Here is a 523,541-nt window from a genome sequence, read left to right as displayed (position 1 = left end):
ACTACAATCTGAAGTATTATGATTAAATATTTACATTAGAACATTCTCAAACCTGGAAATTTTCCCTGCTGGCTAAATTCTTAAAGCTCAGTATTGTTAAAACTTTGTTCAGTTTTTTCATAATGTAAATACCTGTATATCTGAGAGTAAAAGTATGTTTTAATTGGTTTATTTTCATTATTTAGCTTTTAATTTTTAAAAGGCTGGATAATACAATTTAAAAAATACAAAACCAAACTGTTTATTATAGTATAGTTTATTTAATACAATGTTTAACTATAAAAGTTAATACAGCTTCCAAGTTTCAATTTTGTAAAATGCAGTTTGCAGAAAAGTTCAACAATTACTAGACTAATGATAAGAGAAGCAGCATTTTGAAACTAATTTTACAATTGAGAAGACAACAGCTTTTTTTCTAAACTTCATTAAAAAAATATAATCACAGTGACTTTTGGGCTAGGAAAAGAAGTGCATTAACTTCATTTATGTTTTTTCCTTCCACAAAGAGAGCGGCCACAATTTTGTACATCCCACATACAAATACCCAATTCATTTATCTTTCAAAATACTATATACACACAAAAGGGGAAGAAAATATACAGCATGTGCTTTTGGTAACATATGGAATTTGCTTAAAGAAAAAAAGTCAGAAACACAAATCCACCCCACCACTCCCTCACATACCTTTTAAAACAAACTAAACCCCTCAACAACTCCCTACTCCAACCTTGTTGACGGAATTTTCTTATTCATGTCATTTTTCTTTTCCTTTAATATATACCTCTTTGTCACACAATAGGCCAAAGACTTTGCACTTGCCCGAATCCACTGAAGGCAGTTAGTTGGGAAGCTCACTATGGGCAGTTGTGCCAGTCAATGCTGTACTTCCTGGGGGCTTATTAATTTTTAAAACAAGTATTTGTAACAAAACACATCTTTTCACAATAAACAGCTTATCAACCTATAATCCTTATTCAATTGTAAATGTATAAATCCAAAATGAAATAATTACAGTAAACATAATCAAAAGGAAACAGAAGAACACCCATTTTGTTTCTTTATAACAAATCAGCTATGGTAGGTATTTAAAGTACCTTCTGGTGAAGGCAAACCCAACAAGCTTCTACAGAAATTTAGTATAAAAAGTTTAGTGTGATGAAAACTATATTACCAACTGGAATGAAGTACAATAAACTACTAACAAACATACTAACTTGCTACATATACTAACTAAAATAAATTAGAATTGTCAAGTTAATACCACTACCCAAAATACCAGAGATCCAATATGTGCCTATCCATAATGAAGAGTTCTTTAATTGTTTAGCTCCATACCTTCCACTAGGCACAAATATCAAAGGTCATTCCGCAAAGCCGTCCATGCATCAGTATCACATTTGTGCAAAGGCAGATTTATCAGATAAATTCTTTGCAACTTCTGAGGGCTTCAATTAAGTAACTTAAAACTATGAACTTACCAACTATGTAGTAATTTAATCAAAGAATGTTTTAAAGCAATCCAGTAGCTTCTCTACTGCTCATTTCATTAACATTAATCTCACCATAGTGTCAATTTCTGTGGCAGATGGCTTACCCAGAAAAATAATTCATACAAAATAACCATGAAAATTCTACATATTGAAAAAATTTTCTCAGCTATCACCAATTGAGCAATAAATCAGTTTAAATATTTTTAAAAGGATATTAAGTCAAAAATACTTTGACATGAACCATAAATTTAGACATAACTATAAAACCAACTTGATGGGAAAGTAATAGTTGACTTTTAGGAAAACAATGTTCAAAGCAAAAACTAAAGATGGCACAACTACTAAATGTAACAAAAGGAAAGGACCATTTGAGCCGTGTGCTATTCAGATGCATGCGCAGATCCTGAGGTACAGTTAATGCTGTTTAATCATTTTAAAAATGTTCTTTATATTCTAAAAATAAAATCTAGTTGATTGTCCTCTCAACTCCTTCACATCTGTTCTGTAAAGAGAGCTAATAAAACTTTAAAATAAGGACTATAAATAATGCGGAGCATGGAGTTGCTCTTTTGATAACCCAAACAGAATATTGCCTATAGAAATTACTACAATTTTTTTCCCTATGGTTACTTTTTGAAACTCTAAGATTTGGAAATCCTTATGTATAATTTTTAGTAGATAAAGCTCTGGGATCAGACAACATGTAAGAATTTTTACTTAGCATGGACTTAAAAAAAATATTTAACTGTTATTAGAAATCCTTTCTTAAATAGCACCTTTCTTAAAGCTCAAATAGTTTATAACAACAATTTTAAAATGCAGTTAACTGAAATTAAGACAAACAATAACTTGCTTAAACTACATAACGTTATATAGCTTGGGCACTCAGACTCAATTATCCCTAATGTGGGTTTGTGGTCAGTCTCTAAGGAATCAATCACCTTGGATTTTATAATAAACATCTACTACTTTTATCATCGGAAAAAAAAATTTTGGAAAGAATTCATTGTGGATATCTGTATTACAATTTTCCAAGCAATCTTATGGTCATTACACTATTCATTCTGCAACAGCTACCACAACGCCAAATATATCAATATTGCATTAATCAATAGTGGGAAGTATCATGTTAATAATTGCTTTATTCAGTACAAATAGCATTGAGTAGCTACTGGATTTACCAAGAAGCTACCTTGGTAACAGAGTTGACACTACACTGACAAATATTAAAGTACAAAACTCTCTAGAGAATCCTATTAATTGGAATTTTGAAATTCCTTTTCAAATGAGGCAGGTTTTATGTTTGCTGGATGTTCAATGTTTTATTTAGAAGAGATTACAGAATAAAAGGCCACACATCACAAAAATGGCAAAATACAACACCCAAAACTCTAAATGGACTTTGGATATGTTTAGTGTTTAACTCTGTAAACTATCAAAATTTGCAACTTTCTACTCTACTCTATATGGCAATGTTATACATGCCAAGTTAAAATAACATTAACAGTAATGGTATAAAACCACCTGAAGAGAAAGAAACCAGAGTCATAAACATGCTATAGCCTATCGTGATACATATATAGAAAAGATGCATTTTCTTGCCATTTGGAACTCACAGCTATGAGAGTTAGAGAAGTCAGTTCAATTAAAACAAACAAAATCCATGCAGAGTTAACACTCAATTCTATATAGGTTGGAGGCCAAAAAAGAGAAATCTTAGAAGTTAATGTCTCAATACTAACAATTTTTAGAATCTGTATAGCTTAAGGACCTGCACAAATGGTATGTTTTAATGAGAAAAGCTTTTTTTTTTTTAAAGTTTAGAGAAGGGTAATTAATAATTAAAACGTTCCCAAAACTCTTCAAACCAAAAGCAACACAGAACTGAGAATCACAATCTGATTTTCCAAGGTATAGTTCCTGTCAAATGCTGTATAACAGCAACTCAAGCTCAATCAGTACATCAACTGAAAAAAATTACTCTTACGATTTTTATAGGCAGTTAAGTAAAACACAACTAGACAGGAAAAGCATTAATAGGAAACAAGCTATGGCTCGAACTATAAAGAATAGAGTATGAAGTGCAATATAAATACATCTATTTTAAAGCACAAATTACTATAAAATCAAAAGTGATGATTTAAGATCTCAGGTTATTAGGACCCTGCTTCTGTGTAATTAAAAGAAACCGCTGCAAACCTCTATTTATAACGCAATCAGAAAATCTATACAAGATGTCTTCTAGTGGCTTCTAAAGTTACTTTAATCATGAGAAACACAAGCTTTTGCAACAATGCATTGCAACCATTCCAAATGGCTGACTAAACAAATTAGGATGCTATTGGCTAATTGTTGCAACACAGTAATGCATACATAAAATAGTTAAACACAGCACACAGTACTACACCAAAGTGTTTTTCTCATGTCGAGTTTATTAAAACTTTAGCAGTACAAATTATCCAGATTGCAGATTATCAAAAAATCAACTCAATGAAATCCACATTAAGAAAAAAAAGGACAAACATAAAACAATCCAAAAACAATGAAAAGGAAAACAACATAAAGGAGATTCATTAGCAAGTCTCTCAAACTTAAAATCCGAAACAGAATGGAAGTAAGTTTATATAACTCACTCATCCGCTTTTGTCTTCATCTGTTCCAGGGCTTGATTCATGATCAAATTTTTTATTTTTTTCATGTACATGGTCATTTTCTTGACCTTTTGATTTTTGGTTTTCTTTTTCCACTGAGGATCTGATCTTCTCATCCTCCTTATTTTTCAACATGGAGGACTTTAATTCATTGTCCTGACTGCTTTGTTTTATTTTTGAGAAGGGACTTTGATCTCTATCAGCCTTTTTTTCCCTGCTGTTATTTGAGCTATTATGATCACGACTTTTAGAGTACATTCTTTTCTCACTCTCAGAATTTTCTTTTCTGTGTGAGCTCTTACTCTCTTGGTTTCTGTATTTGTCTTTGTTTCTGCTTTGACTTTCTTCTCTCTCTGAGCTCCGTGAGTCTCTCCTCCTTCTCCTCCTATCTTTACTTCTTGATCTTCCTGGTGGTGTTCTTCTCTCTCGGCTTCGTGACCGTCCTCTTCTCCTGTATTCCTGTTCTCTGTATCTATGGTACTCCTTGCTTCTGCTGCGATCTCTGTCATGGGTTCTTGATCGCACTCTTCTGCTTCTGTCCCTACTTCTGCTTCGTTCTCTTGTTCTGCTATTATAACTGTGTTTACCTTTAGTTATATCACATTCTCTACTCCTGGATTGTGCGCGTCTATCCTTTTCCTTACTTTTACTGTGATCATGCTCATTACTCTTTGATTCTAACTGTTTAGACTTCTCTTTACTTCTACTCCTTTCCTGATCTTTTCCTTTAGAATCAGACTGCTTTTCTTTTTCTTTAACATTTTCATGATCCCTTCCTTTACTCCTTGACCTCATCCTCTTTTCTTCATTTCTATTATGTTTTGAATCTCTTTCTTTACTCTTTGATTTCTCTTTGCTCTTACTCCTACTTTTAGATTTGGCCCTTTTCTTCACTTTGTTTTTATACTTGTCATCTTTTTCTGAATTTCTTCTGATGTCTCTCTCTTTGCTGTTAGATTTATGGTCTTTAACTTTCTTCTCCTTTTCATTTTTTCTGTTTGGACTCTCAGATACATTCCTGTGATCTGTTATTTTTCTCTCTTTTACTCTAACTGGACTTCTCTGATTTTCTTTTATTTCATTCAACTCACTCCTAAAAAATAAGAAAAAGAATTGGGGAAATGTTATTAGGAAAAGAACTGTAGATATTATTAGCTAAAATGATATTCTACTTTTCTTAAGGTATTCAGCAATAACTAAAATGACAATAACTTTATGTATAATAGTAAAAGCAAACACTTATCATTACATTTGAAATAATAATAGTTAAATCTTACTTATCCCCCTTGATCCATCTTTCACCACTTGATACCCTCATTCTTTGAGCTCTCTGCATCTCTTGCCTCCAATGTGGAGGAGTCTCACTACGTCTGAAACGATCCCTTGATCTGGATCTGGAAGGAGTTCGATAACGCTAAAGAAAATTAAAATAGGGAAAAATTAATGTATAGAAGTATAGAGGGACTCGCATGGGTGCTGGGAGGGAGGGAAGTACTGGGGTGAGGGTCAGGAGGTAGTAAGGGGTACAAAATAAAAAAAATATAAAAAGCATTGAAACAGTAGCTTAAAAGTATATGTTTCCAGGTTAAAATAAAACGTCTGATATTTCTATACCCTGAAAATTACTAAAATTTCCCAATTTTCATATAGGAAATCAATGAGGCAGAGAAACTTAAGTTGTCATGTTGCAAATTCCAAGAAACATTAATCACAAAAACTTTAGCTGCTAGCCATACGTCTTCTCCATGGAAGAGTCCTAACCAAGTAATGCTAGAGCAACTCATAAGTTGCCAAGTTCCAATCTAAATGTTATATATACTTAATGTTTCAAAGCAAATATTTCTCATATTATGGGGAAAACAGAGTAAATGTGTAGATGTTCACTTATTCAACCCTTAGGATGACCAAACACTCTTATTACATACTGAGAGAACATCAGTGAGCCAAGATATATGAGTGTGCTTTCCTGGAACTCATATTCTACAGGACTTGGAGAGCATGTGAATGAACATATAATCACATATGTTAAACATATATGCAGCTATAATAGAATGGGTATAAAAGGAAAAGGGAAAAGATGCTGACAGGAAGGTTCTGAGTTAAGAAGAAACATAGCATGCTTTAGAAATGATGAGAAGACAGACCAAACATGGCCAAATCTAAAAACTGCAAGGGAAAGTAGTACTACATAACATTGATGAGGTAAGCAAGGACTAGGTTTTGTGTAGTGTCATAGGCCATTGTAGTTATTTTGGATTTACCCTAAGATCAATGGTAAAGGAGTGGCACAAAAATCAGACTTTCATTTTTAAATGACAATTCTGGCTACTATTTTAAAAAAAAGATCAGACAGTGAATCTCAAAGTGGGATCTAGGATCTAAAGACTCGGGGTCAAAACTATTTTCATAATAATATCACAATATTTGCCTGTTCCATTTTCATTATTTCATTATCATACAATAGTGTTATTCAGTTTACATGTTTTGATATCATTACTTTCACAGCTAATGGAATGTGTGCTTATATATTCTTATGTTTCAAGTATTTCTCAGTACTAATTCCTGAAAGAGTAAATATTGATAGATATAACCCACACCAACAGAAGTTCTTTTGGGTCCTCAGTAATTTTTAACATGAAAGAGGTACTGAGATTTAAAAAAATTGAGAACTATCAAAATTTACAGCTCAGACAATATGATGGAGTTGAATTAACATGGCAGGGGTAAAGCTTGAAACACATGAATTTCTGAATATTTAGGAGGCAGAAATGACAGTATTCGGTGATGGGTAAGATATATTCATGTATCTTACCATAGTTAAGTTACTTGCATAGTTAAGGTATAAACTGAAAGGGGAGAATCAGATTATTCTTGGGAAGGAACTGCACAGGTGGTGGTGCCCGTCACTAAAATCAGTAACCTAAAGAAGGTTCAGATTTGAAGAGGAAGAGCTTGTGCTCAACTTTGTAAAAGCCAAGTTTGAGGTACTCATTAGTCAAATGAGTCTTTGGAGCTGAAAAATGCCGATAAAAATTTGACAGTTACCAGCCATGGGAGTCATGAGATTGCTCAAGGAGTATATGCAGTGTGAGAAGATTTGAATGGGAACCCTGAGGTACTACAGTATTTAAAGGTTAGGTAAATGGGTGGACACGGTGGCTCACGCCTGTAATTCTAGGACTTTGGGAGGCTGAGGCAGGCAGATCGCTTGAGCTCAGGAGTTCAAGACCAGTCTGGGCAACATGACGAAACCCCATTTTTACAAAAAAATACAAAAATTAGCCAGATGTGGTGATGCACACCTGTAGTCCCAGCTACTTGGGAGGGTGAGGTGGGAGGATTGCTTGAGACTGGAAGGTTGAGGCTGCAGTGATCCTTGATTGTACCACTGCACTCCAGCCTGGGTGAAAATGAGACCCTGTCTCAGGCAGGTGGATCACCTGAGGTCAGGAGTTTTGAGACCAGCCTGGCCAACATGGTGAAACCTTGTATCTACTAAAAATACAAAAATTAGCCGGGCATGGTGGCATGTGCCTGTAATCCCAGCTACTAGGGGGAGCTGAGGCAGGACTGCTTGAACCTGGGAGGCAGAGGTTAAAGTGAGCCGAGATCATGCCACTGCACTCCAGTCTGGGCAACAAACTGAGACTCCATCTCAAAAAAAAAAAAGGGGGGGGTGGAAAGAATATTACAAGGAGCAAGATTAAGTAAGATGAAGACTGAAAAGAATCCACTGGAATTTGTGACATGGAGCTGATTATGTATCAAGTGCTGTTTTCAGCAGAACAACGGTAGTGGAAGACAACTAAAATGCTTGAGGAATAAGTAGGAAGTGAAGACATAAGACAGGAAAGTATAGCCAAGTTTCTATAAAGTTTTGAAAGCACAAGATATTTAAATTCTGATGAGGACACTCTAGTAAATAAAAAAAGAATAAAATACAAGAATAGGGTTAATTTTTATTTATTTTTAACAAGAATAGAGATACAGTGATTGCCAAGAAACACGGGAGACAAGAAAGACCTCGATCCCATTTTATACCATGTAAATGTAAAATCTATTCATATCTCATGGATTTTCTGTTGGGAAGTACCAACATACAGAAGCTGCTTAAGAAAGAGAATATATAATTCAATGCCTGCATCTCCCCTAAATTTTAGTTACTTGCACATTAAAATAATATTTAAGAAACACCCTAAAATTATTTAAGGAAGACAAATGCAATATTGTGAAGATCTCTGGGGAAAGAATCACCTACCCTTGGTCCTCTTCCTTTAATTTTCCTGCCAGATCTAGTAACTAAAAGTCGTCTCTGGTATGAAGCAGGCTGGGAGTTAGGTGGATTACTAGAAGGAAGCAAACAGAAAGTTAACACATTTTTTTAAAAACTTTTGTTGGCCAGACATGTTACTTTAATAAAAATGAATCTGGGCCGGGTGCGGTGGCTCATGCCTGTAATCCCAGCACTTTGGGAGGCCGAGGTGGGCGGATCATGAGGTCAGGAGATGGAGACCATCCTGGCTAACACAGTAAAACCCAGTCTCTACTAAAAATACAAAAAATTAGCTGGGCATGGTGGCTCAAGTGATCTGCCCACCTTGGCCTCCCAAAGTGCTGGGATTATAGGTGTGAGCCACTATGCCTGGCCAAGAATTTTATTACTTGTATTATGACAATGTATTTCTGATCATAACTAAGAAAAATATTTCAATATTCCTTTTTCTACTTTTGGACATAGTTATTATTATTATTATTATTTTTGAGACGGAGTCTCACTCTGTCACCCAGGCTGGAGTGCAGTGCCGTGATCTCGGCTCACTGCAAGCTCCGCCTCCCAGGTTTACTTATGCCATTCTCCTGCCTCAGCCTCCTGAGTAGCTGGGACTACAGGCACCCGCCACCACACCCGGCTAATTTTTTGTATTTTTAGTAGAGATGGGGTTTCACCATGTTAGCCAGGATGGTCTCCATCTCCTGACCTCGTGATCTGCCCGCCTCAGCCTCCCAAAGTGCTGGGATTACAGGCGTGAGCCACTGCGCCCAGCCTGGACATAGTTATTAAAATGACTGATAAAGAACCATTAGCATTACAGATATTAATAATGTAGATTTATGTAGTAAACTTTTTTCAGGATTTGAACATGACATCAATTTTTATTACAATGTTGTAAACCAAGTAAGGAAAACAGCAGTTTTTCCTATTAGACAAACTGAAAAACCAAGATTCTTACTTGCTTAAGAGTTTACTGTACACAAATAACACTATAAAACACTATCTTGTTTTACTGGTTAAAGAGTATCTTGTTATTGGCTTGGAATGCTGCTTAACATCTCTTTTTTGTATTAGTGTTTATTATGTGTAACTTTACTTCAGAACCTACTTGTAATTTAAGTCAATTTCCCTTTCTAGTTATGTGGTTGGCAAAAAAGAACTTTGCGGAAGAACATTTTATAAAAAAGATTTCAATCTTGGGACAAGGTCACCAATTAAATCTTGTTTAAAATAAATAACTTTTTAAAAAGAAAAGTTCTATGGTAAACCATGTAAGGCAAAATATACATATTCACATACCACTCTCTTTCCCTTTCTCTCTCTCTGTTTTTCCTTTCCTTCTCATCAGCTTTAGGAGGACTTTTTCTCATTAGGAATCTATTTTCAGGTATAGGAGGGATCTCTTCTGGACGGACAGTAGACTGGGGTTGTGCTTCAAGATTTTCAGCTTCACTCTCACTAGATGCACTTAACAGACAGAAACACACAAAACAAGTTACAGTTGGTTATTATGTCCTTACGGAAGTATCCAATTGTTGGTATTTCTTTCCTTTATATCACTATAATATAAACATCCTGTCCTTACCAAAGATGTGATCGCATGGGAAAAATCTTCTATTCCTCTGACAAACCAACTAACCAATCAAAAAACAAACAAAACAAAACGTTTCGATTATCACACTCTCAAAAAATATTTTCCTACAAAATGGATAAAAAATATGAAACTATGTGAGCAATGCACTCTGATAAATTTAAAATACTTTAAAACATGGGTAAAGAAATTAACTGCATTTGAGCCATAGGCAGATGAAGACAAGTTTTAGTACAAACACAGATTATTTCAAGCAAAATGGAAAAGAAAGTAAAATACACTGACATTATCTGCTTTCTATCCTTATGCTATCGTAAGAGCAAAGGGGACTGCTACTGAAAATAGGAAAAACAACTGGTGGTTTTCTGCAATTTTCATAAATCCCATAATCCTCCTATAAAACACACAAATCTGTAACACCAAAGCTGTATTATTTCATTGAGTACACAAAAAAATGAACTGATAGGTTTTCTTTCAAAAGAAAATGAACGTACCCAAAATTTAATCTATAGACTGTGGAATATCAAAAGTCCTACGCTCCATGCTATATTTCTCACTATTTTAACAGTTTCATATAATTGACCCAAAATCCTAACAGATTTACAGAAAGGAAATCAGAATATAAAGCTAGCATTAGAAAAGTAAAATTAAGACCTCTTCTTGCTTTTCTTTCGCTTTTTCTTTTCTTTCTTGTGTTTTCGGGAATTTTTCCGATGTTTCTTTTTTCTTTTCTTTGATTTCTCTTCAGTAGCACTTTCGGAATCAGAGGAATCAGAAGAGGACTGAGAATCACTTGAGCTATCTGAGTCACTAGATGAGGAGGAGGAAGATGATGATGATTTATGCCTTTTCTTTTCTTCTTTCTTAACTTTAATAAAAACAAAAAGGTTTTGATCAACAATTTTTAGACAAACTTTGTGGAAGGAGATTTAAATTTTCTGCAGATTCTCACTAAGTTCAGTATTTAGCACTTAGATCATCCAGCTATGTGAACTGGGAAGTACAGGAAAGGAGTCAAGACTCAGGATTAGAGTCCAGATCTCCAGAATTCACTGGTCAAAGTTTTATCTATTAATCCAAAGAACTTTAAAAAATAGGTGAGTCTAAAATGCTAAACTAATGTTAACAAACATCTGAATAAGAATTTTTTTTAAAAGCACAGAATAACAATGAAGAGTCCCATGTTCTAATCTTGTAGTTTTCCACTTTCCCTCTTATTATCAAGATTGGCAGAACTAGTGCAGGGAAATAACAGAAAAACTGCTTTACAGCAACATGGAGAGATAAGAAATGGATTTCACTGGCATGGGCTTATATTTCAGTGCCCAAGCAGTCTTCTAATAATTAAGAAATTTAGCTCAAGAGGAGACTCATAACAGAGGGAAGTCAATTGCCCATGATGAATAGAATGTTTTGGGGACTCTACAAAAAGTCATTTTAAATTGAAATTTTATTTCAGTTAAGGAAGCAGTAACTTTAAAAAGGGTAAAAAAAAAAAAACTCAGAGTTTAAAGGATCAATTAATATAAATAAGTGAAGCTAGAAGGTGTAACATAACAAGAATTAGAAGAAGATACTACAAATTGGGAGGAGCTTGACCCATCTAAAGGTATACTCATTCAAATCATGGTGGATTTGAAGAGGCTAACTGGGGCCAAAGATGGGACAATATTGATATATACATGAGAACTACAATAAATTGAGATATATCAGATTATATTAGAAATACATTAGTTCACAGTGATACTCATAAAGTATAAAGCATTTATCTTGCCTTTGTGGTACAAACTGCACCACTGGCTAATGAAATGAATGAAGGGAAATAGCTCTTTGTCAGAAGCATTCCAGGAATAAATGAAAAAGAAATTATAGTGTTAAAATATCGTTTTACAACTTCTTGTGAGGCACTGATAACCCATGGCTGCTGCAAAACACAGAGACAACTTGTCCTGTGTGACTCCTGTTTTCATTAAAAGGAATTTCAAGTCACAACTGCATCTGATCAACATTACATAACACAGTAAGGACTCAATTAGTAAAATCCAGTATGTTCAATTATAGAAAATGCTACATGACAAATGACCTACCTTTTCTGAGAAATACATTTCAAGGAAACATAAAACAAGATGGTGAGGGAATTTATTAAGAAACAAAACACAACTTACAAGACCAATTTCAATGTCTGAACTTCATTTGGATTGATTCACACAGCAAAAAATTAATTAACATTAATGAAACAATTACAATCTGAACACTGTCAGGATTTTTAGTATTTAGGAATGTGTATGTGTGTATCATTATGGTACTGTTTTTAAGAATCATCTTTTAGAAATAACATTTATTGATAAAATATTATGCCTGGAATTTGTTTCAAAATAATAGGAAAGGGAAAAGTGGCTAGTGATGGGTAAAACAAGATTGGCCATAAATAAACTCCTGAAGCTAGCTAAAGAAAAAGTGTTATATTATTTTATTCACTTGTGTATAAATTAGTATGTTCCACAATAAAAAGTCAAGGAAAACAAAGAAAATATATCTTTGGATTATCTGTTGGTTGTTTGGTTACAGAACCTTAGTTGAAAGGGTTAACAGCTGATTTGTGACCTTTCCTTTAGCCCCACCTTAGCCTCAGGAACATCTGAAGATTTGGTATTTGGAAAATTTATCCTTGCCTTTTTTTTTTTTTTTTTTTTTTTTTTTTTGGAGACAGGGTCTTGCTCTGTTGCCCAGGCTAGAGTGCAGACCATAGCTCACTGCAGTCTTGACCTTCCGGGCTCAAGTGATACTTCTGTCTCGGCCTCCTGAGTAACTGGAAACACAGGTGTATGCCACCATGCCCTGCTAATTTTTTTAATTTTTATTTTTGTAGAGACAAGTTCTCCCCATGTTGCCTAGGCTAGTCTCGAACTCCTGGGCTCAAGGGATCTTCCTGTCTCAACCTCCGTAAGTGTTGGGATTACAGGTGTGGGCTACCATGCCTAACCTTGTTTATTTATGAAGATGGGGTCTTGCTATGTTGCACAGGCTGGCCTCAAACTCCTGGGCTCTAGTAATCCTCTTTCTCTCAGTCTCCTGAGTAGCTAGGACTACAGGCACATGTGCTGCTGTGCCTGAATCATCCTTGAAATTTGTAACTGATAATTTACAGGAATATACTAAACCCAAGATACATGAAAATCTGGCTGAAGTTACTTGTACTTGACCAAGGACTTCTGGTTCACTGTGCAGACTGCTTTTCCAGTACTGATGAGATGTTGCTGCACTTGAGAATGGGAACAAGGTATAAAAGCTGAAGAGACCGTAGATGTAATGGCTTCACTGAACTAAGATAATCCTTCCTTACCCAGTTATGTTTCTAAGGAACAGGTACATTATCAAGTGTGAGATGTTTGGGATATACGCAAGCTGTGCCTGGAAATCATGACAGTGCCTCTATGCTGTTGATGTACCAGCCATGCCGTTTCCTGCCCTATATCCTTTCTTAAGGGTAAGTAATCTTAGTGCCTGGTGAAGCTAATTTTGTCTCACGAGCCCAACTGTTAACCTGAATCCAATACCTATGCTGCTGGTGAGACAGAGTGGGTATGAAAAAACATATAACCTGAAAAATCTACTTATATATGCTAAACTAATAAACCTGAGGGATATGCAGGGGGAAAAAATCAAATTTTAAGGAAATCTAACACAGAAAATAAATTCACAATGAAATAAAAACATAAAATTGTGCAAGCAAAATAAAAATACTACACTTAAACATAAAATATACTTGTTAAAATATGGTAACTCTTTACCCCACAATTAAAAAAGCTTTAATCACCAGTCTGATTTCTATTTATTTTGCACTGAGATTCTTTCCTATGAGAAATACATCACAGTTGATTTACTTTAAAAGCAAGCCCATTTAGTGTTTGAAATTAAAAAAAAAAAAAAAAAAAAAGCAAGCCCACTGGCTAGGGGCATGGCTTCTCACGCCTGTAATTCCAGCACTTTGGGAGGCTGAGCAGGGAGAATCACTTAAGCCTGGGAGGTCGAGGCTGCAGTGAGCCATGATCGCACCACTGCATTCTAGCCTGGGGAACAGAGTGAGAACCTGTCTCCAAAACAACAACAACAAAACACCATACCACACAACAGCAAGCCCACTTACCAAGTGTATTAAATACATTTCATAAACAATTATTTAATTTACATATCACTTTTGAAGAAAACATTCTAGTGAAGCAAGATAACATGATAAAATGAAAAGTCTGGGTGCAGTGGCTCATGCCTGTAATCCCACCACTTTGGGAGGCCAAGGCTAGTGGATCGGTTGAGGTCAGGAGTTCGAGACCAGCCTGGCCAACATGGCAAAACTGTCTCTACTAAAAATACAAAAATTAGCCAAGTGTGGTGGTGCACACGCGTAATCCCAGCTACTAGGGAGGCTGAGGTACGAGAATCGCTTGAACCCCAAAGGTGGAGATTGCAGTAAGCCAAGATTGCACCACTGCAATCCAGCCTGGGAGACAAAGCAAGACTCCTCCTCAAAGTAAATAAATGAAATGGAAGGCCAGAAAGAGATTTATAACTGTTTTTATAGGAATATAATCTGCTCAAGAATCAGAAAACATTAACTATAAGAGGAAAATAGGCCAGGCATGGTGGTGGCTCACACCTGTAATCCTAGCACTTTGGGACACCAAAGCAGGCAGATCACTTGAAGCCAGGGGTTCGAGACCAGCCTGGCCAACATGGTGAAACCCCGCCTCCACTAGAGATACAAAAATTAACCAGGCATGGTGATGGGCGCCTGTAGTTCCAGCTACTCAGAAGGCTAAGGCATGAGAATCACTTGAACCTAGGAGGCAGAGGTTGCAGTGAGCCGAGATTGCACCACTGCACTCCAGCCTGGGCAACAGAGTGAGACTCCGTCCTGATTTAACAAATAAAAAAGCTCTAAGATTAAAAAGTTCAGTGGAGAGTGGTGGCTCACGCCTATAATCCCAGCACTTTGGAAGGCCAAAGCAGGCAGAACACCTGAAGTCAGGAGTTCGAGACCAGCCTGGCCCACATGGTGAACCCGTCTCTACTAAAAATACAAAAATTAGCTGAGTATGGTAGAGGGTATCTGTAATCCCAGCTACTCGGGAGGCTGAGGCAGAGAATCTCTTGAACTGGGAGGCGGAGGTTGCAGTGAGCTGAGATTGCGTCACTGCACTCCAGCCTGGGAGACAGATTGAGACTCCGTTCCAAAAAAATAAAAAATAAAAAGTTCCTCTCTTTTGATATTTGGCAAATTTAATTTATGTTCCTTTTTGTATAAGTCTGCTCAGAAAAAAAATGAGAGAAAATAATTGAGAAAGAGATGGCATTAAAGGACAGAAGGGTAAAAAGGCAAAAAATTGGGAGATATCACAATATCAATATTGATTCTGTAAGACTGTGGCTTGAGTTTCAGAATGTGTGTTAACCTAAATTTTAAAATATGATTAAGGCATATTGAGAATATGATTGAAACTGTATCCTTCTCAAAGTCACAAGTATTATTTAACTGAACAGTATACCAATATACATAGTCAACATAATGTCAGAACATGGAGATGAAGAGCCATGGTCCCTGGTACTGATCCGTGGCCTGTTAGGAACCAGGTCACACAGCAGAAGGTGAGTGGCAGGCAAGCAAGCCTTACCACTGGAGCTCCACCTCCTGTCAGATCAGTGACAGCATTAGATTTTCAGAGGAGCACAAACCCTATTGTGAACTGTGCATACGAGGGATCTAGGCTGAGCACTCCTTATTAAACGCTTATGCCTGATGATCTGAGGTGGAACAGTTTCATCCTGAAACCATCCCCTAAACCCTGATGAAATAAAGACATTTTCAGAAAACTAGAATAATTTTGTCACCAGTAGACCTAACCTTAAAAAAAAAAATTGGTTAAAGGAAGTTCTCCAAAGAGAAAGGAAATAGCAGGAGGAGGCTTGAACTTCAGAAAGGAAGAATAAAAGAATGGTAAATAATAGGCGGTAAAGGAATCAACAATCGGTTCATATAAAAAGAAACATAAATAGCTCTTAAGGAGACACTAACATCACACTCCTCAGAGAAATGCTAATTGAAACTAGCATTTGTTAAAAAAAAAATCCATTAGGCTGGCAAAGGTGAAAGAGTTTACAATAATACGTAGTTTTATACAGGGTGTAGGGCAACTTATCCTCTTATATTCTGGTAGCAGTGTCTACCAAATTACAAATGCATGACCTCTGCAAACTGGCAATTCCATTTCTAGGAAATTCATTCTACAAGATCAACATTCACACACACGTGGAATAATGTACAAAATGTGAGAATGGAAACTCATGGAAAGAGATTTTCACAGATTATCATTTTATACTTTCTGAATTTCGAACCAAATAAATGTATTAAATTTTTAAAACTAGGGTACAAAGTTTCAGTTAAGACAGGAAGAATAAGTTTGTTGAGATCTATTTTCATAGCATGGTGAGAACAGTTAATAATAATGTATTGTACATTTCAAAATTCCTGAGATAATAAATTTCAAATTTCTGACCACAAAAATAGTATTTGAGGTGACAGCTATGTTAAATAGCTTGATTTAATCATTCTGCATTGTATACATGTATCATAACATCACGCTGTATACCATAAATATATACAATAATTTCTCAGTTATAATATTTTCAAATTAAAATTTTAAATTCCGAATACGGCAACAGTTGTTTTCAGCTGACTCTTCAAAAAACCTACTTCCGGCTGGGCGCGGTGGCTCATGCCTGTAATCCCAGCACTCTGGGAGGCCGAGGTGGGCGGATCACGAAGTCAGAAGATCAAGACCATCCTGGCTAACATGGTGAAACCCCATCTCTACTAAAAATACAAAAAGAAATTAGCCGGGCGTGGTGGTGGGCGCCTGTAGTCCTAGCTACTCAGGAGGCTGAGGCAGGAGAATCGCGTGAACCAGGGAGGTGGAGCTTGCAGTGAGCCGAGAACGCACCACTGCACTCCAGCCTGGGTGACAGAGCGAGACTCCATCTCAAAAACAAACAAACAAAACCCTACTTCCTAACTACTTACACAAAATTGATTTCAGCGTTTCTTTTAATGGCATGTAAGTATCGTTAAGGTAAAATGAAATAGCACTAAAAGCAAAAACCACAATGCAAGTTAAGAATCATAGTGGATGAAAAAGAATTACAAAGAGTAATAACACTTTCAACTTGGGCCATTTCTGGTTAATTAGTTTAGATTACGCAGTTTGCTTATTATTAAGTAGAATGATTTCCCAAACTTCTTCACTGACCTTTACTTGGGGGTATGGTGTGATGTAACCTTATCAATTAGTCATTTAACTTACTAGTATAATATTAAGGTTAAAAACCAAATTCCATAGCTCATATCTGTAATCCCAGCACTTTGGTAGGTCAAGTTAGAAGGATCGCTTGAACCAGGAATTTGAGACCTGCCTGGGCAACATAGCGAGACCTTGTCTCCACCAAAAATACAAAAATTAGCCAGGTGTGGCAATGCACACCTGTAGTCCCAGCTATTTGGAAGGCTGAGGTGGGAGAATTGACTGAACCCAGGAGTTCGAGGTTGCAGTGAACTATGACTGCACCACTGCACTCCAGCCTGGCAACAGAACAAGACAGTCTCAAAAAAACAAAACAAAACCAGAAATAACTCCAGAATATTTTATTTGTAAAAACCTAAGGTAACAAAATGCTGCTTTGTTTTTTATTTGAGACCCACAGATTTTACACCAATAAATTTCACTTGAAATCTTGAAAATGAAGGAAATTCTGAAATCACCATCAAAATAAGATTTGAAATAAAGAACAAAAGTATTCCTAAAATGGTCTTTAGACAATTTCATTTCACATTATGGGTTGCATCTCCTAAACCGTTTCTAAGTTTAACATCTCACTATTTTCCAATAAAAGTGCCAAAATTACTTTCAGAATAAGGACACTGAAATGGGACCCTGTCACCATAGAAATGAATCTCTAGTGTTCCTCTTCACTTGTCTCCTGAGTACAAGATTCACCAGCTGCTTCCTCTATTGTGCTATTTGTTCTGTATTGTCAGGCAATCTGCCTCCTCCCATTTCTTCTCATACAACTACTTACCGCCATGTTGCCACAACTCTGTTCTTGTGTTTCTGTGTACTATGTAACATAGCAATCCTCTCATCTCTTAGTTTCATTATTGGTACGCTAAGCTTGTGGGAGTTATGTATATCCTACTTCTCAAGGTCATTGCCAAGATCTGATTTTTCACACAAAAAACTTGCAACCTCCGGCATAAATGGGTTAACAACTGCAGTGAACTCTGAATTGAACAGCATGATCTGAGGTCACGTCAGCTCCTGAAAAACTAGGAAATATCTTAATCAAGGTACTGGTCTGTGTTCTATCCTCCACTCTGACTTTTGACAGCCCTTTGCTGAGCCTCTACAGGGGATGCAGCTTTTATTAGCTTCCAGTGTTCCATCTCTGCATCTGCTGGAAGGTTTTTCTCCTTGACTTTGAATTTTCTCTGGCACACTCAAATAGTCACAAAAAGAAGGATCTCCAATCTCAAAATTGCAAAGAGAGAAAGGCCCAGGAAGATTGATTGCCCAGACTCCCCAAGAACACATATAGATGGACCAAGACTGTCAGATTTCTTCAGAAGTCTTTTTGTTTTCTTTCAGGAAGTTAAAAAAAACAGGTGTAAATCTCTCATACAAGGTTTTAAATATAATGATGATAAATACCACAGTGTTACAATGCTTTTTGACTGTTCCCAATTAATTAAGAAGGCCATCAAACTTACTAAGTGGATGTAAGATATAGCTCTGCTTATATGTAAGATGCATGACAAAATCTACTCTGACCAATGTTCTGAATGGTAACTGAAGGATTATGGAATAACAGGGGCCCAAGTGTGTGTTTTCAAACTAAAGATCTTTTCCTCTTTTCACAGTGTGATTCAGAACAGAGTAGCCATTGGAAGTCTGGCTCAAAACAAATCTGACCTTTTAGAAACTCCTGGGCAGATACATATTAATAAAGGGCCAAATCTCAGATTGCTGAAACTGATAAGGGCAAGGTATGCTAGGTTAGCATGAGTTTGAGGGACATACAGTTGGATGTTACATCAACTTTTAGCACAACTTCCTGGCCCCAATGGCATGGGCAAAACCATCATTTATTTCTTCAGATGACAATGCATTATAAAGATGTAAGTAATATATAAAGAGCTACATTCATTTACTTCCTCCTTTAGGCAAATATTCAAGTACTGCCCTTTTAGTACCAAAAGAATCTTTACAACAAATTTATTAGAGAGTCTATGATTACTGTTTATGGTTTAAAATGCAAACTTCTTTTTTTTTATTTTTAGTAGAGACAGGGTTTCACCATGTTGGCCAGGCTGGTCTCGACCTCCTGACCTCAAGTGATCCGTCCACCTCGGCCTCCCAAGGTGTTGGGATTACAGGCGTAAGCCAGAGCCTGGCCAAAAACTCTTTTATTACCTCAATCTCTTTCTGAACATATAAACCACGCAGCATCCTTAACTTTATTTATTTATATATTTTTTAGAGATGGGGCCTTGTTGTGTCACCCAGGCTATAGCCTTCAACTCCTGGGCTCAAGTGATCCTCCTGCCTCAGCCTCCCAAGTAGCAGGGACTACACATGGTTAATTAAAAAAAAATTTTTTTTTTTTTTGGTAGGGAAGAGTCCCACAATGTTGCCCAGGCTGGTCTGAAACTCCTGGGCTCAAGCGATCCTCCTGCTTCAGTCTCACAAAGTGCTGGGATTACAGGTGTCAGCCACCGTGCCTGGCCACTTAACTTTTATAAGGAGGCAACAGATCCTAACACAAGTGTCCTTAAAGACTAAAATATTAAAAAAAAAAAAAATTAGTTGTCAAGTAGAGAATAAATGATGAAGATTTTCTAGATGACTTGGGAAGAATAATGCCTTAACCTAAAATATTCCTACTGTACTAAAAACACTCTAAAGTTTAAACATCAGTAGGTTCAGGGTTTAGAGTAACAAACATCATTACAGATTTTTTTTATTTTTAGTATTTTTTAATGTAAATAATTGCATTTGTAGAATATTACTCAAAGATTCTCAACATCTTGTTTTTTACTGAATCTTCAAGAAAAAAGGCATACATTACACCTGTTGTTTGTAAATAAGGATAGCCAGTCTCATGTACATCAAGAAATCCCATGAGCTGAAGCATACATCTGCAATAATTTATTGCAATAACTTACCTGTGAATATTTATTTGACATCACATGGAAGAAAATAAAATTAGCAGACTCAAAATGGAATGCAGACAAAAAAAATTTTTTTAAATAATCATTTTGCCTTCTCCATGCCCATCTCGGATGTTTTAAAATTAAAACAAAACAAAATGTACCTGTTTCTAAATATTATAGAGGAAATCAGTGTACCTAGAAGGTGAGATGAGAATCATCTACTTAGGGCAATTCTTAAGAAATTTTAAGGACATTTAAACTTTAATGAGTCAGTAACATATAACAGAAAAAGTTCTAATTCTCGAACTTGGGTTTGAGGTCTCTTTTCCTGACACAGTAAAGAACTTAATCTTCTTGACTATCTTTGTCTGTAAAATAGGGATATGTAATACTATAGAGTTACTGTGAGAATCAGAAAGCATTACAGATGACTCTCACATGTGCTAACTCTAAGAAACTAATTACTGATATTATTATTCCCTAGATTAGTAAGAACAGAGTCAGTTTAAGGTTTTACTACTTTCTATACAGGTTTGAAGGTAATCTCACTCCATTACTTTTAGAATGTCAAGCCCATTATCTGTAATAAAATAGTATCAGCCACATATTTCAAATATAAAGACTTAAAATATTTAAAGTTCTTACCATTTCAGACAATATATCAAATTAGTCATGTCAGCATCAAATGGTCTCGTCTAAATAAAAGAAGTTTCTCAAACATGTTGGATGCTTCTGAATCTAAGTAGTGCTTAAAGAAAAAATAATTTATTCCCTTAAAGTTTCCTAATCTATCTTCCTCTCTTGAATTGCCATCTAGCCCCAGAGTCTCTTCCTCCAGAGTATTTATTTACTAGGTTATTTAGACAACTACAGTTAAAAAACAAACAAAAAACAACAACAACAAAAACTCAGTGGAAGCAAAAGGGCAAATTATTGCAAATTAATAATCAGAAAAAGTTAACTGACTTCATGGTAAATGAAGAAAATGAGAAGTAGGATAAAACAGTTAAAAAAACAAAATTGCCAAGAACACACAATGGGGAAAGGACAGTCTCTTCAATAAACGGTGTTGGAACAACTAGATATCCACATGTAAAAAAATAAAATCAGACCCTTATAATGCATATAAAAATCAACTAAAAATGGTTTAATGACTTAAACATAAGACTTGCAACTGTAAAACCACTAAAAGAAAACACACGGAAAAAGCTCCATGACATTGGTTTGGGCAATGATTTTTCTGGATATGACCCCAAAACCACAGGCAACAAAAAGCAAAAATAAGACAAATGGGATAACATCAAACTAACAGGGTTCTGCACAGCCAAAGAAACAATCAACAGAGTGAAGATACAACCTCTGGAATGGGAGAAAATATTTGCAAACCATACATCTGACAACGGGTTAATATCCAAAATATATAAGGAATGCAAACAACTCATCAGCAAGAAAACAACCTGATTTAAAAATGGGAAAAGAATCTGAAGAGATATTTCTCAAACGAAGACATACAAATGGCCAACAGGTATATGGCAAAAATGCTCAATGTCACTAAACATCAAAGGAATGCAAATTAAAACTACACTGAGATAGCACTTCACACCTGTTACAATGGCTATTATAAAAAAAAAAGAAAACAAGGGAGAGGATGTGAAGAAAAGGACACTCTTGTAAACTGTTGGTGGGAATGTAAATCGGTACAGCCATTATTAGAAAACCGAATGAAGTCTCCTCAAAAAATCAAAAACAGAAAGAGGGCATTACATAATGGTAAAGGGATTAATGCAATAAGAAGAGCTAACTATCCTAAATATATATGCACCAATACAGGAGCACCCAGATTCATAAAGCAAGTTCTTAGAGACCTACAAAGAGACTTAGACTCCCACACAATAATAATGGGAGACTTTAACACCCCACTGTCAATATTAGACAGATCAATGAGACAGAAAATTAACAAGGATATTCAGGATTTCAACTCAGCTCTGGTCCAAGTGGACCTAATAGACATCTACAGAACTCTCCACCCCAAATCAACAGAATATACATTCTTCTCAGCACCACAGTGCACTTATTCTAAAATTGACCACATAATTGGAAGTAAAACACTCCTCATCAAGTGCAAAAGAATGGAAATCCTAACAGTCAAGTCTCTCAGACCACAGTGCAATCAAATTGGAACTCAAGATTAAGAAACTCACTCAAAACTGCACAATTACATGGAAACTGAACAACCTGCTCCTAAATGACTACTGGGTAAATAACGAAATTATTTTAAGTTCTTTGAAACCAATGAGAACAAAGACACAACGTACCAGAATCTCTGGGACACAGCTAAAGTAGTGTTTCGAGGGAAATTTATAGCACTAAATGCCCACAAGAGAAAGCAGGAAAGATCTAAAATGGACACCCTAACATCACAATTAAAAGAACTAGAGAAGCAAGAGCAAACAAATTTCAAAAGCTAGCAGAAGCTAGCAGAAGACGAGAAATACCTAAGATCAGAGCAGAACCGAAGGAAATAAGAGAAACAAAAAACCCTTTAAAAAAAAAAAAATCAATGAATCCAGAAGCTGGTCTTTTGAAAAGTTTAACAAAATAGATTCTGGCCAGATGTCTGCTAGCCAGACAAAGAAGAAAAGAGAGAAGAATCAAATAGACACAATAAAAAATGATAAAGGGGAGATCACCACTGATCCCATAGAAATACAGACTACCATCAGAGAATACTATGAACACCTCTACACAAATACACTAGAAAATCTAGAAGAAATGGATAAATTCCTAGACACATACACCCTTCCAAGACTAAACCAGGAAGAAGTCGAATCCCTGAATAGACCAATAACAAGTGCTGAAATTGAGGCAGTAATTAACAGACTACCAACCAAAAAAAGCCCAGGACCAGATGGATTCACAGCTAAATTCTACCAGAGGTACAAAGAGGAGCTGGTACCATTCCTTCTGAAACTATTCCAAACAATAGAAAAAGGGGGACTCCTCCCTAACTCATTTTATGAGGCCAGCATCATCCTGATACCAAAGCCTGGCAGAGACACAACAAAAAAAGAAAATTTCAGGCCAATATCCCTGATGAACATTGATGGGAAAATCCTCAATAAAATACTGGCAAATCAAATCCAGCAGCACATCAGAAAGCTTATCCACCACGATTAAGTCAGCTTCACCTCTGGGATGCAAGAATGGTTCAACATACATAAATCAATAAACGTAATCTATCACATAAACAGAACCAGTGACAAAAACCACACAATTATCTCAATAGATGTGGAAAAGGCCTTTGATAAAATTCAACAGCTCTTCATGCTAAAAACTCTCAATAAACTAGGTATTGAGGGAACACATCTCAAAATAATAAGAACTATTTATGACAAACCCACAGCTAATACATACTGAATGGACAAAAGCTGGAAGCGTTCCCTTTGAAAACTGGCACAAGACAAGGATGCCCACTCTCACCTCTTCTATTCAACATAGTATTGAAAGTTCTGGCCAGGGCAATCAGGCAAGAGAAAGAAATAAAGGGTATTCACATAGGAAGAGAGGAAGTCAAATTGTCTCTGTTTGCAGATGACATGATTGTATATTTAGAAAACCCCATCGTCTCAGCCCCATATCTCCTTAAGCTGATAAGCAACTTCAGCAAAGTCTCCGGATACAAAATCAATGTGCAAAAATCACAAGCATTCCTATACACCAATAACAGACAGAGAGTCAAATCATGAGTGAACTCCCATTCTCAATTGCTACAAAGAGAATAAAAAACCTAGGAACACAACTTACACGGGATGTGAAGGACCTCTTCAAGGAGAACTACAAACCACTGCTCAAGGAAATAAGAGAGGACACAAATGGAAAAACATTCCATGCTCATGGATAGGGAGAATCAATATCGTAAAAATGGCCATACTGCCCAAAGTAATTTATAGATTCAATGCTATCTCCATCAAGCTACAACTGACTTTCTTCACAGAATCAGAAAAAAACTGCTTTAAATTTCATATGGAACCAAAAAAGAGCCTGTATAGCCAAGACAATCCTAAGGAAAAGGAACAAAGTTGGAGGCATCATACTACCTGACTTCAAACTATACTGCAAGGCTACAGTAACCAAAACAGCATGGTACTGGTACCAAAATGGATATATAGACCAATGGAACAGAACAGAGGCCTCAGAAATAACGCCACACATCTACAACCATCTGATCTTTGACAAACCTGACAAAAACAAGAAATAGGGAAAGGATTCCTATTTAGTAAATGGTGTTAGGAAACTGGCTAGCCATATGCAGAAAACTGAAACTGGACCCCTTCCTTACACCTTATACAAAAATTAACACAAAAATTAACTCAAGAGATAGATTAAAGACTTAAACATAAGACCTAAAACCATAAAAACCCTAGAATAAAACCTAGGCAATACCATTCAGGACACAGGCATGGGCAAAGAATTCATGACTAAAACACCAAAAACAATGGCAACAAAAGCCAAAATTGACAAATGGGATTTAATTAAACTAAAGAGCTTCTGCACAGCAAAAGAAACTATCATCAGAGTGAACAGGCAACCTATAGAATGGGAGAACATTTTTGCTATCTATCCATCTGACAAAGGGCTAATATCCAGAATCTATAAAGAACTTAAACAAATTTACAAGAAAAAAACAAACCACCCCATCAAAAAGCGGGCAAAGGATACGAACAGACACTTCTCAAAAGAAGACATTTATGTGGCCAACAAACATGAAAAGAAAAAAGCTCATCATCACTGGTCATTAGAGAAAAGCAAATCAAAACCACAATGAGATACCATCTCACGCCAGTTAGAATGGTGATTAAAAAGTCAGGAAACAACAGATGCCGGAGAGGATGTGGAGAAATAGGAACACTGTTATACTGTTGGTGGGAGTGTAAATTAGTTCAACCATTGTAGAAGACAGTGTGGCGATTCCTCAAGGATCTAGAACCAGAAATACCATTTGGCACAGCAATCCCATTACTAGGTATATACCCAAAAGATTATAAATCATTCTTCTATAAAGACACATGCACACATATGTTTACTGCAGCACTATTCAAAATACAAAGACCTGGAACCAACCCATATGCCCATCAATGATAGACAGGATAAAGAAAATGTGGCACATATACACCATGGAATACTATGCAGCCATAAAAAAGGATGAGTTCATGTCCTTTTCAGGGACATGGATTAAGCTGGAAACCATCATTCTCAGCAAACTAACACAGGAACAGAAAACCAAACACTGCATGTTCTCACTCAAAAGTGGAAGTTGAACAATGAGAACACATGTACACACGGAGAGGAACATCACACACCAGGGTCTGTCTGCAGGTAGGGGGTCTAGGGGAGGGATAGCATTAGCAGAAATACCTAATGTAGATGACGGGCTGATGGGTTCAGCAAATCACCATGGCATGTGTATACCTATGTAATAAACCGGCATGTTCTGCACATGTATCCCAGAACTTAAAGTATAATAATAAAATTAAAAATAGAACTTCTATATGATCCAGAAATCCCACTACTGGGTATATATCCAAAGGAAATGAGATCAGTGTGTTGAAGAGATATCTCACTCTCATGTTCACTGCTGCATTATTCACAATAGCTAAGATACTGAATCAACCTGTTTCCACCAACAGATGAACGGATTTTTTAAAAATGTGGTTTATATACACAATGGAATACTATTCAGCCTGTCATCTGGAGCAACATGAATGAACCCAGAGGAAGTTATGTTATATGAAATAGGCCAGGCACAAAAGGACGAATACCATATGAACTCACTTACATGTGGAATCTAAAAACGTTGAAGTCACAGAAGTACAGAGAAGAATGGTGGTTCCCATGGGATTAGAGAAGGAAATGTGTTGGACAAATGTTGGTAAAGGATATAAAATTTCAGTTAGCTCAGAGGAATGAGTTCAAGAATTCTACTGTATAACATGATGACTATAGCTAATAACAATGTACTGTATTCTTGAAAATCACTGGCCAGGTGCAGTGGCTCACACCTGTAATCCCAGCACTTTGGGGGGCCAAGGCAGGCGGATCACAAAGTCAGGAGTTCGAGACCAGCCTGGCCAATATGGTGAAACCCCATCTCCACTAAAAATACAGAAGTTAGCTGGGTGTGGTGGTGGGCGCTTGTAGTCCCAGCTACTTGGGAGGCTAAGGCAGGAGAATTGCTTCAACCCGGGAGACGGAGGTTGCAGTGAGCCAAGATCATGCCACTGCACTCCAGCCTGGGTGACAGAGTGAGACTCTGTCTCAAAACAAACAAACAAACAACAAAAAAAAAACCCAAAACCACTAAGATTTTAAGTGTTCTTCTCACCACAAAAAGGGGTAATTATGTGAGGCAATAAATGTTAATTAGCTCAATTTAGCCATTCCACAACATATACATACTTCAAAACATCATATTGTTCACAGTAAGTATACACAAGTTTTGTCAACTTAAAAAAGTAAAAAATAAAAGCACAGAAATACATTTTAAAACAAAAACCTCATTTTTCTTTCAGCTTGAGTATGAATTTCATGTCAACTATTTAGAGTATCTCTGCTTATTTTGTATGTGTAAGTATTCTCAGAAATATGTACTTCCTTTTTACCTTTAGATTTGGGAATCAGCTCTCCACAACTGAGTATCCGTACCTCCGCAAACGGTTTGCTAGCTGCATCTGTTTTCTGGTTTTCAATCTCTCTTACAACTTCTTGACCAGAGATTACTTGTCCAAAAACAACATGATGCCTAAAGTGTCAAGTAAAAAATTATTAAATAAAAGCTTTTTATTTCAAGGTTAATTTAAAACAGGTTGTAAAATAAATAAAATAATATTTACCCATCTAAATGAGGAGTTGGTTTCGTTGTTCTTTTGGAAATCATCAGATAGAAGAATAAAAACAAAGTCAGAGAAAAACAAAGTTAGCATCTCTAAAAAGAAAAAGAAAATAACTGTATTGGAAACAAAGTTGAAAACAAAGACATCAACTGCTATCTTAATATAATCATATTACCTCAATCTTAAGTAGAACAGAAGGCAAAATGCTTTCCACATAATGTATTTATCAAACTTGTTCTAATTATAAAAGCAATATCTACTTACTGCTGAAAACTTTTATGTAACTAAAATAGACATTTCAGTGTTATTTCTAACCATTCATGTTTCTTGCACTTGAGTTCTTACTGAATAGTCATAATTGTATAATGTTCTACATGTAGACATATCAAAATTTATGAAACAATTCCACCAGTGTTTGAGTTTAACAATAATGCTTTTCAATCTTAACATTTTAAACAGTTAAGCACGGGCTATATTCTTATGATCCTCAGACATATACTGTTGGACTTGAACAGAAATGGTTCATATCGTGTTTACAAGTTTTTTTTGTTTTTATTTTTTTGATTTGGAGACAGGGTCTCATGCTGTTGTCCAGGCTGCAGTGCACTGGCACAACCTTGGTTCACTGCATCCTGAACATTCTGGGCTCAAGCTATCCTCCTGCCTCAGCATCCCAAGTAGCTGGGACTATAGGTGCATGCCAGCATGCCTGGCTAATTTTTGTATTTTTTGTAGAGACAGGTCTCACTATGTTGCCCAGGCTGGTCTCAAACCTGGGTTCAAGCGATCCTCCCACTTTGACCTTTCAAAGTGCTGGGATTACAAGTATGAGTCATTGCCCCGCTGAGAGTTTACAAGTTTTTTAATTAGCTGCAAGAGATCTGGATTAGGAGTTGGGAAAAAAAATTAAAATAAGCATTTTTTGGCAAACGAAATTATTTTTAAAAAATCCCACTCCCCACCATCAACCTTAAAGCTATGTAGGTAAAAAGGTTGCTACTTGAATACGTACTAAAAACACTGGTATGAAAATTAAAGATTAGCATTTTATAAGATTTTTTATTTTTAAAAAACCTTATCAAAAAGCTATTAGAAATTCGAAAAAAGGAGCATAATTTATGCTAATCTTTGGTGAAAGCATGTACAATACCACTGAAAAAATTATAACATATAGCTGAATTTTTAGGTTTACCTAATTATAAAATTAATGACCTGCTATTGTTTCCTCATTGTGACACTATGCTCACTTCAACTCACTAAAATCACCTAGAAATGTAAAAACCTAGGTGTACACTATGTGTATTCATATAACATGTTATAGTCACAATGCATATATATGATTTGCATTTAGATATAGTTGATCCTCACTTCACTGATAACTTTATTTGCAAGTCTGCCTGCTCACTAAAACTTATTTGTAATCCCAAAATTAAAAAATTACAGCTTGTGGTGCTTTCATGGTAATTTACAGATACACATAGTGTGGCAAATAAGTGTGCTGGGCAAGGATGTGGAAAAATAAATAACTCCTGTACATTGCTAACGGGAATGTAGAATGGTGCAACCACTATGGAAAACAGTATGGAAGTTCCTCACAAAGCTAAACAGAGTATTAGCATATAACCCACCAATTCACTCCTAGGTATATATTCAAAAGAACTAAAAAAAGAAACTCAAATGCCAATGCTCACTGCAGCAGTATTCACAATAGCCAAAATGTGAAAACAAGTCAAATGTCCACTAACAGATGAATCAAAAAATGTGGTATATACATATAGTGGAATATTACACAGCCATAAAAAATGGACTTCATGCCAGGTGCAGTGGCTCACGTCTGTAATCCCAGCAGTTTGGGAGGCCAAGGCGGGTGGATCATGGGGTCAGGAGATCGAGACCATCCTGGCTAACACGGTGAAACCCCGTCTCTACTAAAAATACAAAAATTAGCCAGGCGTGGTGACAGGCGCCTGTAGTCCCAGCTACTGGGGAGGCTGAGGCAGGAGAATGGCGTGAACCCGGGAGGTGGAGCTTGCAGTGAGCCGAGATTCTGCCACTGCACTCCAGGCTGGGCAACAGAGCAAGATTCTGTCTCAAAAAAAAAAAAAAAAAAAAAATGGAGTTCTGATACATGTTACAATATAAATAAACCTTGGAAACATTTTTAAGTGAAACAAGCCAGATACAAAAGGACAAAAATTGTGGAATTCCACTTAAATAAAATATGCGGAACAGGCAAATTCATAGAGGTTACCAGGGATTGGGGGAAAGGGGAAATGGTACAGAGTCTCTGCAACAATGAAACAATTCTGGAAATAGTGGTGATGGTTGTACAACACTGTGAATACACATGACTCACTAGGCCCAGTGGCTCACACCTATAACCCCAGCACTTTGGGAGGCTGAGGCGGTAGGATCACTTGAGCCTAGGAGTTTGAGGCCGCAGTGAGCTATGATTGTGCCACTGCACTCTAGCTTGGGCAACAGAGCAAGACTCTGTCTCAAATAAATAAATAAATAAATAGCTATAAACAAGACTGAATTGTACACTTACAAATGGTTAAAATGGCAAATCTTCTATATGTTATAGTACAAAAAAATTTTTTTTAAGACTGAAGCTCTCTAAAAATTGAAGTTATTTCCTTTAAAAAACAGAACACAGAAGAAGGGTTACCTACGAAATAGGAAGATATAAGGAGTAACAAACATTTAGAGGGAAGATTCTGAGAATATATATATGAAGGATTATATGAACTTAACATAGGAGTTTTGGTTAGTGCAGGAAAGATTTTATTTAAAAGAGGAAAATAAATTATAATACTCTGTTGAGAATGTGGTGAAATTAGCATTTACATACTACTGGTGCTACAGTAAACTATCCTTTCCTTTTGAAAATCAACATAACAATATATATGAAAAGGCTTAAAAATGTGTAAATAGTTCATTAAGTAAACTTCTTAAATATTAAAACTGCATCAAATGATAGGCACAACAATGTTCATTGGAGCAGTTTGAAAAACAGGAAGCAAACCAAATGTCCCAAAATAAGATTAATAATGCACAGTACTTTCAAGCAAGAGATTAACATGTAGCCATTAAAAAGCTAATATTTAGTGATGTGCAGAGATTTATATTATAGCCAAAAGTTGACTATAGAACGACACTCTACAAACATTTTTAATGCACAGAAAGATGCTCTGGGAATGGGATTTTTGTGTGTGTGTCTTATCTGTGTTTTCTTTCTTTTTTTCTTTTTCTTTTTTTACAATGAAGAGGTAATTATAAGTTGTTTTATTTGTTTGTTTCTGAGATGGAGTCTTGCTCTGTAGCCCAGGCTGGAGTGTAGTGGCACGACCCTGGCTCACTGCAACCTCCACCTTCCTGCCTCAGCCTCCCGAGTGGCTGGGATTACATGCGCCCGCAAGCACACCCAGCTAATTTTTGTATTTTAGTAGAGACTGGGTTTCACCATGTTGGCCAGGCTGGTCTCGAACACCTAACCTCAAGTGATCCACCCGCCACCTCGGCTTCCCAAAGTGTTGGGATTACAGGCATGAGCCACTGCACCCAGCCATAAGTTGTTTTGTTTAAAAAGAAAATCAGAGATCCACATTATGTGCAATTGGTTGAATAAACTATGGTATACACAAACAATAGAGTACTATGCAGCTGCAAAAAAGAATAAGAATGATCTCTATAAACTGTTATGGAGTATTTTAAGGATATACTGTTAAGTGAAGAGTGAAACAGTATACATGGTATGCCATCTACGGTGTAAGAAAGGGAAAGTGAGAAAATGTATACATGTATTTGCTTATGTTTACAAACAGAAATACAGGAAGATAAACTGGAAATTAGGTTGGTTATTAACATGTATAGATGGAACTGGGGTGAAAAAAAAAAGGAAATGGGAATGGAGTGGAAGGGTTGGGTGGGAGAGACACTTCACAGTATTCTTTTTGTTTTGACTTTGGAAATGTTACTATTTCATAAACTTAAAAAAATGCAAAAAAAAAATATCAAAACTAGGTAGGAAGGAGAACAAAATGAAATATAACCAGAAAGGAATAAACCTAACACATTTTGAGTGAATCACAAAGCCAAACCAAAAAAGAACTAATTTAAGTCACTTTTAAACTTGGTGTTTAACTACCTACACTCAGTCTAAAAACGAAAATAAGGATAAAGAAATAGTGAACTCTAGTTAGTTGGTCTTTCTTTACAGCAGTATGGGATGGCAACTGTTCATTCTAGGAATCAATAAAGAACAGAAATGTTGAAGATAATCAGGCGCCAGATTTCTCACTGTTGAACAGTTAACAAATACAGAATAGGGAAATGACAGAATAATCCACATGGTACTGACAGATTAAATTCCTCACAGAACAAGAGATTTCAAGGCTACCGAACAGAACAAACCTATACCCATAAGATAGGATTTTAAAAACAGGCATTACTGACAACAGGCCTGGTCATAATTTTTTTTGTAGTTGGAATTGGAAATCCTTAGCATTTGGAGGTTACAAATAAATTTTAGTGAGAAGGTGAATTCACAAAGACAGAATCTATGAATAGTGAGAACTGACTGCATTTTATTCTTTGTAATTAAGTAATTTACGGAGAAATACTCTGTAAACATCTAGTTTCTCACTGAAATCACCCCTCTAAATTTAGCATCAATAGAAGATTCTTGCCTGGGTCAGTCATTACTGTGATGATTACAAAATGGTGACTTTTCTAACTCCACCATTCCGTTTAAATTTATTAGTTGACATTCTAATAAGGGAACAGCTTCCCTTCTCTCTCATTATTTAATCATTTATTTATATCAGTGTAGACTGCTGGTTCCTATTTGACCATAAACTGATATTACTGTTACTTATTTTGATGCTGAAATTATCCTAATTTGGCTAGTGGGAAACCTTTAACCTGGCTCCTGTGTTCTCTTGACAAGTCTCCATTATTTCAAAACATTAGCAGAACAATTTAACTTCCCCTCTATAACAATTTTCCCTCTTCAACAATTTTGGCCAGGTGCCATAGCTCACATGTGTAATCCCAGCCTGGAGTCCAGCCTGGGCAACACAGGGAGACCCCGTCTCTACAAAAAAATTAAAAAATTAGCCAGGTGTGGTGGCACACACCTGTAGTCCCATCTACTTGAAAGGCTGAGGTGTAGAGGATTGCTTGAGCCAGGGAGGTCGAGGCTGTGGTGAGCCATGATTGCAACACTGCACTCGCCTGGGTGACAGAGCAAGACCTTGTCTCAAAAACAACAACAAAAAAATCAATTATTTGTTCCCCTTCCTTCAACAATTCCGTCCCTCATAGATTCCTCTCCTATTTATTAGTAATCAATGGCAGGCACACAGAGAAATGACAGACCAAAAACGGGATTTTTTTTTTTTTTTTTTTGAGACAGTCTTGCTCTGTCACCCAGGCTGGAGTGCAGTGGCGCAATCTCAGCTCACTGTAAGCTCCCCCTCCCGGGTTCACGCCATTCTCCTGCTTCAGCCTCCCAAGTAGCTGGGACTACAGGCGTCCGACACCATGCCCAGCTAATTTTTTTGTATTTTTTAGTAGAGACGGGGTTTCACCGTGTTAGCCAGGATGGTCTCGATCTCCTGACCTCGTGATCCGCCCGCCTCAGCCTCCCAAAGTCCTGGGATTACAGGCATGAGCCACCGTGCCCGGCCCAAAAATGGGATGTTTTAAATCATCAGATAATAAATACTTACATGAAGAACTGTGAACCATTTGTATCCTTCCCTCTGTTGGCCATTGACAAGAGAAATTCTTTGTTGTGTTTAACAGCGAAACTCTCGTCTATAGAGAAGTAAAGTTTTCAGTTACATTATAGATATAACCTCCAAAAAAATTTCATCTTCACTTCTATTCATATCTGATGTATTATTTAGTGCCACACACAACTTACTTAGATAATAAAGTTAGGTTATGAAAGAAGAGAATCAAATATGAATCAATTTCCCCTCTCATCTTTTTTTTTGAGATGGAGTCTCGCTCTGTTGCCCAGGCTGGAGTGCAGTGGCCCAATCTCGGCTCACTGTTAAGCTCCACCTCCTGGGTTCACGCCATTCTCCTGCCTCAGCCTCCTGAGTAGCTGGGACTACAGGCGCCCATCACCACGCCCAGCTAATTTTTGTATTTTTAGTAGAGACGGCATTTCACCGTGTTAGCCAGGATGGTCTCAATTTCCTGACATCGTGATCCGCCCGCCTCGGCCTCCCAAAGTGCTGGGATTACAGGCATGAGCCACCGTGCCCAGCCTCCCCTCTCATCTTTTTAAGATTCAAATATTATTAATTTTCTATTATTTGCTTATAAAACCCAAATATTATCTCAATCCCCTTCCTTTCCATTTATATTTGTCCTTCACAATTTTTGGAAAAGATAACACCACTTTATTTAAATAAAAAAATGAAACTATCTTTAAAAAGCAAGAAACAGCTGAGCACAGTAGTGTGGCTGTAGTCCTAGCTACTCAGCAGGTTGAAGCAGGAGGATCACTGGAGCTCAGGAGCTTGAACCTAAAGTGCACTATGATCACACCCATGAAAAGCCACTGCATTCCAGCCCGGGCAACACAGTGAGATCCCATCTCTTAAAAAAAAGAGTGAGACAGTCCAGATTAGATTCTTTTACATTTCATCTGTTTCATTTCTGAGCACACAGAGTATTATTTAGTCTGGACTCATTAACTTAACCTCTGCCATAGCATCACTTACCGCAAAAGGAGGAATTTGTTTTCCAATCTTGGGTTAGAATATTAAGAACAAATCATGTAGAATTTTAAACAACATTTCACTAAATGTCAAAAGTGAAGGATGAAAAATATTAAATTATTTCCACATTAAATATGCTTATAGACCATTTTCCAAATGGTCTTCACATCAACAAAAAAATTCCAGCAAGAAAACTTAAATTTTTGGAAAATATTATAGTCAAATTTTAGAATATCAAAGATTTTTTAAAAATGTTCATAGAAAAAATGACCTAAAATTTGGATGTTGTAAGAAATATTGCTGAATCTCCTTTAATAAAAGTTAAGATTGACCTACGGAAGTTCCTATTCTATCATTAAAATTCTAAGAATTAAGTACAGATCATTGAAACCCTTTCAAATCATGTTGTAAAAATGTCCTAAGAAGAAAAAATACCCATCTGTATAAAAAGCAATTTTTTTTACCAGAAAATTAACCTTCAGATTAGTTGAAGGCAGCTAGACATTAGTATACCCTTTAATGAATAATGTTATTGATTCCATAGAGAATAAAATAGAATAAAAGACAAAATATTTAAAACATAATATAAATGTAAACATTTTTACCTTCAAAAAATCCTCCATAGATAGATTCCCCTCCTCGTCCATTTCCTAAAAATGAAAAACATACTCTTATAACTCTCAGTAAGCTCCTCAAAGGTGATACCTAAACAAAATACTTCTTGTAAAGTAGATTTTTGAATAATTTTGAATTAACAATATTCGAAGATTGCAGCAAATCATAAAAGATATTAATGTCAATAACGACAAGGTCCCAAATTACTTTCTTTCCCCTATGCTATGATAGCAAGAATGTGACGAAGACTATTAAAATATATTTTAAAAAAGAACTTTCAGATTCTAATTATGATTATGCAGGTCTTGCAACAGGTTAACATTTTTTCAAAGTTTTTTAAAACTATAGTTTTGATATTTTTACAATAAAAAAGTAAAAATTTTTATTGTAGTAAGGATTACCACTTGTGACAAAATCAAACAGAAACACTTGACAGATTACTGAGATGAATGCAGTGTTGTTTTGTATCCAGAAGCCTATTTCTGAAATTCATGTGTCAAAGGCAAAATTATTTTCTATGAGCTTCCTTCTTTTTTTTTTTTTTTTTGAGACAGAGTCTTGCTCTGTCATTCAGGCCGGAGTGCAGTGGCACAATCTCAGCTCACCGCAACTTCCACCTTTCGGGTTCAAGCCATTCTCCTGCCTCAGCCTCTCAAGTAGCTGGGACTACAGCCACGTGCCATCATGCCCAGCAAATTTTTCTATTTTTAGTAGAGGCAGGGTTTCACCATGTTGGCCAGGCTGGTCTCGAACTACTGACCTCGTGATCCGCCCACCTCGGCCTCCCAAAGTGCTGGGATTACAGGCGTGAGCCACCGCACCCAGCCTATGAGCTTCCTTCTTTTACATATTTCTATGAGTACTTCTAATTGACCAAAGATTAAATGGAGTGAGAGTGACAAGAATATTGGACTAAAACTTCTAGGGACTTGTCTAACTTTGAGATCTGTGATATTTAACAGAAAATAATACATGATTTTTCCAAGTCTCACCTTCACTGAAGTCACCACCTTGAACCATAAAATCCTTGACAACTCTGTGAAAGAGACAACTCTTATAATGTAATGGTTTCTGAGTTGATTTCCCGGTCCCCTTTTCACCTATAGAGATAAAAAAATAGGACATTTAATAGAAAGGAAATCAAAGTAGTATGAAAGCAAAATAAATGTAAAATATGCCCCTCTTGAACCCTGCAGACTTAAAATCATATTTTCATTCCTTTCAGGAATTTTTTTTTAAAAATTCATTTAAAAAATCACCCACGTTATTTCTGGAGAATGTAGAAATCACTCTCAAATAATATACCTTTACAACTAATGTTTGGTTTTAGGTTTTTTTTTGAGACAGAGTCTAGCTCTGTCACCCAGGCTACAGTGCGGTGGCACGATCTTGGCTCACTGCAACCTGCGCCTCCTGGGTTCAAGTGATTCTCCTGCCTCAGCCTCCTGAGTGGCTGGGATTACAGGCACCTGTCACCACACCCGGCTAATTTTTTTTTTCGTAGAGACTGAATTTCACCATGTTGGCCAGGCTGGTCTCAAAATTCCTGACCTCAAGTGATCCACCCACCTCGGCCTCCCAAACTGCTGGGATTACAGGCATGGGCCACCACACTTGGCCTCTATTTTTTTAATTGAGACAGGATCTCACTCTTGTCGCCCAGGCTGGAGTGCAGTGGAGTGATCTTGGCTCACTGCCACCTCCGCCTCCTGGGCTCAAGCGAATCTCCCGCCTCATCCTCCAGAGTAGCTGGGACTACAGGCACACACCACCATACCCAGCTGATTTTTTGTTATTTATTTTTTTGAGACAGAGTTTCACTCTTGTTGCCCAGGCTGGAGAGCAATGGTGCGATCTTGGCTCACTGCAACCTCCATCTAGGGTTCAAGTGATTCTCCTGTCTGAGCCTCCCGAGTAGCTGGGATTACAGGCACCCACTACCACGCCTGGCTAATTTTTATTTTTTCAGTAGAGATGAGGTTTCACTATGTTTGCCAGGCTGGTCTCAAGCTCCTGACATCAGGTGATCTGCCTGCCTTGGCCTTCCAAAGTGCTGGGGTTACAGGCGTGAGCCACCACGCCTGGCCGATTATTTGCATTTTTAGTAGAGATGGGGTTTCACCATGTTGGACAGGATTGTCTTGAACTACTGACCTCAAGTGATCCACCCACCTCGGCCCCCCAAAGTGCTGGGATTACAGGTGTGAGCCACCATGCCCAGCCACACCGTGCCCAGCCATAATATTTCTTTCTTTTTTTTTTTTTAGATGGAGTCTCGCTCTTCTAGCTCAGGCTGGAGTGCAATGGCACGATCTCGGCTCACCGCAACCTCTGCCTCTCGGGTTCAAGTGATTCTCCTTCCTCAGCCTCCCAAATAGCTGGGACTACAGGCGTGCGCCACCACATTTGGCTAATTTTTGTATTTTTAGTAGAGATGGGGTTTCACCATCTTGGCCAGGCTCGTCTGGAACTCCTGACCTCGTGAGCCACCCCCCTCGGCCTCCCAGAGTGCTGGGATTACAGACATGAGCCACTGCGCCTGGCTGCCCAGCCATAATATTTCTAAGAATTACTTTCACGCCCTAGTCACTGCTGTGTAATCTTCATGTTAAGAGAAAAGTAATATGCATGGAGAAATCTAAAATAGAGTAAATAAAAAATTAAAGCAAGCTATGCCAGGTGTGGTAGCTCACACCTGTATCCCAGCTGAGGACGCTTATGTGTAAGGATTGATGAGCCCAGGAGTTCTAGTCCAGTTGGACAACGTTGCAAGATCCTGTCTCAAAAAAAAAAAAAAAAAAAAAAAAAAAACCAAGCAAGCAAGCAAGCCATAGTCAACTGAGACTACTATTAGGGCAGTTGAAAATGTGAACAAACCTGTACAAAGACAACGAAAGTTCTCGCATGTTTTGGGGCACACATCAGAAAATAATTCAAAGACAACTCTTCCAGCTGAAAAAGAAGGTAGTTGGTTAAACTTCTTTACTAATTTAAAATATTAAACACCCATTTATAAATGTCAACTAATATTCTTACCAGGTTGATTGTTAATGGCAATGTCAAAAAAACATCGAGGACGTTGAACCTTTATTCCCATGGCTCCAATACTTAATCTGTGAGTAAAATACAGTTTCAGACAAGCAGACTAAAATAGCAAAGATCTTTCACAAATTTCTGGAAAAAAAATTCTGTGAAACAATATTAGAAATATAGTTTGAATTTATTTTGATATTTATTTCTATGAGGTAAATCACATGGATTATTAGTGCTTTCTTTTTAGAGATTAGATTGCATTTTGTGAAGCAATTAGAAAAGACTTGAAAGTTAAGCCTTAACCATTATTATGTAATCAACTTTCTATTTATCAACCGGAATACAGATTAATAGCTCAAACAGAAAATTGTATTTACTCTGTATGATTAGTGAACTCAATAAGCAGATTACCTTCAAATGAAGAAAAGACCAAAAAAAAACAAGGACAACTGATCCCTGTGCTCCTAGAAAACAAAAATGAGAGTTCTGATTAAAATGTGAGATTTTTAAGAAGCAAAAATCATGTAAGAAGAAAAAGAATAGTATATAGTTAATATACTATTTAACTATTGTTAAATAGTATATAGTTAATATACTATTTAACTATTGTTAAATAGTATATGTGGTAGATTTACATTTTGAGTAAAAGCACATTCAATTTTACATATGAGGGTACTTGCTGATTCTGAGCAACAGCCTTTACTGATATGCTGGTATAGACACAAAAAATACCAAAGAGATACTCTGTGTAACAGCTTTATTTCCATAACAGAAAGCTATTATTTAACAGACATTATTTTGATAAGGCATTTTATTTTAAGGACTTAAAATGCTGAATCGTAATACTTGGTGGAAGATGATACTTACCCGTAGAAGAAACAAAGGCACTAAGTGTAAATAGTATCCAAAATGATGGACTCTAAAAATGACAGTTTCATATGCTATGTACGCTATGTTATATTTCAATAAAAATTTACTTTATTAAAAATAATTAATATATCTAAGACAAAACTCTTTATTCTTCTACCTCCATTCCCTTGAATACTCAGTAAACATTATCATTGTCCAAGCCAGCTGCTGAGGCTGAAAACCTGGGGGTCATCTTCGGTTCCACTTTCCCTCATACCTCATTATCCAAACCATTAGGAAGGTAATTTGGCTCTAGCTTCAAAAACTATCCCAAAAGTTCTCATTACCTTTACCATTATCATTTCTTATCTAGGCTATTCCAATAGCCTCCTAACTGGTTTCTCTTATTTTACTCTTAATTCTGTACTGCCTCTTCTGCACAAAATAGCCAGAGTGGAATGATTCTTTTAAAACACAAACCTTATCATATCCTTCCCCTGCCTAAAACTGTCTTACTATTCATCTGAAAAGTTTTAGCATGGATTTTAAGGCTCTAGACCAGCACTGCTCAATAAAAACATGAGCCACCCAGGTATAAAATTTTTCAGTAGCCACATTTTGACAAACAAAAACAGGCTAATTTTGGGCCGGGTGCGGTGGCTCACGCCTGTAATCCCAGCACTTTGGGGGGCTGAGGCGGGCGGATCAGGGTCAGGAGTTCGAGACCAGCCTGACCAACATAGTGAAACCCTATCTCTATTAAAAATGCAAAAATTAGCCGGCTGTGGTGGCGGGTGCCTGTAATCCCAGCTACTCAGGAGGCTGAGGCAGGAGAATTGCTTGAGCCCGGGAGGTAGAGGTTGCAGTGAGCCAAGACTGCACCACTGCACTCCAGCCTGGGGGACAGAGCGAGACTCAAACAATCAAACAAAAACCAGGCTAATTTTAATATATTCTATTTAACTCAGTATGTACAGATTGAATATCCTTTATAGGAAATGCTTGGGACCAGAAGTGTTTCAGATTTTTTTTTTGAATTTTGGAATATTATCATACACGAGATATCCTGGGGATGGGACACAGTTTAAACACAAAATTCATTTATATTTCAAACATACCTTATGCATACAGCCTGAATTGTATGTGTAATTTTATACAACTTAAAAAATAATTTTGTGCATGAAACAAAGTTTGTATTAAGTACTTATGTGTGAAATTTTCAATTGTGATGCTCAGAAAGTTTACATTTTGGACCTCAGATTTTCAGATTAGTGATGTTCAACTTGTACAACCAAACTATTACCACTTCAAAATATACTAAACAAAAATGTTACTGAGTTTTTTTTTTTTGTACAAGTCTTTGGAAATCCAGTGTATATTTTATCCTTGAAGCATATCTCAATGTAGACTAGCCACATTTCAAGTGCTCAAAAAGCACATGTGGCTTGTGGCTACTGTAATTTCAATTATACGGCTCTAAATATTTTAGCTCCTGTTCACCTCTAGGCATTTTCCTCAACTTTCATTTCCTAACATCTTCTAATATTTTCCTCAACTTTATTTCAGCTACATTGGTATCCTGCTTGTTCCCCCTGCCACCCAACAGCCTACTCTTTCATCAGGTCCTTTACATTTGCTGTTCTCTCCACCTGGAATGCTCTCAAACCATCTTCACATGGTTCATCCCTTTGTTGCTCAAGTATCACCTTCTTATAGAGGCCCATTCCTAGTCTACTGTATTCAAGAAAGGAGCTCTCATCCTCCTAACACTTTACATCCTCTTATTCTGCTTTATTTTTCTTCCAAGCATTTATTGCTAATTGATATTCAATTTTTATATCCATCTTCTCTCACTAGAATATAAGTTCCATGATGTGATAAACCTGAATTTTCAGTCTTATTCTTACTGCTCAAACAGTGCTTGGCATATGACAAGAAATCAGTGTTTATTAAATGAATGAATAAATGTGAGAGGATAGGCATAAGTGAGAATGTAAAATTGCAGTAACAACAACAAAAAAATGGAAACACTCAAAATATCTTACAATGGGGAGAAACTGAACAAATTACGGTATAAAATGCTATTTAATACTATATGGCAGTTTCATTGTAACACAAGCCAAGAAACCTACTGTTTAGTTCAAAAGAAACAAAAAAGTAAATTGTACATAAGTATTTCTTTTAACACCATAAAACAATACCCTATTTCTACAAAGAGAGATCTTGAAAATACTATATATACCAAACTCCTCACAGAATCTCTGCAAAAGGGACTGAGTCTAGGAATGGAAGTCATTGGGGGCCTTCAGCTTTACGTATAAGGTTTGAATTTTTGCAATAAGAATATGTTCATGTATTAGTTTTTCAACTTAAAATTCATAAAAGTTTAAAATGTATCTGCACAGTAAAACAAAATAGGAAATAAATGAAAATATTGAGTCTATCTCTAAGTAAATGAGTTATAGGTGATTTTTATTTTAGTTTTTGCATTTCCTAGGTTGTATACAGCAGACTTATGAAAGAAACTCAGGTAAGCATGTAATTTAAATCTTCAATTATATATTTTTTTCTTTTTTCTTATTTTTGTTTTTGTTTTTCAATGACATTTTTAAAGTGTCTCACTGTCATGATTACTACATCATGATTGAGCATCCTAAATCTGAAAACCCCAAATCTGAAATTTTCTGAGTGCCAAAAAGACACCCAAAGGAAATGCTCATTGGAGCATTTTGGATTTTCAGAATTGGAAGGTTTAACTGGTAAGTATATTGCAAACATTCCAAAATCTGAAAAAGTCAGAAATCCGCAATAATATGGTCCAAAGCATTTTGGGTAAGAGGTACTCAACTAGTGCTGCTGTTTAACATGTAAAGAGCTTAGGAGGCTGGGAGCAGTGGCTCACACCTGTAATCCCGGCCCTTTGGGGGGCTGAAGCAGGCAGATTGCTTAAGTCCAGCTGTTCGAGACCAGCCTGGGCAACATGGCAAAACCCTGTCTCCACAAAAAATACAAAAATTAGACAGGCATGGTGGCACATGCCTGTAGCCCCAGCTACTGGAGACGCTGAGGTGGAAAGATCACTTGAGCCAGGGAGGCGGAGGTTGCAGTGAGCCAAGATCAAGCCACTGTACTCCAGCCTGGGTGACAGTGAGACCCCGTTTCAAAAAAAAAAAAAAAATTTTTTTTTCCTCTCACAAAATGTGTACCTCCCCACAAAATAGAAACTAAGAAAAGTACTTGCGAATATTTACCTGAACCCTGGATATGAAACAGCTTTTTAGATTCACTAATGAAGTAAATAATGGAGATAAACAGATTTGAACTTATGAAAAAAATTATTTCTATTTGTCTATGTGAAATTAAAAAGAAAAAAATTGGGGAAAATACATTGTCATAGTTGCTGAGAATATTAATTTTCTTAAGCAGTGCTTAGGAATGGGGGCACTAGGGCAATTCATTGAGTAGGGTTATCCAACTCACTGCAGAACCTTAAGCAACCCTTGCCCTATTAAATATCAGTCACTGTGACAACCAAAACCTTTCACTGTCTGTCTATCAAATTAAAGCTCAAAGGACACCTAAGGGTGTATGAGCAGAGAATTCACAAAAAGTGAAATAACAAAAAAAAACATAAAAGGCACCAGCAGTTTTGATAAGCAACTTGGCATTACAGGCCAAGAATCTTGAATATATTCATATTCATTGTACCTTTTAACATTTTACTAATTCTATGTACTGGAATATCTGTAAAGGCAACCATTTAAAATAAAATAGTCCTTGGGTTTTTTTTTAAATAACAGTAAGCACAAACAACTTAAATGTCTAACACAATAGTTAAGTAAATTAGTTTGTGATGGACTGCCTAAGAAAATAAGCTTTTTAAAATAACATGAAAAAATGTGTTAAATGCCACATGAAAAAAGATAATTGTACAGTAGTAAGAATTACTTAAAAAATACCCCCATGAAATGAAATACTATCTATGAGAAATCATAATCTTACATATTAAAATTACAAACGTAACATTTTTTCACCAATTGGATTGACAAAAATAAAAAATGACCTCATTTATTGTTGCTGCTGGTAAAGGGATAAACTGATAGAATTACTTGATTGCCAATTTGACAACAAATATCCATATTACAAATGCATTTAAGACTCTCTGACTCAGTAATTCCACTTCTAGGAATTTACTTTATGTACATCCTTACACATTCGCAAAATAAGATATGTGCAAGGTTATTCAATGTACCATAATTTGTAGTAGTAAAAGGCTGTAAACCTAAATGTCCATAAAGGAGGAACAGGTTATAGAAATATAAACCTGTATTTATATAAATATAAATATTTACCTATATTTACATAAATATATTTACCTGTATTTATATAAATATATTTACCTGTATTTATATACATATAAATATTTACCTGTATTTATATAAATATAAATATTTATAATACTTTGATAAATGTATATATAATTTGATATATAATACAAAATAATTTAATAAATATAAATCAGGTATACCACTGTATACCTGTAGAAAGTACAAAGCTATTAGAAAGAATGAGAAATCTGTTCATTTACTGCTGTCTCCAAGATAGGGAGAACTATTTCCTAAAATCTGTAAATGTTAACTTATTTTGTTAAATGAAAAAGAAAATAAGCCAGGCGCGGTGGCTCATGCCTGTAATCCCAACATTTTGGGAGGCCGCTTTGGGTGGATCACAAGGTCAGGAGATCGAGACCATCCTGGCTAACACGGTGAAACCCCGTCTCCCCTAAAAATACAAAAAAATTAGCCGGGTGTGGTGGCAGGCGCCTGTAGTCCCAGCTACTCAGGAGGCTGAGGCAGGAGAAAGGTGTGAACCCGGGAGGCAGAGCTTGCAGTGGGCCAAGATCGCGCCACTGCACTCCAGCCTGGGCGACAGAGCAAGACTACCTCTCCAAAAAAAAGAAAAAGAAAATAAAAGGCTAGATGCAGTGGCTTACACTTTAGAAGGCTGAGACAGGTGGATTGCTTGAGTCCAGGAGTTTGAGACCAGCCTGGGCAACATGGCAAAACCGTCTCTACAGAAAATATAAAAATTAGCTGGGCATAGTGATGCATGCCTGTAGTCCCAGCTACCTGGGAGGCTGAGGCAGGAGGATCATTTGGGCCCAGGATGCGGAGGTTGCAGTGAGCTGAGATTGTGCCATGGCACTCCAGATTGGGCGACAGAGTGGGACCCTGTATCAAAAAAAAAAAAAAGGTTGCCCAGGCATGGTGGCTCATGCTTATAATCCCAGCACTTAGGAAGGCTGAGGCAGAAGGATTGAAACACCAGGCTGGGAAACATAGGGAGAACTTTGTTTCTATTTCAAACAAACAAACAAACAAACAAACAAACAAACAAACAAGCAAGGTACAGAAGTGTGTAGGATATACTGTCTTTGTATATTTTTAAAAGAAGAGAGAGCTGGGCGTGGTGGCTCATGCTTGTAATCCCAGCACTTTGGGAGGTCAAGGCAAGTGGATCACCTGAGATCAGGAGTTTGAGAGCAGCCTGGCCAACATGGCGAAACCATGTCTTTACTAAAAATATAAATAATTAGCTGGATGTGGTGGCGCACGCCTGTAGTCCCAGCTACTCGGGAGGTTGAGGCACAGAATTGCTTGAACTCAGGATGCGGAGGTTGTGGTGAGCCAAAATTGCACCAGTGCACTCCAGCCTGGGTGACAGAGTGAGACTCTGTCTCAAAAAAAAAAAAAAGAAAAGAAAAGGAAAAAAGAAAAACGAGAGAAAAACGAAAGTGGGGCCAGGCATGGTGACGTGCACCTGCAGTCCTAGCTACTCAGGAGGATCAGGTGGGAGGACTCTTTCAGCCGAGGATTTTGAGGCTGCAGTGAGCTATGGTAGCATCACTGCACTCCAGCCTCAGACCATCTCCAAAAACAAAATTAAATTAAATTTTACAAGTATGTATTTGCTTAACAAAAAGGCATCTAGGGAGAGAGAAAATGGGTAACTGGAAAAGAGGGCTAAGATTTTTCACTTTATAACCTCATATTTTCAATTTTATACCACATGAATATATTATCTATTAAAAATTATTATAACATATCCCACTCCTAGGTATACACTCAAAAGAAAGGAAATCATATATCAAGGAGATATCTTCACTCCTATGTTTATTGCAGCACTATTTACAATATCCAAGATTTGGAAGTAACTTAAGTATCTATCAACAGATTACCAGATAAAGAATATGTGGGCTGGGTGTGGTGGCTCCCGCCTGTAATCTCAGCACTTTGGGAGGCGAAGGTGGGCAGATTACCTGAGGTCAGGAGTTCAAGACCACCCTGGCCAACATGGTGAAATCCTGTCTCTACTAAAAACACAAAAGTGAGCTGAGCGTAATGGCGCATGCCTGTAGTCCCAGCTACTCTCAGGAGGCTGAGGCAGGAGAATCGCTTAAACCCGGGAAGCAGAGGTTGCAGTGAGCTGAGATTGCGCCACAACACTCCAGCCCAGGCAACAGAGTAAGACTCCGTCTCAGAAAAAAAAATGGACCAGGAGAGATATTAGTGCTGGTTGCGTGGCTCCAAAGGCAGACACTGTTGGGGGACTGCTGCATTAGGTGACTCCTGGAGCCTTCAAGTCTTCAATTTTCTTTAGGTTTCATGGGGAGTGAGGCCCTTCAGGCTGCTGAGTGTTACAAGAAAGTTCTCCGCTTTCCTGCCTCACTGAGCAGTCTAAAGGAGGTGAGGTGAGCTTTCTGCTGGCATTACTTCTGGCACCATCTGCTTTTCCCTAAGGCCAAAGTTTCCCTGGGATCTAGGGGTTTAGGCCACTCAAAACACAATTTTCGGCCGGGTGCGAAGGCTCACGCCTGTAATCCCAGCACTTTGGGAGGCTGAGGCAGGGGGATCACTTGAGGTCAGGAGTTCCAGACCAGCCTGGCCAACATGATGAAACCCCATCTCTACTAAAAATACAAAAATTCACAGGGCATGATGGCGTGTGCCTGTAATCCCAGCTACCTGGGAGGCTGAGGCAGGAAAATTTCTGGAACCCAGAGGGCAGACAGAGGTTGCAGTGAGCCAAGATCGCGCCACTGCACTCCAGCCTGGGCAAGAGTGAGACTCCGTCTCAAAAAAACAAACAAAAAGGCCGGGCGCAGTGGCTCAGGCCTGTAATCCCAGCACTTTGGGAGGCCGAGGCGGGTGGATCATCTGAGGTCAGGAGTTCAAGACCAGCCTGACCAACATGGAGAAACCCCATCTCTACTAAAAATACAAAATTAGCCGGGCGTAGTGGCACACGCCTGTAATCCCAGCTACTCGGGAAGGCTGAGGCAGGAGAATCGCTTGAACCCGGGAGGCAGAGCTTGCAGTGAGCCAAGATCGCGCCACTGCACTCCAGCCTGGGCAACAAGAGCGAAACTCAGTCTCAAAAGCAAAAAACAAAACAAAACAAAAAACTGTGATACATATACACAACGGAGTACTATTTAACCATTAAAAAGAATAAGATCCTGTTATTTGTAACAACATGGATGGAACTGGAAGGTCATTATAGTAAGTAAAATAAGCCAGGCACAGAAGGACAAACTTCACATGTTCTCACTTATTTGTGGGAGCTAAAAATTTAAACAATTGAACTCTTGGAGATAAGAGAGTAGAGAGACTGTTACTAGACACTTGAGAGGGTAATGGGGACTGGAAGTGAGGATGGTTAATGGGTGCAAAAAAATAGTTAAGAATCAATAAAACCTAGTGTTTGCTAGCACAATGGGGTGACTAACGATACTCAAAAAAAATTTAATTGTATATTTAAAAATAAAGAGTATAACTGGATTGTTTGTAACAAAAAGGATAAATGCTTGAGAAGACGGATACTTCATTCAGTCTAACGTGATCATTATGCATTGCATGCCTGTATCAAAATATCTCACGTAACCCATAAATATACCTACTATGTACCCACAAAAATTAAAAATTAAGAAAAGGGTAACTTTTAAGACACTGAAAAAACTTACTATAAAAATGAATAGGCCAGGCGCAGTGGCTCACGCCTATAATCCCAGCACTCTGAGGCGGGTGGACCACCTGAGGTCAAGAGTTCGAGAACAGCCTGGCCAACATGGCAAACTCCATCTCTACTAAAAATACAGAAATGAGCTGCATGAGGTGGTGGGCACCTGTAATCCCAGTTACTCAGGAGGCTGAGGCAGGAGAATCGCTTGAACCCGGGAGGCGGAGGTTGTAGTGAGCTGAGATCATGCCACTGCACTCCAGCTTGGGCAACAGAGTGAGACTCCATCTCAAAATAAAATAAAATAAAATAAAACTGCCAGGCATGGTGTCTCACGCCTGTAGTCCCAGCACTTTGGGAGGCCAAGGCATCACTTGAGGTCAGGAGTTCAAGACTAGCCAGCCCAACATGGTGAAATTCCGTCTCCACTAAAAAATACAAAAAAATTAGCTGAGCGTAGTGATGTGCACCTGTAATCCCAGCTACTTGGGAGGCTGGGACAGGAGAATCTCTTAAACCCAGGAGGTGGAGATTGCAGTGAGCCGAGATTGTGCCACTGCACTCCAGCCTGGGTGACAGAGACTCTGTCTCAAAAAAAAAAAAAAAAAAAAAGAAAAGAAAGAGTAAAACTGAAGAAGAAAAATTACCAGATTGTTCATGAATGACAAAATAGTCATACCAGGTGAAAAAAGCAAGTTAGTAAACAATACAGACTATAAAATCCCAATTTCACACGTATCAGTAAGCACATTAAAAAGACAGGATTTACACCATAATGTTAGCAATCATCATGTGTGGGCCATGGGTTTAAGGGTAATTTTTAATGTATTTGTTTTCCAATTTTTCTTCAATTTCGTAATCAGGAAACAATTATTTTTAAAAAAGTACTAATAAAATGCGTTTTTTTTTTTTTGCCTATCAACAGCAAAGATCTTTTAAAAGAATAACTCTCAACACATGTACAAATGGAAACAGGAATTTATACTACTACTAGTGATCATATACAACTCCTTTGAAATTTAAGAATATGAGAAATTCATAAGTGTTTATACTTTGAACCAGTAAAATTCAACTGTTGGAAATCTATTATGAGGAACTACTCTAAATTCAGAAAGCCTTCAGGTATAAAGTTGGCTACGCTGGTGCTCTTTTTAGCAACATATAATCAAAAGCAACCTATCATAATATCACAAAAAAGTGAAATTGTCTCTGGTTCAACAATAATTAAAGCAATGCTTATGAAGATTAATAATTTGGAAAAATAATCAAGATATAAAACAGTGGGCCGGGCGTGGTGGCTCACACCTGTAATCGCAGCACTTTGGGAGCCCGAGGCAGGCAGATCACAAGGTCAGGAGATCGAGATCATCCTGGCTAACATGGTGAAACCCCGTCTCTACTAAAAATACAAAAAAAAAAAAAAATTAGCCGGGCATGGTGGCGGGCGCCTGTAGTCCCACCTGGAGGCTGAGGCAGGAGAATGGCGTGAACCTGGGAGGTGAAGCTTGCAGTGAGCCGAGATCACGCCACTGCACTCCAACCTGGGTGACAGAATGAGACTCCGTCTCAAAAAAAAAAAAAAAAAAAGATATAAAGCAGCATATGCAACATAATGATGATTGTGTAAACTACTCCCGACCTTCAAGCTCAGGCAAAGACTTACAAGAAGACAAAAAAAGAGTGAAAGGAAATAAATCATTATTGTGTGTGTCTGTAAGACTGGAGAGGGCTTTTGCCTCACTACTTCTTTCTAGTTTTCTTTAATAAATGTACTGCTACTTTGGGAGGCCAAGGCGGGTAGATCACCTGAGGTCAGGAGTTCATGACCAGCCTGACCAATGTGGTGAAACCCCATCTCTACTAAAAATACAAAAAAATAGCCGGGCATGGTGGTGGGTGTCTGTAATTCCAGTTACTTGGGAGGCTGAGGCAGGAGAATCACTTGAGCCCAGGAGGCAGAGGTTGCAGTGAGCTGAGATTGTGCCATTGCACTCCACCCTGGACGACAAGAGCAAGACTCTGTCTCAAAATAAATAAATAAATAAATAAAATAAATAATAAATGTACTGCTATTATAAAGAAAAAATTCCTAAGATATATATATATATATACACACACAGTCTTCTAACATTATAATGTACATGTGTGGAAATGGCTATAAGATGTATTCAGAGTCTATCACTCAAGGATACACTCTTCATAGAAATTGATTAGTTTTCCTGAAATGACAAATCACATATGCCTCAAATGCAAGAAAGATGAAAGGCAGCAAATTACTATTAAAATTACTACACAAATCCCTTGAATATGTAAATGTTTTAATATTAGCAGCTAATGAAAAACAATGGTGACAACAAAAGATGGCTCACATGCTGTGTCGCTAACATTACTGAAATGCTACTAATTACTAATCATTATAAAAAGTTACTAATTACTAATCAGAAACAGTATATCCTATTTCCTCTATAATTATGATTTCCTCGATTATTAAATAATACCTGAAATCACGGTGGTTCACACCCGTAATCCCAGCACTTTGAGGGGCGAAGGGAGGAGGATCACTTGAGCCCAGGAGTTCAAGACCAGCCTGGTCAACATAATGAGAACGCATCTCTATTAGAAAAAAGAAATCTGAGCCAGGCACGGTGGCTCACGCCTATAATCCCAGCACTCTGGGAGGCCGAGGCGTGCGGATCACAAGGCCAGGAGATTGAGACCATCCTGGCTAACATGGTGAAACCCCGTCTCCCCTAAAAATACAAAAAATTAGTTGGGCGTGGTGGTGGGCGCCTGTAGTCCCAGCTACTCTGGAGGCTGAGGCAGGAGAATGGCGTGAACCCGGGAGGCGGAGCTTGCAGTGAGCAGAGTTCGCGCCACTGCACTCCAGCCTGGGTGACAGAGCGAGACTCCATCTCAAAAAAAAAAAAAAAAAAAGAAAAAAGACATCTGAAACCAGATGCAGTAAGACAAACATCTGGTCAATTTTTCATTTTTTTTCAAGTAAAAGTAAAGAGAAAAAATAATGCTAGGAGATACCAAAAACATGATTCAGGGGAAAATTAAGCCCTTACAATTTTAAATAAAATATCCATGACCAGCCTGGGCAACAGCAAGACCCCATCTCTATTAAAAAAAAAATGACAATTAGCTGGGTGTGATGACCCAGGCCTGTGGTCCCAGCTACTTGGGAGGCTGCGGTGGGAGGATCATTTGAGCCCAGGAAGTTGAGGTTGCAGCGAGCAGTCATCATGCCACTACACTCCAGCCTGGCCAACAGAGTGAGACTCTGTTCAAAAAAAAAAAAAAAAAAAAAAAAATCATGAATTGCCTAAAAATACTAGAATATAATCAAAATTTTCAGTGTAGTAGTAATCTGTGGGTGATTTGTTTGCTGCAAATTTGTTTAGTATGAACTACAGCTAAAATCCAGACAAATTTTTCTTGGAAAAAAAAAAATCACAATATGTGGCACTGTGCCCCATTTCTACACAGCAATCAGCATAGTCTGCTCCCAACAGATGACATATATATGTTCTAGTTTGACCTAATTCTAGCTATTGCTTATTAGCTGTTAAAATTTATTGTCTACTTGACCTCATGTACTTACCTCACCTGCTTGACTCCTTCAGAAATTTAAGTATAATATACTGAATCTACTTTTTTCATCATAATGAAAACACATTTTTAATAAGATAAGCAATAAAGCTAATAAGCTCACTGAAAAAAATTAATCATACAAAATGCACAAAATTCTAAAACTTAGCTATAGCTTTTAATACTTTTATTATATTCTTGTTTTTCCTATGCAGGTGATTAAAGTTATTTTTAATATTTATCAACAATATAGTCACTTTTGTATTTCAATAATAAGGTAATACAATTTAAAAATATCACAGTGCTATCATTTATAAACTTCTGCAACAAACACATTTCATAAAAAAATCAGTAAGAGGTAACCAGTTCATGTGTAAAAAAATTTATCCTTGTAGTTTCATACATAAACTATTTTCCATATTAATCCTAAAATAACATGACTAAATGAAAAACAGGACAAAAATATAGGCAACTAATTATTAAAATATATAGTAGCGGACATGGCATTTATAAGTAGGCATATGGTAACTTTATTATATTTTAAAGTTATTTGGAAGTTTCACACATTATGAGGAAGTCAGCATAGCACCGAGTTTCTAATCTAGAAAAAATACAAAGTAAATTATTTCTATTTTTAGAGACAGGGTCTCGCTATGCCGCTCAGGCTGGAGCACAGTGGTAAGATCACAGCTCACCGCAGCCTGGAACGCAGTGGCTCAAGCAATCCTCCTACCTCAGCCTCCCGAGTAGCTGGGACTAAAGGCGTGAGCCACCACCTCCAGCTAATTTTTAAAAATTTTTTTGTGGATATATTGCCTAGTCTGAGTAAATTATTTTTAACGATTAAGATGCCAAGCAAGTCTCTGACCCTTAGGATTCTCCTCACTGATTCCCGTGTGTCCTTTTAAGATGCAAATTAGCCAGATAATTAGTTAGCCAGAGTTCACTCTCTGGGAACTTCACGCTGACTCTCTAAGGTCTGTTTGTTTGTTTGTTTTTCTGAGAGGGAGCCTCCCTCTGTCACCCAGGCTGGAGTGCAGTGGCGTGACCTCTGGCTCACTGCAAGCTCCGCCTCCCGGGTTCACGCCATTCTTCTGCCTCAGCCTCCCGAGTAGCTGGGACTACAGGCACCCGCCACCACGCCCGGCTAATTTTTTGTATTTTTTTAGTAGAGATGGGGTTTCACCGTGTTAGCTAGGATGGTCTCGATCTCCTGACCTGGTGATCCGCCTGCCTCGGCCTCCCAAAGTGCTGGCGTTACAGGCTTGAGCCACTGCTCCAGGCCCTGACTTTCTAAGGTTTAAATGATCCTCCCTTGTTAAATGTTACTCTTTTATCATAAACTCCAACAATTCGAAACCTTTGTATCTTCAACACCAAACACAGTGACGTTATCAAATAAAAAGAATGTTAATTGAGGCATGAACAGAACTAGACTCTATTATAATCCAGTGCCTATCCTCTTAAACATGTACTGCTTGCTTCCTTTTTCTTTTCTTTTCTTTTTTTTTTTTGGTTGTTGTCGTTGTTGAGACAGAGTTTCGCTCTTTCTTGTTGCCCAGGCTGGAGTGCAATGGTGCAATCTCAGCTCACCACAACTTCTGCCTCCCAGGTTCAAGAGATTCTCCTGCCTCAGCCTCCCGAGTAGCTGGGATTACTGGAATGCGCCAGCACACCCGGCTAATTTTGTATTTTTAGTAGAGACGGGGTTTCTCCATGTTGGTCAGACTGGTCTCAAACTCCCAATCGCAGGTGATCCGCCTGCCTCAGCCTCCCAAAGTGTTGGGATTACAGGCATGGGGCCACTGCACCCGGACTGCTAGCTTCTTAAATGGGGATACTGCTAACATATATCTGTAGTCAGTAAATTCTCCCAGAACCTACCACCAGTAATCATCCTCTCTGCCTCCTCCACAACTGAAACAGAACCCATTCCCTAGATCTACTAGGAAGTGTTTTGTTTCCCAAAAAAACAACCCCCCCCAAAAAAACCCCAAAACCAGAATCCACTTCAGTTTACAACCAAGAAAGAAAGGATTATTCTTATCTGCTAAATTTGATGAAACAGGAGACAATTTATATATAAGATTTCCACCTCTTAAGTGAAATCATGTAAGTTAAATTAATTAAAACTATAGCAGATCTTTAATATTACTTTCAAGGAAAGTAATTTAACATTCCTACCAGCCTCTTTAGCCTACTCTTAATGTAGTTCATATAGATCAAATGAGAAACGAAAATGCACCGCATCAAAAACATTTGAGTATATTTACAAATGCCAAGTTGCTAATGAATAAAGTAGAAACAAGCTAACATTCTGAGGTGTCAAGACAGACAATTATGCTATTTCATGTAGTGTCCCTTCCACTGATGTTTCTGATGGACACAAACCACCCTGATGCAAACCACTGCACTGGTAGCAACATGATTAGCAGAGTATAGACACTTCTGAAATTCTTAAATCCTCTAGAAAACTTACAGAGATAACCCATAATGTTGCCTAATTCAGTGTTAAATAAGGATATTACGCACTTACTATATATACGATCTGAGAGACATAAAAATATAATACATCTTTGTCACTACCAAACTACAAAAGCAAATACTAACTGGGAACTCACGGCTAATACTCTTAATGTTGTACTTGCAATTATCTAAGGTTTTTTTTTTTTTTTTTTTTTTTTTGAGAGGGAGTTTCGTTCTTGTGCCCAGGCTGAAGTGCAATGGTGCGATCTTGGCTCACTGCAACCTCCGCCTCCTGGGTTCAAGCGATTCTCCTGCCTCAGCCTCCGAGTAGCTGGGATTACAGGCATGCGCCACCATGCCCGGCTAAATTTGTATTTTTAGTAGAGACAGGGTTTCTTCATGTTCCTCAGGCTGGTCTCAAGCTCCGACCTCAGGTGATCCACCCACCTCGGCCTCCCAAAGTGTCGGGATTACAGGCGTGAGCCACTGCACTCCGCCTGATCTAAGTTCTTATAATAATAAATTTACCAAAACCAAAAACAAAAAAGAAAAAAGATTTACCCCCAGTTTTCAAAGATATATACATATATACACACAGTTCTAACCCCATTATTCAATCCAGTAATTCCTACGTAAAAAAATAAGAACATTTGGAGTTTCAAGGAACTCTAAGAGATAACCTGATCCAATCTTCTGATTTTATAGATCAAGAACAAGAGGACAAAAGAGATGAAATGAGTGGCTCAAGCTCACAAATGGAAAAAAGCAAAAGTTCTGATTTAGTACTTTCTACAATTTCACGGTAAAAACTAGTTTACTCACAAATATTCCACATAATGGCTTAATATTACTTTTCACCATATAACCATGATTCAATGGTTTAATTATAAGCTAAAATGTATACAATAATTAACAAGAGCTTAGTATATACACACACACACACGAATATGCTTCGTTCATTTTTAAAACGAGTTAAGGAATCATTCATATTTTTATTTTTATTTTTAATTTTTTGAGATGGAGTTTCGCTCGTTTCCCAGGCTGGAGTGCAATGGCGTGATCTCGGATCACTGCAACCTCCACCTCCCGGGTTCAAGCGATTCTCCTGCCTCAGCCTCCCGAGTAGTTGGGATTACAGGCATGCACCACCAATGCCCAGCTAATTTTTGTATTCTAAGTAGAAACGGAGAGACGGGGTTTCTCCATGTTGGTCAGGCTGGTCTGGAACTCCCGACCTCAGGTGATCCACCCGCCTCGGCCTCCCAAAGTGCTGGGATTTCAGGTGTGAGCCACCACCCCCGGCCATCATTCATGTTTTTAAAATAATCATTTTAATATAAAAGATTGGTGTTTATAAGTGTTATATAATCAAATTTCAGTAAGCGTGTGATCATTTTAAGCCATTATTCTAAAACAAAGTTCAAAAGTTTTCTTGTCTGCTGCTAGAAGTACAAACTCCCAATAACAGCAGTTTTCTCTGAATACTGTCTGTAGTAAATTTCAGGATGCAAGTTTTTCCCTACAGAAATAAAAATACCGAGTTCTTATGGTGACCATTTATGCATTAAACCAGGGAAAATCACCGACACTTAAGCAACATGAAAATTGAAGTTTAGTCCTAACATTAAAAGCAAAAAGGTCTGGGCACGGTGGCTCACGCCTGTAATACTAGCACTTTGGGAGGCCAAGGTGGGCAGATCATGAGGTCAGGAGTTTGGGACCAGCCTAACCAACATGGTGAAACCCCATCTCTATAAAAAATACAAAAATCAGCTGGGTGTGGTGGCACATGCCTGTAATCCCAGCTACTCAGGAAGCTGAGGCAGAAGAATTGCTTGAACCCGGGAGGCGGAGGTTGCAGTGAGCCGAGATCACGCCACTGCACTCCAGTATGGGCAAGACAGCGAGACTCTGTCTCAAAAAAAAAAGCAAAAGTCAGGCTGGGCACAGTGCACAGTGGCTCACGCCTGTAATCCCAGCACTTTGGGAGGCGGAGGCGGATGGATTACTTGAGGTCAGGAATTTGAGACCAGCGTAGCCAACATGGTGAAACCCCTTCTCTACTAAAAATATAAAAATTACCCGGTGTGGTGGCAGGCACCTGTACTCCCAGCTACTAGGGAGGCTGAGGCGTGAGAATCCCTTGAGCTCAGGAGGTGGAGGTTGCAGTGAGCTGAGATCATGCCACTGCACTCCAGCCTGGGCGACAGAGCAAGACTCTGTCTGAAAAAAATAAATAAATAAAAGCAAAAAGCATGCAATGCCACAATGCAACAGAAAGACTTGCAACAAACTCTTCAGGTCACTTGCATTAATTATCTATGTATTCCTTCATGACATCTTAGTACACTGGGATTCTAAAAATAGACAACATGTTATAATTATGTTTAAATACTCTATTTATAAACTAATAGGAAGGAAAAAAGCCTAACTAAAGGGGCAACTACTATTTAAAGAATTAACCCCAGATAGTGTCCTAACAGAAGTACTTTATTATGAATGGCTTCCACTTTCCCTTTGTATAAAGAAGAGGATGCTGCCTCACAGAAAATCTAATTTAAGGCAAAATATCAAAAATATGTAGAAGTCACCAATACTGCAAGACCACAATAATAAGCACCACAGTAAATCGACTATATGGTTAAAAATAAATGTAATGAACACTCTTCACCCATAAAGGAACCACTGAGTTAATGAAAGCCAACTTCACACACAATTTTAACAAAGCTGAGTATTTAATTTTCAAGCCCACAGTTGATGGAAGGTGGAGATCAAAATGTCATTTTGCAGGTAGGTGAAGAAACTGAAGCTCAGAAAGATAATTGGGCCAGAAAGTCCAAATTTTTCTAACCTAAGAAGTTTACATACTTATACACTCCTGACAGCAGGAGCACTCCTGACAACTGACTGCCTAGAAAAGCCTTAAAAAGGAAACCAACAATTCAAATGCGCAGAATCCTACTACAAGACCCTATAGGATCTCAGAGCATCAATAATTCTGAATCATAAAGAAATAGTCAAACAATGTACAATGAACTCTTGTTTAAGACACAGAACCATGTAATTTGTTACAGAAATAATTCTGTCCCAACTCGTTAACATAAAAAAAAGGGGAGTGCTAAAACGGGTAAATTTTCAGGATATATTAAAAACAGGAGAGAAGCAGCCATTCTAAATGTATCTTTTCTGGATTTTATAGCACGATTTCAAAATTTATAAAATGTTCACCCCCCCACCCGTCATTGTTACAAAGTAGCAATTACCGGCCATCCTGTTACCAAATGGGAATACACAAAGACAAAAACGTGTGTGTGACCGACACACACACACACTCACTCTTTTTTCCTGGTTTTAACTACTGAAAGTTAATATCAGGCCCCCCTAATTTCTAAAACATCTAATTGTTCTTTGGACAACTATGTTAGTACCAAACTATAAAAGCAAATACTTTTGTATTTGTGTTCACTACTGCAAAATGTTGGTTACACACAGAAAGGGCTATCGTGGAAAGAAATTAAAATCAATGCACAAAATGGTGCTTTTATAGCATTTCCAAAACGATTGTGCATACTCCTTGCCAGCACATCTAGACTTTGCTCCTTAAGACTAAACATGAGCTGGCCGTGCGCGGTGGCTCTCGCCTGTAATCCCAGCACTTTGGGAGGCCGAGGTGGGCGGATCACGAGGTCAGGAGATCGACCATCCTGGCTAACACGGTGAAAACCCGTCTCTACTAAAAACACAAAAAATTAGCCGGGCATGGTGGCACGTGCCTGTAGTCCCAGCTACTTGGGAGGCTGAGGCAGAAGAATCACTTGAACCCAGGAGGCGGAGGTTGCAGTGAGCCAAGATCGCGCCACTGCATTCCAGCCTAGGCGACAGAGCGAGACTCCGTCTCAAAAAAAAAGACTAACCAAGAACCAAATTAGCATACTTCCCCTTCAGGCATACTGAGCCCCGAAATCATCATCTTCCTCCTAAAGAGTAATTATCTCCTCCTAAAAGGCCTGCGCAGCTCACAGCTCCTCCGAAACACGGGGGAACTTCGCGAGAGCTCAAGACCCTGGACTTGAGTTTTAGAAAAATGCTTAACAAAGTGGCCTCTGCCACTTAACTGCACGACAGCCACTGTGCTGTGAGAGGAAAAGGTCGAAAGAGGAGGAAAGCTAGTCTTCAATTTTAATCCCTGTGATTCAGGCTCTTCGCCCGTCACTCTCCAACCCTAGCCTGACAGGACGTCAGGCTGTCTCCCCCTTCCCCACCAGTCCCGCCACCTACCCCGCAACAGTGCTGAGTCTTAGGATTTTGAAGCTTTAAAAATCAACCCGGCTCCCTAGAGTTCAGGCCGCAGTCGCTGCCGCCATGTTACAGCTTGTGCGGCAAAATGCGTCAGTGAGGGAGGTGTGCGCCTGAGTGGGGAGGGCGGGGGCTGGCAGAGGAAGGACCGTCCCCAGGCCCCGGGGCTCGACTGCAAGCCTTCTCCTTCTGCAACAGCGGCAAAGGCACTGCTGCGGTCCTCAGGGACTTCCTCTGGGCCCAAGCAGCCCCGATACCTCGAGGGAAAGACGGTAAACCCAACCCGGTCAGCCGCGCCGGCTCCGCCCCTCTTCCCAGGCCCTTCCCGCTTTCGTACGCAGGGACTGCTGAAATGACGCCGCCAGAACAACTTGAGCCTCATACCACTTACCTGCACCGGTAGAGTTTTCCTCTTCTCTGGGTCCGGTCCTTTGAAGCGCTTCAAATCTACCGCCGCCAGAAAAGGCGCTAAAGCCCGCTAACCGCCTCCCTCCCCCACAACTCAGTCCTGGCATGGAGAGACAGCGTCGCACCGGAAGCGCGTCAGGAGTGGGTTGTCAGCATCGGCCAGCGTTCACCTGCTTGCGTCACCACGCCCTCCTAGGACTTCTAGGATTTTGGTGCCTTTTAAATTCCTAGTTTATAGGTGGCCTAATGCTTTGTGGATGCGTTGACTGGGAACGCTTGTAACCGTTAAAATGCCATATCCTTTGTGAAGTAAAGTGCCTCATTTAATAAACATTTATTGATCTTACGCTAGGTTATCAGAAAGGAAGGCCTACCTTCATGGAGCTTCCAGTTAAGCTTCCACTTAACGCTAGGATATAAGTTCTAAAAACGCAGTAATGAGCAAAGTGTTATTTGAGGAAAGAGGAAGAAATTACAAAGAGCTTTGATGTTCTTTGTTGTTTTACAGATAAAGAAATTGAGGCTCAGGGAAGATAAACGCCTCCTCCTCAAACACACTGTTCTTGAATGCCAAAGCAAGTCTTTTGATGCCAAATCTAGTGCCTTCTAGAGAAAATATGGCATATATTATTTAATTATTTTAAGGGGCAAGGGTCCCCGGATTATGTTAGAAATAAATAACCATTGCTGTTTGGGCGGGGGGGTGGGGGGGGATGGGCAGTGATTCTGGTAGGGATGTGGGGTGTGTTTTAAAGGAACTAGCTAACTAGAGGACTTAAATTGTTCTGTCGTTTAAAGGCAACGTAAATTATGATCATTTAAATTTTTCACTCACTTGCATCAGGTAAATTAATTATCAACAACAGTTAGGCATGTGGTGGTGCTTCTAAGGGGCGTGACCAGTTTTACACAGCAGTAAAACAGAGGACATTTCTGCCTCTCCACCCCCACCTCTTTTAAGTCATTGCCCTTTATTGCAGGAGAGCAGCAGCATATTCATCTTTAGATAGTTCAGAGATTAAACGGATTTACACTTCGCTGTGTGTGGAGGGGACAATTCTGCAATACCTTAAAACAGGGGTCCCCAACCCCTGGGCCACAGACTGGCCTGGCTAATTTTTTGTATTTTTAGTAGAGACAGGGTTTCTCCATGTAGGTCAGGCTGGTCTCAAACTCCCAACCTCAGGTGATCCGTCCTCCTTGGCCTCCCAAAGTGCCGGGATTACAGGTGTGAGCCACCACGCCCGGCCAACGCTTTTCGAAAGAAGACATACTTGCAGCCAACAATCATAATGAAAAAGCTCAACACCACCAATCATCAGAAAAATGCAAATCAAAACCGCAGTGAGATACTATCTCATACCAGTCAGAATGGCTATTATTAAAAAGTCAAAAAATAACAGGTGCTGGTGAGGTTGTGGAGAAAAAGGAACATTTTACAGTGCTGGTGGGAGTTTAAATGAATTCAACTATTGTGGAAGACAGCGTGGCGATTCCTCAAAGACCTAGAGGCAGAAATACCATTTGACCCAGCAATCACATTACTGGGTATATACCCAAAGGAATATAAGTTGTTCTGTTATAAAGACATACACATATGTATGTTCATTGCCACACTATTCACAATAGCGAAGACATGGAGTCAACCTAAATGTCCATCAATGGTAGACTTGATAAAGAAAATGTGGTACATATACTCCATGGAATACTATGCAGCCATGAAAAAGAATGATCTCATGCCCTTCGCAGGAACATGGATGGAGCTGGAGACCATTATCCTTAGCAAACTAATGCAGAAACAGAAAACCAAGTACCACATGTTCTCACTTATAAGTGGGAGCTAAATGATGAGAACACATGAAGACATAGAGGGGCACAATACACACTGGGGCCTATCAGAGTGTAGACAGTGGGAGGAGGGAGAGGATCAGGAAAAATAACTAATGGGTCCTAGACTTAATACCTAGGTGATGAAATATTCTGTACAACAAACCCCCATTACACAAGTTTACCTCTGTAACAAACCTGCATATGTACCCCACAACTTAAATAAAAATAAATAAATGGAAGGATACTGTATGTATAGTGTATATAATAAACAACATTTGTTATCCTATAGTTTCCTTATATATATTTATATATATATTTATTATCCTAGTGTGTGTATGTATACATATACTATATATGTGTATATATACATATATATACACACACATATATGTACGTGTGTGTGTATATATGTGTATATATATATAAATAAGTGTTGTTTAAGCCACTAAGTTTTGGGATGATTTTGTCACACAGCAAGGGATAACTGACACAGAGAAGAAAGAATAGACTGATTATCACGGAACTTTTCACTTGTCTAATTCTACATAGCTTCATTTTTTTTCTTTTTTTCTAGAGACAGGGTCTCATTATGTTGCTCAGGATGGACTTGAACTCCTGGAGTCAAGCGATTCTCCCACCTTAGTCTCCAGAGTAGCTGGGACTACAGGTATGTACCACCTCACCCAGTGATGACCTCACATCATAAGGATCTGAGTTTCTGCCAGCCCGAATCATCAAATGCCAGAGAAGTATTTTACTAACATAGCAGTAACAGCTCCAAAATTTGTACTCCCACTTACATAGTAGGGGGTGTCACTGGAAAGTGTCTGTTCTGCTAAGAACTACATTTTTTAGCTGTCCCCTTGTATCTTAGTGGCTTGAAACAACATTTATTATCCCATAGGTAAGGATTTAAAAATGCTTTTTGGGGCCGGGCGTGGTGGCTCATGCCTGTAATCCCAGCACTTTTGGAGGCTGAGATGGGTGGATCACGAGGTCAGGAGTTTGAGACCAGCCTGGCCAAGATGGTGAAACTCCAGCTCTACTAAAAATACAAAAATTAGCCGGGCACAGTGGTGGGCACCTGTAATCCCAGCTACTTGGGAGGCTGAGGCAGGAGAATCGCTTGAACCCAGGAGGTGGAGGTTGCAGTGAGCCAAGATTGCACCACTGCACTCTAGCCTGGGTGACAGAGCAAGACTCCATGTCAAAATAAATAAAATAAAATAAAATAAAATAAAATATAAAATAAATAAAATATACTTTGTGTCAGTGGAAAGTGAGCGGACATCCAGGCCAAAATGTTTGTGAAGTGCTATGCCTTCTCCATTCCCTCTCTTCCTGTTTTGTCAGCTGAACCAGAATGTTTTAAGGCCCTGGGGAAGGGCCTATGGAAAAGGTCTACTTCCCTGAATCTCTGTTTGGAGAAAAGTCCTCTTCCACTGACTAGGGATATCCACATTGGAATGTGGTGTGACTGATAAATCAAATTATGTGGGTTAAATCACTGATGTTTGGCTTTATTTGTTACACCAGATACCACTACCAATCTAATAGGCTGTGAGCCTAAAGTATTAGATTTGGCCTAGCCTGGATCACTTCAGTCATTGTAGTATGAGGAATGGGATTTGATACCAGAAGAAGGGAGGTAGGTTGGCTGGGCTACTGCAATTAACCTTTACTTTACCTGTGACTTTTGCTTTAGAGTAATAAAACTTTTTGTTTCTACCCATAGATCAACAACAAACTGTTGTTTGTTCTATTAATAGTTGTCTACTGTATCACCAATAATATGTTTAGTTTTTTTTAAAAGCATGCCATTCTCTGATTGTGATGGATCAAGGAAAAAACCAGACACTTCCATAATCTTGTTTCAGACAAAAACAAGAACATTGTACAAACTGTAAAAACGACCAAACATCGGCCGGGCATGGTGGCTCACGCCTGTAATCCCAGCACTTTGGGAGGCCAAGTCAGGCGGATCACAAGGTCAGAAGATCAAGACCATCCTGGCTAACACGGTGAAACCCTGTCTCTACTAAAAATACAAAAAATTAGCCAGGTGTGGTGGCAGGCGCCTGTAGTCCCAGCTACTTGGGAGGCTGAGGCAGGAGAATGGTGTGAACCTGGGAGGTGGAGCTTGCATTGAGCTGAGATCGTGCCATTGCACTCCAGCCTGGGTGACAGAGTGAGACTCTGTCTCAAAAAAAAAAAAAAAAAAAAGACGAAATATCCATCTATCCTTGCTAATATGAATGGCTGCTGTTTCTTTATCAATTACAGCTTTAACCTCAGTTCATTCTTCCTGCCTTCTAGATCAAGATTATTAGAATAGAATTACCCTTGCTTACTCACAGCATCCAATCTAGAGAAACCACTCTAAAACTCTCCAAAATCACTTAACACAAGGCTAAAAAAAATTTTTTTTTTCGAGACAGAGTCTCGCTCTGTTGCCCAGGCTGGAGTGCAGTGGTGCAATCTTGGCTTATTGCAACCTCTGCCTCCCGGATTCAAGTGATCCTCCCACCTCAGCCTCCCAAGTAGCTGGGATTATAAGCATGTGCCTCCATGCTTGGCTAATTTTCGTATTTTTAGTAGAGATGGGGTTTCACCATGTTGGCCAAGGTGGTCTCGAACTCCTGACCTCAAGTGATCTGCCTGTCTCAGTCTCCCAAAGTGCTGGGATTATGGGTGTAAGCCACTGTGCCTGGCCAAGACTATATGCTATAATGACAACTTTCTAACACCTTCTTATGGAGACACCTCTTAGGGTACAGCCTACTTCATTGCAACCAGTCAATAAACCCAACTTTGTTTAACTATATGTGTTCCTGGTGTTTTTTGACTGGAAGGCAATGACTTGGATCATGCTGTTTCATCTCTATGTTTTTCTTACATTTGTTTGAAAACCCCTTCTATGCTGTGCATTCAGATTACCTTCATCTCAGATCTATTATCAGTTGATCTAGTTCCAAGCAACCCAAATCAGTGCTGTATAAAATTATTGTCTGGGATTAGTGGTTGTCTAAAGTATTGGAGGACAGGAGGGGGTGAGGGAGACATGGGGAGTGACTGCTAATGGTTACAGGGTTTCTTTTTGGAGTTATGAAAATGTTCTAAATGTGAGTGATAGCTTCTCAACTCTGTGAATATACTAAAAAGCCATTGAATTGTACACTTTAAATGGGTGAATTTTATGGGACGTAAATGAAATCTCAGTAAAGCTGTTTAAAAAAAAAAAAGTGTGGGCTGCCAACTGTCAGGAAGTGAGCATCCAGAAGCTAGACGTGTCCCAGCTGCCCAATTGCGTTTGCTGCATTGGCATCATTTGCTACAGGCATGAGGTTGGGTGCAGGCAGTTGTCTGAGCTCTGAGGCATGGACCACTGGACAGACTGACTGATAATGGTGGACTCCCACAGGCTCTGCCAATCATGCAGTCACTGCCGTGGAGCCCAACTCTGTTGGCATTCTGGCCATGACTTTCAAGATTTTTTTTCCTTTTTGCGGGGTTTATGGTTAATATTTCTGTGGGGTTACATTTTTCCTGTAGATTACTTCTCCAAAGTCTGATGTTAATGTCCCGTGAAGACAGTGCCTTTTAGTGGCCATTATTGCAGTGGTCGGGCTTCACCTGGTGTTGGTAATTTATGTCTTCATAGTGTGGAAGGAGGGCTTGCCTCAGTGGTGGGAAAACAAAACTGAATAGAGCAGCTTTTCCTTTGGAGTGGCAAACGTGGGGGGTAGGCAGGTACCTAAAGGGTTTTTCTTTTTGTCTCTTGTTCACATTAAATGTGATTTACCTCCCACCCCCTGAAAGGTGGATGGGGAGGACAATTAAGTATTTACCGCAGCTAAGATTTTAGAAAAAATGAGGATGGGGAGGGTGACATTTTTCAACCATCTGTTAAGTGCCAAGTGCTTTTTGTTAATGACATATTTTTGACTAAGGATCATGTTTGACTGATGTAATTTTTTTTTTTTTTTGAGACAGAGTCTCACTCTGTTGCCCAGGCTGAAGTGCAGTGGTGCAATCTCGGCTCACTGCAACCTCCGCCTCCCAGGTTCAAGCGATTCTTCTGCCTTAGCCTCCTGAGTAGCTGGGACTACAGGTGCGTGTCACCACTCCCGGCTAATTTTTTTTTTTTTTTGTATTTTTCAGTAGAGACAGGGTTTTGCCGTGTTGGCCAGGCTGGTCTAGAACTCCCAACCTCAGGTGATCTGCCTGCTTCAGCCTCCCAAACTGCTGGGATTACAGGTGTGAGCCACGGTTCCTGGCCTGGCTGATGTAAATATTAATGCAAAAATTGGAAGCTAAGATGAAAGTAACACTAATTAGTAGGAGTAGAATTTATTTCATATTAAAATGTATTGTGGTGTAATTTTTTTGTTGTCGTTGTTGAGACAGAGTCTTGCTCTGTCGCCCAGGCTGGAGTGCAATGGTGCCATCTCGGCTCACTGCAACCTCCGCCTCCCGGGTTCAATTGATTCTTCTGCTTCAGCCTCCCAAGTAGCTGGGACTTCAGGCATGCACTACCATGCCCGGCTAATTTTTGTATTTTTTTTAGTAGAGATGGGGTTTCACCATATTGACCAGGCTGGTCTCAAACTCCTGGCCTTGTGATCCATCCACCTCAGCCTCCCAAAGTGCTGGGATTACAGGCGTGAGCCACCACACCCAGCCTGTGTTGTAATTTTTATGGCTTGGCTAAAGCAACAGTTTTCAGAGTGCACCCTCCTTGGTGCTACTCACAGAGATGTGATGTGCTGTTGCTGCTTTCTAACTCTGCCTACTTTGTGACCTCTTAAGAGGATGAAGTTGATAAAGTAAACCAGTGTCAGTGGCTAAGTCTAGAAGACCTAGAAAACATAGGAATAGGTCCTGAACCTATTGCTCTTGCGATTGCACTGCAGACATCAAGAAGCAGGTGGCTATTTCCACACATTGAGATCTATAATTCGCAATCCCGAAGATGATGGAAAAAATACCCCTTGGTGCATTGCAGAGATGCTACAAATCACCAAGCAAGCCATGGGATTGGCTGTACCTTTAATTGAGAAAAAAAACTTGAGAAGAAGAGCAATAAAACTCACGAGGACATCATTGGTATCAGATCTCAAAACCACGGCTCTTTGGTTGAGGGAAACAATTTTTTAATGAGTAAATGTTCATCTCCAAACCAAAAAGTGAAGTAGACCGTATTCCCCAATGTAAATATTGGCAACCTAAGAAAGCTAGGAAATTTTACAAGACTTGAAACGAAAGTTAACTTCTTTTTTTCTTTTTTCTTTTTTTTTTAAGACCCAGCTATCAGAGACTTTCTATGTCTTAGCAGCCTCCTGATAAAGGAAGTCAAATGACCAATCAAGTTTTTAGTGAAGAAATCCAATCAGGCCAGGTGCAGTGGCTCACGCCTGTCATCCAAGTACTTTGAGAGGCCAAGGCTGGGGGATCACTTGAGGTCAGGAGTTTGAGACCAGCTTGACCAACATGGTGAAACACCTTCTCTACTAAAAATACAAAAATTAGCTGGGCATGGTGGTGCATGCCTGTAGTCCCAGCTACTTGGGAGGTTGAGGCAGAAGAATTGCTTGAACCCAGGAGGTGGAGATTGCAGTGTGCTGAGATTGGGCCACTGCCCTCCAGGCTGGGTGACAGACTGAGACTCCATCTCGAAAAAACAAACAAACAACTATTTTAGTTTTGATGGCTTAACCATTCATTCCCTATGTCTTCATGGTTAATTGAAGGTTACTGACAGTAGACAAAAAATGTATTCTCATTTGACTCTAATTTTTCCCATATTCTACTTGAACAAATTTAAAATGTTCTGCTGCCTATACACCCCGACATCTAGGAGTATTAAGACTAGTCAGTCATAAAATAAACCTGATACATCAGATGAATGCCAGCACCTATTCAATTTCGTTTTGCTCTGTTTTCAGAAATGTCAGAATAAATATATATTGGTTACTGGACATTCTAGAAGGAAGTCTTCAAGTTTTAATTTTTTTCCAGTGTGAGCATGCCTCAACATTTTGCATAGACTGTCAGAACTATTGAAAATTTAGGCTGGGCAAGGTGGTTCATGCCTCTAATCCCAAGCACTTTGGGAGGCTGAGGTGGGTGGATTGCTTGGGCCCAGGAGTTCGAGACCACCCTGGGCAACGTGGGGAAACCCTGTCGCTACCAAAACTACAAAAAGTTAGCCAGCTATGGTGGTGTGCACCTGTAGTCCCAGCTACTCGGGAGGTTGAGGCAGGAGAATCGCTTATACCCAAGAGGCGGAGGTTGTAGTGAGCGGAGATTGCACTACTGCACTCCAACCTGGGAGACAGAGTGAGACCCTGTCTCAAAAAAGAAAAGAAAAGAAAATTGTGCTAAAACTGGTTTTATGACAATAACCATGACCACATAAACCAAGAGTCTCCTCTGTAACCCACACAATAAGAAAGTTGCCCCCTCTCCCTCTCCCTCTCCCTCTCCCCACGGTCTCCCTCTCCCTCTCCCTCACGGTCTCCCTCTCCCTCTCTTTCCACGGTCTCCCTCTGATGCCGAGCCGAAGCTGGACTGTGCTGCTGCCATCTCGGCTCACTGCAACCTCCCTGCCTGATTCTCCTGCCTCAGCCTGCCAAGTGCCTGCGCGCTGCCACGCCTGACTGGTTTTCGTATTTTTTTGGTGGAGATGGGGTTTTGCTGTGTTGGCGGGGCTGGTCTCCAGCTCCTAACCGCGAGTGATCCGCCAGCCTTGGCCTCCCGAGGTGCCGGGATTGCAGACGGAGTCTCGTTCACTCAGTGCTCAATGGTGCCCAGGCTGAAGTGCAGTGGCGTGATCTCGGCTCGCTACAACCTCCACCTCCCAGCCGCCTGCCTTGGCCTCCCAAAGTGCCGAGATTGCAGCCTCTGCCCGGCCGCCACCCCGTTTGGGAAGTGAGGAGCGTCTCTGCCTGGCCGCCATCCCATCTAGGAAGTGAGGAGCGTCTCTGCCCAGCCGCCCATCGTCTGAGATGTGGGGAGCGCCTCTGCCCCACCGCCCCGTCTGGGATGTGAGGAGCACCTCTGCCCGGCCGCGACCCCGTCTGGGAAGTGAGGACCGTCTCTGCCCGGCCGCCCCGTCTGAGAAGTGAGGAGACCCTCCGCCCGGCAGCCGCCCCGTCTGAGAAGTGAGGAGCCCCTCCGCCCAGCAGCCGCCCCGTCAGGGAAGTGAGGAGCGTCTCCACCCGGCAGCCACCCTCTCCGGGAGGGAGGTGGGGGTCAGCCCCCGCCAGGCCAGCCGCCCCGCCCGGGAGGGAGGTGGGGGGGTCAGCCCCCCGCCCGGCCAGCCGCCCCGTCCGGGAGGGAGGTGGGGGCGGTCAGCTCCCCGCCCAGCCAGCCGCCCCGCCCGGGAGGGAGGTGGGGGCGGTCAGCCCCCCGCCCGGCCAGCCGACCTGCCCGGGAGGGAGGTGGGGGGGTCAGCCCCCCGCCCGGCCAGCCGCCCCGTCCGGGAGGGAGGTGGGGGGGTCAGCCCCCCGCCCCGCCAGCCGCCCTGTCCGGGAGGTGAGGGGCGCCTCTGCCCGGCCACCCCTACTGGGAAGTGAGGAGCCCCTCTGCCCGGCCACCACCCCGTCTGGGAGGTGTACCCAACAGCTCATTGAGAACGGGCCATGATGACAATGGCGGTTTTATGGAATAGAAAAGGGGGAAAGGTGGGGAAAAGATTGAGAAATCGGAAAGTTGCTGTGTCTGTGTAGAAAGAAGTAGACATGGGAGACTTTTCATTTTGTTCTGTACTAAGAAAAATTCTTATCCTGTTGATCTATGACCTTACCCCCAACCCTGTGCTCTCTGAAACATGTGCTGTGTCCACTCAGGGTTAAATGGATTAAGGGCGGTGCAAGATGTGCTTTGTTAAACAGATGGTTGAAGGCAGCATGCTCCTTAAGAGTCATCACCACTCCCTAATCTCAAGTACTCAGGGACACAAACACTGCAGAAGGCCGCAGGGTCCTCTGCCTAGGAAAACCAGAGACCTTTGTTCACTTGTTTATCTGCTGACCTTCCCTCCACTATTGTCCTACGACCCTGCCAAATCCCCCTCTGCGAGAAACACCCAAGAATGATCAATAAAAAAAATAAATAAATAAAATAAAAAAAAGAAAGTTGCACAGCATATTCCAACAAATATCAGTTTGGTACCTTTAGAGCCTTACTTTGTTGTAGTGATTATCAGCTGAAAATTATGTCTGTTGTAACTTTGGTAAGCATTCCACTTTGGTTATTTATTAGTGGTATTTTTTTTTTAAGTGTCAAGTGTCAAATCTTGGGACTATTAAAATACCATGGTAAGTAAAAAAAAAATATGGTCTGAGAACTGGTACCTATCCACGACATAAGTGCAGAAACTGAGAGTATGAGTTTGCATACTTTCAAAGTTACTCGACAGAGTTATTTCGTATATGCTAAAAAATAATAAGAAAAATCTGTACGTGTCTTTTCCATGTTTACATTTTTAAATTTCATTTTCCTAAGTATATTTTTGTGTATATTATAAAAGTAGTAGACTTCCAAGGACTAGGAGAACAACCTTAGATAGTAGAGAATCACCTAAACGACCTATATCTTCTTCAACAGCTTAAGCTGTGTACTGCGCTAGAGCCTCCCTCAATGAGGAACTACAATGCCCAGAATTCCCCCAAAATGCGTGAGCGACGTCCATTTCACCCACCTCGCCGCGACCCACCCTGGGATATGTAGTGCGTGACTTCCGCAGTGCACGCTGCGCCTGCCGGGCATTTTTTCCTGGTTTGGGGGCAAGGTCTCATGGGAAAGGTCATGTCTCTCGAAGAAAGGTTATAAACCCTGAGATATGAGGGTTGGGCGAGACATCCGAGCCTGTTTCGTTCCGTGTTGGGACCAGGAATAACCCTGACTTCTGAGCTTTCATAACCCCAGGATCCTCCAGAAAATTTGCGGCGCGCTGAGGGAAAACCTTGCTGGCAAGTCGGGACTGTGTGGCAGCGGCTATTTTTCTTTTCCCACCCAGCACGTTTTCGGGCTGGGGACATAGGGTTCAGTTGAGATACGGAGGCTTCCTTCGGGATATTGGGTTCTCTGAAGTGCGGATGGACTAGGGCAGGGCTGAGACCCCATTCATTCACTCATTTGTTTAGCTCTCCTTTATGCCCGGCGCAGAAGATACCCCTTAGGGTCCCAAGGCCCTTCCTGTAGTTAAGTTCCTTCCTTAAGGTCATTCAGCTGGGGCAAAGCTGGGGACTCGACACCTTTCTATGCTAACCATTGAGCTGCCTCCACTTTGAGCAGCTCAGTGGATGAATATAGTATCTTGAGGATACCTTTGATTTGTGCAGGGTTTTCTTGTGCAGGTTTGTGACCCAGGTCAGCTTAGGTCAGGATGCTGTACTGCTTGCCACAAAATAGCCTGTACTGTCGCGTCGTTTTTTCTTGTGAACAGACTGTTTGGCATAGCCGTAGAGAGGGGTCTGAGACATGAATTTAGTGATACAGCGTTGATTTGTTTGTGTAATGAAGCTGTTCAAGTGGAAAGAACTGAGTTGTAGTCCCTGCTTCACTAGTACTAGAAGGATTTTTTAAACCTTTTTGAACCTATTTTGCCTTATCTGTAAAATGGAAATAATATCAACCTGGAAGGTTAGCTGAGAGAATTTAATGAGATAATGTGTTTCAAACGTTCTTTGTAAATGGTAACATGTTGCAGAAATATTAGATTATATGACTTTAGTCCCTGCTTTTCTAACCATTACTTCTCAATTATAAATGTAAACATTTATAGCATATTTTTAAAACAAATTATTCTTTTTTCATAATTATCTTTAGTTCTTTTATTGTTTCAGCATGACTTGAAACATTACTTAATTTCTTAGTATTTCTTGATTGGTGCTTTAATTGTGTCGTTCATTGGTTAAAACCTATCCAAGGCCAGTAATGATTAAATTATATGACTTCTTTTATTTATTTATTTTCTAAAGAAAGGAATTATTTGAGCTCTTTAAGGGCACAAGAAAAAGGGGCAAGAAATTATCCTGAAAGCAAATAAACCTGAGACCATACTTCTGAAAAATTAAAAAAAAAAAGTATATATATATGTATGTATAAATATATATGGCTCTGAATTAATGCCTACACTTTTTAGAAACTTTGAAGGTGATTATTTATTTTAAACAATTTTCCTCTTTTTCGAAAAGACAGCTCTGAGTTTGTGGGCTTTTTTTTTCCTTTTATGGTAAATTTGAAAACTTTATGTAAATGTCAGATTTAAAACACTTTTAAAATGGGGTGCAGAAAGAAGCCCCTTTTTCTGGACATTTATTTTTTGATCAAATTCTGCTATCTGGTTTAGACTAAGAAAAAGTCTTTAGTTAATGCAGAAAAAATGTATTACTTTAATTTGAATTTTGGAATCATTTTGATATTAATGATGTAAGCATAACCATGTTAAACCAATTCTTTTATAGAAGCTGTACATTGGAATGCGTTTACAGTCATTGTAATGGAAGCAAAATACATGAAGGAAAAACTGTTATTTGTATCCCTGCTTATTGCACCTGACGACTAGTTGCAGATGGTTTTGTTTACCTAAGAAAACTTGTGATATAAATGAAAAAAACACCTGTTTTCCTAGAGTCATTGGTTACAAATATGCTTCGTCTAAGAGCTATTTGTCCATTCTCCTGGAGAGTGTTTCAATTTCGACCCATCAGTTGTGAACCACTAATTATTCAGATGAATAAGTGTACAGATGAGGAGCAAATGTTTGGTTTTATTGAAAGAAACAAAGCCATACTTTCAGAAAAGCAAGTGGGATGTGCATTTGATATGCTTTGGAAGCTTCAAAAGCAGAAGACCAGCCTGTTAAAAAATGCTGAGTATGTCAGAGACCATCCTCAATTTCTTACTCTTCATAATTTAGCTACAAATAAATTCAAATTAATGAATGACGATACCCTGGTGAATGTGTTATACGTCACACAACAGTAAGTAATTTACTTTTATATTTTATGGAATGATTATATAGTTTACATTTTAATTTTCTAAAAATCTCTTTATTTTCATTTTATTTATTTATTTTTGAGGAGTCTCTGTCGCCCAGGCTGGAGTGCAGTGGCATGATCTCGGCTCACTGCAAGCTCTGCCTCCCAGGTTCACGCCATTCTCCTGCCTCAGCCTTCCGAGTCAATGGGACTACAGGCGCCTGCCACCACGCCCGGCTAATTTTTTTGTATTTTTAGTAGAGACGGGGTTTCACCATGTTAGCCAGGATGGTCTTGATCTCCTGACCTTGTGATCCGCATGCCTCGGCCTCCCAAAATGCTGGGATTACAGGCGTGAGCCACTGTGCCAGGTCTAAAAATCTCTTCAAAATGAAAAATAATTTTTTTCACCAGTAGTTTTCCTGATAATCTAATTTTTTTGTTTTGTTTTGTTTTGTTTTGAGGCGGAGTCTTGCTCTGTCACCAGGCTGGAGTACAGTGGCACAATCTTGGCTCACTGCAACCTCCGCCTCCCAGGTTCAAGCAATTCTCCTTTAACAACTGTAATACTATTGTTAACTGTGGGCATTTGAAATTGGATTATTGTGGAGTTTTGTGAAAATGTGGTTGGCTGCAGATGAGGATATAGTAGGTAAGCAGTTAGATTTAAGATTAATGCCAGTCGGGTGTGGTGACTCACACTTGTAATCCCAGCACTTTGGGAGGCTGAGGTGGGTGGATCACCTGAGGTCAGGAGTTCAAGACCAGCCTGGCCAACATGGTGAAACCCTGCCTCTACTAAAAATACAAAAATTAGCTGGGCGTGATGGCAGGCACCTGGAATCCCAGCTACTCTGGAGGCTGAGGCAGGAGAATCTCTTGAATTCACGTGGTAGAGGTTGCAGTGAGCACAGATCATGCTACTCTACTCCATTCTGGGCGACAGAGTGAGACGCTGTCTCCAAAAAAAAAAAAAAAAAGTAATGCCTAATAACAATCAGCAATTAGTAAATTTTGTCTGTGATAACTTGTTTGCAATCTCGTTATTGTAATTAAATGGACGGCACATATGTTTTCTAGGGGGTATTGGTACAATAGGTTGTTTCTCAATAATAGCCCTTAAAAGGAAAAAGAAATAAAATGATTTTGTAGATTCATTTATATTTGATAACAATGTTATACAAATTATGTGGATGGTTGATAGGTATTACGTAAAGAAGGGCTTCCTTGGTGTCAGTGGAAAAACTCAGAGATAAATGTTAAGAAATATTACATTCCAGTTTTGGGATTTGTGAAGAAAAAATGAAGAGAGCAAAGAAAAAAGGAAAAAAAATAAAAAGAAATATGTTGTTTGCAAGGAAATCCAGCCTTCAAAAGAACTGGGTTCCCTGAATGAAGGCTTCAGCAGTTGTACAAGGGGGAAAAAACAAAAAAGTTACACCTAATCTGTTTATTAGTCTCACTGATGAAAAAGAGCAGTTTTCTCACATGATGACCCAACCTTCAGGGGTTATTTAAATGGCTGTAAATATCAGCATTACGTAAGTTAGAGACGTGTAAGTTGTTTTTGTAAGAGAATTGGCATTTATAGGAAAGGGGCTTGGGGCTTATATTGGGGATTGATGTTAAACTGAAAAAGGATGATTCCATGTTTTTTGGTGGCCTTTCTCAGGTTACAAAGTTGTTTTCTCTGAGGTACTTGAAGGGGATGCTTAAAGTTTTGTGAATAAGGTGATTGGTGACTATTAGCTTTTTAATTTTTTTACAAACATTTTCTTATAAAAATATTTTATTTATTTATTTATGAGGTGGAGTCTCACTCTGTCACCGAGGCTGGAGTGCAGTGGTGCAGTCTCGGCTCTCTGCAACCTCTACCTCCAGGGTTCAAGCAATTTTCCTGCCGTAGCCTCCTGAGTAGCTGGGATTAAAGGCACATGCCACCACGCCCAGCTAATTTTTGTATTTTTAGTAGAGACGGGGTTTCACCATGTTGCCCAGGCTGGTCTCGAACTCCTGACCTTAAGTGATCCGCCCGCCTCAGCCTGCTAAAGTGCTGGGATTACAGGTGTGAGCCACCATGCCTGATCAAAAGTATTTAAATCAGAACAAAGACATATTATATGTACTTTTAACATAAATATATTGTTGAACATTATCATTGGTCAGTAGCATGGGTATTGAAATAAGCAGATAAAAGGGTGAGAGGGCATGGGATAAAGTATAGATGTTTATTAGGCTGTACCAAAAAATCAGAATATTGAAATAAGAGTGGACCAGAAATAAGGACTGCCTGTATAAGAGGAAAATAACTTGAGTTTCACTTTTGCATTATCATTCGTATTGCATATGTTTTTAATGATTTTAAAATGATTATGTATGGAGGATTCTTTCTTTTTTATTAAGGTTTGCTGGTGAGGCCCATGACCCGCTAGTTGAAGCACTAGTTACAGAAGCATGGAGAAGGCTAGAAAGGCAAGTACCCTGGGTTCATCTTGAAGATCAGGGTTATTCTTTTCAGGGTTAACAGAGTGAAATCTTGAAGGGAAAGAACAGGGAACTGATGCCTGTCAAGCTTCACTGAAAAAAATGTATTTAAACTCAGTTTAGTTTTAAAGTTTTTGATTGTGTAATGTGTTGTTGTTTTTTTTTTTTTTTTTGAGATGGAGTCTCACTCTGTCGCCCAGGCTGGAGTGCAGTGGCGTGGTCTCAGCTCACTGCAACCTCTGCCTCCTGGGTTCAAGCAATTCTCTGCCTCAGCCTCCTAAGTAGCTGGGATTATAGGCACCCACCATGACTCAGGGCTAATTGTTTGTATTTTTAGTAGAGATGGGGTTTCACCATCTTGGCCAGGCTGGTCTTGAACTCCTGACCTCGTGATCCACCTGCCTCAGCCTCCCAGAGTACTGGGATTATAGGCGTGAGCCACCGCTCCCAGCCATGTCTTTTCTTTTTTCTTTTCTTTTCTTTCTTTCTTTTTCTTCTCTCTTTTTCTGTCTCTCTTTTTTTTTTTTTTTTTTTTTTTTTTTTAATGGACAGGGTCTTGACATGTTGCCCAGGCTGGTTTTGAACTCTTGGGCTCAAGCAATACTTCCTCCTTGGCCTCACAAAGTGCTGGGTTTATATGCATGAGCCACCATGCCTGGCTGTGTATTCTTTAAGAGAGAAAAGAAAGTATTTCATATTTTTCCTCTTTAAGAGTGGGGAATAGTATACTTTTCCACACATGTAATTAGTTGAAATATAAATAAGATAGAGTCACAGCTATTCATGAACTAGCCTTTTTGAATCTTCTTTTCTAGAAGAATACTTCAGAAAGGAAAGATTCTTGATTAATTGGCTATCAATAAAAACCTAGAAGTGCAGGAGCCAGGAAAGGAGAAAAAAAGAGACCCTAGTTTATTAGAGAGGAAGGCCATTTAACACTGTTTAGGAGCATCTGTAGCTACTTGTCTGTTACTCCATTTTTAAGGAGAGGCAATGACCAGAGCTTATAGGTGACTTAGAAGCTTTTTAAAGAAAGTGAGTTTCAGGTCCACTGCTGTGGACAGTATTAATTCAGATATATTTCCTATATTGTACACAGCTCTATTTTCAGCATGTTGCCTTACTTGATAATCATTCAGAAAAATGGGAAATCTTGTGAGTACAGAGAAATTTATTCTCTAATTATATATCAGAAGCTCTTTATTTATAAAAGGGCTGAGATAATAGCAGACTCATTTTGGGAAATCTTCATCTATTTCTGAAAACTTTGAATTTTTTAATCTAGGAACTCTGGATGATTGTAGTCTATTGTTAGTGGAATAAGGCAAATGTTAGGGAGGAAAGAAAAAAATCAGGGTGAGGAAGAGATAGGAGGATATTAAAAACTACAGAGCAACTCTCCCTCTAAATCAAATGGAAACCAGACAGGAAAGTCTTGACTAAGATGAAGGAGAAACAACAGGCTATTTATTTGTAGACAGAGAGGAGCGACCATTCTGATTTTTAAAATATTTTTAACATATTGCCTCTTAAAGCTTAAACTATAATAAATACTTATATATTGGTAAACTCTGTAGGCCTTTATTACATGGGCTGGATTAAATTAAGGGACAGAACAGTTCTCCAGATTTAGAAATTCTGTATTAATCTACTAAGTTGTGATTTTAAGTTAATCTTATTAGCTAAACCCATCTGTCTTCTTTTATACTCTCTACCTATAAGTATATTGAGGGTAAGCAGAGTAATCTTATTCCTTTTGCTAACAGTACAAATTATCTATTTACTGGATCTTTGGGGTTAGATTTGTTGATAATAGGTCACAACATTTTATTTCTCTTCAAAGCAAGGATACGTTATGTGTATTATGCAGCTTGAACAAATCACTTGTAAAATAGGTGGTCTTTTGTGTTTTATAATTACTGTATTAATTAAATTACATGTATGATTGTATTTTATAGTGAATCAAGCATTTCTTTTAAATTTTTCTTTATTTCAAAATAACTCAGAAGTACAATGATCTTGCTAAAATATCTATAAACTTATGTTTTTTTTTTTTTGAGACAGAGTCTCGCTCTGTTGCCCAGGCGGGAGCGTAGTGGTGTGATCTCAGCTCACTGCAAGCTCCGCCTCCTGGGTTCAAGTGATTGTCCTGCCTCAACCTCCCAAGTAGCTGGGACTACAGGCACCTGCCACCACACCTAGCTAATTTTTGTATTTTTAGTAGAGACAGGGTTTCACCATATTGGCCAGGCTGGTCTCAAACTCCTGACCTCGTGATCTGCCCACCTTGGCCTCCCAAAGTGCTGGGATTACAGGTGTGAGCCACTGTGCCCAGCCTGTTTTATAAATATAATTTGTAATGATTTAAATGGGGTAGATTATTCTGGATTAGTACTATATGATGAATCATGGCAAGGATAATTAACATGTATTTGAAATCCATATATATTTTTTTCTTTTGGGATAGGGTTTGGCTCTGTTACCCAGGGTGGAGTACAGTGGTACAACCAGGGCTCACTGCAGCCTCAGACTTCCAGGCTCAAGCCATCGTCCTATCTCAGCCTCCCAAGTTTCTGGGACCACAGGTGGATGCCACCACGCCCAGCTAATTTTTATATTTTTAGTAGAGATGGGATTTCGCCATGTTGCCAGGTTGGTCTTGAACTCCTGGGCTCAAGGAATCCTCCTACCTTGGCCTCCCAAGAAATCCAAATTTTTTTTAAAAAACTTTCTATTATAGAATATTTTTAACATTTACAAAAGGAGAAAGAGTAGTACAACGAATTCCCATGTACCCATCCTCCAGCTTCAACAATTGTCAACACATAGCCAGTCTTGTTTTATCTATATCCCCTCCCACTCTCAGTATACTTCAGTATATTTTAAATAATATCATTTCATCTTTAAATACCTCAGTATGTTTCTCTAAGGACTTTTTAAAAATATAGAACCAGCTGGGCGTGGTGGCACACGCTTGTAGTTTCAGCTACTCAGAAGGCTGAGGTGGCACAGCAAAGGATACAATCAACAAAGTGAAGCGAGAGTACACAGAAGGGTAGAAAATATTGGCAAACTACCCATCTGACAAGGGATTAATAACCAGAATATATAAGGAGCTCAAACAACTCTAATTAGGAAAAAGTCTAATAATCCAATCAAAAAATGGGCAAAAGATTTGAGTAGAGATTTCTCAAAAGACCCGTGCAAATGGCAAACAGGCATATGAAAAGGTGCAACATCAGAAAAATGCAAATCAAAACTACAATGAGACATCATCTCACCACAGTTAAAATGGCTTATATCCAAAAGACATGCCATAACAAATGCTGGCAAGGATGTGGAGAAAAGGGAACCCTGCACACTGTTTTTGGGAATGTAAATTAGTATAAGCTCTATGGAGAACAGTTTGGAGGTTCCCCCAAAAACTAAAAATTGAGCTAGCATGTGATCCAGTAATCCCACTGCCTGGGTATATACCCAAAAGACAGGAAATCAATATATTGAAGAGATATCTGTACTCTTACGTTTATTGCAGCACTGTATACAATAGCTAAGATTTGAAAGCAACATAAGTGTCCATCAACAGATGAATGGATAAAGAAAATGTGGTGGCTGGGCGCGGTGGCTCACGCCTGTAATCCCAGCACTTTGGGAGGACAAGGCGGGCGGATCATGAGGTCAGGAGATCGAGACCATCCTGGCTAACAAGGTGAAACTCCGTCTCTACTAAAAATACAAAAAGTTAGCCGGGCGTGGTGGCGGGCGCCTATAGTCCCAGCTACTCCTGAGGCTGAAGCAGGAGAATGGCGTGAACTCGGGAGGCGGAGCTTACAGTGAGCCGAGATCGCGCCACTGCACTCCAGCCTGGGTGACAGAGCGAGACTCCCTCTCAAAAAAAAAAAAAAAAAAAAAAAAAAAAAAAGCCTGGTGTGGTGGCTCACGCCTGTAATCCCAGCACTTTCGGAGGCCGAGGCGGGCTGATTACCTGAGGTCAGGAGTTCGAGACCAGCCTCAACATGGAGAAACCCTGTCTCTACTAAAAATACAAAATTAGCTGGGCATGGTGGTGCATGCCTGTAATCCCAGCTACTCGGGAGGCTGAGGCAGGAGAATTGTTTGAACCTGGGAGGCGGAGGTTGCAGTGAACCGAGATCGCGCCATTGCACTCCAGCCTGGGGCAACAAGAGCGAAACTGCGTCTCAAAAAAAAAAAAAAAAAAGAAAAATGTGGTATATATACACAATGGGGTAATATTCAGCCGTAAAAAAAATGATATCCTGTCATTTGCAACATGGGTGGAACTGGAGATTATTATGTTAAGTGAAATAAGCCAGGCACAGAAAGATAAACGTCGCATGCTTTCACTCATTTGTGGGAGCTAAAAATCAAAACAATTGAACTAATGGACGTAGAGAGCAGAACGATGGTTACCAGAGGCTGGGAAGGGTAACGGGCGATTGTGGGGGAGGTGGGGATGGTTAATGGGTAAAAAAAAATAAAATGAATAAGACCTACTATTTGACAGCACAACAGGGTGACTATAGTCAATAATAACTTAATTATACATTTTAAAGTAACTTAGAACGTAATTGGATTGTTTGTAACTCAAAGGATAAATGCCTGAGGGAATGGATACTCCATTTTTCATGATGTGTTTATTTTGCGTTGCATGCTTGTATCAAAATATCTCATGTACCCCATAAATATATGTACCTACTATGTACCCACAAAAAAAATTTTTTTTTTAATTTTAATAAAAATGCTGAGGTTGGAGGATCACTTGAGCCTAGATGTTCAAGTTCAGCCTGGGCAACACAGTGAGACACTGTGTCTTAAAAACATAATAAAATTGATAAATTTAAATTTTCGATATTACCTAGTACCTTGTCTGTGTTCAAATTTTGTTGATTGTCTTATAAAGGTCTTTTTATAGGCAGTTTATTTAAATCAGTTTCTGAGTAAGGTTCACAATTACTGTGTCTCTTAAATTTTTTTGTTTCTTTTTAAATAAACTTTACAGAAAAATAATGTATAAAAATTATACTAGTCATAAGCATACAGCATGATGAATTTTAATATACTGATCATTGCTATGTAACAGCACCAAGATAAGGAAACAACATCATTAGTTCTTTTCATGTTCTCTTCTAGTCCTCTCACCCAAAAAGGATCTTGACCTCTAACACCATAAATTGTTTCTATAGAAATGGAATCCTATAGTATGTACCCTTATAGTTTAGTTTGCTCAGTATGTTTTAAGGATTTATCCATTATGTTGTATGATTCCATAATTTTATTCTATTGTATGAGTATGTGCAGTTTATCCATTGTACTCTTGATGGACATTCGGGTTTTTTGCAGGGTTTTGCTATTACATATGTGTTGCTGTGAATTTTCTTATGCTTGTTTTTTAGTGAATTCAAAGTCATAAAATCTATAACAGTTCCTTTTTCCTCTCTTTTGTCTTGCCATTTTCTTGTTGAAGAAATTGGATTATTTCTCCTATTAAAAAAATTCATAGCACTGTTGTAGTAGCAGCCATTATATTTGTTAATATGCAACCTTGAGTCAAAATTGTTCTGTCATCTAAAAAAATTAAGTAAATCATTCAAATAATTTTTAGTGATTTTCCCCCTTTCAAAACCTTTCTACAGTATCTGACTTTTTAACTGTTGCCATGTTACTTTTATAATAATAACATTTTAGAAAAAAAATTTTATGTAATTTACTATTTTGATTGCTTTTAATTTTATAACTATATATTATGTGTTTTAAGTGAAAGTAAATACTAATGTTCTCCTTTGTATATTTCCTTTAATAGGTTTGATATTAAACTGCTCTCAGAATTTTCCTCTTGCCTAGCAGATCAGCATTTGTATTTTAGTCCATTAATGGGAAAAATAGCTGATATTGTTCATAGGAACTTGGAAACCACACAGGACTTAAGGTAAATTTATTTAGGGAATCTTGTGTTGTGGTGGAAAGATCCTGGGCTTTGGATGTGGATGCAGTCAGATTTGCTACTCTTAGTTTATGTGACTTAAGGTTACTTAAGCTCTTGGAAGTTCGTTATCCTCATCTGCAAAAGAGGGATAGTAATAGCTACTTTGCAATATTGCTGTGGGGATTAGACATAAGGTACATAAAGTGTAATACAATATTGTTGAGGTCTGTGGAGGATCTGAGTTTTTACCTATTTGCAAGCTAAGTTTGCCTGCCACATTTTCCTACGTGTGCCGTAGGAAGGCCTGAGACTCCGAGGTCAGAGAGAGGACTTTGTTTTTTATAGCAATAGCAGTAGCAGAGTACCAGAATTTTCTTGTGTTGATTCCCTGAGCTCTCGTTCCCATAATGGGTTGTGATCCAGGAGAGGAGCTCTGAGCTTAGGAAACCTGAATCTTTTATAATAAAGCATGCCTACTCTGCTCCAACAGGAGACATTATCTCTATTCTCCTAGGCTGTTTGCTATGCAAACATCCTTGAAAAGATAGTTCTGAACAAAGGCAGTCAGAAACCCACTGAAAATGGCCTCTGAATAAGTATCTAGAACATAGAAGTTTCTCAGTAATGGATAGTAGGTATTATTATTATATCATGAAGTAAACCCAAGAAGTATTTAAATTAAGTATGAATTCATTGGCCAGGCATGGTGGATCACACCTGTAATCCCAGCACTTTGGGAGGCCGAAGTGGGTGGATCACTTGATGTCAGGAGTTCGAGACCAGCCTGGCCAACATGGCAAAAATCCCATCTCTACAAAAAATACAAAATTAGCTGGGCATGGTGGCGGGCGCCTGTAATCCCAGCTACTCGGGAGGCTGAGGCACAGGAATTACTTGAACCTGGGAGGTGGAGGTTGCAGTGACCTGAGATTGTGCCACTGCACTCCAGCCTGGGCAACAGAGCAAGACTCTGTCTCAAAACAACAATAACAAAAAACGAAAAAAAAACAGTAACAAAACTTGAAACAACAACAACAAAATCCAAAAAAACCAAAAAATAAATTAATAAATAATTAATTTACAATAAATTAATAAATAATTAATTTACAATAAATTAATAAATAATTATTTTACAATAAATTAATAAATAATTATTTTACAATAAATTAATAAATAATTAATTTACAATAAATTAATAAATAATTAATTTACAATAAATTAATGAATAATTAATTTACAATAAATTAATGAATAATTAATTTACAATAAATTAATAATTAATTTATAATAAATTAACAAATAATTGATTTACAATAAATAAATAATTTATAATAAATAATTTACAATAAATTAATAAATAATTATTTTACAATAAATTAATAAATAATTTACAATAAATTAATAAATAATTTACAATAAATTAATAAATAATTTACAATAAATTAATAAATAATTTACAATAAATTAATAAATAATTTATAATGAATAATTAATTTATAATAGATTAATAATTAATTTATAATAGATTAATAATTTATAATGGATTAATTTATAATTAATTTATAAACAAATTCACAAATTTTACATACAATTATGTCTTTTTTATTCTTTCCATCTGGGAATACTTTCTTTTCAGTTTCATAAAGGAGAGTTAATAGTTACATTTGCTGAATGTCAAGGAACTATTAATTTGAAACTAACATTTAAGGAGTTTCTCTGGTTTTCATACCAGTGGTTTGAGGGTTTGTTTTGTTTTTAACATAAGATTACTTACTGTCAATGCTAACCTTCATAATCCAGTACTATGATTGTCTTTGGCGTTTCAGATACAGCTTTTTCTCTCATATTTACAAAGTGATTAGCACTTTGGTAAAATTAAATTATAGTAGTTTCCTGCTCTTCTTGCCCCACTCCACCCTACTTCCCTGCCTTTTTTTTTTTCTTTTGAGATGGAGTCTCCCTCTGTTTCCCTGACTGGAGTGCAATGATGCAACCTCTGCCTCCTGGGTTCAAGCGATTTTCCTGCCTCAGCCTCCTGAGTAGCTGGGATTACAGGTGCTCGCCACCACATCCAGCTAATTTTTATATTTTTAGTGGAGATGGGGTTTCACCATGTTGCCAGGCTGGTCTCAAACTCCTGACCACAAGTGATCTGCCCACCTCGGCCTCCCAAAGTTCTGGGATTACAGGCATGAGCCACCATGCCCAGCCCCTTGCCTTTTTTTTAAAAAAAATACACTTATGTGGCTGGGTGCAGTGGCTCATGCCTGTAATCCCAGCACTTTGGGAGGCTGAGGTGGGAGGATTGCTTAAGCCCAGGAGTTTGAGACCAGCCCTGGCAACATAGCAAGACTCTGTTTCTACAAAAAAAAAAAAAAAAAAAAAAAAGAATTGATCATTCTTAATTGATGTAAAAATCTTTGCATCTTTTTTCTTTTTCAGTTCCTTGTCTGTCTTGATGGTCAACATATCTTCTTTAATATCACGACATTTTCAACAACAACTGGTGAACAAAACAGAACTTCTTTTTGACACCATAGATTCTTCTGAGGTCAACGTTGCAAAAAGCATAGCAAAGTTTCTTCGAAATGTTAGATATCGTTATCAACCACTATTAGAAAGATGTAATAACGTATTTTTAAGTAATGTGGACCACCTTGATTTGGATTCCATCAGTAAAATACTTAGTGTATACAAATTTCTACAATTTAATAGTTTTGAATTTATTATAATGGCTAAAAAGAAGCTAACTGAAATGATTCCTCTGTGTAATCATCCTGCTAGCTTTGTAAAATTGTTTGTAGCATTGGGACCCATTGCAGGACCTGAAGAAAAGAAACAGTAAGTTCAGTTTAAAATGCATTACTTTTTTTGTTGTGAATACGTGGAGCCTTCAAGCTTAGGTCTCCTTGCAGCTCTGGAAGGTACAAATATCACCCTATTAGGTTGTGGAAGGGAAAATAATCTCTTATGCTCTGCTCCTTGATTCTTTTTCTGATTATTCTAATTTACATCTCAAACTCTTAGTCTGTTGCTGTGTTCTGAAAGGTAAACCTCTGATACTGGGCCAACATGAAAAAAAATGAGGGGAAACGCCATGTGTTTTTATTCTCCCTTTTGTGCTACATGACTGGATTTACACATATAAGACTCCCCCACCCAGTGTAAGTCTGTGGAATATTTAGAATTATAGTAGTCATAGCAGAGGGCCATTTTATGCTTTGCTGTCTTCATCACAATAATCATCAAAGCATTTATTATGCACTGGGCATATGTTCCCATGTCAGGTTTGAGCAAATTTTGTGTGGCGCCTCTCATTTAGGAATTTCCAGTTTTGCTAGATACTGATGTAGGTAGTAATATTTGAAATATAATGATGAGCAAATATTAAATTAACATACAAATACGGTTAATAGATAAGAGTTTCTCTTCCTAGGCCATGTGACTGGATTTATACTAGACATAAACTTCCCCCACCCAGCATAATTGTATGAAATATTTAGAATTACAAGCTGGGCACGGCGTTGCACGCCTTTAATCCCATCACTTTGGGAGGCCGAGGCAGGTGGATCCCTGGATCCCAGGAATTTGAGACCAGCCTAGGCAAGATGATGAAACCTTGTCTGTACAAAAAAATACAAAATTAGCCAGATGTGGTGGTGCCCACCTAGATTCCCAGCTACTCATGAGGATCACCTGAGCCCAAGGAGGTTGAGCCTGCAGTGAACTGACATTGCGCCATTGAATTCCAGCCTGGGCACAGAATGAAACCTTGTCTCAAAAGAAAAAATAAAAGAAAAAAATAAGAATTTTATATAATAGTCCTAACACATAAGTATGATTAGTAGATTCACTTAAGCAGGGGTTCCAAGACTTGCACAATAGGGGAATCTGTATCATTACTCTGTTAGGGAAAACTTTACGGAGAAAGTTTTATTTTTTAAGAGTACTTTGTGGCTGGGTGCGGTGGATCATGCCTGTAATCCCAGCACTTTGGGAGGCCAAGGCAGGTGGATCACCTGAGGTCGGGAGTTCAAGACCACCCAGACCAACATGGAGGAACCCCGTCTCTACTAAAAATACAAGATAAGTCGGGCATGATGGCAGCGCCTGTAGTCCCAGCTACTCGGGAGGCTGAGGCAGGAGAATCGCTTGAACCCGGGAGGTGCAGGTTGCAGTAAGCCAAGATCGCGCCATTACACTCCAGCCTGGGCAACAAGAGCGAAACTCTGACTCAAAAAAAAAAAAAAAGTACTTTGAATTATATGAAAAAATTTAAGAGCACATCTTAAGACTATATCAAGATGGAAACAAGGTGATTATTAAAAAAAACTATTGGGGCCCAGCACGGTGGTTCACACCTGTAATCTCAGCACTTTGGGAGGCCAATGCTGGCAGATCACTTGAAGTCGGGAGTTTGAGACCAGCCTGGCCAACATGGTGAAACCCCGACTCTACTAAAAATACAAAAAAAAAGGGCCGGGTGTGGTGGCTCATGCCTGTTATCCCAGCACCTTGGGAGGCTGAGGCGGTTGGATCACTTGAGGTCAGGAGTTCGAGACCAGCCTGGCCAACATGGTGAAACCCCGTTTCTAGTAAAAATATAAAAAATTAGCCGGGCGTGGTGGTGGGCACCTGTAATCTCAGCTACTTGGGAGGCTGAGGCAGGAGAATCGCTTGAACCTGGGAGACTGAGGTTGCAGTGAGCCAGGATTGCGCCATTGCACTCCAGCCTGGGCAACAGGAGCGAAACTCTGTCTCAAAAAACAAACAAAAAAATACAAAAAATAATTAGCCGGGAGTGATGGCAGGTGCAATGGTGGGCATCTCTAATCCCAGCTACTCTGGAGGCTGAGGCAGGAGAATCGCTTGAACCTGGGAGGCGGAGGTTGCAGTGAGCTATCATGCTCCTGCACTCCAGCCTGGGCAACAGAGTGAGACTCCATCTCAAAACAGACGAAGAAACACACACACGAACAAACTTTATTGGAACCGTTTTTTGTCACCAAGTACTGTTAAAATCTCAGTGCTAAAGCAATAAAACAGTTGGGTTTAACTGAGTCTGTCTTCAAGGAATTTATATTGCAATTGAGAGGATAGATATAATTGAAATATGTAAATACTGTAACAACATAGTTTATGAAGAAACAATAAAATTAGTGATATGGATAGTGCTGTGAGCAGACAGAAGTGAGAGAAAAATATAGACTGAAGTGGTTGGGAAAAGTTTGTGGAGAAACTGGGTTTGAAACCTTTGAAAAGGTTGGTGGAAAGGATGGCATGGAGTTATCCATGTGAATAGACAATTAGTTTATCCTATCAGATGTCACGTTTCGAGCTTGCTTTCTAAATGATTCTAAAAAATACACGTATCATGGTACTTAACATTACTGCACTACTTTGGATAGTTCAAATGACAACTAATCATAGTCAAAATGGACCAGCTTTGTTAATTTTCAGTTTATACTGTTATATCAAGTGCTTAGTATATGAGATTTCTGATAATATGCAGGTTTATTGACTCCTAGATGTTCCTATTCAGTTTTAAAACATTTGGGAAATTGTCAGAATATCAACTGTTCATTTCTTAGCTCTCTAGTATTGAATAATTTCACTGAATCATAGTATTTTATAACCATTATAACCTTGTATTATTTGAAAATCTTAAAATATCTTTTACCTGTATTTTTCAAACAGTTTAAGATTGGATTATAATGAGGCCTGAATTTCATTGAAGAAGACAATATATTTTTCTTTATTCAGTAATATTTTATATTCGAGTAATGTGGGGAGAACACTAGAATTATATATTGGATTCAGTTTTTGTTTATATTTTTTTTCCTATTTGTTACCCAAGAACTGTTATTTAAAAAAAATTGCAAGCTAATTTTCAGTCTTTCAACCAAAAACTTTTTTTTTTTTGCTTCTAGACTTAAATCAACTATGTTATTGATGTCAGAGGACCTAACTGGCGAGCAAGCCCTGGCAGTGTTGGGAGCAATGGGAGATATGGAAAGCAGAAACTCATGTCTGATTAAAAGGTATCTTTTCTGAAATTTACGACGTTAAGTTTGTTGTCATTCACAAGCACCTATTTTTTTCTAAGGAAAAATGGTTTTCTTCTTTAATCTACCAGTTGTTTTGAAGAAATAAGGAATTAATGCTTAAGCCACTGTTTATGTTCTACTTTGTTTTTCTTTTCTTTTTTTTTTTGTTTTTTTGAGACAGAGTCTCACTCTGTTGCCCAGGCTGGAGTGCAGTGGCACTATCTCTGCTTACTGCAACCTCTGCTTCCCTGGTTCAAGCAATTCTCTTGCCTCAGCCTCCTGAGTAGCTGGGACTACAGGCGCCCACCACCATGCCCCAGCTAATTTTGTTTGTTTGTTTGTTTGTTTGTTTTTGAGACAGAGTCTTGCTCTGTTGCCCAGGCTTGAGTGCAGTGGTGCCATCTCGGCTCACTGCAACCTCTGCCCCAGACGGGTTCAAGCGATTCTCCTGTCTCAGCCTCCTGAGTAGCCCGGATTACAGGCGTGTGCCACCACGCCTGGCTAATTTTTGTATTTTTTAGTAGAAGCGGGGTTTCACTGTGTTGGCCAGGCTGGTCTGGAGCTCCTGACCTCAAGTGATCCACCCACCTCAACCTCCCAGAGTGCTGGGATTACAGGCCTGAGCCACCGCACCCAGCCCTCCAGGCTGGTCTTGAACTCCTGACCTCAAGTGATCCGTTCACTTCGGCATCCCAAAGTGTTGAGCCACTGTGCCTGGCCGTTTTTTTTTTTGTTTTTTTTTTTTGAGACAGGGTATGGCTCTGTTGCTGAGGCTAGAGTGCAGTGGTGCCATCACAACTCACTGCACCCTCCACCTCCCAGGCTCAATTGATCCTCTCATCTCAGCCTCCTGAGTACCTGGGACTACAGGCACGTGTCGCCATGCCCACTAATTTTTGTATTTTTTGTAGACATGGTGTTTTGCCATGTTACCCAGGCTGGTCTCCAACTCCTGGGCTCAAGGAATCCATCCGCCTCAGCCTCCCAAAGTGCTGGTTTGTTTTTCAAAGTAGAAATGACAATTGTTTATAGCTTTTTCATTTTATTTGTGCTATTACACTCAAGCAGAGCATCATAACCTTGTAAAATAGAGAGCATAAAGACCCTCCTTTTATTTTTTTCTTTTCTTTTTGTTTTCTTACTTTTCTTTCTTAGTTTTAAAATTTTTTGTAGAGATAGGGTCTTACTATTTTGCCCAGTCTGATCTTGAACTCCTGGGCTCAAGCAGTTCTCCCAAAATTACCACCAAGGCTGTAATTTTCAAAAGGAAAGTTTCTGCAGCACAGTCAATGTCTATATGAACTTGAATTGTCTCACACCACAATGTTACCTTGAAGTCATACTGCCATTTGTTGGCTTTTTGGTAACTTGAGATTTCAGAAGAAAAAATATATACTTACATTTTTACATATGCTTAATTGTACATGCCTAATTTTTCATGACCTATTATATGTTCCTTTATTTTAATATTTCTTTGTCCCATTTTTTTCCAACTTACTGCCTCTTAGCATTTCCCTTTGCTTTTAAGCATCTTCATTTGAGGGCCAGTGGATTTACGGAAGAAAATTAAATTAGTTTTGCTAATTATTGGTAACTCTTGGTAAAGATTTTGTTATGGGGAGGATGTGGAAGTTGATGCTGTGTGAGATTTGTTTAACTGAGGAAGAAAAACTATGCTTTTCTCTTCTTGTACTATTGATAAGTGAATGTTATTTCATTCACACTTAATTGATTGCTTTTACTTCATTCTGTTTTAGTTGTTTACATTTCTAGAGCCACCTTGAGACATTTCTTCAAGAATAGAGAATCTCATCTCATTCATTGCCGTTTCTCCAGCACAGAACGGAGTGTCTGGTGTGAAAGCACCATAGTAAATGTGTAATAAATGAATGAACTGGTTATAATATATGCTCTATCCTTTTTAGAGTTACTTCAGTTCTGCATAAACATTTGGATGGCTATAAACCATTAGAGTTGTTGAAGATAACTCAAGAATTAACTTTTCTGCATTTCCAAAGGAAGGAGTTTTTTGCGAAACTTAGAGAATTACTGCTTAGGTAAGATTAAAATAGAAATTTTGTTTAGTGTTTCATTTTCTAGCCACAATATTTGTTTTGTTTAACTATGTACAGTGGTGCTAGAAGTTATGGAGGCAAAATTGTGAAGCTTATTAGTAAAAATGTTAAGACACTATCTCCCTCCGTGGCCATTCTGCCAGTGCCCATGCTGGGTATATTTTGAAACGGAAATGAGGCCAGCAGGGTGATGAGTTCCCTAGGGGAGGAATGGCAATAAACTGATGAATAGCAAAGCCATTCTCCTTTCCTGCAAAATGGAGTCACCATGAAAAGATTGGGACTGCTGACGAAAGTTAAACTCCATTTGGGAGCATTCATATTTAGGGCCTTTCGGTCTTGCATTCATGCCTATTTTAAGGCTTATTAAATTTTTGAGAATAAGACATAATGGTGATGTTGGGGAAAAAGTGTTTTATTTTCTTTTCCTCTTTTTTTTTTTGAGATGGAGTCTCACTTTGTTGCCCAGGCTGGAGTGCAGTGGAGCAATCTTGGCTCACTGCAACCTCCGCCTCCCCAGTTCAAGCAATTCTCCTGCCTCAGCCTCCCGAGTAGCTGGGAATACAGGCACATACCACCACACCCTGTTAATTTTTGTAATTTTAGTAGAGATGGGATTTCACTGTATTGGTCAGGCTGGTTTCGAACTCCTGACCTCAGGTGATCCACCTGCCTGAGCCTCCCAAAGTGTTGGGATTACAGATGTGAGCCACCATGCCCAGCGAAAAAGTGTTTTCATGTAGAATTTTCCCTTTATAATTTAAAATCACCTTATTTTCTACAGATGTATCTTTTTTTTTTTTTTTTTTTTTTTTTTTTTTTTTTTTAGAGACAGGGTCTCACTCTGTCCCCTGGGCTGGAGTGCAGTGGTGCAATCATAGCTCACGGCAGCCAATCATAACTTGCTGTAGCCTCGAAGTCCTGGGCTGAAGTGATCCTCCCGCCTCAGCCTCCCAAGTAGTAGTGCTACCAAACTTGGCTAATTTTTTTTTTTTTTGTAGAGATGGGGGTCTCACTTTGTTGCCCAAGCTGGAGTGCAGTGGCATGATCATAGCTTACCACATCTTCAAACTCACGGGCTCAAGCAATCCTACCACCTCAGCCTCCTGAGTAGCTGGTTTTACAGGCTTGAACCAGCATGCCCATCTAGTTTGATTTCTTACCGTTATTTATTTATTTTTTTTGAGATGGAGTCTCGCTCTGTCGCCCAGGCTGGAGTGCAGTGGCACGATCTCAGCTCACTGCAAGCTCTGCCACCCGGGTTCACGCCATTCTCCTGCCTCAGCCTCCTGAGCAGCTGGGACTACAGGTGCCCGCCGCCACACCCGGCTAATTTTTTGTATTTTTTTTTTAGTAGAGATGGGGTTTCACTGTGTTAGCCAGGATGGTCTCGATCTTCTGACCCCGTGGTCTGCCCGCCTCAGCCTCCCAAAGTGCCGGGATTACAGGCGTGAGCCACTGCGCCCGGCCTGATTTTTTACTGTGATTTCTGAAAGACCAAGCATATAGTTGAAAATGATTTTTATTATAATAAAGTGATATGCCATTATGGTTAAAAAGGTTTTGAACTGAGTAATATGAAATAACATGTTATCAGATGAGAATTTAGCGTATTAGGATGTTATAAGAAAGTTTATCTTTTTCTTGAAAAATAATTTTCTTCTTAAGATGGTAAGATGATAAGATGCTTATTGTTTCTTCACCCTTTCCATATTTAGTCCAGAATTTCACATAGACTACCTCTCAATTATGAATTTTATGTTCTAAATTAGAAATGATACACTAGCCCAGGCATGATTTATGTCTGCACAGTGGGTTTTTTTTTTTTTTTTTTGCATGCTTTTAAAAAATTTTCTATATTTTTATGTTTTTATTTATTTTTATTTTTGTATTTGTTGTTTTTTGAGATGCAGTCTCGCCCTGTCACCCAGGCTGCAGTAGAGCATGATCTCGGCTCACTGCAACCTCCGCCTCCCAGGTTCAAGCGATTTTCCTGTCAGCCTCCCAAGTAGCTGAGATTACAGGCATGAGGCACCATGCCTGGCTAATTTTTGTATTTTTGGTAGAGACTAGGTTTCACCATGTTGGCCAGGCTTATCTTGATCTCCTGACCTCAAGTGATCCGCCTGCTTTGGCCTCCGAAAGTGCTGGGATTACAAGCATGAGCCACTGCACCTGGCCTATGTTTTATGTTTTTAAGAAATATTTCAGTAGCTTTTGGGGTACAAGTGGTTTTTTGTTACATGGATGAATTGTATAGTGGTGAATTCTGAGATTTTAAGTGCACCTGTCACCTGAGTAATGTACTTAGTACCTAATGTGTTGTTTTTTTGTCCCTAGCTTGCCTACCAACCTCCCTTTTCTGAGTCTCTAACGTCCATTATATATCACTCTGTATGCCTTTGCGTACTCATAGCTTAGCTCCCACTTGTAAGTGAAAGTATACAATTTTTTATTTTCCCCTCCTGTGTTACTTCACTTAGTATAATGGCCTTCAGCTCCACCCAAGTTGCTGAAAAGACATTATTGTGTTCCTTTTAATGGCTGATTAAAGGTGTATTAAATATACACCATGATATCCATGGTGTATATTTACCACATTTTCTTTATGCACTTATTAGTCAATGGGCATTTAGGTTGGTTAACATCTTTGCAGTTGTCAATTGTGCTGCTGTAAACATACATTGCAGTGTTTTTTAAAAAAATTAAATTATTCAGTACTGATGAATACTTCTAGGTATGTTAACAGAAAAATAAGAGCAGGAGTGGGAGCATCAAAGAAGATTTCATTTTCCTGTAATGTTTTGTTGCTTTTATGAAAAGACTTGAAGCACGTATGATAATGTTAAAGCTTATTAAATTCTGAGTAAGGAGAGCCTTTATGTATCTCTGTAGTTTAAAATTATATCAAAAGTGTTTGAGTTACTAACATTTGAAAGTTTGGTGTTGTTATATAAAAATCATAGGCACTTCATGTTTCAGAATTACCTTCTTCCACTTCAGTGCAGATAATCTGAAGTAGATATTAGAAGGAATGTAGTCTATTTGAACTAATAATTTACATAAATTCTTATGTAAATAGGTCCTAGGTCCTGAAACAGCTCAAAGAACCCAGAGTTTTCATGTACTGGAATAATGTCTGTTGTTGTTTTTTAACTTATTGAAATATAATCTACATAAAATATACATTTGCCTTCCTCATTACCCTGTCCTCACCTCCAAGATTAACTATCTCTATTTGTAACTGCATGGATTGGTTTTGCCTTTATACTTTATATAAATGGAATCATTAGTATGATTTCCTTTATTTTTTGAGATAGGGTCTCATTCGTTTTCCCAGGCTGGAGTACAGTGGCGTGATCTCGGCTCACTGCAACCTCAAGTGACCTCAAGTGACCCTCCTGCCTCAGCCTCCTGAGTAGCTGGGACTACAGGCACGTGCTACCACACCCAGCTACTTTTTGTATTTTTAGTAGAGATGGGGTTTTGCCATGTTGCCCAGGCTGGTCCCAAACTCCTGTGCTCAAGTAATCTGCCTGCCTTGGCCTCCTGAAGTGCTGGGGTTACAGGCATGAGCCACTGCGCCTGGTCAGTGTGATTTCTTTTGTGTCAGGCTTCTTTTGCTCAATACTAAGTTTATGAGATTTGTTTATGCTTTTGTCTTATAGTATTCTCTTGTAAGAATATAACAAAATTTATTTATTTATTCTATTGTTGATGGATATTCGATTTATTTCCAGTTTTTGGTTATTATCAGCAGTACTGTTTATGAACAAATTCATGTATATTTTTTAGTGAACATACATATTCATTTCTGTGTGCCAGCGAGTGTAATCATTGGTTCATAGGGTATGCATGTCCTCATCTTCAGTAGATGCTGCTGAACATTTTCTAAAGTGGTTTTACCAATCCCTACTCCCACTAACAGAATGTACACATTCCTATTGCTCCATATCCGTGCCAACACTCGATATTTTTTTACTTTTTTTCCCCTATAACCCAGGACAGTGCTCATGCTTTTTAATTTGAGCTGTTCTGGTGGGTATGTTGTGGTATTATAAATAAATATACGCAAATATCTAAGCTTTGACAATTGAGGAGGTATCACAAGGAAAAACACCAAGTGGAGGTTGGAGAAATTGTATCTGTTGGGGGTTTATTTGTAGAAAAGTATCTCAAGATTGGTAGCTCCACAATGATGCAGCTTTTTGAAGGCTTTCATTTCTTAATATAAAATAGTGTATTAATTTTTTGTGGTTATAAGAATAAAATATGCAGTACTAACTAAGTGCCTGGTTGTGTCAGGCACTGGGCCAAATATATAAAAATCATTTTGAAAATTTTGGAAAACAGAAAAAAGTATATTTGAGAGGCTGAGGCAGGAGGATCATTTGAGGCCAGGAATTCAAGACCGGTGTGTTCAACATAGCAAGCCTCTGTCTCTACAAAAAACTAAAGAATTAGCAGGGTGTAGTAGTTCATGCCTGTAGTCCTAGCTACTCAGGAGGCTGAGGCGGGAGGATCACTTGAGCCCAGGACCTCAAGCTTACAGTGAACTATGATCATGCCACAGCACTCCAGCCTGGGCTATAGAGTGAGACCCTATCTCTAAAAAAGAAAAGAAAGGAAAAAAATATAAAGAAGAAAATAAAAATTATTCATAAACTCATTCATCCACTGTCAACAATATAGTTTATTTCCTTGTTGTATACTACATATATGTATTTTTTTTCCTAGTTGACCATACAATTTTGTTTGTTTGTTTTTGGCCATTTTACCTTGTACATCATTAAGAACTACATCATTAAGAACTTTTTGTAAATCTTTTATAATGGCTGGTTGATACCCATCATATGACTGTACCATAATTCACTTATTACTATTCCCCCTCATTATTTAGATTGTTTTCACATTTTAGCCATGTAAAAAATATGATAAGGCATGGTGGTGTGCACCTGTATCCCAGCTACACCCAGCTATGTTTGGGAAGCCGAGGCAGGAGGATCACTTGAGCCCAAGAGTTGGAGATCAGCCTGGGAAACATCGTAAGACTCCCTCTTAAAAGAAAAAAAAAGATGAATAACAACACACATCTTTTACCTGGATTTTATATTAGTTTATTAGGTTAGTTTCCCAGACAGGGATTGACCATGTCAAATGATAAAATTAAAATACTTTTAAAGTTTTCAAAGCCGTACTGCTAAATTACTTTCCAGGAAGTTACACCAACTTTTTAAGTTTACTAATAGTGAATGAGAATGCCTGTATCAGTACACCCTTGCTAACACTGAGTATTAATATTACGATTATTTTAGTATGCTAATTTAAATATTTTAAATGGCCAGGCATAGTGGCTCATGCTTGTAATCCCAGGACTTTGGGAGACTGAGCTGGGAGGATTGTTTGAGCCCAGGAGTTCAAGACCAGCCTGGGCAATAAAGCAAGACCCTGTCTCCACAACAAAAAACAAAAAATTAGCTGGGCGTGGTGGCATGTACCTATATCCCCAGTGTGTAGAGAGGCTGAGGCAGGAGGAGTACTTGAGCCCAGGAGGTCAAGGCTGCAATGAGCTATATTACGCCACTGCCCTCTAGCCTGGGCAACAGAGTGAGACCCTGTCTCCAGAAAAAAATTAATTTAAAAAATATTTTAAAAGTAACTCAATGTATTTATTTATTTATTTTTATTTTTAATTTTTTTTTGAGATGGAGTTTCGCTCTTGTTGCCCAGGCTGGAGTGCAGTGGCACAATCTCGGCTCACCGCAACCTCCGCCTCCCAGGTTCAACCGATTCTCCTGCCTCAGCCGCCCGAGTAGCTGGGATTACAGCGCATTACATGCGCCACCCCACCTGGCTAACTTTTTTGTATTTTTAGTAGAGACGGGGTTTTTCCATGTTGGTTAGGCTGGTCTCGAACTCCCGACCTCAGGTAATCCGCCCACCTCGGCCTCCCAAAGGGATGGGATTACAGGCGTGAGCCACCACGCCCAGCTATTTATTTAATTTTTTGAGATGGAGTCTCGCTCTGTCGCCCAGGCTGGAGTGCAGTGGTGCCATCTCGGCTCACTGCAAGCTCCGCCTCCCGGGTTCACGCCATTCTCCTGTCTCAGCCTCCTGAGTAGCTGGGACTACAGGCACCCACCACCATGCCCGGCTAACTCTTTTTTGTATTTTTAGTAGAGACGGTGTTTCACCATGTTAGCCAGAATGGTCTCGATCTCCTGACCTCGTGATCTGCCCGCCTTGGCCTCCCAAAGTGCTGGGATTACAGGAGTGAGCTACCGCGCCCAGCCTCAATTTTGTTTTAATTTAGATTGTATTATTCCTTCCACTACTTCTATACCTAAAGTTTTTTTTTTTTTTTTTTTTTTTTTGAGGCGGAGTCTTGCTCTGTCACCCAGGCTGGAGTGCAGTGGCGTGATCTCGGCTCACTGCAACCTCCGCCTCCCGGGTTCAAGCGATTCTCATGCCTTAGCCTCCCCAGTAGCTAGGATTACAGGCATGTGCCACCACGCCCGGCTAATTTTTTGTATTTTCAGTAGAGATGGGGTTTCATTATGTTGGCCAGGCTAGTCTCGAACTTCTGAGCTCAAGCTATCCCCCGCCTTGGCCTCTCAAAATGCTGGAATTAAAGGTGTGAGCCACCATGCCCGGCCCCAGTTTTTCAATTTTTTTTTTTTTTTTTAACAATTATTGTCCTGGTGGTGGGACTCTTGCCATGGGGATTTCGGAATGAAGTAGAGAATGAGGTCAACTATGTCCTGTTTCTTTTGTTGTTGTTTGTTTATTCATTTGTTTTAAATGTTGGACTGTGTATCGGAAACAAAAAAGGAACCAATTTTATTACGTGATCACTGCATGCCAGGGCCTGACAGGTGATATCAGAAATTGAACCCAAGTTCTTTCTTCAGCGACAGCACTGGAAACATTGTTCTGACATGGACCTTTTGTTTCCCTGGGACTGTGGTTTTATTTTTGAATAAAAAATTTTGGCCTGTGCTTCAGAACAGGTCTTCCTGTTTTATTCCTTTATTCCTTCCACTATTTCTATACTTAAAGATTTTTTTTTCTTTTCTTTTCTTTTTGTTTTTGTTTTGTTTTTTTTTTTTTGAGACGGAGGGCATCAGGAAGTCTTAGGCTTTCCTGAATAATCCTTTATGGACCTGTCATCTTTGAATTTATCAAACTCTTTTTTTTTTTTTTTTTTTTTTTTTTTTTTTTGAGATGGAGTCTTCCTCTGTCGCCCAGGCTGGAGTGCAGTGGCACGATCTTGGCTCACTGCAACCTCCACCTCCCTGGTTCAAGAGATTCCCCTGCCTCAACCTCCTGAGTAGCTGGGATTACAGGTGCACATCACCATGCCTGGCTAAGCTAATTTTTTTGTGTTTTTAGTAGAGACAGCGTTTCACCATGTTGGCCAGACTGGTCTCGAACCCCTGTCCTTGGCCTCCCAAAGTGCTGGGATTACAGACATGAGCCACCGTGCCTGGCCTATCTAACTCTTCTTAAATTAACTTGTATTATGCCCACCTGTGATGTTATATATATTGGCTTTTGTCCTAGTTACTAGTTCATAACTTCTATAGCTCTTGCTATAGCCTTTTGTTAACAATGTTGGGTATGTTAGGCCTCTGGAAAGAGAATCTCTCTCCTGCCCCAAAGCAGGACTCTAATCTCCCTCCACCTTTCTGATCGTGGGTCTTAAGACGCTCCCCTGAGAGATCCCACCCTACACCCTGTGTGAGGAAATGTTGATGTCACGAAGCTCATAAAAACCCAAGAAGACTGGGTTTGGACTGCTTCCGGATAGCCGAACACGTGGAGGTTCCTGGAGGGTGGCATGGTCAGGGAGGGCATGGAAGCTCTGCACCCCTTCCCGCATACCTCACCCTACTGTCCCTTCATCTGCATTCTTTATAATATCATTTATAATAAACCTGTAAACATAAACAACTGCTTCCCTGAGTTCTGTGAATCACTCCAGCAAATTAATCAAACCCAAAGAGGAGGTCATGGGAAACCCAACTTGAAGCCGGTTGCTCAGAAGTTCTGGAGGCCTACTTTTGCAAGTGGAGTCTGGGGTTTTTGTGGGAGAGGTTAGTCTTAGAGACCAAGTTCCCAACCTGTGGGATCTGACACTGTCCCCAGGTAGATTGTGTCAGAACTGAATTGGACACCCAGTTGGTATCCGCTGCTTGGAAGAACTCCCACACATTTGGTCACAGAAGTCTTCTGTGGTTGATGATTGTTGTGGTTTGAGATTAGAGGAGAAACATAGTTTGAAAGAGGTTTTTTTGAATCATCATCTTACCTATTAATTGTACTCATATGTATTCATATTTTAATACATATATATTTTGGGTTTGTTGCTGATGTATTCTTTTCATTTTTCATTTTGCAGTTATTTGAAAAATAGTTTCATACCAACTGAGGTGTCTGTTCTGGTCCGTGCTATTTCCCTGCTCCCTTCTCCTCACTTGGACGAAGTGGGGATATCCCGAATTGAAGCCGTTTTACCACAGTGTGACCTAAATAACCTGAGTAGTTTTGCCACATCTGTTTTAAGATGGATTCAGCATGATCACATGTATTTGGATAATATGACTGCGAAACAACTGAAACTACTTCAAAAATTAGATCACTATGGTCGTCAGAGACTACAACACAGCAACAGTTTGGATCTGTTACGGAAGGAACTTAAATCTCTCAAAGGAAACACGTTTCCTGAGTCACTTCTTGAAGAAATGATTGCTACTTTACAGCATTTCATGGATGATATTAATTACATAAATGTTGGGGAGATTGCATCTTTTATTTCTAGTACTGATTACCTCAGTACTTTGCTACTAGATAGGATAGCCTCAGTGGCTGTTCAGCAGATTGAAAAGGTGAAATTTAAATGGTAGACATTAATTTTATAGAGTTGTCAACTTCTGCAAGCATAATTTTTATCATAGGCACTTTGAGAACTTGGATTGGAATTTGAGGTTTAAAAATTAAATAAATTCTGGGTCAGATGTGGTAGCTCAAGCCTGTAATTCCAGCGGTTGGGAGGCTGAGGTGGGAGGATTGGTTGAGCCCAGGAATTAAGGCTCAGTGAGCTATGATTGCACCACTGCACTCCAGCCTGTGTGACAGAGTGAGACCCTGTCTCTTAAGAAAAACAAAGAAAACTCTGGTTTCTATTTCAGCGATTTGTTGTTCCTCTCCTTAAAGTCACTTTCTCATTCCGGCATTGTAGATTTGGAAAGATCAGCAATCATTCTTTGGTTCATTACAGTATTAAGATTAGTAATCAATTCTTTGAGGATACTCATGTTAGGACAGTGGAGTATGAATGATTTTTGGTTTTACTTTTTCTTATTTCTGTAATCGTGTGGTATTATTTTTACCATTTAAAAACAATTATATTCAAAAGTGTGAGATAAGCTTGAAAACTGAGAAAATTATAAGGTATCCATTGGCAACTATATTCTTAAACTGTCATTGCATCTTCTTGCAGATTTATTTCTGGGACTTGTAAAATGCCGCTTTATGGATTATGTGAGAAGCAGCTCACTTACAAAATCACTATCATAAATATATCAGGGCAAGGCCTTTATTTAAAAGACAGTGTTTCTCACAAATGAAAATAAAAAGTTTGTCTTAACTTGCTTAGTATAGTGCCTGGAAGTCATTAAGTATTGGATGAATGAGTGAAAAATGAAATAAAAAAGCAAATGAAAGAAAAATAAATGCTAGTGATTATAATTTAAGAAACTTCTTTAATTATGATTATTCTATAAAATGTACTGATTATCATGGAAATTGCTGATACTGTTTCCTATTCAATTTAGTGACTAATGAATTCTGAAACAGAATTTATTTACTTATTTTAAATTTAAATAAAGACAGGGTCTCACTATGTTGCCCTGACTAATCTCGAACTCCTGGCCTCAAGCAATCCTCCCACCTCAGCCATCCAAAGTGTTGGGATGACAGGCATGAGCCACCACTCCCAGCCAGAACAGAATTTTACACCTAACAAAATAAATTTGTAAATTATCTGATTTACTTCTTTTTTGTTACATTAACACTTTTGGGGTTATTAATAATGTTGGTGGGGTTAAATAAATTATAGCAGGATGGAAAAATTAATAAGCAGGGTGATACATTTATTATTTAACTGTAGCGATGATAGGAAAAGATTTCTCCTAAAAAATAATTAGGTTAAAATTTTGTCTTATTTTCCTAAAGTTTAAACTATAAATTTTTTGTTCTTTTTATACAGATCCATCCTTTTACAATCCCTGCTATTATTCGTCCATTCAGCGTATTGAACTATGATCCACCTCAAAGGGATGAATTTTTGGGAACTTGCGTGCAACATCTTAATTCTTACTTAGGTAGGTATATTGTTTGGTAATACATTGAGTGAATAAGTCAGAGGATACTTGTTGCTGCTGAGCTAGGAGATGTCCCTCATTTAAAGGGTAACCATAATAGACATGAATTATCTACCTAAAAAAAGGTTTTTTGTTTGTTTGTTTGTTTTTGAGACAGAGTCTTGCTCTGTCGCCCAGGCTGGAGTGTAGTGGTGCGATCTTGGCTCATTGCAACCTCTGTCTCCTGGGTTCAAGTGATTCTCCTGCCTCAGTCACCCCAGTAGCTTGGACTATAAGCATGTGCCACCACACCCGGCTAATTTTTTGCATTTTTAGTACAGACAGGGTTTCACCATGTTGGCCAGGGTGGTCAGGAACTCCTGACCTCAGGTGATCCACCCGCCAAGGCTTCCCAAAGTGTTGGGATTACAGGTGTGAGCCACTGCGCCCGGCCCTATAAAAACTTTGTATCCATTTTAATTATGAAAAATGTCAAACTTGTATAAAGAATTAAACAAAGAACACATATATACTCACCGTGTAGATTCAATAATGTTAACATTTTACAGTGTTTGCCTTATCCGTTTGTTTCTCTGACTCTCTTATTTTTTTCTGAGCCATTTCAAAGTTGTAGTCATTGTGACCCTCCATCCCTAATTACTTTAGCATACATCTCCTAAGAATAATGACATTCTTCTGTACCACCACAATACTGTTGCCACACCTAAGAAACTTAATCATAGTCCCCTAATATCTAATACACAGTTCATGTTTCAGTCTCCCTAAGTGTTACCAAAATACATTTTAGAGTAGTTGTTTTGCACCCAGTATTCACTCATTGTGTTTGGTTGTTATCTCTTCAGTCTCTTATAGTTTAGAATTTTGTTTCCTTTTTTTCTTTTCTTGGCATTGACTTGGTTTTTTTTTTTCTTAACTTTTTGTTATCCAGGTTTTCAAATATACAGAAAAATTGAACAATACAACAAACATCTGTATAATAATAAACTGTATAATAATGAACTGTAGCCCCACAGTCGTGATTGAGTATTGATTAACATTTGCCACATTTGCTCTGTGTATGTGCACAAGCGCGTATGCGTATGATGAACCTTCCAGTTGTCAGCTCTGTGTACTTCAGGTTATAAGGACGTTCTCCTATGTAACTACAATACTGGTATCATTACCAGTACCAAAGAAAATGAACAAGTACCATCTACTACCTAGTCCGTAATCAAATTTTCCCGAGTCACCAAATTATCTTTTATAACTTTTTTTTTTGAGACAGAGTTTTGCTCTTGTTGCCCAGGCTGGAGTGTAATGGCACAATCTCGGCTCACTGCAACCTCCGCCTCCCAGGTTCAAGCGATTCTCCTGCCTCAGTCTCCCGAGTAGCTGGGATTACAGGCATGCGCCACTACGCCCAGCTAATTTTGTATTTTTAGTAGAGACGGGGTTTCTCCATGTTGGTCAGGCTGGTCTCGAACTCCCGACTTTAGGTGATCCACCCACCTCAGCCTCCCAAAGTGCTGGGATTACAGATGTGAGCCACCGTGCCTGGCTATAACTTTTTTTTAAACAACCAGCATTGAGTAGTTATGTCTTTTCCTCCATCTTTTTTGCTTGATATTTATTTTTATAAAATGATTGGCCATTTCTTATAAATTGTGCCACATTCTGGATTTGTCTGATTGTTTTCCTGTAACTTGCTTCTCCATCTCCTGCATTTGTAGTAAACTAGAAATTAGGTATAGATGCTTGGTTAGGTTCAGATTAAACATTTGCAGCAAAAATAACTTGTATGTAGTGCTGTATACCTTATATTTAGATCACATCTGGAGGCACATAATGTCTGATTGTTTCTGTCTATTTAGATTTTGGTTTTCTTTTTGAGACGGAGTCTTGCCAGATTGTTTTTTAAAAGTAAAAAAATGTTTCTTAAGAACCTTAATAGATGTTTGTAAATTGTTTGAAGGGTTGCTGCTCTTATGCTGATTATTTTGCATCTCTTAAAAAGGTCTTTAAAAAAATTATCTTTTAAATTTAGAGATGGGGTCTTGCTACGTTGCCCAGGCTGATATCAAATGCCTGGGCTCAAGCGGTCCTCCCACCTTAGCCTCCCAAGTGCTGGAATTACAGGCGTGTGCCACCACACCTGGCCAGAAAAGTCTTTTGGTAATATTTCAGTACTAGAAAAAAGTAGAATAGAAATAGTCCTTCCTGCTGTTAGCCTTAGCAGAAGCAATATGTGAGGACAGCAGAGACAGGAAATTACTTTTTCTTTTTCCTTTTCCTTTTCCTTTTTATTTTGGGTCCTGAGTTGTGTTTGGAACAGTTTGACCTTGAAGGATTAGAGCTTTATGAGACTTTTCTTCTCAGACTCACACTATGTACTTGTCAGTATGATATAGAAGCTTTAGAGGAGAAATGCTCAGTAACCGTTCCTTTTCAGTCAACACTTTCCATGTACTTACTGTCAGGTATTCTTCTAGGCGCTGGAGATACAGGAGAGAGTAAAAACAGATAAACTACCATGATCGAGTTTACTTTCTGTTAGGGGGAGATTGACATAAACAATAAACAAGGCTCTAAGGTCAGATGGTGATAAGTACCTTCAAGAACATTAGAGCAGGGTAAGTGTGTAGGCTGGAGCATCATGGTAAGTGTGAGATGGAGTGCTATTTTGGATAAGGGATTCAGGGACTGCCTCTCTGAGGAGATGTCATTTAACCATGGATTAAATGAATTGAGAGAGTGATGCATGTCAAGAGTTAGGGAAGAGAGTCCCAGGATGAAAGAAAGGGAACTGGAAAGGGCCCTCGGGTGAGAGCATGTTTGGTTTTTTTCCAGGAACAGTGGATTCAGTGTGGCAGGAGTAGATGAGGGAGACCGAGTTGGTAGGAGATAAAGTTGGAGAGACAGCCAGAGACTGGTTTCCTCAGATCTTTTTGCTCTGCCTGGAGAGTAAGAATTACCCAGTTATCTACCAAGCAACAGATACTGAGAGCTTCCATATCCAGCATAACATGTTAGGCTCTACATTAGGGATTTATATAGATCTTTAGACCTCTGGTGAAGCTGGTATGAAGCAAGTATAAATATATTAATTGTGTCTGCATCATGCTAATGGACTTTGCTACATTTTTGTGGGATCTATGGGCCAGACAGCATCTAACCATGTCTGATACTACTGTGTCACAGCCTACAACGTGAGGCTGGGATATATGTATGTATATATGTATATGAATGTGTTGCATGTATGGTATACATTTATACCCCTTTTTAGTAACACAACTATATGTAGAAAGATGAGACTTTAAATTGAGACTTAGACTGTATTCTCCTGGTTGTTCAGTCATGTGTTGACAACCAGAAGGAAATGAAAGTGCATCTCTTCCCAGGTTCTCCAAATAGAGTCTTAGAAATTAGAAAATTTTGTTGCTAAAGAGTATAAGGAAAGAAAGATTGAGAAGTACAGCTTTGAGTTTTTAAAACTTAATCAGAGAAAGTTTTAAAAATTCCTAGGGAACTTTATAAGTAAAATTTTAAATAACTAATGGAGTAATAATTTTCATTGTTTTGAGTAAAGACGAATTTTGACAGATTAGTTTTGCTGGTAGAAATCATCACTATTAACTTCATTTATGATCTGGTCTTTCTTTATTAAATAAACTTAGAAAAAATTGAAAAGGAAAGATTTAATGTTGTCTCTTCTGTCCTTAGTAAGAATACCTATGCCAGTCAGGCATTTTAGGTGACCCTTTCCGCCACATTAGAAATGTCTCTTGGATGAGGCAAATCAGGTAAATAGTTGAAGCCTTATACTGTGGGGCATCTGCCATGCTGCTGGGTGACAAGTAAAGGAGCAGGTGCTAGGCAAGACCTCAGCCTCAAACATGTGTACACTCTGCTTGGAGATCTGAGATTCCCAGAGAGCAGCATAGTATAATAATCCAGGCTCCAGAGCTGGACATTCTGGGTTAAACCCTACTCTCCGCTGCCAACTCTGATCTTGGGCAAGTCATTTAACCTCTCTGCTTCCTAATGCTTATTTATAAAGTGGAGATAATTGTTTCTACTGATATAAGATATAAGTGAGTTAATATATCTAAAGTGTTTAGAATGGTATGTAACATATTCTGAACACTATTGTATTATTATCATCAACACTGGGATCACTTCTTTTTACATGCACCACTGTCCTTTTGTTTTGGATTCTTTTTCCAAGGCTATTTTTAAAACTTCTTACTAAAGTGTAATAACAAATGTTCGTATAACTTTAGTATAATACTGTGAATTTATTCAAATTGAATCACCTAGGGAATCAGTACTGAGATCAAGACACAGCGTATTATCACAGTACCCTTCTCCTCTTGTCCCCTTTTCCTACTTGGCTCACACCCAAAGGTAACCACTTAACCATTATCCTGTCTTGTAACAGTGTAGATTAGTTTTGTCAAGGCTGTGTATCTTTTTTTTAAAAACCTGGGTTTGCCTGAATAAATTATAAGTGTATATATAAGTGAGGCAGCTATACCTTTAAAAAAATCTTAATTTTCTTTTAGGTATATTGGATCCTTTTATATTAGTGTTTCTTGGTTTCTCTTTGGCCACACTTGAATATTTTCCAGAAGATCTGCTAAAGGCAATTTTTAACATCAAATTCTTAGCTAGATTGGATTCTCAACTTGAAAGTATGTATCTATCTTTTAATTTATTTAATTATCTGTTGTACTTTATATCCAAGTCTCAGGTCTATCTATACTGAAGAATTTTAATGTTAATAACTTTTTTCTGTTTCTAATAGTATTCATGCTTATTGTAGAAATTTGGAAAACACAGGAATAAAATAGAAAATAAAAAATTACCCATCTTACTAACAAGTAAAACTACCACTTTTAATGTTTTGGAGTATTTCTTTTTTGTCTTTCTCCTTCTCCTATGTGAATGATTATATATCTGTGTTTTTTTGTTTTGTTTTGAGACAGGGTCTCACTCTGTTGCCCAGGCTGGAGTGCAGTGGTGCAGTCATAGCTCACTGAAGCCTTGGACTCCAGGATCAAGTGATCCTCCCACCTCAGCCTTCCAAGTAGCTGGGACCACAGGCGTGTGTCACCATGCCCAGCTAATTTTTTTTTTTTAAGAGCTGGGATCTCACTGTATTGCCCAGGCTGGTCTCAAACTCTTGAGCTCAAGTGATTCTCCCTCCTTGGCCTCCCAGATGCTGCGATTATAGGTGTGAGCCCCCACACCCAGCCTGTATTTAATTTTAATTTGTTAAATTTTTTATTTTTATATTTTGAGACAGAGTTTTGCTATGTTGCCCAGGCTGGTCTCTAACTCCTGGCCTCAAGTGATCCTCTTGCCTTGGCCTCCCAAAGTGTTGGGATTACAGGCATGAGCCACTGTACCCAGTCCCTATAAGACTTATTTTATTTTACATTTCTTTCTTTTTCTTTTTCTTTTTTTTTTTGAGATGGAGTCTTGCTCTGTTTCCCAGGCTGGAGTGCAGTGGCTCAATCTTAGCTCACTGCAACCTCCACCTTCCCATTTCAAGTGATTGATCCTCCTGCTTCAGCCTCTCGAGTAGCGGGGATTATAAGTATGTGCCACCATGCCCGGCTAATTTTTCTGTTTTCAGTAGAGACGAGGTTTCACCATGTTGGCCAGGTTGGTGTTGAACTCCTGACCTCAAGTGATCTGCCCACCTTGGCCTCACAAAGTGGTAGGATTACAGGCATGAGCCCCCACACCTGGCCCCTATATGAATTTTAAAACAAAATTTGGATTATTTATATATTCACTTTTATATGCTGCCTTTTTCCATCTAACTATATTTTGAGCAATTTTCCATATTATTAAATATTTTTTGATGTCTTTTTTTATTGGCTACATAATATCCTGTTACATGGATATAATAAAATTTGTCACAGATTGTTTCCAATTCCTCATCATTGTAAGTAATGATTTGTTATACATGAATCATTGTTTCCTTAGGATAAAATCCTAAGTGTGGAATATTAGGTGAATGAAAAATCTTGGGAGTATTTTTTTTTTTTTTTTTTTTTTGAGACGGAGTTTTGCTCTTGTTGCCCAGGCTGGAGTGCAATGGCATGATCTTGGTTACCCAAAACCCCACCTTCTGGATTCAAGCGATTCTCCTGCCTTGGCCTCCTGAGTAGCTGGGATTACAGGCATGCACCACCATGCCTGGCTAATTTTGTACCTTTAGTATAGACGGGGTTTCTCCATGTTGGTCAGGCTGGTCTTGAACTCCCGACCTCAGGTGATCCGCCCACCTCAGCCTCCCAAAGTGTTGGGATTACAGGCATGAGCCACCGTGCCCTGCTGGGAGTATTTTTTAAATGTACTTTTAACGTTCATGATTAATGAGAACAGTGCAGGAGTTGGTCCTAATCATGTCACTGAATGTAATAATTTAAAAATATAAAGCATACATTTGTAAATTAGAAATGTAAACAGTTCTAAATACTGTTAGAATAAAAGCATCTACTAATAGTGGGGATAAATGAATGTGAAAAAAATGGGTTGTCTTTCCTAGGTCTCAGCTATCAAAATTCATTAGTATTTTATTAATTTCAGTTTTATCTCCATCTCGAAGTGCAAGAGTCCAGTTTCATCTTATGGAGTTAAATAGATCAGTCTGCTTGGAATGCCCTGAGTTTCAGATTCCATGGTTTCATGACCGCTTCTGTCAACAATATAATAAAGGTTTGAGTTTTCTTTTAGTCAGATAGCAAAGTTTGATTCTAAAGTAAATTATTAGGTAGTACATTGTTAATCTTGTTATACTTAAACATGACACGAGCCTTCCCAAGAGTGCCATGACCTGTTTAATATTTTATATGAGATATTGTAGGTGAAACATTATAAGAATTTCTTCATATTTGGGACATAACCCTCCTAGTTGAGAGCAAAGAACTTGTATTGAATTTAGTGTCATTATATAAGACACTACATTGAAGCTCTTATTGAAATTATTAATCTTTATTTTTCAGTTTGTAGAACTGGGATGATTTTCATTAAAAAACTGATTAAGTCCGGGCGCGGTGGCTCACACCTGTAATCCCAGCACTTTGGGAGGCTGAAAGGCGGGCAGATCACCTGAGGTCAGGAGTTCGAGACCAGCCTGACCAACATGGAGAAACCCCATCTCTAACAAAAATACAAAATTAGCTGGGCGTGGTGGCACATGCCTGTAATCCCAGCTACTTGGGAGGCTGAGGCAGGAGAATTGCTTGAACTGGGGAGGCAGAGGTTGCAGTGAGCTGAGATCGCGCCGTTGCATTCCAGCCTGGGCAACAAGAGCGAAAACTCCGTCTCAAAGGAAAAAAAAAAAGAAAAAAAAGATTAAGTAGACTAATTATTTATTTTTTTATAAAGGTATTGGTGGCATGGATGGAACACAACAGCAGATTTTTAAAATGTTAGCAGAGGTACTAGGAGGAATCAATTGTGTAAAAGCCTCGGTTCTTACGCCTTATTACCACAAAGTAGGTAAGTTATTGGGTAGGTTATTAGTTACTTTCAGAAAATCAAACTAATTTGAATAGAATCATCTTATCAGTTGGAATTTTTTAAAGTTTTTTGAATTTTTTTCAAGTTGTTATTATTATTAAAATTTTCAAACGGAGATAGAAAGAGCAATAGAATAAATCCTCAAGTTCCCGTGGCCCAGTGTTGATAACCAAGAGCGTTTTCTATTCTTTAGAAAAAAAAAAAAAAAAATTAAGGTCAGTCCTCCACCAATTCTAAGTAAAACCCAGATTCAGATTCACTGAACATTTCTGGATCTTCAAAAGATTCTGTCCTCTCCATTCAGTGTGTGAAAATAAGGGAAATGACTCTTTAATTTCTATTTCATTGTTTTAAGTTCATCTGAAAAACTAAGTTGGTCTATCAGCCTGGATAAAGATTTCCAAAGATACTGTGCTTGATGCTAACCTGATTAATCTTGTTTCTCAACTGGTCTAGTTGTAGAATGCATTCTGATTGAATTGTGGATCACATAAAGCTGGTGGACTAGCTTACGTTGATGGCAATATAAAATTTTCAAAGATATTGCCACATTCAAGTGGTGATCTTAAATGAAAAAGATAAAATTTCAAGATAATTAACATAAACTTTCTAAATTTAGGTTTAGAAAACCTCTGCATATACAGGATATTTAAAAGGATTATAAACTTGGTATAAACTAACAGTGTAAATGGTAGCCAAAAATCAAATACTATTTAAACTATATTGTTAATAATAACAAAAAAGTTGGTAATCCCATTGTATTCTATTTTTTAGACACCTTAATATATATATATATATTTTTTGCATGTTGTCCTTTTTAAGAGACAGTGACAATTAGGGTCTAGAAACAAAGGAGGACAGATAGTGAAGGATCTTGTCTAATCATGTCGTAGACAGAACTAGAGAGGACTAGGATTGCATGGATTTCAATCCTTGAGCAAGTTCTTCTGAACCTTGTTAACTTCTTCATCAGTGAAATGGGGATAATAATGCCTACTTGATAGGATTAACTGAGATATTGCATGTAAAGCATTTAACACTATCCTTGGAACATAGTAAGTGCTCAATGAATTTATTTTTATTTTAATTTTTTTATAGAGACAGGGTCTCACTATGTTGCTGGTCTCAAACTCCTGGGCTCAAGCGATCCTCCTGCCTCAGCTTAGCCTCCCAAAGTGTTGGGATTACAGGTGTGAGCCACTGTGCCCAGCCCAATAAATCTTACTTGAAAAAAAAAAAAAGGATGTTTAGTCTGAAAAATAGAAGTCTTATGGGGACCATAATGTTTTAAAATGTTTGAAGGATTGTTAAGTAGAAGAACTAGATATCTCTATCTCAAAGATGAACAAAATGGTAAAAATGAAAGGAAGCAGACTTTAACTTGGTATAATGAGAATTATTGACTGCTTTCTGAAGAAGTAATGTTGAGGCAGAGGCTGAGTATTCAGATGATAGATGTGTGTGATTTTTGCACTGGGCAGGAAGGTGAACTAGATAATCATTAATGCTCTCATCTTGTGCTATAAAACACAACTTTCCTTTGATTTTATGTTAATCAGGATTGAGTTGGGTATGAGTGACAAAAATCCATAAATTGGCTGGGCACAGTGGCTCATGCTCATACACATAGTCTCAGCACTTTGGGAGGCTGAGGTGGAAGGATAGCTTGAGCTCAGGAGTTTGAGACCAGCCTGGGCAATGTAGTTAGACCCTGTCTCTAAATAAATAAATAAACAAATAATAAATAAATAAATAAATAAATAAATAGCAGGCATGGTGGTATGCCCCTCTAGTCCCATTGCTCAGGAGTTTGAGACCAGCCTGGGCAATATAGTAAGACCCTGTCTCTAAATAAATAAATAATTATCAGGCATGGTGGCATGCCCCTGTAGTCCCATTAGGAGGCTGAGGTGGGAGAATCTCTTGAACCCAGGAGTTGAGTCTACAGTGAGTTACAGTCACGCTACTGCACTCTAGCCTCAGTGACAGAGCAAGACTCTGTCTCTAAAACAAAACAAAACAAAACAAAACAAAAAACAAACATTGAAGCTGGGCATGGTAGTGCAAGCCTGTAATCCTAGCTACTTTGAGAGACAGAGGTAGGAGGATCACTTGAGCCCAGAAGTTTGATACCAGCCTGGGCAATATAGTGAGAAGCCATCTCTTTTTAATATTTTTCTTTTTTTCTTCAGAACAATATGAATATAACCCCATCTCTTAAAAAAAAATTACATGAGACATGCTTAACATAGAAAAACTAGAAAAGGAAGATAACAAAAAAGAAAAATTACCCATGATATAGCCGCTGTTTGCTTTTGGTGTCTGTTTTCCTAACTTAAAAAAAAAAAAGACAAAAAGGTTTTCTTCTGTAGTGTTTGTGTTTTAGTCCTTTTCTGCTGCTACAACAAAATACCTGAGACTGGTTAATTTATAAACAACAGAAATTTGGCCGGGCGCAGTGGCACACGCCTGTAATCCCAGCACTTTGGGAGACAGAGGCGGGCGGATTACCTGAGGTTGGGAGTTCGAGATCAGCCTGGCTAACATGGTGAAACCCCATCTCTACTAAATATACAAAATTAGCTGGGCGTGGTGGCGCACGCCTGTAATCCCAGCTACTCCTGAGGCTGAGGCAGGAGAATCGCTTGAACCCGGGAGACGGAGGTTGCAGTGAGCCGGGATCGTGCCACTGCACTCCAACCTGAGCGACAGTGAGACTCTGTATCAAAAAAAAAAAAAAAAGAAAAAAAAAAAACAACAGAAATTTATTTTTCACAGTTCTGGAGGCTAGGAAGTCCAAGCTCGAGATACCAACAGGTTTGGTATCTACTAAGGACCTAGCCTCTGCTTCCAAGATGGTACTTTGAATGCTGTGTCCTCCCATGGCAGAAGGGACAGGAAGGCAACAGAGGATGCTCTTTTATAGGGTCACTAATCTTATTAATGAGGGCTCTGCCCTCATGACTTAATCGTCTCCTAAAGGTTCTGCCTCTTTTTTTTTTTTTTTTTTTTTTTTTTTTTTGAGAAAGGGTCTTGTTCTGTCACCCAGGTTGGAGTGCAGTGCAGGAGTGCAGTGGCATGATCACGGTTCATTGCAACCTCTGCCTCCAGAGCTCAAGTGATTCTCCCACCTCAGCCTCCTGAGTAGCTGGGTCTACAGGCACACACCACCACACCAGGCTAATTTTTGTGTTTTTTGTAGAGATGGGGTTTCACCATGTTGCACAGGCTGGTCTTAAACTCCTGAGCTCAAGCAGTCCTCCTGCCTCTGCCTCCTAAAGTGCTAGGATAACAGGTGTGAGCTACCACGCCTGGCCTAAGGTCCCACTATTATTATTAACACATTGATGATTATGTTTCAACAGATGAATTTTGGGGGACACATTTAGATCATAGCAGTTTATAACTTTATATGTTGTGAATATTTTTCTATGCCAACAGATATGCTTATACAACATCTTTTTTAGTTACTGCATATTTCATTGAGTATGCTATGATTTAATCAATCTGTAAGATTTTTTTGCTGGTATGTCCATCTGTCAAACAATGCTGCAATTTCATATAACAACAATAATAGGTTTATTTTTATATATTGCTTATTATGTGTTAGACACCATTTTAAGTACTTCGTAAGTACTTGTGTGTGTGTATGCATATAGTAAACTTATATCCCTATGAAGTATGTAAATTATTTGCAGATGAGGAGACTAAAGTCCACAAACATTATTGATTGCCCAAGGTTATATACCTGGCAAATGACAGAGCCAGGATTTGAGCTTGGCATTCTGGCTCTAGAATTCATTCTCTTAATGAATTCTATATATTTCATCTTTCATAATTAATTTAAAGATGGTTCAGTGCCTGAGTTTTTCACCAGAGTTCCATCTGATTCTTTTCAAATCACAGACATCATTTCAGGAAGTATATTTAAAAGATAAGAATGACTTAAAAAACATAACAACAATATCATCTTTATCATCCTATAACCATTAATAATAATTTCTTAATATCTTTTAAGAAATGTTCAGCAATATGGGAAATTTAACGTAAGTAGACAGATGGGAAATTTTAGATAAAATTTAACATTTTATTGAAATGTTAGATTTGGCATACTATAATGAACTCAATGATCAAGGATTGAAGGTAGTAGAATTATGGGAAATGTCACATAAGTAGAGAGATATGGGAAATTTTAGATAAAATTGAACATTTATGGGAATTATGGGAAATGTAACATAAGTAGGGAGATATGGGAAATTTTAGATAAAATTTAACATTTTATCGAAATGTTAGATTTGGCCTACTATAATGAACTCAATGGTGAAGGATTGAAGGCAGTGGAACCTATTCCTCATACGTCTCATGCACTGCACCCCTATACCTTTGCTTTTCCTGTTTTAAGTGTCTTTTATGTTTATTTTATAGTTTGTCCAAATTGGGATCTTAACATTCCACTTGGTTGGTTTGCAGTTTTTGGTTCAACTTTTCCTTTCCTACTTCTTTTTTTAACTTAAAATTTGAGAATAAGTTTTTTTTTTCCACATTTCGAACTTTTCTAATTGCAGCCCTGTGATAACATTTAAAATGTCATCTGATAGTTTTTAATGTTTTTACTGTAAACCTGGGTTTGCTGTAAACCATTAGTGATATCTAGAGATTTGATTAGATTTTAGGTTTTTTTTTTAGGTTTTTCTTTTTGGCCAAAAACTTCATAAGTGGCTTGTACTTCTTTCTGCATCCTCTCAGGAGGCACACAAGGCTGGTTGTCTTTTTCTTTTTCTTTCTTTCCTTTTTTTTTTTTTTGTCTGGCTCTGCTGCCTAGGCTGAGGTGCAGTGGCACAAGCATGGCTTACTGCAGCCTTGACCTCCTAGGTTCAAGGGATCCGCCCACCTCAGCCTCCTCAGCCGGAGTAGCTACCACTACACCTGGCTTATTTTTTAAGTTTTTTGTAGAGATTGGGTTTTGCCATGTTGCCCAGGCTGGTCTGGAACTCCTGAGCTCAAGCAATCTGCCTGCCTCGGCCTCCCAAAATGCTGGGATTACAGGTGTGAGCCACTGTGCCTGGCCTGGTTGTCTTTTATACATTAAGACTCATCAGTGGGTTCGTATGTTGTCAGCTGATTCATTCAACAGAAAGTTCCCCTGTCAGCTTTTCACCTGCTGATTTTAGCAGTTATTAATGATCACTCATTGCCTAAATCCATCATTCAGAGGGGTGGTAAAGTAGCGATATTCTACATCTATCATGCCTTCTACATTTATTAGCTGGAATTTGTCTAAAAAGGACTTTCCCATATCAACTGTTTAGTTACTCTTATGTACAATTCATGTAGAAAAGACAGGATAAATGCTTGTATCTTTTTCTTTATTAATTTTCAGATGAGTTGGTTTAGCTTTCTCCAAATGTAATCAAGAGCCTTAAAGAGATTGAAACTCTTTAATGTGATTTGGCCTAGCCCAGCGCTAAATGTAGCCTAGTACTTAATATTGTTTTGTAATTCTTCTGGTTGATTTTTTTATTGATTGATTTCCAAAGAGAGGTGCCATTGGACCAGATCTTATAAAAATAACTTGGATAATCTGAGAGGTTCGTCATTCTTTTGTGAGTGTGTGTGTGTACAAATATTATATGCATATATATTTCAAATATATCTTAAACTTTTATCTGTAAGACTTTACCTAATTCATACTACCAGTTTCTATGCTTCCTTAAGATTTTGAGTGTATCTTGGATAAAAGAAAAAAACCTCTTCCGTATGGAAGCCATAATATAGCATTGGGACAACTACCAGAAATGCCCTGGGAATCAAATATCGAAATAGTTGGATCAAGGCTGCCACCAGGGGCTGAAAGGTAATTTATTTCTTAGTTTTAGATTGTATTAATATCTAAATGTTAAATTTGGTGTACTATACTGAAGTCAGTGATCAAGGATTGAAGGTAGTGGAATCTGTTCCTCATATGTCATGCATTCCACCTTTGTAACTTTGCTTTTCCTCTCCTTTCTGCTTTAATGTTCTCCCTTCTTCTGTCCAAAGCCTAGCAATCTCCCTAACTAAAGTGCTAAAAGAATTGTCCTCCACTGGAAGTAAAATAGTATCTTCTTTTGCGCTCCCATACCTCTCTACTTTTCTCATAGCACTTAGCCACTTCCTACACTGCATTACAGTAACTTACTATACATCATGTGTTCTCTGTTAGACTATAAGCTGTGTTGCTTCATATTTGTACCCCTCACAGTGGTTTACATGTAGTAGGCATGTGTAAATATATATTGGACCAAAAAAATGGATGAAAGCAGACAAATATTTACAATAATTTTGTGTAACTAAATAGGTTTGTCATCAATTACTAATTTCTTAGTAGAAACATAACTTGATATACTCATTTATATTCATTGGCTTTTGTTAGTTTATAAAGATGCAATCTTGTTTCTGAAAAGCTTGTAATTATTCAGTTTCTTATTCTGATTTTAGGAGTAAATATTTTTTTATTTTATGTAGGATTGCTTTGGAATTTTTGGATTCAAAAGCACTTTGTAGAAATATCCCTCACATGAAAGGAAAATCTGCTATGAAAAAACGACATTTGGAAATTCTGGGGTATCGTGTAATTCAGGTATGAAATACTCATGTAATTCAGCCTCTAAAAAGCCCAGAGACACTAGCTGTACATGTGCTTCCTTTTAATGTGAAAGTTCCAGAATTACCTTTTTAAATATATTTTTTAAAATGTATCACTCAAACAGGCCAGATACAATAGCTCATGCCTGTAGCTACTTGGGTGGCTGAGGTGGGAGGATTGCTTGATCCTAGGAGATTGAGGCTGCAGTGAGCCGTGATCATCCCACTGCACTCCAGCCTGGGTGACAGAGCAAGACCCTGTCTCATAAAAATAAATAAATAAAAGTTGTCATTTATTTTATTGTCTTTAGAATATCCATATCTTATGATTTCTATATCTTACAAAGGAGAGAGGCACTGTAGAGATGGATAGAGTTATCAGAGGAAACAACTAGGTATGAATATAGAAGACTATGTAGGAAAAAATGTCCATCATTGGTATTGTAGGAAAAGGAGGATGAAAGGAGCAGAAAAAAGTATTCTAGGCAATGTCAGAAGGACCCACTTGGCTTCCAGTAGAGGTTCACAGGCTATCCTTATGTAAACTAATTTCATAGGATTCCTACAGCTTTGATCAGTAGTGCTTATATGTCTTCCTCAATGTTTTTTGTTGTTGCTTTAAAACTTTCATTCAAACAACATTACTTATTTTCAGATTTCCCAGTTTGAATGGAACTCTATGGCACTGTCAACAAAGGATGCTCGGATGGACTACCTGAGAGAATGTATATTTGGAGAAGTCAAGTCATGTTTGTAGTTTTTATTTAAAATGAATGTTATCGTGTGTTACATTTGGACCTATTTTAATAAAGTGGCCTGTCTCAATTAAAAAATAGGTACAAATGTCCTAAGGTGGGAACATGCCTGGCATGTTTGAGAATAACAAAGGATCCAGTGTGGCTGGAGCAGAACAAGTGGGGAGTGGGGTGGGAGTGTATAAGAGAAAAGATAAGAGATAACAGAGTCAAATACAACCTCTTGGCTACTCTGAGCGAGATGAGAAGCCATTGGGGGCTTTTCAAGTAAGGAATGATATGAATTCACATTTTAACTGCGTTACTTTGGCTACCTTGTTGAGATAAGAAAAGACTACGATGAGGCAAATGTGTAAGAAAGAAAACTCTTTACGAGGTCATTGCAATAATCCAGACAACAATGGATGGTGGCTTGGAGAGAGTGGTAGCAGTGGAGGTAATAAGAAGTAGTCAGATTTTTTGGATGTATGTTGAAGATAAAGGCAACAGAATTTGCTCACTGATTGGATATGAGGTATGAGACAAATAGGAGTCAAGGATAATTCTAAGTTTTTGTCCTAAGCAACTAAGAGGATGTCATTAGCATTAACTAAGATGGGGATAGTCTATAGGAAGAGCAAGATGGGGGGCAGGTGGTGGGGGTTGATCACAAGTTTGTTTTAGATATGTTGAGTTTGTGATGTCTTTTAAACATCTAAGTGGATATATCAAATAGAGAATTCAGTAAATGAGCTTGGAGGTCAGGGAAGAGGTCCAGGCCCCAGATATAAATGTATAAATGTCAGCAGTATTCAATGCCATGAGAGTAGATGAAATCGCTTAAAATGAGATTAGAGAAGAGTGTGAATGGAGGAGAGGTCTGAGGACTGAGTTTTCAAGTGCCCCAACATTAAAAGATTAAGAGGAAGAGGAGGAATCAGGAAAGGAGACTGAGCAGGGATGGCCAATGAGGTAGGAGGAAGGAAGGTAAGTAATACTTCCTAGAAGCCAAGTGGATAAAGCATTTCAAGGGGGAGGTGAGTAGTTGTATCAGATGCTGCTGATAGGTCAGGAAAGATGACAAATGGGAAATGGCTATTAAATTTAGCAACATGAAAATCATTAGTACTTTGAAAATAGTCGTTTTGAAGTGGTGCATGTGAAAGCCTGACTGGTTCAAGAGAAAATGGGAGGAGATACATTTTCTCCTAAATGGAAGCAAAGAAATGGGGTAGTAGCTGAGTGGACCATCTTGACCTGGTGTAATCCTACACATTGAGGGAATAATGGCTTCTCCCTGTCTTACAACACATTTATTCAATAAAATGGTTACTAAGGGCCTACTGTGTGATATAATCCCCAACCCTTCCTCTAAGAGTGATGGTTTTGTGCTCAGCAGGCCACAGCCTAACTACTCTCAGTTACGCCACCTGGTGGTGGTGGAGGTAATTGACCATCTGAACCGTGGCTATCTTCTGACTCCATGACCTTCTCAATTCATACTATCTCAAAATAAGTTGGTAGCTGGAGTGCCTTCAATCATAAGCATAGCTTTAAAATTTGTGTCTTGCATGTAAATTGCTTCACTGATGTTTGGCTTAGGCTTAGTTGAAGTACATGTTTAAAATATCCAATGACTTTGCATGATTTGAACTCCAATACTTAATGATTTTGTGGAATATTAACTTCACAAAACGTTTTGTGAAAAACAAAATCAGAATAGTAAGTGAAAGATTTCTCATTGTCTCTTCCTCTTTCTGAATTTCCTCATAGTCATATTAGTGGAAATGCTAAATTCAGTGTTTAATTTCCATGAAATGTGTTCCATTTCTCAAGCAAGTGATAACAAGAACTAGACCATTGAATAGGTTAAAATATTTTACTATGCAACTTTAGAATAAAATGATTAGGCTGATGAGGGTTATAAAGGGTTTCCTTTGGATATAAATCATTAAAAATTTAGTCATTATATACTTGTGGTACATGGAAATCTTGATTGAATAACCCTGGTATACTTTCACTAGTTGTTACACATGATCTAACTTTTTACCTGTCACATCTCCTACTCTCTCTAGGCCAGCAGTCCCTAACCTTTTTGCGGAAGACAGTTCTTCCATGGACAGCAGTTGGGGGATGGTATGATTTCAGGATGAAACTGTTCCCCCTCAGATCATCAGGCATTAGTTAGAGTCTCATAAGGAGCATGCAACTTAGTTCCCTCGCATGTACAGTTCACAATAGGGTTTGTCCCCCTATGAGAATCTAAGGTAGCTGCTGATCTGACAGGAGGTGGAGCTCAAGTGGTAATGCTCACTTGCCTGCCCACTGTTCACCTCTTGCTATGTGGCCCAGGTGGGGACCCTTGCTCTAGGCTATCTGATTCAAATGGTTTTCTTTATATAGATACTCTTATTTTTTGATTGATGATTTTTCTATCTAAATAACTTAGATTGTTATAAACAAAAGCATTTTTTATTGAGATATAAATCCCATACTATAAAATTCACCCTTTAAAAGTGTATAATTCAGTGGTTTTTAGTATATTTGTGCAACCATCACCCATATCTGATTCCAGAACATCATCATCCTCAAACCCTGGAAGAAGCATTATTTTTACAACTTAATTTTACATCTATGTAGATTGGCATTCTCTCCCTAAAATTAACCTCAATCCTGATTTTATAGTAAGTACTTCTTACAGTTTTATCACCCAGATGTACATTTCCGGACACCATTATCCCTGTGGCCCCCTCTTCCTCTACACTTTTGAGTCTGTCTTTATAAGTGCCCCTTCCTCTTCCTAACAGTTTATTTGTTGAAGAACCTGTAGGATTTTCCACTTTGGGAATTTCATGATTCTGTATTCATGCTATAATTTAAGAAAAGTATTTTTCAATATAGAAAAGTAATCAGGATTCTACTTTAAATACCCAAAATAAAACTTGTTTCTGTTAAATATATTTCTGTATTTATGGTAGAGAAAAAAAGGTGTATGGACACTTAGATCTGTTCTTTATGCAACTCCTTGACAAATAATCATGAATGTTCCAAATTAGTCCCAAGTCAGGTTTTTCAGAAAATAATATGGGTAAGGATAGAAGTCAAATATATGTCTATGAAAGCTATGTGAGACTCATAAGTTGGTGTGTGGCTAAAAGTGATGATTAATTGATGACTTGCACAGAGTTGAATGTGATGGTTATGAGCAGATTGAGGAGTCAACTTACTATATGCACTAAGAAGGAACAGTGAATGGAGGATATCACATCCCAGAAAATGAAATAATACAGTCACCTTCCTTGCTGTCAGAAATTTAGCAAATAGGTAGCCCTTTCATGGAGTGTAGCCAAAATTTAAACCAGTGAATACACTTCCTCCTCCACATCACCCACTGACCCCAACTGCTGTCCCAGCAGTTTAAAGAATCAATCCATTTCCTAAGGGTGCTCCCTCACCCTCCTGCCACAGATGCTGTAGTTAATGGCTTGAAGACTGTGATTTACTGGTTTTAAATTAAAATTTTAAAAATTTGATTTGGAAACCACAAATAATACGCCAGTGTCGCAAAAAGAATGGAGAGAAAAGGCCATTTGAATTTGACTACTTTTACTTACAAGAGACTTTTCCCCATCAAACGATTTCCCCATCCATTTATTACACTTCTGAAGTAGGATTTCTGAAGTCATCTTATGGCATGTAATTCTTAGTATAATGCACAGGATTCCTGTCATTTTGAAGCACGAGGAGAGGTTTTTGATATCTTAAACATTTTTTTAGTGTAGATGCACATATTCTCCACTTCCAATTGTAATAGAAAATCAGTTTAAGGATACCCTAATGATGCAAATGAAATGATTAGCAAACAACTCAAATTTAGGAGCCTTCTTTACAATCCATTGAGTGAAACAGATTCACAAAATAATTTGTTCAACTGAAGATTTAATTTATTATTAGAAAATGGTTTTAAACTCTGATCATTACATTGAAGAGTCAATGACTGAGGTTTTCTTACCTACTGCTCATCTCTTAGACAATAACTTCTTGAATAATTTCTACATGAGTGTCTGTACAAGCTTTTAAAAAACAGAATAAATTAAAGCCCCATTCACCAAACAAACCACCTCCCAATCTATTATGTTTTGTCACCTTGTTCACAGTTTAGACAGTTTGAAGAGATTTAAACGTGTTGCTAGGCAACTAGCTCCTGAAGCATAACGTATTTCCTTCAACATCCCAGCCCATTCTTTTTTATCATCTTCATACCTGATGGAGGAAAAAAAAAGTAATCAATAAGCAGCTTTAGTTCCATAGGTTTCCCTGTGTTCAGAATACAAATGTGGATCTTTGAAAAAACCCTAGTGGCTCTTACTCAGAAGAAGATGCACCTGCCTGGTAGAACAGAACTTAAATATCTCCCAAATATGCATTGTCTGGATGAGCATGTGCCTGAACTACTGCCACAGTATTTAATCTGGATGCCTAGGCAGTTCAGCATTCTCTGGGAATCAAAGACTGCAGAGAAGAGGAATAAATAGCTAAGCAGTTAAACATTCATTCACCTTTGAATTGATGAAGATGGCTGGTCTCTGAGTCAAAGTAAGCAGACTCTTGCTTAAGAGAAAGAACTGAGGAAGAGCAGGGACTATCGGTAGACTTAATTATGCCTTCAATTGTTCCTATACACTAGTGCCTAGCATGGCACCTGATACACAGCTGTCACTTTATGAAAATTTGTTCCCCTTCCCCTTTATTGTTCTGTTTGAGGACTACTCTTAGACTTTGCACTTGACTTAGGTAAGAACTGGTCTTCATCTCTGAATATTCAAGGTTATAAAGATACAGATAACTTGAATTCCCTTGTACGATGTGTGCTGAACATGTCTGCTCTGCCTGGTGCCTGGAATATTTTCTTTGTGTGGGAAGCTTCTAAATGCCGCCTTCTCTCTGAAACCTTTCTCACCTTCCTTAAGCACAGTTTGTTGCTTTCTCTTTCTCATATCATCCTTTATATGGTATTATAGCAATTATCACTCCATTTTAATTCCCCCCCCCATATCAATGTCCTCAAGCCTCAAAGGCATCTGAGGACAAATAATATATTAATATCTCTCCACAAATTGTCAAGACCTGGCACAAGACAACCCCAAATCAGCCAGGTGTGGTGGCTTACACCTGTGATCCCAGCACTTTGGGAGGCCGAGGGGGGCAGGTCACCTGAGATCAGGAGTTTGAGACCAGCCCGGCCAATATGGCAAAACCCCGTCTCTACTAAAAATATAAAAATTAGCCAGGCATGGTAGTGTGCGTCTGTAATCCTAGCTACTCCGGAGGCTGAGGCAAGAGAACTGCTTGAACCCGGGAGGCGGAGGTTGCAGTGAGTCAAGATTGCACAGCAAGACTCCATCTCAAAAAAAAAAAAAAAAAAAAAAGATTTACCCCAAATCATTCTGTGATGAATGGAGATTTAAAATAATTATTAAAATTAGCTTGTACCTACATAAGACATGCTCTGACTTAATTTCATCAATGTTCCAAATTAGTTCTCAATAATTGTACCATGCACTGATTTTTATGTAGAGGAAAGCATACAAAAAATATTTTGCTACTAATAAAGGGAATAACCTTAATTACATAAAATTCAGGGCAACAAATTAAGAGATAAATAATAGTTTTAAATGACCTAAAGAAAGTGACCACATTTAAACAATATGAGGTTAAGGTTAAATGAGGTTTAAAAATGTTTGCTTCCTGGCAGTTATATTTACTTTCAGCTTGGTCAATCCTAAATAATGGAATGATTTCAAGAAAAAAATACAAGAATGGAATTTTTTTTTTACGTATAGTAAGAGGGTCTATGTTGAGAATGTTGTATACTGAGAGTTTTCACCTCTGCATGTGTGGTTAGGGAGGTTCACTAGGAAATTGAGGGCAAATAGGCAGCCACGTTTCTCTAGATCGGCGGCCTTCAACTTTAACACACATCTAAGTCACCTGGAGGGTTTGTGCAAACACAGATCGCTGGCCCTATCACCCCCAGAGTTTCTAATTTAACAGATTTGAAGTGAGACCTGAGAATCTGCCTTTCTGATAAGTACCCAGGTGAGGCTGATGCTGCTTTGGGAACCACTGTAGTAGATTACAGGTTCTCAAACTTAATTGCCAATAGAACCAGCTGGAGATGTTAAAGATACTGATGCCTAGGTCCTACTCTCAGAGATTGAGTTAATTGGTATGAAGGGTGGCCTGGGCATCAGGATTTTTTAAAGCTCCCCAAGTGTTTCTAATATGCAGCAAAGTTTGAGAATCATGCTCCAGATCCTACCCCAAATTAGGAAATACCAGTCTCAAAATAGCCAAGCAGATAGTGATGAATGCCCCCCTCTTCTCTTTACCCAATCCAGTGGTTCCCAAACTTGTCTACACATATAGAAACATCCATGGATCTTTTAAAATTTCCAAAGCCCAGGCCATACTTCAGACCAATTAAATTGCAGTCAATATAAGTGGGATAGAGGTGTTAATATTTTTTGAAGCACCCTGGTGATTCGAACGTGCAGGCAACTTTGGGAACCACTGCTCTAATCGCAAAATAAACCACAATCAGAGAGGATCCCTCTTTTAGGTTCCCTAAACAATGTCAGGGCCACTTTTATAGCAGGAGATTCTGTACTTTCTTTTGCTGCCTGTAACTGTTCCCTGCAGGGGCAGCATGGCTTTTGATAACCCTTAGGAACCAGGAGGGCTTCAGGGAGGTCCCACTGATTGACAGCACAATTACTTAATATCAGTGTTTCTCAACCCTGGCTGCTGATTAGAATCATCTGGGGCTGGGCTCGGTGGCTGACGCCTGTAATCCCAGCACTGTGGGAGGCTGAGGTGGGTGGATCACCTGAGGTCAGGAGTTCAAGACCAGCCTGGCCAATATGGTGAAACCCCATCTCTACTAAAAATACAAAAATTAGCCGGGCATGGTGGTGCACACCTGTAGTCCCAGCTGCTCCAGAGCCTGAGGCAGGAGAATCGCTTGAACCCAGGAGCTGGAGGTTGCAATGAGCCAAGATCACATCACTGCACTACAGCCTGGGTGACAGAGTGAGACTCTGTCTCACCAAAAAAAAAAAAAAAAAAAAAAAAAAAAAAAATCACTGGGAAGGTTTTAGGAACTAGGGATGCTCAACTCTACCTCCAGAAATTTTGATATAATTGGTCTGTGTTAAGGCCCAGACACTGGTATATTTTAAAAGCATCCCAGATGATTGTAACATACAGCTAGGGTTGAGAATCACTGCCCATTTATATATTTGGTACCTGGCCCTGTTTTCCAAAAAACCCTAACCTTCCCGGCCTTCATTAGTTCATCCTTTTTTCCTACTGCTTCCAGCTTTTCCCCATCTCACTGTTTTGCTAATTCTAGCCTCTTTGCTCCGTGGAAATCTCATTTTTTTTCTCTTTCTCCCTCTTTTTTGGGGGGAGGAGGGAAAGTAGTTAATTTCCTTGCATAGCCACTTTTTTTCTTGCCCTCTACACAGCTAGTTAATATTACAACATGGGGAAATGATGTCTAATGCACAAATCATTGTTTGGTTAAGGTACCAGCTTTTCAGCCTTTTTAGTTCAGCATCTGGGAATAAAGCATCTGCTGGTTAAGGTATAGAACAAATAATACCCACTTTTCACTCTCAGGCTTAGTGGTATGCCTTCACTGATTAAGTATAAATGGCACTCTTCCAAAGCTGTACTTATAAACTTAAATGTGCAAACAATTCACCTAAGAATCTTGTTAAAAAATACAGATTCTCATTCAGTAGGGTCTGGGATTCTGTGTTTCTTTTTTCTTTTTTTTTTTTTCTTTTAAGACTCGCTCTGTAGCTGAGGCTGGAGTGCAGTGGCGCGATCTCAGTTCAAAATAAAATAAAAACAAACTTTTTTTTTAATAGCCTCACTAAAATGTTCAATTGAGTAACAGTTTCAAGTGTCATACTTAGGAGAACTGCCTGGCACCTCCAGGCAGGTAAAATGGATTGCTATTTTGACTTTTTTCATTTTAAAAAAGCATTTATTAGCTGAAGCCTAAAACAATTGGAAAGCTGTTTAAATTAGATTGAAAACAGAACTAATGAAGTAGTGGAAAGCTCAAGAGGTTAAATGTTTCTTTAGGCTGGGTACGTGGCTCACGCCTGTAATCCTAGCACTTTGGGAGATTGAGGCGGGTGGATCACCTGAGGTCAGGAGTTCGAGACCAGCCTGGCCAACATGGCGAAATGCCGTCTCTACTAAAAATATAAAAATTAGCTGGGCGTGGTGGATATGCCTGTAATCCCAGCTACTCGGGAGGCTGAGGCAGGAGAATCACTTGAACCTGGGAGGCCGAGGTTGCAGTGAGCTGAGATCCCGCCATTGTACTCCAGCCTGGGTGACAGAAACTCTGTCTCAAAAAAATAAAAATAAAAAAGTAAAAAACATAAAATTTTTTTTAGAACTCTGTTTTGTTAGGAAATAAACTACTCTGGAGCAAAGAGGCTTTCACTCTACTGGATGCCTATAGCATTATACTCTTAGAGCTGGAATGAAACTGAGAGTATCAAAGGTCCAACTCTCATTTTACAGTAAGAAACAGGCCTGCCCAGATGATTTCTTTCTCAGGCTCAGAGCTAACTAGAAGTAGATACTTGTTCAAGTAAGTGGCATGTACAGAAGTTCAATTAGGTTTGAAGTGTTTAGTCTACTACCAAGAAGTAGCTTGCATGTTGGGAAAATCTGGCTTATTGTTTACTACAAAATAGTTTATCAGTCATCTGATTTAATATGTGATTCTGAAAATTGAAGTGATGAGAACTTACTTCCATATGTCATTGACTTCAGTGGGTGCAAATTCTTTAGACTCCAGTTGAATCATAGCAAAACCACCAATTGCATACAGAGATCCAGCCAGGCTGACCAAACTGATGGAGCTTCTTTCTTGGGGAAATTCGGTCATTACATCCCATCTAGGTATCATTAAAAATATAGTCAATGTAAAACTTAAAGAAATGCCAGATGTACTTACTGAATAATTATAGGAAATAATAATTTAAAAATTCAAGTAGTGGCCAGGCAGCCAGGCGCGGTGGCTCATGCCGGTAATCCCAGCACTTTGGGAGGCTGAGACGGGTAGATCACCTGAGGTCAGGAGTTTGAGACCAGCCTGACCAACATGGTGAAACCCCACCTCTACCAAAAATACAAAAAATTAGCCAGGCACGGTGGCGCGCACTTGTAATTTCAGCTATTTGGGAGGCTGTGGCAGGAGAATCACTTGAACCTGGGAGGCGGAGGTTGCAGTGAGCTGAGATTGTGCAACTGTACTCCAGCCTGGGCAACAGAGCGAGACTCCATCTAAATAAAAAATAAATATTCAAGTAGCGGCTGGGTTCGGTGGCTCATGCCCGTAATCCCAGCACTTTGGGAGACTGAGGCAGGAGGATTGCTTGAGCCCAAGGAGTATGCGACCAGCCTGGGCAACAAAATGGACTGCCTCCACACACACACACACACATACACACACACACACACACACACACACACACACACACTGAGGCAGGAGGATAGCTTGAGCCCAAGGAGTATGAGACCAGCCTGGGCAACAAAATGGACTGTCTACACACACACACACACACACACACACACACACACACACACACACACACACACACACAGAGCTAGGCCTGGTGGTATGTCCCTATAGTCCCAGCTACTTGGGAGGATCTCTTGAGCCCTTGAGGTCAAGGCTGCGGTGAGCTATGATCGCATTGCTGCATTCCAGCCTGGGTGATAGAGCAAAACCCTGTCTTTAAGGGGGGAAAAAAAAATTCAAGGAGCACAGGCATCTAAAAGTAAATGACTAAGTTTGCTACTAGAAAATATTTGAAAGATGTAACTTCATTAAATATAAAGCCTTCAATATGGCAACCCTAAGGCCGGGCACGGTGGCTCATGCCTGTAATCCTAGCACTTTGGCAGGCCTAGGTGGGTGGATCACCTGAGGTAAGGAGTTCGAGACCAGCCTGACCAACATGGTGAAACCCCATCTCTACTAAAAATACAAAAAATTAGCCGATTTTTTTCTAATTATAAAAATAATATATGTACATTATAGAAAATCTGTACTCCAGCCTGTGTGACACAGTGAGACCCTGTCTCAAAAAAAAAAAAAAAAAGTTTGAGAAAATCTGGAAAGTACAGAAAGGTATACAAGAGAGCAGATATCTCCATAATCATACCTTACAGACATAATCACAAGCAACAATTTGGTGTAATTTTGTCATCTTTTTAAAAAGCATGTACATTTAAGCTTCCATACATATAAATGAAACTAAGAAGATATTTACAATTTTTGTGTGTTGCTTCTTAACTTACATCATGAGTGTTTACCCACATTACAGTCTTCGAAAACATTATTTTTAATGATAATTTAAATAGTGTTCCACAAAAGTTCCTTGTAATTTTCAGATACTAAAGTCTGTTTTGTAGTCAGGCATACATGTTTCTAAAAAAAGTAATAATATTTCTCTTTTTTCTTCATTGCTAAACTAGGAATATAAAAGGTACATACTCATCCAGATGTGTGAGCTCAAAAATTTTAAAAAGACCAATTTTATATGAAGAATAGCTGTCAAATATCTTTTCACATTAAGTCAATAAAAGCTTAAAAATGAAATTTTTAATAAAATTATAAACAGCGTAAAGGAATGAAAACTTGGGAAGCATTCATACTTTACAGATATCAATCATTAACAAGTTAAGTGAAGATCTTTTCATAAAGAAACTACATTTAAAATCAAATGATTCCACAGAGACATGTATATCCATCTACACAGACAATTATTCAGGGCCAGGTGTGCTGGCTCACACCTATAATCCTAGCACTTTGGGAGGCCACCGTGAGAGGATCATTTGAGGCCAGGAGTTAGAGACCAGTATGGACAACATAGTGAGACCCTGTCTGTACCAAAAACAAAAACAAAAACAAAAATTAGCTGGGCATAGTGGTAGTCCTAGCTACTCAGGAGCCTGAGGTGAGAGGATCACCTGAGCCCAGGAGTTTGAGGCAGCAGTGAGCTATGATTGTGCCACTGCACTCCAGCCTGGGTGACAGAGCCAGACCTTGTCTCTTAAAAATAATCATAATTATTCACAAGTATTACCTTTGCATTTCTAAATTCACAAAGTTAATAACAAGGACAAATAGAGCATGACAACACTGACTTAAGGGTCATGTGTTCCAGATTACAGACATATAATGCATCAGAATGTTAGACAAGATTTACATCCAGTAACAACAAAAGAAACCCAGATGAAAATACTTCCTTTGTAATCTGTGGCTCTGTACCCTCCCCTCCCCACATCCTAATTAGAAAGATAACTTTTTATCCAAAGTTAACAATTAAAATGTATAGTTGTTCACATGCTATATACTAAGATGTGGCAACTCACTTATTTGTTGTAAGGTCAAAAGCTTCAACTGAAGCTGAAAGACCATCTTCAGTGACACCTCCTGCAATCACAATTTTGCCTTTATGGACTGCTACTCCAAACATGGAACGAGGAATTTTCATTGGAGCCAGATCTTTCCAATCTCCTTTTTTGGGGTTGAAGATAAACACCCTGTTTGTACATTTTCTGTAAACAGAAAAACAAATGTTCCTTTTAGAACCTTTTTTTGACAGCACCTTCACTAATAATTTGGCTTTGCTTGTCATGAAAAATATATAGTAGGATCAGAAAACTCCAAAGAATTCTTAATTTGAACATATGCCACTAAACAAAGGACAAGCCCAAATGTGGGGACCAAAACTATAACTTAATTTTACTGTTGGAAGATAGGGTACCTTTACTTCTGGATAGCTGCTTAGAACCCCAGGCACAGCTGATTTTAATCGTATCTACTAAATTCAATTGAAGTTTTTTTACTCTATTTGAGTAAAAAATAAAATCATAAACCTTTTATTGCACCTCAATAACAAATGGTAAGTTTATTTATTATCTGAATATCCTAGGAACGAATCAGTTAACTTAAAGAATAATTAGGTGCAAATATACCTACTTTAAATTTTATATGATAGATCATTTTATTTTATATTAGCACTAACATACCAGTGCATTTTAAGAAATCTGGGACTATGGATTAGACAACAAATCATCTGAGCTGATGAATCATGACAACAGTTTTACATGCTAAATGCTACCAGAAAGACCTGGACTCATCTGAATTATTATTCACTCTGCCACCCAGGCTGGAGTGCAGTGGTGCGATCTTGGCTCACCGCAACCTCCGCATCCAGGGCTCAAGTGATCCTCCCATCTCAACTTCCCAGGTAGCTGGGAACACAGGCATGTGCCATCACACCCAGCTAGTTTTTTGTATGCTTGGTAGAGACAGGGTTTCGCCATGTTGGCCAGGCTGGTCTCGAATTCCTGAGCTCAAGTGATCCTCCAGCCTCAGCCTCCCAAAGTGCTGGGATTACAGGTGTGAGCCACCATGCCCCGCCCTTAGTATGTTTTTTATGGTTCCTTGAAGTTATCTATAATTTGATGGGAGTTCAGAATTTCAAATAATAATTGATTAACTGGATATATTTGGTGATGAAAAACACCTTAACTTTTTTGTGAGGACAATTTTTTTCTTAATTGTGTAAAAGACCAGTTATCTGGAGTAGAAGCATTTCCTCTAATATTTGACTATTGGTATCATTTGAACACTTCTTGATAAGAACATTATCCAAAATCACGTTCTTCAAATTCATTAGTGGGAACTGGTGCAATTCAGCACTTACTTTTATTTATTTATTTATTTCTGGAGACGGAGTTTCGCTCTTGTTGCCCAGGCTGGAGTGCAGTGGCGCGATATCAGCTCACTGTCTCCCGGGTTCAAGTGATTCTCCTGCCTCAGCCTCCCTAGTAGCTGGGATTACAGGCAAACGGCACCACGCCCGGTTAATTTTGTATTTTTAGTAGAGACGGGGTTTCTCCACGTTGGACAGGCTGGTCTCAAATTCCCGACCTCAGGTGATCCACCTGCCTCGGTCTCCCAAAGTGCTGGGATTACAGGCATGAGCCACTGCACCCAGCCCAGCACTTACTTTTAGATAATGACTCATTTCAAAGTTCTTGACTTTGACATTTGTCAAGCAGTGTTGTGTTAGTTAATCATATTCTCAAGATTGATATATTCCTACTGACAAGAACTGTATGCTTCTTACTGACATATCAATTTCCTAGTTACTAATGCTGCTTGAAGGAAACAATTTAAATCATTTGGCAGGGTTCCTGTGTTTCCAAAGTCAGAATGCTCTTTAGTAGTGATTTTCCATTCAGTTTACTCAGGAAAAATGCCCAAAATAAGATCTGGCACCAGGTAAGCATATAATATACCTTCCTTTAAATTTGATAGGAATAGCTGGGATTAGGGAGGATATAAAAATTTTAGAATATGTTATCTTTGAATACAGGTAGATGTTTAAAAACCATTGCTTTTTAAAATCGCCTTTTCTGTGCTATATTTACCATTTAAATTGACTAATACCCAATAATCATTAACTCCAGAATAGAGTTCTTGACATCTAACACATTTCTATATTTTACTCTCCTTTCCTGCTTTGCCCTTACAATTCTAAATTTTGGCTCCCTTTTCAGGGTTGGACATCACTATTAATTCAATGGCCTGGGCAAATGATGACAAGCCAAATCAGGCAGATTTTTCAGGGGCAGAATATTAGTTCTCACCATCTAAACTGAAAATGCTTATTTTACTAGACAGGTTATACTGGTTTGACTGTCTCTGAAGCATTCGGAGCTCACTTCTCCTCTCTCTGGGTTATAACATCTCTTTCCTGATTACAGGTTCCTTAAGAATTGACTGGAAATCAAGTTAGGTTTATATATGAAACCTCATCCTGGTTTTCTCACAAGATACTGGGTGCTACTGGGAGCTCAGTTTTGAACAGTTGGAAGCCATTTTGAATATTACCTCTGTCAGGGAGTAAATATGTGGAAGAACACTGCTGAGGAAATAATTGCCTTAATTTTTTGTTTTTATTTTGTCTTTTTTACTTCCCTCTTTTCAATCACCACGCTTTTCTTTCAAACTGACCTATCTAAAGTCCCTCTTATGAATGTAAAGTACAAATCCATGATATTTTTTATGCACAGTTGTCTTAGAAGATATATTTTAAATACTACATTAAAGATACCTTTCAATTTTTATCTACTTATGGCTAAATGAATAAGAAAACCCATTGGTTTTAATGTAGTAAAATACAATTATAAATCAGTGAAATACAGGACTTGATTATGCTCCTAGATACTGCCTGGACTGTAAGGATGCTTATGATTGGGGTATTAGGCTCATTCCTAGCAGTATGCTGAGTATCTACATGTTTACTTCAGCGACTTGAAATTTTAAGATTTTCCCTCCACAATATGATAGGTGAGAACCATGTCCCATTTTAGTGTGCAGATCCAAAGGAAAAGAGGAAGAGACCGGGCGTGGTGGCTCACACCTATAATCCTAGCACTTTGGGAGGCTGAAGCGGGCAGATCACCTGAGGTCGGGAGTTCAAGACCAGCCTGACCAACATGGAGAAACCCTGTCTCTACTAAAAATACAAAATTAGCCAGGCGTGGTGGAGCATGCCTGTAATCCCAGCTACTCAGGAGGCTGAGACAGGAGAATCGCTTGAACCCAGGAGGCGGCGGTTGCAGTGAGCCGAGATCACACCACTGCACTCCAGCCTGGGCAACAAGAGTGAAGCTCCATCTCAAAAAAAAAAAAAAAGAAAAGAAAAGAGGAAGAAACCCTTCTAATAAAAAGTCATTTAGACATAAATCATGAGAGTTCAGGGTACTTACTTGTCATCTGTCTTTCCTCCTAGACAATATATCATCCCTTTATGTGAAATCACATTATGGCCATAGACTTTGATAGGGAGTTTTTTTACTTCGTTCCATTTTGCAGCCCTAAAATTAAACGAGACAGAATTTATATACCTTCAGTAAATTCCAGGTTCTGAAAATATGAATATGTTGTAGGCACGCATATACTTGAATGCTTAGGGAACAGGAATATCATGCCAACTTACACAGGATCATAGCATAATACTGAATCCAGCGAAGCCTCTGTTTGAAGGTCTTTGCCTGCAACTACATAGATTTTATCATCCACCTCTCCCAGACCGAAGAGACACCTGGCTGAAGGCAGAGGTGGAAGTCCAACCCATTCAGATGCTATGCTATCGAGCTGAAAAAAACATATATGAGAGATTGTGGAGCCTGTTAGAAAAAAATTAGAAGTACACCAAAAAAAGTTATACTTTATATGTTGTTTAGAAGTCATCGAGATAGTCAAATATCTCACAAGTAAATAAAACTACAACCCCAAAGTATCACATTGTAGCTCATAATTACCAAGAAGAATGAGTAAATCTACTTGGCCTACCAGATAAAGATATCAAAATCTTCAAGGCTTCAAGAAAAGAAAAAATAAAATAGAATCACCAGAGGTTAATTACAACTGTGAGGTTTCTTGTCAAATTTTCTCCCATATTGCCTTGTTCAGCTTTGAAACAGGAGATCCTCATACTTTTAGGACACTGGGGAAAGAAAGGTTGTCATAACAAGGAGGGTCACAGAATGTGAATGACCCCTGCGTGCTATATTTAACATGCTCCCCATGCCGGCAGCTGGGACAGCTGGACCTGTCACTCAGTCCACAAACAACTGGGATGTTGGGCAATATCTTTTTTTCTTTCTTTAAAAACATTTTAGGTTCTCTGTGTTTTGCTTTATTATTCCTGATACAGGCAGGCGTTAAAGTGAATTTCCTAGTGTGTTGTTGGGAGTCCCTTGAAATACTCTTCTCTTTTTTAAAAAATTTATATTAATAAGTAACTGCTCATTTTTGGTCACCACCACTTCTGCAAGCTTAAGATTTTCCCAAGGAGGAAAATCTCCTTGTGCCCATGCCCTGGGGTAGATGATGGTGGCATCTGTTTCATCACTTACTTTTGGTAATTTAAATATTTTACACTTTTCATTTTAGCACACTAAGGCACAAGAAAACTGTTTTCTGCAAGAGTACAGTTGCAGATTTGTTGTTCTCTCTGGTACCACTTCTAGATTGCAAAAATAAAATGAATAAAACCCAGTTTCACTGGATACTAAGAATAGATGTGCATACAAATGGCTGTGGTATAGACAGGGGTGTCTGTGGAAGCCTATCTATATGTGGTCTAGTAACCTCAGTTAAACAAAGCGCTAATTAAGACTAGATGACATGAGAAGTTTAATCTCCACATGTGCATTCTTAGCTTTGCATTCACTAATTTCAACAGCTAGATTTTGATCCCTTATGTTTTCACTTTTGAAAGAAATTCTTTGATCATGAAGGTGGTATGTAATATAGTAGAAATAATAATGAACATTTATGGGGTTTTGACTGTTGTCATAGTCTTTGAACTAAATGCTTTACACAGGTAACCTCATTTAGTTCTCCAGGATAGGCATTTCTATCATCCCCATTTTACAGATGAGGAAACCGAGGCACAGGAAGATTAAATAATTTTCCCAAATACACAGAACTTTTAGGTGATATTCAAATCCAAGCCATGTACATTCACAGTTGGTTTTAAAAAATGGAAACAGCAGCCATCATAATCCCATACCTGTGGGCTTAACTCTCATACTGTACAGTACTGCCTACCTTCCCATATTACCTGTTAGAGGGCACTTTCTCTAGCAGATGGAACAGTAGACTACCTACCAGTCTCTTTTATAGAGGAACTATCAAGCTATTTAACTTCTCTGAGTTCAACTTTCCTCATTGTTAAAATTAGGGTTTGGACCTAGATTACTTTAAGACCTGTTCAAAGATTTGATGAATCTATTAATTCAAATTAATGAGTGGGGGAAAAAATCCTCCCTTACCAAGGTAAAAAATTCTCATAATCTATTTACAGCATACAATCAAAGGTCAAATTACTCCTAAATTAATGCATTTTAAATAGATGTGACCAAGCAGAAAAATATAAAACCTGAAATTCTCATGTAAATATTGTCTGATGAGTCACAACCCTCTTTTATGGTGAAGTGTTTTTATCCTGGCATACCGTTCTATTAGTGCCTTTTAAAAGCAGCAAGGCATTTGCTTTGCTGACCTTCCAACTTTGTATAACTGTTATTGTTAATGTTCTGTTATACAGAACATTAAGTAGGTTTCTTGAACCAAAAATGAGAAGCTGCGTCAGTAAAAGTAAGGGTTTTATTAGGCTGGAAGAGGACAAAGATTAAACTGAACACTTGAAAGTAAAAAGGACCGTGTTATAGATATATTCAATAAATTAAATATGAAATGAAATTTAAAACTCCAGTAATTTTGGAGAATCATTCCATGGCAACAACTATTCCGTGGATCTGTCATTTGTAGGTATCTACCTATATGTCTGTCATCTGTCTATCTGTGTTTTTATAACATTCTTACTTCCTGGATGTATTTATAGCCTTTTTCATTGACTTTGCCACTTTTGACGTTTATTTGACTTTAAAATTAGGGCTTGGGAAATTTTCTGACCCACATTCAAATACTTATAACATTCTTCACTGGAACTTTGAAAATTAAGAAACATGATTAATATGTATTATCACAACTACATTTTTCAAGATTAGAAAAAGTTGATTAAAGGTATAATAGTATTTTGTGAATGCAAAGTATATCACACACTTTGAGAGCATACTGTGACTGTGGTATGACATTGTATACTTGCTTATCTTTGGCCTTTCCAACTAAAGTGCCCATAAGCCCCAGCCATGATTAGCTATGACCTAAACAAACTCTTTTGAGCCAGTTGTAAGCTATAAAGTTTCGGTATTGGCATTATGGAAGACAAAGGTTAAGCCAACTCCTTCATAAACTGATAAAGTATAACACATTGATAATATAAGACAAATTCCTTTCAAACAACTAAGGGTATATTGGTTTAGGAGAATTAATTTTCTTGGAAAATTCTGTGGTTTCACAAAACAGATTGTTAAGTTCTAATAATGTCTAAATGTATCTCTGATCCAAATAAATGTGATATAATAAAAATTTCTAACTATAATTAATTCAAATTAGCGACTTTTGTGTAGACAGTTTTTCCTAGAAGATAATCCAAAGTGTGTGGAATATATATACAAGTTTTTTTCATTTTCAACAAAATTATATTTTAGGCAGTAACCATAAATAAGAGATGAAGTGCTACCTCCAAGAACTTCAAATGAAGTTCAGGGAAACTTGGAAGAAGGTAGAAAATCTGACCAATTTAGAGCTGCCAGCAGATGAAGAAGAAAAAGAAATTAAAAAAGAAAATCTGACCAATTATTACTTCTTTATAATGGATAAGAACTTTGATTTAGGGAAACTATTTGGGGAAAGACATTAACTATTTTTAATAGGTAAGAGTATACAAGATTAAATTTAGTTTTTACAGCAGGGGGTGGTGGCTCACACCGGTAATCCCAGCACTTTGGGAAGCCAAACTGGGAGTATTGCTTGAGCCCAGGAGTTCGAGACCAGCCGGGGCAACATAGTGAGAGCCCATCTCTGCTAAGAAAAAATAAATTTAGTTTTTACTAAAATACTGGGCTTTGAGGGATTACAGTCACGATCATCTATAAACAAGGCATTTTTGGTAAAATAGTATAAAGAACATCTTAAGTCATTAAACATGAATTAGAACCTCATTATTCACCAAACTTTTTATTACACATTAACAAAGCAGTCAAATATTTTTCTGTCAACGCTCTATACAGCAAAAGTGCAAGGGACTGGAATAGGACATCAATTAGAGTAAAATGCAAGCAGCTTGAATAATTCACAAATTGGCTAACTGGATGGTGAGTAACAGCCTTCCCTTTAAGCAACTACATATACAAAAAGTCCTTCTTACCTGGAAGAAGTATGACTGTAGAGGTTGATCCTTATTTTCTTCATCCACATATAGTCCTCCTACCACATATATCTGATTTTGCTGGGTAACAATGCTGGAATGATTTCTGGGAATCTGCTCAGCCAGTGCAGTAAGGTAGCATTCATTTTCCGTGGGGTCATAAGCCACTGCTGCTGTGTCATTAACCAAGAGGATGAGGTCTTTTACAAACATTCCATGCCTGGGAATGTCATTCAGGTAACCAGGAAGTAAATCTTCATCACCAACATCACCATTCACCTCACCAGCCCCAGTCTTCGCGGCATTTTTGCTAGGTTCTGGGAGTTTGCCTGCGAAAGCATCTTTTAGAACTTTGATTTTTTTCTGGAGGTCTGGGTTGCTTTTAATTATATCATCTTTCTCAACATGATCCTTAAAATATTTTTCTGTCATAAGGCGAAAACGGATACAATCAAACACTTCACTAAGGTTTTTAACCCTGTTTTCCTTGTCTGTTCGCACCCATTTCATCACTGCCTCAAATACTGCTTCTTCTTTTTCTACATTTAGGCTGTCATTTGAAATGACTGAGATCAGTTCCTGTGGAGACAGTTGCATAAAGTCCTCTTCCTTACAAATCTGTACAAAGCGATCAGACACAAATTCACGGGCAGAAATGGCGAGTCTCGGGCAGTCAAGAAGAAGTCCTAATCTTAGGATGGCTAGACAGTTACCAGGAGCAAGTCTTTTCTGAAGATAAGAAACGCAGACAGTAAACACTGAGGGGATCTGAAAGCGGCTGGCCAATGCAAAAATATCTTGCACATTTCCGTCATTGAGATCAATACTGGCAGAGTACAGGTATTTGATGATTAAATCAAGTATAGCAGGATCCACATTGTCTAGCACTACCTCCTTTTTTTTCGCCTCATCAATTTCAGATAAAAAGTACTCACGGAAGTAAGGACTACAAGCTGACAAAATCAATCTGTGGCAAGGAAGACTTTTGTCACCTGCTTTTAGGGTGCAATCGATGAATTTTTTCTCATCCAGGAGATCTTTTAGACCATCCTGAAGAAGGGTGGATTGGTAAAGCCGCAGTTCCTCTGCAAGTTCCCGCTGGGAATCCATTCTGTGAGAAACCTGGGTAAGGAAGGGGACACTGAAGGCCTTAGCTCCTTGCAGCACACAGGTCTAGCTGTAAAAAGGCAGATCAGTGTGCTTTGCCCAGCTTGAAGCCTTTGCAATTTAATCCCACTAGCTAAATATAGATACCAACTCTAACAACGGGAATTTAGGAGAGCTGGCTTGGAAAGAAGAGTTGTTCTTGCAGCTGTTATAGATTGAAAGTAACAACTGGAACTTTTAATCACTAGGGAAACAGCTAAGAAACAAGACATTTAAGTGAAGTTGAAAGCTTAAAAATACATAACACATTAGAAGATATACTAATAAAGGCTACTACAAGAAAATGTTTATTGAATTAACAGAAAAATGAATCATAAAAATGAGTCACTCCTCTAAATATGTTCTAGTGTCAAGCTACTTGGCTCTCTGAATTAATGATGCAAAGGTCAAGAATATGAGATGTGTTCATTTGAATACTCATAAGCAAGATCTCATTTCCAATAATTGTTAACATACAAATTTTTACTTTCTACTCAGAACAGTGGGATATAGATATTTCTTTTAGAAGTAGTAAACTTAAAGATGTTTACTTCTGTACTAGTTTTACAAAACCTTTAATGTTGCCATGATAATTGAAAAAAGAAATGCAGAGGAATTGCTAATTTTCTAAAACATTCCAAATTATTCTTACATGGAAAAACTGTAATTAATATTGAATTAAATTATAAAATTATTTATTCATATCCTGCCTTGTCATACAAATGATCTAATGTGGCAAACGATAATAAGGTAAAATAAAAGCAAAAGGTTAAAAGGAATCACAGAGCCAGAAAAAATAATTAAAAGTCAATCTAGGGAACGAAAAAGTCCACACACATTCAAATAAGATCACAAAAGATAATCTGTAATTTTAAATATCAAAAATTATCATTCATTAAATAAAACGTGAAAAATAGAACAGATATAACCCCATGAGAACAATGTTATCACTAAACACAGCAAAATCAAGATGAACTCCTACAATGGTCATAGAGAACAGCCCCCCCTTTTTTTAAAGAGTATATAACTGGGGACATAACGTAGGCTGTTGATTATAATAGAATACCATATTAATTATGGAGGTAGAAGTAATGATTTGAAAGAAAATCGGTCCTTTGTTTATATATAGATGGTATAATATACTTCATTAAATACTTTCATTTATTTATTTATTTTTGAGACAGAGTCTCGCTCTGTCACCCAGGCTGGAGTACAATGGCGCAGTCTCGGCTCACTGCAACTTCTGCCTCCCGGGTTCAAGCAATTCTCTTGCCTCAGCCTCCCGAGTAGCTGGGATTACAGGCACCCGCCACCATGCCTGGCTAATTTTTGTATTTTTAGTAGAGACAGGGTTTCATCATGTTGGCCAGGCTGGTCTCGAACTGCTGACCTCGCGATCCGCCTGCCTCGGCCTCCCAAATTGCTGGGATTACACGTGTGAGCCACCGCACTGGGCCCATTAAATACTTTATTACACAGTCATATTGTCACATTATCTGAACTCAAGTAGGGCTGTAGAAATACTGTAATTTCAAAAGTTGGTATTTTTACACATACCCCCAAAAACAAATTCCATGAAGACAGGGATTGTGGGAGTGTCTGTTCTTTTCAAATGCTATAGCGTAGGGGTTTCGTGAGTGCTTTATAAGTATTTGTTGAATGAATGAATGCCCCAGATCAAGGAATTATGTATTTTTAAACTTCAAGGTCTCTATCCATGAGTAAAGGCCTTTTCTTTTATTTTACATCACAGTGAAGTCAATGGTACTGTCAGCTGCTAAAACAACAGCTGAAAGAAGAGCTCATTGACTCTTTTTCCATTTATAGATGCCACTAAAGGTTTTAACACACCAGAAAAAACTAACAGCTGCTTCCTTGTTTAAACAATAAATGACTCATTTCTCTCTACATGTAACATCTAACATTTGAAAAGATTAATGAGTCAGATGCAAACATCATATGACATTTGAGATTATTCCTTACTAGTCAGCAATTTTATAGTCTCTTTTGCTTGAAAAAAACAATATTTAAACAATAGTTATGGCAGCATTTTATCTGTGACCAGTACAAATTTTTCATACATTCTTTCCCCTCGTCTTAAAGGTGGTTTATTATAATTCCAACCCTTAAAATGTAGAAATCCTTTTCCATTTAAATGAAGAAGCCAATTTGTAGCTTTTGTTGATTTTTAATAAACTTAGGTTAGCACTTGGTTGTACTGTATGTCTATGGTTGTACACAGACTTGCATCTTATTTTAAATGTTTTTACATACTTTTCCCTCTGGAAGAAGAGGGCTCCTTTGGCTAATTTCAATTATTTGAAAAAGATTCCTTACAATGTGTTTTACACGGAAACAGTGGTCAAAAACACCGAATGATCCTAGAGAGGTCAACAAGTCTTACCTAACCAAGAAATGAGAAAAATAATATCCTATTTTTGAAAATTCAAAGAAGTTTCAATAAATACAAAGAGAAAGTTAATAAACAAAGCTATTTTCTTACAAAGTAAATGTATTCTTGCCAAAACTACATTGAAATTCTTACAAAATAGCATCCAAAGCACTTTAAAGGGGGGGGTTGATGTATTCCAGAGTTAGTTGTAATTTTTAGTTTTTACAAAAATGACAGGTTTAAGGATTACAATTTGTATTAGAGTTGGTTTACATTTGGAGCTATGTGATTATTTATTTATTTATTTATTGAGATGGAGTCTTGCTCTGTTGCCCAAGCTGGAGTGCAGTGGTGCGATCCTTGGCTCACTGCAGCCTCCACCTCCCAGGTCCAAGTGATTCTCGTGCCCCTCCCAGGTAGCTGGGACTACAGGTGCCCACCACACGCCCAGCTAATTTTTATATTTTTAGTAGAGACGGGTCTCACCATGTTGGCCAGGCTAGTCTCAAACTTCTGACCTCAAGTGATCTGCCTGCCTCGGCCTCCCAAAGTGTTGAGATTATAGGCACGAGCCACCATGCCTGGCCAGGAGCCATGGGATATTTAAACCAGATTTTTACAATTAAGAAAGCAGAATTTTGATTATTCCGTAAGAATAGTCTTTTTCTTTTAAATAATACTTTCAAAACGTTAAATGGTGCTGCATAAATTCTTTATTAAACCGAACATGATACAGTCACTTAATGTCTGAAAACTAAGACTTTACAGGTATTAAGTACAAAATAAACATTTATAAACTAGGTACATTTTGATTACAATTTTAAATATAATTTTTAGAAAACTGAAGTTTTTTTTTTTTTATTATACTTTAAGTTTTAGGGTAAGAATTTTTCTTAGTACAGAACAAAATGAAAAGTCTCCCATGTCTACTTCTTTCTACACAGACACGGCAACCATCCGATTTCTCAATCTTTTCCCCACCTTCCCCCCACCTCCACTCCACAAAGCCGCCACTGTCATCATCGCCCGCTCTCAATGAGCTGTTGGGTACACCTCCCAGACGGGGTGGTGGCCGGGCAGAGGGGCTCCTCACTTCCCAGTAGGGGCGGCCGGGCAGAGGCGCCCCTAACCTCCCGGACGGGGCGGCTGGCCGGGCGGGGGGCTGACCCCCCCACCTCCCTCCCGGACCGGGCGGCTGGCCGGGCGGGGGGCTGACCCCCCCACCTCCCTCCTGGACGGGGCGGCTGGCCGGGCAGAGGGGCTCCTCACTTCCCAGTAGGGGCAGCCGGGCAGAGGCGCCCCTCGCCTCCCGGACGGGGCGGCTAGCCGGGCGGGGGGCTGATCCCCCACCTCCCTCCCGGACGGGGCGGCTGGCCGGGCGGGGGGCTGACCCCCCCACCTCCCTCCCGGACGGGGTGGCTGGCGGGGCAGAGGGGCTCCTCACTTCCCAGTAGGGGCAGCTGGGCAGAGGCGCCCCTCACCTCCCGGACGGGGCGGCTGGCCGGACGGGGGACTGACCCCCCCACCTCCCTCCCGGACTGGGTGGCTGCCGGGCGGAGACGCTCCTCACTTCCCAGACAGGGTGGCTGCTGGGCAGAGGGGCTCCTCACTTCTCAGACGGGGCGGCTGCTGGGCAGAGGGGCTCCTTACTTATCAGACGGGGCGGTTGCCAGGCGGAGGGTCTCCTCACTTCTCAGACGGGGCGGCTGGGCAGAGTTGCTCCTCACCTCCCAAATGGGGTCGCGGCCGGGCAGAGGTGCTCCCCACATCTCAGACGATGGGCGGCCAGGCAGAGAAGCTCCTCACTTCCTAGATGGGATGGCGGGTGGGAAGAGGCGCTCCTCACTTCCTAGATGGGATGGCGGCCGGGCAGAGACGCTCCTCACTTTCCAGACTGGGCAGCCAGGCAGAGGGGCTGCTCACGTCCCAGACAATGGGCAGCCAGGCAGAGACGCTCCTCACTTCCCAGACGGGGTGGCGGCCGGGCAGAGGCTGCACTCTTGGCACTTCGGGAGGCCAAGGCAGGCAGCTGGGAGGTGGAGGTTGTAGCGAGCGGAGATCACGCCACTGCACTCCAGCCTGGGCACCATTGAGCACTAAGTGAACCAGACTCCGTCTGCAATCCCGGCACCTCGGGAGGCCGAGGCTGGCGGATCACTCGCGGTTAGGAGCTGGAGACCAGCCCGGCCAACACAGCGAAACCCCGTCTCCACCAAAAAAATACGAAAACCAGTCAGGTGTGGCGGCGCGCGCCTGTAATCGCAGGCACTCGGCAGGCTGAGGCAGGAGAATCAGGCAGGGAGGTTGCAGTGAGCCAGAGATGGCAGCAGTACAGTCCAGCTTCGGCCATTTTGGGAAGAAGTTCTTTATCAGCTCCCTTGAAAAAGCACACGTAGATCACCAGTCCTCTTTGGACCTCCACCCACTGGGCCGCAACGTCCCCATTGGCTGGGCGAATTTGCAGCCGGGCGTGCAGGCACTGCTGTAGGAGCGCCCGGGCCTGAGGAATCCAGCTACCCTCAGCCATGGCTTAAGCCAGCGCCGCGGCCGGACGGTTACTAGGCCATGTGTCGCTGGCCCCTCCCTCGACGCGCTGGCCGAAAACTGAAGTTTTCTAAATGACTTTTTCCTCAATCATTAAAAAAACTCTTACAAGTTTTAAATATAAAAGCTGTAAATATAAAAACTATTCCATGACTTATGGCAGGTGACTAGTATCTTTAAACTAGAGATATCTTTAATAGAAATCCATCTCAACTCAAGGTCAATCAACTCATTACTTCCCAAAGTCCCTGTAGGGTGAATCCATCCTTCAATTTCTCTATTGCAAGCCCCAGTTCTTCTGAAAATACAGGTTCACGATCTTGTTGCTTTTTGGGAGACAGGAGGATAAGATGGGAATAGAGAAGGTGGGCAAGGAAGAGGAAAAAAACAAAAAAATAGGTTTCACATAAGTTTGTGAATGCTAAATGTTGGAATTTAGAAACTTTTTTCATATACTGTAGGTAAAATAAATGTCCTTACCTTATTGCCATCAGCAAAATAAGCCTGTAAGACAAAGAAAATTCTATTTCACAAACTGGACATATAATATTCGAATAGATCAGTGGGCTAAGGAACTTAATATGCAGAATGATTTTATAACTAAATGTATTTCACATTCTGTTACTGTGTAATGTTTTTTTCACCTATCTCTACAATGCTGGTAGCAGAATTCACTCTGTTCATGTCTACAAGAGTTATACCTTAAGTTGTAAAAAATGTGCTTTGTAATGTATGATTAGCACTGTTAACTTGAAAGGAGATAAAAAAGAATGACTTAATCATCATGTGGCAAGAAACAGGTAAAAAAGAGAAAAAAAGAAAAGAAAAAGAATGACTTAGAAGCTATACAATTTCTTCCCTACATTTGGTTTAGAAGATGATACTGGCAAAACAAAACAAGTACTTCAATGTGTCAGCAGATGCATACAGTTTGAGGCAGTAGTAGTTTATAATTATTTTATACTAATTTCACACCTTTGTTTCAAAGTATTTGTTACCAGACAGGTATTCTAGTCAGATTCATAGCCATAGAATGGAGAAAGCACTATTATTTTGGCTATAAGTTAAATGATACCAATTTGGAAATAGGAAAGCTATTGTTCAAATACATGTCCATTTCAAAACAAGATCCCTATAAATTAAGAGATGAACATTTCATAAAAATTAAGTATAGATTTTAAATTAATTTAATTAACAATATTTAACATGTTCTATTCACAGTATGAAAAAACTTTAGATATCTAAAATCCTAAAATCCTCTGAATAACTGTGTTTTCAAAGCATTTCTTTCCTTTTTTTTCTTTTTTTATAGAAATGGATTTTTGCCATGTTGGCCAGGTTGGTCTTAAACTCCTATCCTCTCAAGCGATCAGCCTACCTCGGCCTTCCAAAGTGCCGGGCTTACAGGTGTGAGCCACTGCACCTGGCCTCAAAGTATTTCTGATTTTGGTAATTTAAAAGTTATCGTCACAAAAGAAATCCCTCACTAAAAATATTATCTTCAAACTCAGGTTTAAGACACCATCAAAATCTCAAGTTATATGGTGTTTCACACACACCATTATTTTATTAAACAAGACTGAGATAAAATCCTTAAGAAATTTAATGCTGTCCTTTGTGATGCTCACCACAAAAGCATCCGTGTGACCATCAGAGTCTATTTCTACATCATCTTGAATTTGTTCGACTGTCAGAGCTTCGAGCGGCTGGGGCTGAAAATCAGCAGATGTTAAAATGCATCAGAGACAATATTAAATGTACCATGAGAACTGCAAATACTGTTAAAATAACAATTACAAACTACTAAAGTCTTATAAAAATCACGGTATAATTTGTTATTTTATTAAAAAACTAACAAGTAATAAAACTAATCAATTAAACCTAAACTTTCATATCTGAAGTCAGCATCACGAAAAGAACCAGAAAGAGAAATTTACACATACTTAAGATACTCAGATATCTTTAAAGAAAAAACTCTGACTTGACTTTCACATTTCTTTCACATTATTTAGAAAAACTAAGTTTTGCATAACAGCAAATGTTCAGTTTTCCTCAGAATAGTCATTATATAGAATTTGTGAAAAGTAAAAGAACTAATATTTTTATGGAATATTCTAAAGGTAAAGAATAAAATGTAGAACTAACACTTATTTATTTGTTCATTTTTCAAATGTTTGAATATCCCCTTTGTTATATTAGGTACTATGCCAGTAGTACCAAGGGTTATAAAATCCTACCCTTACTCACAAAGGGTTTATAATTTACTGAGTAGAGGAAAATATAAGACACAATGACCGATAACTAAATATTATGTTGAACCAAAAGAAACTGCCATTTTTTATCAGTCAAAATGATAAAATATCAACACTATTATATGCTTCAACCTACAAAAAGCAGTTATAACAAAGCTGAGGATAGCCTTAGTGTTTCAACCACGCTCAGAGTTGTGTGACTATGTGCAAGTAAATTAACTAAGCCTCAGTCTCCTTAACTGTGGGATAAGGATAATAATAATATGCCTCACAGTATTGTTGGGAAGATTAAATGTGATGGTGCATATAAAGTGCTTAGAGCAGTGAATGACAAACAGCAGATGTTTAACACAGTCATCCAACAACTATGAATATTCACTAAGAGCCTATCGTGTGCTAGTTTTGACTGCTGGAGATATAGCCATTAAGCAGACAAAAATCGCTGACTTCAGGGAGATCATTTATAGTGGAGGAGGCTGATTAATTCTGAAAGGAAGGGAGGAAGGAGAGAGAAAGTAAGCAAGCAGAATAAAGTGATGGGAGTTGCTGTTTTAGAAGAATAGTCAGGGAAGATCCTGAAGAGATGGCATTTGAGTAGGGACTCACATGAGGTGAGACAGTGAGCTATTACAGCTAGCTGCTATTATATACTGGGGTCAAAGAACAGGAGAAGAGAACAAACGAAAATTAGAGAATGCGTAGGGCAACTAACCTATCAAGCATCTCCCATGTGCCAGGCATTTAATGGACATGATCAATAACTTTGTAAGAAAGATTATGTCTGTTTTTCTCTTTTATTTTTTTAAGAGATAAGGTCTTGCTTTAAGAGATAGGTCATTGCTGCAGTGCAATGGCATGATCATAGCTCACTGCAGCCTCAAACTCCTGACCTCAAGCAATCCTCCCATCTCAGCCTCCGGAGTAGTTAAGACTACAGGCCGGCACCACCACACCTGGTTTTTAAAATTTAAAAAAAATTTAGTAGAGACAGGGTGTCACTATGTTGTCTTATTATGTTGAGGCTGGTCTCAAACTCCTGGCCTCACGTGATTCTCCCACCTCGGCTGCTCCAAAATGCTGGGATTACAAGCATAAGCCACCGTGGCTAGCCCTATATCAATTTTGAGAAAACTGAAGCTCAGATTTGCCTAGGATCACAAATAAATGATGAAACTGGGATTGAAAGTCAGGTTCTAAGGACCATGCTTGTTCTGCAACATTATTCTACAAAGAAGAGTAATAACTAGAAACAGGGAAGAGACTGGTATGACTGAAAGTGTAAAATGAGATAATGGGAAAATGAAGGAATACTTCAAAGTTTTGAGTACAGCTGACTTTGACAGTGCCAAAAATATATAAGTAAACAAATCAATAAATCAGCAGGTTGCTGCTTTTGAGAAAAAGATGAGGAGGCCAGTTTTAGGTATGCCAAGTTTGAGATGCTCATCCAAGTCCTGGTGTATCTTATTGACTTGCATAATTATTTAAATTACTAAGATAAATCTGAAATAAGAAATTCCACTCGTAGCATTTGGGATGCTCAACTATATGAAAATATTCAAGGGTATTTGGAACCATAAGCTGAAAGAATATGTCAAGGTCAGAAGGAAAGATCTACAGTCATCCACAAAAGTACAAGTTGAAGAAGCTGAACGAGCAGGTGATATTACCAAGGAATATACAGAGAAGGCAGAGTGAAAGGGAGACTGCTGAAAGAAGAGCATGTTGGGAAGAAAAAGAAAGGATGGTTCAGATGATGAAATACATACCGTGTATGTAATACAATGTCAGAAACCCAGATGCAAGTTTTAGCTAGAAGGAGAAATATATGGAATTCGACAGGGAGAGAAAAAATTAAGTACAAGGAGCACTACCAGGCAACAAGGGCCTCACTAAAGTCACATGCTGTAGTCCAAGAGCAGAAGAAGAGATATAAGTAATGGCTGTGATATGGATCAGCATGCCAAGCCCCAGCAGGGGCACCGATTATAAAGTAAACGGCAAGGGCACCAACAATAGAGTGCATAATGAGGGTGCCAGTAAAAGAACAGACAGCAAGGGAGTCTACAATCGAGTGATCAGTGATGGGACCAGGACAGAGAGGACAGCAAGGGCAATGGCAGTGGAGCAAATGGAAAGAGCACCTCTGACAGAATGGTGAGTGACTGTCCCAGTGATAGAGCAGACAGTGGGGGGCACCAACAATAGAGGGGACAGCAAGTACATCAGAGCTAGCGCCTCTAGCAAGGGTACTGGTGATAGAGTGGACAGTAAGGACACCTCTAATGGAGTAGGTAGTGAGGAAATCACTGATAGACTGGATGATGAGGGTCCCAGCTGGAGAGACAAATGAAGCCAAAAGAGAGCTCATGTACCTGGAGAGCAGGGAATAGTAGCAGCAACCAGGAAAGAAATCATGAAGAAGACAAAGAGCAGACATGTGGGCAGGATATGCAAAATACTTCATAACTGATATGGCAGAGGTACAGATCAACAGGAATGGATGCAGGCCGTGCTGATGTAGCCTACTCCTGGAGTTGCTATATTGTGGAGTACTAAGGCAGAAGACGGTATTCATGAGGACTATAAGGTTTGTCCATGCTCATAGGGGGCTGAAGTAAAATAAAAATCTGACAGAGTGAGAGACTCAAGTCTGTATCAGAGGAGCACTGCACATGGAAATTTACTCAGGTGGCTGCCCACCTACAAGGGCAGGTATGCGGGGCAGGAATGAATGATGAAGCAGCCACTTAGAAGACAGGTGGTAGGTACAAATTAGTGATAATCCAGGAGCTATGCCCACTTGAGCAGAATCTGTATATTCACCATTTTAAAAACAGTTCAAAATTAAATGGTGCACAGTGGTATCTACATCTGAATTTTATAGACTGCATAAAGCAATGCAAACTTTATTTCACATACTCAACAAATTACCTTTTCTTCCATCTCATAATCAACTCCAAATATGGGACTGGCAGAATAGACTTTGTGAAGTGAATTGATTTCCTTAACTGATTCTTGTAGTTTTTCCACAGGATCTATTTTAAAGCCAAGAACATATCCACCACTCTACAAGAGAAAAAATAATAAAAAAAAACCCAACAAGTCTGAAGAACAGTATTTATAGTATAAGATAAATTATAGCTCAATTTGTCCTTATTTTAGAGCATAATACGTAAGTTCATTTTTTCAATTAAACTTTTTATTATGAAAAATTTCAAGCACATACAAAAACAGAAGAGCACAAGGGGGCCTCCACGGAGCCATCATCCAGCTTCAAGAAGCAGCAACATGTGGACAACCCTGTTTCATCTGTAACCTCGCCCTCACCTGAACACCATTCCCCCAACGCAGGCTTATTTTGAAGTGTATTCAAATATAAGTTCATCTGAAATATCAAAGGTAACCTTTCAAGATTTAAAAAATACACTGTAGACTGTGAAGGCCAAGGGAACTAAGTTTTTCTTGAACTAGGCCTTGAAAAGGAACAGACTACACGAAAAGAAGAAAGGAAATGGGCCATCTGAGGCTATCTCCTTGAAGAATTAGGAAAGAAACTGGGCCATGATACAGTGTTTTGAAAGGAGTGTTAAAAAACTAAGTAGCATACTGTAATAGGTGAGAGTATATGTTCTGGGTTAAGAGCACACGCTTTTAATGTTCAAATTCTGGTTCTACCACTAATTCACTAGCTGTAGGATACTTAGAAACTTTCCTTAACCTTCCTTTCTTTTTTTTTTTTTTTTTTGAGACAGAGTCTCGCTCTGTCGGCCAGGCTGGAGTGCAGCGGCGCGATCTCGGCTCACTGCAAGCTCCGCCTCCCGGGTTCGCGCCATTCTCCTGCCTCAGCCTCTCCGGAGTAGCTGGGACTACAGGTGCCCGCCACCACGCCCGGCTAATTTTTTGTATTTTTAGTAGAGACAGGGTTTCACCGTGGTCTCGATCTCCTGACTTCCTGCTCTGCCCGCCTCGACCTCCCAAAGTGCTGGGATTACAAGCATGAGCCACTGCGCCCGGCCTCCTTAACCTTTCTAAGCCTCAATTTTCTAACCATAAAATGGTTATCCAGTTGTCATATAAAATAAGATAAACATATATATGACATTTGGTATAGTTCTTGGAACAGAGTAAATACTCAATAAATGGCAGCTGTAGGCCAGGAGAAAGGAGTAAGCAGACATTCATGTTTAAATTTAGAATGTAGATGATAAGTAATTTTATAAATCACTTTTAAAAATGTATTTAAAATTTTTCTTAGCCAGTGAAACCTACTATCATGAGACCAGCATGTTTTATTTAAATGTATTTCTGCAAAAACCTGGCATAATGGAGCATAACAGGTTATAATTAGCATATAATCTGTGTGTGAGAATATAAGACCTCAAACTGTGTGTGTGTACACAAATATATGTTTGTGTTTCTCAAAGACAGTCTTGGTAAATCAGTCAGACTTGAGATCAAAACTTAGCCCCATCACTTACTAGTTGTGAGATCATGGTCAAGGTTCCTAACTTCTCAAAGCCTCAGTTCCCTTGACTATAAAATGGGGGAAAAATAGTAGCTGTATCGTAGGATTGTGTAAAGATTGAGATAATGCATGAAAAGCCCTCGGCACAATGACTTGATTCTGTCATTAATAATAAGTGATGATCACAAATGATCATGTCTGTCCAACAAAAAAATATAAGCAGGATTCTTCCTCTGGGGACAATTTCTGTATGACTTCAAACACTTCATATATAACTTCATATTAAAGCTAATATTCTTCTCAGATGTAAACTGATTACTATATAAATAAAACCAAAAATCTAGACTGTCACATAGTTTTAAAAATCAAAGATTAATAAAAATATACAAGATCTTACCTGCTGAGAGCTTTCTATGACAAGAGCTAAACCAAATTTTGAATCTCTAATCTTTATTGAACGCTAGATACAAAATGAAAAAGAAAAACATGCAAGTTTTTATTAACTGAATAGTGACTCTTTAACTCAGTTTTTAAACTTTACACAGTATTTACTTTTCATAGTCTAAAGAACAGAATTCTCCCTCCTTCCTTCATTAAACTGCCACAGAGATCAAGTAAAAGAAACAAGACTCATACTGAAAATAGGTGGCAAACTTTTAAGAGGCAATACAAGAAAGACATCTCTGAAATATGTACAAAATTCCCGGACTCAAATATTTCTCACTTCCAGGGAGTAAACATTTTTAAAAATTAGAGACAATTAAATTAATTAGGTCTCATTCAGCCACCCAGACCAGACTACAATGGTGTGATCATAGCACACCACAGCCTCAAACTCCTGGGCTAAGGGATCCTCCTCCTGCCTCAGCCTCCTGATTAGCTAGGACTACAGGCATGTGTCACCATGCCCAGTTAATTTTTTCTTTTTTGTAGAGATAGGGGTCTCACTATGCTGCCTAGGCTGATCTTGAACTCCTGGCTTCAAGCAATCCTCCTTTCTTGGTCTCCCAAAGTGCTGGGGTTACAGGCATAAGCCACAGTGCCCAGACTGAACTTTTAAACAAAAGGCTAGCAATCTTTTAGTTTTGGTAAGCCGTGCCTTTTGTAGCTCCTAAGCCTAGTTTAGTTTTTTAAAGTCACATGTGCCTTCTGTTTCTTACATCATAGATGGCTACATTCTTAAAAGAACCTCTATTCTATTTAAGGTTTTTTTTTTTTGAGACGGAGTCTCGCTCTGTTGCCCAGGCTGGAGTGCAGTGGTGTGATCTTGGCTCACTGCAAGCTCTGCCTCCCAGGTTCACGCCATTCTCCTGCCTCAGCCTCCCAAGTAGCTGGGACTACAGGCGCCCGCCACTATGCCCGGCTAATTTTTTGTATTTTTAGTAGAGACGGGGTTTCACCGTTTTAGCCGGGATGGTCTCGATCTCCTGACCTTGTGATCCGCCCGCCTCGGCCTCCCAAAGTGCTGGGATTACAGGCGTGAGCCACCGCGCCCGGCCAATTTTTTGTATTTTTAGTAGATACTGGGTTTCACTGTGTTAGTCAGGATGGTCTGGATCTCCTGACCTTGTGATCCACCCACCTAGGCCTCCCAAAGTGCTGGGATTACAGGCGTGAGACACCATGCCCATCTGTAGTCTAAGTTTTAAAAATAATTTTAATTATTTAAGTTTAATATAAAATATTTAAGTTTTAAAAATAAGTTTGAATATTTATCACTAGACATCAAGGAAGGTTGGGATAGATTAAGTGTAATTAACATCAACTGGTAAATGTGATGTGAGGACTAAGCTTGGTTAGTGGAAGATAGATGGTGAAACCAGTGGCCTGGGAGAAGGGGAGAGTAGAGGCAGAATGGCAGGTAGGGCCTGTAGAAGTCACACAAAATGTACCTGCTGGCAGGGTAGGGGAGAATCACGGAGGACCTAACACTATGACCAGCAGACCAAAAGCCCAGAGAAGGGTAATCTGGCAGGTGATGATGGGATACCATGCTTCTAGACAGATAGGCAACTTTGAGAAAGAGACTCAGAAAAAGAAGAAAGGCTTTGATGATAATTGTTACGAAAACCTGGCCTTTCATCTGGGCTACTTTACACCCCATCAAGAGTATATACAATCCCAGTTAAGAATCATAGAACACTGACCAGGGGCGGGGGCTCACGCCTATATAGGCTGAGGTGGGCAGATTGCTTAAGTTCAGGAATTTGAGACCAGCCTGGGAAACATGGTGAAACCCCGTCTCTACAAAAATTACAAAAAAATTAGCCAGGTGTGGCTGTGCACGCCTGTGGTCCCAGCTGTTCAGGAGGCTGAGGAGAGAGGATCACCTGAGCCTGGGAGGCAGCAGTTGCAGTAAGCCAAGACCATGCCACTGTACTCTAGCCTGGGTGACAGAGTGAGACCCCTGTCTAAAAAGGAAAGAAAGAATCACAGAACACTGGCACTCTGGCTTTCAATAGGTAATCTAACCAGGTGTCTGTGGGTGACACAGGCTGGTAAGACAGAAACTGGCAAGAAGCTGATATAAATATCTATAGGAGTGGGGTCAGGGTAATGGCTGAGGTGTAGAGCTGAAGTTAGACTATGACTGCCGCAGTGACAGACTGTGATGATATCAGATTGCAAGTTGTTTGGGCCACTTGAATTAATTCCAGACGCCATATTTGACAACTCTATTCTTAAATAACAAAAAGAACAGAAAGCACAAGGTTGTTTACTACTCAGTAATTATTCAGCATAATAGAAGTTAGGTTAGGCAAGCTATAACACATTAATGTAATGCAATATAAAAAAGCAATAGCAATACAAACACCAATTTGTCAAATACCTATCTAGATTTTGTTACATTGTCCCAGCCTTGATTACAAACTCTTATATTCCTTTTGATAGCCAGAAATAATTTTCTTCCTATGAGATTCTATGGCTTTCTGTTTAATATGTTGCTTTTCTCCAACAGACTGAAAGCCCCTTGATGGCAGGAACTGTATACTGGTTCATGATTTTCATGATTGTATCTCTAGCACTTGGCACAGAGTAGGTATTCAAAATTTGGCATAAAAATGAATGAATTATCAGAAATTTTAAAGAAACTCTGAAATCAAACAATTTAGCCAAAAATAGGGTTGGGAATATTTTGCAAAGAATTATTCTTCTCATGGGCCAGGAATTCTTTCCTTAAAAACGGTATTTTCCAGGTATCACATACATTCTGTCTACTCAATAAATATTAATAAAACTCCTTAGTCTTAAGACTATATATCCTACAATAAGGGCAATTATCATAGGATAATCTCATGGGATTTTCATTAACTATTTTTATGTTCCATCTAATTTGTTCTAGAATTCTATAAGTAGTTTATATAAAACAAAATTATTTAGTGTATTGAAGTTTACAGTTTGTTTCACTGAGTCACTTATTTATCATAGCAGCAGCAGAGTACAAAGAACTATCTTTACCTATTCCCAAAACAAACTGGTCTCAGATATAGTCAGTTCTTATTTTGAATTTTCATAGTTTTTTTTTTTTTTAAATAGAGAAGGAGTCTAGCTATGTCGCCCATGCTGGTCTCGAACTCCTGACCTCAAGCAATCCTCCCGCCTCTGCCTCTCAAAGTACTGAGATTACAGGAATAAGCCACCATGCCCAGCCTGATTTTAACAGTTTTAATTGAACTTAAGCTGAAAGTATTATCACTAAAAATCATCTTGATTCCTTTCACTAAACCTGTGGTATGAATCCAGCTTGTATTACATTCTGTATCTAAATACAATGAAAGCAGTTCATTCGCAGAATTAATAAATTCCTTCTGGCTTTTAAAAGCTTTAGAGCAGAAAATGACAAGAGAGCCAAGAAAAACTGTGGATCAGTGTGCTAAATCTATGCCAAGGAAGCACCACATACCTGCCTCATGAAAAAGTTACAGAAAACTTTAATAGCTAAAGCCCTCTGGATGGAATCCAAGAGACACCTTACTCTGTATTACTATTTAAATTTTTAGAATCCAGTATATTTCTCTTCTAATAGCAAGTTGATAATGGTGCTGCTTCTCTGGAATGCAGTACAATTGGATCTTTTCTACATTGAAATATTTCATAGTAAATTATCAGCATCTTTAAAATATGCTCTCAGCTAATAACTGCTACCACTTAAAAAAGGGAGAAAGAACTCATCTAAAAGTCCAATTAACTATTGAACAAAAAATATTTATTTTACATTAAAATAAGGTCATCAAAATGTATGTACTTACAATTTGCAGATATGGTATACTGACATTAAAACTATCATTCATATTTGCATGCCACACAATTCTCACATTGGTAATAAAAAAGGTTCCTAAATTGCCCTGTAAAAAACAGTAATGAGATACCGAAATGATCATTTTTTTGGTACCTATTCTTTATTTTCTAATCACCAGAATAACTTATTACAGCAGCAAATAATACCAAAATTGAGTATCAATGACTTCATCATTCATTGATGGCAGTACAATTAGACGAGTGACAGCCTGGACTTTGGAGTCAGGCTGCCTAATCATTAAACCATTAGTACCTACCAACTGTCTGACCATAGGGAAATTTCTTCTTGATGTATTTTGTCAAATGTAAAATGGAGATCTGATTAAATATCCCATGTAAATCAATCCTAACACAGTGCCTAAATGTTAGACCTTACTAAAATTATTATTCAAAACCTTGGATAGGTTAAGGCAAAGGAGTTGTAGTAAGAGAAACAAAACATATGTAATAATCCCCATGAATATACATTAGATTGTATTCTTTATAAGGATAGGAGCGGAGTTACTCTGTTCCATAGTTAGATCTTTACCACCTAGCATAGCACCGCAAATTTTTTATTCATTAATTAAGGAGACATTCCAGGATTATCAGATATTTCATTGTATTGAAAGAAAATAGGGATGTTATCATCAACCTAACTTGTACTTATTGAAAAGTAATACGCTTTCCTATAATGCTAATTTTAACAATTAGAATTGACTATATAAATCCAATGATGAATGGAAAAATGATTACCAAAACACTGTCCCAAAAGGTTCACTAGCTCTTTGCACAATACCTGATCACTGGATAAATTCCAAACTCCATTTATTTTATCATATACATGTTCTTGTGGCAACAGTCTTAGTTGCTTGTTCTGAATTAGTGCACTTCTTAATTTAAAATCACGATACATTTTAGAAGTTTCATAAGCTCTATGAAAAAGAACAAACAAAAGACAACTCAAACTGAAAATGTGATTTTCTTGGGTTATGTTTACTTACTAAAATATGTAGTTGTTAGTATTTATGAACATTACTCAAATAATTATGATACATTTTAATATTTTTATTTCTTTTTAAAAATTGTTCTTATAGAGACAAAGTCTCAATACCTTGCCCAAGCCGGACACAAACTCCTGGGCTCAAGTGATACTCCTGGCTCAGCTTCCAGAGTAGCTGGGACTATAGGCATGTGCCACTGTACCCAGCTATATTTTTCTTTTTAATAAGGTCTGGCAATTACAGTTTTTTGTAGAATTTGTCATTTTAGTGTATTATTTACATATTTTATCTCAATAACCTATTTTTTTTTTTTTTTGAGATGGAGTCTCACTCTATCATCAGGCTGGAGTGCAGTGGTGCAATCTTGGCTCACTGCAACCTCTGCCTCCCAGGTTCAAGTGATTCTCCTGCCTCAGCCTCCCGAGTAGCTGGGACTATAGGCGCACGACACCATGCCCAGCTAGTTTTTGTATTTTTAGTAGAGACAGGGTTTCACCATGTTGGCCAGGATGGCCTCGATCTCTTGACCTCGTGATCTGCCCGCCTCGGCCTCCCAAAGTGCTGGGATTACAGGCGTGAGCCACCATGCCCAGCCCCTATTTTTTAATACACATGGAAATTGTTTTTTCTATCAAAATGCTACCTTTTCTTCCTTTCCTTGTTTTTCAAAGGACATAAACAGGCGTCCAATTATTAATACTTTTTCTCGGCCGGGCACAGTGGTTCATACCTGTAATCCCAGCACTTTGGGAGGCCGAGGTGGGCAGATCACTTGAAGTCTGGAGTTTGAGAGCAGCCTGGCCAACATGGTGAAACCCTGTCTCTACTAAAAATACAAGAATTAGCCGGGTGTGGTGGTGTGCACTTGTAGTCTCATCTACTTGGGAGACTGAGGCAGAAGAATTGCTTGAAACCAGGAGGTGGACATTGCAGTGAGCTGAGATTGCGCCACTGCACTCCAGCCTGGGCCACAGAGCGAGACTCTGTCTCAAAACAAAAACAATTACTTTTTCTCACTGCAACCTGAAAACATGCTCATGTCTACCTCTATACAGAAAACTAGAATGAATCTGTACTGATTCCAAAAGGGACCCTAAGGGGAGAAGGGGGAAAGAGGAAGAGAAGAACAGGGAGGGAGAGGGGGAGAAAGAGGGAGGAAAAAGGACAGGGGGAGGGAGGGAAAGAGAATTAAATCCTTATAACTTTTTCAATGTCTATTGATAATACAGAAACCCTGATTAACTTTTGATTAATTTTAATATTTCATATAAAACAGGCTAAGTTACCTATTTAACAAAAGTAAAGTTTTCTTAGCCTTAATAACAACAGATTCATATATTCATTGTTGAACTTCTAATTTTTATTTTAATCTTCTAATATTTAAATTGTGAAAGAGCAGAATTTTAGCACTCTGCTTGTAAATGTTAATTTTCTTTAGTGCTGTTATCATCAATACTTAACCAGTGGAAGAAATAGAAACTATTTATGCTATAAATTATTTTGGGGGGGAAGCACATAGTGTTTTTAATACTATTAAAGAAAAGCAGCTTCTGTTCCCTTCATATTCCATTTAGAACTTTTCATTTCACAGTACTTCTCTCAGTGAAATAAAGAGCTAAGGTTTAGGTATATGCCCAAGAGAACTGAAAACAGATGTTGACACAAAACTTATACACAAATGTTCATAGTAACATTATTCATAATGGCTAAAAAGTAAAAAACCCAAATGTCCATCAACTCATGAATGGATAAACAAAATGTGGTATGCCCATACAATGGAATATTCTTTAGCTACAAAAAGGAATGAACTACTACTACTACTGATACATGCTACAACATGAATGGACCTTGAACACACTGTGTAAGTGAAAGAGGTCAGACATAAAAGGCCACATATTATATGATTCCATGTAAATAAAATTTCCAGAACAGGCAAATCCATATAGACACAAAGTAAGTTAGAGGTTATCAGGGGCTGTGGAGTGGAGGGAATGGGAAATGACTGCTATGGGTAAGGGATTTATTTTGGGAGTGATGAAAATATTCTGGAATTGGATCTTGGCAATAGTTGAACAGTATTGTGAATATACTAAAACTATTGAACTGTATACTTTAAAATCGTAAATTTTGTTATGTAAAATTTTATGTGAATTATATCTCAATTAAAAAATTAAGCCATTATATAGACTAAAACATCAATAAAATTAAAAATCAAATAAACTAGGAAACTAAAAATAATATTTGCAATATATATGACAGCTAAGGGTATAATTAAGAAATTTAGCTTCCTGCTGGGTGCGGTGGCTCACGCCTGTAATCCCAGCACTTTGGAAGGCCAAGGTGGGCGGATCACAAGGTCAGGAGATCGAGACCATCCTGACTAACACAGTGAAACCCCGTCTCTATAACACAGTAAAACCCAACTCTACTAAAAATACAAAAAATTAGCCGGGCGTGGTGGCAGGCGCCTGTAGTCCCAGCTACTCGGGAGGCTGAGGCAGGAGAATGGCGTGAACCCGGGAGGCGGAGCTTGCAGTGAGCCGACCATCGCGCCACTGCACTCCAGCCTGGGCGACAAAGTGAGACTCCGTCTCAAAAAAAAAAAAAAAAAAAAAAATGCACATTTCATTGGCTGGGCCCAGTGGCTCACACCTGTAATCCCGGCCCTTTGGGAGGCTGAGGCGGGCAGATCACGAGGTCAGGAGATCAAGACCATACTGGCTAACATGGTGAAACCCCGTCTCCACTAAAAATACAAAAAATTAGCCAGGCGTGGTGGTGGGCACCTGTAGTCCCAGCTACTCGGGAGGCTGAGGCAGGAGAATGGTGGGTGAACTTGGGAGGTGGAGCTTGCAGTGAGCTGAGATAGCAGCTGCACCCCAGCCTGGGCAACAGAGCAAGACTCTGTCTCTAAAAAAAAAAAAAAAAAAAAAAAAAAAAAAAAAAAAAAAAAGGAAATTTATGAGAAGCCAAAAAATACAAAAAATATATGAAAAATGTCAACCTCACTGGTAAATACAAGTTAAACAATTATATACACACATATATACACATACCTATGTGTCTATATCCTGTCATCTTAGCAAAGCTTAAAAAAAATCATAGCACTTAGGGCTTGTTTAAAAAAGAAAAAAAGCCGAGGTAGTGAAAAGAGAAGAATTTAGTAAACAACAAGAAGAAAAAATATAAAAACAAAACAGCCTGGGTGAAGTGGCTCACATGTGTAATCCCAGCACTCTGGGAGGCTGAGGCAGGAGAATCACTTGAGCCCAGGAGTTGGAAACCAGCTTGGACAACAAAGTGAGACCCCGTCTCTAAAAAAAAAAAAAATTTTTTTTTTTTGAGACAGAGTCTTGCTCTGTTGCCCAGGCTGGAGTGCAGTGCGGCGATCTCAGCTCACTGCAACCTCCATCTCCCTGGTTCAAGTAATTTTCCTGCCTCAGCCTCCAGAGTAGCTGGGATTACAGGCATGCACCACCATGCTCAGCTAATTTTTTTGTATTTTTAGTAGAGGCAGGGTTTCACCACATTGGCCAGGCTGGTCTTGAACTCCTGACCTCAAATGATCCACCCACCTCAGCCTCCCAAAGTGTTGGGATTACAGACGTGCGCCACCACGTCTGGCTCTACAAAAACATTTTAAAAATTAGCAGGACATGGTGGTGCGCACCTGTAGTTCTAGCTACTCAGGAGGCTAGGACAGGAAGATCATTTGAGCTCAGGAGTTTGAGGCTTCAGTGAGTTATGACTGCACCACTATACTCCAGCCTGGGTGACAAAGCAGGACCCTACCTCTATTTAAACATAAATAAATAAAAAAAGGCCACAAACCTAAAACAAACCAAAACACCAATAAAACTCTTCAGGGAAAACACTCAAACATGCCTTCTACCTACTAGAAAAATAACCTTTTAAATTAATTAATTATGCAACTTGTTTAGCTATATTGAATGAATTCTTTATTTCACTTTACCTACCTTGGTAGCTAATTTAATCTGGTTGTCAGTAGAAATTTTTAATGAATCTTCAGTAGTTTTATGTGTTTTATAAATACCTTCAAAGTGTTTATTAAATAATAAAACATGTTGTTCTCAACATCTTCCTGATATTTACAATAGAGCTTGGAGGAAGACAGTACCACACTTCTAAGCTTTATTCTCTAAAACAGGGGTCCCAAACCCCCTGGCCACAGATAGATGGGTACTGGTCAGTGGCCTGTTAGGAACCAGGCTGCCCAGCAGGAGGTGAGTGGTTGGGGGGTGAGTGAGCAAGCAAAGCTGAGCTCTGCCTCCTGTCAGATCAGCAGCGGCATTAGATTTTCATAGGAATGCAAACCCTACTGTGAATTGCACATGCAAGGGATCTAGACTGTGCCCTCCTTATGAGAATTTAATGCCTGATGATCTGTCATTGTCTCCCATCACCCCAGATGGGACCATATAGTTGCAGGAAAACAAGCTCAGGGCTCCCACTGATTCTACATTATGGTGAGTATATAATAGTAATAGAAATAAAGTGCACAATAAATGTAATACACTTGAATCATCTTGAAACCATACCCTCACCCAATTCGTGGAAAAACTGTCTTCCATGAAACTGGTCCCTGGTGCCAAAAAGGTTGGGGACTGTTGCAGTCTAAAACCATAGAGTAAACAAAAAATATTCAATAATCCATAAAGTATTACTATACCTGTGTACTGCCATCACAGAAGTAAAAAGTCTAGGGCTTCCAGGAACCAAATTTGTAAATATAAATTCAAAACGAGTACTGTTACATTTTGTTAGTATATAGAGAGCTTCAGTTTGGCCTCGTAATTTCTGTAAGGACAAATTTATTTAAAAGTTCAGATTTTAAGAGCAATTTCTCCTTTATAGTGAAAACAAACATCAATCTCAAATATCTAGTTTCTTTACTATATATATATTGCAATAAGATTTTTTAGACTTACAGAGTTAGCAGTCCTTGTTGTAATATTCAATATGCAATTGTAACCGACAGCTAAAATCCAAAAGCAAAGAATGTAAAGAGCATGATATGGTACACTGAGAAAAAATACTTTTCTAAAAAAAAAGTATACACAGAACTTTTAACAGTTTAAAAAATTAAACATATATAGAAATAAACTTTTAAAAGTTTTAAAGAAATAACTATAAATTAAATAATTAAAAAAACTAGAGGGTCAATTCTGTCTCCTTGAACAAACAAAAATATAACACAGGAAAAAGGAAGTCTTCATCCCTAAAGCCTCTGCAGCATTATTTACTGAAAGTTTTGGCACTACTACTAAAAAAGAACAAGTCTAGCTGGATAATCTAAAATACTTTAAAAAAATAAGTGAAACAAAATTTAACACAATGAAAAGATTATACTTTTATTAGAGCTTCTTCCTTCTTTGGGATTAATCAAAACAGGGGATGATAGTATGTTCTCAAAAATAATCAAAAAACAAGAACCAAGGTTAAAGCCCTAATCTTCTATATGTCCAAGACACAAAATGGACAAACCAAAATAATAATGGATAATTTTGTTTGCATTATGATGTCTAGGATTTCTGAAGGTTTTTTATTTTTATTAATATTTCTACATACTTCTTTGGTATCAAAGGCACCATGCAAATTCACCTGACAAAGGATTTTTTTTCTTCAGACTTATCTAACAAAGATACTTACAAACATTGACTCTTGATAATGCCAAAGAGTGCCAGAGAATTCTTAAATTTGTTACCAAGAGTCTACCTAAAAGCACACAGACAAAAAATAGGTTAACTTAAATAAGAACCCATTTTTGCAGCACTGAATGAGATGGATATGGAACTTCTGGCCCAGTATTAGAAGCAACACTCAGATATTTTTCATATATTAACTGAAAATATTGTGCATATCCAACCTATATAAGGTATACAACATATGATTCAGAATCCCAGAGAAACAAAATTTGACAGTTATATAAGGGATACAGATGTTCTCTGCCAATAGCTTTGCTCTAACTCAAACTGACTGAAGAAAGAATTGTGTACTAGTTTTTTTGTCTTGGTAGAAGTTGTTCTGGGTCCCAGCAAGTCATATGTGTACAACTGAGAATGAATATAGGATAATTACACAGCTATTCACTGAAATCACACTTTTCAAAGAACTCTCACATACACACTAATCCTTTCTATATGAGTACTTTCTTAGCAGTTCTCATTTAAATGAACCATATATTTATACACACAATTTTGCTGTGAGCAAACTATTTTGTTCCTAAGAAGTTATGGTCAGGCTGAAGTCTATTTAAGGCTTTATACTTTTTGATCTTAGCATCAGACTGATGTTCATACACTGAAATACAAAGTTAGATACTTCATTTCTCAAAATGTGTCCTGTACAATAGTGATCTCTTACTGATGCTCCAAGAAAAAAACAATAAATTTGAGAATGGTATACTAGGTGTATTAGAGATGTACAATACAATCAGCATATTATCATAGCTTTGAGATATTCTGAAATAATAAGACTCACTTTGTTTAAACACATTATTTCACCAACAAATTACAATCATAAAATTATTTTTATGAGTAATCTATAGCCAGCCAGGTCATACTATTTCTGAAAACCTCTATAATGTCTAAAATCAGAGAAACTAGGTCTGTACGAATACTGGAGTGAAAAGTGGATAGCAAACATGGCTCTAAAAAAGATGAAAGCATTCTCAAGGGAGACTGTGGAAAATTACAGAATATCTTTGACAAATAATAAGTAATCCAGCATGGCTGGAGTGTAAAGTTCACACAAGATCATAGAAGACTAGGTATAGCATCCTTCAGTCATTGGTCCAACGGAAAACAGATGGCACACTCAAGTTAGGATAACTGAGGTTTATTTACAAAAGAGGGAGCAGCAGTTCATGAAATCTGGAAGAAACAAGAGTCCTATGGAGCTGACTGCTTTGAGAGGAGAGACACAGCCAACCCTTCACTGGGAAGGAACCAGGGCAATAAATACCCAGACCTCAAACTCCTGCCTCCCTTTGATCTTCTGCCATGGCTCTTCCAACTGGAAGCCAGAGTATACAAGGAACCCTTAGATGTACTCTATACAAGTCATCTTTCCAGGGCAAGGGGAAAAGGGTGGAGAAGAATGCTGGACCTGGATGAACAAATGGAAGACAGCAGCACAGGCGATAAAAGTTGTCTTTGGACATACTAGAAGTTCTTTAATGCTAGACAAAGAAATTCAGACTTAGATCTATTAGCAATGGAGGCAGTAGAGTTGGGGGTGGGGTTTAGGATTGGAATTGGGGAGGACTAAAAATCTTTAAGAAGAAAATAATATGACCCTCCCAGTTTAGAAATCAATGTAGGCAGTTAGGTTCATCACCTAGCTACGTGACCTTGGAAAAGTAAACTAACCTCTGTATTCCTCAGTTTCCTCATTTGAAAATAAATATGACTGCATCTACTTTAAACTTTTTGTTTTACTGTTTTTATTATTGTTAAATGAGATTATATTTATATAAAAGATTCAGAACAGTGACTGTCAATAAACATTCCCCAAATAATAGCTATTTAAAAAATAATCCTTTGCAAACTCATTTTTAACTTTTTTTGGTTTTTATATAGATATACCTGTTTTCCTTACGCCATTTTACCTAGGCAACATTTTATCTTTACAAGTGGGCTATGGGCTCAGGACATCTATTGATTCTTTTATATTTTTCTGTCGGTCCCAGGAGAAATTATGGAGTGGGAAGGGTTTGCCATATAAAACCACCAACCACCTCTGTTTGCCTTTTTCTTTGCTCTTGGTATATCTCCTACAATCTCTAGGATTTTTAATGCTACCTCTTTTCTGCTGAAGAACCCCAGCCTATGGCTCCAAACCCAGTGTTCCAGACATGGACTTTCCTCTCTACCCTGCCTAATACCAAAGTATAGTTGTCCCTGTTTCTACTAATCTCCCAAACACTGAAATATGGCTGTCCCTTTTATTCTCACACAGCTATTTAATATAATATTTTAATTCTTTACAAACTCATTTCTATGACTTACTTTCTGATTATAGATACATTGGTTATATTTTCCTTATGCCATTTTACACCTAAGCAGCATTTTATCTCTATAACTGGGCTATGAGCTATGGGCAGTGTGCAAAGTTAATCTGATAATTTCAAGTCAGGGTACTAACAGTTGAAAATGGATTAAATATGCTAATCTTCTGGGATATAGTTTTAACATAAGGGGCTCTTGAACTTGGCAATGTCTTAACTTGGTCATTTTCAAACTGCTGAAAGGGAGGGGAGGGAGATGGCTAGAAGGCAGGATTCCCCTTCCATTTTTTAACTCCTTAATGACCAGAAGCGCTGCGTACTCCTGTAAAATTTCAAAAGGTTTTTGAGGTCTGTGCACACACACACACACACAGTTATTTCTATTTTAACTTTGAGACAGGGTCTTGCACTGTCACCCAGGCTGGAGTGCAGTGGCATGAACATGGCTTACTGAAGCCTCAACCTTCTGGGCTCAAGTGATCCTCCCACCTCAGCCTCCCCAGTAGCTGGGGCCACAGGCGCACAACACCACACATGGCTAATTCTTTTTATTTTCTGTAGAGACAGGGTCTTGTTATATTGCCAGGCTGGTCTCTAATTCCTGGCCTTAAGCAGTCCTCCCACCTTGGCCTCCCAAAGTACTGGAATTATAGGCAAGAGCCATTGCAGTTGGCCTATTTTTATTAATAGTAGGATTTCAGGCACTGGAGATTTCTGATCAGGGAAGCTTTCTGCCCTTCCTACTCTAAAGTATTAGTATAGGATTCTGCGCTCAATGAATATCTGAGGAATCGAAAAATGTTTTATGAAGAGTTCCTGCCAATCTGTATGAGACTTTCTATTGGCTTTCTCAAGTTAATTCTGAGTTCGTCAAGATACAGCCATCTTGATAGTTGGGATTATTATTCCACCCTCAAAAGCACAAACTAAGACTTTTCGTTTGCTGCCAGATCTTCATACTCCACTCTCATCTGAGCTTGATGTACACCAGGAAGCATTTCAGAAGTGTGATCTAAGCATTACTTTAAGGATGAGCCCTAGCCACTAAAAGGATCTGCCTGTAGGTGGTGGCAAGTAGGCAGCAGGCCCCTTTCTAAGCCTTTCTTCTGAGGGGAACTGCCCTCACCTCTATCTCCATTATTTCCTCTGGTGTCTTCAACCGAATCTAAACAATCAATAAAGACATCGCCAGGTCTTGTTTTCATTTGCCTAAAATGAATACAAAGGTCTGAATTTTATAGCTACCACTATACCTACTTGCCATCTATTAGGGACATATTTACCATCTAATATGTCTCTACTAAGAGACATATGTACATTAGCCAGGAGCAGTGGCTCATGCCTGTAATCTCAGCACTTTGGGAGGCCGAGACAGGTGGGTCACTTGAAGTCAGGAGTTCGAGACATATGTACATAAAAGAGCCAGCAGCATAAATAATACTGTACCAAAAGTTCATGCATTTAAAAATAAGGTCTCTGAGGGGAACCAATCTCAGAGAAGCAGGCTTACAACAGGGCCTGCTGCCTACATGCCACCTCAGAGCAGGTCAGAAGAAAGTCTCAGGAAGCAAGCAGCCACTCAAAGGGCTACAGTAAGCATGTTCTGCTAATAAGGTTTACTGTTCCTTCTCTATGAGTTATTGATTCCCCCTTTCCTGAATGAAGTCTGCTCTATTTCCCCTCTTACCCCTTTCCAATAAGAGGTTTACATCCCTCCCTCCTAAACTTCTTCTCCCACTAAAACATATTCTGGATACATTAAGCTGTCATTCCACATCTATTTTTTTTTCCTTGGAAGTAATGATGCTTTCAAGACCTACTGGTCACTGGCTCCACAGATAGCTGCTATGGGCAGCCTGGACTTTTAAAAGTTCCAACCTTAGGGAGATTTGGTTTGGGAGGGGCTCTAGGGTCCAGCTGTGCTGGTCCTTGGTGACAGTCAGAGAAGACTCACAGGATTTTCTAGTACTTGACCTACAAATAGATTTCACAGTGCAGGACTAAATTTGCTCTCCGCATATCCATGTCTAGGTGACAACCATAGGTGATTGATGGTGCATTACTTCTGAATTTTTGAAAAGGAAGCATGGCTCCAGGTACTACAGCTATGACCTACTTATATTCCACTACCCCATATCCTTTTTTGGGAAGACAGATCTAACGGTCAGAACTAATGCCCCTTGCAAACAGGTCTACTTGAGTTTTAACAGCTACAATGGATAAAGGTGATGTTAGAACCAGGACTTACTGAAGGACCAAACTACATGTTTAATACCTATCCTGTCTTCTGTTTAAATCTGAGAAAAGTCTTATGTGAATTTAACTCTCCTATTCTCACAATTACACTGACAAATGATGCTGTTTCATATATTCTCTAGCTAATATGATTCAACATTTGTAAATTAAACCAGGAATATAAGATACATTTAAAAATATACTCACCTCTATCTCCATTATTTCCTTTGGTGTCTTCAATGGAATCTAAACAATCAATAAGGACTTCTCCAGGTCTTGTTTTCATTTGCCTAAAGTGAATATAAAGGTTTGAATTTTATAGCTACAACTATACCTGCTTGCAATCTATTTAGGGAGAAAAGAGACATATGTACATAAAACAGCTAACAGCATAAATAATACTGTACCAAATGTTCATGCATTTAGAAATAAGGTCTTCAAGAACTTCAAGAACCTGAAGATCAGTGGGGCCTGGAGTGACCAGGGCCATCTGGAGTAAGCCAGATTGGTAGGAGGTGTTGAATTTTGAAAAATAAAAGGAAAAGAAAAGAGAGTCCATGATTAAAGACCAGGAATAAGAAATGGTAAGGACATGGGAGAAGGCTGGCCAAGCTTGGAAAGAAGGACCATATTGGGAGGTAGTGAGAGAAATATTGTTGGATAACTAAGGAGGAACCAGACTATGGAGAACTCAGAATGCCAGTCTGATAGGTTTAGGCCTTATCCTGTGCACAGGAGAGAACCTCCAAAGGTTTCTGAGTAGAGGAAAGGACATCAGGAAATTATAGAAGGAATGGTTAAAGAAGAGCTGTATGAAAAGCATCTTTGGAATTTGACAAATAGATACAGGTGACAAAAGGAAATAAGAGCAGCTTGCTGACAGACAGAATACATTCTACAGTGTCCAAAAAAAAAAACCTAGCAAAATATCTAAAAGAGCCTTCTAATACACTCTTCATAAAGCCAACTCAACTACCTATTGAAAATACAGATATGACCATATCATTTCCCTGCTTAAAAGCTTTCTATATCTTCCTGCTGCCTAGAAGTTGAAGTCCAAAATCCTGAGCTAAAAATGTTACAATCTGGCTAATTTATCTATTTGTACTTCCAACCTCTCTCTGCAGCAGACCCTGCCTTTAGCTAATGAGGTTACAGCTCCAAGACTGCTTCTAACGCTAAATTCTTTTCTTCTTTTCTGGAATACTCTCCTCCTGTCTACCCTGACAAGGCTCTGCCCATTCTTCAGGGAACAACTCAAATACTATGAATATTTATTCTTCTTCAAGGACTTCACCAGGTAGAATAAATTGTTCTGTTTCTATGAGTCTCAGCTTTTCGCTCATTTTTTCAGAATGGTATTTACCACATTTATTATAGTGGTTGTCTGTATGTATCTCCTGCACTAGAACGGGGGGATATGAATATCATTTCCTATTATTTTCTGTCTCTAGCTATCGGCCCAGTAACTAGCACGTAATAAAACATGGATAAATGTTTACTAATGTTACTGAAACGGACTTTTGTTTGGATTAAGAACCCTACAAGAAAGACAGAAAATGTCGCCGGGCGCAGTGGCTCACGCCTGTAATCCCAGCACTTTGGGAGGCCGAGGCGGGCGGATCACCTGAGGTCAGGAGTTCGAGACCAGCCTCAACATGGAGAAACCCCGTCTCTACTAAAAATACAAAATTAGCCAGGCGTGTTGGTGCGTGCCTGTAATCCCAGCTACTCTGGAGGCTGAGGCAGGAGAATTGCTTGAACCTGGGAGGCGGAGGTCGCAGTGAGCCGAGATCGCGTCATTGCACTCCAGCCTGGGCAACAAGAGCGAAACTCTGTCTCAAAAAAAAAAAAAAAAAAAAAAAAAAAAGAATGACAGAAAATGTCATAGAAAGTGCGCAATATGTTACTACAGTCCGTAATTTTACGAATTCCTTTCTCTTTCATCTTCTTAAAGGGTCTAACATGTTAGCATTAGATATCTAGCTATACTTAACCTGAGAAATTTATCAATATTTCATTTTTCCATCTAAGGAGGTGAGGTCCATGATAAGGAACGATTCCATCTAAGGAGGTGAGGTCCATGATAAGGAACGATTCCACCTAAGGAGGGGAGGTCCATGATAAGGAACGATAAGAAGTAGCTAAGAAGCTCCATGCCATTAATCCAGGAATCTTAGCTTTAGCGTTTCTCAACACTTAGTAACCCAACCGGCATTTCCCGCCCTGGATTTTGGAGTAGGAGGTTTCTAACCACTTTTTCTTTACGATACTTTCCAAAAACATGGTTTCTATTTAATGTATGATAATTTCCAAAAACAGGTTGCAAAAGAAGACTCCTTCTTGTTGGTGACTGATATGAATAACTAGATGAAAGCTTACCAAGGACATAAAGTTTGCGCGGTTAGTAATTTTTGACGACTGCCTTACTCCCACCTCCCTTATTTTACAGACATGAGGATTCTAGCTTGAATGATGAAGACATCTGCTCAAGGGCCCACACTGTGGGTCGATATTACACATCTACTTTTAGAACCCTAGTTTCCTGAGTCCCTGACCTACGTTCCTTCCATGAAACTGAAATCCCAAGCTCACGTGGGTGTATACGGGACGCTAAGCCCCGGGTGGCCCCGGTCGTGCTCAGGTTCACATTCCTGATCCGTCCCGCGGGCCAGGATGGGGGAACCGGAGGTCGCATGGGACCAAAACTGTGTAATGCCGATGCGCTCTTGCCGCGGCGCCGGCCTCGAGAGGGCCACAGTGGCCCAACCAGCCTGAGGTCTCTCGAGGCGCGGACGACCGGCGCAAGCCTCCCACCCTCACCAGGGCCGCGAGCTGCGGAGGTGCAGTCTCCGCCCGCGGGTCCCTAACGCGCACGGCGGCGCCCTCTACAGGGTTGAAGATCCCTCGGGAATCTTGGAAACTCACTGCGCGGACAGGTCGAAACGGACATCCCGATCCTCCCAAAGCGCATCCAGCACCGACATGGTGAACAAGGCCCGTGGCAGGATCTCTCCACAGCCGTGCAGGCCTAGCTGCGTCTCTCTGGCTCCAAGGCAACGGGCCGCCTCTGTCACGACGTCTACGGCGGGCGCCGAGACTCAAGCTTCCGCGAGAGTGCGCGCGCGTCGCCCAGCTCTTTCGCGTCGTTAAGCCGATTTGAGATGCGAGGCAGGATTTAGGAGTCTCTGAGAAGCCCAGCTGTGTCCGCCAAGGGGAGCGTGCCTGACCTCTGGGCGACCTTCCTTGCCTCCAAACAGACATCCTTTAGCCATTTTACCCCTCTCCTTATTTCTCTTCACCGTCAAGAGATTCAGGTTATTAGCCGGGCATGGTGGCTTCTGCCTGTAATCCCTGCAGTTTGGGAGGCCGAGGCTGGAGGATCACTTGAGGCCAGGAATTCGAGACTAGCCTGGGCAACATAGCGAAACTTCATCTCTACAAACACAAACAAACAAACAAAACCAACCCAAAATTAGCCAGGGGTGGTGGTGCACGCCTGCAGGCTCAACTACTCGGGAGGCTGAGGCGGGAGGATCTCTTGAACCCAAGAGGTGGAGGCTGCGGGGAGCTATGATCGTGCCTCTGCCCTCCAGCCTAGGTGATAGAGATATAGGATCAACAGGTTCGTATGCCTGCTGTGCAGTAACAAACCCATTACACGAAGACAGCAGAGTTTGCAGCAGGGAAAGAGTTTAATGATTGCAGGGCACCTAGCAAAGAGATGGGAAGAGATCCTCGAATCTATCTTCCCAAGAGTTCTGGGCTGAGGTTTTTAAGAGGATCACAGAGGGCGAGGGGCTGGAAAATTGGGGTCCTTGATTGGTCGGAGTAAGGGAGATGAAATCATCAGGATAGGGAAGCTGCATTCTTTGCTGAATCAGTTTCTCACGGGTTCCTCAGACCAGCTGGCATCAGTGGGATCCTTCAGGCCAGCTGAGGCAGTAGTTTCATTGGTATGCAGGATCTGAAAGACTATCTCAAAGGGAAAACTGAGTATTTCATAATGTTCAAGTTGTTCTCTATAGAGCAATAGAAGGGAACTATAATCTTGTGACAGGGTCTGCATGATTCTAGGACAATAGGCACCAAACAACTCTGAGCAAGCAGGTCAGAGAGGAAGCTGACCTCATGATTAATGCCGAATTGGCTGCAAGCTTGGTTTATTTTTGTCCCCTCCCCCACACTTTCTTCCCTGATTACTTTTATAAATTTTATTGGGATGGTTTTAGAATGAGGAAAAAAGAAATTTAGAGTTAAAGCTTCAAATTCCTTACCTGGGCCTAGCTCAATGTGGCCCTGCCTATGTCTGCAACCTCCAACCACCCTCACTTCTGGCTGCTCTCTTGCCAGACAGGGCTCAGAGACTTTGGAGGGCCCCCTTCCTTTGCCTGGAACACTGTTTCCCCAGACCTCTGCATAGGCCTGCCCTTTGTCACTTAAATCTCTGCTTGGGCTGGGCGCTGTGGCTCAGGCCTGTAATCCCAGCACTTTGGGAGGCCGAGGTGGGCGGATCACCTGAGGTCAGGAGTTCGAGACCAGCCTGGCCAACATGGTGAAACCCCATCTCTACTAAAAACCCCAAATTAGCTGGGCACGGTGGTGGACGCCTGTAATCCCAGCTACTCGGGAGCCTGAGGCAGGAGAATCACTTGAACCCGGGAGGCGGAGGTTGCAGTGAGCCGAGATCACACCATTGCACTCCAGCCTGGGCAACAAGAGCGAAACTCTGGCTCCAAAAAAAAGTCAAATCAAATCAAATCAAATCACATCTCAGCTCACATGTCAACTCCAGCAGTCCCTGATCCTTCTGCCCCACCTGCTGTGAACAACCCGAGGACAGACACCTGATCTATCTAGTTGACTGCTTTGAACAATACCCAGCACAGAGTAGGACCCAGTAAATACTTCTTGAATGAATCAAAGTCCCTTTTCTCAATGCATGACAATTATTTAAATTAGTGGTTCACAAAGACTGATCTGGATCCCTACAGGGGGCCCACAAGGTCAAACTATATTCATAATAATGTGAAGACATCATTTGCCTTTTTAACTCCCATTCACATATAGTGGAGTTTTCCAGAGGCTATATGATTTTGTTGTTGTTGTTGTTGTTGTTGTTGTTGTCTTACAGGGTCTCATTCACCCAGGCTGAAGTACAGTGGCACGATCACAGCTCACTGTAATCTCAAGCTCCTGAGCTTAAGTGATACTCCCGCCTCAGCCTCCCGAGTAGCTGGGACTACGGGCATAGTCCTGGCTAATTTTTTATTTCATTTTATTTTATTTGTAGAGACAGGGTCTCTCTGTGTTTCCCTGGCTGGTCTCAAACTCGTAGCCTCAAGTGATCCTCCTGCTTTAGCCTCCCAAAGCACTAGGATTATAGGTAAGAGCCACCATACCCAGGCATGATGATTGAATGTGGAAGCAGGTATGAGAATCCTGGTGCCTTTTACTAAACCAGGCATTAAAAAAAATTGCAAAAATGTAAAGCAATGTTCTCACAAATTGTCTGGAAAATATAATTATTTTTTAAAAATGCTATATATGTTAATACATAATAAGTGATTTTTACTTTTGAATGAATGAGTTTTAAAACGCTCAGTATTAACAGATATAATGTATGTAAACAAAAGCTCTTTTAGGTCCTCAATAATGTTTTTAAGAGGATAGTGGGGTCCCAAAACCAAAAGTTTGATAACTGCAGCTTTGAATTATTATTTAGAGCTCCTATAGGTCAGGCTATATGCCAAATACTAGGGATACTAATGTGAAAGGCCATGAGGTGTTTTTCTCAGATTGAAGAGGGTGATGGAGACAAAGGAACGTGAGTGTACACACATTAAGGTGGACTCCAATGAGTCATGCCCTTGTATAATCTCTTCCCCATGAGTGTGGTTGGAACCTGAGAACTTGCTTCTAGTCAATAGAATATATCAAAGGTGATGAAATGTCATTCCCACGACTGTTATGTTATAAAAGACTTGGTCTCAGCCAACTGGGGTGAGAAAGACCCTCCCACTTGCCTTGAAGAAGCCAGCTGCTAGGCTGGGTGCGGTGGGTCATGCCTGTAATCCCAGCACTTTGGGAGGGCAAGGCAGGTAGATCACCTGAGGTCAGGAGTTCAAGACCAGCCTGGCCAACATGGTGTAACCCTGTCTCCTCTAAAAATACAAAAATTAGCCAGGTGTGGTGGCAGGCGCCTGTAATCCCAGCTACTCAGGAGGCTGAGACAGGATAATTGCTTGAACATGGGAGGTGAAGGTTGCAGTGAGTGGAGATTGCACCATTGCACTCCAGCCTGGGTGACAAGAGTGAAACTCTGTCTCAAAAAAAAAAAAAAAAAAAAAAGAAAGAAGCCAGCCGCTATGTTATGAATTAGTACCAGAGACCTTCGTCCTATAGGTCCAAAGAACTGAAATTTGCCAACAATCTGAATGAGCCTGGAAGTGGATCTTTCCCAGGTTGAGCTTCAGATGAGGCTGTAGCCTTAGGAAATATCTGAATTGCAGCCTGGTGAGACCCTGAAGCAGAGAACCCAGGTAAGCTTGCCTGGACTTCTGGCCTACAGAAATGATAAGATAATAACTGTTTTGTTTTAAGCTGCTAAATTTGTGATAATTTATTATGGAGCAATAAAACACTAATACAAATGCGGGCCAGAGGTACTGGTGTGCACCTGTAGTCCCAGGTACTTGGGAGGCTGAGTCAGGAGGATCACTTGAGCACAGGAGTTTGAGGCTGCAGTCAGCTATTGATTGCACCACCACAATCCAGCCTGGGTGACAGAGACAGACCCTGTCTTTAGGGAGGACAAATCGTAGAATTGGCTTTGGAACTTGTGAGCAAGCAGGAGCTTTTAGAGCTAGCAAAATCCTATTGGTAGGAAGCAGGCTGATAGATTAATCAAACATGTGCTACCTTCCATGAAAAAGCAAGGATGACTCACAATGGAACCAAGAGCCCAAAGGGTAGGTTGGAAGTCAAGGAAGATTATTCCTAGATCTTAAAACTTAATCAATAAAAATCCAACATTTGTCCAGATAAATGACAGAATTGTTATATACCAGTAACTCATTTTTACCTTCCATTTCCTTATTCCCTTTCGCCATTTTTGTATTGGTATGTCTGTAACTGTTATTCTATGTCAGTCCCACCGTTGTGTGATGGAGTGTTGGGAGCAGACTTGTCTCTAGTTTCACAAGTCCACAGAAAGGAATTGTGCTTTGAAGAACTGAGCTTAATGGATCACACCCAGCCTCATCTTCACCAGATATATATAATTCAGATGATGAGAGTTTGGACTTTGAGCTGATGCTGTAAGAAGATGGGGGGAACCTTGGGAGGGAGGAAGTTTTTTTCCCCTTTGGAAGGAACACAAATTGTTGGAGGCCAAGGGGCCTACTGTGGTAGGCAGAATTCTACATAGCCCCTAAGATTCTTGCTTTCCTGGTGTACATGCCTTATATAATCCCCTCTTCTTGAGTGCAGAAGAATCTATGAATGTGATAGGATATCAGTCCTCCGATTAGGTAATGTTATATGACAGGTGAAGTAGTTTTGCAGATATGATTAACGTCCTTTAAAGTAATCAAAAGAGAGATTATCCTTGCTGGCCTGCTGTTATCAGGTGAGCCTTTAAAAGAGAGTCTCCTGCTGGCTTTGATGAAATAGAAGCCACGTTGTGAGAGAGCCACATGGCTAGGAACTGAGAATGGCCTCTAGAAGCTGAGAGACAGCAAGAAAATGGAAACTCCAGTCATTTACCCACAAGGAACCGAATTCTGCCAGCAACCTGAATGGGTTTAATGACATCATGTTCTTGGCTGAATTTTGACTTTGGGTGAGACCTTGAGCAGAGACCCAGTCTGCACTCCTGACCCACAAAAACTGTGAGGTGATATATTTGTGTATTTTAAACTTCTAAGATTGTGATAATTTACTGTGCAGCAGCATTAACATACTGGCATCACAGTAGAATCTTTGAAATGACTGGGGGAAGACAATGACAACCTATTATTCATCAATACGCATATAACTGACTTTCATATACTTAGAAAAAAATAATATACTTGGATGGGTGAGGTGGCTCATGCCTGTAATCCCAGCACTTTGGGAGGCCGAGGTGGGTGGATCATTTGAGGTCAGGAGTTCAAGACCAGCCTGGCCAACATGGCAAACCCCTGTCTCTACTAAAAATAATAATAAAAAAAATTTAGTCAGGCGTGGTGGCGCCTGCCTGTAATTCCAGCTACTTTGGAAGCTGAGGCACGAGAATCATTTGAACCTGGGAGACAGAGGTTGCAGAGAGCCAAGATCGTGTCACTGCACTCCAGCCTGGGTGAAAGGGCGAGATTCTGTCTCAAAATAAATAAATAAATAAACTTTATTTTTTAGGTAAGTGTTAGGTTTACATAAAAATTGACTAGAAAGTACAGAGTCCCATGTATCCCCTCCCCTACCCCAGCTTCTCCTCTATGATTAGCATCTTGCATCTTGCAATGTGTGGTACATTTTTTATAGTTGATGAACTAATATAGATAAGTTATTAACTAAGATCCATAGTTTGCATTAGGGTTCATATTTTTCTTTCTTACAGTCTATGGATTTTGACAAATACATGATGATATGACTTGTGTCCACCATCACTGCATTGTACAGAATAGTTTCATTGTCTTAAAATATCCCCTATGCCCCACCTATTCATCCCTGCCTTCTGCCCCCTAGACTTCCGGAAACCACAGATCTTTTTACTGCCTTCATATTTTGCCTTCTACAGAATGTCATGTGGTTGGAATCCTATAGTATGTTGCTTTTCCAGATGGGCTCCTTTCACTTAGCGATATGCATTTAAGGTTCTTCCATGTCTTTTCAAGGCTTGATAGCACATTTCTTTTTTAAAAAATTCATCTCTTATTTTAGATTTGGGGGTACATGTGTAGGTTTGTTACAAGGATATATTGTGTGATGCTGAGGTTTGGGGTACAATTGAACCCATCACTTGGGCACTGAGCATGGTACCCATTGGTAGGTTTTCAACTCTCCCCTCACCAAGTACCTTTGCTGAGGTATAATTTACATACAATAAAATGTACCTATTTTATTTTTTATTTATTTATTTATTTATTTATTTATTTATTTTTGAGACGGAGTCTCGCTCTGTCGCCCAGGCTGGAGTGCAGTGGCGCGATCTCGGCTCACTGCAAGCTCCGCCTCCCGGGTTCACGCCATTCTCCTGCCTCAGCCTCCCGAGTAGCTGGGACTACAGGCGCCTGCTACCACGCCCGGCTAATTTTTTGTATTTTTAGTAGAGACGGGGTTTCACCGTGTTAGTCAGGATGGTCTCGATCTCCTGACCTCGTGATCCGCCCGCCTCGGCCTCCCAAAGTGCTGGGATTACAGGCGTGAGCCACCGCGCCCGGCCGCAAATGTACCTATTTTAAATGTACACTTCGATGAGTTTTGACAAGTGTATGCATCTATGTAATCAATCCCATAATCAAGATATAGAACAGTTCTGTCACCCCAGAAACTTTCCTCGTGTTCCTCTGCAGTCAGTTCTAGGCCCCAGGAAACCACTTGTTTGCTTGTTATTAATATCACTATAGATTTTTTTCATATTTTAAATTGTGTTAAAACATATATAACATAAATTTGCCATACCATAGTTTTGAGTGTTTTAGAATTTCATATAAGTGGTATAATAAATTGTGTACTGTATGTATTGTTTTGTATCTGACTTCTTTCATTTGGCAAGTTTTTGACATTTATACATACTGTTACATGTATCAGTAGTTCATTTCTTTTTATTGCTGTCTTGTATTGTATTCTATGGATATACCACAATTTGTTTCATCTTTTGGACATTTGGGTTGTTTCCAGTTTTCTGCTGGAGCTTGCCAAGGACATTCATACAAAACTTGATAAAATTATAAAATTGCCAAGAACATGAATGCATAAGTCTTTGTGGGATATAGATTTTCATTTCTTTTGAGTAAATACCTACAAGTGAAATTGCTGGGTCATGTGATAGGTATATATTTAACTTGTTAAAAACTACCAACTGTATTCCCAGTATCTAGCACAGCATCTGGGACCTAATGGAATATCAACAAATATTTGTTGAATTAGTGAATAAATGAATGACTTACGTGGGACTCATGAAGAAAGAATTTCAACAAGCAATTGGAAGATATTTGTTAAAAAAATTACTTCCCAAATTCTGCTTTGTTGTTAAGTGTTTAGTAACACTTTGCTCCTATCTCAGAACAATATTGGGGCTACAAAAATAAAAAGCTGTGGCATTATGCAGATCATTTAAACCTAATAAATGATCACTTTAAATCATCTGAATATTTTGGTTGAAAATGGGTGGGAGATACAGTTTGATGGATGACATAAAGCTCAGTGTTTGATAGATCAGTAGGGTGACTATAGTTTACAATAACCCATTGTATATTTATTCTTCTTTTTTTAAAATAGAGATGGGGTCTTGCTATGTTGGGCAGTTTGGTCTTGAACTTCTGGCCTCAAGTGATCCTCCCACCTCAGCCTCCCAAAGAGCTGGGATTGTAGACATGGGGCACCATGCCTGGCCTATTGTATATTTCAACAGCTAAAAGTAAAGAATTTGGATGGTTCTAACACAAAGAAAAGACAAATATTTAAGGTCATGGACATCCCAGTTACACTGTTTTGGTCTCTACAAATAAAACAAACTTGTTTCTTAAGATGTCTTGGGTCAATATATATAATATGTGTAAGGCAAAATTTTTACTTTCAAATTTCAAGGAAAACTACGTTTTTTAATATCATTGAACAGCATGGTTCATTTAAATACTTCTGGAGATATTTATTGAAGGTCAGCTACATGCCTGGTTCTGTGCTCAATGTTGGAGTAATACTCCTGAACAAACCAGACATGGCATCTGCCCTCATGGAGTCTATATCTCAGTGAAAGACAGTGCCTAGCCTGGATAGCAGAGAAGCACAATCAAGTCAAAACAAGAATAAAAGCTGGTTATTAGCCTTATATCACTGAGTCATTTCTTCTTCTCCTTACTGCATCCATCTCCTTTAAAAAATGATCACCCTTGACAACACATATGGATGAGGGCTTAAAAAAATAAAAAAAGAAAAACAAAATAAAAATGATATCTTCTTTATTAATGTTGAGAGTTCATAGATAATAGTAACAACCTTTCCTCCAGGGTGTCAGCTTTCCCCTTTCATTGGGTTCCCACAATATGTTGGATGCCCTAGTAATTGCTGTTCTTTCTTCCAAGCAGACATGCCTTATTAGAAGACATTCAGTAAGCCAAAATCTATTTTACAATCTTAAGACTAAAAATAATCTATAATCTAGAGTTTATATAATATAAAATGCCCTTTGGTGCAAATATTTTGCTCTTTGTTCAATAACTTGGCAGTCAATGTCGACTGAAATATATTTCTTTTTTCTAGTTTTACTGAAATATAATTGGTATACAAAAAACTGCACATAATGTATACAGTTTGGTGAGTTTGGACATATGTATACACTTTTGTTACCAACATCACATCCAAGAAAATAAACATATCCATCACTTCCAAAAGTTTCCTTGTGTCCCTTTGTAGTTTTTGTTTGTTTTAATTTTTTTTGTGGTGAGAACACTTAACAAGAGATCTATTTTTTTTTTTCGAATCAGGATCTCTCTATGTTGTCCAAGCTAGTTTTGAACTCCTGGGATCAAGTGATCCTTCTATCTCAGCCTCCTAAGTAGCTGGGACTACAGGCATGTGCCACCATGCCCAGCTCTAATGCACAATACCTTATTGTTAACTATAAACACTATGTTGTACTGCACATCTCTGGAACTAGCTCATCTTGTTTAACTATAACTTTATACCCATTGAACAACTCCCCGTATGTTCTTCCTCACAGCCCTTGGTAACTACCATTCTATTGTCTGCCTCTATAGTCCATACAGTCCATGTTTGATTATTTTAGGTGCCTTATGTAAGAGAAATCATGCAGTATTTGTCATTCTGTAACTTATTTCACTTAGCATAATGTCTTCCAGGTCCATCATGTTGTTGCAAATAGCAGGATTTTTTTCTTTTTTAGGGCTGAATAATATTTCATTGTATGTACAGTCATGTGCCACATAACAATGTTTTGGTCAACCACAGACTGCATATATGACTGGTCCCATAAGATTATATCATATTTTTACTGTATTTTTTCTATGTTTAGTTGTATAAATACTTACAATTGCCTACATTATTTAGTACAGTCACATGCTGTACAGGTTTTTAATCCAGGAGCAATAGGCTATACCATTTACCCTAGATATATAGGAAGATTGTACTATCTAGGTTTGTGTAAGTATACTCTATGAAGTTCACGTGACAAAATCGCCTCACAATGCACTTCTCAAAATGTATCCCCATTAAGTGCCGTATGACTGTATATACAGTTTCTTTGTTCATCTGTTGATGAACAATTGGGTTGTTGCCATATCTTGGCTGTTGTGAATAATGCTGCAATGAACATGGGAATGCAAATACCTCTTCAAGATCCTGATTTCAATTCTTTTGAATATATACCAGAAGTGGGATTGCTGGATCATATGGCAGCTCTATTTTTTAATTTTTTGAGGACCCTCCATACTGTTTTTCATAGAGGCTGCACCATTTTACGTTTCCACCAACAGTGTACAAGGGTTTCAATTTCTCCACAACCTCACCAACACTCGTCAGCTTTTGTTTTTTGAAATGTATTTCTATCTAAAGACAAAATTATTGCATTTAGGAACAACTTTCCAAGTCTAACTTTAGAAACCTGATACTAAACAAAAAGCCTTTAAAGGGAGAAGTAGTTATTTTAAGCTATTCCAAGCGTTTGATCTGAACCTTACCTCTGACCTATTCCTTTACTTCTATGTGAAGACAATCAATAAATACATGCCACAAGTTCCTGAGTAGTGCTTATTGCAAATTGTTTTAAAATACAAAAAGGAGCTAATAGGGAGTTTAATGTAACCATACAAATTTTTATTTTAAAATATTTAATCTGTTTACTGAATTGTTGAATTTATTGAATCCTTTGTTCTTTTATTAAAAACAAAGACTTTCTTACTATAAAGAAGTTGTGGAATCCATTTAAAGACTTCAAGCTTATGCAAAATGAAATGAAACGTTATGGTTTATGTACAAGATGTTCTATGGGGTGTGTTCCTGGATATCATAGAGATCGTATCAATGAGAAATGTTTTATTTACTGAAAAGGAATGCAATACACACAAAATTCTCAACTTGTGACTAAATTGATCAGCAATTAATATATGCTGTTAAGAATTGTGTCCCATGCTGTAAAAGCATGTTCATTTTCTTAATGTGCCATATCCAAAGCAATGTATTCTTGCTTGGGTAGATTGAGATGTTATTTAGTATAAAAGGTTGGCAGTGGCACAAGGGGAGGATGGAGAAGAGAGAAAGGCTCTGCGCTTATCACCTCCTATCTTCCTATTAAGATCCCCATTTCTCCTTATAGTAGCTGCAGTCCCTGTATTTTGATGCTACTAGTAATGGGATAACTAGGCCTTTTCTCTTCTCAATGTCAACAGTCCCATTGACAACAATCCCATTGACTTCCAATCTGGTAAACTGGAAACAAACCAATGACTCCTAGTTTCATTTATCATACTTCAGTGACCTTAATCTTTGAAAGTTTCATTTCTCCTTATAATTATCATTATTGGCTGGGCGCAGTGGCTCATGTCTGTAATCCCAGCACTTTGGGAGGCTGAGGTGGGCAGATCACTTGAGGTCAGGAGTTCGAGACCAGCCTGGCCAATATAGTGAAACTTCGTCTCTACTAAAAATACAAAAATTAGCCAAGCATGGTGGTGTGTGCCTGTAATCCCAGCTACTGGGGAGTCTGAGGCAGGAGAACTGCTTGAACCTGAGAGGTAGAGGTTGCATTGAGTGGAGAGAGTGCCACTGCCCTCCAGTCTGGGTAACAGAGCAAGACTCCATCTAAAAAATATATATATATATAAAATATATAAATATATATAAATATAAATATATAATATAAATATATAATATAATATATATAATATATTATATAATATATAATATATATAATATACATATATAAATATATATATAAAATATATAAATAAAAAATAAATATAAATATAAATATATATAACATATAAATATATATAAATAAATATATAATATATAAAATATAAATATATATAATATATATAAAATTTATATATATTATATATATTATATATATAAATATATATATAAAATTTATAAATATATATACAATATATAAAATTTATATATATATTTACATATATAAAATATATAAAATGTATATATAAATATATATATTTATATATAAAATATAAATATATATATTTATATATATAATGTATATATAAATATATATTTATATATAAAATGTATATATAAATATATATTTATATATATAAAATATATAAAATTTATATATAAATATATATAAAAATACTATATAATAATTTATATAATATTTATATATTATATATACTTTTATATATAAATATAATATATTAATATAAATATATATTAACATATAAATATATATATACCTAAATATATTAACATATAAATATATATTAAACATAAATATATTAATATATATAAATATATTAAACATAAATATATTAATATATAAATATATATTAAACATAAATATATTAATATATATAAATATATATTAAACATAAATATATTAATATATAAATATATATTAAACGTAAATATATTTATAGATAAATATATATTAAACGTAAATATATATTTATCTATAAATATATATTAAACGTAAATATATATTTATCTATAAATATATATTAAACATAAATATATATTTATAGATAAATATATATTAAACGTAAATATATATTTATCTATAAATATATATTAAACGTAAATATATATTTATCTATAAACATATATCAAATATAAATATATTAATATATATAAAATATATATCAAATGTAAATATATTAATATATATAAAATATATATCAAATGTAAATATATTAATATATATAAAATATATATCAAATGTAAATATATTAATATATATAAAATATATATCAAATATAAATATATATCAAATATAAATATATATTTATATGTAAATATATATTAAATATAAATATATATTGATATATAAACATATATATTAAATATAAATATATATTTATATATAAACATATTAAATATCAATATATATTTATATATAAATATATATTAAATATCAATATATATTTATATATAAATATATTAAATATAAAATATATTTATATATAAATATATATTAAATACAAATGTATAAAATATAAATATATTTATATAAATGTATAAAACATAAATATATTTATATAACTGTATAAAATATAAATATATTTATATAACTGTATAAAATATAAATATATTTATATAACTGTATAAAATATAAATATATTTATATAACTGTATAAAATATAAATATATTTATATAACTGTATAAAATATAAATATATTTATATAACTGTATAAAATATAAATATATTTATATAACTGTATAAAATATAAATATATTTATATAACTGTATAAAATATAAATATATTTATATAACTGTATAAAATATAAATATATTTATATAACTATAAAATATAAATATATTTATATAACTGTATAAAATATAAATATATTTATATAACTGTATAAAATATAAATTTATTAATATATAAATATATAAAATATAAATTTATTAATATATAAAAATATATATAAATATAAATATATTAATATATAAATATATAAAATATAAATATAAAATATAAATATATTAATATATAAATATAAAATATAAATATATTAATATATAAATATATTAAATATAAATATATTAATACACATAAATATATTAAATATAAATATATCTATATATAAATATATTAAATATAAATATATTAGTATATATAAATATATTAAATATAAATATATATTTATATATTAAATATAAATATATATTTAATATATAAATATAAATATATGTTTATATATTAAATATAAATATATATTTATGTATATATTCAATATAAATATATATATTAAATATAAATATATATTTATATATATTAAATATAAATATATATTTTTATATATATAAAATATAAATTTATATATTAAATATAAATATATATGTATATATTAAATATAAATATATATGTATATATTAAATATAAATATATATGTATATATTAAATATAAATATATATGTATATATTAAATATAAATATATATTAAATATTTAATATATATTTAATATAAATATATATTAAATATAAATATATTTAATATAAATATATATTTAATATAAATATATATTAAATATAAATATATATTTAATATATATATATTAAATATAAATATATATTTAATATAAATATATATTAAATATAAATATATGTTTATATATAATATATATTTAATATAAATATATATTAAATATAAATATATGTTTATATATAATATATTAAATATAAATATATATTAAATATAAATATATGTTTATATATAATATATATTAAATATAAATATATGTTTATATATAATATATATTAAATATAAATATATGTTTATATATAATATATATTAAATATAAATATATATTAAATATTAATATATATTAAATATAAATATATATTTAATATATATTAAATATAAATATATTTATATATAAATATTATTAAATATAAATATATTTATATATAAATATTATTAAATATAAATATATTTACATATGCATATATATTAAATATAAATATATTTATATGTAAATATATTACATATAAATATATTTATATGTAAATATATTAAATATAAATATATTTATATATAAATATATGTTAATATAAATATATTTATATAGAAATATATATTAAATATAAACGTATATTAAATATTAATATATATTAAATATAAATATATATTTATATATAAATATATATTAAATATAAAGATATTTATATTAAATATATATTAAATATAAAGATATTTATATTAAATATATATTTATATAAAAATATATTTATATAAATATATATTAAATATAAATATATTTATATATAAATATATATTAAATATAAATATATATTTATATATAAATATAAATATAAATATATATAAAATTATCAAGCCAGGTTACCCCGGAATTCTAGCCTTGCATTTCAGTATTTAACAATGGGCAGGTATCCTGAACTATTAAACCTGATTCCCAGTATGTGCCTTGTGCTTTCCTTATGCTCTTCTCTGCTGCATACATCCTCCTCCCCAATCTAAACCCATCAGACCATCAAGTTGTCTTTTAAATTCACATTTATAAAGTTACCTCAAGCTCCACTTAAAAAATGAGCAGGCCTTCATGTGTTGACCTTCACTGACAAAATGATAAACATTTCCGTGGCAACCACTCTACCAAAACTAAGTGCAGTCATTTATATCCATATCATAATACCACTGTATTATACACGTAGCATGGCCTTGATCTAAGTTAATCTACATCATAGTTTCTGTGTATCTTCTGTATAAAAAGAACAATGAAAATATCTGTAATTATTTACATTCCATGATTAATCATTTTAATAAAACATTTTATAAACATTTTCAGCCCATACCTGCAAAGTAGTTTGATCTACTCTGATGCCCAAAGTTATTTTAATAGAATGCCATTAATAGTATGTAGCAATACACTTAAAAGGTTATGATTTTGTCTGACAGTGTGGTCTGTACTCTAAAATTGAGCTTCAGTGCTCAATGAGCTGATAAAAAGTACAGCTCCTCACAGTATTAAACACAAACATGATGAATGGAATGGGTTTCATCATTATTGTTCTTTCATGCAAATCCAAAACACAAAAACAATCTGATGATGTTGTAACTATTTACAGTACATTAACCATCAGGTTAAGTTTTAGCGATCAGAGAGGTTATAGAAAGAAGAAAAAAGTTTTTTATTTCTTGGAATTTTTAGTATCTACTGATTATAACATAACTAGTAAAGCTTAGAAAATCCATTTTGTAAGCTGTAATGTTATTACGTGTACTAATAAAAAATAAATAGCATGAAAAATGCTTTCTGGAAGGCCATCAGCTTTTATAGATAACTTTAGGATACTCACATTTTGAGGGGGTTGGGGGAAGGGAGAGGAGCGCTGAGAAACCTGGTGGGAGGTTTGAAAGTATTATAGAAATGACAACTTCAATACATGGCAGAAGGTCATTTCAATGGCATGGGCATCTAATTCTCAGTTTTAAATTACCTGTTGGATTGTGATGTAAACTCCATTTATCTCACAAGACTTTAGGTAAAATCTACTATAAACATGAAGGTTTTGTGTGACTGTTTCTTCCCAGGTAGAAATCAGAAGGAGGGACTAAATTTCATGGCTCCTAATTTTAGATAATCTAGTAGAGGTGGCTTTACTGTGGCTTTGATTACCTTTGGGTCTAACTTGCCCTCCACAAAAATTTACATGGTGGTTGATAGAGATCAGTATTATATACATGTGTATGTGTATGTGTATGTGTATGTGTATGTGTGTGTGTGTGTGTGTGTGTGTGTGTATATATATATATATACACACATAAATTTCAAAATAAACCCTGCAGTAATACTTTTTAAAAAATTTATTGTGTGATTGTGCGGTCTCTATGCTCTATAAGAAGCTAGTCCAGACATCTCCCATTTAGCTTTTAGGACCAAGTTTGATAATAAATATGAGTGTCCATAAATCAGTGTGTGCCAAATAGATTATACAACTTAGAATTGACTCTGATATAAGTTCAAATAAAAACAAAGAAGGTTTTTTTTTCCAATTACAATTTGTGAGAACTAAAAGTATATTCTCCTCATAGGTCTTTTAAGGACGCTGACGCAGCTGCCTCACTCAGTGAACAATAATGAGTAATTTGAACATATTTAGCAAACTCCTCTGTTTATATAACTGTAGATTCCAGAAAGCACACTGTGATAGGGAGCCAAAAACCACAGGATTCCCCCATCACTGTTCCCTCCTCTCCTGGCAAAGCCACCCTTCCTCTTAGATTAATGCAAAGGTAACAATAATAAAGCTGAGATTTTGATCTCTAGTTTGATCCCTAGCTGAGTCCACTTCTGAGCTGGTTCAGAACCTAGAGGAAGCTGAAGCATTCTTTAACTGAGGCTCTATCCCCTAAACACCTAAACTATTCACTGCACGTGGATAACAATCTTTTAAAATATAGCAAAGACATTTCCTTCATTAGGTTTCCCTACCCCTTCACTATTCTCCTTTTTGAGGTCAAGGTTCCTGCTCTGTTGTTCCTTTCTAGTGGAGCACTGATCACAGTGTATTGAAACGATCTGTTCTCTCACTAGATGGTCAGCCCTAAGCAATGCATTTTTGAATCTTGAGTCCTTAGCACAGTGCCAGCCACCTAGTAGATGCTTCATAAATGTCTGTGTGAAGTGGAAATAATTTTATGCTAAATTCAGTATTCTTTCTCATTGGTCCAATCATCTTATAAGATGTTCTTTTTTTGGTTGGTAGTTTCCATTTGATTTCAGTCTTCCTGTGACAGTAAAAAAAGTACACCACTTTACAGCTAAATTACAAAATTTAATCATACTATGTATTTCATACTATACTGAAGTAACAATTCTAGCTTATTGTATACAGAAGAAAAACAACAGAATTGAACATAACATTATAATTTTTAAACAGGCACATTACCAGAACTAAGTTTTTTTTGTAAGTTTATACTCAAACTATTTCTTCATTCAGCTAATCTCTGTTACTGGGTGTTATGACCAAATGTTCCCCAAATGAACCCCCAACCAAATTCATATGTTGACATCTTAATCCTTAATGTGATGGTATTGGGAGGTGAGATCTTTGAGAAGTAATTGCGTCAAGGGATGGAGCCCTCATGGATGGGGTTAATGCTGTTATAAGGTGATGAAGGGACCAGAGCTTTCTCTCTCAGCATGTGAGGGTATAAGGAGAAAATGGCTGTCTGGAAACTGGGAAGTGAGACCTCACCAGACTTGGACTTCCCAGTCTTTAGAACTGTGAGAAATAAATCTTTGCTGTTTAACCCACCCAGTCTATGGTAATTTGATGTAGTATGAACTGATACACTTGGGTATCTATCAGGGTTTATTTCTGTTGAGATTGTGAGAAAGGTAACTCTCACTAATTCATGTCGATTTAGGAGACCTGTCCTGAAGGCTCAGGTTGGCATGGTCTGACATTTATGGACAATGGGCCATACTGAAAATTAAAATTTACTTGGTAGTGAAGGGACTTCAAAGGAGACCTCAAATTGTAAGGAGCCATCCTCCAGAACCACTGAAACTGAGGAAGGACCAGAGACCCATGTGACTGCCAACTAAGTACCAACTTCCATATTTGGTTGTCTATAACTCTGGACTCTTTGAAATTCTTGATGCCCAGGTTGCATTCCAGATCAATGGAATCAGAGTCTCTAGGGACATAACCTGGGGACTAATGGTTTTTAAAAACTCCATATGTGATTCTACTGAATAGCAAAGGTTGACGCTTTCTGCAATAAACAGACAGATGCCCTAGATATTGGGAGAAACAACAGAGATTTCAAATACACAGGTGCTTCAAATTTTAGGTATTGGAATGTTAATGAGCTTCTACTTATGTGTTCAACCCACAGCTCCAAGGTCACAAATAGCAAGGATTTCTTTTATTGACTATTGATTCTTCTCCAAAACAATTCAAAGGAGGCATACGGGAAGTTATGCAAATATAGAGACAGCATATTTTATTAAGAAAACTTGAAAGTCAAGTTTGTCCTTTCTTTGTTTTAGGGAACAGCTTTTTTTCCCCCCTCCTGGAGTTCCTTCACCCAGAAATCTAGGCAGACTTGTAGGACTGAAAGGACTTAGTCTTTTAAAAATAAAGACATTGCTGACAAAGTCAGTTGTGATAACAGTAGCATCATTATTATTGTTGCCATAAATCAGTTTAATTGCCCTTATTGCCTTGGGATATGGGCAGGAAACACCTTACTGGTCATTAGTTCTTGTTATCACTTCATTGACCTGGTTTTACTTTCCTTTTTAAGAAAATAGCAGAGAAACTTCATTAGTCTGTATCTACAGTGACGTAATGGAGCTGCTGCAGGAGGCAGTAGCTCTTCAAACCCTTCTCCCCCATCCTTGTAATGCATGTATTACAATGCATGTGGGAGCTATGGTACTTGTGTTTACTGGATGGAGGAAACAAGATGCAGAAGACATTGCCTGAAGTGTGAACAGGGTGGCATCACCAATGTACTCACTGTCTTAGGCCTGCGTACTGACTGAGAGGCCACATTTTGCAGCACCACGAGGTCAGCTCAGACCACAGCCCTCCCCAGTCACCATTTTTATTTTTATTTTTTGAGACAGAGTCTGGCTCTGTTGCCCAGGCTGGAGTGCCATGGTGCGATCTTGGCTCACTGCAACCTCCGCCTCCCGGGTTCAAGCGATTCTCCTGTCTCAGCCTCCAGAGTAGCTGGGATTACAGGTGCTGGCCACCATGCCTGGCTAATTTTTGTATTTTTAGTAGAGATGGAGTTTCACTATGTTGGCCAGGCTGGTCTCGAACTCCTCAAGTGATCTGCCTGCCTCAGCTTCCCAAAGTGCTGGGATTATAGGCTTGAGCCACCATGCCCGGCCCTGATTCTGTGCTTTTAATCGTTACTTAACACTTCCACATGCCAGGGATGCAATCTCCCTTGGTTAAGTTATTGAATCCCCCTGAGTCTCTTTTTTTTTTTTCTTTTTTTTTTCATTTTAATAGTACCTACCTCATGGAATTGGTGGGAGGAAGATGGCTAGTCCAATGGCTGGTGTGAGTTCTCCCTGTAGATGTTATTCTCCAGCCCCAGGCTGGTTACTGGGTTATTGTCAGTTCACCTCACTCTGTGTACCTGCGTGTGGGATTTGGACGTTTATTTAATGATTAATTAAGGTAGACTAGCAGAAGCTTATAGTTCATTTTTCTTGTCTCCTACTTTAGAATATAAAATAATAGATACAAGCACTGTACCCGGACTCCACAATCTTGCAGAATATACTTTAAAAATGATTTTAGCAGATGATTAATTTCAGCCACTTTTGTCCTGAGCAAAACCAACTTCACTTCAATTTGGCTGTATTGTTTAGCAAAGTTAAAAAATACTCCCCCAAGATAGTTCATGATTTATATTATAAGGATTTATAGATCTATATGTTAGGTCCTACTCTGGAAGCCCTTTTCTGGAAGCAGAAACCCACCCTATCAAGCCATGGCACTTATGACAGAATTCCTGAAATACGTGACAGAATTACTTCCCCTTGTCATTTAAAAACAGTTTATGCTGAGTCAAATGCAGTGGCTCATGCCTGTAATCCTGACAGTTTGGGAGGCTGAGTTGGGGAGGCTGAGGCAGGAGGATCACTTGAGACCAGGAGTTCAAGATAAGCCTGGGCAACATAGCAAGACCTCATCCCTGCAATAAATTTAAAACAATAATTGGTGGGTACCTGTGGTCCCAGCTACTAGGGAGGCTGAAGTGGGAGGATCACTTGAGCCCAGGAGGTTGAGAGTGCAGTGAGCCACGATTGTGCCACTGCACTCCAGCCTGGGTGACAGAGCAAGACTCTATGTCAAAAATAAAATAAAGTAAAATAAATAAGTACCAGTTTATGTTGTATGATTCCATTTATATCAGGCCAGAATAAGCACATCCACACAGACAGAAAGTAGACTGGTGGTAGTTAGGGGTTGGATAAAGGGCGAGAATAGGATATGGGGTTTCTTATTGGGATAGTTGGTATGGGGGTTCTTATTGGGGTAATGAAAATGTTCTAGATTTAGATAATGACAATGATTGTACAACTCTGAATATGCTAAAAACTACTGACTTCTCTACTTTTAAAGGGTGAATTTTATGGCATGTGAATTATATCTCAAAAACACTGTTATGAAACAAAACCGATCATGTGAATCTTGATGTGACTTTGGTGGTGCCCAGAAGGGAGAAGCCACGGGGCCAGGTGGACATTTTACAGGTGACTGCTGCCCACCTTAGCAGTGATGGATGAATATTACCCCAGGCAGCACTGTAAGATATAGGATTATTATGACATTTTTCAGGTCGAGTAACTACAAGAGTCCGTTTGGGGTGACCAGGTTCTCTCTAGGGACTCTGAACCAAATCCCTATGCTATTGCCACCGTAAGCTGGGGACTAATTATGCAGAGCTATTGTGAGAGTGACCAGATATGGCTAAATCTCCTGGCAAACTGTGACATGCACAGTGCCTATCACATAGTGGGTGTTCAAAACATCTTTAATGAATCAGTAAATGAATGGTTGAGACTTTCCGTGGATCTTCTGGGTTAGGAGGAGGTATTGGAACCCAAAGAGTGCTTTTTACATAAAGGGCATCTCTGAAAGATTATGTTGGTGCAGTATTTTTTGTAGAATATACAGATGGAATGTATTATGTTACTATTACATTTATTTATTTTTTATTTTATTATTATACGTTAAGTTTTAGGGTACATGTGCACAACGTGCAAGTTTGTTACATATGTATACATGTGCCATGTTGGTGTGCTGCACCCATTAACTCATCATTTAGCATTAGGTATATCTCCTAATGCTATCTCTCTCCCCTACCCCCACCCCACAACAGTCCCCATTGTGTGATGTTCCCCTTCCTGTGTCCATGTGTTCTCATTGTTCAATTCCCACCTATGAGTGAGAACATGCGGTTTTTGTTTTTTTGCCCTTGCGATAGTTTGCTGAGAAAATGATGGTTTCCAGCTTCATCCATGTCCCTACAAAGGACATGAACTCATCATTTTTTATGGCTGCATAGTATTCCATGGTGTATATGTGCCACATTTTCTTAATCCAGTCTATCGTTGTTGGACAGTTGGGTTGGTTCCAAGTCTTTGCTATTGTGAACAGTGCTGCAATAAACATACGTGTGTGTGCATGTGTCTTTATAGCAGCATGATTTATAATCCTTTGGGTATATACCCAGTAATGGGATGGCTGGGTCAAATGGTATTTCTAGTTCTAGATCCCTGAGGAATCGCCACACTGACTTCCACAATGGTTGAACTAGTTTACAGTCCCACCAACAGTGTAAAAGTGTTCCTATTTCTCCACATCCTCTCCAGCACTTGTTGTTTCCTGACTTTTTAATGATCGCCATTCTAACTGGTGTGAGATGGTATCTCATTGTGGTTTTGATTTGCATTTCTCTGATGGCCAGTGATGATGAGCATTTTTTCATGTGTTTTTTGGCTGCATAAATGTCTTCTTTTGAGAAGTGTTTGTTCATATCCTTTGCCCACTTTTTGATGGGGTTGTTTGTTTTTTTTCTCGTAAATTTGTTTTAGTTCATTGTAGATTCTGGATATTAGCCCTTTGTCAGATGAGTAGATTGCAAAAATTTTCTCCCATTCTGTAGGTTGCCTGTTCATTCTGATGGTAGTTTCTTTTGCTGTGCAGAAGCTCTTTAGTTTAATTAGATCCCATTTGTCAATTTTGGCTTTTGTTGCCATTGCTTTTGGTGTTTTAGACATGAAGTCCTTGCCCATGTCTGTGTCCTGAATGGTAATGCCTAGGTTTTCTTCTAGGGTTTTTATGGTTTTAGGTCTAACGTTTAAGTCTTTAATCCATCTTGAATTAATTTTTGTATAAGGTGTAAAGAAGGGATCCAGTTTCAGCTTTCTACATATGGCTAGCCAGTTTTCCCAGCACCATTTATTAAATAGGGAATCCTTTCCCCATTGCTTGTTTTTATCAGGTTTGTCAAAGATCAGATGGTTGTAGATATGCGGCATTATTTCTGAGGGCTCTGTTCTGTACCATTGGTCCATATCTTTGTTTTGGTACCAGTACCATGCTGTTTTTGTTACTGTAGCCTTGTAGTATAGTTTGAAGTCAGGTAGTGTGATGCCTCCAGCTTTGTTCTTTTGGCTTAGGATTGACTTGGCAATGTGGGCTCTTTTTTGATTGCATATGAACTTTAAAGTAGTTTTTCCCAATTCCGTGAGGATAGTCATAGGTAGCTTGATGGGGATGGCATTGAATCTATAAATTACCTTGGGCAGTATGGCCATTTTCATGATATTGATTCTTCCTATCCATGAGCATGGAATGTTCTTCCATTTGTTTGTATCCTCTTTTATTTCATTGAGCAGTGGTTTGTAGTTCTCCTTGAAGAGGTCCTTCACATCCCTTGTAAGTTGCATTCCTAGGTATTTTATTCTCTTTGAAGCAATTGTGAATGGGCGTTCACTCATGATTTGGCTCTCTGTTTGTCTGTTATTGGTGTATAGGAATGCTTGTGATTTTTGCACATTGATTTTGTATCCTGAGACTGCTGAAGTTGCTTATCAGCTTAAGGAGATTTTGGGCTGAGACGATGGGATTTTCTAGATATACAATCATGTCATCTGCAAACAGGGACAATTTGACTTCTTCTTTTCCTAATTGAATGCCCTTTGTTTCCTTCTCCTGCCTGAGTGCACTAGCCAGAGCTTCCAACACTATGTTGAATAGGAGTGGTAAGAGAGGGCATCCCTGTCTTGTGCCAGTTTTCAAAGGGAATGCTTCCAGTTTTTGTCCATTCAGTATGATATTTTCTGTGGGTTTGTCATAGATAGCTCTTATTATTTTGAGATACGTCCCATCAATACCTAATTTATTGAGAGTTTTTAGCATGAAGGATTGTTGAATTTTGTCAAAGGCCTTTTCTGCATCTATTGAGATAATCATGTGGTTTTTGTCTTTGGTTCTGTTTATAAGCTGGATTACGTTTATTGATTTTCGTACATTGAACCAACCTTGCATCCCAGGGATGAAACCAACTTGATCATAGTGGATAAGCTTTTTGATGTGCTGCTGGATTCAGTTTGCCAGTATTTTATTGAGGATTTTTGCATCAATGTTCATCAAGGATATTGGTCTAAAATTCTCTTTTTTTGTTGTGTCTCTGCCAGGCTTTGGTATCAGGATGATGCTGGCCTCATAAAATGAATTAGGGAGGAATCCCTCATTTTCTATTGATTGGAATAGTTTCAGAAGGAATGGTACCAGCTCCTCCTTGTACCTCTGGTAGAACTTGGCTGTGAATCCACCTGGTCCTGGACTTTTTTTGGTTAGTAAGCTATTAATTATTGCCTTAATTTCTAAGCCTGTTATTGGTCTATTCAGAGATTCAACTTCTTCCTGGTTTAGTCTTGGGAGGGCGTATGTGTCAAGGAATTTATCCATTTCTTCTAGATTTTCTAGTTTATTTGCATAGAGGTGTTTATAGTATTCTCTGATGGTAGTTTGTATTTCTGTGGGATGGGTGGTGATATCCCCTTTGTCATTTTTTATTGCATCTATTTGATTCTTCTCTCTTTTCTTCTTAATTAGTCTTGCTAGTGGTCTATCAATTTTGTTGATCTTTTCAAAAAACCAGCTCCTGGATTCATTGATTTTTTGAAGAGTTTTTTGTGTCTCTATTTCCTTCAGTTCTGCTCTGATCTTAGTTATTTCTTGCCTTCTGCTAGCTTTTGAATGTGTTTGCTCTTGCTTCTCTGGTTCTTTTAATTGTGATGTTAGGATGTCAATTTTAGATCTTTCCTGCTTTCTCTTGTGGGCATTTAGTGCTATAAATTTCCCTCTACACACTGCTTTGAATGTGTCCCAGAGATTCTGGTATGTTGTGTCTTTGTTCTCGTTGGTTTCAAAGAACATCTTTATTTCTGCCTTCATTTCGTTATGTACCCAGTAGTCATTCAGGAGCAGGTTGTTCAGTTTCCATGTAGTTGAGCGGTTTTGAGTGAGTTTCTGAATCCTGAGTTCTAGTTTGATTGCCCTGTGGTCTGAGAGAGAGTTTGTTATAATTTCTGTTCTTTTACATTTGCTGAGGAGAGTTTTACTTCCAACTATGTGGTCAATTTTGGAATAGGTGTGGTGTGGTGCTGAAAAGAATGTATATTCTGTTGATTTGGGGTGGAGAGTTCTGTAGATGTCTATTAGGTCTGCTTGGTGCAGAGCTCAGTTCAATTCCTGGATATCCTTGTTAACTTTCTGTCTCATTGATCTGTCTAATGTTGACAATGGGGTGTTAAAGTCTCCTATTATTATTGTGTGGGAGTCTAAGTGTCTTTGTAGGTCACTAATGTGCTTTATGAATCTGGGTGCTCCTGTATTGGGTGCATATATATTTAGGATAGTTAGCTCTTCTTGTTGAATTGATCCCTTTACCATTATGTAATGGCCTTCTTTGTCTCTTTTGATCTTTGTTGGTTTAAAATCTGTTTTATCCGAGACTAGGATTGCAACCCCTGCCTTTTTTTGTTTTCCATTTGCTTGGTAGATCTTCCTCCATCCCTTTATTTTGAGCCTATGTGTGTCTCTGCACGTGAGATGGGTTTCCTGAATACAGCACACTGATGGGTCTTGACTCTTTATCCAATTTGCCAGTCTGTGTCTTTTAATTGGAGCATTTAGCCCATTTACATTTAAGGCTAATATTGTTATGTGTGAATTTGATCCTGTCATTATGATGTTAGCTGGTTATTTTGCTCGTTAGTTGATGCAGTTTCTTCCTAGCCTCGATGGTCTTTACAATTTGGCATGTTTTTGCAGTGCCTGGTACCGGTTGTTCCTTTCCATGTTTGTGCTTCCTTCAGGAGCTCTTTTAGGGCAGACCTGGTGGTGACAAAATCTCTCAGCATTTGCTTGTCTGTAAAGTATTTTATTTGTCCTTCACTTATGAAGCTGAGTTTGGCTGGATATGAAATTCTGGGTTGTAAATTCTTTTCTTTAAGAATGTTGAATATTGGCCCCCACTCTCTTCTGGCTTGTAGAGTTTCTACTGAGAGATCAGCTGTTAGTCTGATGGGCTTCCATTTGTGGGTAACCTGACCTTTCTCTCTGGCTGCCCTTAACATTTTTTCCTTCATTTCAACTTTGTTGAATCTGACAATTATGTGTCTTGGAGTTGCTCTTCTCGAGGAGTATCTTTGTGGTGTTCTCTGTATTTCCTGAATGTGAATGTTGGCCTGCCTTGCTAGATTGGGGAAGTTCTCCTGGATAATATCCTGCAGAGTGTTTTCCAACTTGGTTCCATTCTCCCTGTCACTTTCAGGTACACCAATCAGACGTAGATTTGGTCTTTTCACATAGTCCCATATTTCTTGGAGGCTTTGTTTTTTTCTTTTTATTCTTTTTTCTCTAAACTTCTCTTCTTGCTTCATTTCATTCATTTCATCTTCCATTGCTGATACCCTTTCTTCCAGTTGATCACATTGGCTACTGAGGCTTGTGCATTTGTTACGTAGTTCTCGTGCCGTGGTTTTCAGCTCCATCAGTTCCTTTAATGACTTCTCTGCATTGGTGATTCTAGTTAGCCATTTGTCTAATTTTTTTTCAAGGTTTTTAACTTCTTTGCCATTGGTTTGAATTTCCTCCTTTAGCTCGGAGTAGTTTGATCTTCTGAAGCCTTCCTCTCTCAACTTGTCAAAGTCATTCTCCATCCAGCTTTGTTTCATTGCTGGTAAGGAGCTGCGTTCCTTTGGAGGAGGAGAGGCACTCTGATTTTTAGAGTTTCTGGTTTTTCTGTTCTGTTTTGTCCGCATCTTTGTGGTTTTATCTACCTTTGGCCTTTGATGATGGAGACGTACAAATGGGTTTTGGTGTGAATGTCCTTTCTGTTTGTTAGTTTTCCTTCTAACAGTCAGGACCCTGAGCTGCAGGTCTGTTGGAGTTTTCTGGAGGTCCACTCCAGACCCTGTTTACCTGGGTATCAGCAGCAGTGGCTGCAGAACAGCGGATATTGGTGAACCACAAATGCTGCTGCCTGATCGTTCCTCTGGAAGTTTTGTCTCAGAGGAGTATTTGGCCATGTGAGATGTCAGTCCGCCCCTACTGGGCGGTGCCTCCCAGTTAGGCTACTTGGGGTCAGGGACCCACTTGAGGAGGCTGTCTGCCCATTCTCAGATCTCAAGCTGCGTGCTGGGAGAACCACTACTCTCTTCAAAGCTGTCAGACAGGGACATTTAAGTCTGCAGAGGTTACTGCTGCCTTTGGTTTGTCTGTGCCCTGCCCCCAGAGGTGGAGCCTACATCGGCAGACAGGCCTCCTTGAGCTGTGGTGGGCTCCACCCAGTTCGAGCTTCCCAGCTGCTTTGTTTACCTACTCAAGCCTCAGCTATGGCAGGCGCCCCTCCCCCAGCCTCGCTGCTGCCTTGCAGTTTGATCTCAGACTGTTGTGCTAGCAATGAGCGAGGCTCCGTGGGCTTAGGACCCTCTGAGCCATGTGCAGGATATAATCTCCTGGTGTGCTGTTTGTTAAGCCTGTTGGAAAAGCGCAGTATTAGGGTGGGACTGACCCGATTTTGCAGGTGCCATCTGTCACCCCTTTCTTTGACTAGGAAAGGGAATTCCCTGACCCCTTGTGCTTACCAGGTGAGGTGATGCCTCGCCCTGCTTCGGCTCATGCTTGGTGCGCTGCACCCACTATCCTGCACCCACTGTCCGGTACTCCCCAGTGAGATGAACCCGGTACCTCAGTTGGAAATGCAGAAATCACCCATCTTCTGCATCGCTCATGCTTGGAGCTGTAGACTGGAGCTGTTCCTGTTCGGCCATCTTGGCTCCACCCCCATTTTACATTTATTATTATTATTTTGAGACAAGGTCTTGCCCTGTCATCGAGGCTGGAGTGCAGTGGAGGCCATCATGACTCACTGAAGCCTTGATTTTTGTGGGTTTAAGCAATCCTCCCATCTCAGCCTCCTGAGTAGCTGGGACTACAGGTGCATGACACCACACCTGGCTAATTTTTAATTTTTTTGTAGAGAGGATCTGAATATGTTGCTAGGGTGGTCTCCAACTCCTGGGTTCAAGTGATCCTCCCGCCTGGTCCTCTCAAAGAGCTGGGATTATAGGCATGAGCTACTGTGCCTGGCCTTTTTTTTTTTTTTTTTTTTTCCCTAAAACAAAGCTCTTGGGATGCAAAGGTAATGTTCTCATTCACTCCCTTCCTCATCACCCAGGCATTACTTAGTCCTTTTATATTAAGGAGGTTGGGAACTGTGGGTGGGGGTAGGGGTGGGAGGTGGAAGTTGTGGGAGTGGTAGGCTGTTCAAGTTTTTCCTTAGAACAACAGTGACATCCTGTGGCCAATTTATAGAATAGAGGCTATTAAGCAGAGTGGGTATGGATTCTCTACTTGAAGACAAAAATTACTATGAACCAAATTAATCAGACTTTGCATTAAATTCAGAGAATTTAGGGAATGCTCATTATTTACAGGAATTATGATGTTGCTTTTATAGGTATTATTTTCTTACATTATTTTATATTTTCCCTAGATAACCTGGGGAATTAATTCTGCATATATTTTGTGTCGAAGAGCAGCCATCACATTCAGAACCCCTAAAATTGTATGGAAAATGTTGTGTGTATGTGTATGTCTAGGGAAACGAGCTCTTGTTTTTATAACATGCTCCTCTGGTTCCCCGGACTCTCACAATCCTTAGCATTGCTACCTTAGAGCATGTTTCTAACAATGCCGTTATGATAGACTTTGGATTAGCTTCATCAATGTCTTTTTCTCTGGAAGCTGCCATTTCTTCTAGCAAACCATGCTCATCCTATGTTAAAAACAACTTTGTGGCTGGGCATGGTGGCTCACGCCTGTAATCCCAGCACTTAAGTCTCGCTCTGTCACCCAGGCTAGAGTGCAGTGGCGCAATCTCGGCTCACTGCAACCTCTGACTCCCAGGTTCAAGCGATTCTCCAGTCTCAGCCTCCCGAGTAGCTGGGACTACAGGCACCGTCACCATGCTGGGCTAATTTTTTGTATTTTGGCTAATTTTTTTGTATTTTTAGTAGAGATGGGATTTCGCCATGTTGGCCAGGCTGGTCTTGAACACCTGACCTCAGGTGATCCACCTGCCTCGGCCTCCCAAAGTGCTGAGATGATAGGCTTGAGCCACCACACTCAGCCAAAAACAACTTTAAAAGAGAAAAGAAAAAACGAAAGAAAAGCAAAGAAAACAAAAGCAAGAATAATAGGATCAGATAGCATTGCAACATCATATAGTGGAAAAAGCAATGGAATATAAATCAGTCCCAAATCTATTACTTGCTGCAGGTCTGAGCTAAGTCAAGTTAGTTAATCTTTGAGTCTTGGTTTTTTCATCTGCAAAATGGAGATAAGTAATATCAGAGAATTATTTCTCTGATATAAACACAATTATATCAGAGAATAATATCAGAGAATCAATTGGTAGGGATGAGTTTTTCGATGCAACACCAAAAGTACAATCCATGAAAGAAAAAAGTGGTTTGTGGGATTTTATTAAAATTTAAAACTTCTGCTCTGCAAAAGATACTGTTTAGAGTATGGAAAGACAAGACACAGACTAAGAAAAAATATTTGCAAAACACATATGATAAAGAACTTGTATTCAAAGTATACAAAGAATCCACTGGGAAAATTTATGCTTATGTTTGAAAATAATAATGGCCTATACGAACATAAGAATTTTAACTATAGCCGGGCACAGTGGCTCATGCCCATAATCCCAACACTTTGGGAGGCTGAGGCGGGCAGATCACAAGGTCAGGAGTTCGAGACCAGCCTGGCCAACATACTGAAACCCCGTCTCTACCAAAAATACGAAAATTGGCAGGCATGGTGGCACATGCCTGTAATCCCAGCTACTCAGGAGGCTGAGGCAGGAGAATTGTTTGAACCCGGAGGTGGAGGTTGAAGTGAGCTGAGATCGCGCCACTGCACTCCAGCCTAGGCGATAGATCAAGACTCTGTCTCAAAAAAAAGAACCAAACAAACAAAAAAAGAATTTTAACTATAGCACTTATATGTTTTTTAAAACAATACATGATCACATACAAAACATAAAAGTGAAATGAGAAAAGTCTAAAGAAAAAATTCAATTAATCCTATCACTCAGCAGAAGTAACTGTTGACATTTTAATGTATTCTTTCCTTTTTGCTAGATATACACATATGTATTATTAGTTAACTGATGTTTAAAGTTGCCTTATTTCTCTACCTCAGAGGACCTGGATTTCTCCTGAGAGAATGAGGACGGCCTTTCTAACACTGAGGAACAGAATATTAAATCCTGTTCTATAGCATGGCATCTGCCAACCCCTGGATTCTCACCTGGGTCAGAGTTGGGAAGAGAAGGCAGATATATCCCTTTGGAGCATCCTTTCTGGCTTCTCCAGCCTCTGAACAGATCTTGTTTGTATCTGGGTGTGTGTAGATTTGAATGAGCTGGTGTGAGATGTGCACACACACAGGAAAAGAAAGAAAGAAGGCTGAGGTCTACATATTGCATTGCTGGCTGCCCACTACCTAGATGGTGTCAGGAGGCCTCTGCCCAAGGCTTTTACTTTTTTCTTTTTTTTCTTTTTTTTTTTGAGACAGAGTTTCGCTCTTGTTGCCCAGGCTGGAGTGCAGTAGCATGACCTCGGCTCACTGCAACCTCCGCCTCCCGGGTTCAAGAAATTCTCCAGCCTCAGCCTCCATTGTAGCTGGGATTACAGGCACCTGCCACCATGCCCAGCTGAATATTTGTATTTTCTTTTTTTTAGTAGAGACGGGGTTTCACTATGTTGGCCAGGCTGGTCTTGAACTCCTGACCTCAGGTGATCCACCCGCCTCGGCCTCACAAAGTGATGGGATTACAGGTGTGAGCCACCGTGCCCAGCCCGGCTTTTTCTTATCTTTGGAACATTTTTATTGAAGCATAACGTAAATACAGAAAAGTGTAAAAACCATAAAAACCAGAATTTTCAAATTGAATGCAGCTAGATCAAGATACATGACCAACACTCCAGAAACCTCCTATGCTAGCTTGCAGTGATTACCTGCTGCAATAAGTAATCTGACTTCTAATATCATAGACTACTTTTGTCTGCCAAACAGACTTAAATTCAATAATGGACTTGATAAAGGGAACTATAATAACTTCATTAACACCCTGAAAAGAGTAAAGTTGCATCTGATGATATAAATAATTTGTAATCGAATTTCAACAAGAGGATGGGGTCAACCAGGTAGGCCCATGGGCTCTGATGCGGAAAGGCATCATGATGGTCATGGACGTGGGCAGTTCAACTCATCTCTCTTAGAAGCATTGGGGTGACACAGAACCTCTGATTGAAATCATGTCTATCCTGTGCCTGATCAACTGCTTTAAATATTGCCCTTCCAAATTCAGATATCCAAATCCTTATCAGTTTCCCTGACTCATGTCCTGCCAGAGAAAACTAATCTCCACAGCCATCCCCTTGTTCCAATTTTTGTTAGCTTGAAGCTAACCCTCTTGCCTGCCCTGATCCAGTCCACTGTAACCTTAACTAGTCCCTCTCATCCTAATTTGTAGTTAGACTTTTGAAAGATCCGGGCCTAGATAATTCACTGAGAAAACTAGAGAGGAAAATATAAAGAGTGATATTTAAAGAACTGAAAAGAGTAGGAAAGAATATGGGAATTATTTTGCATATGGTAACTTTCAGGACATGGGGCTTCCCAGTTTCCTCGTCTAGACTAGAGCAGGGGCCAGAACAGGGAAGTCGAAATAGGTCTTAAGGCTCGTAGTAGTTCATTTTGGATCTGATACAATAACTTATCAAACAGAGCAGAGTCAAAAATTTTCTATATATCCTGGTTAAAAGTTATCTATCCATTCTCTACAGAAATTTTAGTTTTTTTCCCATGTTCTTCAGCATATCTTCTCCCCCATTGCTGGCTGGAAATCATTAAAGCAGCCATGAAGGCTGTCTTAAGACAGTCAGTGTTAGCAGGAGTCCATGGGGATTTTGTGAGCCCTGTATACACTGTAATGAGGTGTAGGGAGTTGGAGATACACATAGGGTAAGGGTGATTTAGAGCATCATTTATAACAGAATACAGGAGATGGAGTTGCAGGAGACCTTAGAGGTTAAATAGATCATTCTCCTACTCAGTGAAGTAATCCCTTTGACAATAACCTTGATAGATGGTTATTTAACGTCTGCTTGAACATTTTCAGTGATTTCCAGCCAATGACGAGAGGCTCACTGCTTATCTAGGCAGGTCGTTTTATTTATTCTCAACTTGATAGAAAGCTTTCCTGTATAGTGGTTTGAGATCTGCCTTCTTGTAACTACTCCCTGGGGGACACAGTTTTTTCCCTCAAGAGTAACACAGAATAGGCCTCAGTAAACTACTTGGACATTTTTCTAATATAGTAGGAGAGTTACCATGTCATTCCTTCTCTTCTCCAGGCTAAATAGTCCTAATCCTTTCTATCATCCTCTAATCATCTTGGTCACCTTCCTTTAGATGCTGTTGATTTTTATCAATGTCCCAAATAAAACACAATATTATAGATGCAGTCTGGCTACTTTAGAGTCCAGTGGGTCTGTAGCTTTGTTTGTTCTGGATTGAATACTTCCATTAATGCATCTCAAGCTGTTTCTTTTGATGGTTAAGTCATACTTTTGGCACGGCTGAGCTGTATTCAACAAAAACTGTCCTATCTTTAAAATATTTACATAGTTAAAAAATTAACATATAGTAAAAGGGACATTTTTAGTGTGCAATTCTATGAGTCTTAACACATGTATAGATTTGTGTAACTACTGCCGTAATCAGGACCTAGAACAGTGCCATCACTCCAAAAACCTCCCTCCCGCTACACATTTGCTGTCATAGCCTCCTGGGACCCCCTAGCCCTGGAATCTACAAATCTGTTTTCTATTACTAAAAGTTTGTCTTTTCATGAATGTTACATAAATGGAATCATTCAGAATGTAATTCTCAATTGTTTTTACTCACAACACTTCTGACATCTAATGTGCATTTTTTTTTTCTCACACTAACCAATTCCCCAACTTTCTGGACACCAACTCGGTGTTCTAAAATTCACTTCAGGCACTGATGCTTGGAGTTGGAAAAGATTCTACTCATTAAGGGTGTAATATCACAAGACAGCCTCTGCTCTGGGCCACCCATACTTAAGGCTGACAGAGGATAAAGTCAGTGAGTTCCCAAAACCCCCTCTTCACGTTCAATAATTTGCTAGAATGGCTCACAGAACTCAGGAAAGTGCTCTACTTACTGTTGCCAGTTTATTATAAAGGATACAACTCAGGATCAGCCACATGGGAGAGATGTGCGGGGTGTGGTAAGGGCAAAGGGGTGCAGAGCTTCCAGGCCCTCTCAGGTGCACCACCCCTTCCAGCACCTCAATGTGTTCACTAACCTGGAGGCTCTCAGAACCCCATTGTTGAGTGTTTTTATGGAGGTTCCATCTATAAACATAAGCAAAATCGATTAAATCATTGGCCATTGGTGATTAACTCAGTCTCCATTCCCTTTCCCCTCCCTAGAGGTCTGGGGATGGGGCCGAAAGTCCCAACCATGTAATCACGTAATTGGTTCCTCTAGCAACCAGTCCCCATCCTGAAGCTATCTAGGAGCCCACTAAGTCACTTTATTAATATAAACTCAAATATGGTGGAAAGGGGCTTGTTATGAACGACAAAAGACATTCCTATCATCCCCATCACTCAGGAAGTTTTAGGAGCTCTGTGTCAGGAACCAGGGACAAAGACCAAATATGTATTTCTCACTGTATCACAGTAACCTTGTGAAACTGGCTTCTTTTACTCAGCATAGTGCCTTTATGATTCATTCAATTTGTGGCATGTATCAGTAGTTTGTTCCTTTTTATTGTTGAGTAGTATTCCATTGTGTAGATGTACCAGAGTTTATTTACCCATTCACCAGTTTAAGGACATTTAGCTGTTTCCAATTTTGGGCAATTATAAATACAACTGCTAAAAATGGTCAAGTACAAGTTTTTGTGTGAATATGTCTTCATTTCTCTAAAGTAAATACTTAGAAGTGAAATTGTTGGGCTATATCTAACTTTATAAAAAATTGTCAAATGATTTTTCAGAGTAGCTGTTTTTGAATTTCCACCAGCAACACATGATTGTTCTAGTTGTTCTGCATCCTTGTCAGCACCTGGTATTGTCAGTAATTTTTATTTTAGCTAGGAGTTTAGTGATATTTCATCCTGGTTTTAATCGACATTTCCCTAATTGCTGAAGATGTTAGATGTTGTACTGTGCTAATTTGCTTTCTGTGTATCCTTTTTGGTGAAATATCTGTACACATCTTTTTCCATCTTTTATTTATTTATTTTTTAAGAGACAAAGTCTTGCTCTGTTGCTCAGGGCTGAGTGCAGGGGTGTGATCATAGCTCACTGCACCCTCAAACTTCCGAGCTCAAGTGATCCTCCCACTTAGCCTCCTAGGTAGCTGGGACTACAGACATGTACCACCATGCCATACTGATTAAATTTTTTTTTTTTTTTTTTGTAGAGATGGGAGTCTCACTATGTTACCCAGGCTGGTCTTGAACTCCTAGGCTCAAGCGATCCTCCCCTCTGGGTTTCCCAAAGTGCTGGGATTACAGGCATGAGCCACTGCCTCAGGCCTTTTTCCATCTTTTAACTGTTTGTTTTTTTACTAATGAATTTTGAGAGTTAAAAAAAATTCTGGATAGAAGTCCTTTACCAGACATACGATTTACAAATAATTTCTCCCAGTTTGTAGCTTTTTTTTCATTCTCTTAACAGTGAACATCTTTTGCAGAGTAAAAGTTTTAAATTTGTTTGAAGTCCAATTTATTAATATTTTCCTTCATAGATTACATTTTTAGTGTCCTATCAAAGAACTTTTTGCCTAAACCCAGGTCATGAAGTTCTATTTATATATATTTCTAAAGATTGTATCACTTTGGGTTTTACATTTAGATTTATAACCCATTTTGAGTTAATTTTTATATATGGTGCAAGTTATGAGTCGAGTGTCATTGTCTTGCACATGGATACTCAATGTTTCCAACACTATTTGTTGAAAAGACTATCCTTTCTCCACTGAAATGCTTTTGCATGTGTGTCAAAATTAATATATGTATGGTTTTGTTTCTGGACTCTATTATGTTTCATTGATTTATGTGTCTGTTCCTTTGCCAATACTACATTCTCTTGATTATTGTAGCTTTGTTTTTTTTAAATTTAATTTAATTTTATTATTATTATACTTTAAGTTTTAGGGTACATGTGCACAATGTGCAGGTTAGTTACATATGTATACATGTGCCATGCTGGTGTAGCTTTGTAGTACATCTTAAAATACAGTAGTGTGATTCTTCCAACTTTATTCCCCCTTTTCAAAATTATTTAGGCTATTTTAGTTCCTTTGCTTTTGCATATAAATATTAGAATCAGATTGTCTATATCTGCCAAATATGTTGCTGGGATTATGATTGGAATGCATTAAACATATGGATCAATTGACATCTTTATTATGTTGAGTCTTTCAGTACTTGAACATGGTATGTCTCTCTATTCATACAGATCTTGATATTTTAAAATCAGTGCTTTGAGGTTTACAGCATACAGAGCCTTTAAAAATTTTTGTTAGATTTATACCTAGGTATATAATTTTTTGGACATATTATAAGTGGTATTGTGTTTTAAACTTCAGTTTCCCTTTGTTTATTGCTAGTAAATGAAAATATAATTGATATTTATGTGTTATCCTTGTAGCCTGCTATTTTGCTAAATTCACTTAGATCTAGGAGGGTTTTTTTTTTTGGGTAAATTCCTCGGGATTTTTACGTTGTTTATGAAACAGTTTTATTTCTTCCTTTCAATCTGTGTGCATTTAATTTAATTTATTTATTTCTTGTTTTATTCTACTGGCTCGGAGTTCTAGTAGAATGCTAAATTGGAGTGTTAAAAGTCTTTGCTCTGTTCTTGACTTTAGAGGAAAAGCATTCAGTCTTCATGATTAAGTATGATGTTAGCTGTAGTTTTGTTTTTTTGAGAATGCTGTTTATCAGATTGAGAAAAAGCCCATCTATTCCTAATTTGCTGAGATTTTTATCTGAGATGGATGTTGAGTTTTAGAAAATGCTTTTTTTTCTGCAGCAATCGAGATCTGATCATATGGTTTTTCTTCTTTAGGCTATTGATATGGTGGATTACACTGATTAATTTTAAAAATATTGAACCAGCCTTGCTTTCCCAGGATAAATTCCACTTAGTTGTGGTATATTTTTCATGTTTTATACTTGCTGAATTAGATTCAATAATATTTTGTGCCTCTCATCATTAAGGCTATTGTTGTATAGTTTTCATGTACTATCATCATCTTCTGGTTTTGTTATCAGGATAATGCTAGTAGCCTCATAAACTTTGCTGAGAAGAACTCACTTCTCTTTTCTTTCCTGGAAGAGATTGTATGGAATTGATGTAATATCTTCTTTAAATGTTTTATAGAATCTGCCAGTGAAACCATCTGAGTCTAGAAATTTCTTTCTTTCTCTTTTTTCTTTTTTTGAGACGGAGTCTCGCTCTGTCACCCAGGCTGGAGTGCAATGGCCCGATCTTGGCTCACTGCAGGCTCCGCCTCCCGGGTTCACGCCATTCTCCTGCCTCAGCCTCCTGAGTAGCTAGGACTACAGGCACTCACCACCATGCCCGGCTAATTTTTTGTATTTTTAATAGAGACGGGGTTTCACCGTGTTAGCCAGGATGGTCTTGATCTCCTGACCTCGTGATCTGCCCACCTTGGCCTCCCAAAGTGCTGGGATTACAGGCGTGAGCTAGAAGTTTCTTTTTAGAAGGTTTTCAACGACATGTTCCATTTCTTTAATAGTTACAGAAAAATTCAGATTGTCTATTTCATCTTGGTTGCATTTTGGTATTTTGAGGTTTTAAGGAACTGGTTCATTTCATCTTTGTTGTTCCATTTATGTGCTTAGAATGGTAGCATTCCCTTATACCTTAAACATCTGTGGGGTCTATAGTGATCCCATCTTTCTTTCCTGATATTGATAATGTGTGTCTTTTCTCCTTTTTTCTTTGTTGATCTTGATAGAGAATTTTAAATTTTATTGATCTTTTCAAAGTACTAGCTTTTGGTTTTATTTTGTCTAGTCTTCTTTCTTCCAGTTGCCCTTTTTTGGTTTGGTTAGTTTTAATTTCATTGATTTCTGCTTTTACCTTTATTATTTTCTTCCTTTTGCATGCTTTGAACATATGTTGCTCTTCTTTTTCTAGTTTTTAAAAATAGAATCTTAGCTAGTGGATCTGAGATCATTCTTCTTCTTAATATGAGCACATAATGGGTATAATTTCACCTTTAAACACTGCTTTACCTGTACACCACAAATTTTTACATTTTATTTTATGTTTCATTTAATTCAAAGTATTTTCTAATTTCTCCTGAGGCTTCCTCTTTGATCTGTGGGTTGTTTAAAGATCTACTGTTTAATTTAAAAGTGTTTAAAACTTTTTTTGGTATTATTGATTTTTAGTTTAATTTTCTTATGGCCAAAGAACTTTGTGTGATTTCAACTCTTTTACTTTTGATAAGGTTTATTTTATGACCTAGTATATGCTCTATCTTGATGAATATTCTGTGTGCCTATATAAAGACTATCATGTTGTTATGGGGTAAAATATTCTATTAATGTTGATTAGATACAGTTCTTTAATAGCATTGTTCAGTTCTGTGTCCTTGCTGATTTTCTGTCTACTTGTTCTAACGATTACTGAAAGAGGAGAGTTGAAATTTTCAACTATAATTGTGGGTTTGTCCATTTTTCCTTCCAGTTTTGTTAGTTTTTGCTTCATGTATTTTAAAGCTTTGTTGCTAGGTATATTATCACTTAGGATGGTTATATATTCTTGGTTAATGGACAATGTCCCTTTTTATCCCTGGTAATTGTCTTTGCTCTGAATTCTTCTCTGCTATTAAATAGTCACTCTAGCTTTAAAGTTTTTTTTTTTTAATTAAGGCTATCATTTTTTCCACCCATGTATTTTTTAAAAATTTATTTATTGATTAAGAGAGAAGGTCTCACTATGTTGCCCTACATGCATTCTGACAGAGAGGGAGGGCATTACATAAAGAAAAAGGGGTCCATTCACCAAGAACACATAACAATTCTGAATGTGTACACACCTAACAACAAAGCTTGAAAATACATAAAGCAAAAACTTACGAAACCTGAAAAAGCAATAGACAAATTTACAGTTAAAACTGGGAGCTTCAATCTTCATCCCCCAAGAATCAATAGAATCAACAGCATACCATAACCTTTTTTTTTTTTTTTTTTTTGAGATGGAGTCTTGCTCTGTCGCCAGACTAGAGTGCAGTGGCGTGATCTCAGCTCACTGCAACCTCTGCCTCCTGGGGTCAAGCGATTCTCCTGCCTCAGCCACCCGAGTAGCTGAGATTATAGGCATGCACCACCATGCCCAGCTAATTTTTGTATTTTTAATAGAGACGGGGTTTCACCTTGTTGGCCAGGATGGTCTCGATCTCTTGACCTCATGATTCGCCGGCCTCGGCCTCCCAAAGTGCTGGGATTACAGGCATGAGCCACAGAGCCTGGCCCCATAACCTTTGAGAACATAAACAGTTACGTACAGGCTGTGATTTCTGATCAATCCGCTCTGGGTGTGGTTCCAACGTTAGTTCAGTTTTTAAAGCCTATGCAATGCTCCTTGTTTCTGTCCCTTGTATGTGCCACCCAATGTACAGTCTGGGAGCTGGGCTGCAGTCTGTCCCACCTTTCAGTTCTCAAAGTCTATGATATGCTGTTAAGGGTCAGATTCATGCACACACCACTCAGGAATAAGCTCCAGAGCCTAGAAACGACTTTATTGGGTCACACTTCCTAGCTCCTCCCTCTCTACGTTCTCCTCAGAATTTTCAGTTTCCTTCATCTTTTTAGTTCTCCAGCCCAAAAAACTGAGTTTTAAGTTAGCCCAGTCTGTGTGTATTCAGAGTCAAATAGTAGGAGGCTAGAGAGAGAAAAAACCAACAGGGATTTGCCCCACTTTGGGGGACCACAGCTCCTCTGATCAGAGAGGAACATTCTGTACTTCAGAGTTTTAGGGACCTGCAGCCTCTGCTGCCACCACTGTCTTTGCTGCAACTGTTGTCATGGGATCGTCTGGCTTCTGGGGCATGACAGAAAAATGAACAAAGGAAAATGATGAATTGCCCCCATCTCGATGAGTGTTAGAATTCTCCTTTCCCACTCCTGGACCCAAAACTAGAGGGCTTTTCTTGAAGCACTCTCTGTCTACATCTGGGTGCCCACTTCAGAGTTTCAGACTTCCCTGAGTCCTGGCCAGGAGGGAAAAAAAGGGAAAACTCAGTACTGGCTTGGTGGTGCTTTGAATTCTGGTGTCCTTTCCAAATCTTCTTGCTATCATTTATTTTGCAGTGTTCCTAAATAGATGCTCCATGCACTGTATCTAGGTTTTATAGCTGGATGGCTCAGGGGGCTGATGGTATTGGTGACTGTCATAGCTTTTAAAAAGTAAGCTATTTCAAGCTGGGAGCCCTCCTATTCTTTGTGCATTTTTGAATATACATTTAGTGATATTAAATTTTGTTTTATTGGTATTGACCTATGTCCCTTTTATTCATTGTATTTTTATCTATCCATAAGCACATTGTCTCAGTATGTGTGCAATTGCAATAACTGGCAATCTCGTTTTTTAAAAATATAGCTTCAATCAAGTCATCAATTAAAATGTTAAGACTAAGAAAATCTTATACGAATGTTGTAAAAGATCTATAGGTCTATTCATTTATTCATCACATTTAAAATTGATTAATTAATTAATTAATTTTGAGACAGAGTCTCACTCACTTTGTTGCCCTGGCTGGAGTACAGTGGTGTGATCTTGGCTTAATGCAACCTCTGCCTCCTGGGTTCAAGTGATTCTCATGCCTCAGCCTCCTGAATAGCTGGTATTATAGGAGTGTGCCATCACGCTTGGCTAATTTTTTTTTTATTAAGTAGAGATGGGGTTTCACCATGTTGGCCAGGCTGGTCTTGAACTTCTGGGCTCAAGCGGTCTGCCCACCTTGGCCTCCCAAAGTGCTGGGATTACAGGCATGAGCCACCGTGCCCAGCCTAGTCATCAGATTTTATTAAGTGCCTACTCCATGCCCTAGAGATATGGAAGCAAATAAAACCAAGTCTGTTCACATGGATCCAGAAAACAATGTGCTTTTGGTATTACTCCTCAGTCATCAGTGAATGCACCTAACTATACCAAATCAGGACCCATTTTTGAGCCTGTGTCATGCTCTGTGCAGCATAAAGGAGATATGGCGGTGAACAAGTCAGTCACATTTTCTGTCCTCATAACGTTGCCTCTTATCCATATTATCACTTTGCCCAGTTGTCTCCATTTTGCCTACCAGGCTATCATGAAAGACCTTGTCACATGACTTTCTGAAATCCCTAATTTACATCACTGACCTATCCCTGCTCTACAGTGAAGACAGCCTAACATACAAAAGAAAAAAAAAAAAGAGTTTGTGAAAAAAGTTTGTGAAACTTGCTCTGAATTATCACCAGTTTTTCTAAGTATTAACCAATTTTACGTTTAAGTCAGTTATTTTTTCTAGAGCTTGATATCGCTAATTGACAGAATCTAGAGTCTAGGTTTTTTTTGCTTTCAAAAAAGCAAGTTCTTTGTTTATCTTTGGTCTTAAATTTTCGCTGCCAATTTAAACTTTGTCATCCAACCCATTTTGCCTTTTTGCCGACCCCTCTATCATCTTTGGCTACGTGTTCTCTCTCTTCAGACTTTAGCACATTTTTCCTCTGGGTGTATTCTCGCTTACCTCTCTTAGAAGCTCCCCCAGTGAGAGGAAGTGGGTAACTGCCGTTAGAGAAATTGATCTTTGTGGGGTACAAGGAGAAGAGAACCACAGAGGTGATGAATTCCCTGTTGCTATTTGTGCTTAGGATTTATTTTGAATGTAGACGTTTGGTATTAGACTGATATCCATCAGTGGTGTACACACCCTTGGTTTGACTGTTTCAAATCTAGGAGAGTGGATGCACATGGAGCTGTTGGCAGAAACGATTTATTTCAGGACACAGAATGAATTAAACAGAAAGTATTTATGTTTTCAAGATGTGATGGTGCCTGTTCGTATTATGGGCACTTTCTCAGCTCCTGAAATACTTAACTCTAAATATGGAAAAAGTAATTACTGTTAAAGGCAAAAGCTCCTCTTTCTTCTAATGATAGTGTGATCATCTCTATACAATTAAAGTTGACTAACACTGTCTTTCTTTGGATTCCAGTGCCAGTAACCTCAAAAGGTTCTGGTAAACCTTGTGGTCCAGCTACGCCTTCATGACAGGTATAACTATTGCCTTACTACAAGATACTTTTAAACAACGCAAACGACAACAATAAGAGCAATAGCAGCAACAAAACCCAGTCTCTGGCAAAATCCAGATTCCACATCTAAACTGTGTAAACTCAAAAAGGAAAATAAAAAAAAGGAAAAAAAAGAGATAAGCTGTGCAAACTCAATATTTCCAATAATTGCCTTACCCTGTCCTCCCTTTCTCTCTCATTTCACAATACAGGACTTTCCCACTAAAATCAATCATTCTTTGTCTCAGCTCATGTTTTCCTATGTATAGGAGTTAGAATGGTTCTGGACAGTTAATTAGCCATCAATCCATCTCTAAAACACAGAACATGTCTGTTACTTTTGTAAACCCCCGATGTTTCATTTTGCTTCAGTGCCTTTTTTATAAACCTAATTGTGTTTATGCACTGGCATATTTATTGCTCACCTTTCACCCTTTATGCTGATCCCTGGCTGCCCACGGGGTCCTTTCAATTGATCAAAACCGCAATCCCCTTGTGTAAGAAAGGTCACATTTACTCTAACAATGGAAACCCACAGCCATGTGTTGCCTCAGTGTGGGTCACCAAGGGGCACAGCAAAGCAAAGGCATGTATGGATCTCTCTTGATTTTTTACTTTCCCAGTTTCAGACACTGAAGCACAGGGATTTTTTTTTTCTCTTGACTGCCACCTCATACTCATTGTGAGTTCTAAGGGGGAAAACAGGAAGTTTTTATTAAAAAGAAATATCTCTTTTCTCCACTCAAGCTTTTGTTTTTTAAAAAAATCTATCTTAATTTTTGCGGGTATAAAGTAGGTGTATATATTTATGGGGTACATGAGATGTTTCGATACAGGTATGTAATGTGTAGTAATCACATCATGTAAAATGGGGTTTCCATCCCCTCGAGCATTTATTCTTCGTATTACAAACAATTCAATTGTACTCTTTTAGTTATTTAAAAATATATAATTAGGCTGGGCATGGTGGCTCATGCCTGTAATCCCAGCACTTTGGGAGGCCGAGGTGGGTGGATCACTTGAGGTCAGGAGTTTGAGACCGGCCTGGCCAACATGGTGAAACCCCATCTCTACTACAAATAGAAAAATTAGCCGGGGGTGGCGGCACACGCCTGTAATCCCAGCTACTCGGGAGGCTGAGGCAGGAGAATCGCTTGTACTCAGGAGGCGGAGGTTGCAGTGAGCTGAGATTGTGCAACTGCACCCCAGCCTGGGCAACAGAGAGAGACTCTGTATCAAAAAAAATGTATAATTAAATTGTTATTGACTATAGTCACCCTATTGTGCTATCAAATACTAGGTTTTATTCGTTCTGTTTTTTTGGTACTCATTAACCATCTCCACTTTACTTCAGTCTCCTCCCCACTACCCTTTCCAGCCTCTGATAATCATTCTTCTACTATCTAAATGAGTTCAACTATTTTGATTTTTTGATCCCACAAATAAGTGAGAACATGTGATGTTTGTCTTCCTGTGCCTGACTTATTTTACTTAGCATAATGACCTCCAGTTCCATCCACGTTGTTGCAAGTGATAGGATCTCATTCTTTTTTATGATTGAATAGTACTCCATTATGTATAAGTAGCACATTTTCTTTTTCTATTCATCTGTGGATGGACATTTAGGTTTCTTTCAAATTTTGGCTATTGTGAACAGTGCAACAAACATGAGAGTGCAGATATCTCTTTGATATACTGATTTCCTCTCCTTTGGGTATATACCCAGCAATGGGACTGCTGGATCATGTGGTAGCTCAATTTTTAGTTTTTTGAGGAACCTCCAAACTGTTCTCCATAGGATTATGCTGATTTACCTCTCCATCAACAGTGTATGAGGGTTCCCTTTTCTCCACCTCCTTGCCAGCATTTGTTATAGCCTGTCTTTTGGATATAAGCCATTTTGACTGTGGTGAGATGATATCTCATTGTAGTTTTGATTTGCATTTCTCTGATGATCAGTGATGTTGAGCACTTTTTTATATGCCTGTTTGCCATTTGCATGTCTTCTTTTGAGAAATGTCTATTCAAATCATTTGCCCATGTTTTAATTGGATTAATAGATTTTTTTTTCTATAGAGTTGAGCTCCTTATATATTCTGGTTATTAATCCCTTGTCAGATGGGTAGTTTGCAAGTATTTTCTCCCATTTTGTACATTGTCTCTTCATTTTGTTGACTATTTCCTTTGCTGTGCAGAAGCTTTTTAACTTGACGTGATCCCATCTGTCCATTTTTTGCTTTGGTTGCTTGTGCTTATGGGGTGTTCCTCAAGAAATTTTTTCCAGACCAATGTCCTGGAGTTTTCCCGATGTTTTCTTGTAGAAGTTTAATAGTTTAACAGCTGTTTTGGTTACTATAGCTGTGTAGTATAATTTGAAGTCAGATAATGTAATTTCTCCAGTTTTGTTCTTTTTGCCTAGGATAGCTTTGGCTATTTTGGGTCTTTTATGGTTCCATGTAAATTTTAGGATTTTTTTTTGTTCTATTTTTGTGAAGAACGTCATTCGTATTTTGATAGGGATTGCATTGAATCTGTAGATTGCTTTGGGTAGTATGGACATTTTAACAATATTGATTCTTCCAATCCACGAACATGGAATATCTTTTCATTTTTTTTGGTGTCCACTTCAATTTTTTAAATCAGTGTTTTATAGTTTTTGCTATAAAGATCTTTCACTTTGGTTAATTCCTAAGTATTTAATTTTATTTGTGGCTATTTTAAATGAGATTACTTTTATAAATTTCTTTTTCAGATTGTTCACTGTTGGCATATTGAAATGCTACTGGTTTTGTATGTTTGCTTTGTATACTGCAACTTTACTGAATTTGTTTATCAGTTCTAATCATTTTTTTCATGGAATCTTTAGGTTTTTCCAAATATAAGATCATATCATTTGCAAACAAGGATAATTTGACTTCTTATTTTGGATGACCTTTCTTTCTGTTGAATAATTGCTTTATTTGGGACTTACAGTACTATGTTGAATAATAGTGGTGAAAGTGGGCATCCTTTCTGTGTTCAAGATCTTAGAGGAAAGGCTTTCAGTTTTTCCCCATTCAGTATGATACTAGCTGTGGATCTGTCATATATGGCTTTTATTATGTTGAGGTATATTTCTTCTCTGCCCAGTATTTTTTAGGGTTTTTTTCATGAAGGGATGTTGAATTTTATCAAATACTTTTTCAACATCAATTGAAATGATGACATGGTTTTTATTCTTCATTCTGTTAATATGATGCATCACATTGATTCGTGTATGTTGACCAATATTCATCAGAGATATTGGCCTGTAGTTTTCTTTTTGTGATGTGTGTCTGTCTGGTTTTGATATCAGAGTAATAATGGCCTCACAGAATGAGTTTGGAAGTATTCCCTTCTCTTCTATTTTTTTCAGAATAATTTGAGTAGAATTGGTATTAGTTCTTTTTTAAAAGTTTGGTAGAACTCAGTAGCAAAGTCATTGGGTGCTGGGCTTTTCTTTACTCAGAGACTTTTTATTACGACTTTGATCTGGTTACTTGTTATTGGTCTGTACAGATTTTTGATTTATTCATGGTTCAATCTTGGCAGGTTGTCTGTGTCTAGGAATTCGTCCATTTCTTCTAGATTTTCCAATTTATTGGCATATTGTTGCTCATAGTAGCCACTGATGGTCCTTTAAATTTCTGGGGTATCAGTTGTAATGTTGCCTTTTTCATCTCTGATTTTATGTATTTGGCTATTCTCTCTTTTTTAATTAGTCTGCTAAAGGTTTATCAATTTTGTTTAATTTTTAAAAATCCAGCTTTTTGTGTTTATTTTTCATTGATATATTTTGTTTTTGAGACAGAGTTTTGCTCTTGTTGCCCAGGCTAGAGTGCAATGGTGCAATCTTGGCTCACTGTAACCTCTGCCTCCTGGGTTCTAGCAATTCTGCCTCAGCTTCCCGAGTAGCTGAGATTACAGGCATGCGCCACCACACCTGGCTAATTTTATATTTTTAGTAGAGACAAGGTTTCACCATGTTGACCAGGCTGGCCTTGAACTCCTGACCTCAGGTAATACAACTGCCTCGGCCTCCCAAAATGCTGAGATTACAAGTGTGAGCCTTCATTGATCTTTTTATTTTCTTTTTTGTTTCAATTCCATTTATATCTGCTCTGATCTTTATTATTTATTTTCTTCTACTAATTTTGGGTTTGGTTTGCTCTTGCTTGTCTAGTTTTTAAAGATCCATTGTTAGATTGTTGATTTGAAGTTTTTCTTCATTTTTGATGTAGGCACTGATAGCTATAAACTTCCCTCTTAGTACTGCTTTCACTGTATTCCATAGGTTTTGGTATGTTGTGCTGCCATTATCATTTGTTTCAAACAATTTTTCAATTTTCTTCTTAATTTCTTCATTGACCCACTGGTCATTCAGGAGCATATTGTTAAATTTCCATGTATTTGTATAGTTTCCCAAATTCCTCTTATTATTGATTTTTAGTCTTATTCCTTTGTGACTAGAGAAGCTTAATATTATTTCATTTTTTGAATGTTTTAAGACTTGTTTTGTGACCTAATATGTGGTCTATCCTTGAGAATGACCTATGTGCTGAGGAAAAGAATGTGTATTCTGCAGCCATTGGATGAAATGTTCTGTAAACATCTATTAGGTCCATTTGGTCTATAGTGCAGATTAAGTCTGATGTTTCTTTGTTGATTTTCTGTCTGGAAGATCTGTCCAGTGCTGAAAGTGGTGTGTTGACCTTTCCAACTCTTATTGTATTGGGGCTTATTTCTCTCTTTAGCTCTAATAATATTTGTTTTACATATCTGGGTGCTCCAGTATTGCGTGGATAAATAATTAAAATTGTTATATCCCCTTGTTGAATCAACCCCTTTATCATTTTATATATCCACTCAAGCTTTGACCAGAATTTGTTTTTGCACTTGATTCAAGACAAGAAAAGAACAGATTAGGGGAGTGGGTAGTTATGAGAATTTAGCTGTTGAGCTCCTTGGCCAGCTGAAAATTTGTGGAAAATGCAAATTTTGCCATAAGCTAGGTTAGTTTGTTCATTTATCCTTCCTAAAATTCTTTCATCCATTTACCTACCGCTTACTCTGTAGAGGTGTTAGAACCAGAGATCATAAACTCAGATGCCTCCAAGGTAAGAGCAAGGTTTAAAAACAGGAAGCAGGAACTTTAGTGAACTGGAGAACAGAGGCCCCACCTTCAGGAGTGGCCACTACTCAGCCTTAGCATATTCTAAGTAGAAGTGTAGGCCCAGTGTGGCAAGATATTCTGAATTTTCAAGAGAAGCAGGAAACCCAGATTTTTATAAGATATCTCCCAACTTTTAAATGTTGGTAACAACTAACTGCCAGTTTTGAAATCACTGTGCAGAATGGACCTGCAGTCTGAATTTGGTCAGCTCTTCAAGGTCTCCAAAGCGCCACTGTCCTCCTGAAATTGAGAGTGGAGCTGGGAAGCAGAAGTGATTATCCTACAAAGAAGGCAAAGGCAGAATGGCAGAGACAATAGCCATTGTTTCAAGGAGGGAGATCAATCTCAGCTGGGATAATCAAGGCTTCTTGGAAAGCTGAGATTTGACATAGGCCTTGAAGAATAGGTCTTGAGGACCTTGAAGAATGTTGGTAGGCAGCAATGGAGGGAGAATTAGAGGCTAATTCTCTATTCTCTATGGGGGGAGAAGGCACAAATAGCACAGAAATAGGCAATCTTGGGGTACTGTATGTAACCAAATGGGAATTTGTGCTAATCTGGAATGATAGATTGGGGCTAGATTATAGGGGGCTCTAAAATCAGATTTAGGCTCATGCCTACAATCCCAGCACTTTGGAAGGTTGAGGCAGGAGGATCACTCGAGTCCAGGAGTTTAAGACCAGCCTAGGCAACATAGGGAGACACCGCCTCTACAAAAAATTAAAAAATTAGCTGAGTGTGGGGGCACACACCTGTAGTCCAAGCTACTCAGGAGGCTGAGGTGGTAGGATTGCTTGAGCCTGGGAGGTTGAGGCTGCAGTGAGCCATGATTGCACCACTGCACTCCAGACTGGCTGACAGAGTGAGACTCTGTCTGCAAAATAAAATAAAATAAAATAATATAAAATGAAATAAAATAAAACCAAACCAAAACAAAAACAGATTTAAAAGTTGAATTTTATGAATATTTGGTTGGCAGTGGGGAGGTACTGAAGGATTTCAAACAAAGGAGTGACAAGAAGAGAATGTTTTGGGCAGGCTATTTGATGTTTGTGTGTAGGAGGATTAGAAATGGGAGAGACTATAAGCAGAAAATGAGACAATTACAACAATCCAGGCATAAACTGGGAAGAAGGCAGTGGTAAAAGGAAAGAAGAGATGGATGGCGAAAACCCTAAGAAGAAAGCATAAGAATAATGGTGTCTAAAGTATGCCAATTCTACATCTGAGATGTTCCTTTCTTCTACAGGTTTCTGGCCCTCCTCTAGTCAAGGCAGGATATAGGTTGAAGATTCTGTGGGCTGATGATAGCAGAATGTGGACTTCAACTAGGCCAGTTGACTAGATGGCCCATAACCTTACTAATTCATGTGCTGCTGTAGTCTGTCCTGGGGCTGGTGGGAGTCTCATAGGAGTATAGGACTGGTGCAAAAATGCCACGTGGGGTATAAGAGGAGTCTGGTAGAAAGGTGAGTGTCCCTTCCCAGCCAGCAGGGGTCACAGGTCACAGGGGCCAGGGACACAAAGGTTTATAGGTATCTGTCCTTGTATTCTTGGAATGGATGTGTGAACAAGAGGTTAATCATGACAGGATTCTATGTACTATTTAAATGTTTCTTTGCGGGGCTTGGACAGTCAGTTTTTAATTTTTTATTATACTTTAAGTTCTGGGGTACATGTGCAGAACGTGCAGGCTTGTTATATAGGTATACATGTGCCATGGTGGTTTGCTGCACCCATGAACCCATCAACCCAGGGGAGGGATGCTATCCCTCCCCTGGCCCCCCTACTCCCTGACAGGCCCTGGTGTGTGATGTTCTCCTCCCTGTGTCCATGTGTTTTCATTGTTCAACTCCCACTTATGAGTGAGAACATGTGGTGTTTGGTTTTCTGTTCTTGTGTTAGTTTGCTGAGAATGATGGTTTCCAGCTTCATCCATGTCCCTTCAAAGGACATGAACTCATCCTTTTTGATGGCTGCATAGTATTCCATGGTGTATATGTGCCACATTTTCTTTATCCAGTCTATCATTGATGGGCATTTGGGTTGGTTCCAAGTCTTTGCTATTGTGAACAGTGCCACAATAAACATACATGTGCATGTGTCTTTATAGCAGAATGATTTATAATCCTTTGGGTATATACCCAGTAATGGGATGGCTGGGTCAAATGGTATTTCTAGTTCTAGATTCTTGAGGAATCACCACACTGTCTTCCACAATGGTTGTACTAATTTACACTCACACCAACAGTGTAAAAGCATTCCTATTTCTCCACATCTTCTCCAGCATCTGTTGTTTCCTGACTTTTTAATGATCGCCATTCTAAGTGGAGTGAGATGGTATCTCATTGTGGTTTTGATTTGCATTTCTCAAATGACCAATGATGATGAGCTTTTTTTCATGTTTGTTGGCTGCATAAATGTCTTCTTTTGAGAAGTGTCTGTTCATATCTTTCACCCACTTTTTGATGGGGTTGTTTGTTTTTTTCTTGTAAATTTGTTTAAGTTCTTTATAGATTCTGGATATTAGCCCTTTGTCAGATGGATAGATTGCAAAAATGTTCTCCCATTCTGTAGGTTGCCTGTTCACTGAGATGATAGTTTCTTTTGCTGTGCAGAAGCGCTTTAGTTTAATTAGATCCCATTTGTCAATTTTGGCTTTTGTTGCCATTGCTTTTGGTGTTGTAGTCATGAAGTCCTTGCCCATGCCTGTGTCCTGAATGGTATTGCCTAGGTTTTCTTCTAGGGTTTTTATGTTTTTAGGTCTTATGTTTAAGTCTTTAATCCATCTTGAATTAATATTTGTATAAGGTGTAAGGAAGGGATCCAGTTTCAGCTTTCTGCATATGGCTAGCCAGTTTTCCCAACACCATTTATTAAATAGGGAATCCTTTCCCCATCCCTTGCTTTTGTCAGGTTTGTCAAATATCAGACAGTTGTAGATGTGTGGCATTATTTCTGAGGCCTCTGTTCTGTTCCATCGGTCTATGTATCTGTTTTGGTACCAGTACCATGCTGTTTTTGTTACTGTAGCCTTGTAGTATAGTTTGAAGTCAGGTAGTGTGATGCCTCCAGCTTTGTTCTTTTTGCTTAGGATTGTCTTGGCCATGCAGGCTCTTTTTTGGTTCCACATGAAATTTAAAGTAGTTTTTTTCCAATTCTGTGAAGAAAGTCAATGGTAGCTTGATGGGGATGGCATTGAATCTATAAATTACTTTGGGCAGTGTGGCCATTTTCACGATACTGATTTTTCCTATCCATGAGCATGGAATGTTTTTCCATTTGTTTGTGTCCTCTCTTATTTCGTTGAGCAGTGGTTTGTAGTTCTCCTTGAAGAGGTCCTTCACATCCTATGTAAGTTGTATTCCTAGGTATTTTATTCTCTTTGTAGCAATTGTGAATGGGAGTTCACTCAGGATTTGGCTCTCTGTTTGTCTGTTAATGGTGTGTAGGAAAGCTTGTGATTTTTGCACATTGATTTTGTATCCTAAGACTTTGCTGGAGTTGCTTATCAGCTTAAGGAGATATTGGGCTGAGACGATGGGGTTTTCTAAATATACAATCATGTCATCTGCAAACAGACAATTTTACTTCCTCTTTTCCTAATTGAATACCCCTTATTTTCTTTCTCTTGCCTGATTGCCCTGGCCAGAACTTCCAATACTATGTTGAATAGGAGTGGTGAGAGGACATCCTTGTCTTGTGACAGTTTTCAAAGGGAATGCTTCCAGTTTTTGCCCATTCAGTATGATATTGGCTGTGGGTTTGTCATAAGTAGCTCTTTTTATTTTGAGATACATTCCATCAATACCTAGTTTATTGAGAGTTTTTAGCATGAAGCGCTGTTGAATTTAGCCTACCGACCAAAAAAAGTCCAGGACCAGACTGATTCAGAGCCAAATTCTACCAGAGGTACAAGGAGGAGCTGGTACCATTCCTTCTGAAACTATTCCAAGCAATAGAAAAAGAGGGAATCCTCTCTAACTCATTTTATGAGGCCAGCATCATCCTGATACCAAAACCTGGCCGAGACACAACAAAAAAAGGAAATTTCAGGCACACATCCCTGATGAACATCGATGTGAAAATCCTCAATAAAATACTGGCCAACAGAATCCAGCAGCACATCAAAAAGCTTATCTACCACGATCAAGCCGGCTTCATCCCTGGGATGAAAGGCTGGTTCAACATATGCAAATCAATAAATGTAACCCATCACATAAACAGAGCCAATGACAAAAACCATATGATTATCTCAATAGAGTCAGTCAGATTTTGAATTGCAAGTCTCAAAGTCAAAATGTGGCTGGGTGTGGTGGGTCACACCTGTAATCCCAGCACTTTGGGAGGCTGAGGCGGGTGGATCACTTGATGTCAGGCATTCAAGACCAGCCTGGCCAACATGGTGAAGCCTCGTCTCTACTAAAAATACAAAAATTAGCTGGGCATGGTGGTACATGCCTGTAATTCCAGCTACTGGGGAGGCTGAGGCACAAGAATTGCTTGAACCCGGGAGATGGAGGTTGCAGGGAGCCAAGATTGCACTACTGCACTCCAGCCTGGGTGACAGAGTGAGACTGTCTCAAAAAACAACAACAAAACAAAGTCAAAATGCACTTTGATATTGGATGGTATTGAATAGGATGTTCCAGAAACAGAAGACAAGCGTAAATACATGGACTTTTATTATTTTATCCAAAAACCTGTCCCTGTGTTTTATATAATTTTTCTTGTCTTTTCTCTCCCATTACTTAAAATTTTTAAAATGAGATATATAATACCCCATACTATAAAATTTACTCTTTTAAAGTGTCAAATTTAGTGGCTTTTATTATATTCACAGATTGTGCAATGATCACCACTAATTCCAAAACATTTTCAGAATCCCAATGGCTGGGTCATACATTAACTCTATAACTAACTTATTGAGAAACTGCCAAACTGTTTTCCATAGTGGCTGCAGCCTTTTACAGCCTCGCCAGCACATATATGAGGGTTCCAATTTCTCTACGTGTTCATCAATATTTATTATTGTCTTTTTTTTCTTTTATTAGAGTCATCTTAGTAGGTGTAGTGGCATCTCACTGTGGTTTTCATTTGCATTTCCTTGATGGCAATGATATTGAATATCTTTCCCTGTGCTTTTTAGCCATTTGTATATCTTCTTTGGGGAAATGTCTCTTCACATCCTTTGCCCATTTTTAAATTTGGTTATTTGTCTTTTTGTTGCTGAGTTGTAAGTCTCCTGTCATGTTTGCAGGCTTTACCTTTGTGCAAAAAAAGGTCGTCTTCTTGCAGATATTGCCTGTGGATCCTTTCCTTTCTCATGGTGAATTGACCATGACTATAGTTTTTGACTGTAGTCAAACCGTAACTAGTGTATTATTTGGGACTTAACACCAAGAATAGCAGTTGATTCCCATTTTCAGCATCTTTCTACATTCCCATACCCTTGGAAGTCCCAGCACTAGCTAGGCAGCACCTTCTCAGAGAAGTGAGTCCCAGATCCGTTGGGCCCCCTCCTCTGAGTTTTTAAGTTTGAATGACCCCTCCAACCTCTTTCTTTTGTTTCTCCAGCTTTAGAGGTGGCAGCTGCTTCTGCAGTTATTGTCTCTATGATACCTCAGACTTCCCTTTTTGCTGTTTCAACCTTCCAAGATTTGTTTGAATTTTTCCCTGTATTAAATTCTCTCTGTTGAAACAACTGATATGGTTTTTGGTTTCCTGACTAGATTTGACTGATATAATTGTTTAGATTTACTAACTTACTCTATAACTCTAGTTCAAGGTTCTAATTTAGCTTCTGCTAAATTAAACTGGACTAAGCCTCTGGCTTTAGTCCAGAAGTTGGTTTTTGACAAAGAAAGCCAATTGATTGCTATACCCCTCTTGCTGACTAAAACAAAATACATCTCTTTACATTTATTTTGGACAGGAAAGTACCTTAAAGTAAAGAATGTCATTATCTAACATGTTACTCAGTATTACGTTCTTATTAGGCATCAGAAATGGGCTCTGCTTGGAATGAAATAAGCACAGAAAGAGTTGAACCCACTTTCAATATGAGGCTGTCACAGTTGTGAAGAAGACGTTCCTCAAAGAACTTGAAAGTTTCCCTGACCAAGAAAATTCTGGCCTTGGGCTGTTGCAGATTAGTAATTATGAGCCTAAGACCCAACACAAGAGGGTTCTGGACACTAGTCATTTGCTGGCATCAGTCTTATTGACTGGTGATCCCGTTAAATCCAGCATGTGAAGATATCTTTCATATGGTTGTATCCTTGAGAAGCCAATAAGAGCCTCGGTGTGCCCCATGTTCTCTTGGACGCTGGGAGAATATTTAAGTTGTGATAAACAGGCTCACCCCACCCTGACGGGGTCCTCAGCACCTTCACCCTGATGCTTCTGTTCAGGCACAGCCGTCTCTCTGCTTGCAAAAATCCTTGCCTTCCCTTTTCCGGCAGCCACCTCCCTTCCTAACTCCTAGTGGCTATTCCGACTCACTGGCGTGTAGTGTGTAAAAGTTTAAGTTATATACCCATCGCTAAATTGAAATAGGTGGACTAGTTTATTCAGAACTACAGGCTCGCTGCAGCAAATGTGCTGGAATAAACAGCTTTTCTGGAGGATAATGATGTTTCAGACATCCCCTGATAACCATGTTTACTGTCTATACCTCACACATAAACCCAATAGGAAGGATTCCTCTATGCATTAGGAAAGCACAGAACTTGGACTCTCTGGTAGGAGGGACCAGCTTCCCATTCACAGCCTAGAACCCCCAGTGGGTGCAGAAGGATGTCTAGGGATGAGGGGTCAGCAACCTCGGGTGGGGTCTCTTTTGGTTTCCACCTCCAGTTCCAGGGCTATCATCTGGCCCCAGGGCATGACTCCTTTTAGGTGCGGGAGGTACTCTCCTGCCCTCCACCTCCACTTTCTCCGGCCTTTTCCCTCCTCTCTGGGGGTTGCTCCAGGTTTATCCCCCTGCACTCCCATGCCCCAGTGTGTCCTGGTAGATGGCCCCAGCTTTCCCAGCTTTCATGGGAAGCCCCTTCCCTGAGCCCGGCAGTCGGATGCGGGGGGTGTCCGGGGCCAGACACGAGACTGACCCGGAAATACCGCCAAGCCTTTCAGCAAACCCTGTTCTTCTGGAGGGAGGAACCCTGGGGGATGGGCAGGTGGCAGAGTGAGAAAATCTGGGGGTGAGAACAGAATTGGGTCGCAGGGGCCCTGTGGCGGAGGCAGAGCCCTGGCTTGCGTTTCCACAGAAGAAACTCTTCCTCGGTTGACTTTCCAGAAAAACTGTGAGTCTTCTGACATTTCAGCAGACACCAGTTTTTCCTGCTGTGGCTTTCGGTGAGAGGGCTGGGGAAGGATTGGTTCTTTCGGGGATCCCCTGGCCAATTCTGCATTTGCTGGGTTTGTCGGGCCGCTGTTAACAGTGCGCGGTACTGACGCTCCCGCCTGGCTCTGGGCCACTCCACAAACTCAACTCACCAAGAAGCTTTCTCTGCGGTTCACTGCACACTCACGGGCTTCACACTGGCAACTTCAGGTTCGTCCTTTTTCACTGGATTTATATGTGTGGCCATCCTTGGAGTCCGTTTGAAAAATCTGTAGAATTTGGCGTCATGTGGACGTGAGATGGCTTTTAGCAGCCTCCGCTCCGCCTCCAGCTGGTTTCAGTATGAGGTTCCTGGTTGTGCAACTGAGAACTGTCTGGTGACCTCTTAATTTATCTCATCTGATCTAAGATTTGTTTTTTAAAAGTATCAGGTTTGAGTTGAAAAATTGTCAGACTATTTATGCCTTAATGGTTCTCAGAAAGAATGTGGATATTTTCAAGAAGAAGATTTTTTAAAAAAATACCTAATTGCAGCCGGGCTCGGTGGCTCACGCCTGTAATCCCAGCACTCTGGGAGGCCGAGGCGAGCGGATCACCTGAGGTCAGGAATTCGAGACCAGCCTGGCCAACATGGTGAAACCTTGTCTCTACTAAAATACAAAAATTAGCCGGGCGTGGTGGCGGGCGCCCGTAATCCCAGCTACTTCGGGAGGCTGAGGCAGGAGAATCGCTTGAACCTGGGAGACAGAGGTTGCAGTGAGCCGAGATCATGCCATTACACTCCAGCCTGGGCGACCCAATCTCACACACACACACACACACACACACACACACACACACACACGAAATCCCTAATTGCTTAAAATGATAACTGATCTACTCATTTATTTAGCTGAACACCATTATTTCAGTTCTACTTTAAAAACTTGTCTATCTAAAATGAATTCATTTAGGCAGACAGTAAGACATTTTAAAGCAGTTTTTTAAAGTTAAACAATTATGTGAGTATATATATATATATAATTTTTGTTTGTTTGTTTGTTTTTGAGAGGAGTCTCGCTCTGTCACCCAGGCTGGAGTGCAGTGGCGTGATCTCGGCTCACTGCAAGCTCTGCCTCCCGGGTTCAAGCCATTCTCCTGCCTCAGCTTCCCGAGTAGCTGGGACCACAGGCGCCTGCCACCATGCCGGGCTAATTTTTTGTATTTTCAGGAGAGACAGGGTTTCACCGTGTTAGCCAGGATGGTCTTGATCTCCTGACCTTGTGATCCACCCGCCTTGGCCTCCCAAAGTGCTAGGATTACAGGCGTGAGCCACCGCGCCCGGCCAACAATTATATATTTTTTATAACTAATGTCAATATAAGGTTATAAATAGACCAATAGTACATTTATATAGAAATTACAATGTTAATATTATTTAAGGGAAAATTACAATCTAAAAGTAAAATCCTACAGTACCTTATAAATCAAACTAGGTAAAAGCATTCCTCTTGCAAAATTAGTGGTATTGTTAAAATACTGATGACCTTTTAACTTCTATTTAAAAATTAATTATTTGAAATGTAGTTAACTGGAAAAGTCTTAATGAGTTGACTTTTTCTTACTCCATAACAGATTCTTGATGCCAGGTTATGTTAATTTGGTAACAAGTGACCATATTCTGTAGGACAGTGGTGTGGCTCAGATATAATTACATTCTGAAAGCCTTGCTCAGTTTGGCAGAGTTTTAGTTAAATGCCCATGATGTTTAGCAGTCCTCTCACTAGGTAGGATTCCAGGCATATGAGATATTCTCTTTCATGTTGTGCACGTTTTGACTTGTAGTCTGATTAAATTATATTATCTTCAGCTATGATAGTGTGTTAATTGGATAATAGTGGCAACTGTCTCATGTAAGTCTTATTTTTCTTAATAACATTTAAGGATAAAACTCAGTGGAATTTATTTGAGAAAATATACAATCCGAATAAAATGCATGGACATGGAAATTAAATTACATTCATTGTTATGAATAAATGAATTAATAAATAAATGAATGAGTAAATATTGGCTTCCACTAGAAAGAGAAATTTAGATTGTACATTAAATCAAGGCAGTTAGCAGCATATAGCTACTTTAGCGAGATTCTCCTTTGCAGACGTTTGCTACATTTCTGTTTAGAAAAAGTTGTTAGCTATATATATTTTTATTTGTTATATTTAAAAAATATTTCTTCTAAATGGAGAAATATAATAAATGTACATTAAGGAGATCATCTCCAAAATAATCTGAATCAGAATTCAGTCATCTTATGTATTTATAATTACAAATTGATAAAAAGAAATAAGTGGAAAGTCTGTTCTTGTAGCCTAGAAAAATATTCCTTCAAGAACTGTATTTTTAAATAATATGTTGTATTGAAAAATGTACTAGGCCGGGCGCGGTGGCTTATGCCTGTAATCCCAGCACTTTGGGAGGCGGAGGTGGGCGGATCACGAGGTCAGGAGATCAAGACCAACCTGACTAACACGGTGAAACCCCATCTCTACTAAAAATACAAAAAATTAGCCAGGCGTGGTGGCGGGCACCTGTAGTCCCAGCTACTTGGGAGGCTGAGGCAGGAGAATGGCGTGAACCCAGGAGGTGGAGCTTGCAGTGAGCCGAGATCACGCCATTGCACTCCAGCCCGGGCGACAGAGCAAGACTCCGTCTCAAAAATAAATAAATAAATATATAAAATTAAAAAAATGTACTAATGCATGTGTTAAAAACTTCCAACAGTACAAAAAGGTAGAAGAATGTTGTAAAGAAAAGTCTTTCTTCTGTCCCAGATCTCAATTTCCCAGTCTTTCCATTCCAGAGGCAACTTCTGATACCAGTTTCTTATTTATGTATGTTCCCAAATATATCCTATATGCACATATATATTCTTTAAAAACAACAAATGGGAATATAATATGAATATTGTTTTGCATTTTATTTTCTTCGCTGCTCTGTCTTGGGTATCATCCTTTCTCAGTACATATATATCTAACTCATTCTTTTACTGATGTATAATATTTTACTACATGACTTTGGACCATCATTTATGTCTCTATTGTATAATTTTAGGGTTCTTTTCTGTTCAAAAAAATTATGAACATCTTTTTACATGTGTCTTTACATGTAAATGAAAGAATAATTGTAGAATAAAATGTTAGATGTGAAATTGTTGGGTGGAAGGGTATATGCATTTATTTATTTATTTATTTTGAGATATTCTCGCTCTGTCATCTAGGCAGGAGTGCAGTGGCGGGATCTCAGCTCACTGCAACCTCTGCCTCCCGGAGGAGGTGGGTTCAAGCAATTCTCCTGCCTCAGTCTTCTGAGTAGCTGGGATTACAGGTGTGGGCCGCCATGCCTGGCTAACTTTTGCATTTTTAGTAGAGACGGGATTTAACCATTGAGACCACCTTGGTTTAACCAAGCTGATCTCAAACTCCTGGCTTCAAGTGATCTGCCTGCCTTGGCCTCCCAAAGTGCTGGGTTTACAGGCATGAGCCTCCAGGCACCTGGCCACATTTAAATTTTGAAATATTATTGCTAAGTTTCTTGCAAAGAGACTGCCAGCCTCTTACACGCAACAGTGCTGCCTGTCACATCTCAGTTTTGCCAACACAGTGTATTATCAAATTTTTAGAACTTTTCAATAATAGTATTTCATCGATGTTTTCGTTTTTATTTTTTTGTTTATGAGTGAGGCTACACATCTTTTATTATGTTTAATAATCATTTGTTTCCATTTTTTCTAATATTCACTCTTTATTGACCAGGTACAATATACCAGGCATTGTGCTAGGTACTATCAAACTGAATCAAATATACACAATCTGTGTACTTATGAAATTTATTGTTTAGTGGAGGGAAACAAAACAATCACAGAAATAATTATTTGATTCCTATTGTGTTTTAAGAGTGTGTAACATGGAGACTTTTTAGTCTAGGAGGAGATGGAGGGGTTTCTGGAGAAGAAAACTGAGATCTGAAGGAGAACTGAAATTAAAAAAAGGGGAAAATGAGTGGGAGGTGGGATGAGGGATAAGCTTTCCTGGCAGCTGAAAGAACTTGTGTGAAGATGTTGAGATAAAAAGGGGCTCCAGGGCCTTCTTGACCGGAAAGAAAGATAGTAACTAAGGAATGGTATCCCTTAGATGAGCTATACTTGAAAGCAACTTCTCAAAATAAGTATACTTCTTGTGGTCTGTTGCTCACATGAGAAGCATTGGCTTTAAAAGAAATCCTTTTGCCAGGTGCAGTGGCGGCGTGCCTGTAATCAGTCCCAGCTCCTGGGGAAGGTGAGGTGGGAGGATCGCTTGAGCACAGGAGTTTGAGGCTAGCCTGGGCAACATAGCAAAACCCTACTTCTAAAAACAAGAAATAAATTCTTTTATTTTTGTCTGTGACATATTTAAATACAGAAGAAATTACTAACTTTAAGTCATTGTTGTATGCTTAATCTTCCAAAGTAAAAATAAATGGTTTTTAACAATTTAGTGTTCTGCAGGGAAAAGAATACTTTGAAAGTATTCAAATTTGCTTTTTCACTTGAGAACTAACATATAATAAAGTGAACACCTGAGCACTTTCTATTACAATTTGCTTATTAAGTATCCTTCATCTTTAATTTTCTCATTGCAAGAAAATAAATTGTTGTATCAACTACTCTTTTTTGTACTGAGAAATACAAATAATGACATTCACATAAACAATCAAATCACAAATATATTCTGGGATTTATGATGGATTCCATAGGGAATACCAAGCTGTGTATCATTGAGATCTTAGGGATCCATTTTTAGTGTTTTAGGAATTGATCTTTATAAATTTAATCTAAATAAATAGGAAATAATTTACAGACTACTATGGACTCAGACCCTGCTATAAATACTGAATCGGCTGAAGAGACCAGGGTGTCAACGGACCCCAGACAGATCTACAGTCTTCCTCTGTGGACAGAAAGCATCTCCTTACAAGATAGTCTTGTGACTCTTGAAATTTTGAAAGATAATGAGGAAATCTTCAAGAGAATTTGAAAGCCAAGAATAAGAACATAATTTTCAAGACAATATGGTGACATAAGACTTGGAGAACCATTCTGATGCAAAGCCATTTTCAGACTGGGGTGTTGTGGCCCAGGCAAACTTGTACAAAACTGCACATGAAGCAGAGTGACTAATAAAAGGTAGACTTTTTTTTTTTCCTTAAGACCACTTTTTCCCCATATGTCCTTATTTTCTAAGCCTGGAACTTAAGATGCAGAGGAGTTTAATCTGGGCTTTCTCTCCCATTTTCTATTTCGAAAGGATTTATATTTAGATCCTACCCTACAGAATCTCTCTACATTGAAATGTTTTTGCCATCTTATTGAAAAGAAAACCAAACAGGTCTATTTCCAATTTGACTTAAAAGTTCCCAAATTATAAAATGTCACACAATTATTAAATCTTATATTTGAAAATTGGATGTCAGAAGTGATTGCCTCTAGTTTTATTGATGGGGACACTGAGGCATGGAAGGGTAAAGTGTTATTAATCAACGGTTGGTCCAGGATCTGTTAACATCATGGTGCCTTGATTCTCTTCCACCCTAGGGAGTGACTGTACTTCCTTCCTACAATAGATCCAGGCTTACCTCACCAAGAGGTGATTAGGGAACAAGAAGGGAGCCAGTTTTAATCAGTCATTTTCATTGTTTAATTTAGTAAAAATTTTGGTGTTCCAATGGCTGAAATCAATGACTAAATTTTGTTTTGAAATATGCTAATTTTAATATCTGATTGTTAATTTGTCAAAAATCAAAAGATGAATAAATTGAAGTCATTTGGAATATTCGACAGAATGACAGTCCCCCTTCATTACCCAGGCCCCACCTACAAAATCTTATATTTCCATTTTCTTTGACCACCAAAAATCAGCTTCCTTCATGTTGCTGTAATGTTGTTCAATAGGTGTAAAATCATAAAAGTTTGTCAAAAATATTTTCCTTCCTTCCTTCCTTCCTTCCTTCCTTCCTTCCTTCCTTCCTTTCTTTCTCTCTTTCTCTCTTTCTTTTTTTCTTCTTGAGATGGGATCTCGCTCTATTGCTCAGGCTGGAATGCAATGGCATGCTCATAGCTCACTGTAGCCTCAAACTCCTGGGCTCCAGTGATTCTCCTGACTCAGCCTCCTGAGGAGCTGGGACTACAGGCACCACACCCAGCTAATTAAAATTTTTTTTTAGAGACAAAGTCTCCTCATGTTGCCTAGGATGGTAAAGATCTTTTTTTCATTTGCAGGTAGCCCTTTACCATATTGAGACCTTGATAGTAAATTTTCATATTTGAATTATAGAGAAATGAGAGCTGGAAGATATTTTTCTTGATTAAAAAAAAAGAATGAATTTGACACCAAATAACTTGAAAAAAGAATCATGTGACTTCAGCCTAGACCTCATCACGTCACCTAGTGCTCATATCACCTTGTTCTAATCTTGTCTGAAATTATCTGAGGGTTCCATTATGCAGGTAAAAAGATTGAAGTTGCTCCCCAGTTTAAGCCATGGGTAACTGACACTGTAAGATCAATATGGTTATGATGAGGCTATTAGCTTTTTGAAGCCTAGCTGGTTTGTTTTTTGAGAGATGTCAATAGCTATTTTGATAGCCACATGGGGAACCTTTCTTTAGAGTAACCTTGGAAAATTACTTTTTGTGTTTTTATTTGCTTGCTTATTTATCTTAATCAAAGTAATCACTCCCATAACTAAAACAATCAATTATTACCTCACCTCTCTGCAACTCTTAGTCCTGCTCCTTAAAAGCACCCACTCCCTACTATTTTAGCTGCTTCTGTAAGTATGTAACTCTGTGTTTCTAAATGTAGGATTTATATTGCTCTTTACAGCATAGATTTAACACTTTTAGATAGTACATTATATATTTTCTGTTATGATAGATGTGTATTTAGCACTCTTACTACCTGACTACACCCGGCAATTAGAATGTTAGAATACTTTTAAGTGAGGATTTTAGAAAACTCTGACTGTACTGGTTTAATAAGGAAATTTACTATCTCCCCTTAACATTAGTCTGAAGACAGTGCCTCTCAAGGTTGGATAATTCAGTGGCATCATCAAGACCCAGGTACTTTTGACCTTCACTCTGCTACCCTTGGGGTGTTGACTTTGTCTTCAGGTCAACTGCCCTCATGATTGCTAGAGGGTGGCAGAAAATTAAGTTGTCTTTTCCGCATATGATAGTATCCAGAGGAAGAAGAGGAGAATGACTCTTCTTGCATTTATATTTAAGAAGCCCCTGAACAGACCTGGGTCATTTGCCTTTTCCTAAAACAATCAGAAGTAAAGGGAATGGGATTGTCATGACTGGGACTAATTGGACTTACCCTAATCTAGCACACTAACTAATCAGTTGAGGTTGTGATCAGTCTCCCCTAAAGCACATTGGGAGGCAGCAAATGGTAGATACCTGAATAAAATCTAGCTGGAGGAAGGTAGGAGATGGAAGGACGGAAACAACATTCCATCCTCATGGTGGAATTATGTCACAATTTTTGGTTCAATTGATAGTCACGGATAACATTATCAGAATATATAAATGTTGTTCACGTCTGAGCCAAATAATTTATTATGATTTAACTTCTTTGCTTTAACACTTCTTGTCCTTGTTTTTTTTTTTTTTTTCTTTCTTTTTTTGAGATGGAGTCTAAGTCTGTCACCTAGGCTGGAGTGCAGTGGCGCAATCTTGGCTCACTGCAACCTCTGCCGGCCAGGGTTCAAGCGATTCTCCTGCCTCAGTCCCCTGAGTAGCTGGGATTACAGGTGCCTGCCACCGCACCCGGCTAATTTTTGTAATTTTAGTAGAGATGGGGTTTCACCATCTTGGCCAGGCTGGTCTTGATCATCTGACCTCGTGATCCTCCCGCCTGGGCCTCCCAAAGTGCTGGGATTACAGGCGTGAGCCAACGCACCCAGCCTGTCCTTATTTTTACTGGTCTTGATGATTGCAACATTTGTTTCACTTGTATACTTTCCAGTACTTAACCTTAATTTTTTCCAGGAGATTTGTCAAATTTCTCTCACTTGTTTTCCAAATGTTGAGCATGTCAGATAATCTAACTTGATTCGTTTTTCTGGGAACCTTTTTCCTGGAGCCCTCCAAGGCTTACTCTGAACCAGTTGCTCTCTAGGTCAGCTGTCATCCTGAAACTATTCTTGGACTCATCCTAAATTAGACAACCTGTTTTGGGGGATGCACGATTTCTCTTTTTCTTGATCCATTTGCTTATTTTGCTGGACAATATTAGCTTTCTCTGTGTTTAGTCTTTGTGCATCTGCAAATGCTTTTAGTCTATGCTAAAGCTTGATGAGGTATAAAATTCTAGATTGAAATTCTAGGTTGAAAGTCATTATCTTTCAAAATGTTTAAGACTTCTGATCTTTTGTCTTCTATATATAAGGTCATTATTGAGAAGTTCAAGGCTCTTCTCAGGTCTGTCCATTTGTATGTGACCTTCTCTTTTCTGGAGACTTAAAGGATTTTCACTTTATCCTCAGTAGTCAGTCATTGTGTGAAACTATTGGAATGAAATTTTTGAAATTAATTGTGCTGCTTGCTTGGTGAGTCCTGTTAGTTTACAGAGTTGTGTCCTTCAGCTTCACTAGTTTTCTTGAAATATTTCTTAGATTATCACTTTTTTCCTTTCATTTAATCTTTTTTTTCCTTTCCTGGCTCTCAGAAAATACTCATGTGTTCAATAACCAGGATAGATCTTCTAATCTGGTTATCTTTTGTATTTTTCATCTCCATCCATTCCGCTGTTCTCTCTTTCTACATGCTGGGAAGACTTTATTTTCTAACCCTTCTATTTTATTTTTAAATTTTGAATGCATAGTTTTTGTTGTTGTTGTTTGTTTTAGAGGTGGGATCTCATTCTGTCACACAGGGCACTGGATGGCTCTGTCATAGCTCACTGCAACCTCGAACTCCTGGGCTCAAGCAGTCCTCCTGCCTCAGCCTCCCAAAGCACTGGGATTACAGGTATGAGCCACTGCACCTCACCCTGAATGCATAGATTTTTTAATTGCCAAGAGCTCTTTCTTATTCTTGGATTATCTGTTTTCATAGCCCCTATTCTTTTTTTCAGGACACACCCTCTCTTATTTCTCTGAGGTTATTCTTTGTAAGTTTTTCTTTCTTTGTAAATTTTCTTTCGTGCATCAGGTCCCCCCTCCTCCTCCCTCCCTCTGAATTTTCTGTGATTTTTTTCCTTTCATATGGTTTGCTTTTTTTGTTCTCTCTCTTCCATGTTGTTGTCAGCTAGAAATATCTGATAAATCTTCAGCATTCATTTCTATTTAAGGGTAGAACCCTAAGCAGTTGTTTTTAAGTCTGTGTGTAGCCACGTCTATGAAGCTTTTTATGATTCCCCTAACCTATGTGCTTTTAGGTTTTTAAACCCCAAAGCATTTGCAATCTCTCATAGCCATCACATTCTGCTTTATATCATAGCTATTTCTTTTTTTTTTAGACAGAGTCTCATGCTATAACCCAGGCTGGAGTGCAGTGCCTCACTGCAACCTCCGCCTTTTGGGTTAAAGCGATTCTCCTGCCTCAGCCTCCTGAGTAGCTGGAATTAGAGGCATGCACCACCATGCCCGGTTACTTTTTGTATTTTTAGTAGAGACAGTGTTTTGCCATATTGGCCAGGCTGGTCTCAAACTCCTAACCTCAAGTGATTCACCTGCCTTGGCCTCCCAAAGTTCTGGGATTATAGGAATGAGCCACCTCACCCAGCCTTATAGTTATTTCTAAACCAGCCTTATAAATGTAAACTCTTCTATGAGATATCAATTTATACCCCTGGGATAAATGACCCCAAATCAGCCTTGATAACCTTGGAGCATTTTATGTTTCTTCCTTTTCACTGTCAATGCTGTTTAGCATTGTTAATTAGTGTTAATCAAGAACGTGGTTGAAATTCCTGGATTATACTTGCATAACCTGATAGAAGCAACCACGGAATAGTTTATTGAATTTACTAAATAGATGTTCTAGGTGTTTTCTTATTGCCTTTTTTGTGGCTGTGCAGGTGGGGTAGTTATCCTGCATGGCGTTGGGTCCTTTCCTCTGTTACAAGAAGACAGAGTTTTAAAAGGTTCAGGGTCTACTGATAATTAGGGAGCGGCAAATGATATACCTCAAGACGCCACAAAAGGGGGCTTATTAAAAACTGGAGTGATTTGTATGCATCCATTATATCAAAGAGGGATGCAGGATAAATGCCTCTCAACCCAAACAAATATAGGATCAGAAAAAGATTTTTTCTTTTAAGGTTGGTGAAGAGCTTCTACACAATCTGGTGTTTCCTTCCCAGCAAAGATTAAAGAAAAAATGTCTCAGAATGAATACATGTTTCTCAGCTTCTTTAGCAATAGTCATTATTCACTTGGCTATTAACAATTTATTTTTTTAAAGAAGAAAATAATTCTTTTAGTGCTAATCAATTAGGTATTTTACTTTTCTGTTATGGACTATAAAGAACACCGACCTTGAAACATTGCTTATATAACTGTATGACATGAAAAAATGGCTAGTGTAAAAATTAATGGTGTTTCAAAAAGAAATGGAATCAATTGATGTAAAAGAGTTGATAGAAAGCTTGCTAAGTTATTCTGAAAGGTGAAGAAACCAAAAGCTTAAATTTGTTGAATAATTCAAGATTTCCCTCCCTTTGCAGCCAAAGATAAAATTGACTCTGACAGTTTTCCCGCATCTTAAGCACAACAAAAAAGCTGATTTGCTTAATTAAAACTGTGAAAATTGTGGTGTGTGGAACTGTATGTGTATGTGCTTGTGTGTGTACCTGACCAAGTGAGATGACAGAAGAGGAGGAAAGCAGAAGGCTCAGTGTCAGAGAAGCCTTCTCTTTTTCTGGCCTGATAAACTCAAATGGGGAAGTGATGACAAAAACATAGAAGTGCACTTAAGACACTGCTGTATGTATTCAAGTGATAGTCAAGGACGGAATAATGGTTTTTGAAAGCTGGTTGCGATTCCTTTGATACCATGTGATAGTGTGTGCTGTGCAAGTTCTGAGGCTAGATAAGAAGGGTGATGTCAGTTCAGCTTTTGGAACCCAGAGCCATCATGCAAATTCCCAGCTACCATGCTGTGGGAGAATTCAGGTCACGTGAAGAGGCCACCTCTAGTATTCAGTCCCAGCTAACGTCCTGGCTGACAGCCAGCATCACCTGCCAGACGTGAATGAAGACACCTCCAGATGATGATTCCAGCCCCTCCCACCATAGCCTCATTCCCAGCAACTGAGTCTGCCCATCTGAGACCCCAGATATTGTGGAGCAGAGAACAGCCATTTTTGCTGTGCTCAACTTGTTGCCAACTTGTTTGTTATTTGTCCCTTCACTCTATTACTTTTTCTCTCTTGGTCAGAGAGTTGATTTCTGTTTCCCCTGGGTTCTTCGAGGCTCCCCATGTTTCAGGGCTCTGTTCTACTACATGTATGTACAGTGCCCAGGGTAAATAATAATAAAGCTGGGTCAAAATTTAGTCATAAGCCATGTGTGGTGGCACACACCTGTAGTCTCAACTGCTCAGGAGGCTGAGGTGGGAGGATCGCTGGAGCCCAGGAGTTGGAGATCATCATGGGCAACATAGTGAGACTCCATCCCTAAAAAAAAAAAAAAAAAAAAAAAAAAAAAGCAAAAACAAAAACAAAATTTAGTCATAACATAGATGTGTTAATATTTAACTTTCTTTCCTTCTCTGTAACTGAACTTATTTTGTTAGTTGGTCCTTGTTTCCTCTAATAGTAGAAAACACTTGCAGTAGGATCTGTAAATGGAAGTTCAAGCTGAGATCCTAAAATGACATGCCAGATGCCAGAGTAAATTTTGTGATCGCCGAGCAGGATTTGTAAAATTTCAAGGGAAATTTCTAGACCTTTCTCATATGGAAGTTCTAAAGGATAGGGTTGGATATGGGAAGAGAGGATTGGATAGAGGATGTCTTTGAAGAGAACTCTGTTGTATGCTCTCCCTGCCTTCCTTTCCCTCATTTTAAGCCTGATAAGAACTCCTCAGGAATCTTGACATGTGGCTTATGCGATTGGGGGATATGGAGTGTGAACTGGTGACTTTTGACTGGAAGATGTAAAAGGCAGAAATGTGGGCCCTTCAGCTGATCTGAGGAGGAGGCAACAGATGTATGCATGCTTCCTTGACCAGATGCAACCACTTGGGAGGGAGAGCACACCTGGGGCTCTTTAAACAAACAAACAAACAAACAACTTTTAAATTGTAATTAATATTTATTTATTTATTTTCAGACAGGACCTTGCTCTGTGACGCAGGCTGGAATGCAGTGGTGCTATCTTGGCTCATTGCAGCCTCAACTTCCTCGGCTCAGGCTTAAGTGACTCTCCCATCTCAGCCTCTTGAGTAAGTGGGACTACAGGCAGGCACCACCATGCTCGCCTATTTTTATTTTTTTTTAGGGTGAGGTCTCACTATGTTGCCCTGGCTGGTCTTGAACTCCTGAGCTCAAGCGATTCTCCTGCTTTGACCCCCCAAAGTGCTGGGATTATGAATGTGAACCACTATGCCTGGCCTATTTATTTATTTTTATTGAATGAAGCTCTTACAAATCTTGTTCAAGCCTGGACTGGGTGATGGAAATCCGAGACAGAGAATGGACTGTGGAATGCTGAGGGCTGAGCAGCTAGCCAGAGGAAAATATGTCCTCCACAACTAGAATCACAACTAAATGTTCCTGGTAAGGACTTCTGAAGGGAATCATGAAAGAGACCACAAGTTTACGGGAAAGCTTTAGGCATCTTCCAGACCAGAGAGCCAAGACCATCTTATTACATTCCCAATCAAGTAAAAACTTTCTTTCTCCTTTTCCCACTCCCCTTTTTCTTCTTTCCTCCTTCTGCTTTGGCCCTTGAAGAGTCAGAAAACACAGCTAGCAAGATAGCAAATAGAAGAGAAGGAGCAGAAATCTAGGCTGGGAATATAGCATTGTGTTCCATTCTTTGGTTACCTACGTACAAAGACCACAATTGAAAGGGGGTGAAATTTAACTGTGAAATCAGATCCAATGTTTTGGTAATTATTAATACCTGGGAATGAACACATTCATTTCCCAAATTGAGACTTTGTTTGCAACTTGATGTGACCATTTGGGCTTTTTATAATCTAGAAATGACCAGAAAAGTCTGGAACTTTCTGAATTTCATCCAGGATGAAAGGAAGAGGGAGCTGGGAAGCAGACCTTTTACTTACATTTGAACTTCCCTTCTTCCTCCAACCTAGGAAGGTCTTTTACCCTCCTTAAAGGGGTAACAGTCTGTCCTTAACTCCTTTTTTTTTTTTTTTTGAGACGGAGTCTCACTCTGTCACCCAGGCTGGAGTGCAGTGGCGCGCAATCTCGGCTCACTGCAACTTCCAACCTCCACCTCCTGGGTTCAAGCGATTCTCGTGCCTCAGTCTCCTGAGTAGCTGGTATTACAGGTGTGCACCACCATGCCCAGCTATTTTTTTTCTATTTTTGGTAGAGACGGGGTTTCACCACATTGGCCAGGCTGGTCTTGAACTCCTGACCTCAAGTGATCCACCTGCCTCGGCCTCCCAAAGTACTGGATTACAGGGATGGGTCACCGTGCCTGGCCTGCCCTTACTTTCTATATTGCACCATTGCTATTGCTAATTTAAAACTCTATGTTTAGTCCTTTAGTTAAATTATGTTGCAATTCAAAACAAAATCATCACGGTATTTTCTCAAGCACTTGCAACTCAATCCCTTGGCTTTGGCTTTCAGACTGTTGTGTCTTCTGTGAGCTGATAAAGCAACTCAGTTGTCTTCTTTGTTCTAGGCTAGGTAAGTAGAAAGCTTCAGGGAAACCAGGAATTACTAGGGGTTGTGACACCAAAACTGCGTCAGTTGAATATTTTAAAAATATTATTTTGTCTTATACCATTATTAGGCAGACCCATGACACTTATTTCCACTGGTCTCCCTTTGGTTAACAAGGAAGGGGGGTATGTGTGCCATTTGTAAGGTTGTCTCTGAGTTATACAAGTAGATGTAGAGATATCCGTTGATTCCATTGAAGCAATTGTGGCTAGAGAGGAATTAATGCTTCCTTCACTTAGTAGACTCATGAAATCTCAGTTGGTGAAACCAAGTAAAATAAAATGAAATTAAATAACAATCAAAGCCAAATGGCACTAGAGGAAATGCTAGGGGAAGATCTTTATTACTAATCAAGATAGCAATTCTAAATGCCACGTGAACTTGGGACAATATATGTAAGAATTATCATTATCTCAGTTAAGGTGCTGGGAGCTCTTTTTCTATCCAATTCCACAGATCCTACTCATTGGTAAAAAAAAAATGATGGAAGGTTAGGTGTAGATAGAGCAATGATTCAAATAAACAGCTTTGGGCTGTAGCTCCTAAAAGAACATGCAATATAATGGTTGAATCATCATTCTGAAACCAACTACGTGGACACTTAGACACATAATAGTGTTTATTACTATTACCGAACATGAAGTACATTTTAATGATTTGAGACTGAAACAATTGGATTTGGTCTTATTGGCCAACCTCCTTGAAAGATCTTTGGTGTTTGCACCATTCTTTCAGACTACTTACTTCGACAACCGTGTAGATCAATTGCCATTAGTTTCTTAATCGCAATGTGATATAAATATAGGTGTTGTAGGGAAAAATGTGTGCTTCGATGAAAAACTAGGCACTGTTTAGGTGACACCATTTCATGTTATCTGGTTCTGATTCTTTGGGGGCTATATTCAAGTTTGTAAATTGTAGATAACTAATGACAATACAAAATAATTCTTGTCTATAGACACACGAATTTTGTTCTGTACAGTAAAGGTTCTGCTGCCTACCCTCTCCACTGCAGAGGAAGCTCATTTTGCCTTCACTTGTGCATTAGTTTCAATATTTCTTTATTCCATATAAATTTGTGCTTTTTTTGACTTCTCCTTTGGGTATAGTCAAAAAAGGGTATAACATCTCTCCAATTTTTTCATTGAGTTAAATAAAATCTTTTTTTTTTTGCAACAGAGTTTCACTGTGTCACCCAGGCTGAAGTGCAGTGACGCCATCTCAGCTCACTGTAACCTCTGTCTTCTGGGCTCAAGTGATACTCCCACCTCAGCCTCCCCAGTAACTGGGACTACAGGTGTGCACCACCACATTTGGCTAATTTTTGTATTTTTTGGTAGAGATGGGTTTTCATCATGTTGCCCAGGCTGATCTTGAACTTCTGGGTTCAAGCAATCTGCTTACCTTGGCCTCCCAAAGTGCTGAGATTACAGGCATGAGCCACTGTGTCCAGCCTACAATCTTTAATGTATTTTCATTTTTATATCTGTATGGACGTATGATTTTACCTTTTTTGGGGAATTATCTTTTTACAGTGTTGGCAACCTAAAAAAAATACAATAGAGAAAACTATCCCTAAATATGTTGGGTTTACTCAGGAATAGAAGTAAGGATTATAATCCGGAATGCATGAAATGGCAAGGTAACAGTGCATTTGGTAAGGGAAGAGTAAAGGGAAAAGTTTATTAGGAAAAAATCAATTTACATAAGATGCTTAGAAACAAGAGTTTTTTGGGTCCAGAGGTTCAAAGCCAGAGTTGTCAGCTCGTTGGTGGAGGTACCACTACTGGGCAAGTGTTCTTCTGAGAACATCTTATCTGAGTTTTTGTAGCCCTAAAGAATGTCTAGTGATGAAACTTAGCAAAGCAGGAGATGCATGAAGGATGCAAAAGGGTTTTTAGAAAGTTCTTGGAAACATTTCTTATCTCAGACATGTAAGCATGAGCCCTGTCTCCTTTTGCCCTTCCTATCCCTATTTGTTTGGGGTTCACAGTGTATTGTCAAATAGTTGTGTCTGGCAGTTCATGTGTTGCTAACCAGTGACATAAAGCTGTGATTATTATAGCAGAGGTTTGGCATGGAGTTATGAGGCTTTAATCAAATTTATTGCTTCTTTCCCTTGAAGCTCAGTGGATTTGCTCTGATCCTCACCTAAGCTACAGTTCTTAGACAAAAAAGAATAATTAATCATAGCTAATATTTACTGACCAGTTATGTGCCAAGTACTGTAATAAGCACTTGACATATATTATCTCAATTGTCATATATGGGCAACATGAAAAAAAAAGTCAAGGAACATACAGGCTTGGGACAAGATAATCCCTATGGCTGCAAAACTACTGTGGGATCCCTCAGCGACTCCCTCAGCCCACCCCTCTGTCACTGAACCAGAGGACAACAGGAGCACAAAAGAACCAGAGTTGCAACATCAAATTACAACAGGCAATGCCACCTGTGCATACCTGGGCCCCAGTGCATCCAGAGTGAGTCCCTTTATAATGACATCAAGGAGAGATCATCTCCATTAGAGGCTTAGGAAAGTGTAAGGGCCAGTTTCTATATTTAACTGGAAGACCCCTGATGTTTCTTGGTTGCAAATTAAGAAGAATCCGAGTGGTTCTTTGGCATGAAAATCTCTAAACACACAATATTATAGCAGTAAGTCATGAACAAGCCCTGACATAAGGTGACATCCATGACCCTGTCAACATTGATGGGAACTTGTGTGGAAACCAACTTCTGTCCTCTTTGAAGTCTGAAGTTTTGAGTAGGTTCCAGCTGTTTTGCTAGGGCACTGACACTAATTAGTTCTGATCTCTACCCTTTAAGACTCTCTTAGCAATTTGGCTGTTGCACAAGTGCTGCCATGGGCATTTACTACCATTCCTCATGAATATGGTGAAGTATTTGGCTTCAGTTTCCTTTCTTCATCAGCTCTATTGAGGTATAATTAACAAATAAAAATAATATATATTCAAGATGTACAAGGTGATGTTTCAGTATACGCTTTTTTTTTTTTTTGAGATGGAGTTTTGTTCTTGTTGCCCAGGCTAGAGTACAATGGCGTGATCTCGGCTCACCACAACCTCCGCCTCCCGGGTTCAACCGATTCTCCTGCCTCAGCCTTCCGAGCAGCTGGGATTACAGGCATGCGCCACCATGCCTGGCTAATTTTTTGTATTTTTAGTAGAGACGGGGTTTCTCCATGTTGGTCAGGTTGGTCTCAAACTCCTGACCTCAGGTGATCCGCCCGCCTCGGCCTCCCAAAGTGCTGGGATTACAGGCGTGAGCCACCACACCTGGACTCGGTATATGTTTATATTCTGAAATTATTTCCACAATGAAACTAATTAACATATCCATCACCTCACATAGTTTTGTCTGTGTATGTGTGTAGTAAGAATACTTAAGATCTGCTCTCTCAGCAAATTTCAAGTATACAATGCAGCATTGCTGACTATTGTCACCGTGTTACATGAGATCTCCAGGATGGACTCATCTGATAACTGAAGGTTTTTACCTTTGACCACTGGCTCCTCATTTCCCCACCATAGTTTTTGACACAGAAGAAAACAATGCCAAACATGTGAAGCATGGTTACTTGTTGAAGGATAACCGTACCCCATCCGTCTTGCCTTGCTGAATCACTTTGCAGCAAACTAAGTCCGCTTTTGATATTTGTTCAGTTCTCAGACAGGAAGGGAGAGAGAAATGTGGTGTGTGATCACATGTTAAAGTCTAATGAGAGCAAAGGTGTCACAAGAGTCTGGCACATTTCTCTGGACACTCTCTTGGTGATGGGGACAGAGTTACCCCCCCATCTAACCTTGATAATAGTTGCTTAAATAGTTGCTGCACAGATGCCTCATAGAAAACACAGTCACACTTTTTTTTTTTTTGAGTCAGGGTCTTACTGTGTCACTCAGGCTGGAGTGCAGTAGTGTGATAGCTCACTGCAACCTCTGCCTCCTGTGTTCAAGCGATTCTTGTGCCCTAGCCTTCCGAGTAGCTGGGTTTACAGGCATGTGCCACCATACCCAGCTAATTTTTTTGTATTTGTAGTAGAGATGGGGTTTCTCCATGTTGGCCAGGCTGGTCTTAAACTCCTGACCTCAAGTGATCTGCCCACCTTGGCCTCCCAAAGTGCTGGGATTACAGACGTGAACCACCATGACTTGCCCATACTTTATTTTTTAATCCAGGAGTTGAAGCCACTTTGCTAGACCCTGTGCTTACCTTGGCTATTGGTCCGAATTTTGCTAAATTGATTCATACATTTGTATAATTGGAACTATAGCTAAAGATAACTATGTTCACCAGCACATGAGAAGCACAGGGCATTTATTTTAAAGTCAGGGCTTTAAGTCTATAGCAAAGTGACCTGTAACAAAATGTATGGCATCATTCCCATTCCGTGAGATCCACAAAACTCCCTCTTAGGATATCATAGTTAATTTGTGCTTTCTAAATATCTTTTCCAAATGCCTATAAAAACTTGATTGTGGAGCTTTTTCCATTTCTCAGAACTTGGAGAATTAGGGTGAACTCATTAAAATTTCATGTGGATTATTGCCCTCTACTGGGATTTCATATCAATGTCCCTGAGTTTAAAATGGGCTCGGGGATACCCTCCCACACTGATTCCTTTATATCTATGGAGATTAAAAAGACTCCTGCTACTCACAGATGTTTTCCATCTAAATGACTGCTTTGTCTCTAAAGACAAGCCTAGATGCCTACTGTGGTTTTCTTCCCCCCCTTAATGGTGAATCCCAGTTATCCATCTGAATGAAATATGGTGTTTTCCAAAGTAATAAATAATTTGTCAATTCCTTAAATCATCATTCTGGGGTAATAGGCTTTGCTGTGAAGCATGCTGGAACCTCAGAACATTGGCTGGCATGAAACAGGAGGACACCGAGATTGAGTGGAGAGAGAAAGGGAAGTGTGTATGCGGGAAGGCTGTGCAACACGATGCCCTGGGCCTGAAGAGTGTAGCAATATGGGATTGCCAGGCAATTAGTAAATCCGGGTACATGCATGTGTCATACCGAACACTCCCGTAAGCTCCAATGTGCTCCATTTAGTAGGTGAGTCTCGAAGCAGAATACAGGAATGGATGCCAGTACAGCGAGCGGTTCCTGGCAACACCCCTGCAAGGGTAGAGAGATAGGGTCCAGAATCTGAGGGTAGATCAGGCAGGAATCAGACAGGGAATCAAGGTGGGAAATGTTTTAGAAAGAGCATGTGATTTGGAGCCAGATTAGTATTTTCTTTCCTAGCTGTCTGACTTTGGGGAGCTATTTAACCTCTGGCTCTCAGTTTCTGTAACTGTAAAATGAAATAATAATCACCACTTCACAGGTTGTTTTAAGGAATGGAAATAATGTATACAAAATACCCAGGACAGCAGTAGGCCCAAAATATGGCACCTATTTTTAGCTAACAGGGCATCAGTCCTAGTAAAGGACTAGAGCTCCAAACAGGTGAGCCAAAGCAGACGCTGTCTTAGTCAGGTAGGAAATGCTGCAATCTGGCCACCTGAAATTCCAAAGGCGGATGGAGCAAACCATCCACCTGGTCTATAGGTCAGAGGTCCTAAGGCTGCTGATAAGGAATAGCTCAGGGTGGGTCCATGCCTGGGAACATTCTGTCTTTGGATCAGAGAAGACAGCAAATGTCCGTGCTTTTTGTTGTTGAGACCACCTGTGGACTAGTAGAGTGAGCCTTGGTCTCTTCTCTAAAGTGACTAGCCTTTGGGCTGGAAGGACACTGGTTCTCAAGTGTATGTGTGTGTGTGAGATAATTTGATCGTTGTTGGGGAGACAATAGCGATAATGATAGTTATTTGTAGAATCCTTTCCCTAACCTATATTATTGCATGCTAATCTTGCAACGAGTGTAAGTAATATCATTCTTACTTAATGTATGAGGAAAATAAGATATAGGGTTGTCAAGTGACATGTCCATGTCACAGTTGGGGCTAGGATCTAGGTAGCATTCCTTTTGGACCAGAGCTTTGCCCACTGTATAGATTTTAAAATAAAATATATTTAATTCTTGATACTGGTAATAGGATATATTTTTCTCTGTGGTTTGTGGTTTTTAAAAACCATTTAGTAACAACTATACATGTGTAACTATTAATTGTTTCTCTGAATAGGCTACACATGGAGTAACCACGTGTGTGGAAAATTTCATTATGGAATTTATATTTCCAGTCCCAGGGAAACCTTGTCTGACAGTACATTTTTTGAGGCCGCCCATCAGCTCAGTAAAGAGAGCAGGGTGGCCCTAGATTTGTCAGTAGCCAGCTGTGTGGCTTTAAAAATCCAGGAGACTGGATCTTTCTAGTAGTTCCCTAAGTGACCTTTGAAACCTTCTTTCAGCTCTAAGTAATAATAATGCCATGCCAAGCACTGCGTTTTATGGACAATATCATTTGTATGTATCATCACCCTCCTTTGACAGAAGAGGACCCTGAGGTTCAACAAGATTAGGACTCTTGCCAAGGTCACGCCAGCACTAATGAAACCACAGTTTTCCAATGCAGGATTGGGTTCATCAAAGCCCTTGCTCTTTCCACTGTGCCAGATCACCAGTTTGTCTCTCTCTCATTTACTGGTGAGAGTCAGATAACTGTTAGGGTAATAGCTTCCAGAATAGGGGGTACCCACCTCAGGCATGTGCAAGATACTCCATTCAGGAGGAGAAGGGAATTGCCTCCATTTTGATTTATATGTATCTTATACTGAAAAATTTCTATTTGGGGACATATTTTACAATGTACATAATATGTAGTAAAATAGCATGTGTACGTGATTTATAAATAAGTTAATTTACACACATCATATATGGAGGTTTGTAGGGTATGTACTACATGTTTTTTTCTTTCCTGAAAGGCGAAGAATGTGGAGAGCTTTGAGTTTTCATCTAATTTTAATTTTTGATAAAAAAGTGATTGTGGCAGTAAATAGGCCATTAAAAGTGTATAATAGGCCAGGCTCAGTGCCTCATGCCCGTAATCCCAGCATTTTGGGAGGTCAAGGTGGGTGGATCACCTGAGCCCAGGAGTTTGAGACCAGCCTCGGCAACACAGTGAACCCCCTTCTCTACAAAAAATACAAAAATTAGCCGGGTGTAGTGGCACATACCTGTAATCCCAACTACTAGGGAGGCTGAGGTGGGAGGATTGCTTGAGCCCGGGAGGTCTAGGCTGCAGTGAGCCATGAGCTTGCTACTGCACTCCAGCCTGGATGACAGAGTGAGAGCCCATCTCAAAAACAAAACAAAACAAAACAAAAACATAATACAAATCCAGTGTAAATGACTCTATTTAGATTGTTTGATCTTTTTTTTTATTATTATACTTTAAGTTTTAGGGTACATGTGCACAATATGCAGGTTTGTTACATATGTATACATGTGCCATATTGGTGTGCTGCACCCATTAACTCGTCATTTAACATTAGGTATATCTCCTAATGCTATCCCTCCCCGCTCCCTCCTTCCCACAACAGGCCCCAGTGTGTGATGTTCCCCTTCCTGTGTCTGTGTGTTCTCATTGTTCAATTCCCACCTATGAGTGAGAATATGCAGTGTTTGGTTTTTTGTCCTTGAGAAAGTTTGCTGAGAATGATGGTTTCCAGCTTCATCCATGTCCCTAAAAAGGACATGAACTCATCATTTTTTATGGCTGCATAGTATTCCATGGTGTATATGTGCCACATTTTCTTAATCCAGTCTATCACTGTTGGACATTTGGGTTGGTTTCAAGTCTTTGCTATTGTGAATAGTGCCACAATAAACATATGTGTGCACGTGTCTTTATGGCAGCATGATTTATAATCCTTTGGGTATATACCCAGTAATGGGATGACTGGGTCAAATGGTATTTCTAGTTCTAGATCCCTGAGGAATCGCCACACTGACTTCCACAATGGTTGAACTAGTTTACAGTCCCACCAACAGTGTAAAAGTGTTCCTATTTCTCCACATCCTCTCCAGCACCTGTTGTTTCCTGACTTTTTAATGGTCGCCATTCTAACTGGTGTAAGATGGTATCTCATTGTGGTTTTGATTTGCATTTCTCTGATGGCCAGTGATGATGAGCATTTTTTCATGTGTCTTTTGGCTGCATAAATGTCTTCTTTTGAGAAGTGTCTGTTCATATCCTTTGCCCACTTGTTGATGGGATTGTTTGTTTTTTTCTTGTAAATTTGTTTTAGTTCATTGTAGATTCTGGATATTAGCCCTTTGTCAGATGAGTAGATTGCAAAAATTTTCTCCCATTCTATAGGTTGCCTGTTCATTCTGATGGTAGTTTCTTTTGCTGTGCAGAAACTCTTTAGTTTAATTAGATCCCATCTGTCAATTTTGGCTTTTGTTGCCATTGCTTTTGGTGTTTTAGACATGAAGTCCTTGCCCATGCCTATGTCCTGAATGGTAATGCCTAGGTTTTCTTCTAGGGTTTTTATGGTTTTCAGTCTAACATTTAAGTCATCAATCCATCTTGAATTAATTTTTGTATAAGGTGTAAGGAAGGGATCCAGTTTCAGCTTTCTACATATGGCTAGCCAGTTTTCCCAGTACCATTTATGAAATAGGGAATCCTTTCCCCATTTCTTGTTTTTGTCAGGTTTGTCAAAGATCAGATGGTTGTAGATATGTGGGATTATTTCTGAGGGCTCTGTTCTGTTCCATTGGTCTATATCTGTGTTTTGGTACCAGTACCATGCTGTTTTGGTTACTGTAGACTTGTAGGTTAGTTTGAAGTCAGGTAGTGTGATGCTTCCAGCTTTGTTCTTTTGACTTAGGATTGTCTTGGCAATGTGGGCTCTTTTTTGGTTCCATATGAACTTCAAAGTAGTTTTTTTGAATTCTGTGAAGAAAGTCATTGGTAGCTTGATGGGGATGGCATTGAATCTATAAATTACCTTGGGTAGTATGGCCATTTTCATGATATTGATTCTTCCTATCCATGAGCATGGAATGTTCTCCCATTTGTTTGTATCCTCTTTTATTTCATTGAGCAGTGGTTTATAGTTCTCCTTGAAGAGTTTCTTCACATCCCTTGTAAGTTGGATTCCTAGGTATTTTATTCCCTTTGAAGCAATTGTGAATGGGAGTTCACTCATGATTTGGCTCTCTGTTTGTCTGTTATTGGTGTATAAGACTGCTTGTGATTTTTGCACATTGATTTTGTATCCTGAGACTTTGCTGAAGTTGCTTATCAGCTTAAGGAGATTTTGGGCTGAGATGATGGGGTTTTCTAGATATACAATCATGTCATCTGCAAACAGTGACAATTTGACTTCCTCTTTTCCTAATTGAATACTCTTTATTTCCTTCTCCTGCCTGATTGCCCTGGCCAGGGCATCCAACACTATGTTGAATAGGAATGGTGAGAGAGGGCATCCCTGTCTTGTGCCAGTTTTCAAAGGGAATGCGTCCAGTTTTTGTCCATTCAGTATGATATTGGCTGTGGGTCTGCCATAGATAGCTCTTATTATTTTGAGATATGTCCCATCAATACCTAATTTATTGAGAGTTTTTAGCATGAATGGCTCTTGAATTTTGTCAAAGTCCTTTTCTGCATCTAGTGAGATAGTCATGTGGTTTTTGTAATTGGTTCTGTTTATGTTGAACCAGCCTTGCATCCCAGGGATGAAACCAACTTGATCATAGTGGATAAGCTTTTTGATGTGCTGCTGGATTCGGTTTGCCAGTAGTTTATTGAGGATTTTTGCATCGATGTTCATCAGGGATATTGGTCTAAAATTCTCTTTTTCTGTTGTGTCTCTGCCAGGCTTTGGTATCAGGATGATGCTGGCCTCATAAAATGAGTTAGGGAGGATTCCCTCTTTCTCTATTGATTGGAATAGTTTCAGAAGGAATGGTACCAGCTTCTCCTTGTACCTCTGGTAGAATTTGGCTGTGAATCCATCTGGTCCTGGACTTTTTTTGGTTGGAAGCTATTAATTATTGCCTCAATTTCTGAGCCTGTTATTGGTCTATTCAGAGATTCAACTTCTTCCTGGTTTAGTCGTGGGAGGGTGTATGTGTCGATGAATTTATCCATTTCTTCTAGATTTTCTAGTTTATTTGCATAGAGGTGTTTATAGTATTCTCTGATGGTAGTTTGTATTTCTGTGGGATCGGTGGTGATATACCCTTTATCATTTTTTATTGCTTCTATTTGATTCTTTTCCCTTTTCTTCTTTATTAGTCTTTCTAGTGGTCTTTCAATTTTGTTGATCTTTTCAAAAAACCAGCTCCTGGATTCATTGATTTTTTGAAGGGTTTTTTGTGTCTCTATTTCCTTCAGTTCTGCTCTGATCTTAGTTATTTCTTGCCTTCTGCTAGCTTTTGAATGTGTTTGCTCTGGCTTCTCTAGTTTTTTTAATTGTCATGTTAGGGTGTCAATTTTAGATCTTTCCTGCTTTCTCTTGTGGGCATTTAGTGCTATAAATTTCCCTCTACACACTGCTTTGAATGTGTCCCAGAGATTCTGGTATGTTGTGTCTTTGTTCTTGTTGGTTTCAAAGAACATCTTTATTTCTGCCTTCATTTTGTTATATACCCAGTAGTCATTCAGGAGCAGGTTGTTCAGTTTCCATGTAGTTGAGCGGTTTTGAGTGAGTTTCTGAATCCTGAGTTCTAGTTTGATTGCACTGTGGTCTAAGAGACAGTTTGTTATAATTTCTGTTCTTTTACATTTGCTGAGGAGTGCTTTACTTCCAACTATGTGGTCAATTTTGGAATAGGTGTGGTGTGGTGCTGAAAAGAATGTATATTCTGTTGATTTGGGGTGGAGAGTTCTGTAGATGTCTATTAGGTCTGCTTGGTGCAGAGCTGAGTTCAATTCCTGGATATCCTTGTTAACTTTCTGTCTCGTTGATCTGTCTAATGTTGACAATGGGGTGTTAAAGTCTCCCATTATTATTGTGTGGGAGTCTAAGTCTCTTTGTAGGTCTCTAAGGACTTGCTTTATGAATCTGGGTGCTCCTGTATTGGGTGCATATATATTTAGGATAGTTAGCCCTTCTTGTTGAATGGATCCCTTTACCATTATATAATGGCCTTCTTTGTCTCTTTTGATCTTTGTTGGTTTAAAGTCTGTTTTATCAGAGACTAGGATTGCAACCCCTGCCTTTTTTTGTTTTCCATTTGCTTGGTAGATCTTCCTCCATCCCTTTATTTTGAGCCTATGTGTGTCTCTGCACGTGAGATGGGTTTCCTGAATACAGCACACTGATGGGTCTTGACTCTTTATCCAATTTGCCAGACTGTGTCTTTTAATTGGAGCATTTAGCCCATTTACATTTAAGGTTAATATTGTTATGTGTGAATTTGATCCTGTCATTATGATGTTAGCTGGTTATTTTGCTCGTTAGTTGATGCAGTGTCTTCCTAGCCACGATGGTCTTTACAATTTGGCATGTTTTTGCAGTGGCTGGTACCAGTTGTTCCTTTCCATGTTTAGTGCTTCCTTCAGGAGCTCCTTTAGGGCAGGCCTGGTGGTGACAAAATCTCTCAGCATTTGCTTGTCTGTAAAGGATTTTATTTGTCCTTCACTTATGAAGCTTAGTTTGGCTGGATATGAAATTCTGGGTTGAAAATTCTTTCTTTAAGAATGTTGAATATTGGCCCCCACTCTCTTCTGGCTTGTAGAGTTTCTGCCGAGAGATCAGCTGTTAGTCTGATGGGCTTCCCTTTGTGGGTAACCCGACCTTTCTCTCTGGCTGCCCTTAACATTTTTTCTTCATTTCAACTTTGTTGAATCTGACAATTATGTGTCTTGGAGTTGCTCTTCTCGAGGAGTATCTTTGTGGTGTTCTCTGTATTTCCTGAATGTGAATGTTGGCCTGCCTTGCTAGATTGGGGAAGTTCTCCTGGATAATATCCTGCAGAGTGTTTTCCAACTTGGTTCCATTCTCCCCGTCACTTTCAGGTACACCAATCAGATGTAGATTTGGTCTTTTCACATAGTCCCATATTTCTTGGAGGCTTTGTTCGTTTCTTTTTATTGCTTTTTCTCTAAACTTCTCTTCTTGCTTCATTTCTTTCATTTCATCTTCCATCACTGATACCCTTTCTTCCAGTTGATCGAATCAGCTACTGAGGCTTGTGCATTTGTCACGTAGTTCTCGTGCCATGGTTTTCAGCTCCATCAGGTCCTTTAAGGACTTCTCTGCATTGGTTATTCTAGTTAGCCATTTGTCTAATTTTTTTCAAGGTTTTTAACTTGTTTGCCATTGGTTCGAACTTCCTCCTTTAGCTTGGAATAGTTTGATCATCTGAAGCCTCCTTCTCTCAACTTGTCAAAGTCATTCTCTGTCCAGGTTTGTTCCGTTGCTGGTGAGGAGCTGCGTTCCTTTGGAGGAGGAGAGACACTCTGATTTTTAGAATTTTCAGCTTTTCTGCTCTGTTTTTTCCCCATCTTTGTGGTTTTATCTACCTTTGGTCTTTGATGATGGTGACGTACTGATGGGTTTTTGGTGTGGATGTCATTTCTGTTTGTTAGTTTTCCTTCTAACAGACAGAACCCTCGGCTGCAGGTCTTTTGGAGTTTGCTGGAGGTCCACTCCAGACCCTGTTTGCCTGGGTATCAGCAGCGGAGGCTGCAGAACAGCAGATATTGGTGAACAGCAAATGTTGCTGCCTGATCATTCCTCTGGAAGTTTTGTCTCAGAGGAGTACCCGGCCGTGTGAGGTGTCAGTCTGCCCCTACTTGGGGGTGCCTCCCAGTTAGGCTACTTGGGGGTCGGGGACCTACTTGAGGAGGCAGTCTGTCCGTTCTCAGATCTCAAGCTGCGTGCTGGGAGAACCACTACTCTTTTCAAAGCTGTCAGACAGGGACATTTAAGTCTGCAGAGGTTTCCGCTGCCTTTTGTTTGGCTATGCCCAGCCCCCAGAGGTGGAGTCTATAGAGGTAGACAGGCCTCCTTGAGCTGTGGTGGGCTCCACCCAGTTCGAGCTTCCCAGCCGCTTTGTTTACCTACTCAAGCCTTGGCAATTCTGAGCGCCCCTCCCGCAGCCTCGCTGCTGACTTGCAGTTTGATCTCAGACTGCTGTGCTAGCAATGAGCGAGGCTCCATGGGTGTAGGACCCTCTGAGCCAGGCGTGGGATATAAACTCCCGGTGTGCCGTTTACTAAGACCATCAGAAAAGCGCAGTATTAGGGTGGGAGGGACCCGATTTTCCAGGTGCCGTCTGTCACCCCTTTCCTTGGCTAGGAAAGGGAATTCCCTGACCCCTTGTGCTTCCTGGGTGAGGCGATGCCTCGCCCTGCTTCGGCTTATGCTCAGTGCACTGCACCCACTGTCCTGTACCCACTGTCCGACAATCCCCAGTGAGATGAACCCAGTACCTCAGTTGGAAATGCAGAAATCGTACGTCTTCTGCGTTGCTCACACTGGGAGCTGTTCCTGTTTGGCCATCTTCTTGATCTTTTGAATTATTTATAAGTTTAGATTATCTGGGGTCACTGTTCTTCTCCATCAAACTAGGTACTATAAGGTTGATTCAAGAAGAGATATATTCTTCATGTGGGTTTGACTTTCACAAACTTGCTTTTTCTGGTAGTAACTACCAGAAAATAGCTACCACGTGTACGTATATCTGTGTGTGTGTGTGTGTGTGTGTGTGTGTGTGTGTGTGTATTTCATAACATACATGCAAGTACCAAGATAAGCATTTTAAATTTGCATCTCATTTAATCCTCACGATAGGGAGGAAATTGAAATTTAGTAAAATTCAGAGACTTGCTCAAGATTGCCCAGCTAGAATTTGGACTTTGATGTGTCTAATTCTTAAATTCACGACTTTTCTCTTTGGTAATCTGTGTTAAACATGTTAGTTTTATTTGCTAAAATATTGACTTCATCATGGCTGGGTGCAGTAGCTCACACCTGTAATCCCAGTACTTTGGGAGGCCGAGGCGGGCGGATCACCTGAGGTCAAGAGTTCGAGACCAGACTGGCCAACATGGTGGAACCCCGTCTCTACTAAAAATACAAAAATTAGCTGGGCATGGTGGTGCATGCCTGTAATCCCAGCTACTTGGAAGGCTGAGGCAGGAGAATCGCTTGAACCTGGGAGGCACAGGTTGCAGTGAGCTGAGATCATGCCACTGTACTCCAGCCTGGGCGACAGTGAGACTTTGTCTCAAAAGAAAAAAAAAAATGAATACATTAAGTCCTCAATGTCATCAATAGGTTCTTGGAAATGGCAACTTTAAGCAAAATAAGATATAACAAAACCGATTTTATTTTTCTCATTGACATTATAACTAAGCCAGCCATGGTGGTTCATGCCAATAATCTTAGTTTCTCAGGAGGCTGAGTCAAGAGGCTTGCTTGAGGCCAGGAGTTCAAGATCAGCCTGGGCAACTTAGTGAGACTCCCATCTCAAAAAAAAAAAAAAAAAAAAAAGACATTATTCAAAGACCTGTTGTACCTCATTTTGCTTAAAGTTGCATTTCCACAGGACTTAGTGTACATTGTTTTGTCAACCGAATGAAAATTGCTTCTTAATGTTAGGAAAAAATGCAAGCAGAGAGGATACAGAAATAAACCTGTTAATTATGTATGAAACAAGACCTACTAATTTAACCTGGCTGTCTAAGATACAGTTCGCTTTCAGTAAACATCACAGATTTAAATCATTTTTTCCTCTAAAACATAAAGGGAAATTTTAGAAATGTCAAATTATATAGCAAGAATGTCAGTGAAAAAAAGGATTGTATCTGGCCACTGGGTGTCAATCTTGATCCACAGTCACAGGGAAAGAACACTCTTTTATGACTCCAGCTTTTCTTTCTCATTCTCTCCGGAGAGAGTTAGGAGAGTGATTTTATTTATAGCTAATAGGACACATTTTCTCTCTTAAAATCTTTGTGATTTCTAGTCCACTACCATGAAGATTATAATCTTCAGAGAATCTGAGGAGGAAAAAAAGACTAAAAATAGCAGCCAAAGAAACATCTTTAACAAAAATGCACTACATTTGCAGTTCTAAAATTATTCTGGGCTGGGTGTGGTGGTTCATGCCTATAATCCCAGCACTTTGGGAGACTGAGGGAGGAGGATCACTTGAGCCCAGGAGTTCAAGACCAGCCCGGGCAACATAGTGAGACCCTCTCTCTAGAAAAAAAAAAAAAATTAGCCGGGCATGGTGGCACGCGGGCCTGTTGATCCCAGCTACTCAGGAGGTTGAGGTGGGAGGATCGCTTGAGTCCAGGAGATTGAGGCTGCAGTGAACCGTGATCGCACCACTGCACTCCAGCCTGGGTGACAAGAGTGAGACCTTATCTCAAAAAAAAAAAAAAAAAAAATCATTCTGGGATAAGCTTGGCCAGCTGTGTAAGACATTATTTTGTGACTTGATTTCTGTACAGTTCTGACTATGTAAAATTTCAAAGTTCCATATGTCAAATATTTGTCTGGAAAATCTAGCTCTTTTAGTGAAATGGTATGTTTTATTATATGATTACCATTTTAAACTAGGAAAAAGGTGAAACTTCAGAAGGTTATATAATATAGGGGGATTTCTCAGCCTCACAGTTCCCTTACCATTACCTCCCTCTAGTGCATCCTTCCAGAATCTAGATATACTCTATACATACATAAGCATTTATGTCTACATAGCTCCTCTGTTTTTAAATACACAAATGGCATAGTCAACATGCCATTCTGAAACTTTTTTTTTTTTACATTTAATAAAGTATCTTGGACATTGCTTTGAATCAGTTAATGTAGATCTGCCTTATTCTGAATTGAGACCATACTTTAAAAAAAGACATTAAATAGTGCTCTGATGTTCTCATCTTTTAGGATTTTACAAGTGGCACCAAAGGCAAGAATTTGGTCAGACATGCCAATCCAGATTAGAGGAAATGGAACGCAGAGGAGCTGGACATCCTCACCTCTCATGGTCTGCAAGTCTTTGATTCCCCTTCTCCTCCTCCTCCTTCCAAACCCCTCCAACACTCTTGAACATATCTCTGACTTCTGTTTATCTTACACTTGCTGACAAATCTCCTTGGAAGCTGGTGGTCCATTTAGCCATGCCACAGCCATATCATGGCCCCCAAGACACACCACAGCATTGTAAGGGCCCCGAAGAAAACATATCATAAAATTAGATAAAGCTGGATATTTGTAAGTAAAATTTTAAAAATCCCTTGTTTGGTTAAAACAATGCAGATTTGATTTCATTTACTTCTAAGCTCTTTAACTGAATTGAGCATATTTGTATTTTCCCAAATTCAGTAGATTAGACTTGAATCTCTCATCCCATAAACAGGGATGCCCCAAATGAGTCTCAATGATTACTGTATGTTGCTGTGGCCGCAAATTCACCTTCCATTATGTTGGACTGACATTCAAACTGTTCTGGACAAAATGCCAGTACTCTTTCTAAAACCAGTGTAATCATGATGTGTTGAGATATACCTTCAACAGGTAGCCGATGAGTCCTAGCTTTCTGGAGTTGTTGCACTCTGCTGCTGGGTTTCAACTTCCCCTCCCATCCCAGGCACTGCGGGTGGTTTTGCCTCGGTTTTGAATTCATTTGGTTTTGAGCACTTGTGGAGTCTTGTTTCATGTCCCTGGGGATCGTTAGTGACATCCTGGGTGTGGAGTGCTGGGGGATATCTGTTACCAAGCTGTGGTCTCTTTCTCAGCGTAGTAGTTAGAACCGTTGGTCAGTAAATGGGCTTTCAAAAAGCCTCAGGGCTTTGTAATTCTACAAATGGTATAAAACAGGCCCCTTTGGAGCGATTCTGCAGCACTGCCCGCTAAAAGTTAAGGGAAATGACTGGCTCTGTGTCCAGAAGGGAATGAGTGTTGGATGTTTTATCCCCTGATTGGATGTACAGAAGCTGGCCTTGATATGCAGCTGAGGTCCCTGTTGGCCTCAGAAGCTCCAAAAACATCTTAGCTAGGAATGATGTGAAGTCAGGGCTCCTAGCGGGGTGCTCCCCAGGCCTTCTGGAGCAGTGTTTCAATGGGCCTTTATAGTCTGGCTGCCATGTAATCTATTGAGGCTTTGAAAACATTAATGCAGCCTCTGAAAGGGTCCAGCACAAAGGAGGGGTGGAGGTGCCACCAACAGGAAAAAAAGGGCCTGCTTCCTTGCTTCTCAGACCTCCATCACCAGTGATCCAGAAGAATGAGTTCCTTACCTGGGACTGTGCTGGAAAGCTTTGACCTCTAGTTTCTATTTTTGCTTTTAGTGGGTAACTGCTGCTAAACCCAGTGTCAAATAGGCCTTTCAGAAATGCAAAGAAGGATTTAGTGCTATTTGTTGTGTTCCCTTGGGCTGGATACTAACAGTTTCTTTATTTGTGAAATAAAAACAACAATAATGATACTACCTGTGGAAATAAATGAGATAATGTGTGTAAAAGGCTTGGCACAAAGCTGGCCCGTAGTAAGTGCTCAATTAATAGGGGCACCAACATTAGGAGAAAAGGTTGCTTTCATAGTTACCTGTGTGGGATGACTTTAGTTATTCCTTGTCTAAAAGCAGACCTACTCCCCTGACTCTGATATGTGAAATTCTGTAACTAGAGATTCACTTCTAAAAATCAAAATGTCTTGGTAAGTGTAAACACTTCTGTGAAAGAGAACATTCAGGCTTGGCAACCATTTACACATTAATGAGAATAAACTTAACAGATTTTGTTAGGGAGAGATAAGGGCAGTGAGTACTTTGGGAAGAGAAAGAGTTCCCACTGAGTAGAGGAAAAGTGTAGAGATACTCCAAATCTAGAGATAGGGCAGGCTGCCCTGTTAAGTAAGCACCTCTATTTCCTTGGGTTTGTGTTCTTTTGAGACAGGTCATCTGATGACCCAGAAATATTCAGTCTCATGGTTCCCTCGCTCCATTATTAACCATTTATTAATTCTTTGCTTGAATTAGTACAAGACTGGAAACAGAATGAGGGCAAAAACCCCAATATGCTTGTACTACTGCATGTTCAATGCCTTCATAAATATTTGTCTTTGAAGAACGGTATATAGGTACGGTGTTATATAAATATAATTGAAAGTGACATATGATTGAAAGAATATGTCCTTAATATTTCCATTCTGAAGAGTATATTCTTTCAGAAGAGAGCTTATAGCTTTTCTAGTTAAATGTACTTATTTTACAAAGAGGAATTTAAGGGCCGAAATGGGGAAGTGATTCTTCCCAGATCTCCCAACTAATTAGTGGCAGAACAGGACTAAATCTGGGGTCTTTTGTTCCAAAATGGTATTTACAATGCAGAATTCAGCATAGCCAAGTAGTCAAATAATAAATGTCTGGGACAACTAAGTTGGTCCAATACATATCTGCAGATTTTATCTGGAGTTAAGTATGCAAAAAGATACAATTCAATTGCATTAAAACTATATTTCCTAAAATGAATCTCTGTGGTTAGAAGTCAGAATATTAGCTTCCCTGATAGGATGGGAGTGACAAAAAGGGTCATGAAGAGAGTTTCTGGGCATGTTCTCACTCATAGGTGGGAATTCAACAATGAGAACACTTGGACACAGGAAGGGGAACATCACACACCAGGGCCTGTTGTGGAGTTGGGGGAGGAGGGAGGGATAGCATTAGGAGATATACCTAATGTAAATGACGAGTTAATGGGTGCAGCACACCAACATGGCACATGTATACATATGTAACAAACCTTCACATTGTGCACATATACCCTAGAACTTAAAGTATAATAATAAAAAATATTAATTAATTAAAAAAAGAGAGTTTCTGGGATGCTGATCATGGTCTGTTTCTTGATCTGGCGCTGGCTAAATGGATTAATTTATGAAAAATTTGTTTAACCCTATACTTGATGATTTGTGTATATGCTTTACTCTTTAATTTTAAAAGCTCACTTAGAAGTATATCTATTGGCTAAGTGATGCCTGTGCAAGACCTTGAGATGCTATGTTTTACCCACATTAAAGGAAGGATTGAAACAAATAGTGGGAGGACAGAGGCTCACATTTTAGAAAGGTCATAATTATGCCCTGCGGGCCTTTCACTCCTTCCTGGAAATCGGTTCTCCCAAATCAGCAAATTTATTTCAGAAATGTAACAGATAAAAATCTGCCCCACGGGAATCTTTCGTTCAAACCATTTGGAAAAATACAGGGACCTGTAGGTTTCTGGTTATTGCCATGAGCTCAGGGTTAGAAATGCTTGTCCCCTGTTTGGCCACTGTATAACCTTTTATGTGCCGTTATCTGATCTTCTTTTCACCCCAGGCAGTAAAGGGAGTGATAAGTCCTCCTCAAGGTCTCTTGCAAAGACCTCATAGGTGGATGGAGGAGGGGCAGAGGTGCCAGATGCACAGCTGAATTGAGCAGAGCTATTTCAGATGTTCAGTCTGTTCCTACACTTCTGCTCCTCACAGTGTGAATGGCATGTGTGTGCGAGGCAGGTCCAAACGTGTTTTTCTTGAAATGAATGTTAGCACAGAAGGGAGTGGAAATTAATGGGTTTTTATCTAGAAATGGAAGGAGGAGGCGGCTGCATGCTATTGATGTGGAACTGACCACAGCCTACCACCAATTTCTCATTCTTTGATCTTCTGCCATGATTTCTACTTTTAAAAATTTCAATTAATGCTTCACCATGGAAACTATGGCATCCTTAATGGCCCACCAGAGTAAATGCAGCTCTTCTAGTTTTATAGATTTTTAAAACCGAAATTAATTATAGAAAATCTGAAAATAGCTATCAGCTTTCTAGAAATATTGTGATAGTTGTCTCAGCATTCTGTATTCCCATTCATTGGATGCTTTTTTCTTTTTTTAATATGACAACTCACCATATGAAGTTACTTTTTTTCTTTGCATCCAGAGTTGCTCAAAAACTCTTTTGAAGTGTATTAACAATTCCTTCAATTTCACTTTTCCTTTTCTGGTTGGAATAAGAAAAATATTTATTATTTTTAATATGTAGGTCAATTTTAGGAATGAAAAATGCTCTCCTTACATAGTTGAAACATTAAGAAGTGGCAACAGCCCTAGTCAACATTTTAATTGGGTTCATATAATCATTTACTGCCATTGGCTCCCTATTTAAAGTGTGCAAAAATGCCTAGGTCCCAGCTCTGTGCATTTCAAGGCAGACCAAAAAACACCTATGAGTAAATAAAACTAGACAAAAATTCAAAGAGCAAATATTTAGACCTAATATTTTTTAAAATTTAGATTTTACAAAATCTTTGCCATACAGTTCAGCAATTCCTTCTCACACTCTACTCATTGTGTATCAAGCTTCATATTGGGCATTACACAAAATAATGACTATCAAAGTTGCTTTGGATAGAAGGGGTATGATTCTTCCTTAACTTGAAAATGAAGTAATTGTATTAGACATAAATCCAAAGGGAAAATGAATCTCTAACACATTTTTGTTCTTTACTTTCACTCTTTTGATCTTTTAGTGTATATTATTTGAAAGCCATGCCTTTACAAATGCAGCTATGTATCTGAAAGAGTTTAAGTTACAAAGTTTCAAAGATAACTGTGGTTTTAAAAATTGTATGTAGCTGGCTGGGCGCGGTGGCTCACATCTGTAATCCCAGCACTTTGGGAGGCCGAGGCAGGCGGATCATGAGGTCAGGAGATCGAGACCATCCTGGCTAACATGGTGAAACCCAGTCTCTACTAAAAATACAAAAAAATAGCCAGGCATGGTGGTGGGCACCTATAGTCCCGGCTACTCGGGAGGCTGAGGCAGGAGAATTGCTTGAACCCAGGAGGCAGAGGTTGCAGTGAGTCAAGATTGTTCCATTGCACTCTAGCCTGGGTGACAGAGCAACACTCCGTCTAAAAAAATAACAGAAAACAACAAACAAACAAACAAACAAAAATAGTATGTAGCTGACAGGAGAAAACAAAAAGAGACTAATTAAGATACTATAGTTACTAATGCGAGTGGCTGGTATAAATGAAATAGAGACACAAATATTGGCTCAGTACTTATTCTGAGGTCCCAAAGTTAAATAATAAATCTTTTTTTCCATTGAGTGATATTGGGAAACTTCTTTTTAAAAGTCATATGCCTAGAAGCACATCCATTGAATAGATTCTGGCACTGTTACTCCCAGTATGCCTCTACATTCCAGCCCTATCTGCAGTTCAGAGATTTGAGAGCCAAAGTTAAAGAGATTGTAGGAAATAGGAATTTTTTCCTTTTTGCTGTAACTCACCTGGGAGGCTTTTCATTTACATTGTCATTCCTGCGGGAAAAACAAAAACCTGCCTCCAAACCTGATAATGCTTCCTTGGTCCACTGCAGATAAGAGAGCTTTTGTCATAAATAAAGGAGTCAATTTGGATTTAGTTTTAAATCACTGCAGTGAATTTGTTGCCAAAGGAGATATTAGCAGTAATTGGTACAAAGTATTTTTATATGTTAACCCTTGTCATCAAGGCATACAATCTGATTTAAGATCATCAAAGGTTATCTTTCATGGTATATGTATAACTAAGACTGATTAGTTAATGAGCTGACCTTTTTTTCCAGCAAGGAGTTGTGGACATTGCCCCTTTCCCTTACTGTGTTTTCTAGAAAGTCATTTACTTGCATCTAAACCAACTGATATCTATCAGAAACCAAAAGATATTGAATGTGTCTCCTTTATTTTCTCCCAGAAGATACTGAATGCGTTTCCTTTTTTCTCTCAAATTATGGCTCACATAGTTTACCCTGCTCAGTGTTGTACCATGTAATGTTGTTTAAAAAGCAAGTAAATTTATTGCCAACATTTAAAAGTTGGGATGTTTTTCACAAAAGTCCAGATGTCTGCCTCTGTTACAAAATTAGGGGAACTAGTAATTCTAGAATTAATTTCTTCCAGGACAACAACTGGCTGAAGCTGAGCAGTGGCTAAGTTACACACGTAGAACAATGTGAGTTTTTTCTTAAGTATGACCCATATTAACTCATTTGTGTTAGCATCCTGGTCCCCAGTAGGTTGTTGAGTTTCAGACTCCTCTATGAAGCAGAGATTGGGTTGGGTGAGATAAGACTTTGAAGGAAGGAAAAGATTTTTCGTACAGTTGTTCAAAAAGCCAGAATGACCCTAGAGCTTCATGGTCAAGAGTCTAGACTTTGGATCAGACAGATCTGGGCTTCAGTCCCTGTTCCGCCATTTCCTATGTCTTGGAGCTTGAGGCAAATTGCTTAAATGTTCTTAAACTGCTTCCTCTTTGGTAATGGAAGACAATAACAGCTCCCATAGAGGGCTGTTGTGAGGAGTATGACAGAGGAATTATTTCTGGCACAAAAAGTTTTATTAATCAAGAAATCTAGCTACTTTTAAGAAATTGTTACAGAACATTGACTAAAATTCTTAAAAGAAAAGTACATTTACATATTTTAGACACATCTAAATTTATCTGTATTATCTGATTAGCTACAATCAATTAATTAATTCAGAATTGTCCCTCTTAGTCTTGGAGTCAGAATTTCGTTTTTCTTTTCTTTTCTTTTTGGAACTAGAGTCTCACTCTGTTGCCCAGGCTGCAGTGCAGTGGTGCTGTCTCAGCTCACTGCAACCTTCGCCTCCCAGGCTTGAATGATTCTCCTGCCTCAGCCTCCTGCCCAGCTCATTTTTGTATTTTTAGTAGAGACAGGGTTTCACTATATTGGCCAGGCTGGTCTTGAACTCCTGACCTCAAGTTATTCACCTGCTTTGGCCTCCCAAAGGGTTGGGATTACAGGTGTGAGCCACTGTGCCTAATTTAGGAGTCAGAATTTCAAACCATTTCCCCTTCAATGTATTTTTTCCAAGAGTCATAGTGGTGGCTTTCAGGCTGAATAAAGCTTCCTACATTGTTTGGCTAGATTTCTGCATTCACTATAATCATGCTTAAAAGTCACCATAACTTCAGAAGCCACTCCTAGAGTGGATAATAAGAGAAATGTTAAAAACAAAAAAGAAGTCACAGGAAAGGATTAAGAATCCTTTATTTGGTGGGTCTAGGGGCAGTTGTTGCAAGAAGAGATAAGTCAACTTCCCTGGACTAGAAAAATAGACTTGACCTAGAAAACTCTTTCATAGGCACACATTTCACAAATGAAATTTATAACAAAGCCAATACGAATCTTACAACTGCCTGAAAATTCAACTTGCTTCAAGTTCTTCTTTTAATCATCCTGTCTGCCCAGCTCTATAAAGTTATTAACATTGCCTAAACAATAGCATCCCCAAGGTCAGTGCTCTCCATCTGGCTGCACACTGGAATCACCTGGAAGATGTTAAACCTTAGTACTGCTCAGGCCCTACTCCCAGAGACTCTGACTTAATTGGTCTAGGGTGCCTGGACAGCAATATGGGCTTCTGCTCTATAGCCTTATGTTAGCACTGGGCGTTGGTATGGGGGAGAAATGTAAATCTCAAGAGAGCAGAAGCCCGGCCATTGGTTTGTCTCCTTTTCCTGACATTCATAGAACTACTCTTGCTGGCTGCAATAAACTGAACCTTCACTTATTTGAGTGCAAAGGAGAGAGAGATGGCAAATGGTTAGTCAGCACTCCAGCAAGGGAAGGAAGGTCTGTGCTAACCATGTCTAAGGGTATCTATAACAGTACAAGAAATCTTTGAAGTGCACTTTTTACTCTACACGGTATATCTCATTTTGCTACACCAGTAACTTTTGAGATGGATATGGTTATTATTATTATTCTCACTTTGTTGAGGAGTAAAAAAGTCTATAACAGGCATGGATTTTTCCATCATGATTCATCACTTCGTTTTGATTTTTTGAAATAAAATTGAATCTACTTCTGAATTCCAATTTGCCAAGGTTGATAAACAGTTCAATATAAATCATTTGTCTGCCATTGGCTTGTGCAAGAACCCTACCCTTAGAAACATGATAAGGAGAGCTGGGTCTTTGAAACATAGTGGTCACCATTACCAGTTTATTCCTCCCACTACTTGATGCCCTTTTCATGTCCTGGCCCTTCACTGTTCACCTCCAGGTGTCCTTCACTGAGAACATCTCTAATTTCTACAAGTTTGGCCATGGAGAGCCTCATTGCTATTCCCAAGGGTCTGGTCCTCCTCAAGCATCCATGTGCCCAGCCCCCTTCAACATATAGGGCACTTTGAGGAAGCTGGTGTAGGCTTAACTTCTAATAGAATCCCATTCCTCTCCTCTGCCAGTCTTTCAGGGACTCGACAATACTTCAGCGTCTAGGCAAAACCTCTCCTTTCCTTGGATGCACGGAAGCTTTAATATCATTTCCTTGAATGGGCTGAGCCTTCCCAAAAGGCAGCTTAGGAAACACACAGAACACTGTTATCTCTCTCTTCTGAGCAAAGGAACCCAAAACTCAAAGCACAAAGACCTGGCTGTATTTTTTAGATTGGAACAGGGAAATAGCATTCTTTTTCTTTTTTGTTGATGAGTCTACAGCAGCCCCAAAGACACAAATTAGTTATTTATTATCTACTCTGATATAGTGCTATAAAGCTTCTAAAGCAAGTAAGAGAAGCTTCTCTTTTCATCAGAATTAACCCATTGACCCAAATGGATCTTTGACACTTCCTAAGTCCAAAAAAACCCACAAAAAAGACAACAAAAAACATCTTTACTGAAGAGGTTTGAAATTAGACACTGTATTAGTTCTCTGATAAGTAAGTACAAAACCTCAATCTTTAATGAAGTTCCTCTGAAACAGTTTATTTTTCATGGACTATTCTTCAACAAATCTTCCATACCATTTTAGGTTTGTTTTTATGAGACTTCTTGAGTATTAACAGTTAGTGGTCTTGGTCACTGATTCTTATTCTAGTCACCTATCTAGTTCTTGGGCCAGAGGAATATCAGCTTAGTTAAAAGTGCTTCCAGGTCTTGGGACCCTTGAAAGATCTAAGGGAATCTATAGTCCCACTCTCAACTGTGGAGACCTCAGCTATAAATATAATACCATTCAGATGGTCTCCAGCTAGACCATCCAGTAACAGATAGGTATCTATAATAATAAGAGTTCTAGTTTGTTCCTCCATTTTGCAAATTAAAAGTGCAGACCTTTTCTGAGGCTGAAATTATTACATCTCACAAAGGACTTCATGGGAATGGATGAAGGGTGGTAAGCAAAGAAATTGCACAGAAATGGAAGCTTATACTATATGGTGAGTTACATGGGGTCACTAATAAAATGGGCCTTGGGGAACACTAAGGACTCCTTGACAGGAAGAAAGAGTGGGTACCTTGATTTCCTAGGTCACTCATGTTGGAGCTACAATAATAATAACTGATTGTTACTGAATATGAATTGTCATCAAAACCATGTGGGGTAAACACTATTGTTATTCCCATTTCATAGATGAAGAGACTGAATCACAGGTAGGTTACAAACCAAGGTTGTGTTGCCAAGGTTATACAGCTGGGGGAAAAGAACTGGGATTTAAACTCGGGCAGTGTAGCTCTTATTGGTGGTTGTCTGTGGTAGGCTCATTGGCTCCATTATTGGGAGGATTTGGAGGAACTTGTTGAAAATACCGTCTTTGCATAACACCAGCTAGCCTCCCTTGGGAAGTGCTGCCTGACCCCAGCTTTGGCAAAGCAGCACAGTCAGGCTTGTCCAGGAAGCCCTGTACCTTTTTAATGTGTACAAAGGCAGCAGCTAGAGCTAAACATTTCCTTTTCTAACCTCCTTCACGGTTTATCAAGTAAAACAGTTACCTTAATCATCTCAGGGTCCAAGGGTTGGGTGGAACCTTGCTTTCTCCTAAGAGAGATTTTCTGGGAAGGTTCTAAACTAAGAAAACACCTTGGCAAAGGGGTAAAAAATTGACTACTTAGTGACCATCAAGCTGCAGGGCTTATGACCTTTGGATTACTGACACAGTTCATCTACTTTGGCAGTCATACAGGATTTCTGGGAATTGACACATTTTTATTAATGACCTTTTAAGCCACCACACTTACAGGTATAGACTTGACATACTAATATACACATACAATGTTGGACATTTTTTGGGGTAGAATGGCACATCTACCCAAAGAGAAATAAATCATAGATGTTCATATTCATTTTATTCAAATTGCGATAGTATGACTATTGATCAATTCAATCCAAGTGCACCCTATTTCTCAGATTATACAATTTTTTAATGTACTTGGCTCTAATAATTCTTAGAATGCACTGAATTCCAGATGATAGTGTTGAGTGAGAATTAAAGTGCTACTGTGTTTAAAATTTGATGTTTGTGACTATTCATGACTTGTAGCATGCAATAAAGAGCAGGTAACAAATGGGAGCAAATTATTCTTTGCTCCCAATAATTCTTTTTAACTGTAGAGTTGGGGTGTCTTATACTGATAGCCTTTTCTGGCTTATATTTTTCTTTCTCCTTTCTCTGTGCAAACCTTCCCCTTTATTTAGAATCTTCTTTTCTGATTTCTTTTTTTTTTTTGAGACAAGGTCTCGCTCTGTTGCCCAGGTTGGAGTGCAGTGGCATGATCTTGGCTCACTGCAACCTCCGCCTCCTGGGTTCATGCAATTCTCATGCCTCAGCCTCCGAAGTAGCGGGGATTACAAGCTTGCACCACTATGCCCGGCTAATTTTTGTATTTTCAGTAGAGACGGGGTTTTGCCATGTTGGCCAGGCTGGTCTGAAACTCCTAGCCTCAAGTGATCCGCCCGCCTTGGCCTTTCTTTTTTTTTTTTTTTTTTAATGTGTGTGTTTTTGGTACTTATCAACTTTTTTTTTTTTTTTATCGTACTTTCAAAGTACTGGGATTTACAGGCTTGAGCCACTGCTCCCAGCCCCTGAATTGTCTCTTACTGAAACTCTTTATCCTCCAAGGCCAGCCTCATGATGCCTTCTTTGATCACCCTGTTCTCTGTGGTCACCCAACACTCAGCACAGGGTGGGTGTCACTCACATGGTGTTTAACCCATTCTCCCTGAATTTGCTGTTATTTGCTATTTATTTCACTTTGCCTTTTGGATTATGTATTGGTAAACATTTTCTGTAAGTGGTCTGGTGGTAAATATTTCAAGCTGTGTGGTCTCTGTGTGGTCTCTGTATGGTCTCTGTCATAACTCTCAACTCTGCTGTTGCAGTGTGAAAACAGCCACAGTCAATGCATAAATGAACGGGTATAGCTGTGCTCAATAAAACCTGATTTTTAGACACTAAAATTTGAATTTCACACAATTTTCACATGTCACGAAATATCGTTCTTTTGATTTTTTTTCTGTCATATAAAACCGTAAAAACTATCTTTAGCTTGTGGGCTGTACTAAAACCAGAAGTTGGTGGATTTGGCCTATAGTTTGCTGAATTCTATTTAAAATTAGTAGTTCCTGCAAGGCAAGAATGACATATTAGACAATGTTGTGTCTACCCCTTACAATGCCTGCCACAAAACCTTTCATGTCATAGCTAAGTCAATTGTTATTTGTTGAATTGATGTGGAATAAAAAGAAAACGTACCTGCTGGTCGAGCGCGGGTGGCTTATACCTCTAATCCCAGCATTTTGGGAGGCCAGGGTGGGAGGATTGCTTGAGGCTAGGAGTTTGAGACCAGCCTGAACAACACGGCAAGACTCTTGGCTCTACAAAAAAAAAAAAAAAATTTGCCAGTCATGGTTGTGTGTACCTTTTGTCGCAGCTGCCCAGGAGGCTGAGGCAGGAGGATCACTTGAGCCCAGGATGTCAAGGCTGCAGTAAGCTATGATTGTGCCACTGTACTTCAGCCTGGACAATGGAGCAAGACCCTGTTCCAAAACAAAACAAAGCCATACCTTCATCACTGAAAAATCAGAAAACTTGAGTGTTTATGATTCATTTCATTTATTCTTTTATTTTTTCAACTACATACAAAGAAGTTTGCAGAAGTGAAAAGAAATAATGGATTTTGCTTGTGCCTCTTTATATGAAGAGTTAACCCATTGAAATACTATTGCCATTGAGGAGCCAAATGAGTAAGGTAGTCATCCCTGCACCTGGAGGTTGACCAAAAAACCTCCTGAGTTCATTTGGAGTAGAAATGTTTCAAATTACACTTTTGCTTTTGAAAAGTAAGTGAGTAGGGGTTTGTCTTAGTTTGCAGAAAAGGAGCAAGAAGTTCAGAATTTGTCCCTAAGGGAGACAAAAAACATGAGAAGGTTTGAAGATATTTTTTAGTCTATGTTGATTGCCAAATAGAGAGATCTTCTACAAAAAGAAAGTGCAGTGAAGCTGCCTATGTATTGTTGACTTCCATTTTATTGCTGTTATTTGAATTTCTTTTGATTGTGGTCATTTTAACAATTTTAAAATATACAATTCAGTGGCATTAAGCATATTCCCAAGGTGCAATCATCATCACTATCTCCAGAATTTCTCATCATCAAAACTATGTACCCATTGAGCAATAATTTCCCATTTTCCCTTCCTCATGGACCCTGGTAACCACCATTCTATTTTCTGTGTCTGTGAATTTGCCTATTCTATTTTTTTTTTGAGACAGTCTTGCTCCATCACCCAGGCTGGAGTGCAGTGGTGTGATCATAGCTCACAGCAGCCTTGACCTCCAGACTCAAGTGATCCTCTCACTTCAGCCTCCTGAATCCTCCCCTGGGACTACAGGCACACACCACCATACATGGCTGACTTTTAATTTTTATTTTTTGTGGAGACAGTGTCTTACCATGTTGCCCAGGCTGGTCTAGAACTCCTGGGCTCATGCGATCCTCCTGCCTCAGCCTCCTGAAGTGTTGGGATTACAGCCTGAGCCACTGCACCCGGCCTGCCTATTCTAGATATCTCACATAAGTACAGCCATTTAATATTTCTCCTTTTGTGTCTGACTTAGCATAATGTTTTCTGCTTAGCATAGTTCACTTAGCACAATGTCTTACAAGTTTATTCATGTTGTAGCATATGTCAGGGCTTCATTCCTTTTTATGGCTGAATAATATTCCATTGCATGCACATACAACATTTTGTTTATTCATCTGTTAATTGACATGGGATATTTCCATGTTTTGGCAATTGTGAATAATACTAAAATGAACTTCAGTGTATAAGTATCTGCCTGAGTCTCTGTTTTCAATTATTTTGCTTATATTCCTAGAAGTGAAATTGCTGGGTGATATCATAATTCCATGTTTAACATTTTGACAAACCATCAGGTAGTTTTTGACAGTGCCTGTACAGCAATGTACAAAAATTCCAGCTTCTCCACATCCAGTCAAAACTTATTGTTTTCTGGTTTTAATTTACTATGGTCATCCTAATGTGTGTGAAGTTGTATCTCATTGTGGTTTTGAGTTGCATTCCACTAATGACTAACGACATTGAGTATATTTTCATGTACTTTTTGGCTATTTATATACCTTCTTTGGATAAATGTCTGTTCAAATTCTTTGTCTTTTTTTTTTTTTTTTTTTTTTTTTGAGTTGGAGCTTCACTCTTTTTACCCAGTCTGGAGTGCAGTGGTGTGATCTCGGCTCACTGCAATCTCCACCTCCTGGGTTCAAGTGATTCTTCTGCTTCAGCCTCCTGAGTAACTGGGACTACAGGTGTGTGCCACCACGCCTGGCTAATTTTTTGTATTTTTAGTAGAGACAGGGTTTCACCATGTTGGCGAGGCTGGTCTTGAACTCCTGACCTCAGGTGATCTACCTGCTTCAGCCTCCCAAAGTTTTGGGATTACAGGTGTGAGCCACTGTGCTCAGCTTTCTCGTCCACTTTTAAATTGGGTTTTGTCTTTTTGTTGTCAGGTTGTAGGAGTTCTTTATATTTTCTGGATACTAGAGCTTTATCACATATATGATTTACAAATATTTTCTCCCATTCTGTGGGTTAACTGTTCATTCTATTGAGTGTGCCCTTAGATACACAAAAGTTTTAAAATTTTGATGAAGTCCAGTTTATCTATTTTTTTCTTTTGTTGCCTGTGCTCTTGGTGTCATATTTTAGAAACCATTGCCAAATTCAAAGTAATAGAGATTTGCCCCTCTGTTTTTTCCTAAGAGTTTTATAGTTTTATATGTTAGGTCTTTGATCGATTTTAAATTTTCATATATGGTGCGAAGTCGTGAAGTAAGGATCCAACTTTATTGTTTTGTATATAGATATATTATTGTCTCATCATCATATGTTGAGAAGACTTTTCTTTCTTCATTGGATGGTCATGGTACCGTTGTTGAAAACTGATTGACCATAGATGCATGGGTTTCTTTCTGAACTCCCAATGCTTTTCCATGGATCTGTATGTCTATACTTATGCCAAACGCAGTTTGGATTACTGTAGCTTTGTAGTAAATTCTGAAATCAGGAAATGTGAATCCTCCAATTTTGTTCTTTTCCAAGATTGTTTTGGCTATTTGGGGTCCCTTTGCAATATGAAATTTAAGATTGGCTTTTGTATTTCTGCAAAACAAAAAATGTCATTTGATAGGGTTTACATGGAATCTGAGGATTACTTTGGGAAGTATTGTCATCTTAACCATATTGTCTTTCTTTTTGAGATGGAATCTTGCTCTGTTATCCAGACTGGAGTGCAGTGGTATGATCAGAGCTCACTGCAGACTCAAACTTCGGGGCTCAAGTGGTCCTTCTGCCTCAGCCTTCCAAGTAGCTGGGATTATAGATGAGAGCCACCTTGCCCGGCTCCATGTTAAGTCTTAGATAGGGTCTCACTCTGTCACCCAGTTTGGAGTGCAGTGGCACAATCTTGGCTCACTGCATCTTCACCCACCAGGCTCAAGCAGTCCTCCCACCTCAACCTCCTGAGTAGTGCACACCATCACACTTGGCTTTTTTTTTTTTATTAAAAAAATTTTTTTCGTGTATGTAGTGATGCAGTCTCACTATATTGCCCAGGCTGATCTTGAACTCTTGAGCACAAATCATCCTCCCACCTCGGCCTCCCACAGTGTTGGGATTATAGGCATGAGCCACCACACCTGGCCATATATTAAGTCTTGTAATCCGTGAACACAGAATGTTTTTCCATTTATTTGTGTCTCCTTTAATTTTTTTTTCAGCAATGTTTTGTAGTTTCCAGCATAAAAGGCTTTTGCCTCCTTGGTTAAATTTATTCCTAGGTATTTTATTCTTTTTGATGCAATTGTAACTAGAATTCTTTTCTTAATTTCCTTTTAGATTATTCACTGCTAGTGTATAGAAATACAAAAAATTTTTGTGTGTTGATTTTGTGTTCTGCAACTTTGCTGACTTAGTTTATTAGCTCTAACAGTGTGTGTGTGTTGGGGGGCCTGGGGAGAGTGTGTATTCTTTATGGGTTTCTACATAAGAATTATATCATCTTTGAATAGAGATTGTTTTACGTGTTCCTTTCCCATTGGGATGCCTCTTATTTCTTTTTCTTGCCTGATTGTTCTGGTGAGAACTTCTAGTACTATGTTGAATAGAAATGGTGAAAGTGGGCATTTTTCTCTTGTTCTTGATCTTAGGGGAAAAGCTTTTGTTTTTATCACCATTGAGTATGATGATAGCTGTGAGTTTTTCCTATATCAGTTTTATCATGTTGAGGAAGTTCTTTTCTATTCCTAGTTTCTTGAGTGTTTTGTCATGGAACATTGTTAAATTTTGTCAAATGCTTCTTTTGCAGCCACTGAGATCATCACGCTGTTTTTTTCCCTCCCTTCCTTTTTTTAACGTGGTGTATTATATTGATTGATTTTTGAATGTTAAGCCACCCTTGCATTCTGGGGATAAATTCCACCTGGTCATGGTATGTAATCCTTTTAATAAGCTACCAAATTTGGCTTGCTAGTATTTTGTGGATAATTTTTATATCTATATTCATAAGGGACATTCTGGCCTATAATTTTCTTTTTTTTAATAGTATTTTTTTCTTATCTGGTTCACGTCTCGTGACAATTCTAGCCTCACAGAATGAGTTAGGAGATGTTTTCTCCTCTTTAATTTTTTGGGAGCATTTGAGAATGATTGGCGTTAATTTTTCTGTAAATGTTTCTTAGAATTCACAAGTAAAGTATTGAATTTTCTCTGTTGGTAGGCTGTTAATTACTGGTTCACCCTCCTAACTTGTTACAGGTTTATTCAGATTTTCTATTTCTGTTTGAGTCAGTTTTGGTAGTTAGTGTCCTTGTAGGAATTTGTCCATTTCATTCATTGCATTTTGTTTTATCTAGGTTTAGAAAATCTACCAAATTTAGTAAGAAGCTAAAATCATCATAATATATTAAAGCCATCACTTTATGAGTCTCAAATTTTCCAATAATGTTAAAAAATATTTACTGAATAGGTGGGGGAATTTTGGACTGAATAATATGCCTAGTGCATACATATTTAGAGGGTGTTTCTAAACTGTCTTTTTGCAGAGCTACCATTTTCTAAGACTCCTAACTTTTTAGGGCCTGTTACATATCTAATAAGTATCAATGAAATTTTTTTTTAGAGTCTGTAACATTGGCCTCCAAAAACATATAAAAGATAAGAACTTTGACATAAATAATATGTGACAAGGATATCATAGATAGATAAAAATATCTATTAAATAAAGTTGTCGAGAACTATAATGCACTAAATAAATGACTTTTATTATATTCATTGTTCCTCTGTCAGCCATATTAATTATTTACCTTTCAATATTCAGTTTATAGATAACTTTTTTCTCCAATCCTTCCTTTTTACTCCCGAAGGAGAGTTAAGTGTTCCCTCTTTATGCTCCTTTAACACTCTGTGGATACATTGCTTATATTTATCAGGCTGTGTTGTATTATTAGGTCATAAATCCTTAAAAACATAGGCAAATTTCTCCAACCTCTGTGCCTGTCACATAGATAGTTGGTAAATGTATACAGGCTATATGCAGGGCATCACAACTTTAACCATCTGAAAAGTCCTTTCTAGCTTGTCTTCAGGATTTTACGTATTCAGGGTTTTCGCTGTAAAGAGTCACAAAACTAAGTCTTTGTGCCTTACGAAAGTTTTGAGAAGTTTTTTTTTTTCTGAAAGAAATAAATTATTTCTCATGAAGAATATATAAGATGCACACACAAGTAGAATGAAAGATATTAACACCTAAGCAAATGTATTAGAAACCTCAGATTCTGTACTTATTCTGACATTACTCATACAAAAAGTCTTTGCTCTTCCCGTTGAAAGTATGTTTCTGAAGAATCATAAGCTGGATCATGTTGATGAGGGCCTTTGCTGACTAACATTTGCTATTGCTGTGAAGTATGGAGTCAGGACAGTCATAAACTAGGGGGAGAGAAGAAAGGGGATTTTGAGGCCAAGATCAGTTGTAGTCTGTTGAGAACTAAATGGAGAACTTCATGGTTTTGTCATTCACATTTTTTTTGCATTCACCATTGCTGAAGACGAGTGCCAATCTGTTATCTAATGGGAAAAAGAATTAATACTCTCACTCTTTCCTTCCATTAAGGTGCCCAATTTTTTTTTCATTATAGGCTAGATTCAAATGAAGGATCTTGTGGTTTCAGAAAATGACAACAAATTAGCAAACTTAGGGTGTTATCTTAAGGGGAAAATGTCCATCCTACAGGTCTTTCAAGAGAAGCTTGATGGTGTCATGAGATGTCAACCCAGGGACTTTGGGGAAAGGGCTTGTTTTAGATTCCTTAAGGGTCCTGGAAAAGTCAATCCCTACTGTGATTTCTGTTGGAGTGAAAAAAACAAACTCAAAACAAATACCACAAACAAACAAATAAACAAAACCCAGTAGGAACACAGTATGAGCCCTAGTTTAGAATACCTGTGTTTGGGTCCTGGCAGTGTTACCAGCTTATTGGTGACTTTGAAAATTCCCCAAATATTGGAAATTGGAAACTCCCTAAATGTTCTTGAGCTATGAAGAGTAATATAGGTGATGAAACAAACTTTGGAAACTAGTTGATGGACAGTAAATGTAGCTTAATTGTTTTTTCTCTTTTCATAAAGAAAACATGTTTGCTGCAGATAATTTAAACAATATAGAAAAGTTTTTAAAAAAATCATCCCAAAGTCTACCATTTGGAGCAAGCCTCTTACTGTTTCAGTGAACATTGAACGTAGAGCACAATTTTGGCCTTGATTCCACACACCTTTCTCACCCTCTACAGACCCCCCGACACATATGTGCTTTAACAGAATAGTATATATAATATATGCTACCTTGCAAACTGATTTTTAAAACATTATTATGAAGAGAAAAATAATGTTTAATGTTTATAATAAGCCAACCTTTTAGATTTCTAATAACTGAAATGACCTGGCAAGTAAGTTAGAGCCAATTTACAAATAAGGGTTGTATGAAAGGCAAATAAAGTTGTTTTTTTAAACAGTATTAAATTGTAAGGTTCTAGTTCTAACAGTCTTTCTCTTCTTCTGTAGCTGCAGCCATTCTCTACTTACAATAGAAAGTGAAAACCAGTTGACTGGTTTTCATCTGGGTTCCTGTCTTCACTCACTAGCCATGGGAAGCCTTTTCTCTGTTGTTCCTTCTTGTTCATATATGAATAGTTAACGAACTTTTTTATTTAGCATAATTTGCCTTTCAGGTTGAGGTATTTCTAGGGTTAAATATTACTTTAAAGTTGTCATTTTTATGCTGACAGAATGTACACATTTTGAAGAGTATAGGTAAATGTTATTTATTTATTTATTTAGAGACAGGATCTCTCACTCTGTCACCTAGGCTGAAGTGCAGTGGTGTCATCATAGGTGACTGCAGCCTCCAACTCCTGGGCCTATTTAGCATAATTTGCCTTTCAGGTTCCGGTATTTCTAGGGTTAAATACTACTTTAAAGTTGTCATTTTTATGCTGACAGAATGTACACATTTTGAAGAGTATAGGTAAATTTTATTTATTTATTTATTTAGAGACAGGGTCTCACTCTGTTGCCTAGGCTGAAGTGCAGTGGTGCGATCATAGCTCAACTGCAGCCTCCAACTCTTGGGCTCAAGCGAGCCTCCCCCCTCAGCCTCCTGAGTGGCTGGGATTATAGATGTGAGCCACCGTGCCTACTTTAGGTAAATTTTTATTTACAGCTTTTGTGACACATTATCCAAATGTTGTCTTGCAATATATTCAAATACAGTAGTGTTTTGTTTTTGGCATATTTGTTACTAAAGAGGTTCCTGTAACAACAGAATATATTGAAATCATTAGGCAGAACATATTATGCTTTCAATTGATAAATTAGCATTTTGGAAAACTCGTATCTGCTACTTGAAGTGTGATAGCTTCACAATACTTAAATAATTTTTTGTTGTGTTTGGTGATGATATTAACAAATGTGATTTCAAAAATATTCTGTAATGAAATATATCAACATTTAGAAGAACTGGCTAACAGTAAACTAATAATTTTCAAGTGACCAATGCATAATATTATAAAACCATTTAAAATGAAAGATAGATCCATGGGCTTTAATATAACTGAGGATAAAAAGTTCATTGATATGGTTTCAGATTCCATATTGCAATGAACCTTTAAGAAACTACCACTTATCAAGTTTTGCTGTAGTATCAGAGAATAGCCACAATTATCTGAAAAAATATTTACTAATTTAAAATATAAAAGAACTGTTTGAAGGCATTGGAGTCTGGGCACGGTGGCTAACGCCTGTAATCCCAGCACTTTGGGAGGCCGAGGTGGGTGGATCATCTAAGGTCAGGAGTTTGAGACCAGCCTGGCCAACATGGTGAAACCTTGTCTTTACTAAAAATACAAAAATTAGCCAGGCGTGGTGGCGGGCGCCTGTAATCCCAGCTACTTGGGAGGCTGAGGCAGGAGAATTGCTTGAACCCGGGAGGCAGAGTACAGTGAACCGAGATTGTGTCACTGCATTCCAGCCTGGGTGACAGAGCGAGACTCCATATCAAAAAAAAAAAATAAATTAAAAAAAATAAATAAAGGCATTGGAAAGCAACGAGACATCCAGCACTTGAGAGACCAAGATTTAGGAGAGAGAGAAGAAAGTTAAGATAAGTCTAAAATTCTCTGCTACTTTTTTCCTCAAGGAACTTAAAATGTGTAAGCAACATTACTAATAGAATGTGCAAATCAAGATGTTAAAAGATTAATCAGAGCTTTCGAAAGTATCATGGTGCTGGTGAGCTAAACACTGGAATTCAGAGCCTAATGAGGAAGAGACACAATCCTGGGCCACATTCCATGTTTCCACTGAGATACCTGAATACCTGTTTCCTAGGAGTAAGGATAAACCAGAAATAGTTCAGCTCTCAAAGACTGGAACCCAGCCCTGAGACAACTCATTCTGACTGGATCAAGGATTTGCCTCTATTCTAACTGCCTGCTTGAAGAAAAAGAAATCCTCTTTAGAGAAGATAGCATCATCCAAAGCCTATATAACTTTTCATATCCAATGGAAATTATTCAATTAAAATTTGCCAGGCATACCAGAACCTTGGATAAAAGGACCAGAAACAAAAACAACAGACAGAGACAATCCATATCCAAGAGTTATCAGGTACAGACTTTAAAATAAACATAATAGGCCAGCGGTGGTGACTCGTGGCTTTAATCCCAATGCTTTGGGAGGCTGACATGGGAGGATCATTGAGTTTGAGTCCAGCCTGGGCAACATAGTGAGACCCCATCTCTACAACATATTAAAAAATTAGCCAGGTTTGGTGGTGCTTGCCTGTATTCCTAGCTACTCAGGAGACTGAGGTGGTAGGATCGCTTAAGACCAGGAGTTCAAGCTTACAATGAGCTATGATTGCACCACTGCATTCCAGCCTGGGTAACAGGGTGAGAACCGACCTCTTAAAAAACAAACAAAAAAACCCCATAAAAGTAAAATAATCATGATTGCCATGTTCAAGAAAATAGATGACAAAATGGAGAATTTCACAAGAGAACTGCACTCTCTAAAAATAATTCAAATAGAAATTTTGGGCCTGAAAATGTAATGACTGAAATGAAAATTTAATAGATAGAGTTGACGGTATATAAATCCCAAGTAAGTAGGAAGAAAGAAATAATAAAACAAAAGGTATAAATGAAATATAAAGCAAAAATAGGGCTGGGTGCTGTGGCTCATGACTGTAATCCCAAAACTTTGGGAGGCCAAGGTGGAAGGATCACTTGAGCCCAGGATTTCAAGACCAGCCTGGGCAACATAGTGAGACTGTGTCTATACCAAAAATAATTTAAAAATTAGCCGAGTGTGGTGGCATGCACCTGTGGTCCCTGCTACTCTGGAGGCTGAGGAGGGAGGATTGCTTGAGCCTTGGGATGCCAAGGCTGTAGTGAGCTGTGATCATGCCACTGCACTACAGCCTGGGCAACAGAGCAAGACCCTGTCTCAAAAAACAAAAAACAAAAATATAATTGAATGAGAACAATGGTTCTTTGAAAAGATTGACAAAATTGACAATACTCTAAAGAAAAGAGAGAAAAGACAGCAAATAGCCAATACACCAATGAAAAGAGAGATAATACTATAAATCGTACAGATCCCCAAAGGATAATAAGAGAATATAATGAACAAATTGATGGCAATATATTTGAAAATTTTGGTGAAATGGAAAAATTCCCAGGAAAGGACAAATTTCCAATGCAGACATGAGAAGAAACAGGAAAATCCGTTTTTTGGTCGAATGTTGATTACATCAGACCCTTTCCATATGAAGGGAGAAGTGACTTGTCCATACTAGAATAGACAAATACTCTGAATATGAGTTTGCTTTCACAAGCAATGCATTTACAGTGAAGGAAGTGTAACATCAGTATATGATCTCGGAATGTGTTGGTGTTACTTATACCTCATTCCTAGAAACAGCCACATAAATAGAGAGATGGAATGATAAATTCTCATTTAAATCACCAGTTCAAGGACAAAACTGGTGAGATTAGAGTGTTGTCCTCTAGGATGTGGCATATAGTAGATATATGATACGTTGTCCCCAAAAGTGGAAGAAAGATTGGTGCCTCCCACCATCAGCTCAAGAATTTGCTTCTCATTCCTGACATCTTAGGCTCTGCTGCATTTGAAATCCTGATTCCTACGTGGAATGATTCCACCAGTGAGTACCACAGAACATTAAAGTATCACAACTTCTGGTCACTTGGCTCCTCAATGGGGCTTCAACTGACTTCATACTGGAAGCATTATGCTCCAGGTACCCATGGGATGTGCTGTCACTTTTTGCCCTAGAGCTTCCCTGGTGCTGTAAACACTGGTGGGCTGAGGAAGCCCACATGCATGCCCCAGGATACAGAGAAATTGATGCCCTGAGGAGAACTCCTAACCAGTAGGGGATGGGGGCTGGTGAATAAATACTACTCCTAGATGATCCTCAAGTGGACGATTTTGAGAAGCATTTTCAAAATTAACTGTCATGAATATAGCACTCCTACCTAGTTTTTCCTCTTCCCCATCTCACTCTATCTGGTCCTTCATTATTACTCCTTGGAATTATTTCCCAGTAAATTACATACATCCAAGTCTTTGTACCATGGATCTACTTTCAAGGATAGTACAAGCTTAGATAATCTGGAGCTGATCAGATTGGGTTCCAATTCCAGGTTTGCTGCTAACAGGCTATGTGATCTTGGGAAAAATCACAACCAACATTTCTGGGCTCAGTTTCCTTATCTGTAAAATAGGAATAATTACGGTGCCTACTTCATAGGGTTGCTGTGAGGATTAAATAAGTTTATATTCATAAAGCACTTTGAATTGTGTCTAGCACCTAATAAGCACCACATAAATGTTAGCTCCTACTGTGTTTGCAGATCATTTTTCTAGTGGGATACTCAACTTTTTACTGGTTTCTAAGAATTTATTTATATTAGTAAACATTAACCTTTTTTTGGTCATAGATGTAAAACGTATTTTCTCAGTTTGTCCTTGAACATTGTTCATGGTGTTTTTTGCCTTACATAATCATTTGATTTTTATATAGACAAAATTAGCAACCCTTTCCATTTTGGATTGTAGCATTCATGCCTTACTTAGGCAGGCTTTCCCATCCTAAAATTAAAGGATAAAATGTTTCCCCAGGCAATATATTTCCCCAGGCAATTCAATACAAACAAGGTCTGTAGATTACATACTAATTAGTTGGAATTTTGTTTAATGTCAGATAGTATATGCATGCCAGATTCTTAGCTTATATTTGGCACATAGTGAATGTTCAGTAAATTTTGGTTATTATTTTCATTCTTCGTGAAATGAAGAATAAAAAGAAGATCTTGACTTTATGACTGGTGCAGGGAATACAGAAGATGAGCCTGGGGCAACTTGCTGTGCTGGAAAGCAAGCAAGTGCTAAAATACAAAATAAAACAATAGCAATGAAACAAATAAAATGCCCCCAAACCCCACAATAATGAGGGTATGTCAAAGGGACCCAGGAGCCAACTGAGAGAGCTCACAACGGCCAAGGCTATAGCAATTTGAGCAATAAAATAATGTAGTATTGGGTTATAATCCAAACTATATAATACATATCCATGATTCTATGTTGACATAAATATATGATTAAATAAATAAATAAATGGGAACAAACAGACAAATCTATCCATGCAGAAGAATTCCTTCACTGTGTCTGCAAGGAGGAGGAGCACAGCTCTCCAGTTCTTAACTGTGGGCTGCACATAGTGGCTTCCTTCTGAAGAGTACAGAATGAAAAGGAAGAAAACGGAGTGACTGTTCAATGGAGAAAACTGACAAACACAACTTCAGCCAGGTGATCAAGGTTGATATAAATTTATCCTAAATCATGACTTAAGTCATATTGATAATATCTACCATTGATTTAATATGAGGAGAATGGCTCTTACTGGTTTTGTCCCAAAGCCCCATAACTCCAATATAATCTCGAGAAAAACATCAGACAAATCCCAAGTAAGGGTCGTCATGCAAAATACCTGACCAGTACTCCTCAAAACTGTCAAGGTCATCAAAAACAAGGAATGCCCAAGAAACCGTCACAGCCAAGAGAAGCTTAAGGAGATAGGCTGACTAAATATATGTGGTACCCTGGATGGGATCCTGGAACAGTAGAAGTACATTAGGTAAAAAACGAAGGAAATCTGAACACACCATGTGCTCTAATTCATAATAATGGCTCATTAATTGTGACAAATGTACCATACTCATTTAAAATGTTAATAATAGGCTAAACTGGGTGTGGGATATATGGGAATTCTCTGGACTCTCTTTGTAATTTTCAGTCAATCTATTCTACAATTAAAAAGTTTATTTTAAAAAAGAAGACCATGAAGTACAAAGTTTATTGGGGGACACATAAAAGTAATCAAAGAATTTATTTCACATGTTGAGAATCCTAATGAAGGTAAGTGTTTCGTGGGATAGGATTATAGAAAAGAAAGAGGTGCTCTGGGAGAGTTGGAGGAGGTTTCGCCACCAAAGAGGAAACATTTGAGGTAGGGCTTGAGGAAGAAATAGCAGTTGTTCAACCAGAGAGGAGAGGGGAAAGAAATATTTTTCTTGTTTAGTTTGCATTTTAACATCACTGAAGCGTAGGAACCAATATGCAGCTTCTCTATTTTGAAATGCTTCTTGGCATGCTGCATCTTATGTCTGTTTCTTTTTTATTTCGTTTTAAGTTCTGGGATACATGTGCAGGATGTGCAGGTTTGTTACATAGGTAAACGTGTACCATGGTGGTTTGCTGCACCTGTCAACCCATCATCTAGGTATTAAGCCCAGCTTGCATTAACTATTTATCCTGTTGCCCTCCCTCCTCCTGCCCCCCACCACCCACCAGGCCCCCGTGTGTGTTGTTCCCCTCCCTGGGTCCATGGGTTCTCATTGTTCAGCTCCCACTTGAAAGTGAGATATGTCTGTTTCTTTTGACTGGACTTTGATCTACAGAATTATAGTCCTTTGCCCACTGTACTGTCCAGTACTAGAAAAAGGAAATTAGCAGAAGTGGTTTCTAAATGCATTTTATGATTTTGTTCTTGAGCTCTAGGTCTGAAATCCAACTTAAATACTTTGTTCTCAAAATATTTAAAATTCTATTGTTCTATTTCAGGGATTCTTAACCTTGCACTATTGAAATTTGAGGGCAGATAATGCTTTGTTCTGGGGTCTGTTCTGTGCATTGCAGGATGTTTTATCAGCAACCCTGGCCTCTACCCACTAGTTGACAGCAGGACTCCTCAGTTGTGATAATTAAAAATGTCTCCAAATATTGCCAAATGTCCTCTACGGACATTAGAGAAACACTGCTCTATTTCAACTCACGTTGCAAAGTTAACTGTAGGTCCTGAAGGCAAGTATGACTAAGGAGAAATTCAAATTGAAACACCCTGAGGATGTTTTTCCATGGTACTCAAGATCTCAAGATCACTTCAGCATAAATTGTATCCTGTGAAGTCTGTTCAATATCTAGATTCTGATTTGGTTGAAATGCCAAAAGCCAAATGTAGACTTTGTGCTGTCTTATTTCATTTATTCATTCACCAAACATTTACTGAGGACCTGCCATGTATTGGGCCTTTTGCCAGGTTCTGGGGATTTGGTGGTGAAAAAGATAGACCTGACTCCTTTGATAGGGAGCTTGGCTGAATTCTGGTGCACGTTCCCAAACCTGTGAACACCAAAGACTGGATTTACAAGTAATGGTGACCTTGAAGTAATTGTCCTCATTGATTTCACTTGAAGGATCCTATGTGCATTCTGACTAAACAAAGGTGTTTTCTTCCTGCATATACTACTCCTTATCATATGTCTTTCTATACCTTTAGCACTTTTTCAGTCTCTGAGATAAAAGAGGAACAGTGAGACTGATGGAATCATCTTGGTCTTCTGGCCATCAAGACTCATCTAGCCAGATGTTTTCACTGATCTTTACTGGCATAAACTGCTCTTGAGAGAGAAGAATTTAAATGTAGTATGGTTAACAATTTTGACTTTCTTAACTTTATTCCTAGGCTTCCTTACTGTGTACTCTGAAATCTCCCTGCACAGGGTCTTGACTCTGGTGCTAGTGATCCTGGACTGATGGCAGCATTTGTGATGGCCTTAGCCCCAGGTAACTGAATCCCAGGTCTTCCTGCAATGGTGTCTTTATATCCTGGATTTTTTGTTGTTGTTGTTGGAAAGCCTTAATTTTATTTAACTTTTTTTCAATCAGTGAGACTTGTTAGAGTCTCTGTTGTTTCTTTAAACCTTTGCCAAGACTTGTCATATAACTTTATTTGCAAACCAAGAGGATTCCCTTGTGATATTATACCTGGTGTCTTCATTTCTGTTTGTGGAAAATATGTCTGTTGCACTGGCTGTCCTTTCAGATCTTGCTGTGGCTTTCCTGGCCCTGGCTGCACACCAGAGATATGCTGTTAATTTATGGCTCAGAACCTGGTCCTCAGGCTGGTGAGTCCAAAGTTATTATTGCTATTTTTAAAAAGGCTTCAAGAAAAAAGTATTATAAATACTGGAGCTGACTAGTAGGTGAGATGCCTTATGATGTCTTCTTAGCAATTGTTGATCATTTCAGTCTAGCTCTGTTTTACAAAGGGCAGAGGTCAATTCAAGCTTATTCAAGCAAAAGGGGGAATTTTTGTAAGGATACGCTAGGTTAGGATCTAGATCTAGAGAGCCGTAAGGAACTGAGGCAACTCCATGACCTCTGCCTCTCTGACCTACGTATCTTTTTTTTAAATTATACTTTAAGTTCTAGGGTACATGTGCACAACCTGCAGGTTTGTTACATATGTATACATGTGCCATGTTGGTGTGCTGCACCCATTAACTCATCATTTACATTAGGTATATCTCCTAATGCTATCCCTCCCCCCTCCCCCCACCCCACGACAAGCCCCATTGTGTGATGTTCCTCTTCCTGTGTCCATGTGTTCTCATTGTTCAATTCCCACCTATGAGTGAGAACATGCGGTGTTTGGTTTTCTGTCCTTGAGACAGTTTGCTGAGAGTGATTGTTTCCAGCTTCATCCATGTCCCTACAAAGGACATGAACTCATCCTTTTTTATGGCTGCATAGTATTCCATGGTGTATATGTGCCACATTTTCTTAATCCAGTTTATCATTGATGGACATTTGGGTTGGTTCCAAGTCTTTGCTATTGTGAATAGTGCTGCAGTAAACATACGTGTGCATGTGTCTTTATAGCAGCATGATTTATAATCCTTTGGGTATATACCCAGTAATGGCATGGCTGGGTCAAATGGTATTTCTAGTTCTAGATCCTTGAGAAATCGCCACACTGACTTCCACAATGGTTGAACTAGTTTACAGTCCCACCAATAGTGTAAAAGTGTTCCTATTTCTCCACATCCTCTCCAGCACCTGTTGTTTCCTGACTTTTTAATGATCACCATTCTAACTGGTGTGAGATGGTATCTCATTGTGGTTTTGATTTGCATTTCTCTGACAGCCAGTGACGATGAGCATTTTTTCATGTGTCTGTTGGCTGCATAAATGTCTTCTTTTGAGAAGTGTCTGTTCACGTCCTTTGCCCACTTTTTGATGGGGTTGTTTGTTTTTTTCCTGTAAGTTTGTTTGAGTTCTTTGTAGATTCTGGATATTAGCCCTTTGTCAGATGGGTAGATTGTAAAAATTTTCCCCCGTTCTGTAGGTTGCCTGTTCACTCTGATGGTAGTTTCTTTTGATGTGCAGAAGCGCTTTAGTTTAATTAGATCACATTTATCAATTTTGGCTTTTGTTGCCATTGCTTTTGGTGTATTAGACATGAAGTCCTTGCCCATGCCTACGTCCTGGATGGTACTGCCTAGGTTTTCTTCTAGGGTTTTTATGGTTTTAGGTCTAACGTTTAAGTCTTTAATCCATCTTGAATTAATTTTTGTATAAGGTGTAAGGAAGGGATCCAGTTTCAGCTTTTTACATGTAGCTAGCCAGTTTTCCCAGCACCATTTATTAAATAGGGAATCCTTTCCCCATTTCTTGTTTTTCTCAGGTTTGTCAAAGATCAGATGGTTGTAGATGTGTGGTATCATTTCTGAGGGCTCTATTCTGTTCCATTGGTCTATATCTCTGTTTTGGTACCAGTACCATGCTATTTTGGTTACTGTAGCCTTGTAGTATAGTTTGAAGTCAGGTAGCGTGATGCCTCCAGCTTTGTTCTTTTGGCTTAGGATTGTCTTGGCAATGTGGGCTCTTTTTTGGTTCCATATGAACTTTAAAGTAGTTTTTTCCAATTCTTTGAAGAAAGTCATTGGTAGCTTGATGGGGATGGCATTGAATCTATAAATTACCTTGGGCAGTATGGCCATTTTCACGATATTGATTCTTCCTACCCATGAGCATGGAATGTTCTTCCATTTGTTTGTATCCTCTTTTATTTCATTGAGCAGTGGTTTGTAGTTCTCCTTGAAGAGGTCCTTCACATCCCTTGTAAGTTGCATTCCTAGGTATTTTATTCTCTTTGAAGCAATTGTGAATGGGCGTTCACTCATGATTTGGCTCTCTGTTTGTCTGTTATTGATGTATAGGAATGCTTGTGATTTTTGCACATTGATTTTGTATCCTGAGACTTTGCTGACGTTGCTTATCAGCTCAAGGAGATTTTGGGCTGAGACGATGGGGTTTTCTAAATATACAATCATGTCATCTGCAAACAGGGACAATTTGACTTCCTCTTTTCCTAATTGAATACCCTTTATTTCTTTCTCCTGCCTGATTGCCCTGGCCAGAACTTCCAACACTATGTTGAATAGGAGTGGAGAGAGAGGACATTCTGTCTTGTGCCAGTTTTCAAAGGGAATGCTTCCAGTTTTTGCCCATTCAGTATGATATTGGCTGTGGGTTTGTCATAAATAGCTCTTATTATTTTGAGATACATCCCATCAATACCTAATTTATTGAGATTGTTTAGCATGAAGGGCTGTTGAATTTTGTCGAAGGCCTTTTCTGCATCTATTGAGATAATCATGTGGTTTTTGTCTTTGGTTCTGTTTATATGCTGGATTACATTTATTGATTTGTGTATGTTGAACCAGTCTTGCATCCCAGGGATGAAGTCCACTTGATCATGGTGGATAAGCTTTTTGATGTGCTGCTGGATTCAGTTTGCCAGAATTTTATTGAGGATTTTTGCATCAATGTTCATCAGGGATATTCGTCGAAAATTCTCTTTTTTTTTGTTGTGTCTCTGCCAGGTTTTGGTATCAGGATGATGCTGGCCTCATAAAATGAGTTAGGGAGGTTTCCCTCTTTTTCTATTGATTGGAATAGTTTCAGAAGGAATGGTACCAGCTCCTCCTTGTACCTCTGGTAGAATTTGGCTGTGAATCAATCTGGTCCTGGACTTTTTTTGGTTGGTAGGCTATTAATTATTGCCTCAATTTCAGAGCCTGTTATTGGTCTATTCAGGGATTCAACTTCTTCCTGGTTTAGTCTTGGGAGGGTTACCTACGTATCTTAATCTCACCTTCAAGGCTGCGAAAGCACGTAGTACATGTTCGAAGAACCAAGTGGAGGCCAGGGTGGCTGAACTGTCAAGTAAAGTTTGAGATATTGTCAAAGGCCCAATCATGCAAGGGTTTGTAGGCTATGCTAAAAATTTTTCATTTTATTGTGGAAAAATGGAAAAGTGATTGAAAGGTTGTAATCAGGCAAGTGTATGGTTGGCATAATGACTAAAAAAGATTATTCTGGTTGCAGAGGGAGAAGAATTTTGAGAAGGCCATGGGAACACAACAAATGTGACAAGTGCTGGGCTGAGGGAAGTAAAGAGAGTTCTGAGGGCATGCATATCTGATTTTCCCCATAACATCCTCTAGAGATACTTTTTTCCCAGTCCAAGATCCACCCTAGGGTCATGCACTGCATATTTCTAAACTGCATATCTCAGCCTTTCTTTATCTTTTATGACCTTGCCATTTTTGAAGTATACAAAATATACTGCAAATACTGTACTTTAGTACTTAAATGTCCCTTAGTTTGGACATTCTAAAAAATGAGAAAACATTGGTTTGACTGATGTTTTCTCATGCTTAGATTTGGGGCATGCACAGTAATACCACAGAAGTGCTGCTGTGTCCTTCAGAGTGTGTCACACCAGGAGGAACATGATGTCAGTTTGCCTCATATTAGTTTTGATTGTTGTGTTGACTTTGATTCCTTGGTTCAATGTAGAGCCTATTGTATTTACCACATTTCTAGCTTCTATAAATATAATGCCTTAATATATATAGGGGAGAGAGAGACAGGTTCTCACTGGAGTGCAGTGATGTGATCATAGCTCACTGCAGCCTCCAACTCCTAGGCTCAAGCCTCAAGTGATTCTCCTGCCTCAACCTCCCAATGTGCTGGGATTACAGGCATAAACCACTGTGCTGGGCCTAAACTTCATGTTTAACATCTGTCCTGCATGCACATGCCATATACACTTTGTTCTAGATAATCTGTTAATATGCCTGACATATTAGTCATCTTGCTTTGACCTCCTGCTTGTTTTATAAATACAAATTAGTCAGTCCTAAACCTGCTTACTCTGCCTTGTCTGTTCCTTTAGGTGGAAACCATAGTAAAGGAGCTTGCCCACACTTCTCCCCTTGCCCTCTGCTTCCCTGTGTGGTCCCTTGAGGCAAGATGTGTACTCCTTCTCTTGGGATCTGTGAATATAACAAACTATATTTTCAATGGCAGTTATCTTTTGGTCTGTTGACTTTATCATATTTAAATAATAATGAAACATATTAAAATATCTGACATATTTTTCTGCTTAAAGTCACTTTTTCCCTTTTTAATGAATAAGTAATTTGTGGGGAGATACTTTAAACTTTTTTGGCTGAGATGCATATGAGAAATATATTTTACATGGCGACACAGTGTGTGTGTGTGTGTGTGTGTGTGTGTGTGTGTGTATTGGTTTGGGCTCCATCCTGCTGAGTTTGAGGCCTTAGGACATTGGATTGGAGCTGTTCAGGGGGCAGTTGGCTCTCAGGAGGAAACTCAGGAGGCACTCAGGAGGAAACACACACATACACACACACACACACACACACAGAAACAGTAGTGTTATAAAGTTATACATATCTTTTCCACATGAAAGTTATTTTGGTTTCTATGTTGTTATATTTCATTTGAATATAATTCTTGCCTTGACCTGCTAAATTGATTTCATTACCCTCTAAAAAGTAATTACCTCTGTTTGCAAGCACTAGTTTGATAGAACTACCAAGTTGAATTGTCTGGTTGCCAAATGGAAAGTAGATGGGAGGGGGCAAAACTGATAGCAAGGAGCTCATTCTAAGGCTCTCCCTATAATTTAGATTGATGAGTGGATTGATAAATTTGAGGTAACAGAATTTCATGATTGATTGGCAATGGGGGTGGAAAAAAGAAGGAGTCAAGAATGATGTAAATTTCAGCTTGGCTTCTGGGGCAATGGTGGTGCTGAAGCTTCTTGGTTTCACTTTCACCTGTCTCTTTCGGTTGACTGCTCTGAAAAGTCCTATATACATATATGGAGAGAGAAATGTGAAAACTAAAGAAATTATCTTTTTGCATTATAGAGAAACACTGCTGGCTTAAATTGCAACTGAATTAACCTGGGCTTTCCCAGATACTGGTCCATAGATTTAATCACCCCAATCTAGTAACAGGCATTCTCAGGTATGGATGCCAGAGATAAACACGTGCATGGTGCAGGCTGTTTTCAAACGTCACGAATTGGGGATTGCATTGAGAAAATGGGTTATTCTAGTGGAAAAGTGTGTGGGTCCACATACAGAGTGCTGCGAATGATGGGCTGTGCTCCGCTAGGTGGTCCCCCATCCCTACCCCTTTTCTGCTCTCCTACCTCCCGTTCTCCCTCCCTCCTTTCCCCTCTTCTGCGTTATTCTGGGATTAACGGCGGGGTCGGCCCCATACACAAACGCAGCTGGCTAGTACGGTCAGCCTGAGCCCTGCTGTGCAACCACGTCAGGAATTCCAGTAAGTTGGCAACACTGGAGCACAAAGACAACAACAATTGAGGAACTCTTCAGTACAGAAAGGAATGTTTGGAGCCCTGGCTGCTACAGTGAAAGGGCACACACACACACACACACACACACACACACACACACACACACACACACACACACACACGCTCGCGCCTGCGCGCCCACGGGCGCACTGGAGGGAGCCCAGCCCCTCCCGCACTCGCGCTCCTCCCTCCCGCCAGCCGGCGGCCGCTCTTTGTAAGTCGGAGGTGCGGGGACGCTCATTGACTATGCAGCGCGGCCCCAGCGGGCGTCGGACCGGCTTGACCCCGGCGCGGTCTCGTACCATCGCCTCGGCCGCCCGGAACCGGCATAAATCACCCGCGAAGACTGGAGTGCAGCATCAAGCCCCCTCGCCGCCTCCCTCCTCCCGCTCCGGTCCGGTCGCCCCCTCCCTCCCCAGACCCCGGCTCTCCTGTCCCCAGTCCTGTCTCCTCCGCGCCGCACAGCGCCCAACACTATGCAGGGAGGCAAATAGAGAACCAGTGACTTTGGCCAGAGCACAGACCTCTGGATTTCCCAATCCAGGAATCTCTCCCACTCTTTCCCACAACGCTGCCCGCTCCACCTTTTTTTCTTTAAGCCTAAGTTTTCTCTTTTTGTGTCTATTTATCTCTTTTTGTCTTTCCAAAGTAACACCTATCCTTTCCCTCCCCTAGCCCCCACACCTAAAGCTGCGCCTACCACTGCAGCCCACGGAAGCTACGCGATCCGGACTGTTGGGGTCAGCAGAGCCCCGGACGACCTGTGCCCCGGGGAAAGGGGCTGGCAGTAATTGGCAGGTTCTCGCCCCTGGGGAAGGGAGGCAGCGGGAACCTGTCCAGCGACCACGTGCGTTCAGGGCTGTCTCCTCCATGCGTCACGGCCCCTTCGCTGGAGGGAAAGGGCTCCTGACTTCTTGGACCAGGATCCGGAGCCTGGGACTAGCTGCCGCGCTGGTTCAGGGGCTGGAGCTGGAGATGATGGGATGGCCTCAGGCCCGCAAACAGCCCCTTCTCACACAGGGTTCCCACCACCGGGAAATAACTTGCATCAACCCTCCTTTTTTACCCCTCCCTGTGGGCTCTGATGTCACGTACAGGCTGAGGACGTGCGCTGAGGGCGGGTGTAAGGCCACTTGTGCTTTTGGCTTCCGGGCCCCTTGCCAGCCTGTCCAAAGCGGCCCCAAAGAAGGGAGGCTAGGGGTTCCCTGAACCTCTCGTGTTTCTCCTTCTTATAAAAGGGTACCGGAACCATGGAGAAGACGTTCGCTCTTTTTCAATTTTGCTTCAAAATGAGCAGACTTGTAAGAAGCACGATCTGGCCATGACACCTGTAGATGTGGTGCTGAATAATTGCTAAATAAGGATCCAACCTCCCCAACAAAGATCCACCTCCCTCTCTAATTTGTAAAAACACAAAGCACCCCATCTCAGCAGCCTGTATCCTATCAGGGGAAACCAAGATATCCGAAGGAGCCTAGAGAGATCAGGCCAGGAATGAAGGTCACAGATCTCCATCCAGCAGGCTCTTTACTCCTTCCCTTCCCTACCCCCGCCTCTTTCCCTTTCTTTCTCTTTCCTTCATTTTTACTTGTCTGGTTGTGCTTTCCTTTTCCATTTCTTATTTTTTCTTTCTCTTCTCTATTCTTGACTTTCCTCCTCGTCCATTTCTTTCCATTGCTCATTTAGTAAAACTGCGTCCGTGCAGATTTCCCCGTGAGCCGCCTCGCCGGCTTCTGTGCGGGGCAAACCCTGCGGAGAGGCGAGGGCAGCGCGTGTGCACGTGTGAGTGTGCCTGTGAGAGTGTGCGCACAGGAGTGTGCTCTTGTATGCACGCGTAAAGGGGACTGTGTATGTCGGCGTTGAAGTGTGACTGTGGAATGTGCGCGCGTGTGTGACTGGCGTGTATGAGTGAATCTGTGTCAGTTGGTGTGACACTTAGGAGTGCATGCGCCTGTATGAGTGCGTGTGTGAGTGTGCACACGCCTGTGTGAGTGTCCCTGTGTGAGCACGCGTGTGTTCGAGTGCCCACTCCTCCCCGCGCTGCAAAGTGCAGGGGGCGGGCCGGGCGGCAGGGGGCCTGCCCGCTGGATTCCCGCATGCTTGTTCCGGGGCGGTCGGGTCTAAAGGGCTTTATGCACTGTCTGGAGGGTGGGGACTGGCGCGGGTAGAAAACGGGATGCCTCGGGCGTGGGGGCAGGCTTTTGGCCACTAGGAGCTGGCGGAGGTGCAGACCTAAAGGAGCGTTCGCTAGCAGAGGCGCTGCCGGTGCGGTGTGCTACGCGCGCCCACCTCCCGGGGAAGGAACGGCGAGGCCGGGGACCGTCGCGGAGATGGATCGCGGGCCGGCAGCAGTGGCGTGCACGCTGCTCCTGGCTCTCGTCGCCTGCCTAGCGCCGGCCAGTGGCCAAGGTAAGAGCCCAGCCAGAGCCTCTCGTGGAGCCCCCACTTCCCCGGCTGTGGCAGGGTCGGGTCCGCGGGAGGCCGGAGGGGAGAGCGTCCGGGCAGGGGCTAGGGCCGGGCGGCGGCGCGGGAGCTGCTCCCGGTGGGGCGCTCAGGTTGCTTCGCGAAGCCGGAGCGGGAGCGCCCCTCTTCGCTCGCCAGGAACTGAGCGGCAGCAAACTTGAGAAAGCAGCCCCGCCAGTTTCGGTGACAGCGCACCCCACGGAGACCCTGTCTTTGTTCCCACGGGCGTTGGTCCGATGCTCCTGGAAAGCACTTTGCGGGAGAACGAGGTTCTCCGCCGTTTGCAGCCTGCCCTCCCTAGCGGAGTTCTCTGCTGGGCGGCGCGGTCCCGGGCTCTGCTCAGAGCGCAGCTTTCCACCTGCAGCGCCCCTCCCGGGATCCCTTCGCGCGCCCAGGGCCGCGGGCCAGAGCACTCCTCCCACCACCGGCGAAACTTGGTCCCGCGGTGACCCCCAGAGACCGCTCTCACCATACAGATCATTTACGAGCCAAGATAAGGCCGGGAGGTGGGATTGGCCGAGAGAGTGGCTGAGGGACTGGAGTCTTTTCTTGAAGTTTTCCTTTCCAGCTGGGAGCTGGGGGCTTTTGTGTTGATGAATGGGGCCCGTCTGCATGGCCAGAGTTTTGGGGATCGAATGCAGAAAGTTTCTAGTATGAAGTGCTTTAAACTTCTCTCAAGTTGTCCGATAGTTTATGTTTTAACAGAAACAGAGAAGAGGGAAAGAGAGGGAGAAAGAAGCGGAGAGAATAAAACTAGTAAGAAGGGAAGAGGAGAGAGCGTAAGAGAAGCAAATAGGAATAAGGAAAGAAGGAGGGAAGAGAACGACTGGGGCGGGAGAAGAGAGAGAGAGAGGAGAGAGAGGAGAGAGACAGAGAGAGAGAGAGAGAGGGAGAGAGAGAGAGAGAGAGAGAGAGACAGAGAGAGACAGAGAGAGACAGAGAGAGACAGAGAGACAGAGACCCGGCCGAGGATGAATGGGAAGGGCGAGGAGGAGGCTGGAACCGGCGAGCTCTCCCCCTGGCTTTGCGTTGCTAGGTAGCAGCCGGGAGCTGCGTGTGACCGACCACCAGACAGACAGAGGGGACGCTGCTGCCACCGCAGGGACTAATCTGTCTGTGGGGATGGGAGAGTCCCCCCTTTCCCCTCCTGCTCCTTCCCTCCCGTCGGACAACTTAATTGCCCTACAATGAAAATGAAACCCCTATTGTTGTAGGATTAGCCAAAGCAATAAATTGATTTTCCTGGATCACATATTGGGGTTGATGGGTGGGGAATGTGGAAGCCCCCATTTACGGAGGAGTGAGGGGAGGGCTTGTGGATGGGCCGTGGCATGTATTCAAATGGTTAATCTGCTTTCTTTCCTCAATTCTTAGCGTAAGCTCCTTAGAGGGAATCAAGTAAGTAATTATACAGCAACTCCTAGCAGCACCCATTTCAGACTTCCTGGGAAGAAGTTTGGAAACCCTAACAAACCCCACAGGTCTTGCAAAAGTCTTCAGAAAGGCAGGAGAGGCAAGGAGAGATCATTAATAACCTTCCTTTGAACACCCTTTCTCAGTGTTGGTAACGCAGAAAGAGGGTTTATTATTATTGTGCAGAGTTTGCACAATGCTTAGGGTTGTATCTCATGTCCTAAATATAGCTATAGGATTTACTATATGTTCCTGTCAGTGCCTGGCAAAAGGAAATCTTACCTTGATTCATCTATGTCCTTGTACAACCAAAACAGATATTCTTTTTCCTGGGTTGATGATTTAGTCACTAAATAACCAATACCTACTCTTCTTGATAGTTTTTTGCACCCATCCATCTTCCATTCTATGATAATAATATATAATAATAATGTGTATAGTAATAGTAACCTAGCATACACATATATGTGGCAGGCTTTGTTCTAAGCACTTTATACTTATTGACTCAATTAATCTTCATAATATCCCTTGGAAGTAAGTACTCTTATTATCACTGTTTTACAGATGAGAAAGTGGAGGCACAGAACAATTCAGTAATTTGTCTCAGTTCATACTGCTAGAAAATGGCAAACTCAAGGGATTCTGAATTCAGAGTCTATAATTGCTACAGTATACAGTGTCTGGTTTTCTCTCTCTCTCTCTCTCTTTTTTTTTTTTTTTTTTTTGAGAGAGACAGAATCTCGCTCTGTCACCCAGGCTGGAGTGCAGTGGTGCAATCTCGGCTCACTGCAACCTCTGCCTCCCAGGTTCAAGCGATCCTCACACCTCAGCCTCCCAAGTAGCTGGGACTACAAGCCCGGGGCACCATGCCCAGCTAATATTTTGTATTTTTAGTAGAGGCAGGGTTTTGCTATGTTGGCCAGGCCAGTCTTGAACTCCTGACCTCAAGTGATCTGCCCGCCTAGGCCTCCCAAAGTGCTAGGATTACAGGTGTGAGCCACTGCACCTGGCCCGATTTCTCTTTTTTCTTTTGTACAAAAAATGTCATGCTCCCTAACTTACTGTCCATGTTTGAGGTTCCCAAAGAAGCTGAGGGGCAATATGCAACTCGTACCACCTGCTGCTTCATAACTGTGGATCTTTTTCCAGAATCTCTCCTCAGGTTTCTAAGACCAGAACCCAAGTCTCCCCATTCCCAGTCTTCCTACTTGATCATTTTAAGACGCATTTCCTCTGAATGTCCTCTGCCTGATACGTTGAGATTTCTAGAATCCTGTTGTAATGATCCTGACTTAATATATGAAGTAAAATCCAATGAGATTGTAACAGCCTTTATTTAAGCACTACCTTTTAGGTAGGCTACCATTGCAAACTTCGCATCACTAAAAATTGGAGGGGAAAAAAAAGAGCTCTGAGTATTCTATGTTTAGTCTTTGAAAAAAATTATACCACATCTGTTGTTAAAAATTATTTGCATTTTCCTTATCTTTTGTGTAATGCTTTTCAAGAAAAAACATTTTGCAGAGTCTGAACTCGAGTCAAGCTGTTGGGTTCCAACATTGGCTTTACCACTTTCTAGCTGTGTGACCTTGGGAAAGTCAACCAACTTTGCATAGCTCAGATGGCTTATCTGCAAAATTGACAAGATAATAAGAGAATTTACCCAATGACATCTTGTAAGCATAAAGAGATAAAATATGCCAAGTGCTTAGCATGGTGTAAAGCATATAGACAGTGAAAATAAACTAGAAAATAATCTAAAAATACAATATTTTTATTATATTTATCAACCCTTAAAGTAACATATTGTTTTGCTTCCTATTCCTATTTCCATTTCCAATTTTCAAATATACAAAGGAAAGTCTTCTTTAAGCATTTTTCACTAACAGTTCTCTGAAGACTTCTCAGACCCTAGCATGTGATTGGAAGATTTTTTCTTTTTTTTTTTTTTTTTTGAGAAAATCGTATTGGCCTTAAACAAAGTTGTATTCTGTTTACTAATTAAAAAAACTTATTTTTCAAAAATAGAAATGGGGTCTCACTGTGTTGCCCAGGCTGGTCTTGAACTCTTGGCCTCAAATGATCCTCCTACCTCTGCTTCCCAAAGTGCTGACATTATAGGCAGGAGCCACCTTACCTGGTCCAACATTATATTCTTTAATCCAATAAAAATGTGGTAATGTTTTTAAGAGTTAGTATCAGCTTTTATGACAATTACATCTTCACATGAAGTTTATATGTTTAAAAGGATTGTGGGGGCAATAGCAAACTTGTATCGTTTTTATTCCATCACAACTCTGGAACCTCACTGCTGCTTTAATTTCACAGTTGTTGGCTTCTCTTTCTCTACTTGAAAAAGTTTCTCTTTACCAGTCTTCATAAGACTTCTGCCTGAACTCCCTTCAGTCATGCACCTGTCTCATTTTAATAGAAACTCAGACTTTTTACAGCTAGAGGGAACCTTAGATATCAACTGGTCTGCTTGCATTTTTTTTTTCTTACAGATAAGCAATTAGCCCAGGAGGGAGAAGAAAGGGGCTGAGAGGATGAAAGGGAAGGCGGTTAATAGGTTTCTTGCCTAAGGACATCTAGCCTGTGACAGAGCTAAGATATAAATTTGCAGTGGACCATTTTTTAGATTCATGCCTTCTGAATGTCCCCAGCCTGTTTGGTTGGTTGAGATTTCTAGATTCCTTTTGGAATCCTGACTTGCCAGATAAGGCACAGTCTGATAAGCAGATGAATCTTAAAAACAATTGGATGGGTTACCTGTCCCTGGCCAAAGAGGAATCCTGTGATAGGTTATTACAACCATGTACCATGCGCTTTCAGCTTGGTCCAGAACTGATGCCATGTCAGTGCCCCTACTCCCAAAGACCATACCTCCAGATCCATTTTTCAAATTCTTGAGCCATCAAAGCGCATTCCTGAAGATCTTTGGGTTTTGTAGTGCAGGCTGCTGTAAGACTAGGTTTTCAGTCTTACTAAAGGTAATTATTAGGTCATAATCATTGTTCATGTTCTCTAGTCAGGCACTGTAAGAACACTGAAAGGTTTTTAAAATATTTAAATTAAAATTTTAAATTATCATTTAAAAATAATGATACCAGGAACCTAGATGTATTTCCTGTGTAATCAGAAGCAAGTGCATTGTCATATTGGCTTTGGAGTTTCTGTTAAGTCCTAGTAGCTAGAACAAGGTAAGTAGAAAGTAGAAGGTGCTGAGCTGGGCGTGGGGGCTCATGCCTGTAATCCCAGCACTTTGGGATGCTGAGGCGGGAGGATCATGAGGTCAGGAGATCGAGACCTGCCTGGCCAACATGGTGAAACCCTGTTTCTATTTAAAACACAAAAATTAGCTGGGCGTGGTGACGCACACCTGTAATCCCAGCTACTCGGGAGGCTGAGGCAGGAGAACTGCTTGAACACAGGAGGCAGGGATTGCAGTGAGCTGAGATTGTGCCACTGCACTCCAGCCTGGGTGACAGAGCAAGAATCTGTCTCAAAAATAAAATAAAATAAAATAAAATAAAATAAAATAAAATAAAATAAAATAAAATAAAAATAAATAAAAAAGAAAAAAAAAAGAAAAGAAAGTAGAAGGTGCTTATGAAAGAGTGTTGAATGGATAGGAAAGGGGTTCTCAAGGTTGACTGCACGAATCTAGAGCAACTAAAAAAATACTAATTGTGAAGCCCTATTCTAGCATGGAAAAAATAAGCTTGATGGAACCTTTGGTATAAATCAAATGGTTCTATCGTATCCTATTAACTTTATAGTCTTGAGTAATTAAAAATTTTTACCACTATTGTGTATTCTGTGAATGTTTATTTTATTTTTTCCATGAATATTTATTAAATATCAACAGTGTGCTGATGAGTCAATAGTATCAATACTACAGAAACATTAAGGAAGATGAGAACTGAAAAGAGGTGTCTACATATCTCGCAATTAAAATGGACTGCAGTTTTGCATTTAAGATTCTGAAATAGTCATTGACTCATTCCTAATAACCCTGCCCAGGATCTCACCAGCATTAGAAAGATTGGAGATGTTTCAGCATCCGAGTTCTGGGATGCTTCTTGATAATGATCAGCTAGTAGTTGTTTTGAAATGTCAAGAGCATTTCTGTGGTTCTTCACATGTTCCTAATGCAAATGTTTCCGAAGTAATTTCTTGACAGTTACAGTGTTTTGAGATGAAGTGGGAAGGGCTTGTGATTTTGAAGTTGGAGGATCTTGGTTTGATTCCTACCTCTGCCATTTATTATCTGGGAAATCCAGTACCACACATGCTGGGTGCTCTGGGGCAGTTTTCTTATCTGTAAAATGGACATATATCTACCTCACGGGGTGGTTATGCAAAGGCAATGAATGTGAAATGTTTAATAAACTGTGAAGTCTCATATAGATTTCCATTCATCATTATTACCCAATACGAGAATTTTACTTTTTCCAAACTTGAGAGGAGGAAGATGTTGCAGTATTTTGGTATCTTCTTTACCGTGGGTCTGAGAATGATGCACCTGTGCATGTTGTTACATCCTTACAGTGGCTACCACAACTTCACATGTTATTCAGTACTGTTATGTTGGTGAATGTCACAAAACTAAGTTAAACTGTCTGAGGCAAAAAAGGAAGGTTATTGAAATACATAGTTGAGGCTGGGTGTGGTGGCTCATGCCTATAAATCTCAGCACTTTGGGAGTCTGAGGTGAGCGGATTGCTTGAGCCTAGGAGTTTGAGACCAGCCTGGGCAACATAGTGAGACTCCATCTCTACAAAAAATACAAAAAATTAGCCAGGAATGGTGGTGTGCCCTTGTGGTCCCAGCTACTTGGGAGGCTGAGGTGAGATGATCGCTTGAGCCCAGGAGGTCGAGGCTACAGTGAGCTGTGATCATGCCACTGCACTCCAGCCTCAGCGACAGAGTGAGACCCTGTCTCAAAGAAAATAAATACATAGTTGAAAAGATACAGATAATTAGGTTGATCCATTTGAGATTGATTTTTTTTCCTATGCAGAAATAGTCAAATATTGGCAATTTCATTTGGTTCAACCTAATATAAAATGGAGGCTCAAACTATGTCAGGCCAATCTTGTCTTTTTTCCGTCTCCTGGCTCTGAGATGACTCCATTCTTAAACATGTTCTCCTTTGATGTAAAGCGGCTGTCAGTGGCTCTGGAGCCACCTCCTATCAGATCACATCCACTGGGAAAGAAAAAGAGTTTTTATCTTAGCTATTCCCAGCAAAAGTTTCAGTTGCATCTCAGGGTCTCTACTTAGGTCATAAACTCATTGGAGAACCAACCACTGAATCCCGGGTCATGATGTGTTCCCATGGCTTAGGCTTGGGCTGTATACTCAGTCTTTGAGATCATGTATGAAGGGGTGGAGTCCAGAGAGAAATGGGGGTAATTATTGGGAGAATGGTGAACAGAGGCTGGGATGCAAAAATAACAGGTGTTCAGTATACCTTATCAGATAAAATTGACTGACGATGTTATTTTCATTTTGTATGTGAAGACACACTTGAAAAAGCTACAGAAATTTCTCAAGAGCTGGCAGCCCTGGGGTAACTTACAGAATTGAAAGGAATAAAGTATTGGAAACATTAAGAAAAAAGACATGGTGATCTGTGCCCATGTGACCATGTTGCAACTTTAAGTTTAGAAGGAGAACAGGAGAAAGAAGGACTTTTAGAAGGTTTATTTGGATCCTAAAGTTTTCTTATTTGGAGCAGAGCTTTGTGATAGACAGGAAAGTTCTGGAAAATGAGCTGAGCGATCAGACTACAGGATCCCTTAAGTCTGGTGCAGTATTTCATTTTTCTGTGAATCTTAGGCTCCTACTCCTTTTCCAATTTACTTCACTCCAATGTTTATGTTCCTAAGAGTTTGTCTGTTTTCCAAGCACTAGTCCTTTGCTATAAGGATGGGGTAGAGAGAAAGAAGCTTAAAGAGTTTGCAGACAGGTTAAGATGCTTCTGTGGAGACAGAACACATCTTGGTGCACATCTGAGTGTCCTTAGCACTTCATCTATGGACTTCTTTCATAAATGGTAGAACACGTATCCATCACACCTTATTGGATTAATTCAGAAATGCCAGATATATGTACTCTTTGCTGATGGTTACTTTGTTGGTCTCTAATTTAAGTCTTATCTCTAATCACATTAGCTGAGAAAATGGAGACATTATCATTCTAAAAATAAGATGGTTAACTTTTATATTAGGACACTTCTGATTTAGGATAGCACTGAAATTCAGTGCAAAGAAATGTAAGTCTTTCCTAGATAATGACAGATTAGACAATTTGAAGTTTCACTTTTGGTCATTAGCCCTCAGGTCATGCCTGACCTCAAGGTTACTGGAAACAGTGAGAAATGAATGAAAGGAGGAAATGTAATTACCATTCTGTGCATTGAATAGTTGAGCCACTGTTACCATGGATACAATGGCGCATTTATTGTCCAGATCTTGAGATCCAAGTTTGTAAGCAATATCCAAGGTCTCCTTTAAATTTATGTACTATCAGCGAATAACACATGAAGATTCCTGGTAACTTTGAAAATAAGTCTTTCCTCACTGATCTACTGATTCACATTAAGTAAGAGCATGTGTACTTTTGAAGGTGTTGAGGAAACCTGAAAAAGACGAAAAGGAAAGTAGCTACACTTCTGTTATGCTGGACATTCTTGGATTCCTCTATAAAAATATTCTGTCTTATACTGTCAGTGATTTGCTTGTCACTTTGGGCCCAGTTCTTTGGTTTTTATGTCATTAACAAGGAGAAAATTTCCTGAGTAAAGGTTGAAAAAATCAAAATCGTTTATTTTTATTTTTTGAGACAAGGTCTTACTTTATCACCCAGGCCAGAGAGGGTCTCACTTTATCACTCAGGCTGGAGTGCATGGCTCCCTGCAGCCTCAACTTCCCAGGCTGAAGAGATCCTCTCCGCTTAACCCCACAAGAAGCTGGGACTACAGACACATACCAGCACTCACAGTTAATTTTTATATTTTTTGTAGAGATGAGGTTTCTCCATGTTGTTCAGGCTGGCCTCAAACCCCTGAGCTCAAGTGATCCTCCCGCCTCAGCTTCCCAAAGTGCTGGGATTATAGGCGCTAGCCACCATGCCCGGCTGAAATCATTTATTTTGTCAGGAAATTCTTAAAGTTGAATTTAAGAATGAAAGTATTTTATCAGAAATATGGCAATCCTACCCACATTTTAATCTCACTAGAAGGGGGGTGATACATGCTAGCATGTACTTCCACACTGGTTTAATTTTGATGTGGGGAAGGGTGTGGAGAATACTTTTTGTTGCAAGAAACAGAAAACCCAACTCAAAATGGCCTACACAATAAAGGGTATTTCTTGGCTTATGTGAGTAAAAAATACTGAGGCAGAGTGGGGTTCAGGCGAGGTGCAGTCAGGGCTCCAGTTCTCTTTCTTTGTGTTTTCCTTGACCCTACTCCCCCCTAAGTTTCACCTTTGTGTGCGGTCTGGCTTCCCATATGATTCTGATATGGCTGCCAGGGCAAATGGGGCTACGTGTTTCCTTGATCCTATCCAGGGGGAATCCAACTTTGAGAAGGTTTTAGTTATGTTCTCAAAAGTATTATTTCATCACAATAACTTACAGATTGTTAGAATTTCTAAGGACCCTAGACAAAGTCAGCTAGCTCCCCAAACTTGACATATCATCAAAATCACCTGAGGAACTTAAAAAAGTATAGAGATTCTTAAATCAAAACTCACCCTTACTAAAGCAGGGGTATGAAAATCTGTGTTTTTTAAAAATTTTATTTTATTTTACTTTCAGTTCTGGGATACATATGCAGAATGTGCAGGTTTGTTACATAGGTATACATGTGCCATGGTGGTTTGCTGTACCTATCAACCTTTCATCTAGGTTTTAAGGCTCACATGCATTAGGTATTTGTCCTAATGCTCTCCCTTCCCTTGGCCCCCACCCCCTGACAGGCCCCGGTGTGTGATGTTCCCCTCTCTGTGTGTGATGTTCCCCCCCCTGTGACCATGTGTTCTCATTGTTCATCTCCCACTTATGAGTGAGAACATGCGGTGTTTGGTTTTCTGTTCCTATGTTAGTTTGCTGAGAATGATGGCTTCCAGCGTCATTCATGTCCCTGCAAATGACATGAACTCATTCCTTTTTATGGCTGCATATTATTCCATGGTGCATATGTGCCACAACCAACCCAAATGCCCATCAGTGATAGACTAGATAAAGAAAATGTGGAAAATCTGTATTTTTAAAAGTTTCAAGGTGATTCTGAGGGCTGGACCAATTTTTGGGAACGTGTGATCTAGGTACCCTCTCATTTTTCAGTTTTGTAAACAGACTTAGAGGTGAACTGACTTACCACTGCAAATTTCTTCAGTGGCAGTTAAATATACTCTGTTAAATCTCTTTCTTTTGGATGGGAATGTTACAAGCTAGCTACAACAAGAAGGACAGGACTCTTTTAAGTCTGAGGGTGACATGAAGTACTACCCTCATTCCTGGCCACCTCCTTTTTTGGCCAGCATGGCAGGTCCTGAACCTCTCCCTAAATATGCCACTGTTTGTGTCTTAATTGTATGTTTTGTTCTTACCTTGGTCACCTTTGAAGTTCCCCCCAGACCCTCCTAAGAACGTTGGATTCATTGAGGTAAATAACTGTTGCAGGTCTTCTAATCTTTTCTCACCTGAATCTGAATTCATCTCAGAACACCCCTGACACAGCCCACTGGCTTCTAGAGAAGCTGTCTGTTCCATGCTTGGAATGGAAGTATTGAAAAACTTCATGGCTCATTTCCTTTGTATCCCAGCCTCAACTCTTTGTTGACCTCATTGGGACTTACAGTTTGTTGATCCTACCGCCTCTTCACCATCCCTCAAATCCCTCACCTATTTACTTCCTCAGCTTATATTTTATGGCCATCATTAATTTCACTTCCCTGCATACATACGCGCTCAGCAGCTTGGCCCCTTTATCTGGCTCTGTTGTGCTTGGCAAGGCCCTGATCCTGGTTAAATCCAGTTCTCCACATCTGCAACTCTGTAGCTAAACATGGCAGGAGAAAAACACAACTATACTGACTAGCCTCGCTTGACATTCATGAAGCCAATCTCAAGCTTAGGACTTGCTTCCTAGTCTGTCTATTGCCTCTCTTGCTTCCTTATATCTTCTCCTCTTTCCTCAAACCTCTGACATCACCTTCTCACATGTAGAGTGAGCTTTTTAAAACTGTGAAAATGGAAGCAACCAGAAGAGAATTCCATAAACTTCTATAACTCAACCATCATCATTTGAACTTCGTCTTATATCTTCTGTCTTTCCTCCTATTACTCTGGAAGAATTTTCCCAGTTCTTAAGTCCAACCATTTCATTCATGTTCTAGATCTCATTCCCTCTCACCTCTCTGCAATTGTCCCCTCTTTCTTTTATGAAATCCTCTGTTCCACATTACCTTCTAACTATCACTCTATTTTTTCGGTTCCACTTTACAGTAAAATTCTTGTACAGATGTGCCTATATCCACTGTAATTACCTTTCAATTTTTTCTCAAATCCATGCCATTTTGCTTTAGCCCTCATCCTTGATAGATATTTTTTTGGTCAAAGTCACTCATGACTTCCATGTTGTTAAATCCAATGATCTATTTTCAGCTCTGGTCCTTATTTAACTGGTTAGCAGCATCACACACAGTGTATCCTGACTTCCTCCTTGAAACACTTAGTTAGATTTTCAAGAAACTGCCTTCTCCTGGTTTCTTTTCTTCCTTGCTGGCCTACCCTTGGTATCTCATGCTTGTTCCTGTCTATATCCCTGACCTGTTTTCATCTCTAGCTACACTGCCTCCTTGGTGGCCTCATCCTGTCTCATGGCCCTCTTTGAAGCAGGGAGTGGTTTCCCAATTCAGGGAGGCGGCATGGACTCTGGTGGAAAGAACATCACATGTCAAGTCAGGACATTCATGGATCTTGTTCCTGAAGAAAGAAGGAAAAATAGGCACAACCAAAGAGGGCCCCAGGCTGCTGAAAAGGACCCAGGGCCACTTGTCCTCTGGGGATAGTCTCTGTCATCTGAGTCCCCACTTTTTTTTTTTTTTTTTTTTTTTGCGATGGAGTCTCGCTCTGTCACCCAGGCTGGAGTGCAGAGGCGTGATCTTGGCTCACTGCAACCTCTGCCTCCCAGGTTCAAGCGATTCTCCTGCCTCAGCCTCCCAAGTAAACTGGGATTACAGGTGCACACCACCATGCCTGGCTAATTTTTGTATTTTTGTAGAGATGGGGTTTTGCCATGCTGGTCAGGCTGGTCTCAAACTCCTGACCTCAAGTCATCCTCCTCCCTCGGCCTCTCAAATTACAGGCATGAACCACTGTGCCTGGCCTCAGTCCCCATACTTTTGAGGACTCCATATATACTTCTTTACCATGTACATGCTGACAACTTTCAAATTTATGAATCTAATCCAGACCACTACCCTATAGTCTAGACCCACATATCCAACTGCTCATTTGACATGTCCACCTGGCTGGCCAATAGTCATCTCAGACTTCACATGTCTGAAATTGAACTCCTGATCTCCACTAATGTCCAAACTTGCTTTCCATGTGGAATTTCTCATCTCAGCAAATGGCTTCCTCATCCTTGCTCAAGCCTCAAACTGTATCCTACTTTGACTTTTCTTTTGCTCCTCTACCCCATATAGAATTCCTTAGAAAATCCCATTGTTTTGATCTTCAAAATACATCTAGAATCCAACTACTTTTCACCATCTTCACTTCTGCCACCCTGATTCAACCGACTGCCCTCTCTTGCCTCGACGATTGCAATGGCTTCCATACTGATTTCCTTGCTGTAGCAACTTTTTTAGAACATCAGTCAGATCACAGCACCCCTCTGCTCAGAAGCTCCCATGGTTTCTGTCATACTCAAGTTGGGTTGCCCAAAAACAGACACTGAGATGGAGCTTGGAGTATATAATATTTATTAAGATCAATGCGTGTGAAGGGAAAGGGAGGAAGCAGGATGGGCAGAAGAAGAAGTTGAACTCTGGCAGCTGTTGGTCAACCCAGAGGAAGCTCTGGAGCAAGAGTTGCCTGTTAGAGTGTCCTATGTCAGGCTGAAATGGCCTTGCTTAATCACTGGATGTGGCCTGTCCTGGAAGGACACGACCTTGGGCAGGTGGCTTTCTATAGCTGAGGCAGACCCCAAAGGAGCTGATTGCAGGAAGAAAGTCCTTCCTCATAGCTGGTCCTTCCTATAAGGGGAAGCTGCATGGCACAACTCTGGGTGTACCACTGCTTCCCATCTCATGAAGAGTCAAAGTCCAAGTCCTTACTATGATCTACAAGACCCTAACCATTTGGCCTTCACATCACCTCCCTGACCTCATTTCCTTCTCCTCTCCCCATGCACAGTGCACCAGGCACAGTGATATCCTTGTTTTCCCTGACATGGTGAGCACTTTTGGGCCTTTGCACTTGCCCCCCTTTTTCCTAAATGCTCTTGCCTCAGATGGTGCATGACTTACTTCCTTTCCTCCTACAGGTCTTTGCTCATAGGTCACCCTCTCAGTGTGGCCTTCTCTGATTCTTTCCCGACCTCTTCTTTCCTGATTTACTTTCTCCATTGCGCTTACCACCATCTGACATAAGGTATGTAACTTAGTTAGTTGTTTGTTTATTTCCTTACTTATTATCTTCCCTTCCCTAAGATGTAAATGGCACAAGGGCAGGGATTTTCATCTCTTTTATCCATTGCTTTCCCTAGTGTCCAGAAAAGGGCTAAATAAATGAATATACATTGAATAAATGAATGGACAGATGTCACCATGGGTGCTAAGAAGGGGCATCCTCAGCTCATCACCATTCCCTGGTACTACCAGCCCTTAATTCCTCGAGGCCCCTGGAGGCCCAGTCAAGGTCCTGATGGAGAAAAAGGAAAATTGCTGTCTCTATCAAAGCAAGTGGCTTAGCAACGCTGTTTCTCTCGATCTGACTCCCCCCTTTTCTCCACCCCAGTGCCTCCCACTCCCGCCCTGCTGGTGATTCCCAATGCATTTGAGTAGTTGAATCTGCATCCTTCTTTTTAACTTCCATCCCAGATACTTGGTTACCCTGTGAGAATTCCCCTGTACATACAGAATGGGTCATTCTGCTATTTTTAGGACAGATTTGATACAGTAGCTTTTACAAAAAGATAAGCCAAAGTTTTTAGACTTCGTGTTAGTGGACTGTCATTCTGTATTTAAACAGAACACAAAAGAAAGCTGTCTGAGACCATGACACAGTGAAAACAGCCTTGATCAAACAAAAGGCCCTCTTTGAAGAGGGGAGTGGTTTCTCCACTCAGGGAGGCAGCATGGATTGTGGTGGAAAGAACATCACATGTCAAGTCAGGACATTCATGGGTCTTGTTCCTGATGAATGAAGGAAAAATGGGCACAGACGAAGAGGGCCCCTGACTGCTGAAAAGGACCCATGGCCACTTGTCTCCTGGGCATAGTCTCCCTCATCTCAGTCCCCATTCTTTTGAGGACTCCATACGTAACAAATAGGTTGGAGGCAGGAGAATGATGGAATTCCACACATAGATGAGTAGAGAAGTTGGGAAATAAGCCACAATAAAAGTGACTAAATTATTTGAGTGCTTTCTATACCAGGCATTGGCCTAAGTGTTTTGTAGGTATTAGTTTACCTACTTATGTAGTAACAGTAAAAATTTTATGGATAAAGGACCAAGACAATGACAGGTGAGGTAATTTGCCCAAAGCAATTCAGTTACTAAGTGGCAGAGCCAACATTTGAACCCAGAACCCTTATTTGTATATGTTGTCACCATGGATAATTTGGAGCAAGTGGAAGATAGTCCTCTGTACGTAATCAAATGAAGCCTCATTTAATTTCTCATATTATGATCAGATGACCTCATTTCAGAGGCTGGTACCATTGCGACCCAACTTTTGGACATTTTTTTGCTACTCTTGGCAGTTCATTCATTCATTCATTCATTCAATATATGTTGCAGCCTTATCATGCTCTAGGCGTGATGTAACTAGGTACTGCAGAGTATAGACAGAGACCTTCAACATAGGCCACATCCAAAACAACTTACTATTGAACAGAGTATATTTCCACTTCCTTCTAGAAGACTAGAAGACTGTACTTTTTAGGTACGGATTGATTTCTCTCTGCTGGGTTTCTCCTATATTACTATTTCATTATCTGGGAACACCTTTTTTTTTTTTCCCTCTATAATTATGTGTCTTTTAATTCAAAGGACCCTTACCTAATCAGAGAGTTCAATTTTAACCTTCCGTTAGGGACAGCAGTCATCTATAAATTTTCAGAGGTTGTTGTTGTTTACTACTAATGAAAAAAATTATTAAGTTCTCTTATTTAAAGTCACTGAAGAAAAAAATGAACAACCAAGTGAGAGCTGAGTTTCTTTACTTCCCGGAGAACACTGCTGTTGTAGAGATGGAGAAGACATTTCCTATGTGCTGGATGTGCTTAAAGGTCTCTTGGTCCCAAAGTATCTCTCACTACGGCCAAAGATCTCTGCTCTGTCATTACTAAAGTCAGTTCTTCGGAGTAAGACATTCTTTCCTCCTGAAACTCCTATTACAATGTGGAAATGTTCACTCCTGTAGGGTAAAGTAGTTAGTTGAGATAGTAATGCACAGTAAATGTTTGTCAGAGCAAGGTTCAGAGAGAAGGAGACACAAAGCTGGTATGTTTTAATGGGGATGAAAGAGGGAAAGAAGGTACTAGAGGTGTGATATAGTCTTGAAAATAAGCCAACTTCCTTTTCTGGGGAATAAAGGGTTATTATGCTTGTGCTTTTTCTTAGAATGGCTTTATGGGGAATTTCAGCTGTGATCTATTAGGAAGGCCTCAAAGATAGAACTTAAAAGCTTCTAGTATGGCTGTCCTTCCTCTAGTTAGCAATTGAAACTGAGTTGTTACAACAAAAGGAAAAGTTGTCGTTAAAAGCAACACAGTTGCAAGACTCCATCAACCATTCCTTGGGGATTCATCAGTGCCTGGTAAGTTTGAGAAGAGACCCTTGGATTTTAATATACATGGCAGTTATAATTTGTCTAGACCATAATGATTACTATTAATAGGGAATCCTGTTTTTCTATTTTTAAAAAAATTTAGAGATGGGGGTCTCACTATGTTGCCCAGGCTGGATTCAAACTCCTAGGCTCAAGTAACCCTCCTGCCTCAGCCTCCTGAATAGCTGGGACTAAGGTGTGTGCCACTGTGCCTAGCTCTGTTTTTCTTTAAAGTTACTGTGTAATAAAAAAAGAATTTGCAAATGCATAAAATTGAATATACACATGTCCCAAGTCAATTGTCAAATGATTGGTTTTTATGTACCAAAATTCTGCATTTTTTTTTCAAGGTCACTTCTGATATAAGAATTTACTTCTTCCCTAATATTTGGTTCAGTGAAGTGTTGAAAGAATTTGCTAAGTAATCATTGAAAGCTAAGATTCTAGTGAAAAACAAAATGCATGGTTTAAAAATTGAACATACTAACTGAAAGACAGTGGAAGTTAGATGCTTCTTGCTGTAAATAATTAAACCCAACAGTGCAGACGAGAGAACATGGCACCAAGAGGGACTTGGGCTAAGAAGGATCATATTGTATTGAACACTTTCGTTTCCCTGTAAGGGAAATCAAAAGGGTCTTTAATAGTTGTTGCTGATTGTGAATATGTGCAACAAAATCCCACTGTAATCCAGATTTATTTTTCAAGCATTTTGCTGTGATTGAAGGAAGGAGAAAGGGATAGGAAGAGGATGGAGTTTTATTAAAGCTGTAGTTACTTCTTCCCTTTAGGAGGTCTAAGTGTGACTTGTCACAGTGACCTGGGACTTTGATTCCCTCCAGGGCCTTCCTGTTCTATGGGCACATTGGTGGATCAAAGACAATTGACTTTTGTTTTGTTTTGTTTTGTTTTGTTTTTGGAGAGAAGCAGTGGTTCTGCTAACTCAGAACAAGAACGACAAGAGTCATGTAGGATGTTTTTCTGAGTTTCTCTAACAGTGCTCGTTTTTTTTTTTTTTTTTGACCGCCCCCTCTTTTCCTTTTGAGGTGGGGCCAAGGGGTCAAACCTCCATTTTTCTATCTGTAAAAAAGAGAATCGGCCTTTATGAAGTGCTTTAATTTTAAAAATTAACATAGGCTAAAATTGCTGTGTGTGTGCACAGTTCTGTAAATGTTAGTGCATGTATATATTTGTGTAGCCACAACCTCATTCGGGATTAGAACAGTTCAATCACCCCCACTAACTCCCTTGTGCTACTCCTTTGTGGCCACACCCTCCCAATAAAGTGTGTTTTAAGTTCCTTTTTTGAAAACTGACCTTCCCAGATGAATGTCTCTGTTGCCTTTTATTTGTTCATTTTTATTTACGCAGTGTTCCTTGCTCATTTTTGAAGTAATTCAAAATGACACTCACGGTAAGCTTGCAAGGCTGCCTTTCCTTTACTATAACGGAGAAAAAATTCTGGAAAGAAGGCAGCTCTTTCAGTATAGTCATATAAGAACAAAATTTCCCCAAACTTGGCTTGTGGCTAGATTGGAATCCGTAAAGAAAACACACTCAAGAAATCTCTCTTGAAGAGGAGGACAGAGGTTTATTTTTTATTTAACGATTTACCCCTTGACACCTGGGAAATGATTAGTTGATGTTTTCAAAGAAGATTAAGTCAGTGTGGTTAATTAACTGTGGTAATCAGGTGACTTAAATCAATTAACTCCTTGTTAACAATTTCCATCAATTTTGTAAATAAATGACTAAATCAGTAAATTGTACTCTTAAGATTAAAGGCTATTTTCTGATTTATTTTTTTGATGACAAATTAGAGTGTTTCCTTCTCATCTCAGTCACTGCCTGCCACTCTTGCTCTTAATCATAAGCCAGTTTTAGTTTGAGAGGAGCACACCAGGGAAACTTTTAATATATGGTTTTAAGGAAAAGTCAGGCTTAAGGACACCTTTGCTCCTTCATCTCAGCACATTTGGAAAGAATGATTTAGTGAGAGCAGTAGTTGGGGGTGGGTGTAGAAAGCAATCCTGAAACACACTCTAGGATAAGCTTTTATTATTAAGTCACTTAATGTCTTGTTTTATTTATGTTTTCTAAGTTAAAACTCGATGAGGGATATAATAAAATGAAACAGGGTTTGGCTCTTAGCTAAAAATAAACTTTAATGGATGTCTTACATGCTCTATTTAGAGGGAATTTCACAAAATATTGGGATATATTGACTGCATTCATTTGTAAAGCTTGATTGCATTAAAAATACCATACAAATATACAACTAAAATGTTGTTACTTTTTAGAATCTTTATAATTGAAAATTCTCTTCCCTGCTTACATAACTTTATTATGTCTTTGTCTCCAATGAAATATGAGCTGGATAAACTAACACAAGAACAGAAAACCAAACATCACAGGTTCTCACTCATAAGTGGGAGTTGAACAATGAGAACACATGGACACAGGGAGGGGAGCATCACACACTGGGGCCTGCTGGGGGTTGGGGGGCTAGGGGAGGGATAGCATTAGGAGAAATACCTAGTGTAGATGACGGGTTGATGGGTGCAGCAAACCACCATGGCATGTGCATGCTTATGTAACAAACCTGCACGTTCTGCACATGTACCCCAGAACTTAAAGTATAATAATAATAAAAAAAGAAAGAAATATGAGCTGGAAAATTATAAAACCATATCCTATGCCCCTGAATATGCCATTGCATTCTCTGAGGATTTTCACTGTAGGACAGATGATATAGGTTTATTTATGGTTTCTTCAAGAAGGGATATTTGGCATCTTGAATAACTTTTGAGGAGTTAGTAAATATTTATGTATTTGCAAAAATTCTATGCTATTCTCACATTTTATAAAGAGAAAATTTCTATGGCTTCCTTTAAGGTATTAAGGATAGATTAAATTGTGAAACTGAGCTGAAGCCACTGTTGTAAATTTAAATCACTGGCTGCCAAGCAAAATTCTGGGCTCTTCCTATTATTATAGAAGCTTTCTGGCCATACCCCAACTACCCCTTCCCAACTTCCCTGGACATAGTTAACCTGTGGCCAAACCCTTTCTGGTACTGGGACATGGTCTGGAATCACAGCTCAGAGATTTAGCTCGACTGCTTTCCAGATGTGTACCTCTGAAGCTCTCTGAGCTTCAGTTTCCTGGACTATACAATGGGTGTTAGTAATTTCTACCTTATAGGTACCTGGGAATATTTAAAGGATATTGTGAACATGCAAGGTCCTGGCACTTGGTGAGCATTCAGTAAACATTTGGCCCCACAGGGAACCTGATATTAAATCATTCATAGTTGACCAGCTCTTGGTTAGGTCATGCAGCAAAGCAGCCACCATGCTGTGATTTTTTGAAATAAAGAAACCACTTGTCAAATTCTCTATCCATAGAAATTGCTGGGGAAAAATACAGCTTTTTAAAGCAGATGAAACTACTAGACAAAAAAATGTTGGAAGACAGGCCTGGTCACCTGCCTTTCTTCCCCCAAGAATGTTTGGTTCTTCACCTCCCAGGTCTTGAAGGCACAGATCCAAATGTAAAGTTGCCAAGAAGTTCAAACGTTGGTGGACCTGGTGTTTCCATTTTAGGTGTCCTGTGCATGCTTTCTGTAACTTGGTTTTATGCAGAACTTGCTGATGATGTCTCTGTAACTCTGAGAACAGGAATGATGGAAGCATGGGTCTGAGTGGAGGTCAGATGTGTCCTCTGGGCAAGGAGAAGGATTTGCCCAGGGAAGACTACACTTGAAGAGGAGCACTTGATTTTGTGAGAGGTTTTAGACAGAGCATGTAAGAATCACAGTCAATGAAGAGTTTTCTCTCTTGCAAAAGTTCCTTATTATTTCATGAAACTACAGAAAGGTCAGTGAGATGTTCAATAGGTGAGAAAGCTGTCAAGCTAGACTTGGTTAATAATTACAGTTAAAATAATCACTGATGTATTTCTTTCACACACGTTTATTGCAAGCTTTTTTTTTATCAGGAACTGACATGCATAGATGAATAAGACATGCAAATAAACAATTGTGCTACAGGGTGAGAGGTCTATAATAGAAGTTTGGGAGCACAGAAAAGGCAGTGATGTAGTCAACTAGACCTGAGAGGACCAAGGGCCAAGGAAGACCGCACAGATTGCCATTTGAACTGAGTCTTGAAGGAGTTGGGAGAGTGGACTGTGGAGGATTTTGTATGTCAAGCTAAGAAGTTTGGTGCCTTTGAAGAAATGTAAGCTGGGAAGTACAATGCTCAGATTTTCATTTTGTAAAAAGAATACTTGCTGCAATGAGAGAAAGCAGATGAACTAGTTAAGTTAGAGGATTACTGGGATTATCTGGGTGACAGATGATGAGGGTAGAACTAGACTTGTGCACTTGGAAGTGATGAGAAAAGGAGAGAGTCACCATGGAACAAAGAGAAAGCTTTTATTTGTTGCCGTTTTTGATAATTCTTGTTATTTGTTTTATAAGTTGGCATGTTTTATTTATGGGAATATTAGACATGTCTTTTCAATGTATGTGTATGTTAATTACATTCATAAATATTCAACTTTTTTTTTTTTTTTAATTTTCCTGCCTGAAAAATTTCCAGCTTGCTGTCTGTCTGGGCATAGCGTGTGACATTTTCTTTGTTTTAGTTCACTGATTCCTAGTTGGTTCATCTCCCTCAGGGAACCTTTGGAAACATATAGTAGCATTTTTTGATTGTCACAATGCCTGAGTATCCCTGCCAGCATTTAGAGGGCAGAGGACAGGAATGCTAAACCGTTGCAATACACAGGATAGTTCCATACTACAAAGAATTGTCTGGGCTTAAATGCCAATAGTTCTTTTGTTGAGGGCCCATCTTGGTTGATAGGAAGTGAATAGAGAGGCAGAAAGGGATGCTATTGGTAATAAGAGCGGTCATACACTGAAACTTATTATATGCCTGATATATAGTCACCATAGCTATAGCATTTGTTCTTGTGACACTCCAGGGAGGTAGATACCATTACTATTCCCTTTTTACTAATGAGTGAACTGAGGCAGAGTAGGATATTTGGCTCTGGGCCTCACATACTTAACTCTAATACTCTGTTTTTCCACATGCTTTACTTTCTTGTAACTTTAAATTAATAATAAGAGGAAAAGGAGAACCACACTTGCTTTGTGCTTTACAGTTTGTTAAATATCAGAATATACCTCCTGGAAACATTTCTGCCAGTTTAGTAGAATATTGACAAGTTATCGCCTCCAAGCATTTTTAAAAATATGGAAAATATTTGATGAAATTTTTTTAAAATTAGGATGCCTTTGTAGATTGGAAGAAACTCTTATTTGATGGAAAAACAGTTGGTGCTCCATAAATGCCTGGGGAATTGAATTGACTCTGGAGGCACTTAGTGTCTTTAGAGGGTGTCAAAGATCTTGCAAATTTATTTTAATTTTAATTTTAATTTTTTTTTACTTCACATAAAAGAGAATCTGCCTCACGTATGATCTTTGTAATTTGAAGACGTGCCAGTGACATTGATGAAGAATGTGACTTTTTCTTGGACATGCCTTGCACTTCCCTGTTTCTGTGCCAGTTCTAGTTTGTTTCCTCTGTGAGGCGTCCCCTCCCCTCAGATCCATCTATCTGTAGCTTAAATGCACCTTTCTCTACAGGACCTTTCTTGATATCCACTGAATGTTATCTGAACCTCTCTTACAGCATGTCTCCTCATGCCATGAGATACAATCATTTGTGTATGTATTTTATCTCTTCCTCTAGAAGAGTACCACCTTTTGGGAGAGGCATAGAACAGGACCACTGATGCTAAGAGTATGCCTAGCTCCTCTGGTCTCTTGTGTCTGGCACAGTGTCAGGCATAAGCATGCACTCAAGAAATTTTTGTTTAATAGAAAGTCAAAAGAACAGCATGTGTTATAGTAAAGCAACTCCATCATGGTGGGGAGGTAATAGGCATGCTCTACTCTGGGCTCCTGTCGCAGAGAGGATTTTGTTTGGCTTGAACAAGACAAACATTTAATTCTCTCTTACATAACCAGCAGTGGAAGGCTGGTCTGGTGGTTCCATGATACCATTAGAGACACAGGCTCCACAGTCCTCTGCTGGTGACTCCCATTCCTGAAGTCACCTCATTGTCCAAAATGGCTGCTGTAGCCATAGCCATCCTTTCTCTATGCCAGGTAGTGGGATTGCAGAAGGAGAAAGGAGGACATGCCTTCTCTGTTTAAAGGAGACTTTCCAGAAGTCCCACACAACACTACTGCTTGCATTTGATCTCATCGATTAAGACTTAGTCCTATGATCACATTTGGCTGAAGTTTGGAAAATGTAGCTTTTTAGCTCAGCACATAGTTCACCTGAGTAACACTGGGTTCTATTACTGAGGAGAGAGAGGCAAATGAATGTTAAAGTATGCCATGACTGCTCCTGGCCAAAGCTGGTCGGGTGACACTGCACATCTTCTCTTCAGCTTTGAATACCACATTTTGGGAGAGGCATAGAAAATTTGAACCTTATTTGAAAGAGAGAAACAAGAATGATGAGAAAACTGGAAACAATATTATGGGGGAATGATGGAAAAACTGGAGATGTTTCTTTTGGACAAGAGAATAGGGGAACAATGGTTAGCTCTCCAAATATTTGAGGAACTATTATATGAAGAAGGATAAAACTTACTCTAAATGACTCTAAGAGATGGGAAAGAAATTGTAGATATATCGTATGCACCAAAAGAATGCTGGAATTTGACTTTAGGGTCACTTTTAACCTTTGACCTTATATAGTACAGATGCATACCATATAGATGTATCCATAAGTTTGTGCTTTTGAGGTTAAAATATTGCTTATTCTCTGGTTACTTCATATTGGAATTCTCTTTACTGAGGGTTGCTATGGTGATAACACCCTTAGCAGTCTGCATTTTGAAAAGCTTTGGACTTTTCCTTTTGTGAGATGTGGTCTCTATGTTTCCCCCATGCTTGGCGTTTTTCAAAATATCATCAAGTCAGAAACAATTTCCAAATTTATCAGAGTGAAGTGAGGAGAATTTTAAAATTGTAGATACTAATAACAGGGGTTAGTAATTCTATATTGTACAACTCAGTGATTCAATAAATATTGTCACTATCAACTTCTTTGGATTAAGATAGCTATGTTTAGGCAACTGGTTAGTGTTATTTAGTTAAGCATGTATTTTTTAATTATTACTAAATTTCTTAAACACCCTTGAAATATAATTGTTGAAAATGTCTTAAAAACACAGCTAGTATCAACCAGAGAAATAATTTAGCAAAGAGTTAATTTATTTCACTAAGTAGTGATATATTTTTGAACGCATGTGGAATAGATGTGTGCCTATAAACTTGACTTTGTGAATTAAGTTTTATTTTTCTAGTTCAGTTTTACTTTGAATATGGATATGTTGTTGTTTTGTGAATCTTAGACATCAGAAAGATTTAGTTGGGAAGAGAAGTAATAATGTAAAATAAAAGTAATAATAAAATACTCAAATTTCTGTATTAAATTAGCTTTTGGGGGAATTAGCTACATAATTAGGTTATTTTAATAGATTTTCAAACTGGGTTGCAGATGATGAATATAGAAGAGCTATATATATACATAAACTCTCATATAAGCAAATATATAAGAAGCAAAAAAAAAACCCTGTAGAATTGAGAGGGAGACAATATTTGGAGTTTAAAGGATCAGAAAACACTGGCCTAAAAATAGTATCAGTAATCAATTTTTATTAAACACTTACTGATATGCCAGACCCATAATCCTCACTCTACCCTCATATTAATGTTATGAGTAAGAGCTCTTATTATCTCCGTTTTTAGATGAGGAAACTGAGGCACAGAAATTAAAATGGCTGTCAGATAGTTAGTAAGAGGTGGAGCAGTGGTTTGAATCCCTAGTATATGACTAGAAGGACTTCACCCTGGACAGTTACTTGGCTTCTAAGCAGTCTTCGCGTGCTCTTCCCCTTCCTTGCCCTTCTGTAATATTATAGTAGTTTCCCAGTAGTATGCAGCATCTGGCTATTCAGACTTTGTCTCTTAACCTTCTGTGGAAAAGCTGTTGACTTTTAGACATGCTGGGCAGAATGGAAGAAGGAAAATACAGACTGTTATACTTGGAGAAATAATGATTTCATATGTAACAGTAGTTGAATCAATAGGTGGACAAATTTATTGAAACTTCTTGAGTTAATCCAGTGATGGTAAACAAACACATGGCCAAATGAGCACTCTATAAAGCATGCCTTCTGGAATGCATATTGTCTTGTCTTGTCTTTTTCCTTCCTTCCTTCCTTCCTTTCCTCCCTCCGTCTTCCTCCTTTTTTCTTTTCTTTTCTTTTCTTTCTTTCTTTCTTTCTTTCTTTCTTTCTTTCTTTCTTTCTTTCTTTCCTTCTTTCTTTCCTTCTTTCTTTCTCTGTCTCTCTTACATTCTATCTTTCTTTCTTTCTTCCTTCCTTTTTTCTTTCTTTCTTTCTCTTTCTTTCTTTGTTTTTCTTTCTCCCTTCCCTTCCCTTCCCTCCTTCCTTCCTTCTTCCTTTCTTTTCTTTCTTTTCTTTCTCTCTTTCTTTCTTTCCTCTCCTCCCCTACTCCCTCTCTTCCTCCTTCCCTACTTCCCCCCATTTCTTTTTCTCTTTCTTTTGCTCTGGGTTTGCTCTGTCAGTCAGGCTGGAGTGCAGTGCAGTGGCATGATCATAGCTCACTGTAGCTTCAAACTCCCGGGCGCAAGCGATCCTCCCACCTCAGCCTCCTGAATAGCTAGGACTACAGGTGTGCACCATCACACCTGGTTAATTTGTTTTGTTTTTGTAGATACTGGCTCTCACTATGTTGCCCAGGGTGGTCTCAAACTCCTGGGCTCAAGCGATCCTCCTGCCTCAGCCTCCCAAAGTGTTGGGATTATAGGCGTGAGCTACCTTACCTGGCCTCAAGTCTGTTTCTTGATCAGTAAGCCTGGTAATATTGGGCTGTCTTGTGTGCATATATGTAGATGTACATGCATGCATACACATATATTCCACTTTGGGTGGAATGGATGAATCTTTTGTTTCCAGTGGAAGGAGTTCTTTGAGTTACAAATAGTAGAATAAGGGCTTTCAGTTTAAACAGAACCCACATGAGTGTTTCATTAATCATGTTCACGTGTTAATGGATTCTCTTGAGGCCTTTGGAGTCATTGTTTTTGCAATATTTCCTTAGGGCCTTTTTCTTCAGTCCAGATTAATCTAAAATACATTGCACTGATCCAGAGATGTCACCAAATTCTCCTGAAAAGCCCTTTGACTGTATTTGGGCTGGCCTGTGCTTTTATGGAAAAATGCTATCTCACTGCTGATGAGGTTTCTGGCATTAGCAAAGATGGCCTTATACATGGTACCACAACCTATGTGGTACGATGTTAGGAGCCCTGATAAGATACTCTGTTCCCCTACAATCTGCTCCATCAAGCCAGTGAGGAAGGTATGTAGGCATTAGGAATGCCTAAAATGCCACAATTAGAAAATTCATTCCTTGGAGGGCTTCTGTTTTCTGCTGAAAGTGCAAACACCCGTAGAAGGCTTTAAGAATCTCTCAAACCTTCCCGTGAATAAGTTCACCTGGGAGCAGATTTTTGGGGTCAGGGTCGTGAGCCATGGAAACTCTGGCCATGTCATGGGGATCTGAGGGAGAGAGAAGGAGAGGATTTTTAGACAGCGGTGGGGGAAGTCAGGCGGAGGTGGGACCATTTAACTAGATAAGGCTCTAATCGTCTCATTCCTGGACTATCAGAACAGCCTTTTAAGTTTAAGTTGCTTTTCCCTCTTTGTAACCTTACCCACCAAACTTTGTGAAGTGTTGAGTGCTTATAGTAAACAGAGTGAACATAACTCTTCCCAGGGAAGAACTGGCTGACTTTAGTTTCTTGGTTTCTGGAAGGAGATGGGATAGTTTTATTGGCTTGCTTGAGGATAGCCAAACGGTTGTGGACAAGAGGGCTTGTTTCCTGACAAGTGTTATTCTGCCTTAAGAATACAAAGATAAATGGTCTACCAGAGCTTCAGTACCTGTTTGTTGCGTTGCATTTAGTTTGGAGTGTTTGCTCTGTGCAGTGGAGAATACTTTGGAGGGTGGTAAGGTCTCTCTGTTTCATTACTGGAAAAGAATAGGAGTGGGGTCATGGCAATGGGGTATTTCATTCCTCTGTGCGTGTGTGTGTGTGTGTGTGTGTGTGTGTGATGGAGTCTTGCTCTGTCACCCAGGCTGGGGTGTAGTAGTCCAATCTCAGCTCACTGCAGCCTCTGCCTCCTGGTTTCAAGTGATTCTCCTGCCTCAGCCTCCTGAGTAGCTGGGATTACAGGTGCATGCCACCGCGCCTGGCTAATTTTTTTGTATTTTCAGTACAGATGGGGTTTCACCATGTTGCCCAGGCTGGTGTTGAACTCCTGACCTCCAGTGATCCAACTGCCTCAGCCTCCCAAAGTGCTGGGATTACAGGCATGAGCCACTGCGCCTGGCCTCATTCCTTCGTTTGCAGGGGCTGGATGTCTAGGTTTATGGAAATCTATTCTCATTCAAACAGAAATAGGGTAACAACTTAAGATAATAAAGTTTTTCTTTGAATGAATTAGAAAGGCATTATTGTATGTTATTTTAGTCAAATAATATTTTTGCATTTATTGCATTCTTCTGTTATATAAGAGAAAGTTTAGAGAATTAGGATAGTGAATACTTTTAATGCTTGTTTTTTTTTTTTTTTTGAGATGAAGTCTCACTTAGTCACCCAGGCTGGAGTGCAATGGCACTATCTTGGCTCACTGCAACTTCTGCCTCCTGGGTTCAGGAGATTCTCCCAGCTCAGCCTCCCAAGTAGCTGGGACTACAGGTGCATGCCACCATGCCTGGCTAATTTTTTGTATTTTTAGTAGGGATGGGGTTTTGCCATGCTGGCCAGGCTGGTCTTGAACTCCTGACTTCAAGTGATCCACCCACCTTGGCCTCCCAAAGTGCTGGGATTACGGGAGTAATCCACCACACCTGGCCTTTCATGCTTTTAGGAAAAATTTGAAATTCTTTTAAACGTGGGTCCTGGAGAATCGCTGAACTTCCTTTTTTTTTCTTCTATTGAGACAGAATTTCTCTCTGCTGTCTATGCTGATTACAGACTCCTGAGCTTAAGAGATCCTCCTGCTATGGCCTCCCAAAGTGCTGGGGTTACAGGCATGGGCTACTGTGCTGGCCAAACTTTTTGAATGGAAAACTTTTTAGCTTGGTTTCAGTTGATTAATCCTCAATTTCTTTATGTCCTTAATTCTATGGCTTATGCCAAGGCATGAGTTGAGGTCAACAGAAATCCTTTTATGATGATAGAAAGATAACGATGTCCAAGTTTAATGTACAGTATAATGACTTAAGGTCAATTCTGGGAAAGCCTGTATGTTTATCATCAATTTCTTTTTGGTGATGGAATTATACACCTACAGTATTTCATGTAAAACTCCAGAGGATCACCTGAAATATGAATGATTTACAATGGACAAAATAATAAAAATGCTCATCGTAGGAAAATACAAAAATATATAAACAAGAAAATAAACATAAAAATGCATAAACAAGAAAATAGCAAGTTGGGAGCAAGCTTGCTTTTGACTCTAGTTTGACCTGTGTTTCTCAGAATAAATCTTGATTTTCACTCTTGCCCTTGACCGAAGACTGGGCCAGTGGAGGCAACCACCACCATCTGTGCTTTCAGTGTTGAGCATCCTACCAAGCAAGGTGGCTTAGATTTTGAAAGTTTTCTCTCAGTCAGATAGTAGGGGAACAACTCTTAGAATGTTAGAATTAGATGAGTAGTGGGAATGCCCTGGAAGGAACCACCCTTCATGGAGGGACGGCTGTGCTTCAGGCATTGTGCCAGAGGTTTACAGGGACCTCTTTAATCCTCACCGTAACCTGATTTTGCAGGTCAGAAATTTTGTAGGTAAGAAAACTGCATACTGTATCAGTTTAAATTCAGGTTCATCAAGCTAAACCAGTTCAGTAACAAATATTTATTGAGTGAAGGTTCAGTGGTAAATGAGACACAAACAGTTCCTGCCCTCATGGAACTTAGAGTTTGGAATGACACAGGGACAGTCAGTGCTTTGCCAGAGTTGAAAGCCATGCATCTCTTGGCTTTCTGGCGATTGCTTTTTCCATTGGTATTCTTATTTTAGCCATTCTTACTGAATTTAATTTAAATTTTACTTAATTATTATAATGCCTATGGATCCATGTTCTGCATATTAGCTCACTCATACTCATCCAAGACTGTAACTATAGGTACCCAACACCCAGAATTGAGATGGCCACTGAAAACTCTATTCTTGACCAACACTCTAATATCATTTTATTTTCTTTAATTGCCTTTGTAAGAAGTATAATACAAACAAAACTCCAGTAAGCAAATGGCTTTAATTATTTGTGTGTCAGTTAGTAGAGATTTTATTGTATATATTTTCTGGTATAGTTTATTACTGAAGCCGTACTTCTTTTTAGCATTAAAATTCTAAAATTTTATATTTATAATAGTGACAAAGGTTTTTACTGTAATTACTAATGATATTTAAAACACAGATTAGGCAAAATCTTAGGAAATATACCCTGCTTTTTTTCCTTCCATTTCTGGCAATCACTGCAGATAAACTTGTAATTTTATTCATGTTGCTATTAATATGGGGACATTATAAATTCATCATGTCTGTGCAGAAACCTGAACACCACTTTATCACACGTGGGTATCAGTTGGTGACAATGTAATATTGTTGATTCTGTGTCAACAAGCTATTGAATTGTTTCAAGTCATCACAATCACATTATAACGTGAAGTGATAACATTGACAGAGCCTGAAAGTGGTTTGGAGACCTCCTCATGCTATTTGAGCCCAGGCATAACAAACCAGGGCCAAAGGACTCCTGGTGCAAAGATAACCTGCTGGTGAGGCATGTTCTGAAGTTCTTTTTGCTCAGTCTGTTAAAAGCAATCCAGTAGGGGAGACACAGGAAATTTAAGGTCATTCTACCATGAGAGTATTTGCAAATATAATAGGTCCTTCTTTACAGATTTACAAGGCAATGATTTGGCATTACATTTGTTTCTCTATAGGGAAATTAAAATCATGATTATGCTATATTAGCAAATTGCTTATAAAACAAATTACAATTTTTGATTGTAGGATAAGAAGTACTCTTGTAGCCCCCTCCCTCCCTCCCTCCCTCCCTTCCTTCCTTCCTTCGTTCCTTCCTTCCTTCCTTTTCTTCCTTCCCTCCTTCCTTCCTTGTAGATCTCTTTGTCATCTTTTGGACATCATCTTAGTTTCACACATATATTCTAACACATCATATATAGTTCGTTTATTGAGGGTAGGCTGGGTACTAGGAGGTCCTGTAACAGGCCCTGGGAATACAGAGGTCGCTTAGTCTCATCTGTTCTGTTCCTTATATTTCACATATCCAGGTCGTGGCAGGAGAATTTTGAACTTTCTGCTTATAAAATCATTTCCAAGGCATAACTTGTCACTAAAGGGGAAAAATACAAAAATATTGTGTAAAACATCAGCAAAACCAGTTTTTAAAAAAGAGAATGACATATTACATTTTTATTAAAAATGTTGACTTCAGTTTACTAGATGATTAATTATCAGTACTTACTGCCCAAGAAAAGGCTTTTAAACTTATTGTTGGAAATCTTTTGGCACTCTTGCTGCACAATATTTCTTAATAGTTTAAGAAAATTCTTACTCTGTTGGCAGAAGCCATACATGCCCATCACTAAATGGTCAAGGTCGAGGCATGCCTGTGTGTGCAACTCAGTTATTCATCTAACGAATGAACTGTGAATAAAGTTTAGTGTTTGTGTGAATAACAATGCAATGAGCCTCACCATCACCAAGCATAAACATTTCTGATAAGAGTTGTCATCAGAGTTGCTTATTGATGTTGAAGCATTGGTTTCGTTAGAGTAAATTATGTATATATATGTGTATGTGCATGTACGTATGTGTGTGTATATATATATGTATATACCTGATCTCTACTTTCTGAAAATTTACACATTTAGAATGGGAGGTTATTTAGTTCCTAGCATGTAACTTGTGACTTATAAACCCACTTAGCAATTACATACTGCTTCAATCTGAATTTGGGCCATAGCTAAATAAGGGTGAGTTGCCATTTTGTACCAAATTGAGGTTAAGGTGCAAGATGCCAGGTGTCATTTAAACCAAGGCTAGGATGCAAGATGCTAGGTCTCATGAAATTTAGTGTCTGGACACTGATTGCTAACCTTGACATCTCTCCTTTCTGCCCTCTTTTTCTCTGTCTCCCTTTTTCTTTTTCTCCCTATTTTTGCCTCTTCTCTCTCTTCTCGTTTCTTTAGAGCTTGTTGTTACTATTGCGATAGTCAAGAACTAAATAATATGGAGTTAGGGAGAAGGAATACAGCAAGGTGTTTATAAGATTCAGTCAAGAAGGTCCATTTAGTAGTTATAAATAATTTAGCCTATGACTATGGGGAATTACCAAATCTACCAATTGAGAGTCAATTTCTTCTCTTCTTGTTGCTATTGTCATAATTTGCAGTATCCAACTATTGTTCACTTGATAACCTGGTGATCTCATCTGATTATTAAGATGACCAAAATGAAAGTGATGTTTATAGCTTTAACATATCCATGTCAGTTTGATTTATGGTTCAACACTTGGACCTAATTAATCAGGAAAACCCTAATTTGATGCTGTCTATCAATGCTAGTCTGAAACACCATTCAAAAGCCTTAAGCAAGAAAGCTGCCTTTCTAAAGTCTCTCTTGTCATTTATTTCTCATGAATGTCCATTTTCTTTTTTAGTGTTTGATTCCACTCAACCATTTTCCAGTAATTTATATTGCTAATCAAAAAGCCGTATAGGAATTCTCTGGGTGACTGGGACTGGAAATGTGCTCTGAAATGGGAATGATTTGTAGTTTTTGCACAGGGTGTGTCAAATCATGAGGTGCTGAAGGGCATGTTATTCTTGTAAGTAGTTTGATTCATTGGGTCCTTATTTACCTGGGCAGGCAGGCCATCTTAAATTTTCTTCTGTTTGGATAGTGTTCTTTTCAACATCCTGTAAGTGTAGCTCTTTTACCATGAAAGATGTAAATAACCAGTTAGTCTCTAGTGGGGATTGGGGCCAGAGGAGAAGAAAGTCTTGAGCTTAGTTTCCTTCCACGTGTAGGGAAGGTTCCTCTCCAGGAACCTCAGTGACTTAGCTGATAGAGGAGGCACTGCATGAGCTATTCAGGGGGAGCACAGAAAAGACTGGTACAAATACACTTTCAGTGCTTTGATGCTGGCTAACAGGAAGTTTTCATTGCTCAGCGTTCTTGGTAAAAACTTGGACATTCTTTTGAATGTTTGAGCGCTTAAGTGATTGTCAATTTATATTTTTAATTTTTTGTGAATGTATGCAGTTGGGATGGGGAGAGGACATTTGGAGAAATTATTTTTTTGCTCTGATAATGAATACGGACGGGAAAAGTTTGCACCACAACGCAGAGGTGCTTATGACTGTTTTTCATAGCCACAATCCTTTACATTAATGATGAACTACTTGAGGATTTCAGATGCTTGTGTTTTTCTAGTGTGGTCCCCTCCCCTTGAAGGGGTAGACCTGTGGACGTGTGATGGAATGGAGCATTCCAGGGTGAAACAGGCCTTCCTGGAAATTAGATTCTTTATCACTCTCCCAGGGGAGTTCATTTCAAGTTGCTGGTACTAGCAGCTGCAGCGTGAGATTGCCCAATCCTAGGTGCTCTTATTGATGGGTGGGAAGGAGTGGGATTGCTGTTTAAGAAATTTTATTATCTTTAGAAGGGAAGAATGTATTATGTTTTTTTTTTTTAGATGATCTCTTTCATGTGGGCTAAGATAATTTTGAGCTCTGACTGTCCAAGCTGCTTAGAGGTTCTGAGTTGTTCTCCACTGGGGGTGGTACTGCCACTCTCAAGCGGCATAGATGTGCCTGGGAGTGTTTTTGTCACCGTGATGTGGGGGAGCACTACTGGTGTTCCACAGGTGGGGGTCAGGGATGATGTACATACTGCTTTGACCAGGACAGTTCTGCAAGATGAGTAATTGTCCCACCCCAAATGGCGATAGCGTCCTCTGAAGAACCTCTGAGAAGTGTGGCTTTGCTTATAATGTTCTGTAGTGCTGATGGACTGCCTGATTGTAGAGGTGAGAGGTGCATAATGAAAAAACAAGTGGGATGTAAGAGCCTTGGGGGAGAAAGACAGGTGACTAGTGTTTAAATGGAAATGGAGAAGGGTAGCTCAGTTATAAATGGCTCAGTTTAAATCTCTCATTGCTCAGAATTGAGAGGCTGCTCAAGTAGTACATCTCATTCTGCTGCCATTTGGTTATTGGAAAGGCACTTTATTTTAATTACTAAGCAAATATTTAAGTAATCTTTGAGATCAACTATCTTGAGAGCTGACTGGATTCTGTGGCCTGGATACTCAGAAACATCCAGCTTGGAGAGGATGGTGGGGGCTGGTCACTAGGATGTTGTTGGCAATGCCCTAAGGCAGCGGTCCCCAAGCTTTTTGGCACCAGGGACTGGTTTCGTGGAAGACAATTTTTCCATGGACAGCAGGGTGGTGGTGGGGGAGGGATGGTTTCGGGATGACACTGTTTCACCTCAGATTATCAGGCATTAGATTCTCATAAGGAATGCACAACCTAGATCCCTCTCATGTGCAGTTTACAACAGGGTTTGTGCTCCTATGGGAATCTAATGCAGCCACTCATCTGACAGGAGGCGGAGCTCAGGCACTAATGCTCACTCACCCGCCTCTCACCTGCTGCTGTGTAGCCTGGTTCCTAGCAGGCCACGGACCAGTACCAGTTTGTAGCCCAGGGACTGGGGACCCCTCCCTCATGGAACCTGTTCGTAGTTTGCCATGCAAGCGGACCTGCTTTGGATGCTTCTGGGGCAGCTGGAGGGGCTGCAAGGTGAGACCCTTCTCTGCTAGCAGCCTCTTGCCTGCACCTACCAGCCTGCTCACTGGGCTCAGGGTTGGGGTGAGGTTCTGGGGATTGAAGTGGAGCTCCAAGCTCTTTTCATGGTCAAAGTCTGTATGCTAGTTCAGGCTTTACCTACTCAGAGTGATCTTCACTTTTAATGCAGTTATTGTCTGAGTAATCACCCTCATACTCATTTGACAGGCACTCTTTGGCTTGGCACTGAAAGCTCTTTTTCTCCATCTTCTCAGCCTTGTTGCCTACCACTCTCCAAGAGGTCATCACTGCTTGGGTCATACTTATTAGACCCTCACCCATGCTAAGCTTCTGTCAAGTTTTTGTTCTTTTTTTTCTTAGAGACAGGTTTCACCATGTTGGCCAGGCTGGTCTTGAACTCCTGGCCTCAAGTGATCTGCCTGGCATGGCCTCCCAAAGTGCTGGGATTACAGGCGTGAGTGATCACGCCTGGCCTGTCAAGTTGTTTTGACCCTACACACAAAGCCTGGTCTCCCTCTTCACCTTCCCAAATCCTGCTCATTCACAAAGACCCAGTGTAGTCTTATAATTCTTTGTGAAGACTTCTCTGATGACACCGGCCTGTAGTGTTATTTTTTTCGCCAAAGTCAGTTAGTTTTTATTATCTCCATTGCTTATTTGGAACCAAATTGTCTGTTGTCAGAGGCATAGCTTTGGAATCAGACTGCCTCAGTGTAAATCTGTGCTCCACTACCTACTAGCTGTGAGATTTGTTCAAGCCTTGTCGTCCTCATCTATGAAATGGGGCCATTGATACCATCTCACAAAGCTGTTGTGAGGATATGTAAGGTAATGCATGGGAAGCACTTAAAATATTGCTGGCAAGTTCTGGGTGAACAAATGCTGTCATTTGCTTTGCAGGACATGAAATGATGAAATAAGTACAGGCTCTGGAGTCACACAGGTCCTGGGGCTAAATCAGACTTCGACATTTTCTACCTTTGTGGCCCTTGGGGGAGTTGGTTAATGTCACTGAGGCTCAGGTTCCCCTTCTATTAAATAAGTATAAATCTCACATCATACAGTTCTGAGAGGATCCAGTGGATATGTATAAAGCTTTATATATTGTATAACACATAGTAGGTACTCAGTAAACAATATCAGCTGTTGTTATTGCATGGATATTTAATTTATAACATATAAATCACTTTTGCCCCCAATAAACTTATAGGCTCTGTCAAAAAAGGACCATATCTTTTTATTTATTTATTTATTTATTTCTTTTTTTTTCTTTTTTTTTTTTTTTTTTTTTTTATCCCGGCCCGTTCTCAATGAGCTGTTGGGTACACCTCCCAGACGAGGTGGTGGCTGGGCAGAGGGGCTCCTCACTTCCTAGTAGGGGTGGCCGGGCAGAGGCGCCCCTCACCTCCCGGACGGGGCGTCTGGCCGGGCGGGGGGCTGACCCCCCCACCTCCCTCCCGGACGGGGCGGCTGGCCGGGCGGGGCGCTGACCCCCCCACCTCCCTCCCGGACGGGGCGGCTGGCCGGGCGGGGCGCTGACCCCCCCACCTCCCTCCCGGACGGGGCGGCTGGCCCGGCAGAGGGGCTCCTCACTTCCCAGTAGGGGCGGCTGGGCAGAGGCGCCCCTCACCTCCTGGACAGGGCGGCTGGCTGGGCGGGGGGCTGACCCCACCTCCCTCCCGGACGGGGCGGCTGGCCGGGCAGGGGGCTGACCCCCCCCCACCTCCCTCCCGGACGTGGGGCTAACCCCCCCACCTCCCTCCCGGACGGGGCGGCTGGCCGGGCGGGGGGCTGACGCCCCCACCTCCCTCCTGGACGGGGCGGCTGGCCGGGCGGGGGGCTGACCCCCCCACCTCCCTTCCCGGACGGGGCGGCTGGCTGGGCAGAGGGGCTCCTCACTTCCCAGTAGGGGCGGCCGGGCAGAGGCGCCCCTCACCTCCCAGACGGGGCGGCTGGCCGGGCGGGGGGCTGACCCCCCCACCTCCCTCCCGGACGGGGCGGCTGGCCGGGCGGGGTGCTGATCCCCCCACCTCCCTCCCGGATGGGTCGGCTGGCCGGGAGGGGGCTGAGCCCCCCACCTCCCTCCCGGACGGGGTGGCTGGCCCGGCAGAGGGGCTCCTCACTTCCCAGTAGGGGCAGCTGGGCAGAGGCGCCCCTCACCTCCCGGATGGGGCGGCTGGCCGGGCGGGGGGCTGACCCCACCTCCCTCCCGGACGGGGCGGCTGGCCGGGCGGGGGGCTGACCCCCCCACCTCCCTCCCAGACGGGGCGGCTGGCCGGGCGGGGTGCTGATCCCCCCACCTCCCTCCCGGACGGGGTGGCTGGCCCGGCAGAGGGGCTCCTCACTTCCCAGTAGGGGCGGCTGGGCAGAGGCGCCCCTCACCTCCCGGATGGGGCGGCTGGCCGGGCGGGGGGCTGACCCCACCTCCCTCCCAGACGGGGCGGCTGGCCGGGCGGGGGGCTGACCCCCCCACCTCCCTCCCGGACGTGGGGCTGACCCCCCCACCTCCCTCCCGGATGGGGCGGCTGGCCAGGCGGGGGGCTGACCCCCCCACCTCCCTCCTGGACGGGGCGGCTGGCCGGGCGGGGGGCTGACCCCCCCACCTCCCTCCCGGATGGGGCGGCTGGCCGGGCGGGGGGCTGACCCCCCCACCTCCCTCCCGGACTGGGCGGCTGCCGGGCGGAGACGCTCCTCACTTCCCAGACGGGGTGGCTGCCGGGCGGAGGGGCTCCTCACTTCTCAGATGGGGCGGATGCTGGGTGGAGGGTCTCCTCACTTCTCAGACGGGGCGGCTGGGCAGAGACGCTCCTCACCTCCCAGACGGGGTCGCCGCCGGGCAGAGGCACTCCTCACATCCCAGACGGGGCGGCGGGGCAGAGGCGCTCCCCACATCTCAGACGATGGGCGGCCGGGCAGAGACGCTCCTCACTTCCCAGATGGGATGGCTGCCGGGAAGAGGCGCTCCTCACTTCCTAGATGGGATGGCGGCCGGGCAGAGACGCTCCTCACTTTCCAGACTGGGCAGCCAGGCAGAGGGGCTCCTCACGTCCCAGACGATGGGCGGCCAGGCAGAGACGCTCCTCACTTCCCAGACGGGGTGGTGGCCGGGCAGAGGCTGCAATCTCGGCACTTTGGGAGGCCAAGGCAGGCGGCTGGGAGATGGAGGTTGTAGCGAGCTGAGATCACGCCACTGTACTCCAGCCTGGGCACCATTGAGCACTGAGTGAACCAGACTCCGTCTGCAATCCCGGCACCTCGGGAGGCCAAGGCTGGCGGATCACTCGCGGTTAGGAGCTGGAGACCAGCCCGGCCAACACAGTGAAACCCCGTCTCCACCAAAAAAGTACGAAAACCAGTCAGGCGTGGTGGCGCGCGCCTGCAATCGCAGGCACTCGGCAGGCTGAGGCAGGAGAATCAGGCAGGGAGGTTGCAGTGAGCCGAGATGGCAGCAGTACAGTCCAGCTTCGGCTCGGCATCAGAGGGAGACCGTGGAAAGAGAGGGAGAGGGAGACCGAGAGGGAGAGGGGAGAGGGGAGAGGGGAGAGGGGAGAGGGGAGAGGGGGAGGGAGAGGGAGAGGGAGAGGGAGAGGGAGAGGGAGAGGCAGAGCAAAAAAGGACCATATCTTATTTTTCTTTTTTCTTCCACTGATCCTAGGACAATTGCATATAGTAGTTATGAATTTATTTGTGGCTTTAGTGAATCTGGCATCATATTCTTTTGGTCCTTATTTATTTATTCATTTATTTTTGCACTTAAATGATGTGTCTACATGATAATGCATCAATTTGCATTGTGGGTTTTGTCCCCAAATCTTTGACTTCTTGAAATGTCCTTATAGTATTGTTTTGCTCTAAGAAAACATCAGGGCTCTGAATCAATAATTGGGACAAAGCAGTCTATTCAGTGGTTTGTAAACTGGATTAAAAAAAAAACCCAAAAGAATTCCTGCCACCTATTTGATGATCTGTAAGGAAAACCAGACAGTTAAAATGTTGCACAGAAAGAGACTAGCAGGTTGGTTTGCTGTTCCTGTCTTGTTTCAGTTTCATTAACTGAATCCTTGACTATTCTATCAATTTGACACTAGACAGGGTAGAGTGCTCCATACAATTTGTTACCCTTGGCTATCATCACTATAGTGTAAAGTTTTGGAAATAAGCAGGTGACTCTAAATCTTCAAAAGGGGACTGGCCTTGTTTATGTGGGCAAGGTATGGGAATTGTAGTGAACTGTCAGCCAACTTATGAATATCAGAAGGATGTCTATCCATACCAAAGGAATCAAAATTAAGTATAGAAAAAGTGAAGCAAAAATTATGGATAAGTTAAGGAATTGCCTCTTAAATTTGTTTGTTTCTTTGAGTTCAGTGAAGGTGGAACTATTAAAATGTGATTTACTCATACAAATTTTTAAAAAGAGGACTGTACCTCCTCAGGTAGACCAAGTGTTTGGAAGGACCAGCATGTGTTAAGAGGATCTAGCGGGGAAATAGGATTTGCCACAGAAATTACCTTACTCTGTTAACTTTGGACAATGTTCCATTGACTACCACTTGTCTTTGTCTTATAAGAATAGAATTTATGGAAGGAGAAAGAAACTTACAAGGAACGGGTAAAAGAATGAAACTGCTATTAATATGACTCAATGTTTTTTTCTTTCTTTTTTTTTTTTTTTGAAAAAAACTTCTAGATATTCCCCTTTTTTCAGATTATTCCAGATTCCATTTTTCTTTCTATGGATTTAAGATGGTAAATTTCTATTTAAAGTCTCATTGTTTGCTCTGATAGCTTTCTATATCTCTGATATATAATGGTCTCAGCAGGCTGAGTTTTACAAAGAGAATTCTACACTTCCTGACGAACATGCATTAGCTATTCCATAAGCACCCGGTGCTGTGCCAGAGGCTGTAAATGACACAGAGGAATGCTCTCAATCCAGTGTTGTTCCTTGCTGTGGAAAACAAACAGGCAAATGACTCCTCTTCTCTGGGCGCTATCTGTTACTCTAATATCTTATCTTAACACATTCTTAGTCCAACACTTACCCAGGAAGCTTGGGATATGGCTACTTATGAAGAAAGGATTACTCTTTTTTTTTTTTTTTCCCCTAGCTTTGGGCTCTTTATGAGGTTGGAAAACAAGTTTATTCCTATGTCTAATAAAATTTTACTACCGATTTCAAAACGCTTAAATTTTTTTTGCATTGCTTTCAATTGCTGCAATTTTTCCTAAGCCCAATAATTTTTTAATGCTATGTTAGTCACCAAGTAAACTACTCTTTTTCTCCAACTGAAGTATATAAGCACTATGGATTCTATGCCAGCCCAATAATGAACTCAATTAATGTTAATTGAGAGCAGCTTTGGGGGAAAAAAATCAGATTTTTACATTCATTCTTGAGTTTAGTGGAATAAACTTTTTTTTTTGGTGAAAGGGAACATAGAGTAGTGGTCAAGTAGCACGAATGCTGGAATCAGAGCTGTCAGATTCAAATCCTTGCTTTGCACATATTTGCTGTTGGATCTTGGGCAAGTTACCGAATTGCTCTGTGCTTCAATTTATTTATTTGTAAAATATTCATAATAACAGTATCTATTTCATAGGGTTATTATGAGGATTAAATGAGCTAATGTTGGCAGAGCACTTAGAATGGTGTGTGCCATTTAAGTGCTATATGAGTACTTCTTTTCATCTTTGCACCATCTATTCTGATTGATGGGACAGACAGGGGCTAGTGCTGGAGAGATAGGGTGTTCATTTGGTTCCGATGGTTCCTTTGTGATGATTGCCTGGTTCTTAACAAAAGGTTTTTATTTCAATGTGGATTGTATTTTCCTCCTTTCCTCCTTGGTTTTTACTAGAGGGATTTTTTTTTTTTTTTAATCAGGCAGCCCCCAAACCAGAGAGGCTCCTGGAGAATGTTTTAAAGTTACATAAATGATTATTTGCAAGATTACTTCTTGGCTAAAACTGGATTGGTTGAATGTGGCAGTTTTGAGACTATTTTCTGAACAAAGTTTTAAAGCTGGTTCTATGTAGATTTTTTTTTTCTCCCTGTGGGTGGCTCCAATGTATGAAATCATCCCCTTAGCTTTTTTTTTTTTTAAATCTTCAAATAAATAACAAAATGTAGATAATATCTAGATAAAACTTTTGGAGGGCTTGTGAGTAAAGGCTACTTATTTAAAACAAAACACTCAAAATAAATTGCATATAGACTAATTGAAGTAAGGGGCACCTGCAATTGTTATTAGACCTAATCTAGACCTTTTCACTAGTGGTTTATTTTTGGTTTATTTTTAAACAACACATATTCCCTTTATGAGAGAATGAGCTTCTGAGGCCAGTGAAGCATTTTGGCTGATGGCTGAGAGGTCACCCAGCAATGATAAAGTATCAGTTTGTTTTTTCTGGAGAGATATTTCCAAACAATAGTCGTTTGGGAGTTATAAACAGGCATCGAAGTTACTACTGAAAAGGTGAATTTGACAAATGAATTATAGATCTGTTGATAAATTGAGTAAATTGGATTTGATATATTAGATAATGGAGTGAGGAGATCAAGTGTGAAAATCACTACCTATAAAAATTAGTTAATTGCAACATTTCCCCATCAGTTTCATTTTTCATATGTGTGATTTTAAATAATTGACTTTGAAGTGTTTTATAAAATGACTTTTGAGTCTCTATTTTGTGTTCTTTTCATGATGTGTTTAACTTGGTATTTTAGTTTGGCAAAAACAAACAAATCCCCCCACCCCACTCCTCAAAAATGGGACTTGTAATAAAAGTTGCTTAAGAAATAGCATTAATTATATATATTTTCAAAACAGGCAATATATATTGTTCTGATAATTTCCTCCTAAATACTCAGTCTCTAAATTTATATTTTTCTTTTCTCCATAGCAATATGAAACTGTCTGTAAGAGGACTGTTCTTTATGATTGTTATAATTTTTCAACCAGAAGATACTACCTTTACAACCTCAGATACTAAGGGAGACAAATGTACTGAACTTACAAATGTATTATGTTGGATTACTAACAATAGACCTAATTGATAAAAGTGATTTAATATATGTTGTGTTAATAGCTAAACCTCCAAAGCCCCTAATCTCCCATGGAAATATTGCTTTGTAGAACAAAATCCAATGAGAAGTTCTGGGATTCCAGAGTGAATTTGTACATTCCTTAGGGGCATTTTTGCAAGGGAGGTTGTTGTGTTTTAAAGGTAGTTGATAAGAGACCTGCACCACCAACCCCAGACCTGCACCACCAACCACCATCATGCATTAGTCTATAGAAGGTATTTGGGTGTACGTACTCCTGTACCACTCGGTACCACCATTTAGCCAAGCGAAGTTTCTGACCATTTGCAGCATACATTATAAATCAGGATGTCACTACCAGACAATCAGATTTGAACATTCCATGAACAAAGTAGCCTATATACCCTAGAAATAGATCACTTAACTATGTTTATGTCATGCTGTTGATATGCCTGCATTTACACAAATCAGGATAGCACATTGCTTATTTATTTTAGGAGTAGGTACTTGATCTGTATATTTACCTAATTTTGGTTAATTAGCCAAAAATTGAAATGGGTAATTTAGCATGATTGCTTAAATACATGGGGAAGATATAATTATTCTTCCAACTGCAAAAATTTCTCCTTTATCCCTTGGGTTTGTGAAAGAATAAAATAATTTTGAGTCTTCTCTAAGTGGGGCTGGTAGTGGCTGCTTTCTTTGAAAAATTTTTCTATGTGGCACATAATGCTTGGGAAGGTCACTGGCCAGGTATTTGGGGAACTTTGTCCCTTGGGGAGACCTAGGAAAATCACAGGATATATTAGTTCAGTGAAGTGAGCTTGTTTAAGTTATATTGTCCTTCCAGTATCACTAGGGACTATCACTGCCACTTGGGGTGTCAACTTTTGGTGTCAAGTTTGTATACTCTTGTTGGCTGCAGAGATTTTGTTTTGTTTTGTTTTTGGCTCTTTGGTTTAAAAAAAATTGTTTGCAGAGATGAGCTTATAGATCTGGCAAGTTATAATTTAATTTTTAAAAATTAAGACAAAATATTAGTCTGAATCTAAGAATGAAAGGCCATAACTTGCTATATATGATTTAGTAATAAAAAATCACTTAAAAAATAAGGTGAGGAACTCAAGAAAGTATAGTCAAGCAAATGAAAAGTTACTCACGATGTTATCAATCAGAGATAACCACTGTTAACATTCTGGTCTTTTTTACGCTTTTTTTTTTTTTGCATATGTAACTCTGTTATCAGTAAAAATTTACGTCCTTGTTTTTGTTACATTAAATTATAAGTATTTCTCTAAGTACTTAGAATTTCTCCATAACCATTTTTTAAGTTACTAATATGTCAATATAAAGATGTAAACAAATTTAATCCTTTTATTGTTGGACATTTAGGAGGTTTGCAACTTCCTTTGTTATAAATAATGTTGCGATGAAAATCTTTATACATAAATCTTTGTCTACTTCTTTGATTAGTTCCTTAGGAAAAAAATCCTTGAAGTAAAAGTACTAAATTAAAGATCAAGTATTTTTAAAAAGCAAGATACGTGTTGTCAAACTGCTTTCCCAATGAGTTCCATCAAGATACACACTAATCAACTGTGTATGAAAATCACTTTCTTCCCACGGATGTTCAAATAAATATTTTTATATTATCATTGGGAGAATGTTTACCTAATTTTCTAATTTGCATTTCTTTGATTATCTAATTAGTTGAATAATTTTTCATTTTATCAAAAATTTATATTTCTTCGGTTAAATATCTGCATGGCATAAGTTTTTAAAATTTCTGTCTATTATTGCAGAATGTGACAGTGCGCATTTTCGCTGTGGAAGTGGGCATTGCATCCCTGCAGACTGGAGGTGTGATGGGACCAAAGACTGTTCAGATGACGCGGATGAAATTGGCTGCGGTAAGTGAGGAGGGGCCAGGCTAAGTTCTATTTTGAGTAACCTAAGTGCTTCCTGGTGATTTCAGCTGTAACAAAGAGAAGAGCTATGCCTTTTAGTGACAGAGCCAGGTCTGGGCCCAAGTCTTTTGAGATCTGTGTGGTTGAATAGAGAACTGATGGCATTAACAATAATTTCACTCCCTTCTGAGGTAGGGGTTCAATTCACATTGATGATAGAGCATCAGTTTCTATCTCACCCTTATCCCTTGACCACAACTTTGATATGGAAACATATTTGGGTGCAGTTTTCTGGAGTCTGTAGGTGATTATTTCTAATATTCACTCTGTAAATTTTGTGTACCCACAAGAACAAACAAAAAATAATGTTATCTGAACTACTGTGATTTGTAAGTCAAAGAGGAGTCCATTTTTATGTAAAGGATGTAGAATAACTTGTGTCAATTACCATAAAGAAATCACAGAATTGGTTAGTGTGATTTATGTTTTTTAAAAATTCTAGTTTTAAAAAATTTGAAAAATACGATAATGTAGTAAACTTCAAATCTAATTAATTATAAAATGACTTTCACATTCATTTTGTCATTTAGTTTTCTCACTAATCTTCTGAGGTCGGTTTCAGATTAGTAAATTGAGACTCGGAGAAGTTAAGTCATTTATTAAAGTTCTTACAGTTGGTAAGTCTATGCACAGATCCCATTGCTCTTCCCAACTTCCCATAGGTGATCAATCATACATCTGCAATTTCCTTCATCCCAGCAGGTGAACTAATGAGGGTTATCTTTCAAAAATCAGGAAAGCAGGTGAAAAATTTTTGTTTTGAATTGTTGGCCATGTTATGGCATACCATAGCAGTCAAACTTTGGTGTGTCATTTAGATGACAACGCATTTGAAAATGGGAGGAAGGGTAAGGATGGGGTTCTGTACAGTGCTCCTCAAATACTCATGCACAAATGGATCACCCAGGAGCTCATTAAAGTGCAAATTTAGATTCCATATTTTGAGGTGGGACCTCAGCTTCTGCGTTTCTATAAACTTCCTGATGATGTTGATGCTGCTAGTTTGTGGACTGCACTTTGAACAAGGGACTAAACTATATTTGTAGAGACACAATCATGTGCTAACTATTTGCCTCCTCTGGGCTTACTGAGTTCATTTTGATTAAACAATAAAAGCAAAAAGGCAAGGGCAGTGTATCTGGGGTAAAGGAATAAGTGAACAGCTATGCCAACAACTCTTCAGAGATTGTTACCTGTATTATATTTTATTGACCTGTAAAAATAATAACAATAACAACAATATCAATGACGATAGTGATAGCAAGTAACATTACATGGCGCTTTCACATACATTATTTAACTTATTTTTCACAACAAACAGTGAGATGAGTATAGTCCCCATTTTATGATGCATACATTGAGGTTCAGAGAACCTGCCAAAGATCTTAAAGGAAGTAAATCATGGAAATAATAATTATTTGATTTTGGGTTTTCTTTCCCAAATCTCATGAATTTTCCAGTTCATCATGATACTTTACTATTAGTTATTATGAAACAAATAGTTTAACAGTAACTCACAGTTAATGTTTACTTGAATGAAGCTTTTAATCTAATACCTTTATCATAATTTTTTTGTGTGTATGTGTGCTGTTTGTTTTATTCTCTGTGTTTTTAAGTTGCTTTGGTTCATGAGTTTGTTGTGATGCTGTTGCTGAGCTTATTTGACAGTGAACTCTGACTGGCGTCCACAGACTCTAGTATAAGGGTTGTTTACTATTTGCCTTCAAATAAATTGAGCAGGAGTTTACATGATACACTCTTCTGGAACAAGCATTGCTTGCTAGTATAATGGGGAGGATGATTGCCATAATGAGTCCTCTTTTGGTTTGTTTTAGCTGTTGTGACCTGCCAGCAGGGCTATTTCAAGTGCCAGAGTGAGGGACAATGCATCCCCAACTCCTGGGTGTGTGACCAAGATCAAGACTGTGATGATGGCTCAGATGAACGTCAAGATTGCTGTAAGTGTTTGGAGAGGAATCTTGCTTTGGCTTTGTGGACACCTAAAACCCAACCTGTCGCAAAGAAGTTACACACAATGGGATGATTCTTTATAAATGTGGAGCAGGGCCTTAAATCATAAGGGAACCTATGCCAGCAATCTCATTCAGGGGTTGGATGATATTGAAAGTACGGATGTACTGAAGAATTATGAATATACCCCAGCAATTTGGAAGTGAGATAGGTTCCCAATCTTTAATTTTGATTATGTTATGCTCAAGAAAGGAACCAAATATTTATTGGAGTGTATAGCTGGGTGTCTTCATGTGTGTGGTTGACAGCTGAATGAGTCCTTTGGCTCTGTGGCATACTTTGTATTCAAACCTTCCACTCCTTCTGCCCCAATATTAAATTCTCTTCTTTTTGACTGAGTGGAAGTAGGTAGGTTTGTTGGAGGGCTTCTTGGTGGTTACTTCAGTGACTGCTGCCACAGCCACCATAGGGAGAGCTTGAACAAGAAAGAAAATAGTAGCGATGAAGCGGATCTTGGCAACTGCGGCATCCCTGGACATTGAGGGGGTTTGGTTCAGTAACCTGGAAAAAACCTTTAAATTCTAATTTCTTTGGAATCAGACTGGAAAAGACTGTTTTAATAGGTCTAACAATAATTTTATTTTATTTATTTTTATTTTATTATTATTTTTAGAGTCAGGGTCTCACTCTCTCACCCAGGCTGGAGTGCAGTGGTGCGATCACAGCTCACTGCAGCCTCAAACACCGGGGCTCAGGTAATCCTCCTGCTTAAGCCTCCTGAGTAGCTGGGACTATAGGTGTGCACCACCATGCCCAGCTAATTTTTAAATTTTTTGTAGAGACACGATCTTGTTACGTTTCCCAGGCTGGTCTGGAATCCTGGGCTAAAGTGATCCTCCTGCCTTGGCCTCCCAAAATGTTGGGATTATAGGCATGACCCCCCCATGACTGGCCTGAAAATAATTTTAGATGAGAAGTAATGTTGGGTAAATATAAGATGGCGACCTATGAGCAATTTGTCTATCACATGTATCATTCCATTCCTTTCTCTATTAAGGATATTTGTATAATTTAAAATCATTCTTGTATCATTGTGGATGTTTTTGGCTGCAAGGAAAGAAAACACAACTCAAAAAAGTTAAACAAAAAGGGGATTTATTATCTCACATAATAAGAAGCCTAACTATAGGGTTGTTCCAGGGTTGATTAATTCCCAGCTCAGAAATATTATCCAGCTTTTTCTCACTTTTTTGCTCTGCCATATTTATCCTATTGGCCTTTCTTGATTGCATAAAAGCTGCTCAAGTCTCAAAATTTGCATCCTGAAGGCCTGACATTCTCTCAGGCAGAGAGGAGGTTCTTAATAGATAGATACTAAATGCATAAATGATGGGTTGTTCATCTTTAGGCTATATAGTTTTGAGTCTATTTTCTCTTACTCCTCTCACAGAGTGGGAAGAAAGCTGAGCTTTATTTTGCGATTCAATGTGTGGTGGATGACCCTTTGCTAATAATAATACTTTACAGAGGGGATTGGAACTACTAAGGGCAACTGCTTGGGAAAAGAGACTGGAGATAAGTTTATAGCAGTCATTTTAAAACAATATTGCATATCATTTTAAATGACTATACATTTCATGAGGCAATTCTCCCATTTTTAATGATATAAAAATTCTCCATTAGATATCTTTTAACCACAAACAAAATATGCCACCTCTGTATTCACTAAAGTTACCAGATAACTCCTGATTGCCAATGGGCACTTTTCCTTCCTTCTCACACTGGATGGGCATTTAGATTGCACTTGACTCTGGAGACCATTCCTCCTTCTTGACACCACTCCCTTGGCTGCCATGACTCCCAGCAGTCCTGGCTCTCTTTTGAGCTGCTTTGGTCATTCCATTTTATTTTCCTCTTCTACTCAGCCCTTGAGTATTGGTGTTGCTCAGAGCCCTGCCCTGAGCAGCTTTTCTCATTCTGGACACTCTCAGGATAGTCTCACCATTCTCATGACTTTAGTGACCCTCTGTGGCCTGATGAGACTTAAATCTGTGTTTACAACCCAGATTTTTGCCCACACTTGAGTCTTGTATACTCAACTACCTTTGGACCTCTGCAAGTTGCCTTGAACTCAAGGTGTCCCAACTGAAAATAATCATCTTCCCTCCTGAACTGGATTTTCCTTCTATATTTGCTAGTCTACATATTTTATCTTTATTAATAGAAATAGCATTTAACCCACTATGAGGCACTGGCAGAAAATACAAAATCAGTCTTAAACTATTGGAAATAGGCAGATGGAGGCTCTCTTACTTGTTGAATTTGTGAAACATATTTCATAATGAAAGTATTTTATTAGATGAAGAAGAAAGATTGCTGTAAGTGACAGGAAAGATATAATCAATTAACATGAAAAGGCTATCACAATCCCCTAGGCACCCACGCTAGAAACTTGGAGGTTATTCTTGATTCCTTCCTCTTTTTCACTGCCCACATTGAATCACCAACTCCTGCCTAATTTGCCTCATAAATATTTCTAAAGTTAATCTCTTCATTTCTCTCTCTTTTATTTTTATTTTTTGGCAAGGACAGATTTTTTTTTTTTTTGAGACAGGGTCTTGCTCTGTTGCCCAGGCTGGAATGCAGTGGTGCAATCATGGCTCACTGTAGCCTTGACCTCCTGGGCTCAAATGGTCCTCCCACTTCTCAGCCTCCAGAGTAGCTGGGACTACGGGCGCATGGCACCATACCTGGCTAATTTTGTATTTTTTTTTTTTTTTTTTTTTTTTGTAGAGATGGGGTTTTCCCATGTTGCCCAGGCTGGTCTCCAACTCCTGGCCTGAAGTGATCCACCCACCTTGGCCCCCCAAGTGCTGGGATGATAGGTGTGAGCCACCATGTCTGACCCATCTCTTTATTTCTGCTCCCACTGCCAACATCTCTCATTTGGGTGTCAGCAGTAGTCTCTGGGTTGGCCTCCCTGCCTCCAGTTCTGTGGATCCTTAGATTCTCTCTGACACTGATGCTGATCTAACTAAGATTCTTTGGTAGCTCTCCATTAATTCCAGGAGAAAGTTCCAATTCCCTAACACGGTTTACAGTGGCTTCCAAGATGTGACTAGTGCTTATTTTCCTATGTCTATCATTTGCTATTCTTGCCTTGAAGTGGCCACTTGGGCACAGCAGTGCTTTTAGTTCCTGTGGGTGTGCCATGCTGTGTCCTAGCCTTTTGTCTCCGTGCAAGCTGGCTGAATGCTGAATGCTCGGTTCTAGACAGTCCTTCTTTGCTTTTGGCCTACCTGACTGCTGCTTCTTTAAGACCCAGGGAGGTGTCACTTTTTCAAGGAAACTGTCCCCATCCATGCTCCCATCCCAGAGTGAATTAAGTTCCTGGATTGATGGTTCTATCATTCCTGTGTGCCTATAATCCACTTTCATAATTGTTTTCTAATTACTCCTTAGTGTCCCCTAGAAGACTATGAGCTTCTTGAGGGTAGGGATTGTGCCTTATTCATTTGCAGATCCCCATATTGCTATACTGTGTGGTACATTATAGGCCCTCAACAGATGTTTGTGTAATTAATGAATAGATGAATCTCAGCATTAGATAGGTTGATGGAATTATATAATTTTAATTTGTTTGCTCTCTACATTTGAATGAGCTTTTAATTGCTTCTTCGTAAGCCCTTTGAAAACCTAAGCACAACATTTAGAATTATTTGGGCTTGACGTAAAGAAGAAAGCCAAGGTAATTGAACGAGCACTGATACCTGACCCAGGTTCTTTTCATATTTTGTTTGAGACAACCCATGACTTGCCTTCTCGGGAATAAAAGAAAGTTCTTTAATTTTATGTGAAAATTGGCAATATATACTTAAATAAATTATTTGGAAATTTAATGAGGAAGTATTAATCTCTTTAACCTTTTTCAGATAAAATTGTGTCTCTGCCATGGGCAGAATTCAGACACTTAAGTGCCTTCTGGAAAAATCTATCTATTCTGCCTTTATTAATAGAAGTAAAATTGGACCCACAGGTATAAGGTACTTAGAGAAAATATGAAATTATTTAGTGTTAGAAGTAGGCTGACTTGAAAAATTTTGTTTGCTGTTCCAGAATTATAAGACACCATTTTGCTAATTAAACAGAAAGAAGGAACAAAATGACAAGGAAGATATAATCAATTAAGCATGGAGAAGGGTGTTAATTATGGTTTTATAATTATTATATCTTATCACATGATAATTTCTATATGTTTGAATTTTCAAGTACCACCTTGAAAACTGTCACTGTCTACTTATCTTTTACATATTTTTTTTTTTTTAGAGACAGGGGTCTTGCTTTGCTGCCCAGGCTGGAGTGCAGTGGCATGATTATAGCTCACTCTAACTACATAAAAAGAGAAGTTTTTTTTGGCTCAAGTGATCCTCCTACCTCAGCCTTCCAAATAGCTACGACTACAGCTACTTGGAAGTGAGCCACTGTGCCCAGCTAAATTTATTTTTTTTTTCTTTTAAGATATAAGGATCTCACTATGTTGCCCAGGCTAGTCTTGAATTCTTGGCCTCAAGTGATCTTCTTGCCTCAATCTCCCATAGCTGGGATTAAAGGCACGAGCCACTGTGCCAGGTTTACTTGTCGTTTGAAAAGGTTTTTCATGTTAAGTTTTGGGGGTACATTCCTTAACAGATCTAATTTTATCAGAAAACCAAGTTTTGCTGAACCTAAATATCTATACTACATATAAGTAAAAGAAGCTCTGTAGGCTGGGAGCCTCGGATCCCTGACAGTTTTGCAGAACGCTGATATCTATGGACTCTAAAATAGACTTCATTTATAGATACCCACGGACCACTAATGGACAAAAACATGAATCAATATGTATTGTGGCATTCAAATCCTAGCGCTTTGGGAGAGGAGGGAGGTTCCAAGATGGCCGAATAGGAACAGCTCCAGTCTACAGCTCCCAGCGTGAGCAACATAGAAGACGGGTGATTTCTGCATTTCCAACTGAGCTTTGAAGAGAGTAGTGGATCTCCCAGCACAGAGTTTGAGATCTGAGAATGGACAGACTACCTCAAGTGGGTCCCTGACCCCCGAGTAGCCTAACTGGGAGACACCTCCCAGTAGGGGCCGACTGACACCGGATACGGCCAGGTGCCCCTCTGAGACGAAGCTTCCAGAGGAACGATCAGGAAGTAACATTTGCTGTTCTGCAATATTTGCAGTTCTGCAGACTCCACTGATGATACCCAGGCAAACAGGGTCTGGAGTGGACCTCCAGCAAACTCCAACAGACCTGCAGCTGAGGGTCCTGATGGTTAGAAGGAAAACTAACAAACAGAAAGGGCATCTACACCAAGACCCCATCTGTACATCACCATCATCAAAGACCAAAGGTAGATAAAATCACAAAGATGGGGAGAAACCAGAGCAGAAAAGCTGAAAATTCTAAAAATCAGAGCACCTCTTCTCCTTCAAAGGAACGCAGCTCCTCACCAGCAACAGAACAAAGCTGGATGGAGAGTGACTTTGAGAGTTGAGAGAAGAAGGCTTCAGACGATCGGTAATAACAAACTTCCCCAAGCTAAAGGGGGATGTTCAAACCCATCGCAAAGAAGCTAAAAATCTTGAAAAAAGATTAGATGAATGGCTAACTAGAATAACCAGCATAGAGAAGACCTTAAATGACCTGATGGAGCTGAAAACCATGGCATGAGAACTACGTGATGCATGCACAAGCGTCAATAGCCGTTTCGATCAACTGGAATAAAGGGTATCAGTGATTGAAGATCAAATGAATGAAATGAAGTGAGAAGAGCAGTTTAGAGAAAAAAGAGTAAAAAGAAATGAACAAAGCCTCCAAGAAATATGGGACTATGTGAAACGACCAAATCTACGTCTGATTGTTGTACCTGAAAGTGACGGGGAGAATGGAACCAAGTTGGAAAACACTCTGCAGGATATTATCCGGGAGAACTTCCCCAACCTAGCAAGGCAGGCCAACACTCAAATTCAGGAAATACAGAGAATGCCACAAAGACATACCTCGAGAAGAGCAACTCCAAGACACGTAATTGTCAGATTCACCAAAGTTTAAATGAAGGAAAAAATGTTAAGGGCAGCCAGAGAGAAAGGTCGGGTTACCCACAAAGGGAAGCCCATCAGACTAACAGCTGATCTCTCGGCAGAAACTCCACAAGCCAGAAGAGAGGGGGGGCCAATATTCAACATTCTTAAAGAAAAGAATTTTCAACCCAGAATTTCATATCCAGCCAAACTAAGCTTCATAAGTGAAGGACAAATAAAATCCTTTACAGACAAGCAAATGCTGAGAGATTTTGTCACCACCAGGCCTACCTTACAAGAAATCCTGAAGGAAGCACTAAACATGGAAAGGAACAACTGGTACCAGCCACTGCAAAAACATGCCAAATTCTAAAGACCATCAAGGCTAGGAAGAAACTGCATCAACTAACGAGCAAAATAACCAGCTAACATCATAATGACAGGATCAAATTCACACATAACAATATTAACCTTAAATGTAAATGGGCTAAATGCTCCAATTAAAAGACACAGACTGGCAAATTGGATAAAGAGTCAAGACCCATCAGTGTGCTGTATTCAGGAAACCCATCTCACGTGCAGAGACACACATAGGCTCAAAATAAAGGGATGGAGGAAGATCTACCAAGCAAATGGAAAACACAAAAAAAGGCAGGGGTTGCAATCCTAGTCTCTGATAAAACAGACTTTAAACCAACAAAGATCAGAAGAGACAAAGAAGGCCATTACGTAATGGTAAAGGGATCCAGTCAACAAGAAGAGCTAACTATCCTAAATATATATGCACCCAATACAGGAGCACCCAGATTCATAAAGCAAGTCCTTAGAGACCTACAAAGACACTTAGACTCCCACACAATAATAATGGGAGACTTTAACACCCCACTGTCAACATTAGACAGATCCACGAGACAGAAAGTTAACAAAGATTTCCAGGAATTGAACTCAGCTCTGCACCAAGCAGACCTAATAGACATCTACAGAACTCTCCACCCCAAATCAACAGAATATACATTCCTCTCAGCACCACATTGCACTTATTTCAATATTGACCACATAGTTGGAAGTAAAGCACTCCCCATCAAATGTAAAAGGACAGAAATTATAACAAACTGTCTCTCAGACCACAGTGCAATCAAACTAAAACTCAGGATTAAGAAACTCACTCAAAACCGCTCAACTACATGGAAACTGAACAACCTGCTCCTGAATGACTACTGGGTACATAAAGAAATGAAGGCAGAAATAAAGATGTTCTTTGAAACCAATGAGAACAAAGACACAACATACCAGAATCTCTGGGACACACTTAAAGCGTGTGTAGAGGGAAATTTATAGCACTAAATGCCCACAAGAGAAAGCAGGAAAGATCTAAAATTGACACCCTAACATCACAATTAAAAGAACTAGAGAAGCCAGAGCAAACACATTCAAAAGCTAGCAGAAGGCAAGAAATAACTAAGATCAGAGCAGAACTGAAGGAGATGGAGACACAAAAAACCCTTCAAAAAATCAATGAATCCAGGAGCTGGTTTTTTGAAAAGATCAACAAAATTGATAGACCACTAGGAAGACTAATAACGAAAAAAGAGAGAAGAATCAAATAGACACAATAAAAAATGATAAAGGGGATATCACCACCAATCCCTCAGAAATACAAACTACCATCAGAGAATACTATAAAAACCTCTATGCAAATCAACTAGAAAATCTAGAAGAAATGGATAAATTCCTTGACACATACGCCCTCCCAAGACTAAACCAGGAAGAAGTTGAATCCCTGAATAGTCCAATAACAGGCTCTGAAATTGAGGCAATAATTAAGAGGCTACCAACCAAAAGAAGTCCAGGACCAGACTGATTCACAGCCGAATTCTACCAGAGGTACAAGGAGGAGCTGGTACCATTCCTTCTGAAACTTTTCCAATCAAAAGAAAAAGAGGGAATCCTCCCTAATTCATTTTATGAGGCCAGCATCATCCTGATACCAAAGCCTGGCAGAGACACAACAAAAAAAGAGAATTTTAGACCAATAGCCCTGATGAACATCGATGCAAAAATCTTCAGTGAAATACTGGCAAACCCAATCCAGCAGCACATCAAAAAGTTTATCCACCATGATCAAGTTGGTTTCATCCCTGGGATGCAAGGCTGGTTCAACATACGCAAATCAATAAGCGTAATCCATCATATAAACAGAACCAAAGACAAAAACCACATGATTATCTCAATAGACGCAGAAAAGGCCTTTGACAAAATTCAACAGCCCTTCATGCTAAAAACTCTCAATAAATTAGGTATCAATGGGACGTATCTCAAAATAATAAGAGCTATTTATGACAAACCCACAGCCAATATCATCCTGAATGGGCAAAAACTGGGAGCATTCCCTTTGAAAACTGTCACCACTCTTATTCAACATAGTGTTGGAAGTTCTGGCCAGGGCAATCAGGCAGGAGAAAGAAATAAAGGGTATCCAATTAGGAAAAGAGGAAGTCAAATTGTCCCCGTTTGCAGATGACATGATTGTATATTTAGAAAACCCCATCGTCTCAGCCCAAAATCTCCTTAAGCTGATAAGCAACTTCAGCAAAGTCTCAGGATACAAAATCAATGTGCAAAAATCACAAGCATTCCTATATACCAATAACAGACAAACAGAGAGCCAAATCATGAGTGAATTCCCATTCACAATTGCTTCAAAGAGAATAAAATACCTAGGAATCCAACTTACAAGGGATGTGAAGGACCTCTTCAAGGAGAACTACAAACCATTCTCAGTGAAATAAAAGAGGACACAAACAAATGAAGGAACATTCTATGCTTATGGATAGGAAGAATCAATATCATGGAAATGGCCATACTGCCCAAGGTAATTTATAGATTCAATGCCATCCCCATCAAGCTACCAATGACTTTCTTCACAGAATTGGAAAAAACTACTTTAAAGTTCATATGGAACCAAAAAAGAGCCCACATTGCCAAGACAATCCTAAGCCAAAAGAACAAAGCTGGAGGCATCATGCTACCTGACTTCAAACTATACTACAAGGCTACAGTAACCAAAACAGCATGGTACTGGTACCAAAACACAGATATAGACCAATGGAACAGAATAGAGCCCTCAGAAATAATACCACACATCTACAACCATCTGATCTTTGACAAACCTGACAAAAACAAGAAACGGGAAAAGGATTCCCTATTTAATACATGGTGTTGGGAAAACTGGCTAGCCATATGTAGAAAGCTGAAACTGGATCCCTTCCTTACACCTTATACAAAAATTAATTCAAGATGGATTAAAGACTTAAATGTCAGACCTAAAACCATAAAAACCCTAGAAGAAAACCTAGGCAATACCATTCAGGACATAGACATGGGCAAGGACTTCATGTCTAAAACACCAAAAGCAATGGTAACAAAAGCCAAAATTGATAAATGGGATCTCATTAAACTAAAGAGTTTCTGCACAGCAATAGAAACTACCATCAGAGTGAACAGGCAACCTATAGAATGGGAGAAAATTTTTGCAATCTACCCATCTGACAAAGGGCTGATATCCAGAATCTACAAAGAACTTAAACAAATGTACAAGAAAAAAACAAACAACCCCATCAAAAAGTGGGCAAAGGACATGAACAGACACTTCTCAAAAGAAGACATTTATGCAGCCAACAGACACATGAAAAAATGCTGATCATCACTGAGCATCAGAGAAATGCAAATCAAAACCACAATGAGATATCATCTCACACCAGTTAGAATGGTGATCATTAAAAAGTCAAGAAACAACAGGTGCTGGAGAGGATGTGGAGAAATAGGAACACTTTTACACTGTTGGTGGGACTGTAAACTAGTTCAACCATTGTGGAAGACAGTGTGGCGATTCCTCAAGGATCTAGAACTAGAAATACCATTTGACCCAGCCATCCCATTACTGAGTATATACCCAAAGGATTATAAATCATGCTGCTATAAAGACACATGCACACATATGTTTTTTGTGGCACTATTCACAATAGCAAAGACTTGGGACCAACCCAAAAGTCCATCAATGATACACTGGATTAAGAAAATGTGGCACATATACACCATGGAATACTATGCAGCCGTAAAAAAGGATGAGTTCCTGTCCTTTGTAGGGACATGGATGAAGCTGGAAACGATCATTCTGAGCAAACTATCGCAAGGACAGAAAACCAAACACCGCATGTTCTCACTCATAGGTGGGAATTGAACAATGAGAGCACCTGGACACAGGATGGGGAACATCACAAACTGGGTCCTGTCGTGGGGTAGGGGAGAGGGGAAGGATAACATTAGGAGATACACCTAACGTAAATGACTAGTTAATGGGGGCAGCACACCAACATGGCAGATGTATACATATGTAACAAACCTGCACGCTGTGCACATGTACCCCAGAACTTAAAGTAAAATAATAATAATAAAAAAGGAATTATAAAAAAAAGAAGTTTTGTAAAAATTGAGAGCAAATCTTTTTTCTTCCATTAGGGGATTATATTATATTTTTTAGATGATCACGTTTTCCCCCAAAGCTCTTTGTATGTAGACAATTTAAAATCCCAGGATAAGATAATGTTACCATGTTATGGTAATTCCTGCCTCAGATTTACAGGATAGCTTTCACATCATGCTTGCGGGCATCAGTTCACTGGATTTTATCTGTTTTATCCGGAGGCAAATTTCATGAACTGCTGATGCCCTGCTTTCACCTATACTAATCAACATGGGATGAAATCAAGCTAGCTTAAATTTTTTTCTCTTTATAAAATTGATACATGGTCAATGTAGGCAGTTTATAGAATAGAGGAAACTATATAGAAAAAAATAAAATCACTCATATTCATATTCACACCACTCTGGAATAACTGCTATTAAAGCTTTGGTATATTTCCTTCTTGTTTATACAAGGATTTCAATGGGTGGGTTGGGGGTCCTTGGTTAATACCTATACTTGCAAAATTTTTATTTCATTAAACTTTTTACCATATAGTTTTAAAATCTATATTGTATTCTTTACACATGTTGATAACGTAATTGTGTACATAGCATGCTTGAGTGTGGACACTATTCTCTGGGCATTTTGATAACATTATACTTCTGTTTTTGCTTTGTAAGCTCAGCTTGGTGGTAGCCAGGTACTTTACCTTGTGTCCCTATGAACTTTATGCTTTCCAATATCCTTGTTAATGACAATAGATTAGTCTGTGTCTAGCAATAATTATAAATTAAGTAATAATTTTTTCTCTTCGCAGCACAAAGTACATGCTCAAGTCATCAGATAACATGCTCCAATGGTCAGTGTATCCCAAGTGAATACAGGTGCGACCACGTCAGAGACTGCCCCGATGGAGCTGATGAGAATGACTGCCGTGAGTCTGTTTTAGTCCTTGCACTGTATTTGGTTTCACCCTTGTCCCTTTGGCATTTTAATCAATTTGTTAGATTTGTTGATGGACATAAATGCCTACAATATGCCTCTTGTTATTGCAATCTCTTGGCAGATTCTTTTGTGGATTAGGGGTGATGTTCTGATAAGAGTCTATTTTTAACAAGACATTCTAAGAGTGTCCTGCCTTAGTGCATCAAGTTTCTGTATTTTTTATAGTAAGAAACTTTTAACATGAACATAGATTCTGAAAGGAAGGATAATTAAATACATTGAGTACAGAATCAAGTTTGGTAAATTTTAACTGTTATTACACAGCTATAGTAAGTTTCTAGGTCAAATTTCTCACTAGTTTTCCTGCTTTTATGAACTCAACATTTTTCAGATTACCTTTGGAAAAGTGTTACATTTTGAAAATGTCTTTTCCTATAACAGCAGCATACTATATCTCTTTGTAACTGATCACCACAAAATAAGACATATAAATCATAGTATTCTATGTATAATGTATAAATATTACCACACCAAAATAAGAAAGTGCAATCATGGTTCATTATCTAGTAACAGGTAAGTAAAGAACAATCTTCCTCTTTCGAGGCTTATATAGAAGTGTTAGGATATGAGAAGATAGGAATTAGTCTGCTGTGTCAGTCCTATAGTCCATATAATTGTCTTTAATCTCAGGCATACCACAGTTTCTCTCTCTTTCTGTTTTTTATTTTTTATTTTTGAGAAGGAGTTTCACTCTTGTTGCCCAGGCTGAGTGTGATGGCATGCTCTCGGCTCACCGCAACCTCCACCTCCCAGGTTCAAGCGATTCTCCTGCCTCAGCCTCCCGAGTAGCTGGGATTACAGGCATGCGCCACCACGCCCGACTAATTTTTGTATTTTTAGTAGAGATGGCATTTCACCATGTTGGTCAGGCTGGTGTTGAACTTCTGACCTCAGGTGATCCACCCGCCTCGGCCTCCCAAAGTGCTGGGATTACAGGCATGAGCCACTGTGTCTGGCCCCTAGTTTCTCTGAAAAGTTCTTACAAGTCTAGCGTTTATGAATTTTTCCAGAAGTTCCTTGAGTTTTTAATATATATATATTTTAATATATACATATAACATATATTTCTGACAGGCCTTTTCGTGCAGTCCTGCATTTCATAAATTTACTATGTGCTGTATAAAGATATAGTCATGTGTCATTTAATGAGGGGGACACATTCTGAGAAATGTATTATTAGGCAATTTTGTTGTTGTGTGAACGTGATAGAGTGTTGTTAAACAAACCTGGATGGTATAGCCTACTGCACACCTAGGGTAAACAGTATATACCCTAGGCATATACTGTTGCTCCTAGGCTACAAACCTGAACACCATGTTCCCGTGCTAAATACTACAGGCAATTGGAACACAATGTTAAGTATTTATGTAGCTAAACATATGTAAACATAGAAAAGGTACAGCAAAAATATGGTATTATAATCTTAGGGGACCACTGTAGTACATGTAGTCCATGCGGTCTGTCGTTGACCGAAAGAGCCATATGCGGTTCCTGACTGTACTTCCTTTTGTTTGCTCTTAAATTTATATTTCAAACTTCAAGAAATTATCCCAGTATTCCATTAATTGGTGAGCAGATTTTTGTGTACCTTAGAAATCTTGATCATAAACTTTTCAGTTATTATGTCTCCAACGGAAGATTCAAGTTTTAGCCTATTCTCACGGGATATCTCCTCTATTGTTTTATAATTTTGATTTAATTTTAGTTCTCTGGATTGTCTCTAAATTCCTTCCTTTGATACAAATGGTTTATTTTATGCTTTCTGATAAAAGAACTATCTTGTGTAAATTTTGCTAAACTTCCCAATATGGTGCTGTGACTAGGGTAGGAGCTAACATACATTGATTATGGCAAGCAAATTGTTTCTAGTCACTGTACATTTCAAACTATACTGTTCATGGAAGATATACTTGTATATGTGCAAAAGCAAGACCTATGCTTCCATCCATACCATGACCACATGGTGCATTTTTAAAAACGACCCTTCTCCAGTGCTTTCTCCCTTGCATGTTATTTTTCTTTGGGAGAAATGTCTGTGCTATTTGCCATTGTCTCTCCATTTCCTAGCAGAGTTCCTAGTACAGTTCTGTTCTAATTTTCATCTGAAATATTCTTATTTATCTATTTATTTTTAATTTTACTTTAAGTTCTGGGATACATGTGTGACGTTCCCCTCTCTGTATCCATGTGTTCTCATCGTTCAACTCCCACTTATGAGTGAGAACATGTGGCGTTTGGTTTTCTATTCCTGTGTTAGTTTGCTGAGAATGATGGCTTCCAGCTTCATCCATGTCCTTGTAAAAGACATGAACTTGTTCCTTTTTAGGGCTGCGTAGTATTCCATGGTGCATATATGCTACATTTTCTTTATCCAGTCTATCATTGATAGGCATTTGGGTTGGTTCCAAGTCTTTGCTATTATAAATAGTGCTACAATAAACATACATGTGCATATGTCTTTATTTTTTGAAAGACATTACAGTGTTTCCACTTTGGATTTACCTTCACTCTGGAAATTATGCAAAGAATTTAGACTAAACTCTGGCAAGTTTAGAGATGGTAGCGTGTGTCTGGATGCCACAGAATAGCAAGTTTAGGGGTCAAAGATTCTCCTTTCAGTGCTTTGTAAAGCACACAGTAGGTTCTTCATTTAGGCAAATGAAGAAGATATTTTTGATTAATAATAATGATAAACCATATGTTATATTTTGTAGCATTTTATAAATTTCAGAGCATTATATAAATTCTAGTTGTTACTATTAGGTTCCTTTATGAGGACAATAGGGCAGGCACTATTATAATCTCTTATGAATAAACAAAAACTTCAAAGAGAAGCGTGACTTGTTTGAGGTTGTATAGTAGAGATAGGGCTTAATTTGTCTTCTAGTTCCAAGTCTGGTGATTGCTCTTCATGGAGGGCTTTATTTACAGAAGGAGAAAGTCCTATCTTGTACAAGTTAAGAGACCACCAGAGGCCTGTACCACCAGCCAAAAGTCTGTGTCTTTATCCCTTATTTACAAGTAGATGAAAATGAGTGCTTTATTGCAAATGCAGTGGGACTAAAGGAACTGCTACTTTGGGGAAAATAAAAGTCAGCTGAAACAGAATGTTTGCAGCCAAGACTAAAGTCACTAATACAACCGGCTCACAACTTTGCCAATGAACCTTCTGGCAAAAACCTGGCAGGATACGAATATGTAAGTAGCTGCTGTAAAAGGGAACGAAGCAGAGGAAATGAGCTTTGTAAGTTATTATATCTGGGCAGGAATTTTTAATCAAGTTTTTTTTTATTTAAAAAAATTTAAGTACAAATAGTTGGTGAAATAATGATTCACTAAGGAAAGAAAACCAAATTTGGCTTACTGTTTCTGGAATCATACAAGTCATGAACCCTTCAGGGCACACTGTGACCTAAAATGAATCACATGCATGTAAGGGATTTTGCAGTGAGGCATTCTTTCCTATTTCCCTCTACCTTGTTTATTTATAGCTAAGTTTCATTTATGGAGCAGTGTAAAAAAAAAAACCTCAGAAATCAGAGGAAATGTAGAAAAGAAACTTCTTATTCTTTTGTTAGTGCTTTGATCTGGTCACAGTCAGATATATACAAGAAGGAAATGAATGGCCTCGATCAAAGTCCTTAGAAAATGCTAGTATAGGGGATGGGTTGCAGGAGTGATCCCATTTTGTTTTCCTTCTTTGTTTAAAGCTCTTGTGGAAAGTGGGAAAGGGAACTGCCAGTCACCGAGCACCAGCCACCACCTTACCCACTTTTCACGTCAATGCTGCAAGGTGGGTATGAGGACCAGCTCTGTTTTACAGAGATTGTAAAGATTATCAAGATGTAAGAGTAGGGGAGCCAGGATTTTAACCTAGGTCTAAACCATATGCCTGTGCTCTTAAAAGATTTTGCTTTAGGAATAGAAACGTATAACTTATTTTTGTTTAAAGGTTACTTAGCTATTTTATTATTTTTACATATTATTGTCTAAACCTTTTTTAGTATGGAAGGTTTTTTTTAACATATACAAAAGAAGCATGAAGTGTATAGTGAACCCCTTTGTATGCATCACTCAATTACATCAATGATGAACTCATAACTAATATTGTTTTATTTATTCTCTTTATTCTCCCCATTATTTTGAAGTATTTCTTAGACATTGTATAATTCCACCTGTAAATATTTCAGTATTTATCTCTAAAATATAAGGACTGAAACATAATCATAATATCATTATCACACCTAAAAATTAAACAACTCTTCTTTAAAATAATCAGATATTGAGTCAGTTTTTAAAATTCCCCAATCATCTTGTTATTTTTTATAGTTTGATTATTTAAATCAAAGTCCAAATAAAATCTTTATGTTCAAGTTAGTTGATATGTCTCATAAGCCTTTCAATTTATGGGGTTTCCTTCTATTTCTGTTCTTTACCCCTTGCAATTTACTTGTTAAAAAAAAAAACCCAGGTCACTTGTCCTGGAGTTTCCCACAGTCTGGCTTGTGTTCATTGTGTCCCCTGATGTCCTTTAACACATTCTCTGTCCTCTGTATTTCTTGGCAATTAGTAGCTAGACCTGGAGCAGGGTTTCTCGACCTTCACACTAATGACATTTGGGACCGGACAGTTCTTTCTTGTGCATTGTAGAATGTCTAACAGTATCCCTGGCCTCTATCCACTAGATGTCTGTAGCATTGCCCAGTCGTGACAATCCAAAATGTCTCTGGACGTTGTCAAATGTCCTCCAGGAGCCAAATCATCCAGTTGAGAACCACTGATTTAGGGGACTGAACAGGTGCAAGGATTTTCTTGGTGGGGAAACAAGGGAAGGCAAGAGTACTTTTTATATAAATCTGTGTATTTTCATTAGGAGACACAGGATAGCTAGCTGTCTGTGATGTGAGTAGCCATTGATGATCATTGCTGAAATCCATTTAGTCATAGCAGTACTTAGTTATTTTAAATGTTGCATTAGATATATAACAGCTGTTATTAGTTGCTTTAAATTAGAATGTTTTCATGTGATCAAAGATTAAATGAGGCTTAGCCAGAAATCATCTTCATGAGACATGACACTTTATTATTTCTGCAGTGACGATGCATGGAAATCATTACTTGTGGACAAACTTAGAATTAGCCTGTGAATGGGGCTTTTGTTTTTCTATTTCTCAGAAATAGAATGGCCTATAGGAATGAATATATTAGGTACCTGGAAACCACCTAAAAATAGTAATGGATGTTGGAAAAGCTCCAAAGAAGGGCTCAATTCTTCCCTCTAATATTCAAAAGGATTAGGGAGCTTGATGTTGTAGTTTGTAGCCCTGCCTGTCATTCCAGACCCCTAGGTTGTAGTTCATACCCTTTCAAGCTTCTAAAATCAAGACACTGAGCTCCAAGACAGAGTACCTTGTGTCCATTCCGGGCATTCCTTTACAGAACAAAGAGTGGTGTGTAAGAGTCCTCTCAGGGAGGCAGGCAGGGAGAGAGGAGGTGAGAGAATGTTCGAGATGGTGAGGAAGGGGAGGATATTAGGGTCTCAACAAAAAGATTATTTTTGAGATAAATGTGGTATAGTATGAGAGATTCTTATTGCGTTTGGTCTTTTTATCTGCTTCATCTTTATATGCATAAGGTATTGGTGGTTATTTTACCCTTTTAGAAAAATTTTTGAATATATATATATTAAAACCTGTGAAACAGGTAAAAGCTCATTTTCCCCCTTAGTTCTTTTATTATTCAATCTGGTCATCTGTAAAATGGCATCTCATATTAAACAGCTTGTCAATTAACTTTTTTTTTTTTTTAAGGAACAGAGAGATTCAAAACTGCGGTCCATTTTACTTCTAATGGGATTAGCATCAAGGAAAAACCACTCATGCAGGGTCTAAGATAAACATCAGAACAATGCAGCAATTATAGGTCATTCAATTAATATATTGACGTGACTTTCAGTTGCTCAAAAATAGTACAGTTTTTTTCTGTTAAGTGAAAAGATTATTTTGCTTTTTCAAGCACCATATTAGAATGATTTTGGTGTGAATAAAACTATTGCTAATTATCGTTGGTTTGCAGCACTTCTCTTTTGTTACTTAGGAATGCCAAAGAAAGGGTAAAATCCCTGTTACAATGAAGGCTTTCTTGCTGGTAATCAGCAGTACTTGGTCTGCCTGCAACTGGGGCTGCTTTGTCCCAGAAGTTTTATTTCTATTGACTTTCTGCTCTTTAGAATTTAAACATTTTTCTTTATATCTTTAACTGCTGAAACTCCAGCTGAGGGAACAGTGGGAGGGGAATAAAAAGATGGTTAAAGTCATTTTGTGGACTGTGAGGGTGCATGAAGAACATGTTCTTCAAACTCAGTTCCACATTTAAGCTGCCCAGCGAGCCTTGCCCTTGCTATTCTCTCTCTCCCTGAAGCCAGAAAGAAGAAGCAGGCGACTCTCCAAAGGACCCCATCTTACCTGTCACATCACAGATGTACCTTTTTAGCATTCTCACAATTGAGATAGGATTCAGAGCCCTGAAACCTGGAGGAAGGAAAGAAAACTCTCTTTTATTTAGTTTCCATCATACAAGGATGTTATAAATATCCCCCATCTTTAAAAAGATCCTAAGATCCCTCTTAGCTGTTGCCAATTACTCTGCTCCCTTTTACAACAGAGTTTCCTAGCATTAACGTTAATGGCTGTTTCCGTTTACCCTCGTCCTGTTTCTTTCTTTAAAAAAATTTTTTTTACATATGTGATATATCCAACTGATTGTCCTTTTTTTAGAACCCACTGAAAATAGTCCTTCATCTTCACCAATCTCCTGAAAATATTCTTTCAATGCTACCAATGACTGCCATTATGCTAAGCCTAATGGTTCTTGTTCAAATATCACTTCTCAGAGAGCTACTCCCCACAGTTACTCTTTACCTTTTACCCAGCTCTATTTTTGCAAGTTTTTTTTCCCATTGTGACATTTACTTTAATAGCTGTAATTTCACTCTCCCAAATAGAATGTCTGTTCCATGAGAAATGGGATTTTATTTCATTCTTTAGTACCTTGCACACTATAGGTGTGCAATAATTATTTTTGTATGGATTGATTAATAAAATGCTGTGGGAATTGCTACTTCACTTGTAATTTTGTTTACCTTTTAATTTAATTCTTAGCACAGTATCTATGAAGTCAGATTTCAATAAATACATGTTGAGCACAAGAGAATTCTAATTAAGAAGAAGGCAGCACTCTGTAGAATAACTGGTTTCTAGGATATTGACATTCATCCAGCAATGATTTGCTGATGAGTATTCAAATTATTTGGGGCTACATTTCCAGCAGGGAGGCTGAGCCACACCATTTCTAGTGATTGGAAAGTGGCTACTCTTATAATGCTGGGGTGCAGCTAGTTTTCCTGTCTCTTTGATTAGATTTTGTCTTTTGTTCTGCCCAGGTGGGTCCCTGGGAATAACTACTAAAGTATGAAACCATGGTGTTGTCTGGCTTTCAATGAAAACATGTAGCCCCGTGCCACTAAACATGATGTACATTATAAACATTTGTTTACCCCTTAGAAGGCATCTTACTTCTTTGTACTATTCCTTGGAGCATTTGATGCACATTTTTCCATCTTGTTGCTCGGTCACTTTTGTAATAGAGCTTGTGTGAGTTTTTTTTTTTTTTAAGGAATTTAGAACTATGTCAGTTTTTATCTCCTTTGCAGTTTTTGGTGATAGCTCTGTTATGGGAAGAAGGCAGTGCTGTGGATCTGGACTCCTTGGAGCAACCCTCTCAGGCACATTTCTAGTTGAGGTCTAAGATTAGGTCACTGTGGATAGAGACCAGCAAGGAATCTCAGGCTTAAGACCCAGTTAGTACAAAGGGAGTGAGCTAAGGAAAACTAGATAACTTAGTTTATTTCTCTTTTTCCTTTGGCTTCCTGAAAGCCACCCAGACTAAACTTGATGTTAGTTCAATTCTACAAGTCCTCGGGATGACCATATTTTCTTTCTCTTTCCAAGGTGCTGAATTTCTTTCTTTCTTTCTTTTTCTTTCTTTCTTTTTTTCTTTCTTTCTTTCTTTCTTTCTTTCTTTCTTTCTTTCTTTCTTTCTTTCTTTCTTTCTTTCTTTCTTTCCTTCTTTCTTTCTTTCCTTCTTTCTTTCTTCTTTCTGAATTTCTTTTTTAATAAATCTGGTTTTATATAACTTTTTATTGAAAGCTTCTTCAAATTACTTTTGGACTGGGGAAGGATATGCTTCTCTGTTTTTTTCCTTGTATATTACTGCATTCCCTAAGAGCTAGTCCATGATGGCAGTCACTTTAGGGACTTGAAATTCACCAGGAATGGGGGTTTGGGGAGTCGTGGTGGTACCTTCATGAGACTAACTTTATGGCCTGTTTTTTGGTATTGACTCTCCTGTTTGTCCTGGTACTCCTTCTGGAAAGTTATTTTTCCTGTGTAGGTTTCCTAGAATTCCTAGATTATATCATATTGAAGTACTTTGTTAACTATGCCATAAGTTGTGGGAAACTAGAGTTGGCCTCACTTTTCCCTTCTTCCTAATGTGGATGGGAAACTGACTGGCAGAAAGAAAATCTTCCCCCCTTCCTCTTGGGTTTCTTCTTTTTCTTTTCATAATCTCTTTTAAGAATTTTCTATTACCATTTCATTCAATTTCTTTCTTCTTTAATTTTTCGCTTCTTCCTGTTACTTACTCTGCAGCCTATAAGTGGTAGATGTATCTGTGGTAGTGGTTAGTAACCTGGGTTATGGAGCCAGGTTGATTGGATTTGAATTCTGGCTCTCCAACTTTACCAGTTATGTGACCTTTTTCAAATTCCTTAACCTCTTAATGCTCAGGTTCTTACTCTATAAAATGGGAGTCATCATAGTATTTACTTCATGAAGTTGTTATGAAGATGAAATGAGTTTATACATATTGAGTACTTTGACACATGTCTGGCACATAGTTTTTAATACATGTTATTGATGATGATGATGATGATGATGATGATGATGATGATGATTGCTTGTTTAACTTTGTGGGTAGCGCTTGAAGTAAGTGCTGGTGGCCAAACTGGTAGATTCTTTCTGGCAAATCATTACATTGACTGGATTAATCTGTCTTGGAGCCAGAGGAAATAACATAAAGTAACTTATAAAGGATGACTCTAGGACCTTGAAAAGTCCCAGGTGTCTGGGCTGGACTTGTATCGGTAATTTCTTGTGTGTGTGTGTGTGTGTGTGTTTCCCAATCTTGGCTTAAGTTTCCTAACCTACTTTTAAGATTCCTTCTTCATAATAATGGTTTTTTCTATGTTGTCCTCAGCCATGTTGTCAAATTGTGAGAATAAAACATGTCTGCAGTCTTCCTGTCAAGATAATAATGAACAGTGCCTTATATTTGTATCTTACTCTGCTTAAAATGATTTCCATTCTAAGAGGTCTACAAGATCTTCAAACTACATTTCTACACCCTCCTCCCTGATTATGTAAACAGAACTATAGCATAGAAATTTCTTGCTTCAAACCAAATCATTAACAGTGAAAAAATATAAAAACTCTTGTCTGCATAATTTTGGGGCAGCTCCCAATTATGGGGGAACAAATCTGAACATGTATCATTTGGGATTGGGAGAAAGTAAAGAAAGGGGAAGCAAGGAGTGGTATGAGGAAGGATATTCTCACCTTTTTGTGTTAGAAAAAACCTTAAAGGTCTGAGGCTTAATTTATAGCTACTTGTTGATCTTTCCATTAAAACCAAATTCAGAAGGAAGAGTTTCCTTGGTGTTCTTATATATGGTCTCCTCTCATATTGCACTTTACCCTATACTTAAATTCTTGCAGGACATTATAGCCACATGATGGATTTGCTCTGTGGGAAGAAGGTTAGACTTAGGCTTGCCAAGCAAATGAACCAAAAAATAAGACTTTAGATATCTCCCAGTTGGAAGCTCAAAGGATTGTGAATTATTGTTTTCTGGAGTAGATTGAAACTCATTAACATCTTTAGCAATGGTAGTAGAATCCATTCATTTCTTTCTTTGCTCAGTGTTGACAGTTTGGACCTGTTGTCTCTGTGTGGGTCTCCAAAGAGGGAAAACCATTCAGAAACAGATTTTCAGGTATTTTCAGTATTTGGTGGAGTTAGGGAGCTCTGTGCAATCTTTCCTATGAGTATACATCCCAGGTTAACTATGCACCGAAGAGATCAAGGTGTGCAGGGGTTGAGAGGGGTCCTCTGCTGATTGAGAGTGATTCTTTATCAGTGTGGATGGAGACAAGAAAGCTGTGTGTTCCTCATTCCAAAAGTCAAACTGCTGACCTCTGGCCATCACAATACCCTCCCTGATGATATCAAGCTGGGCTTCTTGTTTGTTGGGTGGGGAATGGGCCTTGTCAGTAAACTTGTAGTCATGTCAGTGGTTACAGTTTTAATCTTTCCCCTTTCAATTTTCTGGCACTGGCTCTCAAAAAGCAGGATGAAGAAAACGAGAGATCCATCCAGCACACTTATTCCAGATTCTTTATATTTATAATTATCACCTTAAATGAAGTAGCCACCGTTCAAGCCCAGATTAATTTTCCTCCAGACAGATAGCTTATCTATTGCAAAGAGCTGGGTTTTCTACGAGTTTTTCTTCTGCTTGCTGCTGCTCTTAAAAGGCTAGATAACACATTGACTCTAGGAGCTATCTGGCTCACAGGGGCAAAGGAATTGCTTGCTGACCTCACCTGGTCTTTTGCATCTCTTGAAGGGAGAATTAATAAACATCACTTGAAGGGAGAGTTGTGTGACTCATTTGAAGGCACATTTGTAAGGCATATCATCTCAGCGAGGAAAGACGCAATAACTCTAGGCACTGGCTCACTTTTGGACTATTAAAAAACAAAATAAAATTCAGAAAAAATTTTAAATTTTAACCAGCTATTTAAAAATGCCTTCCATTTTAACATATGATTGACTATATGTAACTCTGGCAATTGAGATATTTAAGGACACTTAATAAACTAGCTTTGAACCTCTGGAGATGAGAAGAGTTAGGCTTATTCCTTTACTATACCAAAAAAAAGATCATTGGAGAGTCCATTTTTTTAAAAAGTGCAAGTTGTTAACATGGCACAAGTTTAGTACAGTTTCAGCACAGAATTTTGTGCATGGCTTCTGCTTGAAAAGACTTGGGACTATCCAAAGAATTATCTTCAATATATTTATATCTCTATAAAATCTCAAATTGGGTTCTTAAGTGCAAAATTGAGACTCAAAGTCAATTAAGACATACCTTTTCCTTGGTTAAAAAGAAATCAGAAGATGACCTGATAATCACTACAAAAATAATCTTTCATGAAGAAGATGGTCAGACCAAGGAAGATATCCACATTTGTGAAAAGGAGGGTATTCAAAGGCCATAAAAGGCAGAACTTCAAAATATTTTAAAAAGCCGAATGAACTAAAATGTTCACCTGTGATAAATAATAGCAACATTGAACATTTCTCAAGCACAGAGAGTAATGTCCCACCCCTGTACTAAGTGTGCACAGTGAGAAATGTCCCACCCCTGTACTAATTGTTGGGGATTCTAAAATGAGTAAGACAGGATCCTTGATCTCAGGGAGTTTCATTATGTCATGGCGGAAAGAGATCAACCATCCACAGAATAAAGCCTCCAGTAAGAAGTCATGAGAGACAGGTGGTCCAAGTCTGGCAAGTAGAGAGGAGGGACAGATAGCACGTTATTCCTGTAAGGGACTTCCTGATTTTCAACTGTGACCTAGAAAACCAGGTCCAGTGAGTAGCAGTGAGGTGGTCATATGTACATAACGTGGCAACAACAATTTGTGCTTTGAAAGCACATTATGCTTTTCAACATGCTTTACCAGACATGGTCTTTTCAGGCCGCTCTACCCTGTGCAGTAGGTTATCCAAATGTGCAGATAGGGAAGTAGCAACATGGAGAGGACATGAAGCTTGAGTCACAGTAAATAGCTGCTTAGTGGTACCTCTGGGCCGCCAGGGCTCCTGAACTCTAGGCCTGCTTTCTTTCTGCAACCCGCCAGTGGAAGAAATGGCCTTTCTTTTTTCCAAGCTTGTGCAGTGGTACTTTAGTTTCCTGGGATGTTATCTGTATCATGTAAAAGAATGTTTGATTTTGAACTAAAGTTAAATTCTTTCTCATTCTTCATCTTTTGGCTCAAAAGTCACTTCTTCAGGGGATACTTTTCTGGGCCCCCAAATCTCTCTGCTATGCAGTCTCACAGTCCTCTGTACTTTCCACATTAGCACTTATCCCAGTTTGTAATTTACCATTTGTGTCTTATTTGATTAATGTCTGTCTCCCATGTCCAGCCTTACTCTCCATGAAGCCAGGGAGCATACTTCTTTTGTGTATCAATATATGCATTTAGTGACTTGCATATAGTAATCACTCAATAAATGTTTGCTGAAGGAAATTTAAGGTTTGTTTACTGTTTCCTTTTCCTTTTTTTTTTTTTTTTTTTTTTTACAATAGAGTACCCAACATGTGAGCAGCTTACTTGTGACAATGGGGCCTGCTATAACACCAGTCAGAAGTGTGATTGGAAAGTTGATTGCAGGGACTCCTCAGATGAAATCAACTGCAGTAAGTATTGTGCACAAGATGTGCAGTTGTGTGCTGAAGCTGGTTTATACTGGTTTGAGAGAGCCAATATGTACATCTCTTCCCAAGTTCAGGTTCAGTGAATTCATGTTGGTAGTTTGAAGTCAGCCGTTGGTAGGAGTATTTACACACTGGAAATCGGCAAACACTACAAACCAGGGCCTTTTTGTTCCTGGATAACTGGTTCTTAAACAGTTACCAGCACACCACTGCTTAATAAGAATCCCTTTTTAAACTGGAGATGCTCTTCCTTTGAGATTAAATGGCTACAATGGAGTTAACTTCTCTCTTTTCTTTCCCTTCTTAACTTTCTGTTGCAGCTGAGATATGCTTGCACAATGAGTTTTCATGTGGCAATGGAGAGTGTATCCCTCGTGCTTATGTCTGTGACCATGACAATGATTGCCAAGACGGCAGTGACGAACATGCTTGCAGTACGGTGATTTCTTTATGCTGGGTCATGTTGTTGGGAGTGTTTTGTTTTGTTTCGGTTTTGTTTTGTTTTATCCCCCCGCTCCCCCACCAATGTACCTCTTTTTTCAAGGAGAAGAGTCACTACGTTTGATGGCAGATGGAATCAGACGGTCACTAGGGGGTCTTGGCACAAGCCTTTGTGGTGTTGCTCGACCTGGGCTCCTTTATTTTCCAAGGATCTGTGTAGATGTAAAGGGCTGGTGATGGACAGTTTGCCTTCTTTCCTTAGGCTCCAGGGGTACAGGATATATTGTATCACTGGATTCTCAAATGACCCATACCTCTGACAACCTTGATAGTAGAATGAGAGAAGTGTTTTTAAGGGAAAGGAAGTTCCTAGGAGTGGCTCTAACTCTCCTCTTTACTTTGAAATTTCTGCTGCATTAAAGTTGGAGGGTCAGGAAAGTTTCTTTTTCTTCGTTTTCTTTTTTTGGAGATGGAGTTTTGCTTTGTTGCCTGGGCTGGAGTACAGTGGCGCGATCTCGGCTTACTGCCACTTCCGCCTCCTGGGTTCAAGCAGTTCTCCTGCTTCAGCCTCCCGAATAGCTGGGATCACAGGCATGCACCACCATGTCTGGCTAATTTTGTGTTTTTAGTAGAGATGGGGTTTCACCGTGTTGGCCAGGCTGGTCTCGAACTCCTGATCTCAAGTGATCCGCCCGCCTCGGCCTCCCAAAGTGCTGGTATTATGGGTATGAGCCACCACGCCCAGCCTGAAAGTTTCAGTGTGGTATAGGTGGCTTTCTTGCCTCCACTTCTTCACGCTGACCTTGCTTTTATGTCCATGCTGTTGCCTGCAATGCAAATGACCTCTCTTATTGTTGCCACCTCTCCACTTATGTTTTTTGGAAAGAGTAAAGTTAGAAGACTCTGTGAAAGAGTTTTACTATGTTCAGTAAGTTGGCAGCTTTGCGTGGTGATTTATTTACTAGAATGTATGATTTCCCTCCACACCTCTTTTGATTGGTTGGTACCCATGCCTTAGGGTGTTGTTAAATATTTTCGATATCACCCTAATTTTCAATGAGCCATGCCTGACTTCCTTTCTGGAACCTGGGCTTATTTCAGTGACAGAGAATTAAAGAGAATGTGACATCATGGAATGGTCGACTCAGAATCATTTGGTCATAGATTAGCAATTACGGAGCTTGTAGTAAAGTATGAGAACGTTGGATGTTGTCATGTCTGCAGCATCTTTGTCTGCATTTTCTGTTCTGTGCCAACGCATTGCAAACCATCTTGTTTTTAATTTTTTTTTTTTTTTTTTTTTTTTTTGAGACAGGGTCTCACTCTGTCACCCAGGCTGGAGTGCAGTGGTGCGATCTTGGCTCACTGCAACTCCACACACCCCCACCAGGCTCATGCCATCCTCCCACCTCAGCCTCCTGAGTAGCTGAGACTACAGACATGTACCACCATGCTTGGCTATTTATTTTTATTTTTCGTATTTTTGGTAGAGATGAGGTCTCACCATGTTGCCCAGGCTGATCTAATTTTTAATCTTGAAAAACAGAAACCGGCACCTGAGTTCATTTCCTGGACCCAAAGCTGCTGTTATCTTCTTCTTTCTCTCTCTTTTTTTTCCTCCTTTTTAAAAATTTTTGTCAAGATGTCTAAGGGATTAAATTGATATAGAAATTTCAATTTCTAGGAGTACTGCTTAGGCAGTGAGGTGAGAGCACTTTCAGTTTTTCCCGGTGATTTGTGTCTTTGGAGTGCAGCTGTTGCTTTATTCCAGACTATCCGACCTGCGGTGGTTACCAGTTCACTTGCCCCAGTGGCCGATGCATTTATCAAAACTGGGTTTGTGATGGAGAAGATGACTGTAAAGATAATGGAGATGAAGATGGATGTGGTAAGGAGGGGAAGAGATTCCTACTGAAAAGCATTTTCTTCAAGTGTTTTCCAGCGCTTGTTTTTTCTCCTTTCCTTTTTAGAAATTTTGTGTGACAAGCAAGCCTCAGGATTGGCTGGAGTTGAAGGGGTTGTTTAGGAACTTAGTGGGTGGGGAAGACGGAGGTGACTGCGCTAACTTCTCCTAAGAAGATTCAGAACACAAATACAGATTAAATTATAATCCTCTCCCTTCTATCTTTAAGGCAAAATAGGTAGGACAGTCTCTGTCTCTTCTATACCCCAGTCTGACTTTCTCCCTGTAAGACTGCCTGTTTTAAATAGATTTAAAACTATATAAAACTAATAGGCTGGGGAAGGAAAGAAAATAGGGAAAATGTCATTTGTCTTAGACCTTACAATCTTTAAAAATGACTTTGAACCTTGGTAACAGTTCAGCTTATTTTTTTGTTTTGGTTTTGTAAATTCTGATTCCCAAATGAGTCACTGACACTCAGTGGTGAAAGAGAGGCCACCTTGGGAACACGTGGGTTGGAGCTGGGGATGGTAAGTGTAGGAGAAGCTACTATCCAGGGAAGTGCTTAAAGATTCCGTGAGAAGGAAATTGCCAGTGATATTCACCCTTTTATGTTGCTGATATTGACCCTTTTATGTTGCTGATATCATCAGCAGTACCTCCAACAATTTAGCAGTTACTAATACCCATACCCTACAGCAAGTTACCTGCACCATTCCAATCCCAGGTATGATAAGGGAAATGCTTGTTAAAACTATGTTTTATGTTTTTATGTTCCAGAAAGTGGTTTTTCTACATTTGGGTTATGGTTTTTCTTATACTGTTGACATTTCACTAAATAAACAAAGCAAATCAAAAAGCCCAACCACAAATTCAAGTAATTCTGGACCTAACTTGATGGCCCTAATTCTATAATTCATGATTTAAATAACTACATCTTTTCTTAGGGGATCATGAATTTAGTTTGTCGATAATTGAGGCCCATATCTGCTTCTTCCTCTTATAACCCTACTGGGGGCTGCCTTTTCCAGGAAAAGTGGAGTAATTCCATTATGCCTCTCCTTAGAATCTCAGTAAAAGACTAGTGGTAGAGTTAGAAATCACTAACTTATTGTAAAATGTAGATCATTTATAGATTTCTCTTGTTCAACTTGCTCTACATCCTCTGTAAACCACTGATTAACAAAGAGCTGGCTGTACCTCCCCTATGGCCTGTAACTCTCTCTTTTTCCCCCCACAGAAAGCGGTCCTCATGATGTTCATAAATGTTCCCCAAGAGAATGGTCTTGCCCAGAGTCGGGACGATGCATCTCCATTTATAAAGTTTGTGATGGGATTTTAGATTGCCCAGGAAGAGAAGATGAAAACAACACTAGTACCGGAAAATACTGTAGTGAGTATAGACATTTACCTGGGTAGCTTTCAGATAAAGATATTTCTGTTTTCTAGAACAGACGTTCAAATACAGTGTATCTGTTGGCATTTGCATAACAAAGCACCCCAAGACTTAGTGGCATAAACTGAGAAACGTGTCTTATTTCTCACAGTTCTGTGGGTTGGCTAGGTAGTTCCTCTGGCCTGTATCAGCTCACTCACACGTCAGGATGTTGCAGTAAAAGCTTGGGCTAGCCTAGCCTTGTTGACCCAGAGGCTGAAAGAGCAAATCCTAGGGCTCAAGTACTTTCAAGGTTCTACTTATGCCAAGTTTGCTCAAGTCTTATTGTCCAAAGCAAGACACTTGGCCAAACCCAGAGTGGATGGAAGAAATAGACTCCATCTATTGATGGGAAGAGCCTAACAATTTTTTAGCAACTCCCCGTTCCTAATCCCTAACGCACACACAGGGAGGATTGTTTCAATGGCAATTTTGATGACCTTAAAGATGTTCTGGAGATTTTATTACCTGGCTTATACTTATGGAAAAAGGCCTTGTCTGGCTGTACTAAAAAAAAAAAAAAAAAAAAAAAAAAAAAGCTTCTGGTTCCTGGGTTATGTACCTTGAGTTACTCTCCAATGGCAAAACTGAGTTGGCCATGCACAGTGTTGTTCGATTATGTCTTGTGTGACCACATTCATTTATGAGGAAACTGACTGGAACTAGGGATTTTTTTTCTCCTTTTTTGGGGCTGTAGAATATTCACCCCACCAACAACCCATCAACTCTGTGGACAGCTGATGGTCCTGTAAGGAAATGCCATTTAAAACCTTGATTTCATCAATAATATACTCTAACTAAATTTGTGATTGCCTAGAAGTGCCCATGTAACTGCAACCCCAAGGTTATTTTTTGTTTCCTGACAAAAATTGTACATAATATTTAAACAGGCAGAGACCTCTATGGCATTTTTTTCTCTATTTCATTTGGGAGCCCATTTAAAAAAGCTTAAAAATTAATAAGAGATATGTAGTCACAGTATGAAAGTTGGAAAATAAAAATTAACCAAAAGAAAAAAATATAATCACCTGAAATCCCATCTCTTGAAGCCAGCCACAGTTAATATTTCTAGGGCTTATTCTTGCTCCAGTCACTTGGGAGTTCTTAGCCCTTTTTACTATGTAGACACAAAGATAGACCCATGCATGACCTGATTTTTTTTTCATAAATAAGACTTTTAATGACTTATACTTGCACATAGTTATAACTTTAAAAAGGAGCTTTTTCTTTTCTTTTGTTTCCACTCAAGGCAGCCTCTTGTTCTGTCACCCAGGCTAGAGTGCAGTGGTGCAGTCATAGCTCACTGCAGCCTCCATCTTTTGGGCTCAAGTGATCCTCCTGCCTTGGCCTCCCAAAGTGCTGAGATTACAGTTGTGAGCCACTGTGCCTGGCTAATGCTTTTATTTTTAATTTTTTGTGAATATGAGGTGTAGCTACATTACCCAGGCTGGTCTTGATCTCCTGGCTTCAAGCAATCTTCCTGTCTCAGTTGAACTTTTATTGCAAAGTTTTGCAGTAAGCTTTGAAGGGTGACAGATTTTTCTGTACATCTACTTCATGCTTACTGAGCTGCTACTCATGGAAAAAGAAGCTATTAGATTAATCAGTCTTGTCCAGAGGTCACCATTCATTTAACAAAGTTCTTTTCTTCGTTTAGGTATGACTCTGTGCTCTGCCTTGAACTGCCAGTACCAGTGCCATGAGACGCCGTATGGAGGAGCGTGTTTTTGTCCCCCAGGTTATATCATCAACCACAATGACAGCCGTACCTGTGTTGGTAAGTGATGGGGGGCGGCGGCTACTTGTCTTTCATTACAGTACACTGATGGGTGCCCTGATCTCTGACATCTAGGAGGTTGCACTTGTGGAGAGTCGTCATGGTCTGTCATAACAAAGAGCAACCCAGACCTCACAGAAAACCTGGCAAATAGGGAATTTTAACTCTGAGAAGGTTTGGTGTGGTGTACAAGGCAAAAGAATGGTTCTGTCATGAGCGAGTTGACTAGCTACCTGGAACCTATCCATTACTTGATGAGGGCGGTAGTCCTTTTCTGTTTTCTTTTCAAGTATTTGGCATCAGGATTGGTGCAGCCATACTGGTTATTGAATACTGAACTACTTCCATGAGGTTGGTAGATAGCTGCTGCCTGAGCCCAGCAAGCACCGCTACCTTGCTCCCCTGGCCTCTTCTCCAGGATGCACAAGCATCCCCAGGATCCCACAACTAAAGAGTTGTTACCTGACACAGCAGAGGATCACCAGGTCATTGCTCAGGTGACTACACTGGTGGGCCAGTGCCTTTGCTGGGCTGGCTACTCATTCCACTGATTGTGACATCCACTTGGAACTATCATTCAAGATGAGCAGATTCTTTATCATGGTGCTTCCAGATGGTGGCTGGCATTAAACTAGACACCAGTACACCAACTATTTCCTCATATCTCTCCTCTCTGACTTCAGAAATGATTTCTCCCAATGAGATTTTTGATTTTGATGCCAGCTTTATATCTCACTGTGATTAGGACGGGGCCTTATGATGGGAGAATTAGACTTGACCAACTATCATCAGTTTTTGTTTTCTCAGTGAGTTTTTGGTGCTCTGATCTTTTTTCCTTCTATCTGATTTTTGATACATGAACAACAAACATACTAGCAGGAAGTGATCACAGAGGGAGTTTAAAGAAAACTATTTTTACTGCTGTTGGGAAAAGGCATCTGGAAGGCAATTGAAACTATTCATTAAAATTTGGTAGTCATCTATGGGGCTCCAAAATGATTCAGAATTTTCCCAGGATATTTATATTCTTTTGATATTCCTTAGAAATGTGAGGTATTCTTTAGGGCTTTTGGGATAGCAACAAACATGAAATGTGTAAGAAATGCTTCTAGAAAAGTATTTCTTCTGAAATTATTATTTTAATATTATTAAAATATTAAAATTTTAATATTAAAATATTAAAATTTTAATATTTTAGAACTATTTGGTAACATTTGGAAAAAATTATTGAATATAGATAAACCTAATGCAGTTATTCAGTCTTTAGTCTCAGCTCATTGCTTCCAACATAATTATACTTTGTCAAATACAGCTAATCTTAACAACTACTCATAGCCAGAAAAGCCTTTCTTTTTTTCTTTATTATTATTATTATTATTATTCTTCAGCGGAAGTGCTAGCAAACAGAAAAATGTATTGATACCAGAAATAAACTCTGGTTTGCAAATTAAACTTGAAATTCTTGAGAAAGTCTGCTCCTCAGCGTTACTGAAAACTACAATCGTTGGGCTCACTTACCTACCATATGCCAAAAAAAATTAGATTTTTATATCCAGTAAAGCAATCCATTTGAGCTTTTCCTTGTGTTCATAGTGGGTAACTGTAGGTTCTTAATATCAGGACCACGTCCCAAAGTTGCCCATCTAATTGCTCCTCTTAAGTAACTATATTCAACAAGGTACTTTAAGATCAAGTGACTTAAGTGAACTCTGGAATAATTTAAGAAGGCCCCCAAATTTCTAATCATTTTAAAACATTTTATAAATAAAAGTTATGATCTGCAACTGGACTTAAATAAGATTGCAGGACACATTTTGTGTTTTATTGTTATCATTACCATTATATTGGGAATGCATTCAAGTAATTTACAGATACTTTTCACACGAATGCCCTTATTGGTTAGGTGGTGACCTGACTCTGGGAGCCCTGCCTGGATTTCAGGCAGCCCTGCGCAAAGGGGCAGCCTCACTTCTGCTCAGAGTGGGGCTCGTCTGTGGGTGTGAGGCCACTCCTGTGTCTTTAGCAAATGTCAGGCTCCTTTTCCCCCCTCACTGCTACCCAGCTGCCAATCCCATTCCCAGCCTTTTAGTTCTTTAGGCATTTTCCTTTTCTCTTAGTAGAAAAGAAGTTCCAATAGAAATACCAGAAGCCACATTCTCAGTATTACATCAGCTTTTCTCTCTTTTTCCTTTATCAACTCCCAAAGAGGAGTTGGGGCTGAGCTGTCTTACAGTTGAAACTTGATAGGCCATGAAGTCCTTTCAGGAAAAGTGATTTGTTCTTTCAGAATCGCTAATTCAGTCTTGTGATGCCCCACAAGCTGTTCTCAGTTTTTTGTTCCACCCTAGAGCCCAGATAACACATTTTCCATATTTTCCAACATATAAGTCTGTGGTGAGCCTTGGGTTGTATTTCCAAATGTCTAGGGTTTTCTAAATGTCAGAGATTCAGGCCACTTCAATTTTCAATAGCCTCTCACAAAGCGAAAGGCTGTCATAACAATGTTCTTGTTTTATAAAATTTTGCATTTAACCTACTAGTGAATGTAAGGCAGAATATTGCAGTATTATGTGTGCACAGGATAATTTCAGGATCAGAGAAGATACCACAATTAATAACACATTGGAAGTAGTGTGTTCTAATACCGGGGCACTAATTTTAAGTTCCACAACAGACATCTTCTTTCATTCCCGCCAGCGCGTTTCTGGGACTTTAGTACAGACAACCTCATTTGGAGATAATCTCAAAAGTCTACATTTGAGGGCCTTTGTGAATATGAGGCCTCCTGCCACCTGCAGAGACCTTTTCTGTGACCTTTGCTGTCCTTCAAGAATGTGTCATTTGCCTCTGAGTTTTGAGGCTGGGTTAACATTTATTTCACATTTGTTTCAAAGAAGACTGTATTTTTCTCTCTTTATAGAGAACTCTTTAAATACATGACGTTAGGAAACCAGTTACACTTGTTTCAGCTGAGCTGAATTTTTAGGGGAATTGTTGCTTTGGTTTGCTCTCTCAAGCATTTCATTTCAACAAATACTCTCTGTATGGCTATAACCCTCTGCATGGCTGACGCATTACACAGGCTTCAGGTGTTGGAAACCTATGCAACATTTATTATCTTAGACATGGCTCCCCAGTGAATACCTCGGTGGTAATCAAGAATAACATTGAATAATCCTGACACGAAATCTTGTGTCTTTCTACCATTCATCTGCCTCTGGTAGTGTTGACCTGGCAGTGGAAGCTCTGAGGCATGCTGAAGCAGTTTACTGGGCTCATTGTTTCTGATTGACAGGACATGCTGTTTGTTGACAGAATGACATCGTGGTGCAGAGTGAGGGCAGGGAGGTCATTCAGCATGGTGGGGTTTCACACAGCCAGATGGATCAGAGGGTGGCCAAGGGGGGCTCAGTTAAAAAGGGGTTTTTGAGTCATTTTCACAGCAGTATTTGTTGGTGGGAGGAGACAAAGAATAAAAAGGAAAGAAAAATAGATAAAGGTATTGGAGTGAGAGGGGGATTGTAAAGTAGTGTTTTAGTGTTTTGTGTGGTTTCCACTATCTTTTCTACTCTCACGAAAACCCTCAATTCTACTTTTATTTTTCTTGTCTTCACTCTGGCTGCTGATGGATGTTAATTAACCTTCATATTCCTCTATAGTGATCCAAGGATACAATCTTATTGTCACAAAAGTGACAGCAATTTTATACACTCATTCAAATCCTGTTTTTTTGTGATAGGGTCTCACTGTCGCCCAGGCTGGAGTGCAGTGGCATTATCACGCTCACTGCAGCCTCCCACTTCAGCCTCCCGAATAGCTGGGACTACAGGCACGTGCCTCCATGCCTGGCTAATTTTTTTTTTTTTTTTTTTAATTCTTAGTACACATAAACCCTTGCCATATTGCCCAGGCTAGTCTCAAACCCTTGGACTCAAGCAATCCTCCCACCTTACCCTCCCAAAGTGCTGGGATTATAGGCGTGAGCCACTGTGCCTGGCCCACTCATTCAAATCTTTAAACCACTTGTAGTGCAGGTGATAGGAAGGGCATTTGTGCTAGAGAATTCCTAGTTATGACTTCTCCACCTTTGGTTTCCTTCTGTTTGACATCAGAACTTCTGCTTAGAGTGACTCCAGATCCTTAGACGTGGTCTCATGGATCTTGCATTCAAAATGAAGTTATGACATTCTGGGGGTTTGAGGGAGAATGTCCTGTACTTTTTTTCCTGCTGAGGCAAAGCCTTAGGTGGAGCTTTCTCAGGGCTGAGTTAAGGGGACAGAAGGGATTCATCAGTGAGGGCATTTCACACCCTCATGTGGCATTTCACTTGGTAGTGTCCAGATCGGATTGGGTTTTTTTTCCTCTGGTTAGTCACGGTCCTTGGAAAGAAAGATATGCTGGCTCATGTTGTTATGTTTAATCTGCAGGGAAAATGGGATCATTAGAAGAGCCTTCTTGGGGCTGGATGCGGTGGCTTACGCCTGCAGTCCCATCACTTTGGGAGGCCAAGGCAAGCTGCTTACTTGAGATCAGGAGTTTGAGACCAGCCTGGCCAACATGGGGAAATGCCGTCTCTACTAAAAATACAAAAATATTAGCCAGGTGTGGTGGCGCACACCTGTAGTTCCAGCTACTCGGTAGGCTGAGGTGGAAGGATCACTTGAACCCGGGAGGCGGAGGTTGCAGTGAGCCGAGACTGTGCCACTGCACTCCAGCCTGGGCAACAGACTGTGACTCCATCTCAAAAAAAAAAAAAAAAAAAAAAAAAAGAAAAAAAAGAAAAAGAAAAGAAAAGAGAAGAAACTTGGCCTTTTGGTGGGTTATGGAATGGTGGGCCACCCAGCAGGAATGGTTGAACCCAATTCACAACTCTGACAGTTGCTGCAAATGTAATCAGATCATAGAAATCTGGAGAATTCTAGACTTGGGAGTGCAGTGGTTTCAGAAATTATAATCTACTTGAGAACTTCCTGAAACCAGAGGGTGTGGGAACTCTATTGTTATAGTTTGTATAGGTCATCCTCCCAGGGAAGCGAGGAGGGTGAAGGATGATGGAGAGTGGACGTGGACTTGGAAAGTCAGATGTACCAATTTCTGCACCCCTGAAGCCTTATAGTCTTTAAGAAAGACTCTTCTAATATTTTGTTGTGTTCTCCCCTCCATATTCTATTGTTTATGTCAATTATATTGGAACTATTTTTAAACAGTAGAACTGGGACTTCTCTGGTAATGAACAGAGCTCTGTCATGTAAGGGACTTCAATGAACACTTACTAAATGAGTGAATAATAAGTTAACCAATAAGTAGAGGAGAAGACATTTTTGATGTCTTGAAAATAAGTTCAATTTAATTTTGGTTATAATTTTTTGACATCAGAGGAAAGACAGCTGGGTAAATAGACCTTTCCAAGTACTTTATTGCAGTCATAGATTTGTTTCTTCCTGAGGGGCTGTCTATAGGCAGGTCTTACTTTATTCAGAAATAGTGCTGTCCAATAGAACTTTCTGCAGTGATGTAAATGTGTATCTTCACTCTGTCATATTGTAACCACTAGTCATATGTGGCTATTGAGCACTTGAAATGTGGCAAGTGACTAGGAAAGCAAATTATTAATTTTATTTTATTTTAATTAATCTAAAGATACATTTAGATAGCCACAGGGGGTTAGTGGCTGCCATGTTGGAAAGCATAGTATTGAAGGGAAACATTTACACCAAAATTTATATATTTGTAGACTAACATTAATAAATGAAATGCAGTACCATAGGGCTATGAATTCAGGAAGTGTTGTGCATTTTCTGTAAAGTTATCCTTCATGTAGGTTTAAAAAATGATGTAAATGTTCTTTTTCCTTACATGAAGATGGTTGTTATAAATTCTCAGAACCTGTGCCTAATTCCAGAGGGTGTTTATTTAGACATGGGCAACACCACATTCTTGGCCATCTTATCTAGGATTTTTGTCAGAGAGTGCTTAATAAATGCTGATAACCTTGACTACAAATGTGTATTTTCCATATGGCAGAGTTTGATGATTGCCAGATATGGGGAATTTGTGACCAGAAGTGTGAAAGCCGACCTGGCCGTCACCTGTGCCACTGTGAAGAAGGGTATATCTTGGAGCGTGGACAGTATTGCAAAGCTAATGATTCCTGTGAGTAAATTATGGACACCTGTGTCTCTGAACAGTGAACAGATTCTAATAGCTTCTTTCCTTCCTTCTGATGACAACAGAATTATCAGCATTTTTGTTGTTGGCAGGGCTTTATCATTACAAATCAGGGATGGCTCCTACTGCCTAGAAAAATTGGTCAACATTAATTTCATACTTTGATTATTAAGGACCAATTTGTCGACTAATGGTGACCATTATTAATATTTTTTAATTGATTGATTGTTTACTTTGCCTAGGCTATCATGTCACCCACCTTTAATTGTGGAATAAATGCTATGCCTACATTTGATTGGCTTGGACATTTAACTTTTAATTAATTACCTACCACAAAAGTAGGCGACAACTATCTACAGAAATAATTTTCACAGTGTTCTTGCAAAATTTAGGGATATTTCCAAATGGACATGCTAAATTTGGATTAACAATTTTTTGAATGCACTAACTCTGGGTAATTTGTTGGAATCAGTGTAAGAGTATGAAAAGTAGAGAGTAGTACAGAGTAGTAGAGAAAAGTCATGGAGAAAATCTGCAAAAAATAGATGAGGGCTCCAAAGCATTTTGTCGCTGTTGATTTCTCCGGACGAAGGTCTCAATATAAACTCCTATTTTCCAATAGTTATTTAACACTTGATTTTGAAGTGTCTTTGGTGTCTTCTGAAACTTAACTGCTCCCATGACTGAAGAATGGCCCATTTTCTACTTGTTTTTGTGTAGAAATACCTGATTTGCTGTGTAGTAACTTTTAGGTTCAGCGGATTTTTAACAATTCAATGTGTTTATTTTTGCATAGGTAACATATTTATATGTTCACAAATTTTAAATTATAAGAAGATATGTAGTGAAATGCCTTCCTCCATAACTATTCCCCTCTGCATGGTTTTCACCTTCTCTTTCCTATGAGTAATTGCCGTTTCTTTATTTTAGTTCTAGAGATTTTTTAATGAATAAACAAGAACATACAAATATAGATATTTAACTGTATTTACATATCTATATATGGTAGTAAACTATATGCACAGTTCTGCATCTTGTGAATGTACTGAAGATATTTTCCAGAGCTTTCCATTTCAGCACATGAAGTTATTTCTTAATTATTTTATTTATTTATTTATTTATTTTTATTTATTTATTTTTGAGAATGAGTCTCGCTCTGTTGCCCAGGCTGGAGTGCAGTGGCGCCATCTTGGCTCACTGCAACCTCCGCCTCCCGGGTTCAGGCAATTCTCTGCCTCAGCCTCCCGAGTAGCTGGGACTACAGGCTTCTGCCACCACACCCAGCTAATTTTTGTATTTTTAGTAGAGACGGGGTTTCATCATGTTAGCCAGGATGGTCTTGATCTCCTGACCTCATAATTTACCTGCCTTGGCCTCCCAAAGTGCTGGGATTACAGGCATGAACCACCGCATCCGGCCTTATTTATTTATTTTTGAGATGGAGTCTTGCTCTTGTTGCCCAGGCTGGAGTGCAATGGCAAGATCTTGCCTCACTGCAATCTCCGCCTCTCGGGTTCAAGCGATTCTCCTGCCTCAGCCTCCTGAGTAGCTGAGATTACAGGCCCCCGCCACCATGCCCAGCTAATTTTTGTATTTTTGGTAGAAACAGGGTTTCCCCATGTTGGCCAGGCTGATCTCGAACTCCTGACTTCAGGTGATCTGCCTACCTCAGTCCCTCAAAGTGCTGGGATTACAGGTGTGAGCCACTGCGCCTGGCCTTAATTATTTTTTTATAATGGCATAATATTCCTTCTTTTATGTTCATAATTTGTTTAACTAGTCCTCTACTGATCAATTTTTATATCATTCCTTATCTTTTGCTATTGCCAATAAGACTGCAATTAATACCTTGTTCATATATCATTTTGCATACCTGCGAGTAAACAGACAGAACAGATTTGGAACCACCATTACCATCTTTTTCAGAGTGATTTCCTGGTAATCTTTAAAATGTCTTCTGTGTTTAACAAAATCTAAAGTTGCACATGGGGCTAAGGTGCCCATACCATCAAGGAGTCTCGAAAATATCTGAGAAATACTCTCCTCAGTGTCATTGAAAGTGCATTGGACTAGCATCCAGAATGCTTGAATTCTTACCAAATTCTTCCTAACTTACTGAGATTTTGGACGCTTCATTAAGCCTTTTTGTGCCTCAATTTGCCCTTCTGTAAAATGGATAGAATGCTAGCTATCTGTCTGCCTCAGAGGTTTATGTTAAAATCAGGTAAGACAACCTAGAAGATAGCATTTGAAAAAGCAGAAAGCATATCATTTGTAAGCTACTTCACCATCCTTGCTCATCTGAAGGAGTGGTGATGCCTTCCTTCTTCGCATTTAGTTGGCGAGGCCTCCATTATCTTCTCCAATGGTCGGGATTTGTTAATTGGTGATATTCATGGAAGGAGCTTCCGGATCCTAGTGGAGTCTCAGAATCGTGGAGTGGCCGTGGGTGTGGCTTTCCACTATCACCTGCAAAGAGTTTTTTGGACAGACACCGTGCAAAATAAGGTAAATAGAAATTTCAGTAGCTGAATGGAACCCTGAGCACAAAGTGTTGATAGCTTTTCACTTTTAGAGGGAGTAGAGGGGAAAGTTCCTTTGTTTTCTAACAAAAAAGGCCCTTGAGATATTTTATGTTAATCAGCACCTTTTCCATGCTATACTATTACATGTGACCTATTAAACAAAGCAGTCTATTATATGGATTAGCCTTGAGCAACTTTTAATTTTATTCGAAGTGGAGTCCAGGAGCCTAATTAAAAGAAATAGTAGACATTCTTTCAAAACTGGATAGATATTTGGTAGTAATTTTTGAAATTTGATCATTTAAAATGTAAAAAGCACACTGCTTTTCTGGATGATAAAAATCAGATTTTTACCTGCATCTTCTAAATGGAACTGTAATTCGGGATCGAGTAACAAATATTGACGGTATTTTGTTTAATGGCCCAAATTTTGTTTCACTGTCTTATTTGGAAAGTGTGATGGGTTTAATTTCATCTTGGAGTAATGCAATGGAGATTTTTGAAACATAAATTTCAGAAACTCTTAAAGAGTTATGGAATTTTATTTATTTCTTCTTACATTTTATTATACCATTAATACGATTCTCATTTATTTAAATGATAACTTGCATGAAATTTCTGAAAATTGAGAATTTAGATTTTTAGCACTTCTGATTTGATTATAGCTAAAAAAAATCAAAACAAACCACGTAGTTAGTGATGCTGAAGAAATATAATAATTTTGGTTTTTCTTTCAGGTTTTTTCAGTTGACATTAATGGTTTAAATATCCAAGAGGTTCTCAATGTTTCTGTTGAAACCCCAGAGAACCTGGCTGTGGACTGGGTTAATAATAAAATCTATCTAGTGGAAACCAAGGTCAACCGCATAGATATGGTAAATTTGGATGGAAGCTATCGGGTTACCCTTATAACTGAAAACTTGGGGCATCCTAGAGGAATTGCCGTGGACCCAACTGTTGGGTAAGTGATGTGAAAACATATTGATTCCTGTATTTTTAGAATTTTCTCTCTCCCTCTATACACTGAACATCTACTGGATTAATCAAAGGCTCATTCTGATTTCTTTTAGGCTGTATACTCTAGAAGCCATGTCTATTTTGTGCCCTTATTTATAGAAGCTTTAAGAGAGTTTATTAAATATAATCCTATTTGAGGACATGTTACCCAAACACACCTAGTGGTGTACTAAAAATACTTGTTGTTTTGGGGCTATGAATTTTATTCTTAGTGTTTGCCACGTTTTCCTAGCTAAGAGATTGGATTTTGTGTTCTAACTCAATCTAATAATATTATTACAACTAAACATCACTTATGCTTCATTATTATTAAGATGATTACTCTAACATGAATTAGCTGTAAAGATTTTTAAAGATGGAGGTTGGAACTATTCCTTTCAGAACTTTCTTGATACAGGCTGGGATTGAGATATCAATGCTAATATCTCATTACAAGTTGTTCAGTCTGAATCAATCCAGCAACACCGATAATGCTTTTCTTCAGGTTTAAATTTAAATTTCCCAATCTTCACATTTGAGAAGTGTTATAGGAGACTTAGCTTTCTCCTAGAATTTCACAATTGGGTCTTAGGACCCTTGGATAAGCTTTAGGCTATTTTAGTCTTTGTGAATGATGATTATTCAGTTCTACTTCATTATATCAGCTATCCTTCCTTGAAAATGACGGAAATGTTCTCTGTGCCTCAGAATGGAAAACTGAGGAGCAAAATGGCTTGATAGCTTCTTTTAAAAGGTATTTGTAAGTTTTCCTGGGTGTAAAAAAGAGAAGCAAAGGACAAATAAAGGAAACAGAGGAGAAAGTTCAGAAGGTGAATATGAATTTTTTTTTTTTGAGACAGGTTCTTGCTCTGTTGCCCAGGCTGGAGTGCAGCAGCACAATCACAGCGTGCCGCAGACTTGAACTTCTGGGCTCAAGCAATCCTCCCACCTCAGCTTCCTGAGTAGCTGAGACTATGGGCAAGTGCCATCATGCCCAGCTAATCTTTTAATTTTTGTAGAGATGGGGTCTTGCCATGTTGCCCAGGCTGGTCTTGAAACATGGGCCTCAAGCAATCCTTCTATGTTGGCCTCCCAAAGTGCTAGGACCACAGGCATGAACCACTGTGCCTGGCTGGCTGAATATGAACTTTTAGACTGCCATATTAGTGCATCATAATAGTTGCTATTTGGAACTGTTGATGCTCCTGACTGACCCCCACAGTCTCTTTAAAAAAAAAAAACAACTTAATTTCCCTGTTGTTTTATACTGTGGTTCTCTAATCAGCTGGATAAAATTTCCATTGATCCAAACACACTGTTAAAAAAAATTCCCAGGTTAACTTGTAAAATACCAGATTCTTTCATCTTCTGTTTTTCTTTTGTAGTTATTTATTTTTCTCAGATTGGGAGAGCCTTTCTGGGGAACCTAAGCTGGAAAGGGCATTCATGGATGGCAGCAACCGTAAAGACTTGGTGAAAACAAAGCTGGGATGGCCTGCTGGGGTAACTCTGGATATGATATCGAAGCGTGTTTACTGGGTTGACTCTCGGTTTGATTACATTGAAACTGTAACTTATGATGGAATTCAAAGGTAAGAAGTATTTTTTATGGCTTATGGCTTTATAAGTTGCAGGGAAAGTGCATAAAATGGCTGCAGAGAAATATCAAAGGACCAGAATTAAAATATTGCTTTGTTGGTGGACATGATAGCTTTAATGACCTTTGTACTGACATTTGCATGAAGTGACCTGCTCTATTTTGTTAACTTTTCTTGTGTCCCATAACACAAGAGGTAAACGCTCATTAAATATAACCTCCAGCATTTGTTCTTTGATTTCTCCTCTCCAACTCTTCCCCTAGTCCCACATGATGCACATTATTTTCATTCACTCCTGAGTTCATTTGTGCTTTGTTTCTCAAGATCACTTTCCCTTTTAATTTTCTAACCTTCCCCCAATAAATACATGTTTTATTAGGTATTTGATGTTGCCTACTGGGAATTAATTGGATTTTACTCTGCTCTTATATATTTCAAATTTCAAGGAGAAATTCTTTGTATTGTATTTTTACCTGGTATACAAAGATACTTAAACAGCAATATTTGAATGTAGAATATGGCTTTCTTTTTTTTTTTTTTTTTTTGAGATGGAGTCTCACTCTGTCACCCAGGCTGAAGTGCAGTGATGCAATCTCGGTTCACTGCAAACTCCACCTCCCAAGTTCAAGTGATTCTCCTGCTTCAACCTCCCCAGTAGCTAGGATTACAAGCATACACCACCATGCCTGGCAATTTTTGTATTTTTAGTAGAGATAAAATTTCACCGTGTTTCCCAGGCTGGTCCCAAACTCCTAACCTCAAGTTATTCGCCTGCCTCAGCCTCCCAAAGTATTGGGATTACAGATGTGAGCCACTACACCTGGCTGAATATGGCATATTTTTTTTCATCTTTTTACTCTGATTAGAGCTAACTACAACTTAATGTAAAAAAAATTATTTTAGATCCTCTCCTTTTGGTATTTTCAAAAATTGGGTAAAACATGTTCTTCAAATTTTGACCCAAAATATTATTCTTTGTGGATTCAGCAAATAGGCTGGTTAACTTAATTTTTCCCAATGACTTGATTTTATTGTTTTCTCAATGAAAGCAATATTATAGTTTTGTTTCCTCTTGTATTTCCATTTTGTAAGGATAATATCACAGTTTGCCATTGGATTATATATCCTTGGGACAATCTCTGCTTGGTTAAATGAAGTATTGTGTATTAATATGGTGACTTCCTATCACTGAAACTGGCTTCCATAAGGAGAATATGAATAAATTTTATGAAAAAATTAGCTAACCCAATAAGTCACATAAAATAATTGTGAAATTGCTTAAATTTTTTCTCTTTGGGATGTTTTAGCATTATATTATATAGTCTAACTTTTGCTGAAGTAAAAAAAAGTAAAGCATAAAAGATAAAAATCAATGGAATTTCAAAAAGATTTGAGTGGTTTGCTGGCTGTGAAGAAACATCAAAGAAATATTAAAGCTCACAAGTACAGCTGAAATCATAAAGTCATTGCCTCTCGCTTTGCCAGCAGGTGGCATTCAGGGTTTTGGAATTTGCTAACTGAGAGAGAAACTATTCTCTAATCTTAATGTACCATGTCATTATAGAATGTTTCAAAGTGTGCACTAACCTGCCACCTTAGGTTTCTTTGTTTACTCCCCTTTAGTGTGTTTCCCAGCTTTAATATCTTCAAGTCTTTTCTTAGAGCTCTATTGTCCTTTTTAGTTTTCAGGGGATGCTAAGATTTTTCTTTGAGGTCTTTGTATTACGCCAAAATAAAGAAAATAAGAGTTTTCCCATATCAACCGTCCTCTGCCTCACTCTGTTCATGAGTCTAACTGAATCATTGTTTATGGAGACATAGTCACGGGGGGCGTTGTTGATTTCCTCTCTTCGCTTAGTGCCTAATTTTACTTCTGTTTTCTTCCCAGTTAAGTGGCTTTGGGCCTCCATTACAAGTATGATCAGTTGATAGTTCCATCAAGCAGATGCATAAGAGTGGTAGTGGCATTGCTTCTTGCTTTCCTTACAGTGACATCAGGAACAGATGTGGGCGTTTGCTGGGGCTTGAACCCTACCACTCACTGTCCTGCTCCCTAATTGCTAGGAAATGCTCAATGGTGCAGTGGGAAATAGTTGGCAAAGGCATCTTTTCCCAGACTTCCAAAGTCTTGGTATACTCTTTCACTTATGGTATTCAAAATGCTATTTCACATCTTAGCCTTTTAGATGTGGGGCAACCTAAAAGGAATGAAGAACAAAAGGGGAAACAGTAAATTCCAAAAAAGTCTAGGACAAGCTAAAGGATTGACTGGGACTGGAATGTAAGTCTCAAGGGTCTTTTCCAAGAGACAACATGAAAATCCTTCTATCATATGTAGATGGAAATATGTATACATCTAAAATGTATCTTTTCTATCTATTCCGTATTTGTGACAAGAAATTATTTAGCTTTTCAGGCATTTAATTGAACTAACTACAGCTTTAATTATAATAAAGCAAAACTAACAAATTGTATGATATATATGTGTCTTTTATAACAGGAAGACTGTAGTTCATGGAGGCTCCCTCATTCCTCATCCCTTTGGAGTAAGCTTATTTGAAGGTCAGGTGTTCTTTACAGATTGGACAAAGATGGCCGTGCTGAAGGCAAACAAGTTCACAGAGACCAACCCACAAGTGTACTACCAGGCTTCCCTGAGGCCCTATGGAGTGACTGTTTACCATTCCCTCAGACAGCCCTATGGTAAGCCTCAGAGCAGTGGTAACCATGCTTGGTACCGGACTTGGTGGAAAGGTTTTCTCAAAGCTTTGAAAGTTAATAATGAGGGGTCTTATGTGATTTGGGTGGCATTCTCAAGTATATGAAGGGTTACCCAGAGTGTTAAACTCTCTGAAACTGGTTCTGCAGGTTAGGAGCATTCTGAAGAAACTGATGTATTTCACAGTTAAATGCCAAATCTAGAGGGAATTTAGAGATTTATTTAACAGATGTTTATTAGCACCTGCAAAGATGCTTGGGGGTATAGCAGCTCACAAACCAAACCAAAATACCTATCCTCATTCTACTGGGAAAGACATCTATTTCAAACTTCTAATATTACAGTTAAGGAAACAGGTCCCATAGAAGAAAATGACATGTCTAAGTGTCCATTTTCGGTAGCATCAGAGCCATTTTTTTCTTCTTCTCTGTTGCATATGTATGGCACCTGTTCTTTGGTTCTGATTAATCTGTCATAGGCCAACTGGGTTTGGTGTCTCTCTGGCTGGTCACTTATTTTAAAAAAAGAAATATTTTGATTCAGACACTGCTTAGTCTTCTCCTGTTATTTTACCACGTGATTTTTTCTTTTTATTTTTTCTGAGATGGGATTTCCACTATGTTGGCCAGACTTTTCTGGAACTCCGGGCTTCAAGCGATCCTCCTGCCCCGGCTTCCCAAAGTGTTGGGATTACAGGTGTAAGCCACTGCACCTGGCCTATCATAAGCTTTGTTTATGTTTCCAGGTTATAGCTTGAGCTTTGATAAGTCTATCAGGACTGTATATAGCTCTTTTCTGTATTTGCTTGTGGATCAAAGAAAAAGAAACATAAACTACACTACGTTGGTAGAAAGCTTAATATTGGTGAGCAATAATTTAGAGGAAAACAGATTTGCTCTAAAACTCATGTTAAGTGATGGATCTATTTAGGATGAAGAAAGACTGCAAAGTAATGAGGTTAACTTAACAAAAGCCCAACCACTAGAAATGACACATTCAGATGAATCTCCTTCAATGTCATCATCCTGGGAAAGTATAAACTTGTCTAAAAATAGATATTTTATCTGAAAACATTTTTGGAAATATCTGTTTTGAATAGTTTTTACACTCAATTCACAACTAAACTCACACCTGCCCTCACATTAGATCCATTAGATCAATGATCAATGTGATCACTCAAATTACTATTTTCATTATTTGGCTCAGAATGACATCTGCCTATTGTTTCCCCAAATCAATCCACCTGAGAAGATAAAGAGAATATTTTAAAGAATAAGTCAAAGGCTAAAAAGACAATTTTGAAAGCAGATATAAAATTTCTAGCTGTGGCAGTGCTCTTCCTAAGGTCACTACTTTGAGAGTGGCTTTTGGAAGTATAAACTGGTTTGTGTTGCAGACATTTAAGGTTTTGGAATCAGATCTGGCTTTGAATCCTAGTCAAGCTGTTTAGCTGCTGAATAATGTTGGGCAAGTTATTTAACTGTTTAGATTCTTGGTTTCTCCTCTGTAAAATTGGAGGACTAATACTTACCTCTTAGAGCTATTGGTTAAGTTGGTTTACTTACAAAGTAAGCATCCAGTGAGTAATATTTATTATATCCTACAAATGGCAAAAAAGCAGTGAAGTGTGGGTTTTCTTTTGACAATTATTTCTAATCATGGAGGATAGCAGACATACTCTGACATAATTATTGGGGAGAAAGTTGTAGGAGTCCTTTCTTTTTTTTTGCCACCGTCTGTTGGAGAGTGGATGGGAGAGCAGCAGTGAAATTGGGAGGGTTAGTGTAGCCAGATGTGGATGTATCCAGTAGTAACCAGTAGTAATGTTTTCAACACGTTGCTAATCCATTACTCTATTTCACCTATAGGTGAAAAGGGCTAGAAGTGGCTTCATGTCTTGGATAATTACACATTTCTAATTGCAATTTAACCCTGTGCATTTTTCCTTCCAGCTACCAATCCGTGTAAAGATAACAATGGGGGCTGTGAGCAGGTCTGTGTCCTCAGCCACAGAACAGATAATGATGGTTTGGGTTTCCGTTGCAAGTGCACATTCGGCTTCCAACTGGATACAGATGAGCGCCACTGCATTGGTAAGAAGTCTGTTTTGGACGTTGTTGGCAGGTGACACAGGTGTATGTGTGTCCAAACCTCTAACTAGACTAACTGCTACTCTTGAACTGGACCAGCTCCCTGTCTAACTTCTTGACTGCAAATAAGCTTTCTGTAGCCCACAGGGCATCTTCCTTGGTAGGCACCACTTCTACTATACACAGAACTATGTTTGAAAATGTAAATTTCTGTCTTTTGGGATTTTGCTTTAATCCCACATCTAAGGTTTTCTTGGGTTCCCTTCCCCCTTTGTTTCCTGAAGCCTTTTTCTCCTATTAACTATGATCTTGAAATTCCATATGGTTGAACTTTGAGCTCTTTTCTATGCTATGTATACCTTTTCCACTTTAGATGTTAGCCTTAACTTTGATGGGAAGTACTGTACTTCTCCCCACTTTGACTTCTCCTAGACCACCACGTATGCCCCTTTCAACCAGGTAATCACATCTGAATCTTATCTGGCTTATTTTTTCTCTCTGTATTCCAAAGTAAACTCCTGAGCATTGGGGTGGCTCAGTTACTCACACAGTTTTTCACCTTTCAGTTCAAACTTTCTTGTATCTGCCTCCATATTCCTGATTTCATTCTTACCTTGAAGGTTTCCTTTCTTCCTCTTTGGTTTCCTACACATCTATTCACACTTAAGCCATCGCCTGGGCCCCAGCTAATGATGAAATGCACTCCTACAATATTTGTTTTTCTTATTTTCACTTCTACATTTCTCCTTTCTGTGCCTGTGACAAATTCTTGCTCTCCAGATGTTGCGGTTTCTAGCGTCGTATATAAATTATCTTATTCTAACCCAGACACATTTGTTAACTTCTTAGGTAGTTTTAGATTCAGAAAAATCACCCTCATTAAAAACAACATGTATTTCTAACTATTATATCAATAGTGCGTTGTCTAATAATTTTGCTTTTAAATTCCGTTACTGCGATTTTTATCTTTGTCTTGGGCATACCTCCTTCATCTTCTTGACTCCCTGGCATCCTGTCACAGTCTCCTCTTTGCTGTTAAACATCACTTCTTCTTACCTATTTCCTTTATCCCTCCCCTTCCTTCCCTGCTTTCACTCCTTTATATCTTTATATTTCTGATTGCTGTTAATTATCTTGGTATCTACTGTAAGGTTCTTGGTGTAGATCTCTATGCAGAAGTTAAACCAACTTGAGGATTGTTACGGAATTACTATAGAGTTCAGCTCTGTATGATTTTTAAACAAAAGATTGATGGCACAGGTGAGAAAGGTTTCTGTGTGTGTGTGTGTGTGTGTGTGTGTGTGTGTGTGTGTGTGTGCATGTTTTGCCTGTTTATTGTAATGATACTTATAACTTGATAATTAAAACTCAGTATCTAATTTTTAAGCAGTCCTTTTTATTTTATTTATTTATACTATTTTACTTTAAGTTCTAGGGTACATGTGCACAATGTGCAGGTTTGTTACATATGTATACATGTGCCATGTTGGTGTGCTGCACCCGTTAACTCGTCATTACATTAGATGTATCTCCTATTTTATAAATTAAGCATATGGATATCATTTTTCATATAAATACATTTTAAGGATACATTTCTTAGGAAGAAGGAAGATTCTAATACTTGTATCTCCCTCATAGTTGCTTATCTTTTTTTCTTCCCTGTATTATTTCTAACTATGCTTTCCAAAAATTTATTTTTACATTTATTTCAGAATTATATTTTATAATTTAAAGTTTGCTCTGTGGATGCATTTATCTGGAATTTGGGAGGAGAGAAAAGAACCATGCTGTGACTGACTGTGCTGTGTTATTCTTCCTACAGCTGTTCAGAATTTCCTCATTTTTTCATCCCAAGTTGCTATTCGTGGGATCCCGTTCACCTTGTCTACCCAGGAAGATGTCATGGTTCCAGTTTCGGGGAATCCTTCTTTCTTTGTCGGGATTGATTTTGACGCCCAGGACAGCACTATCTTTTTTTCAGATATGTCAAAACACATGATTTTTAAGCAAAAGATTGATGGCACAGGTGAGAAAGGTTTGTGTGTGTGTGTGTGTGTGTATGCGTGTTTTGCCTGTTTATTGTAATGATACTTACAACTTGATAATTAAAACTCAGTATCTAATTTTTAAGCAGTCTTATTTATTTATTTATTTATTTATTTATTTATTTATACTATTTTACTTTAAGTTCTAGGGTACATGTGCACAACGTGCAGGTTTGTTACATATGTATACATGTGCCATGTTGGTGTGCTGCACCCGTTAACTCGTCATTTATGTTAGGTATATCTCCTAATGCTATCCCTCCCCCTCCCCCCACCCCACGACAGGCCCTGGCGTGTGATGTTCCCCATCCTGTGTCCATGTGTGCTCATTGTTCAATTCCCACCTGTGAGTGAGAACATGTGGTGTTTGGTTTTCTGTCCTTGCAATAGTTTGCTGAGAATGATGATTTCCAATTTCATCCATGTCCCTGTAAAGAACATGAACTCATCCTTTTTTATGGCTGCATAGTATTCCATGGTGCATATGTAACACATTTTCTTAATCCAGTCTATCATTGATGAACATTTGGGTTGGTTCCAAGTTTTTGCTGTTGTGAATAGTGCCGCAATAAACATACGTGAGCATGTGTCTTTATAGCAGCATGATTTATAATCCTTTGGGTATATGCCCAGTAATGGGATGGCTGGGTCAAATGTTATTTCTAGTTCTAGATCCCTGAGGAATCTCCACACTGTCTTCCACAATGGTTGAACTAGTTTACAGTCCCTCCAACAGTGTAAAAGTGTTCCTATATCTCCACATCCTCTCCAGCACCTGTTGTTTCCTGACTTTTTAATGATCGCCATTCTAACTGGTGTGAGATGGTATCTCATTGTGATTTTGATTTGCATTTCTCTGATGGCTAGTGATGATGAGCATTTTTTCTTGTGTCTGTTGCCTCCATAAATGTCTTTTTTTGAGAAGTGTCTGTTCATATCCTTCACCCACTTTTTGATGGGGTTGTTTGATTTTTTCTTGTAAATTTGTTTAAGTTCTTTGTAGATTCTGGATATTAGCCCTTTGTAAGATGGGTAGATTGTAAAAATTTTCTCCTATTCTGTAGGTTGCCTGTTCACTCTGATGGTAGTTTGTTTTGCTGTGCAGAAGCTCTTTAGTCTAATTAGATCCCATTTGTCAATTTTGGCTTTTGTTGCCATTGCTTTTGGTGTTGCAGTCATGAAGTCCTTGCCCACACCTATGGCCTGAATGGTATTGTCTAGGTTTTCTTCTAAGGGTTCTTATGGCTTTAGGTCTAACATTTAAATCTTTAATCCATCTTGAATTGATTTTTGTATAAGGTGTAAGGAAGGGATCCAGTTTCAGCTTTCTAAATATGGCTAGCCAGTTTTCCCAGTACCATTTATTAAATAGGGAATCCTTTCCCCATTTCTTGTTTTTGTCAGGTTTGTCAAAGATCAGATGGTTGTAGATGTGTGATATCATTTCTGAGGACTCTATTCTGTTCCATTGGTCTATATCTCTGTTTTGGTACCAGTACCATGCTGTTTTGGTTACTGTAGCCTTGTAGTATAGCTTGAAGTCAGGTAGTGTGATGCCTTCAGCTTTGTTCTTTTGGCTTAGGATTGTCTTGGCAATGCAGGCTCTTTTTTGGTTCCATATGAACTTTAAAGTAGTTTTTTCCAATTCTGTGAAGAAAGTCATTGGTAGCTTGATGGGGATGGCATTGAATCTATAAATCACCTTGGGCAGTATGGCCATTTTCACAATATTGATTCTTCCTATCCATGAGCATGGATTGTTCTTCCATTTGTTTGTGTCCTCTTTTATTTTGCTGAGCAGTGGTTTGTAGTTCTCCTTGAAGAGGTCCTTCACATCCCTTGTAAGTTGGATTCCTAGGTATTTTATTCTCTTTGAAGCAATTGTGAATGGGAGTTCACTCATGATTTGGCTCTCTGTTTGTCTGTTATTGGTGTATAGGAATGCTTGTGATTTTTGCACATTGATTTTGTATCCTGAGACTTTGCTGAAGTTGCTTATCAGCTTAAGGAGATATTGGGCTGAGATGATGGGGTTTTCTAAATATACAGTCATATCATCTGCAAACAGGGACAATTTGACTTCCTCTTTTCCTAATTGAATACCCTTTATTTCCTTCTCCTGACTAATTGCCCTGGCCAGAACTTCCAACACTATGCTGAGTAGGAGTGGCGAGAGAGGGCATCCCTGCCTTGTGCCAGTTTTCAAAGGGAATGCTTCCAGTTTTTGTCCATTCAGTATGATATTGGCTGTGGGTTTGTCATAAATAGCTCTTATTATTTTGAGATACATCCCATCAATACCTAGTTTATTGATTTAGCATGAAGGGCTGTTGAATTTTGTCAAAGGCCTTTTCTGCATCTATTGAGATAATCATGTGGTTTTTGTCTTTGGTTCTGTTTATATGCTGGATTACGTTTATTGATTTGTGTATGCTGAACCAGCATTGCATCACAGGGATGAAGCCCACTTGATCATGGTGGATAAGCTTTTTGATGTGATCCTGGATTCGGTTTGCCAGTATTTTATTGAGGATTTTTGCATCAATGTTCATCAGGGATATTGGTCTAAAATTCTCTTTTTTTGTTGTGTCTCTGCCAGGCTTTGGTATCAGAATGATGTTGGCCTCATAAAATGAATTAGGGATGATTCCCTCTTTTTGCTTTGATTGGAATAGTTTCAGAAGGAATGGAACCAGCTCCTCTTTGTACCTCTGGTAGAATTCGGCTGTGAATCCGTCTGGTCCTGGACATTTTTTGGGTTGGTAGGCTATTAATTATTGCCTCAATTTCAGAACCTGTTATTGGACTATTCAGGGATTCAGCTTCTTCCTGGTTTAGTCTTGGGAGGGTGTATGTGTCCAGGAATTTATCTATTTCTTCTAGATTTTCTAGTTTATTTGCATAGAGGTATTTACAGTATTCTCTGATGGTAGTTTGTATTTCTTTGGGATGGGTGGTGATATCCCCTTTATCATTTTTTATTGTGTCTAGTTGATTCTTCTCTCTTTTCTTCTTTATTAGTCTTGCTAGCGGTCTATCAATTTTGTTCATTTTTTCAAAAAACCAGCTCCTGGATTCATTGATTTTTTGAAGGGTTTTTTGTGTCTCTATCTCCTTCAGTTCTGCTATGATCTTAGTTATTTCTTGCCTTCCGTTAGCTTTTGAATGTGTTTGCTCTCGCTTCTCTAGTTCTTTTAATTGTGATGTTAGGGTGTCAGTTTTAGATCTCTACTGCTTTCTCCTGTGGGCATTTAGTGCTATAAATTTCCTTCTACACCCTACTTCAAATGTGTCCCAGAGATTCTGGTGTGTTGTGTCTTTGGTCTCATTGGTTTCACAGAACGTCTTTATTTCTGCCTTCATTTCGTTGCTTACCCAGTAGTCATTCAGGAGCACGTTGTTCAGTTTCCGTGTAGTTGAGTGGTTTTGAGTGAGTTTCTGGATCCTGAGTTCTAATTTGATTGCCTTGTGGTCTGAGAGACAGTTTGTTATAATTTCTGTTCTTTTACATTTGCTGAGGAGTGCTTTACTTCCAACTATGTGGTCAATTTTGGAATAAGTGCGATGTGGTGCTGAGAGGAATGTATACTCTGTTGATTTGGGGTGGATAGTTATGTAAGCAGAGATTTTACTAAGCTTCCTAAATAGTTTTAGATTGAGAAAATAAATTTATTGCTTTTTTATGGATTAAGGTAAAACAAACACCTTTCCTTTATTTTAGAAACACGTTATTTTTGGGAACCGAGACGGGAGGATTGCTTGAGGCCGGGAGTTTGAGACCAGCCTGAGCAACATAGTGAGATTCCACTTGTACCAAAAAAAGAAAAAAATTAGCCAGATGTGGTGGCATGTACCTGTAGTCCCCACTACTTGGGAGGCTGCAATGGAAGGATTGTTTGAGCCCAGGAGATCCAGGTTGCAGTGAGCTATGACCATACCACTGCACTCCAGCTTGGGCAACAGAGTGCAACCCTATCTCGGAAAAAAAAAAAAAAAAAAAAGGTTACAAACGTGTGTGTATTTTAACAATGACCAATGTTAACATAAAAGAAATGTCACGTGTATGAGAGCCATTAACAGATTAATTGACTAGACACTGTTTTTCATACTCAAGCAGCCAGATTGATTAAAGGGGAAGACATCTCTTCAGGGATGCTGGACTATGTAAATGCCAAGGGTTTGGTTTGTAATAGTAATAAAATTTGTAAGCAATATAACATACCAACTAAGAGAGCCAGCTTAGGAGCTACACTGCCTGGTTCCAAATTCCAGCTTCCCACATTTCCTAGCTTTGTAACTTTGGGGAAGTTACTCAATTTCCTTTTGCCTCAATTTTCTAGTCTGAAAAATATGCGGTTCATATATTGCTCATAAGGTTGTTGAGAGAATTTTTGGCTAATGCATGTAAACACCTAGAGTAATGGCTAGAAAATAGTAAATATTCAGTAAATGTTGGATATCATTTTATCTGTTATCAATATAAAACCATATTGCCCACCCTCCCCTGCCCCTAATCCAGACCTGCTCTGGGGAGGGAACAGCTCTTTTGACTATTTCTTCTTTTGTTTGTCTCCATGTTTCTAAATGCTTTGTTTATACTTCTATTTCTTGATTTATCATTTTTGATATTTACTTCCTTGTTCTAGGTGAGCGTTTTGCTTTCTTACATCATTCTTCTCTCCCAGCTTCTGACTTCCCTCCCCCCATTCTCCTTAAAAAGCTAGATTATAATTTTTGGTTAAATTAATCATATGTGTTTATATTATTAACATAATATAAATATAAATATTGTTCACTGCTCAGCCAATTAGTATTCTAGGATGACATTTCTTGACAATTTTTGACAATTGCCCCATTTTCATTTGCTTAGTTTTTAAATATAACAATCATGTATTTTCCCCAAATGCTCTAATAGCTCTATCAAATGCCTGTACAAAGACAGAAAACAATCTATAATTTTTTTTTTCTTTCTGGAGACCCCTATCCTGTGTTCCAATTGGGACTTGTTTTTCTCTGGCCTGGTGCACAGACTTCTCTTTGCCACTCCCCTGTGCTGGAACTTCTGTTTGTGGCAGGCCATTTATTTCTTTTTCTAGATTTATTTCCTCATTTTGCTGAAACAAGTTACATGATAGCTTCCTGAGAAACATAAGTAGGTGGCATATATTTTGAGTCTTTGAATGTCTGTGAGTGTTTTATTTTGCTCTCCATCTTGACTGTTTGGCTGGGTACAGGTTGCAAGTTAATTTAAACCTGGAATTTGAAGACATTGCTCTAGTGACGTCTAATATCTAGTGTTGAGTCCAGTGCCATTCTGAGTACCATTTCTATGGATATGACTTTGATATGGATATGGATATGACATTAAAAATTAATCTTCCTCTGTTTCCATTTTCTCTGGATTCCTTTTCCTTTTGATTTCTTTTCAACTTTCTTCTTTTTGATGGAAGCTTTTTCCAAGTGTCTGAGTTGCTAGTTTGGTATTAAGGGTGAGGTTATAAAACCTGACCCAAAAGTCTGTACATGTGGATAGGCCTTGTCAGCTGGTGAGCTTCAGGCAGGAAGGTGGCTTGGTTGCCAGATTGCTCCCCAAGGCAACATTAGTGAGTCTTTTCTGGAGATGGTCAATTTCTCCTTCATAGATGCCTCCATTTTCCTTCATGAGGTAAGGGGAAGATGTGGGGAGATGGTGGTCTGTTCTGGGGGTGATTAATTTCTCCTCCATAGATGCCTTCATTCTCCTTCTTGGAGTAAGGGGAAGATGTGGGAAGATGGTGGTCTGTTCTGGGGGTGATTAATTTCTCCTTCATAGATGCCTTCATTCTCCTTCTTGGGGTAAGGGGAAGATGTGGGGAGATGGTGGTCTGTTCTGGGAGTGGGCAGAGGAAAGGGAGCTGAGGGCGCCCTTTCAGTATTCCTATAATCCTCCTGTACTCAGTTCCACATCCATCTCAGTTCTGTGTTGAGGACTGTGCCTTGAACCCATAGCCATTCTGCTTCAGCTCCTCCAGAGAAAATCTGTGGTCCCTTAGAGGAGATAGAGGAGTGGCGTGACACTCAGGATCTGGGAGGGACCTAGGCATTGGATTGCTCCTTATCTTGCTTTATCTGAGCCCCTTAGTTCCTCGCCCCTGCCTTTGTTAGGACCTGGTGCCTCTGAGTGTGAGTGCACTGAGGCTTCTGCATATGTGGGTGTGTCTCTCTTCTGTTGACACTTAGTTTGTAGCATTTTCCCCTTCTTAACTGAGTTATCACTCCTCCAATACCTTACTTTTCAAACATTTGTTGGAATTACTCATCTGCTGTTATTTTACTGTCTTTTAAGTAGAATTTCGGAGGAAGAGGAGATAAACATGTTTGGTTTGTCAATCTGCTATTTTGAATGAGAAATTATCTTTTTTGAGGACTTAGAATCAGGCCCACTGAGCTTGGAGCACTGCAGTCGAGCTTAGTTCTCAGGAAAAGGTAGTATTGGGTTTCTAGCTGCATGCAGGCCAAGTCTCCCACAGGCACCTCCACAGGTCAGCTTCCTTCTGTTTTGTTGATCTGGAATTCTCATAGTATTTTTGGTAAACTTCAAGTTCGTATGCTGAGCAACCTACCTTTTTTTAATTTTTTTATTTTTATTTATTTATTTATTATTATACTTTAAGTTTTAGGGTACATGTGTACAATGTGCAGGTTAGTTACATATGTATACATGTGCCATGCTGGTGCGCTGCACCCACTAACTCGTCATCTAGCATTAGTTATATCTCCCAATGCTATCCCTCCTCCCGCGCCACCCCACAACAGTCCCCAGAGTGTGATGTTCCCCTTCCTGTGTCCATGTGTTCTCATTGTTCAATTCCCACCTATGAGTGAGAATATGCAGTGTTTGGTTTTTTGTTCTTGTGATAGTTTGCTGAGAATGATGATTTCCAATTTCATCCATGTCCCTACAAAGGACATGAACTCATCATTTTTTATGGCTGCATAGTATTCCATGGCATATATGTGCCACATTTTCTTAATCCAGTCTATCATTGTTGGACATTTGGGTTGGTTCCAAGTCTTTGCTATTGTGAATAGTGCCGCAATAAACATACGTGTGCATGTGTCTTTATAGCAGCATGATTTATAGTCCTCTGGGTATATACCCAGTAATGCGATGGCTGGGTCAAATGGTATGTCTAGTTCTAGATCCCTGAGGAATCGCCACACTGACTTCCACAATGGTTGAACTAGTTTACAGTCCCACCAACAGTGTAAAAGTGTTCCTATTTCTCCACATCCTCTCCAGCACCTGTTGTTTCCTGACTTTTTAATGATTGCCATTCTAACTGGTGTGAAATGGTATCTCATTGTGGTTTTGATTTGCATTTCTCTGATGGCCAGTGATGGTGAGCATTTTTTCATGTGTTTTTTGGCTGCATAAATGTCTTCTTTTGAGAAGTGTCTGTTCATATCCTTTGCCCACTTTTTGATGGGGTTGTTTGTTTTTTTCTTGTAAATTTGTTTGAGTTCATTGTAGATTCTGGATATTAGCCCTTTGTCAGATGAGTAGGTTGCGAATATTTTCTCCCATTTTGTGGGTTGCCTGTTCACTGTGATGGTAGTTTCTTTTGCTGTGCAGAAGCTCTTTAGTTTAATTAGATCCCATTTGTCAATTTTGGCTTTTGTTGCCATTGCTTTTGGTGTTTTAGACATGAAGTCTTTGCCCATGCCTATGTCCTGAATGGTAATGCCTAGGTTTTCTTCTAGGGTTTTTATGGTTTTAGGTCTAATATTTAAGTCTTTAAGCCATCTTGAATTGATATTTGTATAAGGTGTAAGGAAGGGATCCAGTTTCAGCTTTCTACATATGGCTAGCCAGTTTTCCCAGCACCATTTATTAAATAGGGAATCCTTTCCCCATTGCTTTTTTTCTCAGGTTTGTCAAAGATCAGATAGTTGTAGATATACGGCGTTATTTCTGAGGGCTCTGTTCTGTTCCATTGGTCTATATCTGTGTTTTGGTACCAGTACCATGCTGTTTTGCTTACTATAGCCTTGTAGGATAGTTTGAAGTCAGGTAGTGTGATGCCTCCAGCTTTGTTCTTTTGGCTTAGGATTGACTTGGCGATGCGGGCTCTTTTTTGGTTCCATATGAGCTTTAAAGTAGTTTTTTCCAATTCTGTGAAGAAAGTCATTGGTAGCTTGATGGGGATGGCATTGAATCTATAAATTACCTTGGGCAGTATGGCCATTTTCACGATATTGATTCTTCCTACCCATGAGCATGGAATGTTCTTCCATTTGTTTGTATCCTCTTTTATTTCATTGAGCAGTGGTTTGTAGTTCTTCTTGAAGAGGTCCTTCACATCCCTTGTAAGTTGGATTCCTAGGTATTTTATTCTCTTTGAAGCAATTGTGAATGGGAGTTCACTCATGATTTGGCTCTCTGTTTGTCTGTTATTGGTGTATAAGAATGCTTGTGATTTTTGTACATTGATTTTGTATCCTGAGACTTTGCTGAAGTTGCTTATCAGCTTAAGGAGATTTTGGGCTGAGACGATGGGGTTTTCTAGATATACCATCATGTCGTCTGCAAACAGGGACAATTTGACTTCCTCTTTTCCTAATTGAATACCCTTTATTTCCTTCTCCTGCCTAATTGGCCTGGCCAGAATTTCCAACACTATGTTGAATAGGAGTGGTGAGAGAGGGCATCCCTGTCTTGTGCCAGTTTTCAAAGGGAATGCTTCCAGTTTTTGCCCATTCAGTATGATATTGGCTGTGGGTTTGTCATAGATAGCTCTTATTATTTTGAGATATGCCCCATCAATACCTAGTTTATTGAGAGTTTTTAGCATGAAGGGTTGTTGACTTTTGTCAAAGGCCTTTTCTGCATCTATTGAGATAATCATGTGGTTTTTGTCTTTGGCTCTGTTTATATGCTGGATTACATTTATTGATTTGCGTATATTGAACCAGCCTTGCATCCCAGGGATGAAGCCCACTTGATCATGGTGGATAAGCTTTTTGATGTGCTGCTGGATTCGGTTTGCCAGTATTTTATTGAGGATCTTTGCATCAATGTTCATCAAGGATATTGGTCTAAAATGCTCTGTTTTGGTTGTGTCTCTGCCTGGCTTTGGTATCAGGATGATGCTGGCCTCATAAAATGAGTTAGGGAGGATTCCCTCTTTTTCTATTGATTGGAATCATTTCAGAAGGAATGGTACCAGTTCCTCCTTGTACCTCTGGTAGAATTCGGCTGTGAATCCATCTGGTCCTGGACTCTTTTTGGCAACCTACCTTTTAAAATATTCCTCATAGTCAGTGGTTAAACTCTGTATGCTTTGTTGAGGGAGGCATTACATTGTTCTTTTTTTTTTTTTTGAATGAGTACACAGTATATGCAGGAAATGAGTTGTCAGAAATCAAATTAGCTAATGTGGTGGTGTGGTGTAGTGCCAGATACTTGGGAGGATCACTTGAGGTCAGGTGTTTGAGGCTGCAGTGGGCTATGACTGTGCCACTGCACTCCAGCCTAGGTAAGACCTGTCTCTAAAGAAAAAGAAAAAGAAATCATATTAAAAGTCAGGATTAGCTGAATGAAGCCCTCAGGAGAACTCCCTCCTTCAATGATACCTTCTTTTTTCCAAATTCTCTTTTTCTACTGACTTTTCCCTATCATCAGATATGCTCAAGTTTCTCCCATCCTAAAAAATATGCAACTTACCCTTCACTCCATGTTCCTCTTTAGTGATAACCCCTTCTCTGCATTTCATGGTCAAGTTTCTTGAAAGGTTGTTTTGCACTTTCCTATCCCTTCTTCCACATTTCTCACTGATTACTCACCTCTTGCAATCTGCCCACCAGGTGGCTGACACCCCTCTCATCCTGGTCACCTCTAATCCCTTTCTTGCTAAATTAAATAATGCCTATCAGTCCTGTATTTGGTACTTCAGCCATCTTCTCTCAAATATTCTTTCTTCCATGACAGCATACTCCTGGATTTCCTTCTATTTCTTGATCATTTTTTTTTTTCTAGTGTACCCTGGAGATCTTTTCTTTTTCTCCTGTTCTATAAAAAACTGTAAATCTGTTGTTCAACATTGGTCCTCCTCTCTCTGAATAATTTCACACCTTTCCTGCCTTTGATTACTATCTATGTAGCAACTATAAATAATTATGGGGAGACTTTTATAATAGTGCATTTACTGAGTGTTTTTCCTCCTAAACTGGGGAATGAGGGAAAGACCAAGCAAGCCTTTCTGTAGGTCATGATAAAAATCTCTATGCAAGTTCTCTCTCTGAGGTTCAGACCCATAGTGCCAGCTGCCTTTTGGATACGTCACCTGGATATCCTACAATCACCTCTAAACCAACATGTCTAAGTGGATGCTTCATCCAACTTCTCACAGGCCTTAGAGGAAGGGCATGACCACTCACCCCTTCCTTGGTGCCCCATCCCCACCTGGTGGTCATCATGAACATCTCCCTCTCTTTTAGCCTCTATCATTAACTCATTAACCTCCAGCCACACTCCTAGAACATGTAGAGTTTTCAGTCTCTGTGTCTGTCAACCACCCCAGACCTCTGCTTTGCCATGTGGCCCATTAGGAATCTGTGCTCTCAGACCATCCTATGCATCTCTCCATCTCAGCACTCATTACTCTTTTATTTTTGTCTCTTGGCCTAGTTGCCTCCTCCTCTTTCACCACCTCACTATGAATTACCTTGAGGGTGGTGTCCACACTTCTTTCCAGATGCTTAACTTCTCTTTGACTTGGTTCTCTCATCTGTAGAATAGGAACGATACTAATGCCTACTTGATTGAGTGGCTGTGAGGATGGATGAATCCATGTAGAATACTTGGTCCAGTTTCTGCCACCTAGTAAGTGCTCATTTAATCTAAGCTGTGATTATTAACACTACTAACAATATTGTGTTTTCTAAATATATAGTTGGCTTTCTATCACATAGAGAACTTTCTTTTCACAATTTGCTGAATAAATGAAGAGAAAAAGTAGTAGGATTTTTTCTTCCTACTGCAAAAGAAAGAGGTATGGCTGTTTATTCTGATTCAGATTTTCTTTAGTGAAAAAAAGAAAAAAGAGGGTAAAAGAAAGCATAATAACTCCATAAAGAGGAAAGCGTTTTTTTTTTTTTGTTGTTGTTGTTTTTAATCAGTTCTGATTTCCTTTCTGGTATCTCTGCTGGTGTTTTCAAAACTTGGCAACTTTGTGGCTGTGGAAGACTGTTGATGAGAGGGTTGGGCGATGATACCTCAGGGTTACCCTCAGGTCGTACCTGGTGGTGTCAGCTTATCAGAGCCGTCTCCGGGTGGTAGTAGGTGAACTCAGGTATCTCTTCTTCAGATATTCTACAGTGAGAAATTTTTTTCTGGAAGGTTGGACATGGGAGTAAATCCAGGCCATACCATTCCTGGTTCTGTTTGTCAGTATCATATCTACTCTTTGAGATCCAAAGTTTGAGGAATGGATAGATTCTAGGTTTGTCTCATGTTATTGCTCAGCAGCTTACAGAGTTTTTTTTTTTTTTTTTTTTTAAAGAATTCCACATGTGTTCCTGAAATATGCTCTAACTCTGACACAAAATTTCAGTGTGCATTAGTAGGAAAATTGATGCCTTACAAAATATACTTAGCTTAAAATATGTCCATATTTTAACTTATAGGAAGAGAAATTCTCGCAGCTAACAGGGTGGAAAATGTTGAAAGTTTGGCTTTTGATTGGATTTCAAAGAATCTCTATTGGACAGACTCTCATTACAAGAGTATCAGTGTCATGAGGCTAGCTGATAAAACGAGACGCACAGTAGTTCAGTATTTAAATAACCCACGGTCGGTGGTAGTTCATCCTTTTGCCGGGTAAGTGTGTTCATGTTTTCCTAAGAGCTTGAAACTGTATGTCTTTTACAGTCATTGAAAAGTGATGCCCTAGGGATTTAGGTAAGTTCAGCAAATATAAGATTGAACTGTATAAGTTGAAATCACCTTAAATTTTATTTCTTTTTTCCTCCAAAAAACTTTATTCTGGGGGAGTAAAAAAAATTGTTTTTAAACCCAAAACATTTCTTCTAACTTTTGGCTTTCTCAGTCTTCACTGAAGAGTAGTTTTTTTCACAGTTGCAGAGGACCAAACAATGTGATATAGATTCAGTAGAAAAGGAGTGAATAGGCAACAGAATTAACAGGAAAGACCCAAATTCTTTCCCTGCTTTAATATATTTATATAAAGCTTAGCAAAACTTGCTTAATCATTCAGTAGTTTTCAGAATAAAAAGTTTTTCAGACCACAAAGTTTCATGTTTTACCATTCTATAATTGGTGGTGCCAGACAAGGAAAGACAGAAGAGTTCACAGTATTCCTTTTTGGTTCCTACTTTTCTTATTTAAATATGTTTAACAGCTACTGTGTTTATTTAGAACAAATCTGAGCTATGTGTTGTATATGAGTGGAATGATAAAAAAGATGGCTGCTAACCCACCAATGCCTGATTACCCAGGGAACATCCATACCTGTTCTTCCGTTAGATATATAATCTCATCAGCTTCCAAAGCTAGTTTGTGAAGGAGGTATGTGTAAATACCCATTTTAGAGAGAATGAATCTAAGGCGCAGTGAGATAAAGTGACTTGTGAAAGGGCCCGCAGCTATTAGGCAACAGTCAGTATTCAAATTCCAGACCTGTCTGACTGGAATGCCTGTGTGCCTAAAAAAGTCTGTTTGCTGCATCTAGAGTATCTGCTTTAATTTCCTCTCTGTAAGATAATAAAAGAAACACATTTTAAAACTGATGTTATTATTGATAAGAAATTTCATTGCCCTATAGAGAGTTAAACAGTTTAGTTTTTTAATGAATTTGTCTTAACTCAAACTTTTGGCCTTTGGTTTTGAAAAACTGTTGAATTCCTTTCCTGATGACTCTTTTGTTTAAAATGATATGAAGTAGTTACATTTCAGAAAGTTACATTTTGGAAAAGAATAATTTTGATTCCTCTGGATCCCATAAAAGAGAAAAAGTTGTTTTTTTATTTTCTTTTGTTTTTTTTGTGTTTTTTTTTTTTGTTTTTGTTTTTTTTTGCCTCTAGACTTATCTTTTTCCCACTCTTTAGAATATTAAAAAAATGCTTGGGTCAGATACTGTTTGCATTGCATTGATTTGGATGCTTTCTTCATCTGAGATGAATGGTTTCCTGCAAATTTATCAATTCCTTATGGAAGAATGACTAGAGGATCCTGAATGTTTAATCTAGAGAGAAAGAGATTGAAATGTTTTCTTGCTCTGTTCGTTGTTTATTATTTTATTTTAATAACGTGGAATATTTAATAGGTAACCTGAATTGTGTCTTGTTAGAGAATATGTTAGGCGACAATAGTTTTAGTTCCTAAACTCTGAGACAGTGGTTCTCTTCTCTCAATGCCCATTTAAATGCCATTTGTATTTGTGACTTTGGTTACATGTTAACTAAATTTTAACTGAGAATTACATGAGTTATACACTAAGTATGTTAAGTTCAATAGCATATAAAGAAAACAAAATTAATTGCAGTATCTGGAGAATCTCTGTTTGTTCTAAATCTCTGGAAGTCATGTAGTTTGTCCCAGTGTTAACAGCCTTAATTTACTACTGCTTTTTCTAGGTATCTATTCTTCACTGATTGGTTCCGTCCTGCTAAAATTATGAGAGCATGGAGTGACGGATCTCACCTCTTGCCTGTAATAAACACTACTCTTGGATGGCCCAATGGCTTGGCCATCGATTGGGCGTAAGTAGGAATCATCATCCCCGATACTTAGTTCTCTTTTACTGCAGAACACATAATGAGGCAGGTTGGGTGATATGATGGTGTAAGGAAACTGGTACTGCTTGCCCTCGCGGAATTTTAAATAATTAATTGGTGATGGGAGAAGGATATTGAACAAGAACACAAAGGACATAAACATAGTTGGCCAGCTACTGCTGGGGTGAAAACTAATAAATTCATGAGTATTCTGAGAAAATTGCTAGAGAAAGCTGAATGACAAGATTTAGTGGAAACTCAAGATGGGGGAGGTGGGTCCCAAGCAGCATTTAAAGTAGGGTACAGATTTGTTGAACTGTAGGCAGTGTGTAATTTCTTACAGGGAACATCTTGAGTTTAGGAAATCTTTGGAGTCAATTAATCAACAAATGCACCTTTGCTTACATGCACTTTGGGAGGACTTTAAAAGTATAAGCTATGGTTCTCAAGAAATTGATGATCTATCTAGGAATATAGGAAAAGGAATAGAGTAAATAAGCTTATAAAGATGAAATGCCAAGGTAACTTATGGGAGAAAAAAAGGGAAGAAATATATTTCACCTTTTAAACATAGATTACTACCACTGTTTTTCTTAACTTGTTGATTTCACAAGGAGAAAATAAAATTTCTGGCTCAAAGATAGCAACATTTTAAGTTTTCTAAGACAATTGATTGAAAGCCACTTCATGAAAAGTAGCCGTCTCTTTCTGGGGGACATAAAACTGTTAAATTTTTAATGAATATAATTTAAATTTTAAAAACTTTGTTTAATAAATGTGTCAACTGACCCTACTGTTTTTGGATGCCCTTTGTGTAAAGGGTGCTCTGATAGTTTTTGGATAAGAGATAACTAAATATTTTATTATTTTAGTGCTTCACGATTGTACTGGGTAGATGCCTATTTTGATAAAATTGAGCACAGCACCTTTGATGGTTTAGACAGAAGAAGACTGGGCCATATAGAGCAGATGACACATCCGTTTGGACTTGCCATCTTTGGAGGTATGTTTTAAAGCAATAAAAGTATGTATTGTTTTTATACATTGCAAGTTACAATAGTAAACTCATCCTCATGTGGCATTTTCACAATCCCAGAAAAGCTGGCCACTTTAAAATGAAAAAATTTAAAATGGTGCTATATATTTAGACAAAACATTTGGTTTGTTGATGGTGTATTTCATTTTTAGAGTGTGATTTTTGTTTTGTATATATTCGTATAATGTTGACAGTGTATATGGGTACAGCACTTTGTAGATTACATGTATTATACAATTCAACATCCCAAGTACTTAGTTATACAAGTATCACGTGAGGAAACAGTAAATTACTGCCTTCATTTTCAAGAATAAAACAGCAAGAGCTGTTTATAGTAATCATTGTAGCATTTCATTATTCTCCAGTGTTTGTAAGAATCTCATTAGAAATCCTTGTGGAAAAAACGATTACACATATTCATCAACTATATGCTGACTGAATGACTTTGAAACTTTTTTATTCAAAATGTTGGAGAACTGACATCGTCTTTGTTTTATGGAAGTGTTAGGTTATGCTTTATGAAGAACAGCAAGACATAATTTTTTTTCGTCAACCTTTCCAAATAATTTCATGCTACTAGTGAAGATTGCTGAGAAGCATGAATTCTGGGGAACTACAGTCACAATGAGCACAGCCAGTGCTTGCCTGTCTTCTCAGCTCCCCATTTGAGTGCAGGCATGCTGCTGTGAGTTGAGTTTCTGGGAATAAGAATGTAGCCTGGTACCATGAAACAGGTGGTTTGCTTAGTCTTGAAAACAGGAGCTCTGTGAATGGTTGTATAGCTTGTGCACTGCATAAAAATGCCAGGCCAAGAGGGTGAGGAGACACTGAAATCTATCCTGGGTCTGTTTGACAAACCATGATTACTCCAGTTAGAGGGGTCATGTTTTGTTTAAGTCTACCAAAAGCCCTGTGTATATGCTAGTTGTGTCCCTGGTTGAAACCTCCTACTTTGAATAATTAACACAGTGCTTGAAAAGACTAGACACTCACTATAAATCAAAGACTTTCTCACATGCATAGAATGTATGTGTGGAATGAATAGTTAGTAAGTATATTGCATATCTTGTCCTGCTGTCTGTTTATCTGTGGAGGAGTGTGTGGTATTTAAAAAATGCTCATGAGATTTTTGATGAGTTAATTATAAATACTCCTCCCGTCCCCCTCCCGCCGCTGCCATCCATTTACTCCCTTTTCACTAATGATGTCAGACACATGCTATTTGCTGTCACATAGAAACATTATAAAAAGTTGAATTTTCTCTGCTCTGGGCTGGGATGTTTTGGGATTCGAGAAAATGTAGTTTTAGTATCTTTTGGTTTCATCAGTATGAAAAAAATTTGAATGCATACCCATGAGGACAACACAACATTCCCAAAATAGCAATAATTATTTATTTCTTTCAACATTGCTGTTTTTTTTTTTTTTTATTATACTCTAAGTTTTAGGGTACATGTGCACATTGTGCAGGTTAGTTACATATGTATACATGTGCCATGCTGGTGCGCTGCACCCACTAATGTGTCATCTAGCATTAGGTATATCTCCCAATGCTATCCCTCCCCCCTCCCCCGACCCCACCACAGTCCCCAGAGTGTGATATTCCCCTTCCTGTGTCCATGTGATCTCATTGTTCAATTCCCACCTATGAGTGAGAATATGCAGTGTTTGGTTTTTTGTTCTTGCGATAGTTTACTGAGAATGATGGTTTCCAATTTCATCCATGTCTCTACAAAGGATATGAACTCATCATTTTTTATGGCTGCATAGTATTCCATGGTGTATATGTGCCACGTTTTCTTAATCCAGTCTATCATTGTTGGACATTTGGGTTGGTTCCAAGTCTTTGCTATTGTGAATAGTGCCACAATAAACATACGTGTGCATGTGTCTTTATAGCAGCATGATTTATACTCATTTGGGTATATACCCAGTAATGGGATGGCTGGGTCAAATGGTATTTCTAGTTCTAGATCCCTGAGGAATCGCCACACTGACTTCCACAATGGTTGAACTAGTTTACAGTCCCACCAACAGTGTAAAAGTGTTCCTATTTCTCCACATCCTCTCCAGCACCTGTTGTTTCCTGACTTTTTAATGATTGCCATTCTAACTGGTGTGAGATGATATCTCATAGTGGTTTTGATTTGCATTTCTCTGATGGCCAGTGATGATGAGCATTTCTTCATGTGTTTTTTGGCTGCATAAATGTCTTCTTTTGAGAAGTGTCTGTTCATGTCCTTCACCCACTTTTTGATGGGGTTGTTTGTTTTTTTCTTGTAAATTTGTTTGAGTTCATTGTAGATTCTGGATATTAGCCCTTTGTCAGATGAGTAGGTTGCGAAAATTTTCTCCCATGTTGTAGGTTGCCTGTTCACTCTGATGGTAGTTTCTTTTGCTGTGCAGAAGCTCTTTAGTTTAATTAGATCCCATTTGTCAATTTTGTCTTTTGTTGCCATTGCTTTTGGTGTTTTGGACATGAAGTCCTTGCCCACGCCTATGTCCTGAATGGTAATGCCTAGGTTTTCTTCTAGGGTTTTTATGGTTTTAGGTTTAACGTTTAAATCTTTAATCCATCTTGAATTGATTTTTGTATAAGGTGTAAGGAAGGGATCCAGTTTCAGCTTTCTACATATGGCTAGCCAGTTTTCCCAGCACCATTTATTAAATAGGGAATCCTTTCCCCATTGCTTGTTTTTCTCAGGTTTGTCAAAGATCAGATAGTTGTAGATATGCGGCATTATTTCTGAGGGCTCTGTTCTGTTCCATTGATCTATATCTCTGTTTTGGTACCAGTACCATGCTGTTTTGGTTACTGTAGCCTTGTAGTATAGTTTGAAGTCAGGTAGTGTGATGCCTCCAGCTTTGTTCTTTTGGCTTAGGATTGACTTGGCAATGCGGGCTCTTTTTTGGTTCCATATGAACTTTAAAGTAGTTTTTTCCAATTCTGTGAAGAAAGTCATTGGTAGCTTGATGGGGATGGCATTGAATCTGTAAATTACCTTGGGCAGTATGGCCATTTTCACGATATTGATTCTTCCTACCCATGAGCATGGAATGTTCTTCCATTTGTTTGTCTCCTCTTTTATTTCCTTGAGCAGTGGTTTGTAGTTCTCCTTGAAGAGGTCCTTCACATCCCTTGTAAGTTGGATTCCTAGGTATTTTATTCTCTTTGAAGCAATTGTGAATGGGAGTTCACCCATGATTTGGCTCTCTGTTTGTCTGTTGTTGGTGTATAAGAATGCTTGTGATTTTTGTACATTGATTTTGTATCCTGAGACTTTGCTGAAGTTGCTTATCAGCTTAAGGAGATTTTGGGCTGAGACGATGGGGTTTTCTAGATAAACAATCATGTCGTCTGCAAACAGGGACAATTTGACTTCCTCTTTTCCTAATTGAATACCCTTTATTTCCTTCTCCTGCCTGATTGCCCTGGCCAGAACTTCCAACACTATGTTGAATAGGAGCGGTGAGAGAGGGCATCCCTGTCTTGTGCCGGTTTTCAAAGGGAATGCTTCCAGTTTTTGCCCATTCAGTATGATATTGGCTGTGGGTTTGTCATAGATAGCTCTTATTATTTTGAAATACGTCCCATCAATACCTAATTTATTGAGAGTTTTTAGCATGAAGGGTTGTTGAATTTTGTCAAAGGCTTTTTCTGCATCTATTGAGATAATCATGTGGTTTTTGTCTTTGGCTCTGTTTATATGCTGGATTACATTTATTGATTTGCGTATATTGAACCAGCCTTGCATCCCAGGGATGAAGCCCACTTGATCATGGTGGATAAGCTTTTTGATTTGCTGCTGGATTCGGTTTGCCAGTATTTTATTGAGGATTTTTGCATCAATGTTCATCAAGGATATTGGTCTAAAATTCTCTTTTTTGGTTGTGTCTCTGCCCGGCTTTGGTATCAGAATGATGCTGGCCTCATAAAATGAGTTAGGGAGGATTCCCTCTTTTTCTATTGATTGGAATAGTTTCAGAAGGAATGGTACCAGTTCCTCCATGTACCTCTGGTAGAATTCGGCTGTGAATCCATCTGGTCCTGGACTCTTTTTGGTTGGTAAACTATTGATTATTGCCACAATTTCAGAGCCTGTTATTGGTCTATTCAGAGATTCAACTTCTTCCTGGTTTAGTCTTGGGAGAGTGTATGTGTCGAGGAATGTATCCATTTCTTCTAGATTTTCTAGTTTATTTGCGAAGAGGTGTTTGTAGTATTCTCTGATGGTAGTTTGTATTTCTGTGGGATCGGTGGTGATATCCCCTTTATCATTTTTTATTGTGTCTATTTGATTCTTCTCTCTTCTTTCTTTATTAGTCTTGCTAGCGGTCTATCAATTTTGTTGATCCTTTCAAAAAACCAGCTCCTGGATTCATTGATTTTTTGAAGGGTTTTTTGTGCCTCTATTTCCTTCAGTTCTGCTCTGATTTTAGTTATTTCTTGCCTTCTGCTAGCTTTTGAATGTGTTTGCTCTTGCTTTTCTAGTTCTTTTAATTGTGATGTTAGGGTGTCAATTTTGGATCTTTCCTGCTTTCTCTTGTAGGCATTTAGTGCTATAAATTTCCCTCTACACACTGCTTTGAATGCGTCCCAGAGATTCTGGTATGTGGTGTCTTTGTTCTCGTTGGTTTCAAAGAACATCTTTATTTCTGCCTTCATTTCGTTATGTACCCAGTAGTCATTCAGGAGCAGGTTGTTCAGTTTCCATGTAGTTGAGCGGCTTTGAGTGAGATTCTTAATCCTGAGTTCTAGTTTGATTGCACTGTGGTCTGAGAGATAGTTTGTTATAATTTCTGTTCTTTTACATTTGCTGAGGAGAGCTTTACTTCCAACTATGTGGTCAATTTTGGAACAGGTGTGGTGTGGTGCTGAAAAAAATGTATATTCTGTTGATTTGGGGTGGAGAGTTCTGTAGATGTCTATTAGGTCTGCTTGGTGCAGAGCTGAGTTCAATTCCTGGGTATCCTTGTTGACTTTCTGTCTCGTTGATCTGTCTAATGTTGACAGTGGGGTGTTAAAGTCTCCCATTATTAATGTGTGGGAGTCTAAGACTCTTTGTAGGTCACTGAGGACTTGCTTTATGAATCTGGGTGCTCCTGTATTGGGTGCATAAATATTTAGGATAGTTAGCTCCTCTTGTTGAATTGATCCCTTTACCATTATGTAATGGCCTTCTTTGTCTCTTTTGATCTTTGTTGGTTTAAAGTCTGTTTTATCAGAGACTAGGATTGCAACCCCTGCCTTTTTTTGTTTTCCATTGGCTTGGTAGATCTTCCTCCATCCTTTTATTTTGAGCCTATGTGTGTCTCTGCACGTGAGATGGGTTTCCTGAATACAGCACACTGATGGGTCTTGACTCTTTATCCAACTTGCCAGTCTGTGTCTTTTAATTGCAGAATTTAGTCCATTTATATTTAAAGTTAATATTGTTATGTGTGAATTTGATCCTGTCATTATGATGTTAGCTGGTGATTTTGCTCATTAGTTGATGCAGTTTCTTCCTAGTCTCGATGGTCTTTACATTTTGGCATGATTTTGCAGCGGCTGGTACCGGTTGTTCCTTTCCATGTTTAGTGCTTCCTTCAGGAGCTCTTTTAGGGCAGGCCTGGTGGTGACAAAATCTCTCAACATTTGCTTGTCTATAAAGTATTTTATTTCTCCTTCACTTATGAAGCTTAGTTTGGCTGGATATGAAATTCTGGGTTGAAAATTCTTTTCTTTAAGAATGTTGAATATTGGCCCCCACTCTCTTCTGGCTTGTAGGGTTTCTGCCAAGAGATCCGCTGTTAGTCTGATGGGCTTTCCTTTGAGGGTAACCCGACCTTTCTCTCTGGCTGCCCTTAACATTTTTTCCTTCATTTCAACTTTGGTGAATCTGACAATTATGTGTCTTGGAGTTGCTCTTCTCGAGGAGTATCTTTGTGGCGTTCTCTGTATTTCCTGAATCTGAACGTTGGCCTGCCTTGCTAGATTGGGGAAGTTCTCCTGGATAATATCCTGCAGAGTGTTTTCCAACTTGGTTCCATTCTCCACATCACTTTCAGGTACACCAATCAGACGTAGATTTGGTCTTTTCACATAGTCCCATATTTCTTGGAGGCTTTGCTCATTTCTTTTTATTCTTTTTTCTCTAAACTTCCCTTCTCGCTTCATTTCATTCATTTCATCTTCCATTGCTGATACCCTTACTTCCAGTTGATCACATCGGCTCCTGAGGCTTCTGCATTCTTCACGTAGTTCTCGAGCCTTGGTTTTCAGCTCCATCAGCTCCTTTAAGCACTTCTCTGTATTGGTTATTCTAGTTATACATTCTTCTAAATTTTTTTCAAAGTTTTCAACTTCTTTGCCTTTGGTTTGAATGTCCTCCCGTAGCTCAGAGTAATTTGATCGTCTGAAGCCTTCTTCTCTCAGCTCGTCAAAATCATTCTCCATCCAGCTTTGTTCTGTTCCTGGTGAGGAACTGCGTTCCTTTGGAGGAGGAGAGGCGCTCTGCGTTTTAGAGTTTCCAGTTTTTCTGTTCTGTTTTTTCCCCATCTTTGTGGTTTTATCTACTTTTGGTCTTTGATGATGGTGATGTACAGATGGGTTTTCGGTGTAGATGTCCTTTCTGGTTGTTAGTTTTCCTTCTAACAGACAGGACCCTCAGCTGCAGGTCTGTTGGAATACCCTGCCGTGTGAGGTGTCAGTGTGCCCCTGCTGGGGGGTGCCTCCCAGTTAGGCTGCTCGGGGGTCAGGAGTCAGGGACCCACTTGAGGAGGCAGTCTGTCTGCCCGTTCTCAGATCTCCAGCTGCGTGCTGGGAGAACCACTGCTCTCTTCAAAGCTGTCAGACAGGGACACTTAAGTCTGCAGAGGTTACTGCTGTCTTTTTGTTTGTCTGTGCCCTGCCCCCAGAGGTGGAGCCTACAGAGGCAGGCAGGCCTCCTTGAGCTGTGGTGGGCTCCACCCAGTTCGAGCTTCCCGGCTGCTTTGTTTACCTAAGCAAGCCTGGGCAATGGCGGGCGCCCCTCCCCCAGCCTCGTTGCCGCCTTGCAGTTTGATCTCAGACTGCTGTGCTAGCAATCAGCGAGATTCCGTGGGCGTAGGACCCTCCGAGCCAGGTGTGGGATATAGTCTCGTGGTGCGCCGTTTCTTAAGCCGGTCTGAAAAGCGCAATATTCGGGTGGGAGTGACCCGATTTTCCAGGTGCGACCGTCACCCCTTTCTTTGACTCGGAAAGGGAACTCCCTGACCCCTTGCGCTTCCCAGGTGAGGCAATGCCTCGCTCTGCTTCGGCTCGCGCACGGTGCGCACACACACTGGCCTGCGCCCACTGTCTGGCACTCCCTAGTGAGATGAACCCGGTACCTCAGATGGAAATGCAGAAATCACCGTCTTCTGCGTCGCTCACGCTGGGAGCTGTAGACCGGAGCTGTTCCTATTCGGCCATCTTGGCTCCTCCCCTCAACATTGCTGTTTTTTGTGAATTTCTTTTGGAAAGTTCTTTTGTTGTGCAACACCATAGAAATTGTGTACCTTTTTACTAAAGGGCTAGATCTTCTTGATTGTGCACCACACAGAACTAAAAGATTTATTGAACTCCTTACTTATTTAAGTATATGAGGATGCCTTTGTTAGTAGTGGGACTGGGATTGCCAGGCTCTAGAAAGATTTAGGGAGTCCAATGACTGATTGGTCATTGATTAGACCACAGATAAGGAAATTGGTCAAATAAAATTTATGACATCTTAAACATTTTCTGATTAATTAGGGTTTTCTAGTTAAACTATCATTAAAGAGAAAATCCACATTGATGCAATTCTTTCTTTTAAAAATATATGTTTATTTTCCTGCTGCAATAGTTAGTGTAAAGTGAACATGATTAAATTTTTGTTGTTTAGAATCTTATGTCGCCTCTCTCTTACCATTGTGAGCATCATTCTAACATTAGTAGTGTGGTTGTAGGTGAATCCACACTTGTGTTGAGATTTTTATTGATCCTCAAACATACACTGAAAGTTCCTTTTTTGGGCTAGACCTGTACTTTTCCTTCTCAACAGCTTCTTATTTAAGTCAAGGGAAAAAAATTACAATTTAAGCGCTGTCATTAAAACATAGAATATGAACTGTTTGACCTGGGAAGGATCTCAGGAATGATTCAGACTGTCTCCTTCACACAGCGTAGTATTTGCCTAAGAGCACTCAGCAGGTGAGTGCTTTAGCGGGTGCAGACCTATGAGGCCTCATTTAATGCTCTGTAGAAGAATTCCCCAATTCTTATTTTCACTATTACCTATGCAGAACTAAATCCAATTGCTACTAAATGCCATCATAAAACTCCATATGTGCTTGCCTGAACCTGAACCCTGATATTATTAACATACAGACTTCCACAGAGCATTACTAGGGAGTAACAAGTCGTGGAAAATGGTTAGAGAAACATATTACAGATATTTATGGGGGAGATGATCGTACTTGCAAGAAGCATTTCAAGCCTATTGCATTTTCTCAAGTGATTTATTTATAAGTTAGCTGTGACTGAAAATACTAATCTACCCATGTTTCTTTTCAGAGCATTTATTTTTTACTGACTGGAGACTGGGTGCCATTATTCGAGTCAGGAAAGCAGATGGTGGAGAAATGACAGTTATCCGAAGTGGCATTGCTTACATACTGCATTTGAAATCGTATGATGTCAACATCCAGACTGGTGAGTGAGATTGCCCAGTTTTTTTTATTTTTTTGTATGGGTTTATTTATTTGTTACAGTGGCTCCTGTTCTCTTTAAGTACTTATTACTTAAAGGTCTAGCTCCTGGTAGTTTTATATTCTTGTCGTTCACATAATCTAAGAGTGTAAGACTTGAAATCTCTGTTCAATGCTGCTAGCCTTAAACATGTTGTCAGGAAAAACACATTTTGGGACTTTTCCATACCTAAATGGAATGTTGTATTTGGCGGGTTGATTTCCAAGAGGAAGCTACTTTTTAGTATTGGGTCTGAAAAATGTTTTGTCCTGTTTGTTTTCCTTCACAAATCAAACCCGTGACCTACCTAGTGAAAATGTACATGACTGACTCCCTCGGGGCTTTGCTTTTGCAGGTTCTAACGCCTGTAATCAACCCACGCATCCTAACGGTGACTGCAGCCACTTCTGCTTCCCGGTGCCAAATTTCCAGCGAGTGTGTGGGTGCCCTTATGGAATGAGGCTGGCTTCCAATCACTTGACATGCGAGGGGGACCCAACCAATGAACCACCCACAGAGCAGTGTGGCTTATTTTCCTTCCCCTGTAAAAATGGCAGATGTGTGCCCAATTACTATCTCTGTGATGGAGTCGATGATTGTCATGATAACAGTGATGAGCAACTATGTGGCACACTTAGTAAGTAGCTATGCACTGGCGATATTTCCTGGGATGAATAGAGTAGAGGTGGGCTTTAAAGAAAATAAATAAAAGCTTGGGCTATTTATATGGGAAAAATATCTTTTAGAATTTCAGATTCTTAACATGCACTTTGAAGGCTTTTAGGAAGCTAAGCAAGAAATTTCATTCATAATGTTATGGATGGTTTCTGGCCTTGATTTAGACTATCTTCAACAATTTTTTTCCTTGACATTGGCTGTTTGGACCAATGCAGTCATTATGTCTTGGCAAACTCCTCAAAAAGTCAAATCGAAATAAACTAGATCTGACCAGGCAAGGTGGCTCATGCCTGTAATCGGAGGCCGAGACAGGAGGATTGCTTAAGTCCAGAAGTTTGAGACCAGCCTGGGAAACATGACGAAATCCGGTCTCTACAAAAAATATAAAATGGCACATGTATACATATGTAACTAACCTGCACATTGTGCACATGTACCCTAAAACTTAAAGTATAATAATAATAAATAAATAAAAAAGAAATAGATGAGCTCAGAAAAAAATATGTATATAAAATTACAAATAGCTGGGACTATTACAAAATACAAAATTACAAAATACAAAAAAAACAAAATTACAAGTAGCTAGGACTACAGGCACATGCCACCACACCCAGCTAATTTGTATTTTGTATTTTCACAAAATTTGTAAAATACAAAAATTTGTACTTGGGAGGCTGAGGTGGGAGAGTTGTTTGAGCTGGGGAGGTTGAGGCTGCAGTTAGCCAAGACTGTGCCGTGTACTTCAGCCTGTGCAACAGAGTGAAGCCCTGCCTCAAAAAAATAAGCAAACAAACAACAACAACAACAAAAACCAAAAATAAAGTAGACCTAACATTTAGCAACCGAGAGAATAGTATCACAGAATAACTACTTGCAATCATAGCCTTTGGAAAATCTCATGTGTTATATTCCTTTTCTCCCATGTTAGAGTAAAATAAATTAACAATGAAATGGTGGTCTTAACCTTTATATTCTTCTTTTGACGGTAATCTAGTCTATATAGTTTGGGGCCTAATAAACACTATTGCAGAAGGCAAAAGTATTACATTCAAATTAAAAAAAAGATAGAGGACAGTTGAAATCTCAGAAATCTCTATCAAGGTGAAGTTAATACTAATAATAACCTTTCTTTTGGAGAGAAAGAGGAGTGACAGATTTGCAAGAGTAAAGTGCTCACTTGTACATTTTTCTGAAATTTTTTAAATTTTCATCTTTTTGTGTATTATCTTCTTGTTTCTAAGAGCACAGCATTTTACCTTAATATTTTATCTATTTGCACTTTTCATATGACATATTTTCAAGCTTTCTATAGTCTGAATTTGAAATTGTGGTTGGAGGAAGTAACAGCTTGAAAGTTAAGGATGAGCTTTAGAGTGAATCCAACCAGAGCGTGAATCATAGGCAGGTTCCTAAATCTCTCAAAGACTCAATTTCCTTATCTGTAAAATGCAGACAATTATATGTACTTTATAGTATTCTTGTGAGGATTTAAAGAGAACTTATATGATGTGTGTGGGTGCATAACTTAGAAAAATGCCTTTTCTATGATAAATACCAAATAAATGCCAGCCAATAATGATGTTAGTGATGATGACATCACTTGATGAACATTTCTCCTTATTATATACAATGCCTCCATTAAAAAAGGTGAACTGAGCCTTTATAAGGCAAGAACTCATTTAAAAGGCTGTAAAAACAAATGTCTTCATGACCAGTTTGTTACTATTGTAGATAATACCTGTTCATCTTCGGCGTTCACCTGTGGCCATGGGGAGTGCATTCCTGCACACTGGCGCTGTGACAAACGCAACGACTGTGTGGATGGCAGTGATGAGCACAACTGCCCCACCCACGCACCTGCTTCCTGCCTTGACACCCAATACACCTGTGATAATCACCAGTGTATCTCAAAGAACTGGGTCTGTGACACAGACAATGATTGTGGGGATGGATCTGATGAAAAGAACTGCAGTAAGTTTTGAGCTGGTTTCCCTTGGTTGGTCAGCCTCGTAAATAGACTTCAACAACCAAATGGCCTTGCATTCTTTCCTCTAAGGCTCATGCAATTTTCATTGTCTCTTTAGTACTTCTATTCCACTTGTCAATCTCTGTGTCAATAGGTTACAAGAACAAAGGCACGTGCCTGCACATGGGATTCTTAGAGTCCACCTACAAATATTGAGTTCTATGGAAGCAAAGCAAGGACTGCCTCTGATGCCAAACATTTCAATTCAGATAGGAATTGAAAAAGTGAAAATCCCTCAGCTATCTATTTATATATTTAAAACAATACTAAAAGTCATATAGATATATCCAGACCTTTGGCTATTGATGTTTCTTTTTCATTTGGTACAAGCAAAAAGACATCAAAATAAAGAGGCACAGAAAATTTAAATTTCCTTTGATCTTATCCACCTGTTTTCCATCTTGCCAGTTCTGCTTTCCTTTAGCTTGTTGTTTTATTTCATGTCTTCAATAATAGTTTAAGATGGAGCAAAGTTCCCTGGGCTAAGTTCTAGTCCTGGTTGCCTGACTAGGCAAGTCACTATCATTTGGAATAGATGAGCTTTAAGATCCCTTCTAGCTTTCATACCCTATAAGTGTGTATTTAATATAATTTCATGTTGTGGGTGGGGCCAGCCACTGCATCCGACTCCAAGGCTATGGTCTTAACAGTAAGGTAGGACCCTGGTTTTTAGAATTGTTCTGTTCAGACTTTTAAATCCAGTTTTGGGGGTCTGTCTACACACTGTTGCTACTAGGCATGTGGGTCATGCTGGTTTTGTTGCCTGATTGGGCTCCATTGCTTGGCTTTGGTCTAGAGTCATGGACTTCATAGTATTCATGAAATGTAGTCCAAGTCCAAGCACATGATGCTCACTTTCTGAATGTGGTCTATTTTCCAAGGTGTAATCACAGTTTCTGACTCTGCCCTGTAATCTTTTTATTCTCAATTCTAAAACCTATCCTAGTTTTGAGTTCTTTTGCTTAGCTGACTTTGATAGTGTGGCTGATTCAAAAGAATTTTGAACCCATGTACAATTGAGATAACTTCTGTAGCTATTTAGCCATTTTTAGTTTGGCTCTGGTACTTGTTGCACAGGAAATAAACTTGTTGGTTTTGTTTTCGGATGACATTAGATTCGACAGAGACATGCCAACCTAGTCAGTTTAATTGCCCCAATCATCGATGTATTGACCTATCGTTTGTCTGTGATGGTGACAAGGATTGTGTTGATGGATCTGATGAGGTTGGTTGTGGTAAGTGCATTGCCTTCTTTTTTATTCACAATGTTTATTTAGAAAAATCTCAGTGTTAACACATGGACACAGGGAGGGGAACATCACACACCGGGGCCTGTTGGGGGGTGGGGAGCTAGAGAAGGGATGGCATTAGGAGAAATACCTAATGTAGATGATGGGTTGATGGGTGCAGCAAACCACCATGGCACGTGTATACCTATGTAACAAACCTGCATGTTCTGCATATGTACTCCAGAACTTAAAGTATAACAACAAAAAAGAAAAATCTCAGTGTTTAGTCATTTTAGCCCTGAGCTAATTTCTAATGCTTTTCTCTTTCATTCTTAGTATTAAACTGTACTGCTTCTCAATTCAAGTGTGCCAGTGGGGATAAATGTATTGGCGTCACAAATCGTTGTGATGGTGTTTTTGATTGCAGTGACAACTCGGATGAAGCAGGCTGTCGTAAGTAACACATACCCAGAATGTTTCAGACAAAGGGGTCATTTCATTTTTGCCAGTATTGATATTGATATTGCCACACATTTTCCCTAACTCAGACAAACTGGGGGAAAGTATCCTCAAAGGAATGTGGTATTGAACATACAGTAAAATTGAGTAGACATTGCCATATAATGTGTAATTAACAAATCAAGTGGTTGTATAAATGGACACTTCAAATAGTCTCTTAGATGGGCTAAATATTTCTTAGATATTTTTGTTTTCACTTTTAGTTTTTCTTAGGACTTCCCACTTTAGTAGGTTTAAACTTTTGAGGCTCTACTCCATATAAAGATATTTTACTGGTTTCTTTTAAGTTTCAGTAGAGAAGTCATATCATGGTGTAGAAATGGTATGGAGCTGTGTTTAGTATTGACTCTGATGAATTCATTCTTTGTGCTATTATGTGTTGAATATCTGCTAAGATGTTATCTATGGAGATTATAGAAGGCAAGAGACAATTAAGCAAGATAGACAGTTACAAGGGTCTTAGAAATGGCACAGATAAAATTCTATGGAGGTTCAGAGAAAAGAAATTTCTTCTAGTTGGAGGATTCAAGTAGGACTTCATACAGTATAATTCTGATGGATCTATAATCTTCACAGACTGGAAACCTATACTCACATGATTTGTTATTTGCCCACTTTTTGTTTTAAATGGATTTTAGACTTGCAAAAACTCATCAGTGAGTTGATCATTTGTTTGAACAATGGTGTTTTAGACCAAAAAAGTAAGTTTTCATGAATTCTCCTCCTGCGTCAGAAAGGTAGTGTGTAAAGCCATGGATTAAAAAGAAAAGTTAAATAAAATGCTTATATACTTTATAGTTTGCACAACATCTAGAAATTACTAATCACTAATTTTCCTGTTTCACATTAAAAACATAAAATTCTGTGATGAGCTGAGGTTAAACTGTCAATTGCCGCTGGCTTGCTGTTGCCTTGTGAGATCCCTGGTAGAGAGTTTTGGTTTACCCTTGTCAAATAGGGAAGCAGTTCTTACGTATCTCTCCAGGATTGCTTGATGAATAGTGGAAAGTTTGCAAAGAACTGAGTATTTACCATCATCTTTAGTTAGTGTGTGATGGTTTCATTAGGTATAGTTCATCTGAGGGAAAATAATAACACCCAAACATGATATGAAACACATGAAGTTCAAAGTAATCATAGCTATTTAAGCTCTATTGTAATGTTCTGGTGATTCTTTCATAGAAAGATAGATAAACTTTATTATTGAATCTGCAATTGGAAGTACATTAAAAACACAGGAAAAGGAAACAGGATGTTCTTTTGACACAGGTACTCATCTGCTAGTCAGCAGTTGTGCGTTCTGTACTTCGTTTGTTGTCAGAGCCACTAGCTGCCACAAAGAAATATTTCTATGTACTAGAGTGTGGGAGAAGACTCTATATCATTTAGCCTTAAATATTAATTTGGTCATAGTTGTTACTATAAACCTACTATTGGATCCAAAATCATTTCCTCTGAGTCTAGACTATAAAAGGGATCACAAATTACATTCACAAGCCGATTTACCCCATGTTTTCCTTCTAGCAACCAGGCCTCCTGGTATGTGCCACTCAGATGAATTTCAGTGCCAAGAAGATGGTATCTGCATCCCGAACTTCTGGGAATGTGATGGGCATCCAGACTGCCTCTATGGATCTGATGAGCACAATGCCTGTGTCCCCAAGACTTGCCCTTCATCATATTTCCACTGTGACAACGGAAACTGCATCCACAGGGCATGGCTCTGTGATCGGGACAATGACTGCGGGGATATGAGTGATGAGAAGGACTGCCCTACTCAGCCCTTTCGCTGTCCTAGTTGGCAATGGCAGTGTCTTGGCCATAACATCTGTGTGAATCTGAGTGTAGTGTGTGATGGCATCTTTGACTGCCCCAATGGGACAGATGAGTCCCCACTTTGCAGTAAGTTTCCTGACCACAGTTTACTGGCCATAAACTCATTCTGAACAGTAGCCTGGTGTGCATCACCATTGTCACAGTCACTGTGTAGCTTTGTAGGAAGGATTTCAGTTCCTCTATGAGTTCACATCTGTGTAGGGGGTAACCATAATTGAATTCAAATACATCACCATTGGATAATTTTCTGATTAAATCCTTTGTACTTGGTTATGTGTTTTTACTTCTTTTTATGTCTTTGTTTCAAAAAATGAGACTAAATTGAGGCCATTAGATTGTCAAATTAAATTTGGTTCTGTTGGTAATGTGCTCATTAATTTTTCTAACTTTAATATTTTCTAATTTCAATCAGAACTTATCACAAAAAAATGAAGTCCAGGGATTTGTGTTGCTGTGATTAAAGTGCTGTGATTGGCATGTAATCCTAATTACTGTCATTTCTTTCTTTCCTCTTTAATCAATGCTCACTCTCAGATGAACCCCAGCCAGGTATGATTGTGAAGTATTTCAGATTCTTATGATTTCATATGTGTTGTGTTTGTTCTGAAAATGTCCTGATTATATTAACTTACTTCCCTTTCTAACGCATGTTCTGTGTTATGACTCTTACAAATATGTTAGAGTACACATGGAAATAGAAGGCATTTGCATCCCCAGGCATGTGAACTGTCTTAGGGTGGCTTTAGGCATTTTCATTTTGGCCCTGAAAGTAAGGCATGACGATATGTTACCGGATCTGTGTACTCTAATATTTCAATGACCTTTCCCCTTTGATTTGTTCACTTCATAGATTTTCTGGTCTTTTCTCTTAAATGTTTGTCTATCTTCCATTTCTGTATAGATAGTAGAATTTCAGAGGAAGAAAACGAGAAACAATTTTAAGTGTCTTTGCATGCTCTATCAATGACACTTTTCTTCCTTGATGTCAACAATATTTTCCCAAGGGTTCTCATTGCATTAAATGGAGTTATACTATTGGGTTGTAGTGAAGAAGGTGATCATACTCCAATGGATATGAAGGATGGTAAATCCTCAGACAAATTAGAGCAAACCCTGAACAGCCTGTGGAACTCACCCAAGTGCATGCTGCACTTAGCTCTTGTCTGGGCATCATATTGAAGGTGGCATGAGACTGCATAATAAATATTGCATAAGAGTGAATCAAAGAAGCAAAGATTCTTGATTTTCTTTTTTCATTATTCTCTTTCTTTTTTCTAGATGGGAACAGCTGCTCAGATTTCAATGGTGGTTGTACTCACGAGTGTGTTCAAGAGCCCTTTGGGGCTAAATGCCTATGTCCATTGGGATTCTTACTTGCCAATGATTCTAAGACCTGTGAAGACATAGATGAATGTGATATTCTAGGCTCTTGTAGCCAGCACTGTTACAATATGAGAGGTTCTTTCCGGTGCTCGTGTGATACAGGCTACATGTTAGAAAGTGATGGGAGGACTTGCAAAGTTACAGGTAATTGCTGAACTAACCCGAGCCAGTTTATCAGCACATCCCAGAGCTTAAAATCAAATGGCACATGTAGGTATTTGACAATGTTGATTAGGAGTTAGATCGACTTGAATCCTGGAAAGATTATGCAATCTCTTTAAACCTCAATTTTTTGTGAGGATTAAATGGGGTAATACACATTAAAATCCTGGTGTATTTTGGAAAATAGAGGTTAAAACATATACAAGTCAATGATTTTTAAAGTATTTAAAATAATACCAAATGGCTTTTATATAATTTAAAATGAGTTCTATACTATATTTAAGCATCTTTATATAATGCTTAATTGAATTCAACCAGTATTAATTCAATTTCTGCTATAAGAAAGTGCTTTTTACTATGTATTAGGATATTGATTTGACCACTTTCAAAGTGACCAAATAGAGGAAGCTAAAACAAAAACAGAAAGTTTCTTTCTTTTACATGTAGTAGGAGTCTGGATGTCAGAGAGTCCAGGGCATGGGGTCTGCTCTGTTATCCTCATCATGTGGCTTACATCAAGGGTTCCAATGCTCCAGGTTTTAGCTTCTCTTAGAAAGTAGGAAGGGGAAAGAGAAAGTGGAGGGCAAGCAGCTTCCTTTTTAGAATGTGACCTGAGATTTGATTCGTAATTTCTACTCACATCCTATTGGTCAGAACTTAGTCATGTGGTCACTCCAAACTTCAGTGGAGGGAGAGAAATGTCTCTGGCTGGAGAGTCTGTGCCAAGCTAAAACTTGGCATGCTTTATTACTAAAAAGAAAAAGAAGAGAGGGGGTGTTGGGAGAATTAGAACTCTCTACCATAGCTGAGGGCCTCAGAAAACAGAAATATTTAAGACATGATTCCTGCTGTCCAGAAGCCTACAACCTATTAAATAGTAAGGAAGATAACCAAAGTACAAAAATAAATACAGTAAAAGGAAGAATGTAAGCATAGTTTACTCTAGACTAGTATTTAGAAACACAGTTAAATATAACCCAAGAAAGAGTCTATTTTAAGTACTCATGAAAACCAGCTAACTATTAAGGTTAAGAATGAAGTGATTAAAATCATTCATATGGGGCTTCCTCCCCTCCCCACCAACTTACTATAGTTTGGAATTACACCTTCTTTCTGTTACCAAAAGTATTGAATCAAAAGTTTTAAAGAGTTGTTTTGTGTTTTCTCCCAGTATCATTGACATTTTTGCATTTTTTTCTTGAACAGCATCTGAGAGTCTGCTGTTACTTGTGGCAAGTCAGAACAAAATTATTGCCGACAGTGTCACCTCCCAGGTCCACAATATCTATTCATTGGTCGAGAATGGTTCTTACATTGTAGCTGTTGATTTTGATTCAATTAGTGGTCGTATCTTTTGGTCTGATGCAACTCAGGGTAAAACCTGGAGTGCGTTTCAAAATGGAACGGACAGAAGAGTGGTAAGTACATTTCTGTTGACCTTTGGCCTGGCTAGTTCCTCTGTCTTGGGTCTGTTTGCTGTTATTCACCAGTGAGAGAAGGCCCTACCTCATCTGGGTAGCTCTCATGGTACCTTCTGGGCCACATCATACCCAAGAGACTTGCGTGTTCATAACTACGAATTTATGGCTGTTTTAGATAGGAGGGTGGCCTCTGAATGCAGATGTGTGATTCTGAATTCCAGGTCAGGTGATGCAGAGACCTCACAATGTCTTTACGGTTCCTTTTGCAGTCTTTTCTTGTGGATGAGAGCAGAGGAAAGTGCAGGAAAGTTAAGGGGTTGCTTTTCTTAGCTTTAATTTAGTGATATTTCTCAATCCATCTCCCAGAATTTCAGTTTCTTGGCTCCTGATAGTTACATTTCCTCTGCCTCTTACAACTTTATTTTGTAATTCTTGGTCCTTAATTAATAGAGATATTATTCGTTGCATGCAAACACTATAACATTTTGTAATGTTGCCAACTAAGCAAATGGATAGAGCTTTTTCTTAATTGCAAAAACTTTTGAAACCAAAACGAAACTATGCACTAACCAAACAATGAAGTCATCTTAGAATGTTCAGTGTGACAAAATCTTGTATACTTTTCTCAGAAAACCCTGCTGTTGATTTGGTGGTTAGCTACATGAGGAGACAAAATTTTCTAATCCCCACAAGTAATTATAGGACAAGTTAGATGGTTTAATCTAGATTTTTATATAATATCCATGTTTGCATTCATTTATTTGCTCTAGAATTCACTCTTTATTCACTTTTGTCTTTAGGTATTTGACAGTAGCATCATCTTGACTGAAACTATTGCAATAGATTGGGTAGGTCGTAATCTTTACTGGACAGACTATGCTCTGGAAACAATTGAAGTCTCCAAAATTGATGGGAGCCACAGGACTGTGCTGATTAGTAAAAACCTAACAAATCCAAGAGGACTAGCATTAGATCCCAGAATGAAGTAAGACTTTTTTTTAAAATTATGTTGCCTTGACATGGTTATGATGAGGGAAAAACAACAGTAACATGATGTAGCTGATATGCATGTTGCTGATATGCAAAATTTAAAATGATCCCTTGTTTAAACATGGTAGGTGTCCAACTGGGTGTTGCTATCTCTCCTTCATCTGAATCATCCTCTTCATAAAGTACATAAGAGCAATTGATTGTTTACTTTATTTTAAGAGCACATTGATTTATTAGCTTGGCAATACAATTTTTGAAATGTCATATAATTAAAAATTAAGTTTCTAATTACTGCATGCAGTAATAGTCCATAGAGGGGCCAGTTTGATGTAACTTTGATAACTCATGATTATACAACAAAAAAGCTGGATTTTTCTGCTTCAGTTTTATGTTGTTTATTAGAGCTCCCTTTTAAGTCATATAAGGAAGGCAGTTTTTGCCTGCTGATCCTGAAGGGAAGATAGAGAAATTCTCCCATGTGTTTGGAAATCTTTGAGGATTTCTTTCCCTGAATTTACTTATATTTTATAACTTAGATTCTTTTCTGCAGGATGGTAAATTAGGCAAGTTATGTTCAATGTGATGTTGAATTCCTAGATATTGTAAAGTATTACACACCACTGAAATTTATGATGAATTCCTGATGAAGAATAAATTGATTTCCTTATCTAAAAACATGACAGGGTAGACAAACAAGGACAGATGGATTTTTCTAGATCAACTATTTGTGGATTATAAACAAACATGAATTGGCATTGAGACATTTCAATGTCATAATGTACTACATTATGACATTATGTATTACATGTTTTATGAACATTATAAAAATACCCAGATGGGTTGTGATTGTGTTATGACAGTTTTACTTTGTGACACTTAGAGGAAACAATAAACTCTGTGAATATATTCTGAACCAGAGATGATTTATTTTAAGCAGGGCATAAACAGGATGTTGTATTATTTAAAATGACAGTTATTTTTAATATTTAAATACGTCCCCTCCAATTGGTAACTCATTTCCTTTCCCAGTGAGCATCTACTGTTCTGGTCTGACTGGGGCCACCACCCTCGCATCGAGCGAGCCAGCATGGACGGCAGCATGCGCACTGTCATTGTCCAGGACAAGATCTTCTGGCCCTGCGGCTTAACTATTGACTACCCCAACAGACTGCTCTACTTCATGGACTCCTATCTTGATTACATGGACTTTTGTGATTATAATGGACACCATCGGAGACAGGTGATAGCCAGTGATTTGGTAAGTTGGTGGTGAGGAAAACCAAATTAAAACTACAGTCGTGGATAGGTAGAAATCAGACGAGTATCAGAAAAGCTAAGAAATTAATTTTTGTGTCATAGACATTGTCAGATCAATCCAGGAAATACCAGCAACAGTGAGAGGCAGTCTATCCCATATGACTAACTGGAAAATGAATATTTTCATTCCAGTTCATGGTCAGCTTGTGCCATATCCAGGAAGGATTTTTATAGCTCGTGTGATTTAGTTGAGCTGCAGATGTGAATCTGTTGCTTCTATACCTTTAAAAATTGTGTCAGGTGGCCGGGCGCGGTGGCTCACGCCTGTGATCCCAGCACTTTGGGAGGCCGAGGTGGGTGGATCATCTGAGGTCAGGAGTTTGAGACCAGCCTGGCCAACATGGTGAAACCTCATCTCTACTAAAAACACAAAAATTAGCCAGTGTGGTAGCACACACCTATAGTCTCAGCTATTCGGGAAGCTGAGACAGGAAAATTGCTTGAACCCGGGAAGCAGAGGTTGCAGTGAGCTGAGATTGCCTCACTGCACTCCAGCCTAGGTGACAGAGTGAGACTCCATCTCAAAAAAAAAAAAAATTTTTTTCAAGCAAAAATTTATAACTTAACTTGGCCAGGCACATTGTCTCACATCTGTAATCCTAGCACTTTGGGAGGCTGAGGTTGGTGGATCGCTTGAGCCCAGGAGTTCAAGACCAGCCTGGGTAACATGGCAAAACCCCATTTCTACAAAAAAATACAAAAATTAGCTGGGCATGGGGGTGTTTGCCTATAGTCCCAACTACTTGGGAGGCTGAGGTGGGAGGATTGCCTGAACCCAGGGAGGTCAAGGCTGTAGTGAGCTGTGATTGTGCCACTGCACTCCAGCCTGGGTGACAAAGTGAGACCCTGTTTTCAAAAAAAAAAAAAACAAAAATTAACTAGATTTATATTTCTCAGTCTTGTTCTTCACATAACATTTTTTATTCTATAAATTCTGTTGAATTTATTTTCACAAGTTAAATGGGAAAATAAAGAAAATAGATATTTTATCAAAGAGCTGTTATTGACCCCCATTAAAAATAGGAATGCTTTTACACTGTTGGTGGGAGTGTAAATTAGTTCAACCATTGTGGAAGATAGTGTGGCAATTCCTCAGGGATCTAGAACCAGAAATACCATTTGACCCAGCAATCCCATTACTGGGTATATACCCAAAGGAATATAAATCATTCTACTATAAAGACACATGCACTCATATGTTATTGCAGCACTATTTACAATAGCAAAGACTTGGAACTAACACAAATGCCCATTAATGATAGACATATACATCATGGACTACTATGCAGCCATAAAAAAGAATGAGTTCATGTCCTTTGCAGGGATATGGATGAAGCTGGAAACCATCATTTTCAGCAAACTAACACAAGAACAGAAAACCAAACACTTCATGTTGTCACTCATAAGTGAGAGTTGAACAATGAGAACACATGGACACAGGGAGGGGAACATCACACACCGGGGCCTGTCAGTGGGTGGGGGCAAGGGGAGGGAGAGCATTAGGACAAATATCTAATGCATGTGAGGGTTAAAACCTAGATGATGGGTTGATGGGTGCAGCAAACCACCATGGCACATGTATACCTATGTAACAAACCTGCACGTTCTGCACATGTATCCCAGAACTTAAAGTAAAATAAAAAATAAAAAATTAAAAACAATTTAAAAAAGAGAAAAAATTGCTATTGTATAGTTGCTGTGACTTGAAGGAAAGATGCATCTAAACTATAACAGATTGATGTGAATCAGTGAGTGGCAGCACAAGACCGTGGAAATAGCCGGCACAAGTGTGCTGATGGTGGAGTGAAGGCTGGGGCGTGGGAGTGGGAGATGAGGAGTCTCTAAGCTCTCTAGTTCCATCTAACTTTTAACTAGTAGGTGATCCGGATACATCACCTTGCTTTTTGTGCTTCAGTTTTGTTTTCATTTGTAAAATAGATGCCCAGTGTAATTACCAAGGCAAACATAAAGAGTAAATGGCACGTGTATGTGAAAGGCTCTTGAATGGTTTAGTGGGATATAGGACGAATTGTGTATTTTTTGCCGCTCTTTTGCACAATGACTTCCTTGTGTTTTTATTAAATAATGACATGTTAAAGGAAACCGTCTTCTTGAGCAGATATCCTCTTTGACTCAGTGCACCTTGGCTTTGATTTTTGGATGAGGTCTCACTGTTCTCTTCTGCCTCACAGATTATACGGCACCCCTATGCCCTAACTCTCTTTGAAGACTCTGTGTACTGGACTGACCGTGCTACTCGTCGGGTTATGCGAGCCAACAAGTGGCATGGAGGGAACCAGTCAGTTGTAATGTATAATATTCAATGGCCCCTTGGGATTGTTGCGGTTCATCCTTCGAAACAACCAAATTGTGAGTGATACAGAGAAACATCCTGCCTGGGAGTAGCTTGAAAAACACTGACCCTGGGAATGCTAAATGCACACTGTTACAGACCCATTTGTTTGGACAATACATTTTCCTTTTCTCTTTACAAACCACCCCACTATATACTTTCCCTAGTCCTGACATTGCCATTACTTTTATTTACCATGGAAATTTCAAACCTAGGATATAATAACAGCACATCTGAATTATATCATTTCAGCATTTGGCTGCTACCTCTTTGACCCTCACATGAGTCTCCGTTTCCTCAGCTGACAAATGGAGTACAGACCAGATAGTGCCTTCGATCCTCTTACCGCTACCACTCTGATTGAAAGCAGCTTACTTTTAGGACTAGTTTATTATGGCACCACTGCCTTCTAGGTGCTCTGCTGTAGCCAGCACGAGTTGTCCTAAAGTGCATGGTATGGGTGTCTAGGTGAAAGACTTGGCATCCGTACTGTTCTTTCTGGTGGGAGAGGGAGATAAGTCACTTAATCTTCACTTAATCCTCTCTCCTCAAAACTCTCCAATTGTTTCTCACACCCTTCAGCATGTGGCTGCTGCTATTTCCCTGCTCTCTTCTCCCACTCGCTGTTGCCACATTGGATTTCATTATGGTCCAAAAGCACAGCAGGCGACTCCTGCCTCTCAGCTTCTGCGCTAGCTCTTCCCTCTACCTGGAACATCTCTCTTCCAGATCTCTGCATGAGTTGCTTCGCGTGCTATTTAGGATTCTACCCAAATGTCACTTTCTCAGAGAGGCCCTCATTGACCGCTCTACCTAAAATAGCCACCCCCTCATAATTCTTTTGCTCTTTACCCTCATGTTCTGAAACCTCTCTCTCTCTCTCTGAGTTTAGTTGTTTCTTTTTGCTCGAATATATACTCCACTTTTATAGCGTCCCCAGTGCTTAGAATGGTGTTTGGTTTACAGTGAATACCTACCATTTTTCTGGTGAATGAATGGATTAATAATCTATTAATAACATGGTATGTGTAATAAAAATGTATAGGATCTAGGAAACATCCTGTGTGTGGGGACCACACAGAATCCTGATTTTCAAGGTGCAGAGACACACAGAGATATCATCAGTAGAAAAATAAAAGATTATTATCTAACCAAAATCTGGAAAACTCTAGGTAAACTACAAGGTCACACATCAAACACACAACTTTTTTTTTTTTTAATGCAAAAAGATCTCTTTTAGGTCAGGTAAGGAGACAGATTATTTGGCATCATATTTCTATTACAAGTTCCAGATTACTCAGTGGCTGTTTGTTCGTAATCCAGTTATAGACTGGATTGATCTGTAACCTTGAGTCATTCTCCTCTCTCGTGTCTCTTATGAATTCTAAGTTGAAAGCCTGATGCTAGGGAAGTTGAAAGTGTGAGTAGTTCAGTGAAAACAAAACAAAAGAAAACAACAGAGGTAACAACGTACTTAAGCCCCCCTGTACTGGGGCCTCTGGAAGGACACTAAGAGCATGACTCTGTTTTGATTTTAATGTGGAGGTTTTCCACTTACTGGTGCTTTCTTCTCTTTCTCATGCAGCCGTGAATCCATGTGCCTTTTCCCGCTGCAGCCATCTCTGCCTGCTTTCCTCACAGGGGCCTCATTTTTACTCCTGTGTTTGTCCTTCAGGATGGAGTCTGTCTCCTGATCTCCTGAATTGCTTGAGAGGTATAGTATGCTCCTTATGTGAGCTCTGAAGATGGAGCTGGTCATAGTTTGTGCCAAGCAGTGGAAACTCTAAAACCAATTGCGACTGAACATGTGCTGTGTCCTTTGATTCCTCAGGTGTCTGCAGAATGATGTGTGTTGTATGGGGTGATGTCACTGTGTGCCTTGGTTGTAATACAGTTTCTGTATATGGAACTAATGTTATCTGTGCATGTAATTGAACAATCTGTAACCTCATATTTTCTCTCACCTGGGTACAGTTAGACTTCTCTGACAAGCCATGATAATGGGAAGTTCCAAATTCTTCACCTAAGAAGTAAACATTCTCAACGTTTGTGTACAGCTTCATTTTTTATGTCCATTGTCTCTTTCTCCCTCTTTTTTTTTTCTTTTTTCTTTCTTTCTTTTTTTTTTCTTTCTGAGACAGGGTCTTGCTCTGATGCCCAGACTGTAGTGCAATGGCGTAATCATAGCTCACTGTAGCCTCCACTTTCCGGGCCCCTGTGATTCTCCCACCTCAGCCTCCTGAGTAGATGAGACTATAGGTGCACGCCACCACACCCGGCTAATTTTTGTATTTTTTGTAGAGACCGGGTTTTGCCATGTTGCCCAGGCTGGTCTCCAAGTTCTGCCCTCAGGCCATCCACTTGCCTTAGCCTCCCAAAGTGCTGGGATTACAGACGTGGACCACTGCACCTGGCTCCATTGTCTCATTTTTATTCTTATAACCAATAGTTAATGAGTGTTCTAGCCTGGGTCTTCTGACTCCAATTTCAGTACTGTTACTATTACCATCTGATACTTTAAGAAGGAGAATTGTGTTGGTATGAGATATTACAAGTGACTGAGCAATTTAATATTTATCTCATCCTAGAGATATTTTATTGGGTCGATTGAAGAGTGTGTGGAGGATTATACCAAGTACTTAAGGGAGTAAGAAAAGAAGGAAAAGTTGCATCCAGTTCACAAAAGAGATTTCTTCTGGAGTGTGTACTTGTATATAATACACTTAAAAATATAATTCCTTATTGCTTAAAAATCTAAGAAGTTACTCTAAACCCAAGTTCCCTTTCGTTTCTCAGTGAAGAGAACTGAATGAATATATTTTGATACTGATGAAAATTGCTGTAGACAAGTTCAACTTAAATGTTTAATGATCACATATTCCTAAATTAAGAGATAATAGAGTCCTAATCTAGAAGGAAATTTAGTCCTAATCTAGAATGGAAAATATATACTGAATTCAGGAAACTTTTAGTGTTTAGATATTATGCAGATGTAGGCTTACTGAAAATCAAATTCCATCAGCATGTAATATTGTGCAATGATACTTTCATGATGAAAGATTTTAATTATTGGTAATTCTCACAGAGGGACTGGCACTTGCCATTTTTCCTCAGAGACTTATTATGTACCTAATCCTCGTTGACATTGTTTAATTTAGTGTGTTCCTAGAGTCTTTCAGGAGAAGATTAAACTGGGCTGTAGACATTTCGGATACAAAGCATTCTTTCAGCACACAAAGACTGTTGAATTGCACATTGGGGGTTGGTGTAATCAATATTACTCTCTGATGATGATTGATAAGTGTTAATTTTAAATAGTGCCTTTTGTTGTTTCACAAATAATTCCACTAGTGGTTTTCTCATGGGTTGACTTTACCGAAGTGGAACTTTTTAAGTATTTCCCAGTAGGTTTCAGAGCACCAGCTGAGTAACTGATTGCCAATATATGTTAAATGAAAAAAGGTTTCCACATTTTTTTTTCCCCAACAAGAAGTTTAGAAAACTTGTTAACATTTATAGGTGGAAACATTTTACTTGATTTGATTGTTGAATAGCTTTTCAACTAGTGTTTACTAAGAGGCTGGAATATATGTAGAAGTGCTTCTGTGATGCTGTTAAGTAAAAGAAGCAGATATTGCACAATATTGGCCTTGTAAAAACATGCATTAAAAAACACACAAGTTTCTGGAAGCAAAAACACACAAGTGCCAATAGTGGTTACAGTTGGATAGGGGAATTATGAGATGGTTCTACTTATTTCTAATTTTATGTTATAATGAGTGCTTTCTCTGTATGAGACTTTTTAAATTCTTTAGAAAATATATTCCCCACAATGCCAAAACCAAATGAACAAACAAAACTCAAGCCAAACATCACCTCAGCACCCCTAAAATTACTCCAAATACAAATAGACTTCTGACTCGGTCTCAGGGGCACAAGGCACTTGCTTCAGTGATTTTGTGCAAGATAAGAGAACACTCCTTGTCCTTGCTCCAGGGAAGGCTGCAGTGCTGATCAGCTTGTGCAGGGTATGACTTAAGGAGGACCTAGGTTTGGGGGTCATATATATTGTCGTTCAATTACAACACTGAGTTCTCATTCCTGACTATAGTGTCTTCATGACTCTGCTGACACTAACATTAATGGGATTATGACATGGAAAATAGAAATGAAGAGATGATCTTTAACTTCAAAAGACAGAGACACACTGACCTACTTAACCGTCACCACCTCCTGAATTCCTTTCCATCCAACCCTAGATGATTCTGTGCCTACCCCTTCATGCCATTGTCATAATTGTAAGGGCTCATATACTTGGTCTTGCCCTCTAGATGCTGCGTTCCTTGAGGATAAAGCCTCTACCTGGTCTGTAGATGTATGCTTATTGCCTGTGGCACTTCGTGGTACATGGTGGCACTCAGTAAATGTTGAGTGAATGACAAGCTCTCCAATATCCATTTTTGTTACTTCCCCAGTCCTCTGATTTTTACCCGTTTGCTCCGTAGAAATGTGTGCAGTGTTGTGAAGTCACTTCTTTTTGCTTTCCCATATAGCACTTTTCAGGCATCTCCCTGCGCCACCTGTTGTCTTACTGGCCAGTTCCTTTCTATTACTCCCCTGGCATCATCCCCCACCATGATGCTCACAGTTTCAGCCAGCGCAGCATTGCAGGAGATCCTGTTCTCTGGTCCATTGCTTGCAAATGTTCATTGGTGGTAAACGTTCTCAGTACATCAGCAGTTATCAGATAAAGGGCTTGAGACATGATCCCCAGGAAGCAGTAGAAGCGGGTGGTGCTTAAGGGAAGAGCACCATGGAAGAGTCAAGAAGGCCCATGCATAATGGATGAGATATGCAAAGTTTTTAGGCCCTAAACAATGCTTTGGTTGAGAATTATTCCAATTAAGCAAAGGGAGATGACCCATTCAAAAGGGCAGGATCAGATCTTACGTAAGTGAGTAAAAATTTAAAGTCCCCCATAAAACTGGGACAGAGATAGTTTCTACTGAGCCAGTGAACATTAATAACAGATAATCAATAAATAATTAAATATCATCTCAATATAATTTCTTGGTACAGCTGAAACTCATAATCTAGCATTTTTTTTTTTTTTTTTACTGTTGCAGTTAAACCAAATGAAATGAGTGGTAATTTGATACTCAAGAAATAGTACCTGGCCTGCGGTATTTGCAGTGTAGTGATGAAAAACGTAGATTTTGGAGTCCAGGAGTCCTGGTTGTGTGACCTCGTTTAAATTGCTTGATTTCTTTGTGTCTTATTTGCAAATTGAGGGAGGACCTATCTAACAAACAAGATTAGGAAACTTGAGGGAGATAAATTAAGGGAAATACTTACCTGATGCATGCAGTATGGCGCATATTCTCAATCAATGAGAAGCGATTTTTATTGCAATTGCAGTTGTTCAGAAGAGAGGCAATGTGGAGCAGCTGAGAGAAGAAGGGCCTGGAAGTGAATGAGCCAGGGTCCATCTCCTATTACTGTTTCCTGCAGAAGTCACAGAGCTCCTGCAAATCTCATTTGCTCCAGCTGAAAACAACTTTGCAGGCTTGTTGTGGAAGACTCTACATTGTAGTACTTGAAAAATGTAAAGCATTAATAGTTGCGAAATTTACATTAGACTAAATTTAAATTTGTCCTAGGTTAATAAAGACTGGGTTATTTCTCAGTAATAGAAATGATAGGAACAAGAAAAAGCTAATGAGATGTGAAAATAAGTAAAGAAAAAATGACCAAGTCATCCTGCTGAAGATGGAAAGCTTCCCGGATTATAAAAATAATGAAAACATCATTTTTAGCTTATGAAAGTTGTGTAATGATTAATCATTTCATACTTTGTCTTAATATGTGATATATCTTATACATATATCTTAACCCAAAACTTAGATTCAAAAGTTTTCCTTTTCTCAGAGAGGAATTTTAAAACCCCACTCTTGATGGGGATCAGGATAAAGATTAAATTATTTTTGAAAAAGGAACTTTTATTATCTATTAAGGAGATAAGTGAACTGATAGTTTAAGATATTATGGGAATGTTTAAATTACAATGTGTAGACAGTTTTGAGAACTTTGGAAGATACTGTTTACTTATTCACTTATACATTCATCCATTAATGCAGTCATATGGTCATCCATTTAGTTATCAAACATTTATTGGGCAACTATTTTATGCCAGGCTCTGAGTACCAGGCCCTGGGACACAATAATGAGCAAATCAGACACAGTCATTGACCTTTGGGAGTTAAAATCTTATAGGGAAGAGAGACACTAGTCAAGTAACAACTGATAGGATTATACATTGGATTTATTTATTAAAGTCTCAATAAATACTAGGCAACACTTTGTAGTGTTGTTTTATTTTTGGAACATTCTTAAAACTAGTAAGCTGCCTTTCACAAGAATAGTCTCAATGATTTTTTTCACTTTTTTTTTTTCAAAACTCAACTCTCCTTTCCCTGAGATCAGTGTGAGTGAGGTTTGTCTGTGTGTAGAAGTGGAAGAACTTCCTGTCTGTGAGGTTTAGCAAACATGGGTGGTTTATTAGTGTAAGTAAGGACTTAATGAAGAGTAAGATAAATACCAACCTGCCTTGAAAAAGTCCAGACAGCGTTGTATGTGGGGTTGGAGGTCTTGTGGTCCAGCAGCCCACTGAAACCCTGGGAAAGGCCCATGCTTGTCTGATGAAGTACATTATATTTATTGCTGCAATGCTGCAATGTCATTTTAGCCCATATGATGGTAACAGGCTATTGCCTTCCATTACTCTAAATGTCTGGGAATAGTGGGATATGATTTTGACTGATATTCTTCTATTTTCACAGATGATCAACCTTTCTTAATAACTGTAAGGCAACATATAATTTTTGGAATCTCCCTTAATCCTGAGGTGAAGAGCAATGATGCTATGGTCCCCATAGCAGGGATACAGAATGGTTTAGATGTTGAATTTGATGATGCTGAGCAATACATCTATTGGGTTGAAAATCCAGTAAGTTTTGAATAACATTCAAAGTATATAATTTATTCTTGAAGAGCCTGCCTGCACTGATGTTTTCTTATAAGCAAACTTTTGTCATGTGAGTAAAAGGGAAACAATGTGGAAATAAATTTATCCCTAAGTTTTTTGATTCAATGAGGGGTATATATGTGAGCTTGGCCTGGAGCAAAAATCATAACACTCTTTAGCTTCAGAATAAGAAACAAATTTAAGCTATTGTGTATTATTTACTCATTCAGCAAGTATTTTCCAGAAGTGCCTATGATTTGCCCTGCACTGAATTACCTGCTTCTAACCACAGAATACATGCCAAGAAGCAGCAGTCACAATGCTTGCCCCTAGAGGAGTCTTAAGCTAGTAGAAAATATTCGACGAATATAAAAATGATCAAAACTCAAGATAAAAGTAGTAGCTCCCTAAGGGAATTTAGTGAAAGCATTTGATGTGGTGCTGGGGCCTTCCTTTAGAATCCTTTAGAATATTTGCCTCTAGGGTAAGAATGAACACTTCTCCAGTTCTCTTCCTCAGAGGTCATTTTCTTCAGCCTTCAGGGAAAAAACCTGTAAGAATAGGGAAAGAGCAAGAAGACTATAAAGGAGGAAGAGAAGAAAAATCTTTGTGTTTCATGTTTGTCACCTATATACAAAATATACTCCTGGTCTTCTGATCCACATCTGTGACTTGGGTTTTTCTCATGACTTGTATGCTTGTGGTAGTTAAGAACTATCTCTGTAGCCAGTACTGGAGATAGCCTGAATGGTAAGCCTTGTGTATTCCTGTGACACACTGAAAAATCGTTTGAAGCCTACCCAGTGGTGCTGAACCTTTGTTTGCCTTTCCTCTGAGTGTAAGGACTGTTCAAGAAATACAGCAGCTGGCAGTAGCCACAGTGAAGAAAGGGTTCTTTTGTAGGAGCCATGGCCTTGGAACTGCTCACCTCCCCTTGTCTTTCTTTCCAGGGTGAAATTCACAGAGTGAAGACAGATGGCACCAACAGGACAGTATTTGCTTCTATATCTATGGTGGGGCCTTCTATGAACCTGGCCTTAGATTGGATTTCAAGAAACCTTTATTCTACCAATCCTAGAACTCAGTCAATCGAGGTAATGATTCCATAATACTACTTACACAAACATTGGATTTAGATTGATGTAAACTCTAGTCTCAGGAATAGATCTCACGTGGATTTTGGAATCATTTTTAAGCAAAAAGAAAAAGGGAAAAGATATTAGTGTTAACTATCAAAGTCTCTGAAGTGAAAGAGGAAAACCACCTTAAAATTTTTTTTAAATTTATTTTTATTTATTTATTTATTTTTTTTTTAGACAAAGTCTCACTCTGTCGCCCAGGCTGGAGTGCAGTGGCAAGACCTTGGCTCACTGCAACCTCTGGCTCCTGGGTTCAAGCAATTCTCCTGTCTCAGCCACCCGAGTAGCTGGGATTACAGGCGTGCACCACCAAGCCTAGTTAATTTTTTGTATTTTTAGTAGAGACGGGGTTTCACCATGTTGGCCAGGCTGGTCTTGAACACCTGACCTCAAGTGATCCACCCGCCTTGACCTCCCAAAGTGTTGGGATTATAGGCATGAGCCACCACGCCTGGCTGGCAAAAATAAATTATTTGAGCTTTCTATTGCTCTATTTTGTTTCCTCCTAATTATCAATACTACCTTGTTGCTATAAAAGTGTTTTAGGTAATTTACAAAATAATATATAAGAAGATAAATAAAAGTTGCATAAGGAATTCAACATAAAGGGAAGATTATGGTAAGCAGAGAATTTTACTATGTTTCCTCATCTAATCTTCAATGCTATTTCAGTTCTCAACCAAATTTATAGTTTGCCTCTGTTCTTAGATGGAAATCTTTCTATGGCTCCAGTACAGTTTTTCTAACAGCAAAACAGAAAGTAGAAACTTGATTCTAATTCCTTTGATACTCTCTTCTTCAAGATAAGTGTTCTTTTTACTCTAATTCCCAGAAGAAATTCTAGATGAGGCACAGGTATGAAATCACATGAAGTAAGTCAGAGGTAACTTGACTAGTGTTGGTTTGCTCCACTCTGAGAGAAGGGTAAAACATGGAAGGGATTATTAATTCACAATAATTTTGAAAGTGAAACTTCCCAAAACAAGGAGAAGTTTTTGGAGGGGGATAGTTAGCAGAGCCCTGACAATCCACTGCTTTAGGTGGGCACCAGCTGGCAAGACGGTTTTTCTCTGGAGCATTCAGAAAGATACTGAAGATGAGCAAGGCGCACAGCAGCCTGCTGGCTAATTTAGAGCACCTATCTATACTAAAAAGCACTCTCTGTAGACTAAGAACACAGCCTATGTAGAGTTCGGTACTATCTGAGGTTTCATGCATCCCTTGGTGATCTTGGAATGTATCCCCCATGGATGAGTGCAGATGACTGTTTTTATTTCTGCCAAATGAAGAAATAGGGAAAAGGTGTCCCAGGCAGAGAAAAGAGCTCTCACTGGAACAGCGCTTGAGTTTACAAAGATCTTTCACTAGCATCTAATTTAATCCTCACAACATTCCTGAGGGCAGGCAGTTCTGGTAGCCATTTGTGATGAGAGGGAAATTTGCAGTGTGCACAAGTATCTCAAGCCAGGTAGAATTATCAGGTGTTAACATGAAGGGCCCCTTGGAGGCTCCTCTGGTTCAAACTCTTTTTTTTATTTTTATTTTTTTACATCAGAAACCAAGGCCCACAGAAGCTAAGAAGATGTCTTAAATGGTCAGCTTCACTGCTCTAATTCCTGAGCAGTATTCTCTCTTTGCACTTTTATAAACTACAACTCCGGCAATCCAGACTGGTTTAACCCTCTTTGACAGTGGCAGAAAATATTTTTCATGATTTCAACTAAGACTATCATCCTCCCATTAAACAGGCAACATCTACTGCCTAAGACCCTTACTACCAAACTCACATCTCTCTAAAGTCCACCCAGTGCAAAGCTGTCTTAATTCCAAATGGCAATTAATATGCTCTTATTTTATCTCTTTGTCTCTTGATTAGTAAATGGGGTTCTCTTCTTTTAAACTGATAGTTTTCCAAAAGCAGGGAACGTGTCTTTCCCATTAGTGTTAGGTACAATGCAGTAGTGGCCAGTTGGAGAATAACTGAGCGTGCATGTGTGTATGGATTGGTAAGGCCACTTTAACCACATGAACCAAAAGTTTCTAATTATGCCCTGATGCAGTGTGGTACAGAGGAAAGATATTTTGATTTGGAGTCCAAAGACCTGGCTTTGAGTCTGGGTTGCTTGCTCATTTTATTCATTCATTTAATGAGCACTAGGAAATGCTTTCTATGGATCAGTTGATCCTGGATATCCTAAGATGAATAAACATTTTTTTTCTGTCTTTAAGTAGCTCACATATCTGTGAGATGGATACATAAACAAATACCTGTGCTCCAGTGTCATAAGTGTGATAAGGCCGGTGAATATAAAGTGCTAGTGATTGGAGGCAGAGGTATAAGTGAGGGGAGAGAGCATGCAGATTTCCCATTCATGGTTACTTGTGAGCTGAGTCTTGAAAGATGACTAATACATCCTTGCTTATCGGAGGGTTTCACTTTCCGAGGTTTCAGTTACCTGCAGTGGCCTGAGAATATGTGAGTACAGCACAATAAGATATTTAAAAGGGAGGAGAGAGAGAGAGACCACATTCACATAATTGTTATTACAGTATATTTTTATAATTGTTCTATTTTCAGATTATGGTTAATCTCTTACCATGTCTAATTTATAAATTAAACTTTGTCATAGGTGTGTATATGTAGGAAAAAATATAGTATATATAGCATTCAGTACTATCTGAGGTTTCAGGCATCCATTGGTGATCTTGGAATTTGTCCCCCATGGATGAGGGGGATGACTGTTTTTATTTCTGCCAAATGAAGACGTAGGGAAAAGGTGTCCCAGGAGAGAAAAACAGTTGAATAAAGACCCTGAAACATGGAAATGCATTTTATGACTGGGGACAACACTGCATTTTCTCCACTCATGAGCTATTCGACCTTGGACAAATTACTTAACTTCTCTGAGCCTGTTTTCTCATCTGTACAGTGGAGTTTATGGCTGAGGAAGTAAAAGTACTTCATAACACTGAGGTATCCTGTAAATACAGAGCGCTGTTTCCCTCAAATGATCAATATTTTTAGAAAATCCATGAAAGACCTGTGAGAATAATGATCCAAGGGCAAACTGCCCTTTTAATGGTTTAACTGGTGTTTCCCCTTAGGTCATTTAAATTGTAAGTAAGTCTTCCAGGTGATTGTTGGATTAATTAAGAAAATAGGAATCGTATTCACTTTCTGTTTACCTGTATAATATTCCTTCCTGCCTAAGAGTAGTTCGTGTTTAACTCCAACTTGAAAATAAGAGAAACATTGAAGAAACTATTATCCACTAGGGGTAGCTGTGTTCCCATCCACTAAAAGAAATTTTATAGCTGAATTTTGTAGTGAAGCCTACAGAATGGCCGTGTGAGAGAGAGCTCTATATATTCCAGAAAGCAAGAAAAGGAACTGTGAACCAAAGAGATCCTTAGTCTTAGGAAAAGGAGAGAGATTGTAGCAGAAAGAGGCAAACCGAGAAAAGAAAAGCTACCTTAGTCCAAGCAAGAGTGAAAGATACCAGACAATAGGCAGAGAAAAAAATTTAGAGAAAAGAATGAGGGAAAGAAGGATATATGTGTGTGTGTGTGTATGTGTGCGTGTGAATGCGTGCACACACGTGCACACGCATGTATGAGAGACAGAGAAACACAAATAATCTATTTGTATTGAAAAGCAATTTTATAGAAAAACCTTAATGCAAAAATCAACAGACATTTTCTAATTTCTTACTAATTGTCTGTTAGACTGTCTTAGGTACGTATTAAAATAGCTTCATTGCTGTAAGAAACTTCTTTCTAGTCCAATAAACTATATTTCTATGTGCTGTATCAGGGCCCTGTTAACACTGTGATTATAACAGTAATAATCACAGACAGCCTTGGGAAAGCCACTAAACCTCTGTAGGCCTCTTTTTCTCCATCTGTATTGAGAAAAATAATGGGATCTACCTCACAGAATTGTTTATGAGGATCGAATACAATAATGCTTGCTCTAATACCTCATATATAGTAAGTGACCAACAGATGGACCAATTAAACAATAGAAGTTTATTGAACATAGTTGTGCTGGGTGGTGTGCTGCTTTACCTGTATTATCTCTTAGTCCCGTAAGGTCTACGCAGACCTTCCATATTTGACTGATAAAGTTCAAAGAGGTGAATTTATTTGCCTCAGATTGTACAGTCAGGACCTGGCAGGGCAGAGATTTCAGCTCATGTGTTTCAGTTTAGTTTGTTGACTTGGAACAGAATTCACTGTACCTCTGAGTAAATTTGGACTATTTTGATCAACTGTGTTGGCAGTAACTGGCCACCGAGTGCCTTGGTGGGGTGCAGGAAAGCTGTGGGGTTCTCATTTGTCTTCCAGAGATTTCTCTTAGCTCTCCTGAAGGATTTTTGCAGTTTCTTTAGGCAGTGGCTCTGTATGTTTTCCCAACTGAATCTTCCTTTTATCCATAAAAATGTTCCCTCCTGAAATTTTAGGTGAGTTGGAAGTAGGAACTTGGGAGGTGATTTTGCTGCTCTTACTCTCATTTTCTATTGAGCTAATTTCCTCATTTCCCTGAAGTGCAATATAGATTATCTGAATCTCATGCAAATCCTCTCTCATCCATCCCTAATCGTGCTTTGGAATTTGTTTTGTACATAAGTTCTCCTTCATCTCAGTTTCCTTTGGTTCCCCTTATGAAAGTCAGTTCTAATAAGTGATTTTATGCTATAGGTTTTGACACTCCACGGAGATATCAGATACAGAAAAACATTGATTGCCAATGATGGGACAGCTCTTGGAGTTGGCTTTCCAATTGGCATAACTGTTGATCCTGCTCGTGGGTGAGTATTCATAAATGGCACGTGTCTTCCATGCAGCATTGTTCTTGTTAATGTCAGGGTCTGACAAAATGGAAGATTTCAAATTTAGGACATCTTCTGATTTCATATGTCAACATTTGAAAAATAATAGATCTCAGTGAGAAAGAGAAATAGCTCTGACCTATATTTAATGTGCAGGATATTGTTTGTATTTTGTCCTATGGTCTTCAAATGAACAACACTGGATTTAAAATTAATTCCAAACAAGCAAGAATTTTAGGAATTTTAAAATAGCATTATAAGAATTGACAATATATTCTGACTTTGAAAGGACACGGAAAGCTCTAAGGGATTATGTAACATTTGCAATAGAGCTTGCAGGATGAGAAGCCTTCTAGTAGGTGGAGAATGGGTTGCAACCAGGCAGTGACTCTTGAGGCCAAGGGATCCATGAAGGCACAGAAGTATGGCGGCACTTAGCAGGATTGTGGGGAGAGCCGGAACCAGAGGCTTAGAGTAGGGAGCTGTTGACCACATGGGAGATACAACAGATAAGGTCATTTGGGGACAAATCAAGGAGGGCCTTTAATATCATGCTAAGAAGTTGAACTTTATTCTTTTGAGTGATAAGGAGCAAGTAGGGATTTTTTTTAAAAAATTTCAACTTTTATTTTAGTTATAGGGGGCACATGTGCAGGTTTGTTACATGGGTATATTGTACCCAGATAGTGAGCATAGTACCCAATAGTTAGTTTTTCAACCCATGCCCTCCTCCCTTCCTCCCCTCTCTAGTAGTCCACAGTGTCTGTTGTTCCCATGTGTATGTCCATGTGTGCTCAATGTTTAGCTCCCACTTATAAGTCAGAACATGTGGTATTTGGTTTTCTCTTCCTAGCAAGGAATCCTGAGGAAGGGAGTGAAAGAACCAAATTTGTGTTTTAGAAAAATTGGTCAGGATTGATGTGGAGAGAGGCCAGGGCCAGGGAGACCAGTTAGGAGAAAATGGTCTTAATGGATGTAGGCTGGAGTCCTCCGGTCTGTTTGATTGGCTATTTCATTCTGTTGATCTACTATACCATATTATAAACCAGAATAACAAATTGTAAAATATGAACACTGATTTTTTTTTTAAAGAGATTGTAGCATCATTCCAAGTGGATTTTGGCTTAATGTTTGAAAGTTATCAGATTCTTAGGCCTAGAAGGGCACTGAAGAAGTAATTTGTATTAGCGCTCTGTTTCAAATAAGGATGACATGGAAACCAAATCCAATTTTTAAAGGGCACAAGAAGCAAACATTCTATTCTGTGCCTGCTGGCTTGTACTAGTTTTCAGTTATTCTTTCTAGAAGAAGGACTGTCTTAGGTTCGAAATTCTACTTTTGAAACTCAGGCTCACTCATTATTTGTTTTTCGTTTATCAGACATTTCTGCATTGTGTACCTTTGTTGGGTGGTGTGTTAGTTAAGATAGCTAACTGTTGAAGCAAATAAACTCCTAAATATGTAATGGCTCAAAGAAAATAGAAATTTTTTTGTCTTTTATATGGGCAGTGGGGTTTGGGCAGAAGATGGGAGGAAGCTCTACTCTACGTAGTCATTCAGGACCCAGGCTGATGGATGCTCTGCCATCTTCAGTAGGAGGCTTCCTAGGTCATTCTGAGTATCAAGATCTTTCGAGCAGTAAAGGAAAGAACGTTCAGAAATTTGCTGGGAGGTTTTTATGAGCCAGGCCTACAAGTAGTGCACGCCACTTCTGCTCACACTCCTTAAGCTAGAATTGGGTCACATGGCCACAGCTAACTGCACGGAAGGACATGCAGTCCACCTATTTACCCAGAGAGAAGAGGAAGACATTAATTTTGGCAAGTGGAGGCAGTCTCTTTCATGGGGCCATGGTGGGGAGTTCAGAGGGTGGATACAAAGATTAAAGACCTAATTTGCAACCTTAAGGATTTATGGCTTAGTAAGGAGGATAAGGCCTGTGTATAAATAACAATAACCCAGATTCATATAAGATTAAGAGCCACAAGAGAGGCTAAAAAAATTGGGATGATAGTGCTATAAAGAGGTGACATTTCAGCTTGGTGGAAGAGATATCATTTGGACTGGATCTTAAAGCATACCTAGAATTTCACTGGGCAGAGCTAGCTTTTAAGATATATCAGGCGATATGAAGGATGGAAGGTCAAGAGCAAAGGGACAGAAAATTGAGGGTTTGTTCAAGTGACTAAGAGCAACCCAGTTGGGTTGGGAGACAATTAGAAGAGCTTAGAATTTTGTCAGAGGACATAGGAGGAGAAACAAGACAGAGACTTGAGGATCTAATATCTTGGATTCTCAGTGAAGAGAAAGTCTTGATAAAGTTGTGATAAATGTTATTGAACCAGTTGTTGCAGAAAAATATCTTTGTGGATGATCACTAATAAAGAGCTGAGGCAGTTACAGGGTCTCTGATGATATTCAAGAGAGGATGTTGAATAGAGATAGTAGAAGTTAAAAGAATGGAAGGAGGATGAGGAAATGTGAATACTCTTTTAAGAATTTTGTATTGGAAAGTTAGAGAAAGATAAACTTGTAGGTCAAAATGTAACAGGAAAATGTCTTTCAGAATAGAGAAACCTGAGTGTATTCTTTAGCAGCAGATGAAAGATCAAGGATGAAGAAATAATTGATTGAGAGTGAAAGTTATGGGGAAGGAATTCGAAATTTATGAAGTAGAATGACTTGAAATAGTCAATATGCGGAACATGATATAAAGTCTGCTAGGGATGAGAATCCTCAGCTTAGATTAGGGAACTTAGATTTTTAGTGAATTCAGAATTCACGAAAGTTTTGTGCTATGTCCAGGAAACTCTTGGTACCCTGAAATGGGAGAGGAGAAAGAAAAAAAAGGGCAGAAACCCAGGGTTGGAGATTAGCTTAGACACAATGGGAACCCAAAAGAATAAATAAGAATATTGTTGAAATGGTTACATATGATGTCCAGGTGTAGAAGAACTGGAGGGTTGGGAGCTCAGGCAGGGCTTAAGGGCAAAGAACAAGTTTAATAGGAAAAGTTAAAGCAAGGAAGAAATGAGAGGTTTTGGTCGAAGCAGAGCATTTCAGAGTTTGAGAACTTAGAGGCGGAGAAGTTTAGAGTTGAAGATGAAATTCAAAGGACGGGTATATTGATTTGGTGGTGGAAGAGGTAGGTGAATAAAGACTATTTAAATGAAGGGGTTTAAGGACTTTTCAGAAAAGAATGTAGGAGAATTGTCTGTTGAAGATATAGAAGGAGGTGCAATCAAAAGGAATTAAAAGTTGGGTTCAAGTCTAGAACTTACATCTTCAGTGGAAATGGAAAACAGCCCTTAATATATTTTAATACATTTTCATATATCATGGATTTGGCAATGCTGTGTGGTAATTATGGTTCATGTGTACCTGATCGCTGTGAAATAGAAAGAAAAAAGAAGTCTTCCTTACCCCATAACAGCATGATAATGAGATTCCACTCTCACAGAAAAGTGTTACTCATTATTTCTCCTATTTTCTGTGTCAGTTTTCAAAATTCTTTGCATTTTTCATCACAGAAATCAGGTTAGGTAATTAAGTAGCCGGTCTTGTGGTAGATGGTGATTTGGGGAATAATTAAATGAGGCCTGGTAAGTGATCAGGGAGTGTACTTGGCAGCTTTTTATATTAGCTTTGGCCTTCACTATGTACTGAAGATGGAGGGATTATTGATGTAGGTTTCTTCCTTGTCATAAGCTTCCCACACACCTGACCATGCTAAAAGTTCAGCTGCCAGTGGGATACCCTAGCTTCTTATTCCAGACACCATTTTAAGTGGCCTCTACTCCAGTTATAGCTAGGAAATATACCGACATTGGTAGAACACTGGTGAAGTACCCCTCCACGTTGTATGCAACGAGATATTGATTTTCAGCCTTTGCCCATTGTATTGTGAGCATCTTGAGGACAAGTAATACACATTGTCATTTATGTCACTGACTCAAATCCACCTTCTGTTTTGTTACATGCTGGTGTTTTTCATGGTTGTAGGAAGCTGTACTGGTCAGACCAAGGAACTGACAGTGGGGTTCCTGCCAAGATCGCCAGTGCTAACATGGATGGCACATCTGTGAAAACTCTCTTTACTGGGAACCTCGAACACCTGGAGTGTGTCACTCTTGACATCGAAGAGCAGAAACTCTACTGGGCAGTCACTGGAAGAGGAGTGGTATGAGCACCCTTTCAGTCTTTTGGTCTTTATGCTGAGCTGGTGTAGCTGATGCTGAGTGTTCTGAGCTGTCAGGCAGTGGTTCTTGAACAATCTTACTTGGTAACTTGTACCAGTGTTTCATTGCCCCTTCTCCCAATAACTTCTCTCCCTTGCACGTACCTCGCCCCTAGCTGAAGTCCAGTTCTTTATAGTATGTGCATAGTTCCCTATAGGGTAATGTTTATTAATTTCCCCACCAACGTTTTTTTTTCTTCAAGATAAATTAATTCCATTTGTCATTTCTTACTTGTCATTTCAGAGCCATTTCTTTCATGGTTTAGTGATTTCAGTGTTTTTCTTTGAAAGTACTCTGGGTTCTCCAATTATAGAGAATATACATATACCTATATATATGGAGAGAATATATATATAAAAAATATAGAGTATGTATCTATACTATATGGTATATAGAATCTATATAGATTCTATATATGATCTATATAGATTCTATATATGATCTATATAGATATAGAATATATATTATAGAATATAGAATATATATTTATAGAATACAGAATATATATCTATTATATATAGAATATAGAATTTATATATCTGTATAGGATATAGGTATATTCTATGTATCTACCTATGTGTGTGTGTATGTATGTATGTATCTATTTATTTACGTAGCAAGGTTCTGAACTCAGCATCCCCTCGTAGCTACACATTCTTCTCTAATATTTTAACATGATTAATGCACATGCGAAACTTTCTTTAGTGGTGATTTTCAACTCCAAGGTTGGGTTCATTATATTCTACAATAAGAAGCAGAAACTATAAAGTCTCGTTCACTCATTGAAATAGGATTTCACCTTCACTGAGCTGGGGCTAAGCACATAGACAATGCTCAATAATAATTATTGATGAAGCATTGCTTTGGGTGCTGAACTGAATATATGCTAGTCCCTTCCTTGCTATTTAACAGTAGTTACTTCAGATCCTTGACATTGATGCTTTTCATAATATTGTGCAGTAGGTTTGGCTTTCAGTTCATTGTTTGTTCAACAAGTACTAACTTCACTCCGAATATGGACCTATAATGGTGGTAAGCTTTGGAGATTAAAAAGAAGTGATGATGTGTGTGAAAACACTTTGCAGAGTTGGGTGCATGTGTGCAATGACGAGGAAGCTCTTGTTACATGGTATGGTTTCTGTACACACATCTGACAGGGCACAGCTTCTAAATCTACGTGCTTGTTAGTGGTGTGACTCTCCAACCTTTCTCCTAGTGTAGTTCCCTTATTTCTCCTTCACTCTCCTGGTTTAATCATCACCAAATGCTGCAATCCATCCTCAGCCTGTCACTCATGCCCAGATCTTTTCTGCCACCTCCACCATTCTGAGCAACCTCTCTCTGGCCTTGACTAGGCATGGCCTTCAGTGGTGAAGCCTGCTTTCATGTTGGAGACATGTTTTCTTCATAAAGCCACAGTCAGCAAGTTGGATCACGGCTCAGCTTGGAGCCTTGCCCTGAGGAGTAGCTCCCAACACTTCTGTGAGGTTGCTCAGCTAATCTGGTCCTGGCCTCCACTCTCTCCACTCTCTCCTCCAGGCTCATGTTTCTTATATTCTAAATTCTAGAACTTTGATCAGTTTCATCAGCATAACCACTCTTGTAACTGCTGGGCTCCCTTTTCAGCCATGGCAGTAAAGCCACACTGTGTCTCTCGCCAATACCCAGCCCAGATCCTGGCACAGAGCAGGCACTTGAGGCAGGTTTTTGGAGTGAAATTAAACCAGCTACATCTACATTTCATTTTTCTTCCAGAAGAAGCTGACTACTTGTCATTTTCCCTTAGGGACTTTATTCTTGTAGTTCTTTTCCAGTGTACCAAAGCTATTTTGATTAAAGCTTGTTATCTGTTCAAATTTAATGGCACCATTTTTGGCCCTGTCCTGTCTTGCTGTCCTCTGTGGTTGTTTGGGGGCATATTTCCAATCTCCATTACAGAAATTGTCAGTGAAGGTGTTAAACTCAGGGTGAGTCAGCTCCTGTGCAATGGCCCACGCTTAGATGTTTGAGTATATCCTTGACCAGAATATCACATGCAGGGACTAGTGGTTTAGCTCCCTTTTCTTCACCGTGCCACCTGAAAAGGTTGACTGACTCATGTGAGCTCCGTCTTCATTATCAATGAAAGGGGCACAGTGACATTTTCCTGACCTGCTGCTTGGTGTCGTTGTGATGATCAAATCAGAAAATAGAAGTGAAAAATCTCTGTAAGGGATAGAGGGCTGTATAAATGTGAGACATTATAATTAGGAGAATATTAGTGTTTAAATGTTCAAAATTTTCACTATGAATCCATGAAACTAATGAAAATTCCAATCCTTTAGATTGAAAGAGGAAACGTGGATGGAACAGATCGAATGATCCTGGTACACCAGCTTTCCCACCCCTGGGGAATTGCAGTCCATGATTCTTTCCTTTATTATACTGATGAACAGTATGAGGTCATTGAAAGAGTTGATAAGGCCACTGGGGCCAACAAAATAGTCTTGAGAGATAATGTTCCAAATCTGAGGGGTCTTCAAGTTTATCACAGACGCAGTAAGTATTTGTCACTGAAATACATTCATGGGTGTATAATGCATATTCACACATAACTCACATTTGTAAGCACACACCCACACACAGTTTCACGTACATACACGTGCATACAAATTGAAGTTACCTGAAATATTTAAAAAATGATAATGAAGTCTTAAACATGGTTAAGTGCCAAGGGCTAATTTGGCATCTGAAAGGCCAGATTGACTTCAGAGTAAGTTTATTCCCTTTCTCTTCCCATTACTTTCAATTCCTTACTTTGCTTTTACTTCATAGAACTCCCTGTTTTCTATTGTTTGTGTTACTTATTAGAATATAACCTCTGTACGGGCAGGCATTTTGTCTGTCTTGTTTGCTGCTCAATACTCGGTGATTAGAATAGTGCTTGGCACATAAAAGGTGCTCAGGGCATATGAGTTGGATGCCTGCTGGGAAAGTGCTAATGGGATGGAATTTTTAGTCTTAAAAAGAATGCTTTTGGATGTTGCCTATTTCAACATTTTTTTCAAAGATAATCTAATTTCTGATTTACCCCTTTAAATTAGTGGTATGATACAGGTATTATTTTTTGATGTATTTTATAGCTTTCGTCTTCAGCCAAAGATGATCAAACAATTTGTTTCCTGTCCTATAACCTAAGTTTGTCACTAGGTATTTTTTTAACTGCATGTGAAAGAAACACATGCAATAGAAATTAATTTTTTATTACTATAAAGAATATTCTTTTTTTTTTATTTTTCCATAGGTTTTTGGGGTACAGGTGGTGTTTGGTTACATGAGTAAGTTCTTTAGTGGTGATTTGTGAGATTTTGGTGCACCCATCACCTGAGCAATATACACTGCACCCTATTTGTAGTCTTTTATCCCTCGCCCCCCTCCCACCCTTCCCCCAAGTCCCCAAAGTCCATTGTATCATTCTTAGGCCTTTGTGTCCTCATAGCTTAGCTCCCACATACCAGTGAGAACATGCGATGTTTGGTTTTCCATTCCTGAGTTACTTCACTTTGAATAATAGTCTCCAGTTTCTTCCAAGTCACTGGGAATGCCATTAATTCCAGGACTATTCTTTAAATCTTATTTCATATATTTAAAAAAAATCACATTATTGATCATGTAACTGAACATATTATTTTAAGTGCCAGTTCATAGGCAAATTATGAGCAGATTTATATACTGACCTCCCTAATCCTCGCATGATTTGTAGAAGAAAACAAGTGAAGCCCCATTCTCTAACTATTATACAATAGTTGGGTTACTGGTTTCATACCTTTAGGTGTTATTGTATAAGCTCTAGTCTCTCCGATGTTGTTTTTAGATTGCTAACTCAGCTACTATATGTTGGTTATTAATTTTTAGAATAAATTATTTGGTGACCCAATTAAAGAAATTTGAGATGGGGTGGCGAGTAGCTAGGATCAAAAGTTACAAATGGATTTTGTTTTCATTTAGATGCCGCCGAATCCTCAAATGGCTGTAGCAACAACATGAATGCCTGTCAGCAGATTTGCCTGCCTGTACCAGGAGGATTGTTTTCCTGCGCCTGTGCCACTGGATTTAAACTCAATCCTGATAATCGGTCCTGCTCTCCATATAACTCTTTCATTGTTGTTTCAATGCTGTCTGCAATCAGAGGCTTTAGCTTGGAATTGTCAGATCATTCAGAAACCATGGTGCCGGTGGCAGGCCAAGGTATGCCAACTCCAATATAAGTAAGATTTGACTTCATCTGGCACCAGGTTGAAATCCCTGGTGCCATGAAAACATTTCTTCATGTGTGGATTCAGTGCATAATGAAGCTTTCCTTTCCCTTTAAATCAACTGGCACAGCCTAAAGTGTTTTTCAAACTTTAGTGTGTCTCAGAATCACCTGGAGGGCTCACGCCAACACAGCTCCAGACCTCGTCCCCAGATTTTTCTGATTTTGTAGTCTAGGGTAGGGCCAGAGAATCTGCACTCCTAATAAGCTCCCAGGGCATGCTGACGGTGCTGGCCCATGGATCACGCTAAGAACCACAGGCCCAGAGCAATATAGAATGTAGGATGGGTTTGCAAGAAGTACTACAGAGTTGGTGTTCCAAAGAACTGTGCCCTATTTCTGATTATTAATGGAGATTTATGGTAGAAGGTATACTACTATTTAATATGGTAATGAAATAGTCCACAAATATGATTTATTAATATATATTTGGTGAATTGAAGCAAAAGAGTTCACAGTGTCAGTCCCTCTTTAGTAATCATATTTTTGCAGCACTTTGTGCTTACATACTGTGAATGTATGAAACGATCACTTGCTTCCTAGATGAGCCAAGGTTTTTAGGTATACCTTAGCACAAGAGGAACTAAGAGTTTTCTAACATCGCTAGGAGAATGTCACAGGCTAAAGAGAGAAATAGAGGGTAGAAAGGAAGGAAAAAAGGATGAAGTCAATGAAGGGGTTGTAGAGATGGTCAGAAAATACAGAAATGCACCTGGAGAAGGGAATCAGAGAGCTTCCAGTCCCACACGTCCTCCTGCCTGATGGTCATGTTCACGTGGACCCATGACTCATCTTTGTTTTTCCATATCTAAAAAGTTATGGATCTAAGTTATCATCTTGTACAGATATGACAAATTCAATAGTTTTTTTCTCCCAGCTTTTCATTAAAAAAATGTTCAAACACAGAAACGTTGAAAGATTTAGGAAATATCCTTATACCCTTTACCAAGATTTAACAGTTGTTAACATTTCTTCACATTTGAGCTCTCAATTTGTATGTGTGTGTGTGTACATGCATATGCATTCACATTCATTTTTTATGAACCTTTTAAAAATAAATTTTAATACCATGCCACTTTACCCCTACATATGTTAGCATACAGTTTCAAAGGGCATTATGAAATATTCATAATCATATTTCTCCAGTTGGCCTCACAATATTTTATATATAGCTGTTTTGTTCCATCCAAGATCTAATCAAGATTCATGCACTGCACTGGGAATATCTCATTAGTTTCTTCCAGTTTGGAGTAGTTGCCTCTAGCTTTTTGCTATGACATTGATGTTTTAAAGAGGCAGACCTGTTGTCTTTGAGAATCCCACACTGAGGATTTGTCTGAATATTTAGTCTGTCTTTCATTTTTTACCCTGCAGTTCTCATGAAATGGAAGTTAGGTCTAATTGCTTGATTAGATCAAGGTTAAATACATTTAGCAATAATACTTTATAGGTTATGCTGTGTTAGTTGATACAGAATCTTATTAGGAAGAACATAATGTCAGCTTGCCCTGCTCTTAGTGGCATTTGAGTTTGATCACTTGGTTAAGGTGGTCACTGCTACACTGCTGCTTTTTAAAGCTGTATTTTTTTTCCTTCTTAATTTTGGTGGAATCTATGCAATCACACTTAGGCCCTGTGAATGTCTTGGCTCCCAAGCACCTTTTACCCATTGGTTTTGGCAGCCATGGATGATCCTTGTTTGAAATGATTATTTAATCGAGGATTGCAAAATGGTGATTTTCTTATTTTAGCATTCCCTTTACATTTGTTAGATAATATTCTTCTATAAAGGAAAGCTCTTCGTGTCTCCCCGGTTTACTTTTTAAATAATTTATTATTATTATGGGCTCAAATTTTTATTTTTTAAATTCAGTGTGTTACAGTCAATTACTGTAATCCTTCTTTTGATGTTTTAGTGGATCCATTTTGGCCAGGGAGAACCTCTTCAAGTGGCGACCTGTATATTTCTGTGTATGCCTTGTTTCTTGGTACAATAAGATGTTTCACACTCACTTCGTACCTTCCCTGCCTAAACCTATAATCAACATTTCTCCCGGGAGCCAGAGCTCCTTATTGTGGGAAAGAGTAGAAACCAAGATGTGGGTCTGCTCACTGCAACTGGGAAAAAAGGGTTTCATTTTGTAATGGGGAGATGCTCAGAGCAGGGGGTTGGGAATGAGGGTTTGAGAGGAAGGGCAGACATTTAAAAGTTCTAATTTCAGTGACAGCATTTTTTAATGATCTTTTCTTAACTTCCAGGACGAAACGCACTGCATGTGGATGTGGATGTGTCCTCTGGCTTTATTTATTGGTGTGATTTTAGCAGCTCAGTGGCATCTGATAATGCGATCCGTAGAATTAAACCAGATGGATCTTCTCTGATGAACATTGTGACACATGGAATAGGAGAAAATGGAGTCCGGGGTATTGCAGTGGATTGGGTAGCAGGTATGTAAGCTATATGGTGATTTTAATATGTTTGCATCTCTGTCATCTTATTTTATGCTAGAAAGTTTAGCCTAACTCCATGTGCTACAGGTTTGTTTTTCTAGACAATTATTAAGACCATTTAAGATACATTGAATCTAGATTAAGCTACGTGTCTATTTGATAAATGATACGGTGTTTCAGTTTACAGATTTATAACAAATTAATCCTTATCATTTTCTTCTGTTATTAACATAATCTGGAGACAAAAGTGGCTAAAATATTAAATTATGTGGATTTGTTTTTTTTACACTTAGATTTGCACCTGATTTCTGCATTAGAAATTTTCTAAATTTTCAAGAGAAAGAGATATAAAAATATAAACTATGGAACAGCATTCATTTGCTTTGAAGCTGAGCAATTTTAGTTGCCAAATTCTTAATTGCTTCCTTTTATTCATATATAAAAATCCCTTAGATCATGAGATATTTTATTAGTAATTTTTTTAAATGCCTGGTCCAGTATTATATTAACTTAGTTGTATTTATTCATGCACATAAGCTTGAATAACCCCTCATTTTTATCACTCATCTGAGTAAAAATACCACTCATAATTAGTGGTATTATATGTTTTGGAATATAATCCAATTCTACATAAAATCAGTATCATTGAATCAAGCTTGGTGAGTAGGCATCACTTAGAAATATTAGCATGTAGGCAGGGCGCAGTGGCTCATGCCTGTAATCCCAGCACTTTAGGAGGCTGAGGCAGGCGGATCACCTGAGGTCAAGAGTTTGAGACCAGCCTGACCAACATGGTGAAACCCCATCTCTACTAAAAACACAAAAATTAACCAGGCATGGTGGCGTACGCCTGTAATCCCAGCTACTCAGGAGCCTGAGGCAGGAGAATCTCTTGAAGCCGGGAGGTGGAGGTTGCAGTGGGCCGAGATTAAGCCACTGCCATCAAGCCTGGGTGACAGACTGAGACTCTGTCTCGAATTAAAAAAAAATTTAAAAAAAGGAAATATAAGCATGTATTATGAAAATCTAAGTACTATAATAAGAGTTTATTGCAAAAAGTAAATATGGAAGTATGGTTAAATAAAGCTTTAATTGGGTTCCTAACTCCCGTTCCTGAATAGAAATTACTATTTCTGAGGGTATAGATAAAGCAGTAGTCAGCAAACTATGGCCCGTGCGTCAAATGCAGCCTGTTGCCTGTTTTTGTAAATAAAGTTTTATTGTAACACAGCTATGCCCATTTATTTGTGTATTGTCTATGGCTGCTTTCATGTTACAGTGGCAGTGTTGAGTACTTGTGAAACCATATGCTCTGCAAAGCCTAAAATATTTATTATGTGGCCCTTTACAGAAAAAGTTTGCCAACCCTGGATTAAAGGATTGGAAATGAGCAAATGCATACATAGCAAGTAGAGTTAGGTAATGAAAAAATGTATCAGTAACATATTTCACATTGGCCTGATTTCTCTAGAGGTGGTTTGAATCAGATATAGGAACAAAATATGTGTGTCTTGGTAGTAGCATTGATAGTTCAACAACAGACTTTCAACTACATGAAATCAATAATTTGTGGTCATTCTCTACTTATTATACTATCTTCATAAAGTTATCTTTTTATTCTAGCATGTACATAAGGCCCAAAGGGAAATGGACTTTTGGTCACTTTTAGAAGGTCCATGGGATGAAAACACCTACATTAGTTAGAAAGACTAAGGAAAAACTTCATGTTAACCTTAAGTTCAAAGACCATTTGATAACATTAATAACAACCTGAGATGCTGCTGGTGCTCCCTCTTTGCTACTTTTATCACATTGGGATGGAAGTTGTGCTATGAAAATGTATATTTAGAGTGTTTCAAGTAGGTATTAAGCATTTAGAGCTTCAGATAGAAAAGGAGGGACATTCTGGAAAATATACCTTTCAGTAGAAAGTGGGTTATGATGTTGCTATGAATTCTAATCTACTTTAGAAGCTGAAGATAGGCACTTTCTCTCTAAATTTGAAGACACAATCTCTATAATTCCTAGGAGTAAGAACTTATTTTTCTAAGCCTAGACTGGGACACTATCATCTTGGAAAAGACAACATATAGTGACCCAGACTTCAACCTTATATATTTTGTTCTGAATTTGTAAAGTTCTCCCTTTTTTTCTTCTTGGTTCTCCATTGATCAGCATGCACTTTCATTTTTCCCATAGGAAATCTTTATTTCACCAATGCCTTTGTTTCTGAAACACTGATAGAAGTTCTGCGGATCAATACTACTTACCGCCGTGTTCTTCTTAAAGTCACAGTGGACATGCCTAGGCATATTGTTGTAGATCCCAAGAACAGATACCTCTTCTGGGCTGACTATGGGCAGAGACCAAAGATTGAGCGTTCTTTCCTTGACTGTACCAATCGAACAGTGCTTGTGTCAGAGGGCATTGTCACACCACGGGGCTTGGCAGTGGACCGAAGTGATGGCTACGTTTATTGGGTTGATGATTCTTTAGATATAATTGCAAGGATTCGTATCAATGGAGAGAACTCTGAAGTGATTCGTTATGGCAGTCGTTACCCAACTCCTTATGGCATCACTGTTTTTGAAAATTCTATCATATGGGTAGATAGGAATTTGAAAAAGATCTTCCAAGCCAGCAAGGAACCAGAGAACACAGAGCCACCCACAGTGATAAGAGACAATATCAACTGGCTAAGAGATGTGACCATCTTTGACAAGCAAGTCCAGCCCCGGTCACCAGCAGAGGTCAACAACAACCCTTGCTTGGAAAACAATGGTGGGTGCTCTCATCTCTGCTTTGCTCTGCCTGGATTGCACACCCCAAAATGTGACTGTGCCTTTGGGACCCTGCAAAGTGATGGCAAGAATTGTGCCATTTCAACAGAAAATTTCCTCATCTTTGCCTTGTCTAATTCCTTGAGAAGCTTACACTTGGACCCTGAAAACCATAGCCCACCTTTCCAAACAATAAATGTGGAAAGAACTGTCATGTCTCTAGACTATGACAGTGTAAGTGATAGAATCTACTTCACACAAAATTTAGCCTCTGGAGTTGGACAGATTTCCTATGCCACCCTGTCTTCAGGGATCCATACTCCAACTGTCATTGCTTCAGGTAAGTGCACTCCAGGTGCTGCTTGTCCTGCAAGTAGACACAATGGGGTCAACACACATGGATGACTGAGTGTTTCTAATGCATATGAGACTCTAATGTCTTTGTGTGTGCTTGTGTGTGTGTCTGCCTGTATGTGTCCAGGTATAGGGACTGCTGATGGCATTGCCTTTGACTGGATTACTAGAAGAATTTATTACAGTGACTACCTCAACCAGATGATTAATTCCATGGCTGAAGATGGGTCTAACCGCACTGTGATAGCCCGCGTTCCAAAACCAAGAGCAATTGTGTTAGATCCCTGCCAAGGGTATGCCATCATCTTCCTTGTTATATTTCTGTCTGCTTATTTCTGGAAAAAATGGGGCCTGAAATTATGTTCATAGATAGCCAATGTGTTATGGGCTTATAAAACTATGGCTACAGATTCAAAAATGAAAGCATATTGAGTGATTTTACGTGGGAAGGAGGGTGCAGCGCATAGCTCCCTTTGATGGCAGAAAGGTTGGCAACATACTAGGAAGTCAACACCCTGACTTACTAGATCTCCTTTGGACAAGTTGTGTAAGTAGAAATGAAGTTTCTTTTGCCATGTTACTGGCAATTTGCAATTAAAGAATATTGTCCTTTTTTTTTTTTTTAAAGGACTATGAGGTTCCCTGTGAATTAATTATTGACTCCTTTTGTATGACTAGGTACCTGTACTGGGCTGACTGGGATACACATGCCAAAATCGAGAGAGCCACATTGGGAGGAAACTTCCGCGTACCCATTGTGAACAGCAGTCTGGTCATGCCCAGTGGGCTGACTCTGGACTATGAAGAGGACCTTCTCTACTGGGTGGATGCTAGTCTGTAGGTGTCTCTGGTTACTCATGTGGGTGTTAAGAAGAGGTTTTTCTTCCATTTCCAAAGAAGAGGGATTTGCATCATGTGATGAAAATATAGCATGCCAGATAGACATTGCCAGAATATAGAATCACAGTTTTAGGAACTATGTTTATATTGGAACTTGGTGAACATACTGTGAAAATTTATCTATATCATGCATTGAATAATTATGAACTAAAAGACATCTAAAGATGCATTGCTAAATATATCTATAATTTCAGCTATAATTATAAATGTATTTTCTCAATTTAGAATTACAAATGAAATTACTCAACTTACATTCTGCAGGCCCTAGGTAACTGCTATAAAATCTGAATGACTTTTAAATGCCAATTGATATTATGTTTTTTTCTGGGCTTTAGCATTCAATGTCTTTTAGAAAATTCTTTTCTTAAAAAAAAAAAAAGAAAATTCTTTTCTTCAGTCTTTGACTTTTTGTCATCTTTTCAAATAGACCCTTTCTTCTCTGGCAAGCTTCTCCTCAGCGCATTTCTTAATATTTTCCTTTTGTCAACTCTAATTTTGTATGTAACTTCTCCAAGTACCCCCCATATGTCTCACATTCCAGTCATCCTAATGGAATAGTTGAAGGGATGAAATGATTTTGTTTATTATGGCTGGTGTCTACATATCGGGAATCTTAATTTTTCTTGCATATTTCTTTGGAATTTTAGTCTTTTGATGCCAAGACCTAACCTCCTGATCTTTTCTTTATTCTCCTATTTGAAACAAAGCAGTGATGCTTTGAGTCTAAGCTTGGATTATTCTAGGTAAACACCTCAAGGTACTCAATAAACATCAAATTGAAAAAGTCACTAAGGAAGTGGGATGGAAAAGTTATTGTTTTATTGAGAGTCTGCTATGTGCTTAACACTGAGTTCCATGCATTACATGGATTATTTCATGTTTTCCTGTTTCTAATATCAACCTGATTCCTTTTGTAGGATTACTATTCATATTTGGAAGTCAATGATTTTATATAGGCTATTGTTTGATAAGCAAACAAGACCTCCCATCACCAGAAGAAACATTTCCAGCTGCCATATGCCCCATTTGAAAAGAAAGTTTGCAGCTTGTGTAAACAATGATGAGGCGCATGCATTGGGCTGCCAGTTGAAAACTTAACTCACTTGAGATTTCAACTTCTAAATTTTTTTTTGCTTCATTTTAGGCAGAGGATTGAACGCAGCACTCTGACGGGCGTGGATCGTGAAGTCATTGTCAATGCAGCCGTTCATGCTTTTGGCTTGACTCTCTATGGCCAGTATATTTACTGGACTGACTTGTACACACAAAGAATTTACCGAGCTAACAAATATGACGGGTCAGGTCAGATTGCAATGACCACAAATTTGCTCTCCCAGCCCAGGGGAATCAACACTGTTGTGAAGAACCAGAAACAACAGTGTAACAATCCTTGTGAACAGTTTAATGGGGGCTGCAGCCATATCTGTGCACCAGGTAAGGCACTGACCATGAAAATTAGAACATGGAGAATAATGATCACAATACCAATTGGTAAGGAAAGCTGAAGTTCTCACAGGAGAAAAAATTCAAATTCTCCTTGATGTCAGGGTAATTTATGAAACAGACCTGGGGCTATATTTTGAGAGGAAGACTTGGCAGGCTTCTTTTCTAATCTATATGGAGCCCTTTTATGAAAGCATTTTCTTTTATTTTATTTTTGAGACGGAGTCTCACTCTGTCGCCCAGGCTGGAGTGCAGTGGCGGGATCTCAGCTCACTGCAACCTCCACCTCCTGGGTTCATGCCATTCTCCTGCTTCAGCCTCCCTAGTAGCTGGGACTACAGGCACACGACGTGTCCAGCTAATTTTTGTATTTTTAGTAGAGACGGGGCTTCACCATGTTGGCCAGGCTAGTTTCAAACTCTTGGCCTCAAGAGATTGCCCACCTCGGCCTCCCAAAATGCTGGGATTACAGGCGTGAGCCACAGCACTCAGCCTATGAAGGCATTTTAAATACAAGCTTGATGGAGTTAGAAAGAAAGATGAAGGCCTTGGCTGCCCTACTTCATGTCTTGACTAAGAATTCTGTCAATGAGCTGGCCTTCCTTATAAAAGGATTTACATTTTCTGCTTAAGAGGTATTATTTATAGTTTGAAATATTTCTGGTGATATTTGCGGGTGGGATCATATGTGCTTCATTGTGCATTTTATAAAGAACAACAAATTCACGGGAAGATGTGCCTTTTGATGTTGTTGCTTTGCAAATTTTGCTGAGAAGAGTCGTTGATATTTCCTGTTGTTTAGAAGGAATCGGCACATTTATTAGAAATTGGTGATTGCTCTTCTTGATGGAAAAGTGACTCAGAATATAGTTAAAAGGTTAATGGGCAGAACTTCCATGGCGCTTCTTAGGGAGCATTTAATGTAGAAGCTGTTGCAAGTGCTATTGTGGAGGGGTCAATGTGAACGGTGGCTGCATCCATCTTTTACTTCTTCTGGGATTATCTTTCTTCAGGTCCAAATGGTGCCGAGTGCCAGTGTCCACATGAGGGCAACTGGTATTTGGCCAACAACAGGAAGCACTGCATTGTGGACAATGGTGAACGATGTGGTGCATCTTCCTTCACCTGCTCCAATGGGCGCTGCATCTCGGAAGAGTGGAAGTGTGATAATGACAACGACTGTGGGGATGGCAGTGATGAGATGGAAAGTGTCTGTGGTGAGTTGGACTCTTGGCGCTTTTGGTAGGAGCTAATGGCATCTTGATGTCAAGTGTTTGGTATGGAATCCTGCTATGTGTGAATGTGTTTGAAATGTGTGCCTAGGCATCCTGGTAGAGCTGAAAAATGTTTCCTCTGATAATCCAGACTGTTTCTGTTAAATCACCTCTGTAGTGGTTAAGAGCACAAGCACAATCATCATCCTGGTGATCGCATTTGTAATCTGTATAGACCTGGGAAAGTTACTTAATATCTCAAGCCTCAGACATCTCATCTGTAAAATGGAGCTACTACTAGGGTTCTTGCGAGGAGTAAGAGAAACAATATGTAAAAATCCCTTAGCATGAGGCATGGTGCAAGCTAAGTCTAGCTTAGCTTGGGACTAAGGAAACGTATCATTTTACCAATTTTCGTAGCACAAAGGTCATTATTTCAAAAATTTTATGAAAATAACTTCCAATCCTCAGCTTCCATCTGAATAGAGTGAATAAAACACAGTGGACTTTCTCAGGGAGTTCTGAGGTTGGTTACCTTTTCCTAGCAGACTGTGATAGGGGCTAGGAGTTTTTATTTTCCTGAAATAAACTATAATTGCATGCTTTTTGTGATTGAGATAAATTGAGATTATAGAGAAACAGAATGACTTTGATTTGTGCTTAAATTACTTGATTTGTGCCTAAAACAATTTTAAAAATGTATACAACATATTTTGCTTAATCTAACTAATTAAAAGTGTTATCTCACTTTGCATGCAGTCCATTTTGCAGCGTTTTTTGCCTTGGAAGGTAAATTCAAAGTGTCTCTTTTATTTAATTGTATCTTTTTAAAAATTAGGATAATGTTTTAATCAAGAGGGTTTGTTCTCATGTTTTTCCTGTTCTTAGCACTTCACACCTGCTCACCGACAGCCTTCACCTGTGCCAATGGGCGATGTGTCCAATACTCTTACCGCTGTGATTACTACAATGACTGTGGTGATGGCAGTGATGAGGCAGGGTGCCTGTTCAGGGACTGCAATGCCACCACGGAGTTTATGTGCAATAACAGAAGGTGCATACCTCGTGAGTTTATCTGCAATGGTGTAGACAACTGCCATGATAATAACACTTCAGATGAGAAAAATTGCCGTAAGTTTATCTTAAGTGCTTATTGTGATTTTGGGTCTGAAGTCTTGGATCACAGGAGATGAAATTATTATATAAAAAAAAGGCTTTCCAAAAATAAAAACCCTAAGTATTTATCTAAAACGTAAATTTTTGGCTAGGCGCGGTAGCAAGTATCAACAAATACCAATCTTGTTTCATTTTTCTCTCCTTTTTTCTAGTATTTTAAAGTGACTCCTAGTCATGCACTTCACTGATAACATTTTGGAAAATAACTACCATGCCATTATAATGCCTGGCAAAATCAAAAGTGCTTACTAAATATCCCTGAGTACCTAGTCCATGTTCAAATTTTGTCACTTATCCCCAAAATGTATTTTTACTGTTCTCTGTTCAAGTTAGGGTTCAGATGAGATCTACAACTGATTTTGATTGTTATAATTCTTCAATCTCTTTTATGCCACAACACTTCCCACTTTTTAATGTCATTGATTCATTAGAAAGATTAGGTGATTTGTCCTGTAGAATATCTCACATTCTGGACTTGACTAATTGCATAATTGATCCATTTAATTTATCTTATCCCTCTTATTTCCTATGAACTGGTATGTAGACCTAGAGTTTTGATCATAACAGGTGCAATTCTTTGGGTAAGAGTATTTCAGAGGTGGAGCTGTGCCTTTCCTGTTGCATCACCTTATGAGGCACATGATGTTTTGTTGCCCCACTTTAAGTGGATTCTGGTGTCAGCCTGAATCATCTCTTATGAAGCTCCCATCATCCTTTCACCCAGTGGTTTTAGCATCCATCGGTGGTTGTTCCGTAAACCCATTATTTCTTTAAGAGTTATGAATGGGCTCTTTAGAATTCTAGTGTTCCTGCCGCATTTATTAGCTGAAGTTTGATAAAGAAGACATTTCCCTTACCAGCTTTTGTTGGTAATTAGAATCTACAGGATAAATACCTTTTGCTTGTCAATTTTCAGAGTAATGAGTTGGTGACAAAGGAGAATTAACTTTTTGTTTAGTTTAGTTTAGTTTAGTATTATATTGAACTCTTTGATCTTCATGTATTTGATGAGTTTTAATACAGTGCTGTCAACTGTTTTTTCTTGGTGCCCAGTTGTCCAAACTTAGGCCAATGGGAGTCCTTAACTTGAATTTTCTGTTCTTTGGCATGACCCCAATCCATCTTCTTATAGCTCAAGCTTGTCTTATATTTCCTGTCCCAGTCCTGGAATTAGCCACTTATCCAAGGAGACCTCATTCCCTTTGTGGTACTTAGAAATTATCACAGGGTTGAGTTGCTCATTCCTACTTAGCTTTCATTGCTTCTAGTCCTTTTCAATGGTCAGAGCTAGGAAATACAGTTTTTAAGGAAAAAAAATTTTTTTATTTTTTTGAGATGGAGTCTTGCTCTATCGCCCAGGCTGGAGTGCAGTGACGCGATCTCAGCTCACTGCAAGCTCTGCCTCCCGGGTTCACGCCATTCTCCTGCCTCAGCCTCCCGGGTAGCTGGGACTACAGGCACCCGCCACCATGCCTGGCTAATTTTTTGTATTTTTTAGTAGAGACGAGGTTTCACCATGTTAGCCAGGATGGTCTCGATCTCCTGACCTCATGATCCGCCCACCTTGGCCTCCCAAAGTGCTGGGATTACAGGCGTGAGCCACTGCACCCGGCCAGAAAAAATTTTTATTGATATTTCCCATTGAAATTTAAGATTACAGGTTGTTTACATTTTAGATTTTATAATGACATCTCTTCTTATGCTTAAAATCATAGTTTCTCTTGACATTTAGTTGTTTTATTATATAGTAATTTCAAAATGCCTATAATAATTTCAACATTATTATAACCACTCAAAGAATACTATTAACAATAAGTCTACTAAGTGCGAGATTCTTCTTGCTTTTTAGATTATGTCCCACTAGAGATATGCAGTCAAAGGTATGACTTTAAAGATATTTGGAATTTTTTTTTCTGCAGGGTTATGCTATCAACCTGATATATAGTTAGCTTTATCTATTGCTGTTTCCAAATTTTATTTTATTTTATTGATTTTATTTGTACAAAATAGCATACATAGTTCCAAAGTTAAAACTACATGACGAGGTGCATTTATAGAAGTCCTTCATTTCTTCCTCTCCTTTCTGCTTCCTCTGTGCTCTTCTCAGTCTATCCAGAGAGATGACAATTTTTGTTAGTTTATCTTTTCTTTGTTGTTATTGTTTTTAATATAAGCATCTCTCTCTTGCTACACACACACACATACACTTATATCGTCCTTTTTCTTACACAAAAGTTAGCCTACTGTTTTGAATCTTGCTTTCTTACTATTAACAATATATCCTGAAGATTATACTGTCATTACTTATCAGTATATAGAAATCTTCTTTATTCCTTTAATAGCTACATATTACTCCATTGTGTGGAAATGCCATAGTTTATTTTACCAAGAGTTGGAACTCTTGTTGATGCTATTAATTAATGAAAACAGATGATTTAAGTTACAAACCAGTGTCTCCTCTCCCTTCTCCCCAGTATCAGCTGGAAATATGTTTTTTTACTACAGAATCTATAGGTAACATAAGTATCATGGATCCTGCCTTTCTGATGGCTTTGAAAATGCCGCCCTTCCAGTGGTTTGAGTTCCACAATAGATGTGTTAGCACGGATACTGTTCATAATACATATTTGGTGGATATATTCCTAATATTTATCTGGTTGTCTTTTTCAAGCTGATCGCACTTGCCAGTCTGGATACACAAAATGTCATAATTCAAATATTTGTATTCCTCGCGTTTATTTGTGTGACGGAGACAATGACTGTGGAGATAACAGTGATGAAAACCCTACTTATTGCAGTGAGTAAGATAAAACTGCTTTCTTTCTATCGTTCCAGAGATGCATGTTGTGAGCTAATACAAAGATATGAAGCGTGGGTATTCGGGCTGATTTCAATTGTCATTTCACATTGACCTTCTAAGTAGAGGTGGTAGGCAGTTGCTTTCATATGTGATTGCAGGGGTATGAGAAACTCTTTCTCTCTGTTCCCTGGCTAGAATTCCCAGACCCTGAATATTTCTTCCAGAGATCTGCTACTATTGGAGAGCCATTTCTCCCAGTGTTGAAAGCCTTTTGCCTTCATGTACTTAGGCAGAATTTGCCCGTTAAGCCCTTATAATTTACTCTTAATATTATTATAGTGGCCATCAGTAACTGAAAATTATTTTTTTTTCAGACAGTCTCACTCTGTCACCTGGGCTGTAGTGTAGTGGTGTGATCACAGCTCACCGCAGCCTCTGCCTCCTGTGCTCAAGCCATCCTCCCATCTCAGCCTCCTGAGTAGCTGGGATTACGTGCATGTGACACCATGCCCAGCTAATTTTTGTATTTTTTGTAGATATGGGGTTTCTCTGTGTTACCCAGGCTGGTCTGGAACTCTTGGGCTCAAGCGATCCACCCATCTCAGCCTCCCAAAGTGCTGGGATTACAAGTATGAGCCACCGTGCCTGACCAGTAACTGAAAGTATCTTTATATCCCCTAGATACGTTGGAATTTCAGAAATCTCTATTTCGTATTTAGCAATTTGGTTCATTCAAACAATTTCCTGTATTTATAGCTCAAATTAAAAGGCCTTTCTTAAGTTTGATAACTTTGAGACTATTAGTGTAAATAGATACATAATTTAAGGATTTAGTGATTGGACTTCCCTGTTCTGTGTATATGTAGTTAAACTCTTGTCACTGGCCCCTCCCAAGGAAATCAAAGGGCATCATAATTATTTGTCACCAAATTAGGGTACAGCACAGGAAGAGGAATCTGTTGTAATAACAGCAGCACAAGGAAGCAGAATTCAGGTTGCAGCCACCAGATAGGGCTAGACAGATAGGAATTATTGCTGACTTTTCAGGGACCTCTGCTTCCATTGTCAGTTCTCCCCTGGCAAATCATCAGATATCAGGGGCCAAAGCAAAACGGCCTTATAGACCAGAAGAATTACAAGACTTTAATTAGATGTGCACCCACATAACAATTTGGAAAATGCATATAACCAGAGCTACCTAAAATTACTGGAGAAAAGAGTCAATGTTCAAACATAGGCAGAGTTTCCCACTTACTCAACTAAAAGTCTGGTATTCCAAGGATGAATACGAAGATAACTTTGCCAACTTTCTAGAGTTATTATCTAACATAGCTAAAAGGTTGTGTGTGGAGCGAGCTTAGATATGATCACATTATTGTTTTGCTTTTAATTATCATTGCAATGGAATTTATTTAATCTTACATTATAGTAGAAAAAATAAAACCAAGACTTATAATTTGTGATTTCATTTATCACAAAGATAGTTCTTTGGTATTTCTAACAAATACAATTTTTTTTTTTTGATTTCTGGAATCTAGAAAAACAAATTGGGGAATTGGGGCAGGATTGACTTCCTTCTGTCTCCCATACTTCTTCCTCCCCACAGAAAGCTTACACAAGCATCCATTTTCCAGGCTCAGTCTTCCTTTTTTGGTAACTATTATCTAGCTCAGAGATAGAGGCAGATTGTTAAGACTGATGGGAACATGCTTGTGTTTTGCTCATGGGTTTTATCTTCTTTCCCTCCTGCAGCCACTCACACGTGCAGCAGCAGTGAGTTCCAATGCGCATCTGGGCGCTGTATTCCTCAACATTGGTATTGTGATCAAGAAACAGATTGTTTTGATGCCTCTGATGAACCTGCCTCTTGTGGTAAGAGAGTAAGCAAGCATGAAAAACATCACGATGCAGCTAGACAACTTCAGTCTCTTCCAACTGCTTCAAATACAGACCAGGGTCATGGCTGCTGAATGCTTGGACTTCCTGTCCCAGCTTTCATCTGGAATGCTGACACCGCTCAGCGGATATTCATTAAGACCTGTTAGTGGAGAGCACTGTGTGGGGAGCTGATCAGGATACGGAAGCTGCTGATTGATGCTGATAAAATGAAATTATATTGGTGATGCACCTAATACAGTGCTTAGCTGGTAGAACTTAATTTTAGTTGGCTCTCAATTGAAGTTTCTGAATTTGGTTGAGTGCTGGCCCAGAAAGCTGTCAGAGGACCTAAAAGTGATTGGAGTCATATACATGGGGAAGGAGTATATTAGGAGCATGCATCCTCTTCCTGTTCTCTCTCTGTGCCAGTTTATGAGCACAAGAGGCCCAAGAAGTTGCAGGAGCCTTTGGTTGTATTCCTGGGGACAGTTATGCCCTGTTTACATTTGGAGGCTGCTATTTGCCTTCACAAATTCTAATCTATATCCATGCACATTTTTTACATAATTGTAAAAATATAAAAATACAATCTTCTACATTGCTTTAAAAAACCTGTCAATAAATCATATTGCTATATAGGAGTCAGAAAACTATGGCTGTGGCCAGTTGCCTGTCTTTATAGATAGCATTTTACTCAAATGCAGCCACATATGGCTGCTGTCCCTCTACTATGGCCACGTCCTGTAGGTGCAACAGAGACCATAGGGCCTGTAAGCCTAAAATATTTACTATCTAGTTAAAAAGTTTGCTCGTCCTTGTCTTCATACTGCCTTTTAATGACTATAATATTCCATTGAGTGGTTATAGTATCATCAAATTAACTGCCTCTATTATTAAGCATTAGGTTGCTTTTATTTTATTCCTCTATAGTATATATCATTGCAGTAAATATTAACATCGTATTTAAAACATTTTATTTTCAGGATATTTTCTTAGGATCATTAGTATAGTTTTATAGCTGAAGTCAAACTATTTTCAATTCCAGTTTTCTCTCAGGTTTAAATTCTGTGTTGAAGAGTGGTATTTGGAGTGCTTCACTAAGTTCTTTTTCCCCAACACTGAAAGTTTTATAGAAAGCAAAGGGCACATAGAGTTTTGAGGACCTGTAAAGGAAATAACTAATAACTGCTGGATGAGTAGAATAGTCTTAGAGATTGTTTCAAATGTATGAATTATTGGTTCAAATATATGAATAATTAATATGAGTTTTTAAACTTCTCTATGGTAACAAAAGCCATAGTAATAGCAGTGAGTACCAATGACCTGATATATTTAAATAAAAATAAGCACATAATCTATATATGAATATATCCTCATTGTAGTAAAGTAATAATATTCAGAAATATATTTTAAAGAAATAATACGATGTACAAAAAAGTAAAATTTACATTTTTTCATCCTTCTCCAATCCCCTCACTCCTCAAAGGTAATCACTATTAAAAGGTTGAGTGTGAATTTGACTTACTTTTATCTTTTATATATCTTACTTTACTTTTATATATCTTGATATATAGATTTTAAAAAAACAGATGGAGTCTTACTATACATATTTTCTGCAATTAGCTTTTATTTTTTAAGCTTAACATCATGTCAGCAAATACAGACCAGCCTCATTCCTGTACACTGCCAAAGAATATTTTAAAATGCGAATGGTCCATGTATTTTTATCCTTTTCCTAGTGGTTGGACATTTAGGTTGTTTCCATTTTTTCACTATGAAAAACAGTGTCAGGGTGAACATCCTTTGTGCACATGTGGAAAGATCCTTATGGTCTAGATGTCCAGAAATGGTGCTGCTGTATCAAAGGAGATATGTCTCTTCAAAAAATCTGGATCAGGCCAGGCGCGGTGGCTCACGCCTGTAATCCTAGCGCTTTGGGAGGCCAAGGCAGGCGGATCACAAGGTCAAGAGATCGAGACCATCCTGGCCAACATGGTGAAACCTGTCTCTACTAAAAACACAAGAATTAGCCGGGCGCGGTGGCACACGCCTGTAATCCCAGCTACTCAGGCAGGAGAATCACTTGAACCTGGGAGGCGGAGGTTGCAGTGAGCCGAGATCGCACCACTGCACTCCAGCCTGGCCACAGAGTGAGACTCTGTCTCCAAAAAAAAAAAAAAAAAAAAAAGTCTGGATCAATGTACACACTTTTCATAGCAGCTTCTGAAAGAGCCTGTTTCTTGTTACTGTTATGATATAGGCTGTGTCTTTATCAGTTGCAACTATACTTTCTCTTGCCTTAGGCTAATTCCAGGGTCCCCTGGGTTTGGGAGCCTATGACACCTTCATTAGTTAAATAGGAACATGTGGGGTTAGGGTTAGAGCATCTGAATCAGTGATGGCTAATTTGAAGTAGAAGAGTGACTTATTTTAATTCAGTATTTATTGAACAGTGGTGTTCTAGGAACTTTTGGGCTGTGTCAGTGAATAAGACAACAATCCCTACCCACATGGAGCTAATATTCTAAAGAGGGGAGACAGGCAACCAATCAGTAAATTGTCTAGTATGTTGAAAGGTGGTGCTAAGTGTTATGGAAAGAAGGAAAGGGAGCAAGGAAGCGGGCATGGGGAGTGCAGGCGAGGGGAGACTTTGCACAAAACAAAATGGTTTTGGATGAAAAGTAGATTTTAAAATAGAAACATGTGAAATAGTAGGTAATTCATATCTTTCCTGGGAAAAGAAGTGTTCTTTCTCTACCATACACATAAGGGAATATTGTATCTCATTTTAGTCACCAAAGATAATTAGGGCTTTGCACTGTCAGTTGACTACTTTTACCTCAAACTGTTGGTCGCTGGTACTAGTCTTATTGGAGGACTACCCTAGATGTATATAATTAAATAATGCTCTGTTTCAGGTTTTCTAGACAACCCATGCTACAACCAGCTTGTCTCCAGATTCCTGGACTGTAAACCACTTTTTTTCACTGAGAATGCTATTGATCTTTTCAGGTCACTCTGAGCGAACATGCCTAGCTGATGAGTTCAAGTGTGATGGTGGGAGGTGCATCCCAAGCGAATGGATCTGTGACGGTGATAATGACTGTGGGGATATGAGTGACGAGGATAAAAGGCACCAGTGTCGTAAGTGAAGCCAATTAATTCCTCTGCAGAGTCACATTCCAGGGAAACACAGTAGAGTTGTTTTTCTGTGTTTGGAGAGTATGATTGCAGATTTCTCTGTAATTGAATGGACACTGATAGAATGTTACCTTTGTTTCTCCATGCTGGGAGTGTTTGATATCATCCACTTAAATGCTTCAGAGTGATGAAAAATGACTTTATGTTTACTTTCTTTCTCTTACATTTGGCTAATGGACATAATGTCCTACATTTCTAGGGGAAAAAAAAAACCCACAAATACTTGGTTGTCTCCTTTTCTTTTTTCTTTTCTTTCTTTCTTTTTTTTTTTTTTTGACAAGGTCTTACTCTGTTGCCCAGGCTGGAGTGCAGTGGCGGTATCATGGCTCAGTGCAGCCTCCACCTTCCAGGCTCAAGCGATCCTCCCACTTCAGCCTCCCAAGTAGTTGGGACCATACGCCCACCACCATGCCTGGCTGATTTTTTATACTTTTTTTTTTGTAGAGACGAAGTCTCACTATATTGGCTAGGCTAATCTCAAACTACTGGGCTCAAGCAGTCCTCTTGCCTTGGCCTCCCAAAGTGCTGGGATTACAAGCATGAGCCACTGCACCCAGTGGTTGGCCACTCTTAATAGCAACCTTCACAGTATAACAATGAACTGTCTCTGGTTTCCTTTGTCACCTTAAAGCGGCATGGAGGGAGGGGTGTTATGCCTCTTGAGTAGATAATGGAACATCATTTTCATTACCAACAGGGTATGGAAATCTTAGCTAGTTCAAGAATTAATCTAATCGGTGTTAGAATAATGTCTTTCTATGGTAGGGCAATAGACTCAATGGCTCCCTGCTGCTTGCATCTGATGGCACCCTCCTGTGTTGTGACTTTGGTGGTGGGTCACAACTCCACATTTACCCTATCCACCCTATCCACTGACATGGGTGGTTTTCAGCTACACATACATGGATTGTGGTGTATGCATTTCTCTCACCTGTCTTTACCAACATCATCTTCTTTCTTTTGTTTCCTATTCACCTGCAATGAGTCTGGATAAAACCCCTGTTCTTTTATTTTGTGGACACTAATGATTTGATGTCAGCATCTCACCTCTTTCCTCATAGCATCATGGTTTCTGACAACTCTGTTAGCATATGCCTTTCCTCTCCACCCCAATATTGCTTGGGGTGGTAGCTATAATGTAGTTGGAAAAGCACTAAATTTGGAGGAGAAAGACCTAGGTTTGAAGCCCCAGCTCTTCACCTAGTTCTATGACTTTGAGACATCCAGTTAACCATCTTTGAGCTTCAGTTTTCTCATCTATACAAATGGTGTAAAAATACCTATTTCACATTGTGCTTGTGTGATTATACTTTGTAAACTAAAAAAAGTTACCAAAATATAAGGCATTCGGTATCCAGTTAACAAAATGGTAGTGGTTTTCTGAAGCCCTAAGGGAAAAAGTATGACCATTCTAATGTATTTTATGGAAAAATAAATGAGACATTTTATTGTATTGATTTCTTTGAAAAAGCCAGGGTCCAAAGCAATTAAAATGGAATCTTTGGAGGTATTTTTATTATGATCTATTATTATAATAGCAGTGTAATTTGTCTACGTGTTTTCCTCCCATTTCCTTTCATACTTAGAATGGTAAGTAACATTAAAGCAAAGAGAATTAACTGCTGCACTGAGCTCTCATGCTTTCTGATTCTTGCGTGCTTTGGTTTCAGAGAATCAAAACTGCTCGGATTCCGAGTTTCTCTGTGTAAATGACAGACCTCCGGACAGGAGGTGCATTCCCCAGTCTTGGGTCTGTGATGGCGATGTGGATTGTACTGACGGCTACGATGAGAATCAGAATTGCACCAGGAGAACTTGCTCTGAAAATGAATTCACCTGTGGTTACGGACTGTGTATCCCAAAGATATTCAGGTGAATTGAGGATTCAGAAGTTACCCAGCATGCCTCAAATGTCCATGGGGGCTGGGCTCACTTACCTATCAGGCACCCCGTGGCCACAGTGCCCAGGGCCCATGATGCTTTTAGTGGCTTATGAAAATGTTTGGATTCCTTTCCAAATCAAAGGGAAAAAAAACTTTTACATCAAAGAAAGTATTTTAATATATAATATTAATATATCTGGCTTTATACCAATATGATTGCATTAAAATGAAAAGAAGTTACTTGAATTATTAATACATAATACCATATTAACAATTTAAAATTAAATATAATTTTTAATATTTTTATGGAGGAAGGAACCCAAGAAGGCAAAAATGCCTAGGGCCTGTGAAAGACAGAATCTGGCCTTGCACAGAGGGCCAGGGAGATGAATGGATAGGGCTTGAGATAAGAATTCTTTCTTGAAGCTGGTGACCCGCTTAGTTTTCCACTTGGAGTAGAGGCATTGGTATTACAAGAACTGTTTCACTCTCTTCTCTCTACTACAAGAAAAATAACAGCACAAGCATGATGATAAATAGAGCTTGGCTCTTAGGCTCAGAGTCAAGTAGAGGCAGGTGGAGTGAACTGAGACAATGTCTCCAACTAAGGATGCAGACATTGATCAATATCATGCAGAAGGGCTGGAAGGCCAGACTTTCTGATGCTCTCTTTTTGACAGAAGTTGGAAATCTGGATTTTCATTTGAAATACTCTGATTTTAAATGCTGGAAACAAATTTTAAAATTCTTAAAACACTGTGTGGATCAAACAGATTCGGCTCACAGCCTGCTGGTTTGGGGGACCTCTCCTGCAATGTTCCATTGTTTGACTTCTTACCTCTTTCTCCAAATGGGCCTCTTCAAACAGTTTATATACATTCTTAACATCCCAACTTCTCATCATCCCACTTAACAAATACTTGGATTATGGAAGGAAATGGAGAAGAACAATTTGTAAGTTTCAATCCTGATTGACTAGGAAAATAGTACGAGCATTAGCAAAAGTAGGGGAGTCCAGAAAGGCGCTTGCTCAAGGTGGAAGGTGAGTTTGACATAGTAGGACTTCCTGAGGTGAAAGTATGTCTTAGGTATTTGGGCACAACTGGAGCCGTGAAGAGATATTGCTTGTGCCAAGGACTGTTAAGGGACACACACAGGCACATTGAGAGCATCAGGAATGGCCACCTTACAGCATGCGAAGGAAGACAGTGGGAAAGATATACTAAGTAGGCACAAGATCAGAGAAGCAGAGTCACAGGGGCCATTGACTGGAGGGGCAGGCAGCTCATCAACAGGCGCTAATGTACCGTTGGAGTCCAGTGTGGTGTACGATTGTGTGTTTATTGTGGTGGTCCTGAGGAAGAAGGAGGAGGTGAAGGAGCAGGGACTCAGCAGTAATTTAAAAAGTAGATAAATGCTATCAGGAAAATACACTCTGTGGGTGATTCATCCTCTGATGAGTGGACATTGCTGAGAGGTGGTAGTTTGTGAACTGACAATGCAAAGACATTCAAGAGGTGGAGCTGTCTTCTTTTGTAGTGAAGCTGCAGTAGAATATGCTTTGTTTGTATTTAAGTAATATGAATGTAAAGTGTAGATTTTTATTTTTTGCACCTAAAGTGGATAAATCTTTGTCTATATTTTCTCCCTACTGCTCAAGAGTTCTATTGTGTTGCACTTCTATAGTTTTTCTGAATTTGGTAAATAGCTAATAGCATTAGTCTTAGATGTAAATATATTCTGAATACCTAGGCTTAGACTCTAGGCACAAGAATGGTAGCAGGTGTTGATTTTGATCAGACTCCAAGTTATCTCCTTTATTCCTCCCATTCTGAGCTTTCTGGGTTCTTCCTTTATCATTACTATGATCTCACAGCACAGTAACATTTCCTCTCTCCCTTTCTTTGTTCGTCCATTGTTCCTTCCTTCACTTTCCCTCCCTTTCTCTCTCTCTTTCTTTTTTTCCTTGAGCTTTCTGAATTTCCTTGAAAAGGGCTATAGTAGAAGAGAAAAAAAAATACTGTTTGTTTGAAAACCTGAGCTATCAGCTTCTAAGTAAGTCCAAAATCTGTGTCTGGAGTAGCCTCTACTAGGTGTGCTGTTAGTGTGCATCTCCTTGCTTGCTTGGCAGAAAGTGTGCTCCCCATTTGGTACAGTGGGACAGGAGATCATTTTTCCTATTGACCTTCTTTTTTTCTTGGCTCACTACTGATGCTGCTGAAAAACATGGATGATAAGACTGAGGGGTGACAATTTGGTGATGAGCTGGAATACTGACTTGCAATAGTGTCTGAAAGCTTGGTGATTTGCTTGATGACTTGTTTTTCCTCCTGCATTGGATCTAAATTAGACAAAGGAAAACATTGGTGTTTTCAAACCATTTGGAAATGAGTTAAATAGCTCCCGGGAGACCAAATGAAGCTGAGCCAGTCTGCCTTGACCACAGCTTTCTTCACAATTACATGCACACATTTTGCTGTAAATCATGTTGACAAGGCCCTGGGTTTATGGATGGCAGTGCTGGTTAGCAGGCCTGGTTATAGGTCAGTTGTAAAACTGACCACATTCACCGTTGTTGCCTTCACATTTTGTAATGCTCTATGTGCCGCTCCTATGCTTTCTATGATAAATTGTTCAAAACCATTAGCTTTGTTCACTCTTATCAAAGATTCCTTGATGCATATGTGAGACCCCCTTTAGACATCATAACTTTTATGGGATCTTGGAGTAATATGGAGAAGAAAGGCCAGTTTGGCTCACAGAACTTCAGGAAATTATATTGTTATAATGATGCCTGTGTATGTTAGGTCCCGAGATAGCTTCTAGTACTACAGCATGCCTTCTTCCTTTGCCAGTATGCCATGCTAACCTACTAGCTTGCCTTTATTCACATCACCATGAAGACTCACATCTCATGATAGATGGCAGGAGTGTAATGAAAGATGGAAGGAACAGGACTGACAATGTAAACGTTATTCCAGTGGGAAGATATGTGTTCTTAGAGGACACACCCAATAATCTTATTTATAATATATAGCACTCACCCTATGAGTTTCCATTTGGGTATGGGCACTTTTATCATGTGATTACCCAGTACATTGCCAGTGCCTACTGGCTATCTCATTATCTGTTGAACATAGATAGTGCCACTGTTCATAAGCTGTCTCATAGATCTGATGTATACCAAAATTACAAAAGTTGTATTTAATTAGTTTATCAACTAAGGAAAAAATGAATGCAATTATTTTTAATAGCTATAGACCTACTAATTATCTATAGCTATTAAATGGTAGCATTTAATGGTAGCATTTCTAATGGTAGCAGCCAGCCCCTGAGGAAGTTGTGTGGAATGCCAAATATTGGATTCTTCTAGAATTGGCGATTAGTGGGGTAGACGAAGATGATGGGGGAAAGGGGATCAAGGACACTGGTGATCTTGTCGAAATGGTTGACCTGGCATTTAGGTAGATAAAGAAGGAAGCAAAACCCCAAGTGGGTAATAGTTGAGGTTTATTGCCAACCTCTCTGAAAGTGGTACTGGATCTCATGATACAGGTGTGACCGGCACAATGACTGTGGTGACTATAGCGACGAGAGGGGCTGCTTATACCAGACTTGCCAACAGAATCAGTTTACCTGTCAGAACGGGCGCTGCATTAGTAAAACCTTCGTCTGTGATGAGGATAATGACTGTGGAGACGGATCTGATGAGCTGATGCACCTGTGCCACACCCCAGAACCCACGTGTCCACCTCACGAGTTCAAGTGTGACAATGGGCGCTGCATCGAGATGATGAAACTCTGCAACCACCTAGATGACTGTTTGGACAACAGCGATGAGAAAGGCTGTGGTGAGTACAACAGAGGATTTGGGAAAAGGAAACAGGGGAGACTGAATATGGATTCTCAACCCTTCACGACTTAGACTTTCCAACCTGTCCTCTAACTACAAAGTTACCATAAAATCACTATTCCTGATATAGCAAAAGGTTACCAAAGTTTCTTGGTATATAAGATGGGGACACACATTTTTTTGGACCAATTCTTTGCTTAGATAGTCATTAGAGAGAACAGAAGATGGGCAAATATTCAGGCCATCATTTAACATTATTGCCAAATAAGGTACTCAAGAATGAAGGGAACCAGGTTGATTCTCTTTGAATTCTTGTAATGACTTTTTGCCTGAAGCATCCCTCTGCTAGAACTCGTTGGCCTGTTCTTCATTTTTGTCCTCAGGTAATTGAATGGGAGAGTTTAATATCTCTCTCACCCCAACCACCACAAGTAAAGCAGTTGAGAATCCACAGCATGGGCATTGTTTGCTTAGCACCATCTTGAACTCCATAATATTGGCAGTTCGTCCTGTTTGTGGTGTTTAATCCTTGTAACCATTGTTTCATGTATGTTGATATTGTCTCTGTAATAACAATTTAGAGACCATATCCTTTCATTTATTTTGTTTTCTTTATTCCACTTGTTCATTGTCAGTACTCATTGAAAGCATTTGCCTAATTGACCCAGAAGTATGTAATGTAGTTTTTATCCTTATATGAAAGATAAGATTTATATGAAATAACATTAAAATTAAATGCTAGACAGAAACTGCTGTGGAAATGTGGAGAAGAGATTATCTATGCATAATATTAAAAAATCTGTGCAGCAAACCACCATGGCACGTGTTTACCTATTATAACAAACTTGCACATCCCGCACATGTACCCCTGAACTTAAAAGTTGAAGAAAAAAAAAGAAAAAAATTTAAAAATCATCCAAAAACTGGCTTTTGCTCTATTGTAAGAAAAACTTCTATAAATTTCTACCAAAGTTTCAAAAACCATTTAATAAATTAAGAAAAACATGTGCTATATTATACATTTATACAAAAATCATAGGGAACTTTCTTATGTTTACTCCTAATTCATATAGATTCCCATTGCATTTTAATTAATTTTGCCTTACCTCAACTATAAGAATTAAATCCTCAATAGTACATAATTCAAATTAAAATTTTTAGCTTGAAGACGAAGTGATCTCAGTAGGTCTCATCCAAACCTATGAAACATTCACTCTTACAACTGGAAGGAGTACTAGTGATCTTCTGTACCCTGTTCTCTTTGCAGATAATAAGACTGTAGCCCATAGATGGGAAACGAATTGTTTGGGGGTGCACAGTGAACTAGTGGAAGAGCTTGGCCTGATATTTGGATAATGGATTTTGCAATGCATGAAGTTTTAATCTATTGCTCCTTGATGAGTAGAGAACTAATAAGAACTTGCTGTCCTCCCTCTGTAGATCATTTTTGGGTGAGGTTGCCCATGTGTTACAGGACCAGCCAGAGGGACATGTAGTGTTGTGTTGCACCTAGTGTTGAGCTCATGCCATCTCGTGAGAGGCAAATGTGTGTATCTCTTTGTGGTTCCATGTTCAGTGATGTCACACTGGAAGCCTGAGCTTGACCATGGTGTGAACAGTCACACTGGAACATGCTACAAATCAGAGCATTTAGAAAATTTTTCCTGAGTCCTGTTTGACCAGCACACTGGCCAGGCTCTTTTCTTCTCCTCTTCTTTCTCATTTCTCCTGTATTAGTTGTTGAAACCACTGATGAAGGAGTAAGTTGGTGAGGAAGTTGAAAAATAGTGACTTTTCAATAATCCACAGTCTTTGGAAGTCTTTGTTGTCTGTCTTAGCATGATTCATTAAGAATTGGCACTGTTTAGTAGAAATGTTGACTTTGAACCATTATAGTGAGTTGGTCGTTGATATTTTAGGATCTCTAAGAACTGCTTTTTACCTACAGGCATTAATGAATGCCATGACCCTTCAATCAGTGGCTGCGATCACAACTGCACAGACACCTTAACCAGTTTCTATTGTTCCTGTCGTCCTGGTTACAAGCTCATGTCTGACAAGCGGACTTGTGTTGATATTGATGAATGCACAGAGATGCCTTTTGTCTGTAGCCAGAAGTGTGAGAATGTAATAGGCTCCTACATCTGTAAGTGTGCCCCAGGCTACCTCCGAGAACCAGATGGAAAGACCTGCCGGCAAAACAGTAACATCGAACCCTATCTCATTTTTAGCAACCGTTACTATTTGAGAAATTTAACTATAGATGGCTATTTTTACTCCCTCATCTTGGAAGGACTGGACAATGTTGTGGCATTAGATTTTGACCGAGTAGAGAAGAGATTGTATTGGATTGATACACAGAGGCAAGTCATTGAGAGAATGTTTCTGAATAAGACAAACAAGGAGACAATCATAAACCACAGACTACCAGCTGCAGAAAGTCTGGCTGTAGACTGGGTTTCCAGGTAAGAAAACACTGATGAGCTTTTTAAAAGTTAAAAATTAAAAAATTCTAACCATGTTTTCATCTTGATAGGAAATTAATTTTTCAACTTGGGTTAATATGCAGATACATTTAATGTTTCTGCAGGTTTATTTTCTGCTTTGTATCTGATATTCAAATGATAGATTCAGAACAGAATATCTAATTATTTTAAAAATTTATAGTATCATTTTTATGGAAAGAGGAATTGCAAGGGAAGAGAGTTCACTGTTGCTGGCCATTCACTTAACTGGAGATGATATGAAGGGACGATTCATGCATTCATTGGTGCATTCAGTCGTTACTTCCTGAGTCCCTCCTACATGCCCAGCGTGATGACAAGCAGCAGGGGTTTTGAGGGGAACAAGGCAGACATGGCCCTTGCTCTCCTGAAGTACATAGCCTTGCTTACAATACTTGTCATTGGCCGGGGGCAGTGGCTCACGCCTGTAATCTCAGAACTTTGGGAGGCTGAGGTGAGAGGATCGCTTGAGCCCAGAAGTTCAAGACCAGCCTGGGCAACATGGCGAAATCTGTCTCTAAGGAAAATGAAAAAAATTAGCCAGGAAAGGTGGTGTTCGTCTGTAGTCCCAGCTACTCATGAGGCTGAGGTAGGAGGATCCCTTAAGCCCAGGAGATGCAGGTTGCAGGGACTGAGAACATGCATGGCACTCCAGCCTGAGTAACAGAGTGAGACCCTTTCTCAAAAAAAACAAAACAAACAAAACAAAAAAAACAACCAATACTAGTCATTCCCAGCATGGGCTGGGCGTGAAAACTGGAGAATGGCTAACATGAGACTCTTGTTTTGAGATTGCCCTTATGGAAACTGACAGTCTTTAAGGCAGGCCAGTGATATTTTAACTAAACTACCAGATGAACCACACTTCTTAACATCTCTATTGAATATCAAATCTATCGGATTCTTGGCAGCATAAACTAATTGGCTTTGTGGTCAATAGACATCAATCTGCAGGCACTGTAAAGATGTATGCTGTAAAGATTCTTGTTGCAGTCAGCCCAGACCTCCAGAGGGCTCTTCCCCACATCCTTATATTTGACTCCCTTAAGGGTAAAGATCCTAAAATGGGTGGGGACAGTTGGCTTCCCAGTTCTCCCTGACCAGTAGCTGGCCTGACATAGGTGCTGAGTGCTTGCTGGATAATAAATGAAACGTTGACTAAGCATTCCTATTGTATGTATCAATTCCTGTTTTACGTATCCTACATGTCAAAAAGTATAGTGATTAATGATTTCCAGGAACAGAACTGAGCATGGTACTGTTCTTGTCACCATCCTTTGTTCCACTGCAGAAAAAATAATATTTGAACTGTAAGACATTGTCATTCAGCCCTCTCTCTCAGAAACTGCTAGAATGACGTTTCTCTTGGATTTCAGCTATTTCCTCTCTATCTCGGTGTGTTCTTTATCAGAAGAGAATTAAATACATGTGAGGAAGATGGGCAAGAAAGTCTGGGTGAGGGTAGGGTAAACTTTTCTTGAAAGTCCAGGAGGGTGCACAACCAGGCTCAGTGTTCCTGAAAACACAAAGGCAGAATGGAGCCCAGTTACATTTACATTGGTAGGGGGCAGTTCTAAGATACTAGCTACACTGAAATTAGAAACAACTTTTTTCTCCAATATTAATAAATATTTCTGCTGTCAGCATTAGGGTGTTTGGTTTCCAAAGCCCTTGCATTTGATATAACTTTTTAAACCACCATTACGCACATTGGAAGATACTGTTGGCTCTCAGTTATCTTAATTTTTCCAGTAGTGGAGACGGAATATCTTCTCCATGTTTTCTTGAGAAGAATCTGTTCACAGGATGTCTTTTGACTGTGGAATAAAGAGAAATTAATGGGAAAGCAGTAAGCTCAACAGAGTAGAGTGCCCTATGGGGTAGCCAGTCTGCCAGGACTTGAATGGTAATAGCAACAGGAATACTAATACGACAAGAATAATAATAGCAACTCCTTCTAAGCCTGTTGTGATCTGAAATAATATAATGTTTTAAAAAGTCCCTGGTCTGAGGCCTGGCATTTAACAAGTGTTCAATAATTAGCTACTATTATTCTCACTGTTCTTAGTGTCTACCATGATGGAATCCAAGATTGTAGCCATCTCATTCATCAGGATTTACTCATTTACCCAAGTGAATTAACTGGCAAGACTTGTACATATATGGATACTCATTCTTTCTTGCTGAAGCCTGAAGCGATGCTACTGTCCTAACTATTCAGATATCCAGCATGAATGGTTAAGCGCGTACTTGTTGCAAAGAGGCATTCAGGTCTTTTGGAAGGGAAATCATTCTCCTTCATTCTCCTTCCGGTTGGAATTGATTATCAAATCCTAAATGACCTTCTCACTATAGGTGCATTTAACCCTTTGGAAGGTTATGGATGCTATAAGACTCTGGTGAAAGCCCTGGGCCCCTTTAGAAAGTACACAGATCACCAAAGCTGGCTTCCCTGATTCTGGGTAAAGACCTTGGGTTAAGAACACTTACCTTATAAGAAAAATAAATTTTATTGAATAAAAATACATTTATAACAGAAATGTCCTTGAGGTAGCAGTTTCTAACAGATCCTAATATGTTTCTAAAGCTTCTTAGGTTTGATTAAGTGAAATGTGTCTCAGGTTGAGAAACTCATTTTGACAGCCTGTCTGACAGAGGCAGGGATGTCTCTTTATCCTAAGGATGTCATAATCTTTATCTTAAGAATGTCATAATTCAGAGTTTCTCTGTGCAGTTTCAATGACACACTTAGACAAGTGTGTTTCCTTGACTCCACCATTTAAACTGTAATTCATGATACTCACCTCTGCTTCCCTGTTCTGCTAAGCCTTTGCACTGCCTGGAGAGGGTGCCTTATGCTGCATGAGGAAAGTAAAACCAGACCCGTCGAATGAAGTGTGTCCCCCGTATTTTCTACATGACACCACCTTAAAGTGGGAATTATTGCACACAGTCTTGCACCCTCTGTTGCCTCACTGCAGGAAGACAAACTTCCTGTTTTCCCCTGCCCTCATTTGCCTGAAGAAAGGTGACTTCTAACAACTGTCTGTGATTCTCAGGTAGCTTGGGTAGGAAACTGGGTGGCTAAATATGTACCATTTCACAAAGTGACTGTATTGGTTAACTCCTGGCTCTCCATTTTAGAAAGCTCTACTGGTTGGATGCCCGCCTGGATGGCCTCTTTGTCTCTGACCTCAATGGTGGACACCGCCGCATGCTGGCCCAGCACTGTGTGGATGCCAACAACACCTTCTGCTTTGATAATCCCAGAGGACTTGCCCTTCACCCTCAATATGGGTATTGTCTCCCTGCAATCCTGGGCTTTTCTTTCACCTCCTTCTTCTGCCTCTGTTACCGAGAAGGCTGTTCATGTAACTATCTCAAGGCCAATGTCTTGCTGGGGTTTGTCTTCTGCTTTTCCTACTTGGTAAATTGTTTAGTGTAATGAGTAGAAGCATGGCTTCTTCAAATCATCATCATCAGCTCTTCTGTTTTCTTTTCCCTGACACACTTTTGCACTTTTCAAGTCCTGTATTTTGGCTGCATGCAAAGAAAACTGTGGTTTCAGAAAACCGATTTCTTTACTGGACTCTCGAAGTCAAAGCCACTGAAATCCAGTTAACTATGTTTATTTGTGAGCATTTTCTGTACATTGTCCCCTTCCTTTTTCTTTTTTAGATTATTTGCTGTTAGCTCTCTTTCTTTTCTGAATGCAGAAAAGAATTCAGAATGCAGTCTGCTCTACAGAATGCAGACTCCATTTCTCTAAATGGAGAAAAGGTGTGTATTTTGGCTACTGACTTCTTTTGGCATCAGGGACTGACCCTTTGTGTTTGCCCTGACAGGTACCTCTACTGGGCAGACTGGGGTCACCGCGCATACATTGGGAGAGTAGGCATGGATGGAACCAACAAGTCTGTGATAATCTCCACCAAGTTAGAGTGGCCTAATGGCATCACCATTGATTACACCAATGATCTACTCTACTGGGCAGATGCCCACCTGGGTTACATAGAGTACGTACATAGAAAAGCATAAAACAATTGTGTAACTGTTTATTTCAAACATCAGAGCTTGTGATTCCAGTCTATTAGTCCCCTCTATTGTCTAACTGGCCTGTCTGTTGGAAGTCATTCGGGGGAAGTCACACTTCTAACTAAAACTGCTGAGCTCTATGGTATGGTGCAGTAGAAAGAGGGTGAACTTTTAAATCATATGGATCAGGGTTTATGACCTGATGTTTTCACTTCTTATTGTTTTTTTATCTAGAAAATGGGGCTAATAATCTCTCCCCATGGTAGTCAGCTCAGTGTGCAACTCATCTTAATTTTTTTTATCTCTTTAATTTGCTCTCCCCTATGAAATATATGATTAATAAATTTTAGTATTTGAGAAAAGGAAAAGAATAAAAGGATCTGGAAAACTTTCCCTAAAATACTTTGGCACATTTATGGTTAAGTGCAGTGCAGTGTTTTAGGTGGCAGTAGAGTCTGTTAACATTAATCCAATATGATAAGGCATTTACATCTTTCTGGTAATAGGATAATTTTTAAGTGTGTTAAATATACTGTTCAATAAAAAATACTCATTGTAAAAAGATGATACACATTATTAATCAAAAATTAAACAACAATACCCATATTGAATTTTGCTAGTTATGGCCTAGTTGGACCATAGTATTGTCTTCTGCATAAGCATTTATGGATAACGATCCAGGAACAGCCTGTTGCACTCAGAAGCATGGAAATGCCATTCATTCAGTAGAACTATTTCAAATTTTTTTATTTTATTTTTAGAAATTCCTTTCTTCTGTTATATTTATTTTGCTGCCAAAGTCAGTGTAGTAAAGTTTGAAGTTCTCTAACACCATGCTCCCTGGGGACATGCCACTGAAAAAGAAGGAATACCTGGCACACACGCCAGTGCTCTTTCTTCCTGTGCTCATGGCAGGCATAATTAATCAATCCAAGTACTTTCTCTTGTTGAACTGGTTCATTTGCTACACTAAGGTAGCCTTTAGCATTCTCATTGCAGAATTTACCGTAGCAGATATTAACTCACTCTTAGGGTAGAGACTAACTTTAATTAGAAGCAGTACAATATTATTTCTAGTTTACTTATACCATTTTGATGTGATATGCTGATGGTAATACCCTTAGCCCTTCCCACAGTGTGTGTATCCTCTCTTAAAAGGCACATCAAAGAGCTGAGTTAGCTTTCCATATAATCCTATATTGAATTAGTAGAAGCATCAAGATGTTCAAAGAAGCTTCAACAACTTTCTAACTGACATTTGTTGTTCTTTGGGTCCTATAGATTATTCTTGGTCTTGAAAGCTTAGTAGGTGTCACTCAGCATACATTTAGACAGTGTTTCCAGGAGCATTAGAGATGAAAAAAGGAATTTTCTAGTTACACAATATTCTGTTCACTTTTTGATAAAATCTAATATAGATTATTTACGTAGATGGATTATAAAATTTAGGCAGTAGATTTTAGTCTAAAAGTCAAATCATAATATGAGGCACTGTGATCTGGGAATAAAGGAAACTTTAATATTCATGAGCCATGTTAAATTGGTTACCTCTTGGAGAGGTAGCAATGCCTGTGTTCAGAAATATATTTCATAGATGCATAAAGCAATAGATTTTTATAGAGCATGCAATTGATTCCTTGTACATCTTGGGATGCACCAACACATCACTGGAGCTGTGCCTGTAGTTCTACTCTTACTTTTTTTTTTTGAGATGGAAATTCGCTCTTGTTGCCCAGGCTGAAGTGCGATGGCGTGATCTCGGCTCACCACAACCTCTGCCTCCTGGGTTCAAGCAATTCCCCTGTCTCAGCCTCCTGAGGAGCTGGTATTACAGGCGTGCACCACCACACCTGGCTAATTTTGTATTTTTAGTAGAGACAGGGTTTCTCCATGTTGGTCAGGCTGGTCTCGAACTCCCGACCTCAGGTGATCTGCCTGCCTCTGCCTCCCTAAGTGTTGGGATTACAGGCGTGAGCCACTGCACCCAGCTGTGTAGTTCTACTCTTGACAAAAAGTACTCATAGAGATATCTGAGATCTCTCTACAGAGATTACAGATGAACTGGAAGGGAAGGTCTCAGGACTACTTTCTGGTCTATGATTTTTTTAGAAAAACAGATGGTGGCTAGGTGCAGTGGCTCACACTTATAGTCCCAGCTCTTTGGGAGGCTGAGCAGGGCAGATTGCATGAACTCAGGAGTTCAAGACCAGCTTGGGCAACATGACGAAACCCTGTCTCTACAAAAATTACAAAAATTAGCTGGATGTGCTGGCACCTGCCTGTCCCAGCTACTCAGAAGACTGAGGTGGGAGGATCACTTGAACCCAGGAGGAGGAGGTTGCAGTGAGCCAACATTGTGCAACTGTACTCCAGCTTGGGCAACAGAGTCAGACTATCTCTAGATAAATAAATAAATAAATAAATAAATAAATAAATAAATAAATCAGATGGTGACTAATTTCTGGTCATTTACCTGCATCCTTATCAACAAAGGCCAAGCACATCTTCAAGTTTTCCTATGACTTTTATAAGTTACCATAAATTATATTTTGGGAAATATTTTTAACATTGCATGGCTAACATTATCAGGTTTCTTAGTTGCTAGCTTGTTCTATCTCCTGTTTGAGTTTTAGGATCTGTTCCAAATTTTTAAAATATTAAATTTTCACTATTTTAGAAATGATTTCTGATATAGACCCACAGTAATGAAAGCCCTTGGAACTGAGAGGACTTGGGAATTTGGCTGTGGATCCTTTGTAACATCTTGAAATCGGAGAACCTTCTCTGGAGGTTTATTCATCTGTAAAAGTATTCGCTAATGGTGCCATGGCACGATTAATAATAAATGTCCTGCTGGTGTTTGCAAAGTTAACCCTGCAGGCCTGTAAGTTGTGTTCCCCTCAGGTTATACTGAGAATGCAACTATCTCCTAGAATAACGTCCCCTCCGGAATGTTAATGAGAAGGTAGAATTCCAGTATAATATTGCTATCTTCTGATTTCTTCCAATGGTGTTGGAAGAAACAAGAATGGTGTTCACCCCAGGATATCAAAAGGGTGCTTAATGAGGAACATCACTATAAGAGGCCATAAACCTACAACAGCTATAACAGCTTCATCCGCAGGAAAGCAGCTGTGGTTAGGAATTAGTGATTATTTAAACTCCTGACACTATTCCTATTTTGTTAAGTATTGCTTTTTCACTTCTACATCTTTTGTTCAATTTGAATTCATCCTTTAAGTTTAATTTTTGTTTTAATTAAAGACTAGGAGTTTTGAGGATCTGAACTTATATTATCTCTAGGAGGTAGAATTTTATTGATTTGTGAATTCTTTTATCCTGCAAGACATTAGAGGAGAGGAATTACCTTTATCACATAACTGTTTCTGCTTACTGCTGCAGGTACTCTGATTTGGAGGGCCACCATCGACACACGGTGTATGATGGGGCACTGCCTCACCCTTTCGCTATTACCATTTTTGAAGACACTATTTATTGGACAGATTGGAATACAAGGACAGTGGAAAAGGGAAACAAATATGATGGATCAAATAGACAGACACTGGTGAACACAACACACAGACCATTTGACATCCATGTGTACCATCCATATAGGCAGCCCATTGGTGAGTAGGTGATTGAGGGGTTTGGCAAGGTTGCCTTGGGTTATGTGCATGTCATGATTGTCTTTAAGCATGAACTTCGTGATTTACAAAAAGTTTGTTGCACTTGTTAGTGTTTTCTTCAAAGCATATGCTGAAAGTTGACAGTAGGCAAATATCTTTAGAGTTTATCCCCCTTCCCCTGGGAAAGACTACCTAGAACTCTTCATCTTCTTAAAACTCGCTCAATTCTTCAAGATCATCTTTTTTTTTTTCCTTTGTTTTTGATAAGATTTAACAGTTATCATGTTGCCATATTTACTTCATCTATTTCTATGGGAAGACTGAAGTATTTTAAAGGAATTAAAAATATGGCATTTCAGCCCTAAATACTAAATACTAAATAAATGCATATGATATTGTATTGTGTATAAATTAGATATTATTCTTATCTTCTAGAAGATAATGTCAAGAGCAGTGCGTTTTAGTGTTTTTTAAGTAAGAGAACTTGTTTTTATTTGATTGTGAACTTATATTCCTTTTATGCAATTAAAGCAACTTTATGATTTAGAGTCTGAAATAAAGATAAAGGTCTGAAATATATTTTGGGGATAGACTGGTTTTTGTGGGTCTGCTTTGTTGTGATGTCTTGCTAAAACATATGATAAACTTGGAATTAAGGAAAAATGAGAATTAGCAAAATAAAGAAATTTAGTATTTCTTTCTGGAAGTTAATATTCTTCATATCATTTTTATTAGAAGTTCAAGCAAATATTCACCTCAAAGTGGTGACCAGGAAAATTAGTAAAGATGCTGCTCAGTTTATTCATCCACATTATTTTTGGCCAAACTTGTTACCTGTATACTTAGAATGAGGGAATGAATATAGCATCTGTTGGAAATTAAAACTTTAACCTAGGTCTAGGCAAATGAACATAAGCTAAGTTTACTGCCTGCTTTCCCAGGACTTGGAGAAACACATCTTTTCTAGTCAGAAACACCAGTGGGTATAGCTCACTTCTGGTAGCATATAAATGAGCTTTCTTAAAGCACAGGGTTGTTGCTTGTATAACTCTATCATCTGTTTTATTTAGGAACTTTTGGGAAAATCATAAATCTAGGATAGTTTTTTTTTTACTAAGAGGTGATGAGTTTAAAGTCAAGATGTGTAATCAGCTAATCTGTGCTTGATACTCTCTTTCAGCAAATGAACACATATTTTCTTCCTTTTCCACTAGTGAGCAATCCCTGTGGTACCAACAATGGTGGCTGTTCTCATCTCTGCCTCATCAAGCCAGGAGGAAAAGGGTTCACTTGCGAGTGTCCAGATGACTTCCGCACCCTTCAGCTGAGTGGCAGCACCTACTGCATGCCCATGTGCTCCAGCACCCAGTTCCTGTGCGCTAACAATGAAAAGTAAGGCTCTCTTTCCCCTCTCCTCAGTGCCTCTCTAGCCCGTGGACAGACATTGACCTTCAAGGCTCCAAGGGATGGGAGTTTTCTAGTGAGACAAGATTTTGGTTAATTAACTTGGTTCATGTGGAACACAGCAAGACTCTCAGCCTCCAACTTCAGATAATATTTTCCATGAATAGAAGGAGCTTGCTAACCAAACTGTTATGCCTATATATGCAAACTTTCATAGAAAGGAAGCAAACCATATATTTCTCATTTCTAATTGTCTTAAGTATTGGAGCCAGAGTGTATATAAGTACATACTGAAAAATTGTCCCTAGAAGTAATAGAATTTCACTGTCTTTTCCATGTCTATGCCGGCCTAGCTCCTTAGCTGCCTATGCTAGGGGATCCAGGGTTACACATTCAAATCCATTTTTGATCATTTGTGTTTGCTATGAAACATGGCCACAGATTATTTTCTTAACAATGTCCACAGGCCCATTGATAACTAGGGGACCTGAGTTAGAGAGTGGCATGGAGAGAGGCATTAATGCAGATCATAGCATCTAAGATGCAGAGGTAGACGATTGTAGTGATTAAATAAGATATCTGAGATTAAGAATCTAGCATACATTTATCGTGAGAAAGACCCTCAACAGTTTTTATTGCCCTCCAACTTCCCAAACAATACTTTTATATCACCCTGGCAGACAATCTCAACCAATCACTGCTCCTAGAACACAGCTCAAAACACCCACTCTTTATTTGTTTATTGTTTTTTTTTTGTGGAGGAAATTTATTCATCATATTAAGAGCACATTTTCAGTTTGTATTTGGATCTTAAGAAACCTGTTCTATCTTGCCAAGTTATGTTTTCTCTGAAAATACACCATTGTAACTGAGATTTAATTGATCCTCTTCTAGGGCCACGAGAGAGCTCATGCATGTCATTTCTTGGAATTCAGTGTTGACTTCTTCTCTCCAGATAACTGTTGCCCCTGGTGCTTTGCTAAAGAAGTGCTGTATGTTCTCTGTGCAGGTGCATTCCTATCTGGTGGAAATGTGATGGACAGAAAGACTGCTCAGATGGCTCTGATGAACTGGCCCTTTGCCCGCAGCGCTTCTGCCGACTGGGACAGTTCCAGTGCAGTGACGGCAACTGCACCAGCCCGCAGACTTTATGCAATGCTCACCAAAATTGCCCTGATGGGTCTGATGAAGACCGTCTTCTTTGTGGTGTGTTGAGTCGCTTTATGCCTCTTTTTCCGACTTCTATGTTGATTGTATACGATCATGATTCTGTGGGTATTTCCTGAATATCATGAACTAAAAACCAGTTCAAAGTCCTAGAAGGAAACTCAGGCTCCATCCTTTTTCTATTTTTATGAAGTTTTTTTTTTTTTTTTTTTAGAAATCTTAAGGTTTTTACAAGGCAAATGGTTGAAGTAGACAATAAGTTGTCTCTACTGGTGGCTCTTCACCATGTGCTGGGCATTGAATCCCCTTTGAGAGCTAACATTGAGGAGGAAACGAGAGGTTTCCACCCCCATTTTTAACAGGGACTCTCAGTTGTCATATTTATTTATGTTTCCATTTAAAAGGCAAAAAAAAAAAAAAAAGACTGAGCACAGTGGCTCATGCCTGTAATCCCAACAGTTTGGGAGGCTGAGGCAGGTCGATCGCTTGAGCCCAGGAGTCCAACACCAGCCTAGGCAACATGGCAAAAGCCTGTCTCTACAAAAAATACAAAAAATTAGCCTGGCATGGTGGCATGTGCCTGTAATCCCAGCTACTTGGGAGGCTGCAGTAGAAAAATAGCTTGATCCTGGAGGTTGAGGCTGCAGTGAGCCGAGATCGTGCCACTGCACTCACTTGGTCTCAAGAAAATAAATAAATAATCAAATAGGCACAAAATAAAATTCCCCCAAACTAAAAACAACACATCAATAACAGTAACAAACACAAAGTTTGAAGACTATTTTCCAGTAGGAGAATAGGGACAGAGGAAGGTATGCTTAACAGGTCAGGGTGTTCAGTTCTTATCTCTTAAGTCTGTATGCAATAAAGAGATATTTAAGAATTTGGGAGACAGTAATAGTCAAAAGAAGAAGTGCTCCATGTAGTAGTACTGACTGATAAGTACATTAGGAAATAAGTCCTCTAAAAAGAAATCATGATCCTGCTATCCAGGATTCACTGATGTCAATTAGGAGCTTTCATTCTTGATGCCTTCCAAGCTGATAACCAAATGTCCCTGCTCTCAGAGAATCACCACTGTGACTCCAATGAATGGCAGTGCGCCAACAAACGTTGCATCCCAGAATCCTGGCAGTGTGACACATTTAACGACTGTGAGGATAACTCAGATGAAGACAGTTCCCACTGTGCCAGCAGGACCTGCCGGCCGGGCCAGTTTCGGTGTGCTAATGGCCGCTGCATCCCGCAGGCCTGGAAGTGTGATGTGGATAATGATTGTGGAGACCACTCGGATGAGCCCATTGAAGAATGCAGTAAGTTCCTGTGGGAGGACCAAGGCATGACCAGAGCAGGGAGACACGAGGAAACTTCCATGGGGACTGAGAGAGGACATGGAGCTTTCTTTTTCAGCTGATGGGATGCTCCCCCTTGGCACTCCCTGCAAACTCTGGCACTGCAAGGCAGAGTATAGCTGTGTGGCTTGCAGGTGGAACCAGACTCTGTTTCTGAAGTGGCTAATACCTCCTTTTGATACATAGAATGTCTAACCAACCAGAATATGATACCAAGAACTTATATTTTATATATCTACTGCTTTCTCACTTGAGCCACAGAGAAATGTTATGAGGTAGGGAAGGTGGGTGTGAACCAATTCCATTTTACAGATGAGGAAACTGAGGTTCACATTAAGTGGATGGTTACATTACTGTTTAGTGTCAGACCTAACACTTCAACCCAGGTTTTTTACTTCAAACCCTGTCCTTCCCCAACCCCACCCACAAAGTTATACTGTAAAACAAATGAGTGGTGCTGACATATTGAGAAAACTTAGGACTATTTTTCTGCTCATGGTAAACAGATCACATCTAAAACAGACACATATCGCCAGAGGCGGTTTGCTTGGTAACATGGTCATTGTTATTCCTCAGTACCACAACCTCAATGTGACAATGGAAAGGTGCTTTCTTGTACCTTCAGTTCTGACTTTGATGCCTCCTCCCTTTTCAGTGAGCTCTGCCCATCTCTGTGACAACTTCACAGAATTCAGCTGCAAAACAAATTACCGCTGCATCCCAAAGTGGGCCGTGTGCAATGGTGTAGATGACTGCAGGGACAACAGTGATGAGCAAGGCTGTGGTAGGAGGGGCCACAGGGGAGTGGAGGGAGGGACAAGAAAGTGCACATGTCAAGTGCCATTTATTAGATGAGAGATGAGAGTGTATTTCCCATGTCATCTTTTCTTTGTTTACCTCTGTAAAAAAATGGTTGATTCTTCTAATAACATGTTACATTTTTGTAGCATTTTGCAGGGTTACCAGGGGTATTTAATTTGTAGCACTTTAAGTCATGCTGTCATTGAGGAAGACGTTATTAAGATGTTAGAAACTTGTGTAATTTCTTCCAAATGTAGAATCCTTATTCATACTTGACAAGTTTAAATTGTTTCTCTAATTTTATAAATTGGTTGAAATTGGTGGAAAGGGGTTAGAGAAAAGACTTCGTATCTATCTCTAAAAAGGATATTTCCAAATTAGGATATTTCTTATTTGGGGATTTTCATATTCTGAATGTCTCTCTGATTTTCCCTGTTATCTATTGGACATCTGTAGTCTCTCTGGTAACATGGGAAAGCCAGATAAATTAATGGAATTTGTCAAGATTAGTCATAGTCTAACTTGAAACCAAAGCATCTGGAGTATGTGTGTTGGGTTTAGTTGGAAGAGAAGTAAGGAAGATACTAAATTCTTTTAAGAACACTGAGTCCAATTGACTGAAGATAATATGATCAAAATATTTATTTATTATGGCATCATTTTAGCCTCCCATACCAGGCCTTTGTTGCAAATTACAAACCAGATACCATTTCATTCTTTGCATGGTTTCTACCAATGGGAATGGATCGAGTTTCAAGTGGTAGGATAGGCTCAGGGTAGCTAAAAGAGGGAATGTTGACCATGAATGTTGCTGGCATTCCTCTCTTTGGGAGCTTCAAGAGTGAGCTAATACAATTCTCAGACTGTCTCACAAGGAAGCCAATACTACTTTGTGCATTTCTCTGCCAATGGTTTATGAAGTCTTTGCAATGACTGCTTTGCAGAGGAGAGGACATGCCATCCTGTGGGGGATTTCCGCTGTAAAAATCACCACTGCATCCCTCTTCGTTGGCAGTGTGATGGGCAAAATGACTGTGGAGATAACTCAGATGAGGAAAACTGTGGTGAGTGTTCACAGTCCTATGGTCCTTATATACCACCAGAGCTGTGATGTTTGCTTTTTGTCCATAATTCAACTGTCTATGTCATTGATCCTCAATGGGTAGGATGATATCAAGCTGTCTGATCTCTTTCTTTCTGCTGGTCAGTACATTTCTACTTTCTCTTCCACTAAAGACATAAGCATCTCCTTCTGAGATGTTTCAAATCAAGCTTTTGGAGGAAGGTATTTACTGAAGAATATCTTTTATGTGTTGAATTTATTTACATCCAACTTTTTTTTCCAAAAGAAGTTGAGGTGACTTATGATAAAGGAAAAATGTAATAAGATAAATAGAATAGAAATAGAAAACCAGGACCAGAGAAGTAGAGGGAGGAAGGGTGCTAACCCAGAGACACTGCTTCTTAAGCTCTTTCCCCAAAATGGCCTTCATAGGAGAGGAGAGAGAACTTGTGTTTGCATTATTACCCTTCCTAGAATAGTTGACTATTTTAGGAGGGCTAACAGTTAATTAACAGGACAGGTTTTAGTTTCTCTCTCCCAGTCGAAGGTATTGACTACAAGGCATTGGATAGGGAGGTTGAGGAAAGGAAGCCAAGAGGCTGAGATCATATCAAATTAGATGGTCAGAACACACTCAATGTGTGTTCTGAAAACAAGCTTAATGAAGCCCTGCCCAGAGTGTATATCACTGACCCATGATATGCGTCAATTTCTAATTGACTAATGAAACACATTCTAACTTTGTTTACCTTTTGGAAGAAAAAAGTGATCACCACTTGCGATAAGCAATGAGAGATTTAGGAAGCTGACTACACCTGCAAATATCAGTTAGCTAAAAACTTATACAAAAGGGTAATCCAATTGGCATTTTGTCTTTTATTAATAAAAGTCAATGTTGAATCCTATAAGAGGTTATCTAGAGTTTCACGAAATAGAAAAAATTAAGATAAAATCAAGCTGGGCATGGTGGAACACACCTGCAGTCCCAGCTACGCAGGAGCCTGAGCAGGGAGGATTACTTTAGACCAGGAGTTCAAAGTCAGCCTGGGCAATGTTGAAAGATCCTGTTTCAAAAAAAAAAAAAAAAAAAAAAACAGAGAGAGAGAGCAAGAGAGAAAGAGAGATCAGATCACCTTTGGACAAACTTCTTAATAAAGGCCATTCTTTACAGACTCAAAATTAAGGTGAAAGGTCTAGTTTTGGAGGGTGAATGATTTGCCCAAGCACACCTCTGGGGCTTGGGACACAGGAGGGTGCTGGGCACCCAGGGCACTATGGTCAGCTCACAAGATGTCTCCTGTATGTGATTCCTGGTGCACACTCATGGCCAGGTGCCTTTCCTTTCCAGCTCCCCGGGAGTGCACAGAGAGCGAGTTTCGATGTGTCAATCAGCAGTGCATTCCCTCGCGATGGATCTGTGACCATTACAACGACTGTGGGGACAACTCAGATGAACGGGACTGTGGTAACTGTCATTTGAGAAGCTTACCATAGAATTTTGTACTGTGACAGTGTAGGGGCTTCAAATTAGTGTTTATAAGGCTTTTAGAGGAAAATTATTTTTGTATATGTGTAATATGTAAACCTTAGCATAACACAGTATCTTCTGCTCTGTATTTTCTATGCATTATTCTTAACTCATAGCAGTCTAGATTAGTCATAATTGAGGAAAATAGCAAGGAATTTTAAACATTTAATTTTAATATCAACACTTCTTAGGAGCAGATTTTAATCTGCGTTAGCCTTGTAAACAAAGACATTGATCTTGCTACTATTCCACGGAAAGTCACCCTAAGGAATATGCATGTGCTCCTATGACTCTCTTGTGTAGAGATCAGATCATTGACAGAGTAATCCTAAACCCAAAGTAATTTTTATAGCTCTTTACTGATTTGGTGTTGGGTCTTAGGAAAATTAGAAAACATTGAAGATTGGGGAATTCCGATTTCTGAGGAAAAGCTTAAGAGCTGGAGATTATTTAATATTAGGGAGCTAGGTACTTCCATCTCTGTATGTTGAGTGGGGAAAGTGTGAGTTTTGAGAATGTATTAATTTGCTAACCACAAGTTGTGGGTTTGCTGTGAGCCAGTCACAGGGTGTAGATAGGAATGTGATGGAGTAACCACTATACTCCAGGTACCTAATATCTGTCTGAAAATGACAAGGCCTTCTCGGAATGACAATCTTTTCTCTTCAGAGATGAGGACCTGCCATCCTGAATATTTTCAGTGTACAAGTGGACATTGTGTACACAGTGAACTGAAATGCGATGGATCCGCTGACTGTTTGGATGCGTCTGATGAAGCTGATTGTCGTAAGTCCCTAGACACATATGTAGTACTGCTTACCTGAGAGCATGGATATGATAGTTTAGACATCAGTCCGCTGCCGCTTCTTAGATTAAAAGGCCATAAGTATTGTCTGTTCAGCATGCACTGATAATGATCAGTTCACCTGAGTTCTAAGTCATCATAATCATACATTTCACAATGGCCGTTCAAGTGTACTTCCTTGCTATTTTAAATGGAGAATATATTAAGTAATCTGTGCTAACAAAGTATTTATATATTATCAGCTACTATACAAATCATTAATTAGATAAAAAACATTTCAGGTAAAAAAATATTCAAGCAACGAATACATTAGTATAAAGAACTTGGGTTGGGTATTCGAACATATTGAATTTATAGCATTAAAATTTTTCTCAGTCACACGATGGAGTATAAAAATGATTAAAACTTGAAGGGGGCCAGCCCCTCCACACCTGTAGGTATTTCTCCTCAGGTGGGATGAGAGACTGAGAAGACTGAGAGAGATCAAAATGGAGTTTCTTATGTCTTCCTTTTCTACATAGACACAGTAACTGTCTGATCTTTCTTTTCCCTACAAAAACTGGAAAGCCAACATGATTACTCAGATTTGAGTCTTTATGGATCACTTGAATCAATGCAAACTGTTTATACATCATTATTGCTGATCCATCAACAATAACCATCATCCATGATAACCATCCATGATGGTTATCGTTGATGATGTGGTTGCCAAAGAGACTTTATAAATGTATGTGGGTAAAACCAGTCTTGACATTTGCCTGTAGAGATTAAGTCCAGTGCTGTCCATGCCATGGATGATTCATGCCATTGGAAACTGACTGGGCTCTGACAACTGCCCTTAAGACATAGTCCGTTCAACTTTCAGACAGGTCAAGGCCACTATACATCTTGATGAATAAAGAAGAGCAGGCTATAATGGCAAGAGCCAAAGGAGAAATAGCAGGAAGCTTCCCCAAAGTAGTCAATTTGTATAATAATTTGAATATGTTTTTTTCCCCCATGGCAGCCACACGCTTTCCTGATGGTGCATACTGCCAGGCTACTATGTTCGAATGCAAAAACCATGTTTGTATCCCGCCATATTGGAAATGTGATGGCGATGATGACTGTGGCGATGGTTCAGATGAAGAACTTCACCTGTGCTGTAAGAGGGAGAGAAACGGAGTGAATGGGAGTGGTGTTGTCTGTCAAATCTCATTGTTTCTTACGTGTAGCATGTGAGCCTGGAGAGCAGTTGTACAATTGTTTAGGAATGGACACAGGATCAGCGTTGGTGTTATTTCACTGGGTCTTCCAGCTTCAGTTCTCTCTGTAACCTGAGAAAGTTGGGAAAACCTCCATGTTTTTAAATGTATTATGGCCTTAGAAAACAATGTCTTTAAGGGAAATGTTGCTTGAAAACCTAGTATGCATAAATAAAGGCAGGTCTGTTGTGGTTGAAGTCTGAGGAAGGGTAGGGAGGAGGCTGTACCTCTCCTGCTGTATCCTACTTTGGGTGCCCCTGAAGTACCCTCTCCAAACCCCTAGAGCTTCCTGGAGCACCTTTAGAAAATGCTAAGACTTTCTTAATCTTTACAGTCACTTCCTTTTAACATGGTAATTCAAGGCCATCTAATTCCCTCTTGCTGAATGATGCATATATATATATATATATATATATATATTTTAAACCCTGCTTGTTTGTGAGTCTCAATTCAGGTACATGTCAGTAGCAGAGGAGGAGGGGTATTTCAAAATCACATGCCCTGGCCTCACCCTAGGCTTAGACCTGATGGAGCAGAATCTCCAAGAATGAAGCCTGCACATACGTATTTTTAAAAGGCTTCTTAGCCTTTTAGTTTAGTCCCCTGGTTGAGAACTACTGATTTTAATGAAGTGAACGTAAATAGAGTTTGTTGCAGTCATTTTGCTACATGCTTTGAGTCATTGGAGGAACTCTAGGGTAATAGTTCTCAAAAGTGTCTTACCTGGACTAGGAATGTCAGTGCCACTTGGGAATATGTTAGAAATGCAAATTCATGGGATGCACCCTATCCAAATAGAAATTAAAAATCAAGACCAAAAGAAGTAGAGGAAGGAAAGGCATTAACTCAAAGACCCTGCTTTTTGAGCTCTTTCCCCAAAGTGGCCTTAATTTTGTGGGAAAATTAAGGGCCCAGCAATCTATACATTAACAGGCCCCTCAAATGATTCTGATGCAAACTAAAGTGTCAGGATTTTGTGTAAGTAAAAGCCCTTAACCTAGGAGACAAGACCTGGAGAAGCACTCCTGTTGGAAGTTCACGTTGCATCTTCCATCCCCTTTCCCAGCTTCATCACTACTCATTTTTAGCCCAGAGATTTGACTTGTGAAGATGATATATCTTAGTATTTTGTTTCTCCTCAGAAAACTTTAATTAGTGTTCATTATATTTCACAGTTGCATCCCAACATTTTTCTTTACTTGTTAGGAACTAGCCTTGTTTTGCTTTGAACTTCATGAATCTTGAGACACATCTTAGACATGTTTAACTTTCAAAGAAGTCCTTAGGAAATCTCTTCTCTCCATAAGGTAAAATGCCCATAGCTAGTAAAAATAAACTTTGGAGAGTCAGAGACACAGCTACATTAAAAGGTTTCCAATACTGTTTTATAATATTGAACTTGCCTTTCACAGCAAATAATTATTGCAATAGTTCTATTAACAATACTTCCAAGAATCAGCCCTTAGATCTGACCCTTTCCCCTCAACCAATCTTATTATAAGTCTCTCCTCTTGATCCCTGTGTGTGATACCAAGGCGGAAGGAAAATCAGACAGCCCAAATCCTCCATGTGAAAGACAGACCACATGTGAAGACCACATGTATGTTGAGTTCACTGCATTTGTGGTACACGCATAGTGAACCATGTTCCCTGTACCAAACAAGTAGGGGACCTGGGGACTACCCTTGAGTTCCTCACATCTGTACAGGCAGCAGCTAGAGGTCTCACTCTGGACAGCAAGTGTGTCAGGGTTTGATTGTGAGATATCGATTTTAAATGTAAGAGGTGAGGGAATTCAGGAAGGAAAATCCAACACAATTTAAAGCTTCAATAAAAGACTCATGCGGTAGAGACTCTATGACAACTGCCATCAGGAGGATCAAACAAATGGCTTCCTGGCTGTTAGGATAAGAGTCCATGTACTGCCAGTCTGTCCAGCCTCACAGCCACCATTGTGCTCCACGATCCATGCTCCAGCCACCGAGGCCTTTATTCAGGTCCAGAGACCTGCCATCCTCCTCTCTGACTCAGAATCTATGGGAAGTTTCTTCCAAGCCTTCCTCTCCCTAACTTAAGTCAGATCACCCCAGTAGATGTTTCATAGTTGTAATTGAATGGTTAATTTGAAAAGCCTGTTTCTCTACTAGAATGAAAGTTCCATGAGGACAAGGACTGTGTCTTTCTTGTTTCCCATCATATCTACTGCCTAGCACAGTGCCTTGGTGTGTACTATACATGTAAGGTGTATCTGCTGATTGATTAATCAAATGAGTAAATGAGTGCATGAATGAAGCAAGCCTGGTGCTGACACTGGAGTATTTTAGATATTGACACTTAGATTCTACTGTTAACTTGTAATTTCATTTTTCTATCTTTCCTTTCAGTGGATGTTCCCTGTAATTCACCAAACCGTTTCCGGTGTGACAACAATCGCTGCATTTATAGTCATGAGGTGTGCAATGGTGTGGATGACTGTGGAGATGGAACTGATGAGACAGAGGAGCACTGTAAGCAAAAGTCAAAAGGGAGAAGGAAAAAGGAAGGACCCCAAGTGGTCTGCAGTTTGGAAAATGTGCCTCTGGGATTTCAGTTTGTTCTATAGAGTTGTGCCCATGACTGCAGATCTCTGCTGACATAATTGTTTACAAGACCATGCAAACACATGCATTGCTTACATGTAACCCTGCCTGTTTCTTCCTGTCTCATTTGAGCATGATGCTGGCAAATCCATTAATTTTTCAGTCTTTGTTTGAACATTTAATAAGCCTTCCCCTCCTCTTTTCTCATAAGAAACTGAGAACAAACACTAAATACTGATTGAGCCACACCTCGCAAATTAATAGTTTATTTTTTCAAATATGAGATTTGATCATCCTTCAGCCTTCAGGAGTTGCTAATTGCTAATCTAGGCAGGTGCCCAGCTGCAGAGATCATGTGAAGCAAGGCAGCACTGGTGTTAACAGAGCTTATCTAATATCCTTGTTGAAAATGAAAGTTCATTTCCCAGAAGAGAAAAGTGATAGATTAGTTTAAGATAGAAGTTCCAAACTGGCTGCATTTAACAATCGAGGCATTGAAATAGCTGTACTTTTTCTGCACTTTCAAAATGTTTTAAAATCTATCCATTGAAGGGGAAAGTTGACCAATTTTCTGGGCAATTTAATTTGCCTAGAAAATGTCAGTGAGGAAAATCATTTCCCCGACTCCAATTATTTTTTTCCCCAAAAAGACATTATCTGGGAAAATTAAGATAAATGCCTGATTTCTCCACTTTCTATTTCTTGTATTGATGTGGTCTTAGAACGCTTTGCCACAGAATGCTTACTTCCAGCCCCCATCCCAGAGGAGACTGTCAGGGAGGACTTTGACACTACCACAACCTTCAAGTTCGTATTCCTGTTATCATTATTACTGGCAGAGATAGCATTAATACATTATAGCATTAATATGTTTATTTGAGGCATAGCGCAAAAGCATGAAAGCCCAGAAATAAAATATTTTTAAAGAATTTGAGCAGATTTCCCCCTTCCCCAAAATCTCTTTCCATTTCCCCTGCTAAAAATGCCATTTTTTAAAAAATGGAGCAAGACATTTGTAGCACATGGTCAAATCCCAGAGTGGAAAAAAGAATCCATAAACTTCTATTCTTTTCAAGGAACAGGGTTTTAGTCTGGGAGACCACTACCAGTCACCACAGGAAGCAACCTGCAACATTTCAATGGCTTAAAATGGCAAAGGTTCATTTCTTGCTCATGTAAAGTTTAATGACAGTCAAGCAACCCTCCTCCATCCCATAATTATGCCATCAGGGACACATTCAAGGTTGCCAAGGCAGGAGAAGATCAACATGGTGGAGGCACACAGCTTCTTAACTTCCTGAGCCTGGAAATGACAGACATCCTCTTGCTCATAGTCCATTGGTCAGAACCAGTCACGTGGCCCTGCTCTAACTGTAAGGGAGACTGGAAAATGCAAGAATATGCATTCTCATACAATTTACCCTTGTGTCACTAAATACTCCTTTATGATTTTCTTCTCACACACAGAACACCCTTAACCCCTTCCCAAGGGACATAGCTCATAGTCCATTCCGAAACTGAAATCCAGGACCTCTGGGTAATGGGCAGTAGCCACTCAATCAGTTCCAGATGTGGTTCCTCTTGGTTGGGAGACCCATAAACTAATAAACAATCAGTGCCTTCTGTGCCTGATAGGTATTGGCGGAACAGGGGCAACACAATAGAAATAAACACTCCCATTGGAAAGAAAGAATTGGAGACTCATGGCCATCACCAATGTATAGCAATTCTGAAGTCCCACTGGGCTGGGATGACACATGTTAGCACAGGACAGTCCTGATTCATGTCTGCTGCCCCAGTGGAATTATGAATAGCACCACCTTCACTTTCAAAAGCACACTGGCTTGGAAAGGAGAGTAAATTACATGGCCACTCTGGGCAGACATTGTAAAGGTCCCTTCTTTGGGGAGTGGAGGGTATTTATTGATTAGCTCATGCCTCTGCTCTGGGAGGAGCTCCTGTGTTAAAATGTCTCTCACTGTTTCTGACTCTACCCTTTGAGAGTTTTTTCTTGTCTATTTTCCTCTGCAAATGAAGAGGGAAAGGGAAATATGCTACCATTAGGGCCAGCACGGCAGCTTTCTCACCCCACTTCTTGCTTATAGAAGGTCGGGAGCCCAGGAGTTGTTTTTTGTTTTTTTTTCCAAGTCTCAAACAGTCATAGTATTTTGGTTTATTTGGTTATATCTTTCTCTCAGAAACATACCAGGCATTTGATCTGTTTGCTTCTAGCCTGTTCTAAAAGTTAGTAACCTGACCTAGTGCTCTTTTGGAGACATAGTTCTCAAATCTGCTTTTTTCTTTGCTTTCTTTCCTTCATAGAGTTCTGTCTGAACTTATTGTCACTTACATCCAATCCATGTAGAAAAATAGATGGGCAGTCATTTTATCCAATGAGGAGGTTTTATTGGGCCTTCGTGTCTCACAGCCTTTTAAACTTCAGACTTTTACTGTTTGGGATGTAGATACAGGTGGCTTTTCTCACACAGCAAATTTCTGGGCTTTATTTTATTTCTGCTTGTAAGGTAACCAGTTCTTCCCTTAGGTTCTCTCTTTCTTATACTATCTTGCCAAACTCAGGAATGGCAATCAATGCACATTACTAACATTCTATCTTCTAACCTCGCTCCATGATTGACAGGTTCAGTAAGCATGTGATCTGCCTTCCAGTTTTTCCGAGGTGATAGCTTTATCAAATGCTTTGACTTTGCATAACATGATCTCCACCTTTCCTGCCTCCACTATCAGTGTCCTTGTTGCTTGCCTCCTGACTGTTAATCCAATGCCAAATATTTTATGTTTTTATTATGGCAGTACTCTACTTCCCTCATCACTCTATGTTATTCGGAGTAATTAATACTAGCTGTTGCAACCAGCATATCCTGAAATCTCAGGGGTGTAACATAATGAAGCCTTATTGAGCACTCATAAAGGCCAACGCTGGTTTCACAGCCCTCCTGCATCTTGCAGCTGTGCTGCCTGGAACACATGGCTTCCAAGGTTGCTGCAGCAGCACAGGAGACACGGAGGAGGCACGTGTGCTTTTCATTGCTTCAGCCCAGTAGTGACACATGGCACCTCCAACTGACAGTACGTTGGCTAGAACTGGTCACATGGTCCTAACCCAGCTGCAAGGGAGACTGGGAAATGTAGGGAAGCACTTGTTTATTTGGTAAGCACAAACTGTCTCTGTCAAAGAAGGAAGTATCTTGCTTCATAAAAGAAAAAGTTTTGATTTTAACTTGTTTTTACATTGCAGGTAGAAAACCGACCCCTAAACCTTGTACAGAATATGAATATAAGTGTGGCAATGGGCATTGCATTCCACATGACAATGTGTGTGATGATGCCGATGACTGTGGTGACTGGTCCGATGAACTGGGTTGCAGTAAGTAAACACTTGTTTTTATAGTTCATTGTAGTAACTCAGGTTTACCTAATTAAAACATGCAATAACATAATGTAGACACTGACCACATTTTCTCCTTAATGTACTTTTTGCTTGAATTCCAGTCAAGCCCATAGCTAGCTGTGACTGAGTGCTTATCCTAGACCAGACATTGTGTCAAACATTCTACATGCCTGGTAGCAATCTTATGAGTTAGATGTTATTATCTCTTTCTTATGTACAAATGAGCAACGAACTTAGAGGTTAAACGAATTGGCCAGGTCTTACTGTCATTAAGAGGTTGACTCAGGATTTGAACTCTGGTCTGTTTCACTGCAGAGCAAGTCCTCTTCCCAGTCCACTGGGTGCCTCTTAGCACTTTAAGGCTACATATTTTGTTTATTAGTCTGCACATTATGGTGGGAGGATGGGGGAGGGATAGCATTAGGAGAAATACCTAATGTAAATGATGAGTTAATGGGTGCAGCAAGCCAACATGGCACATGCATACATATGTAACAAACCTGCACGTTGTGCACATGTACCCTGGAACTTAAAGTATATACATGAAAAAAATCTTAAGCCAAATGCAGTATCCTTGGTACCTGAAAATCCTTCTGAGGGTGTTTGATCAAGAAGGGAACGCCACAGGGGACCTGGGAAGGGACATTTATTTTTATTTTTAAAGTTGAGGGAGTGGCTGGATGCAGTGGCTCATGCCTGTAATCCCAACACTTTGGGAGGCCGAGGCAGACAAATCTCTTGAGCCCAGGAGTTCAGGAACAGCCTGGGCAGCATGGCGAAACTCCGTCTTAACAAAATACACAAAAATTTGCTGGGTGTAGTGGTGTGCACCTCTAGTCCCAGATACTCAAGAGGATGAGGTGGAAGGATGGCTTGAGTGCAGGTAGGGGCTGCAGTGAGCTGTGATTGTGCCACTGTACTCCAGCCTGGGCAATAAAGCAAGACCTTGTCTCAAAACAAACAAACAAACAAACAATCAAACAAAAAAGAAAGTAGAGGGAGCACTTTGTGTAGGAAAAGGATGATGAACATAACCAAGGAACAATTCTAGCTCAATATTTTGATGGAAATGTTAAAATGACATGTTACTAAGTCACACCTTTGTAGTCCATTTATGACTCATAAAGTGCTTTCACATACATTATTTAATGTGTTACTCAAGTTAGCCCCATTGAGTTGCTGTTATTGTCTATGTAATAAAGCTCAGAGAGCTTAAGTAACTTCCTTGTGGTCACACAGAATGTCAGAGGCAGAATTGGAGCAGTCATGTAAGTCCAGGTTAGGAGGGCTGGCCTCTGGATCCCTGCCACTAGCTGTGCCACTTTGGGCACATACTGACCTCTCCAGTCTTTGGTTTCCTCACAGGAAAAAGGAGGCCCTTCTCCAAACTCTAGGAGCCTGTGACTTAGTCATCCTAGTGAGCTCCATGTGCTTTCAACTTCTTGGGCTCTAATTGACTTTTTCCTGAGGCATCCAAAGGATTTTCTATCAATTTTTCTCCTGCGTGAGTTACGAAGAGGTATGAATAACCAGCCATATTGAGTTGGCTTGCCATTTATTTCACATACGTTTTCTGTGGGACTTGGAGTTATTGACAGAATGAAGTGACTTGATAAAATATTTTAAAAGCCTGAACATGATAGAATTTGCAAAACTGAATGGCAGGTTTGGGTTCTGACTCCCAGAGACTGATAGGTGGCTTAAAATAGACTACAGTACTTTCTTTTCAAATGGCATTTAATTAGTAGCAGGTTTTTTTTTTTTTAAGGAAATAAGTAGCACAAACAATTCGGGTATGGAAGCAGCTTCTCTTTTCAGATATTAAGTGAATATGTGACATGGAATTCAGTCTTATTTCTCTGGACTAATAATTTGAGGCATAGAATTCTTTTTTAATATACTAGTTCTTGGGTGCTGTTAATTTATTTGCCTTTGTCTTTTTTCTCCTTCCTCCTCTTCTCCTTCTTCTTCTTCCTTCTCCTCCTCCTCCTTCATCTTCTTCTTCTCCAAAAGCATCACTGAAGTGTTTAAGACACATTGTTCGATTTTTTAAAATTGAAGGTATACAACATGACATTTTGATGTACTTATATATAGTGATGTGTTATAATCAAGCAAATTAACATATCCGTTATCTCACATAGTTATCTTTAAAAAAATTATTTTTGTGGTAAGAGCACCTAAAGTCTACTGTCTTGGCAAATTTTTGGGAATGAAAATACATTAGCATTTTTTCTAGCACCATTCAGGTATAAAGGAAAGAAATTAACCTCAGGTTGCAAATATTATTTATGTGATCATAAAGATAGATTGACTTGCTGTTTCTCTGGTAGTTCTTATTCCTTCTTCATAAAATGGAAAGTAGGGTATTTCTTTTATAAATAGAGTGCCATATGTTTGGGTTTGGGGAAATCAGTTATACGGGTTAAAATGGTGATCATTTTCAAATGAAAACAATGATAAGAAAGCCCTCACATTTTAGGAAGAATCCTACAGTGTCGTGTGGTTTCTGCTCTTGTTAAGGACTCTTGCTTCACAAAAGGGTGACTCATTTAGTGGATCACTTGGTCCAGAAATTCTTGACTCCTGGGACCCCTAATCCCTTTATAGATTTCAGAGCTAGGAGGAAATTACAAAGTCTAGTGATGCATGTGAGACCCATGGAGGTTATGTGACTGGCTCAATGATATCCAAGTTAATAAACATAGGTCAGATTCATTTAGCAATGTAGAGGGGATATCACTGCTAATCTCACAGAAATTCAAAGGACAGTAAGGAAATACTATGACAAATTTTATGGCAATAAATCAAACAACTTACGTGAAGTGAATAAATTCTTAGAAAGACACAAAACTCTGAAAATGGCTCATGAAAAAAATAGAAAATCTAAATAGATGTTTTAACAATGTACAGTTGTTAAGAGCTCCTATAATAAAGGCTAGGATCTTTATTATAAGACTTTCATGCATACAGCTTTGAAGTCTGCACTCCAAGGGCAGCATTCCATTGAATTTCATTGTACTTTATTTTGGTTATTTTTCTTTTTGAAACCCAGTGTTCTTAATGTACTCAGACCACATATAGTGATATGATCATTTACCCTAAAGGACTCTGAGAGTGATTAAGTTCACCTCATTGCATACTATGGAAAACAGATAGATATAAATCTATTTTGATTTGAAAGAATTAAATCAGGAGATACCACAGTCTCTTTGGCTAAAATACTCAGAAGCCTATGACCAGGAGACTTTTTATTTGAGAGGTAGATGAAGCTTAAATCCTTAATGGAGATAACCACTGCCTCTCTTTCCCCCATTATCACTCACTATCTATGTTCATCTTCGCCAGTTTTTCTGTAAGACCTAGGTTTGGGGATAGATGGAGGATAAAAGAAGCAAACTGATAAGAATGACAAGGATGAAAGCCAGATGGCTTGGATAGATATTGGTAGAGACAAGATCTTGGGGCAATGATGAACAATGAAGTGTTAGGGTAAAGTGTGAGCTGTTAAAAGTCTGTCTTGGAACATCTGGATCAGAATAACAGGGATCATTTATATGGGCTCTACAAAAATAAACTGTGTTTTTTTTGTTTTTTTTTTACTGTGAAAGTTCAATAACAATCAAAAGTAAAAATCATTTGAATCCCATCACTAAAAGAGAACTAACCTTTAAAGTTTGGTGTACTTTTGCTATCTTTTTTTTGCATATGTATATGTAAGAAATATTTCTTAGTATTTTGAAAAATTAAGAAATATTCTATACTAAATGGAGTTTTTCAGTCTTTTTTTCAATTTATTATAGGTATTTCCCATGTCAAAGTATCATTTGAAACTATAAATTTTAATAATCACATAGCAATTCATCATGTAGATAATCATAACTTATTGCTTCTAAGATGTATTTTTTTATATTTTAACATCTTTGAAACCAAGATATATATCTTACAATTAATAACATGTCAGCGTAAGTTCCAGACATATTCAATTTTAGTGTTACATAAAGTAATGGTGCATCATTAATGTCTTAGTTTTTTTATACTATAACATAATTTATTCCCTATCACTGAACATACATTCAAGTTGTTTACAAACAAATGTTCTTATTGTAAATATTTTTATAATCCTTAAACGTAAATTATACTGCATATTCCTTCTCAAGGGAAAATTCATTAACATGGAATAACTGGGTAAAAGAGTATGAATATTTTTAAAGTCCTTGGTGCATACATACATAGTACAAAATTTCTTTCCTTGTGTACTAATTTATGGCTCTAAGAGCAGTTGTATGATTTAGAACTCTATGTATTTTACTGCACCCTGGTCAACACTTGATATACATGTATATATTTGTGTGTGTGTGTGTGTGTGTGTGTGTGTGTGTGTGTATATAATCAATTGGTCAATGTTAGGGAAATTATAGTCTTCTTAAAATTTTATAATTTCCTCCTATTTGTAACTTTGTTCTAACCTATCTGTATCCATGTCTTTTATTTATTTATTTATTTATTTATTTATTTATTTATTTATTTCTATCTGTTATCTATCTATCGATCTATCATCTATCTCTCTATCTATCTATTGATCTATCTATTTGCAATAGGATTAAAGATAGTAGAGCAGGTGGTAATAGCTGTAGAGTGTCAGGCTTCATAGTTGTGCAGTCCAGAATTGGATGCTCTGAGGATAAGCCTAGGAGTGCTGCATATAATGTGAAAATTGCCTCAAAGTTTTAGCATTATATGCATTTATCTAAATGGTATTCAGATCACGATCAGAAATAGGAATCCTGACTCCCCCAGTGCCCTCTGTCCTCTCCAAGGCTTATGGAAAGGGGTTATCTCAAGATGTCCTATAGTTGGTTACGAGTAGGTGCTTCTTTTGATACACCACTTGACTGTTATTTGTGGCTGATCTGGTTTGTAATGCTGGGATTTTGTTTTTCAGATAAAGGAAAAGAAAGAACATGTGCTGAAAATATATGCGAGCAAAATTGTACCCAATTAAATGAAGGAGGATTTATCTGCTCCTGTACAGCTGGGTTCGAAACCAATGTTTTTGACAGAACCTCCTGTCTAGGTAGAGTATATTTTTTCCAATTCCTGTTTAGGTGAACTTTACATCTAAGGTTCTCCACCCACTCCCCTTTGTTAAATAAATCACTATTTAATTCCCTTAATGGTACCATACTCATGGTTTCATGGTTCTAGGTCATTAAACTACTCAAGAATTGCTTTCCCCCACCTGCATGCATGCTATCTGACCAGTGCCTACCTGAGTGCTTGTCAGATACTGTGTGCTCAGTAGAGTCTGTGGAATTGATATGAATGATGAAGGCCTTGGTGATGATGGCTGCTTATTGCACCAGTGTGTGAAATCAAAGTTAATTTAAAAAACAAACTAGGCTTACTTTCTTCATTGTAAGTCAAACAACCAACACGTATTTATTATACACCTACTTACGCCAGACATAGATGAGTTGTAAGGTATGGAGTCAGAAGGTAGCTTATCAAGATGGTGAGTGATGAGCATGATTTTAGGTGCCTTTTAGTATTTGAATTTACTGTTTCTAATTCATGATATGTCATAGTCAGAAGATTGTAAGAGTTCCTTTTGGACTTGAAGCTTAAGAACTCAATTGAAAAACTAAATCAATGACTCCTGTTCCTGAAGCTGGTTAGCAGAAGTGAAGAGACACCGAACAATACAACACAACATATGCCTTCTGAAAGGGAAAATGTGCTCTGCTATTGCAGAGTCATAGAGTTTAAATCCTGTCTCCATTGCTTATCAGCTTTGGGACTGTGGGCTTAATCGTCCATACCTCTTAAAGTCTTTTGGCAAGACTAAACGAGGAAAATATTTGAAAAGCATGTGAAACAGTATCTGAAACTTAGTGTTTCACAAATGTTTGTATCATTGCTTATTTTCATCTGTACCCTTCTCGGTCCTCATTGCTGGTGAATATGGGTTTAAACAGAAGCAAGATCTCTAAGGAATGGATGGGAACAGATGTTGCGTATTTGGTTTTATTTTGCCTACAGATATCAATGAATGTGAACAATTTGGGACTTGTCCCCAGCACTGCAGAAATACCAAAGGAAGTTATGAGTGTGTCTGTGCTGATGGCTTCACGTCTATGAGTGACCGCCCTGGAAAACGATGTGCAGCTGAGGGTATGATGGGTTCATGTTGGGATTAATTGACTTTTGGGGAAATAAATACTGCTAAGTACACTATACGATGAAAGAAACTTCAGCTTCTCATAGTTTTTCTTTTCTTTCTTTTTTTTTAAACTCGCCAGCTGCTTCTCTTCCAACACCTCTTTAGTCGCTCCTTCTCTCTCCTCCCCTGCCAGCTTAAAACAATAGCTACATCCCCCAACAAATATGTAGCAATTAAAACAAGAGCCAGGTGTTACTTATTATAATGGATTTAGCCTCTTGTCTACCTTGATAAAAACTTCAAAAAGTGGACAAGATGTCATCTTTCTTAAGGCTCAAACAATAACAAAAGCTTGCCTATGGGATGGTCATCAATAAAAGGAAGGTAACAAGGCCCTCTAGCTCCCACTCCACTGAGAATAAGATTTGAGGCCCAGTAGTCCAAGAGGGCTCGTGAATTGGGGCAAATCAAGGACATATCCCTTTTGTATTGTTCATGGACTACTGATCACAGGCAGAAAGGAGTCTGGCACAGTCATAACTTCAATCATGAGTTTTACGTTTTAGGTTGATGCCAGTGTCTGACAATCGGGCCTAATAAAACAGAGAAAGAATGTAAGTCAGATGTATTATACTCCAAATTCCAGAGGCCTGATCTAAATCATCATATCCTAGTTAAGAGGCATGGGTCTTTATTTTGAATTTGAAGTTTGTACTAGAGTTTAAGGAACTTGATAAGAAAATAGCACTTTATTTTGTAAATTAAGAGTAAATGGCCAAAATGGCTGTTCAATTTCTTCATACAAATTGAGCTTTTAAAGCATACATTTGACTAGCATACTTACATATTTTACCCTCAAAACACTGTTGACAGTGAATGAAAACTAGAGTGAAAGCATTTGAACAGTTGGTCTGGTAATTAAGCAGCAATTTTTTAAATGTTTAAATCCTTTAACTAAGGACATGACTGAAACAAATTGGAATATTCATATAAAACATAATGTCAAGATAGAGGAAATATATAAAATGAACTTTTAAAAGTTACTTAAATTGGATTCAGTTGACATTATGCAAGTAAATTAAACTTAACAAATTCTAGACAGTGCATCTTGGGATGAGTCACCATTAAGTAGCTGCTTTAGGTTAAAAAAATTAAATCAAGGACAAGCTAGGTTTATTTTGTCATTAGCTAGGAGCTAAATTGGGTCATAGAGCTGATTACCTGCTAAAAAGAATCATAAAATCTGTCAGGAAACAGTAAGGAATGAGACTTTTCTGGTAAACTTTTAGTAAGACTATAAAAGTATTTCTTCTGTGAGATAGAATGTCTGCAGTCTAGTCTGTTTTGATGTCAGTAAATAAAAACAATTCAGTGAAAATGAGGACTGTACGTAGGGTTCTCAGTCTAGCTTTGTTCCATACTACCACTGAGTACAAAGAATAAAGAACTGATAATGTCCCTAAGAGACATATTAGCTTTCCACTTGAAGTGGAGAATGTCAAGTCACGGATTTTGTAACCCAGTTGGAGAGTCAGCTTTATTGATTAACAGAGATAGTCAGATTCCTATAAAAACTCATGTTCTTTAAAAAGGGGACAGGTACATACTGTGCATTTTATATCCTACTTTATATAGGAAAGTATAATTCAAACAGATAAAGTAGCCCTTTGTTTGTTTACAGGTAGCTCTCCTTTGTTGCTACTGCCTGACAATGTCCGAATTCGAAAATATAATCTCTCATCTGAGAGGTTCTCAGAGTATCTTCAAGATGAGGAATATATCCAAGCTGTTGATTATGATTGGGATCCCAAGGACATAGGCCTCAGTGAGTATAAACTTTGGCATCTTTCATTGATATTAAGTGACTTTATAGAATTTTAAGGTGTTGACTTTTAAGGAATTTATTGTTTAATGAGTGAATTTTGTTGCATTAGTGGAGGAGGAAACTCTTCCAATCCAGCATGCTCCTGATGCCTTAGCGTGGCCTTGAATCCCAGCCAAGCTTTCCTGATTTCTTTCTAAAACTCCTCCGATCACTGGGGTTTATCCTTTCTGGACCATCTCACATCTTCTTGTATTTTGAAATTTCCTTGTCCTTGATACTGCAGATCTTGTTCCTTCCTACCATTGTACACCTTGAAAATTTCTACTCAGACCTCAAAGACCCAGTTTAATGTCACCACCTCTGTGACAACTTCTATCACTCCTTCTGGCAGAGTTCTATGATTGCTCACCATGAATCTATGTCATTTTATGGCACATGTTACTCTAAGTTATATAGCTAGTTGACCACATAATATCTTTCTATCCTCTAGACATCTGCTTTTTGGGGACAAAGACTGAATCTAATTTATCTCTAAATGCCTAGCAGCTGACCCAACATCTAGTACACTCTATGTGGTAGGTGATCAAAAAATTTAGTTGAATGAAGGAAAAAGATGAATAATGCTTATTGTTGAATCTCTCATGGCTCTATCTGGTGTTGGGGGAGATGACAGTAGGGTAGGAGTCAGAAAACTTGTCTTCTGTGCCTGTAAACTTATCTTTTATGCCAGTCTCCCTTATCTACTAGCTTTGTGATCCTAAATAATTGTAACGATTCTCTGAATCTCAATTTTTTTTCTACAAAATCAAAGTAGTAATCTTGTTCTGTCTGCTTACCTCTGAGAGTTGTTTGGAAGATTGAATGAGATAGTAGATATGAAAGGCTTTGAAAACTATCAATAACTATACCAATGTAGGATTTATTATTGGTGTATTTTCACACATATTCATGCAATACAATACACTTTTCAAGAATGGTGCATACCTAGGAAAGCAGCAGGTGTCCAGTGCATCCCTCTACAGTCACAGTCTTCCTATGCTTTTAACATGCCTGCTGTCCACCATCCTTCTGTCTGTATATAAAATAGGACTTCTCGTTGACATGGCTTCTTTATTGCCTCTGATCTTGAGTATGCTTTCAAATTCTCAACAGCCTGCCCTGGTTTATCTCTATACATTCTGTTTTGGAAACTAGAACTTGATCCTAATAAGAGTAAATAAGCACTTTGTTGAAATACGTTTAAATGAATCACTTTTAAATAGAGATGACTAAATCTCACTAAGTTCTCAGTTGAAGCATTTGTAGCTCATAGCTCAAGTTTGATAGGTTTTAAAGTTTGATTATACTGATGTCATTGAATTATTCATATTATAACAACAGTGAGGAGGGAGGTAGAGATGTCAATAAACGAACAGTACTTCACCTGATTAGACCCCTGTTCTTCCTTTACTTGATGCTCTTGACATGAAACTGACCTGTGTGTCTTCCTCTGTAGGTGTTGTGTATTACACTGTGCGAGGGGAGGGCTCTAGGTTTGGTGCTATCAAACGTGCCTACATCCCCAACTTTGAATCCGGCCGCAATAATCTTGTGCAGGAAGTTGACCTGAAACTGAAATACGTAATGCAGCCAGATGGAATAGCAGTGGACTGGGTTGGAAGGTAAATTTGCCATACATTCCCCCCTTACCTGTTCTGTTTTCCTGGTTAGAGTTCTCTACTGCACTCCATGGGCCATGAGTGAGTCTGGGCCTGGATATGAGTACACTCAGCCATGGGTGCAGCTGGGCAGTGGTTGGGCTTGCTGAAGCCCCAGCAACTACCTCCACTTACCCCAGCATGTCATGGAGACATTATCATATCCTGTATTCTTTGTGGGCCATGAAAAAAATTGGGAAAGCACCCAGGTCAATATCTGGATATAGATATTATATCTAGGATATAATAGTGAATATTATATTTACTATAAGTGAATAGCATTCTTGCCAACAGAGTTCTGGATTCCAAAATTAACTTTCAGTATGGCAGCACTGCTCATTTTGTGAAGAAATGGGACAGCCTCACAATTCTCCCAGCAAAGCAGTTGAGATGAAACTTTTTTTCTATGGTAGTTATCTTGGGGACGAACAATCCACATCTTGTGTTTTTAGCAGGCTTCTAGTTAAAACAGATTGGAAATTTGACTAAAGAAGTCTTTGGAATTGAGTTAATAGAGGTGTCAGTCTCTTCTGTTCTTCTAGACCTTCTAGTGGCCCAGGGACCAGAGCCACACATTTTGGATGGTTTTTAAGTAGAACTTAAGTAGGGTTATCATCAGGTAGGTGTGTGAGGTACAAATGGATGTGGAGAAGTTAGTAAGCTCATTCTTCAAGGAAGAGGTTTGCACTGACTTACATTGGTGGGAAAATGATTCCTTGAAAATGAACCAATAATGCAAACATGTTTGAGGGGGAAGGTTCAGGAGACACTACTCTCCTGGAGAATGGATAGTTATTTTCAGTGTAAATTCTTTTTCACCTTTTAAAAAATGTGGCTGGTGTTCCTGGAAGAGCATCTTTGAAGAAGCTAATTGGGTCCCGCTGTGCCTGCAGGCTAACAGGAGACTCATTTTAGCATTTTCAGTCAAGAAACAGGGCCTTAGAGTACTGTTGCTAGAGTCAGGAACTCAAAACTCCAGACATTAACACTCTCTTCTGAAAACCAACCAGGGAATGGCAGATCTGTCTTCTTGTTTGAAGTTTTACCTCTTTCTCAGCCTTAATGAATAAGAGAATTAAGAAAGTGGTGGAACTTTTTCTGCTTGTAAGAGACTGAGACCTGCAGCCTCAGAAGTGGAAATAAGGCAGGACAGTCTTGCCGAGTTTGTTATTTTAAAAGGCTGTTTCCACTCATCTTTGAGCTGACACCAGGTTCCTATTGATTCTAACGGGGCTCTTTCCTGAGGAGGAAACAGACTCATGGGCAGTCAGAGTTAAGGCACCAGCCCCACCGTGCCTTATGACTTCTACCTAGAAGCCCATGTCTCATAATAATGCCAGTCAGAGGCCAGTCTGACTGCTGTGTCTATGGTAGTTATCTTGGGGACGAGCAATCCACATCTTGTGTATTTAGCAGGCTTGTAGTTAAAACAGATTGGAAATTTGACTTTCCTGTTTAGTCTTTGGAATTGAGTTAATTCCATTGTGGATCCTGCGTGATTCAGGTGCTTTGGCTGTTGGGCAGGAGTCCCCTCAATTCCTTACTCTTCCAAGTGTAACCTGCCAAACATGTCCCCTTGGCTGTAGTTCCCCCAAGAGAGGGGGACTATGGTCTGATGATAGGTATCTGAGCAGCTGTCTCACCAGCCAAACGAAATGCTCTCATCTTCAAACCTCTTACCCAGTAATGATTACTCTAGGCTTTGCAGTTGTTTAACTTTGTCCCTCTGAATTCAGGCATATTTACTGGTCAGATGTCAAGAATAAACGCATTGAGGTGGCTAAACTTGATGGAAGGTACAGAAAGTGGCTGATTTCCACTGACCTGGACCAACCAGCTGCTATTGCTGTGAATCCCAAACTAGGGTAAGTACTTGGAGAAGTCTTCAACATCTAGATATTTCTCCCTGGATTCTCATCAAATTCCATGTTTCTTATAATTTTTTTTTCCTAGTTTAACTGAAATTGTCCTTCAAGTTTTTGGGAGTAGCGTCTATGACTGTTTCAAGAATTATAACATGCCCTTGAGATCATATAGAACCAACCATTTCTGATGGGGAAATTCCTTTAGAACACATCTGAGAATCTTTCTAGTTACATGGATTCCTTGCCAAATCAGAGCTCTGAACTCTAAAGTTCTTTGTGGATATAACTGTTTTAAGTGAAGGTTTCAACAGAATTGTTTTTCCTTTCATTTGGATGTTTTAAAGTAACTCATTCATTGAAATCCAGCTAGGGATTTGGTCATATTTCATTTAAAAATTAAACATTTATATCCAAAATATATAAATATTTAAAATGACACATGTATAAATATATATTATCCATTTGTATAAATATTCCAATTTGCAATTTATCTATAAATCATCTCAGTGTAAATGAGAACAAGTTTTGTTATTTTTCTCTACATTTCAAGACATTTATTTGAATAATCACTAAGCTGAAATGACTTGGTATTTACATATTAGCTTAGCTTCAGAATAGTGACACTTTAAAAAAGTTTTTTGAATGACCCCAAATAATTTTCCTACTTGGGCAGGACCAGTCTAGCCCTCTGTAGATATGCCAGTATTTGTAGGTAGAACCCTATGAGCTGTTATTACTTTAATTCTGTTATATTTCATATGTTAAATCATACCCTCAGAAACTCAGCAATGAAATATGAAAAATACTTGACTGATGAGATTAACCTGTAGTGAGGACTTGTCCTCAGCATTAGTCATTGCTGCTTATATCTTATCTACACAATATATTAGGAGCAAAGAGATGCAGTGTGTTCTATGGTGTGAATGATGTGACTGTTTCCAGTGTGCCGTTTAATTTTTTCCTCTGTAACTAATGTTTAAATTCATCTGATATTATTATCATACTCTGATATCCCTCCACTGTTTTTTTCATAGAAATTCTTTTTTTTTTTTAATTTTTTTGGAGATGGAGTGTTGCTCTGTTGCCCAGGCTGGAGTGCAGTGGCATGATCTCGGCTCACTGCAACCTCTGTCTCCAAGATTCAAGTGATTCTCCTGCCTCAGCCTCCTGGCAGCTGGGATTATAGGCACCCACCACCACACTGGGCTAATTTTTGTATTTTCAGTAGAGACAGGGTTTCACCATGTTGGGCAGCCTGGTCTTGAACTCCTGACCTCAGGTGATCCATCTGCCTCGCCCTCCCAGTGTGCTGGGATTACAGGTGTGAGCCACCACACCTGGCCAGAAATTCTTATTTTAGTCTTTGTAATTCCTTTCTCTCTGGAATGGCTCAGTGTAGTCCTGTGAGGGATAGGAAGTAAGAAAGGAGTGAGAAAGGGTTTCACTGCCTAAGGCCTGCAGACCCGACCTACAACCTCCTCATTTCATGATCCATTTGAAAGGCTCATCATCCATAAGTTTTATAAGCATAAGCATATATGATGTGTTGAACCTTCTTACAGCTTCTGCGGTATAAGATCTGCCAGTGGGTCCAAAGGATGATGAAGATGATAACTACTGATAATACCAGCAACAGCAATGAGAAGTGCCAACATTTATTCTATTCTTGCTGTGTGCCAGCTACTCTGCTAAGTGTCCTACATATATAAACTCATTTGAATTGTACAAAGGATCTATAAATTAGTCATAGGTTTCTATCCCTTATTTACATAGATGGGTAAAATAACACCATGCTCCTTCAGACAGCAACTGTTGACTATAATATAAGATACAAAGGGAGAATTGTCATGAGGACACTGCTGAAAAACACTGTGATAGTTCTCCTACCTTACAAGGGTTCAGGGAAGCTCTATGGAGAAAGTAGCACTGAACTGAATGTTGAAGGTTGGGATCCACTGGTAGTATAACCAGTGATAAAGTATGTGACATGTGAGGTCAATGTGGGTGAGAGTGAGAAGGGCCACTTCCCAGAGAAAGTGGGACTGACATAGAACCTAGATGGATGTCTTGGGTACTGATAGGCAAAGGAGCCAGGCCGGCTGTTCAGAAGCTCAGGCAATAGCATAAACGAAGTCATGGAGGAAACAAAAATCATTCTGTGTACCTTTTGTGTGTTTTTTCCATTCCATTCCCTACGTTTTGTTTTTTTTAGTTTTGAGTATTTAATACTTTTTAATTTAAATTAAATTGAATTAATTAATTTACTTATATAGACAGGGTCTTGCTCTGTCACCCAGACTGGAGTGCAGTGGCATGATCATAGCTCACTGCAGCCTTGAACTCCTGGGCTCAAGCAGTCCCCTGCCTCAGCCTTCTACTTGCACACCACCATGCCTGGCTTATTATCTTTAAGAAAACAGCTTATATAATTCACATATGGTATGTATGGTATGATACAACTTACCCATTTAAAGTGTACAATTCACTGGCTTTTGGTATATGCAGAGTTGTGTATCCATCATCATAATCGGTTTTAAAGCATTTTCATCACCCTACAAAGAAACCCTGTTCCTCTGAGCCACCATTTTCCTGCCCTCAGTACCTGCTAATCTGCTCTCTGTCTCTATAGATTTGCCTATTCTGGACATTTCCTACAAATGGAATCCTACAGTATGTGGTTCTTTGTGACTAGCTTCTTTCACATGTGTGTCCTTTTTAATGAAAACCAAACAAGGTGGTATTTACCAGTTGTTGAGACTTTAAAGGCCCCTGGCTGCATTTTTTCCAGAGCCCAGTTTGTCTAAAATCCACACATTCGTCAGTAGAATTTAAAACTTGGCCTATGCCTGATGACTGGTTTAGACTACAGGCTGCAAAGCAGCGGCTGGTGGGCCAAATATGGCCCATAGGACATATTTGGCTGGGACAACACAGAGCTTTAAGATTTTTTTTTTTTTAACATAGTGCTGACATTTAAAATTTAAGAAAAGAAAGAAAACCTGTATTTCTTGCTTTGGAAATCAGAGGAGCGGATTACACTGGGTAGGTCTGCCTTCCTGGGCACTGACAGGAGCTCTTACACAGGGTCTTGCTCTCCGCATCACTTGATATTTACAACCGGGATCTCTCCTCATTCATCTTACATACCTGTTCCTCTCCAGGTATTTGAAATCATGCAATCCCTGGTCTAGGTAATTCAATGTGAGATCATCTTTGCTTACATAGACCCTTGCTCTACAATTAATTATTAATTGGATGCAAAAGACATATTTAAAAAGAGTTGCTGGGTGTGGTGGCTCACTCCTGTAATCCCAACACTTTGGGAGGCTGAAGTGGGGGGATTGCTTGAGTCCAGGAGTTCAAGACCAGCCTGGGCAGCACTGGTCAAACCACGTCTCTACTAAAAACACAAAAAACTAGCCAGGCATGGTGGCACATGCCTGTAGTCCTAGCTACTCAGGAGGCTGAGATGAGAGGATCGCTTGAGCCCAGGAGTGTAGTGAGCTATGATTATGTCGCTGCATTCCAGCCTGGGCAACAGAGTAGCTCCATGAAGATAGAAATCTTTGTATGTTTTGTTCTCTGATAGATCCCAAACACAGAACAGTGCCTCTTACACAGTAGGCCTTCAATAATATTTCTTGAAGAGTGAACAGCTTTCATAATACAGCTTTCATAATGCATTTTAAAGGGTCTGAATATCCATCCTTCGGCCAATTTCTATTAAGGAGGTGCAGTTTTCAAGAAGGATAAATCATATGTGCTCTTGCGCCCCTATTTTTGCTCCCCATCTTCTGTAAAATATAAAACTGGTGTCACTGAGCACCCAGGTCCCTGAGATAAACAGTTGGTTTCCCTGTAGGTAATGCCCTGTGCTCTGCTGTAGTGGAGAAGTCTTACCAGGTGAGATGCTACAGTGAAGAAATCTTCTGTTATAGGCTTATGTTCTGGACTGACTGGGGAAAGGAACCTAAAATCGAGTCTGCCTGGATGAATGGAGAGGACCGCAACATCCTGGTTTTCGAGGACCTTGGTTGGCCAACTGGCCTTTCTATCGATTATTTGAACAATGACCGAATCTACTGGAGTGACTTCAAGGAGGACGTTATTGAAACCATAAAATATGATGGGACTGATAGGAGAGTCATTGCAAAGGAAGGTTAGAAATTAGTTAGAAAGTAATATATTAAATTAATAATTAACATATTTCTAATGTCTTTGCCTGTTTTCTCAAGAAGGAGCCCTGCTCTTAGGAAATGGCTTATATAGTTTTTTAGATACCACCCCTCCACCCCCACCAACTCCCACCTGCTGAATTAAATGCAGATGAGTTCATTAGCAATAATTAAATCCTTTTCGTCCTTTTTACACAACTTTAAAAAAAAATGCTTCTCAGCAGAAGATATTGAAATAACTGAGTTTCCTGTTAGGTTGCCCCAGTAGAGGTGGTTTCATGTGTACCAATGTTAATTCATGTCTAACCGCTTCTGGACACATTCATTTTCACTTTACTAGATTGCCCAGTATGCACAACTGTAAATATCTAGGAGATGAACATTTTTTGTTGTTGTTGTTCAGACTCTGCAGAATTGCAATGACCCAGCACATATCACATTTTTCCTATTTGGTCAGATAGATGTCTTATGTTCAAAAGAAAACATAAAATCTTGCCATTTAAATTGTTTTCCAAAAATGCAGTAAAATCAGTAACTTGAAAGTGAGCTAGGGCCCTGTGATTGGTGTCGGGTGGTATACATCAATGTGGTTTAATTTCTATCTTCTTGACCTCCTAATGCAGCACACTTTCACAGTCCCATGTAGCTAAAGTCAGCCTGAATATTCCCAGAGCTTCAAGGCATTGTATGAGGGAATAATTCAAGCAGAATGACATCAGATCTAGAAGTGGCGGTAGGGTGTAGTGGGTATTTTCTTTTCAATAACCTTCTGTTTTGTTTTTCCCCTGTGGGTAAGCAGCAATGAACCCTTACAGCCTGGACATCTTTGAAGACCAGTTATACTGGATATCTAAGGAAAAGGGAGAAGTATGGAAACAAAATAAATTTGGGCAAGGAAAGAAAGAGAAAACGCTGGTAGTGAACCCTTGGCTCACTCAAGTTCGAATCTTTCATCAACTCAGATACAATAAGTCAGGTAATCACCAACTTTGGTATAAGATGCTCCTCATTACTTGGAAATCTTATTTCAAAATAATGGCTATATTGCTGGAAGATGGCAGTAGATAACAACAAGCTAATCTCTTGGTGCATGAAAGGGGTATATGTGTATGTACGTTTGCTGGGGGAGAGGAACGTTTTAACCATTTTCACCAAAGAAAGATAAAATTGGTGGTCAAATGAAATTATGCAAACCATCAGCAGGTAAGTAAAAATATTAGCCCTCATCATTGTTTGGAGTGATGGATATGTACTTCTAGGCCACAGAATCCAGCAGACATCAGTCCCCTGCTAAATGTGAGTTGGGTTAACAAGTCACAAAATGGGTTTCATAGGCATCAGAAATCTTATCCTTCCCATTGCAAGGCTAGGCTAGTCAGGTCAACCTGAGATATGTAGGTCTTAGTTTAAAATGGCCAGTCATGTGCATTCCTACCCGCTCCCCTCTGTCTCACTTTCCCACTTCTGGGCCCTGCTTCCTCAGGTTACCTGTGCGCTAATTTATCCTTCAGCAGTGTGTGGAGCAAGATGAAAGGCAAAGGGAAGTGAGGAAAGGAAATAGCCTTTTACTAAGTTCTTATGTCAAATTCTCTCTTCAGTGTTAATTCAGCCATCTATTACTTCAATTACCTTATAAAGACCTCCCAAACCTTATAAAGACATTTTATTCTCATCTCAAATAAAGAAACTGAGGCCGAGACAGATTTAGTAACTTGTGTGCCTAAGTCACATAACAAATGGGTGAGTTTTAATCTCAGAAATGAAATAATTTTTAGGTTCAATTCTATCCAACCCAAAACTCAGCATCTTGCTGTATTGGCCCAGTGTTCAGTATGCCAAAGTCCCAGGTTGAATGCTATGGATATGTGGCCTTTGACAAGTTACTCCCTTCCTGTCCCCATATGTGAGTCATGGGTGGAGTCTGGGGTTGTCTTGAGTCTGCTGATATTTTGAGACCTTGATCAGCCTTGAAAAATTGCAACTCAAAGCTGAGACTCCCATGAGATGACAGGGGTGGCAAATGCCTTTTCTAGGGCATGGCTTCCTTGTTTTGGAAGTATATCACCAAAACACTCCAGAATACTCCAGACCCTACCAATAGAATAGCTTTTGTGTCCTAAGTGCCCTTGCGGCTCTCACACTTGGCAATTTTAAAGGTAGGAGAGGAAGGCACAGTACACCTGGAAAGGCTATCTCCCCTCCCTACCGCCTCTGGACCCTGAGGAGAAGGCAGAGGAAAGTCTGGAGGCTGCCCCTGAAGGAAAAGCATCTCCCTCCGGCAGCTGATGCTCAGGGAAGGCGGCTCCTTTGGAAAGTGCTGGTGGAGTGGGGGTGGGGGTGGGGGTGGGGATGGGGAGTACAGCCCCAGCCCAGCCTGTTTGAACCAAGAGTTCTGAAAGTTGAGCATGCCTCAGAATTATCTGGAGAGCTTGTTAAATATAGATTCGTGGGCCCCATCTGTTGCACTTCTGATGCAATATGCCTGAGGTGGCCTAAGAATTTGCATTTCTAGTTCTCCTGTGACGTTGATGCTGCTGGTTCAGTGACCACATTTTGAGAACCGCTGCTCCAGTCCCTTGCTACTCAGAGTGTGGGCCATGGGCCAGGAGTCTTGGGATCCTTATGGGAGCTGGCTAGAAATGCAGTCTCTCAGGCCCACCCCAGACCTTCTGAATCAGAATCTGCATTTTAGCAAGATTCCCCAGGTGATGGATAGCACATTCAAGTTTGAAAATCTCCACTCTGGAGGGCCGACGAAATGGTAATGAGACAGATATTGATGGAGGCTTTTGGAAGATGTGTTACTAATTTATAGCTATGCTTTGTCTGTGGTTACATCTTGAATGACAGACAATCAGGATCACAGAATGTTAGTCTGAGAAGGAATGTAAAGATTATCCACTCCAGTACAACCCTTGGATAAATCATAATACATGCTAAGGTAGAATTAATAAGGCTCTAGACTTACCTAGGGAGCTTTTAATGGTAATACTTGAACTCTACCCCAGACCAATTCAAATCTGAATCTCTGTGAATGGGCATCAATAGGTTTTTTTGTTTGTTTGTTTTTTGTTTTTGAGACGGAATCTTGCTCTGTCGCCCTGGCTGGAGTGCAGTGGTGCAATCTCGGCTCACTGCAAGCTCCGCCTCCTGGGTTCACACCATTCTCCTGCCTCAGCCTCCTGAGTACCTGGGACTACAGGTGCCCGCCACCACGCCCAGCTAATTTTTTTTTTGTATTTTTAGTAGAGACGAGGTTTCACTGTGTTAGCCAGGATGGTCTCGATCTCCTGACCTCGTGATCCGCCCAAAGCGGCCTCCCAAAGTGCTGGGATTACAGGTGTGAGCCACCGCGCCTGGCCTGGCATCAATAGTTTTGAATAGCTCCCAGGTGATTATGAGGAACCATTGCTCTAAATTCCCTTTTCTTGCAATTAAGGTAACTGAAACCCAGAAGAAATGTCTCCTTGGAGGGTTGGGGTGGAAATCACATCCAGTATACTTTGGATAGACCATATGTTATGATCTGTCCAGTTTTGGGTAGTGACAAATCTTGGTATAATATGTGGATCTCACTGGTCTTTTGAACCATCTCAAGTTGTTTAGCACTGAGTAGATTTTGAGGTTAGGCAGTGAACCAGATACCCACCTTCCAAACCTCTCAGGGCAGCAGAGAAGATAAGTGATGCCAATAGAAAATGTGAGTGGTACAGAAATTGGCTGGAGGGCCCAGAGAGGGACTATCCCACTGCAGTGTGGTGGCAGAGATGATAGTGTAAATGAGGGTGAGTGGCCAGCTGACACGTGGACGAGAGGTATTGAGAGGATGCCTAGGCTCTGCTGTCACCTGGCAGAGCCACTTCCAGTTGCTGGGTATTCAGGTTATTCATTCTGTCAGGACCTAACTGCTGTTCTCACCCGCTTTCCAGTGCCCAACCTTTGCAAACAGATCTGCAGCCACCTCTGCCTTCTGAGACCTGGAGGATACAGCTGTGCCTGTCCCCAAGGCTCCAGCTTTATAGAGGGGAGCACCACTGAGTGTGATGCAGGTAGGAGCACTGCCCAAGCAGCTATGGGGGCCTGGGAGCACTCCTCTGCTGCCTTCAGGAGTCAGAAGAATCCCTGTATGCTGGGTCCTTTGCAGCAGAGTGGGGATGGCTGGAAGGAGGGTTAAGGGATGTGGGAGGTATGAACAGAGTTGAGTGGGACTTAGGGGGCAAACAGAACTGTGTTCCAGTGACTGCTGAGAATTATTTGCTAAGATCTGCAGAAATATAGATCCAGTGTCCCTAAATCTATTGCTGTGTTGTTTTGTAAAGACATTTTGAAGAGTGAGTTTTTATAAGACCTCTACCTCAAGCTGGATTCCCATTGCCCCAGAATCCACTCAACCTTAATTGTAGCTCCTCAGGGTAGAGAACCATGTCCAGTTTTGACAACTGAAAAAGGGCTACCTTTTGAAAAGTGCTTTATATTATCAGGAGACGAAGACCAGCATGAGGAAGCTGTGGTTTAATTCTAGTCCCAAACGCTGTGGGTGATCTATTCTTGGCAAGACTTTTTTTCAATGACTCTTTTAAGGAGTTAATAAGCCGGATGGGGGCGAATAACTAGTGTCCCTAACTAGCATCCGGTGCTGGAAAAGCCTGTGAAAAAGTCGTCCTGCAATTCACTAGCGGCCCATTTTATGGCTCACATCCTTGGGGCCTTCCCCCAGTTTTAGCTGATGGGGAAAGGAAAACGCTTAACCACCTTCTACCACCAGGGGGAGCAGGCAGTTAGACCAGGAACCACCCTTTGACTCATTCCAAACAGGCTGAGGAGTTGGCAGGTTTAGGGAATGAATCCAGGGAGAAAAAACTGTTTCTTGTCACCCCTCTTCCCCTACTCTTGCACTCATCCCAACGCTACTGGGGAAATATTGGTAGGAATCCAATATTTCGAGCCATATTTGGAACAAAATGACAATTTCAGGCTTTGAGATTTGTTCCATGCTGTGGATAGATTGTTTTGCCACTTACTGCAATTTCACATCGTGGGAGCAGTGTGGTCCTGGTTGTCACCTCATCTACTACTTTTCTCATTTAAACTTTTTGCCAAGTGGATTTTATTAAGATTCTTGTTTTAAAGAACTTTAACCGAAGTAAGCACACGAATGATGGCAGTCATTCCATATAGGGCCTCGGTTTGGTATAATAATTAAGCAATTAGTCCAGTGAGATTTCTTGAGTGCCAGCTATGTGCCAGGCACTGTTCTAAGTGCTGGAGGTAACAGAGGTGAACAAAACAGACAAAACCCCCTGTGTGTATTGAGTTTACATTCTAAGAGGACAATAAATAGAGAAGTCAATAAATACATGGTAGTTCAGGTGGTACTATGGAGAAAATGAAGGCAGAGGAAGAGGGATGAGGATGGGGTGAGTGGGGATTGTCCTTTAGATAGTGTTCAGGGAAGACCTGTCTGATACAGTGAACATTGAGTGGAGACTCAGATTGAAGGACTGAGCCAGGAGGGTATCTAGACTCTTTAAATAATATACACATGTAACCTATACTTATTAAGCATCTTCAATATAAAAGACACTGAAGCACTAATTCCCCATCAGGCACATCCTGGGAGTATGTACAGGCCTAGCTGGGAGCAGGGACTTGGAGTAAGGGCAGTTTGGGAGGACTTGAAAACTCAGGAGCTCTCTAGCTAACTGCCTATCAAATATCTCTATATCTGTAGCTATGTGACTGCCTGTGGACTGATCAATTACTGATGCTTTGGTGTCTTTAGTTGAAGTTTCAAGGTGGGCCTACATTAAACTCTTGATTTTAACTGGGTTCACGGAGGAGAATTCTGAAAACTTCAAATGAGAATGTGAATATTTTAAGAGATTATTTTACCACTAGGTTCTTGTAACTATTAATATATGTGCTCCAGAGTCTAGTACCTCTCCATTGTTTTTTGGGAAAAATTCTATAAACTGCCCCCTTTCTTTCCACTAAATGTATGTTACTCTCCAAGACCTTAAGGAAACTCACTGGACTTAGGGGGAAGGTAAGCTTTGACAGGGAGACTAATTGGCTGGCCTGCCCCTCCTCCCACCCCTAACCTGGGCCGGTTTGCATGGTGTGGGCACTCTGCTGAGTACAGCTGACTAACACCTGCATGGCTTTCCCTTCCTGCAGCCATCGAACTGCCTATCAACCTGCCCCCCCCATGCAGGTGCATGCACGGAGGAAATTGCTATTTTGATGAGACTGACCTCCCCAAATGCAAGTAAGTCTGAATGTTGAGGTCCCAGCTATAGGCCTTGCCTCTTCTGGGGAAATTTGAGACCTTAAAGTAGCCAGGAAAACAAATACAGGAACCTCACCAGTTCACTAATTCTTACATTTTAACCAGCTTGCCTTCCCTTGAGGGAGTCTACAGAGAACTGAGGCAGTGCTTCTTTAACTAGAATGTGCATAAGAATCCCGTGGAGATCTGGTTCAAGTGCCCATTCTCACGCACAGAGATTCTGCATTTCTAACAAGCTCTAGGTAGGCCACAGGGTCTTGGACCACACTTTGGGGAGCAAGGAGTTAGAGAATTGGCAGCAGCATTTTCCTACTCACCTGGTATTGTTGATTACAACAGGGCTGTGGGAGAAGAGCTGTCTGCAGGGCTGCTTTAGTACAAGGCACTCGTGATGAGCAGAAAGACTGGGATGGATTCGGAAAGAAGATGACTGTGTTGCGAAAACTCTAACATGGAGCAAGATAAATGGATGTCTTTAAAAAGCATTTAATGAAAGCATATAAAAGAAAGAAACATAACCATGGTTTCCATTTGTACTCTCTAAGGAAGCATTGCATAGATTAGACACCAATAGGTTTTCGTGGCCAGACTCACCCCCTCAGTGCCACAGCTACTCCATTACAAGTGCATTTCTAAAATCAGAGCACTGTTCTTTCTGCTTGTCTTCTCTTGGCAGAATGAACAAAAGTCATGCAGGATACATTGTCTGTTCAACATGTAATTTATGCAGTCAAAGCTCTCTCTACTTCAGGATGTGCTCAGAAAAATGCAGTAGAAGCCTAAGAACATAACAGCTAGTGAATGATTTGCTTTTTCCTTTCAGGTGTCCTAGCGGCTACACCGGAAAATATTGTGAAATGGCGTTTTCAAAAGGCATCTCTCCAGGAACAAGTAAGTTTTAAGAATGTGAGCAACTTGGAAATTACTCATGGCCCCTACATTGAATGCTGTCACAGCTTTTCTACTTAACCCAGTCTTTGAAGGAGTGGTTCTAGCCCCCAGTTTCTGCCAGGATTGCGGGCTCCCATGTGTTGATGTGCTCTCTGCTATCTTCTTCTATAGCCGCAGTAGCTGTGCTGTTGACAATCCTCTTGATCGTCGTAATTGGAGCTCTGGCAATTGCAGGATTCTTCCACTATAGAAGGACCGGCTCCCTTTTGCCTGCTCTGCCCAAGCTGCCAAGGTCAGTTTCATTATGGGGAACGTTGATGTTTGAAGCCTAAGAAATTCATATGAAGCCATGTGAAGGACTTAGTTTTCTTTCTAAGTTAAAAAAGCACAATACGCAGTTCACCGATTCCACAGAAACAAAAAGTAGTGAGGATGTAAAGCAGTCACTTCAAATCCCAACTTCTTAGTCAAGTGCTTCTCTAAAGCCTGAGTGACAAGCTGTGTTTTGTAGTCCAAATGGTTGTGCCTACTGGTAGGTGTTCAGGTCAGAGAGGAGTGAAAAGGCAGCTGTGTGATGGCCCAGGCTTTATCCTTCTATGTGCTGGACTCTTTTTCTTTTAGATCTCATGGTTCAGGAATGTGCTTTAACGTTTCCAGGTAGCTAAGGGAACTTACTACCATATTTGACAGTGTAAATTTAGAGTGGGAATTGAGCATTACATTTGAGGAAGATTTGGCAATGTGGAGGAGAGGGTACTATTGTGAAAGGTTGTATTTGTTGTTTTTGTTGTTGTTGTTTTAAATAACAAGACACTGTTTTGGTTACTTCTTTCCAGCTTAAGCAGTCTCGTCAAGCCCTCTGAAAATGGGAATGGGGTGACCTTCAGATCAGGGGCAGATCTTAACATGGATATTGGAGTGTCTGGTTTTGGACCTGAGACTGCTATTGACAGGTCAATGGCAATGGTGAGTATGGTTTCAAAATGATTATTTGAAGGTTGTCATTTATAGAATAAATACTTTTTATAAAGAACAAAATTCACCTAGAGAAGACTGAAATACAGTATTAGGCCTCTCAGAATAAGGTCTGCACTACACAAGTTAGGAAACATTAGGTTTGTTGCTGAAAGGTGTCTAAAAACATTGGTAATAACATTGGAATTTACCCCTGCTCTAAGCCACGCTGTTGAATTGGAATCATGAACAGTCTGAAGTTTAACTTGAATATTGAAGAGCTTTCTGGTTTTTTTGAGGGTGGTGTGTGAGGAGGACATGATATTTTGTTTTTATTTGATGACTTTTATATGTATAAAAGGAGTAGGGAACTATATTTTTCCTAGTGTCATATATTTTTCTGCCAATGTATAGTGATGAAATAAACAGTGATTTTAGAGTTGGCGTTGGTCCAGACCACGGCTCTGCCACCTACTAAGTATGTGACAATAGACATGGAGCTTGATATCTCTGACCCTCATTGTCCCTATTTGTAAAACAGGTAAAATAATACCTCCTGGGAGGACCAAATGAAATACTTTATGAGGGGGCTGCCACAGTCTTGGCACTGAGGGGGCTTTCTGTAATCAGTATTGGGAAACCACTTTCAGAATTTTGTCTCTCCCTCAAATCTTTCATTGTTTTCCTTCCCTGAGAATATTATATTATCCATTCTTTTTCCTTCCCCTCTCTCCTTATTCTTCTTTTCTTCTTCCACCATTATCCTTTTCTCTGTGGCCCAGACCCAATTCCCAAGTGAGTTATTTAAGAGAATTTGGATATAAGAAGAATGTTACCATTTCCTTGAGTTGGTAAATTAGTGCATGTTATGTTACTTTGCATAATAATTTGCCATATGGAGGTCTTGTGTTTTGCTGGCCTTTTTTTTTTTTTTTTTTTGCAAGTTCTCTTTTGGGTAACTTATGACGTAGCACCTAGCGTACCTCCAGGTGTGAGGAAGGCACCTTTCTTTGTGTGTGAACCAGATTAGTATGGTGTAATCTCTCTCTCTGTTTCTCTCTCTCTCTCTCTCTCTCTTTCTGTCTCTGCCATCAGAGTGAAGACTTTGTCATGGAAATGGGGAAGCAGCCCATAATATTTGAAAACCCAATGTACTCAGCCAGAGACAGTGCTGTCAAAGTGGTTCAGCCAATCCAGGTGAGAAACCATACAGTCTTTTCTTTCAGTTACTGCTGTCGCTGGATCTTAATCTATTGAGTCATGTCTTAGGATTTTCCTAACCTTCCCTCCAAAGGGAAGGAAGCATAGTGAGTGGTCCATGCTGCAGCTGCCCTATCTGCAGGAACAGGACCAACCCAAGGACATAAGACCTGAAAACAATCAGAATCCTGTTCTGTTGCACAGTGGTGGAGGTTTGGCAGCCATGCCGGGGCTGCTGGCCAAGAACCTTTCATTTTGAGTGGTGTCAGAGCAAGAGAGGTCTGAGTCCCTTCAGGGGCCTGGGAAACACAGTGCCTGAAGCACCACAGCTTCTCTACAAATACTTGTGAAATGAATGAGTGGAGAATTGTCAGGTCACTATACAGGAATTTGGGGACGGGGCCCACTCTCTGGTTCTTGCTGCTATCCCAAGCATGTGGTTTGAGGTGGATTAAAGGGAGAGGGACCTCTTATGCTTGCTGTTGCCATACTTTTCTGAAAAGTACAAAGGTCTCTAGAGTTGATGGGCAGATATCTAAATTTCCTTGTTGCAGCCTTGTTGCTCAGTCATCTTTTTTTGTGTGTGTGAGCAACAAGGCTATTTATTTCACCTGGGTGCAGGCGGGCTGAGTCCGAAAAGAGAGTCAGCGAAGGGAGATAGGGGTGGGGCCGTTTTATAAGATTTGGGTAGGTAAAGGAAAATTACAGTCAAAGGGGGGTTGTTCTCTGGTGGGCAAGAGTGGGGGTCACAAGGTGCTCAGTGGGGGGGAGTTTTTGAGCCAGATGAGCCAGGAAAAGGAATTTCACAAGGTAATGTCATCAGTTAAGGCAAGGACCGGCCATTTTCACTTCTTTTGTGGTGGAATGTCATCAGTTAAGGCAGGAACAGGCCATTTTCACTTCTTTTGTGATTCTTCAGTTACTTCAGGCCATCTGGGTGTATACATGCAGGTCACAGGGGATGCGATGGCTTGGCTTGGGCTCAGAGGCCTGACATTCCTGCCTTCTTATATTAATAAGAAAAATAACATAAAATAGTATTGAAGTGTTGGGGCAAAGAAAAAAATTTTTGGGGGGGTGGCATGGAGAGATAATGCGCAGTGTTTCTCAGGGCTGCTCAAGTGGGATTAGGGGCGGTGTGGGAACCTAGAGTGGGAGAGATTAAGCTGAAGGAAGATTTTGTGGTAAGGGGTGATATTGTGGGGTTGTTAGAAGAAACATTTGTCGTGTAGAATTATTGGTGATGGCCTGGATACGGTTTTGTATGAATTGAAAAAGTAAATGGAATAAGAGAAGGAGAAAAACAGGTATTAAAGGACTAAGAATTGGGAGGACCCAGGACATCTAATTAGAGAGTGCCCAAGGAGGTTCGGCATAGCCCTGCCAGCAAAGATTATTTATTTACTTTAAGAGGGAGTTAAGAGTGGCGGTTTGGGGATAGCACCACGAGATATCAGCTGTGACGGCTTGGAGAAACAGTGTAAACCGGTGGTATAAACAAGAGCAGGGCATTTATGAGTAGTTGAGAACGGTGAATAGGAGTATGACTAGACAGAAGATAGTAGGGATGACAAGTTTTTTGGGGTGCAGTCCAAGTTGGTCTGGTGTCTGGAATGAGACTGGGGCTTAATAAAAAGGAGCGTCTATACAGGAGCTTAAATGGCTGTACCCTGTAGCATTCTGAGGACAGGCCTGAATTCTGAGAAGGGCAAGTGGTAAAAGTATTGTCCAGTCCTTTTTAAGTTGGTGGCTGAGCTTGGTGAGGTGTGTTTTTAAAAGACCATTAGTCCATTCTACCTTTCTTGAAGATTGAGGACCGTAAGGGGTATGAAGGTTCCACTGAATACCAAGAGCCTGAGAAACTGCTTGGGTGACTTGACAAGTAAAGGCCGGTCCACTGTCGGACTGTATAGAGGTGGGAAGGCCAAACCGAGGAATTATGTCTGACAGAAGGGAAGAAATGACCGCAGTGGACTTCTCAGACCCTGTGGGAAAGGCCTCTTCCTATCCTGTGAAAGTGTCTACCCAGACCAAGAGGTATTTTAGTTTCCTGACTTGGGGCATGTGAGTAAAGTCAATTTGCCAGTCCTGGGCGGGGGAAAAACCCCGAGCTTGAGGTGTAGGGAAGGGAGGGGGCCTGAGAAATTCCTGAGGAGTAGTAGAATAGCAGATGGAACACTGAGAAGTGATTTCCTTGAGGATAGATTTCCACAATGGAAAGGAAATGAGAGGTTCTAAGAGACTGGCTAGTGGCTTGTAACCTACATGGAAGAGGTTATGAAATGATGACAGAATAGAATGGGCCTGTGAGGCTGGAAGGAGATATTTTCCTTGGTCTAAGAACCATTTGCCTTGTGTGGGAAGAGATTGATAGGTGGAAGTTTCAGCGGGGGACTAGGTGGGAGTGACTAATGTGAAGGAGAAAAACTGACTGTGAGGGACAGAAGTTGGAACGCTAGCTGCTTTTTTAGCTAATTTATCAGCATAAGCATTGTCCTGAGCGATGGGATCTGATGCCTTTTTGATGGCCCTTGCAGTGAATGACTCCAGCTTCCTCTGGAAGTAAAGCGGCTTTGAGAAGCGTTTTTATTAAAGACGCATTAATGATAGAGGACCCTTGTGTAGTGAGGAAACCTCTTGCATGGTGGTGCAGGATATGGAAGGCATATATAGAGTCAGTATAAATACTGACATGTAGTCCCTTTGCAAGAGTGAGGGTTTGACTTAAGGCAATGAGTTCGGCTTGCTGAGAGGTAGTGGAGCGGGGCAGAGCGGTAGCCTCAATGATAGATGTGGAAGATACTATAGCATAGCCTGCCTTTGCTGGTGAGTGGCGATTAGGCCTGGTGGAACTGCTATCAGTAAACCAAGTGTGTTCAGGGTGAGGAACAGGAAAAAAGGAAATATGGGGAAATGGGGTGAATGTCAGGTGGATCAGAGAGATACAGTCATGGGGGTCAGGTGTGGTATCCGTAGTAATGTGGGAGGCTGGATTGAAGTCTGGGCCAGAAACAATGGTAATTGTGGGAGACTCAACAAAGAGTGAGTACAGCTGAAGGAGCTGGGGAACAGACAGTATATGCGTCAGGTGGGAGAAAGAAAATAGATTTTGGAAGTTATGAGAACTGTAGAGAGTGAGTTGAGCATAGTTTGTGATTTTTAGGGCCTCTAAAAGTATTAAAGCAGTGGCAGCCGCTGCACGCAGACATGAGGGCTAGGCTAAAACAGTAAGGTCAAGTTGTTTGGACAGAAAGGCTACAGGGCACGGTCCCGGCTCTTGTGTAAGAATTCTGACTGCACTAACCATGCCTAGGAAGGAAAGGAGTTGTTGTTTTGTAGAAGGGATTGAGGTTTGGGAGATTAGTCAGACTTGATCAGCAGGGAGAGCATGTGTGTTTTTATGAGAATTATGCCGAAATAGGTAACAGATGAGGATGAAATTTGGGCTTGACTGAAGTAATGGGGGCTGTCTGTGAAGCTTTGCAGCAGTACAGCCCAGGTAATTTGCTGAGCCTGATGGGTGTCAGGTTCAGTCTAAGTGAAAGTGAAGAGAGGCTGGGATGACGGGTGCAAAGGAATAGTAAAGAAAGCATGTTTGAGATTCAGTCCGTCATCTTTAAGAAGAGCTGGGAGATGAAATAGGAATATAGGTGAAGGGAATAACTTTACATAAGGTCTGCATCAATAGCCCCAGCGCCACTTTTACTGCTTGTCAACTGCGAACATGTATCTCCTTTGTCACAACAACTATGGCCTTAGTGACAATGAATAACTGTCATTGTTAACACCTAATGCTCCTTTTGAACTCGAGATATGGCACATTTTAATACAGAAACTAGAAATGTTTATTTTACAAATATTTTGTGATTTTAAGATCGGAAATGTTTAAATCTTGAAAGCATTTTCCCTGATCCTCTGATAAACAGATATGAAAACTTTAATCACATGATAAAAGAGATACGACATTTCATTTGACATCTTCACTTAAAATAAAATGAGGCCATGTATACAAATGCATATCCAAGTTTCAGAATAAACAAGTAATGAATGTGAAAATATAGGAAAAGGAGTGAATTGTCTACCTTGTAGTTTATTATGCATTCATGGTAATTTGGTCTTAAAAGGGAACCTTGGAATTGTATGAATGTTATAGAAAAATGCGTAGAAGATTATTAATTCTATCATTCTCATCTTTTCAAAAATTCAACCTCTTTTTAGTAGTACTATGAAATCTTAATTTCCGAAGATAGGATTTATTAATATTCAAAGAAATTATTAAGATCCAAAGATAGGATTCTCAGTTCATCAGTGAGGTTGGGGAATTATTCTTGCTGTTCTTCTAGGATTTGGCTTCCAGTATATAACTAGAGTATGATTATCCAAAAATTTGGTCAACAGTGGGAGTAAGAAGGTATAGAGAATACAGTAGAAATTGCTAGTAATAAGTGAGAGTGTGACCAGTGAGGGATGTATTTGCCTCCCAGGATTAAGGTATGAGGTGACTTAGTGGTTGCTGCTCTTGATTTTGGGGCGGTGGGAGTGATGTTTAGTCCTGGCCTACTGGGTCATGCAATAAAAATGGTGCCTGATGATGTCTGTGGGAGAACAAGATGGCAAAAAGAGCCAGAGTTGGTACAAACTTTACAGCAAATTTATTTACTACTAAATTCTTTCAAAATTGGGTAAAGGCCTTTAACATGTCCACAGGTGACTGTATCTGAAAATGTGGATAATAAGAATTATGGAAGTCCCATAAACCCTTCTGAGATAGTTCCAGAGACAAACCCAACTTCACCAGCTGCTGATGGAACTCAGGTAACAGTTGCCGACTCCTGAAATAATGTGGGATTTGGAAAAACTTTGGGATGACTGGGTTTTTATTAACCTTAAGCAAACAAGGGAGATTCTGGAAGGCTCAAAGATCTCAAGATGTGTTGACAGTTAATAAATATAATTTTTTAAAAAGTCATAGATTGAAAAACTTTCCACCAAATAAAGCTACATTCTAACATCGAGTTGGGAATAATGTTCCTTGTAACATAGGAGGACATGTCACAAAGAAGAACAAATAGACTTCTGGATCCAGTATCTTCAGACCAGAGACATTTAAGTTGAGAAATTGACTCAGTATGAATAAAGATTTCACGGTGTCAAAGATACAGATGAAAGATCCGTCTGTGTGTGCCGTGATTTCTCTACAGCATGCATCTTTATTCTTTCAAGCTGTTCTTCGCTCTCCTGCTATTACAGATCTTTACCACTAGATGGCACTAATTTTTCCATTCATCATCCATCTATTCATTATTGGCCAACCAATCATCTAACTAACGTTATTCCCCTCGATGTGTCAGGGATGGTGTTTAATACTGGAGATTGAAAGAAAAAAATGCCACTAGATGGAGCTTCTTAAACATGCCTGCAGGTCCTTTGCAATTGGTACACTATTTGGTCTGCAGGAAGAAATTCAATAAATATATTTGATATTAAACTCTGTATTAATGTATATCATTAGTTTTAATGAATGCATTTGCAGCTATACCAGATATAGCTGTTTGAATCTGGACAAACTGTTTTACTTCTGGGGCTAGAGTCCTCAATAATATTTCTCACTGGGGGCGCTATTGGCATATTGAGTGGGACAGTTCTTTGTGCTACAAAACTGTCCTATGCACTCAGGGAATTTCAGTATTTCTGGTCCCTGTCCACTAAATTCCAGTAGTGTCTCCCCTAATTCAGTGTGACCCCAGAAATCACCTCCCCTCCCCAACACATGTGCACTCACTCCTGGTTGAGAACCGCTAGGATCTGGAATGTCTCTGTTCTAAGATTCTATGACCAATTTTGTGAAGTAATGTAAAGAAATGAAAGTCTAAGAGTAGTTGGAAATTTTACCATTTTATACAATCTTTATTTCTCAAATTTCATAGTCTATAAACATTGATATCTTGGTAACTTGGCAGTCTCATTATCACCTTAAACATTGGTTTCTGTTCTGCTGATTTAAATCAAAATAAAATTTGACCTAAATTGATGCTGAGAAGAGTCTATATCAAGGCTTCTGTACACCTTCTCAAATTCCCTTATTTCTTCTTCTCATGTCACACACACACACACACACACACACACACACACACTCATACACTCACAGACATACATAAATATTGTCTAGAAAGGAATTTTCAGTTTCAGATTTTTCAAGGGACTAAACATTTTTTCTTTAAGCTATATTAAAAATGGATTTTGAAGATTAATTTTCCACAGACACACGGATGCTTGAATGTCATATATTTGGTCCTCCAAGCCTGAGTCAACCCCAAGCTAGTGCCAGATTTATTTTATATTTTCAACATTTTTTCTCAGTCCATCTCTAGTCTAGTGATCTTCTTCACTAAATAGACATTTTCCCCAGCTGGTGCAGGAAGGGGACTGTGGTGGGGAGGCTGTAACCTCTGATCTGCATGTCTGTTATCAGAAACAAAATGTAAACTGACAGTCTCTTTCAAAGGAGAGCAGATCTTCACCAATTGTAGTCCTTTCTTTCTCTTCCCTTTTGTAATACCTTGGTTCCTCCTCTTACTTTTTTACATTAGTGAGGCTGAGACCCTCTAAAATGTGTCTTCCATGTTATGTCCAGGGATCTCACTGTATTTCTTCCCTCCTGGGCACTGAGTTAACAGCCAGCATGCTTTAAAAGCAGTAGAGGCGCTTGGGTGAGATCACCTAGGTTGATTTGAATATGCCAGAGTCCCACAAATGTATCTTTCATCCATAAATATGTTGAAAGACTAACAATTAAAAACATGGGCTGGGCACGGTGGCTCACACCTGTAATCCCAGCTCTTTGGGAGGCCGAGGTGGGTGGATCATGACATCAGGAGTTCAAGACCAACCTGGCCAACATAGTGAAACCCCATCTCTACTAAAAATGCAAAAATTAGCTGAGTGTGGTGGCATATGCCTGTAGTCCCAGCTATTCAGGAGGCTGAGGTGGGAGGATTGCTTGAACCCGGGAGGCAGAGGTTGTAGTGGGCCGAGACTGTGACACTGCACTCCAGCCTAGGCGACAGAGTGAGACTTCATCTCAAAAAAAAAAAAAAAAAGATTCAGTTCTATCATTTTCCAAAAGTTACATTGATATGCATAGGATCCCCCAAGGAGACAAAAATGAAAGTCACCGTCCCTTTCCTCTTGTTAGTAATTGCTTAACTTCAAGTTAGCCATTTCATTTTGAAGCAATGACATCTAAGAGACTTTGGCCCGCCCCACTTAACTGTAAGCGCCCAGAGGCAGGGCTCTGACCTGAATGTCTTCATGTTCCCCTTGGGGGCACTATGTACAAAGCAGGTTCTCACTTGAATGTGGGTTAAAGTGAAGACCTCTTCTACTTCTGTAGCCCTGTGTTCCCCACTCCTCCACAGGCTGGTCCCCTGCTGTCACAGAGTAAGAGACACCCCATAAAACCTGTGGGCTCCCTCAGCTCCTGTTGAGAGTAGGCTGTCTGTTCCCTTGTCTCCCACCAGGTTTTTATCTGGCAGTCAGCATGACAGGCAACTTTTCAGTAAAGCGTGGGCCACGCACCATGGTCCAGGGTGATTATCTTTGGGTTCTCCAGTTTATGGGCCTCTGGGTCCCCTGAGTAATCATTACCTGCCCTTCTACCTGCAAGTTAGTTGTATAATCTTGCTGTGACTCAGCAAGTATAGGATAATAAGTGTACCTACCTCTGGGGTTTGTTAAAAAAAATCAGAAACTTGTAAAACTCTTAGAATAGTTCCTGACACATAGTAAGCACTCAATAAATGTTAGATGTTTTTGTTATTATTATTGTGACACAGGAGGGAATGATGAAGGGAGAAGGGATACTCTTGAGTTGACCAAAGAATGTTACTTTAGGGAATAAGAGTTACAGTTTGGCTTTGCCATCTCCACCCAATTTTCAGGCAGCCCCAGAAATCTCTTTTTCTCCAGATGCATCTTGTGCATGTCTGTTTTATGTGTTCTCTCTGTACTGAGGTAACCAGGTGATTTGCTTGTAGATACTATGGCACAAATTCTATAATATATAAATTTGAAGTCAAAGAAGTGTTTAAAACCATTCGATTAAAAGAGCCCAGAGTTTCAGTTACTGTTCAGGGACCATAGGAGGAATTGAACAATTTACCATATGGGCTGAATCACATGGTCCCAGGTCCCAAATTGCTTTACCCTTCAGTAAGAAGAAATTTTAAAACTGAGACAGGAGGAAAAGAAACCCACAAAATAATTCCATTACTGAGAGGTTTTTGTTTTCCCCTTTTCATTTAGGTGACAAAATGGAATCTCTTCAAACGAAAATCTAAACAAACTACCAACTTTGAAAATCCAATCTATGCACAGGTAATTTTTAACAATTTTTCTTAGCACAGACATTTTTTCTTAGAAATTATTTGCTTGGTTAAATTGGACACACACTTAGATTATTCTGAGCAGAGTGGCCACAAATAGTCTTCTTTATGAAAAACCGTGTATGGTGACCTTGGGGGAATAAATGGCTGATTCCTGTTACATTGTATTCTTAGATGGAGAACGAGCAAAAGGAAAGTGTTGCTGCGACACCACCTCCATCACCTTCGCTCCCTGCTAAGCCTAAGCCTCCTTCGAGAAGAGACCCAACTCCAACCTATTCTGCAACAGAAGACACTTTTAAAGACACCGCAAATCTTGTTAAAGAAGACTCTGAAGTATAGCTATACCAGCTATTTAGGGAATAATTAGAAACACACTTTTGCACATATATTTTTTACAAACAGATGAAAAAAGTTAACATTCAGTACTTTATGAAAAAAATATATTTTTCCCTGTTTGCCTATAGTTGGAGGTATCCTGTGTGTCTTTTTTTACTTATGCCGTCTCATATTTTTACAAATAATTATCACAATGTACTATATGTATATCTTTGCACTGAAGTTGTCTGAAGGTAATACTATAAATATATTGTATATTTGTAAATTTTGGAAAGATTATCCTGTTACTGAATTTGCTAATAAAGATGTCTGCTGATTTGGTTGGTGATCATTATAGTAAATGATCCAACAAGAAAAGGAATTGACTGGGGACCTTTAGCCGTGTCTAAAGAAGAGGCACCACTCATATTTCCTATAAAATTATCTAGGAAAGGAATCCAGGCCCCGCTCTTGGGTCCATTTTTACACATTAGCACTTAATTAATGTTCAATATTACATGTCAATTTGATTAATGGCTATGTTGATAGGGGCCACTATGTGTTGTATAGACATCTGGACTTGACTGTAGACTCCTCAGATAATACAGAAGGTAGGAAAAGCAATTCAGTTTGGCCCTTCTGTGTGTTGGCATTGTCTAACCAGAACTCTCTGTTTCATGTGTGTTCTCTCACTAGCTGCCAAGACAACATTTTTATTTGTGATGTCTATGAGGAAATCCCATATCATTAAGTGCCAGTGTCCTGCATTGAGTTTGTGGTTAATTAAATGAGCTCTTCTGCTGATGGACCCTGGAGCAATTTCTCCCCTCACCTGACATTCAAGGTGGTCACCTGCCCTAGTAGTTGGAGCTCAGTAGCTGAATTTCTGAAACCAAATCTGTGTCTTCATAAAATAAGGTGCAAAAAAAAAAAATACCAGTTAAGTAAAGCCTCAACTGGGTTTTTGTTTCTATGAAAATATCATTATAATCACTATTTATTTCCTAAGTTGAACCTGAATAGAAAGGGAAACCATTCTTATTAAGCTTTTTATTAGGCCCTGTGGCTAAATGTGTACATTTATATTAGAATGTACTGTACAGTCCAGATCTTTTCTTTAATTCTTATTGGTTTTTTTTTTTTTTTTTTTTTTAGAGATGGAGTCTTGCTATATTGCCAAGGCTGATCTTGAAGTCCTGGGCTCAAGTGATCCTCCCACCTCAGCCTCCTGAGTGGTTGGGGTTACGGGCGTGAGCCACTGTGCCTGGCTTCCAGCTCTCCTCTTAAATAGTGGGTATAGTCTGCACAACAGGAACCATGGCAGGAATATACACTTTCCCATAGCAAATAGCATACCTGACTCTCTGTGCTAATATTGCACATTTGTTAAACAATGAATGAATGGATGGATGGATGGATGGATGAATGAATGAAACATATACTACTGATTATTTTATTCCAGAGTTCTCAAAATATTTGTTGCTGATATTTTGAGTGCTGACTGTAATTACTTTGATTAGATAAACAACTGGAAATAATGCTGCTGAAAAAGTTCTAATAAATGTGTATTTTATCAGATGTTTTCTGTGTGCTTCATAAGCCCCAGTCATGAATCAGTTGTATTTTGCTGTGTAAAAAGCTTGAGGCTTTGAGTGCTCTTAGTCACACCAATTCTGTACCACTCCTTCTTGGAATTGAATCCAGAGCAATTTGATTGAAAATCAAGCCTCTGCATTCATTTTTTTGTGTGTCCATGATATTCTGGGGTAAGTTATAGGAAACAAATAACTCTCCAGAAATGAGAAGTTATCAGAGTCGCAGGTAACCACCAGTATAGCCAGTCCTTGAATGCTGTCCATGGCTAAGGCAGAGCAGGGAGGAAAGGTGCATATTCCTGTTTCTCTAATAACTAGCGTTCCCCTAACAGTCATTTGTCAAGAGGACAATTTCCCAGCCAGCTCCGTTAAGCATAGGGTATGGGCCATCTTCCCACTGTTAATCTCTCTGAGCCTCAGCTGCTGCCTCTATAAAATAGGGGGCTCGGTTGTGAGACCCCAGTGTGGGAGTGTAACCCAACACCCAGCATAAAATATACCTTCAATCAATGGAAGCCATGACTATTATCATTTATGAAGTAAAGGGAAAATGGAACAGCCATTTGTGTGTTTTAAAAAGTTCCTTGGGTCATTTAACGAAGAGCCTTGGTTGAAAATGACGATTCTAAATAGAAATGGCTGCTCTTTCTTTTTTAGTGGAGGAGGTTACAGAGGTGAACAAGATTGTGTCTGGGCCTTTGAAAGGATTAACACGTATCTTGTCTATAATGAGGCTGAAGAGCAGATGATAAAAAGTTTGGTCTTGCTTTACTGTCATTTGAAGGTGATAGGAAGGGCAGTAAACACTCCTGTACATAGAAATGGGAAAAGGTTGAGAAGACGGAAGTGCATATTCACATCACAGCACAGGGAACTGAGGCACCGCTGAAATAAATATACCTTTCCCAGATTCCTCCAAGGATCCCGAGGAGTTGTTTGAGTTTGTTGTATATATTCTGGATATGAGTCCCCTGTCAAGTGAATAGTTTGCAAAAATTTTCTTCCATTTAACAGGTGGTCTCTTCATTTTGTTGATTGTTTCCTTTGCTGTGCAGAAGCTTTTTAGTTTATCATAATCCCATTTGTCTATTTTTGGTTCTGTTTCCTGTGCTTTTGAGTTCTTAGTCATAAATTATTTGCCTATAAGAAAGTCCAGGAGAGTTTTCCCTAGGTTTTTTTCTAGGATTTTTATAATTTTGGGTCTTACTTTTAAGTGTTTAATCCATTTTCAGTTAATTTTTGTAGATGGTGAAAAGGGTCCAGTTTTTTTCTTCTGCATGCAGCTACCGATTTTCCCAGCACCATTTATTGAAGAGGATGTCCTTTCCCCCGTGTAGGTTCTTGTTAGCTTTGTCAAAGATCAATTGGCTCTTAAATATGTGGCTTTATTTCTGGGTTCTCTATTCCATTCTGTTGGTCTAGGTGTCTATTTTTATACCAATATCATGCCATTTTGATTACTATAGCCTTGTAGTCAGGTAGCGTAATGCCTCCAACTTTGTTCTTTTTGCTCAGGATTGTCTTGGCTATTCGAGCTCTTTTTTTTGGTTCCATTTTTAAATTTTTTTTCTAACTGTGAAGAATGGTATTGGTATTTTGATGGGGATTGTGTTGATTCTGTATATTGCTTTGGACAATATAGTCATTTTAACAATATTAATTCTTCCAACCCATAAGCATGGAGTATTTCGCCATTTGTTTGTGTCCTCTTCAATTTATTTCATCAGTGTTTTGTAGTTTTTCTTGTAGAGATTTTTCACCTCCTTAAATTTATTCCTAGGTATTTTTTTTGTAGCTATTGCCTTCTTGATTTTTTTTTCTCGGCTAGCTCATTATTGGTATATAGAAATGCTACTGATTTTTGTATGTTAATTTTGTATCCTGCTACTTGATTAAATTCATTTATCAAACCTAGGAGTTTTTTTGGTGGAGTCTTTAGATTATTCTGGATAGAAGATCATATTATCATCAAAGAGGGACAATTTGACTTCCTCTTTTACAATTTGGATGCCTTTTATTTCTTTCTCTTGTCTGATTGCTCTAGCTAAGACTTCCAGTACTATGCTGAATTGGTTAAAAGTGGGCATACTTATCTTGTTCCAGTTCTTAGAGAAAATTCTTTCAACTTTTCTCCATTCAGCACAACGTTATCTGTGGATTTATCATATATGTTTTTTATTATTTTGAGGTATTCCTAGTTTGTTGAGAGTTTTCATTCTGAAGGGATGTTGAATTTTATCCAACGTTCTTTTCTGCATCTATTGAGATGATCATATGGTTTTGTTATTCATTCTGTTAATGTGATGTATCATGTTTATTGATTTGCATGTGTTGAACCATCTTTGCATCCCTGGTGTAAATCCCACTGGATCTTGGTGTATTATCTTTTTAATGTGCTGTTGGATTCAGTTTGCTAGTATTTTATTGAGGATTTCTGCATCTGTGTTCATCAGGGATATTGGTCTGTGGTTTTCTTTTTTTTGTTGTGTCCTTGTCTGGTTTGGGGATCAGGGTGATGCTGGCCTTATAGAATGAATTAGGGAGAGTTCCCTCTTTTTTGGAATCATTTCAGAGGGATTGGTATTAGTTCTTCTTTGTACGTTGGGTAGAATTCAGCTGTGAATCTATCCAGTCCTGGACTTTTCTTTATTGGGAGACTTTTTATTATGGATTCAATCTTGCTACTTTTTATTGATCTGCTCAGGTTTTCTGTTTCTTCCTGATACAATCTTGGTAGGTAGTGTGTTTCCAGGAATTTATCTATTTCCTAGATTTTCCAGTTTGTCAGCATATAGTTGTTCATAATAGTTTCTGATGATCTTTTGTATTTCTATGGTATCAGTTGTAATGTCTTCTTTTTCATTTCTGATTTTGTGTATTTGGGTCTTTTCTTGGTTAGTCTTGCCAGTGGTTTATCCATTTTGTTTATATTTTTGAAGAGCAACTTTCATTTTGTTAATGATTTGTATTTCTTTAAGCCTCTATTTCATTTAGTTCTGTTCTGATCTTTATTATTTCTTTTCTTTTGTTCATTTGGGGTTTGGTTTGTTCTTCCTTTTCTAGTTCCTTCAGGTGCGTTGTTAGGTTGTTAGTTTGTAATTTTTCTACCTTTTTGATGTAGGCATTTAATGCTATAAACTTCTCTTTTAACACTGCTTTTGCTGTGTCCCACAGATTTTGATATGTTGTGTTTCCATTTTCATTTGTTTCAAGAAATGTTTTTATTTCCTTCTTAATTTCTTTATTTACCCAGTGGTCACTCAGGAGCATGTTATTTAATTCCCATGTATTTGTATAGTTTCCAAAATTCCTCCTGGTACTGATTTCTAGTTTTACTCCAGTGTACTCTGAGAAGATACTTGATATAATTTTGATTTTTAAGAATTTGTTGATACTTGTTTTGTGGAGTAACATATGGTCTATTCTGAAGAATGTTCCATGTATTGATGAAAAGATTGTATATTCTGTAATTATTGGATAGAATGTTCTGTAAATGTCTGTTAGGTCCATTTGGTCTAAAGTCCAGTTTACATTTAATGCTTCTTTGTTGACTTTCTGTCTAAATGATCTGTTTAATAGAGTGGGATGTTGAAATCCCCCACTATTATTGTACTGCACTCTATCTCTTTATATCTAGTAATATTTGCTTCATGAATCTGGCTGCTCCAGAGTTGGATGCATGTCTGTTTAGAATTGTTATGCCCTCTTGCTGGATTGATCCCTTTATCAACATATAATGACCTCCTTTGTTTTTTATTTTTGTTTCTGTTTTTTACTGTTCTTGCCTTAAGGTCTATTTTATCTGATATAAGCATAACTACTCCTGCTTGCTTTTGGTTTCCGTTTGCATGGAATATGTCTTTCCATCCCTTTACTTTCAGTCTATATGTGTCTTTACTGGTACAGTGAGTTTCTTATAAGCAACATATAGTTGGATCATGTTTTTAAATCCATTCAGCCATTATATTTTCGGAATTTAATTTTTTTATGTTCAAAATTATTATTGATATGTGAAGCTCCATTCGTTCCTGTCATATTGTTAGTTGTTTTCTGGTTGTTGTAAATATTCTTTGTTCTTTACTTTTTCTCATATTGATTGTCATTGTAGTTTGGTGAATTTCTGTAGTGGTACCATTGAGTCCTTTTTCTTCCTTCTTTATGTGATTACTTTACCAGTGAATTTTATATGTTTGTGTGTTTTCATGATGGTAAATATTGTCTTTTCACCTCCAGGTTTAGAACTCCCTTGAGTATTTCTTATAGGTCCAGTCCAGTCTAGTGGTAAACAAATTCTCTCAGCATTTGCTGTGTGGGAAAGACTTTATTTCTTCTTCATTTATGAAGTGCAATTTTGCTGGAAATTGTATCCTCGGCTGGCAGGTTTTTGTTTTTTTGTTTTTTTTCTTTCAGCACTTTGAGTATGCCATCCCATTCTCTTCTGGCCTGTTAGGTTTCTGCTGAGACATCTGCTGTTAGTCTGCTGAGGGTTACTAGATAGATTACTAGATGGTTTTCTCTTGCTGTATTTAGTATTCACTCTTTACCTTTGACTCTAAACAGACTGAATATAATGTGCCATTGAGAAGACTGTTTTGCCTTGTGTGTTTTTGGGGATTACTGAGTCTGCTGTAACTGAATGACTAAATCTCTTGCTAGACTTGGGAAGTTTTCATCTACTCATTAAATAGGTTTTCTAATCCTTTGTCTCTTTGCCCTTGAGGATACCAATAATGCAAATATTAAATTGCTTTATGTTGCCCCAAATATTACAAAGATTTTGTTTATTCTTTTAAAATTCTTTTTTCTTTATTTTTGCATAACTGGATTATTTCAAAAGGGATTCTGAGATAATGAGATTCTTTCTTCTGCCTGATCTAGTATACTGTTGAAGCTTTCAAATGTATTGCGAGCTTTTGTATTTCCTTCAATGAATTTTTCCCTTCCAGAATTTCTATTTGGTTATTTTAAAAAATGTATTTTTTGGTTAAATTTCTCATTCATATCCTGAATTCTTTTCTGATTTTTTTTTGTATTGTTTTTCAGAATTCTCTTGTATCTCACTGAGCTTCTTTAAATCAATGTTTAAAATTCTTTATCTGGAATTTCAAAAATTTCTTTTTGATTAAAATCTATTGCTAGAGAATTATTGTGTTCCTCTGGAGGTGTCATATTTTCTTGCTTTTTCATGTTTCCTGGGTCCTTATGTTGCTATCTGATGTGATGGTTGGTGTAACAGTTGTTTCTTCTCATTTTTGAATTTACTTTTGCAGGGGAGGACTTTTTCTGAAGTTGCATCTATGGAGTTGCTTGGGTAGGATACGTTGGCTTTGATTCTGAGTGCATGCTGTAGTGTAGTCTCTGTATGATTTATTTGACTGTAAACAGCATAGTAGTATCTGTGCTTTCCTTAGTGAGTTAGGGTGTGGTTATTACTGAAGGCTGTGGTGAAGTTGTGTTGGGGGACTAGCATGCCGTGTGTGCCAATATTCAGGCCCCAATGGTGGCAGCTGTGGGCTGAATATGCCTATATTTTAGCCCCAAGGTGGTGTACAATGGTGCCTGTGTTCATGGTTACTGGTGGGCCAATTCTTAGGCTTCCAAATGGCTTGCTTAGATTCCAGTAGTGGCAGCGATGGACCAGGTGAGTGGGTGGGTTCTCAGGCACCTTGGACAGCTGACATGGCATAGGTGATAGCAGTAGCAGAGGTAAGGTGATTCTCTGGGTCACAGGCAGTATGCATTGATGTTGGTGGTGGCTCCAATGGACTGGGCAGGCCAGTCTCCAGGCCTGCATGTGGACTTTGCTGGTTAGCACCAGCTGAGGTGGTAGTGCCAGGAGTTTAGGTCCAACCTCAAATCCCTGGGAGGAGTGTTCAGGTTCTCAAGGTGGTGGATTGGGTTGGGCAATCCCCAGGACCCTGGGCTGTGTGCCGTATCCTGGAGTTGGAGATAGGTAAGCCAGATTGGCTGAGCTTGTGCTCAGGCCTCCCAAAGGTGAGAGCCATGGTGATCCTCAGGTCCTAGGTGGAGTGCTCAGGTGAGGAATGGTAGTATTGATGCTAAGGCCCTGCCACTGAAGAGGGTGTAGTCATCTGCAGTGACTACAGGCTGGGTTGGCAGTGGGGGAACGCACATCCATCTCATGCCCCCTGGCCAGGCAGGCTGCCTCTCTCCCTTCTTTTCCCCTGCTTTTGATGTTTCCTGTCATTTCTCTGTTGAATTCTAGCATTCTCTCTGGGATAATGTATTTGAAGTGTGATTATCTATATACTATTTTGGTTCTTCTTCTTCTTTTTTTTTTTTTTTTTTTTTGAGATGGAGTCTCACTCTGTCACCCAGGCTGGAGTGCAGTGGCGCGATCTCGGCTCACTGCAAGCTCCGCCTCCTGGGTTCACACCATTCTCCTGCCTCAGCCTCCCAAGTAGCTGGGACTACAGGCGCCCGCCACCACACCCGGCTAATTTTTTGTGTTTTTAGTAAAGAGGGGGTTTCACCATGTTAGCCAGGATGGTCTCGATCTCCTGACCTCATGATCCACTCGCCTCGGCCTCCCAAAGTGCTGGGATTACAGGTGTGAGCCGCCACTGCACCCAGCCCTATTTTGGTTCTTCTAAGTGCAGGAGGTGGGTATGAAATTCTTCTAGCCAGCCATCTTGAAGCCCCTCTCTAGGAGTGTTTTTATAAGAATAGCTCCAGTTCTCCCAAATAATACAAGCTAAGAGGGTTACATTCAGGTGGCACTGGGTGGGGTGGGTGTTCTGTGTCCTCCTGGCAGTGATGAGTCTGTGGGCACCCATAGTCCTGGCTCACTACTTGTGGGCTCCTCCCCTTGGGTGAGCAGGTCAGTCCTTGGCTGCTGAATGGTCAGTCTTCTCCCCATCCCCAATACTGACATGTCGAAGTCGCTCCTCTTGGTGAGGTGAGAGAACTCTTCCACCAGCATGATAAATCTTTGACGAGATGACTGAAAGGGGACTTCCCTCTCTGGGTTTAACTAGTGCTACACATCTTTCCTCAGCCTTTTCTGCTGGTTTTGTATCCTTCCTTCCCTGGGACGGTGCCACTGGATTGCTTAAGATCTTCCTGAGAGGGAATTTGAACAATACTTAGAGGGCTACTCTCAATAGAGTGTCTTCAGACAAGCCAGTGCATACACACACACTCTTTAGTAGAGCTTTTCCCCTGCTGGAACACTTTTTGCAGTGTTGTGGAGCTAAAGTATCCTTGGCCTTCCAATCTGTTTAAGAATTTTCTGCACTGGGGCTGTTTGTCTCATAGTCTACCTTGACTCCTCTCTGGGGGTCCTATGAGGTCTTTATTATGCAAACAGAACTCCCTAGTGCCCCTCCCACACATACACCAAGACAAACCCTGATTTGTCTGGATTCCAGGACATGGGACAGAATGGATTTCATTCTGAGACCTTGGCCATTAATCATCTGTTTGGAATTGAGAATGAATTTCTCATAGAAACAATGTGTCAACTTATAGTTCAGATCTCTCTCCAGCTAACAAGAGCACATCCAATCCAAAATGTAGCCCAGCTGTAGAATTCATTGCTTGAGGCTTGGTTCTGTGGTTTGGCAACAGAAAGTCACACAGTCAGGAAGGAAGAGAATACAGAAAAAAGAAAAAGAAAACGTCCTCCTTTCCTGGGTCTTGGGCCAGTCCTGGGAAAGTTCCTGAAACAAACCAAGCATGTTGGATCTTTGGCTTCCTGCCAGCTCCCCAATGGACCCCTTTGCCAGCACCCAGCAGCCTCTCTTCAAACATTCCAGGACCCCTGCTGTGTGAAATTCATCAGCTTGGCACCCCACCCAGGCTGGGCCCACTCCTCAGCAGGCTCCAAGCACCAACCTTAAGTATCTAGCTGCCACCATGATCCCACAGTTCCCCTGCACAACTCTGCATGACAGAGCCAAATACAAGGACTGTTGGCGGACGTCGGATTAGGTTAGAAGCAGAGTGCAGTAAGCATCTCTGGCAAAACATCCACTATGTTGCTGTGAGCATGGGTTGTGTTCCAGCCCTACGTTAAGTGGTTTACCTACATCATTCACTCAACAAATATTTGAGCACCAAGAATACTGGTGTGGGCATCAGGGGTTATAGTGCAAATGAAATAAACATCCCTAATCTCGTGGGGCTTGCATTTGAATGCATTATTTCCTTTAGTTCTCATACTAAGCTTGAGAGCTAGTACTATCATATCTCCATTTTATTCAGTAAAATAACTTAGGTGCCAAGAGATTAAATAACATACCCCAAGAATATAGCAGGTTAAGTCATGAGACTAGGACTCCACGCCAGGCTCCCTACAATCAGAGACCTTGTCCTTACCACAAGGCCTGATCACCTGGGAGCCAGAACTCCACAACTCCCAGCCCCCACCACAGATGGGGTCAAAAAGGTAGGCTTAGTGGTCCCAACTTGTTCTTGATTTCCTCAACTTCTTCCCCTTTGTCTTCTTAGTTTATAGATTCTCAAGAGATCCTAGATATCCCCCAAGCTGAGGGAAGGGTGAAGATGGGCAGGAAGGCTGAGAATCACGGGTTGTGTGTGAATTGGGGGCTTTCTTTGTGACCACAGCCTCCATGGATCTAATTAGAGGTTTTCTCATGCCTCCTTGAAAGAGAAAGGGTAACTGTCAAACGTGTGAGTCATTGTGAGGCAGGAGAATTGGGAATTAGGGTAACCAAGGGTTAAGGCAGAAGCAAAAGAACAGCAGGTGCAGCCAGTTCTAGGCAACATTAAGCAGCATACAGCATACATCCTAGCTCCTGAGATAACAAGACAGAAGTTTCCACTTCAGCCTCTAATTGACCATGAGCCAAGTCTCCACTTCAGCCACTGATTGGTCACAGGCCAATCCTTCATAGGGTGTGACCAACTGGAGGCCTCTAAAGGGCACCTAGGGGTGTTACCAAACTAAATAAAAATTAATAAATATCTTAATAAAAATCTTAATGGGAGGGGAAGCTCTTGA

General features: G+C 39.2%; 5 protein-coding genes across 23 annotated transcripts, besides 18 other annotated features; 2 read left to right on the top strand and 3 right to left on the bottom strand.

Annotated features, from left to right (window-relative positions):
- Nucleotides 1–240: 240 nt before the first annotated feature.
- On the bottom strand, nucleotides 241–57,296 carry PPIG (peptidylprolyl isomerase G). Of its 4 annotated transcripts, none has more exons than XM_005246967.2 (14): nucleotides 57,150–57,296; nucleotides 37,953–38,005; nucleotides 37,545–37,621; nucleotides 37,386–37,460; nucleotides 35,501–35,608; nucleotides 34,499–34,543; nucleotides 32,889–32,976; nucleotides 27,154–27,183; nucleotides 26,923–27,062; nucleotides 10,660–10,873; nucleotides 9,714–9,881; nucleotides 8,400–8,487; nucleotides 5,419–5,555; nucleotides 241–5,234 (listed from the first exon to the last, which is right to left on the bottom strand). In XM_005246967.2, exons 3-14 carry the CDS (start codon nucleotides 37,603–37,605, stop codon nucleotides 4,124–4,126), a joined length of 2,265 nt encoding a protein of 754 aa, XP_005247024.1. In that variant the 5' UTR covers nucleotides 37,606–37,621; nucleotides 37,953–38,005; nucleotides 57,150–57,296; the 3' UTR covers nucleotides 241–4,123. The 4 variants fall into 4 exon arrangements, with proteins under 4 accessions (XP_005247024.1, NP_004783.2, XP_005247023.1 ...); NM_004792.3 differs by having other exon boundaries at nucleotides 57,157–57,296; XM_005246966.3 differs by lacking the exon at nucleotides 57,150–57,296 and adding an exon at nucleotides 56,748–56,847.
- Nucleotides 57,331–57,380: an enhancer, noted in NCBI's record as "active region_16741". NCBI's record gives its function as "activates an Ori minimal core promoter by ATAC-STARR-seq in GM12878 lymphoblastoid cells {active_cell/tissue: GM12878}" and the evidence as "EXISTENCE:reporter gene assay evidence [ECO:0000049][PMID:35858748]".
- Nucleotides 67,571–67,670: an enhancer, noted in NCBI's record as "active region_16740". NCBI's record gives its function as "activates an Ori minimal core promoter by ATAC-STARR-seq in GM12878 lymphoblastoid cells {active_cell/tissue: GM12878}" and the evidence as "EXISTENCE:reporter gene assay evidence [ECO:0000049][PMID:35858748]".
- Nucleotides 67,571–68,200: a biological region, named in NCBI's record as "H3K27ac hESC enhancer GRCh37_chr2:170429982-170430584".
- Nucleotides 67,573–68,175: an enhancer, noted in NCBI's record as "H3K27ac hESC enhancer chr2:170429982-170430584 (GRCh37/hg19 assembly coordinates)". NCBI's record gives its function as "activates a minimal SCP1, AML or CMV promoter by ChIP-STARR-seq in primed H9 embryonic stem cells {active_cell/tissue: H9 hESC(primed)}" and the evidence as "EXISTENCE:reporter gene assay evidence [ECO:0000049][PMID:30033119]".
- Nucleotides 67,782–113,139, top strand: FASTKD1 (FAST kinase domains 1). 13 transcript variants are annotated; one of them, NM_024622.6, is made up of 15 exons: nucleotides 67,782–67,978; nucleotides 69,476–69,994; nucleotides 72,395–72,463; nucleotides 78,297–78,422; nucleotides 80,862–81,260; nucleotides 84,350–84,460; nucleotides 86,392–86,523; nucleotides 94,943–95,429; nucleotides 96,812–96,926; nucleotides 101,468–101,596; nucleotides 103,506–103,634; nucleotides 104,307–104,420; nucleotides 110,157–110,295; nucleotides 110,946–111,060; nucleotides 111,721–113,139. In NM_024622.6, exons 2-15 carry the CDS (start codon nucleotides 69,618–69,620, stop codon nucleotides 111,820–111,822), a joined length of 2,544 nt encoding a protein of 847 aa, NP_078898.3. In that variant the 5' UTR covers nucleotides 67,782–67,978; nucleotides 69,476–69,617; the 3' UTR covers nucleotides 111,823–113,139. The 13 variants fall into 13 exon arrangements, 12 of the variants coding, with proteins under 12 accessions (NP_078898.3, NP_001308975.1, NP_001308977.1 ...); NM_001322046.2 differs by having other exon boundaries at nucleotides 67,782–68,651; NR_104020.3 differs by lacking the exon at nucleotides 103,506–103,634 and having other exon boundaries at nucleotides 104,307–104,416.
- Nucleotides 68,031–68,200: an enhancer, noted in NCBI's record as "active region_16739". NCBI's record gives its function as "activates an Ori minimal core promoter by ATAC-STARR-seq in GM12878 lymphoblastoid cells {active_cell/tissue: GM12878}" and the evidence as "EXISTENCE:reporter gene assay evidence [ECO:0000049][PMID:35858748]".
- Nucleotides 104,059–104,207: a silencer, noted in NCBI's record as "fragment chr2:170393950-170394098 (GRCh37/hg19 assembly coordinates)". NCBI's record gives its function as "represses an EF-1alpha promoter that drives an FKBP-Casp9 reporter gene in an ReSE screen in K562 erythroleukemia cells {active_cell/tissue: K562}" and the evidence as "EXISTENCE:reporter gene assay evidence [ECO:0000049][PMID:32094911]".
- Nucleotides 115,389–131,945, bottom strand: KLHL41 (kelch like family member 41). The gene is made up of 6 exons (NM_006063.3): nucleotides 130,759–131,945; nucleotides 126,916–127,073; nucleotides 126,686–126,793; nucleotides 123,272–123,457; nucleotides 120,640–120,786; nucleotides 115,389–116,062 (listed from the first exon to the last, which is right to left on the bottom strand). The coding sequence occupies exons 1-6, from the start codon at nucleotides 131,866–131,868 to the stop codon at nucleotides 115,951–115,953; spliced, it is 1,821 nt and encodes a 606-aa protein (NP_006054.2). The 5' UTR covers nucleotides 131,869–131,945; the 3' UTR covers nucleotides 115,389–115,950.
- On the bottom strand, nucleotides 134,992–162,153 carry BBS5 (Bardet-Biedl syndrome 5). Its single transcript, NM_152384.3, has 12 exons — nucleotides 162,035–162,153; nucleotides 159,314–159,396; nucleotides 154,513–154,578; nucleotides 153,792–153,841; nucleotides 153,533–153,660; nucleotides 148,638–148,773; nucleotides 147,811–147,906; nucleotides 143,958–144,020; nucleotides 142,027–142,161; nucleotides 138,469–138,552; nucleotides 137,321–137,344; nucleotides 134,992–137,166 (listed from the first exon to the last, which is right to left on the bottom strand). Exons 1-12 carry the CDS (start codon nucleotides 162,091–162,093, stop codon nucleotides 137,065–137,067), a joined length of 1,026 nt encoding a protein of 341 aa, NP_689597.1. The 5' UTR covers nucleotides 162,094–162,153; the 3' UTR covers nucleotides 134,992–137,064.
- Nucleotides 141,317–141,517: a silencer, noted in NCBI's record as "peak3917 fragment used in MPRA reporter construct". NCBI's record gives its function as "represses an SCP1 promoter by STARR-seq MPRAs in K562 erythroleukemia cells {active_cell/tissue: K562}" and the evidence as "EXISTENCE:reporter gene assay evidence [ECO:0000049][PMID:32103011]".
- Nucleotides 161,880–162,219: an enhancer, noted in NCBI's record as "active region_16738". NCBI's record gives its function as "activates an Ori minimal core promoter by ATAC-STARR-seq in GM12878 lymphoblastoid cells {active_cell/tissue: GM12878}" and the evidence as "EXISTENCE:reporter gene assay evidence [ECO:0000049][PMID:35858748]".
- Nucleotides 162,230–162,339: an enhancer, noted in NCBI's record as "active region_16737". NCBI's record gives its function as "activates an Ori minimal core promoter by ATAC-STARR-seq in GM12878 lymphoblastoid cells {active_cell/tissue: GM12878}" and the evidence as "EXISTENCE:reporter gene assay evidence [ECO:0000049][PMID:35858748]".
- Nucleotides 189,940–190,095: a silencer, noted in NCBI's record as "fragment chr2:170308062-170308217 (GRCh37/hg19 assembly coordinates)". NCBI's record gives its function as "represses an EF-1alpha promoter that drives an FKBP-Casp9 reporter gene in an ReSE screen in phorbol 12-myristate 13-acetate-treated (for megakaryocytic differentiation) K562 erythroleukemia cells {active_cell/tissue: K562(+PMA)}" and the evidence as "EXISTENCE:reporter gene assay evidence [ECO:0000049][PMID:32094911]".
- Nucleotides 277,995–278,628: an enhancer, noted in NCBI's record as "H3K4me1 hESC enhancer chr2:170219529-170220162 (GRCh37/hg19 assembly coordinates)". NCBI's record gives its function as "activates a minimal SCP1, AML or CMV promoter by ChIP-STARR-seq in primed H9 embryonic stem cells {active_cell/tissue: H9 hESC(primed)}" and the evidence as "EXISTENCE:reporter gene assay evidence [ECO:0000049][PMID:30033119]".
- Nucleotides 278,629–279,262: an enhancer, noted in NCBI's record as "H3K27ac-H3K4me1 hESC enhancer chr2:170218895-170219528 (GRCh37/hg19 assembly coordinates)". NCBI's record gives its function as "activates a minimal SCP1, AML or CMV promoter by ChIP-STARR-seq in primed H9 embryonic stem cells {active_cell/tissue: H9 hESC(primed)}" and the evidence as "EXISTENCE:reporter gene assay evidence [ECO:0000049][PMID:30033119]".
- LRP2 (LDL receptor related protein 2) lies at nucleotides 279,113–514,538 on the top strand. 4 transcript variants are annotated; one of them, NM_004525.3, is made up of 79 exons: nucleotides 279,113–279,326; nucleotides 320,763–320,870; nucleotides 322,763–322,885; nucleotides 334,250–334,366; nucleotides 346,937–347,047; nucleotides 347,386–347,499; nucleotides 349,278–349,394; nucleotides 350,650–350,802; nucleotides 352,502–352,621; nucleotides 358,646–358,774; nucleotides 361,128–361,297; nucleotides 362,052–362,275; nucleotides 363,696–363,902; nucleotides 366,409–366,611; nucleotides 368,580–368,720; nucleotides 370,540–370,743; nucleotides 382,430–382,622; nucleotides 384,398–384,523; nucleotides 385,411–385,541; nucleotides 394,132–394,269; nucleotides 394,661–394,942; nucleotides 396,715–396,954; nucleotides 398,125–398,244; nucleotides 398,575–398,691; nucleotides 400,282–400,659; nucleotides 401,872–402,120; nucleotides 403,345–403,556; nucleotides 404,360–404,544; nucleotides 405,579–405,807; nucleotides 408,059–408,236; nucleotides 409,805–409,933; nucleotides 415,059–415,225; nucleotides 416,194–416,337; nucleotides 421,084–421,193; nucleotides 425,217–425,394; nucleotides 427,777–427,990; nucleotides 429,440–429,679; nucleotides 432,006–432,194; nucleotides 434,397–435,317; nucleotides 435,459–435,624; nucleotides 436,010–436,168; nucleotides 437,376–437,665; nucleotides 438,688–438,891; nucleotides 439,777–440,019; nucleotides 442,736–442,861; nucleotides 444,617–444,736; nucleotides 447,755–447,886; nucleotides 449,614–449,815; nucleotides 453,382–453,677; nucleotides 455,628–456,144; nucleotides 459,328–459,480; nucleotides 460,029–460,199; nucleotides 463,621–463,844; nucleotides 465,059–465,236; nucleotides 466,258–466,454; nucleotides 467,483–467,728; nucleotides 468,423–468,551; nucleotides 469,513–469,632; nucleotides 470,980–471,096; nucleotides 471,829–471,945; nucleotides 472,971–473,108; nucleotides 475,593–475,715; nucleotides 479,047–479,175; nucleotides 484,145–484,276; nucleotides 485,242–485,373; nucleotides 487,044–487,187; nucleotides 488,683–488,848; nucleotides 490,621–490,749; nucleotides 494,688–494,908; nucleotides 495,724–495,900; nucleotides 498,854–498,973; nucleotides 501,102–501,192; nucleotides 502,037–502,104; nucleotides 502,276–502,396; nucleotides 502,941–503,070; nucleotides 504,154–504,255; nucleotides 508,966–509,073; nucleotides 512,563–512,634; nucleotides 512,817–514,538. In NM_004525.3, exons 1-79 carry the CDS (start codon nucleotides 279,248–279,250, stop codon nucleotides 512,982–512,984), a joined length of 13,968 nt encoding a protein of 4,655 aa, NP_004516.2. In that variant the 5' UTR covers nucleotides 279,113–279,247; the 3' UTR covers nucleotides 512,985–514,538. The 4 variants fall into 4 exon arrangements, with proteins under 4 accessions (NP_004516.2, XP_011509485.1, XP_047300296.1 ...); XM_047444340.1 differs by lacking the exon at nucleotides 279,113–279,326 and adding an exon at nucleotides 298,965–299,112; XM_011511183.4 differs by lacking the exon at nucleotides 468,423–468,551.
- Nucleotides 284,025–284,209: a silencer, noted in NCBI's record as "fragment chr2:170213948-170214132 (GRCh37/hg19 assembly coordinates)". NCBI's record gives its function as "represses an EF-1alpha promoter that drives an FKBP-Casp9 reporter gene in an ReSE screen in HepG2 liver carcinoma cells {active_cell/tissue: HepG2}" and the evidence as "EXISTENCE:reporter gene assay evidence [ECO:0000049][PMID:32094911]".
- Nucleotides 304,662–304,862: a silencer, noted in NCBI's record as "peak3915 fragment used in MPRA reporter construct". NCBI's record gives its function as "represses an SCP1 promoter by STARR-seq MPRAs in K562 erythroleukemia cells {active_cell/tissue: K562}" and the evidence as "EXISTENCE:reporter gene assay evidence [ECO:0000049][PMID:32103011]".
- Nucleotides 333,028–333,190: a silencer, noted in NCBI's record as "fragment chr2:170164967-170165129 (GRCh37/hg19 assembly coordinates)". NCBI's record gives its function as "represses an EF-1alpha promoter that drives an FKBP-Casp9 reporter gene in an ReSE screen in HepG2 liver carcinoma cells {active_cell/tissue: HepG2}" and the evidence as "EXISTENCE:reporter gene assay evidence [ECO:0000049][PMID:32094911]".
- Nucleotides 499,574–499,868: a silencer, noted in NCBI's record as "tiled region #15259; K562 Repressive DNase unmatched - State 12:CtcfO". NCBI's record gives its function as "represses a minimal TATA promoter and a strong SV40 promoter by Sharpr-MPRA in K562 cells {active_cell/tissue: K562}" and the evidence as "EXISTENCE:reporter gene assay evidence [ECO:0000049][PMID:27701403]".
- Nucleotides 504,882–505,395: an enhancer, noted in NCBI's record as "NANOG hESC enhancer chr2:169992762-169993275 (GRCh37/hg19 assembly coordinates)". NCBI's record gives its function as "activates a minimal SCP1, AML or CMV promoter by ChIP-STARR-seq in naive H9 embryonic stem cells {active_cell/tissue: H9 hESC(naive)}" and the evidence as "EXISTENCE:reporter gene assay evidence [ECO:0000049][PMID:30033119]".
- Nucleotides 520,215–520,373: a silencer, noted in NCBI's record as "fragment chr2:169977784-169977942 (GRCh37/hg19 assembly coordinates)". NCBI's record gives its function as "represses an EF-1alpha promoter that drives an FKBP-Casp9 reporter gene in an ReSE screen in K562 erythroleukemia cells {active_cell/tissue: K562}" and the evidence as "EXISTENCE:reporter gene assay evidence [ECO:0000049][PMID:32094911]".

This window comes from Homo sapiens, chromosome 2 (assembly GCF_000001405.40).
Source record: "Homo sapiens chromosome 2, GRCh38.p14 Primary Assembly".
Classification (NCBI taxonomy): Eukaryota; Metazoa; Chordata; class Mammalia; order Primates; family Hominidae; genus Homo; species Homo sapiens.
Note: the sequence above shows the minus strand (reverse complement) of the source record. Positions and strands in the feature narration are given on the sequence as shown.

Excerpts from the sequence above, each read along its gene's own strand:
- KLHL41 (NM_006063.3), bottom strand. The coding sequence starts at position 131,868 with ATGGATTCCCAGCGGGAACTTGCAGAGGAACTGCGGCTTTACCAATCC. Across the intron at positions 123,458-126,685 it reads GGAGGAAAGACAGATGACAA|AAAATGTACAAACAGGGTGT; the intron begins GTAAGTACCCTG and ends TTCTGTTTACAG. Across the intron at positions 120,787-123,271 it reads TTTGACCTTACAACAAATAA|ATGGGATGTAATGACCGAAT; the intron begins GTGAGTTGCCAC and ends AATGATACCTAG.
- LRP2 (NM_004525.3), top strand. The coding sequence starts at position 279,248 with ATGGATCGCGGGCCGGCAGCAGTGGCGTGCACGCTGCTCCTGGCTCTC. Across the intron at positions 453,678-455,627 it reads CAGCGATGAGAAAGGCTGTG|GCATTAATGAATGCCATGAC; the intron begins GTGAGTACAACA and ends TTTTACCTACAG. Across the intron at positions 484,277-485,241 it reads TGACAGAACCTCCTGTCTAG|ATATCAATGAATGTGAACAA; the intron begins GTAGAGTATATT and ends TTTTGCCTACAG.
- PPIG (XM_005246967.2), bottom strand. The coding sequence starts at position 37,605 with ATGGGAATAAAGGTTCAACGTCCTCGATGTTTTTTTGACATTGCCATT. Across the intron at positions 27,184-32,888 it reads AATGGTTCACAGTTCTTCAT|AACAACGAAACCAACTCCTC; the intron begins GTAAGTATTTAT and ends GATTTCCAAAAG. Across the intron at positions 5,235-5,418 it reads AGATGGATCAAGGGGGATAA|GAGTGAGTTGAATGAAATAA; the intron begins GTAAGATTTAAC and ends CTTATTTTTTAG.
- BBS5 (NM_152384.3), bottom strand. The coding sequence starts at position 162,093 with ATGTCGGTGCTGGATGCGCTTTGGGAGGATCGGGATGTCCGTTTCGAC. Across the intron at positions 154,579-159,313 it reads AGGAAATAATGGAGATAGAG|GTAGACTCTTGGTAACAAAT; the intron begins GTGAGTATATTT and ends GTGTGCTTTTAG. Across the intron at positions 153,842-154,512 it reads ATTATCAAGAGTCAATGTTT|CTGTCGGTTACAATTGCATA; the intron begins GTAAGTATCTTT and ends TTTGGATTTTAG.
- FASTKD1 (NM_024622.6), top strand. The coding sequence starts at position 69,618 with ATGAAAAAAACACCTGTTTTCCTAGAGTCATTGGTTACAAATATGCTT. Across the intron at positions 86,524-94,942 it reads CTTAGAGAATTACTGCTTAG|TTATTTGAAAAATAGTTTCA; the intron begins GTAAGATTAAAA and ends TTCATTTTGCAG. Across the intron at positions 96,927-101,467 it reads ACATCTTAATTCTTACTTAG|GTATATTGGATCCTTTTATA; the intron begins GTAGGTATATTG and ends ATTTTCTTTTAG.